At 40.1% G+C, this 467,491-nt stretch overlaps 1 protein-coding gene across 1 annotated transcript; it reads right to left on the reverse strand.

Annotated features, from left to right (window-relative positions):
* Nucleotides 1-18,623: 18,623 nt before the first annotated feature.
* LRP1 (LDL receptor related protein 1) lies at nt 18,624-350,167 on the reverse strand. The gene is made up of 90 exons (XM_070938005.1): nt 350,074-350,167; nt 312,008-312,133; nt 255,514-255,636; nt 247,457-247,594; nt 218,800-218,919; nt 216,472-216,600; nt 215,582-215,845; nt 173,455-173,617; nt 159,959-160,181; nt 158,403-158,592; nt 153,910-154,053; nt 151,157-151,393; nt 150,518-150,698; nt 147,231-147,453; nt 144,764-144,953; nt 142,396-142,521; nt 140,335-140,475; nt 138,065-138,190; nt 137,587-137,703; nt 135,703-135,783; nt 131,850-132,017; nt 130,272-130,454; nt 127,730-127,930; nt 126,430-126,675; nt 124,119-124,316; nt 118,140-118,344; nt 117,071-117,235; nt 115,686-115,930; nt 113,237-113,368; nt 112,412-112,639; nt 111,556-111,730; nt 109,427-109,521; nt 108,999-109,148; nt 106,681-106,824; nt 105,906-106,031; nt 104,077-104,208; nt 102,725-102,859; nt 102,484-102,613; nt 102,032-102,158; nt 101,199-101,350; nt 100,652-100,776; nt 100,127-100,498; nt 90,489-90,678; nt 88,766-88,970; nt 87,635-87,827; nt 86,141-86,266; nt 85,762-85,890; nt 84,533-84,652; nt 83,636-83,749; nt 81,588-81,737; nt 80,525-80,647; nt 79,785-79,901; nt 77,664-77,792; nt 75,693-75,815; nt 73,116-73,256; nt 71,998-72,185; nt 70,811-70,994; nt 67,315-67,400; nt 67,070-67,189; nt 66,642-66,829; nt 65,605-65,810; nt 61,991-62,179; nt 61,069-61,217; nt 57,131-57,224; nt 54,669-54,785; nt 52,805-52,924; nt 51,812-51,934; nt 50,381-50,506; nt 49,888-50,004; nt 46,436-46,542; nt 45,331-45,463; nt 44,488-44,607; nt 42,914-43,036; nt 41,639-41,782; nt 41,264-41,398; nt 39,103-39,222; nt 37,375-37,643; nt 37,104-37,282; nt 36,919-37,025; nt 36,669-36,785; nt 35,507-35,683; nt 33,683-33,823; nt 30,044-30,217; nt 28,808-28,969; nt 27,324-27,498; nt 26,576-26,680; nt 25,902-25,966; nt 24,763-24,853; nt 22,971-23,118; nt 18,624-20,695 (listed from the first exon to the last, which is right to left on the reverse strand). Exons 1-90 carry the CDS (start codon nt 350,165-350,167, stop codon nt 20,555-20,557), a joined length of 13,770 nt encoding a protein of 4,589 aa, XP_070794106.1. The 3' UTR covers nt 18,624-20,554.
* Between the last annotated feature and the right edge of the window lie 117,324 nt (nt 350,168-467,491).

Here is a 467,491-nt window from a genome sequence, read left to right on the forward strand (position 1 = left end):
GGTATAGGACAGTCAATGTTGCTCTTTCAATGGTGATTATTGATGTTGTTATTTTAATTTCCCTTCTTGGCATCCAGACAGATTTTTGCAGGCTGCTTCGTCTTGTGTAAAATTGGCGTAAAAATATGCAGTGAATATTGCAGATCCACATCTGGGTTTTGTTCCCATTCCTATTAAACGAGCAGATCTCCAGAAGTGTGCAACAGGCCACAGAAGCATTTAGAAAACAGAAGAGACAGTTTGGGGGGGGGGGGGTTTTCCTTCCACAGGGACCTTTGGCACTGCACTGCTCAGGAATAGATGCAGCCCTCTGGGCATCTTAATATTTTTTTCTACTGTTTATGATTTCTGCTACTATCCCTGCTGAATTATTTGCGATGCAGTTGTGGTGTGAAAGAAATTACACGAAGGGGCAGGGGCATTGCTGGAATTCCTCAGAGCTTTGCAGAGAGGAAGGGCTAACATGAGGCCTCCCCCCCACCCCCCCCACCTCCACACACAAAGACTTCACTCATCTTTTGAATGGATGTCCTGTACTAAGCAGGGTGATGGTGCCAATCACTTTGTCCACTGATCCCTCCTTCCAAGAATGTCTGCATTTAATGTTTTCAAAATACACCAATGAAACTAATGCAATGTGGAGGGAAGCGGGATGATCAAAAGGTGCTATACAGGTAGTCCTCGACTTATAACAGTTCATTTAGTGACCGTTTGAAGTTAGAACGGGATTGAAAAAAGTGACTTATTATCCTTTTTTCACACGTACAGCAATTGCAGCATCCCCAGGGCAGGGGTGGGTTTTAAATTTTTTTACTACCGGTTCTGTGGGTGTGGCTTACTTTGTGGGTGTGGCTTGGAGGTCATGTGACTAGGTGGGCGTGGCTAGCTGGTCAGAGTCATTTCTGGAAGGTCCTCACACTTACGACCAGTCCTCGCACTTACGACCCAACTCATTTGTTTGCTTTTAACAAATCAGCTGTAGGACGGCCCTTTGAAGCCCCACGGCAAAAGTTTAAACAGTTTTTTTCCCTCTAGTCATCAGCTGGGACTCAGGAGGCAGCAATAGATTGGGGGTGGGACCAAATAAAAGGTAAGAATAACATGGGGAGTGGGGGGGTGGGAGGGCGGGGGGGGAGAACCGGTTCGGTGATGTCATATCGTCACCGCTACCGGCTCGGCCGAACTGGACCGAACCGGGAGGAATCCACCACTGCCCCAGGGTCAAGTGATCAAAATTCAGATGTCTGGCAACTGACTCACTTTTCTGACGGTTGGCATCTCCCAGGGTCCTGCAATCCCCTTTTACGACCTTCTGACAAGCAAAGTCAGTGAAGAAGCCAGATTCACTTAACAATCGTGTTATTAACAACGACCGCAGGGATTCACTGAACAACTGGTCGTAAAAATGGGGCAAAACTTGCTTAACAAATATCTCACTGAGCAACAGAAATTTTGGGCTCAATTATGGTCATAAGTCGAGGACTACCTGTAATTTTTCCTCCCTGTGATTGGTTGGCTAGAGGGACAGCTCTCTGGCTTTTAAGATTTTGAATGGTGGAGGCACCACAAGAACATTCAAGTGAGTCTTAGCCTATTCCACAGGTTTAGAGAGTCAAAGTGGTGGTAGCATATAGATGTCCTGAGATGTGTTTTACAATGAATGGAATAATTACCCGAGGGAGACAGCTGTGGATCATATCTGAATTTAAAAAAAAACTTCATAGCTGTATGCTTCCAGCGATTCAGGTAGCGGTGATGTTCAGAGGATTGTAGCAGGCATTGCAAGAGCTATTCAGACATTCGTGACATCCCAGCCAGTAGTGAAATCCAATTTTTTTTACTACTGGTTCTGTGGGTGTGGCAGGGGAAGGATACTGCAAAATCCCCATTCCCTCTCCACTCCTGGGGGAAGGATATTGCAAAATCTCCATTTCCACCCCACTCCAGGGGAAGGATACTGCAAAATCCCCATTCCCTCCCCACTTCTGGGAAAAGGATATTGCAAAATCTCCATTCCCACCCCACTCTGGGGCCAGCCAGAGGTGGTAATTTGCCGGTTCTCTGAACTGCTCAAAATTTCCGCTACTGGTTTTCCAGAACCTGTCAGAACCTGCTGGATTTCACCCCTGATCCCAGCCCATAAAACTGCACATCTGCTAAATCCAATGAAATTATTCTGGCTCTGAAGCAGCGGCGCTTTTCCTCCCTGCCAGTAAAAATGCAATAGTAATAAATAATATAGTTAACAATATCCTGCTGCCGTTTCATAACTTTCTGAATCAACTCTTTACGGTTTATTTATATATGGTGTCCTTTCAAATGGTATCTTTGATGTCTTAACGATGCAAGTATATCAGAGTTCTGAATGTGCCAAGGTAAAGGAAATGCCTGAGAAATAATTTCAAAACATGGAATCGTGAATCATGAGATACCTGAATTTTGCTTCCAAGCACATAAGTGCATAGAAGTTATTGTCAACTATAGCTTTCCAAAGGGATTGAGTGAGAAACTTTTATGTATGTATGTATGTATGTATTTACTTACTTACTTACTTACTTACTTACTTACTTACTTACTTACTTACTTATTTTGTTTGTCAAACATGTACAAGATAGCAGGTATAGGTATAAACATAAACATAAACAAAGGAAGTAAGTACAGATAAATGGGGACAGTAGGACAGGGACGGTAGGCACGCTGGTGCGCTTATGCACGCCCCCTTTACAGATCTCTTAGGAATGGGGTGAGGTCCACGGTAGACAGTTTGAGGCTGAAGCTGTGGGGGTTTGAGGCTGTAATAACGGAATCGGGTAGAGCATTCCAGGGGTTGACCACTGTTGCTGAAGTCGTATTTTCTGCAATCGAGTTTGGAGCGGTTTATCTTGAGTTTGTATCGATGGTTTGCCCATGTATTATTGTGATACTTAGGAGAGTTTTTGTTTGTTTTGCTCTACCTTGCTCCCTCTGGCCCCCACCCTTGAAACATTCAGAAGTTTCTTTGGGGAAAAAAAAAATATTGACATCCATCTAAAGCAGTGTTGTTTTTTTAAACTTGTCAACTTTAAGATTGTGGACATACCTTTAAACTACTTCATGTTTCCAAGTTTGAAAAAAGACTAATCTAGAGCATATCTGAATCCATAATATTCAAGGTGGGCCAGTGAGAGGCATTATACCATAAATACTTTAGAAAAGTTGGGGGGGGTTGTTTCTTACCTATTAAGGATTATTGATTTAAAAACTGGTTGCATTAGGTAAATGTTGACTTCAATATGTTTCTTATTTTATACAACTGAAAAATATATCAATGTGATAAATAAATAAATGTCAGTACATTTCAATGTAGGAGATAGGATGAGTAGAAAGACCAGCCCAGCTATTAGAATTCAGAATTCCTAGCCAGCATTGGTTGCAATGCTGGGTGTTGAGAGTCCAACTTAGCAATAGCAATAGTATTTAGACTTCTATACCGCTTCACAGTGCTTTACAGCCCTCTCTAAGCGGTTTACAGAGTCAGCATATTGCCCTCAACAATCTGGGTCCGCATTTTACCAACCTTGGAAGGATGGAAGGCTGAGTTAACCTGGAGCCGGTGACAATCGAACTGCCAAATTGTAGACAGCTAGCAGTCAGCAGAAGTAGCCTGCAGTACTGCATTCTAACCACTGCACCACCACAGCTCATATGTTAATTGGTTTTAGGGATGGGTATGTTTATGTGTGTTTTGGGCCTCCCATGAATTTCCTCAATCGGCTTCAGGTGGCCTCAGGTGGAGTGAAAGAATCAACCCATCACTAAACTGAAGAAACTGTCAACTGACTGTCTGATCAACTTCTGTCCATGCCCAATTTGTCCTCGGTCCTGGCCAACCGAATGTCGTGGTCTCGCCATGGTGAGGGATATGATTGTTGTTGACCTCCCTTCTAAATTGACTTCCTGGCTGGTGTGGGCAGTGGAATTCAGTATGACAGCTGCTGCAGCCTCTGTAGGTGGGTGACGATGAATCTCAGTTTGGGGACAAGCTGCTGATGGAACTGCAGACAAAAATCATAGCGGACAACTCTCCCCTGGAAGCAGCGATATCAAATTGGGTGTGACAGATGGGAAAGGAGCGAGCAGCATGAAATTGCTACATAGAATGGCCTGTGTGGGTGGAGTAAAACCAAAAGAAGAAAGTCCGTCCACACCACTGATAAGAGGAAGTCACCAAATGTTTGTTAGGTGGTTATCTTGGGGCAAGATACCCCATTCAAAAGAGAGTTCAAGAATAATTAGACCAGCTGTCATCACTTTAGCAAGACCTTAGGTTTCTCCAGCATTTCACACATAACAGAAGAAAGTTCAAGCCAGATGTGTGATGGGCTCCTTAAGGTCCATGAGATGGGATTAGAATTAATTGCAAGCGCATTTTATCACTTATAGAATCCACTGATTATACGGTAGATACACTCTTGAAAAGGTCTGAACCATTTGTGTGTTAGATTTCAACTAGGAGGCTGAGGTGGCATAGATAACACTCCCTTCCCCTAATTTTTATCCCAAGATGACAATTTATGAGTAAAGTATGTCGAGAAAGCTTTGCTGGCTCAGAATTTGCCAATGAATTTCTATGGCTGCAGGTGTATTTGACCTTGGTCCAGGCCAGCATCGTACTCTTTACAGTCCCTGACTCTCAATTCATCAAGTCCTGGCGATTTAGATACCCCAGACAAAAAGTACAAGATACCATAAAAGCGCAATATTTTGTTAGACGTGGTGGCACAAAAGAAGTGATGCCATTCTCTGTGTTCTTTAAAACATCTATATTGTACACTTATGAGCCGTGGTGGCGCAGTGGTTAGAATGCAGTATTGCAGGCTAATTCTGCTCGCATTGCCAGTTCAATTCCTTCGATCAAAGTCAGGTAGTAAGTCAAGCCAATAAGAATGCTGCTGAAAGAATCACAAAGGAACAGGCATTTTATTGGCATTATATTAAAGCAGTAAGAGCCCTGGTGCATCAGTGGTTAAAATGCAGTATTGCAGGCTAACTCTGCTGACTGCCAGCCAGCAGTTCGATCCTGACCAGCTCAAGGTTGACTCAGCCTTCCATCCTTACGAGACCAGTTAAATGAGGACCCGGATTGTTGGGGGCAGTGTGATGACTCTGTAAAACCACTTAGAGTGGGCTTTAAAGTACTGTGAAGCGATATATACAGTAAGTCTATTGCTGTGACATATACCGTGTTTCCCCGAAAGTAAGACCCTGTCTTATATTTTTTGAACCCCAAAATATGCACTTGGCCTTATTTTCAGGGAGGTCTTATTTTGGGGCGCATGGAGGAAACCAGAGGAAATGGTGGGGACTGGCTGCGCGTGCATTTAAATATTTTTGGGGAGGGCTTGTTTTCGGGGGGGGCATATTTTAGTTTATGCGCTCAAAAGCCCGATTGGGCTTATTATCAAGGGATGTCTTATTTTAAGGGAAACAGGATAAGAAGGGCTGGACTCACAAATCGTGCAAAAGCAGGATTCGGCTAACCATTATTGATCAAGCCCTCACTGGCTGATGGGTGCCTTTGCCAAGTCCTAGTTTGCAATTATGGCCGAGTTCACCCAGCGGCTTGCCTGTTTGGTGAACCAGATCAGTGTGTGACACTTTCAAATATTAGGCTAAGCACATCCATACCACAGCGCTGTTTGTGAGCGTTTGTGGGCAGCCAAGGAGATGCCAATTTATGTTCTTGTCTCTTCCTCAGGCATGACCTTGCCAGCTTCCCTGAATTAACCAGCAAATAACAAAAATCCCGCCTGCCCCCCCAAAAAAACCGAGGGAGAGAGACGGAGGAAGAAAATACTTGCCACCTCCATTCAGATAGCATTTCCCCCACCCCTCCCCAATCATTTGATCTTCAGCGAGCCGAAAATACTGCCTGGCATTTCAGCGAGTGCCTCAATTGCATCGCTTGGCACCTCTTTTTTTTTGTTGTTGTTCCCCTCACCTGATTTTTTTTTTCTGGGTTGCCTGGGTACCCCATTAATACGTTGCTGAAGCCTTCCCTGTTGTCTTTGAAAAGTAACAAATACCTATATTAAATGGATCGACAGCAGCCCTGAGCCTCAGATCTATTTTCATCTCAGCTCTTTGTTTGGTTATCGGCTCTGTAAATCTCTTCTAAAGGGTTTATTTTAGAAAAAAAAGAAGGGGAGGGTGGGGAAGAGACTGCATATTTTTCCCTCCTCCTCATTTATTTCCTTCCCTTTTTAAAACTTCAGACGTTTTCTTAGAATCCTTTTAATTCAACCATTTCCAGCCTCTTTGGAATATTAAGCTACGAGGACATTAAAGCCTCATTGCATATTCCAGGGTTTCAGACGGCAAGGAATTGCAGTAGCAGACAAATGTTTAATTTTCACCACCTTCAGCTCAGGAATCGCTGAGGTTAGGGAGGCAGAGGTGGGAACTAAGGCGCTAGACCGGAGGCAGAGCTGCATGCTGCATTTAGTCTCACTTGTGCTGGCGCGGTTCTAGTTCTCTTCTGATCAACAAATGTGACACATGCTCCTGGCTTTGGCCTCATTTGGGGAGCCCTCAGATAGACGATTTCTGAGAGAAGATACACAATGGGGCTTAAGTCCTCAATTCTGTCAGGGATAGTTCCACACACAAGAGTCTGGGACAGGGGTCTGCAACCTTAAACACTCAAAGAGCCATTTGGACCCGTTTCCCACAGAAAAGAAAACACTGGGAGCCACAAAATCTGGGTGGATGTGGCCGACTCAACGTCACCCACTTCCACCAATCACATGACACCCCTCCAGCCACGCCCACCCAGCTGGTCATTAGGGCAGAGCCGCCCAGAGTCCCTCGGGAGTTGGGCGGCATAAAAATGCGACAAATAAATAAACAAACAAACAAACAAACAAACAAACAAACAAACAAACTGGTTGTTAAAAAACACCAGGAATACAAAACCCTTTTGATCTTTCTCCCTCCCCCCCCTCTGTTTCTCTCTCTTTCTCTCTCTCTCCCCCTCTCTCTATATCTCTCTGTCTCTGCCTCAGCCGCTTCTCCATCCCCTGTAATCGCCCTGACCTTCTCAGGCCAAGTGAGTGACTGAGAGGGGAGGGGAGGGGAGGGGCCAGACAGTGGTGGGATCACCTGACAGGGAGCCACAGCAGAGGTCTCAAAGAGCCACATGCGGCTCCGAAGCCACAGGTTGCTGACCCCCCCCGGTCTGGGATAATGGGAAGCTAGTGAAAAGCCCCTGAGGTTTGATTTCTCGTGGTCCTTCAAGTAGTTGTCCTCAGTCAGAACTTCCAAATTCATCCCACCAGTTTTCTCAAATCAGGGGGGTTGCAGTTGCCTACATAACAGGTATAATTTCCCAATTGCCCCAGGCAGGTTCATTCAGGGGCATTGAGAAAATAGACAAGCTTCGTTTCCAACAGTGTCATTATTTACCTGTGGGATTGGCTGTCACCATCTGCCCTTCCCTGGCCATGCCAACCCTCTGTTCTCCAAGGAACTAGTTTGGGAGGAGATTTAAGGGGCTGGCACTTGGGAGGGGGACAGGGATGTATGAATTCAGGAGTGCACCTTGCCCAAGGAGTCATCACACAGAGTTGTGTGAGTTAGCCCAATATTATCTACATCATGTTTCTTCAACCAATGGCCGGGCTGCCTTTGTGATGGTGATAGTCCAGGTCACCCAGAGACCGGCCATTTCAAGAAAAGTGGCTTAACTGGTCTCCGTTCAAAGTAAGGTGGATTAGAAAAGAGTGCTGGGGAGAAGCCTTTGAGGCAGTTGTTTACTGTGGAAAGTGTGGGTATGTTTGTGGCAGAGGAGATAAAAGCTTTCTCCAGAAATGGCTATATCCAGTGGTGGGATTCAGCCAGTTCGCACCACTTCAGGAGAACCGGTTGTTAACTTTCTGAGCAGTTTGATGAACTGGTTGTTGGAAGAAATCATTAGGGCAGAGAACTGGTTGTTAAATTATTTGAATCCCACCACTGGCTATATCCTGTGGGATGATGCCGGATAACTTCCTGGCTGTATCAGATCAGGTTGAACAATCTGATCCAAGGCTGGTATTTTATAGCAAGTAGCAATAGCACTTAGACTTATATACCACTTCACAGTGCTTTTACAGCCCTCTCTAAGCGGTTTATAGAGTCAGTATATTGTCCCCATCAATTTGGGCCCTCATTTTGTATGAAATCTTCAATTCTGGATTCTACCTAGAGTGCCATCTGCCTTCCTGCCTATTATCTATCTATCTATCTATCTATCTATCTACCTACCTACCTACCTACCTACCTACCTACCTACCTACCTATCTATCATCTATCTATCTATCTATCTATCTATCTATCTATCTATCTATCTCCTTTTTTCCATTCATCTTCCTTTTGTCTTAAATTATACTCACCTCAGGAGGAAAGAACAATTCCCTAATTATGGAATTGTTCCTTCCAGCTATTGTATACTTTTTGTTCTATATTAATATCTGGTATAGTTAGCTTTTATTTACAGTATCCATAGAACTGCTTTCTTCCTGAACACTTATAGAAAACGATTCCATTCTGGGCAAAATCAGTTTCCTTTGTTATGATTTTTAATCACATATTTAATGCCTTCTGTGTGCTAGGCGTTGTTGACCCCTTCCCCTTTCATTTAATCTGCCCACACTGGGGAAAAAGAGTGAACATTAGAACAGCCTTTCTATGTTTACCTTGAATGGAGAGGGGAAGAATTTCATAGGCTTTGCATTCAGAAGCTAGGAGAGTGACCCACTCTGTCACTTATTTTATCCTGTGCTTTTAACTGGAAAAGCAAAGCCCAATTTTAATGGTAAGGTCTCTGCTGCAAGTATCGAGTATGTCTTGCCAAAATCTACACATTGGGAAAAGGTTAACATCTGAAGTGTCTGTGTTGTTGTAGTTATATGGATTATATTGGAGAAAAGCAAGGACTTTATACTTAGGCAGGAAAAACCAAAGGTACAAGTACAGATTAGCCGAGACCTGGCTCAAAAATAGTCACTTGAAAGGGACCGTGGAGTCCTAGTGGACAATCACTTAAGTATGAGCCATTGTGTGCTGCAGCAGCCAAAAAAGCTAATACAAACCTTGGTTGTATAAACAGAGGCATAGAATCAAAATCACGTGAAGTATTAGTACCGCTTTATAAAGCCTTCGTAAGGCCACACTGGGAATACTGCAACCAGTTTTGATCATTTTACAAAAAAGATGTTGGGACTTTGGGGAAAGTGCAGAGAAGAGCAACTAAGATGATTGAAAGCTTGGAGATTAAAATATATGAAGAATGGTTGCAGGATTTGGGTTTGGCTAGTTAGAGAAAAAGACTAGGGGAGGACATGATAGCAATAGTCCAGTATTTGAGAAGCTGCAAAGAGGAGGAGATCAGCTTATTTTCCAAAGCACCAGAAAGCAGGTCAAGAAACAATGGATGGGAACTAATCAAGGAGAGAAGCAACCTGGAATTAAGGAGAAACTTCCTAACAGTGAGGACAATCAACCAGTGGAACTGCTTGCCTTCAGAAGTAGTGGGTGCTTCATCACAGGAGGTTGTTAAGAAGAGACGGGACAGCCACCTGTCTGAAATGGTATAGGATCTCCTGCTTGAGAACGGGGTTGGGATCAGTGGTGGGATTCAAAAATTTTTTACTACCGGTTCTGTGGGTGTGGCTTGGTGGGTGTGGCATGGTTTGGTGGGTGTGGCAGGGGAAGGATACTGTAAAATCCCCATTTCCTCAAATCTAAATTGTTTGGGTGGCTCATCACTTCCATTGTGGATAGCCAAGTTGGGATTTTTATGTAATGTTTTTTTTTTTTTTTGACTTTAATCCAATTGTATATTAGCGAATCTCTAATCAAGTGTCTGTGGAAGTATTGTTGTTTTGTAGGTCCTGTTTCCCACAAAAAGGCATGCCATCCTCTCTGCAGGTTGTGACCTTCTACAGCTGGTATTCTTTTATTCTTTAAATTAATCCAATCCTTTAACCAAACTAATATTGCTGCACCATAATATAATTCCCAGTTTGGCAGTCCAAATCCTCCTCTGCTCTTTATATCTTGTAGTAATTTCATTTTTATTCTGGATTTTTTCCCTTGCCAGATAAATTTTGCTATTATTTTATTAAGGTAAAGACCTATTAGATATCCATGGAAAGTTAAAAACAATACAGGACTTCCAAGAACAAGGGTTATGAGTTGACTGGTGGGCTTATCTCCAATTACAAAACCGATATAAACAAGATACAAAAGATTATGGAATTTATCTTAAACCACAACAATTAGACAAATTTTTATTAGGACCAGACAAAAAAAAAATTACTAAAATTTACAAATACCTTCTGGAAGTAGAAATGGAGGAAGAAGTAGTGAAAGGATGCATGATTGCATGGGGTCAAAATATTGGACACAACATAAAACTATCAGACTGGGAGAATATATGGAACAGAAACCATAAACTAACAAAATCAGCAGCATATAAAGAAAACACATATAAAATGTTCTACAGATGGCACTTACCCCCTTCTAGATTAGCGAAAATATACCCTAAAATGAGCCCCATATGTTGGAAATGTAAAAAGAAAGAGGGAACATACTACCATATGTGGTGGTCCTGCCCTGAGGCTCAAAAATATTGGCTTAAAATTAAAGATTGGCTACAGGAAATTACTAGCAAACAATTAGATTTAGAACCGGAACTCTTCCTATTGGGGATCTTCAAAAAAAAAATGTGAAGAACACAAAATATCTAGTACTACACATACTAACCGCTGCCAGGATTGCCTTCACTCAATGTTGGAAACAGCCATGCACACCCGCAGAGAAACTTGTCATACAAAAGGTCATGAATTGCACAGAAATGGACAAATTAACGTTGAGTTTAAAAGATAAAGAGGCATCAATATTTTACAATGTGTGGGAACAGTGGTATAACTGGATAGAACGGAGATAGATTAAAGATAGTTATTAAGTATAAGTAATAGAAAAAAATAAGAATTTAAATACGCACAATTTAATTTTTGTAAATGACACACAAATTACTGTCACAAGAAAAACACCACAAATAGCTGTTGTTGAGTGATATAATTTTTTATGTTTTTAATGAAATAAAAGTTTAATAAAGTGTTTTTTTTTTAAAAATCCCCATTTCCCATTTCAGCTGGGACTTGGGAGGCAGAGAATAGATGGGGGCGGGGCCAGTCAGAGGTGGGATTTACTGGTTCTCTGAACTATTCAAAATTTCCGCTACTGGTTCTCCAGAACTGGTCAGAACCTGCTGAAACCCACCTCTGGTTGGGATAGAAGACCTGCAAGATCCTTTCTAGCTCTATTCTGATTATTGATTGAGACTGTGGGAAACCATATTCTAACTTGTTTGCTGTGGCATATGGATAGGCTCTGAATATGGGGACAATCAAGTCCTTATCCACAAATATGTAAAAAAAAAATCTTTATGGAGATAAAATCTTGGATTGGCACGTATGCCTCAGAACAAGAAGATTACACCGCCTGACAATACTGTAAGTGCCGAAATCAGGCAGCTATAAAACCTGGTTTGTGCATTTCAAATTGGTTGCCTTTTTTTCTGCTGTACAAGTGAAGAAATTAAAACTTTGTAGCTGGATTCAGGATGACACACATTTCTCATGCCTGCTCCCAGTCACGCTCTATCCCTTATTTCACACACCCACACCCACCTGTTGTGCCTTTAGCAATTCCGTGACAGACTGATTTTTTTGGGTGGCATGCTTGTCATTTCTGTCACACCATTAACTAAGAAAGGAAACAGCTGTTGAACTTCTGTCTGTTAAAGGCAACAGGTGCCTGTCGGCTGTTGTGAGAGTCGGGAAATTGTAGAGAGGAAATCAAGATACATAAAGGTGTAAAATTCAAGTGCAATGTTGATAAGGAATCCAAGCTGGATTCTGGATTTTGCTGGAGGGAGAAGTTTGGAGGTGAAGACTGCAGGGAAAGAAAAATAGCAAAGAAGATGGAGAGGTTTCGTTTAGAACACACAAGGTTCTTATTGCACCTATTAATTACAGTATTATATTAAATCTATAAGTTTTCATTCTGTTCTGTTCTCTAGTAGGGTTCCTTCCTTCCTTCCTTCCTTCCTTCCTTCCTTCCTTCCTTCCTTCCTTCCTCCCTCCCTCCCTCCCTCCCTCCCTCCCTCCCTCCCTTCCTAATTTTACACAGTTAATATTTGCTTCACTGATCATTTTCCATCTGGGCTGCCCACTGTGCTAGCAGGAGACACATTTCTTCCATCCAGACATCCCTTTTGGACAATTAACATCAGGGTTCTTTTGACCTTCCTGATTCCTTTGCTTTTCTGGACTTATATTTGAGGTCACCTTAACAGGAGTGACAAGACACAATTCCATATTAATATATGGCACTACCCAATCCATCATGTATTGATTTTTAACTTCCAGTGGGAAACAATTTGCTGTTACGAGTTGCAGAGTCATGTGAGAGGAAGATGTATACCGGGATGCACAACCTCTTCAAGGAGGATGGAGCAGAAACTAGATAAATGACCTGTAGGGTGGAGCACGCCCCTCTGGGCCTTTGTGAGCTATCCATCCACCACACTGACAAAGCCAGATTCCCTTTGTCCTTGTCCTTCATGTTCTCAAGCGAGGCAGCTATAAAAGAGAAGCCAGGAAAGTTGACTGGTTTGTTTACCTCAGGCATAGGTGGACCTGTCCTAGATGGAAAAGAAGGTATGGGTGAAAACACCAGCTGGAGTCCATAGACATCATATTCTCTGCCTTTATTTATTAGATGCATCTTGTGGCTATTCACCATCTATTCAGTTATTTGGCAGATTTATATCCTGCCTTTCCTCCAAGAGCTCAAGGCTACCAAGGTAGTATTCTCTTCTTCCCATTTCCTCCCACAATCACCATCTTGTAAGGTGATCAGGACTAAGAGAGTACGTTTGGCCCAAAGTCACCAGGGATTTCTGTGGCTGAGGTTGAGTTTAAACCAGAGTTTCCCTGGTGCTAGATCAACATCTTGACCGTTGCACCACACATAGCCACGATAGCATCTTAGGCATTCAGATTAAGCCAGGATTTGTGTGACACAACCGAGTTTTCTGGGGATGAAGGGGAAAGTAAGTTCCCATCTCCCATTTCCGCATACTGTTTAAAAAAATATAAGGGAGGAATGTTATTTGCAGATCTCTGAAGCTGGCATCTTCCAACAGAATCTTAAGCACCTTTTTCCATCAGTCTTTCCCCTTGAAAAAGTGAATCTTTTTTTTTTCCTGTCAGAAAGCAGACCGTTTCTTAGGTTTACATCTATCATCCAGATTGTGAAAGCCAATTGTAGCCTACAGTTTTATCCTACTGAAATAAGTGAAGGGAACTTCTGATACACTACCATGGAATGTCTCTCTGAACTATATAACCATCTATACTTCAGGCAAGACAATCCAACTGTGGTTACTCCCCAAACTTCTTTTCAGGTATTCTTTTTGATCCAGGTATAGACAACTTAGTGTTCTATCTTCTGAACTTTAGTACCCATCAGCCAGTGGTGGGTTTCTACTGGTTCACCCCGGTTCGGGCAAACCGGTAGTAGCAGTGGCGGGAGGCTCTGCCCACCCGCCCGGACGTCATCATGGACGCTCTGCGCATGCACAGAAGCACCGTGCATGAGCGAAGCGAACGCACATGCTCACAATTCTGAACCAATAGTGAAGGTAAGTGGAATCCACTACTGCCATCAGCCCCAAATTTCATAAGACTTTGGGAGTTATAGTCCCAATCATCTGAAAAGCATTAACGCTAGCTCTTGGACTGATTGATCTGCATTGGCTTTCCCCGCATTCCAGATTTGGGCTGTTCCTGTGGAGGCTTCTTGGTAGAGGAAGCAAGCCAGTAGTGGGTTGCCCCCGGTTCGGACCGGTTCTATAGAACCAGTAGTAAAACAGACGGGAGGCTCCGCCCACCAACCCCGACATCATCAGGATGCTTCTGCACATACTACCCGTTTGCCCCATTGCGAACCGGTAGTAAAGGTAAGTAGAACCCACCCCGGAAGCATGCACAACAACCAAACATATAAAACATTAACTTAAGAGGGAATTGTAGGAAACGACCACCTACGCAAGCTGAAGAAGAGCAGCTTTGCCCGTGCCTTGGGATATGTAAGGAAGTCACAGAAGGATATAAAACATTTGACAATATTGGGGATGAAGCATTCATCATAGGACAACATTTCAGTTGAAAAAGGTCAACTGAATGTGTCCACGATGATAAATTGGCAGCGGCTGAGGTGGGATTAGTACAAATATTATATTCTAGATATTGCCTTGAAGGTGTTTCAAACAACGATTGTTGCTATGCATAAGCTCTCACAATATGTCCTGCATGACATAACAACCAAGTCAAGGATAGAAAACCTTCTTACCGATAAGAATTGCACTTTTTTTTATTTTATTATTTTTTAAAAAAAATTGGCACTGCGTCTGGGGACAGCATGTTATCATTGGAATTGGGAATGTGTGTGTGTGTGGGGAGACCTAAAATACCCTTTTTGCTTCTTAAACCCCTCCAACCCAGGAAAAACTAAACTCATCAACTCTTGGCAGAGGTCATAGACGTGAAGATTACTTAAACTTCAAGGTTTAGGGCACCAAATTCATTCTTTGAGCATTTCCAAAGCATCAACCAAGTTACCAACAATTTCATCCTTTAACTCTAGTCTTGCTCACCCCGGGTCTTTGGGTTCTACAAAATGGGTTCTACACAATTTCTACAAAATTGTTACATACTGGGGAGCACTGCACACATACAGTAACTCATGGTTTATCCCCCTCTGAATTAAGTTATGGTGTCATTTTGCTTTATCTCTGCCTGTGGTTTCTCATCTGCGATTAGCATATTCTGTGATACTAGTCCTTTCTAATTTTTCAACAAACCATTAAAGCAACAATGAAAAACATCTGTTGAGTTTTCTTCCTACCCCACCAAACATGCAGATGTGTGTAGTCATCCTGTTGTCAGAATTGCAGAACTTTTTGATAGAATCATAGGTTGTCAGTGAACCTATGAACCTCGTTTTTCTTTTAATATTCTGTTATTTAAAACTATCAACCAAAACTGAGGGCACAGAAAGACGTAATCTGATCATATAAAGGCAGCTCTGCTATTCTAGTCTTGAGACTTTGTGAACAGTAATCTTGAGATTTGTGGTAGGTGTTGAGAGAAGAAAAACAGGGTTGTCTTTCGGGAATTTGTAGGTTTAGACATGATAAGGCAAATCTCTAAATATACATATTAAGCATGGGATCACTGCCAGAGATTGTATGAGGAATGTTGGGGATTTTATATGCTAAGAAAAGGTCTGGGTAAGGATTGGGGTGTATTAAGCATTTACAGCATATGCAGATTGTGAGAAGAGAGGAGAAAAATTGAAGGATAAAAATTTTGTTACGTGGATGCAGGGGTGAAATCCAGCAGGTTCTGGAAAACCGGTAGCGGAAATTTTGAGTAGTTCGGAGAACTGGCAAATACTACCTCTGGCTGGCCCCAGAGTGGGGTGGGAATGGAGATTTTGCAATATCCTTCCCCTGCCACGCCCACCAAGCTACGCCCACCAAGCCACAGAACGCCCACCAAGCCACGCCCACAGAACCGGTAGCAAAAAAATTTGGATTTCACTACTGCATGGATGGGCTCGTAGCCTAGAGGTGTATTTCTAATGATGATTTAGAAGCATTTGGGAAGAACATTTTTGGTAGACCCGAGTAGCCTGCAAAAGGCAGACTGTGCAGATTGAAACCTGGCTTGTGCTTGGATTAGAAGATGGTAAAGGATTAGGATGTTAGTCAACTGCACAGATGAGAGATGCTACCATTTTGACAATTAAAAATCCAACACTCCTTTGGGAGTGTTGAGAACAGATTATTCTAGCCTCATTTTTTCCCCGAGATTATTATTTAGTAATGAGAGTTCTTTCACTGACGTCGTTTTGTCCATTCCTCAATTTGTCTCCAACTTGAAGGTCATATTCTCCACATGGAGAACAATTGAATCCCCAAGATGGCAACACATACAATGCCAGGTAACGAGGCACGGCAAAGTTACCAACTTTGACAACTTCTGGACCAGTGAAGTCCTAGATTTTACTGCAGAAGTCAAGCTCGTTTGGAAATGTCTACCTGAGATGCTGTCTTCCTCATTCCCTAAGACTGGAAGTGGATTGTGTGTACATGACCATCTTACCATTAATAGGGAAGCCCTCACAGAAGATTCCTTGCTCAAACCCCTCTTATTTTGGATGTCACTATTGCAAAATTGAAAATTGGAGTGCCATATAGATTCAGTATGTTTTGAATGGAGATTTTTTTTTTCAAATAAACCAAAACTAACCACTCATAAAATGAAAGAGTTTGGCACAGATTTAAGAAATCTGACTCAATTGGGAAATTCTTTGTTGTGGGGATATTGTACATAAGGATCTTATTGTCAACAAGGCAATCGTAAACTTTAATTTCCTATTAGGCTCAGCTTTGGTCTTTTATCTGAAGTTGTTGGTGCCATCTGGTGACCAATATGGAGATTCAAATCATGTTGATCCTCCATAAAGCTCATGCAAAATAAGAGGAAACATGGGGAGCGGGTGTGAATCAAAAACATGGGTCAATATTTATCAAGATTTAGTTTGAAAATAGGAAAACACTAGAATAAATTTAGAAATGGAGAAATGCATCATGATCTTAATCAGGGAATCACTTGGCTGGAAGGGATCTTAGAGGGTTTTTTAAGACCTCATTTTAAGGAGCCCAACAGGAATATGGCTTTGAACCTACATTTTGTAACAAAATTCCTTTTGTGATCTTCACACCATCAGTTTCAGCCAAGTGAGCTATGGTAGCCAATGGCAGAATTCTTCCCTCAACTTTGTTCTTCCTAACTACCCCGGTCTTATAATAGTAATCTACTTTTATCGAAAGCAAGTGATGGGTTGTTAAGAGAGATGAAGGGAAAAATACAATGCCTATTAAAATGAATATTGCTAGACTAGCAGGGTGGAGATTTCAAACCAAGCTGGCAAGATCAGGGATGGGTTCTACTTACCTTTACAACCGGTTTGTAATGAGACCGCGCACGCACTTCTGCGCATGCGCAGATCACCCATGATGTCGTCGTGGTGGGTGGGCAGAGCCTCCCACCGGTTTTACTACCGGTTGTATAGAACTGGACTGAACCGGGAGTAACCCATCACTGGGTGAGATGCAGAAGGAAGTCCTGCATTTCGTAGAGCTATAGTAGGAATTTCAGCCGTGGTTGCTTGAGTTGGCTTCTTGTCCTTGCAATCACTCATAGAATCTGATGTTAAAAAGGCGGGGAAATATTGAGTATTTACTGGGATACTCCATCCATACTTAAGATGAGGTAATATGAAACTTCATAAAAGCTGTTTTGAACATTCCCCTATCTTTGGGGATACCATCTTTAGAAGAAATCAAAGTTCTGTGAAACAGCCTTCATCAATCTCCAGGTATGTTTGTTATACTAGATAGGAGATTCTGAGAATTGTGACTTCTCTACGTACAAGACACCAAGTTGAGGAAGAATGCTATTAATCAAACAAAAGCTAGAGACTCCTGATTGATAGTAACTGCGTGTACATGTGTGTGTGTGTGTGGATGGATGGGTGTTATGGCCAAAAGTGCAGAAGGGGCTTGTCATTTTCTGGAATACTTTCTGACTTCTCAGTCTAGATTCGATCCCTTATTACCCTCACAAAGTAACCTGACAACTATAAAAGCTTCTCTAAATAGTTTTGGAGAGGGAGAAAAGATTACAGCAAGTGGTTTAAATCTCAACTCAAGAGAAAGGATAGGAAAATTGGGAAGGTGATTTCTCTGCCTGCCTGATAGCAAATTGAAGCAGAGCAAAACTTTGGAAAGGTCTTTTCCTAGGCTGAGGCTGCTCAGCCCTCATGCTTTGCTGAGACAGGTGCATCTGCTCTTTAGTTCAGGGATGAAATCCAGCAGGTTCTGACAGGTTCTGGAGAACTGGTAGCGGAAATTTTGAGCAGTTTGGAGAACCGGCAAATACCACCTCTGACTGGCCCGAGAGTGGGGTGGGAATGGAGATTTTGTAGTATCTTCCCCTGGAGTGGGGTGGGAATGGAGATTTTGCAGTATCCTTCCCCTGCCACACCCACCAATCCACACCATGCCCACCAAGCCACGCCCACAGAACCGGTAGTAAAAAAATTTGGATTTCACCCCTGCTTTAGTTGGGATTGTTTTTTGTTTTGGTGCCTTCAAGTTGACTCTTAGTGACTGCCTGAACAAGTCCCTGCAGTTTTCTTAGCAAATTTTTCATAAGTGGTTTGTCCTTGCCTCCTTCTTAGGGCTAAGAGTGAGTGACTGGTCCAAGGTCACCTATCTGGCTTTGTGTCTAAGGTGGCGCTAGAACTCACCATCTCTCAGTCTCTAGTCTGGTTTTTTAACTACAAGTTGGCTCTTCTGTTGTTTAGGTTACACATGACAAAACTGTTCTAATTTTCAATTTCCCATGGAATAAAATCAGCCCCAAATGAAATAAAGAAGAAATATTTAAAAGCGATAGTTTTTAAAAATTTTATTTATAACAATATCTGTTTTTTATTTTTAATGTTTTGTTTTTAGTTGTAAAGTAATCTGGCAAAAATTATTAAAACATTTGGGCCCCCTTCCCAGGGAAAAAAAATGCTGAGGAGACCTCCTTCCCTCCCCCCTACATGCGTGTAATTTCTACTATAAAAGCTAGTTAATCTTATTTATTTCGGATCTGATTTCATCTTAAAAAAAAAAAAAAGGTTGGAAAGAAATGAAAGTTGAAATAACATTTGAACCTCTTTCCAGAAATAGGAATGATGGAAATTGTGGTGATGGAGGGAGGAGGGGGGAAGGTCAGAAAAGGAGGGGGGGGAAAGAAACGGGACCTTTGTTGCAATTCACAATTTGTAAACTCTGCTTAGTCTTAAGACACGGACACTAAAATAAAGTGAGATACAGTCAAAGTAATAATTCTCCAAAAAGAATACGATTTCTGGAAATAAAATGCTTTCAGGGGGAAAAAAAATTAGTGGAAAGGCGAAAAGATACGAGAAAACCAGTTTGGGTGGTGGCTGATGGGATAAGAGTAGATTAAAATCATACTGGTAGAAAAAAAATGATTAAGGCGTTGCAAAGGGAAGATTAGACTGGCTGGGTGCTGTGAGAGAAAAGGCCATTGTTGGAAATACACAGGAAAAACTGTTGGGGAGGGGGGAAAAAAATAAGAATGCACTTGATGGGAAGAACATTTACACCAGTGGTTCTTTAATTCAATTCTTAGGTAGCCAAAAGTCCTTTTACGGACTTTCGGGTGATCTGTGAGGACCTGATGGAACACAGAAAGGAAATGTTGAAAGGTTGGTTTGGTGTTTTGTTTTGTTTTTAATGACAAATGGTCAAATTAAGAATCCGCTTCTTTTGCTCACTGAGCAAATGGAACTGCTGCGCGAAGGGGGAAGGAGAAGCAGGCCAGGATAAACTATTGCCACATCTGCGCACTGCAGAGCAATCTGCTCCTTAAGACATTCTGATATAAGGCTTTTTTGTTGTTGTTGTTGTTGTTTTGTTTTTTTAAACGAATCACAAAACAGAATAAGAATTTGAGGGTTCCTTTGAGGAAAACACCTTAAATTTTCACAAGGGATGAGTTCAAATACAGTAGGTTACATCCACAGGTTACTCTGGGATTTTTCTCCAACCCAAAAGTTTGTAATGGATGTGCAGCTACTGGCCCACTCCCCATTTTCTTCCCAAATGGATCAGTCTGTGGAGGGAGGAAAAAAAATAATGTTCAAGTGGCCTTGCACACTAGGAGCAAATGAAAATGAGCAAACTAAAACCATGGTCCTCCAGTGGCCCCAGATTTAAAGGATCACTGGTGTTGTCTGTCATGGGTACCTCTTGTCCGACAAACCTACATTGAACTATATTGTCAACATTGGCATTGTATTGTGATCCACGTTCAGTGTGCACGAGAAGGAAGGAAGGTGTTCCCCTTCCCTACAGGTGTCAAACATGCACTTTTCAAGACGGTTCGTCTCCAACTTCTGGCAAGAGAAAGTCTTCCCCAAATATGTCCCTTGATTCATCAAACAGCATCCTGAGAAGGGTGGGAAACTATTGCAAAACTTTAAAAGGTGAGCAACCTAAAGCTGCCTGCAGAAGAAGCAGAAGTGGATTGTTTTGTGCAGCAAGCAAAAAGATCCAGCCCTTTAACCTAAAGTGGGGTCTTTACAATTCTCCCCCTATTCCCTACATTGCCTTAACTTCAATCACCCCCCCGAGTCCAGTGACAAGAGATTCAGCGGCTGGTAGATGAAAGGGAATATACAGGTAATAATACTGCTCACATATAAAAGTAATAATCCTTCATTTGTACATTTATACAGTATCTCTTGCTCCCTCCCCATCTGGTCTCTTTCCATCTGGTCTCTGTCTTGGGCTGATGGCCCATGCCCCCGTTCCTTATGCCAGGGGGTTGCCAAGGTCATCATCTGCACCTCTTGACAGCAGCTCCCGCTTTTCATCTGTGCTGGCTAGTGAATTGCGGCTGTTGTGGGCACCCATGTAGAGTGTGGCATACACTGGGTTTGTGAAGTTCGTGGGCTAGAGGAGAGAAAGGGGAAAAAAAAGAGAGTAAGAAGATGGCGGGGGAAAAGGACAAAGCCAGCTTCTCTTGATACTTCATCTTTATATTATCCCCAGCATCATCACTATCTCAGAGACCGTTGTTCCCTTCCTTCTCACCACAGTATGCCAACCACTAGCGTGGCTTTAAAAAGGTTTGGACATCATGTCAGTGCAGCACCTTTCTGTACTCATGAAGGGAACATTACTTCTTTGAGGCTTCCCCATAATATTGGGTTAAAAAAAAAGTTTCTTCTAGCTGGTGACGCTCTTACATCAAGAAGAGGAGCCTGGATAGCTCAGCAGACTAAAGCATTGTAATTTAACTCCAGCTGTCTGCAATTAGTAAGTTCGAATCTTGCCAGGCTCAAGGTTGACTCAGCCTTCCATCCTTTCTAAGGTAGGTAAATTGAGGACCCAGTTTGTAGGGGCAATAAGTTGACTTTGTAAAAATATACAAAAGGATGAAGGCTATTGCTTAACGCATTGTAAGCCGCCCTGAGTCTCCGGAGAAGGGTGGCATATAAATCAAATTAAAAAAAAAAAAAAAGTCTGACAAAAATGGGGCTGCTTTCGTGAACAGCGGAGAGGTGCTGTGCTTATGAACATGCAGAAGCACTTATTCCAAGTGATTTCTGAAATTTGTGCATCCTTTTTATTTATTTATCACTTAGTGATAAATAAGCTGCCCCCCCCCAAAAAAAGAGTGGCATACAACGCTCAGTGAAAAGGAAAACCAATCAATGATTGCTTACCAGCAATAACGCCTGGAGAGATGGCATGGATCATTTCAATGAAGGGGAGACCCTCACAATCCAAAACTCAGGCTTTGGCCAAAGTTTAATGGGTGGTCCACACTACATCTGGTTGCCTCCCTTCCCCTGTTTTAATTTGGTCATCCAAAAGACTAATGGAAAAATGCATTGCTCAAATTGTTGGGGTTTGGGGGATAACAAAGCACATTACTAATTGTCTTTTTTGAAGTTACTATAAAAACACACCCAAATACTAAACCATATTGTATGGTTATGCATGAAAGTGGAAAATAATGCTACTTAAGTTTCTCCAGTTCTCTGGTGCAAGTGCAACCATTCTTGGGTAGTTTTAAACTAATATTTCTGCCCAAACATCTGCCTTGGAAAACTGCTGACAATTTGATTTATATGCCACCCTTCTCCGAAGACTCAGGGTGGCTTACAATGCGTTAAGCAATAGCCTTCATACTTTTGTATATTTATACGAAGTCAGCTTATTGCCCCCCCAGTCTGGGTCCTCATTTTACCCACCTTAGAAAGGATGGAAGGCTGAGTCAACCTTGAGCCTGGTGAGATTTGAACTTGCAGTAATTGCAGGCAGCTGATGTTAATAACAGTGCTTTAGTCTGCTGCACCACCAGGGCTCCTATATTAAGCCTTGAACCCAGAGCCAGTAGATGGCAAGGCTCCCACAATTTCCCCAGATATAGTCTACAGAAATATTAAATACAATCTCCTTTTTAAATTGCAAATTTAACAGATTGAAAGTAGATAGGGTGAAATTATTGAAGATTTGCAAGTTTATGGTCATTTGAAAAGGGTATTTTCCAATACGCACAACATCATTGTAAAAATCACACAATGGCATTTGATTTCTGTCTTCAAGGGTGACCCTTTTAGTCCATGAAGACCTTGGGATAGGAAGGGAACTGTTGTGTTCATGTCACAAAATGTGCCGTTGCATTTGGATATTAATATCAGTTATAGGTAGTTCTCGACTTATGACCACAATTGAGGCCCAAATTTCTGTTTGCTAAGTGAGACATCTGTTAAGTTTGCCCCATTTTACGGCCTTTCTTGCCACAGTTGTGAACTAAATCACTGCAGTTGTTAAGTAACTAACCAGGTTGTTAAGTGAATCTGGCTTCCCCATTGACTCTGCTTGTCAGAAGGTCACAAAAGGGAGTCACATGACCCCAAGACACTGCACCCGTCATAAATATGAATCAGTTGCTAAGTGTTTAAATTTTGATCACGTGACCATGGGGATGCTGTAATGATTGTATGAAAAAAACAGTCATGACTCATAAGTCATTTTTTTCCTGTGCTGTTGTAACTTTGAACGGTCTCTTAAATGAACTGTTGTAGGTCGAGGATTAGCATCAATATGTGTAACTACAGATTGGGTAATGCAGCTTTTCCAGGCACAAGATTCTCATATAATAATGACAATGCACAACATCTCTGTGCAGTCTGGGGTCCCCCTTCCTCTTCCAAACCTTATCAGGGTCCAGAGCGAAGTCGGCATCTAGTAGCTCCCCTACATCATCTGCGTCGGGGTCCCCCTCGTACATCTTGTAGGTGGGATTGCCAATCTCCACGTTCATGGCTCCGTTGGTCATGCGCTGGTGCTGAAAACCTTTGGCCCTGGATGAGAGACACAGCAGGGATGAATGGGGGTCAAACACCCATGGATGGGCATTGATGCAAGCGTCTGGCAATGCAGCATTACTAAGTAGGACCTGAACTGCAAATGCTAGGGAGGTGGGGCAGAATTATGCACTAACTCAGCAATTGTGCTTGTTGTGATAGTTTAAACACCTTCAAGGAACGTGTGTAAAAGGATAAGATCCTTAATCTCTTCTGCTTGTTATTGATTTTGCGCTGCAAATATCCTCCCCGGGGAAAAATGTTTTGTGTTTGCTGGAAATTGCTGTGTAAGGACAAGGAAATATCTCTACCTACCCAGTTTTATAAACATGGGAGACTGGAATCCAAGGTTTTATTTGTAAAATGTAGTTTGGCCCTCAGAATAACTTTTATGTATATAATAGGGGAGGATATAACATTGATTAATACAGAAGAGTTTAGTTGTAAGGTAATCTGGATATAGGGGATGCGATGGCTGAATGGTTAAAGGCGCTGAGCTTGTCAGATCAAAAGCTGACAGCCCAGGTTCGAGACCCAAGCACCATGCAAGGGGGTGAGTTCCTGTTCCTTGCCCCAGCTCCTGCCCACCTAGTAGTTTAAAAGCATGCAAATGTGAATAGATTAATAGGTACCACTTAGGTGGAAAGATAATAGTGTTCCATGCACCTTTGGCATATAAACATGTTGGCCATATGACCACAGAACATGTCTTCGGGCAACACTGGCTCCCTCAGCCAAGAAATGGAGATGAGCACTGCGCCCTAGAGTCAGACATAACTGGACAGGGAAACCTTTGCCTTTGTGTGCGTGTGTATAAAATTATATATCTACATCTACATCATCTACATCTATCTATCTATCTATCTATCTATCTATCTATCTATCTATCTATCTATCTATCTATCTATCTATCTACCTACCTACCTACCTACCTACCTACCTACCTACCTATCTATCTATCTATCTATCTATCTATCTATCTATCTATCTATTTTGTTTTGTTCTTTTTTCGTAGGTCTATATGTGCATTACTGTTCTAGCCAGGGTTTTTCCTACATAAATCAAGATGTTTGTATAGCCATAGTTAAGTGACATCCCAAATCACTATTTTCTATCTATCTATCTATCTATCTATCTATCTATCTATCTATCTATCTATCTATCTATCTAATTATGTAAAAATATAAATATTTCAGTGGCTTCCTCTTAAGGTATCTCAATCTTAAGTACTTGTTTGAAGCCAAAGATCCATGCATTTGGCAGAAGATTAAGATTTAAGTATGCAAAAGATACACCTTCTCCATCCATTTCCTCCCAGGACAATCCAGATACTAATATTATGAATCTACTATATACCGTAGTACAAGATACTTCAATCCAATTTGGCACCTGAAAAGGAATTATTGACCCAAGGCAAAAGGTGTCATAGGTGAGAACAGAAGTGCAACAGACTGGATCATAGACATAATCAAGGCTGAACTTTTTCCGAGAAAGGTTTGCATCTGTCTACAAGCTGGCTTATATATATATAAATAAATAAACAATCCCGTATTTAAGGATAGAAACCCAGTCTGTACAACAGTAGTTTTATAGGACTTCGTAGACCATCTGCATTCATTGTTTTGGAATGCCCAAGCTTACCCTTTAATCCTCTTTTTGTACCAAACCACAGCACCAGCCACTAGCATTAGGAGGAGGAGCAGCAGAATTGGAATGACAATAGATACGGTTCCTAGAAAAAATAGGGAGACATTGGTTTTCTCTGAAATATAGAAAACATTCATCCCTGCTCTGGACACATGAGCCACGTTATCTTCCCTTTATAGATGTCTCTTGATACCGCTTTTTTTTTTTTCCCCTGACAGCAATGACAGCAATAGATAACAATCTCAGAGAGTATATTCCTCTTCATTTCCAAATGGGAGACAGTGTGTGTAGTGGGTAGCACTGAGGAGACCCCAGTTCTTCCTTCAGAAGCAAAGGGCCTTCTAAGCATGAATTTGAGTCAGGCGCCTTCAATAAGACTTACTCTACAGTGTTATTATGCGGCAAAGGTTGGAGAAGAGGAGAAACAAGTCAACCACCTTGGAGTAAATAGATAGAATTCCTTCTCCCTTATAATGAAGAGACGGGGTTTCAATTTGGCAATGGCTGGGGTGGCAGGATTACTCTGCCTGCCCGCCAGACTCTTTGTTGCAATAACAGTGGAGTCTATACCTTTAATTTTCACAACCTTCCATACTGAACTTCTGTCCTCTACAGAACTCACAACAGCTCTAGAATGAGAACAGTGAAAATTTCGAGGGGGTCCTTGGTGCTCTGTGAGCTTGTTTTCTTGCAGCTAGCACTGATGATGTTACCTATTAGGGTAATGAAACGTCTGCAAGAAAACAAGCAAGCTCAGAGAGCACCAAGGACCCCTCATTTCAACCCTGAGCTACGAATATTCTCCTCTAATAGTGAAAATATTATCTGTTCTGCCTTGTCTATGGTTATCTTCCTAATTATTTCAATGGCAACTTTTGCAGGGGAACCATTCTTTCCTAATGCCCGCAAAACCGGTTGACGATACTCCTATCATCTCACCAGAGCCGGAAAGATAATCTTAGTGGATTATCACTCAAGATACTGAAACACCGTGAGTCACATTGTCTGCTTGATTTGGAACCTTATCAATTTCTTTCTCAACAAACAGATGACCTCCAATCTCCCAATATTCCTTTCCAACACACACAGACACACATCAGTCCCTACCGCAGTCATCTATCCACTCCACTTACGGTTGCTTTGTTGCCCACTGCTCAGAGATTCCTCACAACGCTCCCCAGTCATTTTCAAGATACACCTGTAGAGCGAGAAGCAAAAGATTTAAGTAGGGTGGATGCGAGATAAACCCAAGAGGACAGCTCCTTTGAGCAGGGAAGATGGTGGCAAGAGCAATATTGGGGTGATACTAACTGAGAGAATAAATAAATCAGGGCTGGATGACATGAATTATGTAGCTTACGTTAAGTTATGTAGAGCCATGGTGGCGCAGTGGCTAGAATGCAGCATTGCAGGCTGATTCTGCTCACTGTCAGGAGTTTGATCCTGACCCGCTCAAGTTTGACTCAGTGTTCCAAAATCCAAAGTCGGTAAAATGAGGACCCAGATTATTGGGGGCAATAGGCTGACTCTGTAAACCACTTAGAGAGGGCTGTAAAGCACTATGAAGCAGTATATAAGTCTAAGTGCTATTGCTATTAACAACTACTGTAGGTGATCTAAGGCAATAGGGCAATAGACAATATTCTAAGACTATCCTTAGAACAGAAACAAAAAGAACTGGGAAACAGGATGACATGGGAAATCAACACCCGTTATCATTCTGGAAAGTGGTGGGTAATCTCTTCTTTTATCTCGAGCACATGGGCACGTTGTCCCTTCCTTCCTTCCAAGTTTCCTCCCTACTCACTGGCACTCTGGCATGGAAGTTTCAGCATTCATGGTGCACGTCCCTCCATTCATGCAGTAGTTGTTGCAAGTCAAACAGCTGGGGGCCATCTTGCCATCAGGGCAGCTGCAAAGGTCAAAGGGAAGGGTGGTCAATGGAGCCCAGATTTCTTACCGCGACTCTCTGTCTTTCAACATAGCCCAACTGTCCTAGCCATTTCTCCTCCCTCCTTTCCTGTACTTGGTTCAGCTGTTCCCCCTACAACCAGGGGTGGGCTTCAAAAATTTTAGCAAGGGGTTCTCTGCTCGGTTGCTGTGTAGGCGTGGCCCTGGTGGGCGTGGCCTAGTTGCCTCCTGCACCATGGCAGGAAAGGGGCATTTTTGCCCTCCCCGGGCTCTGGAGGCTTTCTTTGAGCTTCTGGGAGGGCGAAAATGCCTCCCCAGGCTCCGAAGTCCGTCTGGAGGCTGGAAACGGGCTTGTTTCCGGCCTTCCCAAACTTACGATAGGTCCATTTTTCGCCCTCCCCGAGCCTCTGCACACGACCTGCATCCAAAACGTGGGGACTCCTGGGAGGGGAGGGGCAGGGTGGGCGGGGCCAGCCAGGAATGGGATTTGGGGGTTCTCCGAACTGCACAGAATCTTAGCTAGAGGTTCTCCTGAACCCCTGCGAACCCCCCAGCAGCCCACCCCTGCCTACAACCCCGAACCACTTGGGGTCTCCTCTTTTCACACCCATCGGCACTTCTCGCAACAAATCCCACCTACTTACATGCAGGTAACATTGCCACTCTGCTTGTTGATGGAACATTTGCCCTTGAGGCAGCGGTCACACTTGTCATGCTGGCAGCGGTCACCGTAATAATTTGTTGTGCAGCGACACTGCTGAGTCCCAGAGGCTGTCAAATGGCACACGCCATTATTTTCACAGTAGTTTGAACAAAGGCCTGAAAGAGCAAGAGGGATGTTGGCGTAACGGGAAAGGATTCATTCCAGATTCACAGCAGAGATTCGGCCTTAGCCTGAGATTCACAAACAATTGATTGCCGGCTCACTCGGAATCTTTTTTTAATCTCTTATACACCAATGATTGGTTATTATTAAATGATGTTATTTTTAAAAAAAGTGCTAGCACATTAAGGATGTGCACAGGAATTCGCTTATTTGCAAAAAGAATGCTCCAGACAGTTTTGGCATGTAACCCCCTGCCCCCCCCCAAAAAAAGCACATGGTAAATCTCTTTCAGAACATGCCATTCTCTGAATGGTTCAATGGTTTCCAGAAATAAGTCCTCTGAACTAGAAGCTGTTCCAAGGGGTAATCCAATCCCGAAACAGGCCTGTCTCTTCTGGAGTGGCACTTAAGATCCTCCCAATTCAGAGGATTTGCTTCTAGAAACCCTGGCATGGTCCAAAGAGGAAATGGAACACTCTGAAGTTCTCTGGCATGTTCCGTTCCCACATTGTGCGAATTTTTATGGTGTGGCTAGAGCAGGGGTATCAAACTCTATTTCATTGAGAGCCGCATCAGAGTTGTGTTTGACCTCGAGGGGCTGCGGTGGGCGTGGCCATCTCGATGTCACTCATGTAAGGGGCGCCTATGGAGGCCCGAGAACTCTGCCAGTGTAAAAGGGCTCCTGAGCACTGTTTTCAGTTGCAACGGCTTCCTGTAATCCTCTGCCGGTGAAAATGGAGCTCAGGAGGGCTGCCTACGGCCCTTGCAACCCTCTGCTAGCAAAAATGGAGCGCAGGAGCGCCCCCCCCCAGCTCTGTTTTCGCTGGCAGAGGCACTGCGGGCCAGTCCATTGCTGTTTCCAGGACAGTCCCGTGGACCAGATATAAGCACCCTGCAGGCCGGATCCGGCCCCCGGGGCCCTGGCCTAGAGACTATGAATGTGACCCAAGATTGCAAGCACAATCCAAATGTGCCTATTTGCACTAGTAATAGGGTAAGCAAAGTGATTCTATATTGAATGGAAAGATTACAGCAATCCTTGGAGAGAAATGTATATTTTCCCCATCCAATTTCACCTTCGCTGTTGCTACCGACCCCAAGAAAGATCTAAGGAAGCAAGGCGGAGATTTCAGCTCCAACTTCCTGGAAGTCAGGGAGAAGACTGCTTGGCTACACTAATTGATTTCTCTGTACTTCCTCCTTTTGGTTAGAATTTGGGGTATTCTTGGCAGCGACTGACGGACAGACTCTGCCCTTGAAAACCCTCACGACACCTTTTAAGATTTGCTTGGGAATACTTACGAAACTGGCACTTGTCACCAACGTAACTGTCCGGACAGCGGCAGTTCGGCTGATTGCCCTGGTTGACTGTACAACTGCCGTTGTTAAGGCAGTAATCCATGCACACCGGCTTGTTGCACTGAGAACCAGTGAAGCCATTGGGGCAGCGGCACGTTGGCATCCCTGGGTGGGTGGGAAGAAAGAGATTGTCGATTAAGCGTGGTTTTGATTTTGGCAGAGGGCTTCCCAACAAACAAGAAGAAGCTTTGCAAGGCTGTATACCAGTGGTGAAATCCACGTACCGTCGCTACCGGTTCAGGAATGGGAGCGCACATGCACCTCTTCTGTGCATGCGCAGAGACTTCTGTGCATGCTCAGAGGGTAAAAAAGGGACGTAATGACGTCCCGGCATGTGGGCGGAGCCTCCCACCACCAGCGCTATCGGTTCGCGCGAGCCAGATAGATCCGGCTGGATTTCACCGCTGCTGTATACTGAATTCCTGCAGCGAACCAAGCATTTTACTGAATGCCCATGTTGGCTGTCAAATGTTTTCCCTGGCTCGGAGTCTCCATCCATTTCAACTGGAAAAGTAGCAAATCGATGAAGATTTGACTACACAGAGAAACTAGAGACATTTACAAAGAATAAATGTAACTTATAAGGCCTTCGGGGGAAAAATACAGGTAGTCCTTGACTTACGGCACTGAAAAAAGGGACTTATGACCGTTTTTCCCATTTACAACCATTGCCGCATCGCCAATGCCATGTGATCAAAATTCAGACGCTTGGCAACTGACTCTTATTTATTACGGTTACAGTGTCCCGGGGTCATGTGATCCCCTTTTGCGACTTTCTGACAAGCAAAGTCCAAAGGGAAGCCAGATTCACTTAACAACCGGGTTACTAACTTCACAACTGCAGTGATTTGCTTAACAACGATGGCAGGAAAGATCGTGAAATGGGGCAAAACTCACTTAAGAAATGTTTCACTTAGCAAACAGAAATATGGGGCTCACTTATGGTTGGTTGTATGTTGAGGATTACCTGTAGTTTAAAATATAGGGAAATGATAGTAGAAAAAAAAAAATAAGCAGCAAAGTGAGGGATATGTTGGTGTCCAATTTGCATTTGTACCTAACAGAACAGTGCTGTATTTTTTTTTCGGTATTGTAAGCCAGGACTCTCCACTTTTCCTCTCCCTGTATTGATAAACTCTGGGCATCCAACTCTTCTTGTAAATTTTTACAACAACTTACCAGATAAAGAAGCAGCACAAGTGCCTCCGTTCTGGCAATAGCTGGAGCACTGGTCATACTGGCACTTGTCCCCGATGTAACGTGGCTGGCAACGGCACTTGGGCTGCTTGCGTGCATTGAGGAAACAGCTGCCACCATTGAGGCAAACGAGATCGCAAGTGTCAGTGGCTGGAACTGAAGCATAAAGTATGCAAAGACATGAAAAAGCAGGTCCTCCTTACTTTTTATTATTATTATGAGCCGTGGTGGCACAGTGGTTAGAATGCAGTACTGCAGGCTACTTCTGTTGACTGCCGGCTGCCTGCAATTTGGCAGATTGAATCTCACCAGGTTTCAGATTGATTCCGCCTTCCATCCTCCCGAGGTGGCTAAAATGGGGACCCAGATTGTTGGGGGCAATAGGCTGACTCTGTAAACCGCTTAGAGAGGGCTGTAAAAGCACTGCGAAGTGGTATATAAGTGCTACGGCTATTGGCGTTGCTATTATGCACTGTTTTAATAACATCACCAGTGCTTAAAATTCTTACCAGCAAAGAACTTCCTTCTCTGAAGTGCTTATAATCCAAATTGATTTGTGGAAAAGTAAGAGAGGAAGCGGAGGGAAAGTGGCAGCAGGGAACTAATGTTTCCACTGCCATGTATTTGAGTTGCGGTACATGGTTTCACGGAGGAAGGGAATTGCCTAGGGCTTCACAGCAAAAGGTGGATTTAGAATCCATGTAACAGAAGGATTATTTCCCAGAGTTCTGCACATACACAAAGAATGCATGATTAAGCAACACGGGTTCTGGGAACCAAAATCTGAAGAAGTTTCTCCTAAGAAAGCCCAAGATTTGGGTAGACATTACAGCCAGTAGCTTCACTGAGAGCAAGTAAAACGTAAAGATGTTCCTGTGCCAGAAGTGGGCTTCAATTTCAAAATATATAACCACAGCCCACATATAAATTTTACACTGCACAGATCCTCAATAGAAATTACTACTGTCATTTGTAACAACATAACTAATCTGTGGCCAGCTACAGATCAACGGATGTATGCAAGAGTCTACAAGGAATTCTCAGCAGCATTCCTCTACAGACTACAGGGTAAGCGGCCAATGTTCATGCTAGGATCCACGGCACAGTGGCAAGTCCCAAGTTCAATGCTTGGAATTTATTAAGAAGCAGGAGATACGAAAGACCTTATCTGCTTGAAGCCTTGGAAAACTAGACAGAGCAGAAGATTGAAACATCTCCCCATGTTTATATGGTCAACCCTGCAGTAGGTAGCTCTGAATATTCTCCTACTTTTACAAGCACAAGACAGTTCTCAGTAAAGGTTCTTATTCCATGAGATACTTGCCATGTGTAGAATTGTCTTTATCTCCTTGCTCTTAAGTAGAAGCACAAAGGTATTGATTCTTCTATCAAGTGCCTTGCAACTAATAAGTTGGTTGTAAGATTGTAAAGTACCCTAAAAACCATTTATCTTGCTCATCATGGCTTGGGACCGGGTTATCTGAGGGACCGTCTCTTGCCGGTCACATTTACCCAACCCATCAAAACGGGGAGGCAGGGAATGTTGCGGGTCCCATCCCTGAGTGAGATACACCTGGTGGGACCCAGAAGAAGGGCCTTCTCCGTGGTGGCTCCCTCTCTCTGCAACATCATTCCCCCAGAGATTAGAATGGCCCCCACTCTCATACTCTTCTGGAAGGTGCTGAAGACCTGGTTCTGTCAGCGGGTCTGGGGAACCCAGAGTGGGATGGACCCCATTAAATGGCTCGTGTGATCTGCTGTCGCCAGAGCGGGAGAGTGGGAGGTGGGGGTGATTTTGTTATATTGTACTATATTAATTTATTTGATTCTTTTTTTGTTAGTTTTTATTGTTTTAAATAGAATAGAGTAGAGTAGAGTAGAGTAGAGTAGAGTAGAGTAGAGTAGAGTAGAGTAGAGTAGAATAGAATAGAATAGAATAGAATAGAATAGAATAGAATAGAATAGAATAGAATAGAATAGAATTGAATTGAATTGAATTGAATTGAATTGAATTTTTTATTGGCCAAGTGTGATTGGACACACAAGGAATTTGTCTTGGTGCATATGCACCAATAATTATATAAAAAAATAAATAAAAATAAATAAAAATGGTTTTATATTCTCTAAGCCGCCTTGAGTTGCCATGGGCGAATAGGCAGCAATATAAATAATAAATAAATAAATAAATAATGTATGAGAATGCCGTACTACTCTTCCTGATCAGACTGAAAACACAACATTACTTGCTCCACAAGAGATAAAAGAATGCAAGGGGAAGTCAGAAACGGTGCACAAAGGAGGCTCACTGTTCTCCTGGGACCTGAAATAGCTCTCTGTACACTTGTGGCACGTATGCTTTGCTTTGATGCTTACGGCTTCCTAAGAAGCATCGGCCCACCAGGCAAGAAAAACATAGGGCCGTCTAGTTTGTAGTCTTGTGTTTGCCATTAACTTCAGAAGTAGCGAAAAGAACATTAAGGCAGGAGGATGTAACTACTTGTAAACCTCAACTGCAGTTTTGTAGTACTTTTAACGAAGTCACTGAAATGTGTTGATTTCCGGCCAAAAGACACTTGTGCAAGCGTTCTACCGCATTTATGTAAAAAGGCAGAACAAAATTGCCGTCAAGCATTAAACAGGCTTAAAATATGTTGTGCTCCCCGTCCTCCTCCAACTCTTCCCATTTGCATGGTGTATCCTTTTCTCTTTTCATCATGAAACTGAGCTCTCCTTTGGAAAAGAAGAGAAAGGTATGATTCCTGATCTGTCTGTCTTGGGTTAGGTCTAGCGCAACATTTTCTTATTATCTTTCTGGGGGAAAAAAAAACCTTTAACTGGAAAAAACCACTGAGCCTGGATTGTCTCCATACAAAGCATGAGCTTTGGGCAGAAGACACAGAAATATATAGCCAGTTGGACAAATACGTTTAAAAACAGTTTTTATCCATGGGCTATCAGACTCCTAAATGCAACTACAATCACTCCATGCATACATGGAAACAGATGACTGGTTTCTCCCTAATTACTTGTATAAGGACCATTATCTATATTATTCATGTTGTCTTGTATTTTTGTTATGGATTTTTGTTAGTAGAGGCTAAATCAATTTTGTTGTATATATGTACAATGACAATAAAGGTTATTGTTATTGTTGTTATTGATGACTAAAATGCAAACTCGGCGTATTTCCACACTGCCGTTATTTTCACTCCTTCGATCCTGTGAATAAACCACGCAAAATTCATCTAGGTCAAGGGTGGGCAACTGTGGCCCTTTTACAACCTCTGGACTTCAACTCCCAGAATTCCTGAGACAGCTTGGCTATCTCAGGAATTCTGGGAGTTGAAGTCCACAGGTTGTAAAAGGGCCACAGTTGCCCACCCCTGATCTAGGTGGGTTCTGATGGCCATCAGTTTCAGTTGGTGAAGGGATACTTGAGCTGATTTCCATTGTCCAATAAAGAAACCCAAACTATGGTACCCACCATGTTGAAGTATTCATCTTGCATGTCTTACCAGGGGCTGCCTGAGAAGGATCATCGCCTTAAAGGGCAACAAAGTTCAAGCCTAAAGGACCCACAGTTACAGAGAGCTCAGAACATAGAAGGGAAGATGGACCTACCAGCAGGTGAGACACTAGGTGAAGGAACAAGCACACATATGCCATTGTCCAACCTCCTGCCATTGGGGCAGGTGCACACAGGACCACTTGGGCTTAGGAGGCAGAGCCATTCACACTTCTTCCTGTCACAGGGGTTGGTCACTGGAGAGAAAAGACAGCAAATGTAAGAGTTCAGCAGAGGTCTCAGGTAAAACATTTTCTGTCACTGCATGGCAGACCCTTTGGCGTCCAAAGAAGCTTGGGAAAAGAACCTCAGGAAGTAAGACCTGATTTTCTGGGTTGCCTTCTTTTCATTCGGTTTCGGAAGAGCCTTTTTACAATCCAGCTTGTCTTTTCCTGGCTCAGAGTCCATGCTGATCAATTCTCTCTCCCCCTCCCCTTCTATTTCTTGATGATCCATTAGACCAGGGGTGTCAAACTCGATTTCATTGAGGGCCGCATCAGCATTATGTTTGACCTCAGGGGATGTGGCCAGCTCGACATCACTCATGTCAGGAGCACCTGTGGTGACCCAAGCGCTCTGCCAGCAAAAACAGCTCCCGAGTTCCGTTTTTGGCTGTGACGGCCTCCTGCAACCCTCTGCCAGTGAAAACGGAGCTCTGTTTTCACTGGCAGAGGCACCGTGGGCTGGTCTGTTGCTATTTCCAGGGTGGCCCTGTGGGCCAGATCTAAGCACCCCATGGGCCGGATCCAACCCCCGAGCCTTGAGTTTGACACCCCTGCATTAGACTAACGTATCTGCTTATTATCACTCTGAAAATGCACATTCTCTCCAGTTTAGCCAATAATGTGCCTCGATTAATGCAACAATTTAGAACGAGCAAATTCCACACAGATGAAATCATGTGATTGGAAAACGTAAATAGAAATGAATGCCCATAACCAAAATCAATGGATCTTCTAGCCAACATCCCTGATGTTTCGGCGATTCTATAGAACCTTTCCCATTCCAGCTAATGTACTTCCAGAATTTTATGAACAATTCCAGAATGCACGAATGACTGCATTCCAAGAGACCGACAGAATCTTTTAGGAGGAAAACTGAATGTTCCCTTGCTCCATTTTGCACAACTTTTTTTTTTTTACTCTCATAAATCTTTTCCAAAGAAACAGGAAAGTAATGCATCTAACTCCCTGAGGGCTTCCTTAACTTGTCTGTGGTAAACCTATGTGCTGAAAGCATTTTAAATATCTGAAATAGTTCAATAACTCCACTGTTCAACAAACCAAACCCTAATGATGGGCAGGCTGTAATTTAGCATAGTTTGAGCCTCCAATATACAGGCAAAAATCTCAATGTTTTGTTACAGTTTCTTGCCTCTCATCACCTTTTTTTCTATGCTGCAGGGACCTCTAGAGGTAAATCTATGACAGTAATCAGCTCTGTCCATACAAATACCGAATCCAAGTTCAGTTATCATGGCCTTGGCATCTACTTTGCAGATGGTCAAATTATGAAATCATGTCAATCCCAGCCCCACACATATAGCCTTATGCATGGTTGGTACTATTTTCTTTTTCCCCCCTAGTCATTCCTTTCTGATGAAATATCTTAAATAGCTCCATTTTTTTTAATGCCTTTCTCAAAACTGGACTTAACCCGTATGTCAGTTTTGTTCTTAAAAGCAAACCTAGTTCTAACTAACCAATTCTAACTAACGTTCCAGCTTTCCCCAATCTTGTGCCTTCCATATGTAGCACATTAAAACTGAGAAAGTCAGAATAGGGTTTTTGGAGGGTTTTTTTGGTCACAGGTCCTGCATTTGGTTCCCCATGATGTAATACCAAAAGCCACGTTGTGGTGCTCCATAAAGTGAAACTGACCATCTGGCTGTTTATACTGGTGGTAGAGTACCACATCGGTGGCATGGTTTAGTCCAGCGGTAAGATTGGTGACAGTGCCGTGGCCAAACTTGTGGATCTTGAAGATGCGATTGTTGATGTAAGTGACCCCGTAAATGTAGTCTTCAAAAATGTCAATGCTGAAGGGATGGCTGAGTCCTAGAGGAAAAAAGGCATGAAAGAAGAGTAAGAGATTGTTTGGGCGATTCTACTTGTTGTAGTATTGGGGAGACAATATTTGAATTTGGCCAGGTGAGCTAAACATCTGTCCCTAAAACAAAGACAGGGAAAGAACGATGATCTATTGATTGCCACCATGAAGAGGAAAAGAAATGTCCTATCCCAGTGATGGCGAAGGTATGGCACGTGTGCCACAGGTGGCACACGGAGCCATATCTGTGGGCACGTGAGTGTTGCCCTAGCTCAGCTCCAGCGCGCATGCGCACACCGTTCAGCTAATTTCAGGTCCCACCATAAGTCGGGAAACAGGCCTTTTCCGACCTCCGGAGGGCCTCCGGGGGTGGGGGGGAGTCCATTTTTACCCTCCCCAGGCTCCAAGAAAGCCTCTGGAGCCTGGGGAGGGCGAAAAACGGGGGGAGCACAGGGGGGTCGCACGCGCATGCACAGGGGGGATAGGGCACATTGAATTATGGGTGTGGGCACGCACACGCGTGACCCCCCCACTGCCCCCACTTTTGGCACACGATGGCAAAAAGGTTAGCCATCACTATCCTATCCTGTATTAATTTCAGTGAAAAATATTCTTATATTCTGTAAAAGAAGAACACATTCAACTGATGACAACTTCTAAGACTGAAAGCAGGAAGCAATGTTCTCTAATTCCAATTGCACTTCTGGAAGAAAAAAATACTTCTCTAAAAAAAAGTGAGAGGGATGTAGCATTGGTGGTTCAGATTGCTTTAGTTGATTTACCTTGCCCATTTGATTTAAAAACAATAATTGCATTATCATTGCTAACTAAAAAAAGAGATAATAGATACATTGCCTAGGAGAGAGAAGATCTTATCGTGCCACCAGAAGTATATCATCACCTCTATTTCCCATATACGCACACAGGTCTGCATAGATAGGCAAACAAAAGCACAGAGATGCATGATTCATTTATAATTTTTTCTTCTTTTACCTTTCTTGCTGTCGATGGCCACTACTGGGTCAGTGCCATTGAGCCTGATGCTGCCAATGACTGACAGCTTGGCATCTGCCCAGTACAGACGCTCATTGTGGTAATCAACAGCCAGACCTGCAAGTAAACCACAAATGTTGATTACAATACTTAACTTTTCAAAAGTCCTGAAAGTCAAGCATATTTCCGCCATCCCCAGCTTTGATTAGAAAACTGGGCTCCTAAAGCACAGATTATTCGCTTAACTCACCAGTAGGCCACTGGATATTGTCCTGGACAAGCGTCTCTCTTAAGGTCCCATCCATTGCAGCTGTTTCAATTTTAGGGTGGTTCCCCCAATCTGACCAGTACATGACGCTATAAAGAGAAAGGCCTTCTGTGAGATCATTCTACAGGGACAGGGCAAGTTGGAAGGAGTACTGAGGCTTCTCTTACCCTCGAAGCGGGTCCACGACGATTGCATGTGGTTCATCAATCATGCCTGAGATCAGTGTCTTGCGATTCTCCCCCTTCATCTGTGCTACTTCTATGACGTCACGCCCCGAGTCTGTCCAATAAATGTTCCCAGCCACCCAATCCACGGCAATGCCCCGTGGCATCTTTAACCCTGAGATCTGAAAGAGAAAGCAGGAAGCAAAATGAACTTCAAGGCCTTTTCGAAATCTCAGCTCTGCCGGCTGCTCAGTCATGAATTTCGGCCACTTACATTTAGATGGGTAACACCGCCGTCAATCTGCCGTCGGTTACGATTGGAGGCGCTAGAACCAGCTGAGGAGGGGAGATCACGGCAGGATATGCGTCCCGTGTGCCAGTTAGTCCAGTATATCTTGTTACCCTTCACGTACACATCCATGGCAGCAATACGGACATTTTCATCACCTTGGAAGGCGGGTTCATAGGCCGAGTTCGGGTTGAAGGGATACATGCTGCGGATCTTGTTGTCATCAGCAATGTAAAGTATCTGATACTCAGAGCCTGAAAAAAAGGAATAGAACCGTTATCTTGATTTTTATGAGCCCGACATGAAAATGAGTGAATCTTCCCACAGAGAGATGAACAAGGCAGAAGAGGGGAAGCCTCCATTTTCAGGAAAAAGAGAGCAAACATGACCACTCCTCATTCTCATGATGAATTTAACCTGAGGTGTAATTATATATGTTTGCACACCTCAAGGAAGCAGTCTAAATGCTTGCAGGCATGTAGTTCTTGCCATCTAAGAAAGCATATTTTTATAGGCTTTCCATAAATATTTGCTTATGAGTATCTCTTTGATGGTGATCTACCGCCAAAGTGTGAAAATACACAAGTGCCTTATAGTACATCCTATATGAAAAAGAAGATGAAATTCCTTGGCAATTCTAGGCCCCCAAAGCACAGCAGGGAGTTACATAGGCTCTTTGTTCCCTCACAGAGAGCAAATGTACAAACTTTCTTCAGGAGTGCCAAGGGGCTGATAGAAAATCTGACTCACTAGGCCCCATAATGAGAAAATGGAGTTCTGTAATCAGCCAAGTGTTTTAATGTCATAGTCACCTTACTTTAGTTTCATCCTCAGCTCTGTTTCTGCTTTATCTCTCATTTTGCTCTGATCAAGCATAAGGCAGACTGTAATTTGTTTTTTTTTCCTTTAGAAGCAGCTAAAGAGAATTTGGCTGCAAAAGCCAGAACTCACTGCTCTTGAATAGTAATGCGCCAAAGTATGTGTCATGGCACTCAAAGCATTATCATACATGCCAATTAAAAATGGGGATTAAATAGTATTCTGCCACTGATCCTGCGAGGAGCAAATCTGACTGTTTTCTTCCCAGTAAGACAAAAGTTAATAGAAACAAAGTCCAGCTAGCTTATATTCTTCCAGAAAAAAAAATTCAGGAAAGCAACTTCTAGAATACCAGGACCAACATACCTCAGAGAAGAGTATCAAGCTGAGAAGAAAGGTTTTGAAATGTTTTGGCCAAGGATTTTCTCTTTGATCCTCCTTTAATTTTTACAAGAGACCCTGTGATTACAGCAGCACCATGCTCTTTCCACACAAAAGGCTTCTACCCAGGGTGTTTTCTACCGCATGACACAACTGAGCTTTGCGGAGATTCCAGGAACCATTAGAAAATGGCAGGAGCCTCTGTGAAAAGAATCTTGTGCTGCCCTAAGTATGCTGGTTTTTAAAAAGGTTACATTAAACTGGAAAAGATCCTTTGACAGCTCCTTTTTAGAAAGCACAAGTCAGTTTCACTATGTCAGGCCTGACAAATATTTCTGGTTGTTTTTTTTTAACATTTAGAAAAACATGCAGAAATGAATAGGCGAATGAAGTAATCCTATAAAATCTGTTCAAATCTCAATAAGCCCCACCATCAGCTGATCTCTCTGATACACACAGGGACGCTGCTCTGAGTATTAAATAAAGCTCCCATCCTAATGCCGTTTCCAGTACCTTCAGCCTTGCACATGTGATGGGTCTTCTGGAAGTTCTTGGCACAAGTGCACATATAGGAGCCCTTGGTGTTGTTGCAGAGATGACTGCAAACCCTGAAGTTCAGGCATTCGTTGATGTCTACGTAGAACAAGGAAGACGTGAAAACAAGATCACTGGATGTAAACGACTGAAGGGTGGAGTAAATCACGACATATTTTTTTTCTGCCTTAAGACTCAGGAGTAACAGAACAATAAGTAGAAGATCTCCCCAATGTCCCTTCCAACACTGTTGTTCCATATTCTAAAAGTGGGAATCTCTGCAGGATACATGAAAATTTGGTTCTATCAAAATTATTTATAGCACATATGGTCCCCTATTGACCAGGGAGTTCATTGGTAGAAAGTAATTATTCCCTCAGGGTTCCACTTGCTACTTTAAAAAAAAAAATTCAACAGTAATGGATGGAGTGAATCTAATGCCATGATATAACTCATTAGACTGGAGGGATGTTCCTATGAATAATGGTGCTTATTCCAAATGAGAATGTGATGGCTACCAACTGTATGTGTGTATAAAAATCAAAGGGAACAATCTTGGGCTTTGTATGTACAACGAAAACTTGGGAAGCGGAGTGTAAAATACTCATGAAAGAGATTTGGGGATCTGGGTACAAAACTCACTGAAATCATGAAGCCAAGAGCCATTCTGGCATATTTTCTGCCAGGGAACTAGTAAAACCCCTCCCCAGAAATGTATATTTATGCACGCTTGGCAACCATAATATCAGAATGAAAATCTCACTTTAAGAATGGCTAGGAATGTACAGGTGGCTAATTTCTAGCCTTGGATTGTTCCTAGAAAAATATTCTTGTCTTCTTATGTCTTCTTTCTCTCTCCTTATCTATAGATGGACTGTGTGCTTGCAAACGAGATGCAAGCATTCAATACCATTCGGTACAAGCACCACCAAACAAAAAATAAAGTGGGCCAGTTAAAAGGACAAGTCTTTCCATAGCTACCTGTTGTTTTGATTTATCACCCATTATCGCTAAAAAAGCAGAAGCTGGAGAAGTTTAGAATCCCCAAATGTCTTTGTTCCTCCCCTGTGCTCCATCTCACTGCCAATCAGGTGTTAATTTAGCACTAAGGAGTAGATTGCAAAAAATTGATTTCCCTGCAGTTCCTGTCATTAGCCAGGAAGGGGAGGGGGTATGAATAATGTAAAGTTTTAGAGGAAAGCTCAAATTACAGTCGCAGCACATCTGGCAAGCAGTGAGTGCCATCAGCTTGGCTGATGAGGATGCTTATCAGTCTAGTGGCGGGCATCACGTTGCCTTCACGTGACGTTTTTCCACTTCGCGGAGCTGGGGTGGACGTGGCCTGGGCGTGACCCATCCGGCCTGCGGGCCGCCCTTTTGATACCCCTGGTCTAGTGCTATTGGTAGACTTTCCCGTGCCTTGCATCAGCCACACACACACAGGTCACACACAGGTCTCTCTCTCTCTCTCCAATCAGGGACTCCTTAATCCTGTGGCAGTTGCTCCTCTTATTTTGCTTCCCTAATACAAAGATTACAGCCTTCAGACCATGAAGGTTTCCAGAGCTGGAAACAATTTTAAAAATCAATAATGCAACACACACACACACACACACACACACACACACATAGAAACACATACACACAGCATGAACAAACAAACAACCTGAAATCATAATGAACAGCAGAAAAGGACAACCTGCACCAGTTTCAAGAATTTGAGAAGGAAGGCGTTTCCCCTTCCTAAGTGATTTCAGATCCTCTTCTACTTCTACCTCATCCTTGAAATGAAGACCGTTTTTCACTGATCCCAAACTGGATTGATTCCAAAAACCCAGAACAGGTTGCACTCAAGTGGTTCCTTTCCTTCATGGATTACAAAAGGTTATCTTTCGTGTTGACAGATGGTGACATAGATTTTATCAAAAGCATTGATGTTGTTTCAGCCAGACAACTGAAACATTTTAGATTTTGTTTTTAACAAATGACTATAACCCAAGGCTGATTTCCTATATTTTTGTTTAAAATGGACCAAGCTTTGTTGGAGACTTAAAAAAAAAAGGAGAAGGAAGATTCGTAAAAATACCTTTTTAAAAATAACTATATTCACAGCATCCAATGGACACAATTGGTCTCCTACCTTGGCAGAAATTCTTGCCTGGCACTTTCTGAAAGCCACTGCGGCAGGTGCAGTAAACAGATGAGGGGCTCTGGATACATTTGGCTTCATCGCCACACATGGTTACATTGGTGTGACAGCCATACGTCTTGGGATCTGCAAGCACAAAATGGGAATAAACAAATTTTACATCAGCAGCACCAACAAGAGAGATAGGACAGCAGCTGGGGGTATGAGCATGTAATCGGTCAAACCATTCGGAGTTTCATCCTACCATACTGACAATTCCCCTTCTGTGCCACAAGCTATCTTTCCCTCCCCCACACCTGAAGGGAAAAAAAAATAACATCCCCCTACTATCCAATATTATCCACATTCGGTGGTCTGTCCCCTCACCCTGCAAGCAATGGTCTTCATCAGATCCATCTCCACAGTCATCAAAAAAGTTGCAGCGATGCTCAGCACTGATACATTTCCCGTTGGTGCACAGGAATTCATTCTTCTCGTGGCTGCAGCTCCTAGGTCTGGTGGTTGGTGAATCTGTGGGGTTAAAACGAGTGAGAAGGCAAAAGAATGCATCACGATGCCACAATTCGATATCTTTCATTCCCTTGTCTTCCTTTCCGAAGAATCATAAATCTAGTCTGCGTCTCCACAGAGGTGACTGGATTTTACTATTACCTCAGGTGGCAAGGCAAGTAAATTCATCCACTGTGGATGTTATCTGTTATATCTCCACACAAATCAATGCTCCAATCTTGTCTCTTTTTTTTTTTCCTCAGGAAGCTTAGGGCCATGACTCATGCAGAAACACAGGGGGAACTCTTTAAAATGAAGACTGTTCTAGAGGAAATTACCCAAATTTGATTGATTCCCCAAAAAAACTAAGCAGATCAGCCTTGGATGACAGACCATTTGGAATTACCCGGGCTATAGCTAGTAATAGCTCAGTATGAGGAGTGGCAAACCATTGCTATTGCCAGGGCTATAGTTGGTAATATCTATTGCCAGGGCTATAGATGGTAATATTCCAGAATGAGGTAATGACAAACCACATATAGTCCTTGACTTTTGACTGTAATGGGACCTGCTCATTATGGGTGTAAGTTGTGATGATTGTAAAATGGGCAACCCATGTCACTGACCTGATTTTACTATCAGTTTTTTTTTGTGGTGGTCATTAACTTTATGGTTATTGGTTCCTGCCTGTCAGTTACACAATAAAAGGTAAAGGTAAAGGTTCCCCTCGCACATACTGTATGTGCTAGTCGTTACTGACTCTAGGGGGCAGTACTCATCTCTGTTTCAAAGCCAAAGAGCCAGCGCTGTCCAAAGATGTCTCCGTGGTCATGTGGCCGGCACGACTAAACACCAAAGGCACACGGAACGCTGTTACCTTCCCAGCAAAGTGGTCCCTATTTTTCTACTTGCATTTTTTACGTGCTTTCGAACTGCTAGGTTGGCAGAAGCTGGGACAAGTAACGGAGGGATTCGAACCGCTGAACTGCCAACCTTTCGATCGACAAGCTCAGCGTCTTAGCCACTGAGCCATTGCGTCCCTCTACAGTTACACAATAGATTAGTATAAATGAACCAAGATTGTAGTTTATTACTTGTAGGGAGAGTTTGCCATGCTTCTGCAAATCTTAAGAGATAGCAGAAACCACTCACCACAGAACTGCTCATCGGTGCCATCACCACAATTATCAATCCCATCACACTGGCGGCCAATCCACAAACACACACGATCATTCTTGCAACGGAAGGGTCTGTTGGGAGGACACTGGAATTTCACTGCGGCAGAAAACAGAAGCAAAGAGAAAGAGTGAAAAAAAGGCGAACTGGGATGATTTGGAGTCACAGTATTTTTGGGCGCCATCCAGCGTAGGTGGTCGGTCCCCCTCTCCACCTTCCCATTCCTCCATTCCACTGTGGAAAATACAAAGTTCAGGACCTCTGTAGGATTCTGGACTCTGTCTACTTTTCTTTCCCCTGGCCCCTCACCCCCACAGGTTGAGAGAATGGGAGAATATAGCAGTGGTTTTCAGCTGTGCTAGAAGCCCACTGTTTACACCTGTGACTTCTGGAAGACTATGGTCACCCTCTCAGCTCAGTTGCCTTACCTGAATGGTAAACTGTGCAAGATATGAGACTGTTTCACCTGACAACTAAAGTGGTATCTGCCTTCCTATATGGATCTATCCAGCTCTGCCTTGAATGTGCTGTGGTCAGAAGCTTTCCCAAGCCTCCCCAGAGGCCTTTTCCAACTTTGGAATTCAATGTGGTTTATAAAATTCTCTCTTCTTTCTCCCCTCAGCCCCTCCTTCCAATAACACCTGTCCCTCAAAGAATGGTTTAAGAGCAGGTAATTTCGGATCAACCTGTGACTTTTGTGGATAATTGGAGATTTGAAAATAAAGGGTGTAAAGAATTGCCACCAGAAATTAATTGTATTTTGCACCATGGGGGACTTCAGTATTGGTAGAATTGACCTTTAAAATAAACAGCGTTAGGACAATTTACATTTTTGTTTAGAAAAATTCTTGCACCATTTTCATTGGGTGCAAATTACAAGAAATGTACTCCTGTATATTTTGACACTTGTGAATATAAACTGTTATGAAATATTCTTCATTTTTTTAATCTGTAGGAAAAAATGGTAACTCAAAATCTGACCTAATAACGTAGACAGTTTAACCAACAGGATTTTTAATATTTGCATATCTGTAGTGGACAAACAACTCATACAGTAGGTTTAACTTTTAACTACTGCAACATTTTGTCTTGTCTTGTTTCTCAATGTACCAACAACTTTTCAGATTCTGCATCTTAAAACCTCTTTCATGAGATCAGGGTGAAATTCTTCCAATTTCATCCTGTGTGAATCTAGACAATTCCTCAGAACTGGTTCATTTTCAGAGTGACAATCCTATAAGCATTCCTTATACTGGATACAGTATAGAGTCAGCTGTCAGCTTCCTCCCAGAATACAGCACAAAATACATTGCTTCTTTCCTTAAGTCACTCTGGAATTCCTGGGAACCTCAACTCCCAAGAGTAGGATGGTCTCAATTGGAAACGTGGTGAGAATTTGAGAGAAAGCGGCATTGGTTTTGGCTTGGATAATTGTCAAAGCCTAGGTTCTGCATATCCCTAGTTCCCTGTGAACTCTTAGCCAATCAGCTGAAAAGCGAAAATGATGAACAAGAGAAAAAGGGGCTAATCACAGGAATGAGGATACTCACAGCATTCTTCGGGATTTTCATCAGAATTGTCACCACAGTCATCCTCACCATCACATTTCCAGGCCAGTGGCTTGCACAGAGTGTTGTTACACTGGAACTCATCAAGAGGGCAAGTCCGTACTATAAAGAAGCCACAAAAGCATGTAAGTCACAACCTCATTCCTGAGCGTTGCTATCCCACCTAAGTTGTGAGTAGTATCAAAGGATGTAAAAAAAGCAATGATAAGTTCCACAACCAGGAATCCGCACATACCACCAGATCCAGGATAACATTATGTATTGGCATCCTTGCATGGCTGCATAGGCCTCAGTATCCTAACAGGGATCATCGTAGGTACAAGGCCTGCTCTCCACTTAGACCAGTCTGGGTTTAAAATTTTTTACTACCGGTTCTGTGGGTGTGGCTTGGCATGGCTTGGTGGGTGTGGCAGGGGAAGGATACTGTAAAATCTCCATTCCACCCCAATCCAGGGGAAGGTTACTGCAAAATCCCCATTTCCTCCCAATCAGCTGGGACTCAGGAGGCAGAGAATAGATGAGGGCAGAGCCAGTCAGAGGTGGTATTTACCAGTTCTCCAAACTACTCAAAATTTCCGCTACCAGTTCTCCAGAACTGGTCAGAACCTGCTGAAACCCACCTCTGACTTAGACCAGTGTTTCTTAATCTCAGCAGGTTCAAGATGTATGAACTTCAACTCCCAGAATTCCCTAGTCATCATCTTATGGTCAAGGGCTGTTTAGAGACTCCCCCAAATAGAGATAAAACTGAGATCTGGGTATTGGGATTTGACACTTAGTTTTGGTGTCCACTCTTCCAAGGGAAGAAATTATGGTTGCCATTACCTCTTGTGCCACAGTCTTCCTCATCACTGCCATCCATGCAATCGGCATCGGCATCGCAACGCCATCGCAGTGGGATGCAGTGGCCACTCTTGCAGTGGAACTGGTCTTGTTCACAGCGTGGCTTACATTCTTTCTGTGGAGGAACAAGGTTTGGGAGGCATTTCAGGTCAGAGAGCAGAGAACTAATATCGAGTAAATTATTGCTCTGTCTGAATCAACAAGGCTTTGCTAAGCAGCTGAGGTTGTTGAGTCTTAATATCATAATAATTGCAATAGGACTTTCAGAATACCGTGTGTCCCTGAAAATAAGACCCCATCTTATATTCTTTTGAACCCCAAAATAAGCGCTTGGCCTTATTGCCATGCGCTCAAAAGCCCGATTGGGCTTATTATCAGGGGATGTCTTATTTGGGGGGAAACAGGGTATAACAAATTACTTTATGTAATTACACAGGAAGAATGCAAAATTAAGTGGATGTCATATAAAATCAAAATACGATTTTTCCCTTTCTTAGAATCAGCATTAGATAGATTGATTTATCTAATTTCTAAAGAAGCTACTTCCATCAAAGCTTCCTTGTGGGTCTTTCCCAACAATTACTTATACTGTTATTCAGTAACTCATGCTTACACTTCCAGTTGTTTTTCCTAATATGCACACCAAACTGACCCACGTTTTTTCATCTACGAAAATTCTTTTAAACTCAGGCTATGCTGATCCCAGCACTCCAGTAAAATTCTGTTTACTTCTAACAAGACCATTTCACCCCATTAGATGTTAATCATATATGAAAGCTACAATTTCCCTAAACATTTGATCCATGTCTACAAAGACTATGGGTGTCAAACTTGCTGCATCACGTGACACTTTGTGATGTTTTCCCCATTCGCCTCCGGAGGACATGGCCTGCACCTGACACATCTGGCCTTTGTGCCGCCAGTTTGACACTCCTGCTATAGAAGTTATACTCAAAACACTTTAGGCCAGCTTCAAGGTGATTAGGGCTTCTGTAGGAATTCAAGCCAAAGACCAGAAGCTGATTGTGAAAGCTGCTGCATTTTGATCATAGCTTCTTTCTGGCCACTTTCCACCCTTGGGCCTTACCTCATCAGAGCCATCGGCACAGTCATGATCCCCATCACACTTCCAACGGCCTGCAATGCAACGGCCATTGGCGCAAGAGAACTCACTTTCGGAGCAAGGCCTGGGCTCTGTAAGCAGAGAAAGCAGAGAGGGACATGAACTGGAAAGCTTCAAATACACCTGTAGGGAATTGTGGCTACTCTACAATTTACACACATCAACATCGTTGCTTATTTTTAGTGCCTCACAGGGTAGACGTAAGTAGCCTGATTATCTAGTCAAACTTCAGTTTGACTAACAACAGAACAGAGGAGAAGCCAAAAGAAAAGTTGGGGAGGGGGTAAAGAGGAAGAGGTAGCAAGACAATGATTTCTGAGTTTATCAACCACATTATCCACAACGGTCGCCTTGCGGCGAGATGGGCAGCAAACAAATTGAATAAAGAAATAAATAAAACAGCAGCTTCTGCCACGCTAACAATCTCAGCTCAACTTTTCAACTTGTGAACTTTGGCCCATTCACCTGATGGCCGAAGACCTTGCATGCCGCACCATATACTAGCTTTGTGGTGAACCGGCAAGTTCCTCTATGAGATTACTAAATGTCAAGTACAGAAAACAGGAACAGCTTAAAGTTTCTTAGTCTCTGCTCCTGGGAACTGGGGGAATATGCTTTGTTGTTAAATAGATATCCATAAAGGAGAACCTTATTCTGGATACGGAATGCACTTAAAATTCAAGGAAAAGCATGGACATATTCAGTTTAAGAGCTAATTTCCATACAAAGACTGAAGTCATACCCTTTTGCATCTGCCTTTATCCTTCTTTTGTTATAACTGCATGTGAGAAAGTGAGATTGTTTTGCTATTTGTTTTACAAATGAGAGCAAGAGACTCTTATGAAACTACTGCAAATCAACCAGAGTTCTAGCAGAAGATTGCAATCCACCTTCTGCCCACTCCTAATTTAGAGATCCTCAGTGTGAAAGTTTCTGAGTGTTTCCTTGCCTCTTTGCCCCATAAAAAGTTAATGTGCAAAGAATCCCATAGATTTACAGAACCCAGCACACACCATTTTCACTTTCAACTTAGTTATTATCTTATTGGGGTGTTTTGTTGTTTTCACTGACATTGCTATAATTGCTTGCAACATAGGAAATTGCATTCGAGAAAGACAATTTCTACAGTGGTATCATCTTTATGGATGGAAAGTGAATCTTCAGAGTTTCAGAAAACAAGTTATAATATAATTTCCTAAAGTCTTCCCCAATGGAGGTGCTAGGACTGAACCAATGCATACACCCTCATATGGTAACCACTGATTGTCCCATGTTTACTGTATCATAATTGGCTGCTTCAATCTTGGGCTCTTTCTCAAAACACTTCATACAATAAAAGAAGGGATAATAGAGATATTAAGAGGTAAGACAGTTCTCCCTGGTTTGTGTAGGAGAATCAACTTGAAAAAGAAATAGATCTCCAGCAAGCATCACATAGGTAAACCTCCATTAAATTCCTGCAAAAGGAATACAGAGGCACATACATGGGAATACAGATGAAACCTCCAAATAATCTTTTTCCCCCTCCTTTCAACACCATTAAAAGTTTTAAAGGGGAAGGAAAACATTTTTGACAGAAACCTACCTCTGCAAGCCCCGATACGACAGTATGAAAATGGAGAAAAACATAAGATGAAGTGAAATGGCACAAACTCAAATTACACAGTATGGTAAGGAACAAACCAAAAGAAGTAAAGTTATGTTCTAGCATCTACAGGAGTTAGTGGGGAGTGGGGGGAAGAGATGAGGTATTTTATGAGCTATTTTAAAAGATTTAAAATTATTGCTGGAGGCCTGGCTTCATTACAACAACATAGGACAAGAGGTCCTATGAAAGCATTACTTTGTGACAGATCATTCGCCTGGACTTTTTATTTTCATCATCCTGTTGGACATTTTTATCCTGGTGAACTGATACCAAAACAGCGACAGCAGAAGGGTTACCATTCAGTCAAAGCAAAATTTGTCTATGGATTTCCCTTCCATCTTGAGATACCAAAGGCTGATTATCTTTTTGAACATCTTGATAGCCTCATTAGCTGATCAATATCCAGAGCATTCAGCGAATTGGCATTCTGGACAATTCACCCAAGAATATTGCATACAACTGTTAAAAAAACTGGAGCATTCATCTGACCAAGATTCCTCTGAGTTATCTTGGGAAGGGGAAGTGTACATGAAGAGCACCCAAATGTTTGGTACCAGAAGATGAAAACAACGCAGATAGAAAGACTATTTAGGGTACTGTCTATGCTCAGTCATCCAGGTCATGGTTGTCCCAAAAGTGCTTTTTCAAGAGGCAACTGGACTTTCTGTTTTTTCTTTGAAGACCTTCCGCTTCTCATCCAAGAAGCTTATTATTAGAGCTGAAGAAGCTCCTTGGATGAGAAGTGAAATGACTTCAAAGAAAAACAAGAAAATCCAGTTGCCTTTTGAAAAAGCACCTTTTGGGCTATTTAGGATAGTTTATATCAGGGTGGATAAAAATCAATGATTTTTTTTAAAAAAATCAAAAAAATCAGTTTTTTTTTTATTTAAATCGGATTTTTTTTATTTAAATCGGATTTTTTTGATTTAAATCGGATTTTTTTGATTTAAATCGGATTTTTTTGATTTTTATCGAATTTATTTTAATAAAAAACTTTTGGGGTAAAAATCTATCGTAAGATAGTTTTCTATTTAAGACACATAAATAATTTAGTTTATTCAGCATGAAATGGAGCTTAGTTATGTAGCACAAGGCTGTATATTCTGCAACACTGGGACTATCGGTGAGTCAACAGTGGGTCAAAGGAGTAGCAGAGATGACAGTTGCTCTTTAAAAATTATGATTTAAATCTAATTGATTTAAATCAAGCCTTTTACTGGTGATTTAAATCATGATTTAAATTGTGATTTAAATCAACTCGATTTAAATCAAATCCACCCTGGTTTACATAGTTAAATTTTTTATTTTGGTAAGATATGCACAATTGAGACTTCCTGTTACCTTTTCTCAGGCCTATCTGGTTGGCGATATGATAATTGCAAAGAAATTATTTTCATGCAGATATCACCAGCTGAGATGATCACAAGAATTGGCATAGAAAAAATGCAAGGGAAATATTTGTCTAGTTGGGCATCTTTTGGGTATGGCTCTAGAGCACATGGCATTTGTCTTCTCAAATTACAGCTATTGAACTTGAAACTCAGCCAGTATTTTTTTCTAGCTCAATTCTTTATCGCTTCTTACACGAATGGGAATTTTTCTGATGGGAAGAGATGCCTGCTTTATTCAGTACCCGTTTTCTACAAGCAATTCTTGTTTTACAATCTTTCTAAAATTAGGCATGAACAGGTAAGAAAAGGTAAGAAAAGGGCGTTTCCTTCCTCCCCACATGCAAACACGGTAACGTAAGGTTGAAGTGAGCACATACTACAGGTTTCCTCATCCGAATTATCCCCACAGTCGTTGTCATAGTCACATTGCCAGCGGCCTGGAACACAGCGGTTGTTCCTGCAGCGGAACTGGTAGGGCTCACAAGTCCGCTCATCTAAAAAAAAATGAAGAATGTGCAATGTGGAGAGGTAAAGAAAAAAAAAAAGCACAAGAAATGAACAGCATTGCTAAAAATCGAATTGCACATGCTCCCAAGGAGAATTTTCTAATAGTATAAGGAACAGTTTTGGACCACATTGTAACATTGGGAAATCTTTATCCCTTACTGAACCACACAATGTGCAGCATGGAGAGTGTCCAGAAATAGATTAAGATTAGAAACTGGCTGCTGTTAGCAAAAGAGTTGAGCCACACAGCCTGCCACCAAAGGGTATATCTACCCAAATTCTTGGGAAGAAGGAAGTGCATGCAGCCTACCAGCCCCTATCCCTTCTAAACGTAGCCAGCCAGCCATGGTAGAATCAACTTACCACATTCTTCCTTGGGCTCATCTGAACCATCCCCACAATCATCCTCGCCATCACATTTCCAACGCGCTGGGATACATCGGCCAGAATCCTTGCACCGGAATTCATCCAGACCACATCTCATTTGTGCTACGTGAGTGAAAAGGATTGAAGAAATGAAAGGGCCCTCCAAAATGAGGCACAAGCAGACTGCTTTTAGAAAAATGCACATGTCAATAACACAGCTGTCATGGCCCCATCAGAGCCCGGTTCGGAGGAGAAGGAGGAGGAGTTAGAACTGGGACCATCCAACAGGGAAGGCATGTCTCCCTTGGGATGTTTGGAGATGCCAGGGGCTGAGGACGATGCTGTCCTGGGACTCTCAGGCATTGGGGGAGGTGGTCGACCAAATGGAGAACTGCCTGCCTACACAGACACAGGAGAGGATTGGCTGCTGACTGGCACTTGTGCTGTTAGGCAGCCAATCTCCTCTGATGAGGAACAGCTGTCTACTCCATCGTCCAAGAGCAAGAAGAGTGGAGCATAGGCAAGCCCAGAGAAGGGCTGCAAGGCTACTCAGGAGGAGGTAGCCCCACCCCTCCTCACAAGGAACACCTGGAAGGGAGAGTAAATTAAGGAGAAGCCATGGAGAGTTAATCTTGCCAGGAACAATTGTTTGCTTTGGCTTACACTCCCCCGGCTTTGACTATTGCTGTTTGCCTTGACTATCTTGGAAGATTACTCTTCGCTTTTTGTTTTGGGCCTAGCCCTTCTCTTGAGGCCTGTTTTTGGCCTTTCCTTCACTATTCCTTTGGAGCTGCTTCTTATCCTGAAGACTGTCCTTGTCATGTGCCTACACTCTGCCTTGTGGGTTGGACTTGGAACAGGACAGGTCCTTGCCCTGTGAGCATCCTCCTACTCTGTGGGCTCTCTTTGTACTAACGGGGTTGTGTTTGTAAGACTGAGGGTGGCTGCCTTCAGGGAAGCATGGGGGTGCAGCCTTTTCCGGTTGTTCAAGGGCCATTGGCTAGAATATTTCTTGAGAGAAATAAAGAATTATCTAAAGCTGGGGTCTCCAACCTTGGCAACTTTAAGACTTGTAGACTTCAACTCCCAGAGTTCCACAAGTCTTAAAGTTGCCAAGGTTGGAGACCCCTGCTCTAGAGGTCTGCCTTGCCTTGATCATCTGGGTCATAATAGTAGCCAGCAAGGCAGAGAAACTTAGCTAGTCATTAGAGGCTTTCTCGTTTCAGAAATATTCAAGTAAAGAAAACTGAATGGTTTTCAATAAGTCCACAAAGGCTTATGCCATTAAACAGTGAGTTTTTCAGGTTTCAAGTTAGTGGCTCAAATGAACAAAGAATGACCAAAGCAAGGCACTGGGTGTTCTTGGGGACATAAGACACAATTCTCTCCTTCTCAAAGCCAGCTCCCATAGTGTGCATAGTGCCTTACTGCAGTTGGCAGGCTCGTCGGATCCATCCACGCAGTCATTGTCACGGTCACAAACCCAAACTCGTGGAATGCAGCGTTTGGTAATGGCACACTGGAACTGGTTTGGAGCACAAGTCACTTCCGCTGTAAAAAAGAAAGTGGAGTCAGGAGATAAACTCCGGTATATAATGGGAGTTCCTTGAAATAAATGCCGACTCCATGTGATCAGACAATGACCCACAACATTATATATGCTGGCTATTGCCCCTCCATTGAAGAAAACCATACGAGTAGTCCTCGACTTACAACCACAATTGAGCCCAAAATTTATGTTAAGTGAGACATTTGTTAAGTGAGTTTTGCCCCATTTTACGACCATTCTTGCCACAGTTGTTAAGTGAATCACTGCAGTTGTTAAGTTGGTAACCTGGTTGTTAAGTGAATCTGGCTTTCCCATTGACTTTGCTTGTTGGAAGGTAGCAAAAGGGGATCACATTACCTTGGGACACGGAAACGGTCATAAGTATGAACCAGCTGCCAAGCTCTGAATTTTGATCACATGATCATGGGGATGCTACAAAGGTCGCAACTGTGAAATACGGTCATAAGTCACTTTTTCAGTGCCGTTGTAACTTTGAACGGTCACTAAATGAACTGTTGTAAATCGAGGACTATCTCTGCTAGGTATTTAATTCTATATCTGTTCACTTTCTAATTCTGAATGGAATTCAGTTTTCTAAGAATCAGGGCTTCCGCATCCCGAAAAGGAAGCCTGATACTCACCCTGAACCTCAGCACCCATTCATGGTGACAGATTGCAAAATTCCATCTTTTGTGTGTGCAATTTTACTAACATGGTGCAGGATTAGCACACACTGTAATTTGGCTTTCATGTACAAACAAACTCCCCAGGATGTTTACTGAGATTATGCTAATCGTGCAAGCACATCTGATCTTTTGACAAGTCTGGCACAGAGACCCGGCAGGAAAAAGGACTCTAGTCGTTTTACTTACGACAATCCTTCTCATCTTCTCCGTCACCACAGTTGTCTTGCCCATTGCAACGGAAGATGCCTGGGATGCAACGATTGGTGTTTGTGCATTTGAACTGGCTGGGCAGGCAGACGTGGACTTCTGTCAGAGAAAAGAGAGAAATGAATCCACTTCTAACGGAGAGAGCATCAAAAGCCGATTCGGATTTTAACCCTGCCTGCAATTTTCCTCACAGCTTGACAACAGAAACGGAAAGGGGTGGGGAGTGGAAGCCTTTGGGGTGTGTGGGGGAGTTGAGGAGGGGCTGAGGAATCAAGCGAGTGAGCTGGGCCCTAGGAAAGTTCTCCTCACTTCAAGATCATGTTATGGGAAGCCTTCGAAGGGCACAGACTGTTTTCCAAAATACAAAGAAAGCGTTGGATTGGCGAACAATGGACAGTAGGAGGTCTCAAGGGGAAAAGGGGAGCTTTACCTATGCAGCTGTCTGTGGAAACCCTCTCAGTAAAATTACACCATTGGTAAAATTATGTCCCAGGAGTTTTTTCCCCCCCTGCATATGCTAATGCAGGGGTCTCCAACCTGTGGGCCACGGCCCATTAATGAATCACAGCTTATTGGCCACCAGGCAGTGTGAGTAGCTTGCTGGTGGGCACATATGGGCCCCCTTGCACAGCCCCAGTGGCACAAGCATTGCTGTGACCGTTGTGGGCGCTTGTGACCCCATTGGCGTGATCATCGTGGACGCTCATGGTCCCACTCGTGCAGGCACTCACAGCCCATTTGCACAAGTTGTCACCACGAGCGTTGCAGGCACTCGCGGCCCCACTCACACAACAGGTGTTCATGCATGTGTATGCGCCTGCCCCTCACACAAAGCCATCCCCTCTTTCCCCCCCCCCTTCACTCCGGGCTGCCAACCCGGAAAGGTTGGGGAACTGTGCTAATAGGACAGTTGATAGAGAGAAGGCTGACCAGTTACACCCTTGAATCCTAATTTTTGTCAGGCGTTCTCATGGGATTTATTTCCATGGCAGTCATTCCTGAAAGACTCCCGTGTACTTAGATTTCTTATCTTTACTCTGAAATTTCAGGGAAATGGAGGAGTGGGGAGGAAAGAGCAGTTCTGCCAAGGATCATTTTGCTTTCCTTGGTTTGCCATTCCTATCGCATAAAAGGTTAAGGAAAGCAAAAAAGGGAAAGGGAAGAGAAAGGAAAGGTTTCATCAGTGGTGAAATGTAAAATTTGTTACTACTGGTTCTGTGGGTGTGGCTTGATGGGGGGGCGTAATGTGACTGGGTGGGCGTGGCCAACTTTTTTTTTTACTTTTTTAAAGCATTTTTTTACAACCTATTCGGGCAAATAGGTTGTAAAAATGCTTTTAAAAGGTAAAAAAAGGCTCTGACGATCACAGCTGTGGCACGCGATCGACAGAGCCTTTTTTTACCTTTTAAAAGCAAGAAGTAACGACACCTGGGCGGGTGGGCGGAGCCTTGTGCCGCCATCGCTACCGATTCTCCGTACCACCCGCCACAATCGCTACCGGATCGCCCGATCTGGTCTGAACCAGGAGTTTTATCCAGAGGGCTTTTAGCACAGCACGAGAATTCGTAGGGACGGAGAGGCAATGCTTTTCTGATCTTCACACCAGGCTCTGAAAAATGACTGCTTTCAAAGCACCACCACCAACTGCTCCCCAAGTTTTACTCTTTTCTGAGTGAGTCAATGATGAATTTGGGGTGGCTCGGTCACCTCGCATTTTTGATGGTTTTGAACTTCTAACTTTTTAAATAAAGGATTACATCTTAACATGGCTGATTTAAAATTTCCCCCTGGGGGCCTCGAACATCTTCTGTGGAATAACGTGAGAAAGGCTGAGGAGACTTACCACAGTTTGCTTCATCTGAGTTGTCCTGACAGTCGTTGTCCCCATCGCAAATGAAGGCTGGGTTGGTGCAGATTCCTGTAGAGCACTGGAATTGCCCTGGGCGACACTTGAATTCAGCTGGAAAGAATAAGTGGAAAGAGGATGTGGTGCCTTAGGAGAAGCTCCCTATGGATTCTAGTTTACTGAGAGAGTACAGAGTCCAAGCAAAAGATCCCCGGCTTCAAGTTTGGAGGCAGCTGATGAAGGGGAGACCGATATTGGAACACTGCTATCATATCACCCCAGTCCTTCTTTTTATTAAGCTAGACATACCCAGTTCCTGCAACCGTTCTTCATGTTTTAGCCTCCAGTCCCCTAATCATCTTTGTTGCTCTTCTCTGCACTCTTTCTAGAGTCTCCACATATTTTTTTTACATCGTGGCGACCAAAACTGGATGCAGTATTCCAAAGTGTGGCCTTACCAAGGCATTATAAACAGGTATTAACACTTCACGTGATCTTGATTCTATCCCTCTGTTTATGCAGCCCAGAACTGTGTTGGCAGCTGCTGCACACTGCTGGCTCATATTTAAATGATTGTCCACTAGGACTCCAAGATCCCTCTCACAGTTACTACTATTGAGCGAGTTACCACATATACGGTACCTGTGCATTTTGTTTTTCTTGCCTAAATGTAGAACCTTACCAGGCTATAATCAATCTGGCTACACTGCACTAGGTAAGCAAGATGGTATCTATGCAACTCACAAAGGCTAGAACAATGGTGAAGTGGTGACTATTTATCTGGAAGAGTATTCATAGCTTCTGATCCTAGGGGAGAGGAAGTAACTACATCAATTTTTTTGCAGTCAAATAGGCAAGCTACTCGGTGAGAGTGCTCGTAAATCTCATCAGTACACCAAGAGATCCAAGAGGCCCCAAACTTCCCACATCTGGGCCAAGAGGGTCAATGATCTCTCAGGATTTAAAATAGTTTTGGGTCTACTTTCTTTTTTTTTTTAAGCCGGCCAGCTAGTGACTCTTACAACCGTTTGTTACCAGGCATTTTACTGCTCATTCTGTAAATGTTCTGAAATAGCTGGTAGAAATAACTTTTAATTTTAAAATTAAAATTATGTTTTAATTATATCCCCAGGGTGTGTGTTCATTTTTCCCACCTCAGATTACTCCATTACTGCAAGGAACCTAATTTGTCAGCAAATAATCAAATTCAGGAAATTTTCGGTTTTGGGGTTTTACCCGATAGGGATTAAGGTCTGTGTGCAAAACACACCCAAGTTACTTTTAGCAACAACCAGCTGCTACTCATTGCACAGCAAGAATTCTTCTTTGAAGGATTGCTGGCAAGTTTAATATATGGCTAGAGGAATCAGTCCTCCCTGAGGTATATTTCCTTTAAGTTACTACTCCCTGGATTCCATTCCTTAAAAGTTAAACAGCACAATAAGAGATTCAATGACGTCAGTTTTAGCATTAGGCTTAGACATGCTTTACATTAGGGAACCAGCTTCAGGGAGCTTATGAAATCATGAAACACCCTTCAGATGTCAAACAAATGATCTTTGGGCAATACTTCAAATCCAAAAGCACAGAGCTCTCATCCAGGAGGCTGATAACACAAAGAAGTACAGATAGTCCTCGAGTTATGGCCACAATGGAGGCCAAGGTTTATGTTGCCAAGTGAATCTGTGATTCCATATTGACTTTGCTTGTCAGAGGTTGCAAAAGGGGATCATGTGACCCCCCGGAGACAGAACAAGGGTCGTAAGTATGAACCAGTTACCAAGCATCTGGATTTTGATCATGTGACCATAGGGATGCTGCAATGGTCGTAAGTGTGAAAAATGGTCATAAGACACTTTTTCCCGTGCCGTCGTAACTTTGAATGATCACTAAATGAACTGTTGTAAGTCGAGGACTACCTGTAGAATACCTTTGGATGGATCTGTTTTAGTGCTAAGTAACACCCTAGAAATGGAACAATGGATGGGAATTCTGAATGAAGGAGATGCTAATTTGAACCTGGAGCTTGCTGTTTCATCAGTACTGCTTAAGTATACTGATTCAAAGTAGTATCAGTTGATCCTTAAAAGTGTGCAGGGTTGAGTCTATTAAAATTTGGATGGGGACTACTAAAAAATATCAGGCCTGTAGGCCAGAAGTTAATATAACAATATTCTGAAAGAAGGCAAGGACAAAGTGTTTCTGTGCTGCGACCAAAGTCTTAGATATGGCCACCAAGTCAACAGAAGTAGAGCTCAATTCAAAGGAGATTTTGTCTTACGGTTCTAGAGTAACCAAAGTGCTTGACAGGTCCAAACGCCAGATATAAATTTTACTCGCTTCAATGCTTCAAAATTATTATCTAGGCACTCTTACTGCTTCCAGCCAGGATTATCATCTATCTAAAACTATGACAAGGGTCTCTCCCGCCTAAGTCTCCTCTTAGGCAGGACACTTACGGCAATCTTCTGGCTCATCCGAACGATCCCCACAATCGTCCTCGGTGTCACATTTCCACCAGAAAGGGATGCATTTGTCATTCTTGCAGACAAACTGGCAGGGAGAAAAGGTAATGATGCTGAAATAATGGCTGAGTAATGGTCAGAGGAACATAAGCCATCTCCCCAAGACAAACTCCAGCCAGTGACATCGGCTATGTTAGAGCTTAGAAACAGCCTCCCCCCCCCCACAAAAAAAATGCCTGTTAGAAGCTGTGATAGGAACTCAATTTCTAATTGTCCCATTACATTAGAGCCATGAATACATTAATTCATGGCTCTTCCACAATTAAAAACACAAAAACAAAATAAAACCCCATTTTTTTAATTTTAGGAGGTCAGTGAAAAGGGATATTTTCTCCAACTGAAGATCAATTGAATGAATACGCTGGCTGGAAGCTCTATGGATCCAATAGATGCTCATTATTTGGATGGAGCCTTCCCATTTCATTGGTTTGGAAGTCTCCCTAAGATGTAACAGCAAAAAAGGGCAATTTGATGCTTAAAACTTTCCTAACCACAATCCTCTTTGGCGTCTCATATAGCCTCCTGAAATGGTGCTGCTGAAAACTGGTGGCACATCTAAAATACAAAACCTCCCATTCTAACCTCCAGAAACCATTGTTCCAGATATCCAGACCACACCATGATATCTTTGGGTAATCCTTGGTTTCTAACCTCACCAATTTTTTAATCCCTCTTTTTACCAAAACCTTGCCTTCCCAGCGCTGAAGCATATTAAGAATCCCTTGAGAAAGCAGTGCATGAAGGGTATTAACACAGAGAAAGGGTGAAAAAAGTAAGACCTAAGGGTTACATGCAATCTATCAGCATCTCTTTTATGATGGCCAGAAAATAGAAGGCAAATATATATATATATATATATATATATATATATATATATATATATATATATATATATATATGTAGGTCTTTGGTTATTCGGGTCTTCTCCCACGTAGAATTGGAAGTGAAATGTCCAATGTCCTTTCCAAAGGATTCAACTTTGCAGTCGCTCCCAAAAGCATCCCCACTGAAACCATTATATGCGGAGTTGAAACCAGCCTGACCAAAATCAACCCCGACGACGCAAACAGAATCAGACTCGAAATCACCAACATCCTCTGCACCAGCAAGCCACCCAAAAGTAACTTACCCAAAGAGGAACAGACAGCACTACTTAACCTGAAAGAAGACACCAGCATAATAATCCTACCAGCAGACAAGGGCAATGCCACGGTGGTTATGAACACATCTGACTACCAAACCAAATTAACCAACCTACTCCAAGACTCCATATACAAACCCCTAAACACAGACCCCACCACCTACCTGGAAAAAACCACCAGATCCAAAATAAAAGCCTCCCCCATCAGCGAAGAGATTCAGCAAAGAATCATACCCAGAGAGAAATCATCCAGATGCCCTAAGCTTTATGGTCTCCCCAAGATACACAAAGAAGGAACCCCACTTAGACCCATAGTCAGCTCCACAGGCTCACCTCTACAAAACCTAGCCAAATTTCTCACCAAACAACTACAGCCCTATGCAGAATCCATCACCTCATATGTAAAAAACTCATTCCAGTTCATAGACATCATAAAGCAACAAAACTTACAGCCCAGTGACCTACTCGTGAGCTTCGATGTCATATCCCTCTTCACCCAAGTACCAATCAAAGAAGCCTTGACAGTTATCCAAAACAAATATAACCCCCCCAAGCACATCTTAGATCTGACCAACCACTGCCTATCCAACACATACTTCATCTATAATGGACAGAAATACAAACAAACAGAAGGAGCACCCATGGGATCACCCCTCTCACCTGTCATTGCCAACCTCTATATGGAATACTTTGAAACCCAAGCTCTAGAAAAATCTGATCACAAACCCAAACTCTGGCTCAGATATGTGGACGACACCTTCATAATCTGGCCACATGGGAAAGAAAAACTGGACAACTTCCTCACACACCTCAACAGCCTACACCCCAAAATACAGTTCACCATGGAAACAGAAGTGAACAACCAACTTCCCTTTCTGGATGTCTTAGTCTACAGAAAATCCAATGGCTCCCTAGGACACACTATCTACCAGAAGAAAACACACACAAACCGCTATCTGCACGCACTCTCACACCACCACCCTGCCCAGATCAACTCTGTAGCCAAGACACTCATTTCCAGAACAAAACGCTTAGCTGACGAACAACACCTAAAAACCGAACTACACACTCTTACTAACGTACTAACATCCAATGGATTCCAAAGAAATAAGATCACCAACCTAATCCAAAAAGAAACCCCCACTAAAATCCAAGACAGAGAACAAGAAAACGGCAAAGCCCTCCTCCCATACATAAAAGGCACCACAGACAGAATAAGCAAAATCCTCCACAAACATAACATCAAGACAGCATTCTGCACAAACCGAAAAATATCCACCATCCTAAGGAACCCCAAAGACAAAATTGAGTTAGAAAATCAAGGAGTATATGAAATCCCATGCACCGCCTGCCCCACTACATACATCGGACAAACCAACAGACGAATAAGTGCACGCATAGAAGAACACAAGAACTCAGTCAGAAAAGAGGAACCAACTTCTTCCCTGGTCCAACACCTTAAAGCCACAGGACATGATATTGACTTTAAAAAGACCAGAACTATCGCCAAAACTGAACACTTTAACAACAGAATAATCAGAGAAGCCATCGAGATAGAAAAACGCCCACACAGCATGAACAAACGAGACGATACCTCCCGCCTACCAGCCATTTGGAAACCCGCCCTTATTGACAAACGAGTCCCTAACACGACAAATGACACCAGACCCACACTCACGAGAGCCACACAGGATGTCACCACCACACATCCACGCAGAAAGCAGACTCAAACCCACACTGATAATGAGCCACGACCAAGGACCAGAAGCCAGACCGCAGCTGCATCATTAGCCACTTTAAACCCCTCCAATCCATACATGAAGCAGACTGACACCCACCATGAAGAGCTCGCACGGCCACAAACACGAAGCCAAACAACAACAACGCAGCTCACCAGCTCAAATCCCCCTGCAACTCAGACTAAGCTGAGCACAACCAAGCCCCCACCCAAACAGAACACACCCCCAGCCAATCAGAGCACAACCAACCCCCCCATCCAATCAGAGCACAGCCAAGCCCCTAACCAATCAGAACACACCTCCACCCAATCAGAACACAGCCAAGTCCCCACCCAATCAGCTCACACCCCCACTAGCAGTTAAAAGGAAGAGACAGCTGAGATCTCACATTGCTCCTGGAAGCACGAAGCCGAGAACACCAGCCTGAAGATGACGAATGAGACTTCGTCGAAACGTCGCCAAGACACTTCCAATTCTACGTGGGAGAAGACCCGAATAACCAAAGACCTACATACAAACACCCGCGAAAACCTGAGAAAACATATATATATATATATATATATATATATATATATATATATATATATATATATATATATATATATATATATATATATATATGGGCATATCTTTTGTATCTTTGAGATTTTGATAGGATATCACAGTGAAATAAATAACCCCTTAAACTTTGTAAATACTCATCCTTTTTTTCCCCCCAAAAATGATTTGGACTTGGCTACTTAAGAATATGGTCCTCAAGATCAGAGGTGTTAAACTCACAGCGTCACGTTGTTGTCACTTGACGTATTGTGACTCCCCCCCCCTTTGCCAAAACGGGTGGGTGTGGCCAGCGCATGTCGCATCTGGCCCGCGGGCCCCGAGTTTGACACCCCTGCTCAAGACGATGCCACCCTTGAGCAGATGAGAGTTGCATTCCTGACAAAGAGGATTTATAAATAATGGAGCAATGTTTGGGTGCCCCAGCCGGTTACCTGACTAGCAGTGCAATTGGAGATGCAAGTTCTACCATCAGCACCCAGATAGAAGTTGGTAGGGCATGCACACTTGAAGGTCCCTCCTGGTGATAGCAGGCACAAGTTGCTGCAGCCGCCATTGTTGATTTTGCAAGGATGGTTAGGAACTGAGGAAAGATAAGATAATGAAGAGATGTGTATGTTACAGTAGTTAATAGCTGCTTGTGTTGATAGGATTTTTGCCAAAGATATCTGATCCATGTTCTACTGCACAAAGATATCACAATATCCTTCACCATGTATAAGGAGAACCTCACTCCCCCAAATTCTCTTGTATGCACAAACACGCTCACCCATTAAAAGCAAATGAATACAAAAGTTAATTTACATGTGAGAAAAAGGAAATCTATTTGACGGAAAATAAAAAGAAACATGTCCTGATCCACAATGTTCCTAGGGATTTTTCTCCATCACCGAAGTGGCTGCCAGTTGGTTTACTGTGTTTGGACCCCCAGTATAGCAATAGCACATATATATCACTTCATAGTGCTTTACAGCCTTCTCTAAGTGGTTTAGGGTCAGCATATTGCCCTCAACAATATGGGTCCCCATTTTACTGCCCTCGGAAGGATGGAAGGCTGAGTCAACCTCGAGCTGGTCAGGATTGAACTGCTGACAGTCAGCAGAATTAGCCTGCAATACTGCATTCTAACCACTGTGCCACCAGGGCTCATTAAAGCATATCAACTGTCAGCACTTGGCAATGTAGGACCCAAGTTCTCCTCCTTGTTTTTACCACCACCAATCTGCCCTTCCATCTCTTGAAGGACATTTCCTCATTTTATTGTGTCTAACACTGCCCTATGGTATGGTAACTGAGACCGATCCCTACGCATAACACCTTCCTTCCTCCTTTCAGCACCTTACAGAGAGCACTTACCATCTGGCTGCCTGTAAGGGTGGTAGATATGGATATCCATGGGCCGATGCAGAGTGCTGATCAGCACAGACTTATTGGCCCCTGTGGTTTTGTGGGCTCGGTTGATGGATTTGGTCTCCCAGTCGGTCCAATAAATGTAATCTTCAAAGAGGGTTAAGGCAAAGATGTGGGGGATATCTTGGTTCAGCACTACAGTGGGAGAAGAAAGAGCAATTTTCACTTGGTGGCAACATGAAAGGAGCCCACTGAACAACTAGGCCCGTGATGGCTAACCTATGGCACGTGTGAGCCATTTCTGTGGGCACGTTGAGCCATCGCCCTAGATCAGGTCCACCGAGCATGGCCGTGTGCCTCCTGCTGGCCAGCTGATTTTCAGGTCTCTGCCAGGCATGCAGGAGATGCACGCACATGACCATGCCGCCCCTCCCCTCCCAGGAGTCTCCATGTGGCCCGTTTTGGATGTCAGGTAAGTACAGGACTCACACTGAGGTTCTAGGAGGGTGAAAAACAGGCTTACCGGAAGTCCGGAAATGAACTGTTTCTGGCCTCTGGAGGGTCTCCAGAGAGCCAGGGGAGGCTGTTTTCACCCTCCTGGAGGCTCCAGGAAATCCTCCTGAGCTGGTGGAGGGAGAAAAACAGGCCTACCGGAAGTCCGGAAATGGGCCATTTCTGGCTTCCGGAGACATCAGGGAGGCCTGCTAGGCCCAAAATGGCGCAAGGAATTCGCACATGCCTGCTCAGGGGGGCGGGGCAGCGCGGGGGGATTATGCACGCATTCATAGGGGGGCAGGGCGTGCGTGGGGGGCATTGCATCACGCACACATGCTTTTGTCACCCGAGGAAAAAAAGGTTAGCCATCACTGATCTAGGCAATGGGAATGGAGAGACCTAGGGCCAAGGATATTATCTGCTCAGTACTATGGCAAAATATTCACAGCTAAGAATGACAGCTATTCCCAATGCTGTTCCTCTTCTGAACAATATGTTCCTGGCTAACCAAAAGATTCCCTTCTTTCTGGTTTTTAGAACGTCCCATCAAAAAACATCTATTCCATTAGGCCTTGGGGGGGGGGGGGTAACATAGTACAACCTGTTCCCTAGGGCAACAAAAGTTATCTTTGGCTTGGTTGAATGGATTAGTCCTGTAGCTTTTTTATGAATTATGGTTGCTTTTCATTGCCCAGTATGCTGAATCCTTTTAACCTAATTTATGATGGTTGGAATGTACATTACTTGCAGTTGGATTTGATTTGAGTAGCTTATGAGCCCAGTATGTTTGTTTATCTATACTGTATATATTCATGGATAAGCCCATCTGTGAATAAGCTGACCCTCGAATTTTTAACCAAAATACCATGAAAATTGCATCATCTGTGCATTAAGCCAGATTTAATTTTCATAATTGGCTTATTTGCAAATATATGTGGTAGTCATTTATGACAGGTGGACTTAAACTGAAATGCCTCTTTCCATTTTGTTAGTCTAATGAAAAATAGGAATAAAAAATAGAAAAAATGTGATGGCAATAGGAGGAAAATTTTAAGTATTCAATTTCATTTTCCCTAACTCCTTGTATTACCCTTTGGAATGATATTATGCATTTGTGTCATTAAAAGTAGTGGTTCTTGGAATTAAAGATAGTAGTACTGTAACAGTGAGGAGCCAGGTAAAATATCTATGCATGCTGTACATACTGATCTCAAAATCACCTTTCAATTTGGAGAATAGCAATAATAATAGCACCTAGGACAGTGATGGCTAAGCATCGTGTGCCAAGAGCAGGGGTGGGGATCACGCACGTGTGTGCCCATTCCCATAATTCTATTCTCCCTGCCCCTATGCATGCGACCCCCGACACCCCCCCCGCTCCCGGCATGCGATGGCCTGGTAGGCCCGTTTTTCTCTCTCACCAGGCTCCAGAGTCTTTCTAGGAGTCTGGGAAGGGCGAAAACGGTCCCCGATGCCCTGGAGGCCAGAAATGGACCATTTGCCAACTTCCACATGCCATAGATTCGCCATCATGGACCTAGACTTTTATAGCACTTCACAGTGCTTTACAGCCCTCTCTAAGTGGTTTACAGAGTCAGCATATTGCCCCCCAACAATTTGGGTCCTCATTTTATTGACCTTGAAAGGATGGAAGCCTGAGTCAACCTTGGGCCGGTCAGAATCAAAGTGCATTCCAACCACTGCACACCACAGAATGGGAAATTGAAGGATTATGTTTACGTTTTATTCCATCTTTTGCTGATGATTTCCAAAAAAAAGTCTGGGTTCAAATTTAAAGCTTTGGTTCATTCTCAGCTATGAAGAAAACCAACCATACATCTTTTGTTCTAACATGCTAATTTATAAGTGGAAAGAAATAGCAGTTCAGCTCTGGCTGGCACATCCATTCTCATGATGATCGCCACACAGATTGCTGCTTCCATTTTCTTCATTTGGCAGATCCAAAGGTCATTACAGTGAGGAAAAACAAATATCAAAATATAACATGGGACAATCAATCCACACAACAACTGCACTTCACCAAGTGCTTAAGATGATAAAAAGCTGGCATTCAAATGCCACTGCATATGCATAGGAGGCAAGTCTTCCCAGTTCCAATTTTTATTTCAAAAAAATAATAATCATGATGATTACAGCACTTATTCCTCTTTATGGAAACATGTTCCAGATATTTTAATCTTACAGCAAATAAAATCTGACAGGATATATGAGGACAACCTGCAAAAAACTCCAAAACTTTTAAATAGGCAGAGCCCAGAAATATGGTTCTGCTGTATTTATTCTCTGCAAGTTTTATTATTGATGCTGTCATTTTCAATCTACTTCGGTGAACATGTATTCTGAAAGGTGATATGTGGGCTGTTGTTGTTATTTGTCTCACTTATAGGGTCCACTTGTTTTGCATTGTGTTTGCTGCACTTCTTGTAGCAAATCTGTCAATGTACAGGGCAACAGGGAGTTTTAATTCTCAACCAGCTTGTTACAGAAGCTGATGCTGATTTGCCCTAAGACAGGGCTGTCAAACTCTCAGCCCGTGGGCCACATGTGTCACGTGCTGGCCACGCCCACACCCAGTTTAGCGAAGGGGGAAAAAGTCCCGATATGTTACGTGACACCACCGTCACAACATGAGTTTGACACCCCTGCCCTAAGAGAAATTGACTTGCTCAAGATCATCCTTGTGACTTCTGTGCCCAAAGGAAAAGTAGAACCCAGGATTCTGCATTCCTCATCCGGCACGGCAACATAGTGGCTCTCAAAAGGTGATATATAAGTTATTGTAATAAAAAAAAAATTGTCAGCAGCATACAATGACAGAGGCCTGAAAAATAACAGGCAACAAACAAAGGAACTCTGCAACATGTTACTAGAGGAGAAAAAAAGAAAATATTTGTAAAGACAATAAAGGAGAGGGAGGGCTTCTAAAAACAGACTCTAAAATTAAGGCTAGCTGAGAGAAAAAAACATTTTTGAAATAGAGAGAAACTGGAAGTCATGGGAGGAATATACATCCCATCAGATCTTCTGTGCCAGCTCAGAGCCCTCTTCTGGCTTCTTTATTCAATCTCTCTGCATCTGAACGTGAGCTGTCACAATTCACTCACCAATGTGGCGGTTAGAACCATCCAAGCTAGCAAATTCAATGTAGTCCTCTCGAGCATCGGCCCAGTAGATGCGGCCGTTAATGTAGTCCAGGGTGAGGCCATTGGGCCATGTGATCTTAGTCTCCACAATGACACTCCGGTTGGTACCATCCATGCCTATCTTGCCAATCAGGGAATGGTCACCCCAGTCAGTCCAGTATAAATATCTGGAAGGGAACAAGCGGAGGAGAAAAGTGTGGCATAAGCATAGGACTATCACTGTGATCACTCAGGGTTTCCCCCCCCCCCCCACCTCATCCTACCATTTTCCTGCAAATATTCAGACTACTTTTTTTGGGGGGTGGGGGGAAATCAACCAGAGATCCAATGGTTGTGACCAACTAGCTTTTTGCCTGAGCTTGACGTTGAGAGAGTGAATAATTGGCTTGAAGTCACCCAGCTGGCTTTCATGCCTAACGTGGAACTAGAACTTGTAGTTCTAGCCTGGTGCCTTAAATGTTCATAATTATACCTCCAACAGTTTGCCGGTCTATTGGGAAACATTTTCGCGAGCCTTGCCACAGGAAGATGTCACCAATAAAACATTTTGTATGTATTTTCCTTATAAGCTGCTGACATCGTTAATTTATAGTTTTTTCCCCACAATTTTTCCCAGTGTTCCAATTCAATGTTGCATCTGAAATTTTTGGCCAAAAATACCAATTATTCTTTATCTAAAGGGCTCTCACAGAGGGGAGATGTCTGCTACTTCTGCTGCCCCTTATCGCTTAAGCAGAACCTGACTGTCCTTTAAAAGGTGGCAATAGATCAAGAAACGGCCTATTCCCAGAATTTTCTACTCTGGTTCAATAACTCTAAAGTTTAAGCCTTCTGCTATATGGTTTTAGTGACTAAATTAATTAGTTAACTGTAAAAGAATGAAACATTACATCATTCACGCACCGGGAGGGGATGGTGTCAGGGATGAACAAAGCATGGGTAAAGAAAGGTCCCACCCAGACTAAGGAAATGAATACTAATATATTTGGGAAACTTACCCATTCTGTACATCCACCACTAACGCTCGAGGCTCCCGGAGTCCTGAGTTCACCAACACGGTGCGGTAAGCCCCGTTGAGCTTTGACACTTCAATAGTATCCCTTCCCTTGTCACACCAGTACAGGTTTCCACCCACCCAGTCCACAGCCAGTCCATCGGGATTGCTTAGCCCAGTGCGATGTAGAACCTGGAAGCGTAGAGGAGAAGAAAACAACAACAACAACAATATGGATATCAAAGAAATCCAAAAAGGAGGAATTGGGACCCTCTCTCCTATTAGGGACCAGCTGTGTTTGCCTTAGGATGGGAAGGGATAAGAGTTTCTTGAGTCTGGAATGGGAAACTAGAAGAGCTGATCATCCCCTTTCAGAAAGGAGCACAGGCTTCAGTCACAAGGCAAACAGGCCAAATGGGCCAGGAAACACACCTGTACATTGCTGCCATTGATGTTCATGCGGCGGATCATACTGCCCTGTGTGGTGACATCAGTCCAGTAGATCATTTGTTCCCGGTAGTCAAAGTCCAAAGCTACAGCGTTATTCAGCCCCTAAATCCATCATGATAGAAAAAGAGAAAAAAAGAACATTCTTACAATGTGGCTAAAGGAATAAACCATTCCAGAATCTGTTCAGGTGTTATATTTGGCCCTCACCCCACCCCCTCCAACATTACCTGTTTAAGCAATGTATAGTTGGAGCCATCCAGACTAAGCTTTCTTAGGTAGTACCGATTAGCAAAAATCAAGAAAGGTTCGTCGTCTGTTAAAGGAAGCAAAGGAGGGGTGTCAGAGGGTCACAAAATTCTAGACACTCCCAGTGCTCCTCAAAATTTCCTCATTTTTTTCACCTTCCTATCGCTTGCAAATTGAATTTGCTGTGTAGATAAGAGAGATACTTCAGTCTCTCCCATTATTCAGGAGATACAACATTTAAGATCTTTAAAGAGATAAGAGGAGATTTAAAAGGTTTATTTACGGGGAGCAACGAACTATCATATACAATACAGGGGTGAAATGCTACCGGTTCGGGCCACTTGCCTGAACCGGTAGTAAAAAATGCTACTGGTTCGCTGAACCGGTAGTAAAAAAAAATGTAAAAAAAAAGTTCCAACGATCAGCTGAGCAATGCATGATCATGGTAACTTTTTTTTTTTTTTTTTAACTTTTTAAGCATTTTTTTACTACTGGTTCGGTCGAATAGGTAGTAAAAAAATGCTTTAAAAAAGAAAAAAAAAAAAAAGGCTTGGACAATCGCACGGCACAGCTGTGATCGTCCGAGCCTTTTTTTTAACTTTTTAAAGCATTTCTTTACTACCTATTCGCCCGAACCGGTAGTAAAAAAAATGCTTTAAAAAGATTAAAAAAAGATTCCCAAGATCACAGCTGTGCCACGCGATCGTCAGAATCTTTTGAAAAAACCTTTTTAAAGCATTTTTTTACTACCTATTCGCCCGAACCTGAGGTAAAAAAAGCTTTAAAAAAGTTTTTAAAAAGGTTCCCAAGATCACGCGCCACAGCTGATTCCCCCACCTCGCTGTTCTACCTACCTTCCCAAGCCTCCTTTTGGCGCATGCATGTGCAGTGTGCATTTGGTGCAAACCGGTTCAGATTTCACCACTGATGCAATAACACTTATGGCTGGTAGCTTAGTGACCATTCAAAGTTACAATGTTCCTTTCCTTGCCTACTTATGACTCGGATTCAAAGTTCTGACGGCTGCCCTACCACCCCACAGTAATGTGACTGCATTTTGGGTACTTGGTAACTGGTCCGTGTTTATGGTCATTTGCAGTGTCCCATGTTCACATGACCTGGATTTATGATGCTTTTGCCATAAATTGGCATTTACTACTAAGTTTCTGGCCCAAAAAAAAAAGGCCATTGCGGAGAATGGATTTTTTTAATGACTGCCACGTTCACTTTGCAGCTGCTGCATTTACCTAACAACCGGTGCAAAAAATGTCATAAAATGTGGTGTGGTTATGTGGTAACCCATTTAACGTTTGGCACGGCTTATATGACCATAACTTCAAGCTCAGTTGTGGTTGTAAGTCAAAGTCTACCTTGTAAGGGCATGTGAAGATGATAACTGCTATATTTGTAACTTCCGCAAAGAAGATTGGAAGTCGCTCTTGCAAATATCTTTTTCTTGCTTTTTTAAAATTGTTCTTCACTTTTTCTTTTACCCCTTTATAATCTTTTTTTCTAGTTCTTCTTCATCATTTCCGTGGTTTTAAAAATCTTTGTAAAGTTTTCTTTTAATAAAAAATATTTTTTTAAAATAAAATAAAAAAGAAGCAGGGCTGACAATTCACTGAACCAGACACAAAGAGAAGCTATGGACTCAGACTGAGGAAAGAGTGGAGCAACATTGTTCAGTGTCTCACATTTAAAGCTGGAATTTCTAGGAACAAAAGGAATGTAGGTAAGAGGAAGTAAGAGTTTGTGTTTTGAAATAAATAGTTATTTCTGCAGAAAGAGTTCTTTATGTTCTGCCCAGGGTTTGTTTTAAATTGTTTCTTTTTTGTGTGTGCTGCTGAGTCAAGTCTAATGTTCCAATTTACAAATTAGAAAAAAAAATTGATTGTGTCTTGCATTACAATTCATCAGCCTGGCTGGGAATGTGGTAAATTTTATTTATAGTCTTTTGGTAGTCTGTATCTTTAATTGCATCATCTTCCATCTCGCAGGGGAGAAAGTGTTTATTCGGAGTGGCCCAGCACAAACTTTTTAGTCTGCCTGGAGCATTTATTTTTTAATTATGGATTTGCTGTTTAGCTGCTGTTTAGCTGCTGATTCTGATCAAAGAACTTGCCTAACTCCTTTTTTACAATGTTACATATATACATTTTAAGGTTTAAAGTTAAATGGCAGTTTTATATTTATCTCTTTTTTAAAGCATTAAAAAAAAAATCTGTAGTAAGATTGGTCAATTTCCCAAGCAGGGAAAGAGCCAAAAGGTAGTATTATTGAAATTATTTCAACTCTTGATACAAAGAAAGGAAGGATACCAGCCAGGTGAGGTGTCCCCTGAAAGATACTGAGTGACAGCAGGAGTTTTGAAGTTACTAACTCAGCAGGTGATGGGGCTTGAGTATTAGACCCAGATGGCTTCTCAGATAAACACAGCACTAGGGAAGGCCCATGCTACATACTGTATATACTGGTGGTTCACCAGTTTTTTCATTAGAAATCTTTTGAAGCAGAAACAGTAGTTCCAAATTTGACATGCATTGTTCTGACTCACTAGAAGTACAGGTAGTCCTTGACTTATGACCACAATTGAGCCCAAAATTTATGTTGCTAAGTGCGACATTTGTTAAGTGAATGTTGCCCCGTTTTATGTCCTTTCTTGTCACAGGTGTTAAGGGAATCTTTGCAGTTGTTCAGTTAATAACATGGTTGTTAATTTTTATTTTTATTTTATTTTTATTTTTATTTTTATATGCCGCCCTTCTCTGGAGACTCAGGGCGGCTTACAATGCGTTAAGCAATAGCCTTCATACTTTTGTATATTTTTATACAAAGTCAGCTTATTGCCCCCACAAACCGGGTCCTCATTTTACCCACCTTAGAAAGGATGGAAGGCTGAGTCGACCTTGAGCCTGGTAAGAATTGAACTCGCAGTAATTGCAGGCAGCTGGATGTTAAATGCTGCCTTAGTAGGAAGCATTAGCCTCCTACGCCACTCAGGCTCCTAAATGAATCTGGCTTCCCCATTGACATTGGCTGTCAGAAGTTCCCAAAAGGTGATCATATTCTCCAGAGCAGTGCAACCGTCTTATACAATATGAATCAGTTGAGAAGCATCTTAATTTTGATCACATGGCTTTGGGGATGTTGTAACGGTCGTAAGTGCGACAAAAGATCATAAGTCACTTTGTTTAATGCCATTGTAACTTCGAACACTCACTAAATGAACTGTTAAAAATTGAGGACTACCCTTATTCTAAACCTCTTTGGATTATTTCAAGCCCCAAACACTTCTACTATGGCTGAAGCATAGGACTAATTCCAATGAGAATTGGAAACCACCTAAGAGACACTCTTCCAATTTGTTCTATCTTATTCAAGTCTCGGCCCATCGGAACAGATTTTGCCAAACCCTAAATCTATGACTCACGCCCCCAAATGTCAGGAACCTTTGCAGCTCATAAGAGTCGGTATTACCTGTGACAGCTTTGCAGCTGGTTGGATCATCAGGCTTCAGAATGTAGCCATCTGCACACATGCACTTAAAGCTTCCATGAGTGTTGATGCAAATCTGGCTGCAGGGGAAGGTGGTTGTGCACTCGTCAGTGTCAATGCAAGTCTTGCCATCATACTTCAGCTGGAACCCAGGGCGGCATCTGCACTGCAGGGGCAGCAGAAAGTCATTACATGTTTATAGGGAGGGCCCTAGGAAACACAATCTCTCTCTTTTTCTCCCTGACCTTGTCCTACAAAAAACTGGCAGGATGACATAGGCTATGGATAGGCAGAAGATATATATGGATCTCTTCTTGCTAGTTCTCAACCAGGATCAATCATTCCCAACTAGTCAACTGTAAGAGTAATTTTTTCCCTCTGAAATTCTGTTCTGTATTATAATGAGGAAGGAAATGTTGCACAATGGTTTTGTCAAGTATGAAACTTTGGTAGCTACATGCCTCTTTTTTTCAACTTGCCATTAGAGTAAGGGGGAGGGGAGGTGTTGCTTTAGAATGGGTTAGATGTAAAAACGAAACCCCAACAATTCCACTAAAAGACCATGAAAGCCTGAAACCTTTCCAAGGACATTATACCAGGTGTGGAGTTGAAGCAGACGGTTCCCATAACAAAGTGAACTTGTTTACATGGACTATGTGAGAGGTTGGGGGTTTGGCTGGGGAAAGTATTGTTTAAGTCTATGAACTGATGTTTGGGAATCTCAGAGTTAGTTTTGCTTCAACATTACCATGCAGTGTATTCAATAAACAGTAAGATTTTCGAAAATGGAATGAATCTGGAGTTTTATTTGGATTCTTGAGCTGGATGTTGACAGATTTCTAGTGAATGCCTATGAGTTACATTCAATCTAGGTGCAGATGTCTGAGCTGTGAAATCTGTATTTCTACATGTAGAAATATTTTATTTATTTGACATAAAGTACTGAAGGTTTTATGGCATATCAAAGTAGATTCAACAAGTATGGCCAATACCTGTGTCTTCTTGAACCTAAGTCATATATTCTGCCCATTAATTTATAGCTTCATGGTGGGAAAACTTAAGAATACAGTATATAACTGATAAATTTCTGGCTCCAACAGTACATCAAAATCTACTGGTCTTGACAGATCCTCTTCCCCAAAACAGGGAAAAAGAAACTACAGCCCAACCTTGTAGCCGATTTTGAGGTCCTCACACTCCTGGGAGCAGCCAGTCTGCTTCTTGTTCAGGCACTCATTGATGAAACAGTTCAGCTCATCAGAGCCATCACCACAGTCATCGTTGTTGTCACAAAGCAAATTGTTAGAGATGCACTGCTCATTTTGGCAGAGATAAAAGGTATCATTGCACTTGCTCTCTGAAATGATAGTGAGAAATCATTAGGACTGAGCTCAAAGCAGTGGGTTTTCCTCACACACACCATGTAGGTTTCCATATTTACAGCTTCAAAACCATCCCATAAGAGCTAATGAGCACAACCTTCTCTGCATGTGAGTCAACCTGTTTCCAGCCACAGTTGTATATTTAAACAACCTTCTGTAAATACGACACCCAAAGGCTTCATCACAAAGCATGATCTTCCCCCTCTGAAGTTTCAAGTATATCACTATCCATAATATTAAACAAAATTTAATAAAAAGTTAATACTAAAAAGATCTCACTATCAAAACAACATATTATCATTAATAATTAAAGCTTAGATTGAACCTTAATTTGACTCAGAGTGCAAGCAGTTATTTTGCACAATTCTGCTCCAATTAGGCAACAAAACAGCTACAAAAACTTCCCCAATGTGGAGAATGTATTTATTTATAGCTTTATAAATTAAATATAACTTTTATAGCTTTATAAATTGAGTATGACATTCATCTGTAATTCATGGAACAAGTCTAGCAATCAAGACAGGACATCACTAGGACGATGTGATCACGCTCATACTAGATAACAATCTGACTCTTCCCTCTAGATCAAAACTGTCAAACTCACGGCCTGCGGGCTGGATACATCATGCTGGCCACCCCCACCCTCCGGTTTAGCAAAGGGAGAAAAAGTCATGATACATCACGTGACAACATGACGACACGTGTTTGACACCCCTGCTCTAGATTAATTGAAGATTCTCAATGCTTTTCAAAAAGTATATAGAATCCTGCTGCTAGATTACTTAATTAACTAGGAACAGACCAATTAAAAGAGCGCTTCATTTTGTTCACACTCTTTCTGATCATGGACTTGCTATAAACCAACAAAAGGTCACCAACCCAACCTCAACTCCCTAGAGACCTACCAGAGCTAGAGCATCTTGGATTCTTGGGGGCTTCATCAGATTGGTCATGGCAGTCAAACTCGCCATCACACTCCCAGAGTTTGTTGCTCAAACACCGGCCATTAGCACAACGGAACTCATTGGCGCTACAAGTGGGATACTCTGGGAAAGGTAAAAAGTGGAGGAGATAAGAAATCAAACCATGATACAACAGTTGTCTCTTTTTTTCATGTAACAGGATCAACATACATTTGAAGAACACCCTGTTTGCTTTACTGTAAATAATATTATGCAACATGCAGAAAAAGAGTAAGACGTAGTGAGGCAATGAAGAGATAAAAATAGAAACCTAACCAATCTACTGAAGACCAGCACTATATACTGTACTTCTCCATAGTGTTCTAGCGTTGCAAATAATCCTTGCTTCCATAACATCAATTCATACATTTTTATTCTTTAACATTCCCACCACCTCTCTCTCTTTTTGAGGTTTTCATCAACTCTACCCAACCACAACTTTCTTCCCTTCACTCACCTTTCTTTTGTATTTCTGTTCTGTAATTTGATCCCCCTTTATACTCTCCACATAACCAAACTACCTAAACTACCATACAAATTACTCAATTTTATATTCAGTCTATATTCATTCAGCACTTACACATTCCTGGCCTCTCTTCTATTTTATGATATACACTTCTTCAGTATCCCAAACCAGCGGCATTCAACTTATTTTTATGTTTCTTCTGCCAGCCCTAAATCTCACTTCCAAGTGACAAAGTGGATATAGTCATCTATGACCATTTTCACTTCTTTTGAGAAACATACTGGAATACTATCCACTTACCAGCGTTTTCATGTATTAGAAAGGTCTCCATTTTCCCACCTTCAATTGACATTCTACTGTCGTACACAAATTCATCAGCTTGCTCTGGGTTTTCACCATTTATGTCTAACCTGCAATTTTTCACTCCATTTTTCTTGTCATGTGCAACTACTTTGAAATTTGATAGATCAATTTTTAGGCTCCTACCCTTCACTCCATCATGCAATTTATATAACATTTACTGAAAAACATTTTGAGTTTTCAGCAGGCAACATGGTATTGTCTGCATGTCAAAGTATGCACATATTTATGTCTCTGACCAACATACCTTTACAGCAGCCTTATAACTTATTCATAAATATACTAAACAGATTAAATATTACACATCTGTGTTACACACACATCCAGGTTAGGCTTATAGTCATTCACTTATGCACATGCAGATCTCACAGTCCCTTATGTTTTCTGTGTGGATTTCCCAAATAGGTGTGTCTGGAACATGCATATAAAACACTTAGCTGTAGTTAACAACTGGGAAATAATTAGGAACACATACAAATCACTTTCAATCAAACATAGGGGCACTTCACGTTCTGATAGAATATATGAAGATCCAATGAATTCAAAGTGGCAATAAATTTTTACTGGTTACAGTGTCTATTTGTTCTCTCACACATTTATACAATTATTCTCACTTACCCAAGTCCTTTTCAACCAAACTATCCAGGCATTAGCTCAATAGTCCACACACTTTAAAATTGCCAAGCATGAAAAACACCGAGCTAAAGGAATCGAAACTATCAAATCTAGATCCAGGATGATTAAAAGAATGGGTAGGCTTCACCAAGTGCCCCTTTTCCTCCAAAGCCTTGGATTCACAAAACTGATAGTTGTGAATTGATTGGGGAGGGGGCACTCTGTATGTTCAGCACCTATCTTCCTTTGTCCGTCTTCATGTGAAGTTTCTCTTTTGAACATTAAAATACACTGCTAAATGACCTAACTTGCAAGGCGAAGCGAAAGAGTCTGTGCTATACCTGTTAGCTAAAATTACAGTATGCTCAAGAGTTGTCTGGGCCTGTTTCTGGCCTCCCAAAACAGCTAGCTCACATGAGAAACACTATAGCAAATTGACTCTCAGGGAACAATTGGGGAATGTCTTTCATACATGGTGAAAGTTTCATTACAATCTAACTTCTTCAAATCAAGCTATCAAAAAAGCCAGCAAATTGTTTCTTAATTTGCACATTTCCCTCATAGTAAAAGTAAAGGTAAAGGTTCCCCTTGCACATATGTGCTAGTCATTCCTGATTCTAGGGGGTGGTGTTCATCTCCATTTTAAAGAGCCAGCGCTGTCCGAAGACGTCTCAGTGGTCATGTAGTCGGCATGACTAAATGCCAAAGGCGCACGGAACGCTGTTACCTTCCCACCAAAGGTGGTCCCTATTTTTCTACTTGCATTTTTTACATGCTTTCAAACTGTTAAGTTGGCAGAAGCTGGGACAAGTAACGGGAGCTCACCCCGTTACGCGGCACTAGGGATTCGAATCGCTGAACTGCCGACCTTTCAATTGACAAGCTCAGCATCTTAGCCACTGAGCTTATAAATTATCCACATAATAATATTAAATAATAAATTAAAATTTAATTTTTTCCCTTTCAAGTGAATTTCACTTGCCCTCAGGTAGCCAAATTTGATTTGGCAGTAAGCTGATAAAAATTGGGCTACCATGGCTACTCTCATGGTTAAGCACTAATTCTAGGCTGGCACTTACCACAATCTGGGGATTCATCAGAACCATCACCACAGTCATCATCGTGATCACACACAAAATGTTTTGGGATGCACTGCCGGTTGTTGCACATAAACTCCCGTTCGTCACAAGTGTTGTTGTACACTGAAATCACAGATTACATCTGAAATCAGTTATGCCATATCCCTCTGTGTAGTTCAGTTCTTTTCACTGTACCACAATCAGTTTTTATTAATTGCAAAGGCATGGCGTGTGTACATTTTAATAAAAAAAACAACCTGTGATCAAATTCGTATAATTACTTCTTTCTGCTGTTCATTAGTTCTTCATCACTATCACAGAAAAGAAAACCAAAGATGCAACTGTTTTATGAATGAAAGCGAATATATGTACCTCAAAATAATGTTGCAGGATCCAATCGGGGTCCGTTACCGGGACCAGAGGTTTTGTCTTATACCACTTCATAGTGCTTTACAGCCCTTTCTAAGACATTTACAGAGTCAGCCTATTGCCCCCAACAATCTGGGTCCTCATTTTACCGACCTCGGAAGGATGGAAGGCTGAGTCAACCTTGAGCCTGGTAAGATTCGATCTGCCAAACTGCTGGCAGCCGATGATGAGGAGAACTAGCCTGCAGTACTGCACTCTAACTACTGCGCCACCATGGTTCTTCTAAGCTTTTGGACTCGTGCTGGAGCCCATCTGCAAGGAAATTCCCTCTAGCAGAACCTGTGCTGTTCTATGTGTGGTATTTATTTATGTGGTGCCTGTTGTATGTGGCTTTTTAGATGTTGATTTGGGTGTGTTAATGGTTGGCTTTTAAATAATTAGCTGTCCATTCCCCTTCTGCCCAGCCCTTGCCTTCTAAGTATTTGATAGGCTGGTGGTAAATCAGCACTCCTTACCACCAGCCTATCAAGTAATTAAAAGGCAGAAGCTGGGCAGCAGGACAACTAATGACTTAAAAGCCAACATATCCCAATCAATATCTAAAAAGCCACTTACAACAGGCACTATCAATACCACACACACAACAGCGCACATTCTGTTAGAGAAAAGTTCCCTGAAGATGGGCTCCAGCACGAGTCCGAAAGCTCGGAAGACAAAACCTCTGGTCCCAGTGACTGACCCAGATTGGATCCTGCAACCGTTTTGCTTCCAGACAGCATTTCATCTCTCCTAGAAAGAAATGATGAAAATTGTTTCCCTGACTTTTGGCGATAATTTACCCACTGCAGCCACCAGAGGCAATGGTGAATGTCTGCCCTTTCTGAAGAAAGAAGAACATTTCAGTTTCACTCTCTCTGGGAAGGTGCAAATTATAGAACTCATGCATGACGCAATGAAATTACTGAAACAAAATAAGATGCACCAAAATGCTGGCACTACAGGTGATTACTAAGAATATGATCAAAGCAAGATTGAGATTTATACAGCTGAAAATACCATCCGTTGCATATCTTAACTGCATCATTTCTTCTTTGCTTCCTATGACAGACTATAGAAATAGGGATCTAATTAGCTCAACACATTAGGCCTGTTTTATCTGCTAATGACTATGTGAAATGTATAAAACTGATAAAATCAAACTGATTTTGGACTCAGTATGTTATTATGAACTATCCGAAAACACGATAGGAAAATCAGCCTCTTTCACCAATACAACCTCACAAAAGCTTCTGATCCAAATAATCAGAAAAGGAGAAGGTACCCAACTTTGGCTGATGTCTCCTAAGGAGGGATTTGGTACTTACCATTTTTGTTTTCCTTCCTCTATAATAGACAGCCTTTACCATTAGTCTATTCCTAGACACAGTGGGAACTGTATACCGAAATATATAGACAAGGTCTTTGTTTACAAAGATGAAAAGCAACAGAAGCTTAGCTTGCCTCTTAAGGTAACCAGCAAAATGAATAACAGCAAGAGCTCATCAAACTTCCAGCAGGAGACTGTAATCAAATACAGAACATTAAGAAGAAGCAGCAACTCACGGCATCCAGCAGACACGGTTTCATCAGCCCCATCAGGACAATCTCTATCTCCATCACATAGCCAGCGTTGTGGGACACAAAGGTAGGTGTTTGGGCACTGGAAGGTTCCTGCAGCACAAGTAGTATTACCTAAAGAAGCAAAAAAGATGAACAGGTACTGAGCTTGACAAAATCAAAAGTCAGGAATTTGTGGTTTTTCTTATCACCTTCCCACATTTTTTTTTCCACATCACAGGTGCATTTCACACATCCACCATTTTTCTTCAACCGCTGCTGGAACTAAAAAAAAATCTTTAATCTTGGCTTTTCTTTTCCTTCCCTTTTACAAACAACACATTGTTGTTGGGTTGTTGTTGTTTTTTTACTTTCAGGGCATCAAAAATTACTTAAATTACTTAAAGGAGCATATTTTTTTTTATTTCTTTACAAACATAAAGACTACTTCAGTCAACTGATTTAAGCAGGGTATAGGAGCATGAGTTGAAGCCAATGCAACAGTAAAATACAATAAACAATGGAAGCGTAAAGTTACAATTAATCATAGAAGTAGTTATAATATTCCAGGCATCAGAAGCTCTACAGCGTTCAAACCCAAAAGCCTTCTACCTAACCATCAAGCTTCCAGAAGGCCATGACAATGGAAGCTACCTTTGCTGGGAGTTGTGGGAAGGGAAGGGGAAGTGGGAAAAGGAGAAGAGAGAAAGTAAGCTGTTACAGAAGAAGGAAAGCCCTTATCACATGTCACTATAAGCAAGCAGCTTCAGCAGAGGTAGTTTGAGCCAGAACAGGCCAAATCTAAAACAAACTAGGGACTCTCAGAGACAGCTAAACCCTGAGCCATGAGGCTTTACTAAACCAGGACCTTGAATGGCGTTCAGAAACAGAAGGATAACCAATGCAACTCTCCTAGCTATGGGGTTATATGGCATATTGAACCTGTCCAGCTAACTGGAGAGCTGAAAACAAACTATATTGATCCACAAGGGAATTGACAAGGGTATGCATGAGTGGCTAACTTCTGTGTTCATTCAAAATAATGGACGGGTTGAAGCCGATGGTATCACAAAACTCTACAGTATTGTATTCTGTAATTTCTGTTGGGAAGACATCTTAAGTACTAGAAACATCACCAGAAATAATTTCACCAGAAATCATGCTCTGAATGAGTCATTATTTCAACGTTGTACTGAATTGCGCTCTTTGGGATAATGTATAAGCAACTTGGACTAAAAAATGTTCAATCCACCTTTCAACACCCATTACTTTCTTTTTTTTTAAATTTCTTTTGAAGCATCTCTCATCATAATCAAAACCATACAAGTTGATTTTTAAATTAGTGAATGGCAGGGATGGGCAAATTAAGGCACTGGCACTTTATCTTATCCCTAGTTTCATTTTAGACTCTCTATATTCCACTTTAATCACCTTTACTCAAGATCGATGGAAGTTTCCTACCTTTTTTGAGGTAGAAATCACGAGGGAACTATAGCCCAAGTTATAACATGGATTTAACATTTTTTAAAGGAGGAAATTTTTTTAAAAAATCAAAGAAAAATCTAAATCTAAAAACCCATGACTATGGTTATGATAGAAATCTGCCCACTTGAATAATTTTCCCACCCAATACCATAGCAATAGCATTTAGATTTGTATCTCGTCCCATAGCACTTTACAGCCCTCTCTAAGCGGTTTACAGAGTCAGCATATTGGCCTCAACAATCTGGGACCTCATTTTACTGACCTCGGAAACATGGAAGGCTGAGTCAATCTTGAACCAAATCTGAACTAAGCTCCAGGCTGTGTGCAGAGTTAGCCCACAATACTGCATTCTAACCACTTCGCCACTACAGACCTTCAATCTTGTCATGTTAAGAGCATCTCCCAGATATCAACTGATTGTTCACCTCATCAAACACTTGATTGCTTTCATGATGTCACAAACACCTTGTTCTTAGCATCAATCACTCAACCTCTCTCAGAGACTAGATTTCCATCCAATCCTACCCGACTCCCTTCGATGCATCCAGATTTTCCTTTTCATATTTTGACCTGTATAACAATTTTACCAGCGTGCCTCCTCCTCCTCCTCCTCCTCCTTTTCAAATCAGGAACAAAACTTACGGCAACGGTGGTCTTCATCAGAGCCATCACCACAGTCATCTGCACCATCGCACACCCACTGTTTAGAGATGCACCGATGATTATTGCATTCAAACTTCACTGGGAAGCAGAACTTATCTGGAAAAAGAAATCAGGCATTGTTCCAAATAATTCCAAAGTTTCTCACAAAGAAGTCCACGAAATTGGAACATTTTTTTCCCAGATTCATTTAGCATATGGCAAATCTTGTATGGACTAGCAATATTTATTAACATTTCATCTAGATTAATATAAGCCAATAGAATATAAATGTTAAAAAGATCTATGTTCAAATACCAATGTCTAGGCTATCTAACCATTGAAGTACAGCATCATTTATATTTTTTAAAAATCAGATATTGGATCGGAATATGCCCTCAGTTTATAGCTGGTCATGATGTGTGATCTACAGTTTGTTGTAGGATGCAAGAAATCACACTGAGGGGAGGATTCTATGCCCCATTTATACAGAGAGTCCCAAGAGACAGACACCATGTGAGGTGCAAATCCTATTCAGGATAGCCACTGCTGGCAGCCAGACTACTCTGTAGACTTTCCTGGCTTTCAAAATTCATGGCAAAGAAATTGAAAACAAAAACTGGACCTTTTCAGGCCCAAATGACTAGAGAAATCGCAAATATTATTCATTTTTTCCCCAAATTTACTGATTATTCTATTTTAGAAACTCATTTATGGAAAAGAAAAACAGCTCAGTGACTTACTGCAGTGGGTTTCATCCTCTCCATTCTCACAGTCATTCTCCTTATCACAAGTCCAGGTCATGGGAATGCACCTCCCACTTGGACAGGCAAAGTAGTTAGCTGGGCACTTAGATTTTCTTGAGCCTGGGAAAGACAATAGGTGGGGGTGGGGGTGGAGGGGGGAAATAGAAAATGCATTATATTGTATTTTGTTGGTGAGAACAGAGAAAGGGAAGCATTACACAATGATCAGAGGCTCCATGTTGGTGTTTTTCATATCTTTGTCATCAGATAAATGGATGTATGGGACAGGCAAAGGAGAAGGGCATTCTACATTTTTCTAGCAACCATTTTTTTTTTTTAAATTTACAGGCAGACAAGCAACCACACACAGAAAGATAGACAGACCGACAGACAGACAGGCAGACACACACACGCATACAAACAAACTCACTCCTCTACATTTCTATTCAGAAGTCCCTAAAGTAACTTACAAGCAATCTAAAATGTAGCAGAAAAATCCATATAAAATAAACACATTGCTAAAAATGCCCCATAGCAATAAAAACAATCAGTGTGCTCTACTGATTCCAAAAATTTACAATTACTTATGTTCCGTCTTCCAAGATAGCGATGTCTGAATAGTTTAAAGAGTAAGGCAAAGGTCCCTGGTCTCACTAGAAACTTTTTCCCCCTGTAAAACCTCTTTTTAAGAAAAAAGGAATACAGAGTACAGACTTAATAGATGGAGTATATGTGCAGGTAGACTCAAAGGGCAGTTCTTTCTTGAGGGGGTGGGGATGAGCAGGGCAGACCAAGTGAGGGATGATTGGGGTGTGTGTGTGTGTGGGTGTGTGTGTGTTCTTCCTGGTTGTTCACATTTTAAATCATTCTTCCCTTTCCCAAGATAGTGGAGTGGGAAAGATAAGGTGACCGAGGAAGGATTCTTCTCTAACTTAATAGCTAAGCATGCTAGCCTGCTTTCATATACAAGTTCTCTGAATGCTTGCTCCATTTCACCAGAGATCAAGGTCCTTCAGGGTTTGGATGGTCAGAAGGGTGGTTTTCATTGGAAGATGCTCACCTGGACAATCCTGCTCATCTGAATAGTCGCCACAGTCATTGCTACCATCACATACCCAGGATGGAGCATAACACATCGAGGTATGTTCACATTTCTGAAAATTGACATTTTTCACTCCCAGTCTGAAAAAGCTGCTGCAGTCAGTCGCAGCTACCAAAAGAGAAGAAACAAACCGAATGTATGTAAATTCTTTCATATATATATATATATATATATGTACACACACACATACATACATACATATACATATATATATGTATATATATTTCCCCCCAAAAATATAAACATTCCATCTTTCCTTAAACAGCGTGTTCTCTGGGTACAAATATCTCTGTGCAACAATCTTCAGCATTTACAACATCATTCACATTAATATTAATTCTCTAATCTTAGAATTATAGTATATTAAACAGTTGAACATTATAAGCCTATTCACTTTTCCTCTTAACATGTCTTCTAGTAAGAATACAATAATGATAACATTAAGCATAATTATCCTCATCATTATAATACTGACGATTATCATCTTATTTATACTTGAATGTATGTAAATTCTGAGAAACTTACTGAACAGGTCTAATGGAGCAAAAGCACTCCTACAAATTATGCCATTGCCGGTTGTGTTAAAAAATGTGGAGCTGCAGAATAAAATAATCTCGATCTATAACCCTTAGTACAATTCATATTGCAATTATTTTATATCCCATCTTTCAGGGTACAGTTCTCCCAAAGCAGCATATCAGAATAGGCACAATTGAAAATAAAAAAAAAAAAGAAGGGGTCGGTGGGGTGAATGGGAGAGTGACTCCCGGAGGACAGGGTTTTTTTCTGTATCAAATAGGCAGACACATTTCAATGAAGGAAGAATGTTATATCTTCCACATGCTTGTGCGTCATGTATAGTAGCGGTCAGCTGTTGGAAAAATGGAGAAATAATCCACTAGCTAGCTTAGGTCATAATGTTTCTCAGAAGCCCTTCCTTTTACCAAAGAGAGGGACTAGTGTTTTGGATGCTTGATGAAGTATTTTTCCTCTTAGTGTCATTCATTATACAATGGAAAGCAGGTGATTCAATGCTAACAAAAGTTCCCCAATTATAATGGCAGCAGAGTACTAGACACATTCAGCTTGATGTGATAGCCTATTCTTCCTAATTCTGTTAGCCCCTCTTATTGGTATACCCCAGCAATCCAATTCTGACTCACTGGTATAAAATATGGGAAATGTTAGTGTCATGTTCAACTATGGAACTACGATTCTTGGCGTAGTTGCATAATGGACATCTCTTGCACCTTTCCAGCTTGGCATGACAAGGACTTTCACTATTGAATTTTCTTGAAGAGGTCAAAATCCACAAGGTTTTCATAGAGATTACTCCTTCCAATTTCTCCACATCCGAGAATGCACCACTAAACACTTACCAAAGTTATGTTTCCAGGACTATATTAGGGATTTTCTGATGGGGACTGTGGAATACAAAAGTTCTACTTCTGAAGGAACAGTGGCCTTCACTGGCCAAATAGCACAAGGATTATCTACAATAATCCTCAATTTACAACTATACAACCATTTCAACAGTTTGAAGTTACAGCGTCACTGAAAAAAGTGACTGTATGACTGTTTTTCACTTGCAAACGTTGCAGCATATCCCCCATGGTCACATGATCAAAAGCCGACTGCTTGGCAACTGACTCATATTTATGACGGTTGCCGTGTCCCGAGGTCACATGATCACCTTTTGTGACCTTCTGACAAGCAGAGGCAATGGGGAAGCCAGATTCACTTAACAACCGTGTTATTAACTTAACAACTGCAGTGATTCACTTAACAATTGTGACAAGAAAGGTCATAAAATGGGGCAAAACTCAACTTAACCACTGTTCCGCTTAACAACAGAAATTTTGGGCTCAATTGTGGTAGTAAATTGAGGATTATTTGTCCTGAGTGAGCGAATTGACTGGGCAAAGCCTGCATAGGATTATAAAATGGCGGGGCCAGTGAAAAAGACATCTTATCAACATTTTATGTGCCTACTGTGCAAAACTCACTGCAGTTCATTTCGTCAGATGCATCTTCGCAGTCAATCTGTTGGTTGCAGCGGCTGGAATTGTTAATACATGTCCCATCCCGGCAGCGGAATTCAGCAGGAGCACAGCTTGTCTCTGGAAAGAATGGGCCAGTCCAGTCATTATGGGTCATTCTGGCAACTGCCTTCATTTCCTCTTGCTGCCCTTCCTCCACGAGGAAGGTCAGAGCATTGGCAAACCCCTGGGCTATTTCCCTCTCTTCCCATTAAGCCATTTCCCAGTCTAGGGATGGTCTATAAAACAGCAAGATTTTCAAACACTGGATGAGGGGAATGTTGCAGGAGGAGGCTGTGTGAAGCTTTAGCATTTGGAGGCAACCGGCACAGCAGACAGACAAGCAGGTCTGCTGGAGAATTTAGGAGAGAAAAGGAGCAAAACCTTACAAAGGCAAAGCTCATGTCTCTTGGGAAAAAATTCTGGGAAACTTTGAAAAACAAAACAGAAAAACAAAAAGACTTTCTGTGTCTGGTATTTATTGGGAGCTTCAATGACTTTAGGGTTAATTTGATCGACAGGACAAAAAAGAATCCCCCTCCCCATGCTCCAAAATGCCCAGGTCATATACACGTTTTCCCTATTCCCAGCATCCCGATGCCACATCTTTTTATCCTTACAATAGGTCCCAAAGATGATTAGGTTGAAGCAGATTGGAAAGACAAGAGGAAGGTAAATAAAGATTTAACACAGGAGGTGTTTTATTGGGCCTAGCTAGCAATTTTTTCTGTACATGTTTAACCATTTAGTTTAAATTAATTACTGAACTGTTTCAGAAAACAGTTGTTAAGTATTAATATAGTGCTTTAGAAAAGAAGTGAAAGGGCATGTACTTCCGGACTGGCTTCCCCTCCTAAAGCTTACTGTTGCAAGGCACTTCATCCGAGTTGTCCCCACAATCATCCACACCGTTGCACCAGTCCTTGATGGGTATACACCGTTTGTTGACACAGTGCAAGTAGCCCTTCTTACACTTGCGGCTGTCTGCAAGGCAAAATAAGCAACAGAGAGAACAGGGAGTGAGTAGCTGAAAGACAATTGGAATGTAATTTAATTATCGACTGAGTGAAGCAAACCTCTGAATAAAACAGGAGGTCAGCAGGTTTGTTACATCTACCCTTATTTTCCCCAAAATAAGACATCCCCCGATAATAAGCCCAATTGGGTTTTTGAGCACATGGCAATAAGGCCAACTGCTTATTTCAGGGTTCAAAAAAAATATAAGACAGGGTCTTATTTTCGGGGAAACACGGTACCTCCTCTCAGCTTGGAGCTGGATGGGGAAAAAATGCAACAGGCAATCATACTCTGGAATTCCAGGAGACCGAGCATTTTGCTGGAAAGGGGAGCTATAGTGTTCTGCCTATATTCACAGCGTGTTGCATACAGAATAGCTGTGGTGCACAGAAACAAGCCCCCAACTCTTTTCTTTCAGTTAGGAGCTTCAGATTTTTATGAAGTTTTCCACTCAGAGGCGAAAAGTCAAGCTAAATCCCAGGTTTCAGCAGAGCTTAGGGGTTGAAAAGGATTAAGGATTCATCTTTTTTCGTTCCAACTCTTGTAACCCTTGAGTGAGTTCATTCTGTTCATCAGTTTTGGCTTCCATACAAAGGTATGTGGCAGATGTATCAAATCTTACTTTTTATAAACACCCAAACTACAAACTTAAGAGTGAGACAGAAAAACACTCTTTTTAAGCTTGAAGAGAAGAAATATTCCAACACTCTTCCTGATAACCTGTCCAATGGATAAATTCTTCTCCAAGATATGCCCAGAAATACAGAATTAGGTAGTCTAGAGCAGAAAAGCTGGCTGAGAGAATTCTTAGAGTTGAAGTTCATAGGTCTTAAAGTTGCAAGGTTTTGAAACATGGTCCAGAGCAGGGGTGTCAAATTGGCAGCCCGCAGGCCAGATGCCTCACGCGCAGGCCACACCCACCCCAGCTCCACGAATGGGAAAAACATTGTGAAACATCACGTGACACCAATGTGACGCGGTGAGTTTGACACCGGTGGTCTAGAGTTTTAAAAGTTTTCCACAAGCAGGCTAGCTGAAGGAAGGAGAAAAGAAGAATGAGAGAGAAAAAATCTTACTGCAGTAGGATGGCTTTTCATCTGATCTGTCTTTGCAGTGGGCCACACGATCGCAGGTTTCACTGAAGTCAATGCAGTCACCATTTCCACATTCAAACTCATTATGTACATTACAGGTGGAGTTGGAAGCTAAAGAAGGGAGAACAACATACATTTGTGAAAACACACCCATCTCTCAACTCCCGTTTCACTGAAATGTGTCCTGAAATCCCATTCAGAAGATACGTTTTAGACTGGACATCTGGAAAGAGCACAGATTAGGTTGGCCTCAACAAGTGAAAATGCTCTTGTAAGAAAGTGCATAAAGATCAATGGCTAAACTTCCAAATTCATGTGCTTTTATTCCATTCATGTTTCATTATCCAGTGTGGATACTTACCTCTGCAAGTAAGGTCCTCCTGAAGAGTTCTGCCTCCCCGGCAAGAGCATGTGACTTCTCCATTGGCTGAGAGGAGGCACAGATCCTGGCAACCACCATTGTTTATTCTGCACAGAGATAGCTCACCTAAGTGGAAGAAAACCAGAATAAGGAGAACGAAACCCATAAAAAAGTGGGGTTGGAGATATAGATTGGAACTATCTAAAAGTGACGATAAAAGGTTGGTTGACAGGGCATTTAATGGAGTTTTTGGGTATTTTTGTTTGAAAACCACATCAACAAATACCTGAACCACACAATCTATTTTCAAAACTGAGTCAAACTTTTTTTTTTCTGGGAAAAGCTGAAAGCTAATCATACTTCTTTCCACTTGTCTCACTATGGGTCTTCTGGATGTGAAAAGCCTACAGGAATAAAGCCCTAAGCTTTACTTTGCTTTGTGATTAAGCTGAGCATCAACTATCCACGATATGCACCACTGATGAATGACCTATCTAGGTCAGAAAGTTAAACTCTTACAGAGCCACAATCAGTGTCAGAAATGATGTAATTCACCTGATACTGCAGAGTATGAAAAAGCAATAGAACAAGTTGTTTCAGGTTGTATTACCCTACATTGATCTTACCATCTTGGCATGGGAGTGTTTTTTTTACACAACAAAAATCAACCTATATATTTTTTTTATCTGTCTACAATGCAGCAAGTAGTATAGAAACATTTAACACTGCCTGCGATTTCTCAATGCTCAGACTGGAGTTTTCATGCTGAGAAATAATTACCAACTATTGATAGAAAGGAGTAAGGGAAAAGGTTGAAAGGAAAATAGTAAGGGGAAATGTAGTTTGCTTATTTTATGAGGGCTGATTTTAGAGACAAAACGTTGTGCAAGAGAGACATTTGGGTAAAACAGTTCAAATCCTGTATCATGCTGTGCAAGGCCAAAGATAAACAATGTTTGGGAAACACTCAAATGAAAATAAGCCAAATACCAAGTGAAGTATTTCCCCCCCAAAAAGAGAGAGCAAGATTATCACTGCTAATATAGTGTAAATGGATAATAAAATAAGCTGCGCAGGAACGTTCTGAAAGACCTAAGACAGAGGTGAAATGCTCCTGGATCGGACCAGACCGCTTGGTCCAGTAGCGAGCTTGGCCAGTGGTTCGGCGATCCGGTAGCGATGGCAGAGCAAAGCTCCGCCCACCCGCCCAGGTGTCATTACTTCCTGGTTTTAACCACGCGCACGGGAGTGAGCGAAGCGAGAGCACATGCGCTTCCAAACCGGTAAGGAAAGTAAGTAGATTTCACCCCTGACCTAAGAGTTCTTCCCTCAGGGCCAGCAAAAAAAAAGGAAGAGTTGCCTCTGAACTCATTGCTGCAGTGCTGATTCAAGGATGTTGAGAGAAGTGTAATATAACTTTATGAGGAATGCCCACTCCTTCCCCATAGCAGACTGTCACCCGCTCTCTCCCCAAGGATAAGTGGTTCTTCTTACAGCTGTTGGTGTCATTGGCCACGGCAATGATGCCCATAGGTTGCTGGGGGATGTCAATACGTAGGTGTTTCATGCCAGAGCCCACATATTTGTTGGCACGCTGCACAGCACGACGCACCCAGTCTGTCCAGAAGATATTGTCACCATAGACAGCCAAGCCGAAGGGGTGCACTGGCTCTGCCTTCAGGATCACCTGTTGGATATTATCAAGGAAGAAGCAGGTTGTCAATAGCCAGATATTACCATCATACTAGTATTAAACACCTTGCTTCTGTGCATTAATGGGCAATGGCTTCTTGCCAAGCATTTTCTCTTAATCTTCCTTTTCCCCCCCCTTACTCAGTATTCCATAAATAATAAGGGAACCTGCTGCCTTCCAGAAGTAATTGCAATGAATTTAACTGCAACTTCTTCTTGAGATGTTGGAAAAGAGCATCTACCGGACAGATCTAAAAGGAAGATGCTTGTAATCTTCACAGAATCAGCATGGTGCAGTAATTACAGCACTGGATAAAAACGAGGCACTGCAGACTTAAGGGTCTACCTCCACTCAGCTCTGAGCTCTTGGCCCAGTAACTTCCCTCTCAGTCTTATCTCCACCATGCTGTTGCTATGACAATAAATTTGAGCGAGAGATTAAATACACAGACTTTGGCTCTTTTTCAGGACCTGATCGAGAGATGCAAAACATTAATTCAGGTAAGCAGCTATGGAAAATAGGTAAAAAAAAAAAGAAAATGCATATAGCTTGTGGGAGTGTGCTAGAGCTGACCACATAAGCTCTCTGAAAACTAATCCTTTATTCCTGAGGTTCCTAGGAGGAACTGTAGCAATATACAATAACTTCATGTCTGACAAACGTATTAGCAGTGTATCCTCTTTATCAAATCGAAAAATAGGATGGGCATACATGTCAAGGTCAAAAGGCAAGATTTCACTAAGGCTTTATTCTCTTCTCGTTTTCCATATATGCTGGAATTAAATTCCCAGAATTATTAGTCGCCATGTTGGCCAAGAATTCTGGGACCGATAGCACCAACATATCCAGAGGATATTATACCAGGGAGATCTGCTTTACAGGCTTTCGGGGGGGGGGGGAGGAAGCACAGTTGATAGAATTATGGAACATACGTATCGTTTGGAGCCATCGTATTCACATCGCTCTATCTTGTCCAGGGTGGCATCAGAAAAGTAGATTTTCTCTGCCTTGTGGTCAATGGCCAGACCGTTGGGTGTGCGGATATCTTTATCAATGATGGTGATCATGTTGGCACCTATCAGCGTAGCTCGCATGATGCTGGGGTGTTGTTCATTCCAGTTGGTCCAGAACATCAGGCTGGAGGAGAGAAGAAAACAAATTACAGAGGGAAAATGCTACGTAAATTGAAAGAGGAAAAGCCAACGCCTTGGGTGGAGTGAGGTGGTTTCTCCTGGATCTCCAGTTGCTGGTATATTCCCTGCATCCTTTTTAGAGAAGGAGGATCTGGCTATGGCAATATATAATGCTACAGCACAACTAATTTAGGATTCACTGCTGTAATCAGCTTCATATACTCTGAGCAATATTTAGAATCTGATCCCAAATCATGACAGATAGGCTTATGAAGGCAGAGATTATACTTTTTAAAAAATTTTACTGCAGAATCGGCTGTTAACTTATATTCACTCAGTTTTAAGGTGCCCTGGTGGCATAGTGATTAAAATACTGTATTGCAGGCTAACTCTGCCTACAGTCAGGAGTTCAATCCTGAGGGGGCTCAAGATTAACTCAGCCTCTAATCCTGATCAGTAAAATGAGGACCCAGATTGTTGGGGGCCAATATGCTGATGTTGTAAACCACCCAGAGAGTCCTGCAAAGAACTATGGAGCAGTATATAAGTCTAAGTGCTATTGCTATTACTATTAAAAATAATGATGGTGGCCTTTAAAGTTCATGGCCTGAAACGCATTCAGTGAGCTAGTTCAGATATATGATTTACCCTGTTTCCCGCAAAATAAGACATCCCCTGATAATAAGCCCAATCGGGCTTTTGAGCACATGGCAATAAGGCCAAGCGCTTATTTCAGGGTTCAAAAAAATATAAGTCAGGGTCTTATTTTCAGGGAAACATGGTAGTGACAGACACAGGCCTCAAATTAATGTATCCCATTCCCATACCCCCTTTAGCACAGCTATAAAGGGGAAATTGTAAATATTCCCTTTGAATTTTAGCTAATTGGTTTATTACATTCAAATCTGAACTATGATTCATCTTAAGTTATATTGGCTGAGCAAATCAGTAAGTTATAATTTGAAGATGGTTTGTTTTCAGTAATGCATAATCCAAAGTAGCCACAATTTATCCAAGTATACGATGCTAAGCAGAAATGAAATATTTTCTATTTCATCTGGAGACCTACGCAAAAAGGAATGCATATGCTGAAGGATTGCTTAGATAACACTGTTCATTGCTAAATCCAAACATATTTCATGCCTTAAACTTATCAAAGCAAGACTAATTCAGGAGCTTTTTATCCATACAAGTGTGAAACAGAATAACCTCTCTTTAGTGACAACTTTTATTTGAAAAATTCAGGAGTTGAATTTATTTTTTTTTAAAGAACGGCATAGGACTTGGGGAATATATTTAACACGGTGGTTGGTTTATAATGCTGTTAAGGTGCTCATTTTTGTTTTAATGGATTCAGGTCATTTTAAGGCTGTCCACTGATGTGAAATCCTTACAGGAAAGTAGTATGAAGAACAAAAAAATATATATCATCAAATGAACAAGGAAATGAATGAGTGTATGAATGAGCCCCACTGATTCTGAGGTGTTGTTTTTCAGTCACTCAAGGGATACTGGAACTTACTTCTGGCATTCATCCAGCACAAAGGCTCGAGGATGGTCATCTCCGGACATGGTGATCACAGTTTCTCTTTCAAAAGCTCCCACACGTGTCTGGTTCACAGTATGCCGTGTAATGGTAGAAGTAGTATAGCTTGTCCAGTATAAGGCATCCCAGCCTCGGTGATAAGCCAATCCCTCAACAGAACCAACATCTGTTAAAGGGAAAATGGGATGTGTTTGTTATTTAGTATGTCCAATTCCCAATTCTCACTTCTTCATTCTTGTTCTGAGCCACTCCTCGTTATTCTGAGCCCCTTTCTTATTTTGTCCTGATATTGCCTCACAGTCCACATCACTTTTCCCCAGTACAACTGACCCAACAAAACAGAAAACATCTGAAATGAACTACAGGTAGTCTTTGACTTACAACAATTCATTTAGTGACCATTTGAAGTTACAGCAGCACTGGAAAAAAGTGACCTATGACCACTTTTCACACTTATGACCGTTGCAACATCCTCACGGTCATATAATTTACATTTGGGTGCTTGACAACTGACTCACATTTATGACAGTTGCAGTGTCCTGGAGTCAAGTGATCCCCTTTTGCGACCTTCTGACACGCAAAGTCAATGGGGAAACCAGATTCACTTAACACCCATGTTACTAATTTAACAACGGCAGTGATTCGCTTAACAAAGCTGGCAAGAAAAATCGTAAAATGGGGCAAACACATTTAACAAATTTCTCGCTTAACAACATAAATGTTGGGCTCAGTTGTGGTTGTAAGTTGTACACTACCTGTATCTGTATTGTCTGCTACCATGAAAGCTACCCTACCTAATTTCAACAAATGGGAAGAATGATCTCCCATTTCCCTGCTGCTTGGTTCAAAAACCTGGTTTAGTTTGACAAAACTAATTCATCATGAGAAACCTATGCCATTCTAATCATATGCCTGTGAGTCCTCAGAGAGGATTCTGATTATTTGTTGCTGCTTCTTTCTGTCTTTCATCTAAAATAAATGTGGGGGTTGAAATACATCATAGATTTATATCTGTTTTCCCCTCATTCTTCAAACGTAGCAGAGAAAATAAACCTATCTTGATAAGCAATTTTCAATGCATCTCAAAATGTAGAGCACAGAATATCCCAAATTTATAACAGGATAGATTCCAGAGATATTGGATGAAGGAGGGAAGTGTGGCAAAAACTAGTTAGTTTTATCTCCTTGTTAACAATTTAGAGAGCCCACTGCACTGATTAATAAACACATAAAGAAATATATATGTATCTTTTATATACATCTTATACTGTATATGTATATTACAAGAAAATGCATAGTGGTCTTCACACTATAGACAACATACAACAAGAGGTTGAATATATGACATTATTCTGGGGCTTAGTCAATCCTTAAAACAAATTCTGGCCACTTTAATATGGCTTTTGTTCTGACAATTTACTTACTAAATCAGCTGCCACAAACAGAACTTGACAGCTTGCCTTTTATTGATTTACCAAAATTTTTTAGCACAAATAAATTATTGATCTTATCTGAAATTTGAAAATTGCCATGAATTTCTTAGTGCCTCAGTTTCTTAACTGAGCACTTTAATTTGTATCAAAGCAAGGAGATCCCCCCCCCCATTTACCTCTGGTAATTGAAAAATGCTTCAAGAAAAGGATTGTGTAACTGCTAGGCCTTTTCCTTGTATTATTGAAGTCAAAGGCCTTATGGGGATGGCTACTTCAGCATGCAATACCTGTACCTCTCTCCACATTTCACAGATGCTCTAAATTGGCCATGCATCCTTAATCAAGGTGTACCCACCATATCCCTTCAAACCACAGCACTGGCCCAGTTAACACACTGCTTCTCAATTCAAGGCCAAATGACTCTGTAGTAATGGTCTTTGAGAGCTGTATGCAACAAAATTTCATTTTAATGTATGCTGATTAGGGTACATTCAAAATGACAATAAAGTTATTCTAAGTCACTCCTATCAACTGACTGACCCCCAAATCTAATTTAGGGGCCAAAAATCTTACTACCTTTCATTATAGTTGGAACAGTTTTTGGGACCCCTACAGTGGCCCATATTACACCACTGCTCTGCAAGCTGCACTGGCTGCCAGTTTTCTTAGAGTGCAATTCAAGGTGATGGTTGTTACCTTTAAAGCCCTGCATGGCATGGGGCCAAGTTATTTGGAAAACCGTCTCAACCCCACTGGGACTGGCCCAGTGGTGAAATCCAATTTTTTTTTATTACCGGTTCTGTGAGCGGGGCTTGGTGGGCGGGGCAAGGGAAGGATACTGCAAGATCTCCATTCCCACCCCATTCCAGGGGAAGGATACTGCAAAATCCCCATTCCCTCCCCACTCTGGGGACAGCCAGAGGTGGTATTTGCCGGTTCTCCGAACTGCTCAAAATTTCTGCTACCAGTTCTTCAGAACCTGTCAGAACCTGCTGGATTTCACCCCTGGACTGGCCCATCCCACATGTGCCACCTTGCCCTTTGGAAATCTTGCCCTCTTGAGGTAAGATTGGCTTCCACCCTTCTGACCTTCTGCAAAAGCCTGAAGACCTGGCTCTGCCGGACAGCTTTGGGCCTCAAGAGGGGATCATCACACTGGAGGTGATTGATGAATTAAAAGGCAATCTGAGTTTCCCTCTCATGCATCCTGTTGCCCCATCTTTGAACTATAATTTTATTTTGATTCTGGTTTCTATTTTAATTGTTTTAGAAATATTTGATCTTTTGTGGTTTTAATGCTTTCAATGGTGTCAGCCGTTCCGAGTCACTTTGAAATGAGATGGGTGGCAAGTAAATCTAACAAACAAACATAGATGGGGAACCTGTGGCCATCTAGCTGACAGAGGTGCTGTAGTTCACCCATATCTGGCAATAAAGTCATCCTCCATGTTTCCTTTCACTGGACCGACTGATTAATGGTGGAGAAACAACACTTGGACAAGTCACTTGGCAGTTTCCCATCTAGGAATGCTGATATCTGGGCATCACAACCTTCCTCCCTCAAGTTAATTAACAGAAGGAAACTAATTGGTTCATCTCTGAATGAAATGAATCTATCATCTCCTGGTAGGCCCCAAGCCACTGTTTGAAAAAGCAAATGAGACACGCTGGGTACGAGCTTGATTTCCTTCCTTGCCAGCAGCCAACAAATGCCCACGAGCAGAAAAGGGTTTAAAATCTCATTAAAATCATTGCTATAATTTATACATACAACTCAATACGCAAGAAAAGAAGGGGGATTCCTTTTGCTGGAAGCAGAACAGGACAACCATATGAAAGAAACATGAGAAATCAACAAAAAAATAAGAAAAATATGACCATGCCTTTCTCAGAACATTCCCAAAATTGTGTTACATGCATGAGCTGCTAGAAACAACATGATGTCCTGTGGCTCTAAATTTTGTTACCTCAAAGAAACCTCTTAGAACTAATCTGTGGGCAGTGTTCATATTTAGTAATCCACTTGCCTGATAGGGAGCTGGGTCACTCTGTGCTTGTATCCAGGAAGGTGAAGAAACACCCAAAGAATTATCCAAAGATAATTCTTGAAAGCACCTAGCAACCACTTAATGCAACACACAGTAGGGGGTTCCCAAACCTTTCATCATCACATCTTTTTAGTTTTTAGAAACTTTTACACCTATTTCCTTACTTGCTTTTAATAAAAAAAAAAATCAACTCATAATTACAATTTAAAATAAACTTGACCTACATTTTTATTTCTAATGAAACTAAGCGCAAATAGTTTTGCGTGTAACAAGGATTTAATGAAAATATAATTTCATTCCATTACTAAGCTTGATTTTTCTTTTTTAGCAATGTTAAAAAGCTTTATCTGTGGTATGCAGAAGAAAAAGGAAGAACAATGCATACCAGTTCTTGCCTAGTTTTCAATTAAATTGGAAAATACTTCGCCTAAAATTCCCCCAAGCTTGAACTTCTGAAATTATCTTTTCCACTTGAACTATGTTTTATATTGAATGCTTGTTGTTGCAATACCTCTGGCTGTGAATTGACATTACTGGTTGGCCTGAGTACTAATTTATGAATAATATTGCCAGAAAGGTTTTCTGGGAAACAGCAGATGAATTAATGTGCAAGGCAGTTTGTGTGAAGCCCAATTTTGTTCTTTAAATCCTCCCTATAATGTTCAGGAATAGGAAAATGTTGAAAAAGATTAAAAATGAACATTCTCTGCTTATGTTCAACCTTACTGTTTTTCTGTAAACATGTCAGAGGTGGTATTCAGCAGGTTCTGACCAGTTCTGGAGAACCGGTAGTGGAAATTTTGAGTAGTTCAGAGAACTGGTAAATACCACCTCTGACTGGCCCCACCCCCATCTATTCTCTGCCTCCCGAGTCTCAGCTGATCAGGAGGAAATAGGGATTTTGCAGTAACCTTCCCTTGGAATGGGGAGGAAATGGAGATTTTACAGTATCCTTCTCCTGGAGTGGGGTGGGAATGGAGATTTTACAGTATCCTTCCCCTGGCACACCCACCAAGCCATGCCACGCCCACCAAGCCATGTCCACAGAACCGGTAGTAAAAAAAGGTTTGAATCCCACCACTGGAACACGTATATGGCAAAAAGATCTGCAAAGTCTTGTATTAACAAAAATTTACAAATAGCAATAGCACTTAGACTTATATACCGCTTCACAGTGCTTTTTTACAGAATAAGCATATTGCCCCCATCAATCCGAGTCCTCATTTACTGACCTCAGAAGGATGCCAAAGTTGTCAAATCACATAAATTATAAAGTTTTTAGCACCAAATGGGTATGAAGCAGTAAACTGTCATTACTGGGTTGTTGTTTTTCTTTCACCTATTTAACAAATTCAGCCTGAGCATAGTATGCTACCCATGATACACTTTTTAAATAGATTTGCTGAATGTTCTCTAAAGCCAGCTCTCATGTCTAGTCTAACACTATCCTTATACATATATATAACTTACATTGCTTGAAAGTGGCTTGGGCTTCCCTCCCAAATTCCCCATACCATCTGAAATGGTAATCTGACTTGTTAGGCATACAGCAACTCAAAAGGAAATTTGGAATTTCCCAATAAGAACAGGATTGCTATTTAAGGTTGAGAATCTCAAGAATGGGAGGCTCTGACACATTCCTCAAACATTCATTTGGTTGAATCCTTCCAGCAGACTACCAATCTAGGAGTGGTAAGGGAAAGTTTTGATTTCTAATTCCTTATAGAATTTGAACTCAAATCAGAAAAATATATTTATTGCTTAATTTATTCTGCTTCTCAACCATCCTTTCTTTATTCTTGTTCTGAGACACTCAACTCATTTTTCTGAGCCTCTTTCTTATCTTTTCTGATATTGTCTTCAGGCTAGTAACCACAATCAATCAAATCAGATTTTGAGTGCTTTCCCCCCCAGTACAATTGATCTAACAAAGCAGAGGTTTGCCTAGTGAGATCTTTTGCTTCGGTATGTATTTTATTAGGGATTCAACCCCGAAGAGTAGTTCCACCAAGACTTATTATCTACCTGGTATCCATCCTGAGGGCAAACTCCCAAAGAATCTGGCATAATTGCACAACATAGAATTAATCTTAATACTCCAATGATTGTTTTCTATGCCCACAGCTATTCTATTCCTTTCCCTGAATTGCTCTTTATATACAGAATCTGCTTGTTTTTTTAGTTTTGGGTGTTGAACTTCCTAGTCTTCCCAAGAATCTCATTCAGAATTCCCTGGGGATCAGGTACCGTATTTTTTGGACTATAAGACGCACCAGTGTATAAGATGCACCAAGATTTCAATGAGGTAAGCAAGGAAAAAAAAGTTTTTGCCCTCCCTGGTCCCCAGGAGCACTCTGCAGGCCTCCCAAAGCCTTTGCGTGCCCTGTTTTTGTGAAAAATGGGCCCATTTTTCACAAAAATGGGACGAGCGGGGCGGAGCTTTGTGAGGTTGGAAATGGCTGTATTCAGTGTATAAGACGCACCAACATTTCCACCCTCTTTTAGGGGGGGGGAGTGTGTCTTATACTCCGAAAAGTATGGTAGTTCATTCCACAATCATTGGGTCTGGAATCATGTCTGAGCAATAAAAGCAGATGCTGTGTCCAAGAACCGCCTCAAACTGGGAAAGCCTTGTCCCAGGATAATGTCATAAAGCAATTCAGAGGTCATCCTACCCACAGAAAAAGGCTTGTTCCTCCCCATCTTCCACTGGGACCTTAGTTATAGTCATAGCCCTGGATTTACCAAGAGTCCCTAAAATACACATCTGTTCTCTTGAGAGACGTACTTTGGGAAAATAAAATTACATTGGACTAAAATACAGATGCATCTGTATCAAGAAGGGCTTGGCCTTTGACAACTGCAGTTACCAATTGTAGTTTAATTGCAGAAGCAAAGTATCAACCCCCTAATATTGAGCTAAGGGACATTGCCTAATCGGCTATCCTCCTAAATGACAGTGGAATTTAATAATTTTTTTAAAAAACCTTCAATTTTACGGAAAGGTTTTCCCATTTAGGCCTCATATAGACATTTTAGCTCAGGAAGAACCTAAGCCATATTGTACCATTGTCTAGCATTGAAATAGGATTCTGCTTTCTCCCATAGACTATGGAACAAATGTTGTGTGCTGGTAATTGAAATTAATAGAGCCATAGATACATAACTATAGGAGTTCACTTAGAAGTTTGTAACTACTAGCAGAGCTATATATTAATAGCTTTAGGAGGAACTAATAAATATTAAACAGGGAAAGTGGGAATTGGGAGCAAGTATACATGTTCAGAACTTCTGTATGTTAACATTTTTACAATAATTTCATTATGAAAATTACATCTTACAATTCAGACCTTTGCTATGGTTTTTAAATTACTGGTGAAGAGCTTACTCTTCTCCACCTCTATCTTATGCTTTGAAAAGGTCTGGGAAACTAAACCGTCATACATACATATTGTATGACTTTGAAGGGCCGTCCTAATACTGATTTTGGAAAGCCTGTTATAGATAACAATTGTATCATCATCATCATCATCATCACCACCATCATCATATTTTATATAATTACATAAAGATGCATACTATAAACTAATTTTTGGTTGTTGCTTCTTCTCTGCATATTATATTCTAATTTGCCTCTTTGATTACATATGGAAGAGAGCAGTGGTGAAATCCAAATTTTTTTACTACCGGTTTGGTGGGCATGGCATGGCTTGGTGGGCATGGCTTGATAGGTGTGACAGGGAAAGGATACTGCAAAATCCCCATCCCCTCCCCACTCCTGGGGGAAGGATATTGCAAAATCTCCATTCCCACCCCACTCTGGGGCCAGCCAGAGGTGGTATTTGCCGGTTCTCCAAACTACTCAAAATTTCCGCTACCAGTTCTCCAGAACCTGTCAGAATCTACTGGATTTCACCCCAGGAAGAGAATTACTTTATAAAGTCCCCCCTACTTCTACAGCCATTGACTTCATAGAGTTTGGAAAGGCAAACAGAAGAACAGAACCAAAAAAAACCCCATGTTTGATGAATATGAATGGAATCCTTTTCTGTTCAAATGCAGGAAGTTAGGAATCAGTGTATTGTCTGAATGCTGAAAAGGTTTTCCTTGCAAAAGAGCCCAAGTTATCTTATTGTCAGCTCAGTGTCTGTTCTAAAGATGAAACCAGATGTTACAAATGAAAGAACTGTTGTGGGACATTAAATACTCTTCTGGTACCTTTCTCTGCTCAGGCCAAAGCAAAACATAGCACTGCATGATAACAACATGTCATACATTGTGTTATAACAAATGTCATCTGGAGGAGATATGGAGTGGAGATAATTCTATGCCTCTTGTAGTATTTAAGTGTTCCTGGAGACAAGAAAGTATCGCTATACCGGTTCATTCTTTTCCCTAATGGAAAATTATTTGGCAACACATAGTCAAGAGCAGCCTGATTTATAACAGCTGTCAAAATCCCCCAAAAGTATAGATATGCTTTCTTCCCTCCTAAAAGACTAAAACATCAAGAGATAGGAGGTTTCACCACTCAGCTCCTTCTCCAGGTAATAACTGTTCCCTGTGGGGGTGAGAGGGACTTTAGAAGAAGGTAACATTTTATTCACACATTCCATTGTTTTTGAAAATGTTGCAGTGGTTTCTATGGTGATAGACACCGCACATTTTTAGAAGAGAACGTTTAAGGAATTTTTGCATATTAAGTAAGAAATCAGAATGTAATCCACATAATGAGTTAAAGGATGTGTATACCTTCTCTCCAACTTCCAGGTCAAAGTATCTAGATCTGCGTATCATCCACTAATTTAATTCAGATGAGAATAAAATTAAAACGGTTGTCAAAAGGGCAGAATTAAAGAAACGTTTAATTCAACAGACTGGTCTGCAGCCTATTGTTAGTGATAAACACCAGAGGAGGAAAACAAAAGTTATTTTATGGCTGAGACAAATTACAGTTGTACTGTATACTTCAACCTCGATATAGGGATTATTTTTTCTGCATTTTGAACAAATCATTAAGACACATCAGCTAGGATAATGATACAAATACAGCCAAAACAAACTGTGGCCATGTTTTTGCCTCATGAAATGTCCCTGACAGTGGAGTGATGTAATCCATTTACAGTTGTACACTAGAGTCTTCATTAACAACACACTACATTCCAAAAGTACTAGATAGGTTGCGTTTCAGGAAGGACAAAACTGGGAATATATTTGTTTAGGCCACAACAAAACCCACAGGAATCCTGGGGTGATTTTATAAGGCAGCTAAGGCAAGGCTAATGAGAGTTGCCATTTCTCTCCCCTTTCTCCCAAACAGCTGCCAGAGTGGAATATTCCACTGGCCCACTAACCCATTCTTTTCAGTTCTTTCTTTCCCTCCCCTTAACTACATCACTGCTAGTGTCCCTAAATTGCATCCCCACTGGCCCAATTCCCAGATTTTCCCTGATCTGCTGTTTTCTTAGCTTTTCCTGTTCTTCTCTTACCCCCAAAACTTGAATCTCATTGTGGTCTTTATCCAAAACAAAACAGCCATGTGTCACTCCGTATCTACCCCAAACATACATATTTTCTTTGGACATTAATTATCTGAGATCAGCTGTTCCATATACGGACCACTTCATTCATCCTACTCTCTTCCTATGGCTGAATTGCAGCAGCTTCTCCATCCTGTTAGTGAACCGATCTGGAGGATGCACCAATTTTGGTGAAGCCCAAAGTGAACAGAAGCTGGACAGAAATTCCATCAATCAGAAGGAAAGTTGCACAACTATATTCTCAAATATACCTATTTCAAGAAACATTCCAACTACTGAAAGAAAATCTAGTGAGATAGCCTTTATAAATTATTGTGAATGCAGAGACTTACAATAGTGATTTAATATCCTGGAATTTTGGCTTTTAATAAAAGTGATCTGCTGCAATGCCACAGCACTGGAAATATGAGGCTCCCTAATCCTGCGGATCCCGCAACCCACACAAAAATAATCTTCCCCTGTAATTGCTCTTCTGAGAGTTTCTCTTTGTAATGACACATTTATTTCTGAAGCTTTCCTCCAATCGGATTGCCGCTTTGGAGGAAGCATCCAAAAAACAAAAAGGGTGGGAGGGAACATCCAAAATAACTTACTTTCAACTATAGTCCTTCTCCCAGTTCCATCATCATTGATTTGCTGGATGTTGCCAAAGTGAATGTCACTGTAGAAGATGCGGTTGCTGCCCTTGCTGCCATAGCGATAATCAAAGGCCAAGGCAATGACGTTTTTCATGTGCTCACTGTCTTCAAATGGCTTAATGGGCGCGTTGAGATTGTTTTCATCAGATAAGTGGATACTTTTGAGAATGGTCCGTTCCGAATAGAGCAGATACCCGTCGTAGTCACGGCAGCTTACACTGTCCTCCGAGAGCATTCCGTGGGCACAGGCACACGTCCGCTGACCTCCTCCTCGATACAGACACAATTGCTGACAGTCACCGTTATTCAGCGCGCACACATTGGTACCTGTAGAAAAGGGATACAAGAAAAATTAGCCAGCATTAGGTTGGTTTACAGCCTGTTTCTACGTCTCAGGTGGTTTTAACTCGGGTAACAAATTCCACCTTCATTGCCCATACTGCCACTCAATCCCTTGTGTGTGCAGGATTCTCCACATACCCTTTTGCCTGGCTCTGTTGAAGACCTTGATGTCCTTCAGCTGCACTCCTATTCCTGTGCGTAGAGACACAATTTCTGATGCATTGTCCTTGCTGCCCCTCTTAATGGATCCATTTGCATGAGTCCTAGAAGGAGGTACAGTTAAGCATGCAACTATGAGATATTCTACTCTACCAGCATAGCTCTTACATAGCAAAACACAATGAGGAAACTTTTGTTTACAACACTGTGACACAAATCTTCAGTTCATACACATGCTTAAACGGGCATGCATTCTGATATATTACGTATCTTACACACAAATATTATGCATAATCCATCCACACGTCACCTCAATTAACAGATCTAAAACTGGACACATGCACATGTATATCTGTAAAATTCAGCATATTTCCCCTTCAAAAGACCAAATAGGTTTGCATGGAAGGGGTTTGAGAAAGATATAACAATATAAATCTGTAATGAACTTAGTTCTATCTGAACATGGAAGAAATGCAGTTGCTGGCAAAACACTTCCAGACATGAGTCACAGCACTGAGACACAAACCTGTCACTCCAGTAGACATAATCCTCAAAGACAGATACCGAGAACATATCCATGTTGTTACTGGATAGGACAACCTCCCTCTTATCACCGGTCTCTAGGTCTATGCGTTCAATCTTATCTGTCCGGGCATCACACCAGTAAAGTTTCCCATCCTAAAAAGAGACCCAGATGACAATCCATCTTGCAAATTATATAACATAACTGAGGATACCAAAGAGAATGTAAAATGCAGGCAATCAGTTCCCAACCATTTATCATTTCCCCTAAGCTCAAATCATATCCCAGCAAGGAAATAAATGGACATATGAACTGCTGCTACTCCAGTGGGATGGAGATTGTTTAAAGCCATGAAAGATCGGAAGTTGAGGCAGAACTGAACAGGACTCCAACTCAGCAGGTGACATTACTAGGTTCCTTTTCTTAACACAAACAAATGCTTGGCAATAGTGGTGAATATCTGTATCTCAGATGTAGGATGAGAGTAAAGGTTCATTCTCCAAGCTTGTGGGTTGGTTTCTGAACATTTCATTACCAGGCCAGATAACACCTTCAGCAACAAACAAATTTGTTCAACAAACAAATGTTTTGAACAAAATAGGATTATGCTGGATTGCAGAAATGCAGAATTATCATGTATGAATTTTAATTTACCACGACGCTGAATTATGTTTCTGCGTTAAAGCACATAATCCTATTTATTTGCAGTTATTCTAAGGGTACAATGGGGCAAGGCATTCCTAAGGTGCTAAATGTGCCACTCATTTCTCAACTATGATTTTTGTTTGTACAGACAAGCATCATTGTGTCTAACGCCCACAGCTTCAGGACCTTACTTCATAATCAACAGAAATCCCGTTGGGCCAGCTAATGCTGGTGTTGATGAGGACCACGCGCTCTGTTCCATCCAGCCGAGAACGTTCAATGCGAGGGTATTGGCCCCACTCTGTCCAAAAAAGGTATCTGAAAGAGTGGACACAGACAGCCCCAGAACAGTTAACATATCATGTATTCAGCCACAATTGCCACTAGTTTGCAATGTTTAATGGTAGCAAAAAAAAAAAAAAAAGGAATAAAGCAAAAAGTCAACCTAATATCCATGCAGGATCTAGGAATAGCCTTTTCCAATTGGATGGCCTTTAAAGCAGTGGGATGACTATTCCCAGAACTGGGAGTCTTGCCTTTCTCTACCTCCAATATAATCATCGTTCAAATGCCTCAAAATGCTCCCAACCTGTTTCTATTATGGCCAGTCTAAGAAATTGTGCTCAATGTAAAGGAATCTTACCCTTTCTCTGGGTGTACCGTAATGGCACGTGGCTTATCCAATCCTTGTGAAATCACTACATAGCGGAATGAACCATTGAGCCTGGCGACTTCAATGACATCAAAGCCCTGGTCTGTCCAATAGATGTTTCCTGGAGGGAAAGAGATACAAGGTTGGGATTTAATGGATTACTCCTTCCTTTGTTTCTCGTGAGAAGGAAGGTTTCCTTCCCACACTCAGTTGCTCATCTACGCAGCCACACCTGCAATCCAGTCCACGGCAATCCCTTCCACTCGGCCAATGCCGTTGGTCACGACATCCTCTCGCCAAGTCTGGTCCCGTTTGGCTCGGCTGATTGTGCTCATACCCATGTCCACCCAATAGATTGTGTCATTATCTGAAGGAGAGAAAAATACACATGGGAGATTGAAAGAGGAGGTTTGGTGGGATTCTATGCAATGAGCAACTATTATTTGAGTCACCTGATAATCCCCTAAATCAGTTCCTGGGTTCCCCAAACCCATTTCTTTTCAGCACCTGACAGTACATTCAAATCAGTACAAGCAGAGTAGCAGCATTCTTGGGCCGCTAATACCTTTAGCCACAAAGACCATAAACAAAACATCTTGAGAAAAGTGCATAATCTCAAGCTTGAAGTTAAACTTTAATTCTACCGTTAAATTCTGGTACAATGTACACTGATACATCTAACTAGCTACAGTATTAATTAGTATTATGCATATCATTCTAAGAATACTTTGGAGCATGAGACACACTTAATAACTAATCTTTGCTTAATACACGGTTCTTCATAAGTATACCGTAGTTGTTTGAAGGCTAAGATTTTGTCCTCATCAAGAAACAAATCTCTCGAAATAGTTCTTTTTCTTTTTGCATACATTTACCATTTTAGTAAAATGCACTAAATCTCTTTTGTTCAATATTTGTTCGTCCCTGAATTAAAGCAAACAAAGCACAGAGTTTGTTCACATCTGTTTTTGTCATTACTTTGGAAATGTACTGTGTAATAGCAAACTGACTTCTGGGTAGTGATTCAGAAAAGATTTCAAGTAGAAGCTCAAAGCTGAATGCTAAAAAAAATGGCTAGTGAAGGAAGGGCATTAAGTTAATCTTGACCTGTTTGTGCCCATATCAACTGTTTTTTCTCCTCTAAGGAAATCGGTTTCCATCTTCAACCATAATTTAGGATTGGCTTCAAGACTATGCCGGTTTTGGTTTACCTCTTAAATATAAATAACTTGTTTGGTTACCGAAGACATTTTTAATCAGAGATGAGATGAATTATGGTGATCTCTGATTTCCTCACATGAGTTCTGTGGCTTGATTTTTCTCTAATGAGGATACAGAATACATTGTATACTCTGATACCTCAAACCTATACTCTGTTCTTGTTGTTTTGGCAACCCATCAAATTAACCATCATCTCTTCACAGAAAATCAAGACTAAGACTTGCAATTAGCCCAATTTCCCCATCAGCTCTAATGTCTTCCATCAATACAGCTTCTTTATCCTTCTTCAGAGAGCTGTTCCTTTATCCTTCTCAAACTGAGAGTCCCAAGAGGGCTAACCCATTGCAGGTATTTGCTACCTACCAGCATGGAAATCAATGCCGACAGCCAGTGAAGTCCCAGAGACTGGCACTAGTGCATCAGATTTGTCATTGGGGTCCAATGGGATGCCGCGGATGCCCTCATGTACCGAGTAGAGGAGGAAAGAGCCAACACCTGCATGGAAAAAGGAAACAGTCACAAGCTTAACAAATTTATCAGAAGGATAGAGGTACAAGGAAATATGTATAGAATGGAAACCTTTATATGCAAATAGTCTGTTTCTATTCTGACCATCTGATCTCAAAACAATTTCAATCCACAGAGCTGGCCTAAAAGCCTGCCAGGAGAATTCCAGACTAAAACAATTCTTCCCTAACTTGGATCTGTCCAAGTTGTTTTGCTCTGTAACTCCCTGAGTTCCTGCCAATAGGCTGGAAAAAAGTGAAATAGGCAATGTTTCATTAATGAGAACAATCCTTAACAACAGCTGGGGTTGTGAGAAGACAACCCACACAAATTTTTATTACAATCAAGAAGTGACCAAGGGATCAAGGCCTGTTTCAAGCTTCTTGAATATAGCATTTATTTTTCAGACTTTCAGGGTCTGCTTTCTTCTACTGTCTGGTAGAGAAATTATTTTCAATCTGCTATGATTTTTCATCCTATCTTAAAGCTGTGGGGTTAGCAAAAGCTAATCTTCTTAGAGATTTATTGAAATCTCCAAGAAGCAAAATTAATGCTCTGAGTTTTGTAGAATTTAAGTATTTTATTTTCCCCCTTACTTGTACCGTTTGTCCTCCACTTCCCCATAAAACAATTGACCCAGTATTGCAATGAAACCAAACCTTCATTTTTACAATTTTAGCTGTGATCTATGTGAATGTATAGAACGTATGTGACATGTGAACAGAACTGAAAAGAAATTAGTGATGAGAGATTTAAGTTTTAGTTTGATGAAAGTTAGAATATGGAAACAATAAAACATAATTTTAATTCACCTGTGTGTCTCTAGTCAATTATTACTTAAAAAGATAAGCAAAGTCAATATTGATTGAAGTGTGGAGGAAACTGTTTATTTTTTAGCTGGACTTTGTTTTCCCTTTGAAAGGAAGCACTAAACAGCTGCCAGGAATTCCTCAACAGGAACTAAACTATTAACTTTGTACTATCAATGTTGGTCTATACAAATAGTATTATAGTAGTAATGATAGTAGGTATTCCTTTCTAGTGTCATATCACATTCCTTGCCACCAAAATTATGAGATCATGATTAAGATAGGACCCATTATCCACAGCCTTTTTAGAGTGCCTCCCAGAGAAGGGAGAGTAGAAAGATGAATCTTATATATAAATGGGCTTTCTGAATATCCCTTCTAGAATACGCCTTTCTTTGGATGAGTGCAAAGATTAATTGCTATATCCTGAAAATAGGGGGTGAAATTGTCAAGGATTGTATCCTATCATTTTTAGTCCTGCAATTCTGTATTTTTTTTCTCCTTCACATCTTAAGGCTGCATCCCACTTTATCTATTTTAGGTGACACCAGTGTTTTTCTCCCCCTCATCTAGTCTACATGAAGAATGAATGTGTGAAGAAGACAGAAGATATATTTAGAAACACATTTCTTGAAGGTAAAGAAAGCCAGGACTGACTGCAACTTCCTATTAAGAACATATGCAATTAAGGTCAACTTTGCCATCTCATGATATATTGATAACACCATGGGAAGCTCATTAGAAGCCTTGGTGAAAAAACTGAAAAGGAGGGAGCTGCCCTTCAAGATTCATAGAAGTAAACTAGACAAGTTCCAGGAATGGAGAACAATGCCTGCAGGTCACATTTAGACAGAACTACCCCTTATAATTGTTCACCTTCACAGGACTGCTGCCCGCTCTTCAGGCTGTAGCCAGCTGTACACATGCAGGAACGAGTAGTGTCTGATGTAGGAAGGCAGAGTTGTGAGCATTCACCATTGTTCACACTGCAAGGGTTGACACCTGAAACCATAATAACAGCAAAGTTAAAAGGGGATAATTATCACACAATATCAAAGTCCAGATTTTCTTTTGCAACCAGATGGTCACATATATGATCATTTACAGCCAAACAAAAATCAAAGAAGGAATTGGCAAGTAAATGTCTCCAGGCATGAACACTTCTGAAGTTTCTCCATATGACACCCTCTCCCTCCAAAATGAACCAATTAGTTGATTTTAAAAGGCCAACACCTTCTCACACCCCAGCTAAATTTTGTGTTTCAATTGGAAATGCTAAATGTCACGAGTCCTTTGAGACTGCCAAGAGTTTTGCAAGATTTTGGTGATGTTACCAGATTTGAAACAAACTTTTGGGTAAGTACACATCATCCCACACGGACATCCAAGGTCATGGGCCTCAAAAAGTGTGGTTCATTTGGTCAAAATGGTCAAAATGCCACCAATTCAAAACTAGACTTCCTAGGATTTGGCAGGCAGATTATATGAATTTAAATTCACCCAATTTTTTTGTGTGCTGCCTGATTCATTTTGTGTGCTGCCTGATTCATGAGTCTCCATTATGCTTCCTTGCAACCTACTTCTTCAGCCTCTCCTCTTGTACCAAGCAGAGCTGCCTGGCATCAGTATTTCAAGAACCCTCCACACTCACCCTGTTGCTGGATGATCTCATCATAGATCTTCATGTGCATTACAAGAGTGGTGCTGTTGCGCAACACGACTGCTTCCGATCCATCTTTCTTGTTGCAGGTGCCCATTTTTTCAGAGGCCTGGTCAGCCCACCACAACTTATCACCTAAGTGAGAAAGGGGAAAGCGTACACATGCCATGAGGGAACTCACAATGAAAAGAATACAGTTTGCTCCCCATTTTATAAACTCAGACATACTGACACGGCAATTATTTTCACAATTTTAGAAATCCAGTAAAGAAGTGTTTTATTGTTCCCATTTTACCAATATGGACTTAGGGGAGAAAGCGAGATGGGAAGAAAAATGACGTGTGGAACAATTATACCTTGGCCAGAAGACTGAAAAAAGAAGAGTTGAAAGATTTTAGTTGATTACAAAGATTCTAGTTGATTAGTCAAAAGAAAGTTACAGGTCTTCCTTGGCTTAAGACAGCAATCTGGACTGGAATTGCTGTTGTTAAGCAACAAGGTCATACAGTGCGATGTCACATGACTGAGGTGCTTAGCAATGGCAAACCTTGGCAGTACTGGTTGCCATCATTTATTGAGGACCAGGTTGTTAAGCAAGAACCTCACATGACTGTGACTTCTGATTTCCTTCTGGCTTCCCCATTGACTTTGCTTGTGGGAAGCTGAAAGAATGTTGGAAATTATGATCACTGTGCTTATAACAACATGATAATTTCAAACTGGGCGCCAAGTGAGCAGATTGTGACTATGTGACTGAAGATATGCTGCGTTGGCCGTAACTGTGCAGATCTATTGTAGATGCATTCATTCATTACCATGATAACTTTGAACAGTCATTGAACAAATGGCTGTAACCAAAGAACCACCAGTAATCAGCTGGAACGAGTGGCTAAAACGAGTGGTGAGGTATATTTAACATACAGTAGTCCTCACTTACTAATGGTCCAAATGTTTTCTCAGTAAGCATCACAGTTGTAAAGTGCAATGTTGTGTGGCTGCATTGATTTAGGACGGCAACTCTGGCACTCCTAGTTATTGCTAGGCAAACCGCATGCAGTTGCAGTATCCTACAGTCACATGTTCTTGCTGGCTTGCTGGCTTCATCATTGACTTTGTTTGTTGGGATACCAGCAGCAAACGTCACAGATGGTAATCATATGACTGAAGGATGCTGCAATCTCACAATTATGAGCTGGTTGCCAATCATTTGAATTACATTCATGTGACTATGGACATAGTGCGACAGTCAAAAGTACGAGGACCAGTTGTGAGTCTTCCTTGTTCAGCACAATTTATAACTTTGAATGGCTGCTGAATGAGTGGTCATTAAATGAGTAACTGTTTTCTGTAGAACTCGCTAAAATTTTCTTAACCTATATTAAAGATAATTAATTTTAAAAGGTATTCTTCTTCATTAAGATGCTTTTCATTTGATTTTTATTCATCAATGCAATGAATTTAAGCGCTCAAACCTTGTAGTACTGAACTACATGAATTTTGTTCCAAACCAGCAAGCCACTTATTTTAATTTAAACATGGGCTAGGCTGGCTAGAGCTGAGAATCTTGAGTTCCTGGAATTGCACATCTAATTTTGGGCTGTTTCCTTTAGTGTATATATAAACCAGCAGGTAAACTTAGTTAAACTAAGATAGTTAAATATCAGTTTCCCAAAATTGCTGTAGCATTAGCTTGCTGGTTTCCTGGTTCTGGTATTAGCCAGAAAAAGATCTACTGTCATCCCTGTGTATGTAAATTAACAAAAAGATTAAATATGTGTTTCCACACATGCAGCTATAAAATACAGGTACATTATATTAAAAGCATTGTTAAAAGCTTTAACCATCATGCTAAGTTGTGCTTAGGTACTAAAAGGAAGGAATTTAACTTCTGTAGCATCAGTTTCTTTTAAGACTTTAACTCTTTGTAAAATACATTTTTAGCAGTGGTAAAATAGATTGAAGAATATAGTCCCCAAATAAGTTATATGAATACTAACGCAGTACATCTTAGATATAGATACTTTCAATTGGGTATTATGATAAAAAGTATCATGGAGATTTAATTATGGAAATCACAGCCTCAATATGATACCTTTTGGAAAACAATGTAGTAATTTCTGAATACAGAAGACCAAATGCTTTTGAAACAAAAGCAAAAGTTTAGGGAATGAGATCTATGTTCTCTACTATTAAACACAAACAGGTTCTAGGTAAATGAGCCCACAAAAATGAGAAATACATAAGATCTACTCTCCATGCAAATTGCAGCATGAGGAAAAAAAAAACATACATTGTCCACTGTCTCTTACCCATTATAGCCAATGCTGTGGCTTTGCGTAGCTGGTTCTTCATAGTCTCCAACACCTCCAAACCACTGCCATTGAAGTTGCATCTATTGATGGTGCCATTGCCAGAGCTTATCCAGTACAGCTTGTTTTCTTTGTAGTCAATGGAGAGCCCTGACATTAATATATATATATATATATTATTATTATTATTTTAGCATGGACTCAAAAGAGTAAGCAGCAAGGGTAGGTTGTATCAAAACCGTTGTCATGGGTGGCCTTAATAAGTAACAGACCAATAGGAGGAAGGAGCAATCTGTCATTTCTAATTGTATAAACCAGACATCTGTACTGACATTATGGAGATGATGCAAATTGTACCATTGCCATGAATTTTATCGTCATTTCACATAATGATGCTACTACAGAAACAATGCAAATGACTTCCATACCAACAGGCCATTTTTGGTTGGTGAAGAGAAGGCTGCGGTTGCTTCCATCCATGTTGGCGACATTGATGCTGTCTCCATCTGTCCAGTAGAGTTTCCTATGAAACAAAGGAACCACCATTCAGTGCTATACCCTTCCCCACATTGGCTGATTATCCCCTGGAAAGGTCCCTGCCATTTGCTTTACACTGGTAAGAGTTCATCTGAAGAAAAGAACGCCTTACAGGAAGTTGGGTGGTAGAGAGCAAATCAAAATTTATCTCCTTTCTTCCAAACATTTTGTCAAGTGGAGAAAAGGTTTATATGAATGTTTCTCAACTTCAGCCAGCATGCTCCTGGAATTCTGAGAGGTAAAGTCCACCCATCTTAAAGTTACTGAAGATGAGAAATGCAAAAGAGACAATCAGCCAGCCCAAGAGAAGAAAAAAGGCTCCAGCACCTCTCCAGCAGTAATCAGCACCCAGATCAGCATAGATTAGCAATAGCAATAGCAATAGCACTTAGACATATACTGCTTCATAGTGCTTTTGCAGCCCTCTCTAAGCTGTTTACAGAGACAGTATATGCCCCCAACAATCTGGGTCCTCATTTTACCGACCTTGGAAGGCTGAGCCAACCTTGAGCCGGTCAGATCTGAACTGCCGAACAGCAGCTAGCAGTCAGCTGAAGTATCCTGCAGTGCTGCCCTCTAACCACTGTGCCACCTTGGCTCTAGCTCCAAGGTTAACTTCAGACCAACAATCAAGTAAGCAATACCCCAATCAAGAAACTGCCAAAGAGCCATCAGTATACAGCCCAACCAAAGAATCTCTAAGACCGCCCTCACCCACAGACAGGCAAGTTACCAGAATATAAACTGACAGCAAACAGCACTTCTTACTAGCACTGATGATGTTACCTAGTTAGCAAGAAAACAAGCAAGCTCAGAGAGCACCAAGGACCCCTCCAACGCAGGTATCTCCTTGATGAACAGTCTCTTGCCAAATGAAAAAGAGTTTACCTTGCCTAATAATATGTCATAAACTAGCTGGTAGGTTCACATTCACACATACCCAGTCCTTGATACACCTCAAGACAGTTTTTCAGTCATGAAAAGGACCTCTCTCTAAAACAGCTTCTTTATATCATTCAAAAACAGCGGTTTTAATTCTGAAGGGAGTCAGACTCTTGAATACAATTATTGCTATTCCTACTGGGCTGTGCATGGCCTAAAGATAAAGGAAGACTGTCTAGATGCAACAGAGGCGGTTATGGGGCTTAGGCATCAAGTAAATCCACTTAAGCATGCCTGTTGGATTCATTCAGAAAATTTAAGCAATGACTTCCCAAACCCCAACTTTTGCTTTTAAAAAGAGAACAAAAGAACAAAACAGAATAGTCAAGTCATAAGTATCTTGCAAGAAGAGCTTAAAATAGAACAGAACAAGCAATACTTAAGAACTTCAGCACGTGCCAAAGAAAGATCCCCTCCAGCAAAAATTTGAAGGTTACGGCTAAACACCTAAAGAATGTTATATTATCTAACTCTGGAATTATGGGACATATGTTATATTACATTCTTGCAGATCCTAAGGTTACAAAAGGAAATGCATTGTAGAAATAAACCTTATTTCTCGTACTTTTTTCTTTTTTTAACTTTTCTTTACTTCTAAAAGTGAAAAAAAATGTTAAGGTAGGAAAACTAGATAAGAAAATCCAATCACTGTAAAATCCTGAGAAAGAAGCAGGGAAATTACATTAATTGCCATTCCAATTTTTCCATTTAATTCCCTATTCAGATTATACATTCACTGTGGAAATATACAAAAGGATATGTTATGTCATGAGGATATGTCTTGAAGAACCTGGGCTCATGAACCTTGCTCCCCTCTGATGCATTTACAACAAGGAAGCAAGAAACATTTAACATTTCCACATAAACTGCCATTAGTTGTAATTGCACTGGAGTGAAATAAACCACCATTAAACCTCAATTCATGGAGCTTGTTTAAATAACATGTAGTTAATACATTCAGAAATAATACTAAAAAGCTGTTAATTTAAAAAGGAAAGGGAAAGTGTTTCAGTCTGTTTCTCAGAAACTCCACCCTATTGTTTAACTTTGTCAGCATTCTTGATTGACTCAGACTTACCCTTTGAGAGGATGAACCACCAAACAATGAGGTTTGTCCAGTCCCTGAATCACAGCATTCTTAAAGGAGCCATCTAGCCGGGCAACATTAATCTGTTTCTTGTTGGCATCATAGCTGGTCCAGAAAAGGTTCCTAGAGACCCAATCCACAGCCAAGCCATGAGCATTGGGTAAATCTGCAAAGTAAAAGACAATGTATTTCTTTAACTGCTGTAAGCTGCCCAAAGTCAAATAAATAAATAGGAATAGATGTGAAACCCAGAAAGATACAAAGAAAGTTAGGATGTGCTGCCAGAGGGGGCCATATTCCCTACTTCCTCCCATAATTCAAAGAAGGAAAAAAACTGAAAAATGATGGGAGTTTTGTGAGATGTCTCTGTGTTATTTACACAGCCTCAATGAATCCCACAATGATAACTATTGATTGCAAAAGTAGCTAATCCCTGTAGAATAATGATAAGAAACTGCAAGGAATATAGGTGTGGCAGACCTGCAGGCTGAGCCTGAGGGTGGGGTTAAATGTGTCATCAGTTTGGAATTTTTGGGCTCCCACAAGAGACCTAAGTCAGCCACTTGTGAATTTCCTTTGACCCTCATCTAGTGCCAATTTAGCTTTGCCTGTTATTTGACCAGATTCTTGTGTATAGGTAGCAATAATAAACTGTGCTTTGAACTCAGTGAATGCTCCTGTGCCTGGCATTAAACTTAATTAAAATAAAATGTAAAAGTTAAATATTCTAATGCCTTTTAAAAAGCTGTCCATCAAATATTCGAATTTCATTTAACAATAGCCAAGTCAAAAAGCAATACAAATGTTGGGAAGCTTTGGAAGAGAGGACAATATAAGTAATTCGCACCTGCAGAAACAACTGTTTCAACGCCAGTTCCATTGATAAATGCCCGCTTGATGGTTTGTGTGCGGACATCTGACCAGTAGATACGTTGTTCCAGAGCATCGTAGTCAACCACAGTCACATTGTCAATGTCAGGCACAGTGAAGGAGTTAATGTAATTGTAATATGGGTTGTCAATGTCCACCCCTCGGATTTCCATCTGGCGTGCATAAAGCAGGAACTTCTTGAATTCTGGAGATGGGGAGAAAAGGCAAGACCAGGTGATGGAAACTAACTATCATCAGGACTCTGCAAGTATAAAGACTTTCCAAAACTTGCAAGATTCTTAAATAGGTTATTCATTAATGGTACAGGTCTGGGGTATAAGAGTTTCCAAAGTTCAGACTGAGGGCGAGTTTAATTTTTTTTCTCAATTGAATTATTTCTAAATATTTAGCAAATTGAATAAATCAATCAATAAACATTTAGCCTGAAGAGATGGGAAAGTAACCTGTTTTGGGGTTTCAGTGATGCAATTTATCAGAGAATGATTTAAATGTTTTGTTGCAGCATGCAAGTTTTGCTTATGACTACTATGGAAAATCAGTCTTTTAGAAACTGATACAAGAGGGTGAAAACTTGGCTATACATTTAAACATTCCTGTGCTTTTTACTCTCATTTGCTAAAAACCTGTGAACCATTCTGAAAGATAGCCTAGGAAGTATCAATAGCTAAAATAAATGGGAAAGATAGGGACAGGAAGCGATAAAGCACTATTATAATCTCAAATTATCTATCTTTGCAGGAGAAGCTCCCGATTTACCCTGGATCCCATTCACTCCCTTTACCATAGCAGGTGGCATTGTCTTTATCCAACTTCATCAAGTGGGGGCAAGCACAGGAGTAAGTTCCATTGTAGTTGATGAGGCAGAGGTGGGAACAGTGGCCTTTTCCTCCATTGGCCTCACAAGGATTGGGAGCTAGAAGAACAAAAAGGTTATAAGATTACATTCCTCACAACTTTGTTCTAAATAAAGCAGAATGCATAGCTCTGTGTGGGGATGGGCATATGGCATATATAGCCATATATATATATATATAGGCCATTGTGACTGGACTTCTGGATTGTCCAGCATTGTAGGGTTGTACTTTTGCTCTCCCTAGAGCAAGCATCTCCAAATTTAACAACGTTTAAGACTTGTGGACTTCATGGATGGCTGAGGAATTCTGGGAGTTGAAGTCCACGAGTCTTAAAGTTGCCAAGTTTGGGAGAGCCCTGCACTACTGCCTTAAAAAGTGCAAGTGCCAAAAAAGAAAATGTAAGAGACAGACCAGGAGAAAAGCCAATCCTACAGTCTACGGAGAATTTCCAAATTATCAGAAAATAGAGTCTTGTAAGTACAAGTACTTCATAGTGTGTAAAAATCTCCATGTGTATCCATCTCATTTTTAATAATAAATCATAGTGAAGCTTTAAATCTTCTTTTAAAGACCCCATAATCCCTTGTGGGGTGGAGTCTGGGAAACTGAATGGAGCTAGCAGAGTGTTTTAATGGCCGGATGCCCTTCCTGTCGCCAATGCGGAATTTTGTTCAGCAGATAATTTCTCAGTGTGCCCAGAGGGAGAAATATCTGCCTCTATCTAGGATTGAACTCACAGCTTCCTGATTGTGAGGCGAGAGCTCCATGTCTAGGCCACCACACCACTCCACAGTGAAGCTTTAATACACAGATATAATTACTGTAGATTTGTTCTTTTTAAGGTAATTCTGTTATTTTGCCATCAACATCAGAACATAATTTGGTATGTAAATCCTTGGAGTGAGTGAGTCTGTCTGTCTGTCTGTCTGTCTGTCTGTCTGTCTGTGTACCGTATGTACCTCTCTATCCATCTATCCATGCCAAATATAATAGTATCACTGTTGGAATAATTTTTTTCCCCTTCTAATTTAGGCCAGTTAACTGACAGAAATTTCCAGGATTTTAAGTGACCCGGATTAAGTGCACAAACTATATAATATATGCATCTTACAACCATATAAGGAGATCATTATCTACTATGCTATACTTGGATGAGAATGGCCTCTGCAATTTATCAGAGAAGGAATTATTTTAGTTTAAAACCGCTCCTCCCTCGCCTCATAATTTAGATGTTCTTGCAGCACACCAATCTTGCTTATGACGAAACATACTATGGAAAGTCAGTCTTTTAGAAATTGATACAAGCAGGTAAAGACATGGGCATAGACACTGGTTTCTGAAAAATAAGCTCTACATGGCAATGGATCCAAGATAGTACTGTCCCTGAGCAGTGAAATTAAATCCAGAATCTGTGCCTTTATTAGGAGACTGGGGAATAAATAAAAAGCTTCTATGATCAAATAATCAATTCACTTGTAACTGCTTCTCTCATCTTACTGAAAGATATAATACCAAAAATTGGCAAATAGGTGCCTGGGGGAGACCATACTCATTGGCAGAGCACAATGACTATAAAGAGTCTCTTGTGAAATTCCAACCATCTCCAAGTATTGGTGGTGATTCTCAATCATCCAGGCCATGGTTGTCCCCACGGGTGCTTTTTTTTTTTCAAAAGACAACTGGACTTTCCTCTCTTGTTGTTGTTTTCTTTGAAAACATTTCTGGATGAGAAGCGAAATGTTTTCAAAGAAAAAAAAAACACAAGAAAATCTAGCCGCCTTTTGGAGAGAGCCTCTTTGGGACTATCACCACCAAAAAAAGAAAGCAATAATACCAATTAAAGGGGAAAAAACACTCTTAGTTATAGTCAATCTAGTTTTACCCAACTAGCTTCCACTGGCCGCATCATTTTATTTTTTTTTTTAAATTTGATTTATATGCCGCCCTTTTCCGGAGACTCAGGGCGGCTTACAAGGCGTTAAGCAATAGCCTTCATCCTTTTGTATATTTTATACAAAGTCAGCTTATTGCCCCCACAAACCGGGTCCTCATTTCACCTACCTTAGAAAGGATGGAAGGCTGAGTCAACCTTGAGCCTTGGAGAGATTCGAACCAGCAGAAATTGCAGGCAGCTGGTCTTAATAACAGGGTGCACTAAACCCCTGTACTATCAAGGCTCATTTACACATCAGTGGAAGTCACTGTTTCTTCCTGTATCCTTTAGATGCAAAGTCTCTGGAGCCAAGCATGGCTACCTTAAAACACAGCAGTAGATAGCTGTGGCAATTGTGACAAACTTCTGGTGCCCATGTTGACTTCACAGACTGAAACCTGATGTCATTCCCCCACTGCCCCCTTTCCCTCATCATGGCTCACCTACAGGCTGGCGAGAGGGGTGATAGACCTGTAAATCAAAGGGCTGTGTGTTGGTTCGCTGCACGACCGTGACGTTGTGGCCTGTCCACTTGTTAGCCTTGGCCAAGGTATTTGTGCGCCAGTCAGTCCAGTACACCTCGCCACCGTACAAGGTGACAGCAAAGGGATGTGACAGATACTCATGCCCTCGCAGCACCTCAATGTGGCCGGTGCCGTCATAGAGGGCAGAATAGATCGCATCTGACCTGGGGAAAGAAGATGACAAATCAACATGAACATACCCAGAAGCGGGAAAAAGGAGAGAGGAGAAGCAAGAGACACGAGTTCGAGAGCTGCGTGGGAACATGTGAGTGCAAAGTAGAACTGGTACCACAAGATCATTTTCTTATTTTCTTTGTTCGAATGTGTAATTTTTGCCTGACGAATCAAATAAATAAATAATGAAAGATATGGCTAAGCAAAGAAGCTGCAAGTAAGACATGAGAAACAAAGAAAGACGAAGGACGGAGGGAGCAAGATACTTATAAATGGAAAAATACAACGCGATCAAAGGCTTTTCTTTTCAGAAAGCAATTCAGCATGAAATACATCACTCTAGGAAAGTAAGCCAAAGTACCTATTTTATGTTGCCCTGGAGTCTATTAAAGGCATGCCAAGTTTATTATAAAACACGGTGATTTGTTTATTAGTCTCTAATCTATAGCAAAAAAAATGCATTTAATACGCTAGCCAAATAATGTCTTACTTACTAAGGTTTTATTACATTAATATAGTAACTATAGTAATTATGCGTATCGTTACTGTGAGAGACAGAAAAGAGGAAGTTATTGTGTTCTTACAGCCTTCTCAGGATAAAAGACTTAATGGGATATTATAGCAAAATAGGAGACTCTCTTCTCTTTCTCCTCAATTAAATAACAGCTCTGCAAAGTGCAACTGATGTAGAATTAGTCCCAATAGACAGAGAACCTTTTTTGCAGAGCAGGAAGGAAATGCTTCCGGTTTTTCAATGTTTTCTGGGGGGTGGGGGGTGGGGTGGAAACATATCTTGGACAAAGATAACCATTCCCAATTGCAGCTATGGTAGTCTATATTACACTGGCATTATTACATTCAATATGTGATCTCGCATTAAGTAAAATGATCTCTGAGGCTAATTCAAGAAGGAAGAAGAAGTAGCACGAGCAGCAAGATTTTGAAGGGCCAATCGTCAGTGGAAATAAAAATACCAAACCTAGATTCTTATAAAGGGGAAGATGTGGACATTTTAAGAGGATCTGGATTGGCTTCTCAATAAAAATCCCTCCCCAGCCCCTCGCCCAGAAATGATTAATTTCTACCCTGAATCTCAACCCCTGAATATTCGGTGTCTCGCTGCTCCGCACCTGGCATCAATCCACAGTATACGCTTTTCCAGGTAGTCCACTGTGAGCCCATTTGGCCAGCCGCCTGAGCCTGTTTCCTTGTGAATGACGCGTCGGCCTTGGCCGCTCATGGAAGCTGCCTCAATGCGAGGCAGGCTGGCATCCCAGTCTGTCCAGAAGAGAATCCTGGGGGGAAAAGTGGGCACACACACACAGAGTCAAAAAAAAAAAAAAGATGCCTCTTCAGCCACAGGAAAATAGTTTAAGTAGTCTCTGTAACACTGTAATATTCACTGTCAATCATTCACTCTTTGAGACACTAAACAGTGATCTGATATCAATCCTCTCCGCAAAACTCCATAGCTGTTGAATGCGAATGCAGGCAAATCTTATAAGACTATGCTTTTAAAAGCAATGCTTCATTTCTACAGAGTTCAGAAAGTCTGTATGCACAGTTCTACATGGCACAATTTCCTTCATTTTGTTTTTAAAGTGATGTGAAAATATTCCCGTGCTCTTCAATAGTCTGTTTATGATCAATCCCATCTACCTCTTATGAAAGGGTTAGAGCGGAATAAAGAGTATCCTTCTACATTGGTAATATTTTTAGGAAAGCTGGAATTTCACTGCAGAGAGGATCTAATTCAATTTCTGCAGTTGAGGAATGTGCAGACATACCCTTTAAAAGGAACCTATTTGGTTTTAAAATTCTACAGGATACCACATAAATAATAAATACCAGGACATCTTTCTAGTAGCAGATAGAAGTTTGCTTATAAACAAAACACCAGGCATTCTTGATGCTAAATTCATGACCATGACTAGCATTCTATGGTTTTGCCCCGTTTGGATCAAATCCCAGAATAAACCCAGCCCCCTCCTAAGGATACAAATATCTGGTGAACATTTGGTTTACTGTCTCCTCCTGTGCAAATGCTAAATGCAGGTTGAGGTTTGCTAATGGATTAAAAGATTAATATATTTTACCAAAATCCACATGGGCAAGTTATTGTGGTATCCAACCTTCCACTGTGTTTTTAAATCAGTTCCTGCCCATAGATTTCTTCATCCCCTACATTCAGAGTCATACCCGCATCGTGGATCTAGGGCGATGGCACGAGGGTGCTCGATATCCCCAGCCAATAAGGTGCTCCTCATTGTTCCGTCTAGTTTAGCCACCTCAATTTGGTCCAGGTTGCTCTCCACCCAGTAGATGTTGCCAGCAATCCAGTCCACAGCAAGTCCTTCAGGAGTAGCTAGCCCATATTGTATCACCACCTCAAAGCTGGTTAGGGCTGTAAAAAAGATAGTTGGGATAGAAGCCATCAGTGATTGTTCATATTATCCAGACAAGCTTCACTTCATGTTGAAAGCATCTTTTAAAAAAATTTTCTGTGATCTAACTTCCCCAAGTTCTTCTCTCTCAATTAAAAAATGGGTAAAGATGCTTCCAAGTTCTGTAATAACATTTCAAGAAAAATATCTTAATGGATTATACCAAATGTCATTGAGAGGACCAGCAGAACCACTAGAAACACTGTCACGTATTTAATTCATGGCCTACCACATTATCAAGCTATTCAGCCTGAAAATATCTAGAATCCACACATCTAAATAATCAATCTGATTCCAGAAAGTCTGAAAGAGAGTTGCTGCTACTCTGTATTGGATCTTAGATCAGACAGTCTGAAGAATGGGTAGTAATTATCTACGATAGCATTCCCCACCTTGAGAGCACTCTTGTTTATATGGACTCCCATTCCCAGAATTCTCACCTGTGACTACATGGGCTGAAGAATTCTCAGAATTCAGGCCCACACATCTGAATGATTAGGGAAAGATGATCTAGGATTCAATGTTTTCTTCAAGAAGTATCTTACAATATGAGAGCAATGGAGAGATTATAGCCACTTTAGAGATTAGTAAATTTATTGTGACATATAAATGTAATCCATTCTGAGAAAGAAACCATGCTTTTGCTAAATTACTGGAGTTATTAAAACAGAATGCATGTAGCTGAATTCATTCCAAAGAGCCTACAGGAGAATTAGCTCAGTCATTTTCACCATGTTGCCTTTTCTTTCCATTGGGTAAAATAGGAATTCCTCCAAAGTATCTGCTATCTTTTATTTAGATATAAGCTATAGTTACATGCCACACCTCATAAATTCTGGCTATACCTAACAGTTAACAATTAAAACTAAAAATGTACAGAAATCAAGCGCCCTCTTGCAAATTTGTCCCGATCCTAATATGGTAAAATCTCATTTCTAGCCTCATTTATATCTTTAATCTCTGGACAAGTCAAAGGATTCCTAGTTTTAGGTATTAAAATAAAGATATGTGAAAAACTAATTTCAATTTTAAATGGCTTTATTGAGAGCAAGGGGTGGGGTTTTTTTAAACAACAATCAAAGTCTGAATAACCCAAGAGGCTTCAAATCTAAAGGACTGTCTTCTTCTAAAAATCCATAGCTAGATGATTAGGGAGAAGGGACAGAAAACCCTTTAGTGGGGACATACTAAAAATCCATCCTGATATTCTGCAATCCCTTGATCACCCAGTGCCCCATCACAGCTCTGTTGAGACACTAATCAGGTTAGGCCCTGTTCTTTGCTGAAACAGTTGCTAGGCTGTAATTATCATTTAGGGAAGCTCTGAGAATGCTAATTAACTCTAACATAATGATCAACATTTAAAAGAAAGAAGGTATCATTTAACAGGGATTGAACACTGCTATTTCTGATGGTAGAAATGCAGAAAGAGAAGGAGAGACTGGTTTATCTTGAAGGTATCTCAAGCCCTTTTCACGTTTCAGCTTTTCCTGAAGGATTTATAGACCAATTTACAGGTAATCCTCAGTTAATGTTAGTAATTGGGACTGAGAACCCCATTGCTAAGTGCTGTGGATATAAAGCTTGACATCATGTGACTATACCCACTTATGACAGCAATGCCTACTGTGGCTATAAAGTGTGATTTCATATGATTGCTATTTGTGGCCTCCTGTTGGCTTCCTCATTGGCTCTGCTTGTTGGAAGCTGGCAGTGAAGGTCACAAATCTCAATGGTGGGACTGTGGGACACTGCAACTGTTATAATTGTGAGTCAGTTGCTGAACACCTGAATTATGATCATGTGACTGCTGTGACAGCCACAACTTTATGGGCCAGCCAAGTATCCTCGTTCAACGCCTTTGTAATTTCAAATAGTTGCTGAATGAATGGTCATTAACCAACAATTATCTGTACTGAAGTACTTAAAAAAAGCTATTCAGAAGAGAAGAGAATGATTCCTTTGATGTTTTCTAAACACAAAAACATCTTCATTAAAATACAAGATCCAGATTCACACCTATGAACTATTTAGGGTTTACAATAAAGGGTCAGTGTAATTAATCCAGGGATAGTTCAGCACTGCACAAATTACGACGAATGCAGTGACGGACAGAGTCACTAGCACCTCCACATTTTCCTGTCAGCGGAAAGAAATGTATCCTAGGGAATTTTACAAAGCGCTTATTATATCTCTTTGAGACGTTGATTAAACAAGGTTTTTGCAGTGGTGATTACAATAATTACTTCAAAGAATTTTAAAGATAAAATTTGTAAGGTCTTTTGTTCCCAAGAATCCGAGTGAGGAGGATCCGGTAGCTGCCATATAGTTAGCCACACGTGTCTACTGTATTTGAGGGCAACATCTCATGGATTGAAACTGAAGGCCTGCTGGGCTTTGAGTTAACTGGCTTTCAATTACTACACACAGATTAGAAAGGCTAATCTAATCACCCCAAGGAGCATTTGTTCATCCTCACTGGGGCTCAGTCTGCTAGCTATCTATTTATTTACTCTTCCAGAACCAGCAAAAAGAGCTTATTATAATGCAAGAAGCTGGCAATTGTTTCATAATGTGGCCATTTGGGATTTGATTTCCAATACCACAGCTTACTTAATGGACGGGCGAGCTCTCAGTGGAAACACACTGACCACAAATGTGGCAAAGGTCCAGCGTTTTCCCCAGAACTACGTTCAAGAATTTTTTTTTTATCTTACTTAAGCAGAAGCTATAGGTGCACAGTGCTGATTGGCCAGCTCCCATGTCAGTCAGAACAAATTTTTATCCTTCATTTCCAAGCCAAGGTGTACCCAGCAATATCTGGGTACAGTTGCAAAGCAAAGTTTAATTCCCCTTTATCACTTTATCTAAATTTAGTGAAGCAATGAGTCCTAGACTTTATGTCAGCCATAAAGCAAGTTTGTGTTCCTCCTCACTTTCCCAATGGATGGCTACTATGCAGAGTACTGAGTGGCTCAACCCTTCTGTTACTCATAATGTTACCTTCCTGAATTGATCTCAATCTTTAAAAGAAACAGGGACACGGATTTCAAAATCCAAAAGAAAATGCTGAACAGCACCTGTGCCAAATGGTTGTAAATAAACCACAAAATAAAACCGAGATGAACTGTCAGAAGTACAGATAATTCTCGACTTACAACCTGTCCTTCTTTGCATTCCTCCTCATAAAAGTAAAGGTAAAGGTTCGCACATATGTGCTAGTCGTTCCTGACTCTAGGGAGCGGTGCTCATCTCTGTTTCAAAGCTGAAGAATCAGCGCTGTCCAAAGACATTTCCATGATCATGTGGCCGGCATGACTAAACGCCAAAGGCGCACAGAACGCTGTTACCTTCCCACCAAAGATGGTCCCTATTTTCTGTTGTGGCCCCGCCCTCTGAGCCTGTCCCATCGGAGGAAGAAAGCTCCGAGCATGAGGAAGAGGAGTCAGCCAGGCCTCCCTCTCCAGGCCCCTCCCCTCTGGCATTGTCTCAGGTGCCGGCCGAGGGAGAGGAGATCAGTAGGGAGACAGCTGGCTCGGATCAGAGTGACGAAGAAACATCATTCCTGGACGCACGCCTCCGAAGGCGTGATAAACGTTTGCAGCAGCTTAGGAGGCGTGCTAGGGATTAGAACTGAGTTACTGGACCACACCCCAGAGACTATATAATAGAGGGTAGTGGTCAGTGATCCTTGTAATGAACAAAAGTAAACCTTGGATAGTCACTAAAGCCTCGTTCGGAACTGCGGAGAGAAATATTATTTCTGCTTGGACTTTTTGTACGCTAAGTACCTTATCTTTCTGTTTGTGAAAATAAAGGCATTTGGCAGACGGTGTGCTGCCAAGTGGGAGATAAGACCTGGGTGCGTTCCAAAGTGTTTCCTTAACCCTCGGCTGGCTGTGTTTGTGTGTGTGTGGGTACGGGGACAGATCAATTTTCTACTTGCATTTTTTATGTGCTTTTGAATTGCTAGGTTGGCAGAAGCTGGGATAAGTAACAGGAGCTCACCCCGTTACGCGGCACTAGGGATTCGAACTGCTGAACTGCCAACCTTTCGATCGACAAACTCAGTGTCTTAGCCACCACATTCCTCCTCATAGCCACCAGAAAATAAAAGTGCTTTTAGCTCAACAAATACTGCTAATCCTCGACTTATGACCACGATTGAGCCCAAAATTTATGTTGCTAAGCAAGACAGTTGTTAACTGAATTTTGCCCCATTTAACAACCTTTCTTGCCACAGTTGTTAAGTGAATCACTGCAGTTGTTAAGTTAGTAACACAGTTGTTAAGTGAATCTAGCCTCCCCATTGACTTTGCTCATCAAAAGGTCGCAAAAGGTTGATTACATGACCCCGGGACATTGCAACCAATAATAAATGAATCAGTAGCCAAGTGTCTGAATTTTGATCATGTAACTCTGGGATGCTGCAACAGTCATAAGTGTGAAAAATGACCATAAATTATTTTTTTCCGTGCCGTTGTAACTTCAAGTGGTCCCTAAATGAACTACTGTAAGTCAAGAACTACCTGTAGTGGGATGGGAGTTATTATTATTAGATTTATCCTATCTTGAGGGGCAAAAACATTCATTGTTTGCGGACTGGACTAAGGCACTCATTGAGGAAATGAGTAATCCTGGCTTGTCTGAACTATGATGGACAGATTGATATTGCTCAGTTGTTGCTTTTTTCTCTGATCAACAGAGATGAGATAGCTATTCCTTCTCTTCCTCCACTCTATGAGTCACGTTAAGAGACAGAGCCCCATTATCCAGAACTGAGAATTCGGGTGAGGTGAGATGTGCCCACTTTCCTCCAACAAACTCTACAGATGCTCAAAGGAGGGAATACCTCCTACAAGACTGTCACTTTATCTCAGCTTTCCTGCTAGAAAAGATGCTGTCTCCCTAACACAGGGAAAATGCTTTTTCATGGCTATGTACATCTTTTCTCCAAAAGCATTTTTTTAAAAAAGATATGTGATTATCTTCACAAACGCACACATGAATTACATGGGCCAATCCGAAACTGAAAAATTGTCAATAACAAAAGGTTTAAGCAGCCTCTGTTGCTGCTTTGGTCAAAATTGCCAAAGCAGCAAAATTCATCAAGCTTCTTTTCTTTAAATAAAAATATTGTCAAAGCTTTATTTTCATTTGCAATTAAAGCAAAAATAAACAGACCCTTAATTAAAATAATGAACTACAAAGAACGTCGCCAACAAAGAAGCAATTCATCAGCTGTGCCAGACAGGAAGCAAATAAAGTTTTTATTTAACAGCACAGTAGCCCTAAAAAGCTTCAGTAATGTTTAACCAACTCCAATGGCCCTGTTATTTCATATTTTAATTATATATATATATTTATTCCCACCAATCATTCTTAAAGATTTGAACAGCTGATAACAGCGGAACAAACTTATGCACAATTCATTTCTTTATTGTGGTTCCATCTGTGAATACAAGGTTGAGAAGGAAGCCTAACTATCCTGGTTAGAATGGACTGTGAGCACATCATATTTTAAAAGTATAAACTTTCGGGGGGGGAATATTTTGGGGAAAAAAATCATCACTCTACAGCAGTCACATCTGTGTGCAGGTGCATGAGTCAGTCTTTGGTGACTGCCTGGAAAATTTCGTGCAGTTTTCGTGATAATATTTTTGAAAATGGTCTGCCACTGTCTTTTTCCTAGGGCTAAGAGAGAGTGACTGGCCCAAAGCCACTCTGTACTCACCTCCATTCTCATGCAATTTTCCCCGGTATATCTTGTCTTCTACCACATCAGTCCAATAGAGGGAGCTCTGATTCAGATGAAAGTCCAAGGCAATGGTGTTTCTCAAACCAGGCACTAAGACGCTGTAATCTCCCTTGTGTAAATCAATACGCCGGATCTCATGGCGATTGGAGAAGATGATGAAAGGCTTAAACGGGTCTAAAAATGGAAAGAGGAATGTTGATCACTGCCGCTATTATATTTTCATGATCTTTTAAACCCAGGAGCATCTCCTGAGAGGGCTCCCGCAGCAAACACTTTCACTTGAAAATAGATTTGGAACAAATTAGCTTTCAATCTTCTGAGTTTTTAACATCATTTTTGCCTTTCCAATTCTATTCATCTCCTGTTCTGCCGAGATGGTCAGGGTTGGGATTTTAATGAACATAACCACTGCCATAAATCATGATAAATTATTAATAACAATCCCTGAAATATGGACAAGGGCTCATTATCCTAGTACTTATTCATGTCACAAGGTAATCTGTGGATGGCGATTCCCACAGGCAAAGGTCCAAAGCTCTCGCATGAGCCTCCCCTTTTTCATACAAGAGGGAATGAATACCATGCTGCAACTGAACATTCATGCATCTTTTTAAAATTCTCCCTCTTCCAGCCTTCCCTGGAGCCCTGGGAACAGAGCTGTCTTTCTTTTGCCTGCCAGCGGCAACATGGCAGAATGAGGCAAGTCCCTAAAGGACAGGAACACTGCTGTGTTTCTTGACTGCCGGAAAACACCAAGCTGGACTTCCCCCTCCCCTCCTGCTAACTCCACTTTTGGTCTCTTTCCCATTCAGTTTTCCAAAAAGGCAAGAACCTTAGACTGACCTACTACTCTTCTCACATACAAAAGAGATTCAAGGGACCTAGCCCACAACTCCATCCGTCATTATGGTTTTGGCTTTGCTATTTTTCCAGAGGGATGGAATGGGGGGTATCTGTGGATTGGTATCCTGCAGAAAAAGCCTCAGTGGGCTCCATGTAGTCCTCTGCCCTTTTCTTCTAAAGATGTCCTCTTCTGAAGCTTTTCTTCATAGGATACTTTTTACAGTTTGAGTCAAATCCTGGATGCAGTCCAGCACTCAGGTTTTGAATCAGTTCTTCATTAAAGCGAATCTTCTCAGTCCATCCTATGATTCTCCATAAGGTCTCAGTGAATCATATAGGGGACACAGTATACTCTTGTGAAAGCATCTCTGGCAGTGATGAAATCCACTTACCTTCGCTACCAGTTCGGGAACGGGAGTTTGTGTGGGCCTCTTTTACGCATGCGCAGAACCTTCTGCGCATGCACAGATGTTGAAAAAATGGGACGTAATGACGTCCTGGCAGATGGGCGGAACCTCCCACCGCCAGTGCTACCAGTTCGGTGAGCCGGATAGAACCCGCCGGCACTACCAGTTTGGTGAGCCGGATAGAACTGGGGGGGGATTTCACCACTGATCTCTGGTCTACAGTTTCACAAGCAATTCATTTTAAACCCACAAGAATAATAGAAGAATCACAGTGAATCCACCCCACATACCCCCAAGAATCAACTCCTCAACCTATTATGAGAAGTGACGTGTTTCAGAACAAAGCCAAGGTTCCTTGTAACACCTGTTCAGACCCTCTACGAAAGTCTGTGGGGAAAAGTGTCAAGAGGAATTTTCTTTCTGATGCCCAAAGCTAGATCTTTAGCAGCTAGTGGCCAGAAGGAGAATATTTTGATGAAGGGAAACAAAGGACAGTACCGCCTCCTCAGCTCTGAAAAGAGTTGTGTGTCCAAACTGACTGAAGTACTGGCCAGAATACTCTTTAAAGGAATCTTCCTCTAGATCAGGGGTGTCAAACTGCAGGCCGGATGTGTCATGTGGTAGCCACGCCCACCCCATTTAGTGAAGGGGGGAAAGTCGTGATATGTCACATGACTACAACGTGATGCCGTGGGTTTGACACCCCCTGCTTTAGATGGATGATTCTACATACTATAGAATAATGTTTGTGGGTGAATGTTTTTTTAAAAACATATTTCTAAAAACGTCATGTGATTCTGATGAACGGATATTTAAAAGTAGGTGCTTACACAAATACAAGCCAAGATTGGTTTCATTTCCAAGATGCTTATCATTTAATGGGTGAAATGTTATCCTAATTAATTTATATTTACTAACTTAATATACTGGGCAGGCCCACTTCTTTGTAGATTTTGAAAATCTGATATCCACTGCCTCTACTTTTCAATGAGTCCAACACATTATTCTGAAGCGGACAAAGCTCACTGAGGACTTACCCAAACTGCGGCAGCTCTCGCCATCAGACTCCAGCATCCATCCTTCATAGCAAGAGCACTTCACATTGTACTTGAACTGCTCACACTTTTGACTACATTTGAGACGCTTGGCACAGTAGCTCTGGATCTGGCAAGTCTTGTTATCAGCACCAAGCTCCATTCCTAGAGGGCACGAGCAGGCAATGCCCTCACCTGGTGCTACTGTACAGTTGTGGCTGCAGCCCCCGTTGCTCAGAGAGCAAAGATCTGGATCAGAAACAGCACAGAAAACGATGGGGAGAAATTCAAGCTACTGGCTCAAATTGTCCACAAACAATTGCTTAAAAAGTTCTCTACCATTTCCCACTGAAAACAAGCTCAATACCCCAAACAAGCTCCCTACCACTTCACTAAGATTCACAAATGAATCTTAGGGTCCAATTTCTCAATCCTCCAATGAATTAACTGAGGTCTTTGAATTCCATGTACAAAAGCAAGTCACCTAAAATTTACCACCATGAGGATGGAATAAGAATCTTCCACTGCACATTTGTAAGTACGAGTTTAGATACTAATCTCTGGTCCAAAGGTTGTTTCCTACTGCTCAATCCACAGCATCAGTGGCCTCATTTTGACTAATGAGAGCAACAGTCTTGAACTTTCTAACTCATTAAACTGCGTAATATCCAAACAAGTCACTCACTGTTTACTAGCAAGATTTATAGGCCTCTATATTAGCTGTATCTATGATGTTTGCCTTGTTTCTTCAACCGAATTAAAACGGGATCTATTTATGCTCATAGATGAGACATAAACAAGCAAACAAGGCCTATTCAATATTTACATCTCTGCAATGTATTTATCACTTTTCACAAGAGATGAACAAGAGGCCCTGATCTTAGGAAAAATGGAGGTTAACTTCTCAACAGTCTTTAAAACATGCAAGGGCCTAGAGCCATGATGGCGAACCTATGGCATGTGTGCCAGAGGTGGCACACAGATCCCTCTCTATGGGCTTGCATGCCGGTGCCAGCTGCTCTTCTGGGTTCCGGCGCACATGGACCCCAGACCAGCTGTCTGGCGTGCATGCACACCGAACAGCTGCTCTCTTCCGGGCTCCGGTGCTCTGGCAAGCGCACGCTCCAGTTTCAGTACTCAGTGCCGAAAAGATTAACCATCACTGGCCTGGAGCTATATTCACCAGGAATTCTGGGAGCTATTTTCCCAAGTTCCTGAGAAGACAGTAGGTTGGAAAAGATCATTTAGAGAAAGGACAACATTGACATAAGACCGAATAATTTGTTCCTTGCCTGACACTCACCACACAGTTGCCCTTCATCAGACCCGTCCCCACAGTCATCATTTCCATCACACAGTTTCTCAGGAGGGAGGCAGATAGATGTTGTATTGGCACATGTGTGGGAGGGTGGCTTGCACACCAAAGACTCACAATTCTCTTCATCAGAATTGTCCTCACAATCGTTGTCTCCGTCGCATACCCAAGCTTTGCTGATACACCGGGCTGGAAAGAAATGGAGACAAAAGTTAAGAACATTTAATCTTTTTAATGTATAATATTATATAATCTTTTAATCTTTAAAATGCCTAAGAAACACAAATGAGAAAGGTGGAAAAAGAAAATCTGGAATTTCCTCTAACTGTATACTGGGGAGGAGAGGCAGCCCCTTGTTCTCTTTTTGAGGATTGCTTCCTCCCCCCACCCCACCCTTTTTTTTTTAACCATATATTTCCCAATTAAAGGTAAAGGTAAAGTTTCCCCTCGCACATATGTGCTAGTCGTTCCTGACTCTAGGGTGTGGTGCTCAACTCCGTTTCAAAGCTGAAGAGCCAGCGCTATCCGAAGACGCCTCCATGGTCATGTGGTCAGCATGACTAAACGCCAAAGGCACAAGGAACGCTGTTACCTTCCTACCAAAGGTGGTCCCTATTTTTTCTACTTGCATTTTTTACGTGCTTTCGAACTGCTAGATTGGCAGAAGCTGGGACAAGTAACGGGAGCTTACTCCATTATGCGGCACTAGGGATTTGAACCACTGAACTGCCGACCTTTCAATCAACAAGCTCAGCGTCTTAGCCACTGAGCCACCGTGTCCCTCTCATTCCCCAATTAGACTCCTTTAACTCACAAAGCAGTAATCAGGAAATCAGAGAAGAAGAAGAAAAAAGTATAAAACAAAAATAAAAACTCAGGAGTCGATCCAGCTGTGTAACCTTCACAATTTCTCAAACAGCAACGTATTGTTTTCTTACATCCCACTCCCCTCCTGCTTCTGAGAAGAATAAGCACACTGAAAAAGCTCTCAAAGCTACAGAATTCTGTTTTTCTGGATTAGTTAAGGGCCAAAGAATAAAGAAGATCATAAACACCAGCTGTTGTTTGACCTGTATTGCCTAATACAAAGGAGTCAACTGATGTGTGGTTTTTGTAGGTCAAGTGACCCTATGTGATGTGCATGTTTGGGTATGCACACAATTACTCTTGTTCACGGACAGTATTGCAGCAATTATGATGATACAAAACAATACAAACTTTGAAGAGAATGAGGAGTACGTAGATCATGCTAGACTTTTTATTTAAAAATGAGAAATATGTAGCTCCTTGTTGATTCATTATTTAGCAGGCCAGAACAGCAGACCTTATGCATACTTACTTCTTTAATAAAACTGCAGACAGAGGAAAAATATATTGAGTGTAGGCAAATACTGACTTTTCCAATAAAGGAGAATATTTGTAGCTCAGGGTTGAAATGAGGGGTCCTTGGTGCTCTCTGAGCTAGGTTGTTTTCTTGCAGACAATTCATTATCCAAACTAGGCATTATTGTCAGTGCTAGCAAGAAAACAACCAAGCTCAGAGAGCACCAAAGGCCCCTCAGATATTGTTTTTATTTAGATCGTTTTCATTCATAACTGGGACAATGAGACCCAGCGCCCTTACAAATTACCGTGAAACACCCAAACAGTTTGGGCCAAGTTTCAGTTTACTACATCTCAACTTTTTTTAAATAAACAATTGCTGCTATAATAAACATCTGCGAGCAAAAATGTCTGAAGGGTAATTATATTGGGTAATGCAGAATTTCATCACAGTCCTGCACCCAGAAGGCGGCATCTGTGACATTCTGTTGATGTTAATAATTAAAAATTACCCAAATCTGTAAGATTACAAGAAATCTGCCGCAACTGTAATAGCCAATGCCAAAATCCTATATTATATCGCTATTCCCATGCAATATCTCTCTCTTTTTTTTTTTTTAAATTTGATTTATATGCCGCCCTTCTCCGGAGACTCAGGGCGGCTTACAGTGCGTTAAGCAATAGCCTTCATACTTTTGTATATTTTATACAAAGTCAGCTTATTGCCCCCACTGGGTCAACTGGATCCTCAATTTACCTACCTTAGAAAGGATGGAAGGCTGAGTCAAACTTGAGCCTGGCAAGATTCGAACTTACTTTAATTGCAGACAGCTGGTGTTAAATTACAGTGCCTTGTCCGCAGAGCTATCCAGGCTCTGTATTGTAATTTAGATTTACTACTGTGTTTTCCCAAAAATAAGACCCTGTCTTATATTTTTTTGAACACTGAAATAAGCGCTTGGCCTTATTGCCATGCGTTCAAAAGCCCGATTGGGCTTATTATCAGGGGATGTCTTATTTTGGGGGAAACAGGGTAATGCTCCATACCAGCCGCAACAAATGGCCATTGTCTGAAAAGGCTGCTATTCATTACACCACACTTGTTTTTAATAAGTCCTGGATATAACAGAATTTTTATATTAAAGTGGTCTAGATGTACGCAATGATCTAGTTGCATTTTCCATCCCTATAATGCAATGCCATTTACCAGAATCCTTGCAGCCAAACTTCACATTTGGATCACAGACATGAGTGACACCCTCACAGTTCTTCTCATCACTAGAGTCCATACAGTCAGTGTCGCCGTCACAGTGCCAGCGCATGGGAATGCAGAGGGCATCGAGTCGGCATTGGAACTCATCTATATGGCAGCCTCCAGGTGGGCGGGTTGCTAGAGGGGAAAGAAAGGAGATAGCATGTTAATTGGGACAGTACTAAGGACTAGAGCTGGACACTACCAAAGCACTGCTAAATGGACAAGGAAAAAAACCTTGCAGGACATATCAGGGTAGAGATGCTCTTATCAACTGGAAATGGTTTTCAGACATGCCATATTAATTTTCACCACTTTTTGTACCCATGTAGGAAGCCACACATTAGATTAGGTGTGTATGTGATCTGAAGGTATGCATCATTAGCACCTGTCCTTTATCCTTTATCATGATCAGATTACCCTCTGATTGCCATGGAATTAACTAGTGCCTTCCCATAGGAAGGATGGATGTATTAGAACAGGGGTGTCAAACTCGTGGCCCACAGGCCGGATGCGTCACATGCTGGCCACCCCATCCCCGTTTTAGCGAAGAGGAAAAAAGTTGCAATACATCATGTGACGACGTGTCATTGCAAGTTTGACACCCCTGTATTAGAACGATCCGTCCCAGATGCTAAATAGATCTTTTGGTTTCCAGAGGGCACATGGGAGATTAATCTAGAAATGCCACAACAATTCCAGACCAACATCCATAACCAGGGAGAAGAAAGCATTTCCTGGCACATACTTTATGAGGCCTAGTGCTGCAAATTTTTAAACAATATCTAGCATTTTGTATCAATGAAAAATAATTCAAACTTCATATGTGCTATGGGTAAAAATGTTTTCATTCCAGCAGATATATATTTCTACAGATCTGTGCATCTTCTATGGAAAAGTTACAACTAACCCTTGAGTCGTCTTTCTTCACTGAACGCTAGTGTCAGAACAAGCCTACTTTTTAATTTTTACCTTACTTCTATAGATTTTAATGTGTGGCCAGAATCTGAAAATAACATTTAACACAGCACAGTCCTTAAGCAAAATGGTTTGGTTGAGACCTGCACATGTGGGACTGATTGGGGTAGATTGTAGGACTGACACCAAAATATAGTTTTATCAAATTTTATCTATATCTTAAATTATTGTATTTTATTCCAGTTTCATTTTAGACTGTATTTTATTCCAATTTCATTTTAAATTGTATTTTATCCAATTCCATTTTAAATTGCTTTTATCAAATTAGTACTAATTTGTTTTTGGAACTCTGCACTTTGATATGGCCCAAGGGCTAATCAATAAATAAAATTTAACCTGTATAGATTTTAATGAAAAATACAGACTACCAAGCCCACCAATAATGTATTCAAAATGGAAAAAAAAAAAAAGAGGAGAAATCTCCAAATGGAACAATACACAGAAAGCTTTTAAGGAGCAGTGTGTTATCTGCTCAGCGTAGCATTTTTCCAGGGCAGATTGTTAGATGTCGGCTGGTGCCACACAGAAGCCATTCCAAATGCGCCCTATTCTCACCCAGATTGGTGCAGTTGGCATGTGTCTCATCACTGTAGTCCCCGCAGTCATTGTCCCCATCGCAGGTCCAATGGACAGGTATGCAGCGCCCGCTGTTGCATTTGAACTGGTTGCTGGAGCAGGAATGGCTGCAGCCAGCTTCATCACTGTTGTCCCCACAGTCGTTGTCTGGAAACAAGAAATGGGGGAGAAGGGCAGTCTACTGGGTTCTGGGGGGCAAACACAACCCTTCCATGCATTTCTCTCCCCCCCCCGCCCCCAAATTCCCCTTCTGAGCTAGATGCAGACTTTCTTTAGTTGATAGGCTGCTAGAAAGTCAAGAAGGCAGCAATGCATCCACTGTCTCGGGTTACCCCGATTCCCCAAAGCCTGCATAAATTCTACCCTTCTACCCCATGCATACTCTAGCCAAACATGCTTATGCATTGCCCCGAGAGCTTTTACCACTAAAGAAGCTGCTAAACAATAATAACAGCAACAAGAATAGCAACAAAATTTATAAAGAAAACACAGAAACTGCATAGATCATCACATGCACCATGGGGGAAGGGGAGTGGGTGAAGTGAAAGGAATCTATCACATTACTGGATTCCGGGATCAATTTAATGTGTGTATTTCTTGAGATTCAAAACAATGCCCATCTGTACATATACATCTCTGCACATGTTAGCATGTGCGCTATCTTGATCTGGGATGTTCTTGTTTATTTGAAATATCTGTTTCTATCTGTAGAATAAGCACTGATAGAGAAAATAAATCATGGATCATTTATTTAGTTAGCATTTAGCAATTTATGGATAAGTGTGCTGATGAATCAAGTTATTACTGCTTATCCATGCATTGTTGGATTTTATTTTGCCTTTAGCAAAACTAGTGAAGAAGACTGCTCCTACTGCTAAAAAAAATTCTTGGTTTTGGCAACTTGCATTGCTCTTGAGCTTACTGGCCCTTTTTCAAGCTCTAGAGCCCAGAGAGAGATTCAAAAGAAGCATTCTTTCTAACTCAATTAGCTTTATCAGCACATCTAATCTGATGCACTGTTGTTTCAAATGCTATGGAAGCCATGAAATAGCAACAGCAATAGCACTTAGACTTATGTACTGCTTCATAGTACTTTACAGGCCTCTCTAAGCGGTTTACAGAGTCAGCATACTGCCTCTAACAATGTGGGTCCTCATTTTACCAACCTCGGAAGGATGGAAAGTAGAGTCAACCTTGAGCTATTCAAAATCGAACTCCTGGCAGAGGGCATAGTTAGCCTGCAATACTGCATTCTAACCACTGCACCACCACGGCTCCTTCTAAGCAAAGATATTTCAAATCACACCTCCCCCAAATCATAACAGTCCCTTTTCTTAACCTTCCCACAACTTGGTTCTCAGAAAGTTCTGGATGCTGTTCATAGGCATCCTTGCTGAGAAGCAAGGGACTGGCATATGTTTGAACATATAGAAGACTGGCATATGTTTCTGGCTCAGGAGTTCCTTTTAAAGTTAGGAACTCTTTGGATCTCAAGGCAAGGGGCAGCAACATTATCTGATGGCCTTCAAAGTAAGGGAAATAATAAGCACCTGTGGAACAAGCAAGCTCCAGAATGGTCTATCTGTCCATCTAATGAGATTTATCAGTGCACAAAACTTCCCCCAAACAAAGACAGGAAGTGCTAAGTCTTTGCAGGGACTGAAATTGCACAAGTGACAGCTTTTTTTTTGGGGGGGGGGGGAGTCAAGGAGTACAGGAGGGGTGAGGTGCATGTTGATCTATGCACTAACCGTTGCCTTTTGGACAATTCTTTTCGTCAGAGCCATCCCCACAATCCTTTTCTGAAACAGAAACCAACCAGAAAAGATAGGAGAGTGGGCATGGTGAACACATGTCAACCCACCCAATCAACACACACAAACAAAAAGACAACAGGAAACTAGAAATCAACTATGAAGATGGAGACAAACTGGCATCCAAAGGATAGAACATGCAGAGGGGAAAGGAGGAAGAGCATCAAGAGAATTGTGTCAAACACAGAAAGGGAATGAGACAGAATCCATACTTCCTTTTTTTTAATCCTCAACAGGAGAAAAGAGATCAGGAGGGCAACCTACATTACTCTCCTGAGAGATACTCTAAATTCTTTCCTTAATTTTCAGCCTCTGCTTCAAAATCAGAATTGAAAGTTGGCTACATTAAGCCATGTAAATGTGCTCAAGTCTGATTTGTGTGAAGTGAGGTTACCTTGAGTCATACAAACCAGTAGTTTAAAATAAGTTCTTAATCAAGTCAGATTCGTGACTCGCATTTCATCAAAATCATAGCTGATATACAATCTCAGCCTCCATGGAAGGCAAATAAGCATCCATCTTTTTTACTTATAAAAATGTAATGGGGAAAGGAACAGAGCTACAGTATGTGCGTTTCTTTCTCTAAAAGACAGTTTAAAAACAACAACAATAACAAAAAAACTAGCAGCAATTTAACAGCCAATTTCCTTCCATCCAGGGGTGCTATTCAGCAGGTTCTGGAGAACTGGTCGTGGAAATTTTGAGTAGTTTAGAGAACCGGCAAATACCACCTCTGGTTGACCCAGAGTGGGGTGGGAATGGAGATTTTGCAGTATCCTTCCCCTGGAGTGGGATGGGAATGGAGATTTTGCAGTATCCTTCCCCTGCCACGCCCACTAAGCCACGCCCACCAAGCCTCACCATGCCATGCCCACAGAACCGGTAGTAAAAAAATTTGAATTCCATCACTGCTTCCATCTCACTAGCATCTTGGTGGAAAATTACAGGTATTTTTTCCCCCATTTCAGGACACAGGTTTGTAATTCAATGTTTGAGTGCCCCCATCCACACAAAGTTCCCAGTGTCAAGAGAAGACAATCATGTACTTTTCTCTTGATGTTCAAATCCTCCAAGTGCAGTGGAAAACAGCCAAAAGCAAAATCACATACTTACCTGCAATTTGGTAATCTAGACAACATTTGGCTATTTAATTCTGTACCTGCCCTTAAACTCCAAGCTTAAGACAAAATTCACCCACTAGCTTTCCTCAAGGAAGGTGTGGGAGGATGTGGAGGCATCTAATCTTCATTTTCATTAACCCAGATCTTTTGACAGGGTATTCGAACTCCTGACATCTTTGGACAAGTGTGTGATTACACAATGTGATTAATGAGCAGAAGAGATCTTGAAGTAAGCCCCATTCAAAGGACTTGCCTGCTAAACTTCCAGTGGGCCAAACAACAATTGACTTTCCAACCTAAGGAATATGCTGTACTTTGGATGAGACCAGTATCTGCTTACTCAACCCTAACAAAAAGTCTAGAGTGGCATAGCTAAGAAGATCTCAAGTCAAGATGTGAAGCTTGCTGCTTGTATTACTTCTCTCTAGATGGGGATATCTGGGAGATATAAGTAAGAGCTCATTGAACCTCAGATATGACAGGGCTAGCTTCAGGGATGAAATCCAGCAAGTTCTGACAGGTTCTGGAGAACTAGTAGCGGAAATTTTGAGTAGTTTGGAGAACCAGTAAATATCATCTCTGGCTGGCCCCAGAGTGGGGTGGGAATGGAAATTTTGCAGTATTCTTCCCCTGCTACGTCCACCAAGCCACGTCTACAGAACCGGTAGTAAAAAAAAAATTGGATTTCACCACTGGCTAGCGTCTCTTACAGAAGCAAAGATGAAGAGATAGCATGTTAAAGCAAACATTGTCATGCAGAGATGGGAAATACAGAAAACAAATTCCAAGCCCATCTTTTCCCAAAGAATCTGCAGTTCACCCTTACAGACTCCCTTTTGTTTCTGACCTCACCGTTCCAGCCAACACAGAAGGACATTGCATGCAGTATAAACTTACCATTGTCACATCTCCAATTGATGTTGATGCAGCGGCCATTGTGGCAAGTAAACTGGGTCAGAGGGAAGCAAGTTGGGTAGGCTGCAAAAAGAAGTAAGGGCATTTGCAGGAGCTATTGTGTATCGAGGAAGTTCGGCAGTATCAGCACAAAGGGATGCGATTGTTGTGGTATCACAAGCAGTAATGCTTGGTGGGAGGGGTTTTTCAAGGAGACGAGGGTTTCTTCAAATGACACTTGGAGGTCTATGCTCCAGAAAGTACATGGAATTATTATAAAACAGTTCTAAATATCCCCACATATTTAATAATCAGCCCCTTCCAAATTTCTATTACATTAAAATGACAATCCAGTGGCAATTTTTTTTAACGCTCCTTAGTTCCAGGTAGGATCTTTCTTTAGTGAGCTTCTTCTAGTCCTGCCCTCGGGTGCTTTGGAAAATAAGTCAACCCCCTTATTTCTGTAACTGCCCCTCAAGTACTGGAAGACAGCTATCATGTCACCACTAATCCTTCTTTTTGAGAGGTTAGATATATCTAGTTCACTTAACCATTCATTGTAGAGTTTAGTCTCCAGAACCTCTGTCATCCTTGTTGCTCTTTTCTGCAATCTTTGTAGGGTCTCAGCATCTGTTTTGTATCGTGGCAACAATGCAGTATTCCAAATGTGGTGTCACTAGTGCAGTATAGCGTGGGACTATCACTTCTTGTGACCTTGATACTATCCCTCTCTAGATGGAACCTTGGACAGCATGGGCTTTTTGGGCAGCTGCAGCACACTACTGGCTCATACTTAAATGGTGGTCCACTAGGACACCTAGGACAGGTACTGCCTATTCTATACCTGTGCATTTGGTTTTTCCTGCCTAAGTGCAGGACCTTACTTTTCTCACCACTGAATTGCATTTTACTGGATAAGGCCCATTGCTCCAGTCTGTTAAAATCCTTCTTAATCTTGAGTCTATCTTCCAAAGCTTTAGCAATTCCCCTCAGCTTGGTATCGTCTGCACGTTTTGATGAGTTCCCCTTCTATCCCTTCATCTAGATCAGGGGTCGGCAAATGTGGCTCTTTTACAACCTGTGGACTTCAACTCCCAGAATTCCTGAGACAGCTTGGCTGTCTTTTACAGGTTGTAAAAGAGCCACATTTGCCCACCCCTGATCTAGATCAGTTATGGAGATATTGAAGAGCAACCGGACCCAAGACAGAACTTGGAGGTACCCCTCTGCATGCTTCTCTCCTTGTAGAGCTACTCGCTGAGTGTGGTTGATTAGCCAATTGCAAACCCATCTGGTGGTGGTACTATCTACACCACGTTGTTCCATCTTGCCAAGAACTAAGCTGTGGTCTAGTTTGGCAAATGCCTTACAAAGTCTAGGTATACTATATCCACAGCATTTCATTGATCTACTAATTTAGTCACTTTATCAAAAAGGCAATAAGGTTTCTTTGGCATGATCTATTTTAACAAACCCATAACCATTTTTATTAATCCTTGCTCATTTCTAAGGTGCTCACAAATCTGTTGCTTGATTAGGATTTTCCCAGGTATTGATAGAAACAAATACGCATTTGTGTTTAGATATTTAATTATGTCTGCCTAAAACATGTGTGAATGAGGCAGATACAGATTTAGAGCCATGTGTAATATACATCTTTACTTTTTAGAAAATAAATCCTGGATTTTAAATACATGAAAGAATCCACAGCCTTTCAAATGTACATTTCTTTCAGACCATATGGCTGGAGATTATGTACTATAATCATAACTGTGATTATAGTAATAAGTCTGTTATTACAACAAAGCCCCTGGCAGATTATGAATATCCATTCACTTAGCAATGCATCTACAAATGTAATACACCAGAATCTATTTCTTCACTCACCACATGAGGCTGATTCATCAGAGCGATCCCCGCAATCATCATCCAAGTCACAGGTCCAAGAGATAGGGATGCAACGGCCACTGGCACAGGAAAACTGGTTGGTGGGACACGTGCGAGCTGGAGAGCAGGCAAGTGGCAGTGAATCACAGGAGAAATATTAAAAGCAAAATTGCACACCTTCTTGAGTCAATCGAATGGTGGCTAGGAAAATTTCCAATGGTAATATCAGATGATGCAGAAATAGTTAAAACAGGTTCTGTATTGAAACTAGCCAGCACCATATTCGATTACATGCTTTGCAGATACACAGAAACTATCCAGAATTTTGAGAACTGTTAATTCCACCACATCTAGAAAGTTGGAGAAGCCTGATCTACAGGTTCACTTAAGATACCCCCAACAGACTCACAAAGTTGTCGTGAAGATCAAATGAAGAATAACTATCTAGTTAATTAAATGGATAACAAACGACTGTTACCAGAGCATGTGGAATTAGATTCATCTTCATTGTTGCCGCAATCATTATCCCCATCACACAGCCAGCGGTTGGGGATGCAACGATTGTTCTCACATTTGAAGCGGTCTGAAGGGCATGTGTGCTGATCTGCAGAAGGTCAAAGCAAGGAAGGCATCTTAGGACATCACACAATGAGATCCTTCTTTCCTTCTATCTGTATGACAGTAATGTGAATTTGGGACCAAAGAGCCTTCTCCCTTGGATAAGTTAAGAATCTTGAGGCTTTACACCACATTCGGATGAGTTTCCCAATTATGGCGGTGCCAAATTCAGAGATTTTATGGGAAATCGATACGAGGTCTTCTTCCTCTAATAACGCTATTATTTTCACAACGTTTTCCAACTACTTGGTTTTTTTTAAAAAAAAAAGAAGAAAATTTGTTGAGATTGATTTTGATTGATAAGACTAAGAAATGCTTTACTAGAAGAATTAGAAAAGTCCGTACTACTATGGACATGCAGCTATTTGGATCTAAAGTGAAAAAGCTGCTCCAGATCCAGCATGAATGCGCTTCCTGTAATTTGTCAATCATAAAAAATAGCTGTATATTTTCTTAGGCTCACGTGGACCTTTTCTGCTTCAGATCCCTAGAAATAATTTATTCAGTATGACACATGTGTACATTCCATGTCAAAATAAGGAATATCCATAACCAGGGAATCCAATGTCTGGAAATAAAAAACTTATTTATATTTTCCCAATCTATGATGTTCTCTAAAAAAGCTGTCTTAGACAATGGTCATTCAGTTAGTCAAATTAAGCCAGACTTATCTATTCTGTTCTGAGCATTAAAGGCTCTGAAAGACCTCAGAAAAAAGAAGGCAAGGACTGAATCTTTACATTCAAACTGTATTTTTACTAACTGGGCCCTTCGTTTTTATTTATTTATTTCAGGTAAAAAGACAACAGAAGGAACAGGGATGGGCAGAAAAGCTCTTGGGAGTATTACAAACATCATTTTACATCTCTATGCTGTAGATCTTGACTTGTCTTAAAATTAATGTTCAACTTCTCAACCTACTACATTCGATACCAGACAAAAACTACGGTGTTTCACTGTAATCTGATGTATTAGTTTTCATGACCTCTGCTTCTGTAGATACAAATGTTTTGATGTTTTCTAATAGAGAGCTCCACAACCCCCAGATGGCAGCCCATTACTGGACCATGGTTCATTCGGAGCCGGGCCATGCAAGTGGCGGGCGAGTGCACACAGTTCCACTCGTGCAAGCAGAAGGTGCTTGCACTCGCTTATGAAGCTCTAGTTGCACAAACGGAGTTGTACACACTCACGCGCATGCACCCACCACTCACACAAAACCATCCCCTCCCGCCCCCCACCATGCCAGGCTGCCAAGCCGGAAAGGTTGGGGACCACTTGTTCTAATAGAATTTTGTACCCTGGATGCAACCCCTTTTCACCTTTGGAGTTCTCTATCATTTGAAAGTGCTCTGGATTCACCATTTTGTCTGATGCAAGATACACCTAGTCATCCTAGCCCAGGGGTGAAATGCTCCCGGTTCCGACCGGATCACCCGATCCAGTAGCAATGGAGGCGGATGGTTCGGAGAACTATTAGCAAAAATCCCCCCCCCCCATGCGCAGCTGAGCCACACAATCATCAAAGGCTTTTTTTTTTACTTTTAAAAGCATTTTTTCTACATTACATTAATTAATGTACATTAATTTTAAGACAACCTCTTCGGCTGAAAAAATGCTTTTAAAAGTAAAAAAAAAAGCCTCTGATGATCGCGCGGCTCAGCTGGGATCGTCAAAGGCTTTTAAAAGAAAAAAAAATATTTTTTTCTTTTAAATGCCTCTGACGATCCAAGCTGAGTTGCCTGATCGTCAGAGGCATTTAAAAGAAAAAAAACCCTCTGATGATCCAAGCTGAGTTGCCTGATCGTCAGAGGCATTTAAAAGAAAAAAAGTCTCTGCCGATCAGGCAACTCAGCTGGGATCGTCAGAGCCTTTTGAAAGCATTTTTTTACAACCTCTTCGCCGAAGAGGTTGTAGAAAAAATGGTTTTAAAAGGAAAAAAAATTGGCCACGCCCACCCAGTCACATTACCCCCCCACCACCAAGCCACACCCACAGAACCGGTAGCAACAAATTTTAGATTTCATCACTGCCCTAGCCTACATATATCTGAAGGATTGATCCCATTTGTCTCACGAGAGGATGGGAATGGTCAAGAAGAACCCTGGTGTTCCTCAAGCAAATACGTACGACAGAGTTCGGGTGCCTCATCACTGTTGTCCAGGCAGTCATTGTCTCCATCACATTTCCATCGCTCCTGTATACATCGACTGTTCTTGCAAGCAAATTCCCCAGGCTGGCACTGTGGAGGTGGAACGTAAGATGGATTGGCTAGAGAAGAAAAAATAAGAGAAGAGTGGTGATGTAATAAGCAGGAGGCAGCCTTGGAGTTGAACCAGCCCCTCCTCTCAGATACTTCAATTCTGAGGTAATCTGCATCTATGGATGAACAGTGACTGGAAAATCTTTGGTGCCATTCACTTCTAAACCCATTTCTCCCAAACCATCCCTCTGGAGGCCAAAGGGTGGGGGCTGGCAGGTGGACGGGGCTTTGGCAACATTCGCTCTATAAGATGCACAGACATTTCCACCCACTTTGGGGGGGGGGAGAGGAAAAGTGTGTCTTATAGACCGAAAAATACGGTATTTATAAAAATAAGAAAGGTGGGATAAAAATCTAACCCTCCCCCCAGAATTAGCAATTTCAACATGCAAAGATCATATTAGTGATGAATATGTACTGGTCCCTACAGATTGTATATATATAAAAACAAGTCACAAGTTTATGTATCCCAGTTTGAGAATGTGAATCATGGGTATCAAACTTGATCATGTCACGTGATGTATCGTGACATATTGCGACGTTTTTTGCCTTTGCAAAGCCGGGGTGGGTGGGGCAAGTGTGTGATGCATCTGGCCCGCGGGCTGCCAGTTTGACAGGCCTGATGTGAATGTTCTTAAAATATTTGCTTCACGAAACACCACTCCCACCATGACTTCGTACAGAAAGAGCTGCTTGCTTTTACATCTATATAAAGTAAATTCAGGCATGACAAAAAGTATTATACCCCAAGAGAAGGCAGCTGTATGGCTAATGTAAAACTGACCTCCCCTTGCTACATCTGTACATATGGAGCTTTCCATAAGAGTCAAAACCCTGCAACATCTTGCATAGACAGCAGCTTGCACAGAATTTCCTACTTTATAGCCAAACTATTTGCACAGATGTTTAGAAGGTAGATGATAGGCAGGTGGTAAAAATGCTTACTGATGCAGTACTGGACATCAGATTGGATGATTTTCAAGATTCCTTCCAACTGTTACATTTTAAGATTTACTTACTTTAATAACCTCTTTTGCTGGTGGAAATAGGGCTACATGCTTGTGGGCATGTCCTTAACACCTTAAATAGCTAGCGTTCCTAAATATGTAAACCATGAGTAGGCAACATTTGAAGAGTTGGAGCCCATAACCGAACTAATTGGAAACCAAAGGAAGCCTGTTGCTCCCACCTCCACTCTTGTTTTTTTTTAAAACACTCTCCTACACCTTCAAAATTTGGCTCTTCCATTATCCATTTCAGAAGCATGGAGTTCAGGGCACCCGTAAGCAGGATGCTGGGGGGCGGGGGGGGGGGAGGGTCATATGCATTCTTCAGATTTACCCCATTCTTTAATCTGCAGTTTAGCATACAGAAATTAAACAAAGGAACCTTTTCTATTGGAGGAAGAGGCAGTGATGGGGGAAAAAAACTTGATTTATGTGGAGGTTGTGTTGCAAAGTAACATAGCAGGAACAGAAAAAAATGTGGCAACCTGATTTAGAAATCACAATAAAGTAACTAGCCTCAGCCAAAAAAAACAAAAAATCATTCTTTCCATTTCTGCTGACTACAGAATATGTTTGGCTATTATTAGTACCCCATCCTTTCTGTAAATGTACAAACAAGGGTGGAAAACCTCTTCCAATGAAATGGATATATTCATCAAATAAATATATTCCCCAGTTTCATTTGTGGAAAGCTGCAAATTGGCAGAGTGATGGCTTTGTCACCAATGTCAATCAGGTCACTTACTGTTCCTATCAAGAAAGAGCACTGGAGAATTCAAAGCATCTGTGATGGTCAAGAAGGTCTTAATAAAATGATACAGGCTATTAAAGTCCCAATTTTTTTTTTTTTTTAAGAATGCTGAGCTCCTGGCAATCTCTTATCTCTTTTCACATTTACTGAATTATGACATGGATTGTTACCTTGGCAAGTGACAGAATCTGGTCCCAAAATCTGGTCTTCTGCACAGGCACAACGTCTGCCATTTGGGATAGCTAAGCAAAGACTGCTGCAGCCTCCATTGTTCACCCGGCAACTGTTAGAGCCAACTAAAAAATTGACAAGAAGAAGCAATGAGAGAAAAACTTCCTCTAAGACCCGTCAAAAGCAAAGAGAAAGAAAAGGCCTGGAAGGCTCTTATGCAATCCAGTCCAAGTAAAATAGATCACGAAATGCACTGGAAAAGCAAAACAGGATTAATAATTTCCAAAGAGGTAAACATTTTAGCCTTTTGCAGCAAATATCCTGACCAGCTCAAAGAGTCTTTGCAGTAGCTTAAAAACCAATAAATTCCATTTTCCACCTAAACTTTCATGGGTCAGAATTCACAATGCTCCAGTCACCACTAAGACTTTGATTTTAATCGCAACATGCCTGGGCCTGTCCTTCTTTGCATTCCTCCTCTTAGCCACAAGAAAATAGAAGTGCATTTAGTTCAACTAATACTGGTAGTCCTCGACTGACGACCACAATTGAGCCCAAAATTTATGTCACTAAGTAAGACAGCTGTTAACTGAATTTTGCCCCATTTTACAACCGTTTGTGCCACAGTTAAGTGAAACGCTGCAGTTGTTAAATTAGTAACATGGCTGTTAAGTGAATCTGGCTTCCCCATTGACTTTGCTTGTCCTAAGGTCACAAAAAGGGATCACATGACTCGGGGGGGAGGGGGACACTACAACCGTCATAAATATGAATCAGTTGCCAAGCATCTGAATTTTGATCACATGACCATGGGGAATGCTATAAAACGGTAGTTCAGTGCGAAAAAATGGTCATAAGTAACATTTTTTAGTGCTGTTGTAATTTTGAACCATCATTAAACAAATGGTTGTAAGGTGAGGAGTAACTGTACTACCGTGTTTCCCCCCAAATAAGACCGGGTCTTATATTAATTTTTGCGCCAAAAGACACATTATGGCTTATTTTCCAGTTAGGTCTTATTTGGGGGGAAATACAGTACTAAACGCCTCCGTCTGGTTGATGATCTTAACTGGGGCTTATTTTTGGGGTAGTGGTTATATTACGAGCATCCTGAAAAATCATGCTTATTTTCTGGTTGGGTCTTATTTTTGGGGAAACAGGGTACATGTATTAAGTGGCTAGTTTAAAAAAAAATAGCAAAGGAAAAAACATCAGACTGGTTTTATCTTTTTTTCCCCTTAACTGGCTACTTCTGGAGCCTTCCTTTGGCCTCTTCATACTTTGCTTTCATAATAAGCATGCTGACTTTTCTCAACCATAGGTTTTTTTTTTAAGTTTCAACACATTTTTGCCTTTCTCCTCACCTTAAACATATATCTCTCTCTCTTTCTGTTACTTTTAAATGTTTTTTAAAGGGGCACTCCCGATTCATGAGCATATCCTCATGCTGTTGGGGAATGCATATAAATCAAATCTAACTGCAAGAAAGGGACCAATTGCATGCATCATTTTCATGAAACAAGAGAAGGTTTTGGTACTATGGGAAAACCTATGAGACTGCCCAGGGGTCTTTGCAATGTTCTCAAGGCAACATCCCATCCAGCTTTTCACACAGTTAATAGAAAAATTAAAAAGCATCAGAGTAAAAAAAATGAACAGCAAAACAAGGATGATGAAAGTACATTCAACTCAAAATGCCGTTTCCTCCCTGGTCTTTGACGAAAAGGAACAGCAACTATATAGGTGGTCACAAACATATTAAAAATGAAGAAAGCAAGAAACAGCCTCCTTCAGCAATTTCATTAAGTTTATACAGACTACTTTTAACCTGCCATATGATGCAGGAGAAGGGACAGCATTTGTTCTTACCTGACTTAAGTAGAAAATATGTTCTGTTTTAACAAGTGCCAGCCTAATACTAAATCCATAATGGTTACTGAATTTTTTTAATTTAGAGGATAAGAACTGACCCCCAAAGTAAACAGCTCTGATCCATACACCTGATCTGGGTTTTAATACTCACAAGATCCCACTTTTCTCTATGTGAAGGAAACCATTAAAGAAGTCTTAATTTATGGATCTGCATAGCATTTTTCCTAAAAAAATTCAAGACTTTCTTCTAATGCTCTTGTTCTCACATGCACATTCATCCAGGTGGCCACTAAAAATAAGGCTTTGTACTTGCAGCAAATATCGTGCTAGGCATCACAAAGTTCATCATAGTTCTGTTCTGAACCCTGTACGGATCCTTAGAGAACGTACGTTACAGATCAGTTCTAAGGTGGGTTATTTTTTCATTTAGGATGTCATTCACTTTGTAAATTCCTGCAAAGTACATTTTGACAAGTGCTCATCGTGGTCTAATACCTTGTTGTTGCTGAGCATCGTACATGCGAATCTCAAAAAGTGGTGGTCGTTCATTGCGCAACAGTGTAACAGCCTTGGTGTTCTGGTCCAAACGAAAGATGCTACCACTTCGGTATTCTGTCCAGAAAAGGAAATGGCCATAATGGCACAACCCAAAGGCATGACTCAACTCACTTCCATCATAAACAACCTGCAGCAGGAGAAAGATATACACAAGTAGAACATTTAAGACAAGCCATCAACATTTTAAAAATGCATCTTTTCTGACAGCACAGCTACAGGGTCAAAGCAATGGGAGACGGTTGGGAAAAAAGAGACGGAGATTATAAATATAGAATATAAAAGAAGAGAGAGGGGAAGAGCTAGCTTGGTCTAATGGTTAAGGCAACAAGCTAAAAAGCTGGAGTCTCTTTAGGTGTGATAGCCAGTTGGGTGACCTTGGGTCAGTCACTCTCAGTCCAACTCACCTCCCAAGATTGTTGTTGTCGGTAAATTGGAGGAGGAAGGTATGTTAGATATGTTCGCCACCTTGAGTTGTTTATAAGACTAATAAAGGCTGGATTTCAATAAATAAATATTGCGGTGAAGAAAAACTGCCCCTCAAATAGTCATACCACTAACCTAAATGCTAGATATTCTTGTAGCAGTAATCCTGTTGGAATTATAGTGGTGATGCTAATGCCACATTTATGATATTTGAGAAATTGTCCACATTTTTATGTTGTCCTTGAGTCAATGTCGACACTGTGTGAACACATTCTTGCACTTTTCTCGGCAAGATTTTGGCCTTTGCCTTTGACTCTTTCCTAGGGCTGAAAGTAACTGGCCCAAGTCACCCAAGTAGCTTTGTGCCTACAGCAAGACTACAACTCACAGTCTCCTAGTTTCTAGCCTGATGCTTTAACCACTACTCCAAACTAGCTCTCAATTCACACTATGAACATTGTTCACAAACATCAATGACCGAACTTGACTTCCAAGTGACCTAAAACCACAGCATCTCCTTCTTGTTGGATAAAAGGCTTACAAATTGCCGAAACACATGCCAAGCATACATCTACCTGGTATGTCAGAGCAAAGAGAAATTACGTTAATTGTACTTATATAAAAAAAAGTCTAAAGGCAGGGCAAATATTGGCTTGAGCAAGTGGGATATTTCTTGGGACTTAATTGTTTTTGATATATTGGAAATATTTGTACAAGTTTACATAAACCCAATGTTTAACAACTGTGAACAAAACAGCCGGCAAATAAAAATGCAATTAAAAAGTCAGCATGCTTAAACTGTTTACAATTTTCGGATGAATAATTTGGAGGGTGTGGGGGTGTGGAAGAGCAAGCTGCTTGAGAAAATCACAGGCACCTGTGCTGTCTTATTTCTCTCCCATCTGAGACCGTTTTTTCCCAGCGTCAGCACAGCAGAGTTGCCAATGAAGCAGCAACCTCTTCATAGGTGTCAGACGATTATCACGATTCTAAAGATCCTAACAATTGTACATAGTTCAATTTTGAAGTGTATTCATTGCTCCTCCTCCTTGCCTTGAGTACTTCCGATCTATAACCATTTTTGCTTGCTTTGGAAGCTGTACTCTCATCAGGGGAGAGTACAGGGGTGTACTCTCCCCTGTAGCAGGGGGAGAGCAGGAGTGTCAAACTCGATTTCATTAAGGGTCGCATCAGGGTTGTGTTTGACTTTGGGGGGCCATGGTGGGTGTGGCTACGGTGGGTGTGACCAGCTCAATGTCACTCATGTCGGGGGTGCCTATGGTGGTGCGACGGCCTCCTGCAACCCTCTGCCAGTGAAAATAGAGCTCAGGAGTGCCTTATGCGGCCTTCCAGAGCTCCATTTTCACTGGCCGAGGCACCGTGGACTGGTTCTTCGCTGTTTCCAGGGCGGCCCCGTGAGCCAGATCTAAGTGCCCCGCGGGCCTTGAGTTTAACACCCCTGTCCTAAAGTGAGTGGCTCCAACAATTCAACTGCATGCAAAGGGATACAGTCATTTGAAAAGATACCGACAGGGCACTGAGAAAAAACAGTTTGATAACTGTAAGAATCATTCCATTTGGGTTCAAGCCAGTGGTGAAATCCAAATTATTTTACTACTGGTTCTGGGTGTGGCTTTGTGGGAGTGGCTCGGTGGGCATGGCAGGGAGAGGATACTATAAAATCTCCATTCCCACCCCACTCCAGGGGAAGGATACTGCAAAATCTCCATTCCCACCCCACTCTGGAGCCAGCCAGAAGTGGTATTCGCCGGTTCTCTGAACTACTCAAAATTTCCACTACTGGTTCTCTGAACTGCTCAAAATTTCCGCTACAGGTTCTCCAGAACCTGTCAGAACTTGCTGGATTTCACACCTGGTTCAAGCCCAGAAACAAGCCCAAAGCTCATACAAAAACTATTGAGTGAGAGTGGTAGTAAGAACAACTAGTGTCAACAGAAATAGAGACAAAACTGGCACTGACCTTGCGTTCTGTGCCATCCAGCATGACTGTCTCAATCCGGTCATAGTAGGCATCAACCCAGTACAACATCTTAGAGGGAATGTCCAGGCTCAACCCGTTGGGCCACAGCACGGTCTTGGAGGTGATGAAGACACTGCGGTTGGTACCATCCATCCAAGCCTTTTCTATCTTTCCTCTTTTACTGTCCTTTGGGTCTTCTTCCCAATCCGTCCAGTACATCCATCTAAGTGAGAAAAGACAGGAAAGTCAACATGTGTGCAGTTTTTTAAAAAATCATTGTTCCTTTGTTCACCCATGGATAGTTAGTTGTTTGGTGGTCATTTTCTTAAAAACAGTACTCTGCATGGATTTAAATGACCCTCTGAAAATACTTGACCAAGAGAGACATTTTGCAAAAGAATGGAAGTTCAGTCCCAAGTCAGCTCTTTCACTTGTGCCTTGTTCATAGATTCAGTGTTCAGTTCTTGCTAGTCTGCTTTACTATATCTCCAAGCCATGTAAGAAAAAGTGGTATCAAAGCCACACAGAAACAAGGATACTCTGTCCATCCTTTGAAATCACTGAACAAGATTTTATTATAAAGAGAAGATAAAACAATAGCATATAGGCAGTGTTCCTCAACTGTATATCTAAACATGGAATACTAATATATCTTTCAAACACAAGCGAATTCCCACTAATTGTTGCAGAACAAAAAAGTTAACAGTTAACTCCGTACTTTCTTCATCATCTTTAAATAGTTTATTCTCCCCAATGTCTTTGCTTCTACTTCCTCAAGTAAATTTTCCTTACTGGGTGGTATCAAAACAAAGATTGCTCCTCCACTTATTTCCTTCTTCCATCCACTGAAGAAGATGGTAGCTAGCAGAAGATTTAAGAATTTCTTGGAAGAACTGACTTCCAGGGAAGAAATGGCAAACTTTCTATCCTGGATGAAAGAAGTTTAAGAATGAAAAGAAAAGGTTTTTGAAAGAGCAAAAGGGGAATCAGAATTTTGATTTTGGATAATTAAAGGCTAGGATATAGAGCTAAATAGACTTGAAAGATTTCCTGTAGGGTGTTTCAAATTTTATTAAATATATGAAAGTTTTTTTTTTACAGGGCTCTGTGGCTAAGATGCTGAGCTTGTCAATCAAAAGGTCGGCAGTTCAGCGGTTCGAATCCCTAGTGCCGCGTAATGGGGTAAGCTCCCGTTACTTGTCCCAGCTTCTGCTAACCTAGCAGTTCGAAAGCATGTAAAAAATGCAAGTAGAAAAAATAGGGACCACCTTTGGTGGGAAGGTAACAGCGTTCTATGCGCCTTTGGCGTTTAGTCATGCCGGCCACATGACCACAGAGACATCTTCAGACAGTGCTGGCTCTTCGGCTTTGAAACAAGATGAGCACCGCCCCCTAGAGTCGGGAATGACTAGCACATGTGTACAAGGGGAACCTTTACCTATGAAAGTTTTAAAATTAACTATAAGAAATCCTCTCATGGGAAAGTTTTGCTGATTGGAAAATAAACATACAGTAAGAGGGGACTTTGAAGACTAACCAGAGAGAACTAAGGATTACAATTAAAGGAGAAGGGGCTCAATAATACAATGCAGCAACACTATTTGGCTATAGAAGGAATTAAGGCTGTTTGGGAACTATATACTTAGAAATCATTTACAAGATTGTCTGATACTATAAAGAGGGGTTTAGAAGAGAATATAGAAGAATAGGTGTGTGTTTTTTTACTGGGTAAGAGAGAAGCTGATATGAATGTGGATTTCAAAATGGATTTTAGAAAGCCAAATTACAAGAGTGATATGGAAAAGGATGTCACAATGGATTTACATTTGAAACCGGCTAATGTCTTAATAACTAAAGAAATAATAAATCAGAAGAATTATTTGGAAAATCTTCTTATCTTGGATTTACAAAGAGGACGAGTTAAGCTACTGAAGTTGTTTCTGAAAGGAGACACAGAGAAAATGAGAAGAAATCAACTGGTGGGAAATTATTTGATAAGATTAAAGATCAAGCTTAAAAAAAATCATTGGAAGAAATATAAAGTGAAACTTATTTGACCAAGGTTAAATATGCATGTGGTAGTTTCTGGTAGCAATTAATGGAATTTATGTTTGACCAAGTCTCTTGATAAATGGGGAGAGAGATTTTTGTTGTTGTTTTTGCTTCATGTCTTAAAGATAGTGATCACTTGAAATACAAAATGGATTTAACTAAGATTAAATGCACACATACTGTATATACACCCACATAAACATACACCCACATAAACACACAGTATTTTTGCTAGTTTTTAATAGGCATTTGGGGCAATATGCTGACTCTGTAAACTGCTTAGAGAGGGCTGTAAAGCACTGTGAAGCAATATATAAGTCTGCTATTGCTATTTATAGTTTGATTATTAAGGGATGAAATATGGGAAGATGTTTTTAATTGAAATTAGTAAAAGTGTTAAGTTACTAAATTCTTTATACTGGTCTTGGAGGAAGGGAATAGTCATTTATAGATAGGTAGCTAGATAGATAGCTAGATAACTAGATAGATAGATAGATAGGTGATAGATATTTCTTAATTTGTTTTTTCTCTTTCAACTTCTCTTTTTCTTTTATTTTTTGTATTAGTTTTTAATCTCTGTATTTGTAAACTTTCATAACATTATTTTTTTTAAAAAGAAGAATTTCCTAAAAAGAATTATAATGATAGAGGTTGTTTCCCATGAGATTTGAGATCTGCACAACCCCAACCTTGCCTGCTTGCTATAAGGGAGATGGATTTTTTCCTGACAAGGGGAGATTTAGATCAGAAAAACATGCACGCCCATTTAGCAATCTTCCACAGATGCATTTAATTAAAGAAAATAAAGTTATGGGAGATCAAACATGGGCTTCCCAGCATAATGTAGTAATATGGTCCTAAATTACCCTCCTGTCTTCTACCCCATTTTTCTTGTCACTGTTATGTACTGCCTGTACAGTCATATAATTGAATGATTTAGACCTTTTCCAAGCTTATGTTAAGGCACACATAAAAGTATAAATTATAAAGATTACAGCAACATAAAAACCTCTGGAGACAGAATTCCATTAGAGGAAGAATGAGGATAAAAATGTCATACATGAATATTAGAAAGCTGAAAAGTAAGAGCAATGGAAAACTGCATAATAGATGCCTTGCTTGCTGGAAGTTTGCTTGACATCTCTAGAATTCACTATTCTTGTAGACATATTCTGCTACATTTCCCTAAGCAGTTTTCCTGATCCCCTTAGGATCCACAGCCAGCAGAGACCCACCCATTCAAGGGATCCACCACAATGGCTCGTGGGTGAATCATCCTTTCTTCAATGAGTGTCTTCCTGGTCTGAGCAGCTTTTTCCAGCCGGGCAACGCTGATGGTTTTCTTGGGTCCATCGTCAGTCCAGTAGAGATTGTTCCCCATCCAGTCCACTGCAATGCCTTCTACGTTATGAATGCCTGGAAGAAGATAAAGTGAGAAATGTGCTGAACATGATCAAGGTACGCAGATGTGGATGTGCCACTGAAGGTTGAACGCAACATGATAATACAAGCAGAGCTATGTGCTTTGTTATACGATTGCTACTGAAATTGACAAGACATGACAGACATACCACCTTATTATCTGTTTTAAAAGAGTCAGAGATTCAGTGGCAGAAATCACTCTTCAGGTTTGTACCTACAAGCATTACAAGGAGTCTAAGAAGTATTTAGAAAAAATAGTTGAAGCTACACAATGCAATTCTTTCTGGTACATAGTGACCGGCTTATATTCAGAATAAAAGTTATGTCCCCCAAATCCCAATTTACATATCAAACCCTATTCCCTCCATTCTACGTCCCATGTGCCACTTTACAGGAAACCATTCTAACTTTTAACATGATAATGTAGACATTCAACAAGCAAAAACACATACCGTCTTTCAGAATCGTTTCCCTATCTGTTCCATCAATTTTCTGCCGTCCAATCAGGTAGCTGGTAGTGTCAGCGAAGTAAATGAAGCCGGTCTCTGCATGGAAATCGAGGGCTCTGGGGTTCATCAAGTTTTCAATGGGGATCATGTGTTCATCAGGCACTTTGGCTCCCATGTCCATTCCACGAATGATGCCTGGCCGACCTTTGCCATAGACAAGGAAAAGCTCATGCTCTGGCTCTGGAAGATAAAGAGAGGGAGGAGGAGGAGGAGGAGGAGGAGGAGGAGGAGGAGGAGGAGGAGGAGGAGGAGGAGGAGGAGGAGGAGGAGGAGGAGGAGGAGGAGGAGGAGGAGGAGGAGGAGGAGGGAGAAAGGAGAAGGTTACTTTTGATTTCTACCCAAACTCTCCAAAAAAAAAAAGCAAGATGTCACAATGATAAGCATAAAACAAAAAGAACCACAAGAAGATAACCCATAAAAAGAATGATAGTGACAAGAGGACAACCCATGCACGAAGCCTTTCTGAGACACACTACTACAAACTCCTCTTTTCAACAAAAATTAGATGCTCAACCTGGACCTGAGGGAACGGAGGCCTCCTCCTCCTCCTCCTTTTTCTCTCAGCCACTGATATTCAGTAGTACAGAACTATCTCTGAATCTGGAGGCTGCAGAAAGCAATATGACAAGTAACCAAAACAAAAAGAGATGGTGGCAGATATAGTTCCCCTTCCCCTTTTAGAGAGGACTACAAGTGGTCCTCAACTTGCAACTTTCATTTAGTGACCATTCAAAGTTAGGATGACACTGAAAAAAGTGACGTATGACCATTTTTCACACAACTGTTTTGCAGCATCCCCATGGTCATGTGATCAAAATTTGGGCACTTGGCAACTGGCTCGTATTTATGACGGCGGCAGTGTCCCAGGGTCATGTAATCATCTTTTGCGACTTTCTGACGAGCAAAGTCATGGGGAAGCCAGATTCACTTTTCAACCGTGTTACTAACTTAACAAATGCAGTGATTCATTTAACAACTGTGGCAAGAAAGGTCGTAAAATGGGTCAAAACTCACTGAACAGTTGTCTCGCTTAGCAACACAAGTTTTGGGCTCAACTGTGATCAAACCACAAGGACTACCTGTATCGGCAAATTTATATTCATTTAAAAACAAAGAATTCAGATAATCGGTTCTAGAAAACACAGATAATTAAAAAGGTAGTGTTTCCTATATTCTAAGTCCCAAAACAGTTATCTGGGGGAGAAACACCCCCCCTCCCCACCCCGTAGTTCATCTTTCTTGTTTCAGCTTGTGACACATTTTATTGTGATAGACTGCAATTCAGCTCATCACCAGGGATCCTGGCTATTGTTTCCTGGGATTGTCGCTCACATTAAAATAATTGTAACAGCAAGAATATTATTATCATTTAAATTCAAAACATAGAGAGTAATTTGGCATGATGTGCAAAGTCATAGACTCAGTTGGAATTAAATACTCTGATTGCAATATTTGGAACGCTCCAGTTACAATTTGAGAATTGTTATGAGCAAAAAAAGAAAATCAGGTGTGCTCAAAAGAGCTATAGACATGGTTATATTTCCAATGATTTTGGAAATATTTACGGCAATACTAATAAGAAATACAGCTTTGCTCAATTATTCCTTTGAACAAAAACTCACCATTTATAACAACTTCACAGAGATTGGGGCTACTGTCTAGCTAGATTGGCATGGCCAAAAAATAACAATTATAAGTCCCTTGTATCGAACTAAATGAGTAGAGAACCAAGGCCACAGAATCACACACATGTATTTTTGAAATCTGGAATTTATTAAAAACTTTAGATCGATTAAAAGAGAATATTTGAACCAAGTCAAAACATGAAATTTTAATATTCAGAATAGCTCAATATTCTTTCCCTTTGCTTTGCTGCTTTGGTCATGGCTTGGGGAAGAGGCGGGGGCAATATAAATTTTCCTACATTCAAACTTCCCAAATTGTTTCTCAATTTATACTGGATTAATGGGGGTGGGGTAGGAGTGAGGTATGGAATCTCTTCCCCTACGGAGGACATTGCTGCTATGGTAGAAATTGTTATTACCACTCCAGTGGTATCTGAATTCAAGTTTTTAATGAATAGGCCTTCATGAAAATACTCCTGTACAGGGTCTCATTCATAGTATGTGGCTGTGATTTTCCTTCTACAAATCAATAGAGGGCCCTCAAATTAAGTCTCCTCTGAAGTGGATGAATCTTCAGTATTGTGTTTTCTTTTTGTTTCAATCCCAACTCTTCTCCACTCCCCAACCACTTGCTGAGAAAACCCCTCCCTTCTTGTTTGGATTGACTCCAGCTGTTCCTTCTACAGCCACTTCTCACTGATTTCTTCTGTCCCCTTTTCCACACTGAAAAATAGAGGTATGAATCTGGGAGAAGAGGACCGATCAAGTAACGTAACTCTCATCTCTTTCTGCTGATGATAACAACTATGCTTGCAAAGCACCCTTTAGTAATTCAGATAACATTTTAAGATATCTTTCAGTTGGGATCATTTTATACTCTTTCCCAAAAAAATTAAAATCCATTTTATTTTTGTTCACATTTTTCTTTTCTTTTCTTTACTGCTCTGATGACAATTTAAAGCAAGATGCCAAGGAAAATTTCCCACTCAAACTGAGAGATTAAGACAGATTCCTCTTCAGCTCAGCTGTCTCCCAACCACAACACGCTCTCACTCACAACGCGCAACTCACTTTTGCAGGACTTCCCATCACTGCCAAGGCTGAATCCTGAACGGCACCGGCAGGTCCGCGTCTTGTGACTGTTTCCAAGGAGACAGATGTCAGAACAGCCACCTGGTTTTCCAAACTGGTCCACTTCACAGGCATGACTCCTCACTAATAACAAAGAATTCCCCGTCAGTTCATGTCAACAGGCATTTATTTCAGTTTTATTCTGTTGTGATATTTAAGATTGACAATGAGCAACAGGGGCATGTAGAGACATCCTTCATGGTTATAACCTAATTATGCAACAGTAGAGAACTAATGCCTAGAGCTGAAATTGTTGGAGATACTCTAGAACAAAGTCAACAGCTGTGTGCCTTTTAATTTATACAGCTATTCATACTATGTTTTATTTATTTAGTGTCTTCAAGTCAGCGTTGACTCCTAGCGACTGTTTGCTTGGCAAGGTTTTTCGGAAGTGGTTTGCCTTGCTTGGTTCCTAGGGCTGAGAGTGATTGACCCGTCACCCGCCTGGCTTTATGCCAAAGGCAGGAATACAATTCATAAGTCTCCCAGTTTCTAGCCTGATGCTTTAACCACTAGACCAAACTGGCTCTCAATTCAAATAATGCACATTGTTCACAAATAACTCTGAGTTCCTGATTTCAAGGTGAGTAATAATCACAGCATCTCCTTCTTGTTAGCTAAAAGACTTACAAGTTGCTGAACTATCTACCCAGCATACATTTATCTGGTATTGCAGAGCAAAGAGAAATCATCTTCTTGTGGGAAAAAAAAGTCTAAAGGCAGGGCAAATACTGGCCTGAGCAAGTGGGATGTTTCTTGGGACTTATTTGTTTTGGATACATTGGAAATATTTGTACAAGTTTACATAAACCATAAGCTCAGTGTTTAGAAACTGTGAACAAAACAGCCGGCAAATAAACATGCAATTAAAAAGTCAGCAAGCTTAAACTGTTTACGAGTTTAGGATGAATAATTTGGGAGGGGGAGGGGTGTGTGTGGAAGAGCAGGCTGCTTGAGAAAATCGCAGGCATTTGTGCTGCCTTCTTTCCCTCCCGTTTGAGTCTTTTTATCCCAGTGTCAGCATAGTGAAGTTGCCAATAAAGTAGCAATTCTGATACAGGTGTGAGAGGAGATGCTTGTTTTTGAGCTCTGCAGTCACAAGCAAATTGAGTACAGCAGCCAAAAGAAAGAAGGGGTTTTCCCTTCAGAGACAAGGGATAGTCCAAAAACAGTGAAGTATAGAAGTCCAATAAGACAAAACCCAATGCAAAAAAACTCTCAAGACCTCAACATATTGGCCACTGACCGAAAAAGAGGAAGAATTTCAGAGAGGAGACTTAGGACAGAATAGGCTTAAGAAAGAAATGTTGATGCATAGTAGTAATAGTATAAAGCACAATGGATAGGTAATTGTAATATAACATAGGTTATTGAATAATAATATCATATACTATTGTATAGAATAGAAGAAGGGTGGGCAATTATTTTTTTCGAGGGGCCACATGAGAAACTGGCTACCACCATCACAGACCTGGCAGGGACAAAGGGACAGCTATGGTCCCTGGGCCATGAAATGCACAGGTCTGGTGTAGATTATACAATTATAGTTGATCCTTCTCTAATGTTCTCTTTTTCTAGAAGTAGTGCTAGAAGTACCACAGAGTGTGGGGCCATGCCAATCTCACAAGGCATGAAGCAAGCTGAGTTTCAGCTTTATTTCACAAAATGTATTTTCAATATCATAGGCGTTTTAAAGAAATTGGAACACCTGCCTTGTTCCTTGTGGCTTCATGTCCCTTCTTTGCAGCTGGGATTACAGAAATAACGCTAAAGGATGAAGTGGTTTAGTCTAGAGTCAACCAGTATGAAGAGGGTTGAAGCCAACAGAAGGCCTAATTCAATTGGTATGAATGTTAGCCCGCCTTCTTCAAAGATTGCGAGAAGAGAAACACCAACACCACTCTTTCAGAAAGAGGTTTTGAGATTCATCAACATCATTCTTTTCTTTTCTTTTTTTTTAAATTTAATTTATATGCCGCCCTTCTCCGGAGACTCAGGGCGGCTTACAATGCGTTAAGCAATAGCCTTCATACTTTTTGTATATTTATACAAAGTCAGCTTATTGCCCCCACAAACTGGGTCCTCATTTCACCTACCTTAGAAAGGATGGAAGGCTGAGTCAACCTTGAGCCTGGTGAGATTCAAACCTGCAGAAATGGCAGGCAGCTGTGTTAATAACAGGGTGCATTAAACCACTGTACTACCAAGGCTCTTTTTTTCTTCTAGGCTGAATTTGCATAGATGATCAGGAGATGTTTTTACTGGCATCGCTTAAAGTTAATTTCACATCATTTTATTGTTCTTATTTTAGGGGAGGTCTAAAGTATGATTAATATTCAGACACCCTTCTTGGCATATTTGAGAATATCCGAGGAGGATACCTAACAGATTGAGAGGATGTGGAATCAGTAGAAAACCAGTGGTTATTAACCGATGACCCAAATGACAAAATTTATAAATAAACAGGTTTAAATATTAACAGGTTTATTAAATGCAGGTTTATTCTAATTAGTTCCACTTTTCTTCACAGGTCAAGATTCCTAGAAAATGTAAGGAATAAAGCTGGTGAGGCAAGAACCCAAATTTCTCAGAGGAGGCAAAATCATTATGCAAACACTGAGTGGTTACATCAAGGTCAGAAAGAGAGCAACCAAATTTCCATTGATTCAAAGGGGGTTTCTGTGTATTCCAGATAGAGTATCTTCTATCTGCCAATGACCCTTTCTTATCCCTAGAGAAATAACTGTGTCACTGTGCCATGGTGGTGCAGTGGTTAGAATGCAGTATTGCAGGCTAATTCTGCTGACTGCCAGCAGTTCGATCCTGACCGGCTCAAGGTTGACTCAGCCTTTGATCCTTCCAAAGTCGGTAAAATGAGGACCCAGATAGTTGGGGGCAATGTGTTGACTTTGTAAACAGCTTAGAGAGGGCTGCAAAGCATTGTGAAGCAGTTTATAAGTCTAAATGCCATTGCTATTGCTATCACCACTGTGAAGCAAGTTCTCAAATATGGAGTAAACTGTCTGGACAATCTGAGTTATATTATTGTGTCTGAAGCTACCAAGAGTCAGATTGATATTGGTGACACCCAAATTAGACAGAGAGAGTCTAACAATAAGGATGTTTAAGACTGCAGGCTTACTGTAACTTGACTCTTCATGATCATTAACCTCATTCTTAAAATCTTCAACACAACCAAGTACATTCTATTTAACAAAATCCATCTGTCACTTAGCTAACATCATTAAAATGTCGCAGTTTTATCCTGAGGCTACTTTTCCAAAGCCAAAGTTTTAGCTTTGGAGCTTTGGTATTATATTATTGAATTCCTTTTTAAGGTCATAGCAGCATATCTTCTGTAACAGCTTGGAATAACCAAAGAAGAAGTGAAGATGGATGTCAGATGAGCACACTATAACAGGGCCACTCCATTGAGTTGGGCAGCTATAGAAATTGAATGACCACATAAATAAACAGGAACAAGAATGTACAGTAATGGCTCCAATCATCACACATCTTAAAATGGCATTAACCATTAAAATTATCCTTTCTTGAATTAAAATTATTATAGATAATCCTCCCAATATATTTCGGTTTATAATTTTAGGCAATCCCACTGCCACAGAGGAAAATTCTGAATGGACATAAAGTGATCCTTAATTATAACCATCTGCCTATAAAGAAGTACATATTGCAGAACAGCTGTTGTAAAGCTGTCATGGAAAAAAGTCTCATACATTTTATTCAGATCAACATACCATATAATAGAGGTTCCATAAAAACAGAAGGGAGGTCCAGAGCATCAGAAAAGCAGAGTGATAAAGACTTCTCTAAACTATCATGGCCCTAGATCAATCACATCTAGGGGTGACCCATCAGCCATTCTGCTACACATTGGCAGTTAATCACTTTCCTCCACAGCGTGACCTTAATACATATCTGGAATGTCTATACAGTTCTTTGGGACATTAAAAGTACAGTGACTGGCGGATATGAATGAAAAGAGAATATGGGAAAGAAATAGATGAGGCCATCTCGGTGATACCCTAAATAAGGCCATGCTGAAAACAGCTGGAATAAAAAAGCTGAGACAGTAACCATCAATGGATTGCAAATAATGGACAAAGCCTTCTGATACGGTGCTAGAATTGGATGCAAAGATGTCTAAATGGAGTCTATATTCATATTCTGGTGGATTACTTTAATTATGAATATAATTCTGCTAAATACACCTGTGGGAATATATATGCATACATAGCAGTATTTTCCGGACCATTTGCCTGAAAAAAAGCCCAGTTTTATGTCCTTTCATAAAGATCAGCAATGAAAAGGATTTCGAAAGTCAAACAGAAACATTATACAAGTAGCTAACCAAACAAACCCCATCAGAGTTTCCCCCTTATCCCCAGACGTTATAGATTTCCCTTATCTACCTTTGGGTTGCCGTCGCTGGTGATAGACATGTAGAGCTCCACCTTTATCCACCCGTGTTACCACTTGGAAGTCACTACTGTTGAAACGATTGACCCGGATGACGCTAGTTTTCTGCTGAGTGTTGGCGTTGTCAGAATTGGTGGCATACAGGTAGTTCTCAAAGACAGTCAAGCCGTAGAGATGCTCTATCTACAAACAACAAATGTGGTTTTTAAAAAACTGATGAGGCTAATGGGTAGAACTGAAGATCTGTTTTCCTTTATTTCAAAACATTACAGTTCAGATTCCAAACAAAAAAAAAAGGACCAGGTAGTCTTTTCAAATTCTACTGATTCCCTATATTATTTATAATACCTATGTCACAAGTTCCCATCATTCCACAATCCTCTGAGACAGGTACAGCTTCGTTGCTAAACAAGAACTGGATATTCTCTGAAATAATCTTTAATTAGGGTTTTTTTTAACAGCGTTTTTATTAACAGCATATGAGAGAAGAGATACCTATTGAATAACAAAATAACAGAGTTGGAAGGGACCTTGGAGGTCTTCTAGTCTGCTCAAGCAGGAAACCCTATACCAGTGATGGCTAACCTTTTTGTTGTCGTGTGCCAAAAGCAGGGGGAGCACAGAGGGGTCACGCTCGTGCCCACACCCATAATTCAATGCTCCCCGCGCTCACCCCCCACGCATGCACGCACGAACAACCCCCTCACACCCTGTTTTGGGCCTAGCAGGCCTCCCTGAAGCCTCCAGAGGCCAGAAATGGCCTGTTTCCTGACTTCCAGTGGGCCCGGCAAGCCCAGCTTTTGGCCTCCCCAGGCTCCAAAAGCTTACCTGGAGCCTAGGGAGGGTGAAAATGGCCTCCCCCGCCCCCCTGGAGGCCAAAAATGCCCTCCCAGAGCCTCCGTGCAAGCCGTGTACTTACCTGGCATCCAAAACGGGCTGCGTGGAGACTTCTGGGAGGGGAGGGATGGCGTGGGAGGGGCCAGCCGAAAATCAGCTGGGGAGCTGAGCTAGGGCAACGGCTCACGTGCCCGCAGATATAGCTCCGGGTGCCACCTGTGGCACGCATGCCATAGATTCGGCATCACAGCCCTATACCATTTCAGACAAATAGTTGTCTAATCTCTTCTTAAAAATCTCCAGTGTTGGACCACCCACAAATTCTGGAGGCAAGTCATTCTACTGATTGATTGTTCACACTATACAAATAGTTCATCAACTCCTTAGTGCCTGTAGGCCCAATATCAAGACTCACAATCTTGGTCCATTAGCTTTGGACCATCCTTATCAAACAAAGGCAGCATGATGAGGGACTGAAGGACTGTGAGAGCCGTATCATAAAACATCTGGAAAACAAGCTTCTATCTATTTCTATTCGTTTTATGTCTATTTCTTCAGAATCCTGCTCATCAGGCTATAGTTATGCCACAGCACTGGGACTGCATACTTTGATTCCCAAAGATAAGGACTGTATCGGGTGGCTCAACAGCTGCATATTCCACAAGATCCATGTTCCACAAGATCCATGTCCCCTGATCCCAGCTGTACTCACCAAAACACCCTGGATGATTGTGTGTCGATTTTTTCCTTCGTAGTCCACCACTTCAATGTAGTCGAGGTAAGCATCAGCCCAATAAACAAGCCGATTGACCAAGTCCAAGGTGATTCCATGGGGGAAGACAATTTTGGTGTCGACCAGCTTTGTTCGGTTCTGCCCATCCATGTCACAGCGTTCCACCTTTGGTATCTGTCCGTAGTCAGTGAAGAACAGCTTCCTAGAAGGCAAGGAGAAAAGGCATGAGGGGCTCTCCAAACATAAGTGAAAAGTAAAGGAGAGGCATAAGCTAAATAAGGGGGATTAGAACTAGCATTATATAACTAGCTTTATCAATGAAATCATTTATAAAACCATATAAATATACATATATGAATGCTAGGGATAGCCATTATAAACATGCAGAAAATTCAGAGTTCAAAGCATAGGCAAGAATCCACTTTCTCTATATTGATTTGTGAGTGGATTTTTTTAAAAAAATTTTTAGCCTATATAATACTTTCAATTCTTTAATTTTGGTGGGGTGTGTGTGTGTGGGGGGGGGGGTTTGGCTTTAGTCTGTGAAAAAAGGAAGAGAGACAGAGAAAAATAAGAAGTAAAAAGTGGAGTTGCACATGTATCACTGTTGCCTATAGAAAATAAACTAGCTTCAGTTTGAAACTGCTCATTGGACTTTGACCGCACCAAGATATTATCCATTCTCATTACATCTATTCAAAGATAGCTTATATGCAGACACATATTCTGTTTTTCTCCAAACTCTGATCAAATGTATACATTTGTTCCTAAACAGCAGAGGTAACACTTCTCGTCCCCCCCTAATTTATACATACAGTAACACATTCATTCTCGACTCTGTTTTCAGGCCTAACAGCTACAGTGGTTTTCATCTCACTCCTTGATGTGTGTGTGTATACACCATTAAGCATGCAAACATTTAAAATAAAAACAGAAACTGGGATACAGGTTAGCATCCATCTAAAGCAGGGGTGTCAAACTCAAGGCCCAGGGGCCGGATCCGGCCCACAAGGTGCTTAGATCTGGCCTGAGGGGCCGCCCTGGAAACAGCAAAGGACCGGCCTGTGGGGTCTCTGCCAGCAAAAATGGAGCTCTGGAGAGCTGCGTGCGGCCCTCCAAAGCTCCATTTTCGATGGCAGAGGGTTGCAGGAGGCAGTTGCAGCCAAAAACTGAGCTTGGGAGCCCATTTTTGCTGGCAGAGTGCTCAGGCCACAGGCGCCCCCAGCATGAGTGACGCTGAGCTGGCCACGTGCGCTCTGGCCCCCTGAGGTCAAACACAACTCTGATGCGGCCCTCAATGAAATCGAGTTTGAGACCCTGATCTAAAAAAAGGAAATCTGTACAACTCTACAAAGGCAAACTGCTGAGGATAGAAATTATCTAAATTTCCACTTTATAATACAAAAACGGAATTCTATTCTGAACTGTGTTATTTCACACACACTGGGAAGAACTTCCGTTTTTCCTCAGATGTGAAAATTATGAGGTAAATGGTGTGAGTTTTACAATACCCAGGCTTTAATTAAACCACCCATGAAATCTCTGGATTGGAAAGTCTTCAATTAAACACAGAAAAACAAAAAGTTCTATGCATTTCTATGTAAGTATATATAAAATGCACTTGCTGGGCTGCAATCATGTGTGAATTGGAACTCTATACTCGGTTGGATCTTTTGATTAAATGCAAATATAGGACACAGCTGAAAAGGAGAAATCGCTTCAAATCTATTCTTTCTACTAGTGGACCATGATCCTTCAAGCCATATCTGGAGCATATGCATCTTTCCCAAGTGCTGCCAGGGCAAGAATTTTCTTCCAAGTAGATACATAGATAGAATTAGATAGATAGGTAAATACATAGATAGAATCCCCGCGCGGGGGATTATGGGAGCGAGGGGGCGCTCCCATGTGACACCTCTCCTGCGTGAGCTGCATTGGCTTCCAGTGGTCTTCCGGGTGCACTTCAAGGTGTTGGTTACCACCTTTAAAGCGCTCCATGGCATAGGACCTGGGCATTTGCGGGACTGCCTTCTGCCGCCAATAGCCTCCCACCGACCAGTACGCTCCCACAGAGAGGGACTCCTCAGGGTGCCGTCAGCCAGGCAATGTCGGCTGGCGACTCCCAGGGGGAGGGCCTTCTCTGTGGCAGCTCCTGCCCTCTGGAACAATTTGCCCCCGGAGATACGAAGGATATCGGGTCTTTCGCCGTGCCCTGAAAACTTTTCTTTTCCATCAAGCAGGGCTGGCGTGAACCGCCCCCCCCCCCCTTTTTAGTCTTTTTTAATTTTTTAGCTTTTAAATTGTCAATGGGTTTTAATTTGAATTGTTTTAAATTTGGGCCAAAGTTATGTAATTTTTTTAATAATTTTAAATTTTGTATTGGTATGTGTTTTAGTTCTGGCTGTGCACCGCCCTGAGTCCACTAGGAGAAGGGCGGTATACAAATTGAATAAAATAAAAATAAATAAATAAATTATTTATTGGCCATGTGTGATTGGACACACAAGGTGTCTTTGGAGCATATAAAAGGAAAAAAATACATTCATCAAGAATCATAAGATACAATACTTAGTGATAGTCATAGGATACTAATAAACAATTAAATCATACTAGGAAACAAATAAAAGAATATAAATCGTAAAGATACAAGCAACATGGTTATAGTAGTAAGTGGGAGGAGATAGGTTTTAGTAATAATTTGATAGTGTGGTGGGAATTAGTTGTTTAGCAGAGTGATGGCATTCAGGAAAAAACTGTCCTTGTGTCTAGTTATTCGGTCTAGCAGGGCCCGATAGTGTCTTTTGAAGGTAGAAGTTGAAACAATTTATGTCCAGGATGTGAGGGGTCTGTAGATATTTTCACAGCCCTCTTTTTGACTCGTGCAGTATACAGGTCCTCAATGGAAGGCAGGTTGGTAGCAATTGTTTTCTCTGCAGTTCTAATTATCCGTTGAAGTCTGTGTCTGTCGTGTTTGGTTGCAGAGCCAAACCAGACAGTTATAGAGATGCTTTTTAAAAGTAGTACTTTTAAATCAGACTTCTCCAAAGTCATGTCCTTTAGATGGCTTGGCCTTACAACTTCCAGGGACTGTGGCCAAGATTTATGCTAGCTGGGAATTCTAGGACCCTTATGCCAAAATATCTGGAGGCAGCAGGGTGGCTGCTTAAATAATATGCTTGTGTATTTGTGTGTGGTTTTTTTTTTTAAATTACTGGTGGGACAGAGCTGCTTTGTACGAGACTTCACGGAAGTCAGGGAATTATCAGGGAATTATCCACTCAGGTGGTAGAGCTAAGGCTTTGGAAGGGGAAAAATGCTATATCTCCAGCCTCCTTCAGCTGTTGAAGAAATAGATTAAACTGCATTTTGCTAAACCAATTTTTCATATTTAATATGCAAATACCCCTTATATGCAGAGAAAGCAAGTTACAGACTGATATTTTAAACACTTGTCTGCAGTTGGGGGTGCAGTCCTTTTAATAAACTTGTCCTTATAGCTTTATAGTTTAAAAAACTGAGCAGTCCAAATCATATGTTCAGCAAGAAAGTAATCCTATTGAATCCAATGGGATTTTGTTTCTAGCTATTGAAATTACAACCTTATCCTGAGACCAATTGCCTAGGAAAGTAGAACAGGAGTTTTTGGTTGATCCACTCCAGAAGGCAAGCCATCCAGCTTCCGTAAGTGAAAATTAAAATGAAATTGATATAGCCAACAGACAGGGAAAAGTTAAAAGTACCTATCCCTCCTCTCTCCATGACTAAAATTTAGGAGCACATTGAAAGATGGGTGTGTGTGGCAAAAATGAGTTCAGAGAGAAAAAGACAAAATAAACACTAGATGGCAGTCAATGGCGGGTGCATAAAGTCATTTCCAAGTACTGCTATCTTTTAGGCTGCAACCGGAAAACACCCCCCCCCCCAGCAAATTTGGAAAAGGGGCCTCCTGAATATTAAGTATCTACAGAACAATAAGACCGAAACAGAATGCTGCGAATATATAAGCATACACACATTGTGTTAGTTAAAGGAAGAATGACAATGTCTTTGGGAACAAAATCTCAGAAGGCAGATAATTACAACCATGTAGATGTGGACTTCGCATTTAGCATAATGAAATACCGAAGAAATCCATCAAAATGCAAATATTCTGAATGTCTTTCCCATCACCATCATTATTCTGTCTTCCTCCTGTCCTCCCTTGCCCTTTCATACACAATAGCATATACGTCTTCTCATGTATAAAGATCAAGGCCAAAGCTGAATTGAAAGAATCTACTTGTGAATCAACATATGTGAGCCCTAACGACAAATGGCCTGCCAAGGCACCTATGGACAAAAAGCCCAACCATAATTTATGGTTTAATAAGAGAAGTAAAGAAACTCCAAACAGTCAAGATTTGAATTGGAGAAATTCCCAAACTATTATCATCACCTATCTTCAAACATGTTCTCAAAGGTATATCTGCATCAGTGGTGGGTTTCAAAATTTTTTACTACCGGTTCTGTGGGTGTGGCTTAGTGGGCATGGCATGGATTGGTGGCATGGATTGGTGGGCATGGCAGGGGAAGGATAGTGAAAAATCTCCATTCCCAACCCACTCCAGGGTAAGGATACTGCAAAATCTCCATTTCCTCCCGATCAGCTGGGAGTTGGGAGGCAGAAAATAGATGGGGGTGGGACCAGTCAGAATTTTTACTACCGGTTCTCCTAACTACTCAAAATCTCCAGAACTGGTCAGAACCTGCTGAAACCCACCTCTGATCTGCATAATAAAATATGTTTCTAGATCATCACAGTACAGTGGAGGAAAAAAGCACTACGGGAAGGAGTAAAAATATAGTACTAATAAATTCATAACACTTCAGGTGACCAAAAAGTGTACTGTAGTGTCCAACATGTTGATCTTATTGGGCCTTACGGCAGGATCAATCTAGGTAGCGAGTATTGCACAGATTGTAGAAGTGATGCCATTGTTCCTTTAGCAGAGAACTGGCTTATGGCAACCTAATTTATGCAGAGAAATGCAAAGGAGACTAAAGATTAATGAGATTTTCAGGATTAGTTTAGAAACTGCCACAGGCTAGTAGAAATGCTGTTTAAGGTAAGACGGAAATTCATGAGAGAATTGACGTTAACGGAGTCTTCAAAAGAAATCTGAAGGAAGTACAGTAGTTTTATGTGCAAGGAAAGTGCTGGTCCCCACTAGACTATAGACGAGTATAGCTAAACAGAAGCAGAAATAGAGAAGGGAGAAGGGAGAACCAAACAAATGAGGTTACTATGCAGAATTTTTTTCATTGACATAAGGTATAATCAATCAATCAATCTTTGGCTGTAGAGGAACATCCTGCGTGGGTGTTTGTATATAAATAGTATTGCAACATACCGGCACAAAGAAAGGACAATCCCTAGATATGTTCAAGTTAATATCATGTACAAACAACCTTGAGCTGATTGAGACACTTAGTAGTGACTAATACTTCTTGTACGAGATTACTTCCCTGTTCTATTTTTTTCTTTCTCTCTCTTTTTTTTTTAACAAAACAGCTCTTCAAATATCCAGCCACCCATGGGTACAATGCCCATACAATAATGTGCCATTAAAGTTCCCTTTTTATGTCACATCAACATTTTCAGTTGCACCAAGTATGAGTGAACATCCAGATGTTTCCCTATTACCTCCTTCCTCTTTCCATTAAAACATGTCACCAAAGGCAAACAGCTGACCATAATGATTCCATTTGCCAAGAAATACAAGAGTCAGCACTCAAGTGCAATTGATCCCTGCATTCAATGTGCAAGAAACACCATCTCCTTATGAAGCCTCTGACCACAGAGATTATGTATAAATGGCTTACAAATGCTGGAATGTAGCCCTATATTTCTTTGGCCAATGGAATTTCCTATATATTATTAGAGACATTTCTGAATAATATGGGTTATTTGAGATGGCATCAAAATGGCAGATTCATCTTAGAGACTTTTAAGCAAAAAACAGACGATCACCTATCAAGCATCCTGTAGCAATTGAATTTCTGCAATAGAGGGTTTTTGGACAGGTGTAGATTTAGGAAGAATATAGAGTCGGAAGTTTTTTTTCCATCTAGTCCCCTGGATATTGTGAAGTGCATTAAAGATAAACCCTATAATCCATCAACTCTATCACTCACCAACTGATTTAAATTGGAAATTATCACTGTTTTCAGAATACAAAATTACTATTCCCTCTGAAACATCTATAACTCTGCTAATTAATTATTTCAGCTAAGATTTCTAATTGCGTGATAATTCAAAAAGGGACCCTAAGCAAAAGTAACACTTGCTGTTTTGTAGCAGCTGCTACTCAGATATATTTGGCATTGACAAACACTTAAGTTAATTATTCAAAGGAGAAAGTGATGATTTCGGAGAAATGGTCAAGCATTAAAAAATGTATTTAGGTATATTTAGGTTTCTACCTGAACATGATCTTGACTTGAAAACCACTGAGGAAATCCCAATTTGCATCTATTAAACTGTAATTCCTATTCTGTATGCTGCAGCTTCACGGTTTGAATTTTGTAATTTACACCTCTGCCGAACATGACTTAAATAAAATTAACTGATATTAAAAGCCTGGCTGAAGCACAAGATGGGGATAGGCCTATTTGAATGCTCTGGATATAATAACCCCAAATGTCAAATGAACACAAATTCTCATTTTTGCAATTTCAGTTGGTGAAAGTCTTGCTAAAGCTTTCCAATTCCTTCCTTCAAAGTTTTTTAACTTATCACTGGCAATCTCAATTTTGACACGAGCCATGCAGCTGCAATAGATTTGCTACTCATCTTTCTGAAGCAAGGAAGAAAAAAAAATATTTTGGAAGGCAAAACTGTTAAGGTGACTATCATTTATACTGTAATTTGCTCCAGGATGTGTCATATATTCATTAACCCGTGATACTGGTTATTTCACATTTTTATGCATTTTTCTCTATCTATTAGATTCTTGAGGCAAGACAGATCTTGATAAATTAAGCTGGGAGCAGTGATCATTTTGCAATACCTTTGGGGCAAGGAAATAAATTACACAGCTGTGTATCCCATTTTCCCATACACGTCCCTTTTTGGAAAATCATATAAAATGGGTCTGTCCTTCCAGCACACAACTTATAGCCCTGTGGGTGTAATAACAACCAAAAGATTGTTTTCCAATAAATGAAGGACACAAGATGGTAGAGGTTTAAAGGGTTTAATCATTAACATAAACAAGGTCAAAAATAAACTCCAGGAAGGGACTAGAATCACTATAAAAAGATGCAGTATGTCCTTCAAAATGCTTTTTTTTAAACTATGAGATTTGAGAAAATAGAGGTATTCCACATGAAGATCAATAACTATAGCTGGAAAGTAAACAAATCTGTTGAAATCAACTCTCTTAAAAAGCAAATTTGAAAAGCAGATCATTCCAAAGGTTGAAAATCCCTCTAGGCAGGGAAGATAGCAAATACATTTAAACTGTGCTGATGTCTTTCCAAATGTACCAAAATGTCCTTGAAAGTTGGCGGGACTTGCTCCAGTGTTAGAGGTTCCATAGTGTATGAGATAAACAGATTGAAGCTCCAAACAGGCCACTGTATAGACTCTAGAAGCTGCCAGTTGCTACACAAGGCAGGGGTTGTTCTGGCCTCCTAAGTAATGAGGGGGTTTTGCATACCCACCAAAATCTATCTTAAAGATGAGAGAGAGAAGGGGAAAACATGCAGAAGTCTGGGTCTGTTCAGAATAGGAAGAGTCTCCTACACAGTCTCAGAGATAAGCGGTTTTCAAAATATTTTCGTAGTATTTTACTAATTAGCTTGTTCCTCTCAGCGGTAGTACCCTCCTACACAATACAAGTGGGACTTTGGGTTTCCTTAAGATGTTTTGGAGGCCTTTACGTTGTTTGCATGCTAAGGTGATGCTGTGTGGCTGTAACTATCCTTTCATTGTTTCTGAGATGTTTTCTATGTAGTGTAGAGTTGTTGTTTTTTTATAGTTTGTGTAATGAAACACCTACATATAGGTTTCACTATCTGATGTGAAAATAATTAAATCTACTCTCCTAAATGAGGTCTGAATATTACATTTATTAAAAGAAGCTAGAAACATTGTAGGGGAGAAAAAGCATATTTCTATGTCACCGCAACTCTACGGAACTCATGCAAGCATAGAAACATTGCTATTGTTGGGTAACAAATAATTAAAATATGCAGCTGCAATGTAGCTTTTGACTTCTTCTTTTTCTTCTTTAAAAACAATAATCTGAAAGCTGAACTCCAAAAATGCTAAACTGAACCATTTTCTAGCTCGAATCTTTGGACTGTGACCATTCCTACACTCCTGCAAAATCTATCTATTGAGAGTTGACTAGGATTGCAAAATGAGACTACAAAATAGACTGTGAACAATGGCCTTGTTCAGTCTCCCATTTATGATACTGTTGTGCTGACTCAAACGATTGACTAGAATTAGGATATTTATGAATGGACAGTGAGAATAAGGATCTTCATTGGATCACTCATTCATTCATTCATTCATTCATTCATTCATTCATTCATTCATTCATTCATTGGACTGTGGGTAGCATATTGTATGTAAGTATCATACAATATGAGTAGTATAATCCAATCTAATATAATTGCTTAAATTGAAAACATTAATTTCTTAACGCAAAGCAAAACTGAAGCCTTAGAATAAGATTTGTGTCAATGTTTACAATGGTCACTCACCACTGCAACTCAGTCTGATCTCTTTTTAATGACAGGCTATCATTTTGGATAGCATGGTGTACAGATTTCCCAATGAAAGAAACCCCATCTCCCTTCAGCCCAGTGGAATATTGAGATATTGAAAACAGGTGCTCCCATTGCTTGAGCCTTAGAGAACCACGCTTAAGCCTCTCTTCCTTAGCAAGGTCAAGATTTCTCTGAAGAGAGAGGTGATCAGATTCATCCATCTGGGTGGGAAAGTAGCCCTTATGATTACAGATTAAACTCAGCAAACCACTGTCACTCTCAGCCTTCCTGGACAAACCTTGTCAGCATAAACAAACCATGCTGAAATGAGTGATATCCGGGTTGGTAACAATGTTTTAATTCTGCTGTAAGCTAGATCCGAGGAAACGCTGAGCTCAAACAGTTCAAAGTCAGCGTTGAGAGCATCCGCCTCTCAGTGTGTTTTGTAAAGACATGCCACCCCACCCGCCACAATCCCAACCATATGGCCTTTCCTCAGCTATGAAATGCTTTCCCAACGAGCCGCCCTTCCTCCGCATCGGTCTCGTGACGGCATCTCCTGTCGACATCATTCCCCTCCGCTCCTTTCTCCAACACTCTCCTTTCTCCCGGCTCCGACCACCTACACCCAGTGCCACTGTCACCCTGTGAAACCCAGTACCACACCCTGTGAAATGACATCCCACTCTGCATTCAGGCAGGTCCACAGCCTACATTCCTCCTTCCCTTCCCTGCATTGTCGAGCAAAACAACGGGCTCGACAGTCACATTCTCAGGTGGAACCAGGAAAATCTGTCACCACTTATTTGCTGGGAACTTAATCTGGTGGTGAATAGCCAAAACTATGGCCAAGGACAATACAATAAAGTACCATAGCTACAAGCTTCAGCCCAAAACAATTTTCTGTTCAAAGGAAAGGTCTAAATCTGGCTTCAGATTCAAGGAGAAATCCATAGGAACACAAGCAGGGCTCCCAGAGATATCAGTGTGACTACCAATCGGTTTTACTACCACTTTCACTGCCAAATCTCCTACATCTGCATAGTTACAGTGCTTTGCTACAGAAAACTTCCACTGTTTGAGTGCTTTTCAACTACATGAGGATAAAAAGAAGCAACCTGTTCCCACAGAAAAGGCATTAGGTAGGTAGAACACCTCATCATTCATCAGATTAAGAAATAAAGTTTGCACATAGGAGATGCTTCTTTCCAATCCATCCAATCTTTTGCCCTCTTTATCCAGGCCTCCACAATAATTCATTTGACAGAGGGAGCTGAAAGAGAAAGGCACAATAATTGTGTTCAATGTAATATAGATTTCACATTCTTTTGGAGCTGGGAGGTTTAGATGATGGTTTGTCCTCAGATTAGTAATCCTGTAAACAGTGTACAATTACAAAATAGTGAACCTACCCCCTTTGAAGTAGGTCGCCCTTAATTTATGATAAAAATTGGGACTGAAATTTCAGTCACTAAGAGGGTCAGCACATGACTGGACCCAATTTTATGACCATTTTTACAATGGTTGTTAAATGAATCACACTGAATTGTTGTAAATAAGTTGATAAATATGTACATGACCATACCAAAACAACAAAACCAATTAGGCTGTGTCTATTCTATATGACCTGCTATATACTCTTTGGGGAGTGAAGAGAAAGATGGGACAATATGGAATGGTTGCTTATATAGACACAATCAGTTCCTGATCTTTCTCCTTCCAAAGGTGACTCTTGGACATGTAGTCCAAACACAACAGTTGTGTCAAGAGGTGTGATCTGGAGCTAGGACTATCGATGTCACAATCCAAGATGAGCTCTTAGTTATAGGACTGATCTGCCTTATATGGGCAAGATGAATTACAAGGCACAATTTCAGCGTTCTGTGTTACATTTGTGAGAAGTGAAAGATTATAATATCTTCAACACTAATGCTAGTAAACTTCATTTCTTTTGCTCTAACTTCTCTTCAATATGATACCAAAATGTCAAGGCAAACAGCAAATGATACAGGTACAGTCTCAAGATCAAGGTGACATTTCACTATCAAAGATTAATTAAATATCCTATTAGATGCCAAAAATAAATCTGTCCTGCAAAAACAGTCTGGGCAGTATCTGCCCTTTTGAGAAGCAATACTCTCAAATAAGACAAGTAGCCTTATTGGAGGCTTGACAATAAAATTCAGTAATATTCTTTCCTAAACAAAGTTTTGAAGAATCAGAGGAAATATACTGTCATAATTCAGGCAGTATGGAGGAAGGCCTTCAAAACCAGCAACAAATAAAGGAGAGAATGAAAAAGGAGAAAGAAAAAAAAATTAAAGCAAGTATAAAGAAACGAGAAAGAATAATATTCAAAAGAAATAAGATGTAGTAGGAAACAGAGAGCAGAAAACACCACTAAGAAACTACGACTTCCATCTCATCTGATATAGGCAAAAAGAATGGAAGAGCCTGACAAGAACAATTCAGCTCCTAGGGGTCTCCAGCAAAAGCAAGAGATTCCCATCAAATGAAAAGCACGGCATTATCTCTGTAATTTCGTTTGGAATACATTACAATCATTTGAACTGCACACAAACCAACGAAGAGCATTGTATGGCTATCTGCTTATCAACAGGTACAATTGCTGCTTAAAATCAATTCAGCAATTTTCTTTAAAATGGCAAGAAAAACGCAAGAGGGAGGGAGAAAACTTGAATATACACCTATTTTCTCTCCTGGGCCCTAGAGATGAAATACATTCAAAGCTCATGTCTCATAGAGGGATAAGAGGTAGACACTGACCTTTTATATCATTGAGTTCAACTTCCTGCTTAGTACAGAAAAACAGATTAAAATATCCCAAACAGATGCATGTATAAATGCTTAAATGTATCAAGTGAAGGAGAGCACCACCAGTCTGGGAATTTGGCTTCAGTCAAATTGTTTCTACGGTCAGCAAACCTTTCCAATATAGATTTTGTAATCTGTTTCCCTGTATTGTAAACTCATTATTTCTCATCCTGCACTCTGTAAATAAGTGAAAAGAAATCCTGAACTTCTTGTAGGTGACAACCTCCTACAGGTAGTCCTCGACTTAAAACAGTTTATTCAGTATCTGTAACGGCACTAAAACAAGGGGGGGGGGGCCGGGACATATGACTGTTTTTCATTCTTACAACCATTGAAGCATCCCCATAGTCACATGGTCAAAATTCAGATGCCTGGCAACTGACTCGTATTTATGAAGTCCCAGAATTATGTAATCTCCTTTTTCAACCTTCTGACAAGCAAAGTCAATGGAACCAGATTCAACAGTATTACTAATTTAACAACTGCAGTGATTCACTTAACAAGAAAGGTCGTAAAACAGAGCAAAATTCACTTAACCAATGTTTCCCTTAGCAACAGAAATGTTGGGCTCAATTGTGGTCCTAAATCAAGGACTATCTGTGTTTGGTTGAAAAGTGCTTATTGTATCTCTACAGAGTGTTCTTCTCTCTCAAGATTAAATGTATGCACTCTTTCGACTCTATTATAGGTCACACTTTCCCAATCCCTCATCACTTTTGTTGCCCTTCTCAGAACTCTTCCAGCTTCTCTGAATCCTTCTTAAACTGTGGTATCCAAATTAACATCAGCATGACAGGCTGATGATGCTTCTAAGTCAGGATTTATTATATGGAGTTAGGAAAACATCTATTGTAGAACCTTTTTTCCCTGTACTCCTAATTTTTTTAAAAAGTCTTCAAAATCATTCCATAATTGCAATTCTCTGTTCCTAGTGGTCATATGGATACAGCCAAGTAGTTTTCTGGGTAATAATACAAAGGTGGTTTGCTTTCTTCTAGGATGTTTCCCATCCCCACCCCTCAAATTCCTAATCTGGTTACTGCCCTGGGATTTTTTGGTGGTCTTCTAGGCAAGCATTAGCAAAGTCTGATCCATTGACTTTTTGAGATCAGTCAAGGTCAGTTAAATGCTGCAACCAGCTGCACAGTTTCTTTAAGTGATGTACATCAATTAGAAATATATCATATAAAGCTAAATAAGACAAAACCCAACAAAGAAAACCATAAAATATATAAATAAAACATTGCAATAAAAGCATTTTAATAATGCCAATGAAAATGTTAACAATTTCTTCTATGGCAACTAGCAATGGAGAAAAAGATTCCATTCTAGACCGGGTATTCCATACCACCATTAAAATGTCTTTCTTTCAGCCCTCTGCCTTGCCTCGTTTGACCAAATTAACTAACAAAGAATCCTTGATGATGATCATAGGATGCCGAGACAGAAATACAAAAAGAGATACTCTCAAGCCATTTAGCATTTTGTTGGCAAATATTAATAATCAAAGTTAGACCTTGAAAAAAATTGCATTTTTTTTTTACTTTTTTATTTGGTAGACATATAGGAGAGTCCTTTTTAAATGTTTGGTGAATGCCCCAGTATGCTCAGTTTACAAGTCTAGCTTGGTGCTGGGAAGTCACTAGGAAGACTGACTTCCTGTTCCTCTATCGAAATACCAGTTGGCATACCAAACCAGCCCCGTCATCTGCAAGTAAATTAGGATTCAAAAAGTTTTAGTTTGGACTAAACTGGCATTTGATATCATTGACCAACAGACTAAAAGGCATTCAGGAACTGTGGGCTCGGGGGGCGGGGGGGGATGACAAAGGAGGAAACCAATTTAGTTTTCATCTAAAAGTACTTATATGGATTCTCACCCCATTGTTGGATCCAGTGCAATGCCTTTAGGATTGTAGAGTTCCGAGTCAAGCAGCGTAACACAGGTGACCCCACTCTTGTTGCAGATAAATATCCGGTCATCAATGTCATCCACAAAGTAGAAGTTGCCAGTAAGCCAGTCAATAGCCATTTGCTCCACATCTAATGAAAAAATACAAAGAAAGGTGAGATAAAAGAAAGATGAGATAAAACTTCTGTATAAATCCGGAAATCCAACCTCTTGGAAATGATGCAATTTGAATCTACGCAATATGAATAGACATATAAATAAAGAGATGTTACACATTAGCAAGCAATAATTCAGATTGTGGATGGTTCTTTGGGAAAACAGATTTTTGAAACGTCTTGGTCCTTCATCAGATGTTTCAAAACTCAAAATCCCTTATGGACTTTTTGCGTAAATTTTTTAAAAAATGAATTTATGATCTATGATTTTAACAATTAGATAGGATACATTATAGAAAGAGGAGTCGGGTTGTAACTTTAGAGAAAGAGGTTAAATTTACTGATGTAAAGAAGAGTGGAAGCCACTTCATTATATCTTTTTTTTCTTTCTTTTCTATTTTTCTTCTATTTTTTTCTTTGTGCACCTTAGCTTTCTCCTTTATTTCTTTTTTCTTTTCTTATTCTTATTCTAGTTTGCATTAATTTTTACTCTTCCTTTTAAAACATTCAATAAATTTATATATAAAAAAAGATGTTGAAAAACTCTTTGAATAGAAATCTCAACTACATTTGGTTAGCTTTCTTCTCAGAAATGAGTTCAGATACCAGTGTGTTGACAAAGAGATGGATATTAATTATACCATAGACTTCCAGGTCATCAGCATTCTAAAACCAAGACTGAAACATCTTCAGAAATAGGCAAATGAGGAACTGTTCTTTACTTCAGACTGCTGAGATGGAGATTTCTAACAAATTAACAAGAGGTTTCTGCCTAACGTATTAGTGGGAAAGTATTTTGATATCAGGAATCAGTCCAGAATGAAGTTTCTGTTTGACTGTTTTAATTCTACATCTTCCAGCTCAGGTAATTTGATCATAGTTGTTTTCATCAAAACACCCTTTCCAAAACCACAACATGGACCTGGAACATATTTTTAATCAACTTTGGGTTGCCATGTTCTTTACATTTTGCAAATGCTTAGAGTATTAGTTTAAATAAATGCAAAGTTTCTCCACTCAGAATTAGTTTGGCCTTATTTAGACAGCATTTTAAACCAGGCTACCTCAGACTGGGGTTTCCAAGCTGGGTAAGGTGGCTCAGCATTTAAATTTGTCTCCCACATTCTCCTTCCTAACTATGGTTAGTATTTGGCTGTAATATACCAGTTTTAAACTATATAGGTTGTCCTCGACATACAACCACAATTGAGTCCAAAATTTCTATTGCTAAGTGAGACATTTTTAAAGTGAATTTTGCCCCATTTTATGACCTGTCTTGCCACTGTTGTTTAGTGAATCACTGCAATTGTTAAGTTAGTGACACGGCTGTTAAGTGAATCTGGCTTCCCCATTGATTTTGCTTGTCAGGCGGTCACAAAAGGGGATCATGTGACCTTGGGACACTGCAACCGTTATAAATATGAGCCAGTTGCTAAATGTCTGGATTTTGATCACATGACCATGGGGATGCTGCAATGGTCATAAGTGTGAAAACGGTCATGTCACTTTTTTCAGTACCACTGTAATTTCGAACAGTCACTAAACAAACTGCTATAACCTGCGATTTTCCTTTTTATAGCATAGACTTAGACTTAAAATAACTTTATTGTCACTTTAAATGTACACTAATCGGCATATATTAAAATGAAATTTTTTTGCATACAGCTCTCAAAGGGTCACCACCTTCAATATACACTACATAAACATGACAAACAACAAACAAATAAAAATTATGCATATGCCCACATACCCACATGTATGACACAGAGAAACACCACAGTCTAGTTCAGATGAATACATGTACATGGCGAGAAAAACTAATCTTGCGAGTTTACTAGATGGATGGCATAGGGAATAAAGCTATCACAGAATCTGGTAGTCTTGTTATAGATACTTCGAAACCTCCTCCCAGAGGGGAGCAACAGAAACAGACCGTAAAGTGGGTGTGTGGGGTCTCTAACAATGCTTCGAGTTCTAAGCACATAGCGCCTGTAAGCAGTTTCCTGAATAATGGGGAACGAGCTTCCTATAATCTTCTCGGCTGTCCTTATCATTCTCTATATGGATCTTCTATTTTACCTTGTATAATCCTTAATATATAGAAACCTATTGAGTGAAAACCTGCAAACTCCCTATTAAAAATATTAATCTGTTTCACAGTAACCCAGAAGTTCAAACAGCCAGCTGTACCAGAAGATTATATTATGAGAAAGACTATCCAGGTGGACTGGACTCAAATTGTTGAGATGTGGATGAAGGCTACGCAATTCAATCACGTGTCTGTTACTTGTCTCCTTTCAACCTGCCCTGTACTCCTGCTTCATTTTGGGCCCATTAAATGTACTCCCTTTTTAGTTTTTTAGCTACTCAAGAATCATCCCAATCTTCCCTCCCCTCCTCATACACTCCTTAAAACACTTTTTAAAATGTTTTTAATTGTTTGTTATTATTTTTAATCATGGGGCCAAATTTATATATATCTTTTTAATTGTATTTTAATGTTTGTAGTTTATGCTTTTACTTGGCTGTTCACCGCCCTGAGTCCTCAGGGAGAAGGGCGGTATACAAATTTAAAAATAAATAAATAAATAAATAAATAAATAAATAAATAAATAAATAAATAAATAAATACTCCCCAAGTCCTGTTTTGTGTTCTCCAGAATAAAACACCCTTGAAAAGATTGCATTCCCAATGAGGTATTCTGAGGCCAAGTCTCCCTGTTGTCCTTCTAGGGTGCTCTGTTCCCATGGAACAGACTACTGCCCTCAATTAGGCTCTCTTGAAAACAGTTTTTTTAAAAAAAAAAAAAATCTTTCTTTTAACAGGGTTTTGTTTTGGGTTTTTTTGCTACATTCCTGGCATCAACTGGTTACTTCACAGAATACTCTGTTGGCAGGCCAAAAGAGTCTCTGCTAAAGTCGGATGCCATTGTGAGGATATTTCATATTGAAGCAATCTGTTACAATGACTTTGATGTCTCCTCTTTCACTGACTAATATTTCTACATATTTTAAAATTATTTCGGGGAGGCAGGAAAGGATTTATGCTTATAAGAAGTCTCAGCATCCAGACAGGCAATTAATTTGGTAAAAATAATAAATCTGTAAGAATGCATGTATTAGGCAAGCTATTCCTATTTCTGCCACCTGCTGTAATGCCTCTTGATGACCAATTGGGGGATTAAAAATCAGTAACTTAAAACACACAGGAAAGAAGTGCTTTAGATGAAATCAAATGAGTTTCTTTTTTTTTTTTAAGTTTCAGTTACATTAAATGCCCTTTAAAATAATGAAGCATAAAATTTATTTAAAAACCAACACTTATAAAATATATATGATCTTTCTAACAAAGAGGAGTGTGAAAAAATATTAAATAATAATAGGTTTTCATCACACACATAGATGTATATATTTACTAAATTTCTATCCCTGCCATTTTCAGTAGTAAAATACACTGCAGTTTTCTGCTTCTTGCTGGAAAAATCATCTGATTTCTTATATGAAAAAATGCCAATCAAGCTGCAAGAGTATGTTTCAATGTCTAGAATAATTTCTACCTTCATATCTGACATATATTTCATCTGAGCTGGAAACTTTAGTCTTGGGCTGTAATCAAAACAATGAATTGGTAATCAGTAGTGGGATTAAAAAAAAATTACTACTGGTTCTGTGGGCATGGCTTGGTGGGCGTGGCAGGGGAAGGATACTGTAAAATCTCCATTCCCTTCCCATTCCAGGGAAAGATTAGTGCAAAATCTCTCTTTCCTCTCCACTCCAGGGGAAGGTTAGTGCAAAATCCCCATTTCTTCCCGATCACCTGAGACTTGGGAGGCAGAGAATAGATGGGGACGGGGGCGGGGCCAGTCAGAGGTGGCATTTACCGGTTCTCCGAACTACTCAAAATTTCCGCTACCGGTTATCCAGAACTGATCAGAACCTGCTGTATACCTCCTCCTATCACCTCTGTTGATAATAGATCCAAAATGTGGATTCATCTCTGCACAGATTCTTCATTTCAATTTGACAAGATCCCTAAGTCAAAATACATTTTTAATCACATAGACTGAATTTACTAAAGTGCACAATTCCATTCAGTGATTTATTCTATGTTCAATAGTGATTCTTAGTCCCTTGATGTGATGTACTACATATATATTTAACTTAAATCTCCCACTTGCTACCTACTACCATGTTTCCCTAAAAATAAGACCCTGTTTTACATTTTTTTGAACCCTGAAATAAGTGCTTGGCCTTATTGCCACGTGCTCAAAAGTCCGATTGGGCTTATTATCAGGGGATGTCTTATTTTGGCAGGAACAGGGTATATAATTCCATCCAAACTGAGTCTACAGGAGGCAAGATTATCATTTTATAATCTCATACCAGTAGATAGAGCTGGTTTGCCCACAATGTTTTGAGGAGATGAGGTTGAGGAGATTTAATGAAGTTGTATTCAGAAAATTAACCCAAAATTTCATGCATTTTCTTACTTGTTTTAAGTGAGGGTGGGGAGAGCAATAAACTTCATTCAATTTGTACTCCCAACAGGATTTTTGGCCTAAAGAAATGAGATTTAGGACTCTTTGCAACTTGGAAGTAGCCTAGTCCTGTTCTAAAGCAAGAATCAGAATTTAAAGAGTTTAGATAGTTGGCTCTGTGGTCAACCTATTATTCAAATATATTTGTTAATAACTGCTAAATTCCCCAACCACAGAACATGAAGCATATTAATCAGGATTCATATGTGGGGGATAGCAGATTTGTGAAAACTATATTGAAATGAGTTTTAAAACCAGATGGGAAATAATTCTAAATCAGGAGAGGCAGTAGAGCATGAGAAATCTTCTGGTACATATACTGTAAAGGCATAAAATATCATAGGGATGGAAGGGAACTCAGAGGTCTTCTAGTCTAACCCACTGCTACAGGCAGGAATCTTATACACTGCAAGTCAAATGGCTGTTCAGTCTATTTTTGAAAACCTCCAGTGATGGATCACGGATGCATACCAGGTCATGTCTGCAATATGCAAGACAATCTCATCATCAATACAGTCTATTCAGCAGTCTTCTAATAATTGGATACAAGGTTGTTACAGAGTTAAGATTTACACCAAACTCCAGTAGTATCCTATGTATAACCCATTACCTAACCGTGGCTCACCCTGCCTGCCTATGTTGTGCAGCTCCATCAGAGTTGTCAAAACCTAGTGATGGAATTTGAACCCATTAAAAGCCCTCTTTCTGTTTTATTTTCCCATTCCATACCATCCTCTCTCACTCAGGCTTCTGAGGGGCACAGAAACTGGTCTAATTTTTTTTAGAAGTATTCTTAGCTTATTTTATTTTGCTTCCAAATCCTTGTCCCCTTTCTGTTTTGGCCAATTCTTCAGCCCACCCCCTTCTTGAGAGAAGCCTCCTTGTAAATTATTCCGGACAGCCAGAAAGAAATTCTTCATTCCTTTGCTACAATATGGTGACCAAAAACCACAAAAGGCCAGCATAAAACCGTAATTCCCAAAGCAGCAACTGCCCTGTTTGACACAGCTGTCATAATTGTCATGTATGGCTTCTGTCTGACAGCAGCACATCCAATAAATAAAAAGAGTTGACTTTGAATTTGATCAGAGACTGAGAGACAAGCGATGGTTACTGGCCTCCTAAGAGACTGCGCTTTTGACAAAATGGAGTCATTCAAAAATTCCTTTCAACAATAAAAACACCTTCTATGTTAGAAGCCCTGCTTGCTGGGGTCTCTGCAGATTCTCTGTGGCTTTCCAGTAAATAAAATAAAACCTTCCTAGACCGGTTGCAAGTGACTTTTCATCTGGCAACTTTAAAATATTTCAGAGGGATGTGTGTGCATGCCAATCTCTGTTTGCGAGGTATAAAAATATTAGAACCAAGAGGTTTTTTTTTCCTACTATGAATTATTCTTTATGGATGAAAGAACATCACTTTTTCTGCATTAGAATATAATGTTGTTATAAGCACAGTTATGCCCATTTTAGAACTATCGGGCTAACTGTAGTATAATACAAAACTGCAGACTGAATCACAGGGTAATTAAAAGTAGGCATCCAGGCAACTTCAAAATTTGTTCGGAGTGCTGCTATGTTTCCCTATGTTGCTTCTAATTGTTTAAAGGGGACTTAGGACAGGAAATCCTACACTTTTGCTTCTCACAGAAGATCAGGTTTGTTCCCTATAGAGATAAGTATCAGAATCTATATAAATAAAAATGTAAATGTTCGTTTGTTCAAAATCGTAAATCTCCGAAAGTTCTTCATCGATTGCTTTGAAATTTTGACACAACGTTGCATTCGAATACGCATGTTTTTATATACCTATATTATATAGATGTCACACCTGTGACAGGTAAAAACATGTTTTTTTGAAAAACAGCGCCATCTGTTGGACTTAAAAGCAACACATACTATACTATCTTTTTGGACTTTAACGTCACAGCACTACAATAGCAGGCGCAAGCCGGGTCTTTTTCCCTCAGCGCCGCCGCTGCCAAACCCACAAGCAAAATGGCGGGAAATGTCAACCGCCGCCAAACGTCCTCCCGACTAACGGAGTATGCCGTACCTTTGGCAGGGACCCCGATGCCGCCTGTGGTGCGGAAAGCTGCGAAGGTGAAGGCGGTTATACCGGCAAGCCGGGAAACCAGCTCTTACACCCACGGCAAACTGGGACGGAGGCAAAGTAGGCGTGACCTGAGCTACAGAGGGACATTATTGGCACTCAGTCAAAAAATATTGTATACTCACAAGACTGGGCCACAGCAACACGTGGCCGGGTACAGCTAGTTATGTAATAATTCAGATCTAAAGAGGACAAGGTTGTGTGTCGATTCCGTAAATCAACATATTTTTTCTTGAAATCCTGAAGCCCAGGGAAAGACATCATTTCTTTAAAACAGGGATGTTAAACACAAGGCCCGTGGGCTGCATCAGCCCACAGAATGCTTAGATGTGGTCCATGGGGCTGCCCTGGAAACAGCGAACGACTGGCCCGCGGTGCCTCTGCCAATGAAAACGGAGCTCAGGAGCCCTCTGCCAGCTAAAATGGCCCCTGGGAGGCCTTTCTGAGCTCTGTTTTTGCTGGCAGAGGGCTGCAGGACATCAAGCTGGCCATGCCTACCCCGGCCATGCCTAACCTGGCCACTCCCAGTCAGCCCCCCCCCCGAGCTCAAACACAACCCTGATGCGGCCCTCAATGAAATCAAGTTTGACACCCCTGCTTTAGAAGGTTGCCCACAGGAGTGGTTGCACACTCCAAAAATCCAGATTACTACACAGCCCTATTAGATATTACTATTTATTAGGTTTGTCTCTCTCCTTCCAGAAACTGAAGACCACAGATGTCACACTCCGTCATCCAATTTATTTTTCATCAAAAGAACACCCTGTGAGATAGTTGGATGAAGACAAAACAGCTGGCCTAAAGTCAGCCTAATAAGTTTTCATGAATCCACCTTATCCAATCACTTTAGCACTATAACAACTTACAACTTTTCCCAAGCTGGTAACCTCCAGCTATGGCCAAGTTGGCTAAGAATTCGAAGTTGGAAGGCACCACAGCTGGAAGGCACCAAAGTGAGAAAGATCTTACAAGTAGATATCCTCGACCTATGACCACAACTGAACCCAAAATTTCCGTTGCTAACAAGGTCATTGTTTAGTGACTTTTGCCCTATTTTATGACATTATGCCATGGTTGTTGTGAAACACTGCGGTTGTTAAATGACTCATATGGTCATTTAGCTAATCTGGCTTCCCCCATGGACCGCATGTTGGAAGCTGGGTGGGAAGGTTATGAATGGTGATCACATGATTCCGGACAGTGCAACTGTCATAAATACATGCCAGTTGCCAAATGCCTGAATTATGATCACATGGTCATGGGGATGCTGCCAATGGTCGTAAGTTTGAAAGCTGGTCATAACTCACTTCTTTCAGTTATTGTTGTAATTTTGAATGATCACTGAATGAATGTCAAGGATTACCTGTACCATGGTATTGCTGTTTTTTTCCCGCTCCATTTGATCATGAATTTTGCATTCTGCCCAACCCCGCTCCCCCCAATTGCTTAATAGGTATTAATTTGCTTCATTAGAAATAACCTGTTTTATCATAACTTTTTTATAGAGCAAGTAGGCTTTTCTTACTCACGATGCAGAACACACCCACCTGTCTCTATAACAAAAGGAAAAATTGCCTCAACAATTTTCAAATGCCTGGCAAGAATTTGCAGGATAGACGGATGGGTACAGTGGGACAAGGTGGAAATGTGGCATTATCTTAGGCTGTAGCACAGTGGTGGGTTTCAAAAAATGTTACTATCAGTTCTGTGGGTGTGGCTTGGTGGGTGTGGCATGGCTTGGTGGGCGTGTCAGGGGAAGGTTACTGTAAAATATCCATTCCTACCCCATTCCAGGGGAAGGATACTGTAAAATCTCCATTCCCTCCCCAATCCAGGGGAAGGTTACTGCAAAAATCCCCATTTCCTCCCAATCAGCTGGGACTCAGGAGGCAGAGAATAGATGGGGGCGGGGTCAGTCAGAATTTTTACTACTGGTTCTCCAAACTACTCAAAATTTCTGCTACCGGTTCTCCAGAACTGGTCAGAACCTGCTGAAACCCACCTCTGCTGTAGCAACAGAGGAGAAGGAGAAAAAATAAGTAGACCATTGATGGAATGTATGATGGAGGACGGGAGGAGGAGGAGGAAGTCGCCACCTGTCTTTCCTATACTATATAAACACATAGTGGCATCAGGGCTTGTTGACTATAGTCCACTTTCCCATAAAGCAGGACCATATTCACTTGGACCAGGGGTCAGCAACCCGTGCTCTGGAGCCACATGTGGCTCTTTCATCCCTCTGCTGTGGCTCCCTGTTGCTGGTCAGCTCCACGATTGATAGGGCTTTCGGTTAGGATAGGTAGAGGAAAAAGGATGCTAGGAGGAGACTCTATGGTGGGGGAACCGGACTTCCGGTCAGCAGGGGGAAAAGGATGCCGCGTTAGGAGGAGACTATGATGGAGGAACTGGACTTCCGGTTGGCTCCAGAATTGAACAGGGGCTTCCAGTTAGGACTTTTGTGGCTCTTTGAGTGTTTAAAGTTGCCGACCCCTGACTTGGACTATAGAACAAAAACCTTCACAGCAAAAGTGTTTGTCCTATGAGACAGAGGAAGAGTGACCAAATCCATCCCCTTGATAGCCGCCAAACATGTTTGTGTAGTGAGTGCTCAGAGCACAAAATTGACTCATTGCAAAATTTGCTTTTCATTACAGCAAGGAACAAAGTTTTCCACTTTACCCAAAAAAAAAAAAAAGTTGTTTTTTTAAAAGCCAAAATCCCAAACTTGTAAATTGCAAAATCCAACGAATTCCTCAGTATCATGAGAAATTTTGAAACAACAAAAATTTAGAAATACCAATTAGTGGGATTTTTTTTTCTTTTTGTGGAAAAGAGACTCATTGGCCCCTCTTATCCCTCCACAGAGGGATAGAATGAAGATCATATGAAGTATTCGTACCACTTACTTTACAAAGCCTTAGTAAGACCATACTTGGAAAACTGCATCCAGTTTTGGTCCCCAAAATATAAAAAGGATGTTGGGACACTGGAAAGAGTGCAGAGAAGAGCAACAAGGATAATTAGGGGGCTGAAGGCTCAATTTATGAAGAACAGTTGCAGCAATTGGGTATGTCTAGCCTGGTGAAAAGAAAGACTGGAGGAGACATGATACCAGTGTTCTAGCATCGAAGGGACTACCACAAAGAAGAGGAGGTCAACCTATCTTCCAAAGCATCAGAAGGCAAGACAAGAAACAATGGATGGAAACTAATCAAGGAGAGAAGCAACCTAGAACTAAAGAGAAATTTCCTAGCAGTGAGAACAGTCAACAATCAATCAATGGGTTGCATTCAGAAGTTGTGGGTGCCCCATCACTGGAGGCTTTTAAGAAGAAACTGGACAGCCATTTGTCTGAAATGGTATCCCTTGCTCAAGCAGGGAAGTTGGATTAGATGACCTCCAAGGTCCTTTTATTCTATGCTCTATGCTCTATGCTTGCTTGCTTGCTTGCTTGCTTGCTTGCCTAGACAGACAGATACTGGGGCTGTCCAACTCCAGAACAATTCTTGCTTGCTTGCTTATTCAATCATTCATTTACTGTAGATATTGGGAGCTGCCCACCTCTAGAATGCTTATTGGCAAAAACACAATAATAAATGCAGGGAATACACTTGTGATGTGGATGAATGCTGCTGCTCATTTAACTCTGGACTCTTAAGTTCAAACAATATTGACCTCAGGAGGAGCAGCTTTGATCTAAGGCTATTTTGAAAACAGCAAGTATGACCGTATTTGAAAAGAGGCCCATTCATCCATTCAGTTAAAGCACTTTGCTAGACTCGTGGCCCCTGTGTGGCATTAATTCCACAGGCAGACAGATACTAGGAGAGATTCAAGGCAAATCTCTGCCTCTCAGAGGGAAAGAGTATGAAGAGTGTGTGTGTGGGGGGGAAGGTTTCCCCTTTAACATCTGGTCAATGCTTTAGCTGTGTCATCCTCTTTGGAAGGCTCTGGTGTTGTGTTGTCAGCTCCAACCTCTCAGACTTCAAGAGCGACTGGACGCTTTTAGGATAGTTAAGCAGTCCAAAATTGTTTTGTTTTTTTAAAAAAATGTTCCAAGCCTCCCAATTTGCTAATTCACTAATACGTTTGACAAAGAACGAGCTCAAATAACAGAAGGTTCGTGAGTGAGAGAAAAATGGCCCTTTGCTTCTTAAGGGGGGGGGGGGGAATGAATCAGATTCTGGCTGCAAACCATCTTTTGAGTCAGAATCACAAGACTGTTTTTGGAGTTCCAAAAGGGGACAAAAAAAGAAAAGAAAAGAAAAGAAAAGAAAAGAAAGGAAAGGAAAGGAAAGGAAAGGAAAGGAAAGGAAAGGAAAGGAAAGGAAAGGAAAGGAAAGGAAAGGAAAGGAAAGGAAAGGAAAGGAAAGGAAAGGAAAGGAAAGGAAAGGTTTGTTGTTTAAATCCTCAACTTTGTTAATGATCATTTATTGTATTTATTTACTATATTATTTATTTGCAATTACAATTTTCAATATTTACTTCATTTTTACAACAATTTCATCTATAGCAGGCTTTGAGATCAACATTTTTTCTAGGTTTTCTTATAGACAGACAGACAGACAGATGATAGACTGTTGTGTTTACCTTATTACTAAATCAAGTACTACTTTTAAGCACAGAAAATATTTGTGTCTGTGAGACAGACAGATAAGACAGTCAAAGACCTTTCACAAAAACTAGTAAGTAGATGTCGAAAGTCAGCTGACTTCTCCAGAAGTCAATTTAAATCTCAATGAAATGTTGCAAAAAACAACAACACTGATTTGAGAAACAGCAACTCTGTTATTAGTTCAGTATTTTGCCCTTTTCCAAAATCTGTGAAGCAGCTTTGTTCTGATTCTAAAATTTAAAAATATAAATAAAACAGTTACCAATTTATTACTCAGTTTGTACGTGATTTGATATATGCTTTCATACTGCAGAGAACTAGAGGTTGTATCACATTTCACTTCTCAAGCCAGATTCAGAGGATTTCCCGCCCCGCAAAAGAATCAGAAGTGAATCAGTTCACATACAATAAATTGATCAATGTTTGGTTTAAGCAGCCAACCAATATTATTAGAACTAAACCAAAGTAACACTCAACACACCTAAGATTACTAAGATTACTTGAACTAACAAAAGTACTGGTTGCCTTCATCCCTATCTCATCCCTATTCTCATATAAAGAACGGTTGCTGGAATTGCATATGCCTAGGTTTTTTGTTTGTTTGTTTTTTGATTTATTTGATTTATATGCCGCCCTTCTCCGGAGACTCAGGGCGGCTTGCAATGCATTAAGCAATAGCCTTCATACTTTTGTATATTTATACAAAGTCATCTTATTGCCCCCATAATCTGGGTCCTCATTTTACCTACTTTAGAAAGGATGGAAGGCTGAGTCAACCTTGAGCCTGGTGAGATTTGAACTTGCAGTAATTGCAGGCAGCAGATGTAAGTGGATGTTAATTAGTCTGCTGAGCCACCAGAGTTTGATGAAAAGAAGGACTAGGGGTGACATGATAGCAGTGTTCCAGTATCTCAGGGGTTGCCACAAAGAAGAGGGGATCAACCTATTCCCCAAAGCACCTGAGGGCAGGACAAGAAGCAATGGGTGGAAACTAATCAAGGGAAGAGGCAACTTAGAACTAAGGAGAAATTTCCTGACAGTTAGAACAATTAATCAGTGGAACAACTTGCCTTCAGAAGTTGTAAATACTCCAACACTGGAAGTTTTTAAGAAGAGATTGGACAACAGCTTTGTCTGAAATGGTATAGGATTTCCTGTCTAAGCAGGGGGTTGGACTAGAAGACCTCCAAGGTCCCTTCCAACTCTGTTATTCTATTGTAGCCTAATCTTCTTCACTGTTATCTGCTCTGATTACCAGAGCAACCGTCAGCATCTCAGCCAGAGGAAGACTTTTCCTTAATGATGTCAGATTCCATTCAAAAGAATGGGGTTGCTCCATTTAACCAAACAGGATATGCCACTGTGCCTTCGCCACAGTTGTATTGCTAAATCCATTTAGAGACCTTGATTTTAACCACTCATAAGCAGAGGAGCTATTTTGCTTCTTTTTTTTCTGTATACAAGGCAGCGGTTCTGTGCGCGTGGCTTGGTGGGCATGGCAGGGGAAGGATATTGCAAACTCTCCATTCCTGCCGCACTCCAGGGGAAGGATACTGCAAAATCTCCATTCCTTCCCCTCCTGGGGGAAGGATATTGCAAAATCTCCATTCCCACCCCACTCTGGGGCCAGCCAGAGGTGATATTTGTTGGTTCTCTGAACTACTCAAAATTTCAACTACTGGTTCTCCAGAACCTGCTGGATTACACCCCTGATATAAGGCCTATTTTCTGTAAGAGAAGGAGACTTAATACTGTTTAAATGCCCACTGATGATACACTACGAGAAAGAAATTAATTTAGTTCTTGTCATCCTAGGCCAGGCTGTTGCAGCAAAATCAAGTTAGTACATTGTTGCATTTTGCAACTTAACAAATCTAAGATGTCTAAACAATCACAGAGAGCCAATATATCCAATTCAGTGTATTCTGGTTCATAAAATTCATTTATTATGTCACAATAAATGAATTAACCTTCCTATGCTACAAGATGCTGGCTGGGGAATTCTGAGAGTTGAAGTTCACACATCTTGCAGAAGTTGAAACAAATGGTGCTACAAAACTATTCGTTATGATGACTCTTTATCAGTAGTAGCATGAGCTACATAAAAGCGTATGTTGGTCTGGTACAGCTAGTTTTAGCTAGAGAAACCACATTTTGTTAAATACCTTTATTTTGCTCATGTCTGTTCCAGTGGTAGGATTCAAAATTTTTTACTACCAGTTCTGTGGGCGTGGCTTGGTAGGCATGGCATGGCTTGGCTTGGCGGGCGCAGCAGAGGAAGGATACAGTAAAATCTCCATTCCCACCCCACTCCAGGGGAAGGTTACTGCAAAATCCCCATTTCCTCCTGATCAGCTGGGACTCGGGAGGCAGAGAATTGATGGGGCGGGGCCAATCAGAGGTGGTATTTACCAGTTCTCCAAACTACTCAAAATTTCCGCTACCAGTTCGCCAGAACTGGTCAGAACCTGCTGAATACCACCACTGGTCTGTTCTTTTCCTCATCATTGCCCTGCAAATTCCCAGAAGGGTCATACAGTTGGCCTTATCAAAGAATAATATCAACCTGACCCAGTAGTAGCAGCTGACTCAAGGCTGAGTCTTTTTCCTGTTGCAGAAAAGTTAGGTAGAAAGTTTTTCATATTCAGCTGTTAATATTATTAGTTAGAAACATTAGCTGCCTTCTTGGGAGAGAACAACTAAGGGGGAGGAGAACGGTTTGAATAGTTTATTGTACTGCTTGTTGCCTATTGTTTGTCAATGATCATGTGATCCTGTTTTCAAAGGTGTATAAAAACTATGATAATTTGTATGTTGGGTCTCTCTTGTGGTTTGGTCCTGACGGCACACTTCGTTGTGGCTGTACAGAATAAACAGCTTGCAATTTCCCACCTTATATGATAATTGGTTACTTTGCACCAGGAAAAATAAAACCAGCATTTGGCTGGGCCAATCCACAGTTGGGTCAACACTTATACACAATAAATAGTTTGCAAACCCCTGTACTCTTTTGCTACAGGACATGGCATTGCTTTACAAAATTTAGGCAGAATTTTTTTTTAAAAAAACTTGCAAAGTTCAGTCCCATATTACACATATTTAAGATCTGTTATTTCCTAATATAAGAAATGCTTTGTAAAAGAAAATCCTTCTCCTTTCTCAATAATGTTTATTCTGGCACATTAATAAAGTAATTTGCAAACTGTTAAGTCAAACTTAAAAGCATTTTAAAAATCAAATTGCAAACGATGTTCAACCTTGCTTATTCCACTTGATGAAGGACTTGTTTATTACCAAAGATTCTCCACATAATAGCCACAAAGTAAATTAACACTTCATCCCACTTTCATCCAGAAATACCCTTTTTCTCATTTTTGTTTAAAGATGGCAAACTGAAATAGGAGACAACTAGGTGCTTCTCTAATTGCTAATGTAGAGTTACCTGTGCTACAAATAAAAAAATAAAAAAACCCAAACAGCTAAGTTGTTTTTTGAAGCCCTAAAACCTTTCACAGAAATGACCTTTAAAGGACTGCATTGCTTCCCTAATTTACTTTCAGGTCTTGTCCCATTACAGTTAATGGAACTGCTCCAGAGAAAACAGTGATTGTGGAATACAAGCTCCAACTATTTCTGGTTTTTGTTTTTTTTTTAAAAAAAAGAGAAGTGGATCTAGATACGGCTCCTTTTTAAAATAGGAACAGGCCTGGAATGAGAAAGGGGCAGTAACTGCACTAGGATTGATACAGCCCAACTCCTCTCTTCTCCCATCTCAATCCTTATTTTTGCAGCTGGCAGGCATTAGAGTTCTCTCTGAGTCTTTTGTTTTTCAAATTGCTGGGTGGTTGTTTTCTCACTCTCCTCCCTCCCTCCCCTTCCTTTCTCCCCTCATTCCTTATTCAGAAAACCCTCTTCCATTATTATTGTGGGGAGTTCATTCATAGCTCCAGTTGAACTAAAACTTTAGGTCAAAGTTGCATAGCGAGTCCTGCTTTTAACCCTTAAGGCAGTGCAGCTCTCAGGCTTTCCTTCTCTTGCCTGTCCTTCTCTCCCCGACTTACTTTTGCAGCCCCTTTTAAATATTTTCCCTCTTTTGGGGACACAGCACTCAAGAGGATTTTGGAACTTAGGGAAGACAAACAGCATGCTAGACAGCAAAATCCTCAGAAAGGAGGCACGTGAATCACAAGGGTGTAGCATCCATTCAAGAAAAGTCTTCCCTTGGATTGTGGCAATGGCCCAAAGACCCGGAGGCAAAGTGCTCATTTTAGTAGGCCCTTGTAGCTACCAATTATACTGCAACTTCCCTCCAAATCCCTCCTCCCCCTCCCTCTCTGACCACACTAGCTGTGGGGATTGCTGAGTTTTTTTCCTCTTTTGAATTCCCATACACACCCTGGCGCCAGCTATGTCAACATAACTACAGTTAATTTTGCTCTAGTCAAGGTGAGCATTTTCAGCTCGCAATTAAGGTTTCCAGGTCCATGAATGAGAGGGAAAGAAAAACGAGACTTCCCATTGATCTATAATGATAATTATATTTGCTCTCTTGCCATTTCCAGGTTTGGAGAGGAAGAATCAAAATGCCTGGTGTTTATTAAAAGCAGCACACACTCAATTGAAAAGTTATTACGGCGAGTGCAGAAATGTTAGAATATGTCGCTATCTAAGTCTCTTAAAAACCAGGATTGAAGGCAACAACTCATTTAGCCCAGCTTTCTTTCCTGTGTCCAAAGAGTCCAGTCAACTGGTTGTGGGAAGTTCACCAGAGGGTCATGAAGGTAATATCCTCTTTCACTCTTGATCAGGAACTTGACGGTTGTAGTAAGTGATTAACTTCACTTGAAATGATTCTTTGAGAAGGTGATCAAAGTCTATGATTTCAACTTGTAAAAGTGTACCAGATTCCTGACATTGGGACTGGAAACCTGTTGTTTGTGCGCTGATAATTCAGCATATGAACATCTCTAGCAGTCTGTTTAGGGACACGGTGGCTCAGTGGCTAAGACATTGAGCTTGTCGATCGAAAGAAGAAGAAGAAGAAGAAGAAGAAGAAGTTGTTGCATGTAGCAAACAACTCTAATTTTATTTAAATCTTTGGTTCATTTGATTCAAGGAGTGCTGAGACTGTTCTACACGAAACCGCATAAATAGCCACTGGACTTTAAAAAATCCTAAACAGGTTAGTCCAAATTATGCAAAGAAGTGCTGTTACTCACATCCCATGAACAAGTTGCTTATGCACCTGGACAATGCATGTATAATTACAATGAATTTCACCGATTAGATTGTATTGAAATTGTTATGTTAAAAAAATCATAGACTGTATGCACATCTGTTTATGCATGAGAAGGCCTTATAAATACCATTTGTCTTGCAATTGTGTTTTTTTTCCCCCTATCTTTTTTCTTTCTATTATACTTATATTTCCGTGCACGCACATACACACATTTTCCCCTCTCCCACTGCTCTGTATTCCAAACTTGTTTCTAAGCCTAGATATCCTGTGGACATCACAGAAACACACACACACACACACACACACACACACACACACACACACCATCATTGTGCTTCTGTTGATAATCACACGCAGCTCTTCACATTCAATTTGAAAAGCAGCGGAAGTTAAACAATTGCTTCGAGGAGATTTACCCTAAAACATTTGCCAGAAATATTATTATTCATTATTCAGGTACTATGGGAAATTAACACCAGTTTCCATTTAGCAAAGTACATTTATGTAAATTAAACTGTGGTATCAAAGCTCTTAATGGCAATAAATAAATAGGAGCTGTTATTTGGTCCTATCTGATATAACACGTTTGGGATGGTTGGAGATTTGCCCTTACCTTGGTTTATTTACGTGTTTCTTTATAATATTTATGCAGATTTGAACAATATGACTCCAGGCGGCATACAATACCCAGTAAATTAAAATACTGGGAGGGGAGAGAACAAATGCAGTTAAAACAACTGAAATCCTTAACTGGGGACCAGAATCTCAAATTCATTATATTTCACCAGATGGGAATTCTATTTATCTCCCCACAAAGCATCCAAGCAAAGAATCAGGTCTTAACTGTCTTCCTAAGGGCCTGCAGGGACAAGGAATTGGGGAAAGGGGCACAGAGATACTTCAAAGGCCAGGCAACACCTCCTGAATCCCACAAGATGCCTTTGTTTCAAGAAAAGACCCACGGAATGACCTCCTTATTACAGGGGTTAAGACAAACAGATACCCTCAGGGGCAGATAGTCCACAGTTAACCTGGCCCCATCCTTTGGTTTTACGAGTGAAAAACAGCACTTAGAAATAGAGATGTTATGTGACCATAATAAAACAATACTCCAAAGTCCCCACGTTCCTGGATTTTGGACCCAATGTAGTTTTTGGATGGTCTTCAAGGGCAACCTCAGTGGACTTATTAAAATCAAAATCTGAATGCAGGCTTTGCTTCAAACAATGGGCAATTTGCATCATTTGATGAATCAGAATGGACAATCTTCATGATTTTTTAATTTTTTTTAAAAAAAATAACTTTGCCTTCCAGCCAATCTTGACTCCTGGCAACTGCCTAGAAAAGTCCCTGCATTTTTCTTGACAAGGTTTTCACAAATGGTTTGCCATGGTTGCTTCTTGGAGCTCAAGCAGAGCAACTGGCCCAAGTCACTCAGCTGGCTTTGTCCTTAAGGCAGGACTAGAATTCATGGTCTCCCAGTTTCTAGCTTGGTGCCTTAACCAGTACATCAGATTGGCTCCAATTCATGAAATAGACAGTATATTTTAATACATTACATATATGCTGTGCTAATGGATATAACTTTTCTCATCAATATATTAGATTAGACCTGGGCATTTTATGGCCTGCAGGCCACATTCAGCTCACAGGTTGTCCATGTCTGGCCTGCAACAGCGGGTGGGAGTGTGTGGCAGCGGGGAGTGTGGCAGTGACCCTTCATAACAGTCCAGGTTTCTCATGTGGCCAGTTGGGAAAATTAATTGCCCATCCTTGTATTAGATGAGGGGGGTTGCTATAATTTATATGTTTAATGCACTGGATTTTTCATATCCTACAGAATTATTTGAAATCCACCTGCGACTGGACAAAGCACCTTTATCTACATTATTTTCAAACAAATAACTCCACTGTTGCAAACACCTATCATATTCATATATATATATATATATATATATATATATATATATATATATATATATCATATATATCATATATATCATACATATATGTTTTCTGAGGTTTTTGCGGGTATTTGTATGTAGGTCTTTGGTTATTCGGGTTTTCTCCCGTGTAAAATTGGAAGTGTCTTGGTGACGTTTCGACGAAGTATCATTCGTCATCTTCAGGCTGGTGTTTTTGGCTTCGTGCTTCTAGGAGCAATGTCAAGATCAGCAATGCGATCTCACATTGCTCCTAGAAGCATGAAGCCGAAAACACCAGCCTGAAGATGACGAATGAGACTTCGTCGAAACGTCGCCAAGACACTTCCAATTTTACCCGGGAGAAAACCCGAATAACCAAAGACCTATATACATACATACATACATACATACATACATACATACATACATACATATATATATCCCTAACTAATGCTTGATAAAAACACAATGGCTGTGTTCACATAGAACCCCAAGTCACAAACAAACCAACCAACCACTTTATGGTTTAGTAATTCAGGACTTAAAATGCAGCCAAGTTTGCTAAAGATCTCACGTGTTCCAAGAATGGGCTTTCCCTTTGACATGGTAATTTTCCAACTGAAAGATATTTGTAACAGGGCAACCCTGACTGGCTTTTATTCAAAAGTATTACAGCTCTGACACATGGAAAAACCACATCACACATTTCTCCAGAATAACAAGGCTGAACAGATCATCACTGTTTTCCTCTCTTTGCTATTTCTAAATGTAAACTTTATCACAGTTTTTTTTCCCCTTAACCTTTAACTTAATTTTAACTTTGACGGAACATTTGTACATTTCTCTCTCACCTGATAATTTGCAATTGCTGATACTCTTTTAAAAAATATTTTATAGACTCATTGGGCTTTACTCAGTGTGGATTCCTATGTTTTGTGATCAGCCAACTAAACTGCTGGGCTCTTTTCATGGCAAGTCCTGCCTTCTTCCTACTGCAGTGAATTCACTTCCCAAATTTAAACTCATATCTAATAATGCCATTGATTCAGATGCATATAGCCTGTTTCCACCAAAATAAGACATCCCCTGATAACAAGCCCAATCAAGCTTTTGAGCGCATGGCAATAAGGCCAAACGCTTATTTTAGGGTTCAAAAAAATATGACAGGGTCTTATTTTCGGGGAAACACAGTAGTAACTATCACTGACTAACCTAATTAACAAGAAAATCATTTCAAAGAGTGACTATGGCTAAAAATCATGGGCTAGATTTGTTCTGGAACAAATCCAAAAATCTCTGCTTTGGAAGTCACAGAACTACTTAAAAGTTACCTATGAAATAATAATAAAAATGCCATCCAATCACATGCATTCTAACCTAGGGTCCATTTAATGGTACTTAATGGAATGAAAAATAAGTACTTAAATTGAAACACCGTCAAGAGTGTTCTGGGTTAATTTGTTCCTATACCCAGGACCTTGAAAAATTTGCATTTTACCAAAGGCAGATATTTTAGGGTTCATGTCTCAAGAAAGGAGGAAAATTACATTTTCTAAACCCAGTGTATCAAATTGAAGCATGAAGTAATTTTTATTGCTTGACAATTTGGGAAAATAAGCTATGTAGTAGTTTATTAATTGTTTTATGACAGTATCAAAAGATAAAATAAAAATAAAATAAAATACATGATCTAATTCCCAGGGTAAAATAGCATTTTAAAAATCCAGCAGACTATTAATACTTAACGTACTAAGTCAACTCCTTGAAGTCTTCAAAAATGTATATAAATTGGGTTTGGTTCTTGAAGTATTTTACAAATCCCTCAAGGATGACTAATTTGTAAATAATAATTTTTTACTACTTCTGCAAGTATAGGCACATTCACTTAGTCAGCAAAGCAGAAACCATGCACATTTTCCCCCCCTAAAAGCTGAGTTTCAACATATAATATTGACACTGCCTTCGTGACCCTCTGAAGAAATACTCAACAATCCAATATTATTTGAACTATAGATTTATGAATTATAATGATACAGAAATACCCTTTTCCAATCTGGTATCTTCCAGGCATTCTAGACTACATATGTCATCATCCCCAGCCAGAGTAGCCATGTAGATGGGAAGTGATTAAAATTGAACACTAATATGCATGGAGATTATTACAATAATGAATAGTCCATAGAAACACATGAACCTACTTATACCTTAATAGGTTCATTTTAACTCAATATTGTTTATATCAGCGGTCTCCAAGCTTAGCAACTTTAACACTTATGGACTTCAATTTCCAGAATTCCTCAGCCAGCCATGTTCGCTGGAGAATTTTGGAAGTTGAAGTTTGCTGGAGAAGTCTTAAAGTTGCCATGTTTGGAAACCCCTGTTGTATAGCAACTTTTTCCATAAGATGTCTATTCCCTCACTCCACCCCACCCCCATCCTGTTAATTTAGCTATGTTTGCAATTCAAGGTTTGTGATAAAGTTCTCTGGTCCAAGAAATCCAAAGTGAATTAGAAGGTTCCTCCTTCCATTTTACAAATTATATCTCTGTAAGGTAAATTGGTTAAAAGAGGGAGCCATAGTTCCGTGGTCAACCTCTGAATTCAAAATCAATCATTCATTACACCAAACTGGATTGTTTCTTGTGGAACTATACAACCCAATTGGAAAGTACCCAGGGACTTTCAGTTCCATCTCCTGTTCTGAGGCAGAACATTTTATTCCAGCATTCCCCAACAGACATTTGCCAAGCCTTTCTCTAGAAATCTGTTACGAAAAATTATGCCACAGTTTTCCTAATTAGTTAATTCAATAGCTTTCTTTAGGCCACATTTCTTCATTGAAACGTTTGGAGGGAAAAAACCCAGTTTTAGGGATTGATGACTGACCATACAATTAAGTGGGGGAAATATTGCAGTGCTGAAAAATAGGACACCAAGTAGGGTGAGGAAATGAGGGTTGAGAGAGTGCAGTTGGCTTTAACGCTGTGCCAAATTCATTCATTCTTATCTTTCTGCATACCTACAAAAACTACATTTGTTTGAGGAAGAGAGCAAAGGCAGTTGTGCATCCATTTGGGAAGCTAAATCGGAATCAAGCTGCGTGCTACACATCAAATAAGTTCTCTGGAACTTTTGAGCTGGGAGGGGGAAAAAAGGCTTTTGAGAATAGCAATATCAGAGGACATGGCCGCGCATTGCAGAAAGTTGGATTTCAAGGCATCTCAAGTGAGGAGGAAAGAAACTTTTGACAAGCATACAATTGCAAGGGCTTTGCCGCGTTTTATTAAAAGCGATGATCTTTACATATATTAATGCAGTGCCATATGCTTGAAGAGTTCCACTTTCTCATCCTATCCCACATCAAAGAAAAAGACAAGCTGAGTCATAAATGCATAGCAGTTCCACTACCTCCATATGTCTTGATTAAAGAGATGACAGGCAAACTAAAGAGATGGAATATCGGAAAGTGGAAGAGGCCTAAAAAGATCCATTCCCTGCTCATCACAAACACAATCAGGTCAACATACTATATGTTTTTGGATGAACCTTTTTTTAAAAAAAAAACAACCAAAAATCAGTTTATCCATGGGAATAAATCCAAATGTTTCCAAAGCAAATCCCAAAAGCAGATTATTAAATATTCACTAAAATCAACGGGAATCTTCACAGAAACAGCACCTTACCTTGCTACATAGCTTAGCTCTTCTAAAATCCAAGCAGATGGGGGAAATTATTGATTTGCTATTTATTAAACAAATTTATGTGGCCGCCCAGCTCACACAGACTGACAACATTAAAAATCATGCTTGTTCAATATTCAAATATATCAGAAATCAATAGCAATAATTTTTCTTACTGAGGTTTGGGTAATGCTAACCATTTCTGGTCACAAAATGTAATCAAAAAGAATCACAGCAATCCCTCTCCTCTCCCAAAACATGAGCAGGAACATTTGTGACATAATTTGGTGACACAAAAGATTAATAAAATTTGCCATGCACATAGTCCTTGAGTTACAATGGCAATTGGGACCAAAATTTACGTGGTTAAGCAATGCAGTCATATATGTGACCAGGCTGCTTAGCAACAGCTGTCCCTGCACTCCATGATGCTGAATCCCACCAATCATTAGCCAAGGACACATCCTAATCCAAGCCATTCCTGTCCAACCCAGCCTCCACTCTTGGTTCTTCCAAGGTAAGGGATTGCTTCCCCTTCAACTCCCCCACCACATATCTCCCACCCAACTCTGCCTTTTTGCCGACCTGCACCCTGCCTCACAGAGCAGCAAGCAATCCATGAGGGTCTGGGGCTACTTGCCATGCTGCAGCTCTGAGACATCTTCCTGTGCTATGGCTTAGGACTTCTTGGTGCACCATAGGTTGGAGCTGCAAGAAGGTCCTGCATAGCATGAAGCTGCAGTTGCACTGGGAAGCCCCAATGCAGTACCATGATGCTAAAAAAAATCCCAGCTATTACAGTGCAGCCCACCCAGCACTGCAGCATGAAGCCCCAACTGCCTTTGCCACCCTGCACTCCGAAGCCCCTGCCATCCTGCCACCCCAGCTGACATTCATCCCCTTCTTGCTCCTGCTATTGATGAGGCATACCTGAATTTGCAAAGGGCCAGGCCATGTATACTTGGTCAGCAGCAACAGCAAGAGCAGTTAGACTTATACACCGCTTCATAGTGCTTTACAGTCCTCTCTAAGTGGTTTACAGAGTCAGCATATGGGCCCCAACAATCTGGCTCCTCCTTTTATTGACCTCGGAAGGATGGAAGGCTGAGTCAACCTTGAACCAGACAGGATCGAACTCCTGGCAGTGGGCAGAGTTAACTTGCAATCCTGCATTCTAATCACCGCGCCGTCACAAATCAAGAAGCAAGAAGATGGCAATGGTCAGTTGAAGCAGCAGCGGTTGCAGAGTGCAGAGGCAGAAGAGTAGAGATGGGGGTGGGTAGACGGGGGAAGAGTTGAAGTGCCTCTGCAGTTATAAACTCAGGTGGGCTTCCAAGTGCCCAAATTTTGATCATGTGACTGCAGGGATACTACTGCGGCATAACTTTGAGACTGGGTATAAGTCCCATTACTTAGTGCCACTGCAACTTCGAATGGTCGCTGAACAAATTGTCATTACTTGAAAACTATCTGTAGCTTAGAGGGCTGGGACTTAGATAAGCGCATGGAGATCTACCGTTGTTTTTTAACTATGAAAGAGGCATGAAGCCTCCATATACAGAGGTAGCATGTATACCTAGCATTGATGATGTTACCTAGTTTGGTAATGAAATGTCTGCAAGAAAGCAACAAAGCTCAGAGGACTACCAAGGACTCCAGAATTCAACCCTGAGCTACACATATTCCCTTCTATCAGTATGTTTATCAATCGTTTGGTTCAACAACTAGGTACACAATTTCCTTCAGGCTCTGGCTAACCAGTGTGGAAAGCAAGATGGTGGGCAACACAGACCTTTTTCTGATTCAGCAAGTGTTTTTTCAGAGAGAGAGAAAAAAAAAACCTCTAAAACGTTTCCTCACTAACAAATTCTATTTTAGACATAAACATTTGTGAGCCATGGTTGATCATGAAAGCTTTTGCCATTGAGTAAAATAGGTTAGCCAAAACAAGAGCAACCAAATAATTTCTGATTTTTTTTTGCCGCTGTGGACTAACACTCTCCTAACTAGTCTAACTCCCCCTCCAAAGGGGTTACCTAGATAAAATGAAAGAATGGGTGACATCAAGACGAGATGTATATCCATTTTTTCAATCCTCTCACATTTTTTGGGTCCAAACATAACAGTAATTCAACTTCTCCCCAAATTAGGGTCCAAAAACCATGGCTTTGAAACAAAGCAGCAAATGATAGGGACATAGCACAGAATTAGGAGAATCTGCTTCACTCCACAAAACAAAAGAGCCAAAGACTTCAGTCGTTACCCCTGTTTCCCCCAAAATAAGACATTCCCTGATAATAAGCCCAATCGGGCTTTTAAGCACATGGCAATAAGGCCAAGTGCTTGTTTCAGGGTTCAAAAAAATATGACAGGTCTTATTTTTGGGGAAACACGGTACTATTACCAAGTTCCTTAAAAATTAAATGACTTTAGCTAAGGTTGGATTTACTGAGGGAAAGAAAATTGGGATTAGGAGTAAGGCCAGTTTGCTAGAACAGTCAATGTGAATGTCACTGCAGTCCAAAAATTGAAGATTGCCTAATTTGATTTTACGGGATTTTTTTATTTACGGGATTTTTTTATTTAAAAAAAAAAGCCGTGGAAAAATTTGAATCTGGCTACCATTTTCTGCTTTAAAATGTTTTCAGTTGTGAGAAAACTAACCCGATGTCTATTTAACAAGAAAATGTGTTTTAGGCAGCGTACGTGAAACGCGTGAAATGAACTCATTTGCTAGAGGAATTCATTATTTCCATATTTCAGGGAAGGGAAGGGAAGGGAAGGGAAAAGGCTTGACTCATGCCCAGAAAGAGATTCCCGTTTGCCTCTGTCTGTAGCAGTCAAATGAAACAGGGAAGGACCATCCTTAGGGGCTGTTTAGCCGCTGGAAAGATCCATTGACAGAAAATTAAATTCAGAAAGGGTGGGTGCCAAGGAGGGGAAAGCACAAGAGCTGATGTATGCAACCATACAAGCTAACCCAGTGAACTCTCTCTGTTATTATAACAGTCTTGCATGAATCTATTGTGGGCTGTGAGGTTTCCATTTTCCTAGAATCCTGGGATTTGGGGACTGTCATATGCTGCCCCCCAAGTGATGTAACCCCAAGCATTTTCACTATGCTCCCTCCTCCACCCGCACCTCTTTGCATGATAAAAACACAGTTGACAGCTGGCTCCTTGCCAAGGAGCCAGGCCTGCAATTGCCTTTGCAGAAACACAGCCCGTGCCGCACATTTTGGGAATGAAGAAACAACACAGCACCTCCTCTTTCCTCCCTTGAGGAAAAAAACATGCTTTCCTTGAGATGCACGCCACAAAGAATTCAGCAACAGAATAATGCTGTGGAAGGAATGTTTTAGTTAAGCGCGCGCGTGTGTGTGTGTGTGTGTGTGTGTGTGTGTGTGTGTGTGTGTGTGTGGAGGGTGGAGGGAAAGGCTTTGTCACAGTCAGAAAGACATTCACGCACACAAAGAGCGGGCATAAGCATGCATCCACAGCATATGCATGTATAATGCATTGTTTGGGGTTTTTATTTAATGGTTTATTAATAGAGGACAAGAAAAGAAAAGAAAATTGAGCAATACACAGTTATAAAAATGAAAACTAGCCAACAACCTACCCAAACCTGCAGATATATGAATATATGCAAATGTCCGTGCGCGTATCGTATATGCATAGTGGTGCATATACAGTTTTTTTAAAGTCATTAATTCTTGAAGGCCCACACCCATCACTCAAACCTATATATGAGAGCCCATGGACAGACGAATATTTGATACTTACGTATGAAATTTATGACATATGCAAGATATTATATATGCAGAATTATGTTAATCACACCATTAATATGCAAGACTTCACATGCATAGCTGTGATCTTGAATAATCTTCCAGCTATAAAATGGACCTGCGGCTTTCGAACAGGTTTCCAATATGCTTCAGAGTCTTTTTGCATCACAAAAGAGAGGGTACAATTTTTAATCACTTTTATAGCCCAGCTTAGTTTTCAAGGCTTATCAAAAGAATTCTGGAAGTTTTAACAGAAATACCTTTTATAAACCCTAGTCTCCTCACAGAATTATAGTCCCAGGATTCCTGGGAAGATGAAATGATTAAATTAATATAATTATTCATAGAGCATATATGTTGACCCTATTTCTCTCTCCCTCTACCTCTTTAGGACACTCTTGACGATAGTGGTAGGAATCATTCAAAACATTTGTCCCAGATATAATAAGGGTTAAAAGGGTGTAAACAGCAGATCAAATTGCCAATTGCTCTTATTTTGTTGCCAAGTTAATTAAAGTCAGAGCCCCTTTCTTAGCTGACAACATAATGCAGCCTAGAGGGAAAAGGAAACATTTTCAGGGCAAAAGGGAAAACTGTGTTTAAATTTCTCAATTCATTCTTTGACACATACCGGCATGCATGCACGCACGCACACACACACATACCACATGTTTTGAATCAGAGAGTTTTCCATTTATTGGTACCAGAGGTGGCTAGTTGTGAGTGAATTTGAGTCCTTCAGACATATTTATTTGGAAAAATACCACTAGCCTTACTGTTTGGGAAGACATTTTAATGGGGCTAAGATTGTTTGCTTTTAGGACTTGGAAGCGCAAACAAAATAAAAAGAAAATCTTGCTCATTTTTCTTTGGACTCCACTGGCTTTCCTTCTGATGCCAAAAAAAAAAAAAAGCAGGGAAACAAGGGGAATGGGACGGTGGGAGATCATTTTCAGCAGACATTTCCCAGAAACCTTGGAAAACTGTCTCAGATGGAGTAGCAGACCGCATTCCAACACCCACAGCTGGAAACATGGGCTGCAAAACCCACAATGTTACAAAGAAACAGCACAGAACCAAATATGCAGGAGAAAGAGTGGGGGGGGGGGGGCAGAGACACATATTCCCGTTTGTTCACATGTTACAGTCCCATCTTAGAATATATGGAAGTTTTTTGCTACAAAAAAAGAGAACACATTTCCTTGATTCTGGTCCTTGGAAAACGGGACATGCGAAGGAAACTAGTCTAGCAGCCCCTCTTTCTGAATGCTATCTCTCCTTTTGCGAAGTTTGCAATGAAAAGGCATAATAAAACAAACCAGATCGCTCAAGCGAATCATCCGGACCATATGTTTTGGATCAAGTCATCTTTTCCTGACCTCAAAAGATGCTGATCGGCTGAACTCAAGAGCATGGAGCAAGACCCACGTACAGAATCTCCTCCAGGCAAATATTTGAGTAACCAAGCACAAACCCATCCACTTCCTGACTCATGAAAGGGGAGCCTTTTTATTCCAGTCACTCTTACCTTCTCATTCAAAACATTGGTTTTTACACATATGACACTGAGTAAGGTTTGGCTGGTAGCTATTGATGAGATGAGCTACAGCAGCTGTTGGACAGCAAATATATACTGTCAAAAATTTAGTGGCTTTCAATATTTTTTTTTATGTGCTTAGGTCTTGGGGGGGGGTTGGTGTTCTTCTGTTTGTTGTTGGGGTTTTCTTCCCCCTGGTTTTAGATTTTTTTTTTTCTTTTGAGGAAGGAAGACTGGACTCCTGATGACTGCCTGGACAAGTCCCTGCGGTTTTCTTGGCAATATTTTATATGTCAGGGGTCTCAAACTCACGTTGTCACGTGACATATCGTGTCTTTTTTTCCCCCTTCGCTAAAACGGGGGTGGGGGTGGCCAGTGTGTGACGCATCTGGCCCACGGGGTGCAAGTTTGACACCCCTGTTATAGATGATTTGCCTTTTCTTCCTCCTTTCCTCTTCCTTAGGGCTAACCCAAGGTCATCCAGCTGGCTTTGAGGATAAGGCAGAACTAGAACTCACGGTATCCTAGTTTCTGGCCTGATGCTTTAATGACACCATACTGGCTCTCATATGCCAAACCAGCCTCCCAAATAGGACAGGCTAGGATTTTAAATAAAAGAAGAGATAAAATGTTCTTCCTTTTAGGAGGCCAGCGTTAAGGATTGACTCCACATTAATTCCAAGCAGTGGAAGGTATTTATCATGCTGCTTCAATGATTTCACAACATGTGCTTTGATGAATTGGCACTCTTTAAAAACAGTTTTGTGTCCTTAGTATACTTAATAGATATTTTGGTGATTTATACCAAGTTCCTTCACACTGAAGAAATTAGACAGCCCTGAAATATTCTTAAAAATACCATCTGAATTCTGCTAAAGATTCAAGATACAAAGCCAATTAAACTACTCTACGCCAAGCAGCTGTTTCATGCAAATATGAGAGTAATACCAGCTTTATGATGCAGGTTTATCAATGGGAAATCATTCCAGTTTCTGATCGCATCTTGAATATGTAACAATCGTTCAGAATAAACACTTCACTGCTTTTGTTTTTTGTTAGCACTGTTTATACTTGCTGAACATGGCTGCCTTGCAATCAATCAATACATTCAATAGAAGATTTCCATTTCATTTGGGGAAAAATAAGGAGAGAGATAATTTTTCTTTATATTCGGGAAAACTTGTTTTTCAAGATGGTATTTACCAGAAATTTACAAACAATTTCGTTAGTTGGTTACAAGTACTTCTAGACTTACAACTATAAGTGAGCCCAACATTACTAATAAGACAGCTAAGTGAGTTTTCATGACCTTTCATGCCACAGCAACATGAATCATTGGAGTTGTTAGGGTGGTTTTTTAATTTAATTTCTATTTTTTTTTAGCATATGGCACATATTAGCCAGGGAACACCGAAGTGGCTGGCTGCCTCTGTGAAAGGAACTTTTTTGGGCGGTGTTATCTTTACCCGCAGGACGCTTGAATGCCAGTAGGTAATCGGGTGAGGCTCCTTTCCTGTCCCTACACGATTTATTCCCTCACGGGAATCGAGCTGCCGATCTCAGCGGAGCGCAGGCTCAGAGTCTTACCATGTGAGCCACCACGGCCCCTCAGTTGTTAGGTTAGTAATATGGTTGTTAATGGGAGAAGCAGCTTCACTTAACAACCATATTAGTTATTAGATTAGTAATATGGTTAGTAATATGGTCAATGGCTGCTTCCCCATTGACCTTACTTGCCAGGGAGTCACAAATTGTGTTCACGTAACCCCAGGACACTGCAACCTTCATAAATATGAGTCAATTGCCAAGCATCTGAATTTTGATCATGTAACCATGGGGATGCTACAATGGTTTAAGTATGAAAAACGGTCATAAGTCACTTTTTTCAGTGCTGTTGTAACTCTGAATGACCACTAAACAAATGGTTAAGTCAGGGTTACCTGTAACACATACTCATGTGAACATGACTGCACTCAGACACAAGAGAACATTATAGTTTATATACCAAAATGCAATTTGTCCTGAGGCATCTCTTTTCCTCCCTGAGAACCATTGCTTTTGCTTCCTTTTTAATTAACAGCAGTTTTCTATTATATTTAAACTCTGTTAGGTATTGTGTTACGTCTAATTATTATAGGTAAATTCTAAGCTAGGCTTTAATTTTGATTAAACGCATGCCAGACTTCAAATGGGATAGCAGAATATGGACGGGGGTTAAAGAAGCCGCCCCTGAGATCTGTAAACAGGATTTAGCAGCTATCATGATTCAGAACTGGACCAGCCAAGCCTGCCTGAACAAAAGAGGTAAATATAGAAGAGAATGTGGTATTCTATAAACGGTCCATGTACAGACATACAAAGCTTACCAGCTTTGTGTTCTGCAACTTCAAAGCTCTCTACAAGATTCCAGAGTGGACACAAAGGACAATGCCCTGGACTATCTCAAAGCCATTCACAAAATTTTGGAGAGTTTGTATGAAAAGTTTGATGAGCCTGTGAATAAAGCCTGGTTGATGTTCAATTTCTACAAGTTCTGTGCTGTAATGACTGAGATGTTATAACCCACCCACCCACCCCCCAAAAAAATCAGGAAGACCAGCCAGATAAACCTCCTCACTAAACTCTTCTGAATAACAGAAAGATTTCTAACAGTTGCATCTCCCCCACCTCACCCTGAAACCATTCTGATGGCTCCTCTCCAGGCTTATCTCTACAATGGCTTTTGCTCGGTGCAAAAGGTCTCGACTCTTAGCCAGAGGCTGACAAGCAGCTTCAGCCAGGGGTCAGCTAGGATTCTTATCCTGTCTTGACTCAGTGGAGAAAGAATGGAAGGTAAATAGTTTTCAGGTGAAGGCTAGATTACATTGGGTTTTTTTTTTTAAAGGGCTGACGGAAATTGAAGCAAATTGTTGCTGCAATTTGACCCATGATCCTTCCCCGCCTTCCATATTGCTGGTCATCTACGACGTCTCATTTAACCAATTATGTAAATGCAGAAACAATATCATAACTTTACTCAATGTATATTGAGTGACTGTGATTATACTATCAGTAAAGTGATGTAGCGAAATAAGCCACCTAAGAAACGTGTAAAATAATAATTGTGGTTTAGTGAAACAAACTACCTGTATAAACTATGGATGGAAAGTGATTTATTGAACTAAACTATCTGTAAGACTAATCACAGTGTCCCTGGGATAATGGCATTGTGGCTAAATCGAGGTTATTTTTTAAAAAAAAGGAGAGAGAGAAAGAAGCCAGTTTTCTGATAGCCATATTTATGGGACAAACCAATAGGGACCACATGGTAAATGCAGAAACTGCATTTTCTGCATTTACCATAGATTAGGGGGATTGGGCTCAATGAATGAGCAGTGCATCTTGCCAATGTGTAAAAAATAAACAAGATAAAATATAACCATATTGCTAAACTTATGATTATGAAAGAAAGAAGGGTTGTTTTTTTCACCAATTCTTCTCCAGCTAAGGTGTTTCCATCTTAATTATAATAATTTTAGGACAGGATTTCCCCCCAAAATTATGATATTAATGTATGTCATTATTAGGCATATGGTACACACCTTGCTCCCTCTGAAAGAAAATATGAATAAAACCGAGTTAGTCTTTCATGTCTTCTGTGAGTTTAGGAAGTGAAACTTTTTGTTCTCATGATCCTATCTGCAAGAACATGTTCACAATATGGAGCTAGCAGGGCAACCTATCTGATACTTCAGATTACTTTCACAGAAGTCCCAGGATGATATATTGTGGTCTATATACCCAGTGCGCTTCCACCTTCTCATTCTGTGCAACTTAATAAAAATGCATTTGTATTTTTTTGCTATAAACAGAGGCATAGAATCAAAATCACGTGAAGTATTAGCACCGCTTTATAAAGCCTTAGTAAAGCCACACCCGGAATACTGTATCCATTTTTGATCACCACATTACAAAAAAAGATGTTGAGACTTTAGAAAAAATGCAAAGAAAAGCAACTAAGATGATTAAAGGCCTGGAGACTAAAACATATGAAAAACAGTTGCAGGATTTGGGTTTGGCTAGTCTAGAGGAAAAAAAAGGACTAGGGGGGACATGATAGCAGGATTCTAGTATTTGAGGGATCGCCACAAAGAGAAGGAGGTCAACTTATATTCCAAAGCACCAGAGGGCAGGACAAGAAACAATGGATGGAAGCTAATCAAAGTGAGAAGTAACCTGGAATTAAGGAGATTTATACGATCTGAAGAGAAACCAGAGTATGAATTAAGGAGAAACTTCCTAACAGTGAGGATAACAGTTAGGATAACTTCCTAACAGTAAAACAGCTTGCCTTCAGAAGTTGTCGGTACTTCATCACTGATTGTTGTTTTTAAGATGACAGTCACTTATCTGAAATGGTATAGGGCAGTGATGGCTAACCTTTTTGCCATCGCGTGCTACGAGGGGTGGGGAGTGGGGGAGGTTCGCAATGGCCCAGTAGGCCTGTTTTTCTATCTCACCTGGCTCCAGATCCTCTCTATGCATCTGGGGAGGGTGAAAACCGCCTTCCCCACTCCCCCAGAGGCCCTCCAGAGGCCTGAAATGACCTATTTTCCAACTCCCGGTAGGACAGGAAGTAACGTTTTTTGCCTCTCTAGGAGTCTCTGGAGGCGGGGGGCAGCAAAAAAGTCACTTCCTGAAAATCATGCGCACCAAAGCTGAGCTGGCGTGCCCACTGATATGGTTACGTGTGCCACCTGTGGCATGCGTGCCATAGGTTCGCCATCAGGGGTATAGGGCATAGGTGTCAAATTCTATAGTGTCACGTGATGTATCACGATGTTTTTCCCCCATTTGCAGAGCCGGGTGGGCATGGCCTATTCGTGATCCATCTGGCCTGCGGGCCACCAGTTTGATACCCCTGGTATAGGGTCTCCTGCTTAAGTAGGGGGCTGGACTAGAAGACCTCCAAGATCCTTTTCAGCTCTATTCTGATTGAGTTGAGAAGCAGGCATATGATGCACCACTGTGCTGCTGTTGTTCAGTACCTCTGCTGTGAGAGGTTGCAAATGCAAGGCAGTTGTCAGGTGCCCAAAACACAATCATGTGATCATAGGGTATGTGACTATCGATACTCCAGAACCAGATCCTAAATAGCTTTGTAACTTCGAACGGTCGCTAAGCAACAGATTATTAAGCAAGGTCTATATGTAGGGTATATGTATCTAGGGACACAGTGGTTCAGTGGCTAAGACGCCGAGCTTGTTGATCAGAAGTTCGGCAGTTCAGCAGTTCGAATCCCTAGCGCGGTGTAACAGGGTGAGCGTCCATTACTTGTCTTAGCTTCTGCCAACCTAGCAGTTCAAAAGCACGTAAAAAATGCAAGTAGAAAAATAGGGACGAGTTTGGTGGGAAGGTAACAGCGCTCCGTGTACCTTCGGCGTTGAATCATGCTGGCCATATGACCACGGAGACGTCTTCAGACAGTGCTGGCTCTTCCACTTCAAAACGGTGATAAGCACTGCCCCCTAGAGTCAGGAACGACTAGCACGCATGTGCGGGGGAATCTTTACCTTTAGCTATATGTAGGAAAATCATATTTACAAATTTATATCCATATTGATTTTGTATCAATTTTTGGCATGACTTTACCCCAAGAATTGTGAAATACAGTTTGAGGAGGTAATAATTCTCTGTTAGAATCTCAAGGCCTCTGTTTCCAAGGAGATTTACTGACTCCTAGTCAGCTGAAGCCTATACTCCATATGTATCATTTGGAGAAATCCGTTTCTCTCCTTAAGCAAATGGAGATGTCCTGGCTGGTTCAATTGATATCGAACAATGATGCATTTACTACCCAAGAAAAGAAGCAGCTGATAGGGAGCAAAATCCAACAGTCACAAGAAGCAACAGAACCAGAGTTTCGAAGGTAGTTTCTAGCATCTCTAGCAGACCAGAATTGCAATGGTGTTAGCAAGCCACTGTGTAGGTCCCTGGATTTTAACCTATTTCCATAAAACATGAAATGATATGTTCAGTCTGAAAATTATGTGTTTAAGGTAATATAATGCTAAAGCTTTGATGATTTTTTATTCAAATATGGTTTGGGACTCATCAAATCCCTAATTAGCACTGGAAGGCATCCATTTAGGAGAGGCTATGTTAATGCTACCATATAAAGATTTATTTTATTTTTTTTTGCTTTGCTTTGCTACTTCATCCAAAGGAAAGCTGAAAAACAACATTTTTTTGGTCTCACGAATTTCAACTTTTTTGGTCACTGCAGAGAAATCATTCCACATTCCGAAACAATCAATGACACCTGGTATCCTCTTCTCTCCTCCCTCAAGTGGGGAATCACCAGCAGCTTCTGGTAAATTGAACCAGACATGGAAATGAAACTAGTTCAATCCATATATTGGACAAAGGGGAAGGGGGGGGGTTGGAGTGAGCTTTCCTGTCTGATCTAGGGAAATGAAAGATCAGTAAAGAAAACAAACTAAGCCCCCAAATAACCACGGGTAATATCCCTTTTACTATTTATTTCCTTAGAGTTCTTTCCTTAGAGTATAAGGGCAGATGCAATGTTTTAGGAAGAAATGTTGTGATATTTGGGGATGTTTACCCAGCCACTGAAATACAAAATTGGAAATCAAGTTCAACTCCTTTCTCATGAATCTAAATTAAAACATTCATAATCCATGGGGATGCTCTATAAAATTCTTGGCTAAATGATGATATATTCTGTCTACCACATTCTCTCAATCTATGATTGAGGATGGGTCGAAGACGTTTATTCCTCTCATTACCCTCTGCTCTGCCTCAGAAACTCTACCATCCCACCTCTACTTAGAGAAAGCCAGACTGCCAACCTGACCTTGGGACTAGGAAAGTAAATATAAATCATTTTAAAATCCATTCTCCACAAATAAAGCAAAAGCACTCAGCAAGTCCAGCAATCCTGATCCAGAAAGACAAAAAGAAGAGAGGAGTAGCATATGGACCAAATATCTACTGTACATTCCTGAAATAAATCCAAAGGTAAGATAGAATGGTTCCAAATAACTAGTGAAAAAGAAAGTTATCCATAAAACAGCAGCAACAGACAAAAGCAAATGTTACGAAATGCTAGAATATGAGAGGCCAAGAAGGAAAACTGAGCACCATTTAGCAATTCTCTATGCCTTTTAATTGTCTGTGCCTTTTAATGAAAATATGTTTCATGCATTAAGAACCAAGCTCAGGATTCCCAGAAGGAAAAAAAATATGTTAAAGCACTTTATGTATATAGATGCAAACCATGAAAATAAACCACTTGGGTACAACTGGAAAACAAACAAGGTTTTACTGTATGGACTATTCAGCCCTGAGCCAGGGATCTTTAACTTTCTGCTGGCAAGAGTAGTCTTCCATTTTAATCGGGAACTTGGAAGGTCTCTGCCAATGATATTGCAGATTTTTTTAAAAAACACAAACACTTTTCAATAGTTCAGAAATAGCAAGTAATTTTGAAAATTTATTATAAAATTCTTCCATCAAAGAGCAAGGTATAGGAATGGATGGATAGCTCAGCCGAAGAGCATAAATCGAAGAACATCAGTTCCCTAAAACATTTAAGGAGATCTTTCAAAACCCTGAAGAATTGCTGCCTACCAGCATAGATTTAATTTTGAAAAATGTGGATTTCTCCCAAATGCCCACCAGGCACATCTCATAATTCACAGATGTTACATATATGTATCAAGCAAGCCTTATTTTAAAAAATGGGATTAAAGAAATAATTGGTGCTATTATTGTTAATTCCACCAAAATATTCACTTTTTTTTAAAAAAAAAAATGTGGTATGAGTAAAGTAGCAGAACAGCCACAAGAAAGCAACTTTCCTCATTCCCAAATAATGGGGTAAAATAAAGGAAGACTACAGCCAAATTATATCTTCCTGCCTTGGGAATATTTTTTTTTATTTTTAGGAAACATTCTGTGTAACCAACTGTCTAGTTAGTATACAAAATTATTCCAGTGAGATCTGGCTGCTTTCCAATAGCATAGTAACTGCTTACTCTACCCAGTTTTAATAAATAAACAAATATTAGTAGCAATGGACTGTCATAAAAGCTAATTCTCCAGACAATGAGGAGAATCTCAAACAAGCACCTAGGTTAAGATACTACAAAGAAATCATTGCATATAATGGATTATTTCTAGCATGAAAGCCCTATGGCCGTGATGGCGAACCTATGGCACATGCAGCCATATCAGAACCATATCATACTGGAAGTTGGCAAACGAGCTGTTTCTGGCCTCTGGAGGGCCTCCGCGGAGGGGAAGGCCATTTTCGCCCTCCCCAGACTCCTACAGAGGCACTGGAGCCAGGTGAGAGAGAAAAACGGGCCTACCAGGCCATCGTGTGCCAGGAGAAGGGGAGTGGGGGGAGGGTCGCATGCGCAGGGCGCATAGAATTATGGGTGTGGGCACACGCATGCGCGAACCCCCCCCCCGCCCCTGCTCCTGGCATGCAATGGCAAAAAGATTAGCCAACACTGCTCTATGGCTTCCAAAGATCTCATTGCCCTGGGAGAGGCAAGGTACATCTTAAGTCATAAGCCATACACTAGTTCTGATCAGCAGGTTGTCTGACATTGGATACATCTATGATTTGAATGCAGGAAGGAAGCTGGAGGTGGTATGAGAAAGGTTGACAATATTTACAAAATCCAGCCATAATTAAAAGGCTGTAATTCCCAGACTACTATTTAAAACTAACTTGTCTCAAAGCAACCTTAGTATTAACGTCCAGAAAGCATACATTTCTCCACAGCCAAATCAGCAAAAAGGTTAGAAGCTATACAACATTGCTTATCAACTGCAAGGATAGGGAACACTATCTGCCATTCACCAAATGATATTTAAGAAGTCCTTTCTTGCCACCTTTGGGGAAATAGAATTTAGAATTTAGAGTGTGAGGTTAGAACCAGAGTCACCAGGTGGAAGCTCTCTCAGCCACACAGCTTATTATCACCAGGTGACTTTGGATCAGCCACTGTCAATGATATTCCAGATTTTTAAAAAAAACACAAACACTTTTGAATAGTTCAGAATAGGATCAGCCACTATATCTGAGTCACAATCCACCCTATCGATTTAAGCAGGAGACCCAAAGTATTTTCATAGGCAGGATTTGAATTTTACAAATGGAGAAGTCAAGCTATAAATCTATAAGAGGAAGTTTTTCAATACTACAAACAATGAGTGGACAAATTTCTGGAAGCACTCATGGGTTGGGTAATAATATGGAACTAAAATAAGACAAAATGTTAACATAATGCCTGGTAGTTACATTAGCCAAATTTACTTAGACCAAAGCATTTACCATTTACCAGTTGGAAAATTGTGATTTTCTGTATTTTCCTTTTTTAAAAAAATCAGTGCAGATTTAGCAATGCCTATAAACTAGCTCACTGTCACCCCTAGTATTGCTGAGCAGCATCCACGAACAGGATGTCAAAATCTGTAAGACGAGAACGCAATGTTGTGATAAAAACCGTACCTGCTTGCAGTAATCTTGGATTACTGCACACACACACACACACACACACACACACACACACACACACACCAAGTTTTGCTAAATGGGATAGTTTAGGGTAGGGGTGTCAAATTGGATTTCTTTGAGGGCTGGATCAGCGTTGTAGTTCTCCGTAGGCTGGCCATAGGCGTGGGGTGGAGAGAGATGGGACCTGTTTTGGCCAGCAGAGTGTTGCAGGAGGCCGTCCAGGCCAAAAATAAAGGGTGATTGATTTGCCAAGGCCTGAATAGTCCTCACAGCTTTTCTAAGCATAGTGATGTATCTGTAACATAGCAATGCTATTTTCTGAACCTATTTCTCAAAACTCTGTATTAACAGAATTTGCTTTTCCAATCAAAAAGGAAGATTCAACATATACATCTAGATAAAAACGTTGTTTCAATTTCTTACTTTGATTTCTGGCTGCGGCACTTTTCTCTGATATTTAAGTGGCAGCACTGCTTTTATCACTTAGAATTCTGTGAGTTGAAGTCCACAAATCTTAAAATTGCCAAGGTTGGACACCCTAGTTATAGATGGAATATGACCTGTTCAAGTGAAATATTGTAACAAAAAGCCAGATTCTACAACGAAATGATGACACATGATGGCTTGATGGCTTTTGATCAGGACCTCACCTATCCTACTTCATTCTCTCTATCATAGCTAACTGAAACACCAATTGTTGGGACAAACAGCTTCCAAACATGAATCAAAAAGTGATCAGATAGTATTTTTAAAATTCTGTATTTCTTCCTCTTTCTTTGTTAATATTCTCCCTCTCATCCAGATGTTGCCATTTTGTCTTTGTCCTTTTCTCAAGAACAAAAGAACATTTGAACCATTACTTGAAGGAATAAAGATCATGAACATGGAGCTCGATACCACTCATGTAGAGATAAACGTGGAACATCATATATTATTCTTTAAAACATACACAAAAAAGCTTAGCATTTACATGTTCTTCCAACTGCATTTCCTACTATAACGTCACAAATGAATTGCAAAGACTCACATCTAATGCTATTGCAACCTTCCTGTTTAGGATTCTGTTATGACCTATCCGTTCAGGAACAGAGTGTAGAAATAGATGAAATTTTGGGAAGACCTGTACATGTTTTCCCCACCCAAATGCTTTGTTCCACTTTAACATCAGTTAGCAGCTTTGGGGGTGGGGGGGAGAGGATAAGGCTATTCCAAATAAATAAGAAAATAACTAGTAATTCCTCGATCAGGAAGCATGCTTATAACTGTTCTCTTAAACACTCAACCTACCCTTTCAATATATCAAGATGCTAGGCAACAGCTCAGCACAACCGATATCCTGTTGATACCACACACAGGGGAAATGTTAATTGTCTCAAGGACATATTTGTATTTATCCTGGTCATCTGCAACTTATTATTATCATTCAATGACCTTTTTCAATATTTTGTGACTAACCAGCTTAAGAAGCTACAGTAGAAGTATGTCATTTCCATCCCTTCTTTCAGATTTAAAGGATTCAGGTTATTTTTGCTTGGCAGAAGAATGGGGAGAGACAGCTGTTGGCGGGATGGGGGAAAGAGATGGATATATTTCTATCTTATTCCTATTTCTTCTAAAATTGAAGATTAAACCTGAACACTTGCTACCAATTCTTAAATGGTACAATATCTAAAGAACCAAGGGGCATATTCACAGCCCAACGTAATAGTTTGGTAACTTTAAACCACGTCTGTTTCATTTGAAGAAACAAATCCAAGGAGAATTTTCAAAGCAGGAACTAGGAAAGGGCAAATTTTGTTAACATAAATCAATACCGAGTTCTTAGAATACAAGCATACTGACAAATTTTTGCAGGCCACAGGCATTAAAACATGAATCTTGCTCAGCTGGACCCAAGATCTATCCCATTTACAAGAAGAGATTCCCAGGTGGTCTCTCATCTGACAGAAAGCCACCATAGAAATTGAGTGAGTGGGAGAAATATAACTATTGAAAGAAATCCACATGGCCTTCAGTTTCTATCCCCAAAAAGCTAAGCTACAGAAGTGAATGGAACAGGGTGAAGAGAGCAGCACATACAGAATTCTGATCTACTTAAGCCATAGTTATTGGCAATAGAAGAGATTCCTCTTTTGTTAAGGCTCCTTCCTTGCCTGCCTGTTATGAAAAAGATCAAGCCATAAATAATTAGCAATATTTCCTTACAGCATCAGAGCCCAGAAGACACAACCACAATCTGCACATCTTATTCTATATGAATCATCCTGATTTCCAAATGGCTTGAGATTTTATTGCTCAATCACTACTTCCAAGTTGAGAAAGAGAGTCTATTTTGCCAAAGGTTATTCAGCATTAAGCTCAGTAATAAGCAAAAACAATAATGGATGTCACTTGAGCAACCCAAGGGATGTCTCTGAAATTACACAATTTCCTGGCGGGAGAAGGGGGAGGACAAGACTAAACAGAAAGGGACAACAATGTCACTGGAGGAAGAGAGTATGCAACTCATCAATGAAAAAGTACATATCTTTTATTTTAAAATCAACTTAGGCAGAGTTTTCCAAAATTTTCTGAAATGTGGCCACATGCCTAAACTATTCTACTATTAAGAGGAAGACAAGATACACTAGTTTAATCTAAGTGTGGTAAATTTTCTTGTATGGAATATACAAGAGTAAAACATTGGTGGATTATATGCCAGACATGGCATGGGATACTAATACACACCACAGCATTAGAATAGGTATACAGTTTTGCGGGTATATCTTTGACTTTTTCTGTGGATGGATTTAGGAGGAATAACTTTACCATCAATTCTTCTAGACCACTGACTTCCTAACACAATGTGACAATGAAACAATGAGTGCAATTGCACTTTAAATATGGATCAGAGAGGGTCTCTACGCAAGGAGCAATCAATCTATCAGGATCTTGGTTCATGAAAAAAACAAAAATCTAACTTGGCTTCTTTTCCCCCTGGGATTTATGAACTCATTCCTGTCCAAGTATCTCCCAAATCTCATGTATTTGAGAACTTCAGACAAAAAAGATGCATTGTCAAAAGAAGACACAGTGTATCACATGTCAAACTCCATTTAAAAAACCAAGACATTGAATTGGGCTTCTATCTATTCCTTTAAGAACCTATTTTAATCTTCTGCCTCTTGCTTCTTTTTCTATCCAACAATACTTTTTTTTATGATAAATTATAGGATGCTATGAATTTTCCTGGATGTGGTGTAAGAAAGTTGCCTTGACCCAAAAAATTTCACTTCCCAATGCAATAACTGCAAAAAGAAATTTCAGACATCTGTGGTGGCTCAGCACTTTTATTTTTACCCATTCTTAAATGGATTTAAATTGCAGGGCATTGCAGACCTAGTAAGTAAGTATACCACATTCAGAGTATGTATACACCAGTCCAGAGTTTGGTATCCACTTATGGTCTACATATGTCAGAATTGTCAAAGAAGATACCGGTATGGCGGCCTTGTTGCTTCAGATTCAGGGACCATCAAATCTGTGCACATTCTTTTCAAGAAGAAATATTACCAATGACTAAAAATAAATACAACTAAAAAAAAAATATGAAGAAAATGAAAAATCCAAAACCCCCATCCAATCCCTGGAGATATAGTATAGAACAGGGGTCTTCAACCCCTTGTCTGTTACCCAGTACCGGGCCACAGCCCATTTGCAACTAGGCCGCAGAAGTGGTGGGCGAGTGCAAAGCTGCATTTGTGAAAGCTGCAGATGCACAAAATCATCCCCTCTTCTCCCCCCCCCCTCATGCCAACACCGCTGGCCGCCAAGCCAGAAAGGTTGGGGACCACTTGGTAATTTTTTTGTCAGCTTTTTTTTATACTGGGCCACTGAGTGATCTTTTCATACATACATTTTGGAAGATCTCATTCAGAGTATATTTACTCTGAAAATCAGTTTATATTTCTTTTCAATTCTACTAGATATTCTCTTTAGTCCATCTCTTATTTGTACCTTTTAACAAAAAAATAATCTAAAAATGTGTCCTTTTATATCCCAGACCATATTATATACTTTAGTCAGCGAATGAGACTGAGAGCACAAATAAATTTACTCAGACATGATTGAGAAGTTGAACTGGTAATTATTTTCATCAAGGTAGACCTGTGAAGATCTACAATTCCCTAATCCCAGCTCTAGACTAAAAATTATGGCATTTCAATCGTGCTACAGTTATTTCCTTGGTTCTCCACTTAGATTTTCTTAATCCTCAGCCTAAATATTGCTCTGCAGTTTAATCAGGTACGAGTTTTACATTAAAAATAAAGGCCAGCACATTTTGATAAATTAAAAAGATTAAGAATTCTTTATAATTAAGAATATTCATCCCCTGTGGACTGTTTTCCAATCTTTTCAGGGGAGATTTCTTCATTATAAAACAGAAATATGCAAATAACTTGAGGTCTATGAACAAATATTTCCCAAATGCTTCCTCTTTTGCTTCTCTGATTCATTTCAGTTGTAATAAAATAAACATCAAAAGTTTTGCCAACCAAGGAGATAAAATTCTATCAGATGGTATAGGAGCCATAGTATTCTGTGGTGCTCCCTGTTCTCAGATGGAGATTGACAGAGAGTGAATTTACTAAGAGATCCTTCTTCAGATCTGTCCAGCAATAGAAAGAGTGAGAAGGAGGATTTCTGTTGGAAGATCAGGAGCAGGTAAAGGAGGCTGTGGGGTTACTATATCCAAAATATTTTTCTTCCACAGCCATATGCTAGAATCAGAAAATCAGAAAATCTACAACAACTGGCATAAATCAACAACTATTACACACACAAAAAAACCCCAGAATTTTTAAAAGTCAACCATATTACCTCTTTCTTTAAAGTCAACCAGCCCTTTGTACCTTAAGCATCAGATATCTCTCCATAAGAACAAACTGTAATTCTATTTGGTGATATTGAAATAGAATAAAATGCTACTTACGATGCAAGTTGAGAGAGATGTTGATAGTCCATTCTTCAACAAACCCTTTGAGGTTAGGGATTTTGGCACATTTGAGAACCGTCTGGGGGGAACTGTCACCAACGTGGACCCAGCAGACTGTGTCTTCTATGTAGTTGAAATCCATGGCAGTAGTTTGTTTGGTGCTAGTTGGGCTGATATTAGAGACAGGCCCACCATTCAGGTAGGTAGCCATGATGTTCTGAGAATTGGCAATGAGTAGAATGGGTGGTCGTTCTACTGGTTCTGAGAAGAAAAGAACATCCAATAGAGAAGTATGGTCAAAGGGAAGGCCACATCTTTCTTCAAAGAGATAGAGAGGATAAACTTCCCAAATGTGCTTGCGAAGGGAACCTCAAAGTAACAAAGACCAACAATGTGTATACAGGATGAGTTCTTTTCAGTAATGTAAACAAAACCAACAAAATCTACGTGGAGACTTTTAAGCAAAGGAGATCAGAAAAAGAAATCTGCTATCACAGGAGCAGATTCTCACGCTGACGTGATTCCTATCACAAATTAAAAAGAATGCACAAAAGAATGCAAAAGCAGCACAAATTGGGAACTTGCGCTTCTTATAAAAACAGCAAATTACTAGCAAGCCAACTTCATTCAAGGGAGTAAAATTCAAAATTTTAGGAGTAAAGAGCATTTCATGTTATTAACATTTTCAAAGTTTCTGAAAAAATTTTTTAAAAAATGTATAGTAATTTTTGCTACAGAAACCAATAAAAACCAATAGCTGCGTTTTCACCAGACTTACGTATATTTGTGAGAAATTGAGCTATCAAATGGAGCTTTGGCACTTAAAAAATAAAGTGGCAGCCATGGCCTACAAAATATTTAACCAGGAATAAAAAGAAATGATGTACCATTCTTGGCTTTGCAAGATTTGTGATCAGGCTGGAGCAGATATCCCTCAACGCAACTGCACGTGTAGGCGCCATCATGGTTAGTGCAGGTTTGGCTACAGGTACCGTAAATAGAACACTCATCAAAGTCTGTTGGAATTAAGCAAAAAAGGATAATTAAAGAATGTCAGAAGAGAAATACTTATTTTAGTTACTGTATTTATTACAATTTACTCATCATTCAAGCCAAATCATTTTACACGAAGAATAAAAAAAAAAAACATTAAAAAACCAACTAACAAAAGTGCCCAGTGGAAGAGAAATTCAAAGTAAAAATGCTGAGGAGGAGGAGGAGGCTTTGCCTGTTAGATTTATATCCGACCTTTCCTGCAGAATATCAAGACGGCACACACACCTTGCTCCAATTCCCGTACAGCAACAAGCTACTTGTCATCTTTGACTATACATGGGTTCCTCTGGCTGAGCTGGTGTGCAATTTGGGGTTCCCCCTGGACTCACAGTTCCTGCTCAAGGCGCAGGTGGCAGGTGGGGGTGGGGTTTGCACAGATTTGTCTTGTGTGTCAACTGTGACCTTCCTTGGACTGGGAGGCCTTGCTCATGGTTATTCATGCCTTCGTCACCTTCTCGCTGGATTACTGCAATGCCCTTTACATGGGCTGCCTTTGAAGGCCCCTTGAAAGTTACAACTACTCCAGAATGCAATGGCGTGGGTTATATTGGGTGTTCATACATTCACCCATGTTGTATCTCGGTATAATGTAGGAGCCATGGTGGCACAATGGTTAGAAGGCAGTATTGCAGACTGACTGTGCCCATAGCCAAGAGCTCGATTCCGACCAGCTCAAGATTGACTCAGTGTTCCATCTGTCTAAGGTTGGTAAAATGAGGAAAGGTAAAATGGGGACCATATGCTGACATTGTAATCCACCCAGAGATTACGGTAAAGCACTATCAAGTGGTATATAAGTGTAAGTGCTAGTGCTCTTGCTATATTCTGGTTCCCCATTTCTTTCTGTGTGCAATTCAAGGTGCTCGTTATCACTTTTAAAGTGATAATTTTATTTCTCATTTTTCTTTCTTGCATCTTGTCATTTTTAAATCCACTTTCAAATCAGTTTTATTCTTGTCAGATAAATCTTGTTAATCTTGTTCTTCTTCCATAACGTTTTTAAACATAGCCTATAAAGGTAGACACACTTAAAATTAACTTTTGGGTCCAATGTTCACAAATACCCTTCAGTGTGTCCAATATTAAAATATTTTTGTTTCATTCTGTATTTGCAAGTTGACTTTGAGCGATCTTCTCCTTTAACTGTAATCAGAGGTGGGTTTCAGCAGGTTCTGACCAATTCTGGAGAACCGGTAGTGGAAATTTTGAGTAGTTCGGAGAACCGATAGTAAAAATTCTGACTGGCCCCGCCCCCATCTATTCTCTGGCCCCAGAATGGGGAGGGAATGGAGATTTTACAGTATCCTTCTCCTGCCACGCCCACCAATCAATACCCACCAAGCCATGCCACATCCATCAAGCCACACCCACAGAACCGGTAGTAAAAAATTCTGAAACCCACCACTGACTGTAATCTTTAATTCTGTCTAATTCTCTATTTTTAAAGCCTTATTTTGTTATGTTTTTTTTAACAATTCAAAACAAAAGCATTTCCCCATGGAAATGATTATTTATAATTAATTCCAAAATCGTATTTCAAAATTATCTGTCCTCTTAATACATTTATAACTTTCTAAAATAAAAATTTTGGATCACCCTTTTGCTATTTATTTTTTTTTAAAAAAAAAAAGACTTTAAATATAGTTAAATTTTGTTAAGAATTGAAGGAAATTCACCTGGTGCTATAAAACCTGTCAACCTAAAGATTTCTAACAGCTGAAAAGCAGTTAACAAGCAATTACCCAAAGTGATTAGAAAAGGAAGTATGTGAAACCATGTCAACTATGGTTTGAGAGCTCTAAACCCAAAGGAGCAGGTGGCAGCTGTATGGAGCACTTGTGGGCAATCTGAAGTTCTCTCCTTATCCAGAGAGGAATTACTGAAGAGGCAGTGTACTTGCTGGTTCTTCCTTCTGCCACGGTCATCGGCTCTGCTTTTTGTGGAACATCTTTAGTCCATTATTTCTTCCACAGAAGTCAATTGCATCTCACATTTGTAAAGATGGGTTGTGATAGGGGAAAAAATCTCTGAATAAGCATCTTAGAAACTGCAACAACCAATCTATCATTGTTCTTACCCATGAAGGAAGGAAGGAGAGTTTATGAATGAAGTTTAAGGAAACCCAGTAAATGTAGCCTATTTGTTCATTTTTCACTTACCTTTGCAACTTTTCCCATCTTCAGCTACCTGGGAGGAACTGTTACAATAGCATGTTGGTCCACTCAGAGTTGGGACACAATGGTGTTGGCAGCCCATACTTGAACAGTTTGCCAGAAGCTCTAAAAAGGAGGAGAAGTAGTAGTAGTATCAGTTAGAGATATAGAAGGAAATTAACACTGCAGCTTTTCAGCAAATTCAACTCCTTGACTGGTAGTATTATATATCCATTCCTCTTTTGCATTAATATTCACAACCAGAAAAGTTCTACAAGAAACTCCAAGATTTACCCTCAGCTACTGTAAAACCTCTTTAGGGTCAAGTTAAAGTCCTGCTAATTGCAACACAAAAATGTCTTACTGTTTTTAGAGAATATGCTTGCCAAGCATTTATGAATTGTTGAGGTTCCTGCTGCCATGCCCTCTCCCCTCTGGTTGCTGGTCACTACCCAGCATGGCCATTTGGCTTGAGCTAGTAGAGAAACAGGACACCTGGTTTCTGCAAAGATGTGTGTTCCTATAATGCCTGACCTACACTTTGCTCCTGCATTCTTCAGGCATTACATGGGTTCCTTATAAACATTGATACAGCTGGTCTTCTGGAGGAACAACAGATTCATTTAATGTTCTTTTTTTAAAAAAACTAATAAACCTGTGAGCTCTTTATTAAAAAAAAGGTGTTGGTTAAACTGGAAAAGAGTGCAGGTTCTGTCTCATCTAAGTGGATTAAAGGTTTACTATTGCTTCTCCTAACATGGGGTTTTTAATCTTCATGTTTTCTCTTGTTTTAATTTTTGGAGGCGGAATTAATGTCATTCTGCCTCTTCTTGTACCATTTTGTGCACACAAGGCCTGTCAAACCAGCGACCCGCGGGCCAGATGCGTCACGCATAGGCCACGCCCACCCCAGCTCCGCAAAAAGACAAAAAATGTCGCAATATGTCACGATACATCACGTGACGCGATCGTGTTTGACACCCGTAGTGCGCACCATGGGATATCTCCAGGTGCAACTGATTACAAACATTTGCTATCAGTACTGCTATCCAGCTTGAATATTTGGAAACGGAGTGAAATTAACAAGAGTTATATAAGAGTCCCTTTCCTAACCAGGTGATTGAAAGACTAGTAAACCTCTATCCAAAGAAAGTCCAGATAACAGGATAGTGAGGTGGAAGACAACCAGAATGAAACAGGAGGGAACATTCTCAATGCATCATGTATCTCTGTCTGGCATCACTCTGCAGTCATCACCTACCCCACTGGCTTGTCAGCTGGACTCTTCTGGATACAGGTCTACCAGTTTTCCAGAAGACCAACTAACTAGCAAAGCCAAAGAAATTCTCATGCTTGAATTATCTCTAGTAAAACTGTAAGAAAAGGGCAACTCACAAGTCTTATTTCTAAGGCAAATTAAGAGTTCAGCCACCAGGGTACCACAAATTATGCCAGCACATTTTTCTGATGACTCAAGAACGAGAGGAATGCACAAGTAACACAGCTGTATGGAAGAGCCCTTGTATGACTTGTGCATATATATTGATTGTACAATGCAGGATTGTGCAATTCAGGAAAAATCTGGCTTCTATGGAGCACATAAAGTAATTTAGACTCAATTGCTATGCCACTTTGTGCTCATACATTTCAGCTACATCATTCTTCATTTCAATCATTCTTATTCAAAAAGAATGCAACTATGCTATCTTTTTGCTATGGAGTCTTTATGTAAATCCTTGTACTACTGATTTATCTGCATTTCTTACAATTATACTTTTTAAAACAGATTTTAAATTAAGAAAGCCACCAGGATATTAACTCAAGGATATTAACTGATAGCCCTACCTATAAAATCTCATGCCATCTTCTAAATCTGCAATTGAGTCTGCACCCTGAACAAGAATGATGCCAGGGCACTTTTATCAACTTTTACTTGAATGCAAGTACTATTATTTATTAAATTATTTATTAGATTAGAAAAGACAAAGTTCTTGGTCATCTTGGCGCTCCCATACAACACCTCTCCTACGTGAGCTGCACTGGCTCCCAGTGGTCTTCCGAGTCCGCTTCAAGGTGTTGGTTATCACCTTTAAAGCGCTCCATGGCATAGGACCTAGTTATCTTCGAGACCGCCTGCTGCTACCGATGGCCTCCCATCAACCTGTGCGCTCCCACAGAGAGGGCCTCCTCAGGGTGCCATCAGCCAAACAATGTAGGCTGGTGACCCCCAGGGGGAGGGCCTTCTCTGTGGGGGCACCTACCCTCTGGAATCAGCTGCCCCCAGAGATAAGGAGAATCTAAGACCTCGGTGCCTTCCGCCGTGCCCTTAAAACCATTTTTTTCCAGCAAGCCGGGCTGGCCTAACACTTTTTTAAATGTTTTTTTAATTGTTTGTTATTGTTTTTAATCATGGGGCCAAATTTATATATATCTTTTTAATTGTATTTTAATGTTTGTAGTTTATGTTTTTATTTGGCTATTCACCGCCCTGAGTCCTCAGGGAGAAGGGCGGTATACAAATTTAAAAATAAATAAATAAATAAATAAATAAATAAATAAATAAATAAATAAATAAATAAATAAATAAATGAATGAATGTGGAGGTTTTCTGTTCACGTTCCAGGGAATACAAGTGGAGATACCTAGCGCATCTTCCTGTCCTAGATCAAAAGAAGAAAAGGACTATAGCAGGATGGCAAAGTACATAGCTTAATCCCTTGCATGAGTGTTACTCTATTCAAATTTGCAGTGCCTAAAGTACTGTATATTGAGTTCACTTCTACTGTGTTGAGAATAACTGTCTGTCTTCACATCAAAGGGATCTTCACATATTTGTTTTAAAGTCCTATGGCAAGTTAGAAGATACAACAGCATTGAACAAACTTCTTAAATGGCCAGCAAGTCTCCTTACTTACTTGGGCAAGATTATCCATGTGTGACAAACTTCCCAAAACAGCAAAAAGTATATACTTGTCGGGCAAAGGGCAAGCTTTAAGTTCTATTTATGTGAGCTTTACTGGAGCCGATACTAAGGAAAAACTGCTGTATCCTCCTTTGAATAAGTCTTGCTTTCACTACTTAATTCCAAGTCTTCAAGTTTAGCAGGTCTTATTTTTTATTTTTTGGACTTCTATATTATATCTCCAAAATCCACTACATGAGTACTGTCTTCATAGACAAAGATGCCTCCAAACAGAAGAACATATTAATAAACTAAATGCATACTATCACAGCCACAGGTTATTAAATGCAAGGCCTTCAAGACCAATCAACTGCTATAATCTCAGCTTTCAAGAAGATTCTGAAAGCCAACACAAGTATACTTAACTTCCCAGTCAATCCCAGCATTATCTGAATACTTGGCTAAATGGCCTTTTAATTATCTGGGAAATACCTACCTCATATGGTAGTTTCCAGCTACACCGATGCTTGTGACATAATGACACTATTCAAATTACAACATAAAGGAGGAGGAAATATCAAATTGCTGAGAACACGTTCAAATGAACAGCAATAAGATAAGCTTGCCTAACTCTGATTAATAAATAGAAGCAGACTGGACTGTGGCATTTGTGGCTAACAGATAGTGATGTGCAATAATTGGATCCAAAGCTTTTCTGTGGCTATCCTAGCTAGGAATTCTAGAGGGCATGAAATTGGAAAAAAGCTATCCCGCTGCGTGAAAACAGGATCATATAATTAAGTCCCTCCCCACTGGCATGCCTGCAACTGTTGAGCAGTCTGCTCTCCTAAAGTGTCTCATCAATAGTCAGCCTGGCAGATCATTTACAATATCTAACTCTGCACGTTTGGCTTTCTTTTCCTCCCTTCTATGCCTGTTGTATCAAGTCACTTATATCAAAGGCCCCCAACTTTTTGGGCACCGGGGACCAGTTCCGTAGAGAGAGGTTTTTCCGCAGACCAGAGGGACTATGGTTTCACATGCTGCCTGCATCTCATGGATGGGTCTTTGCTTGTTTGCACGGCCTGATTTCTGGATGCTAGACCAGGGATTGGGGTCTCTTGACTTAGATGCTGTTTTTTATAGCAATAGCAATTAAGACTTATATGCCATGTCATAGTGCTTTACAGCACTCTCTAAGCAGTTTACAATGCCAGCATATTGCCCCCAATAATCTGGGTCCTCATTTTACAGACCTCAGAAGGAAGACTGGGTGGAAGGCTAAGTCAATCTAGAGTTGGTCAGGATCAAACTTCTGGCTGTGAGCACAGTTTGTCTGCAATACTGCATTATAACCACTGCGCCACCACGGCTCCTATATACTCAGCACTTAAGATGCTAAGAATGAAAGCACTCCCACATTATCATACGAAATGATCCTTATATCATCATCATCATCATCATCATCATCATCATCATCATCATCTGAAATGCCCTTAAATAAAACACACAAATAAATAGAGCTCTCCAAGGATGAAAAACTCTGTCTGATTTATTTGCAGATTTCCCAAGTGTGGTCAAGTACGTATGCTTGACCACACAATAGTTGAAGCTGCTTGTACAGAGGTGTCAAGTGAAACATGTAGTCTTATTGCAAACTTCCATTCCTTGTCTGAGACATTTTTTAAATAAAAAATATATTACCTGGAACTTCACACATTTCCGGATACTTCATTCCTCCTTTACAAGCTTCATCAAGTGAATGTCTCACAGCCTCAATACTGATCAAACCCTACCTCAGTTATTGTTAACATGAAATATTGAACATTTGAAAGATGTTAAAAGCAATTCTGCAAGCATAGCACACATTCTTAAGGTCTGTGCAGATGCACAGAGAACAAGATTTATTATGCCTAATTTTCAAAGCTGGGGTCCTTGTTTAGAATGCCAGAGATGCAAGTCAATGAATCAAACACTAATTTAGCTTTTGTTTTGTTTTGTATATGCTTCAAATAAGCTGCTTTCTTTAAAAAAAAAAAAAAAAAGCCCAGCATGCATGCATTAAATGACTTTTTTAAATTGAAAAACTGCTCTCTTCTGGAGAAGAATGGCAAAAGAGGCCATATGTCATCACTTGAAATAAGCCAATCAACTCAGCTGGCTTTTGCCGCAAACAGAAATACTTTGTTCACATACATCCAAGCTAGATCCCTTTGTTCCAAGTTTGAAGACCTCTTAGAGCAGAGGTCTTCAAACTTGGCAGCTTTAAGACTTGTGGACTTCAGCTCCCAGAGGTTTGAAGACCTCTGCCTTAGAGTATGCCTCTTTAGGTGATATAATTTATTTCTATACCAGTTCTTGGCCAAAAAGTCTCCATAGATTTTTATGAAGACTGAGGGATATACAAAAGTTAATGCAATCAAATATACAACCTATACTTTTAAAATAGTAATATATCAGTGACATATTTAAAAATTAAAAAATTTAAAACCAAAATGTGTGCCTTTACACCTAAAAGTAATATCACTATAAACATACCAAACAATTGGCTTTGGGTGGTCCATACTGAACTGAAATGTGTATTTTCATTGTTTTGGTCGACAGTCAGAAAGAAGCTCAGCTGGATTTCCCAAAAGTGCTTTTTTCCAAAAGGCAGCTGGACTTTCTTGTTTGTTTGTTGTTCTTTGAAAAAGTTTCATTTCTTGGAACCCCAACAAAGTCCAGTTGCGTTTTGGAAAAAAAAGCACCTTTGGGACAATCATGATGTGGATGACTGAGAATGTCCATGGACACTCAGCTGGATTTGTTACTTATATGGTTTAAATGTGGTTATTCTAAATCAAAAATGTGGAAAAGTGGGGGAAAAGCCAAAATCGAGGAATCTTATAAGCGTGGTAACATACTGAAAAATTTAAAGACTGTTTCATAGTAGGATCTCCATAAGTATCTCCCTTGAAAAATTTGAAAGTCTGAGATGTTGTAGACTTTTCTCATTTCTTCTAGTAGTTAGCAGTTCAAGGTAATGAAGATTGAAAATACCTCCACTTTCATCCTACGGCAAGTAATAGGGATGCTCTAAGGAACATCCAAATAGCACCAGCAATAGCACTTAAGACTTATATATCACTCCACAGCTCTTTACCACACTCTCTGGGTGGATTACAATGTCAGCATTTGGCCCCCAACAATCTGGGTCCTCAGAAGGATGGAAGGCTGAGTCAACCTTGAGGTGGTCAGGATCAAATTCCAGACTGGGGGTAGAGTTAGACTGCAATACTGCATTCTAACCACTGGGCCACCAAGGCTCTTCCTTATCAAATACTTCCTTAGGAAATTGTTATTGGCTATTTCCAATGGGGCAATGACATCTCACCCTGTATAACATCTGATGTGTTATCCTAACATGAAATGTATTGAATGGAGGCATTTGTAACTGCCTTCCTGAGGAGTAGAAAAACATTAGAATAAACCCTACTGTGTATGAGCACTGAATATGTATATTTTCCATCCAAAGGATTAGGGGAAAAATGCCTAAATGTTTAGAGAGTTAGTTTGTGTGATGGGCATTAATTGACCACTTATGTCTGATATTTCCTCTGCCAAGTCACTAGCTTTTTTTTTTTTTTGGTTATACACTATGGTTGGCCAGTCTAGTCAACAATCTTTTAAAGTCAATCTCAGTCTCAGTGCAGGAGATAAGAACCATGTTGGCATCAAACATCAGGACTGACCTCCATACCACCAATGTAAAGAGGGAGAGAAAAAAATATGGTGACTCCCTTTTTGCCATAATGTCATAAATATAAAAATTAATTTTAAGAGGGCATGTAGACAACCCTGTTTAACACTTTTCTCTAATTGAATAACATCTGATGAAGATTCGTGGAAGGTGCCTCTCATTATGTGTAGAAGGTATTGGAAGGGACTTTAAAAGATGGGAAGAAGAGCTGCTACGGAGGCAATGATGAAATAAGAGCCTTGGTGGCGCAGCAAACTAAAGCACTGTTAAGTAACACCAGCTGCCTGCAATTACTGCAAGTTCAAATCTCACCAGGCTCAAGGTTGACTCAGCCTTCCATCCTTTCGAGATAGGTAAAATGAGGACCCAGTTTGTGGGGGCAATAAGCTGACTTTGTATAAAAAAGAACACCGCTTAGGGGGGGCCGAAAGTCCTACTAAGCAGGTATATACAAAAGTATGAAGGCTATTGCTTAACGCATTTAAGCCGCCCTGAGTCTCCGGAAAAGGGCAGCATAATAAATCAAACCAATAAATAAATAAATAAATAAGAGAGGCTTGAGCCCTGGCCATGAATACAGGATGAGAAAATGCCTCAAAACAAGACCCTCCCTAGTCAATAAAAAAATAAACCTAGCGAGGCAGAAGTATGTTCAGAGTTGGAAGATTTTGTTACAATAAAAGTAGTTCTGATGTAATATGTATTGATTTCTTTATCAGCTGTACCTTGTAGGGCTGACACTCTTGGCTATAATATCTGTACCGAGTTTGATTATAATATCTGCACTGAGTTTGATTATTGGCCTGCGCCAATATGTCTCAATATCTGTTTTTTGCATTTCTCTCATGACCAGGGCTTATCTACTGAATCACAGCAGAGATGAGATCAATACATCTCAGTAAAGTTGTTGTGTTTTTTTTAAATTCATTGGTATACTTTTGAATCAAAACCTTCAGTGATTTAGGATGCAAAGACCTTGATGTTGAAATCCTGCCTATTTCAGATGGGAAAAAGCTGTTGCTTCCTCCCAATCCTCTAGTTTATTTAGAGGATATTGGACATAAAGCTTGGAGGAAAGGCCTCCAGGTTTTGTCTCTGCCAAACGTCTCAGAACTTTAATCTGCTAGTTTGCTTTCCTCTTTGAAACAAAATGTATATTTCATTTCATGTATACTCTTAGATTAAAGCTCCACTAAGCCTGGAAACTTGCTGAATGACTCTCAGTCAATCATTCAGTCTCAGCCTGATCTATCTGATGAGATTACTCATGGTGGTGAATGGTGATGGTGGTAAAATTAACTAGGCCATTGTGAGCAAATTGGCAGAAAAAATGGATGAACTTACAATGTATACAAACACATAGACATACTAAATCAATTTTGCTGTTGGCTTGTAAAAACAGAAAGCTATATTTAAAAAAAAAGAAAAGAAAAAGAAAATGTTCAAAAAATCAGAACTGGACAAATCACTCCCCCCAGAATTTTTTTGGCAGCAGCCAGCAGAATTGCTCTTCCATTCACTCGACACTAATGGAATTACACACCATAAACAACATTTATTAAACCTAGGCCATCGGCACAGCTGTTTAGAAAAGAGTTGTTCTGCCTTATCCTCACTGACAATGGCAGGAGGGCTTTTATATAAGCTTTAAGCAAACACTCTTAGGAATTTTCTATTTGCTGAGCATACACATTCCAGCAGAAGGGGTGGCGACTATCTTCAGAGGTTGCTGATGGACACTGAGCCCATCCAGCCTCTCCTCAGAACAGCCTTTGATTGCTTTCATCTTTTCCATGCAACTATAAGCACTGTATTCACAGCTGTATAAGCAACTGTTCACAGGCTCCGCCACAGGGAAGGATCTCAGACTGGAGCTTCATGAAGTTGTCAACACAACTGTATGGTGGCTAGCAAACTCTAGAGGCCATTCTGCATGACCCTGTCAGCCCTGGCTCTCTCATATTATAACTCTTAACCACCTTTACCACATCACCCCTGCAATCTTGATCTGGAAGATGGATGATGTAGAGATTGCCAAAGAAAAAACATATTTCTTTATAACAAATACACAAGGGGGATGCATTTTGGTGTTTGTTTGTTTGTTTCTTTGTTTTATACAAAGAATTTACACTGCTTCAAGAATGTATAAAGCAGGGGTGAAATATAAAATTTGTTACTACCGGTTCTGTGGGTGTGGCTTGGTGTGTGTGTGGGGGGGTGTAATGTGACTGGGTGGATGTGGCCAATTTTTTCTCTTTTTTTTTTTTTAACTTTTCAAAGCACTTTTTCTAATGCTTTGAAAAGCCTCTGCCGATCAGGCAACTCAGCTGGGATCGTCAGAGAGGCTTTTTAAAAAATGCTTTGAAAAGCCTCTCTGCCGATCAGGCAACTCAGCTGGGATCGTCAGAGACTTTTCAAAGCATTTTTTTTACCACCTCTTCGGCCAAGAGGTTGCAGGAAAAAATGCTTTGAAAAGCCTCTGACGATCCCAGCTGAGCCAAGCGATCATCAGAGGCTTTTTTTTTTTTACTTTTAAAAGCATTTTTTCGGCCCAAGAGGTTGTAGAAAAAATGCTTTTAAAAGTTAAAAAAAAAAAAAACCTCTGATGATTGTGCGGCTCAGCTGGGCATGGGGGGGGACAGGGATTTTTGCTACCGGTTCTTCAAACCACCCGCCGCCATCACTACCGGATTGGGCGATCCGGTCCGAACTAGGAGCATTTCACCCCTGGTATAAAGGTATCTCAAATGAGTGTTTGAAATGTAATGAAGGAACTTTTTATCATCTATAGTGGACATGCGACAAAACAAATAAATATTGGAGTAGGATTCATATCTTAATACAGAAAATTCTTAAAGTGAATATAAAGCTAAAAATCAGAGAGTTTTCTTTTAAGTCTAATGGATAAAGACTTCCAAAAAAACAAATTGGAACTTTGATGTTATATATGTTGGTGGCAGCAAGATTACTTTGTACACAAAAATGGAAGAAAACTTTGATTCCCACAATGGACGAATAGCTGTAAAAGTTGACGGAGTTTGCAGAGATGGCCAAATTGACTGCTTTGATTAAAGAAAAGAATACACTTAATTTTGTTTCTACCTAGAAATTACTCTTGGACTTTGCGCTTGAGGTGAGAAAAAAAAATTAAACTTTGATTTTGGGTTTTGCTGATTAGATAGGTTTTTGTTATAGAAATGGCTAGTATATATTATTATATAAAAGTAAGAAGTCGAGGTTGTATGTTATTACCTTATTCCACTGCACCAAAGAAGTTGGAAGTCAATGCTTTTTCTTCCTTTTTCCCTTCTACTCTACACTTTCCTCCCTTCCCTTTTTCCTCCCTTATTTTCCCCTTATTTTTTTTTTTGTATTTTATATTTATATTTTGATAAACTGATAAAAATGTTGAAATCAGAATTTACACTGCTTCAATCAGACTGAATATGAGATGGGTACAATTCTCCAGATCAAATAAGTAAGATAAATGCAACTTCAGCAATATAACCAAAACTAAAAGCTGCAAGATACAATCCAACTACAATCAATTGGGGGTTAAACAATGAAGAGCGAAACAAGAAACAAAAATTGCCAACTCATCATGCACAGGAATAGCCACAGCAACCTGGCCCAACCATGGAAGAATGAATCTTTACTTCTCAACAGGAGTATGGGGCATTAGCTGTGGGAGGCAAAAGCTGTTATTTTGTTCTTATTTATTGATTTTTAAAAATTTAATGCAACCTCTATCACTCAACTATAAAATCTTCCCATGCTGATAGCCATATATGCTGATAGCCTTGCAGCGTCATTGAGACTGCAAAGTCCCAGTGAAAATTTGATAGTAGAAAGTTGTTAGCTCGCTTCAAAGCTCCCAGTGGAACTTTGCTGGAAGTGAGAGTCCCAAGATATCTGAGGGGTACCAGGATGTGCAAGCTTGATAAAGGGAATAACAAGCCTTGAGACCTAAGGGCTCAACACAGCAGATTCCCCGTTGGCTGAGAACAGAGACCCAAGCCACAACCTCCCTAGAATTTGCTATTTTTGAGATCATACAGAACCCTTCAACACAGCAGTGTTAATCTAACTGAGGATGACCCTTGGATCATCCCACAAATTTTCCTCTCTCCAAAAACACTTTACTAAAAGCCAAACAGAACAGACATAATTTTGCAATTGCTGGCTGCTTTCAGCTCAAAGGAATGATTGGCTAGATAGCTCCTCGACAATATGGCTGCCCTTTAGCAGTGAGGTGAGTAGCTTGACCCTCACAATGAATCCAAATGGAAAACAACAGCTTGTTTACGTCCTGTGAAAGGAAGTTGCTTTCTGGCATAAAGAAAATAAGGTTGTATGTTTTCCAGAGCTGACACTTGTGCCATTGAAAAGAAAAAGATGCTAGTGAAGTCCCATCTTGAGAAGAGGAAAAACAACAGCTGAGCCAAGACAATATTTTTTTTAAAAAAACATTCTGGTTTATTCTGGCCAGGAAAATGAGAAACCAAAACTGATTCACTGCTGACTAGCCTATTTTGTTCCATGTCTAGACCAGGGGTGGGGAACTATGGCCCTTTTATATCCTGTGGACTTCAACTCCCAGAATTTGTATGGGAATTGAAGTCCACAAGTCATAAAGGGTCTGTAGTTCCCCACCTCTGGTCTAAACAAAACTTCAGAAATGCCAACAAATGCCCTGCAATGAGGTAGAGCCCATGAAAGTATGGTATGGTATAGCTTTACTGATTAATCAGTTGACCATACAGTATCATGAAACAATAGGCATCAGCCACAGTAAAGTGAAATGAAGATGAGCTAAAACAGTAAGATAGGCTACCACAAAAGATAAATGGGTGAGATAAAAGAGTGCAGGATAAAATCCAAAAATATAAAACAAGATTACTAAAGTATAAAGCAATGTGTGCATTGCCTTTATATGCTGCCCCAATGTGGCTCAATAAAATTTGTTCTCTGTTGGACAGTCCTGACTGTAAACCTACCAATTCTAGTGCCTAAATACATGTTTGGTCCTGAAGAAGTTAAAATCTTTTATTGCTATCCTAATGTGTAGTTCTGCCAAGTCCTGTCTCTGTAAATACTGGGCCCTTGCTGAGGTATATAATTGGCAATTGAATAGGAGGAGGGACTTAATGTCTTCTATTTCTGATGCTCCACGCACAGCACTTGCTGGAATTGTCTATATAGCGTTTAACCATAGAATTCAGCTGTTCATCCCTTGCTCTGGAAGGTCTATTCTATGGTACATTACTGAGTCAGACACATTGTCAGTTGTTTTTCCTCTCTCAAAATATCTTGTATTCTTGGCCAGCCATTTTAACAACCCAATGTTTGCAAGTGCCTCAGTGACAATTTGGGCATTAACGTCCAAGACTCTTAAATTTAAATATGCCTTGGCCTGATATCTGGCTGAGAGTAAATACTTTGCACTGATGAGCTTACCTAGTTTGGTAATGAAATGTCTTCAAGAAAACAGTCAAGCTCAGAGAGTACCAAGGACCTCACAGTTAAACACTGAGTTACAAATATTCCCTTCTATCAGTAGGTACTCTGTTGATAAATTAAAGTAAGAGATGATTCTGGGAAAGCCATTTGCCCTTCCCAAAGGTTTATTTTCTTAATTCCTGAAGACTCTGACCAATGGAAGCCATTGCATTTACCAGGAAGGAAGAGAATTACAGGACCCGTAATCCTGATGCCTGATCACCAAAGTGACTCTACACAGAAGCCAGAACATTATCACGTCCTTGAACAGAAAGGGACAGGGCCAGCAAAGGCAGCACGGAAGACACAGAGAAAACAAGCTTATCACAGAAAGGGTCGGGCTACGGTTTTCACAAGTGCTACTATGACCCTGCTCTCATTGGGCAGTCATGAACTAAGATCTCAAGGAGTATAATCCTGTGTGGAAGAATGCAAGTCTACACTGAAGGGGAAAGTAAGGAAGATGATTAAGGAATCTTCTTCAAGTTCAGACTTAACTGCAAAAGCCCACAAATTTGTTACCAATCTTTGGCAAATTTTTACAGATAGTCCTCACTTAAAAACAGTAATCAGGACCAGAATTTCTGTCACTAAATGATGCTGTTGTAACGCATGACATCACATGATCGGATCGTTTATAGAGATGGCAATCCAGCAAGTGCCTGTTGTCATTGTTAAGCGAGCACCTCTTCATTACTTCCTGCCGGCTTTCAGTGAGGAGTCAGCAGGGAAGCCAACAGAAAGTCGCAAGTCCTGAGTGGCTCACAATCAGGCCAGCAGCAGAGTGATCAGTGGTGGGTTGCTCCCGGTTCTGTCTGGTTCTATAGAACCAGTAGTAAAACCGGTGGGAGGCTCCGCCCACCTGCCACAATGTCATCATGGGTGATCTGTGCATGCGCAGAAGCGCACGCGCTCCCGCTGCGAACCGGTAGTAAAGGTAAGTAGAACCCACCCCTGAGGGTGACCAAGTACTCAGGAGAATGTGGGGCACACAGATAGCTGCTGCAAGCTCTGTGTGAGTGCTGTGAAAAAGTGATGGGAATATCCACTTACATGAGCAACTTGCAACCTTCCCTCTCAACTTTCCCACTGATTTTTCTTGTGGGAAGCCAGGCGAGGGAAAGTTGTAAATGGTGAGCACAGGATTGTGGGAGCATTGGATCAGTCAGAAATTCAAGGATTGTCCGTAAATACTTGTTCAGTACTGCCATAACTTTAAGTCATCACTGAATAAGTGATAGTTAACAAGGACTATCTGTATCTCACTTAATATGGTGCCGAGGGGTAGGGCGTTCTCTGTGGGTGCTCCCACTCTCTGGAGTGAGTTATCTACCGAGCTCCGGACGGCTCCTGATCTCCGCTCCTTCCGTCGGGACCTGAAGATTTGGCTGTTCAAGCAAATAGGCTGACTCTGATTCCGGGTTTTATTATTTATTATTAATTAGTTATTTGGTTTAAAATGTGATTTTATTGTACATGTTTCTTAACTTGTGTTTGCCGCCCTGAGTCCTTTGGGAGAAGGGCGGCATATAAATACATGTAATAAATAAATAAATAAATATGTAGTATGAGGCTACTCTTCAATTTTAATTTATTTATTCAATTACAAATCCATGGAAGAGTAGCTACAGTTTTTTTTGTCACTAGTCAAGATTAGAACAGGCCTTGCCTCCATGTAGCCCTTGGACAGAAATATCTTTTCCTCTTATCAAATTCCTCTCTCTTCAGGTTTTTTGGTTATTATTGTCCTTCCATTTTCATTCAATTTACAGTCATGGCAAAGACTGATCAATGCTATCACCTATCAAAAGAAATCTTAAGAAATGTGAAAGTTCTGCAAGAATGATACAGGGGAAAAAATGATACATATACAGCAGGGAGGGGAAAATATATGGGGAACTGGGAGGAAAACATTTAGCACAGTATTAATTTATCAGTTCTTTACAGAAATTCTCTAATTTTGTTTCCCAGCTCAGGGTCTTCATGTTTGATTAACTCCTGTGAAGATATACCCCAAAAATCTCTGCATCGCTTTCTAGTAAAGAAAGCATATTTACTACGGTATTAAATAATGTACTGCCTTGTATCAGTTTTGGCTTGCAACATTTAAAAATGCAAAATTACACAAATCAGAAAAGATTCAGGAAAAATGCTAAAATTCCTCCAAATTCACAATCAATATCAGCAAACGCTAAGAAAACCCCACGAGTCCACCTTATATTGGAAAAACTATTTTGCAAAACAGCAAAAAAATAATGCCAGTTCTAACTTCTATTAATGTTCACACGCACGCATAATTCCTTCCTGTACCCTGGTTTCATTTTTCTCTCAGGGAAGTTTTTCATATCACAGAAAAAGCTGCAACAGAGAATAAACAGATGATTCATCTTCCTTTACAAGCTCAAATCTGCCAGTGCCAACAGCCTTGCAAGCAACATGATTTAAAGAAAGTGTTGCAAATGCCATGTTATCTCATATAATTCACTCTTGGCACATAACCCCGCTTGAAGTTTATCCACTGGAATTTCTTCCCATGAACAGCTAGCAGAAATACAACTGCAAATGGAATTTTTTTTATTTATTTGATTTTTATCCTGCCTTTATTATCTTGCAAATAACTCAAGGTGGTGAAAATCGCCATTTTACTTCATTTTCCTTTTATATAAATTACATCACACCGTTGTTGTCACAATAAAAAATGCAATTATGAGAAGAAATTTGGTCTCTATGAAACTGGTGTCAGATTTTCTAAGAAAAAAAAAATGAAGGACAAATCAGAAAAAGGAGCAAATCTGAAAGAGATCTGCAAGGATTAAAAAAAAATGCTTCCTACTACTCTACAAAGCAAAATTCAAGAGCAGAACCAAGAAAATAAATTAAACCAATCTAAAAGACAACTTTTTGAAATAAGGCTGTAAGAACATATGGACGCTGTATCTATATATAGGTAGTCCTCAAGTTACAACCACAATTGAGCCCAAAATTTATGTTGCTAAGTGAAACATTTATTAAGTGAGTTTACCCCATTTTACGACCCTTCTTGCCACAATTGTTAAGTGAATCATTGTATTTAGTAACATGGTTTGTTAAGTGAATCTGGCTTCCCCAGTAGCTTTGCTTGTCAGATGGGTCACAAAAACTGATCACATGACCCTGCAACGGTCATAAATATGAACCACTTGCCAAACATCTGAATTTTGAACATGTGACCATAGGGATGCTGCAACGGTCATAACTGTGAAAAACGGTCCTAAGTCACTTTTTTTCAGTGCTGTTGTAATTTTGAACGGTCACTAAACAAACTGTTGTAAATCGAGGACTACCTGTAGTGTAATTTCCAAATTTAGAGAAAAGTTTTGCCAGAAGAGCAACCTGAGGATAAATATAAAACTATGGGGATTGGATCTTTTGTAAAAACAAACAAAATAAAACAGGAAAGAAATTCTAAAATGAAAGCACTATCATGGAGGGCAACATTATCTACAATAGTAGTGATGTGATTCTACTGCATTTACAGAAGAGATAAAGATCTGAAATACGATCTTCTCCTCCTCCCTGATGAAAAAAAAACCTGATAAAATCTTGTAAACAAGTTGTCATATCTGTGTAACTGGTTATATAGTCTGTGCTCATATACAGGGCTCAGTTTTAGGAATGGGTTCCAGAATATTTGTATCACTATGCTAGGAAAGCAACAGCTCTTTCCCCTTCTGCATTTAATTTTACACTACTTTACAGAACTGTGAATTTAGCAGATTACAGCAACCCCACATCTCCAATAGGCATTAGTTCTTTCTCTTGCAAGGCTGCCTGGGTTCATATATTATACTATGCCAAGATGTGGTTTGCTCAAGTGCAATTTATCATGTTGTGTGAACTTGTATAATTATGGCTTTGTCAACAAATCAGAGTCAAATCATCCCCCGAGGTGCAGCCCAGTAAAAATCTCAGACAAACTCCATTTTTTATCCTAGATTGAAAATTAGAAATTTATTTATTTTAAATCATTTGAAGCTGCTTTTTAGTAGCATATTTTCAAACCATGGTATTTTTTTAAGTCTAATCAACAAAACGAAACCAAAGCCAATAATAAATTCACTTCATGTTTCTGAACTGTAATCACTCAAGAAGCAAGTCTGCATAGCATTTCTTTTTGCCATTTACAAAGCTAAGCAAAGGACTACAAAATTAACCTGGTTTGATATCATGCTTCTAAGAAGAAGTTGCCAATAGGAAGCACCAGGCTGCAGCGCTCCTTAGTCCTCCTCATTATGCAACCATAATAAAAAAGTATAAATGAGAAATCCATTTCAGCTCATGCTGGAAGATGCCTCAGAAGGAAGCCATGGCTTGATCTAAGATCCCAAGTGTTGTACGTGAACACCTATCCAAGTTATAAAAAAAAAAAAGCTGACAAAACATTTGTAAAACAGAAAGTTGCTTATATACAATATTCCCTCAAATTATTTAAAGCAGCTGAGCAAGACGAAACAGTCCGTTTGTAGAGGAACGTGATTAATTGTTCCCTAACTTTGAGCAACAGAATGGTTGAAGATGTGATTCCAAACAAAATCAAAAACTCAGCTGAAAGGAAATTTGGAAATCGCCTTGACTTCCTCTAAAAATTAACTACAATTTCAAAGCCTTAGAGGAAGAGTGCAAGATAAAGTTCTATATCTTACATATTAACAATATACAATACATATTGTTATCTTATATTACATTCTGGAAGGACAAGATGCAATGGGTGGAAAGTAATCAAGGAGAGAAGCAACCTGGAACTAAGGAGAAATTTCTTGACAGTTAGAACAATTCATCAAAGGAATGACTTGCCTCCAGAAGTTGTGGGTGCTCCAATACTGGAGGTTTTTAAGAAGAGATTGGACAACCATTTGTCTGAAATGATATACGTTTTCTTACTTGAGCAGGGGGTTGGACTAGAAGACCTCCAAGGTCTCATCCAACTCTGTTATTCTGTTCTGTTATTCTGGCTGGGGATGTCTGGAAGTTAAAATCCACACATCTTCAGGTGCCAAGGTTGAGAAACACTGCTTTGAAAACAGGAGGAGAACATCTGGCACCAGGCAACTGGTATAGCTAAGTGAAAGAGAACAGTACAGCATCCTTCTTTCGCAGTTCCTACTTTATTGGCAAAAGGCATTATCAAACTCTACTGACAGCAAATGTGTTACTACTTCTGTACTCTACTGTACATTAGCTGTGACGCCGTAGTGAAGAAAAATGGCATTTCAAAACAGAATCTGCACTGGTCAAATAAAGAAGGGGACATGGTAGTTATGGATAAGGGAAGATATAACACTAACAAGCTAGAAAGTGCCAAGTTAAGGGTAAATGGAATAGGTTTTTTGTTTAATTCCTTACAAGCAGAATGGACGACTTTGAGTCTGTTCTCCTTCATCTGTAAATAAACAGCTTATCTAAATGCTTGTTCCTCTCACTTCTTCTAAAATATTTTTTTTTCCAATATGTTTAAATGTGTCACCTATTTCTCCACTGTTCCAATGGGGATTTCATTTGTGCAAAATTTTCAGAATCTTTTGATAGATTACGTTGCTATGTTTAATACGTGTAAGACGACCAGCAAGTCCCATTTTTATATGATAATTTGATACTTTTCATTGGGAAACAATATATAAATGTTATATGCAAACATACAACTTGTATGTATCATGGCTGTACACGTAAGAATTAATTCAGATTCTAAAAGTAAGTCAGCTCTGTTGGAATTTTTAAGATCTGTGCAACATTTAGATCCAAAACAGGGAAGCTATAGATCTGAATCACCTATCAGGCTTGTGTCCCAAATATTAACATATCCTTAATGCCAAGAATGGTTTTACAGCCATAGTAACTAGATGCTGACTGTATATACTCGAGTATAAGCTGCGATTTTCAGCACATTTTTAATGCTGAAAAAAGCCCCCCTCGGCTTATACTTGAGTGAGGAAAAAATGCCCTTTTTCCTGCAACCGTTTTGGCTCCCAGGGGCTGCAGGGAGGCTTCCTAACGGTAAAATGGGGCATGGGAGGTGTGACGCCCCTCCCCCGCGCCCCTTTTTGGCTCCCAGGGGCTGCAGGGAGGCTTGCTAGGGGCATGAGGGGGGTGCCTAGCAAGACTCCCTGCAGCCCCCTGGAAGCAAAATTCTCTTGTGTAATTTTTTTATAGTGTAAAACTAGTCTATTATGTCTCAAAATAAAAGGGAGATCAAAAATCCGATTAGTGTCATGTAAATTCTGGAATCCCCAAAGACCTTTCCCATTGTATTTATTAAACAAATTTATATAGCTACCCAACTCATATACAATACTTTTAAAGTTATTGTTGATACCATATTGTTTTTGTTGATCCTCTTTTCCACTTACAGAGCTAGTTTACGGTTTTTCTTTGCAATCAATATTCAAAAACATTTAACCTATTGATGCCTCAGTTAATGTAATTTTATTGGTATCTATTTTTATTTTGAAATTTAGCAGTAGCTGCTGCATTTCCCACCCTAGGCTTATACTCGAGTCAATAAGTTTTCCCAGTTTTTTGTGGTAAAATTAGGTGCCTCGGCTTATATTCGGGTCGGCTTATACTCGAGTATATACGGTAATCTATTTTTTTTAAAACCCTAAACGAAAACTGAAAGTTTCAAAAAGCTTAATCTATGCCCTCTGCTCTATTGTGCCCTCTCAATAAACTGCAGTCCATAAACAGAACCGTGTCCATGAATTGCAGGGTGTGAAGTGTCTTATAGCAGTCCTTGGTTTATATTCAATCATACTTCACATATAAGTTATTCCTGCCAAGACCTCAAGATATTTGAGATGATTTAAATAATAACTTGGCTTAACATAAAGAGATCTAAAGCCTTTTGCCCTCTAAAGTGCCCCTTTGCTCTTTCCTTAGCACAAGCTGCAAATAATCAAAGAAACCTATCATCTTCCCTCTTTTTTTTTTTTAAAAAAAAGGATAATATGGCTAATAGTTTGAGAATGATCAGGATAAAATTCTATTGCAAGGCCACGAAGAACTTGCATTTGTTCTTATCAGACAACAGGTTATTATGTTCAGAGGTTTTGTAAATTTATATTCCCAGCAATTCCATCGTTCAAGAAACCTGAGAAGGGATTTATTTACAAGAATGTGTAAGTTCTTCTTTCATGCTTACCCTCTGCCAACCACAAAAAGTCCTGCCTCCCAAATCAAACTGTAATATAGTTCATTTCAAGTTTACATGAGTGACAAGCTCTTAAGGATTTGAAGCGGCAAGTTCTATTAATCAATTACATTACAGAATGTGTGTCTAATTCCCATAAGCTCTATTTAAGTGCATGCACATACACACACCCAAATAACTCAGTCTGTGTATTTTATTTTGTACCACAGATGTTGCACAAATTAAAAAAAAAAGTAGTGGTAATTTAGAGTAGGAGTAATATTTTTGGCAATCAAATACTGCAAAATATTTTTAAAAAATAAAGCTATTAAAATGTTATAACACGGAAGACAGCTAACATGTCTCCTCACAGTCTTCACTTCTCCAGACTAACCACACCCCATGCCTAACCATTCCTCATTCTTCCTCCTTCTTTTATCAACTTAGTTGCTGCCGTCTGGACATGCTTGAGTTTCTCAATTTTCTTACTCAAATTCAATGTCCAGAACTGAACATAATATTCTAGACACAGTTGACCAACGCAGAATAAAAGGAGATGATGACTTCTCTTGATCTTGTGATTATATTTCTGTTGATGTAGCCTGAAAATGAATGTGTGGCTTTTTTGCAATTGTATCATACTGATGGCTGATGTTTAACTTGTGATCCAATGAAATGCCCACATCTTTTTTGTATCCCAATATGGTTCCCCACTACCGTCTCCAGTCATATACTACGCCACCGATTATTCCTATCAATTGTAAATCTTCACATTTGTCTCTGTCAAATACATCTTGCTGATTTTTGCTCAGTGTTCCAGCTTGTCAAGATTCTCCTGAATCTTGATGTTCTCCTTTGACATATTTGCTAACATTCCTATTTGTGTGATCTGCAAATTTGCTAATTGTATTTTCTAACGCTTCATCCAAATAATTTAAACATCTCTTGAAAGCAAGAACCTATAATGTAACTTATGTCTCCAGACATCTCTTTCTAAATCACTTTCCCAAAGACAGGCCAGATTAAGTGACTGCATAATCCTGAATTTGGGATGTGGGGGGGTGGAAGGAAGGTTCAGGGTAGACACACTTTAGAATTTCTTAAGATTGATCTAATGGATAGAGTCTTAGTTTGGCAAGACTCTGTCCATTATATGTAAGCAAATAAAGTATTGAACTCAATTAGACTTTGCTGTGTCATCTCTGGGCTTGGGCCTGACATCTGATTAACTAAATTGATCATTCTATTAAAAAATATCAGGTTGATTCAACATTATTTGTTCTTCTGCCAAGCATTACATTCTTTCTAAATGCTTAGCAACTGACTATAAGCTTAATAATATGTTCCAGAATTTTATCCTGCATTTGTACAAAGCTGACTGGTCTCTAGTTACCCAGAGTTTTCTTCTGAATCAAGCCTGGTGATTATATGAATATATTTGTATTTATTTTACATTACTTTTTTTTTTCAATTTCTCAGTTCAGAAGTCCATTCTTGTTTCTTACTTCTTTAAGCCTTTCTGAAATCCAGTGTTGGAAACTTGTCTTGCCCATTCTCAATGATTCAAGGGATTGAAGAAATTCGGAATGGGACCATGCTTTTTTTTAAACCTGGATAGTCCAAATGTATATCTGTACCAACTTCATTTATGTATGTATAATATATACACACACACAGTTAATATTGCATTAATATACCTACTAGTGACCAACTAATGACTTCATCATTAACTCTGAATGGATTACACTCCCCACAAAGAGCTGGTATGCATTCTATGGATTCTATTGGGCTTGTGACTCTTACTCAAGGAACATGTGGAGGAACATGTGTGGTAGCTATGGTCAGGAGAGCTTTTTTCCTAAATACATTGTGTGTGCCAATTACAGCCACTTCCCAGATTGGAAGGCACTGCTCATAGTCACTCATACATAGCCACCCACTTCTTGGCTGGACTATTGTAACCTGATCTATGCTGCCTTTGAAGAGCATTCTGAAGCTTCAGCTAGTCTAGCATGCCATGGCACAACATGCATGTGCCATCATGGTTTCATGAGTTGCACTGGTTCCCCATAGGCTTCTAGGTGCTGGTTGTCACTTTTAAAGCCCTGTGTGATATAGGAAGAGGTCTCTGTTGGGCTGTCTCTCTGCTCTCACATCTGGCAGAGTGGATGGGCTCTGGTTTACAACATCATCTGGTGGGTCCCCAGACACATGCCTTCTTTGTTATGGCCCATGCTTTGTAGAATAGCCTCCCTCTGAAATATGGACCACCCTTATTCTAATGCAGTGTTTCTCAACCTTGGTAGCTTGAAGATGGGTGGACTTCAACTCCCAGAATCCCCCAGCCAGCGTTGCTGGCTGGGGGATTCTGGGAGTTGAAGTCCACCCATCTTCAAGCTTCCAAAGTTGAGAAACACTGTTCTAATGCCTTTTACAAAGCTGTGAAGGCTTGGCTCTTCTCCCAGGCATTAATGGTAGGATTTTAGTTTGGGAGGCCTGGCATGAATGTTGTGCCTAGTCTAGTGGTTTGTGTTTTTATTGAGCCCCAATGCACTTTTACTTGATTTTCATTTTAATATATAATTAACTGCTTTTGGTTTCTTGGCCACTCAAGAGATTCTTGGATACACAGGCAGTCCCATAAATTGGATAAATAAATAAAATGCTTTCTTGGCAATTACTGTTTTGCACTCCGGATGCAAAAGGCATCCAGAATGATAGCATCACAAGTCCCTGGATAAATTCTACAACAAAGAAAATCAAATTCCGATTCAGAAATTTGGGCAAATTATGTACACAGGAAATATTTACACACCCTTTTAATTTTGTGTAATTCATTATATCTAAAATAATGTGAGTATAGACAAAAATGCTAGACTACATCCTTCCACCTCATCAAAAAAATCTTTCTCAGCAACCTTCTAGGTTTCTGAAATTTTAGCAGATTTTAAGTATGGATTCACTGTTTCTAACTTTGTTGTATGCCACCTAGAGTCGCTTTTGGTGAGATGGGCAGTTATAAAAATTAGATAGACAGATCGATAGATAAAGATTAATTCTTACAAATCTTCACTGCCCAGAAGATATGTGAAAGCTCTGGTCTTTTAAAGAAAAATATTTTTTTTAAAAAAGAACACTATTCTCATCGTACATTTTTTTTCACACCAGAAGAATATCAGAAAACAATTCCAAATATGAATTTTTCCTCTTCAGAAGAGAAACCCAGTTAACCCAGTTAAGTGATAGAGTGGGTCACACAGTCCTGGTGCTAGACACCTTTCTTCTCAACTAATCAGAACTCAGAGAAGATTTTCAGGGAAGAATCAGAACTGTCACGTTAATCATCAGGGTTTAATTCGCTGGGCAGAGCTGGATTCCACAGGCTCGCATATCCAGAAAAGGCAGACTTAAAAAAGACTTCTCAAATGAATCACCTTGAACCAAATACATCAACCGAATTCTGGCAGTTTGTCTGCTGAGTCAGCCAGGTTGCGTAAGGAGGTGCCACTCAAAAAATTGCTGGCTCTCATTCAAATCCTAACACAACTCAGTATGGTTAAGGTAATATTAATTGATTTCAGTTCGTATATCAAGAAAGATGCATGATATAAATCCTGTCCCTATCATCCAGTGGTGGGTTGCCCCCGGTTCGGACCAGTTCTATAGAACCGGTAGTAAAACTGGCGGGAGGCTCCGCCCACTGACCCTGACGTCATCGGAAGCGACCTGTGCATGCGAACCGCTAGTAAAGGTAAGTAGAACCCATCCCTGCTACCATCCCATGCTCCACATCCCTTTACAGAGCTAAGTGCCCACTTAGCTGATGGTTCCATAAGAAACAAAAATGAAATGCTACCAATATAACGATCTCTCTGACATGCTAGATTTGTCCAGTCAATGCAACTTTCCTGAAGTTTATGGCAGTGGATTCCAATACAGGTGGTGGGCACTACAGGTAGTCCTCGACTTACAGCAGTTCGTTTAGTGACCATTCAAAGTTACAACGGCAACTGAAAAAAGTGGCTTATGCCTGTTTTTCACACTTATGACCACTGCAGCATCCCCATGGTCACGTGATCAAAATTCAGACTCCTGGCAAATGCCTCATATTTATGATGGTCGCAATGTCCCCCAGAGTCATGTAATCACTTTTTACGACCTTGTGACAAACAAAGTCAGATTCACTTAACAACCAGGCTACTTATTTAACAAGTGCAGCAATTCACTTAACAACTGTGGCAAGAAAGGTCGTAAAATGGGGCAAAACTCATTTAACAAATGTCTCACTTAACAACAGAAATTTTGGACTCAATTGTGGTTGTTAAGTCGAGAACGACCTGTATATTATAAATACATAAGGAAAACTGCTAATTTTTGAAGTATTGTGTTGCATAAACTATAACGAAACTCTATATGAGTTCAGAACTATTATCTTTATCTCTTGCACTTCCATTCCATCTCTCTTTTTCTGATATTCAATATCAGAAGTGGACCACAAAGCCTCCTGCGGGGATTTTGCCTGCAGCCCATCAAACCTTGGTTATGTTCCCCCAACCCCTCCAAAACCTACTGCAAAAAAGTCATGTTAAAAGGAGGAAAATAAATATATGGGGGGAGGCGGTGATATTAATGGGAGTTTTCTTCTGTTTTAAGCCGACTTTGATTTTTGTCGTGGCCAGTTGTCTGTGAACGCACTGGAAATTATAGGTTCAGTACATCTGAAGGGCACCAAATTGGGGAAGTTCTCCTGAAAGATTTATTATTATTTTTTTATGTGGCTTTTTAGTTTTTAACATTGCACTGAAAATAGCAATATGGTGATAGATAGATAGATAGATAGATAGATAGATAGATAGATAGATAGATAGATAGATAGATAGCTATAGATGATATAATAACTGCTTCTATGACTAGAAGGAGCAGTTATTATAGAGATAGATAGATAGATGTAGATGTAGATGTAGATGTAGATGTAGATGTAGATGTAGATGTAGATGTAGATACATAGATGATATAATGCTTCTATGACTATGGCAATTCTCAGAAAGAAGGGCTACTTCTCTTGTGAACATAATCCTGAAAAGCCAACTGTGAATACAGGCAAAATTGGTGTTATTGTCAATCAAACCTCACCCCGCATGCAACAGAGTTGTTGAAAGTGACATGGTAGAGAGAAGTATATACATCTGTCTTCCAATCGTAAAAATAAAGTTCTGGCCACCAAATGTTCTCTGGCAACTAACCTATTTTCTTTTATAAACTCGGAGAAGCAAATGTACTTTTTTTTCTTCTATTTTTAGACAAACATACATTCTCTGTCTTGATCCAGCAAGCTTTCACTTGAAAGCAGCCTCTCGTTTCCTACCCCTGACTACCCAAACCCCTCTTTCCAGTAGTCAGTTCTAGAGAAGAGTTGCCTATGGCTTCAATGGACACCCATGCTCGCCATGTGACTCAGGAAGTTTAAAAAGATTACAAAATCATCAAAGTCAGAATGTCCTGGTTTTATGTACAAACAAAAGCAAAGAGAAGGAGGGCGGATAAGGGCAGGAATTTGACCTAATAAAACAAATCAACAATGGTGAACAAGTCCAGGCTTGGTAGCTAAAGGCCACAAATAAAACATTTCTGATTGGACCTACATTTCACGGGAGAGGGATTATAATCTTTTCAGTTGTTTTAAGCATGGTGTTTTTTTTTTTTAACACATCCAAGGCAGCTTAGAAAGATTAAGAGAGAAAGAACCATTCATTCAGCCTTATTGTCGAGAAGTCTCAAAACAAAAGAAAAAAGAAATGGCGGTAGCTGGGCTAGGCATCCAAATTGCACTAGAGGTCACATCATGATCTAACTAGGACTTGGGATACCCTTGACAAAGAAAGACAAAGATGTGCATGGTGGCATGATCAGCACTTGCTAGGACTTCAAATTTTCTATGGGTTGCAGCTACTACCCCTATCATCAGGAGTTACACCTTATCACTACCGTGGAAAAGCAATGATCTTCCAGTTATTTCAGAATTACAACTCCCAGTAACTCCACATAAGCCAAAGATGAAGAAAGCTGGAGGATCAATGATTATCTGTAGGGTTAATGATCTTCTCGGTCTTGCCTTATAATGCTTTTAAAAACCAGGCAGATGGGTCTCTGCAGCCTGCTTTCCTAATCACAGCCTCCTCTTTTCACACATATAGAACAGCAGGAGATGTCATTCAATCTATGTTTTTATTTTGCTGGCAAAGAAATACAGCAACAAACCAGCCAGCTCTTTCTTGCTTTTGATGCCGGCCATAGAAGAATAAATGTCCCTTCTTCTGTGTCCAGCACAGACTGCTCCTTTCATTCTATGCCAACCTATCTGGTAGAAGTCTAAATGTTTATCTGGCAAAGGAGGGGAGTCTCCTTTTTGGGCAGGACGGCTACAGAAACTACCAATATCTTAGTAGTTCAATAAAATTGATATGAAAATAACTTTTACAGGATTATTGACATACTATACTATACTGAGGGATGTAGAAATTCAGAAAAATATGTTTGGAGACCAAATACAGATAGTCCTTGATTTACAAGAGTTCATTTAGTGACATTCAAAGTTACAACGGCACTGGAAAAAAGTGAGTTATGACCATTTTTCACAATTATGTCCGTTGCAGCATCCCCATGGGCACATGATTTACATTTGGATGCTTGACAACTGCCTCACATTTATGACAGTCGCAGTGTCCCGGAGTCATGTGATCCTCTTTTTGTAACAAGCAAAGTCAATGGGGAAACCAGATTCAATTAACAACCATGTCACTAATTTAAGAACTGCAGTGATTCACTTAACAAATGTGGCAAGAAAAGTTGTAAAAGGGAGCAAAGCTTACTTAACAAATATCTCACCAACATAAGTTTTGGGGGTCAACTGTGGTCGTAGGTTGAGGACTGCCTGTAAGACACTCCATCACACATAAGATTCTGCATAGAGCATAGCCATCCATGAAGACACCAATATTGGCATCCTGTTATTTCTCCCTCCCGCAAACAAAAGCTGGGTTCCCAAGTTCACTTCAGGACAGATGCCTGCAGGTGAGTAGAGTAATCTGCTCATGTGACAAAGCTCTGACATGCTCCAACATTCAACTTTGCCAAGAGTAAGTTTTCCAATAGGATTACAGAGCAAGGTTATAAAAGAAAATGAGCCTCTTTGATCTACGGGAGTATGAAACCTCCCAGGAGCATTAAAAACCTTCCAAGGACAATGTGGCTATTTAGCAGCCTGCAAGGAAACTGAAATAAAAGTTTTTGGGTTTGGGGTTTTTTGTTTTCCTTTTGTACACTTGTTTCTCCTGAACTGCTCAAGGTGCCGGCGCTGCACCATGCTTAATTTCTATGTTGGCTCACTTGAAAGAGAACTTGATTGAACTCCTAACAAGTGTGCACAGAGCTGACCGTACTAATTAATATGCAAATCAGTCTGCTAACCACCCGTTTCTTTCTTCTATCAAGAGCCTATCTCTTATTTAGATTATACTGATAAACTGTAAGCTAATAATTAATCTCTTCCTTAGGGAACATTCACTTTGATTTACTTACGCTTTTCATGACAGTTTTTTTTTTTTTTAGTATGATTCTCTGTCTTTATTGAACTTTCTTCAAATATTTTTCCAACTATCTATATAAGCCTTGCAGGAAGATAGAAGGATGGACTGAAGTAACGTTTAACCCAAAAAAAGTATCTGCATTCTCCAGTATGTGCAACTTTTTTTTATGTTTCTGGCTTGTATTCCCTATTTTCATCTGAATCACTTCATTTTTCCTCTTAATGGATGCCGTTTTTACATTTTGCTCCCCCTTAATTGCTTTTTATAATGTTATTTACAGAAGAATGAAATTATGTCCCAGTCAGGAATGTATACAATGCATATAAAGCATAGTATTGTGACCTCTGTTACAGATATGTACAGTACATCTAAAGCGTAGTAAATATAATATGTTTAACAATACAGTAAGAATTAACAGAAATCTTGGCTTTTAAATCCATGGTGGCAGCTTTCCACAAGCAAGAGGCAAGTTTCCTCTTTTTCACAGGAAAAGACAGTAATCTGAAATAATTTCTAAACTCGTGTCTGAAAGCTAATTATTCTGAGCTGTTATTTATTTATTAGATGTTTTGTTTTATACTAAGCAAAAATCCAAATTAGATATGACAGTAATATGCACCATTCATACAATACTCTTCTGTGTACTTTTAAGAGTATGACTTCATTTTCTCATTTTTTTAAAAAATGTGATGATTCCGATTTTTTCCCACTTCTTTTCACTGTACCTACATTACTCTGCTTACAAACAGATTACGTTCCAAGAGGCTGTTCACAATCCCGTTTTGTTCACAAGTCCACACTAGTGTAAAAAAACATGTGCAGTACTTACCTTACCTACGTGACAATATCACGGTAAAACCTGATAGTTATGGTGATGGTGTTGGCTCATCTTTTGAAGTTGATGCAGCAGGTGTCTCTACTTTCCGGAAGTGAATTTTGGGTAGTGGTCTTCCTCTTTTCCTCATAGATGACACTGTAGCAGCAGATCGCATGAGGGGCAGACATTTTGATGAAGGGTCCTGCATCTTGAACAATGACAGCACTTTCTCCATCAAGCTGAATCTCTCAAGCTTGGTCTGGGATCACTTCAATGGTTCAATCTCTCCTTCTCCTTCTCCTTCTCCTTCTCCTTCTCCTTCTCCTTCTCCTTCTCCTTCTCCTTCTCCTTCTCCTTCTCCTCCTCCTCCTCCTCCTCCTCCTCCTCCTCCTCCTCCTCCTCCTCTTCTTCTTCTTCTTCTTCTTCTTCTTCTTCTTCTTCTTCTTCTTCTTCTTCTTCTTCTTCTTCTTCTTCTTCTTCTTCCTCTTTCTCTTCCTCTTCCTCTTCTTTTTTGGCTCACTTTCCATGAGGTTGAATTAGATAAAGTCAGGAGAAGACAGGAAAGGTTTGGCTTCCTGCATACTACAGTACAGATGTGGCACATTGGAAACTAACCCTTTCCCAGTTTCTCTTCACTTCTGGGACCTTCTAAGATGGATTTGTGGACCGGTTTGTTCATATCAATGAACATTCACAACTCAAAAGTTTGTAAGTAGAGTAATATCTATATCTCTTGGCATAGATTCAGTTACTATTAATTGTGCTTCTTTGACCACTTGCTATCCTACTAATAGCAAGAATGACTTTTACTTCTCTTCTTACCCCAACAAAAATCATGTCAGTCCTTTTGCCGCCATGTCACAATGGCAGCTTATAATCGGATTTTTTTTTTAACACTAAGTATTTTTTAGAATTTTGCTTCCTAATTAGCTGGCTTTTACCCAACTGTACAACTTACCTCTACAATGTGGGCCTTCATCTGAACCATCTAAGCAGTCACTTTCGCCATTGCAAAGCTTGGTCATGGGAATGCAAACATCAGTCCCCAGGCAGTTGTACTCGTTTGGATGGCATCTCGACATCTTGCTATGTGGACCTGGAAAATAGGAAGAGCCACTACCATTATGAGGGCCTCCAAGGGTCCCAGCACAAATATTTTAATCTATAGAAAATCCTAGAAAAAGGAATGGAGCCTCATGTGTATGGATGATGCTTAGACACATACTGCACGTTCCTTTATATCTAGAAAGCAGAATGCATGAGCTCATATTATTATTTATTTATTTCATTTATTTATTTATTTTATTAAATTTCTATGCCGCCCTTCTCCCGAAGGACTCAGGGCGGTGAACAGCCACAAGATAAAACACATAAATACAAAAATTTAAAATAAATTAAAAACGAATTAAATAATTTGGCTAAACAAATTTAAAATACCACATAATTTAAAAACAAATTAAAATTTACATTTAAAAAGGGGAGAAGATATAATTGCTAAAGAAATGAATGTGGGAATACAACAGGCATAATGCACACACCTTGGTGAAATGCACACACAATTATTCTATTCCTCGTAAATGTTGGTTTAAACCAGGGGTGTCAAACTCAATTTCATTGAGGGCCGCATCAGGGTTGTGTTTGACCTCGGGGGTAGCGGGTGGCCAGCTTGTCGTCACTTGTGTCAGGGGTGCCTGTGGTGGCCCGTGTGCTCTGCCAGTGAAAATGAGCTCCTGAGCTCCATTTTCGGCTGGGATGGCTTCCTGCAACCCTCGACCAGCAAAAATGGAGCTCAGGGGGCGGGGGGCATGCAGCCCTCCCAAGTTCCATTTTTGCTGGCAGAGGCACTGTGGGCTGGTTGTTTGCTGTTTCCAGGGCGGCCTCAAGGGCCAGATCCAAGCACCCCGCGGGCCAGATCCAGTCCACGAGGCCTTGAGTTTGACACCCCTGGTTTAAAGCATATATTTGAGTACTCCTTTTCAGTCTTAAAATTAACTTGAATTCACCTAGGAAATTTTCAAGTAGTTTGGAGTGCAAAGGGTTTTAAAGGATTGGAACCGTGCTGACTTATGGTAGCTGCAGTCCAAAATATTTGGAGGGCACAAAGCTACCTACTGCTGACCCAGATCCTTTTTTCACAAGGCTATGAAATCTCAGATTGTGTTTCCAAGGGAAACATACTAAGCGAATTAGTTTGAGTAACACTGTATTAAAGATTAATTAAGCCAAATTCTTTTATGGCTCAGGTTAGAAGCCTTGGTGTGTACTGATCCATCAGTCAAAGTATTCTGCCATGTAGAATAGTCCTTCCATCAGCCACTTAATCATTACTGGCATGAAGAACCTTAACAAACTATTTTACTTATTTTAAAAGCTAATAAATTAGGTAATTAATTTAATGTGACAGGTTTGTGGTACACCCCAAAGAGTTGCATTAGACAGGAATTGTTAACATTATAAAAACCACTTTTAAAGGTGCTGTTCTTTTGCCCATAAATATATGGCCTCTCTAATTGAGTTGGCTACAATCCAGAAATAAATACAATTGAAAAAGGAAGAATTGAGAAGAAGGTCTGAACTGAGAGTCTAGAATGCTAAGCACGGATGACATTTTAAAGGTAAAAACAACAGAAGATTCCATTTTTTTTAAAAAAAAAACTTTTATCTTGATTATCACATAATGTTTCTGCTAAAACAGCCGGATTTCTACTATTATGCAATTATTATTAATATTAAATGTCAACTGTTATTGTTATTACTACTAGCGATTCTCTAACTATGAGTATCAGCAATGGAAACAAGGATTATGGACAACTGACCTTGGGCCAGTCAGTTTCTCTCAGGCAATGGCAATTGCAAACTACTTCTGAAAAACCTTGCCAGGAAAAATGCAGGGACTCAAAATCAGAGATGATTGGATGATTATATCTATATCTAAATTCAGCACAATTCAAAATCTTTATAAACCTCCTAACATAAGCCACTCTGTGCTAATGTTTATAATTCTAATATCCACCAGCATCAATAAGGGCCACATTAACTGAGATTTAAAGCAAAAGTTGCTTAGCATCTTCTTTTTCTTTTTCACAGGGTAAATAACTCCTTATATGCTTTAACTTTGCAACCTTTGCAACCAAATACCTTATCTTCTCCTCTCGCTTGGTTACTTTTGTACAAGCAAGAATATTTCAAACTGAGTTTTAAAAAATGTCATAAGTGTAATGTAGTACATATTAAACCACATTTTGAATCTGTATCTTTACCGTGTAGCTTTATAATTTAGCGAAAAGTGACAGAAATTAAAGACTAGGTCTAGTGAAACCATTGTGCACAGCCTTAAGGTTGTTACAGGTAATATCTTTATTCTCCAGACACTTTTGTTTGATAATATACTCCTCTGCTTGCAAAAAAGAGAACTTCCATTACTGCCCCCCCCCCCCCAAAATCTCTTTTTAAGACTTTACTAGATAGGAAAACTTACATAGCTAAATATCTCAGGATACAGAGTTTAATCTCACCCAACCCTGTACAATAATGCTAAGCCATCAACCTTAATGGAAGAGCCGCTCTACAATGGTCAAGAGATAGCCAAGCTAGTCTCTTCCAAATAGTCAAGGATAGCAAGAATTGTAGTCCAAAACATCTGAAGGACATCAGATTGTCTGTTGCAAATCTAGGCAATGGCTAACTGCTTCAGCTATCTTCTTTCCCAAATGTGTCCAAACTGTGTCAGTTCCTTTCATCAAGGACTTTTGCTTAGCCCAGAGCAATCAAACATATAATGCAATTCTGAATCCCTTATTTATTGATGATTTGAAGGGGGGGGGGGATCAGAATCTTATAGTAGCTTATGTATTATCTCTATCAGCAACACAATCCAGACAACATTCCAAAAAGGAGTTGAGGAGAGAAGAAAGTGTGCAAGCTCGGGCACTTATTGTTAAAAATATCTTCTGATCCCCTGCTGAAATGACAAGGGGAGGGATGGCAAAAGAAGCTGGTCTTTCAGAAGATTTGCTCAAACCATCATGCTTTCCTTCTCGTTCTCAGCTGCAGCCTCTTCAGTTGGTTGCCTTTAGATGACAGTGAAGCTACTTGATCTACGGCTGATCAATGGTTGGTGCCAGCGTTAATAAATATTTATGCTTTGGCTAGAAAGCTCAGAGGGAAGCCTCGGTAGGTATTGCCCCAAATTTGTCAGCAGACCAAAACCTTAATTAATAATTAGTGTCTGCATTTAAATTAATAGGTGCTTTTAAAAATCTGTGGGAACAATCAAGAAGACACTAAATGAGCAATAATGAATTCATCCCAACCAGGGGCTCAATTGTTTGGAATATGCTTGAGATTTCTTGGTGTTTGCATGCAAATGTATGTCAGCTTGACTTTATAAAGCTAACCCAACTTGGATATTAACAATGACACCTCCAGCTTTCCCCTACTGTTTCCTTTATCTCCAAATCCTGTCTGGGGTAACTCTTGCCTGTCATTGCTAAGACAGGACTGAGAAGTTCTCCATCTTCTGGAGCTATTTAGCCAGTCCTTTCTCACGCCACTATGGCACCGTGCTGACGCCCCCTTATCTTTCTAGGGTTAGAAGGCTTTCTCTTGAAATCCCCCCCACAATGAATTTCTAGTGCTGGGGATAACAGCTCACTTTCTAATATCAATATTAGCAACATCAATGATGTTGGCACATGAGATAAGCTTCATAAATCAGGGTCCCTTTTTTTTCATGTTTTACAACAGTAGTTCTGTGCTGACCGAAATAAAATGCATTCAGTTATTGTTTTTTGAATGTTGGGTTTTACTTAGTCATCTGCTCTTCACCCAAGCTCTCTAAATTGATTTAGAATGCTAGGAACTATAATCCAACACATTTAAGACAGAATCAAATTGGGGAAAAATATATTTATGTGCTATATAATACGCACAGAATCATGCTAAGTAAAATATACAATCCACATTTTTTCCAGAAATCTAAATTGCAGTTACCAAGCCAACTAAACTGCCTTAATGTATTATTTTGTTCATAGATCAAATTTTGGTGAAGGGCAAGGAAAATGGAATATAATAATTTGAGTTATGAACTTCAACAAGGCACCATTTCTCCCTTAATAAGCAGCATATTCGGCAGTATTTTAACTGTCCACAGAATTGAAGCTTCTTTTTTTTAAGTTTTATAGTTGACCAAGTATAATTATTATTGGTTATGCTTGGTAAGTGCTCCAGTGAGCAATCTATTGACATAGAATTGTATAGCATTTAATACTAAACTCATAAGAAAATTGCTTATTTGTTAATTTTGCAACCAGAAAACAGTAAAAATATTATTATAGCTGCTTTGATCTTCCACAAGTCCTTCCATTAGACACCAAATAGCAATGTGGAAAAACTAACAATATTTGAATATTTGAATTGATTCAAATCTCAAATTTAGAGGCAAACTGAGATCAACTGGAATTTGTCATTGTCTTACTACAGTCGGTGTCTCATTCCAGAGCCACATCTATACAAAAGACACTTAACATCCAGCCTCTGTCAAATATTTCACAATGATTGCCCCATTTCTGAAATATTGCCCTGGAGAAATTTGGCAGACATCCCAGAGGCCAAATCCATTTTCTTGTTATAATCAGGAATTAATTTCACTGGGCCAAAAGATGAGGAATTTGTTGGGTCCCACTTTTCTTGCAGCTAAAAATAAGGATCTAGTTGGGTCAGTCTGAAAGCTCAACTAGCCCAAGATCCTGTTTCTCACACAAGTCATCTAGATGTTTTTTAATAAACTCCTTAAGCAGAATATGTCTGCAACAGCACCTTCCCTTTCCCTTACTTCAGACGTGACATTGAGAGCCCATCCTTCTGAACCTGACAATCGCAAATACCATCATGACTCGGGCATCGATATCTTTCTCCGCTATGGATCTGCATCATCTCCTTTTAAGACTAAATTGGGAGGGTCAGCCCTTCTCATCTTGCTGGAACAAATTCCAATCCTTTGCTATCTACTGAGGAAAATAGTGCTCAGTTTTATCTTCCCTGAATCTCGCTCCATTCAGTTTACTGGATAACCTTGGGGGATAAAATTATAAAGTGGAAATAACCCTTCATCCTATCAAATTTCTCTATAATGTGCATCATTTTATGGGTACTTTGTATCTTCCTTTTTTCTAATTCTAAAAAGCTTGACATGTCATTCTTCATGGCAAGTTACTTCAGCCCCTAAAATCATTTTAGTTCCTTTTTTACTATGTCATATTCCATATATATTCCAGCTCTTCAGTATTCTTTTCCAAGTAACAGTCCGTACTATTTATAATGTGATTATATCACACATTTGTATAAAGGCAGCTTTAGTTTTAATTTCTTTCCTGGTTATTCTAAGAATTCTTTTTTTAATCCATGGATTTTTCTTCAGTAGCACTCTTCTCTTATATCCCTGATAATTTTTAACTGTGGTTTCTATTAGCTTTAGAAACCTATTGGCCATAACCATTAAACTATCCAGCCTATAGTTTCCTGGATAGTCCCTAGAACTTTCTGAGAAATGATCTGGTGATTTGACTATTTGTAATTTTATAAAAAGATTGGAATTTTGTTTCTTAACACTACTTTTTATGCCCAAGTCCATTTTGAAAATGTCAGTTATATTTGTGCCACATTTTCTGTGACAGATACAAAGAAGTCATTCAGCATCTATTCAATCACTTAGGATATTTTTAACAGACTCCACAGCCAACTTCTTGTGAAATAGTTTCTTGTTTCATGCACACACACAGGCATTTTCTATTTCCTCTTTTTTTCCCCTATTCTATTTATTCAGCTTATAAAAATAACTATAATGGGCACAAATACATCTCAGTAACAATACCAAAGCATCCACTGAAACGTATTAAATTAAACAAATCAAAATTATCCACTAAAATATATTAAGCCTAACCATCAACCAAAAAAGCTTGAAAAATCCCCTTTTCCCTGATCTGTATGAATGCAAATACAGAGGAAGATCTTTAAAAAAAAAAATAAAGAGTTCATAAGAAAAAAGGCTTTCCTCTTGTATTCCATCTGGGGATATATCATCAACCATTCTAACTTGAGTTTTTGTTGTTGAAAAACATTGCTATTTTTTTTCCTTCTTCCTATAAGATCTCTCTATTATGACTTCATCCCACTCCTCAGTCCAAGTCTCAGCCCAACTTATCTCTCAGTTTGTTGTAGGCAAGAACTAAGAAGTCCTATGTCTACTTTCTTAAAATAATGGATGAAAGGTAAGACATAAATCTTAATGAATTAACTCACAGTCCCAAAGCTCACACAGAGCAAGGGAACCAGTGGATTTAAATTCGTTTGTCGCATTCTTGGTTTAATTATGAAGGTTATAAGTTAGATAGCAGGGAACTACAGATAGTCCTTGACTTACGACCCTAACTGAGGCTAGAATTTATATTGCTACATGATAAATTTGTTAAGTGGGTTTTGCTCCATGTTACAACTTTTCTTGCCACATTTGTTAAGTGAATCACCACAGTTGTTAAATTAGTAACACAGTTGTTAAGTGAAGCTGGCTTCCCCATTGACTTTGCTTGTCAGAAGGTCACAAAAGGCGATCACATGACACTAGGACAACCGTCATAAATATGAACCAGTTGCCAAGCATCTGAATGTAAATCATGTAGCCATAGGGATGCTGCAATGGTCATAAGTTCCTTTTTTCAGTGTCACTGAACTTTGAACAGTCACTAAATGAACTGTTGTAAGTCGAGGACTACCTGTATTTGATGCACAAAATACAGCAATGGTTTATTTTCAACCATTCCTGAATTTCCCACTATCTACTGAATGCTTGCTGGCTAATCTAAAAAACTTCTTCCAGTGGCATTTCACACAAATCAAAACAATGTTGAGGCCCTCCCTCTGCCAAGGGACACTTTCTAGCACTTATAAAGAAGTCCAAACTTCCTTTTAATATGTCCTAATAATGTCTGTGGAGCAGCAGGGAAGGCATTTTGACCATTCCCTACCATATTTAATATGGGAAAAGGATTATGGTTCAATGACTAAGCACATACTTTATAGGCAGAAAGCTCAAGGTTCAGACTCCAGCAACTTCACTTTTGAGAATTAATATTCCGTATGATGTAAAATTCTCTGCTGGAGAAATTTTATACTCAGCAGATTATAATCAGACAATTTTTAAAGAATCTTCCGTTAGGAACAATACCATCCTAAGGAAGGCTGAGCGCCAAAGAATTTAGGCCTTTGAACTATGGTGCTGGAGAAGACTCCTGCGAGTCCCTTGGACTGCAAGGTCCAAGGGACCTTGATCAAACATGTCAGTCCTAGAGGAGATCAATCCTGACTGCTCTTTAGAAGGCCAGATCCTGAAGATGAAACTCAAAAATACTTCGGCCACCTAATGAGAAGGAAGGACTCACTAGAGAAGAGCCTAATGCTGGGAACAATTGAGGGCAAAAGAAGAAGGGGACGTCAGAGAATGAGATGGCTGGATGGAGTCACTGAAGCAGTCAGTGTGATCTTAAATGGACTCCAGGGGATGATAGAGGACAGAAAGGCCTGGAGGAACATTGTCCATGGGGTCGCGATGGGTCGGACATGACTTCGCAACTAATAACAACAACCATCCTAAGAAGCCAGTGGTTTCTACAGGAGGAAGCCAAAAAAAAGGGAAAGAAGAAGGGGAAGGGAAACTTGTCAAAAAAGTGAAGTGGGGAAAGGCTTTCTCAGCCAATTTTGCTTAAAACCCAATGAGGAACAATTGCCCACAAATAAAACTTGCACAGAAACGTGAGTAATAAATGACATTTTCCGAAGTGGAGAATTCTTACAAAACGTCTGCATGTGCTGTTTGCTCTTCAATGTCCCCAAAGCTGTTAGAAGTACGCCATGCATTTTGCTACCTCAGGAAAAGTGAATGGAAAGCAATCCAGGTCACCAAATCAAAACCGTTGTAAAAAATAATCACTAGGGAAAAGAAGAGGAAGTAAAGATACATACATATGTCTGGTGATTCATCAGAGCCATCTGGACAGTCCTTCTCTCCATCACATCTCCAGCCCTTGGATATACATGTGATCTGATCTTTACATGCAAATTGTTTGGGGCTACATGTCTTCGGCGCTGGGGAAAGAAAGGCAAGAAAAAAAAGAAAGCATAAAGAAATTAGATTCTTCTGTAAAACATAGAGGTCATTTCCAGCCTTATGATTCTATGTTCTGTGTCCCTGACAATAATTTCAAAGGCTGGCTACTTAAAAAGCCACCAATTTTGACAGTGCCATTGGGCTCATACATATTCATGATACTTCAGGAAAGAGCATTCTTAAAATGAAAGGTATTCATCAGAGCAAAGCAGGAGCAAAAATACCAAACAGATTTTAAACATCATTTAATTTGAATAAATCTTTCAGGAATTCACTATTTACACATGAAAGGCTTAAATAAAGACCCAAACCAGGAACCATGGTTTTAAATTATGTAGTCTTTGCACTGGAAAAGCTGCAAGAATCTCAAGTCTGACTTTTTACAAAAGCTACCATGGTGATTCAGGGGATCCTACTAAAATTACACCTTAAGAATGCAGACTGTAGGGGAGGGGGAGTCCACATTTCAAATCTGATTTTAATATTTTTATTTTATTTATTTATTTATTTGTCAAACATATATAAGATAACAGGTAAAAGTATAAACATAATTTGAATACATGAAAAGAGTAAGAATAAAAGGGAATATTAGGACAGGGACGGTAGGCATGCTGATGCGCTTATGCATGCCCCTTAACAGACCTCTTAGGAATGGGGTGAGGTCAACAGTAGACAGTCTTAGGTTAAAGTTTTGGGGGTTTGGGGAAGAAACCACTGAGTCAGGTAGTGCATTCCAGGCATTGACCACTCTGTTACTGAAGTCATATTTTCTGCAATCAAGTTTGGAGCAGTTTACCTTGAGTTTGTATCTATTATTTGCTCGTGTATTGTTGTGGTTGAAGCTGAAGTAGTCATTGATAGGTAGGACATTGTGGCAGATAATTTTATGTACTACACTTAGATCAGACCGAAGTCGGTGTAGTTCTAAGTTGTCTAAGCCCAAAATTTGAAGTCTGGTGGCATAAGGCATTTTATTGCGGGTAGAGGAATGGAGGACTCTTCTCATAAAATATCTCTGGACTCTCTCGATTGTATTTATGTCCGATATGCAGTGTGGGTTCAAGACAGATGAGCTGTATTCGAGAATTGACCTAGCAAATGTTTTGTATGCTCTAGTTAGTAGTACAATATTACCAGAGAAGAAGCTACACAAGATTAGGTTAACAACTCTTAATCCCTTTTTGGCAATGTTGTTACAGTGGGCTTTGGCACTTAGATCTTTAGAAATGAGTACTCCAAGGTCCTTGACAGAGTGAGGATCATCTACAAGGTCATGTCCATCTAATTTGTATTTTATGTTTTGATTTTTTTTTTTTTTTTTTTTTTTTTTTTGCCAATATGCAAGACAGAGCATTTGTTGCTTGAGATTTGAAGTTGCCACTTGTTAGACCAATCTGACAAATAGTCAAGGTCTTTTTGAAGAGAAGTTGCATTGTCGGTGGTGTTGAATTGTTTACCATCATCAGCGAAGAGAACGCAGTTGCTTTTAATATGATTGCAAAGGTCATTTATGTAAAGTATGAAGAGTGCTGGACCTAAAACACTGCCTTGGGGAACACTACTATTAACAGGTACAGGATTTGATAGATTTGATAGCCTTAAGGCCAGCCATTATTCATTTTGACTCAGCCAGAGGATGGTCATATGGGCCTACCTCACAAAATTATTTAAATAATTACAAAAATGATGAATCAGAAGCATGCTGAATGCTTTATTCTGAAAAAGTTATACATAAGTCAAGCCTGTAGCCTATACTTTTACAATCCAAGCAGGTAAATAAAGAGTTAACAAATGGCACATCCCAAGAGAAGATGAACCAACTCTGTTCATTTAGAAGGTGTAAATACAGATAGCCACTTGGGTCAACTTGCAAACTTTCTACCTCGTTGTATGTACCATTCTTCTAGCATGGCCTTCCCCAATCTGTCAACACTCATGTGTGCTAAATTCCCTGGAACTGCACTCTCAGCATATACAGAAGGCAACAGGTTGGGGAAGACACAGAATAATATCTGTAGGATCACATCTGCACCCCAGTTGGAATCACTCATTCCAGAAGAAACTCTGGGCTGCTCCCAGTTTCTGTGAAGTGAAGGAGGATGAAGCCAGGAGACACTGTTTTTGGTTATACCTCCAATCTAACCGAATGGCCTTCCTCAGAAGTCAGGCTCATTCTGGAAAATGATAATGACTGAGTTCTTCCAAAGAGCATATAAATAGATCAGCCCTTGGAAGTAGACCATGTCAGGAAGCAGGCCTCCCAAGGTGGAACTCTACCTCATTAATCTGGTCTACAACAACATCATTCTGAAAACCTGATAACATTGCTCCTTCTCCCCCTCTTATATTGACAATCAAGGTAAGCAACTTTGAGTTTTTCCTTAGGCTGTCCTATTTTTTAGGCTCCAACTTTACTAGCAGTCTTCATGTATATTTTATCCAAGGTCATCAGTGTACACCTTTTCACTTAGTAGTTAATGACTTCACTACTGGGTTATTACGAACAAATTATTGCTCCTCTGCAGAGCTGGCTGATGGTAACTCTGCCACTTCCACTACTATTACTGATTAAGGTAGTAAATTTATTTCTAAAGCAATTTGCTTTATTACCATGGATATATGTTGGTCTACTACAATGAATATTTTCATTGTTTGGTCTTGCTATTTATCATTCTGACAGATTCGGCATTATACAAATGTAATAATTAAACAAATCAACAGCTCATTCATTCCATACTTGCTGTGAGACGTACTACAAGAAGGGTGGAGATTGATGGGTTAAGAGGCCCAGGCAACATAGCTGTTAGAAAAGATGGTACATTTTTTAAAAAATCACTCTGCTGCATAGTTAGCTTCCTAAAGCCATGCACGCCTTCCGAGCAGTCTCTTTTTTTCATTCTTTAAGCTGCTATATTTCATATCAACTTCCATCTCAACAAAACACCAGCAGTAATAGACCAGCTTGGAGGGCCAGCAACAGACCTAGAATTACAAAGCTTCTTTCAAATAGATGCTTAGCTGCATCCATTGAATTTCCATACAATTGAATTTCCATGCTTGTGCATGCCCTGGCTTCTCTGATGACCATCAATTAGTTATTTCAGGCCAAAACAAGGCAACAAACCCAACGCAAATTGAAAAGGGAAATGTGTGACAAGGTAAGGGACAAGGAAATCAAATAGAAAGAATGGGAAGTTGGGGTGAGAATATGGGGGGGGTGAATAGAAATTGTATTGGATAATACAGAGGTTTATGACCCCTGGGTTGTGACTCGGCACTGGTCTGTGGCCCACCAGGGACTGGCCAGGCAGTTGAGTAAAGCCCCATCCACGCATGCATGGGATACAGGCAGTGAGTGAAACCCCGCCCCTCCCAGTCCGCGGAAAAAACTGCCCTCCACAGAATCGGTCCTTGGCACCCAAAAGCCTTGATAGTACAGTGGTCTAAGCACCCTGTTATTAACACAGCTGCCTGCAATTTACTGCTGGTTCGAATCTCTCCAAGGCTCAAGGTTGACTCAGCCTTCCATCCTTTCTAAGGTAGGTGAAATGAGGACCCAGTTTGTGGGGGCAATAAGCTGACTTTGCATAAATATACAAAAGGATGAAGGCTATTGCTTAACGCATTGTAAGCCGCCCTGAGTCTCTGGAGAAGGACGGCATATAAATCAAATTAAAAAAAAAAAAAAAGGTTGGGGGAGAACTGAGCTAATAGACAGCATGTGTCCGTGGACAAACGCACCACCTACAAATGTGATAAAGACTATCTCAAGGGAAAGTGATTCTTTCAATTAAAAATAATTCTTTCTTTCCTTCTGGGATTCTTAAAGAGACAAAACAAGGGAAAAGTTGTGTGACATGGTGATGATCTTACAAGAGCAAGGAAAAGAGCATGGGATAAACTCTGGCCTTGTTCACTGCAAACCAGCATAGGGTTCCCTAAGAGATTACCTCTGATGCGAATAAGCCCTGGATGGGAAAACAGTGCTTGCCTGCTTTTGCTGCAAGCAAGTTTCTGATGCAATTATTTCTGCATGGAACAGTTGCTTTCTGCAAACAAAGCATACGTTTGGCTAAAGGTTGTCTTTCAGAAAGCTGTCCATCCCCTCTAACCGTTTGCCCTTTGAAAAAGAAAAATTCTTTCCAAATGAAGAGGTAAAACAGCAGGCAAGCATTAAGAATGTTTTTCACATTATTCTGTTTCATTCAATACTAAATTCCAATAAGTAATGAGTTCTGTTAGGAGACCATTCTCAAAGAAAGCTCTTAGCCATCCTGATAAAGGCAGTGATTGGAAGGAAGCTAAAAGAGAAGGCCATTGACTCTTTATCCCAGAGAAAGATTTGAGGCAAGAGTGATGTCTAGCCAGAGAATGAGAAGTAAGATTCTTACACACATAGCTACTCTGTGTAAAACACTTCTTGCTGCTTGTCCAGGCAGAGCAGGAAAGAAAGCTAGCAACACATTAAACAATTGAGTTTTCCAGGCACCTAGTTTGGCCAGGCCAGGGATCAGCAACCTGCAGCTCTGTAGCCGCATGTGGCTCTTTCACTTCTCTGCTGCGGCTCCCTATCATTCATAATAGGCGTCACAACCGCCAATGTGCGACACCCGCCGGCACGTGATTATTGAGCTTTTCAACCCTCGGTAGGCCAACCATGGATAAATCCAAGAAAAGAAAAGTTTCAGAAGAAAACAGAACGTTTAATTCAACTACATATGCTAGTTTTGTGGCCGCTCAAGAAATAGTCAGGCACAGGAAGGGTTTTGTGGCTCCCGGTGTTTCCTTTTCTGTGGGAAATGGGTCCAAATGGCTCTTTGAGTGTTCAAGGTTGCAGACCCCTGGTCCAGGCTGAGTGGGAAAAACAATGTCTTTTTGGCTTAATGTTGAGCTGCAACAATTACATTTTAAGAAATTGTAGCTCTAATTATATTGGAACTACTTGAAGTTAAGGACCTAATTAATAACTTATATTGATTTCCTTAACATAACATAATAATCCTTAACATAACAAAATCTGCAATATTGTGATTGATGGATCCAAATTTATCCCACATTTCTATGTGTGGGATACACCTATTTAATTCATAAGGACTGGGTATTACGGGCAGTCCTTGACTTACGACAGTTCGTTTAGTGACCATTCAAAGTTACAACGGCATTGAAAAAAGTGACTTATGACCCATTTTTCACACTTACAGCCATCGCACCATCCCCATGGTCACATGATCAAAATTCAGAAGCTTGGCAACTGACTCGTATTTATGACGGTTGTAGTATCCAGGGGTCATGTGATCATCTTTTGCAACCCTTCTGATAAGCAAAGTCAATGGGGAAGCCAGATTCACTTAACCACTGTGTTACTAATTTAACAACTGCAGTGATTCACTTAAGAACTGTGGCAAGAAAGGTTGTAAATGGAGCAAAACTCATTTAACAAATTTCTCAATTAACAATATAAATTCTGGGCTCAGTTATGATTGTAAGTCAAGGACTATCTGTAGTTCCCTGCTACCTAACTTACAACCTTCATAATTAAACCAAGAATGGGACAAATAGCAGAACAAATTTTGGGCTCAATTGTGATAGTAAGTCGAACACTACCTGTACTTGAATCCTATTTGAAGCATGTGTATGACCAGTGAGATTAGGCATAATCTGTAAACCATATTAAAAATTATTAAAGAGGGTGGTTAGATCAGGAGGGGAAAAATCCTCTTTAAGTACTTTTGCCATTCATATTTTGCCATTCATACTTAAGCAGAAATAACTTGCTAATCCCCTCTTCAGTTTCCTGAGTAAACCAAACCAAACAAAACCAAAGTTATAGTTAATTATAATTACATTTTTTCTGCTACTCTTACATTAAAAAGACCCTAATGTATTCCTCAAGGATTTCAATTTTACTTCAATTGTATTATTCAGGGCAGATTCCTGAATTTGTGATAATCAAAGTAATGAGAAAGCTCTATTTTATTGGAAACTTTAGTGGAGTCATAATTGAAGAATCCTGTTCTTACTGGAACTGTTGTGAATCCTCAGCATATCTTTCCTGAAATATTCACTTTTTAAAAGCACATTAGTGCATTATCAGAACTAGTGATTGCCTACTTTAAACACATCCCTGGCCGGGGGGGACCTTAAGGCATCCAGGGTTAATATCCTCTTCCTAACTTGCAGATATCATTGTACCTCTCTCACTATGTATTACTTCAAGCAGTCAGCTCCTCTTCCCCCTACACATGCAACTTGCAAACACATAAATGCCTATAAACATATGGTATCAATGTAAAATGTGACGAAGTTTCAAGTTTCATGCCTGCATTAATACCAGCTTCAAACGTATCATACAGAGGTTCTGAAACTGTATTTCAAGCTCAAACAGGGCACTACAAAGAATTCAGATCTGATAATGTTATGTACATTACTAATAAATATCCCTTCCCAAAAACAAATTTTGTTTGCTTTGTTTCTGCCATGATAGAGTCCAGATTCTTTGACAGATTGATTGGTAGGATAAGAGATGTAAAAGTTGAGAACACCTTAAATAGAACATTCATGTTCGAACAAAGGACCAAAGGCTGGAGAGAAATAATAGTTGACATCATATGTTCCTCGAGGACTACAGCTAATTATTGACTGGTAAATGACCGAGACAGGCCTTGACTCAATCCAACAAGCCACCAATAAACCTCAGGAAACTCACAATGGTTCTCTGTTGCCCCTCTTCAGTATCTAATCCATCAGAAGTGCCCTTGTATTTCAACTGAACATCAAATGTTCTAAGGTTCGCAGAGAAAACTGTATCCCTGTCTCCAGTCTGCACTGCTTAAATGAGAGAAAAGATTCAAGGATATAATATATAGGCAGCCAGAGATTTTTTAGGATATTTATGGTCCTGCTTGGTAAGCAAACCATTAATTCACACTCGGTCTCTTGCGCCATTTCAGTCAATTTGTCGGGAAGATTCCTAAATGGTACAGTTGCTATCTGCTAATTGCTGCCCATCTTCTATGCCTCTGAGCTTTGCCAAATCACATGCATATAAAATAAATGGCCATCAAAACCTCAAAGTCAATACCATTAACCCTAAGGGGCTCTGACACTAAAGCAATAAGAATGAAAAAAAGCAATAAGAATGAAAAAGTATCACAGCATCCAAAGAATGAATGAATTTGGAAAAGGACAGCGGGGGGGGGGGGTATTTATTTTTAAGACTCACACATTCCTGTAATCCTGAATCTAAAAGCACCAGGAATGAAACTGACAGATTCAATCATTCAAAGCATTATTGGTAGAAGGGTTCCCCCAAGCATGCTTAAAGGTAAAGGTAAAGGTTCCCCTCGCAAATATGTGCTAATCGTTCCCGACTCTAGGGGGTGGTGCTCATCTGTTTCAAAGCCGAAGAGCCAGCACTGTCCGGAGATGTCTCCATGGTCATGTGGCTAGCATGACTAAATGCCAAAGGAACATGGAAAGCTGTTACCTTCCCACCAAAGGTAGTCCCTATTTTTTCTACTTGCATTTTTTACGTGCTTTCGAACTGCTAGGTTGGCAGAAGCTGGGACAAATAACGGGAGCTCACCCTGTTATGCAGCATTAGGGATTTGAACCACTGAACTGCCGACCTTTCAATCAACAAGCTCAGCATCTTAGCCACTGAGCCACCGTGTCCCTTTTTTAAACATATTAAAACAAATATATCATATTAAAACAAATATATCACATCAAAGCCAAGGTAGTAACAATCCCCAGGTTTTTTTAGTGGGAACCCTTTCCAACTGAGAAGCACTATCTCAGTTTATGAATGTTACAAAATCCCACTATTTCCCAGCCTTTGCTTATGTTGGAATTTCATCTTGCTTTTCATCCAGGAATATATGGGACAGTACAGAGCTGTCCCTCTTCCTATTTTTCCACACAAAAATCACCCTGTGAGGTAAGTTGGGCTGAGGGACAGTTATTGGCTCAAAGACACCTAGATATAAGTTTATAGCTGAGAGTAAGGAGACTTAGATTATTAACTTCTAGTTCAGAGTCTTAATCTCAAAAGCACCAGCTGAATCAAGCTACATGGCCAGTAGCCATACATTTTGGGAAATCCTTATGCTAACAATTGCCTTGTCTCTTTCCGGTCATATTTACCCAACCCACTAGAGCGGGGAGGCAAAGAATGTAGTGGGTCCTGTCCCCTAAGGAGATACATCTGGTGGGACCCAGAAGAAGGGCCTTCTCCGTGGTGGCTCCCTGTCTCTGGAACATCATCCCCCTGGAAATTAGACTGGCCCCCACTCTAACACTCTTCCGGAAGACACTGAAGATGTGGTTCTGCCAGCGGGTCTGGGGAACCCAGAGAGGGATGGAGCCCATTAAATGACTAGTATGAATGTGTGAGCTTAATGGTCTCCGGTGGATGGTAGAGGACAAGAAGGCCTGGAGGAAAGTTGTCCATGGGGTCGCAATGGGTCAGACACGACTTCGCAACTAACAACAACAACAAATGAATGTCTGGTTAGGGTTAGGGTTTATATGGTGTTTTTATATCCTTGTAAGCCACCTTGTGTTGTGGCCCCGCCCTCTGAGCCTATCTCATCGGAGGAAGAAAGCTCCGAACATGAGGGAGAGGAGTCATCCAGGCCTCCCTCTCCAGGCCCCTCCCCTCTGGCACTGTCTCAGGTGCCGGCCGAGGGAGAGGAGATTAGCCAGGAGCCAGGTGTCTCTGATGAGAGCAAAGGAGAGCCGTTGTTCCTGGATGCACGCCAACGAAGGCGTGATAAACGGTTGCAGCAGTTAAGGAGGCGTGCTAGGGATTAGAACTGAGTCACTGGACCACACCCCAGAGACTATATAAGAGAGGGTGGTGGCTGGTAAAACTCCGTGACGAACAAAAACTAACTCTGGCTAGTCACTTGAACAATGTCTGAAGCTGCAATGTGTATGTAATTTTATGTTATCTGTTGCAGTAAAGCTCTTGGCAGACGGTGCTTATATTGTTGCCAAGTTTGAGATAACGACCTGTGTGCGTGCCAAGTACTTTCTTAACCCTCGGCTGGCTGTGTTTGTGTGTGTGTGTGTAGACGGGGACAGATCACCTTGAGTCGCCATGTGCAAGTAGGCAGCAATATAAATAAATAAATAAATAAATTCTTAAAGAGATAATGCCTAATGCCAAGCAGCTTGTAGAAAAATGAAAGTTTTGAACCAATGCCTACAACGGCATACACAGTAACTGCAGATCTGTTCAAGAAAGTCATAGCACTCCCAAAGTTTGAGTTTGTTCTGCTGTTATGACAGAGATGGTTTAACAAGACTATCCTATTGCTGACCCCTGGGGCCTGCCACTCAGACACAAAAGGCATTTCGTTCCCCACCACTGGCGTTCTCCTTTCTCCTGAACATAAATCTTTCTCTGACAACCTTGTCAAAAGGCTTCTGGAGAATCCCAAGCCTTGCCCTGGATTTTCAGAGTCTGTCACGGAAGAGATATATCTTCCGAAGGTCTCCAAAGCAAAACCTCCAGCCAAATAACAACATGGGGACTGAAGGCCTTCTGTTTCTAAAAAAATACAAGAGCTTCCTTGCTTACCCTATCTTTCAGGACTTGTGTGTACGCTTCTAACACTACTGTTTCCACATGCATCTGTTCCCAGATTGTCTAGTCAGGCTGCAGGTCAACCTACTTTTTGATCCTTTTCCAAATGGAGATAGAAGGCACTGAAAGTAGCATTTTCTTCTTGCTGAAAAAGTATATGATCTTTCAGAAAACAAATTTAATTATTCGGGAGACAAACTCTGAACAAAGTTCAGACATCCTTATTGCCTGTTATCAACGTGCAAAGCTTCCCTCACAATATTTTCTCCAATCTCTGTGGAGACTGAACAGAACAGAACAGAATATTGGAATGGATAGAATGGAATGGAATATTGGAATGGAACAGAACAGAACATTGGAATGGAATGGGGATAGGATAGGATAGGATAGGATAGGATAGGATAGGATAGGATAGGATAGGATAGGATAGGATATAGGATATAGGATATAGGATATAGGATATAGGATATAGGATATAGGATATAGGATATAGGATTAGATTGGATTGGATTGGATTGGATTGGATTGGATTGGATTGGATTGGATTGGATTGGATTGGATTGGATTGGATTGGAATGGAATGGAATGGAACAGAACAAACTGTAAATCTCTTCTAGCAAATACACTTCTAGAAAAAATAACAGAGGAGGAGGAGGAGGAGGAGGAGGAGGAGGAGGAGGAAGAAGAAAGATGATGAAAGAATCTGTAATAAATAAGCTGGTCCCAGAATAAATAACTGTTCTCCAAAATAGCTATACAGGTAGTCCTCGATTTATGACCACAATTGAGCCCAACATTTCGGAGGACTGGATTATATAGTGATATGTCTCATTTCCCCAGCTCAAGAGTGTCCTGACCCATCTTAAAAGGAAATATAGCTTTCACTTTAAAAAAAAAAGGGGGGGGGTTGTAGACCTGGATTCCTAGAAAGTAGCAAGATTATTTCCAAGAACCACACTATTATGCTAATGAATGAAGGCTTAAGGGCCAGTTTAATGATCTGTCTGCTTTCATTCTGCGGAGGACTGAAACATATGCAGGGCTGGAAGCAGGAAAACAGTTATAAATAATAATGACATTACCCTGCTAGCAGAAACATGCTAGAAGAAAAACCAGACCTCAGGGGGATATCCATCCAATCCCTGATCAGCATTCTTAAGCAGTTACAGTACTAAGAAGGTTGTGTCGTATTATTTTCCTCAAAGATATACACTGTTCCTCGTGAATAAGCGGTCACAGGATTCATCTTCAAATAATTAACATGAGATTTTTCGTATCAAGAGGATTCAATTTGTAGCCAACAAAGCCGCTTGCGTACAAGTATAGTTGCATTAGTATCTGAAAATGAGTAGTTTGAGATTCTGAGACACAATCCAGGCATAGAATATATGCCCTCCCAACTGGAGTTCCTGCCCTCAAATACTACACCAGATATTCACTAAACTTAAAGCAAACTACTCACTTGAGGATGAAGAGCAAAAACAGAAGTTCCAAGTATTTATATCAAGCCTGACTTTTATTACTGGATACTATGTTATGTCCAGCAATGAGGATGGTTCTAATATATTTGCTTCCTTGTTATGGCTCGGGAGAGGGGAAGACATTATAAAAAGAAATTTTGAAGTAGATAGCCTTTACATTGGATGTAATTGCCTTCCAACTCCATCATTTGCAATAAATGCAAATGCAAAGCAAGCCCTGTCACTCTTCATTTTTCTCCCAAAATGCCTCTCTTTTAAAAAAAATTAGCAGCTATATGTATGCTTATATATTTGCATATTATCATTTTTTCTACCTAGCTTTTGTAAATATACCATGTTTCCCCAAAAATAAGACCCTGTCTTATATTTTTTAACCCCAAAATAAGTGCTTGGCCTTATTTTCGGGGAGGTCTTATTATTTTGGGGCTCCTCTTTTCCGTCTTACCTGATTTCCAGCTCTGCGTTTAAATATTTTTGGGGAGGGTTTATTTTTCAGGGGAGGCTTATTTTAGCACATGCGCTCAAAAGCTCGATTGGGCTTATTATCAGAGGATGTCTTATTTTCGGGAAAACAGGGTACATAACTTCTGAACATTTGCCAACGTGTTCCATAGATTCAGGGAGAGGAGAGGAAAACAGATCATCAACAAATCACATGTCCTTGTGCAAGAACAGCCACACAGTGGTTAAGTGACAGTGTGCAAGTTTATGTAATGGGCTGTGTCTTTAATTTAACAGTGGGTTGTTTCCATGTTTTGCTCCCAAACGGTGTCTGGTAGTACAGAGTGGAAAAAAGGACGATGGCTGGATTCAACAGGGGCCTTTCTTACCTTCTGTGAAATGAGTAGGTCTGTGCAATTGTTTCAAAGGGAAACATCACAAAGCAACTGGGGGTCTCAAAAGCTTAAAACAAGGGCATCTGCCAGAAGATTCTGGGTGCCAATTTTCTCTGGAAATCCCTATGCCTTCAGAAACAATTCTGCTGGGCCACACCTGACAAGTTTTCAAAGCAGTTGTGCCCAGCTCTGGAGGACACTGAAGCTTTTAATGTTAGGGAGGAATGCTTTCTTTATGTGATACCTTTTCCAAAGCGTCCCTTTCAAAACCCTTGTGTGGACCTGGAAATGATTTTGCAACTATCATAGACATTTGGAACACTTTTTAAATTCAAAATAAAATCTACGGAGTGCAAACTAAAGTTATTCTTATGAGTGAAAAATGCCCCTAAGTATTGTGGTCTTTCCACATTTTAGGCCAGGGGTGTCAAACTCGATTTGATTGAGGGCCACATCACGGTTGTGTTTGACATCGGGGGGAGGGAGCTGGGAGGCGTGGCCAGCTCATCACTCGTCGAGGCGCCATTTCTGACCATGATAGCCTCCTACAGCCCTCTGCCAGCTAAAATGGAGCCCAGGGAGGCATGTGCAGCCCACCCAGGATCTATTTTCGACCACGACAGCCTCCTGCAGCTCTCAGCCAATGAAAACGGAGTCCAGGTGGGCTGCATGCGGTCTCCCTGAACTCCATTTTCGCTGGCAGAGACACCGCGGTCCTGTCTTTCATTGTTTCCAGGGTGGCCCCACAGGCTAGGTCTAAGTACCCCGCAGGCTGGATCCGGCCCACAGGCCTTGAGTTTGACACCCCTATTTAAGGCAATTGGAAATATTTCTATTCATTTCTGTATTTCAGAAGGAAGAGGTTACCTAGATACAAAAGTCGGATTATAAAATTTACACTAGCTCATAAGCATTTGAATCTCCCAGCTGCTTTCTATGCTGTCCTGCCCGAGCATCATCTCCAGATATGTTCAAAGATTCAACAAAATATACTTATTTTAGTTTTTTTTTTTTTAAAAAAAAAAACCCTTACATAACTCTCTCATTTTCAAAATATAGCAGAAAGCATTTACAAAATAAATATGATACCATGCCTAAGATACTAAGATGTTAAAGAGGAAAGTGTCTTTAACAGTCTAGTCCAGGATGAATTGAGATTTTGGCTCTTAATCTTTTTTTTTAAAAAAAAGTTAAGTAAAAGCAGATGCAGCTCCAGCATTCTTCTGTAGAGAATGAGCAGCGCTAGCACTTTGAAAAAGGAAGAAAGAGCCCTTCATGCTGGTCATAAAGTCCAGTTCAAATCAGCAGGGTACAGCTGCAAGGCCTTCCATTTTCAAACGTTCCCTCTTTAGTATTTGGGAAGTTCGGGCGCCAATTTGCTAAAAATAAAAGGCAAAGCAGCTCTTCCGGCAGAAAAGAAAGAATCTCCCTCTTTCTTAATCTTGCATTCTCCTCTTTCCTCTTAGTTAAACTGCTGAATATGATCTGGTTGGGTTTTTTTATGCAATTCAGATATACATAAAGGAGGATTAATTCCAACCTTTTAAAAAAAAACCTCAAAAGCTCTATAAATTAAGCCCAGCAGTTTTCAACTTGGCTTTCCCTTTTCATACATACAGAAATGTTCCTAAAATTGAAATAACTTTTTTTCTTTTGATGTATTAAACTACTATCCCCCCTTTTCTCCAGCAGCACAAAACAGTGTATATGGCACTCCCATTTCCCATTTTTTGTCACAACAACTGCATAAGGTACACTGGTTTGAGAGAGAGAGTGACTTGACCCAAGTCAGCCACTGAGTTGCTATGGCTAAAGACAGGCCCAAATCCAGACCTTCCCAGTTCTAATCTAACATACTCACTATATAATTGTGCTGTATAATTATTCCCATCACAGCCCAGGGTAAATAGTCTATGACTTAAATTGTTCATTTAGTGATGTTCAAAGTCACAACAGCACTGAAAAAAGTGGCTTATGACCATTTTTCACACTTATGACCAGGGCCGGATTTAGATGAAAAGAGGCCCTAGGCTATTCCACTTATGAGGCCCTTTCACCAGTGGTGGGATTCAATTTTTTTAACAACAGGTTCTGTGGGCGTGGCTTAGTTGGGGGTGTGGCTTGGCAATCATGTGACTGGGTGGGCGTGGCTAGCTGGTCACGTGACTGTGTAGGCATGGGTAGCTCGTCATGTGACCGGGGTGGGCGTGGCTATGTGCATAGACTTTTTTCAGAGGGCTGAAAAAAGTCATTTCTGACTGGGCCTCGCACTTTTGACCGGTCCTCACACTTATGACCATCCTCACATTTATGCCCGTGCAGCTTTCTTAACAACCATGTTACTCATTTCACAACTACTTCTCTTCACCATGGTGACAAGATAGGGCAAAAACGTAAAATGTGAGGACAGTCGTAAGTTTGAGGTCTGGTCAAAAGTGCGAGGACCAGTCAAAAATAACTTTTTCAGCTCTCTGAGTAGTCCATATGCACAAAAGGATACAGCAATAGAGAGGGATGAAGGAAGGGAAGGGAAATTAGAGTAGGAGGGAGGGTAAGAGAGGGAGGAAGAGAGGAGGAGAAGGAGAAAGGAAGAGGAAGTAGGGAGGAGAAGAAGAGGGGGAGGAAGAGAAAGTAAGAAGGAAAGAAAAGAGAGAGGTGGTAGGTTTGAGGAGAAAGATTGCTGTACAATAAAAAAGATGAAAGGGAAGAAAGCCAACCCCAAACAAATATAAAGATATTAAGATAAAGAATGAATTGTTAAACTTTAAAGAATAAAAGAGAACAAATATGAATAAATAACAATAATTAGAAACACACATACAAACATACAATGTATTTTCTTTGAACAGAGTATTTGGCCGGTTCATAAATTTAAACAGTGTTTAGTCATTTCAATTAAATTTACAATTTCTATATTTCCTTTTTGCCATATTTATTCCTCATCTATTTTTGTAAAAAACCAATATTAACCTTCATCCTCATCTCTAATCTTAATCAAATTCAATTTTTCCCTTCTATTCTATATTATACCCCTTCCCATTGTCATCTCTTTTTATATCCATCCTCACATTGGTTAATTATGTAATATTAGTTGTTTAATATAAATTCAACATTTTAATATAAATCAATTAGTTATATAACTACCTTTTTTGTATATTAATCAATATGAACATGAATATTCCAATTATTTCCATGCAATCCAATTTCTTACAAATCCATTAATTATATTTACCAATAATAATAAACCAAATAATTTCCCCCATATATTCCTCCAAATCACAACTTAACCATTTCTGCTTTCAGAAATATACAATTAATAGTATCTCAATTATTACAATTCCCTAGTTAAATAGGGCTTTTTTTCTTTTGTGTTTTAAAATCCTGAACTCTCCTCTTTTTCCCTAAATTTCCCATTGTTTGCACCTACCTTTTTTGGTGAGGAAAAAGAAAAGAATTCTGCCTGCCTAATTTTCCAACCTTGCAGCAACAACAAAGCAGTTTCACTTTCATTTCTCAGCATAGCTAGGGGAAAAAAAATCAGCACTCTTTGCAAGGAAGCAGAAGAGCCCTGAGCAAAACAGCTGAGACAAATCAGCTGAGAGCCGGGAGGCCGATAGAATCAAGGGGCTAATTAGCCTATGCTGAAGCTCTGTGGGCCAATAAAATTACAAAAAAAACACCGAACCCTTTGTTAAATTGCTGGCTCCCCCGCCCCTCGCCCACCACTATTTATTGGCAATAAATAGTGGTGCGGAGGGGCGGGGCAAGCCAGCAATTTAACAAAGGGTTCGGCTGCACCACTGGCTCTAGGGCGGCCCTTTGAAGCCCCACGGCAAGAATTTGAAGTTTTTTTTTCCTCTAGCCATCGGAGGCAGCAATAGATTGGGAGTGGGCGGGGTAAGCGAACGGCCGGCGATCCAACAGAGCAGAGAGTGAGGGTGAGTGAAGGCGTGGAAGCTGCTTTCTCCATCCTGCTCTCTTGCGCCCGGAGCCACTGGGGAACCACGTGGCATCCCACGTGGATCCCAGGCAGCGGAACTCAGGCTAGGGAAGGGGTGGGCAATTGTGGCTCTTTTACAACCTGTGGCCTTCAACTCCCAGAATTCCTGAGACAGCCAAGCTGTCTCAGGAATTCTGGAAGTTGAAGTCCACAGGTTGTAAAAGAGCCACAATTGCCCACCCCTGCCTACGGTAGCTGGCGCCGCGCGGGTGGGAGGCGAGGGGCGGGCGAGCCAGCAATTTAGCAAAGGGTTCGGCCGAACCCCCTAGAACCCCCGGAATCCCACTACTGTGTAGGCCCCTCTTGATCTTGAGGCCCTAGGCTGAAGCCTAGTTAGCCTATAGGAAAATCCGGCCCTGCTTATGACCATTGCAGCATCCCCATTGATCACACGCACACACTCCGTGATCAAAATTCAGATGCTTGGCAATTCACTCATATTTTGACAGTTCAAATGTCCCAGAGTCATGTGACTCTTCTGACCTTGACAAGCAAAGTCAATGGGGAAGTCAGTTTCACTTAACAACTTCGTTACTAATTTAACAATTGTGGTGATTCACTTAACTGTGACAAGAAAGGTCATAAAATGGGGCAACACTCACTTAACAAATGTTTCACTTAAGAACAGAAATTTTGGGCTCAATTTTAGTCATAATTCGAGGACTACCTGTATACCTGATAGCAGCCTTAATACTTAGACTTCCTATAATATATAAAACCATTAGAAAAAAGAGAGGTGTGGGTGCATATAAGTAAACCACCCATTGGTCTGGCCTCGATCACAAATTTCTCACTTTTTTCTTTCTTAAGTATGTTCCTTAAACACAGCTAGTGAGATCACCCCCCCCAAAATCAAACCAAATATGACTTTTCGGCCACAACTGTGTAAGGCTGCAGTCTCTAACAAGACTCAACTGTGCCTGCCCATGAAATGTATTTGACTCATTTCAAAGCATCTCTTGTGGATATTTGGATCTTGTGGCCCCTATGATATGGCCAAAAATCCAACTGTCTGACATCTCTTGGCCATAATTCTTGAAGAGATGCTAACAAACCAAACCATAAAAACACAACAGGATGTTTGTTTCACCTTGGCAGATGGGCCTGAATGGGTGGCACTGGAAAAGCAATGGTCTGAGTCTTTAATTTAACAAGCTCAGAGTCAGTTTGCACAACACGGTAGTCAGTTTTACTCATGTAAACAATTGCTCAGAGTTCTGATTTATTGAACAGGCTCATATAAGATCAGGTCTCCTCTTTCCTTTTTGGAAAAATACATGCTTGGACACATAAATTGTGCATTACACAATGTCTAAGTTTTCTTCCCTCTGTCACGTCAACCATTTGTTTTGTTTTCATAAAAAATGTAGCAACTTGGTCAAGCAGGGCTAGGAGAGAAAAATGGTAGGCATCCTCCATCTTGCAGAGTTTCAGTGCAAGCTTACCTACCTAATGGTCTTTCATTCAAGGACAGAAAAAAATTCTGATTTCCTGCATACCCCACCAAAAGAGAAAGGTAGCTTGGAGACAGTATGTTTAAGTGTAAGGTAAATATCAGAAGGAAGGAGATCAAGATTATTTCTTCTTTCTATCACTTGGGTCACTGAAGACGTCATTCTTATCAAAAATCAAATAAACGCAGAAGACAATATATAATCTGAGCTTTGGATTTTCCGGTTGACAGTCAAGAATTGCAAACTCACACAAGATTACTCTTGTGTCTCACATACCAGCATTTGATATATGTGAACTGCAGTGGTGGGTTTCAAAATTTTTTACAACCGGTTCTGTGGGTGTGGCTTGATGGGCATGGCATGGCTTGGTGGGCGTGGCAGGGGAAGGATAGTAAAATCTCCATTCCCTTCCCAATCCAGGGGAAGGTTACTGCAAAATTCCCATTTCCACCCGATCAGCTGGGACTTGGGAGGCAGAAAATAGATGGGGGTGGGGCCAGTCAGAGGTAGTATTTACCAGTTCTCCGAACTACTCAAAATTTCCGCTACCAGTTCTCCAGAACTGGTCAGAACCTGCTGAAACCCACCTCTGGTGAACTGGTATACTAAGTTAGAATGTACATCCCACATTAGCTGGATTTGAATACACAATAGCCTGCCTGCTTGCCCATCATTTTAGCAATAGCAATAGCACTTAGACGTATATACTGCTTCATTGTGCTTTACAGCTCTCTCTAAGCTGTTTACAGAGTCTGCCTATTGCCGCCAACAATCTGGGTCCTCATTTTACCGACCTCGGAAGGATGGAAGGCTGAGTCAACCTTGAGCTGGTGAAAATCGAACTGCTGGCAATTGGCAGAATTAGCCAGCAATACTGCATTTTAATCACTGCGCCACCACGAGTTTTTTTAATTGCAACATTTGTCCTGGAGAATTCTCATCAGGCTCAGGGGAAAACATGGTAATTTCATAGCTATACTATTATCATTTATTTGCCAGGTTTATAGATGATTCAGTTCAAATAAAACCATAAAAACTGATGTGCCCTCTTACAAAAGCAACCAGAATCTATCAGAAACATGTCCCTCCTTTTTCATTGCCAAGTCAAGAGGACCTTTAGGCAGCAGAATAGTTAGGAAGAGACACACAGAAGTTGTTATTTGGTTCTGCTGCACTTTGCAGCTGATATTTCACAGAAGACTCTTATGGTTTCACATGTATTTATGTGTTTTTTGATTATAGGAAGACCAATAATAAAGGTTAGAACTATGTAGAGTTTCCCACTTCAGGGAAGGAAGGGGCTGTACCATAAAATGAACTACCCAACCATTACCCTATTTATAATCACAAAAGATTTCTTGGTATAAATTTTACCAAATTAAGTTTTTTTCATTCATACAGAACCTTGAGATGGATCTTTTTCTAGACAGATTAGACTTGGCAGGATAAAGATCCTCCTGTTCGCTAGAAATGATGCAGCTAATTTTCTGTACAGCATGCCCTAGTTAATTTTTCCATAGCTTTTAATGGTGATGGACTTTAAAGATGACAAGCTAAAAAAGTCTGGTCACTCCACTACCCTTCACCTCCCCGAAAACCAAATCAATCAACCCTACAGTATCTCCTGTCCTAGAGAGCACGGGTTACCAGCCCCAATTCTACTTCAGACCGCTCTGTATCTCACAAATTCTTTCTATTGTTAGCGATTTAACGTCCCGACTCAATTACTTTGTGTACTCAATAAGGGAGCAAGATAACAGCGTTTGAAACAAACCTAGAAAAAAGCTGCTCTGCCCATCATCAAGGACAGCAGATGGAAGGACACCCACTAGCGCGACACAATTAACTGCAAAATATTTCTGTGGAAGCCTGAAATTAATATATATCATATGATTAGCTGATTTTAGGACGTTGTTTAAAATTTCAGTTATACTTGGTGTTCTTTGAAGCTGTGGTTATGTTTTATGTAATTGTACAATAGAATTAATATTTAATAAGGCATGGCTTAAGCACACTCGTTCCATGATTTTTTAATTATCTTGAAAGATCAATGTCTGATGTCCTGAAATACATTCTGGGGCTTGGTTTTGACTCAGCTCTATTCCTTTTTTTTTTTCTTCTTCTTCTTCTTTCCTTTCTCCTCCATCACAACGTGATCATATATGAGCCTTCATAGATTTAAACTCCCAAAATACGTCACTGGGGTTTTAAACAGTTGCCAGAAAATAGAAGAGGCTGTGCAGAAAGAACTGGAGCCCGTAATCACATCCACAAGCGCAGCTTTTTTTTTTTTTTACACTATTATTAAATTCCACAATTACTTTCCCTCCTAGTACAGGAGATCCAGGCAATGTTTTGATGAACCAGAATATGCAGCATCTAAGAGTTATTCATCTGATCTATTTCTTGGATAGGAAACTTATGGCAGCTTTACAACAAACATAGGTTGACAACAGATAGAGCAGGGAACACATGCAATACCACCCAGAGACGATGGGTCATTTTTCTCTAAATTGTTACTCTTAAACACTGACCACGAGTTACAGCTCAAGAAAAATGCAACCTATCTTCATCTGGTGCCCTCCCGGTGTGTGCCCTCCTGTGTTACTTATCCCATTAGTGTTCCCAAGCCGTTGATCTGTCCCCGTCCACACACACACACAAACACAGCCAGCCGAGGGTTAAGAAAGTACTTGGCACGCACACAGGTCGTTATCTCAAACTTGGCAGCAATATAATCACCGTCTGCCAAGAGCTTTTACTGCAACAGATAACACAAAATTACATACGCATTGCAAATAGTCCAGCAAAACAATATTCCTTTCGGCAGCTTCAGACGTTGTTCAAGTGACTAGCCAAAGTTTGTTTTTGTTCGTCACGGAGTTTTACCAGCCACCACCCTCTCTTATATAGTCTCTGGGGTGTGGTCCAGTGACTCAGTTCTAATCCCTAGCACGCCTCCTTAACTGCTGCAACTGTTTATCACGCCTTCGTTGGCGTGCGTCCAGGAATGACGGCTCTCCTTCGCTCTCATCCTAGACACCTGGCTCCTGGCTAATCTCCTCTCCCTCGGCCGGCACCTGAGACAGTGCCAGAGGGGAGGGGCCTGGAGAGGGAGGCCTGGCTGATTCCTCTTCCTCATGTTCGGAGCTTTCTTCCTCCGATGAGATAGGCTCAGAGGGCTGGGCCACAACAGCCGTACCAATACTGGTAGTGGTGATAGCAGATAGTCTAACATGTTTTCCCGAAAATAAGCCCGTCTTATATTTTTTGAACCCCGAAATAAGCGCTTGGCCTTATTTTCGGGGAGGCCTTATTATTTGGGGGCATGTGGAGCAAGACAGGGCTCCTCTTGCTGACTTACCTGATTTCCAGCTCTGTCTCCCTAACCCTAACCAGAGGAAATGGTGGGGACCAGCTGTGCATACGTTTTTCGGGGGGGGGCTTATTTTCGGGGAGGGCTTATTTTGGGCGGAGGGCTTATTTTCGGAGGAGGGTTTGTTTTAGGGCAAAGGCTTATTATCAGGCTTATATGTCTTATTTTCGGGAAAACATGGTACTACGTCAGGAGGAGTCCAGAGAAAAAGAAATACTGCCCTCTCCACACAACTCACATAGGACGGAGTTGTCCCAAAGGGTGCTTTCTCAAAAGGCAACTGGGGTTTCTTTGTTTTCCTTGAAGACATTTCGCTTCTCATCCAAGAAAATTCTTCAGTTCTTGGATGAGAAGCAAAACAACCATGGCCTGGATGATGGAGAATCTCCATAGAGATAGTATGGAGTTATCATTCAAAGGAAGAGTTGAGGAGTTTGATTACATACATTCTGCCACCCCACTTCATTAAGAAACACAAGATAGTTCCAAAATGCAAAGATAGCATTTTAATACTGTCCACTAGTCAACGAAGACAGCTGTTAAATTTTATGTAGGGATCCTGATGAAAAAGTGGTGCAACTGAGGCAACCATAAATTGAGGTCAGCATCAGGCCTTATGGAAAGCAGAATATAGTTCTGTGCTGAGGTATAAAAACTGTGTCTCACATTGCAGTTCTCTCTCTGTGCTCTTTCTCCAACACAAACTTTTCCAACATGGGACACTCAGGATCTGTAGATACTACATCTCCTAAACTTCCTAGGCAGTGTGGTCATTGTAGGACTTCTAGACATTCAGGTCACAGAAGATTGCCCTACAAAGCACCTAGGAATAACTTTATGATTAAAAAATACAAGTGTATTCAGACATGTAAAGACACACCAAAGAACAGATTAAGGGGCCTTAGAGGTCTTCTAGTCCAACTCTCCCTCTCACCGGCTGAAACAGGAAACCCCACACCATTTCAAACAAATGGTTGTCCAATTTCTCTTTAAAAACCTCCAATAATGAAGCACCCACAACTTCTGGAGACAAATCCTTCCACTGATTAACTGTTCTCACAGTCAGAAATTTCTCCTTAGTTCTAGGTTGCTTCTCTCCTGGGTTAATTTTCATCCATTGCTTATTGTCTTGCCTTTTGATGCTTTTAAAAATAAGGTAACCCCCTCCTCTTTGCTGCAGTCCTTTAGTGACACCACAATGAGGACTGACAAAATCTGCTCCCCCCACCCGACCCACACACATCTTTGGTTCCTCCCACTCTTTAACAATAAAACTTCAGGAGAAACATTTGGCCATGACTTTTGCAAAAGACCAAAGTCCTCTCACCCTTACCCAAGCACAGACTGAGAGATTTCAACTCTAGATTATACAAGCCAGTTCTATTGATCCATTTAACAGTAACAAGAGTTGGAAGGGACCTTGGAGGTCATCTAGTCCAACCCCCTGCTCACGCAGGAGACCTACACTAGGGATTCGAACTGCCAACCTTTCTGATCGACAAGCTCAGCATCTTAGCCACTGAGCTACCTGGCCAGGCAATTTGACAAGGGGGGGAGGGCAGTGTCCCTTAAAGTGGCACCACCAAGGTATTAAATCCACTATAGAACCTATGGATCACAGCACTTTTTCCCCCAGCCCCATTGCATATCCACGGCATGAAAAGACTGCCCCTGCCAGAGGGTGAAAGAATTGTGCCTTTGGAAAGGAAACAGCACTGGCAATAAATATGGATAGGAATGAGGTGATTTGCAAAACAGATGTTTCTAGAGGAGGGAAAAAAAAAGAGAGAAATAAATCCACATGGCATTAATTATGGAATCCCCTTCCCCCTCTCCTTCAGTATGTGAATTCTTATGACCCTGCAAAAAGGAAAGAAAAAGGAGCCTTGGGGTTGGAACTTATCCCAAGTCTTGAGGCTTTAGAAAGCTGAAATGAGAATTACATGATTCTAAGAGTTATTTTGCCATCTGAGTTATGCAAGAAATGACACAAATGCTTTATTTATCAGGAATGGGGGCCATCATCAGTTTTTTTTTTTTTAAAGAAAGGTTTGTGGGGGTTGGAGCTCAGTTAGATCTGGAATATCATTTCAGAGTCCTTCCTAAGCCAAACTGCAACAATTTTAACAATTACCATATAATTTCTTGAGTATAAACCTTGCCCAGAACCGAAATATTTTAGATTCCTCAGTTTCCAAGCTCAAAACTCTAGCTCCCTGGTTTGTTTTTTTACTTCTTCTTTTTTGGCCCATCTTAATAGCTGAAAATGAAAGATGGGGAGTCATTCCAGAAATGTCTTGGGATTTTGCAATCCAGATGTGCTGAACTAACTCTCATAATTCTTAGGCCCAGTTATGTCTCTGGTTCAGGATCATGGGAGTTGAAGTCCAACAAACTATATCTGGAAAACATCAGGTTTGAGACATAAAGGGGAACTCGACTCCTGGTAAATGCATGGGCATTTGTGTGTGTAGTTTCTTGGCAATAATAAGAAAGTGATCTGCCATTAACCTTCTTCCTGGGTGTTTTTTTAAACTTTTAACCCGGTGGCTGATGCAAATGGTACAAACCATTCACATACATATTTCCTTCAAACACTATGAAAAGTAAAAAGAATATAAGTGATAGTCTGCTTACATTGGAATCTACCAAACAGGCTTTAAATCTATTCTGTAGAAACAGATGTTGTAAAATGCCCATAGTGCAGGACAAACAACTTGCTTGACTCTCTGGAATCACTCCTATATTTGAAGCTTACAAGCCACTCATTGGCTGGAACTCTATCACTGAATCCCAATATAATACTACTTTTTACTGTTCCAAAATCTTTTATCAAAACCATCTTGGTCATTGCTTAGTCTTTAGTATAGATGTCTGGGTCCTATTTAATAACTGTATCACCTATATGCATATATACTCAGAATAGTCCCTTTGAATCCAGCAATATTTGAGGAAGATGTTGATAAACCTAGGTATATACATATCCATGAAAACGTCACAGTGATAAAGTGCATTCCTCTCCAATTTACTTCTGCCTCCATTTCATGCCTTTTCCCTACAGGCTATAAAATGTTAAATTATAAACTTTTCTCTTGTACTTTCTAAGTGCACATATGAACGGCACTTCCTTAGTTCATAACCACTTAAAACTTAGATTTGGAATTCTCATTTAATTATTTTTTTTTAAAGACTGTCTGTAAATACAATAAGTCCTTTAATACTTTCTTCAAGAATTGACTATGCACAGAGAGGTTTCAGAAAAAGCTCAAGTGTTAGATTTTTCTTTTTAAAGTATGTTGGTGCTTTCAGGAAAAAGACAGAAACCCAAAATAAGCAAACAAATAAATAAAGAGAAGAACATAAAACTAATGAGTTCTAATTCCCAGTCTATTTGAAAAAATATGCCTTGGAACTTCCAATGATGGTAAGTTTTTTTTTTTAACGAATGAATGAGGCAGATTTAAAAAACTACAAAACATGCAGAAGAAAAACCCAGACTCTGGCAGCAATCGAGTACTTCCAGAGACCTTCTATCTATACCAATTTCAAATTTTCTTCTGAAATGGATTCACCCAACTACTCTTTTTAAAAAAATAGGAGGGGGGGAGTGGGAAAAGGTTGGAAGGATTACAGATGGACAACCACATTATCCATCACTTTTCTCACAGTGTTCCATAAAAAAAGACAGAGTAGATACTACCTCACCTGGAAGCACACTTTCTCTTTCTGCTTCTATTTATCCAATTTTTAGCATGCACATCTATTTAAACTCAGGGGTGGAAGGAGAGCAATCCTTCTGCCCCTGCTGGAACTCTCAGCGCCATTTAATACCATGGCTGTAATGCTATCATCCTTTTGAAAGAATCACCTGCAAGGGCTGAGAATCAAGGACACTGTTCCTATCCTTCCCAAGCAATTAGAGCAGGGGTGTCAAATTCACGTCGTCATGGCGGCGTAACGTATTGCGATTTCTTTTCCCCTTTGCTAAACTGGGCGTGGGCGGGGCTATCACGTGATGCATCCAGCCCATGAGCCGGGAGTTTGACAGCCCTGAATTAGGGAGAGCCTTTTGCCATTTTCATTGTTAGGTGCCCAAGGGTCTGACCTCTCCCACATTTCTTTTTTTTTATTTTTTTTAATCTACATAAAACCACTTGGAGAAATTGTCCATTAGCCATGTGGTAGAAGTATCCTGTTTATATTAAATTCAGCCTTCAAAGGAACAGCAAATAAAAGAGCCAGAATTGTATGATCTTTGATTTCAAAAACTAGGCCAGGGGAATGGTAAAATGTAAAGTTTCAGTGAGGCCAAAATAAATATAATGGAATATATAAGAGAAAACATGGACAATATATGAGCAAGTAAAACGAGAGACAGACAAGATGGATATAGAAAATGACTAACTAGAAAATTCTTTTACTTTTCTGAATGAATTAACTTTTATGGGAGCCTTTTAAGAGATGGTTGAAAAGCAGTAATACAAGGGAAAGTGCTCAAATTACTATGCAAAAACTGGATTGTATTAGTTGTGTAATACATATATACCAGGGGTGGGTTCTACTTACCTTTACTACTGTTTTGCATTGTGCCCGTACGTGAGCGAAGTGAGCGTGCATGCAAATTCTTCTGCGCATGCGCAGATCACTTATAATGACATCCGGGTCAGTGGGTGGAGCCTCCCGCCAGTTTTACTACCAGTTCTATAGAACCGATCTGAACCAGGGGCAACCCACTACTCATACATACTTATGCATATGATACCATAAAGTGACAAAAGGCAATTTAATAAGCTCTTAAGTGTGAGATGAGAACCAGACATTTTTTTAAAAAAAATCTCATTTTTAATACCTTTAAACATCTTTTGGATATTTGATTATTTTTTTAAGTAACTTTCCAACCTATTATTTTCCAATGTCAATCCTCTCTACTGTTCTCTCCTTTAGCACCCTTGAATGCACAGCATTTCTTTATTTTACTAGTAGAAAAGAACTGCAAGCATTTTTCGTTATTTCCTCTTTCTTCAACTCCAAGTCATAGGGCAATTATGAAGAAATTAGGGGGGCGAAATATCAAGACTTCCTTTTAACCTTGAGTGAATGAACTTTATGATTCATTCATAGCTCATATGATCCCACTATGAATTCATCCCCCCAACTCAGGAGAGAGGTACAACTTTATCATTTAACTATATTTACATTCTTCCAAAGACTTTTCCCAATAATTCCATATCTGCTTGATTAAGTCAGAACTGTGGAATTGCACTTTCACAGGGTACCTAATGTTACTGATCAAAACTTAGTTCTTCCATAAAAAGAGAATGAGTTTCATTTGAGATTAATAACATTTTGAATCCCATGAAATTCCATGAAGAAACATAACTGTAGCACCATCATTCAGATCAAACAACTCAGATAGAAGTCTAGAAGTGACACTGTTTATAATCCAACTGATGAATGCAACTTTTGAAATCCAAAGCATAGGTAGCTTCTGAGGACACAATCCACTGTTTAATGTCAAAACTGAATTATAGTCTAGACTATAGAGTTTAGACAATACCAGAATGATCCACCTTTTAGTCTGAAATTATCTAGCCAAGAAGAAATCCACTATGGAACTGTGTCAAAAGTTTAGCACAGCTTTCAATCCATGTTTTTGGTTCTTGCTTGATTATGAATGCAGGGTGTTATGTGGCTTTTTTCTGGTCACTTCCGCCTCAATAAAAAACATGTGGTATGTAACAACATATCTTCCCCAAGCTCAGAATTATGGCTTGTGCCTTAAAATACGCAATTCAAAAATGGGCACAAAAGACATCTACTGAAAGTAAAGTAATAAAGAATCATGCTATTTATTACAGTAATGCCGGAAGAGGGAGACTGATGAATGTGTAACACTGTTGATCTTAATCAGTTGCTGAGGCATCACTGGTTGACCGCAAAGCAGCCAATTTTCAACCATATTCAGCAATCATAAGGGTCATTTTTGAAGAGAGGCACTTCAGGGAATTTCCCAAATGGAGATTCCTGCAGAATAAGGGATTAATTTAAAAAAGTAGAAGGGGCAGAGTACAGATAAATTATAGTCATATGAAGAATGGTTGCAGGAATTGGCTATGTCTAGCTTAATGACAAGAAGGACTAAGGGTGACATGATGTTCTAATATCTAAAAGGGACACCACAAAGAAGAGGGGGGCAGCCTATTCTTCAAAGTGCCTGAAAGCAGAACAAAAAGCAATGGGTGGAAACAGATCAAGGAGAAAACCAACCTAGAACTAAGGAGAAATTTCCTGACAGTTAGAATAATTAATCAGTGAACGACTTGCCTCCAGAACTTGTGGAGGTTTTTTAAAGAAGAGATTGGACAACCATTTGTCTGAAATAGTATAGCGTTTCCTGCTTGAGCAGGAGGTTGGACTAAAAGACCTCCAAGGTCCCTTCCAACTCTGTTATAGCAAGAATTTAGTTGCTATCAGGGAGAGGGAAAGGAAGGTCCTCAAAAGAAAACCCGAAACTATTTAAAGATATTTGTTTTGTTCAAAATGACAGACGTATGGGATGTAACCAGTGGTGAAATCCTCTGCGGATTGCCACCAGTTCACTACCCGCGCATGTGTGGTGTGTGCCAAAAGCATGCTGCGCGCACATGCACACTACACACCAAATGTACACTGCATGCACATGCACACTGAACACCAAATGCACACTGTATGTACATGCACACTGCACACCAAACGCATCTACACATGTGCACAGGCACAGTGTGCACTGAATGCACGCTTCATGCAGAAAAAGGAGGATTAACAAGATAAGTAGAATAGCATGGGGGGAAAACAGCTGTGCCGCGCAATTTAGATTCGCTAGAAAGCAGAATTTCCTGCTTTGTAGCAAATCTAAATCGCGCAGCACAGCTAACTGTCGAAAATACTGGTTTGGACAAACCAGTAGCTTTTTTTTACTACTGGTTCGCCCGAATAGGATCAGAACCGATGCCAACTCAGGCGCATGCCTTGCTGCTGTCTCCACCCAACGAGAAGGTACGTCTCAGGTAAGACCAATGTCCTGTTTCCTTGAAAACTAAAATATCAGGGCAAAGCATCAGTATGAACACCAAATAAAAATCAGACAGGAAAAGAAACCACTTTTCAAAATACGAGCTCTTAACCATATCAGTACGTTTTTGCAATATTTTTAAGTGTTTATGCTTTCAGGAAGAGAATGTTTAAAAGTAGTATTAGTCCAATCTGGTATCTGGTTTCATGAAGGATATGTCTGTTGGCTCCTCTGTTTAGATTCCACTGCAAAAGCCACAGGTATTTGCTGTCTTTAATTTATTTCAGTTTGGGGAGGGAGGGGTAGCAGCGGGTCACTTACAACATAAATGTTTACTTTAAAAATGCATACCTTTTCCATTCCTGCCCTCCCACATACAATGTGTCCACATCCAACAGCAAGCTTTCCAGTAATTTTAAGTGCTTCTAGCCTACTGTGAGTTCCTCTGCATATAAAGCACCACAAATGTCAGCAATAAGAAATCTCCTTGCTTTCAGAGGCAATGAAATATATATATATATATTAGAAAAAGCAAAGCACAAGAGATACATCATGGCAGACGAACAGAGTCACAGGTTCATGAAAAATAATACCTTTTAATTGTTTTCAACTGAACAATGGGTGAAGGAGAAAAGTTTATTTAAACTGTGTAGGGAAAATCTATAGAACTGCACATTTTACTGGAGCCTTACTCCCATCAGCTGCAGCCAGTTTGGCAGAGAGATATGAGGAAGGAGAAACTGGAACTTATTCATGTCTTAGGAATTTATAAAAAAATTAAAACAGATGCATTTTCAAAAAAGGATAATATCTGTACATGGAGGGATAATTACTGAAATCATACAAGAAATGCTCACTATAGCATTAGATTCCAATCAGAGTACATTGAGTTGTTTTTATGATATGAAAGCACAAATATTTTCAGCTAAATGCCAAAACCTCCACTACTGTATATAATTTATAAATGTTAAAAAAATACCCCTAAAAATAAAATAGATATTTGATTTCTGACTTTTCATTTTTTTATAATTGAACCAATTTGCACTACCTATTCATATAAATTTCAATATAAACTCTTGGGAATGAATGAATGAATGAATGAATGAATGAATGAATGAATGAATATAAATAGTGTTTGTATTTACCTGGCTGCTTAATATATAATACATATGGAAACAATGACTTTTAACACTTATTTTCAAATCATTTATATAACTGTAGAAATAAACATGAGCATGAATAAATCTAAACTTCTAAAAATTTGTGTCAAGCAAAAGGCCTAAACTGGACCATTTCCTACTACACAAAAATCTTGAAAAAGCAATCCTTAGGCTATCTGAAAATATAAAATGCTTTTCCACATTCACCTTTCCAGCAATGAGAATTGATAACATTATAAAACCTATCACACAACCTTGAATTTGGAGGTTTAATAATTTTCAAGACAAACTTCTTGGTATAGAGTAGAAGCTAGAGGGTAATTCGCACTAGTCTTAAAGGTTATACACATAGCCAACTTGCATCTTAAAGGAGCTAAAATGGGTACATGTATCCTCATGTGAGCAACACAAAGAGATGTTTGAATAAATTGCAACTGTTTTATAGTCATCTAATTAACAAATTGAAAGTTTGCTCTTTCAAGTAAGCAGCTGAATTACCTGAATTCATTAAAGGACAATTATCTAGGACTCAACAAATAATGCTGATCTGATGAGATCCATGAATGAGCTCACCAAGAATCCCATGGAAGGAAAGAAAAGAAAAATATTTTGGATATAATTATTCAACAATGAAAACCATGTGGCCACAGTAAGTACTGCAAAATTATGAATAATAATCCAAAAGCACAAAAATATCATTTTTAAAGTGGGGATCTTTATCAAGTATTTAAATCATTTGCATATTTGTCCATACTTTAATAAAGATATGGGCACTTTCTCTTGTGTGTACATACACATGAAGATACCTAGATACATCCCTACAGAGCCTTTTATCATGAAAAATTTTAAAAGCTTATAAAAAGGGCTGAATAGTGAACCTCCATCGAAATGGTTTCTTTAAAAATAATGTTGATTCCATTTTCAATACATGCGTCTAAATGCTAAACATGGAATCATAATCACAGAATCACAAAACTGGAAAAATTAAGTTTAGTCCAATTCTCTGCTCACAACAGATCTCTTAAAGCACCTTGGAGAGACGGCTATCCAATATGAAGACTTCCAATGAAAGAACATACCATTTTATCAGGCAGCTGGTTGACAGTTTTTACCGTCAGGAAATTCCTCACAAATCTAGCCTGAATCTACTTCCCTGTAATTTTAATCCACTGGATTTATTCCTGCCTTCCTAGATAAGAACCAATCCACTTCATTTTTCATAGGATTACTTTTTAAATATCTGTTGATACCTTCACTCAGTCTTCTCTTCTGAAAGCTAAATATACCTTTCCTGTTGTTTCTCCTACTAAATACACAAAGTTCTTTTTAAATTGTTCCATATATGACTTTGTTTTCAGTCCCTTAATCATCTTGCTGGCTTCCTTTAAATTTGCTCCAATTTGTCAATGTATTTTTTTTTTATTGCAATTCCTAGAACTGGGCAAATTCCAAGTAAGTAACAGTACTGTTGGGATATATGCTTCTTAATATCTCCAAAACCGAATTTAATTGTTCAGTATTGCATTACAACATTAGCTCATACTCCAATTGTGAGCTGCTTGAACAGCTAGATCCTTTCCACATATTGTACTGCCATGTTGGTTCTTCCCCATCCTATATTTGTATTTTTGTTTCTTTTTTTTCCCCCTCCCCAAAAGTAGGAGTTTATATTTCACCCTGGTAAATTTCTTCTTGTTTGTTTCAGGCCACTGGCCAAGCTTCTCTAGATCATTTTTTAATCTACTCCTCTGAAGTGTTCATCACTCCTCTTAATTACTGTCATCTGTAAATTTGATAATCCTCTCAACATAAATCTTAATAAAATGTTGAACAGCACAGGGTCCTGGAGAGAATCTAGTGGCACTTCATTCAATACTATTCTCCAAGTTGCCATCTAGTCATTAATGGAGCACTGTCTAGGTGTGGTCATTAATCCAAGTATGAATTGAACAGTTGCATCATCCTGTCGCATTTTATAAATTTTATTTATGAGGATATGAGAGGCTTTATTCAATGCTTTGCTGAAGTCAAGATACACTGTGGCGGTAGCATTTTCCCAATCTATTAAAGTAGTAACTCTGTCAAAAACGGGGGTAAAATTGGCTCAGAATTATGTGTTCCCTTGTTGCTTGCTCCCATTGATAAGATCCTGAAAATGAAAGACTTAACTGTCTTCACTTTAATGTTATGCATCTGTTTGTTCTAAATCTATATTCCTATCCAAATATTCACAGATATACTGTTTAATAAACTGATTCAAAACTTTGCCCAGTACAAACTGATTAAACTTCCCAGGTCTCTTCTTTCCCTTTTTAAAAAATGGGAACATTTGCTCACCTCCAGCATTAAGTTTTCAAAGATTACAGATAGTATTTCTGTTATAATTTCTATTAGTTCATTCAGTATCCTGACCAATCATCTGAAGTGTTGCACTAATTCTGATAAAAAGTTTTACCACCGATCACCTGCAGATGGTTTTTATTTATTTACAAAACTTTTCCAAGACATGGCTAAGAATCCAAGTTTCTCCATCTGCAGTACTCTCTATATAAATGAAAGCTGCTGTTTGTCATCTAAGCCTTTGCGATGCAGGATCATAACCCAGGAAATGAACATGGTCATAATAACTTCACTAACTGAGCAAAATATTTTCCTATAGTCTAGAAATTCAAAACTACCTTAGGAATTACTGCAATATTAGCCAGTTTACTAGAGTATATCATTTCCCAAGATAAATGAAATGTTTTTCTTAAAACAAAGAGTAGACCTTATGCATAGTAATAAGTAAGAGAATTCTGAATTAAGGATGAAAAACCAAGACTGGCTTCATCAGAAAAACACTTCTTTAAAGCACCAATTCAAATTATCTCTTTGCAGCATATTTATCGTATCTCCGTTTCAGCTCTTCCACCTGACAGATAGCATCAAATTCACTCAACAAGAATAATAAGGCTCTGGGCCTTGGACATTAACCAAAATAACAGATTCATCATATCAACACAAGGCAAAAATAATAAGCATTAATCAAATCATCCAAGCTTTTAATGTGATTCACATATGAGCTAGGTAAAATTCGTTTACTATTCTTCATTAAAATAATCTTCATGGCTCAATAAAGAACAATGAGATGTATTAAGAATGTAGAAGTACCATGTAGAAATGTAGGAATGTCGTCTAACTGAATCTTTAAATGCAAAGTAGATGGACTGGAGTTTGGTGGCTACATCATTGGAAGAGAGGAAGAAACAGGTTAAGGACAAGTTGTTTTGGAGACAATCTATATATGTGGTCACTAACAGATGACATCAACTTGACGGCACTAATCAATCAATAATCAATTATCACAATCAAGAACTCTCTGAACTTGATCACATATACAACAACAAAGGCAGGGACATTACTTATGATTTCTTGCAATGCTACTCCATAGTCTTGGCATTGCTCCTGCAGGCAACCATTTCAACAAAAGGAATTACGCAGGACAATGATAGCCTGCACAAGAAGAAAGATGCAAAATGACACTACACAACAATGGTGAAAGGACATAGAAATGTAAAAGGGAACACTAGCTTTTAGCCTAAGCAAGAAATGATCAAAAAATAGTTTCCCAAGAAAAGACAAGCTAGTCAGCATTTTGGTCTTCAGACTTTCAGGCACTCTTATTTATCAGAAGGCAACTTGGGAAGTATGAAAACAAAATATTCAACTGGAGGAACAAAACAAAGAAAAACCCCAGCTCCTAAGATTCTATCAGAAGTTATCCCTTCCTTCATGGATATACAGGGATACCTCACTACTCATCATTAATTGGTTCCAGGAGGCGCGATAACTATCAATAATGATGAATACCAAACATTTTTTCCCATAAGAAATAATGCAGTGAGTCACAAGGCAGCCAACAATGACAAGTTGACCAAACAAACGATGAGTATTGGGACAAAAATTTCACATCAAAATGCACTGAGTACCAAATTTGATGAGTTTCAAAGCAGTTGAGTACCAAGGTACCATTGTAGGGCACTGAGGTTTTTTTTTCCAAGACAAAGCTGGTAGTATGGCACCATAAAGCTCCAAAATAAAGACCATGAGTATTAGAAAGTCATTGGATTCCATCCAAGAACATCTTTTTTCAAGGACTCTTAAATCTTCCACTTTGAAATTTGGGCACCTATATTACATTACATTTCAATAAGTGTAAAATTTTCACATTCTTTTTCACATGTATACATACATACTCATTAATAGAATTTAAAAAGGACAAAACAAAACAAAAATCCCATATGTACCAAGCAGCCACTTGCCAAGTTGGATCCCATTTGATATTTATTAATAAAAAAACCTTAAACTATTCAAGCATTCAAACAGCTGCATACTATACAAATAAAACCATGTGAATGGGGTATTCAATTCAGAACAAATAAAATAAATTTTAAGTGAGAGCTTAAAACTTTAAACACTTCATAAAGACTCCTTGGCAAGAACCTGAACTAATAAACAATCCAAAAGAGGGCACTGGGGAAATATCCCTGGGAACTACACAATCTCAGCCACTAGCATCTTTGAAGATTAAATAACATGATACATTATATAGGTAGCCTGAAAGTGCCCCTCTGCTTTTTCTTCATCACAAAAGAAGCATAAGGTTGCTCAATCCAAATCATATCTCTCACATACTGGGCAGAAGTATGATCGGCCAACCAATTCTGAGTCTCAGAGTTCGGAGAATTCTCCACAGAATTTCATTTAAAATCAGACCTTCGAATAATTTGATCCTGGACCATTTTGATTTTTAAATTCTTTCCTACCCCTCCCTGTCTTAAATCAGTCTCTTCTAACTTGGTGATCACCAGACACAATATAGCTTAACTCCAAGAATTCCTATCTGACAATAACTATAAGGTTCAAAACATCTGGGGGATTTCAGATTGGTAGGGCTGTTCTAAATCCATTAAAATATCAAAATCAACATTTTCTATACCTACTCAAGGAGTTGGGCTCCCCTTCTGAACTAGCCGCCAAACTGCTGGGCTCTGTGTCCGGCGGGGAGGACATGCTGATCTCCAAGTTGCCCACAAAGATTGCCGGAGCCTGGCACAACTGGATATACCTGATAACCTCTGAAGTTACTATCCAGAAGCTATCTGGACCTGATTACCCACTGGTAAATAATACAACCCATTAAGATTTTAACTTTTTTTTTCTTGGGTGTATTATTAAAAACAGTAAATGCTCATTTGAATCACAATATGCATATGAAAATAATATGAAATATGAAAACATGAAATATGAAAATAATAGAACTACAAAGAAATTTTCAAACAAACTTTTTAAATCAGTCTTATTCATTCATGCCAGAAAGGTTGTTATTTCTTACAAAAGCAGAAAGTTCCTTTCCCAATTCCAAGTTACAGCACTGTATCAGAAAACACGCCTTCCCATCTTTCTTTCCCTAAAAATACAGGAAAAACGTGCTCTTTAAGAAATTATATCCTGCAAACTATAGTCTTAACCAAGAGAAACCAAAATGAAACCATGTATTCTACTACCCTGAGCTATGGAAGAGGCTGATGTTTCAGCCCTGGGAGAGAACAAAAATTTGTCAAGGGGTTAGCCAAGGTGGTGAGTAGATCTAGGAACGTTAAGTTATGTCCCTCTGTTCTAATTTTTAATTTTAGATTATAATATTTGTTTCTGACTTGCTAAAAGAATATACTTCCTGTCTTCAGAATTCTACTCCTTTCTCCAACTTCTAAAAAATTGTGTGTGGTTGTTGTTTTTTTTAATCTGCTCTGTGTTTTAGTCTCAGTAGAAAAAGAGATATCATCTTCCAGATATCTGGAGGCTGATCTACAGACGTTTAAATACACACTACTTCCTTTTTCCACAGCAAAGATCCAGACTGCATCAATTCTGTAGCATTCAATCAAATAACTGCTGCACTGCAGTAACTAAGCAGAAGAAGGAACCCAAAAGCTGCACAGACTCGCAGCTGCATAAGATTTTTAAAGAGATATGCAATGCAGAGGGAGGGGACAGAAAAAGTCCTTATAAAATCCGAAGGAAGAGAGATTCTGTAGGCTCCAATTTTTATTCATAAACTTTGAATCAGTTCCCAGGCTCTGTTATCTTATTCTTTCCAAAGACCAATAAGCAAGGCCTGCTGCTGTGATGTTAACAGCTTCAACTACTAATTCCAGGGCCTTGCCCTGCAGGAAAAGACAGACCAGGATTAAATGTCAAGACCTTTTAAATTCACAGCCCGCTTAATCAATTACTTGGTAGGCATGTGCTAGAGGTTCTGTATCATATGCCATCAATCCAAGCCACTCAGCTCTCTCCACTATAATGAATTGTGTTCGCCTGGCATCCCACTGTCAATTCATAGCGAAGGCCATTTACCAGTAAACTGGAACATCTGCCCCACAGGGAACGCCACCATACCGATCTTGAGCTAATAACAGTGTGTCTTCAATGTGTCTATTGCAATACACTAATATTCAGCTGCAGAAGTAAATACCTCAAATTAACAGAGGCAACGTTAAGCAAAATTTATCCTCCATATTCTTCTAACAAGATTGGTTCATTTCCCATGGTCCTTCGAGGAGACATCTATGCCTGCACAGCAGCCTACTGGAAATAGGATTTTGGTGAGAGACACTCTGCCCCCCACCCATATATTATATAATCATGGGGCTCCCACCAGAGGCGAGTTTCAGCAGGTTTGACCAGTTCTGGAGAACCGGTAGCGGAAATTTTGAGTAGTTCGGAGTAGGGTTGCCAGTTCTGCTTCCAAAAATAGCGGACAAGCGGGGGGGGGGGGTTAAGTAGTAAAAAAAATTAAAAAAAATTTACAATTAAATTATATATTTTCTTACAAACATTTCAACACGTATTAAAATAATCACTTCAAAACTTTACTTAAAATTCAAAACATCAAATATATTATAATATGTAAAATATTAAATTACATTTTACTTTGCTGTCGTGTGTATTTTTCATTTGACTGCGCAGCTTTGATCAATTCTTTGTGTTTAAGGAATAATTCTTTAATTTCAGTACAACATTGAGAAATATTAAAAAAATATACAAAGTTCACTTCGAACTGATGGTACAAGCAGTCGGTTACGTTCGTCAGTCCACAAATTTCCCATGACGCTGAAAATTCGTTCAACGTTTGCATTTGATACCGGAATTGATGCACAATACTGGAACAGTTTCAGTAAACTCAGAGCTGGCTCTTTCTTGAAAAAGTATGTCCACTTATCAAGGGATGAATCGCCCTGCAGATGAACATAAACTTCTTCTAAGGCAGAAATTTCATCGAAGAGAGTGTTGGGTGGAAGTTCTTCTCGCCATGGTGATAATAACCAGATGTTCGTCATTTCTTCTAAAGTTGGAGGATTATTGCAATCAATTAGATTGAAACAACTTAGCGTCTCATATACTGAATCGGTGAAATTATACCACTTTTCTAGGTACGCAATGGCTCTTTGATACATGTTGATGGCTTCTTTCTTGAACTTTTGCACGGCATTCTCAGGTAAATGTTTTTTACGTAAGGCAAATAAAACTTTCATTCCAAAAAGCTGCTCATTGTATTTTTTTTGCAAAAAAATCACGCAGCTTACACATGATAATGTGAAGATCACATGCAAGAATTTTCTTGCTTTCCAGCTTCAGTAGGGTGTCTTGCATTATTGACATGAAGAAGTACGTGAAATATAAATACAATTCTGAAATTGTTGGTTCATCGTCCTTTGCGAGTTCATTTTCCTGATCCGAAATAAGGTTCCAGATAACCTTATGGCACTCATCAGATCCAAGAAAAATAAAATACGATTTTAGAGGTATCCAGTTTAAAAGAAGTCTTTCGACCGCTTTAAACAAACTTAACCAATGTGTTGGATTGTGGCACAAAACTTCATGTAATTCTGACTCGCAAAACTCAAAAAATGATTGCAACTCTTCTCGTTTCTTCGCAGAATTCGAAAATTCGGCAAAAACCTTCAGCACTACATTTTCGATATCAAAAGATAACTGCTTTAATGCATTTTTTGCGCTGTTATGTAAAATGTGATTATTGCATTGAGCAGCTACAATATTGTCATTTTCCAGCAATAATTTTTGGTAAACAGATTTGTTCACTCCATAATTGACCGATGCATTATCTGCTGAGTAAGCTGAAACATTATTTATTTCCAATTCGTTATCACTAAGAACTCGACACAGCTGATTTTTTATTGATGTAGAATCTTTGAAAGAATCCTCATAAAAGTCTAAAATTTTCACCCACAGTCCTTCTTCACAAGTAAAATATTGTGCAACAACGGGATACATTTTGCAATTTCCCTTGTTTGACGCGTCAGTGAAGAGAGAAAATGGAATTTTAGTTTTAAGATCATTGAGAACCAACTCAATAGAAAAAGGATACAAAACCTCATTAACAATAGCTGATGATTTGGTTCTTCCACAAGACATCTTTTTTACAATTTCTAAATCATCAAAAATTTGCTTCATTAACTTAATACCGCAATCTTGAGCCAGGAAAGAAATATGGTGTTTGATCCCATGGTAAGTTTCAGCCATTTCAGCTACAGTCACTTTCTCACTGAAAGAGGAGTCTTTAACAATGAAAAACGAAGTGATTCGCTTGTTGCTGGAAGCTATTTTCTCCTTATCTAAATGACTTTTTGTGCTTGCATGCTGTGTGACAGCTTTTATACCATTATATTCAATTGTGAACGATTTCTGACACAATTTACAGTAGGCCGTCGTATTTGTTCTGTCGGTTTCGTTGTTGGTAATCCATGCAAAAGTAGCTTCCCAGTCTTTGGTGTATTTGCACACTCCTCTCTTTCATTTTAAAGAATTCGAAATCTCGCCGCTGTCACTCTCATCACTCGATGCCATTTTAGGTCAGTCGACACAAGCTACAATACATTTTAAAAATGTGAACTGTATATAATTTTATAATATATTTTTATTTTAATCTCATCATTAATTTTTTTGGAGAATCGAGTTCAATAGATATTCGATCTTTGTCTCATTCTAACTTATGAAAAAAAAGACAAAACGTGATTCTCCTATCCTTATTCTCTTAGACTGTACAGCTTTAGATTACGTACCATTTCATCATAAAGCTTTTGAATAAAAAAAATGTCCACTATTTTGTGAAAAAAAATAGTGAACATAATGTGAAAAAAGTGGACTGTCCGCTCAAATAGTGGACACCTGGCAACTCTAGTTCGGAGAACCGGTAGTAAAAATTCTGACTGGCCCTGCCCCCATCTATTCTCTGCCTCCCAAGTCCCAGCTGAAGTTGCATAACACTCTCAGAGATTCTTCCCATCCTGCTTACAATCTTTTTGGACTGCTGCCTTCTGGCAGAAGATACAGAACAATTAAAACTCAGACCACGTGTTTTCTGAATAGTTTTTATCCCAGAACTATAATTGCACTCAACAATGAACTAAAGAGCCACCATCATCAGTAAGCTGTAGGACAGCATTTTGGTCTGTTGTGTGGATGTTTGGGTGGTTTAAGGGTGGGGAATTGTGGTGGGTGAGAGTGTGTTTGGGAATTGTTATGTGTGTTGGACCTGGTCTTTGGGTGTTAAATGAATTTTGTTGTATGGGTATACTGTGTATACACGTACAATGGCAATAAAGTTATTATTATTATTGGGAGGAAATGGGGATTTTGCATAACCTTCCCCTGGAGTGGGGTGGGAATGGAGATTTTACAGTATCCTTCCCTGCCATGCCCACCAAGCCACGCCCACCAAGCCATACCACACTCACCAAGCCATGTCCACAGAACCGGTAATAAAAAAAATTGAAACCCACCACTGGCTCCCACCAATTTGTCCCAGGCATCACGCAATGGATCAAAATCAAAGTAAACCATCCACAAAGTCAAGGAGGGTGGGGAGATGGATAGGATATGTGCATTAACAAGATGATCACTGAAAGAATTATGCAATCTACCGAAGGTGTTTTTCCACAGTGTAGCAAAGGTGGGGTGGGGGGAGAGAGGGTTGTTCTCAAAAGGCAACTGGACTTCCTTTGTTTTTCTTGAAGATGATTCGCTTCTCATCCAAGAAGCTTCAACAAAAAGAAAGTCCAGTTGCCTTAAAAAAAAAAAAAAACAGCGCCTTTGGGACAACCATGACCTGGATGACCTCCATAGACATTCTCAAGTGTACAGCTTAGTTAGGGAACAATACGGTCTCCTAGTATCTATAGCTCACTTAGCAAAACATGATGGAAATTATATCATGTTGCTTCCAGGCAGAATATGACATGAACAAAAATTGATATTTAAAGCCACGAAGGCTGATAACGCTCCAAACTTTCAAGAAATAAAGAGAGCTCTCTGTATGAAAGGACCTGGGTCTGGAAATTGTTTGATCATAAGGCCACCTTGTCACAATGAAAAAATAAAATGAAATGAATCACAAAAGAGATTACAAAGTTCACTGAAGGCCATGTCACCATTTACCACCGCCAAAAAACCTTTTCCATCTCAATATGTGTCGAGGACATGCATCCTTGAGCTCAGAGTTCTGATATCAGCATTGATAAAAGGAATAAACGTCAAGCTTCATATTGATAATTGACTATTCCTTTCAAAATAGTTTTGCAACTGCGTGGAAGAAAACAGAATCTTCCTTAAATGGATGCTGCATTACTAAAATCACTGTGACGTAAATCTCCAAAGAAGAAAGAGCAAGGTACTTTACGGAGCCAACACTAAAATATCTAAAATAGACCTGCTTGGTGGTCCAATATGTGTGTGCTCACAAGCCACTTGAATAAACCAGACTGCTATATTTGTAGAGCAGGTGGGGCTGTAAAGACATGTTTTAATTACAAACCATGCAATCCCAGTTGTGGAGGAAAATAATGATATTTCCTTGCAGTAAATCAAAACTTAGGAGGTTATTACTATATTAGTGAAAAGTAGTATTGTCACTTTCATCCTGAAGAATCTTGGCCATAACTCAGGAATCAATGGTCACAACACGAAGCCTTGGGACCAATGAAACTGAAGAATTTCTCCCAGGAATCTACAGCTAAGATAGACTCAACTAGAGTATTAAATTATAATCAGTTGTACAATCAGTTACTACAACCTCTGTAATAAGAACAATATTAAGTGACAATATTAAAAGGAACATGGTTTTAACAATATAAAGTGACAATATTAAAAGGAGCATGGTTTTAACAAAATTTGCACAATGCAATGGGCTAGGACTCCAACTGCAAATTCTCATTCTGAACAAGTTACTGCACAGAGACAGAACTTATCTCCTTATGGAGGATGCAAGGAGAGACAGTGAAACGGCTTTTGCTGCTGACACAATGCAGAGGGTGAAGGTGGGAGGAGACAAACACCGTCAGACAACAAACACAAGCTGCTATGCTTTAAACCAAATGGCATCCCTTCAGGGACCACCCATTTTACAGCACATAATCTAATTAAATAGGTAACAGGAAAATGCTGAAATTTTTACAGCATTCAGGCTAGGCTAGAAGTAACCAGTAGAAATAATCAGATATTTTTTACAAAACGTTCTGCCTGTTGGCATAAATAGAAAATTAAAAAAAAAATCCTACATAAAATGTAAGTGTCTGAGGGCTCTTAGTTTAAAATGTGGCCTTTCTAGAATACTACCAACTTATAACATTATTCATGGCAATCAACTGGTTTATTACTGATTTGACAAGCTTCTCCAATACTGAAAACTTCAATCCATAGAAAAGATGGAAATCCTAGTACAATAATGTGTTTAAGAGAATACAAGTACAGGGATTTTAAAATGGATTAATACTTTATACAATTCTGTCTATGCACACGTCTATGAAATCACATCTACTGAAATCAATACGCACTTTTAAACAAATATAAGATTTGTTCCAAACCGGAAAAGCTTGGAACTACTGACCTAAACGAGCCTAAAACTGAATCTAGAAGCTGTACTGAAAGCAAAAAGGAGTAACTCACCAATAATGTCCATTATTTTTAATTTGGCAAGCAAAGTAATGGAAGGCAGGGTGATCTTTACAATGACCTTCAAAGTGCTTTGAATAGTAGATAGGCAAAAATAAAACTTTAGTCTACAATCCCTACTTGTTTTGGCTCCAATTAGCTAAGTTTGTCTACCTTGGAACAATCTTATGCATATTTGGTTTTAGAAATATCTTATACAAAAAGAAAAGAACACATTTGTTTAATAAGAACACATACATTCATATTCTTCGTGTACATATTATGAAGAAATCCAGTTTAGAGTTTAGTAACAGAATTATTCTTTGAAACATAATCAGAATCCCATCAACAGTTATTCCGGTTGCCAGCACAATAATTATATTTATTCCAGTTTTGAGAAAATAGAAATGTCCTTCGGAAACTGTGTTGTGGCTGAATGTTTTCAAGTCCTCAGAATCCTTTTGCTTCTCTCCTATGAGCCAACTAGAGGATAAACTAAAGATGACTATGCTTTAAATGGGCCTATGCACCCTTATCTGCAAGGACTGACTTTTTTCCTACCCAAGCTAAGGCTCAATGGTCTTATCACTGGCATCAGTTTTCAAGGCCTCAGCTTAGGTTTGGAATGCCAAATGAAGTGATGGTGAGAAGGGAGCATAACTTAACATCTCAAAAGGCCGCTGAACCTTTTGGCACCACCAAGTAGCTCCAAGACAAAGAGAAAGGTCCTTTTGTTTATCTAATTCAATATCAACTAGGACAAAGTTCATTTAATCTCTCTTCTTTAGAAGCCCACTGTTTGTTCAATTCATTGTGTAAGAGAACTAGACAGGCCTCTCCTCTTGGCTTTTATAAAGGGAAAGGGATCTGGAGGAGGTGGAGAAGCCATACCTGATTGGGGTGAGGTGGGGGGAATGCTGTCACAGATAGTGCATCTACTTAGGTCCTCTGTGAGGTATGAGCATTACATCTCCATATGGAGAAGAAAAGTGTTTAACAATAGAGGGTAATGCAGAGACTGGACTAAAGAAAAAAAATGTGTTTGCCTCACATTAATCTGCTTTGAATGGTTAATGGGGAACAAGCATTAAGGCATCTGATCCTCTGTCCTACACCACCTTTTGAATGTGGTATCTAGCTCACCTTGGCCCAAGCCTGTCATCCAAGCAGAGAGTTCCTGCCATTTTCTAGCTTGCACAAATCCAAATTTGAAATATATCAGAAGTGAAATATATCAGTAGTACCATTATCCAAGTACAGATAATGCACTTAGGAAAGCCCCTAAATGGATGAGGAGGCATTTAGCAGCATGAAAGGTCCAGAATGGCTTGATATGCTATACAAACCAGGTCCCTATTATTATCTAGCCTTGCCTATATTTCAGTGACCAACTCTCACATACAGTTTGAGCCTTATATTATGATAGGCTACCAAAACAATCTAAATAAAACTAATGCACAACAAAGTTACAGTGCCACAAATGTTCTGATCCAGCAATTCTGAACATGTCTTTAAGAAGCAACAACAGGGTTCAAAAAGAAAACTCTGAGTGGTTTAAAAAGTTTTTTTTAAAAAAAGGTAAAAAGTTCCGGGTCATACTCTCGCTCTCCTCCAAACACACATTTCCTCAAACACAAAGTTCCTCAACTTTGTCAGGCAGGGCAATGGACTCTTTACAGCGGCATGTATAATGCTGGCAGTTAAAAAGAAAACCCACATGATGTACTTTACTGCACCAGCCGCCCATTATTTATAGCTCATAGTCCAGACACAGATTAAACTTCCTCCAGGGACATGCCTACATCATGCAATAAAGCAATTTCAGGGTTGTGGATTAATAGGCAATTCATTTTCAGCAGCTGAGTCACTGGACAAGGCTCCAGAATGCAGTCAGAGGTGCTGATGCTGTCCCCATGGGAACAGAGTGAATTAATCGTAGGGTGGAGAGATGGGAGCCGGGATTCAACTCCACAGCAAGCATGGATTAAACAACCAATGGCTCCAGATAGGCCATTTACTCCAGCCAGAAACTATTCTTCATGGCAGTCTCACTGGTCTGTCAGGGAGTGAGAAAGGGACTGCCATAGAGCCGCCAGAAAGAAAAACTTCCAAATAATGCAATGTACACATAGCAAGGAATGGCAGGTTTTCTCAACCTGTTCTCCATAAATTGTATATTGTAGTGCAGTGTTTGTCAAATTCCATGTGGGCATGTAGTGAAAGCTGCATACTAATTTTATACAACAGGACACATTACATGTGACTCTTTTGAGGTTAGTTCGTCAATTGCACCTTAGAAGCGTATAAAAAAACTCTGAAAAATCTTATGCATGTTTATAACTTTCTATCAACAGGAAAAATATAGATAGCTCAAGGTTGAACTGTGGACTTTTGGTACTCTCTGAGCTTGGTTGTTTACTTACAGACATTTCATTACCCGCCTAGGTAACATCTTCAGTGCCAGAAGGAAATAAGGTTTATTCCCTGCCAGTGATGGCAGCAGGTGTTATTTTCCTTGGTATTATTTTCTGCTTGATTGTTTGCCCAGTGTTAATCCCTGCTTATCTGGGGATTGACTTTCTCTCCAGCAGCCAATCCCTGCTGGAGAGAAAGTATTCGGGGGGTTTTGTTGTTGTCGTTTCCTTCTTAACTTTGTTTTGTTGTCTCTTCTGACTAGTGTGGAAATGTAGTTTATTTCCATATCTCTATGGATTGCTGACATTATACCTTGCTATTTTTATGATCGTTTTAATTTTTAATCAAGTCTTTTAATTTATAGGGTTTTTTCATTTTTCTAATAAATCATTTTAATGTATTTTACAATAGTATCTGGGATGATTTGGAAATTTTAAAAAATGGTCCTTCACTGCAGATAATTTGAAACATACTGCTTTAAATAAATTGAACACCACCTCCTGAAATCATCACTTAGCTGGAAATGTATGGGATTTAGAAGTCAACACTTGAGAACAAGAGAATACGAGATGCTGGCCTACAGAAGAGATAGCATCTGTCTCTGGCTGTTTTATAAGATCAGACAAATTGAGCAAGTTCTGGAACCCATCACAAAAGAATGTCATGTCATGGAACCCAGGACACATGCCATCTTTGTCAGATCTGTCTTTGGCTCTTGTCACAAGCACTGCACCAACATGCTAAAAGTTGTGTACATTTTGTTTTCTCCCTGCATGATTTTTACTGTTGTGTTTCTTGACTTTCTTTCAATCCTTCTGTAAGCCATCCAGAGATACCCTCTCTTGAGTTGGCAGCCATAGAAATTAAAAATAATAAATATACATAGCAATAGTACGTATACTGCTCCACACTCGGTTTACAAATGTCAACATATTGCCTCTAACAAGCTGGGTTCTCATTTTACTGACCTCAGAAAGATGGAAGGCTAAGTCAATCTTGAGCCGGTCAGGACTGAATTCCTGGCTGTAGGCAGAGTTACTGCAATACTACATTCTAACCACTGCACAACCATGGCTTCTCGACATGATTAAGGGGATGTACAAATAATGTCATGTGCCTCATGATATCTTTGTGCAAATTACACTAAACACATACCATTATGACCTAGCTGATACAAATTACATCACTTGGATTATTTGCATGAAAAATGTTAACTATGAGTCTGCTGTGCATTTGTTTTTCCTTTTGGCTCAGCATCTGGAAAAAAAATATGAAGAAGCAACCTTGAAAAACTAAGCCTACACAGCTAAGACCCCAAAATGAGCGGTGTAGTTTATTCAGTTCTATAATGTTCCACAATATCTATTATTCCTATGAAAATGAGACCTCAAATTCCAAGAAATGAGTGATAAAGAAACCAGTATTCATGCTTTATCTACCTTAAATTTTACTACTGGAGATAACCAAGTATATAACATATTCATTGTTGTTCTACTACAGTACTTAATGTAAGTGAAGTTCTTCAAGAAATTTAAAGCTAGCTGAGGTATTTGGAAGAGACAAATCACAAATAATAAATGAAATTTGGCAATAACCCTCATTATTCAACATAAAGTACAAATATTTACTTTAGCAGTTGGGAAAGGAATGGAAGGGAGGAAGGCATCACTAAAAATATTTCTATAGTGTTTTTTATTTTATAGCTGTTTTTTCTTCCTTTGTATTGTGCTTCATTAACTTTCTAAACACCTGTTAAAAGCTTAAATAAATAAAGCCACCATTTCTGCATCATGAAGCTACCTAGTTCAACAACTAGCAGTCCAAACTTTTCAGATAAAATGGGTAACAGTGCAGTATTACCTAACAGTGCTACTACTAACCATCAACCTAACGTTACGTTAAACATAATTAACTTATCTTAGGAGTTTGAAATGGCATTATAGAACAATGGTCAGAAAAAAAGATATTGATTGACATACATTCCCCAAGATTCAAAACTACAAATAAGTAATAGAGTTCCCTGACAAACAGGGTGGATTTGATTTAAATCAAGTTGATTTAAATCACAATTTAAATCATGATTTAAATCACTAGTAAAAAGGCTTGATTTAAATCAACTCGATTTAAATCATAATTTTTAAAGAGCAACTGTCATCTCTGCTACTCCTTTGACCCACTGTTGACTCACCAATAGTCCCAATGTTGCAGAATATACAGCCTCATGCTACATAACTAAGCTCCATTTCATGCTGAATAAACTAAATTATTTATGTATCTTAAATAGAAAACTATCTTACGATAGATTTTTACCCCAAAAGTTTTTTATTAAAATAAATTCGATAAAAATAAAAAAATCCGATTTAAATAAAAAAATCTGATTTTTTTTATTTTTTTACAAAAATCATTGATTTTTATCCACCCTGCTGACAAAGAAGTTCAGATATCTTAGTCTTGTTGCATGTAAACGTAAATGTACTGTCCTCTAATCCCACTCCAGCTTCCTAATATATCTCCTGTAATATGATATTTTGGACTGAAGTAATTGTTCAAACTAGTTTCCTCTTTGGACATCATAGATTTTTTTTTTTTTAAAGGAAACAGGAACCATGATTATTCCATCAGAAATAACTCCGTTAAGAATACTTTGTCCGAGCTGCTTTAAAAGAAGACTCTGCTAATGATTAATCATGTATACTTTGGGTATGAGACTCTTTTATGCTGTCTGGAAGGAGGAAAGCGTTCATAAAACAAGGCTTGGGTTTATTGTGCTATAGTGTTGTTTCTGAATCAAAACTATTCCATTCTTCCTTCAAAAAGTGACACGCATGGAGGAATGTGGAGCAGAAATTCTGCAATTTAGCCTCCAAAGACTGCTCTACAAGAGAATGGAAGTCCTGATAAAATTGCCCTCTCTTCCACATGAATGTTTTCTCACTCTCTGTTCTACCCAATTCACCACAAAATCATTCAGTCCTCTGGATTGTCCTCCTAGTTTCTACTTGCTCCTCAAGGAAGCTGAAGAACTGTTCTTATCATTCTTTACTTTTGGGAATGGTGGTGGCTTCAGTTTAGTTATGACTCCTGGCAAATTGCTGGGACAAGTCTCTGCCATTTATTTGGCAATATTTTCAGAAGTGGTTTGAGAAAGTGCCTGTCCCAAGATCACTCAGCTGGTTTCCATGCCTAAAACAGGACTAGTATTTATGGTCTCCCGGTTTTTATCCTGGTTCCTTAACCACTACACCAAACTAGCTCTCTTTTTAAATTTATTTTTTCCCCCATTTCTCAAAAAATTCTGCAACTGATGTCCTTCTGATCCATCCTGCTCTGTTTGTTTCCAGCTTTTCCTATTTTAATATTGTAGCTTTTAAAACTTCCTGGTGAAATCTCTCTATAAAGAAGAGGAAACAGGTTTATTTATTGCTTAGTATTATGTACAGATGTAAGTCATGATTTGTCTTAGGATTCTGACCAGTTTGAAAACATAATTGCTTTTTGATTTAATAATCCTAACTGCAGGTTAATACATGTAATGGGAATGCACACTTTCTTGTGGTTTCCCAATTTATAACCACCTCTTCAAACCTCAAGAATTTGGGCAAGGATCTTTCCCACTCTACAGGTAGTCCTCAACTTACAACAGTTCATTTAGTGACCATTTGAAGTTACAGCGGAATTGGGAAAAAGTGACCTATGTCCATTTTTCACACTTATGATTGTTGCCACAACCCCATGGTCACATGATCAAAATTTAGCTTGGCAACCGACTCATATTTATGATGGTTGCAGTGTCCCGGGGTCATGTGATCTCCCCTTTTGCGACCTTCTGATAAGCAAAGTCAATGGGGAAACAGATTCCTTTAACAACCATGTTATTTATTTAACAACTGCAGTGATCCACTTAACAAATGTGGCAAGAAAAGCCATAAAATGTGGAAAGCTCACTTAACAAATTTCTCACTTAGCAACATAAATTTTTGGCTCTATTGTGGTTGTAAGTCAAATACGACTTCAAATATAGTCATAATTTGAAGATCTCAGAGATTTCCCCAGAGATCCCCTGCATATAGTTACAGCCTCAAAAAACTGATATCTGCCAGACAAAAACAATAGTGTTGCTTTATTGTGAACATTTGCAGACTTTCATTGCAGCTTCAGAGTAATTGTTCTCTGAGACTAACTACTGAACTGTACAATTTTAATATTGCTAATAGGGCACACTCTCATATAATGTCTATTTTACATGATGCTTTATCTTGTCAAGTTAATCTTTTCCATTTGGCTTTTGGTATTTATTTATTTTTCTTTGCTCCTATGTTTTTTCCTTAACAAGGCTTATTGTAAGATTACAGGTAGTCCTCGACTTACAACAGTTAATTTAGTGACCATTCAAAATTGCAACAGAACTGAAAAAAGTGACTTATGACCATTTTTCACACTTACGACCATTGTAGCATCCCCATGGTCACATGATTGAAATTCACATTCTTAGCAATTGATTCATATTTGTGATGGTTGCAGTGTCCCGGGCAGTGGTGGGATTCAAAAATTTTTACTACCGATTTTGTGGGCGTGGCTTGGTGGGCATGGCAGGAGAAGGATACTGTAAAATCTCCATTCCCTCCCCACTCCAGGGGAAGGTTACTGCAAAATCCCCATTTCCTCTCAATCTGCTGGGACCTGGGAGGCAGAGAATAGATGGGGGCGAGGCCAGTCAGAGGTGGTATTTACCGGTTCTCCGAACTACTCAAAATTTCCACTACTGGTTCTCCAGAATTGGTCAGAACCTGCTGAATACCATCTCTGGTCCCGGGGTCATGTGATCCCCTTTTCCGACCTTCCAGCAAGCAAAGTCAATGGGGAAGTCAGATTCACTTAACAACCTGGTTACTCACTTAACAACTGCAGTGATTCACTTAATAACTGTGGCAAGAAGGATTGTAAAATGGGACACAATTCACTTAACTGTCTCACTTAGCAACAGAAATTTTGGGCTCAATTATGGTTGTAAGTTGAGGGCTACCTGTATTGCAATAAACAGAGCAAGATCCATAGGGCTGTCCCTAACAGCTTGATTTTCCGAAACTCCATTCAGGACAGAAAGAGGAATCTGGGAGCCCATTTGGGGAACCTACTTCCATTGAGGTTATTGTATCACTTCTATTAAATCTGGCATGGGAATCAAAATTACGTTCCATGCTGTTCAGCATCCAGTCCTGCTGAGCTGAATAATAGCATTTTTTCTTTGCATCAGGCTAAGTCATCACCTCTCTGATGTGCTCCTTCAATTAAAAAAAAAACTGAGGAAAAAATTATGACAGAAGTACGGAATTAGGAATTTCATTATGCCTGGCTCTGCGCCAAACAGCAAGCGCAAATATCACACAGAAAGCTCAAACTGATCACATGGGGGAAAAATAGACTTCTCTGTAAAATATGCAGCAGAACACAAAGACTAATCTAGATTTATTCTACTCAGGAGAAGAGAGAAAGGTGAGTGAGGAAGGAAATTGTCTCTCATAACAAAGAATGCCACTGTAATTTCCAAAAACTGTTCAGCTGGTGGCAATGGGTTGTAATTTATCTGATGTTGATATGATTCCCAACTCATCTTAGACTGAGATCTCTAGGTAGTACCACAATATAAACTGCTTAAAGCAGTAATAATAAATCCTATCAAAGCAATAATGAAAAAGTTGCGGAGGACAGAACAGAGTTGGGCAGGAAAGCTAGTCTCTATGTAACTATATCTCAAGAGAAGGGAGTCAGCGCAACAGAAAACTACTCCTGAAGACTTCTTCCCAACATAATGCCTTCCAGATGTTTCAAAACACCACACCCCTAATTCCCAGGAACCATGGTCACTGCACATGCTGGCTGGGAATTAATGTGAGCTGTAGTCCAGCACATCAGGCTGGAGTGCTTTATCAGTCTTCACAATAAAAAGAGAGAGAGAGAGAGGGAGAGAGAAAACCAGGAAAGTCATTTACACAACATATTATGCTGTGCTGCAGTCTCTTCATTTTTAATTTAGTGCAGGGGTGTCAAACTCAAGGCTCGCGGGCTGGATTCGGCCTGTAGACTGCTTAGAACTGGCCTGTGGGGCTGCCCTGGAAACAGCAAAGGACCGGCCCACTGTGCATCTGCCAGCAAAAATGGACCTCGCAAGGGCAATGCACGGCCCTCCCGAGTGACATTTTCACTGGCAGAGAGATGCAGGAGGCCATCGCAGCCAGAAACAGAGGTCGGGAGCCCGTTTTCACTGGCAGAGGCGCTCAGGCCACCACAGGCATCCCCGACACAAGTGACATTGAGCTGGCCACGCCCACCCTGGCCCCCCAAGGTCAAACACAATGCTGATGTGGCCCTCAATGAAATAAGTGTTTGACACCTCTGGTTTAGTATAATACATAAAATCAGTCACTGTAGCTTTTAAGCTATAGCGTACTGGGGAAAATGAACTGGCTATAATAAACCATCACTAAACAAACCATGGCTTACCTCATGTGAACTAGACAGAGACCCAATAGGCAACATCTGCAGAATTCTTCCATAATATAAAGGAAGTCTGACAACAAATCTCCTATCCAATTGGATGTCAACATTTAAAAAAACAACCCTTCTCAACCTCTTATAGTCATTCTTGAACTTGCTACATATTAGGCTTCATAGCCACATCCCTTTCAGTCTCCCTTTATCCAAGAATAAGCAGTGAGAGACTCATTCTTATGAAGCAGCTGAAGCAGAATTGAGGCAATTCAAATGCCAGAGCTTGAGTTTAGGATAAAATTAGGGGGACAAACCCTGTGTAAACAGGCTAACACGATACAAAAGACCAGGTTGCCATCAAACTGAAAAATCCCACAACAGAAAGGAGGGAGAAATGATTACATGCCTCAGGCCTGTTACATAATGCTGGGATTTGTTGCCATTGTTAAATCAGATTTTGTCCCATCCACTATCCAACCCCCACAATAAAAGTGGATCTCTCGGCTCTGACTCAGTTGTGCAGAGGGAGAACAGGGGATTGGACTGCAAAAGGCAAAACAGCAAAAGAACAGTCTTTGTATCTGTGGCTTCACTTAGTAATCTTGGAAATTATGATGATTACAAGCATGAAGAAATGGGCACCGGCTTAGGGGCATACATTTTGAGCTCATACCAGATGTGATGCTCAAGCACAATCTACAGAAGTGGAGGTCAGAATACTCTGCACAGTTCTACACAGCTTGAAGCAAATCAGAGTGTGTTGCTCTGGAAACCCACAGCAGTCTTCAGGACAGGCCACGCTCAGGGGCCCTGATCTAAAACAAAACGAGGTTAAAGAGATATGCCAACTCCCCATTCCACAGCCTTCCAGATGGACAAGTAAGAAGAAGATTGCTCCTCAGGGAAATAAAGGAGGAAATCTTAAGTTTTACTCTTCATAATATGACCTCACACCAAAATAACATTTTCACTGCAGATTTTCTGCTCGGCACAAAAACAAAGATAATACACGTAAGATAAGTAGAGAAAAAAGAAACCCAAACCACAGGTTTTTTTTAATCTTATGTTTTACATAAAAACGAAACTAAAACATTTTAGAACATGCAGGTTAATCTTATCAGGTAGATATCATGTCATTTATTCTCCCCCCTCTCTTGCTATTCCTTCCCTGAGTTGGAAACAAACAGCAAGAGAGACTTACGTTGACAGCTGAGACCATTCATTTGTAACTGTGGTTACAGGCCCCCAATTTATCAATTACAAGATAGTAGCAGATTTATACAACAATCCCAACCAAGCAACAAGCATCATGACTTTGGCCAATGTCTGAACTCAGCCTCTGACTGAGAACAGAGTTCATTACAACTCTGATTACATCTTGCCCAAAGGGAATTACAATGAATGAAGTGCACAATAATATTTTTATACTCTCAAAAATATGATAAAAAAGGCTCTGGATTCACGGCATGTCACTACTCTTCTTTTTATAAAGATTAAGAGAATTCGCTATCAAGGCTGAGGAGAAAAACTAGCAGATGTATGGAGCTATCCAATTCCATTCAGGGTATTCCTCTGATGCTGCAATTTCATTTAGCCCTGTTGCTTTATTAGAATTAGAATTAGAATTTCAGTAACAGAGTTGGAAGGGACCTTGGAGGTCATCTAGTCCAACCCCCTGCTCACACTCTCCTAGGCAATGTATGGAACTTATCTGAAGCTCCTGAATAAAATAAAACTAAGGTTATTCCCAATAAATAAAGTGACAGACTTTTGAAATAAGATCGCTTATTTCATAATACAGCAGTATTATGTTGCTATTGTTTTCAAAGAAACTAAAATTCAAATGTTATTAACGTAAGGCCTAACATTTTCCATCAACCTTCTTCTTCAACCTTCCAGCTACTGAGACTACAACTCCCACAATTCTCAGAGACCATGGCTTTGCTTTGTATGAGAATTTTGGGAGTTCTCATTCCAGCACATCTGGAAAATATCAAGGGAAGGGAAGATTGGATTACTATAAATTAAGAAAAAGGGAACATTCAGATGCAATCTGAGATCAAGTTGGACATTGGCACCTGCAAAGAATCATTTCATATTACGGGGGAAACATTACATATAATAATATTATAGACCAACAACCACAACTGAAATTAGAAGAAGATTGTAAATGAAACCAGGGGAGACATTTATTAAAAATCAATGTGGTCGAAGCCAAAAAAAATCCTTTTCTTTTTAAGGGATATAAAATACCCTAGAATGTTTGTAAATGTTGGCTCTGCTCAATCTTCGGCTCTGCTATCCAAAAGAGAGACTGAAAAAGCCCTAGAACTTGGAACAACTCTTTCATTTACAAACTAAATAAACCCAGACTCAGCTTTTTTAAAAGCTCGGCCACTGTGCTCCAACCCTGCTAGCTTTTGGCAGCAGCAAAGCGAGGAAATGGTAGGCATTTCTGATTAATAAAGCTCTCACACAGAGATGCCTTGCATCCAGAGCTGATGGAAAACAACAACTAAATGCTCCAAGGGCAGGAAGGGGAAGCTCTCGGCCAATGAAATTGCCTGGAAGCCAAAACGGGGTGCGGTGGGGCAGGGCGCATCTGCAGGGGGGGACGCTCGCAGTGCATTTTGGGGGTTCCAAAATCCATGTATTTCACCCTAGTAGTGTTCCAGAAGTCTTTAAACCCCAGCTCCTTTGCCAGGCTCTGGAATAGGATTGCTCTTGAGCTGTTCCCAGGTGTCCTTTGTGTAATTTGTTTTGTCCAGACATTCATAGTTTCTTCTATTACTGCTTTTATCATCATCATCATCATCATCATCATCATCATCATCATCAAACATGAAACTCAGTCAACTGAACATTCAAAAATGCATCACAAATACCATTGACTGGTCTAATGGTTGATACGGGTTGCTGCCAGCGTCCTGGATATCAACCAAGTACCTTCTTAAGATGTACGATGTTCCGAGTAGTGTAGTTTTTTGCAGTTCCGCTGATGTTATTGCAGGAAGCTGCAATTTGTTGATGTATCTTATAAAATTCTTGGACATAGTACCAAGTACCCCCTTGGTATCACAATGGGTATCACTGTTACATGTTTCATCCATAATCACGTCATTTCGATGACCAGGTTGCGATATTTTTTCCAGTTCTTTTTCTTCGACTCTGGCATCTCCTGGTACCGCGATGTCAATAAATTGTACGTTTCGGTTTTCGACAACTGTGATATCTGGCGTGTTGTGTTCCAAATGACGATCTATCTGTATTCTAAAGTCCCACAAGATCTTCACCTTCTCATTTTCTATCTGTATCCGTTCCAGTCGGGCATCAGGCCTGAGTACAGCACGGAAACGGCATTGGTCGCGTTGGTTGATGATCTCTGGAGGGCTTGGGACAGGGTTGTTCTTCTGTCCTGGTCCTATTAGATCTCTCTGTGGCTTTTGATACCATCGACCATGATATCATGCTGCACCGATTGGAGGGGCTGGGGGTAGGGGGCACCGTGCTGCGGTGGTTCTCCTCCTTCCTTTCTGACCGGTCACAGTTCGTGTTGACGGGGGAACAGAGATCGACCTCGAGGCGCCTTGTGTGTGGGGTGCCACAAGGGTCAGTTCTCTCGCCCCTTTTGTTCAACATTTATGTGAAGCCGCTGGGTGAGATCATCCGTGGTTTCGGAGTGAAGTGCCATCTGTACGCTGATGACACTCAGCTGTACATCTCCACCCCGGACCACCCCAACGATGCCCTTGATGTGATGCCCCGGTGCCTGGAGGCCGTGCGGATCTGGATGGGGAGAAACAGGCTCAGGCTCAACCCATCCAAGACCGAGTGGCTGTGGCTTCCAGCATCCCGATATAGTCAGCTGGCACCATCACTGACTATTGGGGGCGAGTCATGGCCCCCACAGAGAGGGCTCGCAACTTGGGCATCCTCCTGGATGCACGGCTGTCTTTAGAAGAGCATATGACGGCCATAGCCAGGGGGGCTTTTTATCAGGTTCGCCTGATCCACCAGTTGCGTCCCTTTCTGGATCGGGATGCCTTAAGCATGGTCACTCATGCTCTCGTCACATCCTGCCTGGACTACTGTAATGCTCTCTACATGGGGCTCCCCTTGAGGAGCACGCGGAGGCTCCAGCTGGTCCAGAATGCAGCCGCGTGGGTGGTTATGGGGCCGACTCGGCGCTCCCATGTAACATCTCTCCTGCGTGAGCTGCACTGGCTCCTGGTGGTCTTCCGGGTGCACTTCAAGGTATTGGTTACCACCTTTAGAGCGCTCCATGGCTTAGGACCCAGGTATTTACGAGACCGCCTTTTGCCACCGATAGCCTCCCACCGACCAGTATGCTCTCACAGAGAGGGGCTCCTCAGGGTAGCGGCCCCCAGGGGGAAAGCCTTCTCTGTGGGGGCACCTAACCTCTGGAATGAGCTGCCCCCGGAAATATGGCGGATCCCGGATCTTCGCATCTTTCGCCGTTCCCTAAAGACATTTTTATTCCAGCAAGCCGGGCTGGCCTAACTCTTTTAAATTGTTTTAATTCTTAAATTGTTAATTATCAGTCTTAAGATAGGGGTGTTTTAATTATGGGCCAAATTAATTTAATTGGATTTTAATACTGTTTTTAAATTTTGTATTTTCTTGTTTTTTATCTGCTGGCTGTTCACCGCCTCGAGTCCTTCGGGAGAAGGGCGGTATATAAATATAAACAAATAAATAAATAAAATAAAATAAAATAAATAAATAAATAACTTTTTCACTTTATGTTCCCATGACTTTTTGGATACAGGTAAGTCGTATTTTTTTACATAATGACCAGTGAATTAATTTAGCAACTCGGTCGTGTCTAGCTTTGTAATCAGTTTGTGCGATTTTGCTGCATTCACATATTAAATGTGAAACAGTTTCGACTCTGTTGTTGCAAAGTCGGTAGTTTGGATTGTCGGTGGATTTTTGTATCTTCGCTTTCATGGCATTAGTTTGTAGTGCTTGTTCTTGAGCAGCGAGTACTAAACCTTCCATTTCTTTCTTAATGGTTCCCATCTTAAGCCATGCCCATGTAAAGTTGTCATCACATTTTCCTTCAATGTTTTTCAAGTGCTGTCCATGCAAAGCTTTGGTTTTCCATCTATTTGATCTGTCATCCAGCTGTTTTTCCTTATATTCTGCCTTTGTTTCTGTTGTTTTTATAATGTTCTCCGTTTTCACAGTCTGCAGCAATTTTTCTGTACTTTGGTTCACATAATCATTCAATTATTATTATTAGTATTTATTTTATTCATTAAACATGAAACTCAGTCAACTGAACATTCAAAAATGCATCACAAATACCATTGACTGGTGCTAATGGTTGATATGGGTTGCTGCCAGCGTCCTAGGTATCAACCAAGTACCTTCTTAAGATGTACAATGTTGTTGTTGTTGTTGTTGTTATTTTAGAATATAAAATAATAAAATTAGAGGGAGACCACAGCTGCAATATAAGGATATCTGCAAGAGGGATCTAAAGGCCTTGGGAATGGACATTAATGACTGGAAACCTTGACCTCTGATCGTTCAGCCTGGAGGCTAACGACGCAGCATGGCCTTCTCCAATTCGAAGAGACACTTGTTCGGCAGGCTGAGGCAAAGAAGCAGTCCTGGAACCAGCGAAATCTGGGGGCTGGGCAGGGGACAGAATGTATCTGCCCTCAGTGTGGAAGGGATTGCCACTCTCAAATTGGCCTTATAAGTCACACCAGATGCTGTTTTAGGATCTCTTTCCAGAGCACGATACCATAGTCTTTTGAGACTGAAGGTTGCCAATGAATGAGAATATAAACCCATTCAGAGGCATTCTAGAGTGTGGCGATCTTAAATCCAACACATTTTAAAAGGACATCAAAGAGACAGAGTGCTTTGTGTGTGTGTGTGTGTGTGTGTGTGGTGTGTGTGTGTGTGTGTGTGTGTGTGTGTGTGGCTTTCCAGTGATCACCCACATTGTGGCAACCAATCCACATCTCATAGCACCTTTTAAGTCTTATTCCATGGGATCATTTCTGTGAGTCAGGGAAGCAACCAGATGCCTGTGAATTAAGCCTGTTTTTTTTTTAAACTTATTAATTGTCTTTGCAGTTCAACATGATCCCTATACTAAATCCAGATTGTTGTTAAATCATACATTCACTAGGAAGCTGATGTCGAATACAATCCTATAATAATCAGCTCACACAAAGGGGAAAAAGAAGAAGAATCAAAGCTATCGCCCTGTAAAACCACCAAGCAATTGGGAAGACAATGGCATTCTCAAATATCCCCACAACCACCCCAGGCATGCAGCAAACTCAAGTAAAAGCCCCCCTCACCCTCACCAAAAGAGCAACACAGAAAGGCAGTCTTGTGGATCATGGGTCATCTACCACCGAAGTGAGAGACGAGAGACAGAAAGAGAATACAGTTGGCGGCCATCCCACTCTTTTGACAATAACTGGCCATCTGTGAAAAAAAGTTGGGTTTTTTTCCTACCAAAAGACTGGTCCTTCAGCCGATTCCAAGCGTTCGGGTCTCTCACTTTGGGCGGTGTAGGTCTAGGCTGCAGCACCCACTCCGCACGCGGGGAATTGGGAGGTTTCACTTTGATTGAGTCTTCTACTGAAGAAATAATAGGGTCATTTTTTTTCCTTCTGGTACTTTTTCCCCCCCAAATCCCTTTTAAATATTTCCCACTTTTTTTTTTCTCATTAAAAAAAATGTTTGGTAAAAAAAAAAAATATTTCAACAAAGCTGAAGGGATATGGAATAATATAACATCATTTGAGAGAAACAGCAATGAAAATGAGACAAAAGGGACACATAGGATATGGCATTCTTAAGAGGGTAAGTAACTTGTTTCCAAACTTCTCAGGGTTACATATTGTACACAGGCGAGCTTTCAGTTTTGATTACCTCAGTGAGAGTAAATAAACATCAAGTTAAAGAAGTAGCACTTTGTTTGCTTCAAGGAATTCTTTGCCATGAAGAATAATTAGAACACTCAGAACCAAATAGACATGCATGTACAGGTAGTCCTTGACTTAGGATCAACAATTGGAACCAGAATTTCTGTTGTTAAGTCATAAGTCAAGCTGGACCAAGTTGTATTGCAATTTTTACGGCAATCACTAAGAAAAATCACTGTAATTGTTAAGCAAATCCAGCTCCCCCAATGAATTTCTTTTTTTTTGCAAGAAATCAGCAAAAAAAGGTCGCCAATTGTAATCACATGACCACAAGACGCTGCAACCAGTTGTAAATGCAAGCTGGTTGCCAAACACACCAATTTCAATCATGTGACTGATGTGTGTGAGAGAGGGGAGGAAGAGGGAGAGAGAAATATAGTTTTAAGTGCGAGTACAGGTCATAAGTCAGTCACTCTTTCCAAAAAGTCATAACTTTGAATCATCATGAAAGGAATGGTCATACGTAAAGGACTACCTGTATTTTGTTAATTGTGCAGTTACATGTGACTCCATACATTTGTTTGTTTATTTATCGAACTAATATAGCCGGTCATCTCACCAAAAGCGACTCTATATTGGCTGTGATGGCATATTAATCTGAATAACGATCAGGCCAATAACATTATTGCCTAATGCATTGTACTAACACAGCCCATTGGATCAGTTGGGTTGAATAAACTATGATTAAGATGTTGACGTATAAACAAGTCCTGCAGATATCTGCCACATACTTGCACATGAGTAACTACAGGCAAAAGGCAGCCAGTCTGCTCTTAATCTTTTCATTTTAGAAGATACACATTCCTCATTCTTTCATAACTAACCATTCCTATCAATATTTTCTCCCATGCATAGCTATCAAATAGCCAGCAGGCTTACTTCTCTGTACAGGAATTCTCTAGGAGGCTCCCTTTAAAGGAGGCTTTACGGATCACAAAAATAGCATCTGCTTCAGAATGGCACAAGGAGACCTCTGCAGAAAGTACGTACTCAAACTGGCTGTGTCAAGCTGCAGAAAGTTGAGTGCCAATAGACCCTGGAGCTACCTGAGGGGCTGGGTGGGGAGCAGGCCTAAGCTGTCCAGGACTGCAGCAGCTTCATGCTCACTGGTTGGCCCTAGAGCCAGCTAAGATCTCCTGCAGAAGGCAGGAGATGGGGGGGGAGAGTGGGGAGCTCCCCTTGGTCCCCTCTGCTTGTAATCTTCACTGGCGGTTCCCCACTGCCTTTCTTGGGAAGCCAGCGGAGAAGGTTGCAAATGATGATCACAGGGCACTTCGCAACCTGCAAGCACCTGAAATGTAATCACTTGATCATGGAATGGTGGTAGTAGGATATTTTACAATGGCCGGAAATGCTTTATGGTCCTTTCTGAGCCATTGTTAACTGCAAATGATCTTTAAATGACTGGTTGCAAGACAAGGACTATCTGTATAAGATAGTTTCATGGGAGAGAATGCAGGAAAATGGGGTTCGCTTGTTATCTCTTTTGGTGTTTGAAACAGATCTTTTTTTTTCCTGTTCATTATTATTATTTTTCCCTGATCTTTTTTACTTTCCCTCAAGCTTTTTACATCTTCACCAAATACTATAGGCCCATTATGATTGGTTATTACTGATGCCTGTATCCTCACAATTATGGCAGAACATGCTGCTATCGCATTCTTAGCTCGCCAAGAAAATTGCCCTTCCTTTGTTAATAAAGCATTTCTACCCTTTAACTTTTCAGTTATGCAATATAAACAAAACTGACCAGTAAAATTAACTGACAAGAAGTTTTTTAACACATCCCAATGCAACGAAACAACAACAAAAAAAGCAAAAAACCAACCAGCCAGCTGAAAGAAAACATGAGCAAACCAAAAAGCTGTTCCATAAACAAAAATGATGCAGGAGGGGAGGGGAGGGCAGGGAAGAAACTTCAATTTTGTTCCAGAAACCTATTTAGCTTCTATTAAAAACCAGAGCAAGGGAGACAGAGTGTGTCATTTGGCACCGTGAAACATCCTATCCATTCAGAACTGGTAAAGCAACGATTAAATAGAGATCTGGTTATGTCTGGTCTGGAACACAAAAAGTCAGACATTACCCTATTCGTCTTGGCATTCACACCAGAGCTATTCTGCTAGGAGACCAATTACCTGCTTCCCTAAAACAGAATGAGGCGAACTTGAGCTTAGTGTTTAAGAGTTTATTTACGGCTTTTTTAAAAGTTAGCATTGATTTTCTATTAAAAATTTCAAGCGGTGCGTTTGCATGCAGTGAATTGAACACTCTAGGCAGGAATCGGCGTGATCATAAAGGACTCGGCTTCCATTTTAAAGAAACTATTTAAAACAGACAGTCTTCTAACCCAACCTAATGCCTTCCAGATGTTTTGGAATTCCTCCGTCCCAGCCAGGGTAGCTGATAGCAAGGAATATTTGGGAAACAAGCAGAGGTTATCAGGTTGGTTATCACTATCCAAAAATTATCTTTGGAGGGGATAAATGAAGGGGAGGTTAAAAGTACCATCAAATATACTGATTAGAAACTCTGGGAGTTTATTTATTGCTTTTATATCATGCCTTTGCTCAAGAAGGGGAAAGCAGGGTTGAAATCTAGCAGGTTCTGACAGGTTCTGGAGAACGGGTAGTGGAAATTTTGAGCAGTTCGGAGAACCAGTAGCGGAAATTTTGAGTGGTTCAGAGAGCCAGCAAATACCACCTCTGGCTGGCCCCAGAGTGAGGTGGGAATGGAGATTTTGCAATATTCTTCCCCCAGGAGTGGGGAGGGAATGGGGATTTTGCAGTATCCTTCCCCTGGAGTGGGGTAGGAATGGCAATTTTGCAATATCCTTCCCCTGCCACGCCCACCAAGCCACACTACGCCCACCAAGCCACGCCCACAGAACCGGTAGTAAAAAAATTGGATTTCACCACAGGGGGAAACTGTCTTCCCTTATGTTATTCTCTCAATTTAAGCTGAACTAAGAGACAGTAACTGACTCAAAATTACTGAAAATACTCTATATTCAAGTGGGGACTTGAATCTGGACATTCCACGGCCAAATCCAAAACTTTAGCTTGAACTACCTTACTGCCTGATTGAGAAAAACTAAAATAGATTTTTTTTTTTTTAAGAAAATTAGTTGGAAGAAATAGGGTCCAAAGATTACACACATACTTGCTGTTTCCTATAGCTATGCAGAAATCATAGCACTGTAAAGCATGACTCAGAAGTTTGACTGAGATGGAACATAGCAGAGATATAAATGGATAATTACTGTGTCACAAGTGACTCAAGTAGTTGTTGAATGGAGCAGAAGAACTGGTAAATGTTTTACTTAGTATAAACTATAATTAAAAGCAGAATGCTAGTTCAGAGGAATAGCACATTCTTTACATGCAGAAGGTCCAAATCTTAATATCCACTATTCAATCCTTATAGGAAATCATGGAGAACTACTGCCAGTCAAAATAGACCATGATCCAATTCAGAGGTTGGGTTTCACAGTCTTTGCATTTGTGATGTGTAAACCATGTTTTTGTAACTACAATCTGTGGACCATGCTAGAATCGACTGGTTTCTCACAACATACTAAGTGATGGCTAAGCCCCAAACAAACAAACCACATTACATAGTTTGTGGGAACTAGGCCAAGGTAAATAGCAATAACAATAGCACTTAGACTTATATACCGCTTCACAGTGCTTTACAGCCCTCTCTAAGCAGTTTACAGAGTCAGCATCTTATTTATTTATTTATTTATTTATTAGATTTTTATACCGCCCCCTCTCCCGAAGGACTCGGGGCGGTGCACAGCCAAAGTTAAAAAACATACAATATAAACAATTAAAATACGTTTAAAACAGAATTAAATCTAAAATGGCTCCCCAATTTAAAATGCCTTACCCATACCCCTATAAAAAGACGAATTTAAAATTTAAAAATTTAAAATTTCCACATTTAAAAAGGGGGACATCTTGCCCCCAACAATCTGGGTCCTCATTGTACTGACCACGGAAGGATGGAAGATTGAGTAAAACTTGAGCCTAGTGAGACTCAAACTACTGAACTGCTGGCAGCCAATGGTCAGCAGAATTAGCCTGCGGTCCTGCATTCTAACCACTGCGCCACCAAGGCTAAAACAACTTTATGTGTCCCTATCTTAAGGAATCCTATAGATTTGCATTTGTATAACTCCTCCAACCTGTAGAAAATACATGGCATTGCTCCAAACCAATTAATCAAGGTCATAAACCAATCTAGACATGACAGAGGAAGTCATAAAAAGGATTTTCCAATCTTCCAAAATTAAACTGCAGGGAGACGGGATTCATCACACTCTGGCACAATACTAGGAAAGGCTTTTTTTTTTTAAAGTCCCTTTTTATCCAAAGGAAATGAACAGATTTAGGTTCACAAAAGCAATTAAAAATTATTCCAGACTAATTCCCATGCACTTGGCACAATGGAGCCTTCCACATGTTTTGGGGGCACTGCAGAGCTGAACTCACAGCTCAATGGTGCTGGACGAATCAAGAAAATAAGGTTCTTAAGCAGGTCAGAAGACAATATAAGTCACCACAGAGGTAGATCATTGCTTCAATAGATTCTCTGCTGCTAAACTGTAGGGTCCTTCCTTCCAAAGGAAGCTTTTCACACATCCTGCAGCTGGAATCTTTGCAGTAGCCATCATTTCAGGAAGCAATTTAAAACAAATACTTCCTTTTCCAAACAAGGCAAGAAATAAAGTGAAACCAAAAGAAACTGAGTGTGCTGAATGATGTATTGGGAGAACCAATGGGCATTGTTCCCAAAATAAAGAGTTTCAATCTGCAAGGACCAGAAAGTTAAAATGGGACAAGAGAGAGTGACAAGGGCTTAAAAAAAAAAAAAACCTTTATTTTCAGGAATCCATAAGTCGCACGGTTTTTTTCCCTCCAAGATACATGCTCATAACAGTAATTTTATAGACAAGTCATGTTTGTGCATACACGTATCCACTATTTCTGCAAGAGAGTGGAAAAGCAGGTTCCTCTTATTGTATACTGAATTTATAAGCACATTTATCATGCTATAAAGTTCTTATGATCCCCTTTTCCTCCCTCTCCACCTTCCACTCTCCAAAGTGACTTTTTACCTTTCTGAAAAAGCTGCCACGTAACTAAAAGCCCATATCCCTAGCTGAGAGCTCTTAAGGGGATGAGGCATGTGTGGCTCTTTGTACTGGAAAATGTAATCTCACTTCAGAGGCTGCATTTCCCACCACTCAGAGGCCGACATGCTTCATCTGTTGCCATACGCTGTATAGCTATTATCGGAGCACTTGACCATCAAAACCTGACAGACTACCAGGAAAAGGAACAAGAATCCTGAAAGTATGTCTGTTGATCTGTCAATACGCCAGTTATCTCAAGCAATGTAACTGAAAATCTTCAGTAAGGCAAATTAGAAATGTCCCAGAGATTTCAGGGTTCAGCAAACTAACCCTAACAAACTCTTTTGCTTTAAGGAGTGATGGCTTCCCATTAACACATCTACACAAATATCTTTACTAATCTTCTTATACTCTGTACAACCTACAATAAATCACATCAGCTATACCAAGGGGGAAACTTGGGGTTCTTTAAAAGTAATAAAAACCTAACTTCCAATAGCCCCAGGCAAGAGGACCAATGATGAGGGATGTTGGAGGGCACCAAATTGGGGCACTTGGTGCTACTATAGACCAAAGCTTTCCAAATCTGGTGCCTTCAGCATTCTATAGATCAGTGGTGGTTAACCTTTTTGGTACCGAGTGCCCAAAGCGTGTGTGTGTGCATGCAAATGCATGGCACAAACCCCCAAAATGCACTTGAGCGCCCCCTGCACATGTGCCCCCCCCCGGCATCCCGTTTTGGCTTCCAGGTTGGTGCAGGAGGCTTTTCAGGCCCAAAACAGGGAGGGGGTGCGAACCCCCAAAATGCAATGTGAGTGCCCCCTGCCTATGTGCCCCACACATGCGCTCCACGCTTCCACAGATGCGCCCTCCCCCCCATGCATGCATGGCAGAGACCCAAAGACCAGCTGGCCGGCGGGAGGTGCATGCGCATGTATGTGGAGCTGGACTGGGGCGCACATGCACGACACTTCTGCGCATGCACAGAAGCATCCGGGCGGGTGGGCAGAGCTTCCCGCTGCCACCACTACCAATTTGCCCGATCCAGGGCGAACCGGTAGCAACCCACCACTAGAGCAAAGGCAGAAAGATAGTTTTGTTTAAATGCACAGCAAGACACAATAACCTGCTGTTTGAATCCATTATCCAACCTCTTTATTTACTTGGCCAATCTCATGTCTAAGCCACTTCTCGGGGAACAATTTCTGCATGGAATTAAGAAAGCGGACTAGACTGAAGATTTCTAAAGAGTTCTTGCAGGTCATAAAAAAAGGAAAATATGGTTAGAAGCACATTTTTCAATGGCGATGTATGGCATCTTCCAGTGTCCTCAAGCCTTAACTAAGGTCCTATTGTACAAGCATAATTGATACATGTTTTGGTTTCTCCCTCTTAATTGTACCTTCAATTTGGTTCAATTTTGGTTCAAAGTTCATGCAAAGTTAATCTTATGATCAAGACAAGACATTAAAAATGGCAACTGCAGCAAACATGTCCTTTTTACAGCCAAACTTAACCACTAGAAAGAATTTGGCAAGTATACTTGGGGGAAAAATATCAGTTTAAAGAAAAGTTGGGTGCCACCAAAAAAGCAGTAGCAACAGTACTTAAGACTTATAAACAGCTTTACAATGCTTTAAAGCCCTCTCTAAGCAGTTTACAGAGTCAGCATATTTCCTCCAATAATCTGAGTCCTCATTTTACCAACCTCAGAAGGATGGAAGGCTGAGTCAACCCTTGAGACTTGAACTGCTGGCAACCGGCAGTCAGCAGAATTCGCCTGCAATATTGTATTCTAACCACTGCGCCAGCATGGCTCCTATCCTTTCCATGACACATTCATACAGAAATTTTAATAGCAAGAGAGAACAAAAGTGATGTTTAAAAGGATCCTGTAACCCTTCCAAGTTTAAATTGTACAGATGTGCCTCCTTAATTCTCCCCATATGCATTGTTGATTGTTGGATCCTGTTTAAAAAAAAAAAACAAATGCAAAAGGTAGAAAGAAGAGATCTGCATAAGGCAATGTTTTCAGACACAGGAACTCATCTCATCTCCTTCCTTTTTGTTTAGAGTAATCAGCATAAGCTTGTCAATGGCTCATTTGCTCTTCCTTGGAACTTCTTTCTTAACAAAAAAAAAAAAACCCACACCTGGAAATAATCTTGATGACCTTTTTGTTTATCTTATATTTCCAAAATGGGATTACCTAAACCAGTAATATTTTGATAAGGGCAGAAACTTCCCACAACATGAGAAGTAAAACTTTGCTTGAGCTGGCTTTACCTGATTAAATTCTCCTCTACTTCTTTTTTGATCTACATCCATAGCTGAAGTTACTGAGAAGAAATGTTGGGAGAGACAGTCAACCCTGATCTTTTCTCCTCACTTTCAGGCCAATTATCTTAGTAGGTCTTGTTAGAAACTGAGCCAAATCCTTCAAGCACGTAGACCCTGCAAGCACAACATTCCCAAGTTCCTAAAGCCATCTGACTTACAGTAAGTCTGTTCTGATAGTCCTAAAGAGCCAGCCAGGTTCACCTACCTAATCAGCTGGATCCAGAATCAGACAAGGAAAGGGTTACAGTTACTCATCCTTTGAATTGGATTGAGTCTGCGGCTCCAGAAGAGTGTGGTTTCAGGAAGTCAAGGACTACACGGGGCAGACCCAGCCATGGCAGTTACAGATAGGAACTCCCAACTTCCTTTTCTTCCAACTATTGAGGGTTCATCTAACACCGACCTTCAAGAACCAGAACTTTTATGCACAATCGGCAAAGGAAAGGTGATTCTTCCCCATCCTCTTGTCTCTTTAATCGAATAACACGCTAAGTTATTTCTCCATTTCCAAGTATAAATTGTAGCTGCACAAAAGGTATTCCCCTTTGGAACCCATCTGTACAAATGCTGCATTTGATAAATCTGTCTCCCTCTGTATTGTGTCAGGAAGCCCCCAAATTTTGTTTAGGGTGTGTTTACAAATTTTGCTAATTTACTGCTCATGAAGGAGTTATGACATTTTGCAGCAAAGTTCATTTGGAAAAGAGTCATATATGTTATAGTGCTTGCTTATTTTGCCTGATCGTTCCTTCAAAGAGCTTAACAAAATAGGTGTTCTGCCTTATCTCACTTGCCAAAAAAGCATGTTCCTTAAAGCCCTATAATCCTATTGGCAGATTAGGGTGAGAGGCAGTACTTGGTTCCATGAATAAATAAGGTTTTGATCCCTGTTCTCTCCAAACATTAATACGTTGGTGGACCCTCTCCTTCTCATCACCAAAGCTTTCTATCCAGAACATTTGTTCTTCAGGACAAGAACCATTTCCTAATTAGTAATTTTAATTATTGTGTTATCCTTCACATAGAGCTGTAAGTGGGAGTGGGAGAATCAGGACAACCACAATGTTATCTTAATACTTAGGGAATAATTCTAGGCATATCTATGAAAAAATAATAGAAAAGCCACAATTCAATGGGATTTATTATTTTATTTTATTTTCAGGTTTAAGTGTCAGTCCAATTATTAATCAACTCTGAATAGCTTATAATCCTGCTTCTACACAGAGAATTAAACCAACCAAGAAACAAACTCAACAAGGCAGACAAAGGGAAGACAAAAATAAGTTTGAGGATGCATATGGTCCTGATACTGCATATCCCTATATAAAACTCAAACCAAACAAACCACATTATGACTTAGCAACTTGGGTGAACTCAATTATGCAGTTTTCTGACTTTCTATTTTGTTATAATTTTGCTCATTCACCAAAAAGGCCCCCTCTTACTATTATGCTACAATATCTACACCAACATTGCAACAAATCTCATCTTGATAGTAAAAACAGTATTTGGACTCAGAACTTGTTTCATGTGTAGCCGTACTGGTTGATTTGTCTGGAAATTTTGATTTTGAATTCAAGTAAAACTATTCGTTTTATAACTATTTTATAAGAATTGGTTTTTAAATCAAATTCAAGATAGAAATATAATAATACAGAATCAGATGGGAGGGAGGGAGGAAGGATCATTTTACTAAGGGAAGGGAAGGGAAGGGAAGGGAAGGGAAGGGAAGGGAAGGAAGGAAGGAAGGAAGGAAGGAAGGAAGGAAGGAAGGAAGGAAGGAAGGAAGGAATTTAGCATTCAAAATTGCCTTGTAAAGGTACTGTAAAGGTCTGCAAAACAGATCAGGAGGCCCAACTGCAAGAAAACCTATCTGATGCTAGAGAAAAGTTCTTTATCCAAAGCAATAAGACTCAGCAGGAGAGGTATGGAAAGCAGCATGATCCAATGACTTTTTTCCCCCAATAACAGGAAAGGCAAAACCAACACACTTTAACCAAACTGTAACGCAAAGAAATATTTGCTGTTGTACTGAGTGCCCTGCCAAAGTGTATTATGATATAAATAGTTTTTGGAAAGCCAATCAGCAACAAAAGCAGAAAGCGTGGATTTGGTCAGCAAATAATTCTGTAGCCATTTTGCAGTGGGCTATGGAACAAAAAAACATAAATTCATCTCTCAACAGCACAGCCAAACAATAGTAAACAGAATCCACACACTCTTAACTGCCTTGTAAAGGTATAGCTCTACTGCAAGACACACTAGGACAGGGGTGGGCAGAGATCCAAATATCAGAAAACCTACTGTATTAGAGCTCTAAGACTCTGCACACAGTTGCAACCTAACAAAAATAAAAGAGAAAAAAGAGAAATTGTGCCATTGGAACTTCTGGCCAAAAAAAGTTCATCCTGACTTCGTGCCACTAAACTAGGATGTTGTCAGGAGAAGAAAACTTCTACAGTGAAGCTGTAGATTTACTTCCTAACCAGTGAGATTATGAGGGTTCCCCATCTTTGGGCCACAGGTGACTCCAAAATTACAGTATATCTCCAAAATTCAAAGAGTAAAATAAACTTTTCAGCAGTGGAATTTTGACTGGACAAGGGAGCTCAAGACCTCTATAAGACAAAATATACTATCCCCACCAGAAAATTGCCAGGAATCCTTTAACTCAGAAAAAAAAAAAATGCAAATAAATAACTATCAGTTTCACCCTTCCAGTAACATAACCTCACAACCAGAAGGCTTCCTGCAGCCTGCCAGAAGGCTGAGTTGAATTGCAGCCCTCAAGCATCTGAAGATGCTCCTACCCTATAGGGAACATGGTATGTGAATTCCACTTATACATCCATACTGGTGTCCCTTGTGATTTTTTTTAATAATCATTTTAAAAAAGCACAAGTTTGACTAGCCATGAATTTCAGGCTCAGGACAAATTTGTGGCATCCTTTACAGTGGCACCATTTTTATTACCCTTTTAAAAGTATTAATCATTCTTTTGAACGGTACTAATGGTGCTCTGGCACATTTAAAAAAAAAATAAAGTTAACAGCAAAACATTACTTATTTCAAAGAGTGTTATATGGCTATAATCTGAAATGTTGTAATACACTTTTTAAAAAATAAAGGATGAAACAAATTAAGGTGCTTTTACATTTTAAAGAGATACGATCACTCTTCCTGGATATGAAAATTGTTCACTAGTTGGTCATGCAATACCCAACTATCCCCTTCCATTTTTCTAAAAATGTGAATATGCTGACTCCAAGCCAGCACGGATGGTTTATTGTTATTCTTTATGGAAGTATTTATTTGCTCTTCTACCCTAACATAATTCAGATACCACCTCTGAGAAAATGAGGGGTAGAACTGGAAAGCCTTCTCTAGCCCATCAGCTGGTTCAGAAACTGAGCTGCAGCTCCCCTATGGACAGCCAAAGGAAGTGGTTCATTCCTGGGTCTAGGTCCGTGATGGTGAACCTATGGCACACGTGCCACAGCTGGCACGCAGAGCCCTGTCTGTGGGAACGCAAGCCGTTGCCCAGCTCAGCTCCATCGCGCTTGCATGCACATGCCTCCCACCAGCCATCTGATTTTCAGGATGCGCGAGGGCGGGGCACATGTGGAAGACGCGCACAGGAGGCTGCGTGCACACGCGCAATGGGGCATGGGGGTCGCGCATACATGCACGGGGGCGGGGAGAGCACAGGGGTGTGCAGCACCCTCCACGGCCTGTTTTTGGGCCCAGGAGGCTACAGGGAGGCCTCCTAGGCCAAAAACGGAGGGCAGAGGGGTCACGTGCGCATGCACGGGGGTGGGGGGAATATGGGGGGTCATGGGCACATTGCATTATGGGTGCCGGCGCACACGCACGCTTTTGCACACACGTGCATGCGCCTTCGGCACACAACAAGAAAAAGGTTAGCCATCACTGGTCTAGGTCATGGAGACAATGCAGGGGTGAAATGTTACTGGTGAAATCCTAAAGGCGGGCCTTTGGCCGACTGCTACCTGCTTGCCTTCCCCTCTGCCTCGAGTCTTGCCTGCCCTTCCCGAGCACTGCCGTGCCGCTGCCATTCGCTTTCTTCCTTCTCCCGCTACAACATGAAAGCAAACGGCAGCGGGGTTGCTTTGGGAGGTTTCTTCGGGCAGGCGGATGTCTGCAGCCAGGTGGGGAGGGAGGGTGGCGAGAATGGTGTGGGTGGGCACGGGAGCGCCAAGATGAAGGGCTAACTGCCCTGGTCCACCCAGGTAAGCGCCGCCACCCAGGCCAAAGGGAAAGCGCCACGGGCTCCGTGGTCGCGTGGCCGGGCCTGGCCCTCTCCCTGCGTGAGGGGCTTCCACCCCTCTTGTTCCACTTCTTTGCCGCTGGGAAGCGGCAGTGTGGCTGAGCCTCCTTCCCCCGGAGCACCGGACTTCACGGGCCGAGTTCCTGGAGTGGCGCCAGCAGTCAAACAGAGCAGGCAGGTGGCCAAGTGAGAATCCAGTGGGCTACGTTGGAATCCCAAGCCACGCAGAGCCGGCACGGGTGGAAGGCGGCCTTTTCTGCAGCATCCCCTTCCCCTCTTTGGATCGCCCTGCAAGGGGGGGCTCTGCCTTTGCAGAAATGGGATGGGGGGTTTGTATGATGGACTGGCGGGGTGGATGCGCGGCCCTCCGGGATGGAGATCAGGGCAAAAGAAGGCTCCGAGGTTTGCTTGGGCAGTCAAGCCAGATGGTGGAGGGAAACTTCAGTGCTGGGGGCTTCAGAAGAGCAGAATGTGCTTCAGAATGTGCAGCTCCTGACTCTAACAGTGAATGAGGTACGTGACATCAAGTTGGCCATGCCCACCCGGTCACATGACCACCAAGCCACGCCCACAGAACCAGTAGCTACAATTCTTAGATTTCACCACTGAGACAATGATATATTTTTACATGCCCTATGCAGTATTGAAAAGAAGGCCAAAACTTTAAAAGATCTAAATCTTTCTGCTCTGGGGAAGTTGGGGGAAGTTGGAGGAAAAGGCATTTGGTAAGGATACTTGGATGTGATCTACAAATGCCAGTTAACAAATCATCTTTTCATCTTTTCTTATGGCGTATTTGCTGATAGCCATTTTAGAAGGACTGTGAAGAAAAAGCAGAAGTGAAGAACACGCGGAGAGCTGAATTCTAACAAGTCCCCCTTGTTTAGGAGTGTACACATTTCTGTCTTCCTCTCCATAAACAGAATAGCATATCAAACATTCTAAAGAGTTTACAGTGATTCCAAATGACAAGAGATTTAAAGTAGACTGCTATCTTCTCTCTGGAGCCTTTTAGATCAAAGAGAAATATTAAACATTTAATGAAACAGAAATCCACAAGACAGTAGTTTCCAGAGTTAGGCTCTCTGATGTAATGAGCAGCAGGACAAATACAAAGAGTGGAATACCTAGTTCCCATTAAAAATTTAAGGTATATCTGAAACCAGATCTTTGTATTTATTCTGGAATCAAACAAAAATAACCATCCAGTCAGAACTCACAGCGTAGAATGACAATTCTATGGCATCATTAAATCAAACAAGAAAAGAAGGAGATCTTGCTAGGATCTATACAGATGTTCCCAGGCATCTTATTTCAAACCAGCGTACTACAGGTAATCCTCGATTTACCACTACAATTGAGCCCAACATTTCTGTTGCTAAGCAAAATGTTTGTTAAGTGGATTTCCCCCCATTTTATTATCTTTCTTGACGCAGTTGTTAAATGAAGCACTGCAGTTGTTAAGTTAGTAGCATGGTTGTTAAGTGAATCTGGCTTCCCCACTGATTTTGCTTGTCAGAAAGTCACAAAAGATGATCACATGATCTTGGGACACTGCAACGTCATAAATATGAGTCAGTTGCCAAACATCTGAATATTGACCACATGACCATGGGGATGCTGCAATGGTCATAAGTGTGAAAAATGGTCATAACTCACTTTTCTCAGTGCCGTTGTAACTTTGAACTGTCACTAAATGAACTATTGTTAAGTCAAAGGCGACCTGTAATTTGGGAATTTCTTCAAATGGAAATGATTAGTAGAGAAGAGACATTGTGTACAAGACCAAATCCAGAACCAGCGCATGTGAAACTAAGACAAAAGAATTTACTTTTGCAGGATTATAAAATGCAACTGTGTCTAAAAGTGTTCCTCCATACCTAATCATTCTTCCTGATCAAAATACAGTGCTTGCTAAGCCATAACCTGGGCATTATGAGTCCCAGTTTAGAAGAAGAGAAAAACACAAATACTTGACAAGGGCAGATGATCATATACTAGTTTGCATCAGCCAAAACAAGTTTCTTTCTTATAAAATAAGGCTTTATAACTCCAGATTTGGGGGGGGGGGGGAAGCAGGATGATATTAAGAGTGAGAGTCTAGAAAGCAAACAACAATCTAATTAAATTCTCAAGATAGATGGGAGAAGTGGGTCAGGGTTTTTTTGGGTCTAAGTTAACCGTTAAATTTGTAAATCTAAAACATGGGTGTCAAACTCGCCGTGTCATGTTGCCGTTTCACGACATTTTTTCCATTCGTGGAGCTGGAGTAGGCGTGGCCTGCACGTGATGCATCCAGCCTGCAGGCCGTCTGCTTGACACCCCTGATCTAAAAGAAAACAAGGGGGTGGGGTCTGGCTTGGAAATTCTCCAAAGGAAGATGACTATTAAATCATCTTCAGGCAATGTAGAGGAACAGTGATCTTTCCTTTGAAAAATATGGAAATCAATTTAAGTATAAGTTGATTTCCATATTTAAGTATAATGACTGAAACCGTAATTTACTCAGTGATGAAAATACTTTGTTGAGCTCAGCAAACTCTGAAGCCCTACCTATAAAGCCCACCAGCATCATTTTTGCATCAGAATACTGCATAGGAACATCAATTTCAGAGGCAAAGCATACAATTAGCCCCACAGCTACATTTTAGAGAAACATAACGTTGCCTGGAAGTCCTGCAACTTTCATCAAGTTGCCCCACCAACCATTGTAGCTGTGTTGGTTGAGAATGGCAGCAATTGCAGACCAAAGTATCTAGACTGTACCAATTGGAATAAAGATGCTCTAGAAGTTGTCCATCCCTGTTTTAAGTTATGGCTGAAGCTCACAAAGAATTGACAACTACAACAATGGTGCACCAGCAATTTATTTGTTTATTTAAATATCGGAGACAATGACTGTATGATTTTTTTATTCTGTTCTGGGCAAACCAGAACTCAAGAGTTGTGTGAATGTTCCCTAGTTCACAAATATATCTGACAGAAGGAATGACTATATATATAAATTAACATATAACATTCCTAATGAGGAAAAGCCCAAAGTGAAAAACATCAGCCTTCCATATCTAACACCATATAGAACTAGGATTAACTTAAGCCGCTCCACAGAGAAAAAGGAGGGGAAGGAAAGGGATTTTTCCTTTATTGTCCCAATTTTATTTACTGCTATCATTTTATAGAACTTTTAACAAGAACCCTGGGCTGGTTTAATAGGAAAAGGAGAGGGGTTCTTAGTCCCACATCTTTTAAAAATAGAGAAAAAAGCTGGAGAACGTTGTATAGAGGAAAGCCAAAATCACATTCCTGCTAGGGTGGAGTTCTGTTTTCACACAGCTAGTAACATGTATTGACTTATGGCAAGGCATCATAGCTCAAATACTGAAAGCTGGAAACTGATCCTTAATTTGTATGCTCCTGGAAAATAGCAAAGTTCAGTAAAGTGTCAATTCTACAGAGCTCAGCTGAGCAGACTATCCGAATATGGGCTTCAACCCAACAAACCTTGATGTTTGGTGAATCAGTCTGGAAATCTCATACTGTACATTATATGCATTTTACTCTTTTTGTTATTTATTACATATGGTTATGTAATGCCCAGAGTCAAGGCAGTTTACACAAGAACAAATGGAATAAAATACAGCACAATCAACAAAACAGCCAATTCTTCAACTCCAAAATATGTGAGCTTCGAAGACTGAAATCAAACCAAGAAAAAAAAAACCAAACTAGAAACACCAAAAGGGAAGCCCAATACTACCTCAAATGCCCAAAATGCTTCCTACAGAGGAAGTCTTAATAGCTTTCAAATAAAAAAAAAAACCACTAACTTGAAGGCTCAAAGAAAACCTCAGTATTCCACAGGGCCACCAGTGAGACACATTCTCCAATCTCCCTCAGGGCAGGGACCCTAAGCATCCAAGAGAGCCAGTCTACTCCTGAAGGTGAATGGGAGCTCAGCTGTGTATCATTTTCTAGTTGACATCAACAATTTGGATTTAAAACATGGAAACCAAAACGCAACTGCAGCATATGAATTTGACTCATTCAGCTCTGAGTCACTTTTTCCCCACACTGGTCCATTAAACTGAGGCCTCAAAGTAATGTTGGAAAGCAAGTTCAATATCACATAAATAACATTTATCAAGTAGGAATGAGAAGAGATAGAAATAATTTTTAAGAAGAAATTTTTAATCAAACTAACTGTAAATTTCCTCTAATCTTTTTTTTGGGGGGGGGGGGAACTTCTCCGTGCAAACTGTGTTGATGACTTTTTAGACAGACAATTCTTGAAGTGTTGTCACCACCATCTCCCTACATTCATGACCCAAAGTCCATTCACTGTCTCAGCTCAATCTCTCCAGGGTAGAGATCCACTTGTCCCCCAGTTATTAAGTACAGAAAGGTTTTGATTGAAAAGCTTCTTGACTAGCACATTTGTGCTTAGAATTATTATGGATCAGGGTACATAAAATAATTCAAACGCAAATAAATAATTTAATTTTGGAATCATTTTTGGATTCAACGTTTTGTTTGAATGTACTTCTGAAAATCAGAAGGAAAGGGGAGACAAATTAATATTTATAATCAATAATATTTGCCATTATTTTTTAGTGGCCCATAATCTCAAAGATTGGAGAAATGAATTTTAGATTCTGGGCCATCTCTTTCAAAACAGCTGTGAGGATCTTTACGAAGCAGCATTTATTTGATGTGGATATTATTGACTTTCCGCAAACTATTAAGAACTTGGCTGTTCTCCCAAGCCTTGGAGTAGGAAGGGATTGGGTCCCTTGGGTTTTTATTTGTATAATGAAGTTGATTCTCCAGTCAGCTGCATTCTTTTTTATACATGCTGTTTTCCTTTAATTGTAAGCTGCCCAGAGTCATTGAGGAGTTGAAATTGAATTAGTTTAAATAAGGGGGAGGGAAGAAAAAATGCTATTTAAAATAAGAGAGGATAGTTAATTCTTTGAAACCCCCAGACAACAGTAGTCAGCATTGGATGCAGATGAGGAGAGTGGTACTATACCATGTTTGGAGAGCACAACAGGCTGGAAAAAGGGGCTAACATTGCACAGCGCATAGATCTATCTTTCTGTCAAGTTCAATCTTGGGACATAAGTTTCCTTCAAGTGGCTCTCAGCTCCTGGTGACTTTCATAGAACCAATAATACCCTGTTCTTGGCATGATACAGATGCATTTGTTGAGAGCTAAAAGAGCTGGCGCTTCCATTTTAAACAAAGACAACTTTTTAAAATAAGACAAAGAAAAAGTTTACTTTATAAAATCTTACAGGTTTTATTTATAACATTGTTAGTTAAATAAGATTTCTAAATAGCTACTCACCTCTAGGAAATGAGAATGGCATCCAGTTAACCAGAACAGCAAACCTGGTAAAAAAGCAGGTTTGCTCCTAACAATTCCCAGCCATCTAATATCAGATAATGCAGGTAATGCAATATTGCAGGTAGTGCTATATTTCCCCCAAATAAATACTTCCTTAGGTATTGCAATACCAATAGTGCTTAGACTTATATACCACTTCATAGTGGTTTGCAGCCCTCTTTAAGCATTTAACAGTACATATTGCCCCAAACAATCTGGGTCTTCGTTTTACTGACTTTTGCTGAGTCAACCTTGAGCCAGTTAGGATCGAACTGCTGCCAGAGCTTTAAAACTCTACATAGCCACTGCATATTTACTGCCCCCCCCAAGTCCTCCAAAATGTAATATACAATCTGATCCCATAACATGGAACACACCTCTAATAGAGCATCTAATCATTTGAAACTGCTTAGAAGGAAAAATCCAGTGCCATAGCTCAAACATGGCTTTTTGACACTTCTTTCCTGGGAAAACAATAGTAAAAGGAAGTCTTACTTACTGCAAGTAAGACCTGAATTCCTTCTATCTCTCATTTCAAAATTCACTTTTCTTTAATTCCCAAGAGATGCATTCTCTGCAGACTCCAGGATTCAAAGTGGATACAACAGGAAATACTAAGATAAACAGGATGTCATTTGAGCCAACAAATAGCAGAACCATAATGGACAAACTAATCTCTCATATTGTTGTAAAAAAAAACATTTGTGAAAATACTTTCTCACAATGTAGAAACAGTGTTAAGAAAAGAGAAAGGGGCTTTGATTGATTGATTGATTGATTGATTGATACTTCTTTTGTTTATTTGGGGCACCCAGAGCATTTTCTGTACCCTACTTCAAATGCCTTCGTTTCTGCTTGGAAATACCTCCCAATAGGTCACTCAACAATGCGTCACTCAACGTAAGAATTTGGGCTTTTTAAAATTATAAATCAATAGAACTATAGTAATTCAATGCTTAATCAAATCTTAGCTACTAATCACAAACTCAAGTTGACATTTTCAAATGCCCCTGGCCATATATTATTAGTGTATTTACCTGAAAGACTAATCTTCCCCCCATAAATGAAGAGCCATCTTTTGATTCATTGAGTAAAACTGACAGATGGCATTCTTACATCTAATATTCCTTGGATAAAATTTAGGATTATCTTCCTCTTAAGTATATTCAGCATTTGAAAAGAGGGAGACAAATGACTGAAGATTCCTGAAAGCAGGACATTGCAACAGATAAACAGGTAGTCCTCAACATACAATCACAATTGAGCCCAAAATTTATTGTTAAGTGAGGCATTTGTTGAGTTTTACCCCATTTTACAACCTTTCTTGCCACAGTTGTTAAGTGAATCACTGCAGCTGATTAGTTAGTAAACCAGCTGTTAAGTGAATCTGGCTTCTCCATTGATTGCAAAAGGGGATCACATGATCTTGGGACACAGCAACAGTCATAAATATGAACCAATGGCCAAGCATCTGAATTTTGATCACATGATCATGGGGATGCCGCAAAGGTCATAAAAGTCACTTTTTTCAGTGTCATTGTAACTTTGAACAGTCACTAAATGAACTGTTGTAAGACGAGGACTACCTATATTTGGACAGAAGCTATAAAAATGTGAACTCTTTCAATATTCATTAACATACTTTTGCAGATTAAATCTTATCCACTACTGATTAAAAATAGGTACCATTTCGGTGGGAAGGCAAGAGCGCTCCGTGACGTCATGTTGACCTCATGACCGCGGAAATGTCTTTGGACAGTGCTGGCTCAATGGCCCTTGAAACAGAGATGAGCATGCCCCCTATTGTCGGCAACAAGTAGCAGAGTAAAATCCATGGGGACTCCTTTTTTTACTGATTAAAAAATTATAATCTAAATGTTTGGATTTATGCATTACATAACCTTCAGAAAGAGAAAAAATAATCCAAGCATGTGTCTTACTAAGCATTCTTGTCAAATGGATAACATTCTATAGAATAACTCACCTTAATAATTTACCTTTTAATGAGGCAGCTATTTTTAATATGGTTCAACATTATATACTTGTTTTACATTAGAGGAATACTTAGCACTCAATTGTGACAGGGCAGTCATGGAAATTATAAGACATTGGATATAGTGCCAAAAATATGTAAAGAAAGAGCTACAATCAGAAATGTAAATCAAATTTACAGAACACTCTAATACATGTTTATGGGAAGCAAGTTATGGCAAATTCAGGAATGTTTATTCCCAGGTCAGTGTGTATCTAATACTGCACCTTTAGTAAGGCCGTAGGGGGGAAAAAACCTACTTAGAACCATTTTTGATGCCTGATTAATCTTTAAAATATCTTATGTAAGGTTTTAAATTATTAGATACTATTCTTGCTATCCTTCAAAAATTCCTTTGATATTAAATGTCATTCTGCAATCTTAACTATAATCATATCATGAAGCCAGCTGGCTGACCTTGGGCCATTCACGCTCTCTCAGCCCTAGGAAGCAGGCAAGGGCAAACCACTTCCAAAATCTTGCCAAGGAAACTGAAGGGACCTGTCCAGGCAGTTGCAAGGAATCAGCACACTGATTCAAAAGCACAATACACCCCACCCCCAAAACAACAAGTATTAAACATATGTCAATTTCAGCAATTTTATTTAAATCCTATAATTTAGTTTTATTCCTGATGGTGGTAGCATTAGGGTAAATGGCAATGTTTGCGAGCTCTGGGCTTAACATGGCCCAAACAGGCTGTTTTCTTGTTTTCCCTCAAGAAAATAATCATATACAGGTAAGTCCTTCACTTACAACCATTCGTTTAGCAGCCGTTCAAAGTTACAATGGCACTAAAAAAAGTAACTTATGACCTACAACTGTTGTAGCATCCTCATGGTCATGTGATCAAAATTCAGGTGACTGGCACTTGGCATGTATTTATGAGAGTTGCGTTGTCCCTAGGTCATGTGATCACCATTTGCGGCCTTCCCAGCCGGCTTCTGACAAACAAAAGTCAGTGGGGGAAGCCAGATTCGCTTAACAACTGCATCAGTCACTTAATAACTGCGTGATTCTCTTAATAACTGTGGCAAAAAAAGTTCATAAAATGAAGGAAAATTCACTCAACAGCTGCCTTGTTTTAGCAATGCAAATCTGGGGCTCAACTGTGATCGTTAAGTTAGGACTACCTGTATAAGCCCATGTGCAAAAAATACAGTAAGTTTATAGACTGTATTAAAGTGGGGTGGTGAGACATGCAGGCTAAAGGAAATCGACTGTCTCAAGCCACCTTAGAAATTTGTGACTTAAAATGAGAAGGATGAGGATCTACCATCTGAGCACTCTTCTCAAATGCAAGTTGCTTCATCAACACCTCTAATGCCCATTCAGCCCTGATTAAATGGAAGTCTCCTGGAATCAGAAGACTCTTGGCTAGACTGGAAAGTTTAAAAAAAAAACAGAGAAAAACAAACATTCTGGAAGAAAGTCATGACAAACATTTTCTAAGAACACTGCAGAGGTGGAATTAAAGTTTGACTCAAGGCATCTTTACCTCTGTAAATAGCTCATTAATACATTCTTTTATTTAGAACCATAGTGTCCTTAATGGAGTTGTGACATCAACCGAGTAATAGCAAATTTTAATTATATATATATATATATATATTTCTTCTCTCCAAGCTGGTCTTTAAAACTGAAATGTGTTCCTCAAATTAAGTCATATATCCTGTATTTTAAGGCCATTACAGCATAGTAAAAATCTGACCATTATCCTATCTGTGATTTTTGGCAGGGGTTAGCATCCAGCATTCTCCAGAAAGGAGAGTGATGATTAACCCATAACTTGCTTCCTCCTTTCTAATTTGTCAGTAGATTCGAATGGATACTAGCCTTCCGTTGCTTCTGGAAAATTACTTACAGGTTTTTATTTATTTATTTATTTATTATATTTCTAAACTGCCTTTCTCCCGTAGGATTCAAGGCGGTATACAGTCAAGAAAAATATAGACACACAAACATCATAAAATTGCTAATTAAAATTATTACTTAGTTTGGTCAATTAATGTCAATTTTTGTACTCCAGAGGAAGAAAACAGTGTAACTATGAAAGAGATTGTCTCCAACAGTGAAAGGCAGTCTGAACCCACTGCATGAAATTATAGGTAGAATTTTTGTTGTTGTTGTTATTTTGGTTTTATTTTAGGTCTATACTGTTTTGTTATAATTTATTCCGTTTTTCCCTTGCCCTTTTTTAAGTCTTTTTTTTTTTTACCGATAGATTGTATATGATGGTTATGCTGTCATACCGGTAGCTGTTTTTAGTCACTGTTTCTGGGTTTCTTTTTATCTTGCTAGTCATTCATTGTTGTTAAATAAAAAATTGGGATTGGGTTCACATTCTGTATAATATAGACTCATACACCGCTCCATAGTGCTTTGTAGCATTCTCTGAGCAGTTTACAATGTCAACATTTTGCCCCCAATAATCTGGGTCCTCATTTTACCAACCTTGGAAGGAAGGTAGGCTGAGTCTGCTTTGAGGTCCCTCAGGATAGAACTCCAGGCTGTGCCTGCAATACTATACTTTAACCATTGCACCACCAGTGCTCCTCTCTAATACTATCAATGGGGGTTTACAAAACATAGTTTGCAGCTTCAGTAAACTTGTGTGGATGGAATTTTCCAAACCTGACCCTACTATCTGTTTACACATTTCCTGTTCTGGTGTCCTAGAAACAATTCATACTTACCATGGACAAGTAGTATTTTGAAGAACAATTTAATCAAGTCATGTTTAAATCTTGCCTAGCTTTGGAGAAAGTAAACAAAACACAGTTTACAGCTTACCAGAGCAGAAATGTCCATGCCCTCAAGTCAAAGAAAACTTGTGCAAATAAATTATTCACCTTTAAGGTTGTGATTTTCAATATCAATTAAGCCTTTGTCAATTTTCAAATGTCTGTCTGAGATTAGAACATCATGTTTCTGTGCAATAGATGAAAACTTGGAATCTGCAGTAATGGATGATAAAATTCCAACTCTATAGATCCTAAATAGATAATAGGACAAAAGAGGAAACGGCTGCATGAGGCTTAAGGACTGATTGATACTAAGACACAAGGAATGGGAAAAGCTGCTTTCCCCCCCTCTCCAGTCTACTGAGAAATTTATTCTGAAATCTTATTATTGTCCAGAAACCCTTGCTTTCTTCCTATTAACATGCAAAAGGTTTACCAATTCAAATACTTTCCTACTGTGATTATACAGCTATTGCTCAAATCTCAGGAATCAAACTGTTGAAATTTCTCCGTATTATTCCAGTTCAGGGTACAGAAGACAGTATTATTTTACAATCAACTGTTCATGGAAGTCCCTTTCTTTTCTTTCTTGCACAATATGTTCTGTTCTTTTGGACAGCAAAGAGTATAATTAGGGGAGAACATTTTAGAATGCAGGAAGTCATGCTGGACAACTAGTTCAGGAGACTGGATTCAGGAATCTAGAATTTCTAAGGACAAAAAACATACTAAGAGAAGCCCTGGTGGTGCAGTGGTTAAAGTGCAGCATTGCAGGCTAACTGCCCACCGCCTATAGTTTGATCCTGATGGGGCTCAAAGTTGATTCAGTTTTCCATCCTTCTGAGGACGGTAAAATGAGGACCCAGATTGTTGGGGGCAATATGCAAATAATGCCTCTACATTGTAAATTGTCCAGACAGCACTGTAAAGCACTATGGGGCAAAATGTAAGGCTAAATGCTATTGCTATGGCTATGCGGAGAGATTTTATTTATTAAATTTGTTTGCCACCCATCTCACTACAAGGCAACTCAAGTTGCACAACTTCACTCCAATTTGAAATAATACAGACCAGATCCAGATTTTAGCTTCGATTGACTCCTTGGAAGAACAGATTTGTCTGTGATCAAATGTACACGGGAATCATTGAGTGCTCATACAGGTCAAAATGCTAAATTAATTTTTCCAAAATTAATGCAACACTATGTGCAAACAGTACTGAATCATAAGTATTTATGATTTAATACTTAGCACTCTCTCTTAGCACAAAAGTAATATGTTAAAATTAGCAGAGTCTTATCCTTTTCTCTTTAATTCCCTAGAAACTCTTTATCTACTGATTATGTGCCATCATGTTAAGAGTTGATTTTAGTGGCCACATAGATTTTTCCACAATGATTTATCCTCAACCTGTTTTTTCAATTCTCCTAGGAGAACATCATTGCCACTGTTATTGTCAGCCCTTCAAGGTTATTCAGATCTGGGAATAGACTTCCAAGACTAGCACTACACTTTATGGAGATAGGCTACGGTAACAGAAACCTGCAAGCCAGTGTTTTCCCTTCCTTGCCTCTCGTACTCCAGGGAGTCAGGGAGGAGCCAGTATGAGTCTCTTCCTAATACTTTCCATGTTTCTGGGCTCAAAACTTGTTTTTGCATCTATTGTGTTGAAACAGTTTCCAAATAGTTTCTCCAAGGTCATCTCCATGACTGCCTACATTAATCAAGTCAACCCACTCTATGGCTGGTCATCCTGTTCTCTTTCCTTCTACCTTTCCCAGCATTATCAACTTCTCAAGGGAGTTGTGTCTTCATACAATGTGCCCAAAAATACGATAATTTGAACTTAGTCATTTCTGCTTCGAGAACTCTGGAATGACTTGTTCTATGTTTTCATTGTTTTGTTTTCTCAGCTATCTGTAGAATTGTCAACAGTCTTCTCCAACACCAAAGTTTAAAAGGATTGATGCTCTTTCTATTCTGCTTCTTCAAAGTCTGATTCTTACATCTGCAAAGTATGGCAGGGAAAGCCATTCCTGCATGAATCCGATTTTGTACATATAGACCAGGGCTGTCAAACTTGTGGTCCGCAGGCCAGGATGCGTAACACATTGGCCACGCCCACGGCCGGTTTAGTGAAGGGAGAAAAAGTCCCAATACATCACATGACACCACCATGATGACACAAGTTTGACACCCCTGATATAGACACACCACGATATCCAAAAATCAGATTTATTCCTCTATATTTGCTTTATTGGTGCTTTAACCAAGTATTGGTCTGTGGTGTATTTCTTGATTGCTGGTTGTTTTACTATTGGTAGTTGACACTAAAAGAATCTGTTCACCATTTTCATGTTGTTATTATCAATTCTAAGTCTGACTGAGTACCCATTGTTTTTAGCTATATTTTAGTCTTTTTTTCCTACTGCTATCCTTGACTTTCATTACACAGCTTGCAGTTCACCTGCATTGCCAACCTGGAACATTGTTCTATCTGGAATATAGCTTCCTATTCTGTGTATGGGGTTTGCATGAAAACAATTACATATTCCAGGAATCCAGTTTTTTTTTCTAAAAACATTCCATAGCCTGACATGATCAACGCATCATTCCATAGCCTGACATGATCAACGCAATGCTTAACGCATTGTAAGCCGCCCTGAGTCTCCAGAGAAGGGCGGCATATAAATAAATAAAAAAAAAAAATTTAAACCGCCAATCAAAGGTTTTTCCATAGTCAACCAAGCATATATGACTTCATTTTAGTATTTTTTGTTTATTGCATCAGCAATAATGTCTCTTGTTCTTTAGCCTTTTCTAAAACCAGCTTGCGATATTTCCTATTCCATGTAAGACACTAATCTATGTTGGATGATCCTACGCATTATTTTACTAGCATGTGAAATTAAGGTTATTGTGCAATAGTTTGCACACTTTGATAAGTTTCTTTTCTTCCATATTGGCAAGAAGATTGACCTCTCCCAATCTGTTGGTTAGAGTATCATTTTTCAGATTTATAAGGATAGTCTGATTAGAACTTCTAGTAATTCTTTGGTTGTTTGCCTTATTTTATTTTAGATTTTTTTTTAAAAAAAATTGCTTTTACTCTTTTTGGAAATAACTCAGGACGGTGAAGATATCAAATACTCCTTCCTCCTCCTATTTTTCCCACAACAACAATCCTGTGTGGTGGTTTGGACTGAGAGAGTGAGTGGCCCAAAGACACCTAGCTGACTCTCTTGCCTAAGATAGGACTCGAACGCCAGTCTTCTGCTTTTTAGCCTGGTTCCTTAACTACTATGTAAATATTCCCTCAATTCCTGTAGTCTTCCATCTTGTAATGAACAGGGTACTGACTTAAGTCCATCTTCTAAAAGCAAATTTGCAGGGCTGGTCACAATTTTTTCTTAAGGACATGCAAAGACAAAGAGAACTTGCTAGAGAAATGGGGCAGAGAAAATGGGAGGATGGAACAACCAAATATGTGTGCAAAGCCATAGAGACCATCTTCCTAGAGCAACTTCAAATCTAGAACTAATGCTGTGCTGTGTTTCTTCTCCCTCACATGCCTACAAATTGTAATCTCTAAAAGATTATAAATTATGAAAAAGACAAGAACGTCACTCAATCATGTCAATAGTCCATTGAGACCGATATTTTATTTGACAACCAGATTTATCAAGAGGAAAAATGACCCTGAATTTAAGATGAACCCTCCTCCCACTAAAAGAAAGATTCATCTGCTTTGTTTAATATTCATCTGCTTTCTTTGATATTCACTGAGTAAATCAAAGATTCTCCCCTTATAAAAGTAAATTATTTGAAGACAATTTGAATTATTGAATCTTTCCTTGAAAAAAAGATGTAGTATTTTTGGCATCTATGGTTTTTGTTTGCTTGTTTTATTTTAAATTGGAACTCTCTGGAAAGATTTCAAGATGATATAATACCACAAAAAAAAAAAAAAAACAACCCACCAGTAAGCGAATAAAACTTTAAAAACAGCAAAACATCTTAATACTTTGAGATGCTCACGAAGTCCTGGAGGGAACAACATTCAATTTCTCTTGCTTTGCAGCAGTTGATATTCAATCATCTACCATCTTCAAAGGAGATTCCAAAAACTAGCAGCTATTTTTAAGATATAATTCCCAGAATTCCTGGAGTTTAAAGGAAGAATAAATTCCCAAAGCATGTACCCATCTTTGTTGTGATGTATTCTTAGAATTTATCTCTATCATAATAATTAGAGCTGAGATAATCTTTCTACCAAACAAACCTGGGGGATTGGATTAATTTGTAATAATCATTGCAATCCATTTATCTTGTCAACATAGTACACAGAGTCTACAAAGGAATTAGAAGACTTAGAGAAAGAATAACATGAAAGACTTCAAATTTTCTCTCAGACACACAGGCACATACAAGTAGTCCTCAATTTATGACCAGTCGCTTAACAACAACCATTTGAAGTTAAAACAGACCTCCCCAGGGCTTCTTACAACCCTTTTTCAAAGTTACAATAGGGTCACATACTTTTGCACAAACACACGATTGCATTTTGGGTGCTTGACAACCAGCTCACCTTTACAGCTGTTTGCAATGTTCTCTGGTCATATGATTCCAATTTGCAACTTTTTTGCCCTTTCCAACATTAACTTCCTGTTTCCGGAAAAAAACATTTCCCGTTGGGGGAAATGGATTTGCTTAACGACTGCAGTGTTCACTTAATGACCACTGCAAAAAAAATGTCCAAAAAAATAGGATCCAATCATGTGCAATATTTTCTCTCTTTTATTCACTTCTATAAAGGATCTAGATTCTACCATGCTCCATTTGAAATAAGCTGCCATCTCTCCATTCAAACAAATTATTTGTTTATTGCTCTAAGCTGCCTAGAGTAGCCCAACGGCGAGATAGGCAGCAAATAAATGTAACACGCAAAAAACAAACAAATACATATATAAAAACACAACTATAAGAACAAACTCATTGACATTTTTTTTTTAAATCAGCCTTTGGCCTAAACAACTTCACAAGCCCTTTTTAAACTGAGGACAAAAGTGAAGGAAATTTATATACACTATCGTAAAGCCGCCGAAAGAAAGCATTAAATATTGAAACATACTTGGAATTGGACATTATTGTTTTATAAAGATAGCTCCTTTTCAGGTTAGGACCACAACACCGGGGGGGGGGGTGTTACAATTTTATTCTACCCTTTTTTGGGGTGGGGGCAGTTGTCATTTGCCTGGAATATATTATAAATAATACCTTTCAGCATAAACAGAAAATGAGTAGATTTTCAAAGGGATAACAGTGGAAAACAAGGTAGTAAAAAAGAAAGAAACCTACAGCCCTCCCATATGCTTAGCAGAATACAAGTTCATCTAACTCAGGTTTTGTCTACAAAGCTTAAAAGCAGAATTTTACAGATTTAAAAAGGGAATTTTTCCATATGCAAAGTATCTAGGATTGTCTGGATTCCAGCACTTCCTCGTGTCACATATTTGTAAAAACAGATAGTAGCCTGTTCTAAGCATGGCTTGAAAGGCTGCTGCTTAATATTATGTGTCTGTATGGTCCTGAGGGACAAAGGCAGAACTCAACACCTAATATGCAAAATCCAAAATCAGTTCTCAACAAAATCAGTGTCTGACTTTTCAACCTGCCTTTAATATGATGAGTCTGCAACATGCAAGAATAGTTCTGCTATTCTGATTTTAGCATTTTAGGCATGCCACATCAGTAAAAAAAAAAAGTATCTTTCACACATATTCAAACATACAAAAACACCCTTTCATTGCCCTTCTTGGGAGATTGGAATTCTTGGGATGCAATTGTAGAAAACAAAGCAAATGTCTGGTGCTGAAAGCTTGGGGAGGCTTAGTTATTCTTTTTCATTCTTTAACTAATGTGACTATGACTTTTAAGGAAGGATAGAAATAGTTTATTTTAAAAATTCTCTCTCTCTCTCTCTGTATGTGTGTGTCCGTGTGTTTGTGGATGCGGGAAGGGGAGTGGGGGGGGGAGAGAGAGAGAGAGAGAGAGAGAGAGAGAGAGAGAGAGAGAGAGAGAGAGAGAGAGAGAGAGAGAGAGAGAAAATGCATGGATTTGGTTCAAAATTTGCAAAGTATCTCATCACAAAATGCAAGACATTATTGTAGCTTCTTCAATCTTATCTATGGAGATTCTCAATCATCCAGGTCATGGTTGTCCCAAAAGTGCTTTTTCAAGAGGCAGCTGAAAGATCTCAGAGCTGAAGAAGCTTCTTGGATGAGAAGAAAAGAAAAACCAGAAAGTCCAGTTGCCTCTTGGAAACTGCACCTTTGGGACTTCCTCAATCTTGTGTCTTCCACATCTGCTGGACTACAACTGATTTAATTCCCAATCCTTGGGGTGCAATCCAACATATTAATGGAACACCAGGTTGGAGAAGACTTCTTTCTCAGTTTATGACTCCCTGATAACCTTTATCTAGAACAGTGGTTCTCAACCTGTGGGTCGGGACCCCTTTAGGGGTCGAATGACTCTTTCACAGGGGTTGCCTAAGACCATTGGAAAACAAATATTTTCTTTCTTTTTTAAAAAAAAAAATTATTAAATATATAAACACACAAAATACACATACACATACAAATACAAATAAGACAAATACAACATTAATAACATAAATGACATCTAAACGTAATGTTTAGATCCTCCGCCATCAATAACCTATGTTCCTCGATATATGTTCGGAAAACAAATATTTTCAATGGTTTTAGGAATAATTTTATTGTTGGGGGTCACCACAACATGAGGAACTGTATTAAAGGGTCGCAGCATTAGGAAGGTTGGGAACCACTGATCTAGAAAGATACTGCAGTCCAAAAGCAGAGGAGTTCCAACTTGCAAGATGTTTCATGCTAGCTCTGATGATGTCACTTAGTTTACGTAATGAACCGTTTGCAAGAAAACAACCAAGCTCGGAGAGCACTAAGGACTCTTTTTTTTTTAGTCTAAATTACAAATATTCACCTATAATAGTAGTTCCTACTGCTCAATAATTTGGGAGCCCTTTGCTAGGAAGAATTCAAAGCCTTTGTCTTAGCTGTTTCTCTATGAGGAAGCAAGAAAGTAAGCAATGTAACCATTCCATGAAGCAGAATGGCAAGAATATTGCACCATTTTTTCTTGGGGTATGTGGTTTGGCACAGCTCACATCTGCACTGAATTAAAAGGCTCCTAGAAAAAAATAAAAGACTCGGTCCAAAATCACTCCATGTCAGCTCCCAAGAGGTTGAAACATGCAGAAATCATTTAAAAGGAGTTCCAGTCCACGTGCCTGGCCATTTGTGCCGGAAACTGTGAATTCCCAGACATTCAGCTGGATTCTGCCCAATTCTAGAATGATCAGTCTGCTACTTCATGGGATCTACAGTTGCATTGTGCAGACTGATCGCACAAAAAATGGATGTGCTATGCCAAGGTGTATCTAAGAGTTCAGCATATAACTGCCACATGAATTATACAAATCATTCTCTCCTTGCTTGTGTCCATTCTGAACTAGACAAAAGGAATGCTAATTTGATACTGAATTATGGCTTGGGTGAAGCTGTGCAGAGACACTGTCTAGAAGCATTCTATCTTTCTTCTTGAGTAATGCATAGGGAAAGGAAACAATCTTTCTTTTGTTGAGCATCTTTAGCCAAAAAAGAGAGGGATGATCAAAAGCTTATTTAGTAAGCTTTATGGAAAGAGATGCCCTTTGGAACACATTTCCTCTCTACAAGGCCAAATAAGCCTCTTTTGCCCTTCGCTTAACTAAAATAATATTATACTTGTGTATCTTTAAAATCTAAGTGCTATCTAGCCGCATGCTATTCTTGTCAAGTTGCCATTGGTTGAAATAGGGAGGGAAAATAATAATTCCTGTTACTGAGTTGGTGATCCATGGCCTACAAAAATTAAATTGGTACTGGCCTGGAAAAGTGAAGCTTAAAAGTGCCACTAAAATCAACTGGCTATAAGCCAAGTATTTTCACAATTAAAGACTATCCTAGAATGGATTTGTAGAGTATCAAATACTAGACACCTTCTATGCAAAATGGTCAATAAATATTTAAATATGCCTGACCAACAGATCAGGTTTATCAACAACTGGGTATCTAAAATATCTTCAACTTTGATCAAGGATGAATTGTTGCTCTCCCATTATAATGCAGACTTAAATAAATCAAAAGGAACTTCCCTTATCTTTCTTTGTTATTAAGAGATTATCTTCATAGGCATTTTCCATAAGAAGTTATATGATGCTGAATCGATAAGACTGATCTCTTAATAACAAAGGAAGAGATAAGGCAAGTTCCTTTTGATCAAGGCTTTCACCATCAACTCTAAAGGTTTGCAAAATACAAATCCAACACTCATTTATTGTCTGGACTCTCAGGCAACTACTAAAGGACTATTAAAATCAGGGCAAAACAATAATCAGTCATCTTACGCTTCGCTGAGTTGACCAGAGCCAGTGGAAACAACATAATCAAAAACAAGCATCCTGGCACAAGTAACAGTTTCCCATTTCTTATGACAAAGAATTCCAAAATAACCTAGTGCGGCAAGGCAAATCACCTCTAGCCCATATTTTACAAGGCTGTAACTTGCATCCTAGAATACAACTGAACTCTGTAAAAGTTTGGGGGAGAATGGAGTGAAGAGCTCCAAGACAGTGGAGTTGGAAGAGCAAAGGAGAAATCCTTGTGCATATCCAAAGGACAAATGGAGATTCCCTAAACTTGCTGCTTGAATCCATGAATGGCTCTTTGAAGAAACATGAAAATTATGGTTTTCCATCCTGTTCAGGACAAAGTAGGAAGATACTGCCTTGTTATTTAAGCATACCCTTCAAATTATGCTTAAATCAAGCATCCTGTAATAGAACAATCCAATAGTATTAGTAGCCACATTTCCAGCTTGTCATTTTCTGTGTCTTCACTGTGTACTCAAGGGGTGGGGCAACCTATCTCTAAAATCCCAATTCCCACCCTTGCTTATATGGGATGCGGTGGCTCAGTGGCTAAGATGGTGAGCTTGTCGACCGAAAGGTCGGCAGTTCAGCGGTTTGAATCCCTAGGGCCGTGTAACGGGGTGAGCTCCCGTTACTTGTCTCAGCTTCTGCCAATCTAGCAATTCGAAAGCATGTAAAAAATACAAGTAGAAAAATAGGGACCACCTTTGGTGGGAAGGTAACAGTGTTCCATGCACCTTTGGCATTTAGTCATGCCAGCCACATGACCAAAGAGATGTCTTCGGACAGCACTGGCTCTTTGGCTTTGAAACGGAGATGAGCACCGCCCTCTAGAGTTGGGAACGACTAGCACATATGTGCAAGGGGAACCTTTACCTTTACTTTACCCTTGCTTAGGTTCTGGAGATGTACTAGTACTCTGCAAGTCCCAGACCCAGTACAGGTAGTCCTCAACGTATGACCACAATTGAGCCCAAAATTTATGTTGCTAAGTGAAATATTTGTTAGGTGAGTTTTACCATTTTTCTGGCCACATTTGTTAAGTGAATCACTGCAGTTGTTAATTAGTAACATGGTTGTTAAGTGAATCTGGTTTCCCCATTGAGTTTGCTTGTCAGAAGGTGGCCAAATGGGATCTCATGATTCCAGGACCCTGCAGCCGTCATAAATATGAACCAGTTGTCAAGCATCCAAATATAAATCACATGACCATGGGGATGGATGCAATGGTCATAAGTGTGAAAAATAGTGATAAGTCACTTTTTTCAGTGCCATTGTAACTTCTAATGGTCACTAAATGAACTCTTGTAAGCGGAGGACTACCTGTACGCATAAATAGTGCCACATTAGGAAAGCCTGTTTTATTTGAACCAGGTTGTTGCAGCTCTTTGGAGCATAACAGGTTCAAGATTAATAGCAAGGGTAAGACAGCTTGTTATCTTCTTTCTAAATTCCAATCTTCTTTCTCCATTTTTCATTGTGGTTCAATGAAAAAATTCTCAATTTTGCATTGCGGCTCATTAATATTCATTGTGGTTATATTATTATCAATTGTGATTACAGCATTTTTATTTAAATATGGTGGAAAATCTATTCTTTTTTCTCTACCTCCCGCCCAGAGGTGGGTTTCAGCAGGTTCTGGAGAACCAGTAGTAAAAATTCTGACTGGCCCCACCCCCATCTATTCTCTGCCTCCCAAGTCCCAGCTGATTGGGAGGAAATGGGGATTTTGCAGTAACCTTCCCCTGGAGTGGGGAGGGAATGGAGATTTTACAGTATCTTTCCCCTGGAGTGGGGTGGGAATGGAGATTTTACAGTATCCTTCCCCTGCCATGCCCACCAAGCCACACCCATCAAGCCACGCCCACCAAGCCACATCCACAAAACCGGTAGTAAAAATTTTTGAAACCTACTATTGCTCCTGCCCATCTTCCTTGAAACATTTGGGGGGGGGGGAATGATTTCTCACAAACATCTGATTACAGCCAGGCAAGTTCCCCAACTGTTGGTATCCTCAACTATATTCTGATACAATGATTAGCATCTTGATCATTCCATTAAACCTCCAGAAAGACGATTCCTGGATGCAAATAGATCCCATGCATTGCCAATGAAAATACACATATATACCTTCATATTATTTTTCTGATCAAAGATTCCCATATCTCAAGGCACACATTGCCTATACCAGGAGTCTCCAACCTTGGCAATTTTAAGACTTGTGGACTTCAACTCCCACCAGAGTTCCTCAGCCAGCTTTGCAGGTTGAGGAATTCTGGGAGTTGAAGTCCACAAGTCGTAAAGTTGCCAAGATTGGAGACCCCTGGCCTACACCATGGATCCCAGTCTATTATAGTAACATTCCTTAGCAAAGGTTTAGCATGGATCAAGCTTCAGTTACAATGATCAAAAAAGAACTCCCTCCCAATAAGATCTTTCATTCATGCAACTAGGCTATATTAATTTTTCCTAATATTTTCTCCTACTATCCTGTCCCCAATTGAATAACTTTCACAACAGCTTGATACAGTAAATGTCTTCATGAACAAATAGTGTTCACATGAGTTCACAGATTCCACATTCAGGAAATCACATGTAGACATATTTTCATATTCTTCAATGAAGAATTTACTTTATTTCCCCTGAACATTAAAATTCAACGGGGTAATAGTCTGCTCCTTAACTGTACCACAGTATTAGCAAATCAAAGCTATTCAGAGAAAAAAAAATTGTCTTGCTTTTGGGTTAATACAGTAAGATTAACAGTCCATGCAACAATCTGATTACTTTCTGATGCCATTCAGATTCAGATGTTATGCTGTTTTCCTCAATGATTATGTCAAGGCCGATCATGAAGAAATCCTTGCCCACTCTATGGATATTTCAGACCTTCCTTGTATTGTCAGATTTCATTCTTATTAAACCTGTTTATCTTATAAGAGAAATGAGACCTCAGGTTTTAGCCCTAACACAGGCTATTAGGCCAGTCCACCAGGCCTAAAATGAGGGCCTATCTCAAAGGTTATTTCATCCTATTATGTGTCTGGCAATCCACCACCACCACCAGAGTTCATCTCAATATGCAGAGATCAGGCTGGTGTCAGAATTGTGCAAGATAAGGTAAATTCTTAAAGTCAGATATAGGAATGTCCTCCACATTTTGAGACAACTCTCAGAATTCAAAGCCAGCATGGTCCACACTGTTAGTTTCTTTATAGGACCTAGGAAAGAGTCATTTGCTATGATGTAGTAGCTAGCACTGGGCCAAAATGCAGATGATCTTAGTACAAATCTCCACATACCCATAATACCGTTTAGTGATCAGAAGCGAATTATTCTCCCTATCATGTACTTCACAGGTTTGTCGAAGGGGGGGGAAATCACACACCAAAAATTAAGATGCACTAAAAATCCTTCTCTTTAATTTTTTTTCCTATAGTTTACTACCCGGTAGTATCACTCATATAGCTCCCCTGTTTATGTTTTGAGGTGGTACGGTCTATGATGAAATCATTGTTGATGCTGGTTGAGTAAACCAGACCAATGATGTCCTCACACATAGACAATCCTTTGTATTACAAAGTAGTTTCGGTGCCTCAGTGAAACACCAGGCTACTAGTGACCTATTGCTAATATCAGAACCTCCATGTGTTCTAATGACTTCCAATACAGTCATTAAATGTGAAACTTCCAGTTCAGTAACTCAGCGTACAGTATGATGTCCTCAAATCAACAAACCAGTCCTGCTTTCTTTCAGAAGAGGTACTAGAGATAGGGCCAAAGAAACTGGCAAGTGCTTACATGTAGCACTCAGTAATTTTTCTTGGCTCATGCATATAATAATATACACATACACGAACACACCCCTATCCTAACATGTTATATAAAATTTTAGGGCAGCAGCAGCTTTGGTCTGGAATTAGAATAACACATCAATTTTATGTTCAGAAGAGTCCTTTCCTACCGGTTCAATGCTTTTCCTTCATTACCCAGAACTGTTTTTATTGGAATGTCCTTTCTACCCAATGTAGGTAAAACAATTCAAGTCAATTTAAAAGTTCCTGTTGCGATTGGGTAACAGGGTTTGTGAAAAACCACTTTTACCCAATTTTGGGTAATTTAAATAAATTTGGGATATACCATATTAGTTCCTTGTTAAACTCCCATCTCAAGTTTGTACTAATAAGAGATCAAAAACCATAAACCAAAGACTTAACAGGAATAGTTTAACAAATAAATCAACTTGCAAATAAAGAATTTTTAAAATTTAAATAAAAAATAAAAGTCACAGTAGGGTAATGACCACTGGAAAAGCCTACTACATGCATTTTTAAGGTAGTTTGACTTGTGTTACACAGAAGTGTTAAATCCAGATCCAGGTCTACCATGTAACAGACTGGGGAAGTAGCTTAGTAAGTAGAAGATGAGAAGATGAGAAACAAAGAACAGCAGCAAGTTTTGGGTACCATATCTACCCTCTTCATTTTCACAAGTCCATCAACCATGCATTTAATTTGAAAGATAGTAACATTAAGGCAGGAGACCCAATATGTCAGTGGTAGAAAAGATGTTTAGATGTGCAATTCAAGTCCCTGATGAAAGTTTTTTTATATCAGAACTGAGAGAGTTATCAGACTAGTATTAAGACAGGTTCTATTTTCAAGGTGAGCCACTGATCTGGTCACATGGGACATCAGTAAAACTTGGTGAAAAGGCAAGCTAGTTAGATTCTGCAATAAAAGTCTTTCTGCTTTTCACAAACCAGAAGAGTTTTTCTTTGACAGACCAGTCCAAAACAAATAGGGGCCAGAGAAACAACAAGGAATATTCACAGGGAGCTATGGCAGTTCTATTATAGGATGGAGTCCCCCTCCCTGAAAGCCCCATGAAGTTTTCCCATAAGTCTGAATGCCACACCTTGCAAAGAAACCAATCCTTTAAAATTGCCTCAATTGCACTGTCTTTGTTCTTACAGTCTTTTCGCCTAATCCCTATGCATCAGCTATTTATTCAAAGCTGAAGGGGGAAAAATATCACTCAATACATTGCATATTTCATGGTCAGGATGGGGTGGGGAAAATGAAAAGAATATTTCCAGGACTAAGTTCTTGCTTCAGTGATCCCTGTCTGAATATTAAGCCCTAAAGAATGAATGCCATCCAAGGAGATTTGGCAAAATGCAGAGTAGCCCAGCAGCTCGCACAAAACCTTCCAGAGAGAAGTTGGAAAGGAAAAAATGACCTCTTCGATTCAGAAAAGGCAGAGAAGCAGGAGAGTTTTAAAAAAACAGTTGAGTTTTAGATTTCATGCTGTAATAACAGGCTACACACTTTTGGCTTGATTGCAAGATATCCTGAAGTATACATCAGATACCACCTGTTTTACCCATCCTTCTGCCTAGCCAGTGGTAAACAACTCTTAGCTATCTTCAAAATTCCTCTTCTATAAAGAAGCTTCAAAATATTACATGTAAAGAGGGTACAGCGCACCCTGCATATAGCACATAAATCTTTTGGAAGGCAAGAAGCCATGTTTTAAATACAGGAAATTAGACCTCTCCAGAGTAGATCTCTCCATATTCAAAATCTGAAATTTTCAGTGAGTCTGAAAAACCTCTACTATGATTTATGGCCACCCCTCAGAGATAGCAATGTTCACACCATTTTACCTTTGGTGACCAAAAAAAAAGCATACGCAATGCAAAGGGATGAGAGACGTATTCCTTCTCTACAACCATTTTGCAGTAACTATTTCAGAAGCAGACATAGTTACTTTTCCGATCCTTCAGGCTAAGATTTCCTATGTCTCAGTTAGAGGAAATAGGAACTTCCTTAAACCCTCATTCTTGCCTCTCCCCACTAAATAATGTTTCTCCCCATCACTACATTCCATCTCTACATCTCCTTCAAAAAGTACCATTGTTGCCAATGTATGACCTAACAGTTATCTTATTATCTCCTGATATATGCCATGGCATAAGCAAGGGGCACAATGCAGCCCCTCCTTCAATTTGGGGGAAGAGGACAGAGGTTATTGGTTTTGCAGATGGACATCTCAGCCCAGGTTCCAGTATAATCCAGGCCTTTAGGGTCACCAGCTTCACAGACATCTCTTACAGTGCACAGCTAGATCTTTAGGCCAATCAACAAAACATTAATCCTTGGCTCTCCTTTTCATTATTCTATCCCCAAATGTATTTTGTGGGGGAGCTTTAATCTCCATTTTACAGCTTCCTTGCCAGTGAAGAGGTGTGATCTACTTGAGGTACCAGCTTCAGGCCTACGCAATGCCAGCTAAACAGGCTCCAAATCTCAATGAGATTCTGGCTGAAAACAGAAGCTGCAATATCCTAAGTAAATATTTATTTATGAGGAACAAGGAGCCAGAAGGACAGTTGAACTTGGGCATCTTCTTGGCACAGATAAGAATGTACAATGAATCTAGAAAGTACAAGGTTTTATATTTTAAAAAAAGGACTGTTAAGGCTGTAATCCTCTGCACTGCTACCTGGCAGAAAGCCCCGTTGAACTCAATGGGACTTGCTTTTGAATAAACATTCACTGGAATGCACTATTTCACTCTCATTGTTTTCTAAAGCTACACACTGGCAGCAGGGAGCAGAAGAGGAGAAATTCCAGGGATCTCTCCATTCAACATTTGGGAACAGATTTCATTTTAGAAAAGATTACTCTTATTAAGTAGATTCTCATTTTATAGCCTGGTCTTTTTGCCCAGGTTCCCCCTCCCTCAAAACAACCCTAACTCCTACCTATCTTTATACCTATTCACACAACCATTTGTTCCTGGAAAGAAATCTACATAAGCCTCAATGGTTTGGCAGGAGCAGGAAACAAAAATGCAGGCAAATGAATGTAAAATATGCAACATCTTCTTTCATACATTCGAGGTGGTTTGTATTTGGGGAAATGTTTTTTTTTTTAAATGCAACCTTCTCTCCAAAGTGGAAAACGTATGTGAATTCCTGGCGCGACAGTCCCCTTCCTCATCCCAGATTTTTAAGGCAAAACTGTTGTATTAAAAGGGGGGGGGTCAAGAGAGGCTTACTTTTTAAAAAGACAAACGCAACAAGTAAAACTAACCAGAATAAGGTAAAATGCATTGTATAGAAGGGGGGGAAAGGGTTCAACTCACCTCCAAGGGTAAAAACAGGGGCGATCCCTATTAGCATGTGCAAAATTCCTAGTAAAAGCAGCCACAGCCCCACTTCTACTCTGTGGGGCAGCATGTTTGTGCAAAAATATTTTTAAAATAAAAAATAAAAATAAAACCAGGTTGCCAGCTAGTCCACGAAAGACGCACGGTTGCAGCTGCTGTTTCTTCTTCGTAGCTGCCCACCGTCCCCACCTCTTCTTCTTCACTCTCTCCTTCCGAGGGTCTTCAGTTCTTTCACCATCCACTGAAGCAGAACCGGGAGGGGGGGGCGACGGCCAGGAAAAAGCCCCTCTCCCTCCTCCTCTCTCCCTCCCAGCCCAGGAGATGAGAAAACCCAGCAGCGGCAAAGGCTGGGGAGGGGAGAGGAGGGGTTTCAGCCCTTCTTAAGCGAGAAAGAAAGATTGCATGCAGGGGGGGGGAGAAATTGAGGGGGGCGATTTTGAACGATCAGCAGCAGTCCGCTTCTTCTGCACTAGCTTAAAAACAAGCCAAGGTAATCGCAGCGAGCATCAAAAGGTTCCAAGAACGATGCATAGGGAAGAAAGAAGCCGGGGGAGGGGGACCAGGAGGGAAAGAAGAAAATTAAAAAGGGGGTACTTCTGGATTCCGAGAGAGGCGAAGACAAGCAGCTCCTCTTCCTTCCCAGCCTCTCCGAGTGATGGAGAGGGGAGGATGCACGGGGTTGATGCCGTTTTGCACCCCCCCGGGAACGCTCTCTGCACGACGCGTTCCTACGCCTCCCGCCACCACAGCCGGACGAAGGAAAAGCAACCCCCGCCTGCCGCACCAGTAGCCTCAGCCGCCTGATGGAGCTCGCGCCGCCTTCTGCCTGCCTGACGTCATAGGCTCCCAGGGAAAGGCAGGGGAGGGCGCTGCAAATGGGGGCTACGCGGCAGTGGGCTTAGGGCGCATGCGCTTTCTGATATGCCCTGGTGCTGAATCTTGGGGTAGAGGTGTTGCCGGGGGGAAGAAAGCGGGCAGGTCGTATTTTTTTTAAAAAATCCTCCGAAAGGAGGATTTCATCACTTTAGCGGGGAAGGGGGGGGTCGCGAAAATGGGATGCACGTGGATGCAGTGTACAGCCGGCGTAAAAAGAGTTCTGTGTACCTCAAAATCACACATACACATACACCAAAATAAATAAGATGCCTATTTCGGCGGGGAATGTCAAAGGGCGACGCGCGCCTTCTTCGTTTTTCGAAATACTGTAGCGTGGTGGGTTGTTGTTGTTGTTTTTTCTCACAGCTCCCCACCCACGCACCCACCCACCCTTTTCCCGCCGCCTAACCCAAACCCACGAAATGCTGAGCGGCGTCCTTAATGACAAGGACTGCCCCCTTCCTCTGGCACAAAGGGAATGCACGCCGGGGAAGCTGCTGGGCGGTGGGGGGGTGGGGAGCGTTCAATTGCCACAAACCTTGTGGAGGCAACCGCGCCCCCCCCCACCTCAAGTCTCATTCCGAAAACGCGCGCGCACGCACACACCTGCTTGCCTGCCTGTATTGGGAGCGTGTGTGGGGGGGGTGGAAACCTGCCGTGCTCATCGTGGCACACCTCTCCCCATTAGAGAATGGGATGTGCGCAGGCATGCAAGGCAGCCAGGTCCTTGTTGCAAGGGAAGACACCTATATGGCAGCACGAACGCGCGTGGGTTTTTTTTTTGTTTTTTGTTTTAGTCAGAGCGATGGATGCAGCCAACGCGGCTGAAGGGGTTTCCCCCTTAAAGATGTCAGAAAGGCAAAGCAGCCCTACAGCGCAAGGGGAAAGCTGCCGAGTGGGGGGGGGATGCCCGATTGCCAGCCCCTCAGCAAACAATAGAAACAATGCCCGGTAAACGCGGCCGTGACTCTGTCGCCTGCCGATGCCAGATGCTTTTGATAAGAGCGATTCCCTTTCCCAGCTTTCTTCCAACCTGGCGCCCTCAAAATCTCCCGGAATCCCCAGCCAACGTGAACAAAGGCACCAGATGACAAAAGGCAACCCTGCTTCCTAACTGATGCCCACATTGAAATCAATCGAAAGATGGCAGCTTGCTTTTCCGTAGAAGGGGAGCGCATTTCGGGCACCTCTAAGAGATCGTTTGAATGATTTCTGATAACATACAAATCTTTATTTTCCACATCGTGTAACTAGGGGAAGCTTTCAAGGCATCATCTCTGATAGATTTGATTAAATCGTGGTTTATTCACAGGAAGGCAGAAGTCTGAAACTGTTCTTTTCATTCCCAAATCCAAGAGCAATTAACACATGCAATGCTGCTTTTCTTTTTTAAATGGTCTTTTTGTTTCCCTGCTTTTAATCTTATCAACTGCCCCAATCCTGTGGAGTTCAGTAGCCACTAAATCACACAAATGAAATAAAACCCAAAGTTACTTAGCATTACCAAAATCAGTTAAGCATAACAAAAACAACTTATTTAAAGTTGTGCTCAGGATATTTCATCTCATCAGTTTGTTAATAATAATAGCTGTTTTATGTCACTGATTCAATCTATTCAAATTGCCCACATTGTGTGGCAATACTTGAAGTTTCTGAAATTCAAATTGAATTTTCCTTCAGTCTTATCTAAAACCTCAAGAACACCCCAGGAGGTCTTGCACATACAGGTCTTTCTGTGAACCAAGGCCCCCATCAGACAATTTTCTTCTCCATCAGTTAAGAGGCACTTCCTTATTCTTTGTATTCCTTGATATTTTAGTGCTGAGTTCAACATAGTAAAAATGCTATGTAGATAAATGCAGTTTGGTTCTGGAATCTTGCAATTACTATGAAATAGAATTGTTTTACTTTTCATTTCATTAACTTACTGGTATATTGGCTTTAAAAGTTTCCTGTAGCATAGCCTGATCTTGGGATAGATAGATAGATAGATAGATAGATAGATAGATAGATAGATAGATAGATAGATAGATAGATAGGTGACAGACAGACTGACTGACTGACTGACTGACTGACTGACTGACTGACTGACTGACTGACTGACTTTCTCCTTATTTCCCCTTAGTTACCAGGCACAAATATATATCCTGTACTTCCCAATTAGGATGTTGTTCTCAGTCTTGGTTATCAAATGTTATTGGACTTCAATCTTCTTAGACTGCTGACTGAATGAGCATAGTAGATGTAATTCAGAGAAGTTGGAAACCCATAGATCTACAAAGAGTCAGAGAATAAAGACCAAGTACTTCTCAAAATATGTATCAGATGCATTAGAGATCATGCATTAAGGTTTAATACTTCAGCATGTTTAAATCTAACAAATAAACATTTATCAATCAGACTGGGCATGCTGAAATTTTATGTCAAGCTCCAATATAAATATCAAGGAGATTTGTAGCCACTTAAGATGTACATCAGTGTCTATTATCATGAGCCAGATATTGCTATTCTTTTGAATGGGCACATTTGGAATTTTGAGACTAGGTCATACCCAAATGTACAAAATACTTATCAATAGTGGGCATGATCAGTCATAAAACTTACCAGAAAGAAACTAGGAAGTTGTTCCCCAGCCCCTCTCCTTTCAAGTTCTAATTGTGTGATGTGTGTGATATGTATTTATGCACTAAAAAATAATGTAGGAGAGACTTATGTCAACCTACGTAGCAGTAATAAGTTCAAAATATTTCCTAAAAACCTGGAAGCCACTAAAAGTTACACATAATGGGACCTTTTAGAAATTATAATGGAACTGATCCACATTGGCAAGATGTTGGTCAACCTAATTGGACCAATTCAGTATTTCTACAAAACATAAAAACTAATAAATGATTTTTACAATGGTTTCTCAGTTCACAAAGTCTTAAGCAGTCCAGATGTATATGCCGATCCAGTACAGTACAGTACTCCAAGTCAAGGGCAGATGACGGTCCCTTTTTTCCATATTTACATATGAATATAGAATAATTATTTTTTCTAATTTTTTGAGGTCTAGTTTCAATGTAATTTACTTGTCCAGCTAAAGAAAGCCTAGTTGGCTATATTGTTGTAATAGGGAAGGAAGTTATACTCATTGAAACCAAGAATATAATAAGTCAAAAAGAGAGAACTGTGAGGGTTCCCCCCCCCAGTATATATGCGATGTCATGGGGGTAATCTACTTATTCTTTATCAGGAAAACGATAGGGAATAAGCCAATGTGATGATAGCTTGGTTTGGAAATTGCTTGAACAAAGACAATTTGGAAAGATAATGCCTTTTTTAGAAATATCTAAAAGCCATACTGTCAGTCCTTTAGAGAAAAAAAGGTTTTTTAAAAAAACTTGTATTATCTATTTTTTTAAAAAAAAACCTCTTCAACTTTGATTTAGAAAGTGCTGCAAATCTGCTTTCCTTAAGAAAACTCTTTACTTTTCTATTGTTTGCTCTGTCTTTTTGGTTTTGTCTTCTGTATAGCTGTTTCAAAAGTCACACTTTCTCTAGATTTTCTCTTTTAAAATTATGCTATTTTTTTTTTCATTCAGGCAACTTTGATATGTCAAATGCATTGAACTTCTTTTTTAATATTGTGCTTGTTTCAGCTATCATTGCTACCACCATTTTCATTCCCACCTTAAATGTATCATAAGCTAGTTCCAGAAATACTAGCAAGTTATGTTCAGCTTATGGCTGAACTTCTTACATTTCTTTCCAATGCTGGAATTTTCTTTCTTTCTTTCTTTAAAAGAAAGCCAGGAGAAACCACAACGACTCCTCCAGAGCTGTGTGCTTCAGTAATCATATCCATGCTGGTATGCAGAGAATGGAGATCAGATAATTTCCTTTCAAAACTCTATGTACCTGAGGAAACTTTATTTCTTTACAGAACATCTTATATTTCCAGGGTCATAACCAAAGGTGGTGTTCCATGTTTCCATGACCACTTCTCTGTCAAAAACCTGGAAGAAACCATCATCTAATGTTGATTTTAGAGAGCTTGCCACAATATACAGGTCCCCAGAGAGTGAGGAAGGAAAAATAATAGGAAAATGTGAGATAGGTTTGCACACATGCAATAAGGAAATAAGCAATAGAAACAACACTTTTGCGTAATAGTGCAGCATGCAATTATTGAAAAATTGTATTTTTAATATTTAATATTTATCTTAAAAATAATGGAGCCATTACAGCTTTGTACAAGGCTCAGAAATGCCTAGCAATGTTGACCGATAATGGTGCTTTTGATGAATTTCAAAAGCACTGTATGAAAAGTCACTCAGAATTACTATACTTATTGTTTCCATATCTGTAGAATATCGACCCTTATTCATAATATCAATCTTTTTTTGTATGCTGCCTCAAGCAGGACAAAACATGATATACTAAAATGCTAATTCTCTGGTGATTACATTAGTGAATCATGAGAAGCAGGAAGTTAATATATTTAGTAATCTTAAGTTCAAATGGTTATATGAATCAGCCCTTTTACAACATCATTTACAATATCCCTAAAGAACATGGCTGGCTAAAGTGTTATATCTATATATGCAGATTACATTGCTCTAGAAGTGCATTATCATATGCACCTGGCAATCCTAAATTAGAAAGTGGCAAATAAATTAGCAAATTAGAGGACTAGTTAATTCAACATACATAAATGATGAATACATAAATCAAAACTGGGATAGGTAGAGTATGCAGATTATGTAATATAGTGAGCTTAACAACAACAACAAAAAGCAGCATTATTTAACCCACTTCTCATAGCTTATTTTTCTTACAAGTGTTTCCCATATTAACTCTGGCATCAACAACTTCTGTTGTTGACCTGCCTATTGAACTCAGGTTTACAGCAAAATTATCAACATTTCATGAGAATTGTCACATATTCATTTATCCCTTATTTTCCCATAGGGGATACGGTGGCTCAGTAGCTAAGATGCTGAACTTGTCGATCAGAAAGGTCGGCAGTTTGGCGGTTCAAATCCCTAGCGCCACATAAAGGAGTGAGCTCCCATTACTTGCCCCAGCTTCTCCCAACCTAGCAGTTCGAAAGCATGTAAAAAATGCAAGTAGAAAAATAGGGACCACCCTGGTGGGAAGGTAACAGCATTTCGTATACCTTCAGCGTTTAGTCATGCCAGCCACATGACCATGGAATTGTCATCAGATAGCGCTGGCTCTTCGGCTTAGAAACAGAGATGAGCACCGCCCCTTAGAGTCAGGAATGACTAGTACATATGAGGGGAACCTTTACTTTTACCTTATCTATACACAAAATTTACCTTATCACATACACAAAATTTCTAGGCAACTCCTGCAAGTATTTGAAAAGATCTACCCATGTTTGCATGGGCAAAGGTTGCAATGCCACTCTAGTTCTTAAGGTAAATGGTGAAAGAGGATACCATCTTATCCTTTGCCCATGATAGCAAAATATCTTGGGATAATTCTGGTGCTGTTCCCTGGATGTCCCAAGCTCAGTACACATGAAACGAATGTAAATTATATAATAAATAAAATAAATACCCTTGCAGTTATGGAGACAATGTCACTGCAGCGTAAAAATGAAATTCTGGACCAGGGAACGGGCCCCGAAAATAGGCAGATTGCAAGTAATAGGCAGGCCGATTAACTCTGAGATGCAAGCAGCGTCAAACGGTGATTATTTATCTGGGGATAACATGCCAGATGTTTGAAATGAAAGCCAAATGTTCATTCTAGGTATGCACTAGCACATCAATGGAGAAGAGGGAGAGGCACATGCTCAGGAATACCAATGGGGAGAGTGCAAATAGCTAATGACTTGGAAAGCTCTTGCTGTCTGAAAATATATTACACTGACTAGGAAGCCACAGCTGCCTTTCCCTTGCAGAGAGGAGTGGGATAATGCCAGGCAAGCTTCTCAGGATGAGAATGAACCTGACTGAAACACAATAGATTGTTTATCTTAAAAGCCTATCTACAAACAATAGGTGCCCCTACATTCAAGAATGATAAAGGCATCTTTTAGAAAGAACAGTTTTTTTGCCTTTTCCCTGCTAATCTGCCTATAATGGGCTGGTTTTATGCCTGTTCATGCTAGAACCAAGCTATTGATATTAATTAAATGATGTGGGAAGGAGGAGTATTTTTTCTTGTCCAATTTCTACACGCTGCCTGGACACGTCCCTGCAATTTTCTTGGCAAGATTTTTGGAAGTGGTTTACTACTGCCTCCTTCCTAGGCTGAGAGAAAGTGACCAGACCAGGATCTCCCAACTGGCTTTGTCTCAGGTGAGACTAGAACTCACAGCCTCTCAGTTTCTGGCCTGGTGCCTTAACTACTACACCAAACTGGCTCTCGAGTTTGAATAACTTGTATTAATTTTGATAGAAGACAATCATATTAATTTTTCATAGGAGATATTAATTTAAAGGGGCCTCCTTCAGGCAATATTCAAAGAGGAATCTAATGTTGTTTGTCCAGCCTTTGCAATCAAATTCCTTCTTCTTGACTTCCACTTTTCAACATTTCCCATCTTCAGCTTTAGCCCTGGAAAGTTGGAGCAGGGGGGAGGGGTGGTGGGGTGCTTCAAGATGTTAATTACCTCCTCCTTCTTCCATAAGCAGAAGTTATTTCCGCTAGTGCAAACGTATTATTAGAATCTGTTCCACTTCTGTTTGGCAGGGAAGGATGCCTTCCAGTCAACATTGGCTCCTGGTGACTGCCTGGACAAGTCTCTGCAGTTTGTTTGGCAAGATTTCAGAAGTGACTTGCCCTTACCTTCTTCCTAGGGCTGAAAGTGACTAGCCTAAGGTCACCCAGCTTCCTTTGTGCCTAAAATGGGATTAGAATACACAGTCTCCAGGTGTCAGCCTGGTGCCTAATTCATGTAAATAAATCTTGCCTACATAAGGCCTATCTCAGATATGGTTTTGAGTTTACATCATAGTATGATAGCTGATAAAACTTTAAGCCATTCAGTTTTAATTTTGTTTGTTGGAAAGATGCTGAAAGGAATAATCTCAAACACTATAGTCTTGATCCATGGTTAATAAGTTTTTCAGTATTTCAAAAATGGCAAATCTCAGAAAAAGACATCTTAACCAAGAAGCGTGGGCATTTCAATTCCAGTACATTTCTATTCCCTAATCTCAATCATGCATTTTGATGAGCAATTACCTTTCTGGCCGGTGAGAACACAAGTCAATGCTCTCTCTAACTGACCAACAGTAGAATATATCCCAAAATTATAAACCTTTCCTCACCCCCAACTCAGTCAAAATGGAAACCAGATATTTTAATTTACTTTTTTTCCTCCATGCCCCCTGCCCCCCCCACCCCCAATGCTTGTTTGCCTGGCTGCAGAAAAGGAAAGGAAAAGGAAAAAAATGAATGGTGCAGTGAGGGGGAACTGCTATGCTATCAATCCTCCATTCCTTTTTTTGCTTTGAAAAGATCATTTGTCAGAATGAACCAGAAGCTATGAAGTCAGGTGATGAAGAATTCCCATTTGTGGGAAAATATCCCATCTACCAACTACCAGTATGCAAACCTTCACTGTTTCAACTGAGACGACCGCATTTAGCAAAATTACATAAATGCTGCAGCTGAGTGATAAATAAGCTGCCAGTTACAGACGATTACATGAATAAGTACAGATTCAGAACCAGTCCTGGAGCAGTGGGTACAAAGGCCCTGTGAAGTGCTTTGAGGTGAATCATGCTATCCACAGTTGAAATTTAATTTATGTCATGTGGTTACTGCAGGGATGACTATACTTTTTTCAGTTTAGTAGAAAAATTCCCACATGGGAAAGATCTCTGAGGCTGAATTCTAATGATGGGTGTGTGCCGAAGAAAAATGAGCACGCCATATCTGCCTATAGAGACAGAAACCAGTCATTTGAAGGAAATACATGCACCCTATAGGAATGTCTATGTCCTTTGTGGCAGCCAACTAAAGTATGCAAAAAAGCTGCAGAATTAAATCCAGCAGAAATTAATTAAAATTGCTGATTGTGATCTTAACAGCACACCCTACTACTGCTACTACTACTCATGACAGAAGCAACATATCCAAACCTATACATGATTTTTGTTAAAGCTAAAATAGGAATTTAAACTTACTGCGAATTGCAGAAACTTACTGAATGTTATGATGATTGACTGTCAGTAGGGGAAGAGGAACTCTGAAGTTTTATTGTAACCGACTGGGACGCTATGAATGCATAGTAATTCCAGATGGTTGAAGAATAGTAGAGAACAAATTTCTGAAGGCCAGAGAGCTGCTCCCATAAGGACAAAAAGGGAGAAGCTGGAACACTTTTAAAAAGTACAAACCGCATTCTATCCATATGGAGATCAAAGACCAAAAATGTCAAAGGGTAAGGATGTGCCTGGACTGAATTCAAAGAATTGGTTGCCTAAATTAGATACGTGAACCAGAAGTCCTTGCCTTACTGGTTCACCTTGCTAAGATAAAAACATGCAGCCTCTATGAGGAGGGTATTACTAATCAATTTCACAGAATTGTTCTAAACATTCCAATGGGACAAAATGCAATGTTTATGAGCGCTCTAAAAACGGTAACTATTTTGCTATTTATAGGTGCTTTAAAGGGCTAGTGCTGCCTGCAAAACACTCTCAGTGATTTCTGCCTTATGCAACTTGACACCGGTTCTGTCTGTAAACACTTGAGTTTATTCCATTGCCCCAAGCAATCTATCAGCAGCACTAGCACCAAAGTCATAAAAGACCTAAGCAGAGCAGAAAAGCCAGTGTAAACTATGTGGCATGAAAAATGCCACTTCCTCCATTACTAACTGAGTTACTCCAAAGAAAGCCAATTGCTCACAAAGCCAAGTAGAGCTTCACAATTGATCCAATGAGATCCACCATGATCAAATGAGGAGGAGAAAAGCAAATATGGGCATAGTATTGTGCACAACTGCACACAGATAGAACAAGATAACTGTAGAATGCAGAATTAGGTTTACTGTTCTCATGAATTCACGGTCTTGTTATTCAGTTTTGTTTTTCATCCTTTTATACTAGAATGGAACCCTCATGAATTACAAGGACCATTGTAATGCAATGAGCTTGGGAATGAAAATGGTTATTTCCAGAATTTTGCAGAATAAAAACAAACATTTGGGGAATCTCAAATAAGCTATTAACATCCTTTTAGCTTTGTTAGAAGTCAGATGGTATAGTGGCTAGAAACTGGGAGACCTTGAGTTCTAGTCCTGCCTTAGTCACACAGCCTGCTGGGTGACCTTGGACCAGTCACTTTCTCTCAGCCCTAGGAAGAAGACAATGGCAAACCTCTTCTAAAAAAACCTTGCCAAGAAAATTGCAGGGACTTGTCCAAGCAGTCTCTAAGAATCAGACATGACTGAATGGAAGGAAGAAAAAAATTCTTTAGAGAAGATAAAAGACAATACAATCTTCCCAGTTTAACCAATTCACTGGTGAAGGAGGACTAGAAACATATATCAGGTTTTTAGGATTATTTAATTTAACACCGTGGACATCGCAATTAACCAGCCTATTCCAAATTTATGAGAATTTGGAAATTTATTCCAAGAAATAAATTTATTGCTTTCTTGACTGGGATGGCCACTGTAACCTCCAATTTAAAACTGAATAGTTTTTATTCTATTTAACATCATTCAAATATATTCACAAAAGGTAGAAAAAGAATCTTACAGTCTAAACTGCAGATATGAAAACACCCACATGCACTCAGAGGTCACAAGACTAGATTTAAAGAAAAACATTAAAAGGTATAGCTTTATTATCTCAGGAAAAGAATCTACAACAAAATAGTATAATTGCCATCATTAAGAATACTCTGAATATAACATGTCATAACTCTTGATCTTCTAAATTAGCACTTTTTTTTTAATCTTTACCTTTGACTTTGTAATCTGAGTTAAAGATTACTGTGGATGATATTTGTTCATTTTTTAAAATAAGAATGGGCCTTCCAAATTGACGTCACTTGTTTACCTTCCTAAGTAGGAAATAATGAACTCTATTAAATGTATGAAGACAAACCTTTAAATGGCGATGATATAACATTGACAGTGATTCTCATAAGGAGTCTACAGAGGATACTTCATGGAGTTGTTTATCCTATGTAATCTGGTTTCATACAAGGGCAACAAGCCTCAGGCAGTATTAGATTACTGACTGATATCTTAGATATACATTCAGAAAAATCAGCAATAGAGGTTTTGTTGAAAATGGAAGCATCTTTGATATGCTGCAGTTCAAATCTGTGGAACAATTTGGTCAAATATGGATTTCTTCTTCTTTTTTTTTTTTATTGAATCAAAATGTGGTATTCTCATCCCTTCAATCAGAGTGATCAGAAATGAAGTTTTCACCCATTTATCAAAATATGTTCTGGAATTTCTCTTTATCTCCTCTCTTATTTAATTTGGCACTGAAAAAATTGACCTTGTTTCAGTGAATCAAAGGACAGCATGGGAATAGATGTGGCTAGAGTTAAACAAACACTGCTATTATATGACATGATTTATTATGTTGGATTGACAATTAGGATTGACAATTAGGAATTGACAATTTGGATTGACAATTAGGAATACTCTATTGCAAGTTTATAAAATGGACATAGTACAGAAGCTTGGTACAAGTTTTTGATTAATTGGAGTAAATCTCATATACTCCCTATTGGTTTTAAAATATCTATAGAAATATGTAAAAATTGGTGTTTACTTTCCTTCCAATATCTTAAAATAATTGTTCCATCTGTGTTTCTTTACATGTGTAAACATTTCAAATATTAGACTAATAGTTATATAAAAGATGGTTAAAAATTCCCATGAGTTAATGAGAAAAGATGCATGTTGCAAAAATGAATATTACTTCAAGACAGATATATGTGCTTAGTGTGATTTCTACATCAGAACTTTTAAATTATTTTAAGCAGATTGATAAATTATTCATAATGTTTTTATGGGAAGACAAACCCCAAATTCCTTTTTATCTATCTAAGAATGGGGGCTCTAACTTTCCTAAATTTCAGGTTTATCACTGGTGGAGGCGCCTGCAATTGGGGGAGGGAAAAATGGTAGGTGCAACTGAGGTTAGAAGTTGCCATCTTTTCTTTTGTGCACACACAACTGGTATCAAAAATATATTTTAACTTGTTTATCTTTCAGAATTTAGACTACCAAGCTCAAAAAAAGGGAAGTTTTTAGGGTTAGGGTTAGGGTTGCATTAATCCGTTTGAGAAATGGCAGGTACTAAATTTCTCTTTCAGTCAAAATTCTATTGTAACTCCAGCATTAAAGTTTTCAATTTATGGTTGGAAAAAGAGGGACATAATCCTAATGTTCATTTTTATTTACATGTTAAGCTTCCATTTTGAGTTAATCCCAGTTTGAAATTGCCCCATCAATTATTTAAAACTCAGAAGTGAATTGAGATAAGATCAGTTAATTGTTAATTTTAAAAAATGGAACTCATCTGAGTTACTAGAAAAGAATGGAATTACAGCCGGTTAAACATATTTTGATTTCACAGATTTTAATCTGACATGCAAATTGGAGAAAACTGCAGTTGGGATGGTAATGCACGATGGAGCTCAGTCTGTAGGGAAGGGCATTCTAGCATTCTGCAGAGGGTTTACAGGTAAACATCAATGTGAAACTGATGGGAAGGAGCAAGGAGAATAATTTCAAATTGCCTTCAGCTTTGAACTTTATTGTCTACTGATGTCTATTGATGGCTGATTTATTTCAATGTGCCTATTGACACAGAACTAAACCATATTTGCACACCATTCAAAAGAGACAATAAAACTTCATCTGGGAGTTTTGGGAGTTATAATTCTACATGTGGAAGGCAGTGGCTTGTGAGAAGGTGCTTTCCTGTATGTTCTTTGCTTCTTGCACATTATTCATTTATTCTGGCGAGATCCTGATTTATGAAGCAGATGTGGCATAATTAAGGGAATGTGGAATGAAAGCTAAACTCCTTTACAAACATTTAATATCCCACTATCTAGTCCAGCACTGCCCGTTTCCACAGTCCAGATCCTCTTTTTCTATTTATTCACAAGTTATTCCAATTCTGCTAAGATATTAAGCAACTCTAATTAAAAGTTTCTTGTCGTTTTAAGTTCATTTTATTGTTCCATAATGAGAGAGTCTTGGGTACTGCTGATAACTAACTCATGGACAATAAATTATGCTTCAATCAAAGAAATTTATAAAATAATTTTGGGGATATTTCTTCATTTATTGATATTAATATCATTGATATCTCTGATATAATACCAATCAGAAAACTTTAATTATGTACGTTAACATTCTGATTACATACCATCAATTTGGTGTAAACTCATAGATAGATTTTCTCCAGGAAAAGCTGTCCCCCTAAACTGGTCCCTCAAATCTCCCAATAGTGTACCCATTATGACTGTAAGCAAATCTACCTACCTTGTTGCTAGTCTTTGCATAATGTACCCAAAATAAGATAAGTTGAGTGAGAACTCTGGATCATTTTATTATATGATCTGTTTGTTTGTTTTCTTGACTATGCTTGATATTATCAGAAGTCTTTTCCAACTCTAAAGGTCAATAGTGTTAATATGCTATCTATCCCTCTTCAAAATCCAGCTTTCACTTCCATAAAATATCACAGTGAAAATATTGCCTACATCAGGGGTGGGTTCTACTTACCTTTACTACCAGTTTGCATCATGCCCGCGCATGTGCAGATCGCTTCTGATGACATCTGGGTCAGTGGGCAGAGTCTCCCGCTGGTTTTGCTACTGGTTCTATAGAACCAGTCAGAACCAGGGGCAACCCACCACTGGCCTGCATGATTCTAATCTTTGTAAATATAGACAAGGCATCTGAATATCTTTTCCAAAGCCTTTATTCTCATTCTATCAAGTATTCACCTGTGGCATTTTTCCTGACTACTGGCTCCTTTACTGCAGAAGCAATCAATTCCTTCGGTATCTTCATTGTCAGTTCTAGGGCTGGTTAATGTACCAGTTATCATTAGTTATATTTAATTGTAGTCCCATTTTTCCCCCACTGTGCTTCTTGACTTCCATTTCTATAGTTTGCATGTCATGTGCATTTTCAGTTATGAGAATAGGGTCGTCAGCATATCACAAGTTACTGATGTTCATTCTTCCAATCCAACCTTCTTCAATATATATTCATATATATATATATATATATATATATCCAGATCCTTTACTGATCTGGAGCCAGCTGTATTGCCATGTTCTCTCTGTTGCTTACTGCCCTGTGTATAGTTTTCCCATGAGGACAATGAGATGCTCTGGGATTCTTATTTTCCTAAAGACATTCCACAACTTGACATGGTCAACCCAATCAAAAGCTTTTCCAAAAACACGTATGAGTTGTTTTTGGTATGCTTAGCCTTTCCAGCAGGCATCAGCAATAACGTCTTTTATTCCCTGATTTTTTTTTCTAAAATCATCTTGAATCTCTGACATCATTGGCTTGGCAGAAACTGACAATTCATTCTCCTCCTTCATTTCTGCTTCCCAAGCCATACAACTAGGTTTTTCTCTTTCATGTTTCTAACTTCAGCATTCCAGTCTCCAGTCAAAAACAGCACATCCTGTTTGCGTATTCTGTGAGTTTCAGCTGGAGCTTGATCATAAAATTCATCAACCTCCTCTTCTTCTGCATCAACGAAGCATAAACTTGGATAATTGTCATATTCAAGAGTTGTCTACAAAGTATAATTAATATTATTCAGCCATTGACTACATTGTAGTCAAGTCTGTTTTTGCTATAACCTTCCTGCCTATGAAAACCAAGCATTTCCTCCTCCTCCTCCTCCTCCTCCTCCTCCTCCTCCTCCTCCTCCTCCTCCTCCTCCTCCTCCTCCTCCTCCTCCTCCTCCTCCTCCTTTTTCTGATGGCTTGACTAGTAAACAGTATGCTCTTTTGACTGAAAATGTCTAATTCCAACCCATTTCAAATTAGTGATATCTAAAGCTTTGAAGTTTCCTGGCTAGGACTTAATACAATCATGAAAATGAATATGTTACCTAAAATAAACTTTCTATTCCAAATGGCACCAATTCCAATTTCAGAAGAAAACTTGCTGGGTTGGTGAAGAATAATCAAGACATTTATATGGAGCAGGGGGGGAAATAAGAATAAGATTTTTAAAATGTACAAGTTCCAAAGGAAAGAGGTGGGCTAGTTTTTCCCAGTCTAAGATTATACTATAGACAAATTATAGATTTCACTATATAGACAAACCATGTTATTATGGATAACAGAAGATCTCTGTTATCTAAACCGTAGGATATCAATAATAGAATGTACAGTCACCAGGCTCAAGGTTGACTCAGCCTTCCATCCTTTCTAAGGTAGGTTAAATGAGGACCCAGTTTGTGGGGGCAATAAGCTGACTTTGTATAAATATACAAAAGTATGAAGGCTATTGCTTAACGCATTGTAAGCCGTCCTGAGTCTCCGGAGAAGGGCGGCATATAAATCAAATTAAAAAAAAAAAAGATAATGCACTACATAGGTATCTCTGGCACAAGAAACAAAAAGAAGAAAACAATTTGATATATATACATATATATGAGATATATATATATGTATGCATGTGTGTATATATATATATATATATATATATATATATATATATATATATACACACACACACACACACACACACACAATGCCTGTTAAAAATCTGTAACATTTTAAGAGAAAGAGTAACTCTGACAAATTTTACAGTAGCCTTACTATCAAATGCTTTTTATTTTAAGGATAATTACCACAAAAATGTAATATCAAATGCCAATAAGATATAGGCAGATTCAGAAAACAAATTTAAATACCACAACAACTGCACAATGAATGAATTTAGCATAGTTAATGAGTTTACAGAAAAACAAAAAATATCTCAAAAAATAAAAGAGGAGCGTTGAGAAAGATAACAGAAATTGAAATGCTTGCACAAAACCAAGCTCGTTTCCTAGGACACATTTGCAAACTGAAGGCTGAAATATAACTCGGAGACAGAACAAATTAAAAACTGTATGATAAAATCAATGTAAAATGTAAAATTTGAGAGACTTGTGGTAGACCAATGAGAGGAGTTATGGGGGGGATCAATAAAATTTAAAGCAAAGCTACATTTACAGGGGGAAATGTTATAAAAGGTTCTCCAGATGGTAACATTAATCAGATTACTATTGTTCAAAAGTCTGAACATGAATACCATGCCTGAACTAACGTGTAAATTTCCCTCTCTCTCCCTCTCCCTCCCTCCCTCCCTCCCTCCCGCTCTCTCGCTCTCTCTCTCTCTCTCCCTCCCTCCCTCCCTCCCTCCCCCCTTCTCTCTCTCTGGTATAGGTGATTTCCCTATTCCTAAATTGTTCTGACCTCAGGGGAAACCCCTGAGTTACTCTTGTAATATGTTATATTGCAGGGACTTGTCTAGGCAGTCTCTGAGAATCAGACACAATTGAATGGAAGGGGAAAAAGATAGATAAAAGAACAAATCTCCTTGTAACAGATAGAACATTCTACTTGGTAATATTTGAGAATTCAGTTCCTCTTGCAGTTGCAAAGAGTTATACAGATAGTCCTCATTCAGTGCCCACAACTGGAACCGCCAATTCGGTTGTTAAGCAAAGCGGTTGCTATGTAAAACTGCAACTGTGCCTATGATCTCATTTCATCTTTCCTTTGCTTTTATTTATTTTTTTATTTTTTATTTGATTTATATGCCGCCCTTCTCCGGAGACTCAGGGCGGCTTACAATGCGTTAAGCAATAGCCTTCATACTTTTGTATATTTATACAAAGTCAGCTTATTGCCCCCACAATCTGGGTCCTCATTTACAGAACTCTGAAAGTTGTAAATGCAAGAATGGGTCACAAAGTTACCTTTTCATCACCATCGTAACTGTGAATGATCACTAAATGAAGCAGTCCCTAAATGAGAACTATCTGTACATAGCCTTGGACAAGTAAGTTACAGTGTCTGCATTCACATAACATGCCAACGTTAATAGTAGTTTATTCTATTATCCAAATTTGCTGGGATTCCATGAAAACCTAAAATTATAATAATATGGCTGATGTTATTTACAACTTCAGGATAAAATGTGATTGGCTAACAAGTGGTTCATTTTACTGTGTGGAAAAAAAGCCTTAATATAATCTATTTTATAAAATTGCTGTGAAATCAAAATGCAGTAACCAAATTTATATTACTCTAAGCAGCTTGAAATAATAATGGAAGTCATCAGAGATACATCTAACTCCTTAGAGGTCATCCTCACTTTATTTCATGCCAATGAAATGAAAGACTATGAAGTTTATAGAGATCTTTTATTATTTTTACTGTCCAATATTTAACTTTCTTCCTGATTTTATCTGCTTGCTAAATCTCTTTTATTCCTCTGAAATATGAAGCTATAAATATTTATTTTACAAAAGAACTTTGTTCAGCTATTGTCTTCCCTTTTCTAGCAATAAGTTTAAATCTGCCAGTCTTACTCAAAGCATAAAAATTGAGGGGGGAGGGAAATTCTTTTCTTTTCATTGGAACTTTTCTTTGAGTGCTGGAGTATAGGTAGACGATAGACTTAGAAGTTTCAGAACCGCTGTTTTACTTGATCCTAGGGATTCAATAGTCAAAGTCTACATATAATAATTTGGATAGCCAGAAAAGGACCCATACATTCCTCGCCAAAGAAATGTAAATACAATGATCCAAGTGCTTGCTGGAAAAGTATTTCCACATACAGTTCGATGATTATGAAAACTTTTCATACTGCAGATGAGGTAAAAACAGAACATCTCTTTCACAGTAGTTAATATTTGATAAAGTTTGTCCTTTTAATTAAACTTGGCCAATATTGCATCAGGATCATAGTGCATTGCCATGGAGAGATTACTCCCGCCAGACCTTTGCTCTGACACTTAGGTTCATGATAACCTTGTTTTTCCTGTAGCAACCGATATTTATCCTTCTTCATGTTTTAACTCACTCCGCCCCTAGAGCTGTTAGCAAAGTAACAGCCTAGCTGACATACATTTAAAACACACCATCCCTTAAAATAGAATAATCGTGCAAAAAAGGATAGCCTATTAACAACAAAATGTATTCAGATGTCTCTAATATTTATTAAATTAACCTAACTTAACCAAAGCTACTCTAGAAACAAAAACCTAGGACTGAACCAGAGGTTACATGTGTCATTAATTTTAAACCCATAAAAAAAGAAAAATAAGTTTTTAGAGCAGATGGTTTATTATAGCAAGGGTCCCCAGCCCCCGGTCCGTGGAGCATACCAGAAACCAGGCCCTGCAAGCAAGCAAAGCCCCATTAGTGGGATGCAGGCAGCACATGAAACCACACCCACCCTGGTCCATGGTAAAATCTCTCTCCACAGAACCAGTCCCTGGTGCCCAAAAGATTGGGGGACACTGCTTTATAACAAAATCCTTCCAGTAAATGCCAGCCCGTGGTTAAATAAACCATTCTTTCCTGAATGGTCTAGAACAGAGGTGGGCAACTATGGCCCTTTTATGACTTGTGGACTTCAATTCCCACAATTCCTGAACTAACATGGCTGGCTCAGGAATTCTGGGAGTTGAAGTCCACAAGTTATAAAAGGGCCATAGTTGCCCACCCCTGGTCTAGACTCTAGAACTTGTGGACTTGTGGACTTCAACTCCTAGAATTCCTGAGCCAGCTGGTCTGTAACAATATATTAAATTGGATTTGTGTACTGAGGGAAACCACATTTTAACCTACCATGTTTTATCTATTTATTCGTTTATATTCCATCTTTTTTGGAAGAGATCAAGGTGCTCCTGCTCCTATTTTTTTATACCACAACAAGTCTGCGAGGTGTGTTGCCTTGAAAGAAAATGTGACTGGCCCAAAATCAACCAATCAGCTTCCATGGCTGACGACAGTCTAAAAGCTTGTCCCGCTCCTGGTTCAACATCTTAATCACTACATTGCATTGGTTCTCATTGTGGTAGGATGAACCAAGTTGCTGGCTTGTCCATAATTCCTGTCAAGTCATATTTATTTATTATTATTTTATTTATTGAATTTATATTGCTGCCTATTCGCCCCATGGGGACTCAAGGCGGCTTACAGAATAAAAGATCACATTTAAAACAATAAAAACTAACAAAAAGAATCAAATAAATTAATATAGTACAATATAACAAAATCCTCCAAAACGTGCCAAAATAGGACAGCATTATGTCCGGGCAGGTGGGTGGGGCCTACCGCAGTCATCACTATCAGTCCGCCCAAACCAGACAGAACCAGGCTGAATCCCACCACTGGTTCTCCCTCTGGAAATTAGGATGTTCCCAAAATTGCTGGTCTTTCATAAGACCTAAAGACCTGGTTTTGTGCCCAGTCCTGGGGCTTCAACTGTGTGAAGGAACCCATCTCCTGTCTGTGTTAGCATTTGTTGACTGTTATTTCCTCAGCTGGAGGAAATTTTAATTCATTTTAATTAAATTCATTCATTTTAATTCTTATACTTATGATTGTAATTGGTTTTTATTTTCATATAATATATATTCACCATCCAGAGCCACTTGTTGAGATAGGTGGCTATGCAGATCAATCAATCAATCAATCAATCAATCAATCAACACAGGCTTGTAGCAGTTATTGTCTAAGTTAGGGTTTTACAACTTTGACATCTTGCAGGTGTGTGAACTTCAACTCACAGAATTCCCTAACCAGCCTAGCCACTACTGAGAACTCTCAAAACTACTGAGTAATCAATCTATACCAGGGATGAAATCCAGCAGGTTCTGACAGGTTCTGGAGAACCGGTAGTGGAAATTTTGAGTAGTTTGGAGAACTGGCAAATACCACCTCTGGCTGGCCCCAGAGCGGGGAGGGAATGGGGATTTTGCAGTATCCTTCCTCTGCCACACCTACCAAGCCACACCACACCCACCAAGCCATACCCACAGAACCGGTAGTAAAAAAAAATTGGATTTCACCGCTGATCTATACACAACTAAAACTCTTCTGTCTGGTTTTTTTTTTCTAACCTTCCATTGGACAAGATGGTGCACAATTTTAATTAGCATACTCAAATGGCCACTCATGCACCCTTCCTGACCAACGCTGAACACCATGCAACCCCCAAACCTGTACTGCACCCTCACACATCCTTTCTGATCTGTGACATACCCCTAGATCCTGACCCCCGTCACATGTTTCATGCATCCCCACACATCCCCAGGCAACCTTCCTACAACCCTGCATGCTCTCCCCAAACCATGCAGCACCTTTCTGCATCTCCGCATATACACTTTCTGACCCATGCTGCACCCCTATGCACCACCCCAACCCCCATACACCTTTCCCAACCCTCACCATACACCTCACAACTTCCCTGACCTGCATGGCACCTATTATTTTTCTTATTAAGTCAATGGGGAAGTTTGTAGCAAATCTAGAGTCGATGTGAGGGAGGGAGGGAGGGAGGGAGGGAGGGAGGGAGGGAGGAAGGAAGGAAGGAAGGAAGGAAGGAAGGAAGGAAGGAAGGAAGGAAGGAAGGAAGGAATCTCCAATGCTTTCTGCCAGTTTCCCAAACAATTTTTAATGCAATAGTGCAACATTAAACAAATATGGTTTAATATTATATTTGAAAAGCATTACTAACCTCCCACTTTGACATGTTTTTTAAAAAAATTATTATAGTTGCCCTTTTCACAAAAAATTACGCTAGGCAGCTCTGTATGCAAGGCTTAGGAGCAAGCCGAACGTAATACCCATTGTCACAAACAAGCAAAAACTAGTTGGGGTGACATGATAGCAGTGTTCCAATATCTCAGAGGCTGCCACAAAGAAGAGGGAAGTCAACCTATTCTCCAAAGCACCTGAAGGCAGGACAAGAAGCAATGGGTGGAAACTAATCAAGGAGAGAAGCAATCTAGTACTAAGGAGAAACTTCCTGACAGAACAATTAATCAATTAATAGCTTGCCTCCAGAAGTTGTGGGTGCTTCAACACCAGAAGTTTTTAAAAAGAGATTGGACAACCATTTATCTGAAATGATATAGAATTTCCAGCTTTTGCAGGGGGTTGGACTAGAAGACCTCCAAGGTCCCTTCCAACTCTGTTATTCTGTTATCTCTTGCTGGGTGAACACCAATTGTTGCCTTAATTTTGCGCCTTTCGGCTAAAATGTATATCTTAATATCTCCAAAGCAATGAAATAATTCAATTAAACGTTATCTTCCACATTTGAGATAACCATCAATCCGTTTCCCTTGTGCTCAGCAATTCAGTTACAATAAATGGATAGCAAAGTCAAAGAGATACTATTAATTGAAGGTCTTCAAATATAGCCTTCCTTTTCTGCCCTCATTACGTCTCCTCAGAACATGTAACGGGATCTTCTGAGTAGTTAGAGGGTTTTTTATGTCTTGCCTCACACAGTGGAGAGGAAGAACAGATTGAAGATTTACTGTAACCAATTTGCGAGAGTTTGGGGGAATTAAGTCAATCCTAACCATTCTGATTTATATGCTACGGTTAGAATTGTATTTGTTGATAACACTTTGGCACCTGCTTATCCCATTAAATTTGATATTTCAATTTGTACAGCCCGGGGCTGTAGACAGGATTTTTTTTGAAACAGCGGGATCCATTACATGTGTACTCAACCCAAAGAGCAGCCCACAGATAGATCAGGTGGTGGGTAGTGGGGAATGGGAGTAACAAATTTTCTTCATATATAAAAAAGACTGCCATAAAAGTATAAAGTGGGTGGGTGGGATTCTTTCTTAACTCTATGACATTACAGAATTTGCAAACATGTTTTCCATTTCATTTTTGGTTAAGATGCAGAACAGCGTTTGGATTCAGTTTGGGAACTGAAATGGTCTTGATCTCTTTATCCAGTTTCAAAGATAACTCTTCAAATAAGACTGAAGGCCTGCTGATTGTGCTGGACCATCTGATCCCATAGTATTCCAGGCAGTGATATATCTGTCCTGTTTGGCCTTGTTTATTTCGTGCCTGACCACCTGAGGAGTTACTGGTATCACTAACAAATTGACAGGATTGGGAATCCAATTAAAATAAAGTACATTATTTCCCTCCACATTTAATTGCTCTTTTAATTCCTAAAAGAAATTAACCTTCCTTTTTTCAGGTACATATCTTACATCCTGAAAAGTTTTTCCCATGCCTTATAGAAAAACAATCCATTCAGAGGTGGAACAGAAGGGACATTAGGAGAGTGGGGGGGATGTAGCCATGTCATGCTGAATTTTTGATTTGAAGGAAAACTCAAGTTGGATGTACTTATATGCATATCTTGGGTGTTGTTGTTTTTTTTTTTAAATGAGATTTTTAATAAAGTCAAAGAGGCCAACATAATGGGAAAAGGAGCTCAAGATTAAAACCTTCTTTTTCCAGCAAGCCGGGCTGGCCTAACACTTTTTTAAATGTTTTTAATTGTTTGTTATTGTTTTTAATCATGGGGCCAAATTTATATATATCTTTTTAATTGTATTTTAATGTTTGTAGTTTATGTTTTTACTTGGCTGTTCACCGCCCTAAGTCCTCAGGGAGAAGGGCGGTATACAAATTTTAAAAAATAAATAAATAAATAAAATAAAGATAAACGGAGGCACTAAAAAGTAGACAGAAGCCACAGCTGCAAAAAATTCAGTGAGGGAACAAAATGGAAGATAGAAGCCAGCAATGTTCAATAATAAGCTTAGAGAAGATCTGGAGTATTTTTTTAAAAAAAGAACACACACACACATATATATATAGAGAGAAAAGAGGGTAGGTCACCAAGGAAAGGTACAGACAGATAGCCCAAAGCTGTGGAGATGCTGTTAGAAAAGCTGAAACTCAAAAATGAAGTGAGGATAGCAAAGGATAGTAAAAAATAAAATGTTGTTAAGATATGCTCAAAATTCAAGGAATAAAAAGAATATAATGTTATATGATGCCATAAGATACTGGTAATAGCCTTTCTGTCCCCTTCCAAAAAAGGCAGAACCCCTTAATTTTTTTGGCAGAGTGTTCTCCAAGCATTTTTTCCACCAAGTAGTTGTGAAAAGCAAGATGAAAGGATATGATTGAACCCTGAAACTGATAAAGACATATCACAGATATCCTATTTGTTTTGAATGAGTTAAAAACTCCAAGACACAGAGGAAAGATATGACTCTGGTACTTGAAGCAAAGGCAAGTAAGATGGGCTTAAAAATCAGTGAATACAAGACCAAGCTGATGCAAGTCGGCAGCGCTCAAGTCAACACCCCAATAACATTAGTAGGACAGGCCTTAAAATTTGTAGAACAATTCAACTATCTTGATAGCATTGGGAATAGAAATAGGGGAACAGAAGCAGGTGTGAAATGCTGAGTAGGCAAAGCAACTGCTGCAGGGGTGATATCCAGCAGGTTATGACAGGTTCTGGAGAACTGGTAGCGGAAATTTTGAGTAGTTCGGAGAACCAGCAAATACCACTTCTGGCTGGCCCCAGAGTGGGGTGGGAATGGAGATTTTGCAATATCCTTCCTCCAGGGGTGGGGAGGGAATGGGGATTTTGCAGTGTTCTTTCCCTGGAGTGGGGTGGGAATGGAGATTTTGTAGTATACTTCCCCTGCCATGCCCACCAAGCCACACCAGGCCCACCAAGCCACACCACGCCCACCAAGCCACGCCCACAGAACCGGTAGTAAAAAACAATTGGATTTCACCACTGAACTGCTGTCTTCTAACAAATGTGCTCAGTATGGACCTCATCTGCCATTAATCCAACAGCCAAAATCAGATTATTTAATGCCATTGTCATGCCGACTGCCATCTACACCAGTGATTTCTGCAAATCTACAAGAAGAATTATTCACAGGACCAATGTCTTCCAACAATGTTGCCTCAGAAGGATTCTTCATATCTCATATGGGGACCGTGTCACTAACAAGGAAATACATGTCACTAACGAAGAAGCAATTCCCGAAGACTCCCTGAGATAGTGACAGAACAAAGAAATTGTTTTGCTGGGCATGTGCTCCACATGAGTGAGCAATGTCCAGTAAAGATCGCAATCAATTGGATACCACCAAATGGTCGAAGAAAAAGAGGAAGGCCAAAGAAAACCTGGCGTCAAACGTTTCAGGAAGACCTGAAAAACATCCATCTATATGATAGGAGGTGAAGACTCTAGCTGCGAATCGAGAATTGTGGAGTATGTTTGTAGCTCTATGTGCTTAATCACAGGATGTGCAAAAACAACATCAACTTTAAGGCCAAATGAATTGCATCCAAAGTTACTGAAGAAATGAAGTACTGCTGTGGCTCAGCCTGTAGAGATCATTTTTGAGAAATCCTGCAATATGGTTGAAATGACAGATAACTGGAGGAGGACAAATATTCTCCTTATCTTCGAAAAGGGGAGTGGAGGATGGGGAGAGGAAGCTCCAAGGAACTACAAACAACTTAGAGTCCTGTAGTAGCTCATAAAGTAATCAGTCAGTACACACTTGAAAACAATGTGGCAATTACCAGATGTCAATCTGGATTTGCCAAGAACAAGTCTAGCCAAACTAACTTCCTTAATACATTGTGGCAGTACCGTAGACATAATACATCTTGATTTCAGCAAAGCATTTGACAAACCACTCTCAACGTTCTGATTAGTGAACAAATTGTGTATGAGCTGGATGACATGACAATTAGGGGGAATACAAAGACAACTCCAAAATGTTCCTCATCAAATAGGAGAAAAGTGTTGAATGGGATGCCACAGGGCTCAGTTTTGGGCCCTGCGTTCTTCCATATTTTTTAGAAATGACTTGGACAAAAATGTAGGGAAGGCTTATGAAATATAGGTTAGAGAAATAGACTGAAAGCATGAGGTCTAACAAAGATTTTTGTGTAGGAGACAGAAATGCAACAAACAGATGTAGGATGGGGGACAGTACTTGTGAAAATAATTTTGGAACAATAAGTACAATAATAATAATAATAATAATAATAATAATAATAATAATAATAATAATAATAATAATTATTATTATTATTACAAAGTGAATATAAGTACTTTGATGTATTTATAGAAAAGACAAATGCAATTTTAGACTGTGTCTATTTGAAGCACAGTTCCCAAATTCTGTGAAGTAACAGTCCCACCTTGAGAACTGTACCCAGTTCTGGGTACTGTGCAGGGGTGGGTTCTAATTTTTTTTACTACCGGTTCTGTGGGCATGGCTTATTTTGTGGGTGTGGCTTGGAGGTCATGTGACTAGGTGGGCGTGGCTAGCTGGTCAGAGTCATTTCTGGAAGGTCCTCGCACTTACGACCAGTCCTCGCACTTATGACCCGACTCATTTGTTTGCTTTTAACACTGATCAGCTGTAGGACGGCCCTTTGAAGCCCCGCGGCAAGAGTTTAAACAGTTTTTTCCCCTCTAGTGATCAGCTGGGACTCAGGAGGGCGCAATAGATTGGGGGTGGGACCAAATAAAAGGTAAGAATAACATGGGGGGGGTGGGGGGGGAGGGCGGGGGGAGAACTGGTTCGGTGACATCATATCATCACCGCTACCGGCTCAGCCGAACCGGACTGAACCGGGAGGAACCCACCACTGGTACTGTGTTTGAGAATGATTTAGACAAACTGCAGGAGGTTTGTCTAACAGCAAGTTAGATGAATAAGAAGTTAGAAACTCAGTTCGGTGAAGAGATGGAAGGATTTCAGTTCAGTGAAGCGATAGAAGGATCTGCGAATGTTTAGCTTTTATAAAAGAGAAGATTGAGAGACGGTATGACAGACTTTTCAAATTCGTGAAAGAATGTCACACGGTAGGAGGTCAAGACCTGCTCGCTATTCTAGAATAGACGTCACAGAATAATGGATTTATTTTTACAGGAAGTCAGATTCTAACTGAATCTGTTAAAAAAAAAGTCCAACTTGCAAGATCAGTTTCACAGTGAAACCAATTATTCAGAGTAATGGTGAGCTTCTCTTTGTGGGATATGTTCAAATGCAAGGCTAGACAACCATCTGACTAGGAGGTTTTTAATCTGGATTTCTGTATTGAGAGCATTAGACCTGATGACCCAAAACTGTGAGTTGCAACTACTTTTGTTGTACAAAAATGTCTCTCAGGATTCAGAAGCATTGCTGCAAATACAACTTAGGTTCAAGGTCCTCCCTTGTAACTCCAGCATTCTCTGAAGCTAAAATAAAATAAAGGCAGATAGAACAGATAGTTCGGAGCCACCAAATATTTGCAGCAGGGGTGCTATTCAGAAGGTTATGGCAGGTTCTGGAGAACTGGTAGCGGAAATTTTGAGTAGTTTGGAGAACCGGCAAATACCACCTCTGGCTGGCCCCAGAGTGAGGTGGGAATGGAGATTTTGCAATATTTTTCCCCCAGGAGTGGAGAGGGAATGGGGATTTTGCAGTATCCTTCCCCTGGAGTGGGGTGGGAATGGACCTTTTGCAGTATCCTGCCCCTGCCAAGCCCACGAAGCCACACCACGTCCACCAAGCCATGCGCACAAACCGGTAGTAAAAAAAATTGAATTGCACCACTGATCTGCAGGCATATGGATTAGTGGTGGGTTTCAAAATTTTTTACTACCGGTTCTGTGGGTGTGGCTTGGTGGGTGTGGCATGGCTTGGTGGGCATGGCTTGTGGGCATGTCAGGGGAAGGATACTATAAAATCTCCATTCCTACCCCACTCCAGGGGAAGGATACTGTAAAATCTTCATTCCCTCCCCAATCCAGGGGAAGGTTACTGCAAAATCCCCATTTCCTTCCGATTAGCTGGGACTTGGGAGGCAGAGAATAGATGGGGGCAGGGCCAGTCAGAATGTTTACTACCGGTTCTCTGAACTACTCAAAATTTCCACTACCAGTTCTCCAGAACTGGTCAGAACCTGCTGAAACCTACCTCTGATATGGATGCCATGTTTGGGATCTACAGTCTACGGTTTTTTGTGGCAATTTGATTCATGTTTTACCATTTAATAAATATTATCACTATTTGGATCACATATCTGCCTAATGCAGCATTTCTTCTCCAATTGTCCAGCTACAGCTATTGTCTCAGGTCCTAAAATTGTCCCAACAGCTATCATGTCGTTGGCCTAATCACTATTACTTCATCGGATTCCTGGATCTCTCTGTGTTAGCATCTTATAAGCAAAGTTTAAAGACAGATAGTCCTGAAGACCTAGCAGAAAGACCAAAATCTGGTCTCTCTTTCTATCATTAAGAGGTTCCTGAACTCCAAACTACTTGATACTTGGCTCTTCCTCTGCAATTGAAAACTGACCACTTTGCAGATATAATCAAGATATTTTTGGCTGTCTTTGTATAACATACTTGCTCATAATTAACATGACAATGGCCTTAATTTATCCATTTTCTGGATACATACAACACACTGAACATAATTAATTACACAAGTAGGTTTGTCCAGTGCCCTAGTTTCAAATGCATTTGGCTACTTTATGGTTCAGCATATTATGCCATGGAAAGCTTCACATGCGAATCATACAACTGTTGCCAGGGCAAATTTGGAAGAGCAGCTATAATGATTCTGGGTAGTATCCAAGCTTAAGGGCAAACTGGGATCATAAGTCCCAAAACTAAGGCTGTCCTCTCCTACCAGAAGGTTGCTTGTCATCTTGAATGAGCTATTTCAACAGCTTGAGCTGATTTACCCTGGGTTTATCAGTTAAAGTTTAAAATGTTGACATCGGATCAAGTTATCTTAATCCAGTTTTACAAAAATAACTCCATATTCTCCACCAGAGGTGGGTTTCAGCAGGTTCTGACCAGTTCTGGAGAACCGGTAGTGGAAATTTTGAGTAGTTCGGAGAACCAGTAGTAAAAATTCTGACTGGCCATCTATTCTTGGCCTCCCAAGTCCCAGCTGATCAGGAGGAAATGTGGATTTTGCAGTAACCTTCTCCTGGATTGGGGTCGGAATGGAGATTTTACAGTATCCTTCCCCTGGAGTGGGGTGGGAATGGAGATTTTACAGTATCCTTCCCCTGCCACGCCCACCAAGCCACGCCCACCAAGCCGTGCCACGCCCTCCAAGCCACACCCACAGAACCGGTAGTAAAAAAGTTTGAAACCCACCACTGTTCTGCACCCGTAATATTTTTTTTTTCTACAAACAAATAATCCCAGAAGACATCCAGAAGAAAGCATAAAATATACGTCTTACACACACTGGAGCTAAATAGAGCTATGAACCATGTCTGTGACTTGATTCCATGTGGCTGTGTTTAGCTGGAAAAGAAGTTGGGAGAATTCATGGCAAAACACTGATTTCTGGGCACAGAAGAAGAAGTCAAGAAGGGCAGGCGGTGATCAGAAACCCAGACCAGAAAAGAAGGAGGCAGGATGTACACATTTTGCCTCCACTTTCCAAATGACAGGGACACATCTGCTTTCCATAAAGCCAGAGAGTGATTAACACTTGCTTTTCAAAGTGTGAAGTGCAATGAAAGGAATGCAGTACACTGCTGGGGCCTTTGCCATTCATTCCCACCCACGTACGCTTCAGTTTAGAGCCGAAATATTGTCATTATTTGAGGGGCAGGGGGGGAATAGCTGGCTTTGAGATCTGGATGCAGACTTTGCACTCTCTGGCCTTTAGCTCTTGCATAATTTTTTTGTTTCAGAGTTAGCCCACATTGATGCAGCTTTTAAGGAGATTTATCTTGAGCCTATTTCTTCTTCTTCTTCTTCTTCTTCTTCTTCTTCTTCTTCTTCTTCTCCTCCTCCTCCTCCTCCTCTTCCTCCTCCTCCTCCTCCTCCTCCTTTTCCTCCTTCTCCTTCTCCTTCTCCTCCTCCTCCTCCCAAAAATCAATGCATATTGACTTGTACTCTACACAAGTATTTCTGATCAGCAAAGAATCAAAACTGGAATACTTATTATTCTTAGTTGAACAGTGAATTAATTTAAATGTATTCTATAAGGCATTTTGTATCTTAGATCTGATTCATGAAACACTTTGAGAAAAAGGTCCCTTTCACACTGCATTGTTTCAGTCACCAAAATCTCAGGAACGGTTTGAAGCAGATCCAGGGTCATTCTTACTGTCATCAATCTCCAAATCCTGTGTCAAGAGAGATATCTGCAAAATGTCAATTTCTGGGAGTGGACAATTTATTGTTTCTGGTGATTTCTGGAAAGCATTTTAAGTATCCCAAGAAAGATTAAGTCTGTATAGTCTGGGAAAAAATGTTAACATATGGAGTCCTTAGTGCTTTTTGAACGTGGTTGGTTGTTTGCAGACCTAATATTGTAATGTAACATTGCAGAGTTCTCCAAAGAGTTTCATTTCCAGACTGGAATATTATGCACATCTCTAATTGCTAGATTGCATTGCACCTGAAGTGCATTTTAGAATGCTACATTTATATGGAATGGAATGGAATGGAATAGAATAGAATAGAATAGAATAGAATAGAATAGAATAGAATAGAATAGAATAGAATAGAATAGAATAGAATTTTTTTTATTGGCCAAGTATGATTGGACACACAAGGAATTTGTCTTGGTCCATATGCTCTCAGTGTACATAAAAGAAAAGATATGTTCATCAAGAATCATAAGGTACAACACTTAATGATAGTCATAGGGTACAAATAAGCAATCAGGAAACAATATCAATATTAATCGTAAGGATACAAGTAACAAAATTACAGTCATACAGTCATAAGTAGAAGGAGGTGGGTGGTGGGAACAATGAGAAGATTAAAAGTAGTGCAGACTTAGTAAATAGTTTGACAGTGTTGAGGGAATTATTTGTTTAGCAGAGTGATGGCGTTTGGGGAAAAACTGTGCTTGTGTCTAGTTGTTCTGGTGTGCTGTGCTCTATGGCATCGTTTTGAGAGTAGGAGTTGAAACAGTTTATGTCCAGAATGTGAGGGGTCTGTAAATATTTTCACAACCCTCTTTTTGACTCGTGCAGTATACAGGTCCTCAATGGAAGGCAGGTTGGTAGCAATTGTTTTTTCTGCAGTTCTAATTATCCTCTGAAGTCTGTGTCTGTCTTGTTGGGTTGCAGAACCAAACCAGACAGTTATAAAGGTGCAGATGACAGACTCAATAATTCCTCTGTAGAACTGTATCAGCAGCTCCTTGGGCAGTTTGAGCTTCCTGAGTTGGTGCAGAAAGAACATTCTTTGTTGTGCTTTTTTGATGACGTTTTTGATGTTAGCTGTCCATTTTAGATCTTGCGATACAGTAGAACCTAGAAATTTGAAGGTTGAAAGTATCTCTATTGTTGATACTCTGTTGTCTAGTATTGTGAGAGGTGGAAGTATGGAAGGGTTTCTCCTAAAGTCTACCACCATTTCTATGGTTTTGAGTGTGTTCAGTTCAAGATTGTTCCGGTCGCACCACGAGGCTAGTTTTTCAACCTCCCATCTATATGCGGATTCATCATTGTCTCGAATGAGACCGATCACTGTTGTGTCATCTGCGAACTTCAGTAGTTTAACAGATGGATTGTTAGAGATGCAGTCATTGGTATACAGAGAGAAGAGAAGTGGGGAGAGCACACAGCCTTGGGGGGTCCCTGTGCTAATTGTACAGGTATCTGATGTGATTCTGCTTAGCTTCACCTGCTGCTTCCTGTTTGTTAGGAAGCTTATGATCCACTTATAAGTGTGTTCAGGTACCTGTAGCTGGTTTAGCTTAGTTAAAGAGTGTCTGGAATGATGGTATTGAATGCTGAACTAAAGTCTACAAAGAGGACCCTTGCATAGGTCTTTGGAGATTTAAGATGTTGTAGGATGTAATGCAGAGCCATATTAACAGCATCATCTGTTGATCTATTTGCTTGGTATGCAAATTGCAAGGGGTCTAACAGCGGATCCATGATAGTTTTCAAGTGGGACAGTACTAGCCTTTCAAAGGTTTTCATGAGTACCGATGTTAGAGCAACTGCTCTGTAGTCATTCAGTTCCTTGATGGTGGGCTTCTTTGACACTGGGATGATAGTAGAGCATTTGAAGCAAGAAGGAACATAGCACATCTCTAGCGATTTGGGTGAAGATGGGGGCCAATTGGTCAGCACAGACTTTTAAGCAAGAAGGAGTTATCTTGTCTAGGCCTGGAGCTTTTCCTGGCTTTTGTCTATGAAATAGGTCTTGCACTTCCTTTTCTGTGATCACTAGGGGTTATGAACCCAATGGGATGGGGTTAGTTGTAGGAGGCTTGGCTGTTGTTGATGTGTCTGAGATGGGGGCTGTGGAGATAGGTGGCTGTAGTTTCCTTTCAAACCTGCAGTAAAACATGTTCAGATCATCTGCCAGTTGTTGATTTCCTTCAGCCTGGGAAGGAGGTTTGCCATAGCCGGTGATATTTTTAAGAGTTTTCCACATGTTTGCTGGTTCATTTGTTGAGAACTGATTGTTTAGCTTTTCAGAGTAGCTTCTTTTTGCTGCTCTGATCTCCCTTGTTAATACATTCTGGCCTGGTTGTACAGCATTTTATCACCTTTTCTGTAAGCTTCCTCTTTGGAATGACGTAGCTGCTTAAGTTTAGCTGTGAACCAAAGTTTGTTGTTACTGTATATTTGCAAGTTCCTGGTCGGTACACATAGGTCTTCACAGAAGCTGACATATGATGTTACAGTCTCTGTGAGTTCATCCAGGTCTGCATCTGCATTATATCCTGATTGTTGAAGAACAAGTAATAATGTATTGGCTTGCAAGGTAGTCTCTAGCTTATATTGAATAGAGTGTGCAACTGTGCATGTATGGGATAAAACTAGTATTTGTGTTTGGGACATACTAGCCAAAATGTGCCACAATGTGCCAAAGCTAATAGTGCCCTATTGAATGACTAAGGCTGGTAGTTTAGTCTACACCTTCTCTTCATCACTTGTGTTGTGTTATGAAAAAATCTTTATCAAACAAAGCCACAGTGGATGCACATCGGCTCATGATTATGACATATGGAAGATTGTGACTTTGAGTGTAGGGAGAGAAAGTTAAAGAACATGAATCAACTAATAAAAGCAAAGGAAGAAAAAGGGATATGCTGTATGGTTGTGTATAATTTATAGAAAGGGGAAAGATGTATTAGATGTGTGTCAGAAAGTACAAACTGGTGTCATGAAGGCTATTGCTGAAATATACAAAAACAGGAAATCATAGTTTGGGAAGAGTTGCATGTTAAAAGTCCAGTAAATGATGATCATGTACTGTAAGAATGAGGAACAGAGTTTTCCAGAAAATTGTGAACAATTCAAAATAATTGTGAAATATTTTGAATCTATGAGAAAAAATGTGTTAAATAACATGAATAAATGAGTTGGAAACGAGATGCGAGGGCACAGAAAAAGGGACTGGGACAGGGGTGAAATCCAGCAGGTACTGACAGGTTCTAGAGAACCGGCAGCGGAAATTTTGAGCAGTTTGGAGAACCGGCAAATACCACCTCTGGCTGGCCCCAGAGTGGGATGGGAATGGGGATTTTGCAGTATCCTTCCCCTGGAGTGGGGTGGGAATGGAGATTTTGCAGTATCCTTCCCTGCCACGCCCACCAAGCCACACCACGCCCACAGAACAGATAGTAAAAAAATTTGAATTTCACTACTGGACTGGGACATTTGGAGGGCCAAGAAAAATAGTAACTGGTTAGTATTTACTTAAAAACAAGTCTATTTGTTTTTAAGTTCTGCAGCTATCAAAAGAGCCAATGCAGTTTGGGGCTGCATAAATAGCAAACACCACTGAAGAATTGGAAGGAGCATAGAGAAGAGTGACAATAGCAATATAATAGCACTTATATACTGCTTAAGTCATTTACCGAGCCAGCATATTTAGAAAAAAAAGCTGTGGAAACCACTTGGAATTCTGAAAAGAATTAGATTCAAATTCAGATTAACAGAGTTGGAAGGGACCTTGTAGGTCATCTAGTCCAACCCCCTACCCAAGCAGGAGACCCTACACCATTTCTGACAGATGGCAGTCCAGTCTCTTCTTGAAAGTTTCCAGTGATGAAGCTCCCACAACTTCTGAAGGCAAGCTGTTCCACTGGTTGATTGCTGTCTCACTGTCAGAAAATTTCTCCTTATTTACAGGTTGAATCTCTCCTTGTTCAATTTCCATCCATTATTCCTTGTCTGGCCTTCAGGTGCTTTGGAAACAAACCTCTCCTCTCTGTGGCAGCCCCTCAAATATTGGAATACTACTATCATGTCTCCCCTGGTCCTTCTCATCACTAGACTAGCCATGTTTCTGCAACCGTTCATCATATGTTTTAGCCTCCAGTCCCCTAATCATCTTGGTTGCTCTTCTCTGCACTCTTTCTAGAGTCTCAATATCTTTTTTATAGTGTGGTGACCAAAACTGGATGTAGTATTCTAAGTGTGGTCTTACTAAGGCTTTATAGAATGGTATTAGTACCTCACTTGATAATTACATTATAAAGTGCCAAAAAGGCATAGAGAAACACTAATGGGGGATATTTATAAGATGAAGTAAAAAAGACTGGGGGTGAGAGAAAAAAAATGTGTATAAGAAAGTGCTGCAAAAAACAAGCATGAGAGAACAATATTGTATAGAGAAAAAATAGTGCAGTGCAGTCAAAGAGATCAAGTAATCTTCATTCTGTCTTTTTCAAAACAGTCGGAAAACTCTGGGAACAAGAACAAGAGTGCAATAAAGTAAAATGCCAATTTAACAAATTTAAACCCTTTTTAATTAGATATTTAATTTGACCAGGAGTACCTATAACCAACCTATTGCATTCGTGCATTAGGAAATCAATATATTTATTTGTGGTCAATTGAAGAGGGCAGACTCACCTAATGTTCCAACTTCTATTTTCCTCTCCACAACAAGTTCAGCTGAGAGAGCATGATTGGCCCAAAGTCACCCAGCTGCCTTCATGCCTAAGGGAGGATTTAAACTCATGGTCTCCTCGTTTCTAGCCTAGTGTCTTTAACTATAACACCAAACTGGCATTATCAGCAATTGGTGATCATTACTGTGGCATGTATAACTCTGTTAAGTTGCCACCATTTTTATAACATCTCAATTAAAAATACCGTCAATGCTTGCTCTCTCTCTTTTTTTTTTTATGTAATTGGGTAACTGTAAAGAAATCATACTGCAAGTTTTCCTTTCCAAACCTAGCAACCTAAAACAGTATCACTAACTGGCAGGAGTTCCACCCATGGCAAGCATCCCAGCCATTGCTTTCCCCGAAATGCTACATCTGAGACCAAGGGCAAATTTAAAAAATTAAGTCAGAGGTTCCAGGAAGGCAACTAGAAAAGCAACCAAAATATTGGTCAAAAAGAGAGAAAATTAACAAGGACCAAGGGCTTATTGATGGTTTGTGGAATAAACCACAATAATCTGAATTAACATTAATTAAGCATGGTTTACCAACAACAGTGGCTGGGTTCACTTTAACACACTCATAATGTGGGAAATAGAAGGTGAGGAAATGGAAGCAGTGATAGATTTTATTTTCTTGAACTCAAGATGATGGTGATTATCATGGAGCTGATGGTGACTAGAAAGGTAAAGGAGTCTCTGCAGATCTTACTCCACTAATTGTAGTTGACAGGGCAGTGATGGCTAACCTTTTTGCCATCGCATGCCAAAAGTGAGGAGAGCGCAGGGGTGTCATGCCCACACCCATAATTCAATGTCTCCCATGCATGCATGTGCGACCCCCCCCACGTGTGATCCCTGCTTTTGGCACGCGATGGCACAGTGGGCCTGATAGACCTGTTTTTCACCCTGCCCAGGCTCCAGAAGCTTTCTTGGAACCTGGCCTTCCCCATCCCCCCGGAGGCCCTCCAAAGACCAGAAACAGCCCATTTCCCATCTTCCGGTGGGCCCGGAAGACCTGAAAATCAGCTGGCCAGTGCGCACATGTGTGCTGGAACTAAGCTACGGCAACATTCATGTGCCCACAGATATGGCTCCGTGTGCCACCTGTGGCACTCGTGCCATAGGTTCGCCATCATGGATAAAGGGGGTGGAGCTTATCTCCATTTGAAGGCCATTGAACCAGCACTGTCCGAAGACGTTTCTGCATCTGCAGCCACAAAATTAAAAGATGCTTGCTCCTTGGGAAGAAAGCTATGGCAAACCTAGATACCATATTAAAAAGCAGAGACATCACCTTGCCAACAAAGATCCGTATAGTCAATGCTATGTGTTATGTCCTTATAAAGGCATCCGCCCAGATTGGCTGCCAGCCATCGGGCGGGAGATTTGAATCCCTGTCTAGGGGCGGTGCGTCTGCCGGGAGCGAATATAAGGAGAGCTCCGGCAGCGCGCCAGCAGTCTTCTTTTACTTGTTACACTGTAAATAAACTTGTTACATGTATCGAGCTGGTCACGTCTTCTGTTCCTGCGCCTGATCTAACACTGGCGACGAAGGACTAGAGAAGAGAACCTGAGAAAGACTCACGGCACGATCGCCCAAAGAGCTGAAGTCACTTCACCACAGCGACTTCCAGAATGGCTACCCCGCAAGTCCCGATGACCGCGCTGAACCCGTTCGACCCATCCCGGGAGAAGTGGAGGTCATACATGGTCCGATTCCGGCAGTTCCTGCGAGGCAATGGATACCAGAACCTCGATGATGAGAGGAAAAGAGCCCTCTTCCTGGCTCATTGCGGATCGGACGTCCTAGAGATGGCGATGGACCTCGTGGCACCTAGGGACATCGAGGAGATGTCCTGGAACGACCTGCAGGACGTCTTACAGGAGCACTATGCACCTACAGGCACCCCCATCGCAAACAGGTTCACCTTCCAGCAAAGAAACCAGCGGGAAGGTGAATCCATCAAAGAATTCGTGGCAGCGCTCCGCCAACTCGCTGCCAACTGTGAGTTCGACAATGTGGACAACGCCATCCGGGACCGCATTGTTTTTGGAATGCGAGATGTGGGGCTGCAAAAGAAATTCCTCAGCAGGAAGAGGATTCCGCTTAAAGACGTCCTCGACGAGGCAACAGCGGCGGAGACGTCTGAACAAGCAGCCGCTGAAATGGTAAAAGCAAGAGGGATCCATAAGATCCACAAGTCGGGCCCAACCTCATCAGACGAGGCAACCACTCAATCCGAGTCTGATGAGGAAATGGCCGTCCACAAGGTGTCCCGCCCTCCCAGGCGGGAAACACCACAGCATGGCGACAGTGGAGAGCGATGCGGCAGCTGCAGAGGCGACCACCCCAGAGCAACCTGCAGATGGAGGGACGCGACCTGCCGCCGATGCCTGAAGAGGGGCCACATCGCCGAGGCCTGCAGAGCCACAGACCCAGCCCCGGAGCCACCCAGACCGCGATTCCGGGAAAATCGCAAAGATAACCAGAGGACATCCAAACGGTCCTCAAACCAGTCCCGGCGCGGGGAGGAGGAATATCCCCGAAACAGAACGGTGCACCAGACCACCACCATTGCTCACACAAGCGACGAGGGGACCACCAAGTTCCACGTGACGCTGCTAGCAGAGGGGTCTCCGTGCAAGATGGAGGTAGACTCCGGATCCGCCTTCTCCATCATGGACTGGCAGCACCTACAACAGCTGAAACCGGCATACAAAAGAACCCAGCTGAAAGCCCCGAAAGACAAACTTGTGGACTTTAACGGAAACCCCATTGAAATCCTAGGCAGAGCAACCATCCATGTGAAGTACAACGACTTCGATGGAAAGCTACCCATCACCATTGTGCAGCACAGCCGACCGAACCTGTTGGGCGTGGAGTGGTTCAAGCCTCTAGGACTTTCACTTCAGGGCATCCACGAGATCCGCAGGGACGAACTCGACTCCATCATCGAAGAGTTCAAAGAAGTCTTCGATGGTAAGCTGGGGAAATTTGTGGGGAGGCCAATCTCCTTTAATCTGGACAAGGGAATCACCCCAATCAGGCTCAAGCCCCGCCGAGTTCCATTTGCCCTGCGGCCTAAAGTAGATGAACAGCTGGATAAGCTGATCGCCCAGGGCGTACTGGAACCGATCGATCATGCCTCATGGGAGACCCCCATTGTGACCCCACTGAAGCATGATGGGTCTGTGCGCATCTGTGCTGACTACCGTTGTACCATCAACAAGGCGTTGGCACAGAGCGCATACCCAGTCCCAGTGGTGCAACACCTGCTGCATTCCCTGGGATCTGGATCAATTTTCGCGAAACTGGACCTGGCCCAGGCTTACCAGCAACTGCCAGTGGATGACAAAACGGCGGAGGCCCAAACGATTGTCACGCACAGAGGGGCATTTAAATGTAACCGCCTCCAATTTGGAGTCAGCGCTGCCCCTGGCATCTTCCAATCCATGATGGAACGCCTTCTCCAAGGCGTTCCAGGGGTGGTGCCTTACTTCGATGATGTGCTCATCTCCGGTGACTCGAGACCCCAACTCCTTGAAAGGCTCAGGCTTGTCCTGCAGCGGTTCAAGGACAAGGGTTTGAGGGTCAGGCGGGACAAGTGCATCATAGGAGTACAGGAAGTCGAGTTCCTGGGCTTCCTCATTGATAGCACAGGTATACACCCCACCAAATCAAAAGTGGAAGCAATCCATGAAGCTCCAAGCCCAAAAAACAAAACGGAGCTTCAGGCTTTCCTTGGGTTGCTCAACTTCTACGCCATTTTCTTAAAACAGAAAGCCACAGTTGCTGAGCCACTCCACCGCCTGCTGGGGAAATCGGCTTCCTGGAAGTGGGGCCAGGAAGAGGAAGCAGCATTCCGGGCCATCAAGGGACTATTGACGTCCAAAAGCGTCCTCATCCAATACAGCGAGACGCTCCCCATCAGACTGACCTGCGACGCGTCGCCCTACGGGGTGGGGGCAGTCCTCAGCCACGAACTGCCCAATGGCTCGGAAGCCCCAATCGCGTACTTCTCAAAGACAATGTCCGGCGCAGAACGGAACTATAGCCAGCTGGACAAAGAAGCCCTGGCCATCGTGGCTGGAGTGAAGCGCTTCCACGAATACCTTTACGGAAGACGTTTCACCATAGTCACAGACCACAAGCCTCTTCTGGGACTCCTCGCAGGCGACCAACCAACCCCGACCTTCATGTCCCCAAGAATGACGAGATGGGCCATCTTCCTAGCTGGCTACTCCTATCGGCTCGTGCACCAGCCAGGCACAGCCATAGGGAACGCTGATGCTCTCAGCAGATGCCCATCGAAGAAGCCGGTCGAAGACCCAGCCCCCACGCTCCACCTACTCCACATTGATGACGACGCCAGCTGCCCGGTGTCGTCCGCAGATGTGGCCGTCCACACCCAAAAGGACCCCACACTCCGCCAAGTGAAGTCCTGGATCCTCAGAGGGTGGCCAGCAGAAAAGCCAGAGGAAAGGTTCAGCCCGTTCGCCAGGAAGCAGGAGGAGCTGTCCACCATAAAAGGCTGCCTGCTATGGGGAGACAGGGTGCTGATTCCAAGCACTCTGCAACGGCGGACGTTGGAAACCCTGCACAAGGGGCATCCGGGCATCGTCCGCATGAAGGCCCTGGCACGGAGTTACGTCTGGTGGCCCTCCATGGACAGAGACATTGAACAATGGGTCTCCAGATGTGACCCGTGCCAAGAAGTTCGCCCAGCGCCGCCACAATCCGAAGTCGCGAAGTGGGAGACCCCCAGCAACCCCTGGTCGAGGATCCACATTGACTTCGCGGGTCCGATGCAAGGGCGACACCTCCTCATCGTGGTAGATGCCTTCTCCAAATGGCTCGAGGTGGTGCCCATGGCATCTACCACAACTGAAGCAACCATCCGAGCCCTGCGCCGCCTTTTTGCCACACATGGCCTACCGGATGTGCTGGTCTCAGACAACGGCCCCCAGCTCACATCCCTGGCCATGGAGTCCTTCCTGGCAGGACTGGGCATCCGCCACGCCCTGTCCGCCCCTTACAGGCCGGCCGGAAACGGACAAGCCGAACGCATGGTCCGACTGACCAAAGAGGCCCTCACCAAGATGGGCCCGGGGGACTGGCAAGAGCGCATAGACAACTTCCTCCTCACCCAGCACATCACGCCACACGCCACCACCCACAAGAGTCCGGCCGAACTGTTGATGGGCAGAAGGTTGAGGTCACCCTTGGACCGGCTGCACCCCCAATACAGCCCGGAAGTGACCGCAACCGCCAGCCGCCCGCTCCGCGCCTTCAGCAAAGGAGATTCAATTTTCGCGCTGAATTTCAGCGGCTCCCCTAAGTGGCTGAAGGGGAAAATTGCCAGCACAACCGGGCCCAAATCCTACATCGTTGAGTTGGAAGATGGACAGTTCACGAGACGCCACATCGACCAACTCCGAAAAAGGTGGGGGGGGCACATGAAAACCAGCCTGACGAGGGAGGCCTACAACACCCCGACGAGGTAGGCCTCCAACACCCCGGCGAGGTTGGCCTACCACACCCAGACCAGGTAGGCCTACAACACCCCGACGAGGTAGGCCTACAACACCCTGACGAGGTAGGCCTACCACACCCCTGCGAGGCAGAGCAGCACCACCCCGACAAGGTTGGCCCAGCCCACTACCAAATGCTGTCACATCGGCAGCCCAGCGAGGTAGACCGGGGCCAACCGCACGGGGGATGGCAACACCAACCCAGCCAGGTGGGCACCGGGCACGGCAAGGCCAGGGACCACCAACCCAGCCCGCAGGTAGACCGGGACCTGCCCAGAGGAGGAGCAGCGCACCCCACCAGTTACAGCAGCCTATGCCAGCCCAGCCAGGGAGACTGCAGTTCCAGGCGAGTAGACCGGGACCCAGCCAAGAGGGGCACCCCACGACCCACGGGCGAGGGTGGCACACAAATCACCGACGTGGGGGACCCCCGCCCACCACAGAAGACAGCCAACAAACGACACCCCGACCCGGATGACCCCAGGCACCACCCGACGGTAGACCAGGGACTAGGGGGAAGGGAGAGCCGACAACAACCCGGCCAGGTAGACCTGCACCACCCCGGCAGGGGAGACCTCCGCCGCCCCGCAGAGGTAGTGCCGCAACAACAGCCCGACCAGGTCGACCACCACCGACCAGACGGGGTAGACCAACGCCAGCCCGACCTAGCAGACCAACGCCACCCCTGCGAGGTCGGACAACGCAACACGGGCCAGCACCACCCGCAGCCGGCGGGCCGGTCCAGAGGGCACCAAACAGAACCACCACCCACCCGGCACCAGGCCGAACCGCAACCGAACCGCAGCGCCCGGGAGACCAGGGAGGAGCAAACGATGGACTTACCGAGACTCAGACGCTCTTCCCGGGTCGGAACCGAGCCACCGAGACGAGGCAACAGATCCACAGGCCAGGAAGAAGACCATCAGAACCAGCCATCCAAGGTCTGCGGTCCGGCCGGAGGCGCTGGGGGTGACCCCGCTCACTCGACAGCCGAACCAAGCCCGGTTCCGGAGAGGGAGCCCGGAGACGACAGAGCCCCGTCCATCCAGGTCGGAGACGGAGAACAAGTGAGACTGCGCAGGTCAGCTAGGGTGCCGAGGCGTCCTACGTACCTGCGCGACTACGTGACTTTTGTGAACGAGATTGACAGTTCAGACTAAGGGGGGAGGAGTGTTATGTCCTTATAAGGGCATCCGCCCTGATTGGCTGCCAGCCATCGGGCGGGAGATTTGAATCCCTGTCTAGGGGCGGTGCGTCTGCCGGGAGCGAATATAAGGAGAGCTCCGGCAGCGCGCCAGCAGTCTTCTTTTACTTGTTACACTGTAAATAAACTTGTTACATGTATCGAGCTGGTCACGTCTTCTGTTCCTGCGCCTGATCTAACACTATGGTTTTTCCCAGTAGGAATGTATGGCTGTGAGAGCTGGACCATATGGAAGCCTGAGCACACCAAAGAATTGATGCTTTCGAATGGTGTTGTTGGAGAAGACTTTTTTTTTTCCAAAAAAGTTTGGAAAGTTTGTTGGAGAAGACTTTTGAGAGTCCCTTGGACTGCAAGGAGATCAAATTAGTCAATCTTAAAGGAAATCAACCCTGATTGCTGCTGCTGCTTCTTCTTCTTTTTTTTGAAGGACAGATACTAAAGCAGAAGCTCAAATACTTTGGCCATCAAATGAGAAGAGAAGGATTCGTTGGAAAAGACCCTGGTGCAGGAAAGATCGAAGGCAATAGGAGAAGAGGAGGAGATGGTTAGATAGTGTCATCAACCCGATGGACATGCACTTGGACAGGAGACACTGCCTTGCTATGGTCCATGAGGCTGTGAAGAAGCGGATACAATTTAGTGACTGAACAACAATAACAACACATAGCAAAACCAACAAAACAAAGAAAAAGTAAATGAGATGAGAGAAAGGGGGAGTCTGAGAAAATTTTGGTTGTATGGAGATGATCAGAGGCATAAGGAGACACTTCTGGATCTCCAAACTATTGGGTTCCCAATGGTAACAGAATTTAGCGACCAAACACCTAGCAGCTAGAGACATAGATGGCAGGTAAGAGAAAGGAAGGAGAAGCTAAACAGATCATTTCATCTTTTCTTCCTCCTTCTCCTCCTCCTGCTGCTGCTGCTATGTAAAATTAGGAGAAGAGCAAATTATAGTCATTAACATGAACTGGGGAAGCCATCAGGCTCCCTAATGCACATAAGTAACTGTAGAGAAAATAATGGTGCACCACCTGGAATTTTTTTAAAAAAAGTGTGTGTGTGGGGGGGAGAGCTTTCTGACCAGAAGAGGGAAATAAAGGAAATTTATTCCTAACCACATCCTTATTTTATGTTGTGAGTGAGCATGTGATTGCTTAAGAAAATAAAATTTAAAGAGAGTGCAAACACTGCAAACTAATATTCTCTCTTTAGAGCTTTCTAGGGTTGGCAACACCTCTCGGCTGAGAAGCAAGGTGAGGCGGGAGCTACTTTCAAGACGAAAACAGACTGACATCATCTCTATGGTGTTGCAACATTTCAAGGCATTGCAAAAAAGAATTGAAGCTCTGCCGCTATTTCGACTGCAGCTGAACAAAAAGAAATTGGCTTTAGTCTCCGAAGTGCCAGTGTTGTAACATCAGAACAATTTGGAATTCCTTTCACAGGGTTGTAGAATTCTCCTGTGGGTTTATTGATGGTTTGTGGAATAAACCACGATAATCTGAATTAACATAAATTAAGAAGCATGGTTTACCAACAACAGTGGCTGGGTTCACTTTAACACAGACCCATAATGTGGTTTATTTGCTCACCATTTAGTGTAAAACTAGATAATGCAGGACATAATGCAAAGGGACCCACACTTGGGTAACATACAGAAATGCTATATATTAGAAGTTTCTTTGCGGAGTGGCTAACTTTGCTGACTTGATCCTCCCGACTGGAAGGAAACAAGACTTGGAGTTAAACTGCTGCACTTTGCATTAGGCAAGGTTCAATGATCCAGTCACAAATAATGTTGTGGGTGGGTCCCGTAAAATGAACAGAATCATCGTTAGCTTCAGTGAAAGTTGATTGAAAAGCACCAAAAACCCAGAGGGTTGCATCATTCAAAATTGTTGACAAGTTGGATGTCCTTAACACGGGGCTGCACATGTCCTTAACATGTGAGTGAGTTAGGGAATGCTTCAATCAATATTGCAACAATAGATAACTACTTCGGTATCAAAGGTTCCACCAAACATCCCAGCAGCTCCATCTAATATGGCTATGGATGATGTAGACTGGGAGTTCAGATATCTGGAGGCCCCAGATGTTAGCTACTGCTTTACATTTTCAGGCATAGTAATATTAGGTGTGGTGCCTATAGACTAGAATGCTATGAATTCAGGTCCAAGATGGGAGAATCGCATATGAATGCTATCTTGAATTGACCAAATAAAAAGGTAGATAAATAATAATACATCTTCTCTTCCAGTACCAAAGCTGAGAATGTAAGTTTTGATTCAGGTTTACTTATTTCAATGGGCTTAGCTTTCTTCTTTATTTGTAAGGGGTCTCCTGAAAGTCTCCCTTCTCTCTTATATAGGATTCATGGCACCTTGGTATTCAGAAGAATTGCAAACAGGGTCTAATTGAGCTGAAGAATTGAAGAAAGTACTTTGAAGCTGAAGTACTTTTTGAAGAAAATACTTTGGTATGTGCAGGAGTGGATGTGAAATGCCTCCCACCACCCAAGGATTAAAACAGCCATGTCTTTTTTCAGGCTCATATGTTCCCAGCTATCTCCTCATGCCTATCCCCACAGACTCCAAAGAGGCTATTTGGACAATCAGTCATCAGTCAGTCAGAAACAGGCAGGCAGGCAGACAGACAGGAATATTTTCCAAAATAGAAACATGAGCTTTCTTTTTTAAAAAAAGAAAAAAAAGAAAAAAAAAGACATGGCTGCTTTAATGATTCCAAAAGAAGTGCTGTGTATTTCTCCCACCTGTTCTAAAGCATTTATGTCAAACAACTGCACAGCCCTTGTGACTGGAGTGTAATATTATGGAGAAGTCATCCTGAAAACAACCAAACATATGCTGGAGCATCTGGTTGTGGCAATTGCATAGTAATCCGGGCAATGGAAAAGCTTGTTTTGTTTCCTTCCACTGAATCTTCAAGCATCTATCCAAAAAAAATTATATGTTTTGGTACTTGCTAACATCTGCCCAATATGGTTGCCTAAGCTTAGAATACTCTGTTATGACAACTTTGCTGACTATTTTGAGGATAAAATTGCTTGCCTTCATATTGACTAAGACAACCTTATGGTTTAGTGGTTCAGATATAAAGTTCTGCATTCAAAATTTCTGTTCAGCTATGAAATGCATGGAGAATTTTTGGGACGATCTCCGCCGCTGGTTTGTAATTTTAAAAATGTGATATAAATGTGAGAGTTGCTATAAAGGAGATTTGCTGCTTCACAAACAAGCTACCCTTCTGTTAGGGCCACTCACAAAATCAGAAAGTGGGGGGGGTTTGTAAAGAGATGTTGTTGTTGTTTCAAAGCTTTATTAAATTTTTTAAAAAGTATGAAATGTACAAAAAAAACCAAACAAACCCCAAAGAAAAAAGAATTCAAAAAAGAGGAAGGAGTACGGAAAAAACAAAATTGGGAAGTGCAAACAAAGAGGGAAAAAAGCTATAGAAAGAAGTAACTTCTGATTTTCCTTGATTCAAATAAAAGCCTAAAAACCAATGACCTTTTGAACTAGAATAAATTGTAACCAACAATACTTTTATCATTACAAACAAGTCTAATCATCAAAACCCAGGCTTAACTTTCATTTCTTTCAGTTTCAAAAGCAACAACAATCAAGAGTGGTTTCCAAGGAGAAACGAAACTAAAGTCTTTCCTCAGCAGACAATTTCTTCATCTCTGCCAACTCCATTAAATTCACCACCCATTCTTTAATTGGGTACATATGAGTCCTTCCATCTTCTGAGCATAGAGAAGCCTTGGTGCTATTGTCACATATAAAAACAAGGTTCCATGTTGTTGTTTTTCAATCTTTTTGTCCATCAAACCTAAAGAAAAAGAAAAAAATGTCTGTGGCTTAAATTGTTACATTCAGTTATTAGAAACTAATCAAGGAGAAGAAGCAACCTGTAATTGAGGAGAAACTTCCTAACGGTGAGGACAATTAACCAGTGGAACAGCTTGCCTTCAGAAGTTGTGGGTGCTTCATCACTGAAGGTTTTTAAGAAGAGACTGGACAGTCACTTGTCTGAAGTGGTATTGAAGTTGTCTTCTAGTCTAGAAGACCTCCCAGGTCACTTCCAGCTCTAGTCTATTGTAAGTTGTGAATGCTCCAACACTGGAAGTTTTTAAGAAGAGATTGGACAACCATTTGTCTGAAATGGTATAGGGTCTCCTTCTTGATGTTGGACTAAAAGCCTTCCAAGGTCCCTTCCAACTCTGTTGGAAGAATTCTCTGAATTAAATAATACATATAATAAGTCTTAGCTTTCTTACATGTACACCAGAGGAGATGGGTAGAGAATTGCTTGGGATGATTGAGATATGGAGATATCATAGGTACCTTCAGGCAAGCATGTTGTGGGTCAGGGACTCCAACTTAACCTATTGGATAGCCAAGTAATTAAAATACAGGTAGTCCTCAACTTACAACCACAATTGACCCCAAAATTTATGCTGCTAAATGAGACATTTGTTAAGTGAGTTTTGCCTCATTTCACAACCTTTCTTGCCAACAGTTGTTAAGTGAATCACTGCAATTGTTACCTTAGTAACACGGTTGTTAAGGGAACCTGGCTTCCCCTTTGACTTTGCTTATCAAAAGAGGATCAAAAGAGGATCCTCTTGGCAACTGACTTCATATTTATGATGGCTGTGCGGTGTCATCATAAATATGAGTCAGTTGCCAAGCGTCTGAATTTTGATTACTTGGGGATGCTGCAATGGTCATATAAGCATGAGAAATTGTCGTAAGTCACCTTTTCCTGTGCTGTTGTAACTTTGAACAGTCACTAAATGAACTGTTGTAAGTTAAGAACTATCTGTAATAATATGGAGAGAGAGGATGGCTAAAAGGTAGGACACAAAGCCTTAAGCCTTAAGCCAAAGGCCTTAAATTCAATCCCTTTATTACCAAGTAGGTCTGGAAAAGATTCTCATTTGAAACCCTGGGGATCTGCTGACGAAGTTCTCATAGGGTAAAAAGATCTTTGTTTAATACAAATATGGCTTCTAGTGGGCAACAATCTTGTAATAAGAGTAGACCTCACTAATACTACATATGTTCAGAGAAATCTGAGCTTCAGCTACAGAAGAAAGTAGAAGATCTTTAGGGGAAGAAGAACAGCAAGCCTAGAGGAGTTAATGGGTGGAAAGGGTGTAGCACCGGCGCCCCCTGATGGCCACTGTACAAATAACAGCAAGACAGAGATAGGGTTCATTTTATACTTGGGTACACCCCATTAATTAGATTTAAATTACTGATTATTACTGTTTAGTGCAATCAAGGTACAGCTGTTGCCAGTTTGTTGCATACAATCAAGATGATTCCCTCAAGGCTGTACTTCTGTTGTTAGGTTGCGGCATTTCACTGCATCGGACAAGCTGCAGTTTGCACCTGGAAAAAATATTTTTTAATTCCATCTGGTAGCATTCAACCATTGTTGTTAGGGTTGCTACTTTGTTTTGCTTTTTTAATTAAGAAGTTATCTTTAAATTGGATGGGTAAAAAAAATATCACTGTCAATCAAGAAGAGAAGTAACTTAGAACTAAGAGGAAATTTCCTAATCGAAATTTATTTGCACTTCCCAATTTTGCTTTTTCCATACTCCTTCCTCTTTTTTGAATTCTTTTTTCTTTGGAGTTTGTTTGTGGGTTTTTTTTGTTTTTTTTTTGGTACATTTCAAATGAAAAGTGCAAATTTTAATCAGTGGAATAACTTGCTTCCAGAAGTTCAGAGAAGAGCAGCTATGATGATCAAAGGCCTGGAGATTAAAACATATGAAGAACAGCTGCAGGATTTGGGTTTGGCTAGTCCAGGGCTGTCAAACCCACGGCCCGCAGGCCAGATGTGTCACGCGCTGGCCACACCCACACCCGGTTTAGGGAAGGGGGGGAAATTGCAATACATCATGTGACAATGCCATGACAATGCGAGTTTGCCACCCCTGGGCTAGTCTAAAGAAAAGAAGAATTAGGGGCAATATGATAGCAGTATTCCAGTGTTTGAGGGGCTGCCACAAAAAAGAGGGGATCATATTATTCTACAAAGCACCAGAGGGCAGGACAAGAAACAATGGTTGGAAACTATTTATTTCTTTATTTTAATCTAATTTTTATACCACCCTTCTCCCGAAGGACTCAGGGCGGTGCACAGCCAAAGATAAAACGAACACATATATAAAATTTAAAAGCAATTTAAAAACATATTAAACATAGTAAATAGTTTGGCCCCAACATCATTAAAAAAAACAAAAGCAACCCATTAAAATTAATGTTTAGGCCAGCCCAGCTTGTTGGAACAATAACGTCTTGAGGGTCCGGCGAAAGGTGCGTAGGTCAGGGATCATCCGTATCTCCGGGGGCAATTCATTCCAGAGGGCGGGTGCCCCCACAGAGAAGGCTCTCCCCCTGGGGGTCGCCAGTCAATATTGTTTGACCGAGGGTACCCTGAGGAGTCCCTCTCTGTGGGAGCGTATTGGCCGATGGGAGGCTGTCAGTAGCAGAAGGCGATCTCGTAAGTACCCAGGTCCTAAGCCATGGAGCGCTTTAAAGATGGTAACCAACACCTTGAATCGCTAACTAACCAAAGAGGGAAGTAACCTGGAATTAAGGAGAAACTTCCTAACAGTGAGGACAATTAACCAGTGAAATAGCTTGCCTTCAGAAATCATGGGCGTTCCATCACTGGAGGTTTTTAAAAAGAGACTAGACAGCCACTTATCTGAAATAGTATAGGTTCTCCTGCTTGAGCAGAGGGCTGGACTAGAAGACCTCCAAGATCCCTTCCAACTCTGTTATTCTGTTATTCTGTTCTGTTTAGATGTTTTTTAAAATTAACTGTAGCATCAAGTTCTTCAAACATGCACTAGAGAGAGCATTGAAGCATCATGAGGAAAAACATAACAAGCACTGATATATCCAAATGGAAAGTCATAAAATATGAGTAAAATGTAACAGTTCATCTAACATTCCACAATAGAATTTACCTTAAATGTTTAAGATATAGTTCCAAGCATTGATCAGTAAGAAATATCAATATACTGGATATACTGGATCATATACTGAAATATATCAGTGTTATATTTGCTGTTATGTTAAAGACAGTGGCATGCCAAATACATCTTGAAGTAGTGTGTATTAGCTTAAAAAATTTTTATCACATGGTCTGGTCAAAATTACTTCATCTCTAAAAAGTCTACAAATATAACACACCTTAAAGTAAGAAAATACATTTGTTTACATTATTTCACTTTAGTACTTGATCAGAGTTAACTCTGTATACCACAGAATGTCCTTCTTCACCAAACCAGGAAGGATAATCTTCTTCTTGACCAAGTTGGATGTCCAAGTGGACAACTTTCTTACTGATTGAGGCCAGCCCTGATTTTGTGGCACATCTGAGACTTAGAAAATCCTGTTGTGACAGGGGTGTCAAACTTGCGACAACATGTTGTCATCACATGACGTATCGCAACTTTCCCCCTCTTCGCTAAACTGGGGGTGGGCGTGGCCAGCGTGTGACGTATCTGGCCCGTGGGCTGCAAGTTTGACACCCCTGTGTTGTGATGTCAGACAACTAAGAAATATGTTTCCCCTAGAAAGATAAGTATTTGGTATAGGGCAGTGGTGGGTTTCAAAATTTTTTACTACCAGTTCTGTGGGTGTGGCTTGGTGGGCGTGGCATGGCTTGATGGGCGTGACAGGGGAAGGATACTGTAGAATCTCCATTCCCTCCCCACTCCAGGGGAAGGTTATTGCAAAATCCCCATTTCCTCCCAATCAGCTGGGACTCGGGAGGCAGAGAATAGATGGGGGCGGGGCCAGTCAGAATTTTTACTACCGGTTCTCCGAACTACTCAAAATTTCTGCTACCGGTTCTCCAGAAGTGGTCAAAACCTGCTGAAACCCACCTCTGGTGTAGGGCTATGCTTCAGAGTTTCAGCTGCTAATACAAGATGTGGACTGGATACAGAGAGATTTACAGTAGTTGACTGGTTTAAAGAGAGTTTATCAGACGAAATATGAGATGAGGTGGTATGGGAACTAACCCCTGACCTGATGACTACTTCATCCAAATCAGGATAAACCACTGAGGAGAGGTTTATGAAGCCAACATAGTCAGAAAAGAGAAGTGCTACTACTTGCTTTCATTCCTTTTGCCTCTTCCTTCTTTTATGCACTGGAGATTTTTGAAGTTGAACATGAAGTCCACAGAATCCACTCTCTGTCTAATAGATGTTGTGCCATTATACAAAGGGCCTATGCTTATACTATGAAATATACTATACCATTTCATATGTGGTCCAGCCCAAGCCACATATAACTCATGAAACATCAGTAAGCTCACAAAACTTGGAAGAGGTATTTTGCAAGCAAAGACCCTCATGGGTTCAGATCAAAATATATTGTCAGGTAGAAAGAATCAGGACCATCCATAACATAGAAGATTTATTCAAGGGTATATATAAAAATCTGGTCAACCAAAGTTTGGTACTAAACTGGTGTCAGATAAGAGTCAATGGAGTTCAGGAGGTGTTATACTTGAATTGTTTGTGGGAATGTAATGACTTTAAGCTGATGACATGCTTAACTCCCCCTCCCAGCTCTGCCTGCTCTTCTTCTACATACTTACTGTTAAAGAAAGTGCTCCCAATCCCTAAGGGCTCCAGAAGCTGAAGACACCGAAAGTTAAGTAGAGGCCAGACTTGTTGAACCACTCCCACTGTCTTGGTGGAAATAAACAATGGTTAGCTCCTGCCTTCGGTTCCTATCACCTAGCATACAGAACCTTTGCAATTCACCATAGCAATCATGGAGAATCCTTCAACTCTATTGAGTTTCCCCCTTTGTCTTTCCTGGAGAGAATGGACTCACATCAGGCTCACAAATCTGGTTATTTACCAGGACTATGATGGATGCAACACTCATAGCTTACAAGGGCCAGCCCTTTGTCAATCAATGCTTCACAGAAGGATGGATCTCAACCTTGCCCTTCCAAATATTATGGAGTATTTGAGCGGGGAGGGAAACAGGCTTTGCTTCTGGGAGATATATTGGGAAGCGGATCTTGACTCATTCCCTTGTACTCATTTTTCTTGTACTATTTCTTGCTGTATATATACTGTACTCTGTTGCCTTCACACACACACACACACACACACACACACACACACACACACACCAGTCCAGAGGTGAGTTCTACTTACCTTTACTACCAGTTAGCAATGGGGCCGCGCAGAAGCATTTTGATGACGTTGGGGGTGGGGGTGAATGGGCGGAGCCTCCCTCCGGTTTTACTACCGGTTCTATAGAACTGGTCCGAACTGGGGACAACTCACCACTGCACCAGACCCTTTGCACTAGTTTCACAATGGCTTTTTTTGATTACTGCAATGTCTTTGTATAACCGTTAGGAGTTCCAATCTAATGGTTGAATAAATCATCTCCGTCCACCAAATTGTTTCTTTCATGGTCCAAAACAGAGTACGGATCACTTGGTGTCCTCCTTTTCATCTCCGTCCTGTTACTATTATGTGCCTAAAAGGGTTAAAGCTGGAATAAGCCCAAGGCCACTCCTTCTGGGACTCTTCATGCTAATTTCCCACAGAATCTTTTCCAGTGACTCTGGAAAGTTCCATGCAAGATATAGACATATACAGTAGTTAATGCAGTTAGTCAGTTATTCAATTAATCAAAAAAAAATTATGGTACAAGACCAAACACGATTTAAAAAAAACCCTACATATCAGTGGTGGGTTTGAAAATTTTTTACTACTAGTTCTGTGGGTGTAGCTTGGTGGGCGTGGCATTGCTTGGTGGGCGTAGCTTGGTGGGCGTGGCAGGGGAAGGATACTGTAAAATCTCTATTCCCCCCCTGCCCCCACGATCAGCTGGGACCTGGGAGGCAGAGAATAGATGGGAGTGGGGCCAGTCAGAATTTTTACTACTCAAAATTTCTGAATTACTCAAAATTTCCACTACCGGTTCTCCAGAACTGGTCAGAACCTGCTGAAACCCACCTCTGCCGCATATGGTACAATAACTACTGTATTTTAAAAGTTATATAACAACAATAAGCAGCTAACAACCAGAAGGGAGGAATCAGATAGTTTCTAACAGCTATAGCTATAGGAATTTCGAAACCTTGTACAAAGTTGTTATTAAAACTTCAGCCCTTCTATCTCTTCCTTCCTTCCTTCCTTCTGTCTGTCTGTCTGTCTGTCTGTCTGTCTGTCTGTCTGTCTCGCAGTCTTTTATCCCATTTTGACAATTAACTATATTTATTTATTTTTGACATTTGCTGATGTCTAATAACTCAACAAACAATAATTTTTGCTAGTTATATTGAGTGCTCTGTGCTCGATTGCTCTGAACTGGACACAGGGGAGTTGATTGAAGATTACCCAGAATAATTTTCCAATATTTAATAATAACTTTATTGTCATTATACGTGTATGCACAGTATACCCATACAATGAAATTCACTTAACATCCAAAGACCAGGTCCAACACACATAACAATCCCAAACACACTCCCACCCATCACAATCCCCATCCCTAAATCACCCAAACAACCACACAACAGACCAATTTAACTGCATCTACAGACGATATGGAACTGTTTTCACTAGGAGAAGTTTTTAAACTCCAAAACCCGTTTTGCAACCTTTTTCTCCTCTTTTTTTTTTAATTTTTAAAAGATTGCTGGCGGGTGGGGAGACATTTCAAAACAGAAAATCCCTGGGGTTTTTTCCTTTCCTCAGACTATTTTTGACAGTACACCTACACCTCTGCCTATCTACAAAGAACCCTACAATTATTTTTAAACAGAGGTGTGCAATATTCTGTGCCAAATTAAGCAAGGGTGATTCTGATCTAGTGAGGGCATTCTCCCTCCCTCTCTCTACTTCTAAACCATGTTGTTCCGCCAGGCTGGGCGATCAATATAAAGATTTTAATTGGTTTTAAATGGGATTTTAAATTCGGGGTTTTATAAATTGGGCCTATTATTTAATAATTTTAATTATTTTTAAATATTGTCTGTCTTTGTGTTTTTAATTAGGCTGTACACCGCCCTGAGTCCTTCGGGAGAAGGGCGGTATAGAAATAAAATTAATAATAATATCAAGAACAAGCCCTAGCCACAAACTGCATGAAGGCAAAAATTCAACATGTTACCACCAACAGCAAATGCCGCCTCTGCAATGAGAAAGATGAGACAGTCGACCACCTGATCAGTGGGTGCAGCAAAATTTCACAAACTGACTACCTACAACGCCATGACCGTGTTGCTAAGATCATTCACTGGAAATTGTGCCAGAAGTTTAGATTTGAGTACAGCAAAAACCACTGGGAACATCAGGTTGAGAAAGTTTTAGAGAATGAGAAACTCAAGATCTTGTGGGACTTTAGGATTCAGACTGACAGGCACTTGGTCCACAACACACCTGACATAACAATAGTTGAAAAGAAAAAGGTATGGTTCATTGACATTGCAATACCTGGTGATGCATGGATTGAAGATAAGCAACAAGAAAAAATCACAAAGTACCGAGATTTTCAAATTGAAGTTGAGCGACTGTGGAGAAAGAAATCATGTGTTGTCCCGATTGTAATTGAAGCCCTTGGAGCAATATCCAAAGGGCTACCCCGCTATTTAGAAATTCTAAATTTGCCGGACTTGAACATTTTGACTTTACAAAAAACCACCTTACTTGGAACAGCTTACATCCTCCGACAATACCTTAACAGTTCCTAGGTCCTTGGTTAGGACTCGAGCTGCTGAGCTATTAACCAGCCTCAAAGGCTGTGAATCTCACTAAAGATTAACCAATAATAATAATAATAATTGTTAGATCGGCGCAGGGAAAGCAAGACGCGACCAGCTCTGGTCCAATTCAGTACTTTATTCAGCACAGGAAAAAGACAAGCGGCTGGGCTGCCGGAGCTCTTTTATACGCTCCGGCAGGCTCAGCCGCCCAATGACAGCTCTTTGAATTTCCCGCCGGAGGATTAGCCAATCCCCGGCGGGTGCCCATATAAGGACATAACAATAATAATACTTTAGAAGAGCCCCCACCATTTCCTAGGTTGGGTGGTGGCCACGTGGGCTCAAGAAAATACATGTTTGAGTTCAGGAGGCAACAACTGGGTGCAATCAGTCTCCCACCCACTTCTTAATGTCACCTGAATTTAAACCCATATTTTCTTCGGCTGACTATTGCTTGGGCCCACGAAGAAGTCCTGCTTCTTTAAGAAGCAACCTATTGCTTGCTTTGCTCCCCACCACCCACTCCTCCAAATTGGGCTCAAGGGTTTATGCAAACCTAACCCTGGGGTCAAGCAAAAACAATGATTGCGAGGGAACAATTCCCTTTTACGGCCATCCCTTATGCACTAAAGGAGTTTGGCAAGTGTAAGTACTCGGAAGTAAGATACCAGTTTAAAGCAAATCGAAGATTGCACAAGGGATTTACCCCTGCCCGAGATTTCCCTATCTCCTTTACTGATAATGGGGTCTTGCTCAAACAATAACAGATGTTGCAGAAGGATGTCTCCCTAAAATGATGTTGTCAGAGCCATGAACTCATCTGAGGCCTTTTATTTATTAGTTCGATTTATATGCCGCCCTTTTCCGGAGACCCAGGGTGGCTTACAATGCGTTAAGCAATAGCCTTCATACTTTTGTCTATACCTGCTTAGTAGGGCTTTGGCCCCACCTCACCCCCGCACCTCCCCAAGCAGTGTTCTTTTTTATACAAAGTCAGCTTATTGCCCCCACAATCCGGGTCCTCATTTTACCTACCTCGGAAGGATGGAAGGCTGAGTCAACCTTGAGCCTGGTGAGATTTGAACTTGCAGTAATTGCAGGCAGCTGGTGTTACTTAACAGTGCTTTAGTCTGCTGCACCACAAGGCTCTTTCTTTTTTTCTTTTGTTAATCAGAGCAATAAGCATAAGCTTGTCAGGGACTGAATCAGCTGCTCTTCCTTGGAACCATATACTGAAGGAGTTTGGGAACTTTGTTTAGGCCAGGGGTCTGCAACCTTAAACACTCGAAGAGCCATTTGGACCCATTTCCCACAGAAAAGAAATCACCGGGAGCCACAAAACTGGGTGGGCGTGGCCAACTCAACGTCACTCACTCCCACCCAGTCACATAATACCCCCCATAGCCACGCTTATCCAGGTTTTGTGGCTCCTGGTGTTTTCTTTTCTGTGGGAAACAGGTATCTCTCTCTCTGTCTCTCTCTTTCTCTTTCTCTTTCTCTCTGTCTCTATCTCTTCTTTCTCCCTCTCTGTCTCTCTCTTTCTCTCTCATCTCACTCTCATCTCTCTCTCTCTCTGTCTCATGTGTTTGTGTGCATGTGTGTGTGTGTATTCCCTCTTGAACAATTTCCCAAAACATGCGAGGGTTGGTGGGGTTTCTTTTTGCTGATGTTGTTCTTCCTTCTTCTTTGGGTGCTTTTTACCATATTTAAATCAAGAGTCATTTCAGGTTCCCAGATAAATGAAGCTCTTTTGTCCCCCTGCTGTAGCTCCCTGTCGGCTGAAGCCACCATTGCCTGCACTGCCCCTCACCCTCCTCTTCCAGTCGCTCCTCGCCTGGCCTGAGAAGATAAGGGCGATGGCGGCGATGGAGACTCGCTCCATATTCCAGAGCGGGAGCGAAGCACCATTGTACTTGCATATCTCGCAGGCGCTTCTTCCGGCCCTTGTTGGTGCTGCGTACACCTTGGTCGCTCAGGGAGATGCACGACTTGCTCTCCGCCCTGAGATACCGGCTCAGCCTGGGTGTGGCCGACGCCACTGCTGTTGCCACCTCCATAGCCTTCCCACTGCTCTCACAGTGCCTTGCACAGTACAGTTGAATTTAGTGCACTTCACAATGGGGGAGACGGTGTCTCCTCCTCCTCCTGGAGTTCATTATGATGCAGAACATCAGCCACAACTGGGCGGGGCAGAGAGCAAGTCGTGCATCTCCCTGAGTGACCAAGGTTGAGTTGAATTCCATAGCTTGGAAGGATCAGCTGGTTTCAGCTCATCAATTGATATCAACCCCCCATCCTTTGACCTGGATTGAGTCCCCATCCTCAGGAGAAGAGAGGTCTGCAGAAGGACCATACTAAGCACACTGGGTCAAAGAGGGACCTTCGTTCCCTTCCAACTGTTTGTGGATGCATCTAACACTGGTCTTCAAGGACAAAGTGCACAAGCTACAAAGAAAATCCGCTTCTTCCCTGCCCCACCTCTCTTCAACACACAAACATTTATTCTACTTTATTCCCATTTTTATGTGAAATGCGCTTTTTGCACTTCTACTAGAAGTGCAAAAAGCGCTTCTCCTTAGCCATGTGTATGAATGCTGCATCTTATAAATTTCTCTCCCTCCTTGCTGTGGCTGGATGCCTCCAAAATGCTGGTTTTTAGTTAATTTCTTATGGCAATAAGAATCTCTGTTTTTTGCTTGCTCCTATAACTGGATGTTGTGTAAAGTGAATCACTTAACAAGTTCTCCCAGTTCCTTCCCTTCTTTGATTATCTGCCATTCCTTTACCTTCTGTGGAATTTAATGCTGAATCCAGTATAATTGAATTCCAAGGGCCACTGTCTGGAATTTGGTTTTTCCTCGTTGAATAGAATTTGCAACTCTCCAAAAGCTTAGCCTTTCTCTCATTGAAACAAAAATGCTATTTATGAACGCCCTGTCTTTCTCTCATTTAACAATGTGCTTAACTCCTGGCAAATACCTGAACTAGCCTACAGTTTTTTTGGCAGGATTGTCAGAAGTAGTTGATGTCTCTTGGTTTAAGGTCACCCATTTGGCTTTGTACCTGAGGCAGGATTAGAACCACTGTCTCGAAGTTTTTATCTGGTGCCTTAACCACTATATCAAACCAGCACACTCAAATGTATCTCTTGTGCCTATTACGTATTTGACTGCCTTAATGAATATTCAGAACTAATGAAGTAAATAAATTGTTTGGTTAATAAGTATAACTTCATTTTTGGACTTCTGGAATGCATAAGCCTGATTTGTAAGCAACAGTGTAAAAAGATCCTCACAGAACTGGCCCTGTGGGAAGCCACAGTAATAAACTGACTGACAAAAAAAAAAAAAAAGGATACCCATACTGGCTGCAAAGCACACAGAAACACTTCAGATCCAAATACTGAGCACCAGCGGTGGGCTCCTGGGGGTTCACAGGGGTTTGGGAGAACCTCTAGCTAAGATTCTGTGCAGTTCGGAGAACCCCCAAATCCCACTCCAGGTTGGCCTTGCCCACTCCGCCCTGCCCCTCCCAGGAGTCCCCACGCAGCCCGTTTTAGATGCAGGTAAGTGCAGGGGGCGCACAGAGACTCGGGGAGAGCGAAAAGCGGGCCTACCAGAAGTTCAGAAAGGCCAGAAACGAGCCTGTTTCCAGCCTCCAGAGCCCGGGGAGGCCGTTTTCGCCCTCCCGGAGGCTCCAAGAAAGCCTCCAGAGTCCGGGGAGGGCAAAATGCCCCACCCCTGCTGTGGTGCAAGAGGCTGACTAGGCCACGCCCACCCAGCAACCAGGCAGAGAACCCCTTGCTAAAATTTTTGAAGCCCACACCTGCTGAGCACTAATTTTTAAACCTTCATTCCGGTGCTAGATAGCTTTTTTAAAAAGACACATGTTTAATACAACCTGAATCTTGAAACAACAGCACAGATGGGGAAGAAACTACACTAAAATAATTTTTTAAAAGTGGGCTCCATAAGGTTAATTAACGTTCTTATACCATAAACTTTCAAACCTCAAGCCCACTTCTTCAGAGGAATTAATTCATCGGTCTCCACTGCAGGCAGAAATGGCAGAAAAGTCATTTACATTCTGCACTGTTGTAGGGGTGTGCGGCTAACTGCCAGAGTGCTTTTAGTAGCAATGTTTCCCTCTCCTGTTTCCCTCAAATTACAGCACTGAGTTGGCTTATGCCATGTGTTTAGGCTGTAATTGCAAAGCAAAGAGTTTTCCAGAATAGATTCAGATTCCTTCTAGAATAGGGCTTAATCTGTTTTGAGTTTAATTGGATCACGAAGGATCTTATCACATGGTGCCTTTTCCCAATGAGGATTTGGTGATCTCCACTCATTCTCCTCTGGGCAAAAAAATCATATTCTCATTAAATCAGGTGTCCCTGTTGTCAAACTCTGTTCTGCCTTTCTTCCCTCTGTTCCCAGTCTTCGCCAGCCACCTGATTTCCTTCCAACATAGAAGATGTAATGGTATGTGAGGAAGACCTTGGGGGATTAGGTGAAAAATGCTGCCAAGCTGAACAATCAGATAAGGGACAGCATAGCCCACAGCTGAATAGTGGGAAAGGCAAGAGACGCAAAAGAGATCCTCCCTCGTTTCTCAGGTTGTAAAGGAGGCAACAAGAGAACTGTACTGTGTACTTTGCAAAATTCTGTTAATGTTGCTTTACAATAAAGTGGATTTAGCTCATCTGGTTGTTATTCTAGTTTCCCTGGTGAGACCAACAGCAAGTGATGAAGAGTAACAGGTTTCATACACCTTGAAGCTATCTGTCAACGTTCTGATGAATCTCTCTCTCAGCTGTTTGACTAATGGGATGCAGAAGGCTGCTAGGTACCTCCACTCCTCCACAGGTTCTTCCCAATCTGCTGTTCTCTTCCCTCTCCATCTTGGGCCCCCGGTGAATGTCTCTCCAGGCGGAAGTAGAGGGAACTTGGCTTCGGATGCCTTCGGCACCACACCCTGCCACAGTTCCTTGGTCGGCTGACGGAATTCCCTGCTTCCACAACCTCTTCCTGCACAGCTATCTGCTCAGATTTCTTTGTCCATTCTTTTGAATGGGTCACTACCATTGAATGGGTGCTGAAATCCGCCTGCACAACAGCCAGGATGTCTTTCGCTGTAGCTGTCCTGGGCTTGGCCGCCTGCTCCCCTTTACATTTTGTCCCGGACATCTTCTCCTGAGTGTTTGCAGCTCTTCTGGAGAGGGCTGGGCAGGCTGCAGAAACCCAGGACTCCTTTGTAGATTTTAATTTTGGTAAAGGTAAAGGTTCCCCCGCACATGCGTGCTAGTTGTTTCCGGCTCTAGGGGCGGTGCTCATCTCTGTTTCTAAGCCAAAGAGCCAGAGTTGTCCGAAGACATCTCTGTGGTCATGTGGCCAGCATGACTAAACGCCAAAGGTGCACGGAGCCCTGTTACCTTCCTACCAAAGGTGGTCCCTATTTTTCTACTTGCATTTTTTACGTGTTTTCGAACTGCTAGGTTGGCAGAAGCTGGGACAAGTAACGGGAGCTCACCCCCTTATGCGGCGCTAGGGATTCAAACTGCTGAACTTCTGATCAACAAGCTCAGCGTCCTAGCCACTGAGCCACCGCATCCCTTTCTTTTAATTTTTAATTTTGGTAGATCTGATTTAATGTCAACGTTCTGACTGATGAACCCAACCAAAGTAAGCACGGCTGAGACGATCCAATCTCTTAATGCAAAAATTTAATGAGTGCCTTCATCTTTGCCAATATGATGTACTCATTAAAGTTTTGCATTAAGAGATTGGATCGTCTCAGCTGTGCTTACTTTGGTTGGGATCATCAGTCGGGATGTCGACACTATCCTTGGATGGTATCAGAATAAGAGGAGAGACACTGGTTGTACTCCAATACAAGTAACAACTACCTAAATTTGTCACGCTAATGGTCAGGAGATGAGATGAAAGCCATACAGATCAGGGGTCTCCAACCTTGGCAATTTTAAAACTTGTGGACTTCAACTTTAAGACTTAAAGACTTGTGGACTTCAACTCCCAGAATTCCTCAGCCAGTTCTGGGAGTTGAAGTCCACAAGTCTTAAAGTTGCCAAGGTTGGAGACCCCTGATACAGTGCACATAGCAGAAGTCAGATGTTTCCAGGACGTGTTTCTCCTTGGTAATGTAGAAGTGAGGAAAGGCCTCTTAACAGATTAAGAGTAAGCAGATCAGAAGATGTATTATACTTCTAGGACAACTTAGAACTTACTCCAGGATAAACATTTTGAAAAATTAGATATAAGGCTATTGTGGACAGAAGGAAGCTCACAAAATGTTTTTTCCAGGTCTAAGAGGATACTAGGTGAAATATCCTTTGCTCAATTTGCTAAGCGTGATGAAGACTCTCAGATTTGTTAAGCAGTAGCAGAAATTGTTTAGGGGCAGTTTTTTTAAAAAACTATCATTTTAAAATATATTTAATGTCTTAGCACTTAGCCTAAGTCAACTTAAAGGCCCCAAAGGAAGCTGAATCCCATGAACATTGATACTCTTTTATCTTAATGTCCTCAGGAAATAAAATAGATTAGAGATAAATAGCAGGAAATAAGAATGGCTGCACAGAAGGTTTATTCAATTTGTTCTGTCTGAATTATTTTGGCTCTTTGGCTAACAAGTGGACCAAAACAAATCAGTATTTTTCAGGTTTTCTGTTGGGTCATTCTGTCCTTCAGAGTAATCAATTTGAAACAAAAAGGCCAGGATCAGGTCTGTTTGATGTGGGTGCAATGGGAAGAGGACTTTTGAGCTTATGTTAAAATGATGATAGAAGGTTTTGCCTGAATTAGGGATTAGAGCTCTTTCATTACAAATGCTTTTTCATTCTAAGACACTTTGGAGTACATTAATGCTGTTGTAGGAATGTTTAAGGCTCAGGAATTTGTGGTATTTTATAGTTAAGCAGATTACCCGGTTTTGATCTGTAGGTAGTCTCCATTGCCCTTGCATTTCCATTTTAAACAAGGCAAAGAGAAGTAGGAGGAAAATTAAAACTATGGCAACCAAACGTAGGTGGCAAAAATCTCACCTCTAGGTGGCAGCAAAGAAAAGTAAATATTTTCTGCCAACTAGTGGTCAGCCAGGTTTTTGCAACTCAGAGCTAATAGTGGTATGAAAATGGCCCATATGGTGCTGCTGTCTGGATAGCCCCTCTGTGCAGTACTGTAAGGGCAATGGTGGGCAGTTCTGTTTTGTCAGCCCCTGCAGGAAAAGCTTCCACCAATAACTTGAAGGAATGGAATGTGTGTGAATGACCTGGGGTGGGGGTGGGGGGCAAGGGCAAGAGATGCTGCCTAGGAAACCATCTGACAAGGAGCCTGAGTGGCGTAGGAGGCTAATGCCTCCTAAGGCAGCATTTAACATCCAGCTGCCTGCAATTACTGCGAGTTCAATTCTCACCAGGCTCAAGGTCGACTCAGCCTTCCATCCTTTCTAAGGTGGGTAAATTGAGGACCCAGTTTGTGGGGGCAATAAGCTGACTTTGTATAAATATACAAAAGTATGAAGGCTATTGCTTAACGCATTGTAAGCCACCCTGAGTCTCCGGAGAAGGGCGGCATATAAATCAAATTAAAAAAAAAGAGAGAGAGAGAGAGGCAGAGGCCCCCAATGGCTTAATGCTCAGAGAAAGAAACTTAAAAGGACTCACCTTAATGCATCAAGGAATTTAAAATGGTGGGAGGAAATTTGTACTTTCACACTTGCAAGAATCTATTACAGTAGCCTTAGCTCATCTAATTGTATTTCCTATCTATTTTACTTGGGAGGGCTGACACTGAACAGAACGAATGCCAGGGTAGTGCTTCTAAGTTCCAAGCACTCAGTCCAATTCTCCCCGTGCCACCCCTTTTTTTAAATGTAGGATGATGACATAATTAGGAAAATTTGGGATTGTGCAGAAATGGACAGATTAACTTTAAAAATTAAAGATAAAGAAGACTCGAAATATTACAGGACATGGAATAAATTTGATGAATGGATAGAGACAAGAGGCAGAAATGAGAGGGAAGTTTATGAATGTCAGTACAACACAGATGTATAAAACTATGGATATAATATGGAGAAATTTGTAAATAAGCTAATGTAAGTAGAAACTTAGTTGAAGTTTTCTTTTATTTTCTTTTGGTTTTGTTTTATTGTTGCAATTATAGGAGCTGCTGATCCAGTTCTACAGAGGAATTATTGAGTTTGTCATCTGCACCTCTATAACTGTCTGGTTTGGTTCTGCAATCCAACAAGGCAGACACAGACTTCAGAGGATAATTAGAACTGCAGAAAAAACAATTGCTACCAACCTGCCTTCCATTGAGGACCTGTATACTGCACGAGTCAAAGAGGGCTGTAAAAATATTTACAGACCCCTCACATCCTGGACATAAACTGTTTCAACTCCTACCCTCAAAATGACACTATAGATAGCACTGCACATCAGAACAACTAGACAAAAACAACTAGTTTTTTCCCGAACGCCATCACTCTGCTAAACAAATAATTCCCTCAACACTGTCAAACTATTTACTAAGTCTGCACTACTATTAATCTTCTCATCTTCTCATCATTCCCATCACCCATCTCCTCCCACTTATGACTGTATGACTGTAACCTTGTTGCTGGTATCCTTATGATTTATATTGATATTGTTTCCTGATTGCTTATTTGTACCCTATGACTATCATTAAATGTTGTACCTTATGATTCTTGACAAATGTATCTTATTTTATGTACTCTGAGAGTGTATGCACCAAGACAAATTCCTTGTGTGTCCAATCACACTTGGCCAATAAAAAATTCTATTCTATTTTATTCTATTACTGTTAACATAGTAAAGTTATAGTTATTGGCATGTATGTTATTTATCATTGATCTCTCTCTGGTTGTACTTTATTTGCATTGTTATCCTGACATGGCACTGTCTTTTCAATAAAATAAAATAATAAAATAAAATAAAATAAAATAAAATAAAATAAAATAAAATAAAATAAAATAAAATAAAATAAAATAAAATAAAATAAAATAATAAAATAAAATAAAATAAAATAAAATAAAATAAAATAAAATAAAATAAAATAAAATAAAATAAAATAAAATAAAATGGAATGTTGATCTATCATCCTAATGATCACAAGATATCAACCAAGTCTTTGCCCCTCTAAATTGCAAAGTAATGATTGTCTGGACCTGCGCAGCCTGAGATGTAGCCGCTGTCTGAGAGAATATTCTTGGAGCTGCAATTCAAGAAAGGAGTTTTGAGTTCGTGCAAGGTAATTTCTCCAAAACTATGTCTATTGTCAGCCAGTTAACCAAGGTAACAAAAAAGCAGTGGAAAATTTGTCTCTCTTGGCTGCCATCTAGCGGTCTGGATTTGTGCAGCTTAGATACAGCCACTAGGTCAGGATTGAGGGGCTGGAGAAATTATGGTAATGATTCTTCTGCCAATCACAGAATAAATAATCACCCAAAAGACTAGAAGGGGGAAGGCATGGCCGCAGCCTGAAGTCATACCTATACCAAAATATATTCTATGATGGTATAAAACATAGTTGCAGACTGAAATCATGTCTATATCAGGTTATTTGGCATTCGTTTTTTCCAAAGAAAAATCCATGAGAAAAAAAAGGGCATTCCTGATAGTAGTAGTCCTATTAATTTAACCTACTATTACTTATATTAATTCCAGAACAATCTAATCGATTTCAAGGCTTTTCAGATCAATCAGCTGACCCACCTACTTTTTTTTTTTTTTTTTAAGGTTAAGCATCTCTGGAAGCTGCAATTTTGATCTCCCTTATAGCCAAAACAACATTGTAGACACAGGTGCACAGCCAAGGGACTACCCTGAAGGGGCCACAGCAGACCAGTTGAGCCAATTATAACTGAGCTGATTGCCCTCCCACTCCCCACATCACTTTGAGCCATGGTGGCGCAGTGGTTAGAATGCAGTATTGCAAGCTAATTCTGCAGACCGCCAGCAGTTTGATTCTCACCAACTCAAGGTGGACTCAGACTTCCATCTTTCCGAGGTCGATAGAATGAGGACCCAGAGTGTTGGGGGCAATATGCTGACTCTGTAAACTGCTTAGAGAAGGCTGTAAAGCACTCTCAAGCTGTATATAAGTTTAAGTGCTATTGCTATTTGAGCCTCCTTTTCCACATGTCCTGGATTGTTTGGACACTGTGCTATTTACGGGCCCGGATACCTTGGACAGTCTTCAGCCAGGCTCTGTAGCAGGTGGTTAATGAGACAGAGGCTGCATTATAAGGATGTGTCTTCAAGAAACAATAAGTAGGACATTTTTGTATTTCAGTAACACAGTGTCTGTGTGTGTGTGTGTAGAGGGAGACCTTGCCCATAAGTAGAAGGCTGTTTGTTCCATAACACTGGCTAGAGTACATACAAATGAGGGCCATTGTGGTGGCAGGGCCCAGACTAAGGGAATCTCTCCCTTGGGGTATTAGAAAGATTCAAACAGGGTTTTCTTTTTCTTTTCTTTTTTGTTCCTTTGAATCAGTGTTCACTCCTGGTGACTGCCTGGCAAATCCTTGCAATTCCCTTGGCAAGGTTTTGCAGTAGTAGTTTGTCATTGCCTCCTTCCTAGGGCTGAGATAGGGTGATAGGCCCAAAGTCACCTTGCTGGCTTTGTGCCTAAGGTGAAACTAGAATTCATGGTTTTCCTGTTTCTAGCCTGATGCCTTTTGTTTAAATAAGTTTGTATTAAACATTTTTCAAAGATAAAAACTAACACAAACTAATAAAAAGAAAAAGCAGAAAGGAAAGAAAGGAAAAGGACAAAAGACAAAAGTAATGAAAGAAAGAAGAAAAAGAAATAATAAAAAGCTTCCAATTTTCTCTGCAGCAAATATAGCAATAGTATTTAGACTTATATACCCCTTCAGAGTACTTTACAGCCCCCTCTAAGTAGTTTACAGAGTCAGCCTATTGCGCCCAACAATCTGGGTCCTCATTTTACCCACCTCGGAAGGATGGAAGGCTGAGTCAACCTTGAACCTGGTAAGATTCGAACTGCCAAATTGCAGGCAGCCGGCAGTCAGTAGAAGTAGCCTGCAGTACTGCATTCTAACCACTGTGCCACCGCGGCTCTAAATATAAATATAATAACAAAATTATCTCTGTGACTAGAAAAGAAAGCTCACTCTTTTCCATTTCCCCCAATCATCAGAACACAAATCATGAGTTCATTTCCCCCCTCCCCCATTTTATCCAAAAAAATCTATAAGGGGTTTCTAGTCAACCATATATGTAGATACATTGTAATCCACAGTTGAACTCTGAGTTACCTATATTCTCTTATATTGATAGTGTACATATTGTTTATTCTTTAAGCAAAATTAATGTAGTCATCTCTGCTAGTACCTTCATTTTCATAAACCATTCCTCCATCATAGGTTCAATTTTTAGCCTGATGCCTGAACCAATACACCAAACTGGCTCTCTTCAAATAGTTGGGCCATTTTAAAATGCCATATTACAGCTTTAAAAATGTTTTCAATTTAACAATCTTTGGTGCGGGGGTGGGGAATAATGAATGTATATATTTTCTTGTAATTGTGAACCTTCAAATACACATGTGATGTGGTGCTCTATAAATATTTATATTAAATAATGTGTTGCTTAGGATCTCCTCAATTAAACAATGTCATCTCCTGGGATCAGAGGCCTACCTTCCATATGATGGCACTTGCCCTTTGGTGCAGAATTCCCCCAGTGGTCCATATAGCTTCCATCTTGTTGATATTCAGAAAGCTGCTCTAAACTGTCTGTTCTCCCAGGCAGGATCCTGGATGAGTCCTGCTGAGATTTTGTTGTTGTTTTGTATTTCTTCCCCTGAATGCATCTCATCTATTTCTCTAGTTTACTGTTCTGAGCTTTTATTAGGTAAAGCTCCAAAATTCAGTTGAAGCCAGGTATTCTTTACATCAGGACTGTCCAACTTGGCAACTTTAAGACTTGTGGACTTCAACTCCCAGAATTCCCTAGCAACTGGCTGTGGACTTGTGGGAGTTGAAGTCCACAAGCCTTAAAGTTGCTAAGGATGGACACTCCTGCTTTACATCTAGTAAACAAATAAAATATAATCTCCATTTCACTCTAGTGTTGAATTTGAGTTAATGAAAAATGAAGCTGCCCAGAGTTCAATATAAAATGGGCGGCCATGTCAATGTTTTAAATAAATAAATAAACCCCCCACACAAGGAATACGTGGGTTGCCATCCATACGGGGCTGCCATCTGCTTCACAGTAAAGAAATATGAAGTGTAGAAGCATGGTATATATTTGAAATATGGTGTATTTTGCCCTTCAGTCACAGCCACCTGGGATAGGGAGACCTACGTAGGCGGCAGCACAGAGGGTGGGCTCAGGGCCAGCGTGGACTAGTAACTTCCTTCTCTTTCAACTTCTCAAATCATCTTCTCATCTATGTCTTTTAAAGGAAGCGTCTAATTGCATATTCAAACCTATGTCTGCAGGAGAAATTACTTCACATTGCATAATTTTTCTGACGCTGCTCAGAATGTGTCTGGTTACATCTTGGCATAAAACCTGGCGTGGGGGGAGTGGGGGAGGAAGAGAGGAGAAATTACAATTCCACAGAAGGAATGGCTCCATCTGTGGTATTTTTTTAGCGGCACTTTGTATTTGCATGTGGTGATGGCGAGAAGGAGTCATCGATCCACCTAGGGCAAAGCTGTGAAGCTTCGACGACAGCAGCAGGCTGTGATGCTGCTTTCCAGCTTCTCTAGATTTGAGAGGGCCAGAAGAGGTTGGAAGAGAAGTGGGGATTTCCCAGATCCAAACTTCTTCAGTGGACACATTGGCTTTGCACTCTTTTTTGAGACAAGGCAGAGAATAGGGCGTGTTTTCAAATCTTCTCTCCATTCCTTTGAGCATCAACAATGAGGCCTCTTATTTGCACTTCATTAAGAATGGGCGTTAACGTTTTTCTTTCTTTTTTTGTATGTATTTCTCTAGGACTCTTTTCAACCATACAGAAACCAAGAGCTCTGCGCTCCCTTATTTGCCCTGACCAATCTAGAAAACAGGTTGGGAAGCCTATAAGAAGGAGAAGTGAATATTCCTTTTCGCTATGTCCTCCCTCATTCATTTTTAAACAGTTTCACAGCAAATCTTTCCCAATGCAGAAGAAGGAGGGGAACCAGATCATGGGTTCTCCTCTCTTCTGACCAATTAAAATTATGAACAGCTAAAGCCATGCCAGAAGGGAAAGGCTAACCTTTAAAGCCTGAGGGATTAATTCGACACACATACCACATGGTTGGCCAAAGTTCTCAAAGAAGCTTATATTAAAGGCATCTCACCACTGCGCCAACACAATGACTTCTGAAATACAAATCTCAACAACAGCACATGTTTAAGCCCCAACAGCAATAATACACTTTAATTCTAGAAGAAGGTCATCGCTGGGACCCCTTGGGTAAGGTACTTGGGAGGTTGAGCTTCACAACTCAGATGCCCCCTACTGTATTTCAGAATAGGGATGTGGATAATCTCAAAGCACAGGGATGGAGATATAAAATTTATTTTTCCAAATAATCACATCAAAGCCAAGATTTTGAAATGGGCCAAACCCAAGCTGGCAAGCAAATACCATCCATTAATGACGGGAATAAGCAGAGGACAGATTGCTCCATTCCATAGTGCTCCAAAATTCTGATTAGGTAGATATTCTGTTCTTTAAAATACCCTATTCCGGCCTCAAGATTTTGCAGCTTCAAGTACAGAATTTACATGGATGAATGGATGGATGGAAGAGGGGGGGGGTATTTTAAGAGACACCAAGGAATTTCCTGTTTCAATCTTGCTTGTGCTACCTTCTCTTCAAGATATAGTTTAGATACATACAATACCACATTGTTGGCCATCATTAGCCATAGAAGTGAGGTGTTCTTGTTTTCATGTATTTCTTAATAAATGTAGCTATTTCATTCAAATAGGATAAACAGCATTAAATGATAACTGGGCTAAGGTCATATTCTGCGTTCAAGCAGCTATATTATAAAGATTGGCATTGTTTTACTTTGCAATTGGATGTTCTACTACTTTAAAAAGTATTCGGTTTTTGTTCAGGAGCTCATTTTCTAACAACTGGCATACTTCAAATGTTGGCGTTGACCTAAAGCCTTGGTATCTGTTTCTTTAAGGCACACATCTTCCATTATTAACCCATCCAATCCTTTTGATTGACAGGAGAGGCCTATTTGAACTTACCCCCTATAGACAGACACTTTTCTTTCTGGCATCTGGAAGACAGTGTGACCTTGATGAAAAATTCTCAAGACAAATCAATAAAACAGCTAGATAGTATAGTAAAATATAAGACAGACCCTTAAATAAAGACAAAAGATTGTGAAACATTACATTCTTGAAGATACAGGACTCCCTAGGTCAGGGTTGTCAAACTCACATCGTCACGGCGTCATCACGTGACTTATTGGGACTTTTCCCCCCTTTGCTAAACCGGGCATGTTTAGTTTGGCAGCCCTGGCCTAGGTGATTATTAGAGTATATTATGTTATTCCCAGGATTCTTTGATAGCTTCTTACACAGAAAATAGCCTGTAGTCAACCTTGGCTGTTTTCCAGAAAACCTAAGTAGTGTTGGACATGGTTTGTACTTATATGGGAGACCACTAGTTAATGTTATGATTCTAACCTAGAGTGTAAAGCTGAAAAAATACCCTTATGGCAAATTGCATCCCTACATTGTTTATAAAACAACAACAGGGCCATCTAGTCTGTAGAAGCTGAACTTAATTTAAGGTATTATCATAGTTATGCTTCCATTGAAAAATATTCATTGAATGACCACTAGATGGCAACCTAGCACTGCCACCATCCCTAGCTTATCTTGGCCTTCTAGATTCTAGATAGAACATGTAAGATCACATTTACACCTAGCCAAGGCTTGCTGATTGAAACAACACAATTAGGAATCTCACCTAAAGCTGGAACATTTGTGCTGAGAGGTAATCTATGCACACCATGGGATTAATGTACATGAATGCAGAACAAAAACATTCAAATGTCTTCAAATCATCCAGGATTCCCATTTCAAATATTAGTAATGTAAGCATAAAGTATCAGCTTTCAGTGGTATTTATCTTTCCATTGCTTGTGTAATAAGCAAAATTTAAGGTGTTTTTTTTTCCAACAAGTACTGGCTTTATTCTCATTGAACATCAGACTAGAAAGAGGATCTGTCAACAGCTGAATCGAAGAGTCCTGTTTGCACACCTTGTTCTGTACGGTACGTAAATGGCAAATTCCTTTAAAGTAAATAATTTTGTATGTGCCCGTTTAACGTTGATTAATAAGGTGGCAGAAACAGTTGCTACTTAAAGTTATCTTTCTCAGGGAAGGGAAATGCAGCTTTTAAAAAAGTATGTTTATTTTATTAAGAATGGCTAAAACAACATTTTGACAAAGCCTATCCAAGAAAAAAATAGAGCGCCAAGATGCTCAAAAATGATTTACAAGAAATAAATAAAGAATCTGATTATTTATTTTATAAAGACTTTGTTGAGGGAGAGGGGCCTCTTTTCCTTCTTCAAAATCTTGCACTATTATCTGGTTTATTTATATCCAAGCATTTCTCAAAAAGTGCCAGGCAGCATCTTTGAGTTAGTCTCAATTTTTATCATCGTAACAATCCTGTGAGCAGGATGAGCTGGTAGGAAATGACTGCAAGAGTGTTAACTTTCATAAAATAGAATAGAAAATATTTATTTCTGTCAGTGACCTGATGAGACAGAACACATATAAACTAAATGCAGGAGTGGTGGTGGATCCATCTACATAACCATTACAAATGGAACAGGTGAATATTTGAATGAATGTACAATATTATGAATTCTAATACCTGTAATCCAAAATATTGAAGTAATTATTAAATAGGAGATCCAAATAATGTGATTTCTCTATTTTATTTCTATATAACAAAAGATAAGACAATATGAGGATGTAAGTCATATGTGAGTTGACTATCGATATTTGTGCTCATTCACACAGCTATACAAAAGTTTGTGAGCCAGTCTGGGGGAGTGGTTAAGGCATCAGTCTAGAAATAGGAGACTGGGAGTTCCAGTCTCACCTGAGACACTTGAGCCAGTCACTCTCTCTCAGCCCTAGGAGGCAGGCAATGGCAAACCACTCTGAAAATCTTGCACAGAAAATTGCAGGGAGAATTCAGTCAGCCATCAGGAGTCAACACTGACCTGAAGGAACCAGAGCACAGAACAACTCAAAGAAATAGTGCAAGATTGGAAGATGTGGAAAAACCTGGCCCATAGAATTGCGAAGAATCAGACATGACTGAATGGATATCATCATCATTATCATCATCAAGCAAGTCTTTGACTCTGGACCTCCCCAGTCCCATAATTTTTATCATTTCACCCATAAAACTATGGATTAATATAAATGTATCAGAGTTGTTAATGAACTTGAGAGTGACCAGTCATAACATACTATTCATCCACCTCTGGAATTCTAAATTTCCACTCAGAACCCTCTTTGTTATTTTATATTACGAATTTGAATTATTTGTCCTCTTCCTTTCTCCTTCTCAGTATTATTTATTCAACTACCAAGTGGTTCTGGGAGGTTTACAGATAATTTAAACATTAAAAAGGGCATTAAAAACAACAAGAAACAATAGGAAGGGTAAAGATGTCAGGATGACAAACTGAGTGGAAACAAACAGAAAACAACCTGTGTTAAAAGAGGGCTTTCAATCACACTTGCCAAAGGCCTGGGTAAAAAGTCAGGTCTTCAAGCTCTTTGGAGATACCAGCAGGATGGGGGCCATTCAAATCCGGGCAGCAGGCACTACAACAGAAAAAGCAGTTTCTGGAGTCCCGAGAGATGGCATTGCTTAATTGAAGGAACTCAGAACATGCCCAACTCTGCCAGGTTGAATCACTGGGCAAATATTATGGGAAATAGGCATTTTCTCAAATAACCAGGCTCTGTGTCATGTAGATATCAACTAGCACCTTGAATTGTACCCGGAAGCAAACTGGCAATCAGTACAGCTTGTGAAGCAAAGATGTATTTTGGAGGTAACCCTTGATTTATGTCCAGTTGCTTAGCAACTGTTCGTGGTTACAATGAACAACTCCACCTCCACGCAAAAGTTATGTCAGATGTAAATGCCTTATTCTCTAATGTGTAAATAGTATATGAACGGGGTATCAGGGGTTAACTTATTCTTCACTTCTTAATGTATTCATAATTCACCACTCCCATATCTAGCTCCACCCATTGTATATATAAGGAGCTGTATGCACCCACTTCCTTGCTTCTATCTGTGAATATTCAGTGAATATAGAATGCCTAATGTAAATAAAAGAAGATATATTTAAACCTTTAACTCTTGCTAAATTTATTGAGTCTGATCCTGAAAATATTGCAACAAGCTGGTAGCAGAGGATGGTTAATTGACTCAATAAATACTTAAAAATGTCTAAGAAAGATAGGCCCAACACCAGGGCATACAGCAAAGAAATGGAAACAGAACAAGAAATAATCAACGAATCCACAAACGCGATTTCGAGAGAATCCGAAGAATACACCACTGAAGACGAAGAAATAATAGATGAAGATGATGATCAGGAGGAAATCGAAATAGAGAATAACGAACTCAGGTCAGAGATATTAAAACTATTGAAGAGCCAGAAGAATGATGAAAGCCTCATCGCGAACCTCCAAGATATGCTGAAGAACAGCGGAGCAGCGAGAGAGAAGTACATCACTAATGAAAAATCAAAAGACCCAAAAATAGTGAGTGATATGACTGCAGAAAAAATTGTTGTGAAGAAGAAAAACGGTGATCCCGCGCGAAATTTTGAATGGCAGCCATCTTGGTTTCAACAGACCTCCAGGGTGAGCGAAGCAGAGCCAATCAGAAAACTCAATTCAAAATTTCTGGCGCGAAAAACATTATCAGACAACGAAAACGAAAAAGAAGATTCAAACACCTCAGAAGAATCAGAATCAGAAAGTGAAGGTGATTCAACAAACAATCAAATAAAATCAGCAATGAAAACGCTTTTTGCTGCATTTGGGCCAAAACTAAGAATTACTAAAAAGCTAACGAAGAAGCGAACGAGCAAGCCAATGCCTCAAGACCTGCCCACTCCCATCCTGACTACGAGAGCGCCGACGCCCGAACCCAGAGAGCCCTGCCGATACCGCCCCACGCCACAGACCGAAGCAAGCACCAACGCACTCAAAAGAAGAGGAAGAGCAGCCGCCATCGTCAGGACTCCCAAGATCGAGCCAGAGACCGATTCGTCTGAGGAGGAGCAGAACGAGCGAGCCGCAACGAGGAGAACCTCTCACGACGACTCCAGGGAAGAAATGAACAACGCGCATGCGCAAGACTACGCAGACGGTCCGGGAAGACATGAATTGACGAGAAGACCATGCAGGCTCGTTGCGAGCATCCCCATGCCGTTTTGTAACTTTCTGCATTTACGAGACCACGGACTACCTTAGGTTGTAAGTAATGGACCTAATAATGTCGGAAATTTACCCAGTGACTTCCCAAAGCTAAGGATAGATGGCATTAATTTACAAGAATGGTATCAGCAGCTCCAGGTTGTCTTTATGAAGGAAAACTTACTGTTTTTTATCACTAGTCCCCCAAAAAGACCTTGGACTCTAAAAATAGACTGTTTACACCATAGAGCATTTTTCTTATTAATATCTAGTGTATCTCCTGCAATGTATCACAGCATTAAGCAAAATCTGACTGTTTCAGAAATTATTCAATGCATGTTCAATTTGTTTCACAGTGACAGTGTAGCTACCACCACAAGGATGTCTAAAGATTTCTTTTCATCTAGGATAAAACCAGGGGTTTCCATAAGTGAGCACTTAATATCTTTAAACAAAATAAGAGCTGAACTGCATTTAAGGGGGGAGGTGATTTCAGACCAAACAATGAAAAGTGTTATTATCAACTCACTTGATCCATCATGGGACAATTATATGTCACATTTAGACACAATCAATCTAGGATACTTATCCATAGAAAGTCTATCCAATAAATTAATAGCAGAAGACAATTCAAGAAGGGATCGTTCTAACAATCACATAGAACACAAACCATATAGGAAAGTAACTTTCCAAGAAAAATATAATGAAACATTTAAATGTCATAACTGTGGATCCAGGGAACACAATAGAAGAGATTGCCCCAAAACTTCAAAAGAAAGACATAGGTCTGAATATAGAAACAAATACAATTATAGACAGTCTTCCATGGATAGACATAGATATAGAAGCCCACCAAATTACAAAGAGAATAGAGGGGGCAGAGATAATAGATAAAAGGATAGAAAATCTGGTTCACTGAATGGATTAAATAAACAAGACAACACTAACATACAGCAGAATGAGAACAATAATTGGCTTATTGATTCTGGAGCAACTAATCACACCACTAATAACAAAAATATATTGTCTTCATTTGTAGAAGATAAATTTGTAATAAAGGTAGCTAACCAAGAAAAGGTTCAAGTATTAGGTAGAGGGAATGTAACCTTGCCTGGTCTAGGAAAAATAGAGGGGGTATTGCTAATACCTGAAATACCTCATAACATACTAAGTGCCATAAAACTAAGTAGAGATTCTGATATTAACATTGTTTTTTCTAAAGGAAAAGCGACTTTGGAGAAAAATAAAATAGATATAGGCACTGTGATGATTAAAGGAGGCCTACCTTATCTGATAACAAAGGAAAAATGGTTGCATAACATTGATTCAAATATGGAAGATTGTATTGAAGTAGATGATGGAAACATTAGCAACAGTGACAATGATGAATGTAAAATATCTCATGATCACAAAGATGCACACAATGAAAAAAAACCAAAAATAGGTAAGCCAATTCATGATGAGTGTGCTCACATCTTACATAGGAAGTTAGGACATGCCAGTTTTCCTGTAGTACAAAAAATGACTGAACACGCAGAAGGTGTTAAAATAAAAAATTGTGAAAACTATTTGGAATGCTCAGTATGTAAATCCACAAAACTAAAAACTAGCCCCAGGCCAAGAAAATCTACTAGATCAACCAACAAAATTTTTGATTTAGTACACATGGACTTAGTTGGTCCACTAACTCCATCAATCACTTATAGAAAACGTTACTTCTTGACCATAGTAGACGATTATAGCCGCTATGGATTTGTTTATACATTAAAACACAAAGATGAAACCTTTCAAAAATTTAAAGAATTTTATAAACGCATAGAAACACAACACAATATCAAAATAAAACAAATCATGACAGATAGGGGATGTGAATTCATGTCTAAAGAATTCTCCCAATGGTTAAAGGACAAAAGAATGTTACATTACACATCTAGTCCATTTTCTGTGTTCCAGAACGGGATTGCAGAGAGAAAGAACTCAACATTACAAACCATGATTAGATGCACATTGGAAGATGCTGGCTTAAGCAAACAATTCTGGTCAGAAGCCCTACATTATTCCAATTACACACAGAATAGAACCTGGTCCAGCATTGTAAATAAGACACCATATGAAGTGATGTATAATAGGAAACCAAAATTGGCACACATGCACATATTCGGAGTCACTGCAGACGTACACATACCTAAGCAATTAAGAAGAAAGGGAGAGAACGTGTCCAGAAGACTCAGATTTATGGGATATGAGACAGGCACTAAAGGGTACAGATTCATTGATAATAATAACAAATTTATAGTCTCCAGAACAGCTGTGTTCCATGAACAGGCCAACTGGTCTAAAATACATCTTAATGAAATATTTCCAAGTAACAACAAAGATACAAAATCTCAAGAGAAAGGGACTATAGAAAAGCAAAATATCAACAAATATAAAAACAAAACCAAAACATGGATAAATAGCCAACACAAAATAAAGACAGACACACTAACAAAAAAGGAAGCAAGATATTTGCATGATAACAATAGTAAACCTGAAAAAACAATTAGAAACACCAGAAATCAGATGCCTAATAAATACAAGGATTAGATAATGCATATGGATGGTGAGTCAACGACACCTAATACATATGAGGAAGTGTTAAAGCTCCCTCGTAAAGAAAAGGAAAAATGGGAATTAGCAATGAAAAAAGAGATGGAAAGCTTACAAGGATTAAATGTATTTACACCTGCAGTTGCACCAAAAGATAAAACAATTATTGGTACCAGGTGGATATATAAAATTAAGAACTTAGAGGGAGGCAATACCCTATACAAAGCTAGACTAGTTGCACAAGGTTATGCACAGAAATATCCGGAGGACTATACTGACACGTATTCCCCCACAGTAAGAACTGAGAGTGTCAAAACAGCTCTAGTGGTAGCATCAGCACTCAATCTCGATGTATTCCAATATGACATACAGACTGCGTATCTACACGCAAAACTAGATAAGGAAATATATGTAAGAGCACCTCACAGTCAATACACAAACAAGAATGAGACTTGGTTGTTAAACAAGAGTTTATACGGGTTAAAACAATCTGGTAAACGATGGTATGATTGTTTAGTAAAAGTACTTAAAACCATGGACTTCAATGCCACCACTGCTGATAACTGTTTCTTTGTCAAAAAGGGTGATGATTACATAGAATTTGTATTGATCTATGTGGATGACATTTTATACATAGGAAAACATAAAGAGAGAAGAGAAACTTTTGTGACTAAGCTAAGTGAACATTTCTCATTGAAATCTTTAGGCAAAGTAAACAAATATCTTGGTGTTCAAATTAATAAGACTAAAAGAGGATTCAAACTTACTCAGAGAGATAAGATCATAGAGCTCTTAAACAAATGCAATCTAAGTGATGCCAAACCTTGTGATACTCCTATGCAGACTGATTTTCTAAGAAATGCTGATGAATCATCCCCTGAATTTAAAGATAACACATTTTATAGATCAGTCATAGGTTCACTTCTTTATATATCTAATTGGACAAGACCAGATATCGCTTTACCCCTCAATTTATTATCCAGACATGTCAGCAAGCCAACAATGTACCACTGGGAAGCTGTTAAAAGAATATTAAGATATCTGAAAAATACACTAGACTTTTGTTTAATGTTGGAACCTAACGATAATAAAGAACCAAAGCTTACATGTTACGCAGATGCGGACTGGGCTGGAGACACCTCATGTAGAAAAAGCACATCTGGTTATATATTCCTCTTAAATGACTGTCCAGTTTACTGGTACACTGGTAAACAAGAATTAGTGGCCACTTCAACGACAGAAGCAGAATATGTTTGTTTATCTAAAGCTGCAAATAACCTTGTATGGTTTAATGATTTGATTTCAGATGTTTGGAAAAAACCTGCTTTGCCTTTTGTTATGCATGAAGACAATAAGGCAGCTATTGAAATATCTAGATCTGACGCCATTGGACAAAGGTCCAGACACATAGATATAAAATTTAAACATGTGAGACAATTATCTCAGGATGGATTGATTAAAGCAGTGCATTGTGAAACTTCAGAACAATTAGCTGACATATTGACAAAACCTTTACCTTCTAAGCAGCATAAATACTTAACTTCTAAGTTGTATGTTTTGTACTGTCCTGAATCTGAATGTAATTGGTGTTGCATAACGAATCGGCATTTAGAGGGGGATTTGTCAGATGTAAATGCCTTATTCTCTAATGTGTAAATAGTATATGAACGGGGTATCAGGGGTTAACTTATTCTTCACTTCTTAATGTATTCATAATTCACCACTCCCATATCTAGCTCCACCCATTGTATATATAAGGAGCTGTATGCACCCACTTCCTTGCTTCTATCTGTGAATATTCAGTGAATATAGAATGCCTAATGTAAATAAAAGAAGATATATTTAAACCTTTAACTCTTGCTAAATTTATTGAGTCTGATCCTGAAAATATTGCAACAAGTTACTTATCACCCGATTCTGAAGTTCTGATGACTAGGCCTCTTCCAATCACATGACTGCATTCTGGGCACTTAAACAGCCTCCCACAATTGTTGTTGTTGTTGTTAGTTGCGAAGTCGTGTCTGACCCATCGCGACCCCAGGGACAACGTTCCTCCAGGACACCTCTGGAGTCCATTTAAGCTCATGCTGACTGCTTCAGTGACTCCATCCAGCCACCTTGTTCTCTGTCGTCCCGTTCTTCTTTTGCCCTCAATCGTTCCCAGCATTAGGCTCTTCTCCAGTGAGTCCTTCCTTCTCATTAGGTAGCCAAAGTATTTGAGTTTCATCTTCAGGATCTGGCCTTCTAAAGAGATTACAATTGGCCTCCCATGGTTACATGACCATAATTTATGAAATTTTTATCCGACCGCTTAATAACCACCAGTTTTTATAATAAATGCCATCAAAAAAGGTCATATAATCTGATTGGTCAACGATGAGCCACTTTATGACTGTAACAACGTCTGACATTAATTGCCGGGCCCAATTACAGACAATACTACCTGTATTGCATTTTTCTAATATGCTTTAATACAGATAGTCCTCAATGTATGACCACAATTGAGCCCCAAATTTCTTTTTTTTTCTTTTTTCTTTTTTATTGGGTTTTAACAATTAAACAATTCTAATTCAATTCTTGTGCATGACTGTGACCATTTACATATCATCACACTAATATTCTCCTATGCTCTATATAATTTTACAAAATCTGCTGTTATTTCCCTTTTTTTCTATCTTCAATCCAATTATACTATTTCTCCCATATTATGTAAAAGTCCGAATCCATCTGTCCTTTCAATTCCAATGTCATTTTATCCATCTTGGTGCAATCTAATATCTTTCTAATTATTAGATCTTTGGAGGGTGTGTTTGAATTTCTCCAACATTGCGCAAATGCCAATCTTGCTGCCGTTGTCATATGTAGAATAATATATGTTGTTGTTTTTTCATATTTCTTTTTCATTATTCCTAGAAGAAAATATTCTGGTGTATATTCTATCTGGAAGCCTGTTACTTCCTGTATCCAACTATGTATTTTCATCCAATTTTTTTTTGTTTTGGAGCATAACCCCCATGTATGAAAGAAGGTTCCTTGCTTTTGTCCACATTTCCAACAGTTGGAGTTTAAATTTGGATATATTTTTGCCAATCTAGAGGGTGCCAGTTACCAACGGTAAAACATTTTATATTGATTTTCTTTATATTTTGCCGATCTGGTTAATTTGTAATTTTTGTTCCAAATTATTTCCCAATCCTCTAGTTCAATATTATGTCCAATATTCCTAGCCCAAGCTATCATAGTTCCTTTAACTATGTCTTCAGCTCTGTCAAATTCTAGTAAATTATTATAAATTTTGGTTATTAATTTTTCATCTGGGCCAATCATTATTTTATCTAATTGTTTTGGTAGAATTTCAATGCCATATTCATTTTTATCTTTTATATATCTTGATTTTAATTGTAGATAAGGCCACCAATCTATATTTATTCCCTGTTCTTCCAATTCTTGCCTACTTTTTAGATTCCCCTAGTTGTCTAAAATTTCACTGTATTTTACCATTTTACTTAAATTCAATGAATTAAGATGGATCATTGCTTCCATAGTTGAAACCCAATTTGGGATTTTCATGTAATGTTTTTTCTTAATTTCATGCCATGTTTGCATTAGAGCTTTTCGTATTTTATGTTGAAAAAAAATTGGAATGCGTCTGTCCCATAGGAAGGCATGCCATCCTTTTTTTAAGTCATGTCCTTCCAGTGTGAGTAATCTTTTATTTCTCAGGTTAATCCATTCTTTAATCCAAACTAGAGTTGCTGCCTGATAATAAAGTTGCCAGTCTGGGAGCCCTAAGCCATCTCTGCTTCTACTGTTGTGAAGGTCTGATAATTTTATTCTTGCTTTTTTCTTCACCCATATAAATTTTGTTGTAATTTGATTCAGTTCTATTAAAAATTTCTTATCTAATTTTATGGGAATAGTTTGGAAAAAATATAACAATTTTGGAAGAATATTCATTTTAATCATCGCAATCCAACCCAGTAAGAATAGGTTTAATGCCCCCCATCTTTCCAAATCAATTTTAATTTGTTGCATAAGCTTTATGTAGTTGTCTTCTTTGATTGAAGAACATCTCACTGTCAGCCAAATTCCTAAGTATTTAATTTTTCTCACATTCTGTAATCCTAATTTCCCCTCTAATTGTCTTTCCTGTTGTATTGTTAAATTTTTGACTATCATTTTTGTTTTTGTCTTGTTAATTTTAAGGCCCACTACTTCTCCATATTTTTCTATTTCCCGTAATAATATTGGTCCTGTTTCCTTTGGGTCTTCCAATAAAAATACCAAATCATCTGCAAATGCCATTAATTTATATTCTTCGGTACTAATTTTTGTTCCCTTAATCTCTGGGTTTGCTCTAATTTTCCTCAATAGCAATTCTAAAGTCAAAATAAAAAGCAGGGGTGACAATGGGCATCCCTGGCTGACTCCTTTCTTTATTTCAAATGTTTTTGTAATTTCTCCGTTTATTATTATGTTGACTTTTTGAGATGAATAAATTGCTTCAATCATTTGTTCAAATTTGTCACCGAATTTCATTTCTCTAATTTGACTAATCATATATTTCCAATTTAAATTATCAAATGTTTTTTGCGCATCCAGAAAAACAAGGGCAATTTGTTTCTCTGGATGTGCCTCATAATACTCCAATATGTTCAATACTATTCTTGTGTTATCTCTAATTTGTCTAGAAGGGAGAAAACCATTTTGGTCAGAGTGAATAATTTCATTCAGTATTTTTTTCATTCTTCCTGCTATGATAACCATAAAAATCTTGTAGTCTGCATTCAGAAGTGAAATTGGCCTGTAGTTTTGAATTTGATTTGGGTTCATAATCACTGTGATATATGCTTCTCTCCCTGAAACAGGGATTTTTGCTTCTAACAAGACCTCATTATACAGTTCTAAAAGAATGGGTTCTAATAGCTCCCCCATGTTTTTGTAAAATTCTCCTGGTAAACCATCTGGTCCCGGGGTCTTATTATTTTTTTGTTTTTGAATCGCTTCTTTTAGCTCTGTTGATGTTATTTCCCTATTTAGCAGCATTCTCTTATCTTCCTCTGTGATGGGCATCTTTTTCTCTTTTAAATAGTCATTTATTTTTTCTATCTCAGTTTCTTCCTGCGTATATAAGTTCTCAAAATATTTTAATACAATCCTTTTAATTTCTTCTTCCTTATTTTGTAAATCCCCTACCTCATCCTGCAGTTGGTGTATTATTCTACTTTCCTTTTCTTTTCTTAATTTGTATGATAACCACCTCCCTGGCTTATTTGCGTTCTCAAATTGGTATTGTTTCACATATTTAATGTTTTTAATGTGTTCTGCTTGTTCTATTAGGTTTAATTTAAACGGAGGATCCTGGATCTGCGCACTTTCCGCCGCGCTTTAAAGACCTTATTATTTCACCAGGCGGGCCTGGCCTAATTTTCTCCCTCTTTTATAAAAGATTTTTAATTTTTAAATATCTTTTAGTATTTTATACATTCAATTTAAAAATTGGTTTTAAAAAGTTTGGGGTTTTAAATTTGTCAGGGCCAAAATTATTTAATTTGATTTTATTCTACTTTTAAATTTTGTATGTATGTGTTTTATTGTTTGGCTGTGCACCGCCCTGAGTCCTTCGGGAGTACGACGGTATAGAAATCAAATCAAATAAATAAATAAATAAAAATAAAATAAATTTATGTTTTACTAATGTTAATTCTTCAATTAGTTGTACATCACCTGGCCTTCTTTGAAATTTTCTTTCTAGCTGTTCTAATTCTTTCACTAATATATCCTGCTGTTTCCGTTTTTCCTTGTTCCTTTTTGCCATATATGCTACAGTTATTCCTCTTGTGTATGCTTTTATTGTGTCCCATAGGTTCTGCAAAGAAGTGTGTTGTTTATTATTTACCTCTAGAAATAAGGTCAGTTCCTGATTATTCTTTTGTATGTATTCCTTCTCTTGTAGTATCTGTGGGTTTAGTGTCCATCTTCTTATTTTCTTTTTTTGACCTTTCCATATTATTTTGAGGGGGTTATGATCTGCCCAAGTGTTTGGGAGAATGTCTACATTTTCTACTTCTTTACTTAGTTCTTTATTTGCCCATATCATATCTATTCTTGAGAAGGATTTATGCGGATTGGAATAAAAAGTAATTTTTTTCTCTTTGGGGTTTAGTGTTCACCATATATCATTCAGGTTTAATTCTTCTGCCATATCGAAAAAAGTTTTCAGTAATACATTCCTTTTTTCCCCCTTTTTCTTCTCACTAATATAATCCTTTTTTCTATCTATTATCCCATTGTAGTCCCCCACAATACATATATTTTTATAACCTGTTTCAATGATTTTTCCATGTATTTTTTTGTAAAATTCCCTCGGGAGCATATATATTAACTAATAACATTTTAACTTCCCCTATTATTAATCCCAATAATAATATTCTTCCCTTTGGATCTTCATATATTACACTTGTTTTTATTTCTTTTCTGACATATGTCACAACCCATCTCTTTTTTTTCTTTGCAAGTGCGGCATATAAATTCCCCAATTTATTATATTCCAAGTATTTCTGATCCTGTTTTTTGATATGTGCCTCTTGGAGGCATATAATGTCTACATTCTGTTTTGTTAATTTTGTAAGTATTTTTTTCCTTTTCACCTGGTCATTCAATCCGTTTACGTTTATTGATAGTAATTTAGTTTCTTTCTCTATTTTCTTAATTGTCTACTGGTCTCTGGTATTTGTTTGCTCTTGTAATTCTTTGTGGTCTGGTACTCGTACTCCTTTCTTCATTTCGATTCCCCTTCTTTGTTTTGGCTCCTTCTTCCACATCTTCATCCCCAGATTCTTGTCTTTGTTCTTCTAAACTGGGTGGTTCCAATCTTTATTGCTCGAATCTTCCTCCATCCCCATCAGTTGATCATATAGTCCTTGGGCTTTATCTAGATCATCAATTTTAATTCGTTTGCCCTGCCAGGTTACTGACATTCCCTCTGGAATGGTCTACTGAAATAATATTTTTCTTCTGTTTAGTAGAGATACTAAGAACCGGTAATCTTCCTTTGTTCTGTGATCCGCCTAGGGACTTGCTTCAATGTTATTATCTCTCTTCCATGATATATCATTGGTTCATTTCTTGTGATTTTATAAATAATATCTCACACGTTCTTGCATGCAAATCTGATATGTACTTCCCTTGGTAAATGGTGACGCTTTGCATAATTGGTTTGATGTCTGTACACTTCATCCATCTCGTTTATAATCTCTTTTTTATCTCTCTGGAGGGCTTCCGCAATCAGTCCCACCATTATCTCTCCTAGGTCATCTTCTTTTGTTTCCTCCACATTTTGAAACATCAGGTAAAAAGAGGCTCGATCCATTTCCAAATGCATTAATGAGCTTTCCAAGTCTTTGTTTACCACCATCATTTTTTTGGTCTATCTGCTCTATTTTTTTTCAGTTTGTTCAGTTTTTATTTCCACGGATCTAATTTTTTGCTCATTCTTTTGTATCGCCTCTTGAATTGAATCCATTTTGTTGTCTAAATTATGTATGTCAGATTTCAATTCTCCATAGTTTTTCGTCATCGTCTCCTGAAGTTTCATCATAGTTTCTGAGCCCCAAATTTCTACTGCTAATCAAGACACTTGTTAAATGAATTTTGCCCCATTTCACCACCTTTCTTGCCACAGTTGTTGAGTGAATCACTGCAGTTGTTAAATTAGTAATCTGCTTGTTACTAATTTGGGCTTCCCCCATTGACTTTGCTTGTTAGAAGATCACCAAAGGGGATCACATGACCCTGGGACACTTCAACTGTCATAAATATGAGTCAGTTGTCAGGTGTCTGAATTTTGATCATGTGGCCATGGGGATGCTACAATGGTTGTAAATATAAAAAAAATGGTCATAAGTCACTTTTCTCAGTGCCGTTGTAACTTTGAACGGTCACTAAATGAACTGTTGTAACTCGAAAACTACCTGTATTTTCAAACATAAATTAAATGAAAACTGTATATTTAGACGAGTCTCGGGATTCATCTGAGGACAGAATTTTACTTTGGGTGGGTTATAATATTTTCTAAATTTGTGAACTAGGAAAACTGCCCAGAGTCACCTTGTATTGGAGATAGGCAGCATAAAAATTTAATAATTTTTTTAAAAATGTCGAAGAAGGCAGTGTTAGAGGCAGTGGTGAAATCCAAATTTTTTTACTACCAGTTCTGTGGGCGTGGCTTGGTAGGCATGGTGTGGCTTTGTGGGCGTGGCTTTGTGGGCATGGCAGGGGAAGGATACTGCAAAATCTCCATTCTCTCCCCACTCCTGGGGGAAGGATACTGCAAAATCCCCATTCCCTCCCCACTCTGGGGCCAGCCAGAGGTGGTATTTGCCAGTTCTCTGAACTACTCAAAATTTCCGCTGCTGGTTCTCCTTTATCCACAAACATATGTTGTCTCCATTTATTCATTTATCTATTCATTTATCTTAGCTAGAGGTTCTCACGAACCCCTGTGAACCCCCAGCAGCCCACCCCCGTGTAAGTGTATAGTTTAGCACTTCAAAAGAAAACAGAAAGTGATACACTCAAGAGGAATTGCTGTCTCATACCTGAAATCATTTTCAGGAATATCTGCATTTTTTTAACTCAAGAGCAAGTAGATACCAAAGGACTTTTCAGTGGTGCCCCCCACTCCACTTTTCCCCATCTCTAGAATCTCCTTTTAATCAAGGTATGTCTAATACCTATTGGGACACCAAGTAAAGGCATTTGTTTATTCAGAAGCAGTCAGTCAATTTTTAACATGCTGCTAATTTAACAACACTGATTTTGCTCCAATGTTATATATTCTAAATGAATTAAAATTAAAATCTGGCCTAGAGACCAGGAGTCTGTGACTTTGGGACCTCTCCTTAAGCATCAAAGCCATCTGGGTGAGTTTGGGCCAGTTAGTCTGTTCCAACCCAACCTCCTTTACAGGGTTATTTTGGTGGGAAAAATAAGAGGAAGAAGAAGTATTGTGTATGTTGGCTATCTTGAGTTGCTTATCCTGTAATAAAGATGGGATAAAAATCTAAAAAGGAAAAAACAGAAATAAATTTATAGTCTTATTTCTATCTTAAAATATGAACGTTGACAGATTTCTTTCAGAATTAATTTGAGAACTATAGACTGACGTACTTTTTTTGATAGACATCACGGAAGTTTGTAGTAAGCTGTGCTTGATGACTCATCAACAAACACAAGATAGTTATCAAACGTTGCCCAAGCTTGACTCTGCATTTATTGTATGTGTGTGTATGTTTAGGGCAGGAGCAGGGGCATGCTGACAAAAATAATTAATTTCTTTCAGAATTAATTTGAGAACTGTAGAGTGACGTACTTTTTTTGATAGACATCATGGAAGTTTGTAGTAAGCTGTGCTATCAAACGTTGCCCAAGCTTGACTCTGCATTTATTGTATGTGTGTGTATGTTTAGGGCAGGAGCAGGGGCATGCTGACAAAAATACTTCAGTTTTAAAAATCTTCGGTGTTGGAGCACCCACAACTTCTGGAGGCAAGTCGTTCATTTTGAATTGCGATCATCATCTTTTCTACTCTCTTGAAGTTATGCAGCCCTGCACTCAGGGGTGGTATTCACTTACTTTCCCAACCAGTTCACAAATGTGAGCGCGCGCATGCACCCGGCCTTCCGTGCATGTGCCCCGCCTCAAAAATGTGCCTAAATAGGATGGCATAGAGCCGGAGCAGGTGGGAAGGCTCACCCACGATTTCCGCTACTGGTTCAGATTAATCGGTCCGAACCAGCTGAATACCACCTCTGCCTGCACTCTATCATTTTATTGTAGTAGCAGCTGCAACATAAGAAGAAATGATCGTGTTATGAATTGGCAAGAGATTAGCATCCACTAAGTATGCTTCCTGATCACTTTTGCATATTTGAGAGTTGCTAGGCAACTGTAATACATGTTCAAAAGCAGGTTGGTGAAGTTCAGCATACTGGTGGGATTTCCGGTCCTACACAAAACAACAGAATAAACTTTATTTTGATCAGCTATCAGGTTTTTTTTTTAAAAAAAAAAAAGGGGGGGGAACAGAGAAAATATCCATGATAGATAAATGAATAAATGGAGACAACATATGTTTCTGGATAAAGGATTTTCTGACAGATAGGCCACAGTCAGTAAGGATGGGATCTCACCATTCCTCTACTCTGATACTAAGCACAGGAGCCCCCCAGGCTTGTGTGCTAAGCCTTTTCTTTTATTCCTTGTACACACATGACTGCACCCCATTGTATAACACCAACACAATTATTAAATGACACACAGTGGTGGGGCTCATTAATAAGAACAATTAGCTTGTTTACAGAAAGGAAGTACAAGGCTGACATTATGGTGTAAAGAAAATAATCTTACACTTAACATCAAAAAAACTAAAGAATTTATAATTGACTTCAGGAGGAAGAGAGATGTACATTTACCATTGTACATAAATGGTGAGGAGGTGGAGAGGGTTGATAGTTTTAAATTTCTGGGCATTTATATCTCGAAGGACCTCTCATGAACTATGAATGTTAACATGCTTGTGAAGAAGGCACAGAAGAGGCTGTACTTCCTGAGAATGCTCAGAAAGATAAATCTATCTCAGCATCTACTTCTGTCCTACTATCGCAGCACCATTGAGAGTGTCCTGACATACGGCATTCTTGCATGGTATGGGAGCAGCTCTTTAGCGGACAAAAAAGCTCTACAGAGAATCATTAAAACTGCCCAGAATATCATTGGGCTCCAGCTACCAGCCCTGGATGACATCTTCGAATCTCACTGTTTGAGGAAGTTGCATAACATTCTCAGAGACTCTTCCCATCCTGCTTACAATCTTTTTGGACTGTTGCCTTCTGGCAGAAGATACAGAACAATGAAAACTCGGACCACATGTTTTCTGAATAGTTTTTATCCCAGAGCTATAATTGCACTCAACAATGAACTAAAGGGCCACCATCAATGAGCTGTTGGACAGTATTACTTGGTCTGTTGTGTGGATGTTTGGGTGGTTTAAGGGTGGAGAATTGTGGTGGGTGGGAGTGTGTTTGGGGATCGTTATGTGTGTTGGACCTGGTCTTCGGGTGTTAAGTGAATTTCATTGTATGGGTATAATGTGTATACACATACAATGACAATATTATTATTATTATTATTATTATTATTATTATTATTATTATTATGACAACATAAAAAAATTATAGATGTCGAAACCTATAAAACCTATTGAGCTGAGGTGGTTAACTAAACCAATAAGGCTTATTACCTTTAAAATCTGTTGCATCGCAGACATGATTTGTAGCTTCAATTTGTATTAAAATTTTATAGCTGTGGAACAAGTTTCTCTCTTTGTTTCCTAAAAATTCTGAGAATAGGAGTGAAATGGCTGGGGGCCTTCAAAACAACACTGGCAATCTGAGCTTTAATATCCTAATTATTTGGAAAATTACTCTTAGACGCTTACACTGATTAACCTCTTCCATTGTATGCAAATATCTTCCCTACTTGTCTCATGACAATTTGCATTTGTGAAAGCATTACCACATCATCCGCATAAAACAGAACTGGAATTCTTCTAATTTGGGGGCATGAATGTCCCCGGAATGGTGAAGATTTATTAAGGAGTTAATTCAAATGTTAAAATGCAGTGGAGCTTTGATTCAACCCCTCCCCCCTTCAAATATTAATAATAAGGTCCCTCTGGTGATAGCACTTTGCTCTAAAACTATCAGGCCCAAACCAAGAATGACATGTGGCAATTCTTCCAAGCTGAGTTCTTCAACATTTCATACCTACAGACAGAATCTTGCCAGGCTGAGTTCTACTATCTGTATCTACAATATATTCTGTGAACTATTAGGATGGGGTTGTCTTCACCCTCTTTCTCTCATCAATCATATCAGTGCTGAGATGCCTTTTACTCCTCTGGAATGCCCCTCCTCTCTCCTGGACCTCCTCACTATATTCCATCACATAAACCTACCTTCTCATATAGCTAATGTATCACAAGCAGGAAAAGTCTATTTCCAAAGGGAGTTTTTAAAAACTGTCCATAACCCTCTCCTTGAGATCAAGTTGAATGCTGTTCTAAAATCAACAAATGCACAATTGTGTCTGCATGGTTCAGCAAGGAATTGTAACCCCAGGCAGCAATCAATTGCTATTCTACCCATTTGGAAATATACTTATTCAGCATCAATAATATCTACCCTGATAATATTTGTTAGGAATCAACACTGACTTGATGGCACATAATCAATCAATCAGTTGTATTAGAATTGAAGAGTAAGCCCTATAGATGATTCTCCTATTTTATTTATTTATTTATTTATTTATTTATTTATTTATTTATTTATTTATTTATTTATTTTATTCAATTTGTATACCACCCTTTTCCTAGTGGACTCAGGGTGGTGCACAGCCAGAACTAAAACACATACCAATACAAAATTTAAATTTTTTAAAAGAATTACATGACTTTGGCCCAGAATTTAAAACATTCAAACTAAAACTCATTGACAATTTAAAAAGCTAAAAAAGGGGGGGGGGGGTTCACGCCAGCCCTGCTTGATGGAAAAGAAAAGTTTTTAGGGCACGGCGAAAGACCCGGAGATCCGATATCCTTCAGTATCTCCGGGGGCAAATCGTTCCAGAGGGCAGGAGCTGCCACAGAGAAGGCCCTCCCCCCTGGGGGTCGCCAGCCGACATTGCCTGGCTATGGCACCCTGAGGAGTCCCTCTCTGTGGGAGCGTACTGGTCGGTGGGAGGCTATCGGAGGCAGAAGGTGGTCCCGCAAATACCCAGGTCCTATGCCATGGAGCGCTTTAAAGGTGGTAACCAACACCTTGAAGCGCACCCAGAAGACCACTGGAAGCCAATGCAGCTCACACAGGAGAGGTGTCACATGGGAGCGCCCCCTCCCATGTAGGGGAGGATTAGGAAAACAATTTTTCCTAATTCCACAGCTATGGCCTCTAAGGATGATGCAAATTCTTTCCCAGCTTGGTTATTACTGGAGTGTCTTCTTTTCTTTTTGAGCAAGACCATTTTACATATTGAAAAAGTTCTTGATGATGGTTTATTTTTTTTTATTGATTTATAAAACATATTCCATTTCTATGTTGAACAGTGCCCAAAGTATTAACATATAAATATCATCATAATCATTATAATCATATTAACATTTGTGATAATATCAATCGTTATTGAAAAGTATACTATCTTCCATTATAGTATTGATTATATAACCATCAAAATATTTACACATCAGTTTTTCTTTCTCATGTAGTCAAGTTCTTGATGATGATTCAGGTGCAGAGCTTCAATTGTTTAGCTCAGGAGATTTATCTTCTTCAGGCAAAGATAAAATACCGTTTACTGCAGGGGTGTCAAATTCACGTTGTCACGGCGGTGTCACGTGATGTATCGGGACTTTCCCTCCCTTCACTAAACTGGGCATGGGCATGGCCAGCATATGACGCATCTGGGCCACGGGCCATGAATTTGACAGCCCTGGTTTAATGAATGAGCTGAGAACAATTTAACTTTTGTTAGGAAATGGTTATTTGTCTAACTAGTTGGTCAGGCAATACATAAACCAACAATGTATGTTTGCAATGAGAAAGGTGTTATATTGCTTTAAGACTGCATTGCATCATCCTGTATCCAGATTGGCTAAGCTCTGTAGCTAGTGTACTTAAGGGAAGTCAGGATCATGGCTTGTGTGGATACTACACCATTTTACCTGCTTATTTGCTGTAACTCTCTACCTGATCTCTCTGCATGATCACTGTTTAATCATAGCTACATGTTGTTTTCTACTATTTATTGAATGTTTTGATATTGAACTTGTTCCTGTTTTGAAACTCAAGAAGAACTGTTTTATTGTGTATGACTACAACTGGTAAGAAGACTTTGTATTTGAAATATCCCTGGATTGATCTTTTAACTCTCATCTTATCTGTGTATGACTTGGATTGTTTTTGGACTTTGCTTTACTTTTTCTAAAAGTAAAAGACTACAACAATTCAGTGTGTTTGTATGTTGACTGTGATTGTTCACAACCACTCCCAGTCGTTTTTCATGCGTTTACTCAAAGGGTACTCTGCTCAATAACCTACAACATCGTTTATGAGCCAAGAATATCCTTAACAACTTTGACTTAATGTTATCACGATCTCCTATCCCTGCTCTTCCTGGAAAAGCAAATTAGGGTATTTTAGCAGCTCTTTTTTTTTTTTTCCTTTGGCCATCTTGAGTTATCCAAAGTCTTGTTATCGGAATGATTTTATCAAATGGAAGCTTTAATCCATCCCATCCACTCACTTCTGTTTAGCACTCTTCCCAAATCTTAGCAGAAGGCATACGCAACTATCTGGAAAGATCTTAATGGGTGTTACACCCAACTTTTATAAGTGGCCTCTGAGTTCTAAAATCATTTGAAGCAGAACTGATGATTAAAAAGGTGTTAATGTCTTAATGACTATGGTGACTAGGCAGATAATAGATATTATCTCAATTATTTCACTTGAACCTATTCTGCTTCTGAGATGCCAGAATAGAGATTTCGCATAACATTTGCATGAAATCATTGTTACCTACAACATTATATCGTTTCATACACATATTACATCTTAACCCTTGATGCTAAAGTTTGTATTTGCCTGTTTGTTGCTTGGCCCTGAGATGTGATACTTTTATCTATATGAGAGCTTCCTTTCTCAGATTCAAACCTACCTTATTCTTCCTCACCTTCTTCTATCACAGTTCTATCATCAGATAAAAATACCGGTAGCTTATTGGCTTTCCAATCTAATAAAGTATATTATTTATTAATGTGCCAGCTCTCCCAATAGGAAGATCATGAGCTCAGTTAAGGAGCTGTTTTTCTTCTTCCACATTAACCCCTCGATACAAAAAAGATCAGAATGACACACAGCTTGATCTTATGGTCTTAACTGAAAGATGTCCTTCAACATGTTTTGTACTCCTGTCTCTTTGTAATAAAAGTTCTTTTTTTTTTTAATACAATTTTATTGATTTTTTTACACAAGTAGAATATAGTAACAATTCTGTTTGACATCGGATTCGCAGTGTTTATACATATATACATGAGTAAATGTCTGGTGTCATTTATACTATACATTTCTAATTCATTTCTGCACCTTTTATTCCTTCCTTAATTCTATCATTTATCCATTCGTACCATCTTCCCCACACAGTATCATAATCGGAATTTTCATCATCATTTATCTCGTGTGTTAATTTACTTATCTCTGCACACTCTAATATTTTATTAATTATAAGGTCATCTGGTGGTAGGTCTTTCTTTTTCCAGTATTGAGCGTATGCTAGTCTGGCAGCTGTAGTTATGTGTATTAGGAGGTGGACTTTTTCCTTTCCATACCCTTTCTTTACCATTCCCAGGAGAAATATTTCTGGATTCAAATCGATTTCTTCTTTAAGTATATCTTTCAGCCATCTCCGAATTTTGCTCCAGTACCTTTTTGCTTCGGGGCATGTCCACCACATGTGAAAGAAGGTGCCATGACCATGGCCACATTTCCAACAATTTGGCTGCGCATTGGGGAACATCTTTGCGAGTCTTGCAGGTGCTAAATGCCACCTATGAAGCATTTTGTAATGATTTTCCTTATACGTGGCTCTTTGTAATAAAAGTTCATTCTTTCGTGGCATCGACAGCTGCCACATACTATAGGTAGTCCTCGACTTACAGCCACAGGAGAGCCCAACATTGCTGTTGCTAAGTGAGGCAGTGTTTAAGTGACTTTTGTCCTATTTTATGACCTTTCTTGCCACAGTTAAGTGACTCACTGCAGTTGTTAAGTTGGTAACACAGTTGTTAAGTGAATCTGGTTTCCCCATTGTCTTTGCATGTCAGCAGTTTGCAAAAGGGAATCACATCATTCTAGCACTCTGCACCCATCATAAATAGAATTCTTTATTGGCCAAGTGTGATTGGACACACAAGGAATTGGTCAGTTGCCAAGCATCCAAATTTTGATCACGTGACCATGAGGATGCTGCTACGGTCATAAGTGTGAAAAACAGTCATAAATTAGTTTTTTTCAGTGCTGTTGTAACTTCGAACAGTCCCTAAACGAATGGTTGTAAGTCGAGGACTGCCTGTATTATGGAACAATACCATAGACATGATTCTCTTGTGACATTTTTTGGAAGCAAAAGTTGAGATTAGAAGAAGTAAAATGGGAAGAACATTTATGCTTTTGAACTTTAGTGTTAGAGAAGACTCTTGAAAATACTGTAGACAGCCAAGAAAAGAAACCAATGAATCATTGAACAAGTCAATCCAGAGTTGACACTTGTGGCAAAAATGACCAGGCTCAAATTATCCTACTTCAGACATATTATGTGTATTATTTGGACATGGATCTAATGGTGGGAAAAATGGAAGGAAAGAGAAGAGAAAGAGAAGAAGTGGATGACTAGCAGCAAAATGAATACAATTACAATGGCAATGGGGCACCATTGAAAAAGCTGAGGGACAAATCATGATAGAGAAAATCTATGATTGCTTGGTGTCAACAATGACTTGATGGCACATAACTAATCAATCAATCATAAACATGTGTGTTGCCCTTTCTCCACTGAGGCCCTCCATTTTACCTCCTATAATCTTCAGTTTGTATGTCTAGAGAGCACTAAGTTAGGAACACCGATCTCTAAGAACCGGGGTGAAATCCAAATTTTTTCCCTACCAGTTCTGTGAATGTGGTTCCATTCCCACCCCACTCCAGGGGAAGGATACTGCAAAATCTCCATTCCCTCCCCTCCTGGGGAAAGGATATTGCAAAATCTCCATTCCCACCCCACTCCAGGGCCAGCAAGAGATGGTATTTGCTGGTTCCCTGAACTACTCAAAATTTCTGCTACCGGTTCTCCAGAACCTGTTAGAACCTGCTGGATTTCATCCCTGCTAGGAACCCCCTAGTAGGAATGGGAGCTTTTATTTATACAGAGTTGCTTGAGGGTGAAATGAGTGGAATATAAATCTAATAAAGAAATATATAAAAACAAATGCAGAATAGTTATAATAAGCAGTGTCTCTCCCATGGCTCTCAGTATGTATGATACAATGGCAGAACCAGGTTGATTCGTAACTGGCTGATCAACCGCACTCAATGTGTAGTCCTTGATGGAACTGCATCTACATGGAGGGAAGTATGCAGTGGAGTACCCCAGGGCTCTGTTTTAGACCCAGTGCTCTTCAACATCTTCATCAATGACTTTGAGGGAATAGATGGGGACCTCATCAAATTTGCAGATGACACCAAGTTGGCAGGAATAGCCAACACTCCAGAAGATAGGCTCAAGATACAGAAGGATCTTGACAGACTTGAACATTGGGCGCTATGTAAGAAAATGAAATTCAACAGTGAAAAAAGTAAGGTTCTACATTTAGGGAAGAAAAACAAAATGCATTCCCGTATATGTGGTACCTTGCTCAATAGTAGTAACTGTGAGAGGGATCGTGGAGTCCTAGTGGACAACCATTTAAATATGAGTCAGCAGTGTGCAGCAGCTGCCAAAAAAGCCAACACAGTTCTGGGCTGCATAAACAGAGGGACAGAATCAAGATCACGTGAAGTTTTAATACCACTTTATAATGCCTTGGTAAGGCCACACTTGGAATATTGCATTCAGTTTTGGTCGCCACGATGTAAAAAAGATATGGAGACTCTAGAAAGAGTGCAGAGAAGAGCAACAAAGATGATTAGGGGACTGGAGGCTAAAACATATGAAGAACAGTTGCAGGAACTGGGTATGTCTAGTTTAATGAAAAGAAGGACGACGGGAGACATGATAGCAGTGTTCCAATATCTCAAGGGTTGCCACAAAGAAGAGGGAGTCAAACTATTCTCCAAAGGACCTGAGGGTAGAACAAGAAGCAATGGGTGGAAACTAATCAAGGAGAGAAACAACTTAGAACTAAGGAGAAATTTCCTTAGTTAGAACAATTAATCAGTGGAACAACTTGCCTCCAGAAGTTGTGAATGCTCCAACACTGGAAGTTTTAAAGAAGATGTTGGATAACCATTTATCTGAAGTGGTGTTGGGTTTCCTGCCTAGGCACGGGGTTGGACTAGAAGACCTCCAAGGTCCCTTCCAACTCTGTTATTCTATTCTATTCTATTCTATTCTATTCTATTCTATTCTATTCTATTCTATTCTATTCTATTCTATTCTATTCTATTCTATTCTATTCTATTCCAGGGCTGCATGTGGCCCACAGGTCGTGGGTTGGACATGACTGTTGTAAACTATGCAGGCAGTCCCGAAAAATTTCTGGAAAGAAACTATGGCAATTAGCTGGAAATTTTCATTCCAAAATTCAAAGACAAGATTTACTGGGCTATCTTCCAAGATAATCATGTACAGGGATAAAACTTTAAACACGTTTACATGAGTAAAGCTTAAATTACTTGAAGGTCTCTCGTGTTACTTCTTCTAATATTGAGCTGAAAGCAGTATTTTTTTTGTAAGTCCTCAGCGACATGTTTACTAATTTTTAAGACATTTCTTTTTGTTTAAGGCAACAGGCTAGAAACTAGAGGACTGTGAATTCATGAAAGTCAGCTGGCTGATTTTGGGCCAGTTACTCTCTCTCAGCCCAACTCACCTCACAAGGTTGTGGTTTTGGGTTATCCAATTGAATTTGAAAAATGGCAATAACTATGGGAAAGGAACTACAAATTAACAATGTCCACAGCATATAAGGATAATCAATATAAAATGTTTTATAGATGGTATATGCCACCGGAGAAGTTAGTAAAAATGTTTAAAGATAAATCGGCTACCTGCTGGAAATGTCATCAAACACCAGGATCTTATTACCATATGTGGTGAACTTGTCCCGAAGGAAAAAAATTACTGGTATAAGATTAAAATCTGGCTGGAAGAAATGATACAGCAACATATTGAATTTAAACCAGAGTTGTTCCTACTGGGTATCTTTCCAGAAAAAATTAGTAAGGAAAATGTATATTTGATTATACATGTTATAACAGCTGCAAGAATTGTGTATGCTCAAAACTGAAAATCAGAGAAAATATCTTTGGAAGAAATAATAAAAAAATATTTTAGACTGTGCAGAAATGAATAGATTAACTCTGATGATTAAAGATAAGGAGGAATCAGAATATTTTAAAACATGGAATTATTTTTATAGTTGGTTGGAAAAGAGATATAAATGACAGATACTATAATTATGTACAAATGATGATTATAATATTGATTCAGAAATGAAATGTTAGAATGGTTTGGATGAAGATGAAAATAGAAGAAACTTATGGAAGATGGAGAAGAAGCCTAGAAGATAGCACCGAGATGTCATAGGGAAGGGAGGATTGATGTATTAAACGTTTGTTTGTCTTAAAAAAAAAATTACACAAAAAAAAGGTTGTGGTTTTGGGGAAAACAGGCAGAGGAAGGTGTGTTTGCCATCTTGAGTTATTTGTAAAAATAATAAAGGCAGAATAGAAATAAATAAATAAATAAATAAATAAATAAATAAATAAATAAATAAATAAATTGCCAACCTTGTCAGCAATTTTGCTTTGAGTGATCCACCTATTGTCCTTAATCATCAGTCTTTCTCATGTGAAACTTGTCAGTTGCTATCCCAATTTTTCCATTTCATTCTTGATCAAACAAGTTGGTTCTTCCCACTTTGCCATCTTTACATACTGTTTTTGGCCTCAGTGACACACAGTACTCAGATCAACATAGTCATCATCATAAATTAGTACTCAGTGAAGAGTTTCAGTTGGATAGATTCTTTCCTCAATCAAAGATTCAATCATGTCTTATTGCTTAAAGCATCTGGGAGAGACTTCCTTTCAAATTAGCAACATCTTTCATCACGGCAACGTCTTGCCAAAAAGTGAAAGAACAGATGCCAGAACAGAGCATTTAGTACATCAGTCCTGCCATGCATTATCAACTTATAACATTGGAGCCATTATGTTTCATTCAGCTCTCCATTCAGTGCATTTAAATACTCTTTTCGAGAACTTAGCAGCGATCGTAGTGAATGTACAGATTTCTATATGAGTTTTACATGCATTGATTTTGTGCTCAGAATCCCCAAAGGGATAGATATGACTCGATCATTGACATGCTCAAAGACAAATCCCCAAAAAAAACAGCAGCTCCCAGGAAAAGCAATATTATTCATCGGATTATTTGCTTATACAAAAGCAGGAAACATTTGCAATCTGAGTGGTGGCAAACAGAAGGAGACAAATGAAAGAAAATCAAATGAAGATTTTACAGAGGATATGGCTGTTTTAATGCTTTAAGGAAGTGCCAAAGCACTTTTTCAAGACCCCTTTTCAATACTTTGAATAACCTGTTACTCATGCTAACAAATAATACTCAACATCCTGGCAAATCAAACAGTTTTATGTAACCCTTTAGAATTTTCCAACCTCACATTATTAACTAGAATTACATTCCCAAAATTCCTGCCTAGTGAAATACAAGGATAGGATGTCATCTGCGTGTCATCTGCATATTGATGCTATTTCACCCCAAACCAATGGATCACTTCACTTAAATAGAAGGGGAGAGTGAACCAAACTCCAAGGTACCCCACAAAGTAGGGGCCATGGGCTGAATCTCTCTCCCTCTATCAACACTAACTGGAATTGGCCCCAGAGAAAGGAGGAGAACCAGTACAACACAGTGCTGCCCATTCCCAATTCCTGAAATCAGTCCAGAAGGATTCTATGATTGATGATATTGAACACCTCTAAAAGGTCAAGAAGAGCCAAGATGGATGTCCTACCTCCATCGCCCTCCTGCTAGAGGTCCTCCATGAGTGTGATGAATGCTGTCTCAGTCCCAAACCGTGAACTGATGAACCCTGATTGAAAGGTAAATAATCCGGTTTATTCAGCTTTCTCTGAAGGTGCCATGGGACCTCTTTCTCCACCTCTTCCCTAGAAAGTAAAGATTGGAGACTGGGCAAAAGCTTTCCAGACTATCTGGGTTGAGCGATGGTCCTTTGAGCACGGGGTGCACCAATGCTTCTTAATGAACTGGCAAGGAGGAGTTAACTACCGTCCAGACACACTTATACACCCCCTCCTACGCAACCTTATTTAGCCAGAAGAGGTGTGGATGTAATACACAAGTGGATGAATTAGTAGATGAGAGGGCCCTATCTACTTTATCAGGTGTCAAAGTCTTCCCAGATCACCTTGCAAGGCATAGCCGCCTCCACCTCCATAGACTCTCCTGGAGCCTAATGCAGCATGAGTACATCAACACGAACTGGCCCTAGCGAAGGAAGTCAAAAGACCAGGTCACCCAAAACAGGCCTGATTGACAACTATTTGCAGATGCAATAAGGACAGAGAAATTTCACTACACTTACAGCCACAAAATAGCCCCCATTAGCGGCTCTAGATTGTGTCCAGTCATCCTCGCTCCTTGTCCTTATCAGTGACACTCTAGGCATCTCTTAGCCCTTTTAACTTCCCTCAATTCTATCATATACCACAGGGAGCATCTGGAACCCTGGGCATGGAGAGACCACTTAGACACAATCCTATCTAACATACCTGCCCATCTTTCCAGAAAAGATTACAAAGCTAGGTGGGGCCTAGAGGTGGGTTTCAGCAGGTTCTGACCAGTTCTGGAGAACCGGTAGCTGAAATTTTGACTAGTTTGGAGAACCGGTAGTAAAAATTCTGACTGGCCCTGCCCCCATCTATTCTCTGCCTCCCAAGTCCCAGCTGATTGGGAGGAAATGAGGATTTTGCAGTAACCTTTTCCTGGAGTGGGGTGGGAATGGAGATTTTACAGTATCCTTCCCCTGCCATGCCTACCAAGCCCTGCCCACCAAGCAATGGCATGCTCACCAAGCCACACCCACAAAACCGGTAGTAAAATTTTTTGAAACCCACCACTGGTGGGGCCACAAAGGAAATGGCAATGGGGAAATTCGTCAGTTTGCTTTCTGATGAATGGATGCTTTGTGACTGAGTGTGACAATCATTTTGTGAAAGTGCCCAGGACTTACTCCCCAAATGTCAAATCGGCCCATAGTCCCCAAAGATTGCTTATCTCTGGCAGGGTTAGGATGCACAGGGAAAGGAGGACACAGACCAGTGGTGGGTTGCCCCCGGTTCACACCGGTTCTATAGAACCGGTGGGAGGCCCCGCCCACCAACCCTGACATCATCAAAACGCTTTGTGCATGCGCAAAGCGAGCTCGCGCACGGCCCCGCTACGAACCGGTAATAAAGGTAAGTAGAACCCACCCCTGACACAGACAATTAGAAAGGGATTAAGTGATGTGAAAGAAGGACATGCAGTTTAATTTTCTTGACATCCATGACACAAATTTTCAGGAAAAACTGCTAAAAAAATGTACTTTGGCTTGCATCTCACCAAAAATGAGTTTTTCAATTGCAGGAATGTGTCTGGTAGAAGGCCAAAAGCCTTCAGTGTGTAATTGATTAAGGGTTTATCAATTTCAGGCAGATGCAAGCCTGCTGGAAGGTACTAATAAACCAATTATTGTCATAGAGCTGAGCTTGTTAATTTGCTATTAGTATTTATTAGGGAAGTGCTGTGCCGAATAAAAACTGCTCAGGAAAAGATACTCGAAAACACAGGCAATATTTGATTTAAAGAAGATGGGAAAGATGTTTGGCAAAATGGAGAACATGTCCTCCTTTTGCCAAATGTCTGGTAAGTCTAGGCAGGATGGCATGCTCTAGGTCTTCTTAGTGTAACAGTGTTACAGTGTTACTTAGTGCCACTAGGAAGCAGGCATAAACTATCTGGATATAGTTTATAGTAATGATAGATAGATAGATAGATAGATAGATAGATAGATAGATAGATAGATAGATAGATAGATAGATTATAATGAATGTGTGTGTGTGTGTGTGTGTGTGTGTGTGTGTGTGTATTTCTCCTTAGCCAGGTTCTTCCTATGTAAAGCAAGATTTTTATGCAGCCCTAGTTCAGTGAAATCCGCCTTTCAGCTCCAATCCAGGAGCCCTCAAGCAATCGCATTCACGACAAACCATTTTATACCAAATTTATATTTTGCTTTAGTTCTTTATCAGCAAAATATAAATTATACACACACACACAGAGACACACATACTCTATATTCATTATAATCATTATAATGTTTGTGTGTGTGTATGACCTTGAAGATTCAGATGGTCTTCCAAAAAGCCTTGACATTTTTCCTCCAAGAATTGGGCATGAGATGTTAGTAGAGTCTGGCATGTGCATTATTGTTTATGTTGTTTTTAGATATTTAAGGTTTAGGTTTTAGGTTTTATTTGATTTATATACCACCCTACTCCTGAAGGACTCAGGGCGGTGAACAGCCACAAGATAAAACACATAAATACAAAATTTAAAAGCAAAATAAAACCGAAGTAAACAATTTGGCCCAAGACAGATTTAAAACACCCCGATAATTAAAAACAGATTTAAAATTTACATTTTAAAAGGGAAAACCAGGAGCTCTGGTGGCTCAGCAGACTAATTAACATCCACTTACATCTGCTGTCTGCAATTACTGCAAGTTCAAATCTCACCAGGCTCAAGGTTGACTCAGCCTTCCATCCTTTCTAAGGTAGGTAAAATGAGGACCCAGATTATGGGGGCAATAAACTGACTTTGTATAAATATACAAAAAGTATGAAGGCTATTGCTTAATGCATTGTAAGCCGCCCTGAGTCTCCGGAGAAGGGCGGCATATAAATCAAATTAAAAAAAAAAAGGGGGAAATTTAGGCCAGGCCAGCCTGATGGAATAAAAAGGTCTTGAGAGCGCGGCAGAAGGTGCGCAGATCCGGGATCCTACGTATCTCCTGGGGGAGCTCATTCCAGATAGTAGGTGCCCCCACAGAGAAGGCTCTCCCCCGGGGGCCACCAGTTGACATTGTTTGGCTGACGGCACCCGGAAGAGCCCCTCTCTATGAGGGCGTACTGGCCGGTGGGAGGCTACTGGTGGCAGCAGGCGGTCCCGTAAATAACTAGGTCCTAAGCCATGGAGCGCTCTAAAGGTGGTAACCAAAACCTTGAAGCACACACGGAAGACCACTGGGAGCCAGTGCAGCTCGCGCAGGAGAGATTTAAGAGATCTCATCCAGTTTTTTTATCGATTTTGTTTTGTTTGCTGGTGGGTTTTTTTTAGTTTCTCTTCATTCCCCAGCGTTCCATCAGTTACATGGATAGCCTATTAATATGGGAAAGGAATGGTTTGTATCTTCTAGTCCTAACATAGAGATGGGCAAGACTTTGTAGCCAGCAGGTACAATTATTTCTGAAGGCATAGAGACAGTGATGGAGATCAGTTCTCAAAGCTTCACTTATCTTTCCTGTCTCCCTTTATGTTATAGGTCTGATGATAAAATAGGGTAAGTTTTTCCCTGATAATGGGAAGCTTCTTGAATTATACTACTGAAGTCATTATGTCTCTCTTTGATGTGCTGGTGCAGTGTGGAGGTAACTCATCAGTGGCTTCCTTCCCTCAAAAGCTGTTTAAATTTGCTCTTCGATTGTTTTTTCTTCTGCTAATTGTGCAATACAGAAAACAAAGAGCAACAATCTGAATCGGGCTTAGTGCTACCTGGGCTGCAGATATTCAGATGACCACAAGATAGCAGTAAAGAGAAGCAGAAAACTATAATCACTTTCTTAAATTGTGTACATCATCTGCATATAGTACAGAAATAGAGTTCAAGGTTATCTGCTAGTCTTGGGGAATAAGCAATTGAGTTGAATCAAGTTCACAATTATTTAAATACTGATCTATTGATTATATGCTATTTGGTCTGTGTTGATTTTTAGCAACCGCCTTCTGCAGGATAATTATCCCAGTTCTCCTGGTCTTCCATTGATGCAGCAATCACTGCTGTAATTGAGTCTGGTCATTTTGCTGTTCATTATCCTCTTCACCCTCTTTTTTTTTAAAAATACAACTTTATTAAATTACAAGAAAAAATAAAATGCAAAATAACAAAAAGGGGTGGGGGGGAATTCAAAAGGGGAAGAGGCTAAAAAGTGAAACAAAGAGGGGGAGGAAAGGGAGAGGGATAGACAATATATGTGTGTTTATGCATGTGTGTATATATATATGCACGTGTGCACACACACACACATATAAAATGGAGGGGACAGATTTTAAACTTTCTGGAGTACAGATACAAATATATAACCGGACAATCTTTTACTCTTTTTTTTTTTATTATTAAATTTTTATTAGATTACGTTATTGTACAATACATAGAATATCGGTTTGACAGTGATAATATAAATACAGATTGAATACATTCTTAGCTTATAATATCTCCTAATTTGCTCCCTTGTTTGGCTGTTCTAAGCTATCTCTCTTCCTTTCTTTATCTTCCAACCATCTACACCATAATCCCCACACCATATAGTATTCCGATTCCTCTTTCTCGTCAATCTCATATGTTAATTTGCTCATCTCAGTGCATTCTAAAATTTTCTGAATTAAGTGTTCTTCTGGTGGTATTCCCTTTTCTTTCCAATGCTGTGCGTATGTTATTCTGGCTGCCATGATAATGTGTATAATTAGATATCTCTTTCTTTTCTCGTATGTCCTCTTTAGTACTCCCAGGAGAAAGGTTTCAGGTGCCAGATCTATGTTTTCCTCAATTACTTCCTGGATCCATTTTCGAATCTTTTTTCAATATTTGATCACCTCGGGACATGTCCACCACATGTGAAAGAAGGTACCCTGGTGGTGATCGCATTTCCAACAATTTGGTCTCTAATTTGGGTAAATTTTGGCTAATCTTAAAGGGGCTAAGTGCCATCTGTACAACATTTTATACTGATTTTCTTTAAACACTGCCGCTCTTGTCAAATTATAGTTCCTATTCCAAATTATTTCCCAATCTGCCAAATTAATACTATGCCCTATGTTTTTTGCCCACGCAATCATTTGTTCCTTTACCACCTCCTCCGCTCTGTCATATTCTAACAGATAGTTGTATAATTTAGATAATAATTTGTTTTCCGAGCCTGTCAATAATTTATCAAATCTATTTGATCCCATCTCTATTCCGAATTCCTCCCTATCTTTTTGATACCTGAATTTGATCTGCAGATATGGCCACCAATCAATGTGGATGCCCTGTTCTTTCAATAATTTGTTGGTTTTAAGATTCCCGCAATTATCTAAAATATCCTTATACCTATACATTTTGTCTAATCCTAGCACTTTAGGGTATATTATGGCTTCCATTACTGAAAGCCAGTTCGGGATCTTCATATACTGTTTTTGTCCAATTTCCTTCCAAGTTTGTAGTAACGTCTCCTGTATCCTGTGTCTATGGAAATATGATTTTCTCCTTTTTTCCTTGTCCCATAGATACACGTGCCAGCCTCTCTGTAGATCATGCCCTTCTAGAATCAAAATTCTTTTATTCTCTAGGGTAACCCATTCCTTTATCCACACTAAATTGGCCGCTTTGTGATAGATTTCCCATGCTGGGAGTCCAAAACCTCCCCTATTTCTACTGTCCTGTAATGATTTTAGTGAAATTCTGGGTTTTTTCCCTCTCCAAACAAATTTCCTAGTGATTTTGTTCAATTCTGCAAAGAATTTTTTATCAAGGTTTACCGGCGTAGTCTGAAATAGGTATAATAATTTGGGCAGGATGTTCATCTTTATTGAGGCTACCCGTCCTAGGAGTGATAATTGCAGGTTCCCCCATCTTTCTAAGTCTTGTTTTATTTCCTAATCAAAGGTATATAATTATCCTCTTTCAGGGTTGAACATCTTGATGTTATCCATATTCCTAGATATTTGATTTTTTTAACAATTTGTAAATTCATTTTCTTCTCCATTTCCACTTCTTCCTTTTGCCTTTCTGTCAAATTCTTTACCAATATTTTTGTTTTTACTTTATTTAACTTAAATCCAGACACCTCCCCATATCTGCCTAGTTCATCCAAGATATTTTGGCCAGTTTCCAATGGATCCTCCACAATCAACACTACGTCATCAGTAAATGCCTGCATTTTATATTCCTCGTTCCTGATCTTCAGCCCTTTTATTTCCTTATTATGTCTAATCTTATTTAACAGCACTTCCAAGGCCATGATAAATAGTAGTGGTGATTCTTTATCTGGAATGATTTTGTCATATCTCCATTTAATATTATATTCACCCTTTGTTTGTTATAAATTGTTTTTATCATCCTCTCAAAGTTCCTTCCAAATTTCATTATTTTAATTTGTTCGATCATGAAATCCCAATTTAGATTATTGAACGCTTTTTGGGCGTCTAAAAAAACTAGGGCCATTTGCTTTTCGGGGTGGGCCTCGTAATATTCTAAAGTGTCAATGACTATTCTTGTGTTATTCCTTATTTGTCTACTGGGGAGGAAGCCATTCTGGTCTGTGTGTATCGTAACGTTTAATATTGTTTTCATTCTTTCCGCCATTATACTCATGAAAATTTTATAATCTGAATTTAAAAGTGAAATTGGCCTATAGTTTTTTATTTGTTTGGGGTTGGTACCTTCTTTTGGTAACAGAGTGATGTACGCTTCCCTCCACGAATCAAGGATTTTGGCATCCAGTAGGGCCTCATTGTAGATCTCCAATAATTTTGGTAGTAATATATCCTCCAATTTTTTGTATAATTCTCCTGGGAGACCATCCGGACCTGGTGATTTATTATTTTTTAATCTGGAAGTTGCCATCTTTAATTCCTCCATCGTAACCTCTCTATTTAACACTTCCCTTCCCTCTTCTCCTATCAGTACAGGTTCATCTTCTGAGAGATATTGAACAATACTTTCTCTAGAAACTTCTTCCTCTTTATAGAGTTCGGTGTAATATTCACGAGCAATTTCGAGCTTTTCTTCTTCTTTGTTTTGCAGGTGTCCCTTCTTGTCTTCCAATTGGTGAATACTCCGTTTTTCATTTTCTTTCTTTAATTTATAAGACAACCATCTCCCCGGCTTGTTGGCATTTTTAAAGTAGTATTGTTTTGCTTGTTTTATTTTATAAGCCAAATCCTCCTGCTCCAGTATATTCAATTTATGTCTTAACATTGTCCAATTCTCTTTTATCACTTTGTCTCCTGGGTTTTGCTGCATCTTCTTTTCCACTTTCCCCAGCTCTTCCTGAGGGCATCTTGAACCTCCCGTTTTTTCCTATTCTTATATGCATTATATGATATCATTAGTCCTCTTAAATACGCCTTCATTGTGTTCCATACGTTAATTCGGGATGTTTCTTGGTTCTCATTTTCTTTAAAGAATAGTTTTAATTCTCTCCTAATTTTTTCTATATAGTCTTTGTCTCTAAGAAGTTGTGTATTTAATCTCCATCTCCTCCTCTTTTTTCTCTGTGGGACCCTCCACTTAATTTCTAGGGGTTTGCGGTCTGCCCAAATGTTTGGTGTAATTTCTATGGAATCGATTTCCAATCCCATTTGTTTGCTAACCCACATCATATCTATTCTGGACTAGGATATTTGGGAATTCGAGTAGAAGATATATTGTCTCTCATTTGGGTACAGGGTCCGCCAGATATCTATTAAATTCATTTCCTCCTCTAAGTCAAAAAAGGATTTGGGTAACTCATCTCTCTCTTTTTGTTTCCTTTGCCACTCCTGTAATCTTTATCAGAGTCCACTATCCCATTAAAATCACCCATTATATAAATATTGCTATATTCCAATTTGCTTAAGTTTTTTGTAATATTGTCCCTGGTTTTTGTTTGGGGCATATATGGCTACCAATAATACTGCTAAGTTACCTCTTTTTATCTCAATCATTAACGTCCTTCCTTTTGAATCGGCATATTTTTGTTCCGCGATTATCCCTCCCTTAACGTATATTACTACCCCCCTCTTTTTTCCCCCCGCTAACGAAGTAAAGGCCTTCCCTAATTTACTATATTCTAGATACCTTTCATCTTGCTGATGTATATGAACATTCTGAAGGCATATAATGTCGACATTTTGTTTAGCTAATTTTGTAAATATTTATTTTCTCTTTCTATTCTCATTCAGTCCATTAACATTAATTGATATTAGTTTCCAATCTTCCATATAGAATTTTCCTGGGTGACCTTAGTTTTTGTTTGCTCGTGTGACTCTTTGAGCTCTTGGTTTCTTTTCTTTTGTGTCTTTGCTTTCTTTTTCTTCTAATTCCTTCTTTTCCAGGGATCCTTCCTTAGGTTCTCGTTGGGGGTGTGTTTCTTCTTCTTGGGCTACTGTTTCTGTTTCTTCCTTGCTGCTCTGTTCTTCCTCCATCCCTACTAACTGGTCAAGGAAGTCTTGTGCAGTTACTAAACTATCAATCTTGATTTTCTTCCCTAGCCATGTGATTATCATACCTTCTGGCAGAATCCATCTAAATAAAATATTTGTCTTGTTTAATTGCATAGCTAGGAATCGTTAGTCCCTTCTTAGTTTCCTAACCCTTCTGGGAACTTGCTTCAGCGTTGTCACTTCCTTCCCCTTATATACCATTGGCTCCTCCCTCGTAACATTATACAGTATGTCTCCGACTTTCTTCCTCGCGAATCTGACGTGGACCTCCCTTGGCAACTTGTTCCTTCTGGCGTAGTTGGTCTGCACTTGGTAAACTTCATCCAGCTCTCTTATTATTTGCTGCTTATCTTGTTGTAGGGCTTCCGCGATCATCTGTGCCATCACTTGCCCTAGATCTTCCTCTTTGCCTTCTGTTATATTTTGAAATCGCAAGTAAAAGGCCGCCTGGTCCATCTCTAACTGGATGATCGAATCTTCTAATTCTGTTTTGCGCCATCAATTTCTGGTCAACTGATTCGAGCTTTTTTTCATTCTGTTCCACCCTTGTTTCCACTTTCTTTATCTTTTGTTCATTATCGTGGATCGATTCTTGTATATCATTCATCTTGCAATCTAGCTTGAATATCAGTCTTTAACTCATCATGGTTGCTAGACATTTTCTCCTGCATCATTGTTTCTTGAATTAATGTCAGGGTAGATTGCATAGCTTGCATTGTTGGAATAACCACGGATTTTTCTGCTTTAGGTAGTCCTTCCATCGATCTTTGGGTTGCAGCGAAGTCATAGTGGTTGTGGGGTTGGAGGTCATCTTCTTTCCTGTTTTTAATACTGTTGAAGCGAGGCTTGTCATATCTTTCAAGATCTTCTTTTGGTCTCTGACTATCCTATCAATATTCCTCCAGATTAGCATCCACTGGGGTTTCCTGTTCTACTTAATTTCCTTGTCTATCGTTGTCACACTTTCTGGTTTTACTATAAGTGGTGTTAATCGTGCCCAAAGCAAGTTTAAGCTTGAGTTTTATTTTCCCTACAAGAAGATGGGCTCACCGTTGGAAATTTTACCAATCACCTTATGTTACTATGCAATGTTATCTTTTATCAAATCTATAATAAATATATAAAATATAAAATATATATTTTATCAAAAGTATAACAAATCCTCTAAACAAACTATATCAGTCAACGTCTAAGTCTAAATATCCGGTTTCTCTACTTAATATATAATCAATTTAATTGTAATTATAGATATAATTAATTAATAAGACTAATTAATTCAATTCGTTAAAATGTATAGTTGATATTGCTTTACTACTATTTAATTTCTAATTGATAAACAATCAATTACTAATTTGTGTCCTATCCTCAATCTTCTTCTCCACTCTAGAAGGTCCGTTTTTCCACTTTATCCAAATTAGTTAAAAATCCACTTAAAATGTTTTGCTCAGTTTTATTTCTCAGTTCTCAGTTCTATTAGTTTATTAAACCATTCATCACTCTTCTGTTGTTTCTTCCATCAGTTCCTTACAATGGCTGCGCTTCCTGCCTCCTTCCTCCTCGATCACCACCTAGATTTCTGTCTTTCTGTCTGTCACTCCATTAATTCTCTCCCTGACAGCAGCGTTCTTTTCCCCTTTGCCACTTTGTTGCCATTTTGTTGCTACTCACAGCATCCCACCAGTCTTTCTCTTTGCGCCGTGGCGCTGCTAAAACACTCCTCTTATTCTCCCACGCTGACCTGTCAGTTTTCCGCTTTTTCAGTCTGTCTCCTTCCTTCCAGTCGCCGCTCAGTTCTCTTCAGCGAGACCTTTTATCTGACACACTCAACCTCATTATCTTCCTGATCTGAGTCTCTACAGTCTCTACGGTGGTCGGGACAGATAGAAATCCCCTCATCTCACACTGTCTCCTCCAATCTTCTTCTTTGCTTCCCGTCTCTTTGCTGGCTTATCGTGGCCTCAGGTCTGCCATTGAATGACAGGTCTGCCATTGAATTTCCTGCTCACCTAATTCCCTCTTTTGCTCGCAAAGCTCTCCGGGCTTTGCGCCCCTCGGGGTCTCCCAGAACACGGTGAAAAACGGTGCACGGGAGCAGAGAACACTCTCCTGTCACCATGTCACCAGAGTCACCAACCAGAAGTCCAAATCTTTTACTCTTAAATTAAACATTTCTCTTTCATTTTTCCCAGCATTAAAGACTTTTCAAGGGGCTGGGATGTCACATAGTGTCTTCAAAATATAATATTTTGAGTCTGATCATTTATGTCTCGAGTGAAAACTCTGAATTGATTTGTTCTATGATCGATTTGTTAGTGAGTTTGACTATCCATGAGTTTTCTCTCATACCAAAGTGTCAATATTCTTCCTATTTTGCTTCTTCGAAAATATCTGTAGACTGTCAAAGAGAAAATAATTGCCTGCACATTTCTGATCTTTGTAAGTATAATCATGTTATGGCATAATGAATCAGGACCGTGCATCAATCATAGGGGACATGCAGCTAACGTTTGACAACAACACTCAATTAACTGTGGCTTGTATTGACTGAACTGGTATACTGTCTTCACATATTTTTGTATTTCCTTCCTTCTTAAGGAGGTGGAAAAAGTCTTAACTAGTTGCTGCTGAATGATCTGAAACTTCATCCAGATCAGATAGTCTGAAGAAGTCAACCTAAGAATAACATTTATTAAGGGGAAATGTGTCTAGAAAAATAGATTGCATTGTTTCAGAAAATGCTGTCTTACAGTGTTGTGATAGTTTCTGGTCCAGCATTTTGTCATCGATAGCCTGGAGTGACTATTATTATTATCTAAATAAGCAATTTTGTCAGAAACAGTTAATATTATCTAACGAAACTATTTCTTGGAAATAGATTATTCACCTATTAATTAATGCCTTAAGTCAAGTTAATGCCTAGATGAAATAGACTACTGTATGGTGTTCTTTGTGGCAGCTTTGAAAATAGCCCAGAAATGTCATTTTTGCTGTCTAGATACATGAAGCTTAGAGTATCAATTTTGCAACGCATCAGTGGTTCCCAGCAGACTTATGACTCAGTCTAAACACTAATGGTGATTATGCAAAAAGACTCAAAAGTACTGAAAAGGAATGCACAAAAACTTTCAGGAAATTCTGAAAATAAAACAAATTAAAACCACAAAAAATATTTTAATCAGGTATGATCCCAGAGAATATAAACGAAAGGCACCACAGTTTACTAAGATGTGTACTGACACTGGTGGTGAAAATCAATTTAGCACAATACTGGAAAATGGAAACCTACAGAATTAGGAGAGTAAAATTGAAGAATATGCAGCAATGGAAAAGCTGGCTGTGTACATTCACAGTAAAAATCTAGCTAAACTCAAGCAGGAATTTTCCCTTACATATATCATACCATGCAGCAACGCAAGCTAAGTCATGTAGAATATGGTTTTTGAAGAAAAAGAGAAACTGTTTAAAGGTAGTTATCACCTAGGCAGTTCCAGTCATTAGCTACACAGCTGAAACAGTGGACTGGATATAAGCAGAACTAAATGACCAGCATAAGAAGATCAGAAAAATAATGACAATGAATCATGCCCTTCATCCATGCAGCAACATTGATAGAATCTCCTTATCAAGGAGCATATGTAGGCATCAGGGGTGGGTTCTACTTACCTTTACTACCGGTTTGCAACGGGATCACGCATGCACAGATCGCTGATGATGACATCTGGGGCGGTGGGTGGGGCCTCCCGCCGGTTTTCCTACTGGTTCTTGCAAACCGGTCCGAACTGGGGGCAACCCACCACTGGTGGGCATGGAATATTGCAAGTATACCAAGTAACTGAAAAAGAAACAAGGACTTTGGAAGAATATTTGAAGGATAGTGACACTGAAAACTACACTCAAGCTATTACATCATGAAGACTTATTTAATACAGCACTAGAGAGACCAAACTGGCTTACAAGAAAAACCAGATGAAGAATCGAAAAAAGACATGGCAAAGCGAAGTATTATAAGGCTGGTAAAAAGAAAGAATGAAAGAGAAAGAAAAGAAAGAAAGAAAGAAAGAGGGAAGGAGGGAGGGAGGAAAGGAGGCAGGGAAGTAGGGAGGAAAAGAGGAAGAAGAGGAAGAAGAAGGAGAAAGAAAAGAAAAGAAGGAGAAAGAAAGAGAAAGAAAGAAAGAAAGAAAGAAAGAAAGAAAGAAAGAAAGAAAGAAAGAAAGAAAGAAAGACTTAGCAGTCAAAGCAGTTAACAAAACGTGGCAATCGCTAAGAGCAGAAAAGTTGAAGAAAGAGTCAGAGGGGCTAATTCTGACTGCGGACCAAGCCTTAAAAACAAATGCATACAGTCAGTATTTAGAAAACAGCAACAAACATCAAATGTCATCTCTGCAAAGAAGCATAAGAAACAATGCATCATCTAGTTAGCTATTGCAAGAAGATTGCACAGACTTCAAATAATAGCAAGACAAAGTAGCAACAATGCTGCATTGGAATATATGCAAGAAACACCATTTGCCTGCAACCCAAAATCACAAAATAGACAAAGTAATAGAAAATGAAGAAGTTAAAGTGCTCTGGAAAAAATCTCCAAATACAAAGACCTGCAGATAGAAGTAGAAAGACTGTGGCAAAGGAAAGCAAAGATAGCAATTACTTTAATGTATTTCCTTCAACAGTAATAGGCAGGTTAGATGCAATCCCAAAATAACTGGAGCAACACTTGAACACCATGGGTATCGACTAGGGGTAGGTTCTAAAATTTTTTACTACCGGTTCTGGGGCGTGGCTTATTTTGTGGGCATGGCTTGGAGGTCATGTGACTGGGTAGGCGTGGCTAGCTGGTCATGTGACCGGGTGGCCAAGGCTATGTGTATAGGGACTACTCAGAGGGCTGAAAAAGGTCATTTCTAACAGGTCCTCGTATTTTTGAGTGGTCCTCACACTTATGACCATCCTCACATTTATGCCCGTGCAGCATTCTTAACAACCATGTCACTCATTTCACAACTGCTTCTCTTCACCATGGTGATAAGATAGGGCAAAAACGTAAAATGTGAGGACAGTCGTAAGTTCAAGGACTGATCAAAAGTGCGAGGACCAGTCAAAAATAACTTTTTCAGCCCTCTGAGTAGTCCATATGCACAAAAGGACTAACCAGAGGGCTGAAAAAAGTGATTTCTGACAGATCCTCGCACTTTTGACCGGTCTTCGCGCTTATGACTGGTCATCATTTATGCCCATTGTAGCATTCTTAACAACCATGTCACTCATTTCACAACTGCTTCTCTTCACCATGGTGACAAGATAGGGCAAAAACGTAAAATGTGAGGACAGTCGTAAGTTCGAGGACTGGTCAAAAGTGCGAGGACCAGTCAAAAATAACTTTTTCAGCCCTCTGAGTAGTCCATATGCATAAAAGGATACAGCAATAGAGAGGGATGAAGGAAGGGAAGGGAAATTAGAGTAGGAGTAAGGGTAAGAGAGGGAGGAAGAGAGGAGGAGGAGAAAGGAAGAGGAAGTAAGGAGGAGAAGAAGAGGGGGGGAGAGAAAGTAAGAAGGAAAGAAAAGAGAGAGGTGGTAGGTTTGAGGAGAAAGATTGCTGTACAATAAAAAAGATGAAAGGGAAGAAAGTCAACCCCAAACAAATATAAAGATATTGAGATAATGAATGGTTAAACTTTAAAGAATAAAAGAGAACAAATATGAATAAATAGCAATAATTAGAAACACACATACAAACATACAATGTATTTTCTTTGAACAGAGTATTTGGCCGGTTCACAACTTTAAACAGTGTTTAGTCATTTCAATTAAATTTACAATTTCTATATTTCCTTTTTGCCATATTTATTCCTCATTTATTTTTTTAAAAAAACAATATTACCCTTCATCCTCATCTCTAATCTTAATCAAATTCAATTTTTCTGCATGTGCAGAAACGTCTGGCGTGGGTGGGCGGAGCCTCCCACCGCCACGACTATCAGTTCGCCAATCTGGGTAGAACCGGTAGCAACCCACCACTGAGCTAAATATATTTGGATGCAATTGAAAACAATTTCAAATGTATCAGGGGTAATAATAAATGTTCAAAACTCACAACTGAAGTTTTTCTATATCTGTCCTAAAAAGCAAGTATTTAAAATATATTAAGTGGAAAGCAAATCCTTTAAATATCTAGGGATTAATATCACCAGGGCAGTTAGGAATTAATATTACCAAAATTGTTATATTACCCCAGGAATAATATCATGAATGGATAAATTCAATAGGTACACTTCATCTGAATACTTTTTATTTTTTGCCATTTATTGATCCCAGGCTCACTTTCTTTTTGGATTAAGCTCTTGAAGTATATAAACCAACAGACTCTCTTTAGGATCGTTTAAGGACTTCCTTCTCCCCTACAAACATGCCAGCCTCCTTCAAGGCTGAGCTTTGTGCCAGCTTCCAATCTGAAGCATAAAGAAAGAAGATACATGATGGCAGGCTTTTCTTGGCTATAGTGCCCAACCGTTAAGTGTGCTCCCCAATATTCATTTGGCTCATTCTTTCCTTCCCTGTTCAGTTTTCAGGCCTCTGGTTACCTATTTTAATTTACTGATGTTTTGACATGATTTGATTTCAGCAGCCCTGATTCCAATGAGCTCTGGGTGTTTCACAATACATTTCATTCCCCTTTTGCTTCTCTTGCTCTTTTCTATATATTGAATATTGCCAGGGAGCATTTAAAATGTTGATATATTGATTTTCTCTCAATTTAAATTATTACCAGCCGTGTCAGAGACGTTTTAATGTAACATTCAGTGGTGAATATCTAAACAAACAAATAAAAAAGGAACGAATAAAAGTTTGTCGGTATTCACATTCTGAATCTGGAGAATGGACCATGTAAAGCCAGCCCCCCTGCAATGTGTCGGTGGCATTTTAGAACATCAGTGACAGCAGGGTCCACTTTTGTTTTCCCTTAGAGGCCTTTACAAACAGGATTGGCCCAAGATGATTTGTAATTTGCAGTAAAGAAAGCAGCAAACCTCTGAAGATGCAGTGCTTACTCTCGCCCCCTCGTCCTCTTCATTATAAAGTAAAATCATCCCATATATACTGTATGATAGGAGAAGACAATATAATATTGTTTCTCAATCTTGGGAATTTCCAGATGAGTGGATTTCAACTCCCAGAATTCTTCAGCCAGCATGACTTTTTCTTTTTCTTTTACGACCCTGTAATCCCTTGCATCGGAGTGGAGTTGTGATGACTGAATGGAGCTGAGCGTTTACTGACCAGAGGTCCTCCCTGACGCCTACGCAGAGCTCACAGCAGATACTTTCTCTTTGCACCCAAAGAGACAAATATCTGCTGCCATCTAGAATCGAACTCACAGCCTCCTGATTGTAAAGTGGGACCTCCACCCCAGACCACCAAACCAGTCTCTCCAGCCAGCATGACTATTGCTAGGAATTCTGGAACTGAAATCCATACTTCTAAAGTTATAACTTTTCTGCCGTTTCCTAATATGCAAAATTCTCTGCTACCTCATTATTCAATGGAAGGCCTTGCTTGGAGGTTCCTAAAGCCTCTCCCCAATACTTGATCCATTATCTTGAACATATATTTAATTAAGGATCCAGTCACGGTAAGGATGCGCAGGCAAAAGCCAGCTGGATGACCTTGAGCCGGTCATTCTCTCTCAGCCCAACCCCACCTCCCTCACAGGATTGTTGTTGTGGGGAAAATAGAAGAAGGATGGAGTATTAGATATGTTTGCCACCTTGAGTTATTTATGAAAAGTAGTAAAGTCGGGATAAAAATGAAATGAAATGAAATAAAATAAAATTCTGAGCTTCCAGGTTTGGGAAACTTCATCATGCCTGAACATAATAAAGAACTATGAATTAGTTCAGGGAATGAAACCAACTACTTAATAGGAACATATCAGGATATGTTACAACAGGATTCTTTTCCCCACCTTCATGAGTTAAACCCTGCAAAGCGTAGCACAAAATCAAATAGGAGTAGAGTGAAAGCCCATGCTCCCCAAAGCTACAACCTTCCCTTTTACTATGTATTGGTGAGGAAAGGAGGAAGAGCTGCCCCCAAGACAGCGATCAGATAGAGGAACTAAAACAGGAGCAAAAAAGTAAATTGAGACAGCGTCTTAGAAGAGCACCTCCCCAGTTCACACAGAGATAAAGCGAGAAACACATTAAGATTTGCAAAATTCTTTACAACAAGGAACTCTTGCTCTATATATGATTGGTTTCTTTCTTTTTTCTTTTTTTGGCTTATTTAAAAAAAATATTTTTATTAAACAATTTTAAAAAACAAAAACAAAAAGAGATATTAACACTGTCTTCTTTTCAACAGTTTTGCGTCAATAATCCATACTTATACATTTTCTCTCTCTTATCTTAATATATCTTTTCTACATATATTTCTAATATATCATATATATACCATTATAATGTATTATATTATTCTAATTGTTTTATTTACATTTGACATAATATTGTGTACCCAATTTCCTTTCCACAATTTTTATTTCTTCCCATTTCTTCCTATATTTCTCCACCTAATTCAACCATTATTTAGTCTTCCCTTATTCTTTTTTCTCTTTTCCTCCAACCATTTATACCATCTCTCCCAGACTAGGTAGTATTCTGTTTCCTCTTTTTCTTGTATTTCCTTCATAAACTTATCCATTTCTGCACACTCCATAATTTTTCTAATCACATTGTCTTCTGACGGTATATTGTTATTTTTCCAGTTCTGGGCATAAAGTATTCGTGCTGCTGTAATTATGTGAATGATTAAATATCGTATTTCTTTTTCATATGACCCTGAAATTATTCCCAGTAAAAAAGTTTCTGCCTCATTTCTATGTGTTGATTTATAATTTCTTCTATTTGTATTTTAATTTTTTGCCAGTATTGTTTCGCCTTATGACAAGACCACCACATGTGATAATAAGATCCCTTTTGATGTTTACATTTCCAACATAGTGGTGAGGTATTAGGAAACTTCTTTGCCAATCTGGCTGGTGGCAGGTGCCAGCTATAAAAACATTATATATACGATCGGTTTTCCTAGTCTGATAAACTTTACAGGGCTGACAACTGCAGATACAATCAGAAAGAAGGGAAAGCTGTACTGTCATATTGCAACTGGGAACGAATGGGAGCAAGGGAATTGAGGGTCATGAGGTTAGAATATTTACACATGTTTTTTGTGCTTCATATATGCAGTAGAATATTTACACATATTGAGACATTTTCATTAAGGATCTGCAGCTGCCTCACTCTTTTAGCGGCTTCTTCTAGTTTGGACAGCCCTTTCTCCTGATTTTGATTTTGAAAAGATTTGATTCGATTGCACCCACACAGAGATGAGTAATGATTGCATTCCGAGGGTGGCTTTTTCCAAGAAAGAGGGCTTTAATTTTTAGTCACAGGCCCTTATGAGTAAAAGGAAGAAAACTCCTTAAATGAAATAATACTGAGGGAGGGATTTGAGTGACAGAGTAAAGGAGTGGCTGAATGAAATGTATATAAGGTATTGTAATATGGGGGTCTCCTGGTATGACCGGCTCATCTAACAGCTTGCTGTCATTGCTCTTGGGTAAAAAATAAAAACTTAACTTCATGCAACTGCCCGCTTCTTTTATCCTGGCTCAGAACAAGCCTGGTAAGGAACAAAATTCTAACAATGTTTTTTATTTTAAGCTACCAATAACTAAATTGACCCAGATTCAATAGATACAAAACACTGCAAACTTGGGTTTTTATATCTCTCTTCAGTGGCTGAGAGGAAACTTTTATTTTACGAAAGGAAACTTGAAAAGAAAAAGGAACTGTAATCATATGGATTACAAATTTAAAGTCATTTGAGGATTTTATATATATGTAAATATTTTTTTTTAGTGGTGTGGGCAGAAGAATAAAGATATTGAAAATATTATGTATGGTAGACCTGTAGGAAAGTGGGTGGAGATAGGTTAGTTTATGGATTGTCTAGTTTAGGAAGGGATGTTATGTTATATCAATATATGTAAAAGATTTGAATTAAGAGATATATGTATGGGGGAGGATGAGTTGAAATTGCTAAATTAGGATTTATTATATAATTTTATAGCTGAATGTTGCCTTGAAATGTATAGTATAAGGGGGATATAATAATATTGTTAGAAGGGTGGAGAACTGATTGTTTAGTTTAGGAAAAATGATGTTATGCTATATTAATATACATAAAAGATTTGAATTAAGAGATATATGCATGGGGGAGGAGGAAATGGATAGATAATGAGCTGAATAGATGAAATTGCTAAATTATGATTTATTATATAATTTTACAGTTGAATGTTGCTTCGAAATGCATAGTATAAGGGGGATATAATAATATTGTTAGAAAGAAAGGGTTAGTATGTGGGGGGTGGAGTAAAAGTAAAAGGATGGTAAAATATTATATAATCTGTTATTAACTTGGGTTTTATTTTGGAGAAGCCACAGGGGGAGGGGGAGGGGGGGGTTAGGGAGGAGGGGGGGGAAAGGGGGGAAAAATTTGTATTTGAAAAACTTTTTCAATAAAAAAAGAAAAGAAAAAGGAACTGTAAATTATAAAGGCCTACACAACTGTTGTAGAAATGAATTGTGATAATAAAACTATTTTCCATAAGCTCTTTATTATTGTTGTTGTTGTTGTTGTTGTTTATGTCCCTTCTGTCCAAGACTTTTCTATTTCTTTGTGCCTGGCTGGGCTTCTAAACTTTTCTTCTTTTCTGAATCTTCACTCCAGCTGAAGGAAACAGCTAGAAGAACTTTCCCCTCATAGTAAGTCTGAGGGAAGGGGAAAAAAACCCCTCATTTCTTGCCCCTGTTTTTCTCAGCTGCTGCCACTTCTTCTGGTGTCTCTTTCGGCCCCAGGGCAGCCTGTTTTTTTCTTTGATTATTTACTTTCACTCTTCGGCTTTGGCTCTGTTTATTCAGCCATCAAGTCAGTGATTGCTAAGTTCCGAGGTGGGACATCTTATCGTCTTTTCCTCCCTGCCTGCTCGACCCTGCCTGCTTGATTGGCAGCTGTTGTATGATTGGCAACTATGTTGCCCTGATGGCGGGGGTGGGTGGGTGGTGAGGTGGGGGGGAGGGAGGGAGGAAGGAAAGAAGGAAAGAAGGAAGGGGCGGAGGTGATTTCAGTCTGCTCAGGCGGTAGGTCCTTCCAGGGCAAGTGCAGTGAAATGAAGAGAAAAGGAGTAAGTCTGAGGGGGGGGGAAGGTGTAAAAAGCCAGGACAAAATACTGATGGATCCCACCCCCACAAAATTGGCAAAGATGTCTACTAGATATTTTGATGGGAAAAACATAGGTGGATGACCCAGACAGGGTAGATATGTATTGGCTGAGCACTCAAGAGTTACATTTCAATAACTGCGTAAGAGTTACTTACTTTTTAAAATTAACTGTCAGTACATCTGTCAGTGGCAAGCTACTTCCAAAATCTTGGCAAGAAAACTTCAGGGACTTGTACAGGCAATAACCAGAAAACAACATTGACTCAAATGCACTCCCTCTCTCCCCACCACTTCTCTCTCACACACACATATACAACAACATAAAAAGGCTAAACTCATGTCCGATTCATGTTCCTATAATCTCAAACAACGGTGTAATACCCCAGTGCTACTTAAACTTTCTTATACAAGTATACATTCTGTTTTCTGACAGAGATATCCACTATGTTGGTGAAGAAGAGAAAGGTACATTAAATAAAGCTTCACCTCGTTATCTGCTTTCATATCGGAAGCCGAGATTGAATGCGTACAGATTGAGCCTTTTTTTTTTTTGAGAAATGCAGAGTTTTATACGAAAACCAACACTTCTGCTATTTGAACATGTGCTTAGAAAAGGTAGAAAAGAATATTCTTCAAACATGTATAAACTAGTAATATAATTAGAAATCATGTTCAAGCTGACTTGTGATATGAAAGGACTTCAAAGATAACAAGGATTGTGCCTTTCACAAGTTCTTCAACTATTATTTTTAATTAGATTGTGTGTGGGTATATCACAAACATTGTAGACACTCCCCTCCCCCATATTTAACTTTTCCATTTTAAAGATGACTTATTGATACTAAAGAAACATTTTTAGGGTCTGTAAATTGGATGTCCTGTAGGCATTTTAAACTGATGAGTCAGTTGTGGGATTCAAATAATTTAACAACGGGTTCTCTGCCCTAATGATTTCTTCCAACAACCAGTTCACCAAACTGCTCAGAAAGTTAACAACCGGTTCTCCCGAAGTGGTGCGAACTGGCTGAATCCCACCACTGTGATGAGTGCATGAGAATGATGGAAGCTATTATTCATCAACTCTGGAGATCATGAGTTTGAGGGATGCAATTTGTGCAGAATATTCTACTTTGATTTACTCAATGATTGCAAAAGACATTAGGGCCACAATATTTTTAAAGTATAACATCAAATACATTAATAGGTAGTCCTGGACTTAAGACTTATTGGTTAATGACTGTACAAAATTACAATAGGGCCAGAATGGGTTTCTGGATATTATCTTCTGGATATCACTTCTAGCTATCATAAAATCTCATGTTAACACACACACACACACACACACACACACACACACACACACACACACACATGACCTGTCCACATTTTGGGTGCCTGGCAATCAGCTCACCTTTATGACTATTACAACATCCCAAGATCATGGAACCATGAATTGGATTTTTTTTTTTTGGGCCAGTTTGGAAGAATAGCTTCGCATTTACTGTGGCATTCACTTCATGACCATGTATTCTCTTAATAACCACCGGGGGAAAAAATTGTAAAATCAGGTCTGGTCACATAGGACTTACGATTGTAATGATTTACAACCAGAAATCCAGTTACAGCCGTAATCATAAGTCAAGGACTACCTATAATAGAGGCAAAACATTTAAATACATAGTGATAATTCTGTTCAGATTTTAACTGTTCTGCACTAATTCTCTCTGCCCTTCCTCCCCTGTTTCAGTGTACATGTAGGCCTGCTAACCACAACATTTGGTTTCAGATGACAGGAAGTAAACAGACTCTGAAGTTTGAACCAGATGAGAAATTGTGAAATATAAAAAGAATTCTATTGAAGAGAACATAATACAAAAATTATGGTGCAACTTTGTTTTGTGAATGTAGCAATTTAAGTTTCAGAGTAGTTTTAAATAAAATACTTCAAATCAATATTTTAAGTTGCTTACATATTTAAACAATTGCATAGCATGTTAATTATATTCATTAACAATTTTATTAATATTTTTCAATTTTTTAAAACTCATATTTTTCTGAATGATCAAACACAATAGCTTAGAGTCCTTGCTGACCATTGCAATTGAATAGGCAGATGATCCAGATGACTGAATTCTATTTCCCCTGAAAATACAGGTAGTCCTTGACTTACAACAGTTCACTAAGTAACTGTTCAAAGTTACTATGGCACTGAAAAAAGCGAAATGACCATTTTTCATACTTACAACTGTAGTTGATTGTAAACAGTGATGATTCTCAGTGATTATAGTTGGGTCCAAAAACCAACTCAGTCTAAATTTAATTCATTAATCCATGCTACTATTGTTATACTCTGAAGCCATTCGCTTGAAAGATGCTTGTATATATATGGATTTTTTTTTCTGTCTTGAAGTCATTTTTGACACCTGGTACCTATGTGGGCAAGTCCATGCAGTTATCTTCAGAGGTCGTTTGCTCCTGGCTTATTTCTAGGGCTGAGAGAGAGAGAGAGTGACTGGCCCAAAGGTACTCATTTGGCTTCTTCATGCCTAAAACAGACTACAACTCACAGTCTCCTGGCCCAGAGTCTTTACTCACTATTTCAGGTTGGTTCTCTTAGATACCCACTAAAGGTAAAGGTAAAGGTTTCCCTGTCCAGTTGTGTCCTATTCTAGGGCACCGTGCTCATCTCGGTTTTTTGGTCGAGGGAACCAGCATTGTCCGATGATAATTTCCATAGTCATATAGCCAGCATAACTATATGCCAAAGGAGCACAGAATGCCGTTACCTTCCCACTGATGTATTAATCTACTTGCATTTGCATGCTTTTGAACTGCTATGTGGGCAAGAGCTGGAGCAGGAATGGGAGCTTACCCTGTTGCACAGAGATGAGGTCTCAAACCTGGGCTGTCAGCTGTCCAGCTGACAAGCTCAGCATCTTTAACCTACAGGATTAAATCATATATTCTCCACTCTTTCCCAATTACTTCACCTGTTAAATATGTCAAAAAGAGGTACTCTACACATGTGCAAAGTTGCTTTTGGGACTCACAAGTTATGTGAGTCCCTAATGACTATAAAAATAAAACAGGATTTCCTTCTGCTATCCTGAAGTTCAGGTCATGTGGAAATAAACACAATACGGTTAATATAGACTTTGAATAAAAATACTGATATGAAATGAGCCTCATATAGCAGATTGGCTGTCGGCATCTTAGCATAAAAATTGTGTTTTAATATATGAAGAAAGAAGGGAAGTTGTAGAGACCACAATAGGCCCTCCTTAGCCATGGGGTCTTTTTCTTGTGCTGTATCC

This window comes from Pituophis catenifer, unplaced genomic scaffold (genome assembly GCF_029215685.1).
Source record: "Pituophis catenifer annectens isolate HBS135680 unplaced genomic scaffold, rPitCat1.0.hap2 SCAF_2, whole genome shotgun sequence".
NCBI lineage: Eukaryota > Metazoa > Chordata > Lepidosauria > Squamata > Colubridae > Pituophis > Pituophis catenifer.

Coding starts and splice junctions, on each gene's coding strand:
- LRP1 (XM_070938005.1), bottom strand. CDS start 350,167: ATGCTGCCCCACAGAGTAGAAGTGGGGCTGTGGCTGCTTTTACTAGGA. Junction 140,476..142,395: donor AGATTCTGTCACTTGCCAAG/GTAACAATCCAT, acceptor TTTCTTCTCTAG/CCAATCCATCTTACGTTCCA. Junction 46,543..49,887: donor TTCGGATGAGGAAACCTGTA/GTATGTGCTCAC, acceptor CTCTGCTTACAG/AGCCCAGGCCTTGCTCCGAA.